We start from the raw sequence: 520,190 nt of genomic DNA on the forward strand, positions 1-520,190 counted from the left end.
CACTCTGCAAGTAGGCGTCCACGCTTTGCCGCTCTGGAAATGGGTTTGCTTCCATTCATCCTCACTTCCGTCTCATGCCTCTGTGCCAGCTCCGCTCATCCAGAACCACAGGGTACAGAAATGGAAGGCCCTCGCTGTCCGCACCTCCTTATCAGTGGACTGCAGGTCTGCCTTGGAAGTGATGGGTTAAATCAACCATCGGGTGCATCCAGGCAGGCCTCAGATCAAGTCTGCATTTGTTTCCCCTGGAGACCAAATGAAAGCTGAATTCCCCATTCAAGGAAGTAGTTTTCCAGAAGTGCAGATTATGATCGGGTGCCATGTGCAGCTCTTGGAGATAAAAAGCGGCTGCATGCATGCACGACTCCCTTTCCAACTACTGGTGCAAGCCCTCTCTACAGTTCAGACCATAATTTTTCAACTGAATTGGATAGCTGAGCGTCAGCCTAATTGGGGAGTGGTGGATGCACCCTGGAAATGGGACAAGTAAAGACATGAAAATCAAAGCTAACCTTTATTACAAAGAGTGAGTGCAAAATGTGTAAATGGAAAAAGGAAAAATAACATATTAGTATTTGCAAAGTATACAGATGCTATTTATACAGTGGCTTGTAAAAGTATTCAGGCCCTTGACTAATTATCTTATTTCAATGAATCAGAAATGGTGCACTGAAATTTTGTGACATTTTATTTCAAAGCACTGAAATACAATTGCAATTGATGGGTGAGATATTTTTTAAATGATGCTTGTGAGTCAGGGGGCCATGATGGCACAGCAGGTTTGTCTGGGGCCTGCTCTCTGGTAGGTCTGGAGTCCTGCTTGGGGTGCCTTGTGACAAACTGGCACCCCATCCTGGTTGTGTCCCCTTCCCCCTCCAGCCTTGCACCCTGTGTTGCTGGGTTAGACTCTGGTTCACCACGACCCCTTTAGGACAGGTGGTTTCAGACAATGTGTGCTTGTGCACCACAATTTTTCAAACCACTCCTTGGACTGGACAACTACAGGACTTTTACCTTTTTGGCCTTGAGCCATTGCAAAGTTGCTTTAGGCCTGTGATTGGGATCATTGTCCTGCTAAGAGCTAAATTTAGTTTTCTGAAGCTTCTGGTTTTTCTCTTAGATTAATTTTCTCAACGTATTTCTCTTCATCCATTTTTTTCAGAAAAGCAGCCCCACTGCATGATGCTGCCACTCCCACCACCATGTCTCACTGTAGGGATTCTCTTTCCAAAGGAATTAGCAATGTTAGGTTTGAGCCATCCATAACTGTTTGAATTTTTGCTAAAAAGCTCTCTTTCTTATCTGACCACAGAACCAATATTGCAGCTGGGTCATGTTCATACTTTCTGGCACAGGCTTGAAGATGATTCAGATAATTCTTTTTGACTAATCATTTCTTCGGGGGGCACGATGGCGGAGCGGGTTTGCCTGGGTCTTGCCCTCTGGTGGGTCTGGGGTTTGAGTCCTGCTTGGGGTGCCTTGGGACAGACTGGTGTCCCATTGTGGGTGTGTCCCCTCCAGCCCTGAGCCCTGTGTTGCTGGGTTAGGCTCCAGTTTGCTGCGACCCTGCTTGGGACAAGCGGTTTCAGACAATGTGTGTAATCACTTCATTTTGCCACTCACTCATATGCAAACCCAACACTGTGAAGACTGAAATATCGATATTTCCTCCCATATACACTGAACTGTTCCTTGGCTTTTGTTAAAACCCATTTGCTATGGCTCTGCCAGTTCCCGCAAAGTGCGAGCCTGTCTGAAAAGATGGGCAGTTTTAAATCCACCTGAATAAAAGGTCAGTTCCTGCAGAACAGCCTCAGGCTCTTTTCAACTTTGCTGTGTAGCACTGTGACCTTTTGCTGGTGTTTTAATTTGCGTTACCCACATTTCACCCAAGCACAGACAGCGTGGGTCCCCAGTCACGTGACCTTCAGTTTCCAGGAAACGGGCTCCGCTTGTGCACCTGGTCCCAGATGACTGCAGTGCTTCAGCAGTCCCAGGGGAGGGGTGGTCCTACTAGCTCCAGGGAGTACATTCGGTGAAAACACTTCCATCTGAAAATATCAGGTAGAGCTGAGGCAGGAGGTTGGTGGAGTTCATTCAGGTTCGCAAACCCAATGGGCACACTGTGGACACTTCTCTAATAAAACCATAGATCACCCTATTTTCTCAGCAACTCCTCTGGACAAAAGAGGTGTAACCAAAACCTATTTCAAAGAAATCACCTGGGGCTACAGGAGGCGTATGTAGAGCTACCTTCATCCAGGATCTCCACATGCGGTTCTTCTGCAGAACTGTGCTTACGTGGATATATACAGCTTTGCAATCTGCTGCCACATTCCCAGTGAACAGCACAACGCAAAAGCACACAAGAAACAAATGTGACAAAACACAGAATTACATTTCTTGGGTTCAGCATAGGGTCAACACCAGAAGCCAGCGAGCATGGCGAAACCAACATCTAAATCTGCTGCTTGGTATGATATGTTCAGAACCAAAGATATGGGGAAAACTAAATGGCTGAGTCCGTACCACTGACGTGCAGCCAGATGCACTGATGCTCAGGTACAGCTCTTTTCAAACGTATCCAGTAGAACCTGAACTGACAGATATGAAACTGATCCAAGTGAGCATGCCCAGAGGTTCATTATGGGGAAGGCTGGCTTTTGATGTAGAAGACCACAGAGCAGGCTTTAGGGGGGTGGATAATGTGTGTGGTGGGGGGTATGCCATCCTCTTCAACCCCCTCCCACTCACACATAATGCCGGTGGCAACAGTCACGCTCTGTTCCTTTTAAATCAAACCTTTCAAACTGGTGAGCTTGCTGCTGCCTCAGTCCCCGGTGTGCACCGTGAACTGCCAGCACATGGAGTCGTGGCAAATTAACGTGAGAGCTGTGAGTAATGAGGCCACGTGGCACTGTGGAGAGCACTGACGCTGCTAGTGCCCCCCTGCCCCCCCCAACAGCTCCCTCCCCAGAATGCAGGCATGGCCTGCAGGACTGTCCATCCAGCCTCCTGGGACGCTGCTGCTGCATCGGATCACGCAAGATCCATGCAGGAGAATTCAGCTAATTCATTAATAATGGGAGATATTAATGAAAAAAAAATTGCCTGTCACTTTTATTACTGCAGTCTAATCATTTCACTTTGTGTTTTAAACACTGCCCATTAAATGTGTCAGTGTAAATATTTAAATTTATCATCTTTACATGTAGGTGTATTCTAAATGTTTCCTTATGTTGGGTGACATGGTGGATCATGGGGGGCCTTGCAGCTACTGAGCTGTAGGTTCGAACGCGGATTCATGTATGACACAGTGCGGTTGAGTTGGCATATTATCCCTGAGCTTTTGTGGCTTTTTTTCTACAGTCCAAAGACATGTTTCAGGTGAACTGATAACTCTGAATTCCCCTTTGTCTGTGAGTACGTGTGTTAAATTACTCTGCTGTATAAAAGAGTGAATGACTGCAAGTAGCTTAATATATTATACTAAGCACTGTAAGTGGCTTTTTTCCAGAACAGTATCAACTAAATTAATATATCGGAACGTCTTTACCCTTATCGAGAATGATGTACGTGGACAGAATATAATAATCAGCTTGTTTGTGTTAGCTATGCATTTTTATCGTCTGCTCATTAGAATTTTTCGTTTAGGCACAGAAAATATCCATGGTAATGTGAGGCAGGGGGTTGAAATCTCCCTTTACTATAATGCCCCCCACTTTCATACCAGCAACATGACTGAAACATCAAATGAGGGCAAGCAAAAGATCCTGGCTCATAGTTGCCCTGCCCTACCACCCCCACCCCCATCTGTGACTCAAGAACATGAGAACGTAGAGCAGGAAGTAGCAAATAAAAATACATTAAATACAGCAGTACGACAAGAATTAAAGCATATTCATCATTTTCGATGAGAGGATAACGTGCTCATTATTTAGTCACAATTTAATAGAGATGGAGCAAAGCATTAGACATTCCTACAAGGATTTATTACTCCATGCTTAGTTTTTTTCCCGCACAAAATAAAACGACACGTGTCAACGTGATCAAAAGCATCGGAGATGAGATTCAAGTGGCAGAAAAGCCTTTTTGATCTTCCCGATAATCCCGGTAGCTGAAGATGAAGACCACAGTGTATTTCATATTCACAGGTCTTTTATGAATTTTTTGTTTTTTTTTTCTTTTTCTTTTTTTTTTTTGCTGCAGCATTCATCAGTCAGCAGGCTCTGTTCTCCACAGTGCCTTTCAGTTCCACTTTGCTAATGCCACACGCCACCACTGCGCATTTGTGCTAATGTGCCTACTTGTCATTTTTTAGAGATGACAAATACTTTTTTTTAAAAAATAAAAATCGTATATGCACCGACTTCGGCAGGAGGCCTCGTCGTGGTGAAATGAGCCTCCCGCTGGTTTGGTCCTCGCTGAGATTGTTCTGTTGTTAAATGTTGTCAAAAGCAATTAAAACCACGGGTGCGGGAATGAAGAAGAGCAAGCTCTACATTTGATATGAATGTGCTGGGGAAGGGCGAGATGGGCATTCCAATTTAATGTGATTAGTGGGGGGTGAAATAAATAAGCTGTGTAAGGGTCCATCCATCAGCTAGACTCCTGAGCACACATTAAGGAGATGATGCGAGCTTTTGCCAAACCCACTGCGAAGGAGATCGTGCGGCGATAGCGCCGTTCATGCTGGTGTGTCGGGATGTAGACGCTTGGTGTGAATCACGACACGTTTGCTCCAGTGGAAGCTGAAAAGGAAAGGGAACCTGAAGAGTGTGTGAGAGTGTTTGTGAGCGAGCGAGCGAGCGAGCGAGTGAGTAAGAGAGGGATCCTGGGGGGATAGATGTGAGAGACCTGGGGGGGGGGGGGGTGGTCTGTGTGAGAAATGGTGGCTAGTGTGTGTGTATGTGAAAGATTAACAAGCTCTGACGCACTTATGAGGATAACTGATTGATAAAGAAAAGATTTATGGAAAACCATTTTTGTGTTTTGTTTGCTTTTGAGGGATTCGCCAGACCTTATTTCTAAATTTAAAGCAAAGAAATAGGAAGCAAGGTCCTAGGGTTTGGATGTAGGCTGTTAGAGTGGACATAGTGTGCTGTTAAGAGCGAAAACTGGACGTGAAGACTAGAGTATAACTGTACTCCTTACAAAAAAGGTCAGCAGTGACACACGCTTGTCAGTGGAGCACTACTGGTTTTTTATGATTGCTGCTGAAGATGTTTAACCCTAAATCAGTGCTATGTCAACAATTAACAATACCATTAGTGCTTGGTAAACCACAACATTCTTAGTAATTAACAGTTTAGAGAAATTTTATCCTATTTCTTGAAGATGAAAAAAGGAGAAAAGATACAGGGACATACGCGCGCACACACACACACACACACACACACACACACACACACACACACACACACACACACACAGAGTCTGAAACCACTAGTCTCGAGCTGGGTTGCGGCAAACCGGACCCCAACCCGACAACACAGAGTGCAAGCCTGGAGGGGGAGGGGACACACCCAGGATGGGAACAACAACAGGACAAGCAGTTTCAGACTCTGTGTGTGTGTGTGTGTGTGTGTCTTTCTTTAACAACTTACAAAACCCTTACTGTAATACTGTAACTTTTTGCAAAAGGAATGTTTGTAAATCTAAAATATGCTCTTTCCCATTGACACTAATGCAGAAGACATTAAATAACCGTCCAAAGCTAATATTTTCGTGAAACATCTAAATGCCTTAATGTAATGCATAAATTGTACTTTTGCTGAGATGTACGTCGTGTTGGACAAAAGCGTCTGCTAAATAAAGAAATGTAAATGTAAATGTATACAGAAAATTATTTTTACTTCACCAGCTCAGAGTAAGTACCTTGCTCAAGGGCATTAGAGGATTTGACTTTCTAATTGCAAGGCAATGGTTCTGACCATGGCACCACATGTTGTTCTTATAGCTCCATGTCTATTCATACTGAAACCCATAGCAACCGTCAGCTCTGTTTGTTTAATCATTCTTCAGGTGATTTATTGTTAACTGCTCTGGATTGCGGGTGATTTGCTTGAACTCTGAAATCCTCTGCCAATCTGCCAATCTAATGTTGAGCATAACAGGCCATCTTAACGCACACCTGAGCCCACCATCTGGGGAACCGAAGCGGTAGGTTCTGAGTCGTGAATGATCCTACCAATCAGAATGGGACCTCGATGAGGACCTGCTCACTTGGACCGCGACCCACAGTCAAACTCTAATCCTTTGGGTTATGGGCACATGATATCAACATTATGACACCAAGAACACACACAGATGCACACGGCTGTCATTCTCCCATCACATTCCACAGAGTGAGGCCTCAGTGTGAAGCCTAATGCCCGCTGTCAGGGAAGGGGGATAATAAATGGGGGTGAGCCTCACTGTCAAGGACGAAGGTTGTAAATCATACCCTCTCATTGGGGTATGGCCCATGGGCTTCACCACCAGCTTCTTGAAGGGCTCATTTATGCAGACTGCTCGTTCAGCAATTCCACCCCCCGCGGCAGCCTAATATCTTTACTGTGCAGAATGGGATCACTAATAAATCACATAGCTACTAGCCAGACCCAAACCCGTGGTTTGCAACGTGCAAAGTATAGTGAGCACACCTTGTCGCTCCTGGGTGGTTCAGTTGATGAGGGGAGCTAGAGCAGGTCTTATGGCTGGATTGAAGTAGATTGACCTCAGCTACATGTCTGGCAGCCATGTCTGAGACAAGCTTGGAACCGCAAGAGCCTGTCCTCAAGCATACAGAGTGCCCTTCATCCAGTGGTTAAACAGGAAACGGACCAGAAGAAAGAGCCCAAAGACAAGGTCAACCCTGCCACCCAACCTCAGCTAGCATAACTCTCCCTGTGTCACATGGGAAACAAATCTTGAGTGGTTTTCAACCACTGATAGGAGGGGTAGACTTGTTGTCTCCATGACAACACTGCAAAGACCAGAGAGATAACAGCTCACAAACTAATTGAGACAATTACATCTGAGGAACAGCTGCTCTGCCAATACTCTCCCCTGGTCCCTTGCACGTCTACTCCTCCCCCATAATGAAACTATTCCATTCATAACACATCGAAGACACTCCATCATAATATGCAACAAATGCTGTGTATTAAAAACCAAAGTACAAACATGAAATTAAATAGAAGGGCTGGACTTCAAGCACAGGGGCAATTTGTTTGGAAGAAAGTGTTTGGTTTTTGTGTGTGTTTGCGCATATTTTGCGAACCCTGTGTGACAATTCTGAGGAAAATATGTTCACAAGGGCAATAAATTATGCAGGAAAGAAAAAAAAAAAAAAACAGGCTTTGTGGGCACTTAAAAATAACGTCATATGTTTTTGACCATTGTTGTAACGGAGTTTGGAATCATTTCCCCTATTAAAATTAATGTGAAATTCCTGGTCTGTTATGTTTCTACAAGAATATGCCCATGCAAAAGCGTGTGCTTACATGACTCAGGTCACATCTACATGCAGGGCAAGGTCTTGAAACACATGGCCACTGTCTGTGTGCATTTGTACATACTTTACATGAGTATGCGCCCATGTGTTAGCGCCTGAGCTTGTGTGGTTTTGTTTGTGTGACTTCCTCTGCATACCTCCATGCATGCTTCTGTGTTGGCATGTGGCTGCATGTTTTCACGTGCATGTGCGTGCCTGCCAGCATGCGCATCGATGTGTGAACCCATGTGTGCTCATGCGTGTGGCAGCGGGGGTGCATCCGTGCCAAGCCCGGTCATGCTGGACCACAGGGAGGAATCAGTAACCCGGTCAATGCTGCTCCCGTGTGAGTGATGGCCGGTGCCAGGGGGTGGCGTGGGATGGGGGTATCCTTTTGAGCGGCAGTCTCCAGCTGCCAGGTACTGAGAAACAGCAGGGAATTATGGCACAGCTGGGTCCCTTATCTGTCACGTGCAGATGGCAGTGTGAAAAGGCTTGTCGCTCCCACAGCTGCATGGGAGACTGTGTTGCCAAGCGCAAACATGGTCCCGATACGTTGTCAGACCTGTTACTCTCTGTGCCGGCACCAATCTCCAGCCTGGCTGACAAAAATGTGCCACCTCACGAACAGGGAGTATTCTGATCTGGATGGTTCTAGTGCCAGTCAGACTACTTGTCCTCACCTGCGTTTCATATTTCTCCCTTCAATAGTATTAAGTGCATGGGCTTTCCTTAAAACGGTGATTGTAGTAGCACAATAAGGCTCCTAGAATGCAATTCATGAGGATCCAAAGCAGGTGTCCTTGGAAAAAAACACTGAAACCAAATCTGAGCATGTAAGATCTTTGGCTGAAACAGAGCATATAGCATACAGTACATCAAAGGTTTGTAGTCTTTACCTGTAGGCTCATGTCATGTTAGACGAGAGCAATGAGCCTTAGCTCCTTCTCGGTCCTTGTGATAACAATTGGGGCCAGAAGGGAGAGGGCCTGGGTTTCCCAGAAACTGGGGGAAGAAGCCAAACAGCTGCTCCTGTGCAAATGCTCTAATTAAAGATCACTGTGAACAATATGTCACCTGCTTGTTTTACAGACTCAGGCTGTAAAACATCTGAGAAAATGGCATAATTTCAGTGGTAATAATGGCTTCCGGCTACCCCTGTGGCAGAAGCTCTGTCTATGGTGGTGGGCTGATGGCTGGGAGTCCTGCAGAAGTAATGCTTATCTCTGCATAGACAGGTCAAGACTTTCAGCCAGTGAAAGGAATTTTCTAATGTTGCCTTTAGATCCATTAACTGCTTTGAAATGCAACAGCACACAGAAGATGTAGGTCATTTTATACACTATGTCCTGAAAGTCCAAATCCACATGCAATAATGCAGTGACCCTTGGTTCTTTGAACGCTAGTGTTGCTCTTGGGTAAAATCATGTCACACTGACATAATGCCACACTGTAGTCATTGTGGCTCATTATCCCCTTGAAACACACCAAATCTGGAAGAATGATCTCCATTCTGCAGTTTACTCATCTTATTTCTTAGTAGACATCATTTAGCACACACATAGGCAATGAGATATTTTTTCAGTTAAAGCAAACCACATTTTCACCAGTTTTTTCTTAAGTATCATAGGACATCAGAGTATGAGGTATAAATCAGTGTCAGAAGCTCTCCAGAGGGCTAGTGCTGCCTTAGTTTCTTTGGACCTTAGTCTCCTTGACCTCTCTGCAGCATTGTCAACCACTGGACTCTACTTTCTTCTTTACAACAACTCAGAATCAGATTATTACCACAAAATGGTTTTAGTCTTACCTGTAGGGTAAACCAGACCAGGTAGTTTGCTTCAGTCTCTCTCAACTGGTGTTCCATGAGGGTCAGTACTGGGCATCTCATTCTTCTCCATCTACATGGCTTCCGTTGGCTCCGTCATTGCCTTGCATGGATTTCTCCTCTCACTGCTATGCTGATCATACTCAGTCTTGTTCTCTCCTACCTCAGCCATCACAGACACATATTTCTGCATCACATGTTTCCCCTCAGACATCTCTGCTTGGATTACTGACCGATATTTTACTATTGAAGAACTAAGACTGGAATTCCCAAAGTGTTCTTTCCATCTGCCAACATGTCCGATCACCTATCAAGAACTCGATTCCAAACTGGACAATTCAATTCCTTCATTCACTTCATCTGTCAAGAGCCTGGGAAGAACAATCAACTCAAGTTTTTCTTTTTCCCAGCACAGTGTAGCAATAACCTGATCCTGTAGACACAGCTCTGGTATAAAGTTTATAGGACTTGGCACAATATCACAACGCGCTTTGCTAAGCACCTGGTCCAGGTCACGGTGATATCCTGCCAGATCTACTGAAACTTCCTCTTGATGGGTATTCCAGCCTTTGCCATCAAGTCTCCTGCTTGTCCAGAATGCTGAAGCATGAGTTGTATGAGTTGTGTTCAACTTATGGAAGTGTTTCTGTGTACCCTCCACTACGTTTCTATGCATTGGCTTCCTTGGGATCAGGAAATTCAAGACTCTGGTAATAGCCTAGATAATGGGCAAAGGATCCACACCTCAAAAGACCACATGGTAAAATACTTGATTACTTCTTACACCTTAGCAAGAACACTACACTCCTTCACATATAGCCATTTTGTGGTCTTACTCATGAACAGCCCAAAATTGAAAGTCCAGAGGAAGTCTTGGCTCTGATGCAGTGGAATGACCTTCATATCTCCCTGCTGAATCCCTTTCATCATTCAAGAATGGTCTCAGAAGGCCTCTTATCTTCTCTCCAGATCATCTTAGAACTCCACAAATTTGCACCACACCAACTGTCACAATTACATTTCCCATCATACTTTGTTCAATAAGCAGCAACTTGTGTAATGTATATTGGCAAAAAATAGTGGTGCTGGAAAAACCTAACAGTGCTTTGACATGTGCGTATCTAAAAATTTTGAGTTGTACATCCCTTTGGAGAAAAGTGTCCGGTATATTAATAAACACAAGTGTAAATGATTAAATAAATACTTGCCAAAAATCAAAACCAGAATCTTCAGTTGTCATTCTTGCTATTTATTTCTGGATTGTTATTAGTTACTTTCCCTTTGTCAGAGTTATAGAAACAGTTGCAAGTTTACATTTACATTTACATTTATTCATTTAGCAGACGCTTTTGTCCAAAGCGACGTACATCTCAGCAAAAGTACAATTTATGCATTACATTAAGAGAAGGAGACATAGCTGCAGACGTGAAAGTCTCAAGCAAACCTAATTTGTTACCTACCACTTGCTGCACCGAGGTTCATCGTTCGAGTAAGTGCATAAGATACAGGATAGACAAATCCCGACCTCCCACCAATTTTTTATTTTTTTTTATTATTATAAGAAACACAAAACAGCAAGTACAATGCCAGAATAGTGGCTGGATATAGGTTGTATCTGGGGATGCTTATGGAGTTACGATGCGTGAACAGTTACACAGTAAATGAGCTGGAGAGATCTTGGGGGAAGTGGATCTGGAAAAGGTGAGTTTTTAAACCCTTCTTGAAAATAGACAGAGTTTCCGCAGTTCTGAGTGTCAGGGGAAGGTCATTCCACCGCAACGGACCCAGAACTGAGAACCTCCGAGCTTTGCCTTTCGTGCACAGGACCACCAAGCGAGCAGAAGTAGATGAGTGAAGGGTCCTGGCTGGGGTGTAGTGGTTGATTAAGTCTTGTAAATAGCTGGAAGCAGTTCTGTTGATGTATTTGTACAAAGTAACCAGGGTTTTGAATTTTATTCAGGCAGCTACAGGAAGCCAGTGCAGAGAAATGAGTAGAGGAGATACATGGGAGAGCTTTGGCAAATCAAACAGAACTCATGCAGCAGCATTCTGTATAAGCTGCAGAGGTTTGATTGCATTAGCAGGAAGGCCACACAGGAGAGAGCTGCAGTAGTTCAGACGGGAAGTCACCATGGCCTGGACAAATAGTTGGGCGGAGTCAGTAGTGAGGTAGGGACGGATCCTACGAAAATTATGCAGGATGTATCTGCAGGACCGGGTTGTGGCTTCGATATGTTGAGAGAATGACAGACTCGCATCCATCGTTACTCCCAGCCTCTTAGCGAAGGAGCTAGGCGAAATGAGTGAGTTGTCCAGTTTGATCAACAGGTTGTGACAGGAGGACAGGCCAGCTAGGAGGTAAAGAATCTCTGTTTTGGAGAGGTTGAGTTGGAGGTGGTGATTATACATCCATGAAGAGATGTCCGACAGGCAGGCAGCAAAGCGTGAGGAGATGTCTGACGCACCAGGTGGAAAGGAGAGGAAGAGTTGGGTATCATCAACATAGTAGTGGTATTTGAATCCATGGGAGGCTTTGACCGTACCGAGTGAGGAGGTGTAGATGGAGAAAATAAGAGGACCCAATACCGAGCCCTGCAGAACACCCATTAAGAGAGGCAGAGGAGAAGAACGAGAGCTCCGCCAGACAACTTGATAGTATTTGTCAGAGAGGTAGGACTCAAACCGTCTTAGTGCCGCACCTTTGATCCCAAGCTGGTTAAGACAGGAGAGTAGAATTCGGTGACTGACAGTGTCGAACACTGCAAACAGATTGAGGAGGATGAGGACTGAGGAGAGGGAGACGGCTCTAGCAGTTTACTGTAAGTTAATTTGAGCTGAATTATGCAACAATAGCAACTTTAAAAAAAAAAAAAATCCAAGAAAAAAAATCCTGTAAACCCCCAGTCTTACGGTAAATTCTTTACTGATTACCGAACATGATGCTTCCAATGAGAAATAGGCAGAGCTGAGAGTATCTCAGCAAACGAAGGCGGAGCACTGCGCGAGTGACTCCACAGAGGGGATACAGTGGCATTGGCAGTGCAGGCACAGGAAGTGTCCTGACGCTGTCCAGAGGCAGCCAGCCTGTCGCCAGGCCGCGCCCAAGGCTGCACTCTTCATCTCTATATATAGATGTACTCCAGCTCTGACTGCCTGCCAAGGGCTGCTAAAAATAGCTTAGCACTTACTTTCCTCTCTTGTTCCATTATGAACACATCTGCTTGTGTTTCAAAGCTCTAGGGGATTTGGTGAGAGATGAAGACTGGGGGGGGGGGCTCTTCATAGACACATGTCACTGTACTCTATTGTATTGGTCATGCTAATTCCCCAAGTCAGTGTTTGCCTTGTATAAGGAAATGCAAAGCAGACAGCAGCATGACTCACTCAAAATCACTCCCAAGGTGTTCTTAGTTCTATCCAAAGTCTATCCAGTTTTATGATATCAAACCATTTCTTCTGCAAATTACTCTTTGCGTACATTTTAAAATACCAGCTGTGATGGTTTATGCACTAGGACATAGCTTTCTTTTGCTGATACGTTGCAAGGATTAGCACTGGAAGATAACACAATGATTTCAAATTTTTTGCTGTTTTCAGAAGCGAGCCGGAATCCTGGGCAGCTCAGCAATGTGGAAGACATGACAAGAGGAGTCCGACTTCCTCTTCCTGGTGTTGTGCGTTATTGTCACGGCTGGAACCAGTAGCGAGCCGCTTCAGCAGCGCCCATTCCCACCAGACCGCCAGTCACTTCCTCCTGCCTTGCCCGAGGCTCTCCTTGCGGCTTCAGTGGGAGCAGATCACAAGCTAGCTGCCTATCCACAGGAAGATCTCCGACCAGGGAGAGGCTTGGTGAACCCAGCACATTATTTTTTCAAGTTTTTACTTTCGGCAAACTTCTTCAGGAAGCACTAATGACAAAGAGGAAGCTTCTATAAAAAGACAATGGATTACAAAAAAGCAAAAACATCAGACAATAGACATCCACATTTACTGGTAGGAACACAATAGCTTCTTTTGTTGACATGATTTCATATGGCGGTAATTATAGAAGCTCATCGAAATTTATCATCGTAACGCTTAACACAGTGATTTGTTCCTGGCTCCAGCTAAAAGATGACAAAGGTGACAAGGTCAGCAAAGGTTAACAACAGTACCATCTACCATCAAAAATAACTAGTATATTCTGGACCTGGATGAACATGTGACAAAAAATAATTTGATCAGCATGGCAATTGATTTGTTTCTTAGCTGATTCTTTTATCCAGATAGACTCAGAGGTTTAGATTCATTTATGCAGCTGGGTATTTTACTACAGCAATTCAGGCAAAGTTGCTCAAGGCTGCAAAAAATCATTGAAAGTTGAACAAGCCAAGTTCAGGTAACATGTCCTTCCAGTGTAGAAAATAGCCATAACATGATAATGGAGGCAGCAGGTTGTCTCAGAAGAGGAATAGCAGGTAGTACTGGCACCAGCAGGTAGTTAAGATCCTGATGGCATATGCATATATCGGGAGCACTGGGCACTGGGGAGTTCTAGGCCCCATGTTACAGACCTTGAGCCCGAGGCGATGCTGTCAGCATTAACTACGTCTTGAGCAGTTTGGCCTTGGCACTGAGAAGGATCCGTGAATGAGACCATTAAAACAAGAAAGCAGCCATAAATTATTTGCAATTGCCAGGAACACTTGCAAAGATAGTCCCAGGCTTTCTCCTTGGTGGGAATGAGGAAGTCAGGGTTTACTGCTTGTGTGAGAGAGATAAACAGCGACCGACAGAAACGACAGATGTACCGGAAGAAATAAAGTTATAGATCTGATGAAAGTCACTTTAATTAATGGATAAGTGCTGGGATATGTAAGTCACCTTATGATATCCTGTGAGTGTCCCCTGAGATATTAATCACAATGTAACCACAAAATCAATACTAATCCTTCCTGAACAAGCATTCTTTTAAAGGAAACTGATTGAAAAAGGATTTGTATGCTATAGAGGGCCACATTATGAGAGCGATGCTGCTCCTGGATGGTATAGTTTCTTGTTGGCTGAGAAAACAGCAGGAATGAAGATGACCAAGGGGAAAAAAGTTAATCCGGTTGCAAACAAAGACAACTGGGCTGATTCTAGTGCAAGGGAAAACATCAACACTGCAAGCCGGTGAAGACCCATGTGTGTGTCATCTAATGTTTTCCTAGAGTATTTTATTTATGCTTGCATTTATATTAGTAAGGTATAGCATATAGAAATGCACAAAGGAAAATACCCCTCCCTTCGGCTCAAGTTTGAAGCACATCAAAGGAGTTCTTTTAATACACAGTATGTGACCGAACACGCACACAAGATGTGGAGCCCTGACAGCTGCCGAAGTCTGTGGTCACTGTGTTGTGGAAGTTATTAGTGCGCTTAGACAGGTGGTACCCCTCCATAGCCGAGCAGCACTATGTCCAGCGTAATCCCCCCGTGCCCCGTGGTCTCCATGCATGTCACACAATCCCCCCCTGTCGATCGAGGTGAAACAAAACAAAGGGAATGTAAAGCTTTGTATGCCCCTACGCTGTAATCTGAAGACATGAATCCTCTCTTTGCCCTAGTTCAAAGCATAACGTGGGGTCAAGGTGCAACATTTCTGTGTGAATACTGCATGCAATGACGCCACTCGGATGGCACACAGCCTGAGTGATCTTCAAAGGGTTGACATGCAATGACATCACTGTCACCGGCGCTCTGTTGTGACACAGCCCACACTGGAGCCTGTGTCCATTATCACAAAGCAGCTGAGGAGCATTAGGAACTTGCACTTGTGCCAACTGAGCTGGGGGGTTCCAGTACAGCTGTTGCGGAGTGAGAGATGGAAGTTGGGAAGAGGGATGTTGCATAATGTCACTTTAGCACTCCAGTTCTGGCAGCTGATCACTGGAAACCCCAGTTAGAATATCAAGCCCAGTCTTTCTGACCTATACTAACAAATAAACCGGAGAATAAAATGCCCCTACAGCCAAGCATCTTTTTAAAAAGGAATTTAAAAAAGTAGAATGTCCAGTTATTTATGGATGGCATGGCGGCACAGCGAGTAGCACTGCTGTCTTACAGCACCCTGGGTGGTGTGAGAGGCTGTAGGTTCAATCCCTGTTCGGTCTGTGTGGAGTTTGCATGTTCTCCCCCTGTCTGTGTGGGTTTTCTCTGGGGGCTCTGGTTTCCTCCCACAGTCCAAAGACATGCCGTTCAGGTTCACCCCTAGTTTGTGAGTGACAGAGAGAGTGTGTGTATTCCACTGATGTATGGATGAGTGACCCAGTGTAAGTAGTGTATCTAGCAGTGTAAGTCACCACGGTAAATAAGGTGTGTGGGCTGGTAACACTACACAGAGTTCATTAGAAGTCGCTTTAGGAAAAAAGTGTCTGCTAAATAAATAAACACACACACACACTGTCTGACAACTGGAGCTTAACCTGGCAACACAGGGCACAATGCTGGAGGGGGAGGGGACACACCCAGGATGGGACATCAGTCCATCACAAGGCACTCCAAGCAGCACTCAGGCCCACCAGAAAGCGGGACCCGGCCAAACCCGTTGCACCACCGTGTCCGCCGACTAAATACATAAATTTAAGTTTAAAAAGATATTTTTACCTCAAGCGATTTACATATGCTAGAATTATACCCACCCTGATTTTTTTTCCTGAGCTAATCCAATTATCCTAAAAACCTTGGTGTCACAAGTCCTCACTTTTTGCATTTAAAGTGTGTCTGAGGTGCATACACACATATACGCACGTCCGCACACTCACACACACACACACACACACACACACAAACACACACACCTACAGACACAGATTTTTTTTCTTGCACGTCCAACCTATAAATGTGATTTCCCTTGTCACACTCTTCCCCTGTTCCTCCTTGCCTGTCCCCCTAATCGTGTAGTGTTAATAGACTGAAACACAAAGACAGTTGGGGTTGGGGGAGGGAGAGCATGAGTGTAAAATTGATTTTTAATAGGCTTATAAAATTTCCCTGGAGCAGAGGAGGCCCACAAACAGTGACTGCCAGGGCACTGTCACTCATTGGTGCCACAGCCCCCTTGTCCTCAGTTATTGAAGGGAAATGCCGGGAAATTAAGAGCATTTCATTCCCAGTGTGACAGTATTTTATACTGGAAGGCAATTTTCCTGATAGCTGTTTCACCTGTAACTTCTTTAATTCAACTGAGAAAATTAAGAAATATTTTAAGATAATAATAATAATTAATAATTAATAAATAAATAATTAATTAAAAAATAAGAAAAAATTATCATTAATAAAAATAAATAATAATTAAGAAATATTATTCAATTGAGAATATTTCCGAAAATAAATATGTTTCTATTTTTGAATGACCAAAAATTCAGATGGTCACCTCACCTTGCAAGTACAGGGATGAGACGGCAAATAAGTCTGACACAGACCTTTAAGGTAATAAGAAGGCTTGAAGAAGGACATGGCCAGTGAAATAAAGTGCAATAATCAGTTTTAGTCACAATTTCTGGAGTTGAGCTCTATGGGAGAAACTGTGTAAATTCCATTTACACTTTTTTCATTCAGCTGACAACTTTATCCACACACACACACACACACACACATTTTCTGAACCGCTTACCCCATATGGGGTCACAGGGAACCAGAGCCTACCCAGCAACACGGCATAAGGTCGGAGGGGGAGGGGACACACCCAGGACAGGATGCCAGTCCGTCACAAGGCACCCCAAGCAGGACTCGAACCCCAGACCCACTGGAGAGCAGCATGCGGTCCAACCCACTGCGCCACCACACCCCCTCAACAAAATTATCAAAGTCAGCTTAAATATGGGATTTGTATAGTATACTACTTACAATGATTTACCACTTTCTACAGCTGTGAAATTTTTACTGGTTCAATTTGGGGTATGAACCTTGATCAAGGGTATTACATGGTCCTGTGGAAGGCAACAGCTTGAAAAGCAGGTTACATGCCCCACAGTGAGATCTAAGCATAATAATAAATATGCAGGTATTGGTATATGTTGAGGTGTTCGGTTGTTCAACTGGTGATGAAACGTTTGAAACCTAAATGCCAAGCTTTGCGAACAACCGAACACCTCAACCATCAACCCAGGCTACGAAGACCACCAATATTCTCTATGATCTTCAACTGGTATACGTGTAAAAAAGGCCAAAACATGGCAAAGATGCAGAAAACGGTATAGCTCTGAGATGCAGGATGAATTGCTGTTTCAAACCTGGATAGAATGCATGCTGTGAAAGTTGAGTGAAGTAGCCTTTGCAATTAACTAAGGAGAAAACCTTAAAACAAATCAAGGTTAATTATACACATGCTTATGGATTTGAGATTTTAGATTTTTTTTTCTTTTCTTTTGCATGTGGAACATTGACTTTAATCTTCTTTTTTAATGGCAATATAGTTTTCTTGGAGAAAATGCAAAGGCGATGTTACTGCAGCTGAAAATATTATACATATTTTAAATTTTTTAAACATTTTAAGCTTTACAAACCTTTCATCCAAGTCCAGTTACATGTATGATTCTTTATTTGATCGTTCAGAGCAATGGAAAGCAGATAATGTGTAGACGGATGTTTGAGGAAATCTTTGGCTGTGAGGTCTAGCTTTGTAGCAAGTTTAATATTCATCTTCTGCAAAGCCTATTACAAAAGAACCTTTTTAACACTGCTTTCTTGGGGATTCGGCAACATGTAATTAACTCATGGAATATGTAATAGGCTCATCCATTTCAAGTTATCTTTTAAAAATAACCCCTACTATATAATAATGAAAGCAAAGCACAATAATTTGTGTTTTTGATTAATCATGGCCTCAGTGTCATTTTGTATGCAGATTAAAAAAAGAATACATTTCATGCCTAATGGACAGTATACAATAAATAAGCTGTTAATATTAAATAGATTGTGTTGTAAATGTAAATTTATTGCTTATTATTATGTTGGCTTCATGAAGCTAATGTGTTCATAAATTGGAATGGTTCGACAGTTTGTAACTAGATTTACCAAGATATTATAATTAATGCAGTTGAAGAGCAGTAATTATTGTGTTTCCATTTTCATTCCAGCATTGATGTTTATGGGTTTCTGACTAAAGCATTTTATTTGTAATTTAAGGGAGCATTGTCTTCTGGTGCTTGTCAATGAGTGCAGGGCAGTGACGGTTTTATTCCATTCCATGTAATTTAGTTTGGCTACTACTGGTACTGAATTTTTTACAGAGAGAATGGAAGCAGTTGTTATCAAGTCAGAGACTTTAAATGAGATGTGTCTGTATAAATTCTGCAAAACCAGATGTTCTGCAAATGAGTAACAAATGAGAGTCTTGTTAGGAAATGACACAAACTCAATACTCAATACTTCATGATAGTTTCATGATGCAATTAAAAATTAACTGCAATTCTTGTTAAGCTAACGTCAGAACCTAAAAGATGTATTACACTGTGTATGGTTTAGGCAAGTAAATGTACTGTAGTATGTGTCCTCTGCTTGGTATGCATAACATGTTATTATTTTTCAAAGTTCTCATCTTCCTAACAATTGACTTTTAAAGGTCAAAACTGAATTGGAACATACCTTCCTCCAAATACAAAGTGTTATATAAATGGAAAAGATTATCCCGCATATAAAACGTTTTGTTATGAAACATCAAAGACCTGTTATGGTATAAAATTTATGTGCAAGGTAAACTTTCATCCACCAGATCTCCCTTCTTTGACGTCTTAGAATCAAAGGAATGGCTTTGAAAAGGTTTGAGTCTTAGCTATCAAGGAGATCTTGATAATAGGTGGTTTGGTGCGGCTCCCTGTCTTCCCCTCAGTCTCTCTCAGCTGGTGTTCCCCAGGGCTCAGTGATGGGCTCCCTACTATTCGCATCTACACCTCTTTTCCTGGCTCGGTTATCACCTTTAATGGGTTCTCCTATCACTGCATTGCTGATGATACGCAACTCTTCTTTTGTTTTCTTCCTGCTGCCTCAGACCTATTGTCTTTACTTGGATTACTGATCACCATCTACAACGGACGTCTCCAAAACCAAGATTCTTCACCTCCGAGGAAGTCCGTCCACCTGTTGGGACATGTCTGGATAACTTGCTGATTTCATCCAGTTCATCACTTAAAAGCTTGGGAGAAACAATGGACTCAAGTCTCTGCTTCTCTTAACACATTGATGTCTTAACCTGGTCCTGCAGATACATCCTGCATAACATCCAGAGGATTGACCCTTAAGTCACAAACACAGTTTCAGGTCCAGGTCAGGATGTTATCATTACTCCCTCTTCATCAAGTCGCTTCAGATCATCCAGAATGCCACTGTACAGGTTGTGCTTGAGCTCCAACGCATTTCTATGTATCTCACCTTCACATCTCTCTCGATTGACCTCCTGTACCTGCCCATATCAAGTTTTAGGCTCTGGTTACAGTCCACATGACCATAGATGGATCTGGTCCCTGAAACCTGCAGGACCTGATCACTCACCAGACTGCTATGCTCCTTCATCTCTGGTCATGTTGTGATTTCATACACAAGAGCTCAAAAATCAAAAGCCCAAAGATTGTTTATTGTGGCTCTGATGTGGTGAAATGAGCTTCCTCTCTCCCTCAGAACTGCTGAATTCCTCTCAGCAATCAAAAAGAGTCTCAAAAGACATCACTTTCTGATTCACTTTTCTTCTAACCTACAGTTTGCTGCATAAACTTTCACTACATGACCTGTTTAGAAAAATACCCCTTAGCAATTGTACATACAGCTATTTGTGTAAAGTATGCTAGAAAACACTGTTGCATTGGACAAAGTGACTATACTTCAAGCATTTTGTGTCTCCATTGTCCGCATTTGTCTCCATGTTGGAGAAATGCAGTTTTATTTGCCTTGACTCTTATCCCATTTTGGAGAAGAGAATCTGCCAAGCAAATAAACGTAAATGCAAATGTAACTCATATATGGGAAAAAAAAATAAATTCAAAGTCTATCAATGCTGGACCCATGGTGGGCAACCCTGCTGACTCTCAGTGCTTGAGCTGAGCTTGAACCCAGCTCACTCTGTGTGAATTGCTCTTGCTGTGTGAATGGGTTGGTGAGTGAGTGTGTGTATATGAGTGGCTACCCTGTGTTGGACTGGCATCTCTTCCAAGGTGTACCCCACCCACCAACGCCTCCTTTGATTCTGGGATAGGCTCAGGATCACCCTGACCGGGAAAAGCGGCTAGGAAACATAAGCATCAGTCAAGTTTGAAGGCTACCCAATGCTTTCATCCAAAGTGCGAAGCATTTTCACTCATTCAAATTACACCTTTTTTTTGAAGCCCTTTTTTTAAAGTTGGTTGGAAAAAAAAATAAACAGCACCATATTTTATTGACGTGACTGCAGTTCAGCACTGTTCTGATGGATAAATTAGTAATATCAGCCTGGTGAATCCATGTCCTTTGTCCTTGCCTTGCCTTTTTCCCTTGTTTGTGTATCATTGCTACCATAGCCACATTGCTTCTAGTCAGATGCTCCTTTCGGTTTCTGCAGAATTACAAGAAAACATATGGTGAAAGGCCGAGGGAACCATCCGAGTAAACTAGTGTCACACATGGACAGATACGTATCATTTCTTTTTGCACTTCAATCCCCCAATTGCATGTTGGGTATCAGAATCCTAGCTCCTCTCTTATATATTACATGCACCTTTATCAAATGATTTATTCAAATTTATACTGGATATTTTTACTGGAACAAATCAGCTTTAGCTTCTTGCCAAAAAATACTATAGAGGGACTCTTCCTTGAACTGACTGTGCAACATCCATGTTACAAGGTTTGTGTCCCTAACCGATACCCCACCAGTTTACATCCTCAGTCTGTAGAGTCGATAGACAGCTGCAGGTCATGGGTTTTGTTGTACACAGCCTTTTTAGAGCTGCGTTCTTCACCGTACTATTTCTGCCTTTCATTCCTTGTTGCAAACAAATTTTGCATCAGCATTTCTTTACATGCAACTCCTCCACACAGAAAAATCTACAAGACAGTAAGGATAGAATAGAATAGAATAGAATAGAATAGAATAGAATAGAATAGACCTGCTTGGGGTGCCTTGTGATGGACTGGCGTCCCGTCCTGGGTGTGTTCCCTCCTCCTCCAGCATTGCGCCCTGCGTTGCCAGGTTCGGCTCCAGTTCGCCGCGACCCCACTTGGGATGAGTGGTTTCAGACAGTGTGTATTTTTGTGAGTATATATATCTACACACGGGGATACGTTATTAATATAATAAATACATAAACCAGTAACATACGTGTTTATTATCAAGTATTATGTAACGTACATAACTGTATGTGCTATACTTTTATACGACCGGCAGCGCAGGAGGTTTGTTTACAGCAACAGCACCACGACCACGTAAAATGTTGTGCTACGACGTCGCTAGTCGATAAGTTTTCATTCCATTATAATCTTATGGGTCCACAGTCGTATATGCAGTCAGTCGTTAAGCAAGACGTTGTCAAGCGGCGCATGACTGCATTTATATGCCGGTACTATTTCAGCGGGGTGTGTGGTGGTCCCACAGGTTTGGCCTGTGCCTGCTCTTCAGTGGGTTGGGGGTTTGAGTCCTGCTTGGGGTGCCTTGTGATGGACTGGTCTCCTGTCCTGGGTGTGTCCCCTCCCCATCCAGCCCTGTGCTGCTGGGTTAGGCTCTGGCTTGCCGCGACCTTGCTCGGGGCAAGCAGTTACACTCAGACTGTACGCACTCTGTCCTGTGCTTGTTAGTACAGTGCTGCCGAACTCAATAATATTGGACCGCGGTGACTGCATCCTCTCATTTCTGGTCCTGCTTTAGAGCAGAAATTTTCTGTCAATGTGTTTTTCTATAAGCCTGTGCTGACAGTAGGTTGGTCAGCGCAGAGTTTCCTTTGGGTCCAAGAGACCCAGCCGCAGTCCCCTGGCTGGGTCTCGCCTGGTCTCAGCAGGAAGCACTTCCTGCCGCAACCCCATTACTCATTCACATAAACGGTCGGAAGTATCTTCAAAACCCAGTGCAGCCAAAGTCATCAGGGAACAGCTGAACATCCTCCGGCGTTATATCGGAGCCTCCCCCCTTACTCGTCCTTGTTCCACTGCCCCGACAAATTGAATACACACTTCCTTGGGGAGCACGGGAGCCACTCTCAGCGTCACACCAGGCACAATGCCCTCCATGTATGGGACAGGAAGCTGCATATGTTGTGTTATAAGTGCCGGAAATTCAGAACAGCACAGCACAGCACCGCACCTTCCCACACGTGGAAGATGGAATCCATATAACCTCAGAGACCATCCCCTGCTTTATGGACACATAGGAACAATGAAACTCTGAGCTTAGTGTGGGCTTTGGGCTTAGTTCCATGGTCATTTGGGTTCTTTGTCACATCAGAAAAATAATGCATTATTTTGACCTGTTTATTTGGCAGAAGTTTGTTTCCAGTATGGCTTGCAAATTAAAAGCATACAAACACGTTATGTACGTTGACATTAATAGCAGATAAAGGTGATCACACAAACAGAAATATTACATGATGTCAATAATGCCTACCGTTCCAATGAATCTCCTCTACTCGTTTCTCGGCACTGGCTTCCTATTGCTGCTGGATCAAGTTTAAGACCCTGGTTACTGCCTACAAATGTATCAATAGAACTGCTCACAGCTATTTACAGGACTTGATCAACCGCTACACCCCAACCAGACTCCTTCGTTCGTCTACTTCTGCTCGTTTGGTAGTCCTGCACATGAAAGGTAAAGCGCAGAGGTTCTCGGTTCTGGCTTCGTTGTGGTGGAATGACCTTCCCCTCTCGCTCAGAACTGCGGAATCTCTGTCTACATTCAAGAAGGGTCTGAAAACTCACTTTGCCCATGATCTCTCCAGCTCATGTACGGTGTAAATGTTCATGCACCGTAACTTTATGATCATCCCCAGATAAGCCTTTACACAGCCGCTACCCCTGTATTATATGTAAATGCTTGTGTACCTTCACAAAAAAAAAAAAAGTTGGAAGGTGATCAGGATTAGTCTGTTCTGAGTTTTGTTTACCTGCTTGTGGGATGAACTTCAGTGCATAAAGTAGAAAGAAGCAAACTAGGTTTACTTAAGAATCACACATCTGCAATTATCTCTCTCTCTCCTAATGTAATGCACAAATTGTATTTCTTTGGAGAAAAGCATCTGCTAAATGAATAAATGTAAATGTACGACTAAAGTACATAATAGTGCATGAGACAGTAATGACAAACACAATTAACATGTCTGAGGGTATGTATTCTAATGAAGGTACATGCAGCATGTTTAAGTACTTATGCAGATACACACACACATTCTGAGCTGCTCGTCCCATATGGGGTCGTGGGGAACGGGAGCCTAACCCGGCAACTAAGAGCATAAGGCTGGAGGGGGAGGGGACACACCTAGGACGGGATGCCAGTCTGTCGCAAGGCGACCCAAGCAGGACTTGAACCCCAGACCCACCGGAGAGCAGGACCTGGGCCAACCCACTGCGCCACTGCGCCACTGCATCCCCCATCTTATGCAGATAACAAACATTAATGTAAAAAAAAAATACTACTGAGGTTAGTGCTAGAACAATATATGACAGAGAGTAGCTGTACATTATTTAGGAGAGGTTTAAATCCTTTATAGTTATTTGTATATTCAAAATTGATCTGATGGGTGTTATCATCTTTTTCGAAGCTCTTAGGGCTGGTTTTGTTGCACATCCCAACAGCCTTTCATTTTCTATGAATTATTGAGATAACCACTCTTGCTCAAAATTGTATGTTTTGCCCACAGGTCAGCTCCATCAACACTCTGAGATTTCTGAAGGGGTTGGACACTTGTAAATGATAGGAAAATGATGACCACTATGCTTGTTTGCATTCAGATGTCATTTTCCCTATTAATATCATTACGTGGTACTTTGCAGAAAAAAAGGAAGTGACACATAGAGTTACAGCCACAGAACTGACCTAAAAATGTAACAGCTCCTCATGAGTGATATGAAGAATAAGAAATAGATGATAGGAAACTTTAGCGTGTACACGCGCTCACCGCAGCAACCTCGCAAAGCAAAGAAAAGCAATGTGGTGTGTGGCCATCCCCCAGCACGCATTCCAGTGTGACACGGAGTGTGCCTCTGATTGCAGAGCGCTCCCCCCCCCCCACCCCTTCCTATCGCTGAGCGGCTTCAGGCTACCAGCGCATCACAGCAACCGCGCATAAAGAGCCTACTATTGTACGCAGATGAATGGAAAGGCAGAGAGTGGCTGCAGCCTCAAGGCTGGGGTGGGGTGGGGTGTGATAGAGGAGGCAGGGTTGGTGGGGGGGAATGATGCAGAGAGGAGGGATGCAGAACATCGTCATAGCGCGTGACGATGATGCTGAAGCTGCAGAGCAGGGGGGACTGTCACTCAGTTAGAACAGCCTTTGCAGCCTGTCTTTATGCACAGAGGAGGGAGGATGGAGCATACCAGAGCAGCCACAGGAACAGTTATAAAACCTGCCTGCATCACAGCGACAAGCCAGGTCCTCCTAGGCAGAGGGGGCCGGTGACGCAGATGGAGTGTGTTCTGGACAGAATGGGCTGATGACGCAGAGACAACCTAGAATTTTTTTTCTTTTTTAAATAAAATTACTCATCGTTCACATTTATTGCCCTTCAAGACAACAGACCCTCATGCCAGCTATATGAGAATGATAAGATGGAAACTATGAAGATATAGTGCTATAAAATGGCTAAATAGACTTTTTAAACATTGGGAGCCTATGCAGACTGACTTTAAAGCTGGCAGCTGGGGGCAATGAGTAGCACAGTGGCTAGAGACGTCACCTTGGTAAAACGAGGACTCTATTTCGAACCCTTGCGTCTGCTGTAGTATCCTTCGGAAAGGTATTTACCCCCCGAACTGATACTGTAAAAATTACCAGACTGTTCAAATGGGTAAATCATTGTAAGCATTTGAGCAGTCAAACCTAACATCGGGAATTGTCTTGGACAAAGATGTCGGCGAAATAACAGTTAGCAAAATAATACATCTCATTAACACGGTGATTTGTGTTACAAGCTTTCACTTTAAAAAAACATTATCACCCTCATCCTGCATAAAGGAGAACTGAAGGGGGTGCAAAGAGAAAGTAGAGTGAGCATAAACTGTGAAGAATAAAGGACATAATTTCTGGTATTTTCAACCACTCACCTGTACGATGACATGGTTCATGCAACAGTCCCGAAGTCCTCCAGCCAGAGAGGAACACCGACAAGCTCGATGTGGCCGATCACATTGCACACTGACCGAATGCGACCTCTGACCTTCAACCCCAATTGTTAACTCCCAGAGGTCATGCCGAAGCACTGTTCACTGAGCAGTTAAGTCATTTTCCTAATTTGTTTCCAAGGAGGTAATAAGGACCTAATCACAGTTTGACCTCGGCCACCAACCCCCGACTTCCTCTCCATGTTCATATGTGTTTGTCGTGTGGAATATACAATAATTCTGAAAAGACGTAGCAAGACTAGAACTGACTAATTATCCTTATTTTTCACACACACACACACACACACACACACACACACACACATTCAGAACCGCTTGTCCCATATGGGGTCGCGGGGGAACCGGAGCCTACCCGGCAACACAGGGCGTAAGGCCGGAGGGGGAGGGGACACACCCAGGACGGGACGCCAGTCCGTCGCAAGGCACCCCAAGCGGGACTCGAACCGCAGACCCACCAGACAGCAGGACTGTGGTCCAACCCACTGCGCCACCGCACCCCCATTCTCCTTATTTTTCAATGTTGCATAATTTTAATAATAGTTTTATAGTTCATGCGAAGAAGCAATAAAAATCACCTAAGCTCATTTTGTTAGCTAAGAAGGGATTTTGGGAAATTTTAATTGCCAGCTTGGGAACCTGCACTGAATTTTTATTACACTGAATAATTCTATTTTTAATTTGATTTTCGCTCATAAGAAACTTCTCGAACTGATGGACTCATGATCTCATGGGCTGCCTGTGTTCCACAACAGTTCGGTGTAACTGAAATTATTTACTGGTATTACATGGTGCTTTAGTCATAACCAAGTTACTAATTAAAAATCAGCTAAAAGCAAACTAAAATCAACAACATTTCGGAATACTCGATAACCAGTAACTCAGTAACTGCACCGGATCCATCTGACTATTCTGTTCTGCTCTCATATCGTCATCATTTAACGTAGTAAATAAGAAATTCAGTTCAATCACAGGCCAGGGAAATATTTAGGTATTGTCTATGGCCCTGCTTATACTGTATATTTATAGAATGCCCATAGCAACATCTGGTTGCCTTGACACCTGTAGGTTACAAGCCTGGGATTGCCTTTGGCACTCAGTCAGTATGTTGAATATACATGCATTTTCATTGTGTGCAACTGGCGAATTGAAGCAGTTGGAAGCAGCAAGAAGAAGAACGGCTGCCGTCACCACGTGGGTCATATGTTGGTTTGGAATTAAAATAATACATAGTGGTGAATAACGTGGTTCGATCAAAGATAACGTTTGAAACGTTGGTATGAAACCCAAGAAATCCAATTCGAGAGATTATGGACCAGAATAAAAATAAAATACACATATATTAGTCACAGGGGGCGCGGTGGCGCAGTGGGTTGGACCACGTTCCTGCTCTCCAATGGGTCTGGGGTTCGAGTCCCGCTTGGGGTGCCTTGCGACGGACTGGCGTCCCGTCCTGGGTGTGTCCCCTCCCCCTCCGGCCTTACGCCCTGTGTTGCCGGGTAGGCTCCGGTTCCCCCGTGACCCTGTATGGGACAAGCGGTTCTGAAAATGTGTGTGTGTGTGTGTGTGTGTGTGTGTGTGTGTGTGTGTGTGTGTGTGTGTGTGTGTGTGTGTGTGTGTGTGTGTGTGTGTGTGTGTGTGTATATATATTAGTCACCTTGGTGAATAAGGTCAGTAGGCTGATGACACTACATAGAGTTCATTGGGAGTTGCTTTGGAGAAAAGCATCCCCTAAATAAATGTAAATGTATATACTCAATGAGGGTGTGGTGGTGCAGTGGGTCCTTCTCTCTGGTGGGTCTGGGGTTCGAGTCCCGCTTAGGGTGCCTTGCAGCGGACTGGCGTCCTGTCCTGGGTGTGTCCCCTCCCCCTCCGGCCTTATGCCCTGAGTTGCCGGGTAGGCTCTGGTTCCCCATGACCCCGTATGGGACAAGCGGTTCAGAAAATGTGTGCGTATACTCAAGTTAGTACTGCACATACAGAGCATCAGCACACACTGCAATTGCACTGGGGACATCAGGTAAGAGTGTGTTATGTGTATTCTTGGTTAGGTAGCACGTTACTGCAGCATGCATGGGTGCTGCCAATATTACACACGTTATCCTGTCATAACAGGTGTTCCAGTTATTCACAGTAGGAAGTATAGTGCAATGCAGCTGCACATGTTAACATTACATTTACATTTATTCATTTAGCAGACGCTTTTGTCCAAAGCGACGTACATCTCAGCAAAAGTACAATTTATGCATTACATTCAGAGAAAAAGACACAGCTGCAGAGATGTGACTCAAGTAAACCTAGTTTGTTACCTACCACTTGCTGGTTCGTTCAAGTAGGTGCATAAAACGCAGGACAAACAAATCCCGATATCCTCCTACCAATTTTTTTTTTTTTTACATAAGATACACAAACTTGCAAATACAATGCCTGAGTAGTGGCTGAACAAAGGCTGTATCTGGGGAAGCTCATGAAGTTACGGTGCATGAACATTTACACCGTAAATATTAACATGTCAACAATGAAATAACGCAAATGATTATATTAGTGTGCGCAGACTGTGTAATTACCAGCATAAATTGAACCTGTGACCTGCATTATGGACTATACATTTGCCTAGGAACATATCAGTTGTTTTAGTCCATTTCTGATATAGAGAAGGGGAAAAAAAAAAAGAACACTATATTATCTTTTCAAGTGGTATTGTTATGCTAAAATATCATACAGTGGAATAAATATACATATGAATCTAATGTGGCTGGGCTGATTACTAAAAAATGAAATTGAAATCAAATGTAATGGCACCATTGCTTGCACTGACACAGCTGTTGGAGATATGTGTCTTTGAACTGTTATTGGCTTCTTTCCACAAAATATGGGGACAATTTTTGAGACTGAGGCTGCTATGCATGTAGTACTATTCAGCCAGAGCAAATCTCAGACGGACCAGATTGAAATGCATCACACCCACTGTTTTTATGGAAGGAGGTTTTTCGCAATACTGGGGTGGAGGGTAGAGCTGGGGTTTGACGTTGGTCGAACAGGGTGGTGTTACTGGGCACTGAGAAGGGTTTTTTCCAAGTTGGAGTCCCCTCTTGCCATGCTTGGCTCTGTCTCTTCGCTCTGTCTGGGTCCGTAAACACCCGTCACAGCACTGGGACCCACGCAGAGACAGGGACAAGCAGTGTCTCCATCAGCGACATTTAGAAAGGACATCAGTGAAAGAGGAAAGCAGAAACATTGCAGCTAGTGAGGAAAGTGTATCCTGCTGCAGAGTACGGGCAGTCGTGGGCAACAGGCTCACATTCCCTGTCCACCCTGGGGTACCATCTCCAGTCTGAGCTTTTGCACTTCACTGCCCTTCTGTTCTACGCATAGGCATGCAGATGCACTTACATGGACTCATAAAACACAAACACAGAGACGCTGTTCCGGTTCTAGATGCAGAGTGAACACCTGAGGGAATCACTGCATTTGAGTCAGTGAAAGCCAGTTTCTGCTAACGCTGCATTTATAGAATGACCTTGGATGTGAACTGGTAACTGATGTTGGTCAATCAGCATCCTTCCAAGATAGTTCCTCCAGATTCGTGAGACAGCAAAGAGTAGAAGTCACCTTTCAGACGCACTGTAGCTCTTCTGTTGGACAACACGAAGCTAACCATGGACAGCTGTCGGAAGCGAGACGGCTCCTGCTATATGGGCCGCACTCTCCGTTTTCCAGCATTCCTCGCAGTTCTTCCTTTTCCAAGAACTTCCAATTTGTGGATGGATATCTGGCAGTGTCAGAACCAGGTCTGTCCCAGGTTTTCCACATCTAGGAGATGGGATCCAAACACTCTGATTAAGAATGAAACAAGAGCCCTCAATTACCTTGACTGTCAACATGGGCCTTCCCAGGTTGCCTTGTTACATGTTTCTGAATGTGGTTAATGTGTGTGTGTGTGTGTGTGTGTGTGTGTGTGTGTGTTATTCTGTCATGTCCAGACAGCGAATTCATACATGGCTGCTGGTTGCGTGTCATACACCAACTCTGTGGCGGTACACTGTCTGGATGTGGTAGAGAGTGGGGGCAGTATCCTGTGAGTATGGGGAGGGAGAGTAGTGAGAGAGATGAAGTGGCAAGGAAGGCCATATTTCAGTGTAATCTAATACAAATTTTCCTCCTATACATCAAGCTGATGGATTTCACACATTAAAGCATGAGCAAGGTAAAACTGATACCCTGCTAATGGTATATCCATGGATATATAATACCTGTAATAATCCCATGAACTGGAGACAGGCCCATGTGCAGAAACGACCAAACATGACCAAACGCCAGTGACACGGAGCACTCCGAAAGAGGATACCCACTTCTAGTAACGTGTACATTAGTGACAGCTGTTCTTCTGTGGAGCTAAGCTGGTTACGGAGGCAGTGTCCAGAAAAATACAGCATATCTCTAAAGTCAGAAAGCTGGATATTTTTCCTGATGAGCTGGTTATGGGCGTGGCTCATCTAGGCCACACCCCTGAGCTTTACCAGGCCACTCCCACAGCTGTACCTAAGCAAATAACTTGAATTTGGCCATTCTGGTCACTCTCATTCCAGCACAAGGCGAACTGCTGAGTCAGTAATACAGTCCGAATGATGTGAACTTTACAAATTCAAAATCTCAGAGTGCTGGCTGCCAACCCCTCCCTGTGCATGGGTAATGCATTTGCAGAGAGTATTCCCTTTTCAGAGGCTCTGGCTGGGGCACTTTGGAAAGCCGCCACGGTAATGCGACTCCAGCATCCAGGTGTTCGTGTCCGCAGAGGTTATGATTCAGCACATTGCAGACTTCCAGCTGTTCAGCCAGCGGTGCGAGGCGACTGGGGCTCCTCTAATGAACCGGTACCTCGGCGCACACACAAACATGCACACGCACACAAGCACCCACACACCCGCACACACATGCTCATACTTGTAGAAGCACAGTATGTGCTCTGTTTCACAAACCAGTTCCAGCTGCAACTTAAAAGCAACTGCAACTGTAGCCACAGGTGCATTATGGGTGGCCTGCCATCAAAGTGGTGAAATGAGGTATACCTTGGCGTTTCATCGAAGAGCTGGATGTGAGTTCTGCTGTCAGGGAAGCTGGGAATGAAACACATTGAAATGGTCCTTGTTTGCTGGAGGAGACTCAGAGGCCAGAATGGAGAGAGGCACATGGTTTCAGAAAAGACCGAAACTGATCCCGACGGAGCTGCGTCCAGCGAGTGACGGAATGGATCATATGGGTTCTGAAACGGAGCGCTGCCCTACCACGCCACTGTGGGGTCTTTCTCATGTTGCAATGGACCACCCACACTCCCAGTGTGTTATATGTTTTCTCTTGTGTTTTATTACAACTTCCCAACTTTCCTTCTGAAATCGCTTGTCCCAAGCGGGGTCGCAGCAAACCAGAGCCTAACCCAGCAACACAGGTTGTAAGGCTGGAGGCGGAAGGGACACACTCAGGGCGGGGTGCCAGTCCATCGCAGGGCACCCCAAGCGGGACTCAAACCCCAGACCCACCGGAGAGCAGGACCCGGTGAAACCCGCCACGCCACTGCACCCCCCTAGTAATCACATAAACAAAAATAAATGCTTTTGAAAATATCTGGTGACTTACCTCTAAACTCATTCTTAGTTACTATGCACACCACCAAGTAGAGCCTCTGTGACTATTTCAGATCTTTACATCACCACTATTAAAGTAGCAAAGCTCACCCTGCCTTAATGGTGCTTTGAAACATGGGCAAATGAACAAGAAGGCACGAAATTCATCCCCTGCAAAGGCCGCTACTGAATGTCACGTGTGTGTGTGTGTAAGAGGAAGCCTTAATGGACTGCTTGGGTTAGAAACATATGGGTTTTATGCATTATGACCAGGTAAGGGAGTGATTCTTCGGTCTGTATTAATCTTTGCATAAAGCATGAGCTGCTTCAAATAAAATACTGTACAAGTGGAGGCAGAATGCTGACATTTACCAGCAATGCCGAGCGCACGGCATGCTACAGTGTTGTTTTACCTCTTAATGGAAAGATGACCTCAACCGAGAATAACAGAGAGCCTTATAAGGCCGAACAGAGGAGGCCGAGAGTTGGCCCTGACGTCGGTGGTGACCTAACCTTCCGGGGAAAGGCATACGCCGAACAGCGGAGGGAAGGTCTCTGCTCAGAAGCGCCTGCCGGCCATGCAGCAGAGGAATGCGCCCACGGAATGAGCAGAATGAGCTAAACGGGTGCGAGGAACACATGGATGGTGCCGGCCCCGAGAGGGTCACGCTCCCAGGATCCCGTGATTGCCGGCATGGTCTGGTGATCAGGGTCTGGGCAGGAGGCGACATTTCGATGGAACTCAGCTGCTGGCATCCTGGCAGCAGTGACTGCATTCCAGACAGACCTCGCTGAAGAGCCAGTTCGTTTCCAGAGCAGATAACTAGACTTTTGTTTTGACTTCCAGCGCTGCTGTTCATTTTTCTTACGCTACTCTGCTGTGTTATCGTCAGAAGATGCTTCTGACTTGCGCCGGACGAACGTAACGTCGGTGTCATAGTCTAGACTTTCGGGATGCCTCAAATAAATCTTCCGTTTTCTTCTTACATTTACTCATTCATCAGATTCTTTTCTCCAGAGCAACCTTTCAATTACCTGCCCATTTATAGAGTTGGGTGATTTTCACCGGAGCATCTATTCTTGAGGGCAAGTACCTTGCTCAAGGGGATGCTAGCTTGACGTGGCATTTAAACCTGCAACCTTTGGGTCTAAGCAGCACTAACCACTACGCTACAAATTGTCCCAGCTACCATCTTTTCGTTCTGTTATATTTACCTTCTGCTCCACCAAATGAACCTTTGCTTAACAGATTGGCCGGATAAGAAATTGCAGTTAGGAAAGTCATAAAATGTCAATGTCCATGGCAGTGGTTCTTATTTTGCATGGGTAAGTGCAGTATGTATATGAATATATGTAATCCAGATAGAAGAGCCTCTCACTATGTGCTAAATACATAATAAATGATACATACAGCACTCACCAGTTAAAGTTTATTGAATAAAATAATGTTCAAGGATCTCCAGAGCCAGAAGAGAAATGCATACAAAGTGGGTAAGTGAGAATTTCATCTGAATCCTGAGTTCCCTCCCACCGTTTCGTTTTTCCTAGAATCCCAGACGCACTCTAACAACAACCAGAACCTGGCAGACGATGAGGAAAAGGAGCGGAGGCTGAGAAGCCGCTCCTTATTTGGTTATCAGAGGTGGTGCAGTGTAAACATCCCTGTGACAGGCAGCCCGGGCCTCCAGGCAGACGTCGGCAGCGTTTCCATGGAGACGCGACTCCCTGCACCTGCACCCATTACTCCTCCGCAGTGAGGGCCACCGCCTCGTATCATGTGACACGGCAGTTCTCATTAACCTCTCATTGGGGGAGTACCTCCCTGCATTTCACAGCCCCCCGCAGCCGCGCCAGAGCCACCGCTCCTAACGTTACAGCCGTTGACAGCAGCAATAACAATTACAGCGACATGAATAAATCATGGTGCGCAGTGCCGAACACCAATCGTCGTGTTCAGACATGCAAAAATTTGAGAAATCTCCAAATCTTCCCATCCCTCTGTGAGCCTACTGGTTTGTTGGAACTGCTTTAGAAATACAACTTGTCCTGTACCTCTTTCTGCTGTTGCTGAGCCATCAGCAAAGTATCATCCCAAGGTGGTGGAAGGTTCGATCATCTAGTTCCCTGTCTTTTTTTGGGTCTGTCTTGAGAAAAGTTGGCTTTGCACAGACTAGGTCTCGTTTTTTCATAGCTCTAGTGCAACACAGGATGACTGTTGCATGCTGTAGGATTTCATCAATACCAATCACTTGGGGGAGGGGGGCTCCCATTTAAGACTAAAGGAAGTCGACAGAGAAGGGGGGTGTGCACTTTTGCTCCCATGAAGCATCGGTTTATTGCCTTCACTTAGAGTCAGATGTGAAGAGTTGGGTGTGGCGGGTACATATATGCATTGTGCTTTTCGAACATGACAAGAACAAGTATCCAGCTGCTACGACGGAGGTGGATGGAAAATGTGAATAAGCGGGAGTAGTCGAGATGCGGGAGGGCGGATGGGTCACCGATAGAGCCGTGTAGTCTGTGTGATATGTCTTAATACGTTTGTCAATCACAACTCTGTGAGGATGGAGATACAATCTACAGTGAGTCCCAGGAGATGGAACTGTGTTTCCCAGTCATGTACTGTGTAATGTGGCTGTAGAGCTGTTGTTCATGTTGCTTTATTTGGTCACTGCATTTAGTCCCTGCAACTATATCATCTGCTCTATCCCCATTGCCTCTCAAGCAATTATCACCTGCAATGACTCAACGCATCACGGTCTGGTTCCATTGCATCATATGTTTTCAGTACTATTCATTCCTGGTATCGCAACACCTGCCAAGTGAACAAATAAGGCTCGTCGTTAATGAAGGTTCTCCTAGAAAATGCAAACCCACATCCACAAATGTACCGGGTTAGATCCAACACAGTCTAGACCCCTGCAGTCCTTTCACCAAAATGAAATTAACACTAACACCCACATGTTGGTTGTCTACTTGCCCATGTCAGGGTCACCACCCTGGATATAACACTTTATATGTTACTTTTTTTTAATGCCTTTCGTGTGTTTTAATACAAGAAATCCATTTTAAATCGCTTTCTTTCGTACGTGAGCCTTACAGGCCTCGTTTTAAAATATAAATTGCATTGGGCTGTTGCGCATTTTGAATGAATGGCTTGGAGCATAACTGAAATGTTGATTCAATCTCAGGCTTCAGCTGCAGCTGTGTGTTAGGTATTTTAACCGCAGGATGCATTTCCAGGCTCGCAAGTGAATTTCAGAGTTTAAATTTCATCGCCTCGGCTTCATATCTCGGGCGATTTCTCAAAATCTGTATCGCTCAGGTGACCGCAGATGAAAGGAACATGGCTATTTTTGATTCTGGGTGTGCAGTCATGTGTGCCTTCTGGCACAGACATACCAGGCCCGAGATGTGGCGTGCGTCTCCATAACCTGCCGTTGTTGGACTTGCTCAGAGAATACAAGCCTTTCTTAAGTAGACAGTCAGGGGCATACTGATGGATTACGACATCAGAGGGCTCGTCACACACTGTTCTGGAGGGGCTAATATGTGTTCCTTTGACTTAAGCTCTCATCCTACATGTAGCCCTTTAGCTATATGTATTTACGGGAGTTGGAGAAAAAGAGTTCAGAAAAATTTGGAGGACTGTGTTCAGTTCACTGCTGTCCTTGCGGGTGGCGGGGGGATCCTTAAACGGTTCATGCAGTGATGGTTCGGCTCGGATCAAACCAATTTTTAACAGTTCACCGTGATTAGTTTCGGTATGGAGATCCGGAACAGCTTTAAAAATTGATGGTTGTGGCTCTTTTAATTATTCTGGTCAAGCTGGGAATGGGAGCTCCCAGCAACATGGCTCCCACTGCACGTGTGTTGCTTTGCTTTTTTCATAAACCTGGACCCCATCTTCATCACATCATTATCCCGGGCACGGGCACACAAGTGTGTTGCAAAGCGGAAACTGGGGAACAACAGTTTGTTAGTCCCTGTTAGGTCGTCTCTTTGTAAACCGTTTTGTTAGGGTCAAGTGGGGAAGAGTAAAAAAAAGGTATAATAAAGTGGCGAATGAATGCAGCATGAGAACCAGAAATCAATGAGTGAGTTACAGTCTGAATGTCAATTCAGCACAGAATAAAGACGTACTTGTGCGAATTTATGTTGCGCTAATAAACACATTTGATTCTATTTGAGTTTTCATTTTTTTTTTAATTCTTACAGTATAAATTAATTTATCTTGGAGGAATAGTTTGGGTTAAGAAAGTTTTATTGATGATATTTGACAACAGGTTTTTGCTGGATAAGTAAAGAATAATTATGTGCTATAATAAAGTGCATTTAACTGATGTTAAACTGAAGACAACAGATTAAACGGCATATACGGACAACTTTTAGCAGAGCGGTTAAGGACACCAATGTGTAACCTGATGGTTTTCAGTATACCCCCCACCCCTGCTCTTGTTGTAGTACCCTTAAGCATAGTGCTTACCCTGAATTGCTCCTGTAAGGACACCCAGCTGTACAAAAGCTGTATGTTGCTTCAGATAAAAGCATCCGCTAAGTAATGAATTAATAATAATATCCGCTGTTAAACTGCACTCAGATCACCACACTGCATATATGTGCTGCTAAATTGCACTTAGCTGACCGAATTGTGTAAAGTGTCACTAAACTGCACTCAGATGGCTGCAGGACATAGTATATATGCTGGTAAAACATTTCACTCGATATATAACCATATGTGCAGATAAGCCAAGGGGTGTGGTGGCTCGGTGGGTTTGACCAGGTCCTGCTCGCTGGTAGGTCTGGGGTTCGAGTCCTGCTTGATGTCCCTTGTGATGGACTGGCGTCCCATCCTTGGTGCGTCCTCTCCAGCCTTGCCTGCTCTCTTACTGGGTTAGGCTCTGGTTTGCTGTGACCCTGCTTAGAACGAGCAGTTTCAGACTGTGTGTGTAGTTAAGCTGCACTGTGCTCAACATGCTGTCCTTATTTGCAGTCACACTGCACTTGGGTGACTGCAGCCACTGTATCTCAAGAGTTGGCATGAGGTATGAGACACTGTTGTGTTTGACCCTGCTCATAATGCTGTGTTGCTCCTCTCTCCAAGAGCCTCTAACAGCATGCCAAGTGTGTGTATAGTGTGGGTCTATCTTTAATATCAGGACAGTAACCAAATTTGACTTCAGTAAGAGCATTAAAGAACACATAATGGCACTTGTAGGCATTTGGGGCTTTAGGTAACAATGCAATTTTTATTGCATATCAAAATGCAGACTCAGGATACATGCTCAGTTAAGCAAGGTAGGTGTGTTTCCCGTGACCAGTGGACTGCAAGCTGAAATATGAGGTCTTAGGTCACACTCTATACAGCCGACGCTCGTGGAAAAGTGTGTGAATGTGATAGATTGATTTGGAGAAGCCGGGCGTTGGACCCAAAGGTTGCAGGTTTGAATCCCCCACCTCCAGCTGTAGTACCCTTGAGCAAATTGCCTTCCCTAAATTGCACCAGCAAAAAAAATGACCCAGTTGTTCAAATTAAATCCAAAGCAGCTTTACATTGTGAGTGTAAATGATAAAGGAATTGTTTCTTTAAATCTCCACTTTTTTTTTAAGCAAAAGTGACATTGAAAGTGAAGAGATAGAGGGGAAAAAAGGGATTCCTCAGTGAAGCCTATAAAGGAGAGCCCCCTTCCCCCGTCCTGCATTGACGTGAACACACACTGCTTCATTTTCATTATATGACCCCCCCCACACACACACACACACCCTGCTCATTACAGCAAGAGGATTACTGCAGGACTGGGAGCTGAATGAAAAATTAGAGCTCAGCTGACTAAATTGTAACAAAGAAAGTGATTATTAGGATGCTTCCCACTCAACGATGCACTACACACACACACACACACACACACACACACACACACACACACACACACACACACACACACACACACGCATGTTTTTACCAAACATGTACCTCTCTGTAATACAGACCCACGGGCAAATCTGTGCACATGACTCTGGAGTAACGTAGAGAATGTCACATACCACAAAAAAAAAGAAAAAAAAAAAGCTTTCACAGGAACATCTTGTTTTACACGAAATTAGAATTCCACGAGTTTTCGAAGACATCGCTGTAAAAAATTCTTTGGTCTTTTTTTTTTTTTTTGTCGGAAGAACAATGGCACTTTTTAAAGGGCCTCCAAAGCGGAGCAGAGTGTATCTTGATAAGGTGCTTTCATGCCAATGTTCCCCCACCGTTGCCAGTATCTGATATCCTTGCTATCACTTGACTTTTTTCCTCACAGGCCACATAGTGACCCCCACATTGTATAGGCCCCCAGCTTCTGACAAGAGAGGAACCCTCAGCCATTAACGTCACTACGAATAGCGTAGCATCAGGATCAGCAGGGGTTAAACCACTTCACATTCGCATTGTTGGGAGAAAGGTGAACCGTTCAATGATCAGTGACCCATGGTGACTGCGGTCTCCCTCGCGTATCTGTCAACGATGGGGTGTAAGGAGGAGCCGGGTGTGCGTTCGGAGGGGGGGTTTCAGGGTGGTCTTAAGGAGCTGAAGGTGAGGTGACCCTTGCTTGCAAACCGGAAGTTGTTCCTCTCCCGCCACGTGGTCAGAACGACAGGGGATGAAAAAGTCATGCCGCAGTGGAGGATTCTGGGACTTTGTCATTGTACTGTCATATTTATCAAACTGAAGTGTCTTGTCAATGCAGCCAGCATGTTAAGCTGCAATCTGCGGGCTCACTAAACATCACATGTGTCAGCTATCATCTCACTTACACAAGGACAGCGCTGCACTCAGTTTACTACAGTCAGCTGACTCTGGAGTCACCCTCTGGCCTTTAGCGCTCAACCATTTACGTCAGCGCATTCTGCAGACCCTCTGGAATCTGGGAACGCGGCGTACATTGTCTCGGCCGATCTGTAAGAAAAGTCACGGGCGTGGTGCGGTGGAGTCCGCAAAGCACTTAGAGTTATTTGCCGAAAACTCCTTGCAGCTGTCCTCCTCCGTCGTCGATCTCAAGCGGAAAAGACCTGATCCATCATGCCGCAATGAAGGGAGTGCGAGCCCTAAACAAGCAGCGACCTCCTCGGGGGTCAGTAATGCGAATCTTTCCAGGATTGTCTGTAGAAAAGAACCTTGAGCTGGTGGTACAACGTAACATAACTCTACGTTATGTTGCACTCCATCCGTGAGTGAACAGACCCTCAATATAACAGTTCTTAGTCTACGCTCTACTTTTATATTACTGCTGGAGTCTTTTTGATTTGCTCAGACTGCTTTGTCTCACATATCCCGGCACTGGGAGTAAAATAAAAATCCTCCCAACTCCCACCCAACCTACCAGATCATCAGTGAGTCCCTCATACCCAGGGGGGTCTGTGAGGGCCGTTCAATGGCCAACAGTGCAGCGCCATCCCCAGCAGGGTTCAGCATTGAGAGCCACTGGCCGTGAAACAGGATTTAAGGAACGAAGTGGCGGGAATCTCTTTAAATTGGGCTATGAGAAGTGTCCTCATTCACCCCTGCCCCTCCCCCTTCCCCCAAACACAGACCCCACCCTCACAAACTGAGTGAGGTGGCGCGGCCTTGCTGTCCAACCAGCTCCTCACGGAGGGCAAGTCGCTGCTGGTGCCCCAGTGCTCCTCAGCTCAGCAGCATGACTCCTCCAAGGTCAACCACAGGGAGAGGTGGGGGGGTAGAAATATTGAAAGATCATATATTTGGTTTGAATGTCTAGATAGATAGATAGATAGATGCTTCCAGTTTTTCGGTATTGACTGAATGAAGAAGTGGAGCTTTGACAAGGTTTGAGAAGGTACCATATCAATAAGACAATTGCTCTGAGAGAGTATCAGCCACGGCTGCTTTCTGCCTTTCCTGCTACAGGCTGCTAATGGAGCTGATTCAATAAGGCTTCAGCTTCCAGGCCAGACTGCAAAGTACATCACAGCACAGAGGTTTATTTTGACCCTGCCTTCCTACTTCTAGGAAACCCTAAGTGGAGCAGTTGGCCCATTGCGGTGTTTATTTGATTTGGATTGTTTTTACATTTATTTATTTATTTCTCAGAATGAGAAAAAAGAAGATAGGCATCTGGTGGTTTAATGAAACTCGATAGCTTTGTTTTCCATGACGAAAGGCATCCATTGTGGGGGTGGGGATGGGGGGAGAAGGTAAGAGAGAAGGACTGACCTTCAGCAGACCTGAACCGGCATCAAGGTGGAATAAGTGGCCCCGGATTTGCGCCTAATCGAACACGCAGGAACCACTCACGTGGGCCGGCTACTCACCTGGAACCAAAGGGCTCTTACTAGAAGCACTCGGTGGGAGTCACATGAGGCATGTTACTCGCCAACAATGCATTTACGGACATAGATCTCCTACGCAGCAACAGCCACTGACAAGTCATGCAGAAACCATAATGATTAATCAGCCTAGGATGCAGCTGGAAAGAAATGGTGTTCATTTCAGATTAAGTTCAATAGAAACCATAATGCGGTCCAAATGTTGCATTATTCAGAAAAAAAATATTTCTGCTTAAAAGCAGCAGATCAACTTGTTAACAACATGTTTCATTTCGAAATTCTGCTGAAATGCAGTGTACCGATCAACAACCTCTAACAATTCCTACAAACATAAAAATGGAATTTAAAATATTATCCTTTGCACGAACGAACACCCCCACACGCAGTTCTCTTGAGAATGTCTTTTGCTTGGTGTCTTTTGTCCATGAGAACTAGCTGAGGTTGACGATGCTGCTAATATTGCACACACAAAACATATTTATATGCACACACACTAACCTATGAAATGTGCGCACACACGTGCCCACAGACAAATATATATATATATATATATATATACTTGTCAACAGACATGTGCAAATGTTCATACACACACACACACACACACACAGCTTAGTTTTTCCAAAAGACCAGTCCAAAGGAGCAGTGAGCAGTGTAGGGTCACAACAACTCATTATCTAGGCTATTACCAACTGTGCCCGAAGGTCAGCATTGGAATGAAATTGTGGCATCTGAATGTGATGGCAGAGTTCCACAATTTTTTAAAAAAAATTAAAAAAAAAAAAAAACAACAAAAACACATTTGATACTTTTTAAATGAACAGTTTTAATGTTCTTCAGATGGTTATTTAAATGGTTTTTATGGCTTTGACAACACCATAGATGGAGGAGCCTACACATGCATCATAAACTCTATCTTCACGCCCTTTTAAGAGACTGTCACAGACACGGTCCCCCGAAACAGATCATCTGCGGCAGCACAGGGCCCCTTTGAGTGGTTTTAAGACGCTGTTGTAAATAGAAGCTAAACTCTTGTGAAAACTTCCTAGTTCATTTCCTTGGCTCTGACCCCATTGAATCCCACCCACAATGCCCTGCTAGAATGCCTGGTGGGTGGGCGGAACTCCTTGGCCAGCAGCATTCCATGGCTGGGATTCCAGCCGCTCACAGGAGATGAAAGGCGGAGGGGCCCGTTCCAGGGGTGGGTTAGAGGCTTCTTCCCATGGCCCCACCGGCCACAAGACCCCACAAGGCCCCACGCTCACACTCATTGGGAAGAAAACCAGTCAGAAACAATTACCGTTGATGGGAAGTTCCTAAAGGGGGGAAGGGGGATGGAACTGGGGGCAGAATGGGGGTTTAGACAAGCTTTTGAAGAACTGAAGGACCATTTCATAAGGACCTTCAACTACAATAAGTTGTGGACTTGAGTGTCTTGGGGGAAAAAAATGTATTTCTAAGAAATGACCCCTCCAAAAAAGAAAAGTTGATGCTACAAACCTACTTGTCTACGTGCTCAATAAAAAGAGCTGTTAGTCAATAGAGCTTCAGTCAACCTTTGCCAGGCCAGCTTTTCAAGACCAATTCCACCGTTAGTCATAAACCCCACAGCATTCAACATGACAGTCTGTGCTGGGGGCTCACTTCCCCGGAATCAGCCGTAGCTGAAAGCAGCAGTCACACTCATTTGGGGGCTCGAGGTAAAATTTGAATACATACAAATATCTTCTGAAAAGAAGAGAAAAGCCAACAAAAAGCTTCAAAGATAAAGGGGCAACTGACAGCCCTACGGGCAAGCACCAGCGATAACCTCTTAAAATGTAAAATAATGCAGATCAGAGTCTTCCATTGTGAGCTCTGTTAACGGAAAGTGCTACCAGAGCTCTGTGCACCATGACTCGAGGAAGCCTGAGCTCCCAGCAGCACTTCGAGCACCTCAAGAAGCTCACAGAGCCCTTCAGATTGCAAACTGATCCCAGCACGTACAGCAGGGTGCGACAGCCAGTTGCCAAGAAATAGGAGAAAAAAAGTGACAGAACTAAGGGGCAGCTGGTAGGGTGGTGGTTAGAAGTGTTGCCTTTGGACCCAAAAGGTCACAGGTTTGAATTCCACTTGCAGCTGTAGTACCCTTGAGCAAGATACTTACTCTAAATTGCACTGCTGGAATTGTCTAGCAGCGTAAAGGGGTGAAGATCTAGAGAAAAACATTTTTTTTGTTTACATAAGTATAAAAAAGTGGTAAAATTTCCAAGAATTCTACCTTGTTGGTAACACTGAAGAGGTCACGTCATGCCTATTACAGGGAACTGTTTTCATCACCGCTGACCGCTCCTCAGGCAGATTTTTTCCTTAGCAAATATTTTCCGATTCTTACTCAAGGTCATCTGGGTGGGAGTCGAAAAAAATGATAGGATTCTGAGAAATTAAGGCTTGACACAGTTTTCTGAAATCCAGTACCAAAGACACGTCATTCGCTCCTGGTGCAGAATTTGTGTTCCCGTTTCTTTCCGCCATTTATCCTTCGAAAAGGAAAATAAACTGCAATAACACTTCGGTTCTCAAGTCATGAGCATGTGTGTAAGAGATGAATTCATGGCAGAGGTCCTCATATTGCAAATTCATTTCTACACACTTTTTTAGTTTTGTCACTTTGTCCTCAACACAAGGCATAGTAAATATGTATCCCTTCTAAAATGCCCGTTGTGCAGCATATAAAACGGGTAAAATCCCGAAACAAACCCCTAGGTAGGGGTATCCTCCTCTAAGGACTGTCTACTCCAAGCTGAGCACTCGAGCTGTGTAACACTGCAAAACTGTACACTGGGGCATCATGGAGGGGCTACAGATCCGTAGTGAAGCTCTGATGTCACCACATCCTGTGCTCCGCACCTCCCTCCTGGCTCTGTCGCCTACCGCCAAGCCCCGGGAGCAGAGGCGATCCGTGTTCCCTCTCGAACTGCTACACAGTGTAGACCCCACAGGGCTGCTTTCCATCGGTCTCTGCATGGACTCCATGATTGCTGAACGCAGATAAAGGAGGCTTGGCGAGGGCATCTCCTCCTGTGTCAAAAGTGTGTGTGTGTGTGAGACTGTGATGGGGGTGCCGGAGCATTTCAACGGAGTGTATATTTAGGATGCTCTCTGCGCCATAGCGCTCAGAGCTGCAGGGCCTGGCAGCCTGCCAAACTCCCACCGTTACCTTGGAAACCATTTACTATAGCTTGATATCTGAGAAAAAACCTCGTTCGAGAGGAGCAGTGGGTTTCCAGACTGACGTCACCGAGCGGAAGCACTCGGGGGGGTCACCGATGCGTGCCACGAATCCCTTGCACGGGGCTCCGCGGCGCTAACCGTTTTACATCATGGGAAATGCACGCAAACGGCGCCATCGTCGGTCTCATCACGTGAGCGTGACTCGAACCCCCCGACGGACAGAGGCAACGTCCTTCACAGAGTATGGAGGATGAGCGACGGGGTTTGGTCACAAGGAGCTTATTTCCATGGCATCGGGAACGTCCTCAACCTGCAGCTGTGGGTCTGGCTTTTGAAAAGGACCTAAAATTGATCACAGAACATTTTTCACGCTGGGTTCAGGCTGCTAAACACTGACGCGTTTGTTCTAAGCGAGTCTGACCAAAGGCGCAACGAGGTGTGAGGAGTGTTGGTGTGCAGCTCCTCACCCCCCCCCGCCAAAAAAAAAAAAATCTGTGCACAACTTCACTGACTGCTGTTGATGACAATCCTTTTGTTCTCCAAATGCCTCATGAATTACTACCAGTATGCAAATATATACCATATAAGTAGAAATAGTTCCATTTTATTCAAAAGGAAACCCCCTTTTTAACGTATTTTTACCCATTTCATGTGTTTATACAGGTCCATGATTAACCGGAGCAACCTTGGTCCACGGTACCCCAACGGGGCCAGCCGGGATCTGAACCAGCAGTGCCCACTTCACAAATTTGGGTCCTTAACTAGTCTCCCACAAGGCAGGTTCTGTTTTGGCCCCGGCAGCCCGCGTGGCAGTTCTCCGGTCAGCAGGCCCTCGCCCAGGAGGAACACGGAGAACCGCACCATACCCGCAGATGTGTGCGGAAATGTAAACAAAAACACGGCCGCACGTGTTTCGCGGCTCCGTGGCGCCCCGGTGCCGTGCCCATGGCTTTCCGCGAAGGAGGCTGCACGCGCGACAGGCCGCAGCACGCGGTCTCCATTAGCCCAAGACATCGGCGCGTCCCCAGGGAGCACAGCAGCGAAAACAGGAGCGCTCCAATAACAACCTAATAAGAGCGCTAATTAGAGGGTGGAGCACAAACGTGGCGGGAAAACAGTGACCGTTAACCGGTGCGCTTTGAGGAGGGAGGTGGGGGAAGGGTGAGTGGTCATCATCGGTGGTCTTCGCACTTGAGCCGCTGTTCCGAGCATTAAAAGGAAACAAGTGCCGAGTTCCCCGCAAAAGGGCATCGGGGTCGTGGAACCAACCCGCGCGTGGAAACACCGAGGACAAAACCACTGCGGCAGCCGATGGGTGGCGCATATTCCAAAAAAAATACACGATTTTAAGTAAACGTGACCAAAATGCAACCTGTGCTTGTTCTGAATGTTGCGCAAAGGAAATTTTGAAGCGTTAGCTGTGTCACGTGAACACAGAACTTGCACTGCAGTTCAGAGTTAAAACAGATCACCAAAAAAAGTCTAATAATAATAATAATAATAATTCCGCTCTGAAGATACTACTAAAGTGTTCAAAGCACGAAGTATCTCAGGGTACGTTGTGGCCCCTGCACTCAATGCACTCAATGCACTCAAGTGCAGAGGGTGTTATACTGTCTCTTGCCGCCCCCTGTAGACCATGCGTCCCGTGGTAAAAACCAGGACATTCACCGGCTCCCAGTGTTCACCGTGGCACAGGATGAAGGCCATGGGCAACCTGCAGCTGACATTTCCACAAGGCTGCACAGCCTCCCGTGGATCCTCAGAGTGTCAGGTGATGTCCTCAGCTGCCCCCCACCCCCCATGGTGCCCCCCTCCCCCACGTTGCCTCAAGGAGCCCAACTCTGCAACCGCAAAGTACTTCAGCTGAGACCTTTGCTGATCCACTCTTGTGACATAACAGGGTGTTTATTGTGTGAAGTTTGAACTTTCGCCATGTTCAAAGAATCACTCTGTTCTTAAGCTTCCGGTATTGGGTGTGTGTGTGTGTGTGTGGGGGGAGGGGGGGTAGTATAAATGGGGGCTGCCTTGCTTCGTGTCATAGGTGGAACTGCAGCTTACTGGAAACGACAGGGGCTTTTCCAGTAACAGCCCCAACTACTTCTCCTTTCTTGTGAAGCGGAACCGCTCTGTCTCACTTTCCAGCTTTGTACATTCCATTGGGGACACTTCCTGTTCTCCTAATCTGTGTCTGCGCACACACTCGCATAAGACATTGAAACACTACTTGGAGGGAGGGGTTGGGGGGGGGTGGCTCATAAAAGGGCAGTTTTTAGAATGGTTATTTATATAACACGTATAGGGCTGAAAAACATGAATTGCTCATCTGTATACACACACACACAGGAAAACACACCCGGACACGTGCAACTCCAACCCTTGCAGTAAATGGCAAGTCAGTCCTGAGTCACCCGTCAGAAGCGAATATCTGAGACACATAGATGGCCCAGTGTTGTGTAGGTGGATCTCCAGAGACTCCAGTGATCCCAGTGAGTCCAGTGAGTCGTGGAAGTCCAGTGATCCGAGTTATTCCAGTGATCCCAGTGAGTCTAGTGATTCCAGAGAGTCCAGTGGATCCAGAGAGTATGTCCAGTGAGTCATGGGTGTCCGGTGTGTCCAGTGATCCCAGTGATTCCACAGACTCCAATTATTTCAGTGAGTCCAGTGACTCCAGTTGGTCTAGTGATCCCAAAGAATCCAGTGATCCCATTGAGTCCAGAGAATGCTGTGAGTTCAGAGAGTCCATTTTCAGCCTGTCCCGGCAGAAAGTAGCATGACCAGCAGTGGTGAAAATGAGACCCTGCCGGTGCAGCTGGACTCCAGTAAAACCCCTGTCCAAGGGAAGGCAGTAGGCACTGAAATGGCACCCCACTGCCAGATATGGGCTGGGTTTGCATCATTCACTGACCGACTTTCACTAGACCCTTGACATCGCCAGTCCACTGTGGGCACTGTCCCAGTGCGAGGGGAGCCTGTTCACTCCGGGCTGCTTTGGACTAGACTGGGCGAGAGGCCTTCTGGCTAGCAGTAGCTGAAGTGTATGAGGTTTGTATGGTTTGGGACCATATGGCAATGTCTGTCAGTGAACTATTAGTGTTATTCACACACGATAGTTTTTTTGGGCTATAAGTAATTCTGAAGTTGAAGAAAAGCATTCTTTTCTCTGTCTCAGACAGAAAGCAGATTTGTTCATAATTTTGCACTTGAACGAACAAGGAAATAATGATCTAAAAGCAAGAACCCTTTTCTTCCCAAACCTGCACAAACCAGCCTTCATACCTTTCTTAACACCTCCAGATTTTTTTCATTCCTACAGCCAAACATGGTTACCCCATCATTTTGCCCGTAAGTCTTCCCAATGGTTACGCACTTACTTTACCCATTTTTCCCATAATGCAACTATTTACATTAAACACATTTCCCGCTAAAACACAGTAATGCAGGTCATTACAATATTCTTTAGTTTTACCCTGCACATTGCACTGGCACAAAAAGTTGTAATGAATTTTAAGGGATTTTTGTAAATTAAATCACATCCTGCAAAATATCACGTGCATTAGCCACACCTTTCTGCCAACAGGCATTTACTGTGTCCATTGCTGACGTGCAAAATGATGCCTATTTATGTTGACCTCCGTTACGTGAAGCAGCGCTAGGAGTATGCTTACCCGGCAAATTCTGTGCAGCGTTCAAATAACATATTGACTGTTTTGTGAACACATACGGCTTCGTCGCAGAAAAAGCTCACTGAAACACACCTGTTGAAATGGTATTTTTATTACTTTCAAGCGAAGAAAATGAAACTCGGCTGCACCATTTTGGTCGCGGTGGTTTCTATTCCTCTCAACTCGAGAGCTGCACTCGTCGATGCAGTGAAACTGAGCTTTCATGTAAGGTCTTTTTATAGGGCAAACAGTAAAAGTGTCAATGGGCAACAAACAAAGTACGGGTGAACAAAAAAGGCAACAAGCCGCGTTGCGTACAAACAGCCCAACGACATTCACTGTAGACAAGACAAAAATTTAAGCCAAAGTTTACGCTTAACTCAGATCTCGTGCAGAAGTGACCGCATTAAAAAAAAAAAAGAAAAAAGCCAGTAACTCTATGGGGTCCTAAATGAGTGTGAACTCCCACTTATGAGCAGTGCTGTGGACTTACAGGAACCCTTAGCAGGCGTAGGCCACCACATTCCAGGAAGAGCTGAAACGTGCTCCTTAGGGTGGGTTAAAAATGAATGTGTGAACAACACATCAGTTCAGGGACTATTCATACATGCACAATGTCTACAACCGCTTGGCCCAAGTAGGGTCATGGCAAGCCAGAGCCTAACCCAGCAACGTGGAGGGGGAGGGGACACACCCAGGACAAAACACCAGTCCACCACAGGGCACCTCAAGCTGGACTCAAACCCCTGACCCACCAGAGAGCAGGTACCAGCCAAACCCACTGCGCCACCACACCCCCGTTACAGATCTTGTATATATAGTATATATACACTATATATATTTATATATTCATAAATGGGGGGGCGCGGTGGCGCAGTGGGTTGGACCACAGTCCTGCTCTCCGGTGGGTCTGGGGGTCGAGTCCCGCTTGGGGTGCCTTGCGACGGACTGGCGTCCCGTCCTGGGTGTGTCCCCTCCCCCTCCGGCCTTACGCCCTGTGTTGCCGGGTAGGCTCCGGTTCCCCGTGACCCCGTATGGGACAAGCGGTTCTGAAAATGTGTGTGTGTGTGTGTGTGTATTCATAAATGTAAAGAGTAACACAAACTGTGTCACTTTGTATGCAGAAAATAATAAAACGATGTAATTGAGTCAAGAAAAGTACCAAATAACACGAATAAGTGACAAAAGTTGAATAAAAAGCTTTTTTTATCAGTAGAGTATTATTATAATACTATTCCCACCGCAACCTTAGAAGGATTAAGTGGCCAAGAAAATGGATGGATGGATAGAATAAAAGTAAAGGGTATAAAAGTGTATTATGAAACGATAATTATAATTATATATTATTTTAATTCATGAAATATTTCAGTATTTTCCTTCCTGGGTAAACCAGTAGTGCAAAAGACAGCGCACATATCTGTCTGTAGTGTGTGTATGTGTGAGTGAATGTGACAGCCCTGCCATGGACCAGCATTCTGCTGCACCATGTATGCTTCTGGAAAGGCTCCAGACCACTGTGACCCTGCTGGACAAGTCATTATTGATAATGAATGAATGAATGAATGAATGAATGAAAACATGTCCTTTTTATTGGTTTTATGCACATTACAAGGTCACAACAGCATACAGATAAACAGAGCACAGAGAAAAGGTAAATATGTCCACATACACAGAGCGAGGGCTCAGGGTCAAAGGGTTACAGTTCATCAGAGGTCTGATCATGTCGCACTTTCTAATATCTTCCAGTAAGGTGTCCACATATTCCGGAATTCACTGGAGTTGCCATGCAAATCGCATGTGAGTTTATCACGCGGGAGAAATTTAAACACTTCCGTCACCCACGTGTTCAGAGAGGGAACTTCAGCTGTCGACCACGGCACAGTTCTTATATTCAAATATGTACGAGTGGATAATCTGACTGCACACTTTGGCAAGACACCAACCGTCATGTGGTTCATTGCACTGAAAAATGTGATTTGTGTCTCTGGTTTCAGATTTTGCTGTAGATTTGACTCCCCCCCCAGGTGTTTTATTGCCGATGCTCCTTCTTTTTAACGTCGTCCTTTTGAACATCGCCAAAGATGGAGTTCGGGATGTGATTTAACAAGAGAATAATTGGGGAGGGAAAAGTCAAATTTTTTATTGCACAAAAAAAATGTGTCCATTCTTTGAGTATGTTAGTGTTCCTGTGCCCCCAACCCCACTCCTCATGTGCAGGGTCACAGCACTGCACAGGTCTGGGCCCTGACGTCCTGCTCATCACGGATGTCCACTGTCCACTGTGTCCTTCATAACGCATCCAACTCATCAGCTCCTTAAAAACTCTCAGCCTGAAATTATTTTAGGGTCACTCATCTTTAATAATAGTTATTGTCACATTTTTTCACAAAAAACAATATTACTAAAGTTAGTGTAATTGGTAGGGGGGTGTGGTGGCGCAGTGGGTTGGACCAGGTCTTGCTCTCCGGTGGGTCTGGGGTTCGCGTCCTGCTTGGGGTGCCTTGTGATGGACTGGCATCCTGTCCTGTGTGTCCCCACTCCCCCTTCAGCCTTACACCCTGTACGGGACGAGTGGTATCAGATTGTGTGTGTGTGTGTGTGTGTGTGTGTGTGTGTGTGTGTGTGTGTGTGTGTGTGTGTGTGTAAGAGTATAATTGGTGTTATTAATGTTAGACAACAAACAATGTCTTGCACAAGTTGTAAGGCAAGTGTCTCCTGTGTGAGACCAGTCATTGCTCCCCTCACCTTGGGAGAGATGCCAAAACCTTCGTTGCTCTCATAGTGCCACTGCAGGTGGAGTAAAGAGGTCCACACCTGCTGTCCTGCATGGGCTGGAGTTTCGGAGAAAGCGCCTACTGTTACTGAGCTGCTTCAGGGGCTAGAGGGAAGGTGTCAAGTTCCTACACCAATGTTGACTTCCCCCTTCTTTGTGTGCTGGGGAAATTTCTGGAATGTCAAACAGGCATCGCTCCATGTCAAAGGAGGCCTTAGATGGTCTGTTTTATGAGCAAGAACAGATAAAGGTGACTGGGGGTACATAAGGGAGGTGGGGCACTGCGGGTGCACAGCTGTCGGCGATGGGGTAACGTTTGGGGAAGCTCCGCTGAATTGTGATGAACTGTTTTAAAACTTATCTGTTGCAAGTGCAAAGAAGCTGGAAATGTGTGAAAAGGTCAGCTGTAACAACGGGCATCACAAAGAGGATCAGTAACACATTTTGGATCTACAGTTTGAAAGGACAGCACTGTGTAGCAGAGTGATTATTGCCTTATTTATTTCCTTATTATTTATAATATTCAGTGTTATAACTAAGGAGGGGGTGCGGTGGGGTGGCACAGCGGGTTTGGCTGGGTCCCGCCCTCTGGTGGGTCTGGGGTTCGAGTCCCGCTTGGAGAGCCTTGCGATGGACTGGCATCCCGTCCTGGGTGTGTCCCCTCCCCCTTCAGTCTTGCGCCCTGTGTTGCCGAGTTAGGCTCCGGTTCACCGTGACCCTGCTTGGGACGAGCGATTTTGGACAGTGTGTGTGTGTGTGTGTGTGTGTGTGTGTGTGTGTGTGTGTGTGTGTGAGTATTATAAATGTGTTTTACCAGCAGCTCAAGGCCTTACATTTATTAATTTAGCTGACACTTTTTTCCAAAGCCACATACAGTTTTAAGGTACCTACAATTATTTACCAATTTACCCAGCTGGGTAGTTTTACAGAAGCAATTTAGGGTGAGTACCTTACATTTTACATTTACATTTATTCATTTAGCAGAGGATTTTCTCCAAATCGACATACATCTCATAGAAACACAATGTGTGCATTACATTAGCATTCCACCATATGAACCAATGTTCATCACATGAGTAGCTGCATAAAACTTTAGCTTCCTGATCACCTTCCTAGTTATATATATATATGTATAAAATGTGCCTGGGTGGTGCAAGAGGGCGTGGGTTCAATCCCCGCTCAGTCTGTGTGGAGTTTGCATGTTCTCCCCGTGTCTGTGTGGGTTTCCTCTGGGGGCTCTGGTTTCCTCCCACAGTCCAAAGACATGCTGTTCAGGTTCCCCTATAGTGTGTGAGTGATAGAGAGAGTGTGTTCAACTGATGTATGGATGAGTGACCCATTGTAAGTAGTGTATCTAGCAGTGTAAGTTGCCTTGGTGAATAAGGTGTGTGGGCGGAAAACACTACATAGAGCTCATTGCAAGTTGCTTTGGACAAAAGCATCTGCTAAGTGAATAAATGTAAAAAATATACTGTATGTTTATTGTTTTTTTGAGATATACATAAAGATTTACATTACATCACAGGAGTAGCTGTGTAAAGGTTTATCCGTTGTTTAACAGGCATGATCTCAAAGTTATAGTGCATGAACAAGGTAAGCAAGGTATGGCACTTACTCAAGGCTACTGCAGCTAGAGGTAAGATTCAAACCTACAACCTTTTGGAAGAGAAGCAGTAGCTCTACGCTACCAGCTACTGTCAAAGGTCCTCTCCTTCACATATTTTGAACTCAAATACATATAATGAAACTGAAAAGTTTTGTCAAAAAAACATAGAGCAGGAGGCCTGTCTTACATTTGTTATGGCTGTTTAAGAGAACAAACTATTAAGGGATTACAACAACAGCTGGACAACTGGAATTTTTATGCATTCAGTTTATAATATTCAGAACAGTTGACTGAACACTGAATTTTACAAAGCATGTTTGCACAGCGGCCAAAGGTATTTTATTAACAGTATAAAGTTTATGAATGTGTTTTTATCACCAGACACAAATTTCCATCAACAAATTCCCAAACAAAAAGTTGCAAAGAGCTGAAAACTGACTGTCAGTCTGAGATTACCAGGCTTATGGGTTTTCTGGTTGTGTGATCCTTGGTAACCAGCATCTGTGGCTCATTAAAGATGAAAAATAAAATTTAAAAAAAAATGCATTCACACACAAGGTAATCCTGTCTTTTCTGACTTTTGTTCATAGCGAAGAAAGAAATAAAGAAAGAAAGAAAGAAAATGATTTATTCTAATGTATTGTGTTACTGTCATTATACCACAAGGGGGCAGCAAAATGCAGACAACGTTCAGTTGTCGCTTTTCTGATCCACAATGATTAATTCTGCAGTTTTGATACACTGCAATGTATTATGAACAGTAATAATTTACAGTACAGAAACAACATTGGCATTGGTATGCTAATTGCTTCCATTAATCACATTAGTTTTTTTTTTTTGTTCCAATACACTAAACACTTAGAAGGAAACGTTTTCAGAAACAATCACAATCAAGAACACGGTTCAGTTTGTCACTTCAAGCTGCTGCAAACACTTGTATTGAAACTATTGTATTTATGTGCCAAAGGAAGAACAAAAAATAATATTTTTACTCGCATTTTTTACAAGTATCAACAGCATTTTCAATTTAATTAATTTATTTTTTCGTAAATTACACCGAAGGTAGCTTTTTAATGGTTTCTGATGATCCCAAACAGTCTGTTAAAATTAACTATAAAGTACATATTCAGTATGAAATTAATAAGCTTGTCGGAGGCTCTTGCAAGGACACATACAAAGACAGAGCCTGAAATGCCGTTCAGGACACTTCCTTTTGAAAGAGGGAATGAGTCTAATTTTCCTCATCCTCTACTTTAATTTACACTGGACAAGTTGCCAATACATGTAAGTCCTCAAAAGTGGTCACACAAAAATGTTGCCGCTCTCCTCTTGGATAACATTTCAAGTACCACTGAAAACTGATCAGAAACAGCTCCTCCTTGAGAAGGGATTGGTCTTTCATTCCCATCATACACCGGTCAAAACAACCTTTGGTTGATTTAATCCAGTACAGATATTCCAGCTGGACGAGGTTCAGCTCCAGTAATGTGTTACACTGTCTAGAGACTGTATACTTTATATATGAATAAGACAGATAAATAAATTGCTAGTATAACTTATTGACAAAGTAAATGTATACATACTGTATAAATGTACTGTATATACTGTATATAATGTATTTTTACTGTAAGATAATATGTGTATATATGCAAATTATATATACAGTAAATATATATAAAGTTACATTAGAAATTTTTGTATCTGTTTTCATGTCACAAGTACAGTTTTCTCATATAATTATCAAGAACCTAAAAGTCTGGGCATCATATCTGCATGAAAGGATCAGCTAAACAAGGACAAATGCTACTACATCTAGTAATAATTAGAAAAAAATGCATGATCAGTAAAAGACGGAAAAGTGAATGGAGACAATTCATGCAAAAAAGGTGTATGAATTTTGGAGCTACAGGTGCTTTTATGGTTAATACATTTATTTTACCATAGCCTTCCATTACAAAGCGCAAACGCTATTATTAGTCTAAATCCTAAAACCTTAATGATTTTTTTAAAAAGATGCTTCTTTTTCAATTTTGAATTATTTTATTAGAATGTGTCTTATGCATTCTGAAATTCTGGGAAAAACATCTTTGATCCATAGTAATAATAGCCAAGGCAACCTGGCAATGTTATTTCATGGAGATACTATCATATAATTCTATTTGTATCTTCGTATGGGATTTTAGTTTTTACCTTCTTTTAATTGCTTGTAGAAATATATGAAGTTCCAAAACAATCGGCTGTAAACCCCTGAGAAAAGTTTTCAGATGATGGGTCGTACGGAGCAAACTGAGCACATCACTCATAATGACATTTATGTCGCAAAAGTATACTTTTGTATTCAGATTGAAATTTTGACCGATTGCATTGTGAAGCCTTTTGGAGCAACGTCTTGTATAAATTTATACTTCCTCGTTGCAGTTTATGTGTGGTTTACTTGGACCGATCCATTGTGAACCACCAGTAGCCCACATGAGTATGAGATTTTTCTGTATCTCATTGGAGTCCTAAGAAGAGTGAACAAAAATGGTCACTAGTCAAAATATTAAATTAAAAAATACCGAAACACTGATTCAGTGATGGTTTGGGTAGAACTGTTGCCTGACAGAGCCAAAGCTGTGTGATTAGGCATGGGTTCGATCCCTGTTCAGTCTGCGTGGGGTTTGCGTTGCATGTTCTCCCTATGTTCACGTGATCCGGTGTCCTCCCACCAAACACAGACTTGTTTCAAGTGAATTGGAGACTCTGAATTACCCCTGTGTGTGTGTGTGTGTGTGTGTGTGTTACACTGCTCAGCTGGATAGATGGGTGAATGGTTACAGGGTATAGTCGTGCATCCAACGCTCTTAGTCACCTTATATAAGGGTATCAGCTGGATACGACTTACCACGGTATGTCGCTTTGGTGAAATGTGCCTGCTAAATCAATGACTGTAAAAATTATGTTTCATTTTCAGCAATGTTTAACTACAGATTTTTGGAGAAATGTCTTGTTAGCACTAATGTCAGTTTTCAAATAGAACAAAAAAAAAGGCTGAAGGGGAAGTGGGTCATGTTGCCTTAACCGCTTGTCTGGCCCCCAGCATGGAGCCTGGAGAAGTGCAGCAGTTGTAAGGCGGAAGGACAGAATGTGAAAGCTGTAGGTGAGGACTGTCACCTTGTGCTCAACATGTCATCATGTCATACATTACACCCCTTGGCATTTCTTCAATGACATTTATAGTTGCAGGATTCCAGTCGGCATTCTTTACCGTAAAGGAGCTCATTTGAGGGCAGTGTCACAGCACATTGTTTATTCATTGCAGCTTCATGGAGACCTGACGTCATTCCTCATTTTTCTCATGTACTCTTCTTCTTTCACTGGAATAATGGTTAGATGGAAGTGCGTTACATTTTGCCGCTGGGAAATGGACCTGTTGCACATGACACCACTGAGCAGTCGTGTTTTTGGCCTCCAGTTCCCAGCAAGTCGCTACGCCGCTGGTTTGTATTCTGAAGGATGACCGCAGATAATTTTTTTTTTTATTCTTACTCATTGATCCTCTCAAGGGAGGTGCGGTGGCGCATTGGGTTTGACCGGGTCCCGCTCTCCGGTGGGTCTGGGGTTCGCGCCCTGCTTGGGGTGCCTTGCGATGGACTGGCGTCCCATCCTGGGTGTGTCCCCTCCCCCTCCGGCCTTACGCCCTGAGTTTCTGGGTTAGGCTCCGGCTCCTCGCGACCCCGTATGGGACAAGCGGTTCAGAAAGTGTGTGTGATCCTCTCAAAATGAATATGAGACCTGTATGATCCTGTTTGCTGTTTGCCTGTTTGTCTGTTCCACTAGGTTGTCCAGCAACAGCACTCCGTGGCTTCGCAACACTTGTAAGATGAGACATTTCCGCTGCGCTCTTTGTTGTCAAAACATACTGCAATTACCTTGCCCGGATGCGGTGGCCTGATCAGAATGCGCATCTTTGTCTCGAATGCATTCGGGGGGTTTATCCACGGTCCTAGCACTTCGTTGCAGGAATAGTTCGGTGACGCGTAGCTGGGATGGGGTCAACTTTTTCGTTATTGTTAACGCGATTATATTCTAGACGTGGTTAAAGGGATTATGGATCTTCGGCGTATAGGCTATAGGCACGTATTCAGTGAGAGGAGGAAGCTGCGAAACGTAATCTATAGCTACATTCGACCCCTCATGTGTTCGACGTCACACGACTGAGTTTCTTGCTCTTCTCGTGGGCTGATCAAGATTAACGTCAAATACGGAAGGGTTCCTTCTGGTTGCGCAACCTGTGCTGAGGGGCATTCTGGGATACAAAATCTGTCCTGTGGGTGGTTGGGAAACGTCCTTTCTCTGCTCCCCTCAGGAAAAAGTGTTGCGTTTCATTACATTTGCCATCGGGCCTCATAAGACAAGTGAAGGTTTCCACAGAAATGGAAACGCAGTTCTGATTCCTCACCCAAAGCAGTACAAAATACTTTACTGTCAACTTTGTTTTGTGGTTTTCTGCACAAACTGTCGCTTATCGATCGCATAGCAGGTTCTTCCGATCCAGTGATTCGAAAGCTAATCCGCTCTTGCAGAAGGAGAGCAGATTTCCGCTGAATGGAAAAAAAGGAGGGAAAGGGAGAAAAGTTGATCTTTGATCAGTTTTCAGTGGTACGTGAAATGTTATCCAAGAGGAGAGCGGCAACATTTTTGTTTGACCACTTTTGAGGACTTACATGTATTGGCAACTTGTCCAATGTAAATTAAATTAGTGGATGAGAAGAATTAGACTCATTCCCTCTTTCCGAAGGAAGTGATGTCCTGAACGACATTTCAGGCTCTGTCTTTGTATGTGTCCTTGCAAGAGCCTCCGACAATCTTATTAATTTCAAACTGAATATGTACTTTATAGTCAATTTTAACTGACTGTTTTGGATCATCAGAAAGCATTAAAAAGCTACCTCCGGTGTAATTTCCGAAAAAATAAATAAATTAAATTGAAAACGCTGTTGATACTTGTAAAAAATGCGAGTAAAAAAATATTATTTTTTGTTCTTCCTTTGGCACATAAATACCATAGTTTCAACACAAGTGTTCACAGGAACTTGAAGTGACAAACTCAACCATGTTCTTGATTGCAACTGTTTCTGAAAACGTTTCCTTCGAAGCGTTTAGTGTATTGGAACAATGAACACGCCGCCAGTGTTGTTTCTGTACTATTAATGAACAAGCACTCGAAAGGGAAAAAAAACAGCACTGAAGGATTGTTTCTCAAGAGGGTAAAATACACCTCTATTGCACGCACGCACGCACACACACACACACACACACACACACACACACACCTTCAGAACCGCTCGTCCCATACAGGGTCGCAGGGAACCGGAGCCTACCCGGCAACACAGGGCGTAAGGCCGGAGGGGGAGGGGACACACCCAGGATGGGACGCCAGTCCATCGCAAGGCACCCCAAGCGGGACTCGAACCCCAGACCCACCCGAGAGCAGGACTGCGGTCCAACCTACTGCGCCACCACACCCCCCACCTCTAGTGCATCGTCTGAAATTACCCCTTCTGTGGTACCCGGCTGTACCGTTCCGTGGAGTGGGGTATCCTGGGGTAACTCGACTAGTGTTTAAACCATATGACCAAATCACAAGCTGACCTGGGGTTTGCTGTGTGCTGTGAGAACCTGCCAAACCCGCCCCCGGCCAAAAGAGGCAGGGCACACAGTCGACGTGGCGCTGCATAAAGTCCACTTGTCAGCGACAGCAGAAAACCGGCGACGGGAGGAGTCCAAATGAGGTCAGCTCACATCTTCATTGTGGGAAGAGAAGCGGCCCGGGGAGAAGATCGTCGCAGCCGTGCGCTCTCAGCGGCCTCCTGGCTCCCAATCCATCACGGGAAGGGGACGGAGCCCTCGAGCATCGCGGCTACGCGGCTCACAGGCATGCGGCCCTGTAACTGTATCACACCGGCCTGTCTGCACCAGCTCCATCTGTACCGGTGCGCGGTAACCCATCCCCTCCACGAGCACACTTTATTAACCCTTCTATATTAAGAAAGCTGCTTCCTCTATTTGACCCCTTCCCATCATATACGCGGCTATTCAGCCAAGCACCGATAACCTTAATGCGCCGTCTATTTCCACCCCATCAAATCTATTTCAGTGAATGTTTGTTTGTTTGTATATCAGCCCAGGCGTAGCTGAACTGTAAAATGAAAATTAAAAGAGCCCATGGTGGTTGCACTTGACAGGTCATACAGAAACAATAACAGAGACAATAGGAAATATAATAAAACATGCTCTGGTTACCCAACTGGGTTCATGTAAAATTACTCCTAAAGACACCTGCTTGTTTTTACTGACCTCCTTGCATGTTATTTCCCAAAACCAGCTAACTAGAGTGAGGGATTATAGATGTACTTCCAATTGATTAATCTTGCTGTAGTGTAGTATTACCCTCCTACTCTGGTATTATAGAGTTGTCCCTTGCTTGGACAGTGGTTTGGCACCTTCACCTGCTCACATGCTTTTGACTTTCAGTGTACAGATGTTCATCGGCGTGCGAGCCTGAAGGTCCCCCTTCACAGAATTAAGCAGCAGTTTTGTCTTGAAGGCAGCAGTTGTTTGCATTTACATGCTTTTACGCAACTGTGGACATTCACCCTCGTGCCACCCTGACCTGTGTCTCTAAACAGGTCCTCTCCAAACCAGATCTGTGCTGGATGTGGTTTTACTCTTAGCTGTGTGTTGCTTGGAAGGAAAGCATCTGCCAAATACAAACACACACACACACACACAGACTGAAACTGCTTATCCCAAGCGGGGTCGCAGCAAGCCAGAGCCTGACCTGGTAACACAGGGCGCAAGGCTGGAGGGGGAGGGGACACTCCCAGGGTGGGATGCCAATCCATTGCAAGGCACCCCAAGCAGGACTCAAACCCCAGACCCACTAGAGAGCAGGCACAGGCCAAACCCGCTGCACCACCGCACCCCGCCATCTGCCAAATATGTAAATGTAAATGTGAAGTGATGAAAAATCATTATTATTTTTTTCTCAGCCACCAGGACGTGTCGTAGCTGACAGCTGGGACAACGTGGAATACAACGTTGGGCAAGATCGCCCAGACTTTCTTTTATAGCACCAAGCTGATTTATTTTACCGTCGTGGCGTAGCGGCGCAATCGTAGAGTACAGCGACTGCATTCCAAAACGTCGATTTAGACACGTATTTATGACGGAAAGTGTTAATTCACACAACAGCTGGTGCTTCTTAACATTTAGTACTGCCTGTGTTTTGCAAACTAGATGTGGATTTAGGTATCTTGGTAATACGGGGATAAGTATCGCTCTCGACGGCGCTGTAATTCCACGCCTGGATTGATGCGGCGGCTTGTAGGGCACGGGGAGATGGATGTACGAGCACTGAAATGTGTCACGGTGTAATGTCAACAAGGCAGCTTGGCACGGGATCCAAAGTCACTCCCCCGTGTAGCTTCGATAGCAATCGCCGCGGTTCCAGCTATTTCAGTCGGCGCGAGCCAGCGTCTGAAATTTCAGTTTGCAGCCCTATATTTTCATGATGATTAATGTATGAATCTGTGTTTTAGCGCGAACGGTGCAGCCCGCGTCACGTGGCGCCTCTGCTGTGCTAAGCCAGCTGATAAAGGGCGAACTTCAGCGCTAAAAAAAAAAAAAAAAAAAGAAACTGAAATGGTTCTCTACATTCACATTTGCATTTATGCGGTTAGCAGACGCCTTTCCCCAAAGTGGTGAGCATCTCAGAGAATAGAAAATTTACAAATTACATTAACAGAAGGAGAGATTTGGATGCAGGAACAATCCTTACAATCCAGTTTAGCGCCTGGTCGTTAGAGCTGTTACCGGTTAGAATCTCGCCTCCATCTGCAGTACCCTTGACCAAGGTACTTACCCTACATTGCTCCAGTAAAATTACCCTGCTGTACAAATGGGTAAATAATTGTAGATATTAACACTCTGGAGAAAAGTGTCAGATACATAAATAAAATGTACATATGATATTCAATCATTTGCTAATTAATGCAAAGAAAACACAAGAGCTGGAGCCTAACCCGGCAACACAGGACGAAGGGCTGGAGGGGGAGGGGACACGTCGAGGACGGGATGCAAGTCTGTCGCAAGGCACCCCAAGCGGGACTCGAACCCCAGACCCACCCGAAAGCAGTACCTGTTCAAATCCACTGCACCACCACACCCCCTAGTTGACTACAGTACTCCAAAACTTAAATATGTGTAATTCATTAAAAGAATTAGATATAGATATTTATAATATATTGTATATATAATATATATGTGTATATATGCAATGTTACTTCATATTACCCCCATTTGCAATACAAGCTTGAATTCCTAAAGAATGCATATTACTTCATATAGTAACATGTATATGTATATAAATATACAGTCTATATATACACACACACACAGTATCATGGGGTCATTTCATGCCCGAACATGCAATATATTGTACAGGTGACACGGGTCAGGGAGAGGCCCTCTTTCATGGAGAAGAGTAATTTCTGTTTTATGAATATAATAAATATGCAACTGCAGCCAAGATGTGAAAATTGTAACTTCGGAAAAGTCGACTCCTCTTTATTTTTGAGGTCTAGTTCAAATCCGCAGGCATTTAATATGATCACTTGCATGAAAGATGCACAGATATTTATGCAAGACAAGGGGCTAGGAATAACTGTCCAAGCGGTGCTGAGCGTTGAAAGTGGACACCCCGTGCCCAGGCCCATGTGTGCGTGAGTGCATTCATGGCTCCCGTCCGCAGGGTCGACAGATGAGCCCGCTGTTGTTGGGACGCGGGACCCCTGTCAGGTTAGATCTGTTGGCCCCAAAACGGACCCGCCCACACCCACATGTCGGACACTTCCCGATTCCATTCCATCATCGGTCTCGGATTGCCACGGGCACCTTTTCAAAGAGAAAATGCATCTGGCGCTTTGTTTCAGATAAAGGCTGTGGAAAATCGCAAATGTGACAGCGTGTACAGCGACGCGCTTCGGTCCTTTCCTTGGCAGCTCGCAGAGTAATGCAGGCTTTTGTTCCATCCTCCATTAGGGAATTGGAATTTTTTTTTTTTTTTTTTTTTGATCCATAAACATAAACACTGGAGGCACTTCAATTTCTGTGTGAGAAGCATAATTATGCGCATAACCGCATGCAGTGGATTAATTTTAGCAAAAAAAAAATTCCTGCTGGTGTTTAGCGATGCAGACGGGGAAATTTCTGGGGAAATGTTCACCGTGGTAATGGACAGCGAGTGCTTCCCTATGAGAAAAAGTGCCCTCACACACAGCAAAAGGAGTTTTTCCTTAAACGCAGCGCTGGTTTCTTGCCCGCGGGCCTCGTGCCACCCAGCCGTACAGACATGGTCACACTTATTGAGTGAGGGGCCACGCAGTGTCTGTCCGCACATCTGCTCTATTCTCTCAGTCTGCATGTTCGGGGTGCTGAGCTGTACTTGACATTTTGTGGGAGCAAGTGAACAGAGTGTGTGTGTGTGTGTGGTTTTTTTTTTTTTTTTTTTTTGCTTCTCTTTGCACCAGAAGCACTGCATATTTTCCAGTGGGAAAAAAATATATACTTTCACTGCATTTTTTTCATTGCTAAACTTTGCTGGAAAACCAATGCACAATATTTTTCAATGATAATCATGTAGAGTTACATTTCCGAAATGTACATATTATATTATATTATATTATATTATATTATATTATATTATATTATGTTCACATTTACATTTATTTATTAAAAGCTGCTTCTCTCCAAAGCGACATAGATCACATAGAAAATGCAATGTGTGCATTACATTAGCAGAAAGAGAGATATAGAAGAGAGGCTATTATATTATATTATGTTTCTGTGTTATTTTTCAGCTAATTTCAATGTTACTATATAATGAGTTTCATAAAAGAACCAAGGAAACTAACAGCTCCTTAAAGATCCCATTATTTGTAACTTTGACCAAATGAGCAAGACATCCAGCTTTACAAAACATTGAAAACTGCTGAAAACAGGGCTCGTTAACCATTTCGAGGGTTAATACAGGTATCAAATATGGTATATTGTGTTTTAAAGAATATATTCTTTCACTGCAATGAACATCTATAACATTTGCAACACCTCCGGATACGGTGGCACTTTAACAAAGTTTATCGTTTGTTTTCATTTCACGAATAAGTGTGCCTCGACACTTCAGATTACTATTATTATTAAATTTTTCTTTATTTATTTTGTGCCTGTTCGCCCCCGAGTAACATCGACGGTCGTAGTAGAAATAACTCAGATAAATAACGATTAAATGAAACAAGTGAAAGGTCACCCGGCGCCAGACATGAAGTCAGAAATGAGCGCTGAATATGAACTGAATCAATTAGAAATGTATGAAGTTTTTAATTATTTTTTAATTTTTTTTTATTATCAGTGTGCTCATGGACAACAGTGTTGGTAGGAGCCTCTCCATGCAATACAGACACTGGTGTGTGTTTGGGTCTGTGTCTCCATGCTGGACCTGTGATCAGTGTGACAGCACATGGGAACTGTTAAGGTGCCTCAACCATATAAAGCAGCCCCTCGCGCCCTTGGCTGCATCCAGACTGTGTTCAGCAGCTGTTCGGAGACTCTCCCACCCGGCTCTCCAGCAGCCCCTGCACTCCGGCCCGCGCCACTCAGACCAGCGACACAGCGGCAGCAGCACACGGGAGGAGGAAACAGTGCTGGTACACCCTTGACGCTCCGCATGCACGCGTGCATGTGTGCGTGTGTGTGTGTGTGTGTGTGTGTGTGTGTGTGTGTGTGTGTGTGTGTGTGTGTGTGTGTGTGTGCGCGCGCGCTTTTGTTTCTGCACACCAGAGAGTGTGGCCATCTCCCAGGGCTTTTTATAGAGGGTAATTACCTGTTTATTTATTTTTTTATTTTTCCCTATCATGCATATATAGACACTTCATCCTTTTTTAAAAGTACTTGTTCTTAAAGAACACACATACACTGTTTTTACAGTGCATTATAATACTATGTTTTGTGTATGTGCTAGTTTGATGTTAAGATAATGTGATGATCGCAGTTGGGAAATGGCCCAAGCAACTGCTTTAACGTTAGCTTTAAATGTTCTGTTGTCCAAGAACAAAAGCATTTCTTAAATTTCAAATAAAACAGAATACATGTGTAATTATATCAGTTTTTTAAATAGATAGTGTAGTATAAACAACTTGAAATGAAATGTTGCTGTATATATTTTTCATGCATTTTTTTTGCCAAGAAACAATTAAGTGCATTTATTCATTAATGTTTTGCGTAATTACTTACAAAATAAAAAAAAAAAACCTTTCAGTAACACTATGGTTTTTATTTAATCAAGACATTTATTGTTCTATTACGATTTCCAAGACATTTCGAAAACAAATATTTTTAGTTTATTGCATACCTTATACATATGTCATGCAAAAAGTTCAATACAAAACACTTTATATGTACTGTTATTATGCAAAATACTTTATATGTATTGTTATTATGCAAAAATAGAACTATTATTACGTGTACATTACAAACACACTGAAGTTCAGCAACAGTTTTGCTGATGGCTGGAGTAGATGAAAAGGTTACAGTATATTGTATGTTGAAACTGGTGTCATGGAAGAGGCCAAGAACTTCAGTCCATCTTGCATTTTTGCATTATTATGAATGCAGCAACAGGGTATATATCTAGATATGTACTATTTATTTAGCTTACAGTGGGGTTTTGTTCAGTGCACCTACATCAATTTGACACATCAAACCGAGTACAACTTCTCCAGAGAAGTTTAAATGTCTGCGACCTCTAGACATATAAACTTCTAGAGCTCTGTATATTAAAAATGAAAACATTTTCTGTAGAACTACATCTCTTGAAGCAATCTTTCTGTTTTCACTGCTTTCTAATGAATTGTTATTTCAGGTTCTTTAACTGGTTTCTAATTTCCCAGTTCTAGGAAGAGTTCACAAGTTATATGTGAGACACAAGGAAAAAGATGCACTGCCTTGTCAAAATAGATTTTAAAATACACTGATCAGAAATAATAAGTAAATAAAAAAAAAAAAATCAATTCGAAGGGGACGTATGTCGTGAACTGTATGTTTGCATGTTTCCTTGGTGGGGCAGATTCAGGGGTTGCGGTGGTGGCACATCTCATGTTTCTATGGAGTCAGGTCTGCTCCCTGAGCCCATACATTTCCAGTCTCCAGTTTTGAGGGTGAGATTGTATAATTTTGAAGGTAATGTTTACTAATATGGCAATATGGAATATTCCCGTTCCTCTTCACATCTGTTACCTTTCCGCAGTTGTTCAATCAATGAAACCTTGTTAACCGGAAACTCCTATGAAAAAACTGTAAACATTAATAGAATTTATGCAGAAATAAAAAAGACTATTTTAAATATCATCCTATTATGCATTAAGGCTTACAATTCTTAAATGACATAAATGGAACCAAAGGGTAACGTATCCCAGCCTCCAGCCCAGCTAAATCAGTGTAATTGGACATTTTAAAGTACACTTTCAATACTCATTTGAACAAAATCTGGATATTCATTCAGTTTTTGTTGCAATGATGCTAGTGGTGTTGCGGGTTAGGAAATATTAAGTTGCAATCGTACAGTATGTAGAAACTTCTGGAATGACCTGATAGTGTCGGTGCTGCTGAAATCGCCTTTATTGTCTTTAGTAAAAACTTTTGTCGTTGCAATGTTTAAAAGCAAATTCAAGGAGATCAGTAAATTAAGTGACAAAGCACTAACGTTGCAGAAATATTTAAGAATATTACATTTCATGTGCGGATTGGTATGAAGGTTCTAGGAACAGAAGGACCTGCATCACATGGTGCGCCTTGTTGCTCCCCAGGTGTGTCCGAGGGATGATCGAGTTAGAAATGGCAGATGGCAGCCTCATCGACGAACTGATGGAGCTGACAGCTCAGAGCCTGAGTCGCCTGGAGATTAACGACCATTTCAACATTATCAAGGAAATCGGCCGTGGCAAATATGGCAAAGTTTTACTGGTCACTCATCGTTGCAGGGGTACGTCTCCTGGAAACAATCCATATTGCTTTCGATTTACAGACCATTATAAAAGCTATATATGGGCTGCATGGTGGCACAGTGAATAGCACGGCTGCTTCACAGTGCCTAGGCGGCATGAGAAGAGGTGGGTTTGATCCCCGCTCACTCTGGTATTTGCATGGGTCTCCTCCGGATGCTCTGGTTTCCTCTCACAGTCCGAAGACATGCAGTTCTGGGTGACTGGTGACTTTATTGCCCTAGTGTGTGAGCGAGTGCGTTTCACTGGCGTGTAGATGACAGAGAGAGTGTGTTCAACTGATGTATGGATGAGTGACCCATTGTAAGTAGTGTATCTAGCAGTGTAAGTGACTTTGGTGAATAAGGTATGTGGGCTGGTCACACTGCATAGAGTTCATTGGAAGTCGCTTTGGAGAAAAGTGTCTGCTAAATAAATAAATGCAAATCTAATGCATATGTAGATGAGTGACTAACTGTACTTTGTCACCTTGGGTGAAATGTTGTGGGCTATAACAACTGCAATGTATTCATTGGAAGCTGTTTTGAAAAAAAAAAAAAAAAAAAAAATGTCTGCAAAATGAGTAAATGTAAATAAAAGCTACTAAGTAGAATCTTTGATTCTGGTTTTGAAAACAAACAAAAAAATATCTAAAAACTTTCTAAAGTCTAAACAAAATATGTTAGCTAGAGCTGTGCATTTTTCAATATCATTCCAAAGCCTTTATTAATTTTTGTTAAAATTCTGTTTGCTAAAATCCTTTGCCTTAACAAAGCACAATATGAAACATGTTTAGGCTTTGATAAAATTTTCTTTGACTTGTTCTCTTTGCCCTGCAGGTACCCCCATGGCCCTGAAAGTCATGCCAAAGGCCTCGACCAAGCTGCAGGGCTTCCTGCGGGAGTACTGCATCTCCCTTCATCTCTCCTGCCACCCTTGCATCGTGGGCCTCTTTGGCATCGCCTTCCAGTCTGAGGAGCACTATGGCTTTGCACAAGAGCTTGTCATCGGCAAGGACCTGTTTGCTGTTATTCAGCCACGGGTGAGCCAACAGCTGGTCACACTGGGATTTAACTCGGATTTCATGTATCATGTTCTATTTTCATTTCACACTTTAAAGACCATAAAGTCAGCTGCAACTTAATAAAGCTCAGATTCAACCTTTTCCCCATAGCGTTTTATATGACAGCAGTTGTATTTCTTTAAGCCCTTCCCAAAGCCTAGTACGGAGCCCTCTTTTTCTGTGTAGTAACTCTGTTACAGTCTTTTGCAGCATGGCTACAAATGTCAAGGAGCAAACTGAATTAAAATACTTCAGCGGCGCGTGCTCAGGTACGTAAAATTTCTGTCCTTGTTAGGTGGGCATCCCAGAAGGTGCCGTCAAGCGCTGCGTCCTGCAAATAGCCAGTGCCCTGGAGTTTATTCACGAACATGGTCTGGTGCATCGCGACGTCAAGCCTGAGAACATTCTGCTGCTGGACCGGCACTGCTGTCGGGTTAAGCTGGCCGACTTTGGCCTCACTCAGAAAAGGGGGACGCTGATCCGCCTCATCTCGGGCACCCTGCCCTACATGGCCCCAGAGCTGTGTGCTATGGCTGTGGAGCCTGGAGAGCGCAGACCTAGAGCTGAACCCCTCAGTGTGGAGCCCAGCCTGGACACCTGGGCCTTTGGTGTTCTCATCTTCTGCATTCTCACTGGTTACTTTCCCTGGGAGCGCTGCACCACCTCAGATGACTTCTACCAGGAGTTCGCGGACTGGTGCCAGTCGCCTGCAAAGGCAGCAACGCCGTCGCAGTGGAAGAGGTTCACACCTGCTGCTCTGGAGATGTTCAGCAGGCTGCTGGCGGTAGATGCCTCGCACAGGTGCACTGTGGGTGAGGTGGAGGCATATATAAATGTGGACTGGGTGAGGACAGTGCCACCTGGAGAGCTGGTAGGGGATGATGGGATGGTCAAAGCCACATCGACACTCAGTGTGAAAAGGAGCAGCCTTGTACAACAGATGGAGGCAGAATAAACTGCCACTGGGAGACTCTTAAAAAGACATTAGAATTAACTGCCCTAATGGGAAAAACAAAACAATCTCAGATAAAGAAAAAAAAAAAAAATGGCTAGAAAATTAACAGTGTAGCTGTTGGAGTATTATTCCACTTCTAGATGTTTTACTGTCTCTCTCAGAAATATTTTGACATGTTTAGATCCAGCATTGTCTAACTTGTTTTAGTTTTACCGAAAAATGTTCAGACTTTTACGACACCATAAAAAAACAAATTTTGCGAATAGCACTTTCCTTTGTTAGCTATGCATTAGACGAGTGCAGAGCATCATGCTAAAAATGCATGCCAAATGTGTGGCTCATGGTAGAGATCGGTGTGGTGATGAGAATGAGGTAGGAATGGATGGAGAACACTGCATTTTGTATTAATGGTGTGTTTGGTTTTCATACAAGATTGGTTTTTCATATTTTCACTGATTAACTTCAGAAAGAAAACCTGTAGGAGACCAATATAAATAAATATGTTTGTTTTTCTAGTTCATTTACAAACGAAGAACACACCAAATTTACTTAAAATTGGGACTGAAAATTGAGATTAAAAGAATTTTATTTACATGCATCTGAATCTGGTGCAGTTATTAAATTTTAAGCTTGTACTTATGAAAGGCTCCCTTGGAGAAAAAAAATATGTTTGCTGTTACATCTCAGAATGGAAAGGAAATTGGCATTTTGTATTTGTGAAAATACTCAAAACACAAGTGACAGAGCATCTACACTCAACAGCCACTATATTAGGTACATTTACACACACAGCTCTCCCCCTGCAGATACTGAGTCACATGGTTGTAACTCAGTACGTGAAACATGCAGTAAGTCAAGAGGTCCGGTTGCAGTTGAAATGAATGTCAGAATGGACATGACCAATGATCGATGTGACTTTGAATATTGCATGATTGCTGGCCAGCCTCCTGGGATTTTTACAGGTTGAGAGCTTATAGAGAATTGTAAATAGAATCAAATAGAATGCACTCAATGACAGTCCTATGGGTGAAAAGGTCTCGTTGAAAGAGGTCAGAAGTGAATTGCAACACTTGGCTAACCTAACATGCTACAAGTAAACAAATAGCTTAGTATAACAGTGATGGGCACAAGGTCTTCTTAGAAGGCATAACTTCCAAACCTTGAACCAGATCCGAGAGAGCAGCAGAAACTCATGCTGTTATTCTCATCTGAGTTTAGAACAAGAAGATGAGGTGCCAGTTGCCAAAACTGGACAACTAAAAAGTGGAAAAAACACTTCCTGGTCTGTCATATTCCAGTTTCTGTTGTGACATTCTGACGGAAAGATCAGAAACGAGGATAAAAAGAATTAATATTGGCCCCATCCTTCCTGGTGTCAATGGTACAGACTGGTGGTGGTTGTGTAATGCTGTGGGGAATGTTTTCTTGGCACGCATTAGGCTTTTTAGTACCAGTTGAGCTCGAAAATGATACAAGTATTGAAAATGTTGTTGCTGACCAGGTGCATCCCTTAATGGTGAGTTTCCAAAATTAATACTTCCAGTGGGATAACATGACATGTTACAAAGCAAAGTTATTTCAGCATAGTTTCCACAAATATGACAGTGCCTTTCCTTTTCCCTTGTGGCCTGCTCAACTCCTTCTGTCAAGGCAGTAGAGCATCTTTGGATGGATGTGGAGCGTGGTATTAGAAGAATGAATGTACCTCCCAAAAATCTGCAGAAACTGAAAAGCTGCCAAGTCAGAGTAGATGAAGAACCCAGCGGAACATGTGCAGAAGTTGAATTTATGCTGTTCTGGCCAAAAGTGGTCCGACTCAGAACTATCTAGGCGTACATAAAAACTGGCTAGTGAGTGCAAAAGTGTTAGTGTGTAATTTTTCCAAGAATGCTAGATTATTTACAAGAATATACGCTGGGTACAAAAATTACATGAAGTGCTGCAAGATAGAAAAGTGCAGTGTAGTTAATAAAACATTTGTTTTTCAAAGCTTCTGCTTTTCACAGACTTATAATGTTAAGACATCTACAATTACTGTCCCATTGATAGAGCTGGGCATTTTTTTACTGGAGTAAATTATGATAAGGGTTCCTCACAGTTCAACAGCCATAGATGAGATTCAAACCTGCAACCTCCGAGCCAAAAATAAGCAGCTCTAACCACTGACCTACCTAATCCCACACACATATTTCACCAAATGCTCAAACTTGTTTGCTGCAAAGTAACGCCAACGTATTTTTTTTTTTTTTTTTTTAAGGAACGCTCCTGATGGAACATAACAGTAGAAAACAACAAAAGTTTTGGAAAGTAATAATTAGTAAATTATTTAAAAGATATTTAAGTTGCATAAATGAACATTATAAGCAAACATTATAGCTAACGCTGATACTAATTGTGTTTTTTTATGTGTACATAAGCTACAGAATAGTGATCAGCATTGAGTCATTTGAGTTTGTTCAGTATAAGGGTCTGCTTCAGTAGAATATCCTTATACTGTATTTCATTTGCATACAGCTTGTTAGGTTTTTTCCTGCTAAATATAGTTCAGTATATGAGTATTCAGTCTATTATAATAATGATTAACTTCAAACAACTGTTGAAAAGAATTGTGCTCCTATTAATAACAACTATTATTTAAAATGTGTAAAATGTTTCTCAATGGATGGAACTTTGTTAACTTAATTTGTTTAATTCATTCATTGCTTTTATTTACATCACTTCTTCAGTCAGTCCAGTTCAGCATAAATGACAACGGATGTAAATGAAACAGTTACAAATAATGTAGCAATAATTATAATGACCTATGATAAACAGCAATTGTAAATTGTAGCAAACAGCCAATGTTTTCAGTTCATTCGTCTCCTTCGGTTATTTGTTTGTGAGTTCATTGTCACATTAATTCAATTTGTTTAATTGTCACAAATCATGCAACAAGTTGAGGGTGTTCCAGGACTGCTGAGGGACTCCTTCCCAGTAAACTTTTTCATAACATTTAACATTTCTTCAGATGACCTTCTGCAGTTTTCTGTAACTACACAGAATCCTCTGTTTACTCATCCTTGTGTGTAACTCACCCCAGCTCGCCTTCTCAAAAACTGTGATGTAGACTGGTTTGTTCGGTCATTAAAAAAAAAGAAAAAAAAAAAGAAAAAAAAAATCATTTATGAAATAGTTTCAAAACTGGTTCATGAGTATGTGGACTGAAGGATGTGTGCCCACGTAACAAGACAAAAAAAAAACCAGCTGAATAAATAAATGTGTCAACACATTCTCCGCCACTAGAGTGGTTCCTCCATCTCCTAGAGGACATGGGTCAGGTTACCTTCTTTAAAGTGATCTGTCTCCTGATCTACACTCAGGGATGCTCCACTTGACCTGTTCTCACACTTTCACAACCAACACTCAGCATATCCACAAATAATCTCCTAGCACCTGCTGCAGTGGACCCTTATGTGATTTGTTTGTTCAAGGAATTCATGAATTCACCTCTCTTTTGGTCAGTCGTCTGAGATAGTGGCTGCTGTGGGACCCTCAACTTATATGTAGTGAATCAGACTTTTCCTGCCAGCGTTGCTGAGTTAATGTTGTGATCGAGGGTTAACACACTACGCGAGATCTGACCAGCGCTTCAGTTTGAAGCCGCAGGGTTGTGGTTCTTCTTCAACTCCAAATACCCTTGAGCTCACACGTCTTTATAGGTGGTATTCATGTATAGGTGGCTTTCCTAACGTACTTTTAATAGAATATGGACTTATGGACAAATGCAATTTGCATAACAAGCTATAACTCGCACTTGAGAGAATTGACTTGGTATAATGGAAACGTCATCTGGAAATATTTCTCTTGGTCATGTAAAGCATGACACAAAGCAAACAGACTACCTTCGACGCATGACATGGCTTCTCCTGTGCAGTTTACCTGTCTGACAGGCATGTGCCATGACACACAAGCAACCCATAAATCTTGTATATCCACAGTTAAAAGTTTGTGAACTATAATTATAATGAATCATAAAACAAAAAAGTTTTAAACAAAGCTTTAAAAGTTGGAAAGCCAAAAGAAGACTTGATACAATACAATGCAGCAAATTCTGTTGAAAGACAATAATGCAGGCAGAACACAAACATTAACTGAAACCGCTTGTCCCGAGCGGGGTCACGGGAAGCTGGAGCCTAACCAGGAAACATAGGGCGAAATCCTGGACAGGGTGGGGACACACCAAGGACGGGACGCCAGTCCATTGCAAGGCACCCCAAGCAAGACTCAAACCCCAGACCCACCAGAGAGCAGGCCCTGGCCAAACCCACTGCACTACTGGACCACCGCACCCCCCCCGTAGGCAGAACAATTCAAGAAAATACAAAAAATGAACCATAAATGGTGATGGAAAGAGCTGAGGAACACATTATTTATTTCACATTTAAATGTGGGGGGTGGCACAGCTGGGAACTGAGACGCTTTAAAGCACTTGTGCTGAGCGACTGGATGTAGATTCATTCCTCTTTCAGTCGTGCAGTTAAAATGTTCTCCATGTGTTTGTGGAGGTTTCCACCACGTGCTCACATTTCTTTCAAGAGATGAGCTCTGTTTCAGTTGAGCTTCAGTGTGTGCGTGTGGCTGCCTTGTGACGGACTGGCGTCCCATCCAGAGCTAGCTCTCTGCTTCCAGGATGAGCCCCTGACCATCGTAACTCTGTCAACAGAGTGTGAGTTCTTTTCAAGTGCAGATCATCGGCAATAAATTGTGCTCGTTGTGTGAGGGAAGTGTGTACATTAAAACTTTTATTTGGAAGACATATTTCCCACACGTTATATTTTGTTCATATTGAATTGCTGTAGGCGGAAAAAACTGCACATATGGTGTCTGTACCATAGCAGTACTTCAGCAGATTCTTCAGCCATGAGGTAACATGGATCGACTTACAGCATACCATAGACATCGACTGAATCAATGAAGGCATAAATGTAAGCCTACATGGTCGCTGTTAATGTTCTCCTATTGCTAACACTCTCAGCTGAACCCTGCTCAACTGTCACCTGTTTGACTTTCTGAACCTCATTTTGCCAGCAGAATTCTTACTTCACGAGAACATTTTAGCGGCTCTCAGCAAAAACACGGGAACGAACGGTTCTCTTTTTCGTTTGAACAGCGGTTATGTGAACATCGAAAGTAAACAATGACGCATTATTCTGTCACCTGTTACCATATGGCTCTTCGGCTTTAAAGCCTCTAAACGACGGATGCTTGGATGCCAGCAGTAAAAAAATTGCTCATAAATTGTAGTAGGAACAGTCCATTAGAAGAGACCGTCTACTTGCCTCAGCACTGGAAGGTAGTGCAAGTGAGCGGGGGACTTAGCGCTGTGATCCGTCAGACATGCAGAACTTTAATCCCTTTAAAGCCAGAACATCCATCAATGACACTCTCCGACTGGACCGCAGCAGCACCGTCTTATCATCAGGCCGAATTCTGAAAACAAAGCTCAGAAAACTGGTGTATTAGCAATATTTTTTTTTTTGCTTGAAACTCGATTTTTCTATTTTTCCACCTTTACATCTTGTCATGGACATGAGTTGGTTATTGCCGTCTACTGCGATTCTCTTGCTTTGTTGAAACAAAAGGACATTGCAGCATTGATTCTTTAAAAAAAATCATTTATTATTTTTTTGTTTGTTGAAATGTATGAGTCTGGCACTTTTTTGAAGTAATTCAAGCTAAGAACCTTTCTCACGGGTGAAAAACAACCAGGAAAAATCAGATTAGGTATGAACTGCTCTGGTGTCCTCTGCATTACTGCCTCTCCTCACAGTAGTTTAGGGGTTAATTGCTCAGGTTTTTCACATTTTAGTCCAGTATACAAGTCCGGCCCAAGAAGATATGCCATAGGACTTGTAAGGCTTTTTAATCTAATTGGCATTTCATTTGGTCACTTACTACTGAGGTGGAATGCAAACAAGTTACTGCCCAACTGTCACGGAACGAAGCTATGCTAGTGACAGACTTCACGTCGCATGCGACAGATGTTGTTACATAAACAAAACTAAAGCACATCCTTCTTATAGGCCACATTGAATCCACTGGGTTACTGAAGTTAAAAAGCAGATCGTATTTCAGCATGCTAGACAGGAGCATTTCAAATACACATCTATTAAAGAGATCTTATGAAGATCTATGAATTTGGCATTCTGTTGGAATTCAGTTGTGATCTGTCATTCTCAGAGTATTTTTTTTTTTAATAACCTAAAAGCAGTGTTGGAACGTAAAGTGAAAGAACTTAATAGAAGACATGAGTGTCAAAAATGGTAACATAGAAAGAACATTTTAATTGGGTTTAAAGAAAAGCGGTGCTACAGAAGCAAGGGTCTTGTCCTGCCATTTGTTAGCTCTCCTGCTTGGAGGCGAGAACACGCATAGATTAAAATGTCATTTGTTGCCCTCCTCCATGACATCACCCTCCTAGGTCCCACTGTGCATTCAAACAGATGCCATCGCAGCAGTTTCGACAGGAGGCCAAAAAAAAAAAAAAAAGCAGGGCTCAGTTGGCGGAGGCCTTCAACTCAGAGGCCTCAATGTGTTGATGCAGCTTCTCTACAATGGAAAATCACCACAACAGAGCCCTCTCTGCTCATTACACAACTCCAAAGATTCGTGATGAGGTAAGAAAATATCACAGTTCTGCACGCCCTTACAACTCCTGCTTTGAGAACAAGCCAAGAAACCAGAGAGGATCCTCCATGGACTGGTGGAGCACATGGATGTTTGGTAGGCCCAATGGCATGTGCAAGAGCTTCTACGTGATGTCTTTGGGATTTTCCATGTGGTTATTTGTCAGTTCTTTGGCTAAACCTCCGGTGACAAATAAATGTAGCTCTTTATAAAATTAATTGAACAAAAAGAGGACAATTTCATCCTTTTCAAATGTATGAAACATAAATTGTTATGTTATCTTATACGCTCTTGTTTCCACTATCTATTATATGACAAAATTTATACATTTGTATCTTTTCCTATGTCTGGCCACACTGATTTTTTAATGGACAGCGTTCGTGTCTCAAAATTCTACTGTTTCAAAACGTTGGTAAACAAATTGGAATAATTTGTAAACTAATAATAGGCTTGACTCAATCAATCAATCAATCAATCAATCAATCAATGGTTTATTTATCAAATGCACAACAATACAGTGTACGGCAGTGGTTGCTGACAATGCAATGTCTTTTTCCGCAAGCCAGGGGAATAAAAAAGTAACAACATACATTAAGATTACAAATAAGATAAAAACTTTTGCAAAATGCAACACAATAAGAATTGGGTAATACTAATAACTATTAAGTACAACTATTTAACGAAAATCAGATGAGTTGCTGAATACGGATGCTACTTGACTGTTCAGGAGTCTAACAGCCTGTAGGCAGAAGCTATCTGTCCGGTCAGGTTTGATTGTGATTTGATAAATTTCCAATGTTTATCAGACGGCAGAAAATAGTGTGTGACCAGGATGACTAGGGGCCTTAAGGATAGCCCTGGCCGTCTTAAGGCATCGGGCTGCGTATACGTCCTGGATGCTGGGAAGTTCACAGCCAGTGATGAGCTGTGCCGACTTCACCACCCTCTGCAGTTCTTTACGATGCTAGGCTGAGCAGCTTCCATACCAGGCAGAGATGCAGCTCTGGACTCTATAGTACATTAAGCTTGACTCAATGGAAACCTTTTCTGAAAGCAGTTTACAGTGTTTACAATGTTCAGTTCCACACGTTTAAACAGCTTGGCATTTTGACTGAAGGAATCCCAATAAATTAAATTTGCTCAAGGGTACAGAAGCAAAGCTTCTTCTGGGACTACGACATTTGCATCCCTAGCAGAATTCCTCAGCAGCCATCTGCTAATCGGTGTCCATAAAAGCTAGTCCAATGCGAGAGCAGCGTTTCTACAGATTGTTAGCTGCCTGATGTCTCCTGGGAGTAGAAGGTAATGTCGAAGTGAACCGGTGGTCCCCTGACCATTGCACTGGCATGTGGACACTGCTATTTCTGTATGACCCTTGAGACACTTTAACCCTGCACCTCGTTCATGAGTGCAACTGTGGATGAAGATGAGGTTGCTGGGGTGTTGTGTTTACATATCACACGAGGAGCATGACCTGCAAATTAGCCCCTGCTGGTATATCTTGTGACCCTTTGAAGAGATTAGCCATTGGGTAACTCCTGCTAAAACGGAGCTGCTGAAAAGGCTTGCATAACATGGTACAGATCCAGTCAAGCCAGGCTTTCATACTTTTCTGTCAATTAACTGTCTTACTGGTGTATTTTTACATATATGGAAGTTTCTGAATACATTTGTTTCTGGAACATCTTCTTTAAAGAAATAATCTTCAACAACATGGTTAACAGAGTTTTCATTTTGTCCACTCGAATTCTTTGTTCCGCGAGGTAAACCCGGTTGTTGTTTCGTTCTTCCGTACGTAAATAGGTCTTTCAGAAGAATTCGTTCATTCTTTCTCCAACTCAACTTACAGAATTCGTTCATTCCTTCTCCAATTCAACTTACAACAGAAGGACTAAAGAATAACAAAATCACCTGTAGTTACTAACTTACATAGTCAGGGCATCTTACGGTGATCTGTCCAAAGGTACTTACCTTCATGAGATGTACTGAGATCTCAGTGCAGGTCTGTTAATTACAAGGCAACAGCATTAACCACTACACTACTATCTACACACACACTTCTCTGAAATACTTTGATAAACTATAATTCATTATTTTATATAGAATAACAAATAGAAATAAAAGTAAAACAACTCCACCAGACTCTCCCTCTGAAAGTATCTATAACCCAAACACAATTCAGAAGAAGTATGTCGTTTCTTGCCACCGCAGAGTGAACTAAATGAGACAGCAAATGTTCACAAGCTGCCTTCACAAGCTCACTCGTACTTCCGGCATCGCTGAAGATCATTAACTGACCTGATATCCAGAGACCAGAGGAGCAACTTAACACTACTGAATTCGCTCACACGATGCTTGAACCCAGAAAAGATTTTTGTGATACTGATTTCGTGTAATAATCACAATGTGACACCGAGCATTGTGGAAAACTGCATCACGTGCTGTATATCAAACTATAGAGGCAGAGACATCATACAGTTTGATGGACAGCATGGAAGCAACTTCCCAGTAGAAGGTGAAGGAGCATGAATGGACAGTGCTGGTTCTTGGGGGTGGCATTGGATAATACGCTAATACGTTAAAAAGCTTTTAATTTTAAAGTCACCAGACTTTTACAGTTCACTTTAATTTTTTTGAGTGTATTCGCATTCAGTTTTTTTCTTTTACCTGCACACAAAATATTAATGTTCTAAATTATCACATTCTTATGTTTTTTTTATTAAGATTTAGAGAGAACTCCCCCACACCGTGGAGAAAAACTATTATAATATGACAGAAGTGATAAAAAGCATGAAACAGTTAGCATAAAATAAAACAGTAAAAGAGTTTGCAGGATTTAAGAAAATTGTATGCCCTTGTTGATGTTTTCCATAATGTTGATGGTCATCACAATCATATTTATGATGATTTTTTTTAATTATTTAGCTGAAGTTTTTTTTTTTTTTTTCTGGATCATACGAGATAGAAGACAACATTGATGATTTTTTTTTCAGCTTTTCATAATGCAACAAAACTTGCAGCTTGAAACTAATACATGGAGCACAGTAATAAGCAATACAATAAAACAACATTATGGTCTAGACAAAACTTTGCAAACCAAAGGTTTTAAAGATACTAATGAATTACAACTGAAAAATCTTAAAACCTATTACATTTATTTCTGTCTATGAAAACAATTATATGCAAAAATAATTATTTAAGCCAATGAATTATAAAATCATAGAAAAAAAAATGAAGTCCTCAGAAGAAATGGTACAAATAACAACAAACATCAATGTCTTAATTACTGAGTTGCTACAATGAGTGTCAGTGTTTTATTTTTCCTCGCTCAAAGAGTGAAGGAAAATATGAAAGGAAGGGGTGATAGCAATGCAAATGGTATATATATATATATATATATATATATATATATATATATATATATATATAATGTGTAATTCTGTGTATAGAAATAACTACATAAAAAGGGAAGTGGGACAATTACTTTGTGATCTAAAAAAAAAAAAAAAAACAATAAAAAACACCAAACTGAAACTCAACAAATAACTAAGGAATGAGAAAGGAATAAAAAGGACTGTTGCCTTTGAAAAGAGACTCACGCTGACAGATGACATTGTCGCGAGGACAATGGATCACAATGACCGGTCTTGGCTGAGTGGACATCGGATTCACTGTTCATGGAAAGGCAGCTTAGTTGTAAATGGCATTTGGAAACACCAGGTGTTTCTTTAATTAAATCTAAAAAATAAACGTAGAGCCTCTAATTAAGTTTGTATATAGAGGTTACTTATTTTTACTCTCTGCGAATGACTAGCAAATATTTTCCAAAATATAGTCCTTTTTTCGCTCAACAAATTTAAAGTACCATATAGAGAATATAAGAAAACTCAATTAATAGATAAGATAGAAATTACAGCGGCTCAAGTGTCTGCTGAATACTGTATAAAATTACTGTATATATGTACATCCCCAGCTACAGTACATACTCAGTATTATCCACTTTGTAAATAACCATGCTGTCAAATAATGTTTTTTCACTTGTTTCACTCGGGTATTATGTGTTTGCATCATTGTTTTACAGTGCATACATATGGCCCTTTAATGAAAATGCAATTAAAATATAATTTAAATTGTTTGGTTACTTCTAAGTCGGATAACCCTGGACACAACAGTCCAAAATTAATGAGGATGGACAGTGGTCTGCTTTCACGCGGTGTTTTCCCAGCACCGCCTGGAGCTTTTTCAGTACAGTTGTCACTGCTCTGAGACACTTCCAAGACACACAGCTGGGCTGTTTCCACTGTAAAGGCAGCTGAGACGAAGAAATCCCATTCTCGGTGTTCATTCTTATTCGATAGGCTGTATGTATTCTTCATCACCACCAGTCTCACAGTTCCCCATGCCTTGGGCAACAGGTGGCTCCTTGACAACAGGGGACGTTGTGATGTCATCATAGTCCTCCTCGATGACTTCAGGTGCTGGTCCTGGCAAGCCTAAATAAAAGGGGCGTCCGGTACGTACAAGGAATTAAATATCAATTTCATGCATTCATTTTAAATTATAAGACTTAAATCCTTTGCATGTAGGGCAGCTGCACAAATACGTTTTGTTACAATGTAAGACTTAAGTGCATAAAAGACAACTCTATAAGTAAAAAGTGGAAGTGAGAGGCAGCAATGAATTTGACATTTGCCTTCTGGCACTTTTCTGGCACTGGGGAACGCAACTTGAGTAAAATACAATTAAACTGGTGAAACTGCTTTACCATTGATTTCATTTTCCATTGCAGGGTTCTGGTTAGAGGAACTATGCCCTTCTTTTTCCATCAGTTCATCGGAGTCCCTTGCTTTGTTCTCAATGTCATCGTACTCTGACTGGGAGGAGGACACACTGTCTTGCCTATTATTCCAATCCGCATCACTTTCTGCAATGGAGGGCAATAAAAAGAAAGTGAAGAAAGTGGACCTGTGACCTGACAATAAATAATAATTAAATTACCTACATTAAGCTTACAGCTTGGCTTTGGAATGCCGTTTCATAGACGGCTTCCGAAATTCTAAAACTAAAATGTTCTGGGGGCGTGACAGATAATTTTTTTCATTGTAAATGGGCAAAATGAGATCACGATCACACACAGTCTGAAAGCGCTTGTCCCAAGCTGGGTCGCGACGAGCCAGAGCCTAACCCAGCAACACAGGGTGCAAGGCTGGAGGGGGAGGACACACACACGGAACGGGATGCCAGTCTGTCACAAGGCACCCCAAGCGGGGCTTGAACCCCAGACCCACCAGAGAGCAGGACCTGACCAAGCCCGCTGTGCCGCCGCACCCCCTGCGAAATGAGATGAGCAACAAATGTGCATTTTATTTCAAGAACCTGGAGACAATACCCCCTGTTGTATCTCTCAGTACATCAAAGATGTGCTATATATCAGTAGGTTAAACTTTATTTTCGTTGTTTGATTGTTCTCATGACTAACTGCAAGCAAAGGAGAAGCCCTAGCAAAGAAACTCTGCTTAGATTTAATGTTCACCCATTATTTCATTATTCTGCTCATGCATTATTATGTCCTAATGTTTTTAATTCCAGCAGTAGTCTGTTTTAACCACGATACAGGCGACTAACACACCAGGTGTGCAGAAATAGTGTATTTTCTGCCTGCAGTGAAGTTAACATAACAAGGTGTTTTTTGTAAGCATTTTCAAAGTCCTTCAGTGCACGCAGCCTCCAAAATTTAAACCATTTTAATGTACTTAAAAGGATACATGCAAAATTATTTGCCTACCTCCGGGAAGGACGCGAGAGGCCAGCTCAAGGCGAGCTGCAGGTAGTTCATCTAGCATTTGGTTAAGATGGGAAATTTTCATAAGCATTAGAGCAATTACAAGTACAAAAGAGCGCGCTCAGTATGCTTTTACAAAAAAAAATAAAAAATTTAAAAGGTAAAAACGCACAAGTTTTCACTTGGCGTCAGTACAGAGATGGACACTGCTGTAGTAACATAGTGTACCTGAGCTTTTCACCTCCGGGGCAAGCATCTCACACACGTTGGGCTCGACATCTTCATACTCACCGCTATCAAAGATGGATGCGTTTCTAGCTACTCGCCTCACTGCAGAAAAATTATAATTTACATTAGTCAAAGCATTTTGGTATTTTTGATGTTGTCTCTAACAATGAAAAAAAAGTTTGTCATTGAACAATACTCCCCTCCAATTTCTTAAGTTTATTATGAACTTGTGCTTATGTTTCTTTTTTTTTTTAAATGATATTGATGAAAAATGGATGAACCTCGATGCAGCTACGTGTGTGATGTATACTGGTTCATAATGCGGTACGTGACAAACTGACTGTATTCTAGAATCACGTGTCTGCATCCAAATCTCTTCTGTGGATGTAACGCACTCTTGGTTATTTTTTCTCTGAGATGTACGTCGCTTTGGAGAAAAGCGTCTGCTGCACGACCGAACGCAAACGTAAATGTAAAAGCAGGGTAACTTGAAGTTAGCTCATGTCACAAGAAAGCACGTGATGGGTGCCCTCTGCTGGGAGAATGAAACAGTCACCGTCGCAGTGAAGAAAAATCAAGATTTTAACGTTAAATACGAACATAAACAGCTTAATATAAGGGGTAACGGTGGGTCAGTGCCGGCAACCAGAGTTGCGCAATGGAGAAATGTTCATTTCCTCTGGATTAAGCTTCATGATGATGACTCAGGAATCCCGTGGTGTGGCAGAAGGCACATGTGCCACATTGTTAGTACAGATATTATACACCCCATGCAAATCTGTACAAAAGTACAAATGATGTGACCAGTTTTTCCCTCACATCTGCTGGATCTTTTGCGCCTCCATTGCCAGAATATCAGCACAGCTGTCACAGTCATAAGCAGCAGACCCAGCACAACTCCCACAATTGTGCCGACTGGGACCGCACGTTCCGTTTCAGGAACGTACTCTGCAATCAGACATGGGGGATTGTCTTAGTATTGGACTACTTCATCCTTTCCTTTTTACATTCTAGAGATTCTCAGGACAAAGTGGTTATTATTGCTTTTTGATTATTGCTTGTTAGATTGGATTACCAAGCGTGTTCATCATGGTGCAGAAATCATGTGTAACATTGCTGTTGTAATATTGGCCCGGCGGATGGTCTTACTTCCACAGTAAACCTGTCCCAGCGTCTTCCTTTCACAGCCCGTCTTGCGGACGCAGTGCTTGATGTACGTCTCTCTGCCAGTGCACTCCAGAGATATGTTGAGCAGTCTTGCTTTTGGAATCACTTTCGGCGTGTGACTTATCGCTTTTCCACAGTCCAGCTCAGAGCAGATCTGTTGACTCGGCATATTCGGCTCCGGGCACACGGGTTCCCATACACCCCCGTAGAAAATTTCAACTGTCCCCCCACATTTCTGGGACAGTTTTAGTCGAATGCTGTCTGTAAAAGAGAAGGGACCAACAGGCACGTTGATGCTGTGCATATTATACGAGAAAGTGTTATAAATCATATCAGTGCCCTTTACAAGTCAACGGCATCCTGTCCCCCTCACCTTCGGCCCCTAGTGCAAATACCCACGATACAAGTCCACAAGAAATATCAATATCATGCATGGAAAATTTCATCTATGCTAGTTTTTTGGGAAGATATTTGCGATTTGCATATTAGACTCATCCTGGATGAGTTCGTTTATATTTCTCTGAGGACTGATTTTGAGAAACAAAAATATCCATCCTTTTACATTTCCATTTTCTTCCTTTTCGCAGATACATTTCTCCAAAGGGCCATAAGCACTCAGGTTAAATAAACAAGTATTTCACAGAAGGTGTAGAGCTTCCAATGCAGACACACAACAGTCGAAGCACAGTCTGACACCAGTTTTTAACTGGTGCACGTTACATGAGTGGCTGCCTGTGCAATTGAGTCTAATGCGAAATACAAAGGTGATTATGACAGATGCACACACATGCTGTCTAAAATTGCTTGTCCCAAGTAGGGTCGCGCAAACCAGAACCCAACCCAGCAGCACAGGGTGTAAGGCTGGAGGGGGAGGGGACACACCCCGGACGGGATGCCAGTCCATCGCAGGGCTCCCCAAGCGGGACTCAGACCCCATACCCACCAGAGAGCAGGACCTGGTCAAACCCACTGCGCCACTGCTCCCCCTCTTCATGACAAATTGTTTGATGAAAATTTATAGAACAGCTAGGAGGTCAGGAAAAAAGTGGATCGGGACAAGATGCGTTTTAAGACCTTCTTTGAATGCACAAAGGGAGTCAGCAGTTGTGAGTGAGAGAAGAAGTTCATTCCATCTGAAGACTGAGAACCTGCAAAATTTCAGTTCTGGACCTCATTTTGATTGAGACCATGAAGCAGCCAGAGGTGGATGTGTATATCAGTCTGGTTGCAGTGACCAGACCCTTTAGGTGGTAAGGTGCATCCATCCATTCGCAATAACTGCTTGCCCAATGGTAGTGTTTTGGAGCCTGTCCCTAGGGTATAAGGGTATAAGGCGGGGGACACCCTGTATGGGATTCCTGCCCATTGCAGGGCAATCATATCCTCGTTCTCTCTCTCTCGCGCACACACACACACACACACACACACACACACACACACACACACACACACACACACACACACGCACATACTGTGGAAAATTACATTGCTGCATCCACCTCTACATGATCCACCTCTTAATCAACACATGATACGTACACCAGTGGTACCCAGAGTGCTACTGTGGTGCTGGTGTACCTATCATGTGTTGATTAAGTCAAGGGACATTGTTCTCAGTTTCTTACCTGAGCAAACCACAGACACATAACTGCTACACTCCCTCTGGGTTGAGCCACACTGCCAGAGCACGGACTCCTTGCCAGTACAACGAAAGTAGTGTGCGGTGAACCGACGACCGGGCTTGACGACTTTATGAGCAACAGCCCCAGAGCAGTTTAACTGCTGGCACAGCAGCCGAGAGTGCTCTTGATCCCACTGGTTCGCACAGACAGGCTGTGCCTGGCCAAATGCTGTTACTTCCACTGTGCCAAAACAGCGATCAGATGTGTTGACCAATTTCACCACAGGGTTGTCTGCAAATTAGAAATGGAGATCTTTGAACTCTGCAGTCACGTCCACCTCGGTGCTTTCTTACTCTTTTTCGTTTGATATTGCAATGCCTTTCGCTTTAGTTTGAACAAACGGTCAAGAGGCCTGATCCCGATACCTGTGCATCTGATGTAAAGTTGCTTGCGCTCTGTGGGCGTCTCCGTCTCCTTGCACTGCCAGATGCTTGTCTCGTTGCCATTGCAGTTGTACGAGTGCTCCCACCAGCGGTTGAGGCTGTTCTCCCTGCTCTCGTGATGAACACGGTTCCCGCATTGCAGGTACTTGCAGAGCACCTGGACCTCCTTGTCACCCCAACCCTGGCCGCTCACCGAGTACAGCTCTTTCCGATTCAATGCGTAAACCCTTCCTTCGCATGGGCTTAAGTCCGTCAGCATGATACGGGCCCACCCTGTGGGAAAATGTCCCGCAAAACACATTTTGGAGCTCAGCCGCAGAAAACGTGCACACACGGCTATTATTGCTTAGATGCTTGTTCATATCGTGGAAATGACAGGACACCACATCACTGGGATAAAAAGGTGCCTTTTCTTTCATAGACTTTTAGGTAAGAAGTAGCTGCAATTCTGACAAAGTGATTACGATTAATCGAAAACAACAGCACAAACATGGGAAGACGCTGATTGCCGTGTAGCAATTGAACCCCGTCTATAGCAGTGTATTTTTCAAATAAGCATCAGCAGCGTAGCCAGAATGTCATAAAGCCAGAGATAGAAGTAACAAAGAAGGTCCAATGGAGACGTTTGCATTTCGTAGACTGAAAACAAAGGAACTTACCGGAGCAACGTACATGACCTTGCGCGCATTTTTCAAGCTTGGTTCCTATTTCGCAGTCTGATATGGAGAGATTGTCCCTCTCGCAGGCAGTAATAATCGAAAATCCTTCTTTAGTTTCCTCGGTGTTGAGTACAGTGCCATTGCCAGGGAGAGCAGTCCCACAATGCAGCTCTTCACAAATCCAATTGAGAAGGTTTTTACTGAGAACCTTGGAGCAGACTGGATACCAGTGGCCCGAGTGGAAGAGCTCCACGTTGCCTGAGCATTTCTCCTTTAGGTCCTGAATCCTGGGCTTTATGCTGCCTATGGGGTACACAAAACACTGAGCTGAAAGTGATGTCACACATCAAAATGTGACCGTACTCTCTGTCACTGTCTTTTTAAGCACACTAAATAATTTTTTTGCAGTTTCTTTGCAACAATTGAAAAAATAAACAATTAAAATATACACTCACTCACACACACACACACACACACACACATATATATATATAAGAAAATGAAGAACAGCTTGTATCACAGTACCTGAACAAGTAACATAGACAGGCCTGTCTTGGCAATAAGACAAGTCACTGTTGGGTGTGAAACTGCACTGGGTGAGGAGATTGTCTGTTCCGACGCAGTACATGCTGCCAATGGTTACTCCACCAGGGATCCTCTCCCCTTTCATTTCAGCAACTGCTACGCCACAGCCTAAGCTTTTGCAGAGGCCGGTGGAGTGGCCGTTGTTCCATGTGTCGGCACACACGGCTCCAGATTTACCCTCCGCGTGCACCATCACCCTGCCCCAGCACCCGCCGTTCAAACTTATAGATACGTTTCCTGTGAAGCCGAGAACTCTGTTATCCGTGATCCTTATCATTTCAAAACAAATTTAAAATTATTGCATTTTTTCAACACGAGTTTTACTGGAATTGATAAGACATGAGTTATAGACATAAATAAAGGAGTGAAAGAGTATACCTTGTATGTGCGTACTGTAAACGATTCGTGCTTGTATATACTAGTTTATATCTTTTTCTGAATAAAATGCGTATATAGTAGAATTGATGTCACATTTGTGCTTATCATAAGGACTATCGAAATGTTAGCGAAAGAAGGAATTTAAATTAAACATGTCCAAATGCTGTACCTGAACACCTGACGAAGGCAATTTTACTATGATTTACAAGATTTTCCTCACGACTGGGACAGTCAAACAGTGAGGTCTCATTCTGTGAGCACCTGTACGTGTGAGTCCACCATGTAGCATTCTGGCCATCATATTGTTCGCTGTCAATGGAACCATAATTCCCACATTGCATTTGTCTACACACGACAGTGGCAGACTGAGCATTCCACGTCTCCTCCGATGCCGCAAGCCAAAAGGTTGTTCCATTGGATTGGATTGCTACTCGGCCAGTGCAGGCAACTTTACTCTCGAGGTACAGAGTTTGATGTTCTAAAAAGAATATAAGGAATGAAAAACAATAAGTCCTTTCATGATTGCAATACCATTTTTTTCTCTGTTACTTTTTCATTGTTACTACTTGGTTTAACCAATGCAACTTGGGCTTCACAGTTTCTACTACACACAATTTCCTCTAAAGCAACATATGAAATTGATCATTACACACCTATTATGTCACATGAGAAAGACTGATTCTCATTAATAACCATTTCGTGCTAAAACTAAGGGACACGAGGGGTTAAAAAACTTTCAAACAGCAGCGTAGACATGCAGCTTGAGCAAATGCATTACTGGTGATCATAGTATAGTATTTTATGAGATACAGAAATAGGCTATATCACCGTTGGTTGATGCGTAGCTTGTTATTTGTAAGTTTTTGTCTATATGTGTTTGCAGAAAAATCACTGCATATCTACATTGGGGAAAATAACAAAGTCAGTCCAGACGGCAGAAGTACAGAGTTCTCACGATTAATGTGGCAAAAACAGAAATCACACTTACGCTGGCAGATTACTTTTATGTTTCGTTTCAAGTTTTTTGCTTTTTTTTCATTCCGTAGACAGTCAGCAATTGTTGAGGCATTTTTTTCACAGGACACGATCCTGTTCCACAATGGCCTTGTTCCATGGCTGAAGAGGTCTTCGCCCATCCTTAATCCTTTGCCACAGTTCAGCTGTCTACAGACTACATCACTCTCATTCATGGTCCAGCCTTCTGAAGGTAAACTCATCCATTTACCCTGAAATAAAATCTCCACCCTGCCTGAGCATCTCCCTGCACCATCGGCGAGACGCACCTCAATGCTACCTGCGCAGGAATCAGGGTTAATGTTACATAAGCAGCATTCCAACAGCCTAAATGTAAACACGTAGTGAAACAGTCATGTGTAATACACACAAACTTCCTAAAAGATAAAGCCATCATTTATAATATTGCAAACTTCAGGAAAAAAGTCTAAACATTTCTCATTTGTGATAAAAAGTGAAGCATTATAAAAAAATCAGCAGTGGAATTTACATGTTAATCTTTGCTGTGGCAACGTATTGGCACTAGCTAATTTTATTTAGTTTTCAAAAAATATCAGTGAAACTTAGGCTTCCATATAGGAAAGGTCATGTTTAATTTGCAGATCCACTGAAATCAGTAGAAATCAATTAACTATTCGTGTACTATGCAGCAGTACAGTCGGAAGTGAGTAATAAATAATAAATGCGCAAATTTGAACACATAGCATAATGGAATGAAATATTGTTGATAATATGCTTACTGCTGCAGGTGACAGTGGCTTTAGTACAGTCTGTGGGTTTTTGATAATTGGCCATGCAATGAAAGACTGAAGACTCTGAACCAAAACAGAATACGTTGTTCACGTGAGCATCACTGGTCCATTCGCCCGGTGAGACCAAAAGAGGCCAGCCGCATCCCAGCTCCTTGCAAACCGCAGATCCATCGTTTATGTCCCATTCATTGGAGCACACTGCCTCATTTATGCCATTCCTGTTGAAATGAACTGCTCCAAAGCAACGACTCTCTTTGGCTCCATTCAGGAGCACCACTTTAACCGTGTCTGCACAGAAACACAAATGTCATTCACACATAATAGACTGCCGCTCACTTTTTAAAGCCACCTTTCCCATGCTTCAAGGTAAAGCCAAAAAGCTGTAAATGGAAGGGAGTGACACATGTAGTGTCCTTGCTTCATAATGAATTTTCACTCATGTCTACAAGCCCATAGAGTTATTTATTACAGTAGAGCAAGAGCTGTGAAGTGCTCTTCCTTACCTGAACATGTGAAACTCAAGTTTTCGGAAGCATTGCAAGATGAGTTTTCCTTTAGTCCAGATGTACCACAATGCATCTCTGAGCAAATTTTATCAGGATTCTTTTCAGTGTAATTGGTTTGGCATGCGCGTTTCCAGGTGTCATTAACTTCAACCTCCAGGTTCCCTGAACAGAGGTTTGCACCACCAGTCAAGCGCAATCTGTGGTGATCTGTTCAAAAGAAGTTATATTTAGTTGCCTTACACCACTTAAAATGTAAAAATATATTACTGAAATGCAAAAGGTTAAAATAAAGAAATGAAAACCTGGAAACACAAATGATAAATACATATAAAGGTTGAAGGCCTCAAGTATTGTATTTTGTCTTAAATATACAATTTGGTCTCCATGTCTCACACTTAAGTAGAAATATATAAATTCAAATGAGAAGCCATTCTGATTCTGGATATTTCAAAGACTTGTATCTTGGTGCGTTGATTTAGGAAGAGCTCACCTTATTTGAGTTTTTATAATGCTGTGACAATGAATAACTGCTTTGCGTCTGATTCGCTGCTTAGCTAATTAGTGAAGGCCTGGTTTCTGTTTTGCATCATGAGATATTGTATATTTTTAATTGCTGGCTGTGATATGAATAATAGTTTTTTCCTCAAAGACACGCAATAACGATTCCTTCTGCATAAGGATACTCAAGTCATATCAGTTTAATAGGAGAAGGTCGTAGCGCTGCGAATCACTTTGGGAGGAACAATTGTGAAAAAGAAAACAGGAAACTCCTTCGTTTACAGCAGATTACCCCAAGAAACAGCATTGTAGATATACAATGTTTTGTGGAAATATATACCTTTTTGCGATATAATGGACTTAAAAATTCAGCAGAGCTGCGGTTTTTGTTCTCATAAAGTTATTCTACTTCAATAAATGCTCACAATCCTGTCCAAGGATGCAACAGGCCATACAACCACACATGTGCACTCAACACAATGTGGATGATTCCTGACAACATAAGTCCCAGGTTATCGGTACACTGAAGTCATTCAACAGAACAGCAACAACGTAAACACAAAATAAGCACTCATTGGAATATAAGAAAATTACAGAATGCAATAAATTTGTTAACTCATGTCCAAAAATGTTATGCTTAGCACAAGCATCATGGGAGAAAACCTCCTGTCATACTGACAACCAGCTCTCAACCAGTTACAACTCTTGAATACTGTCAATTTAATAGGACAACCAAAGCAGACCAATATTACAAGGTGGAGGTTCAGGCAGAAAAATGTAACTGTGAATTCCATTACAGATGCCTCAACTCACGATGGTTTGACTTACGATATTTCGAAGTTACGATAGCGAAATGCATTCGGTAGAATCAGTACTTTGAATTTTGAATTTCGATCTGTTCCTGCACTTGTAATATGTGGTACGATACTCTCTCCTGATGCTGGACGATGGCAGCGAGCCGCAGCATCCACTCAACCACTGTAACAATAACGGAAACAACGGTAAACAACCACAAGTGTAAATGACCGATACTGTGTTGAAAGCATTTTTTTATTTTGTGTTTTCGCATTCCATCATATCTACTCAACACCCATGTGTGTCTCCTGCTTAAATTTGCTCAGTTGTAAGTTATGGCAAGAGTTCTGAGCACCTTTAAGGTAGGCTAGCCTAGGTTATAATGTTCCGTAGGTGCGATACCGTATTCTTATTCACGATTTTTCCACTTACGACGGGTTTATTGGAAGCTAACTCCATCGTTAGTCAGAGAGCATCTGTACTTAAATCATTGTGACACCAACTTCTTTCAGAGAGCAGAACCGAGGACTAATTCGAGGTGCGTGACACAGGTGTGCTGTTATTGGATCCTTTTCCTATGAACAGATCTACTCTACACTGGACAAGTGGATAATAAATGAATGAAACAAAATATGACATTAAAAGAGAAGCTACGAAAAGTATTTTGGTTACAAGTATGTCAGCATTGCCATTGTCATGCATAACGACAAAACATTATTTTGGTTTTCTAATAAATTTACACACACCCAGGACGGGATGCCAGTCCGTCACAAGGCACCCCAAGCGGGACTGAAACCCCAGACCCAGCAGAGAGCAGGACCCAGCCAAATCTGCCGTGCCACCACGGCCCCCTCTCCAATTAGTTTAGGTGACGCATTTTTCATCTGGCAACCAATAAGCATATAATTCCACAAGAACCAATGCTGATGTAATCTCATCACACCAGACATTCACCTAATCAGGTGGTTTCACAAAACAAATTAACCCCTTAATTGAGGGAAACGTGTATATATGTACACATACACATTCACACTCACAAACACACACACCAAATTGAAGTCTCTTGAGTATCATACTGCAGAATTAATTTTTTGTTATACATGTACACATATAATCATAAATCAAGCAAATCAAAGCAACAGAGCCTCAGCTGCATCACTTCCTGCCCTGTTTGGTGAGATCAAATATTATTATGCAGAAAGCAAAGGGGATGTGAGAGTGGAGGTCATGCAGTTCTTGGGCAGGACCAATATACAAATATGACGGCTTTAGCCTAGACAGAGAGCAGCCACCCTGAGACAGGGGCATTCGCCCTGCAGGACATATCAGCAGGAGCTCAGGATGGACCCAATGTCAAAACACATAAACGGGTGAACGAGTACAGGAAACCCAATGGTACTGAATTGTTTTATTCCTATTGTCATACTCTCTCAATTTTTAAACTGGAGCTTAATTTAGAGTTGCGTTTGTGGGTCAGTGGCTTTCAGTGTACCGAATGGGGTCACCAGTAAGGAACGCGAACCCTGGTGTCACTGTTTCTCTGTGCTGAGATGTGGCTGGAGCAGAGGAAACCCATTCCGACCGGGGTCAGATAGCGTGAGCGTACTGGAACAGATGACGGCAGCTGTGGTGTTAGGGGGCAAGTAGGAGCTTGCCGTTATCTCCTTGTTGCACTGCCACAGGTGATTCTCCGTGCCCTCACAGCCCAGGATGGTGATTGCTGTGGATCCCTTGGTGGCGAAAAGGCCTGGTGGCGGGATGACCCGAGACGTGCCGCAGTTCAGCTCCCTGCACACCACATTGGCTTCTGGGGTACCTGCACCACCAGGAGCAAGGTACTAAATTAGGAACCCAGTCACACAGGCATAGAAAGACCACATAGAGTTTGCATCAGTTATTTTTTTGTTGCGATAAATCTGCACTACATTCATATTTTGTACATTTTATGGAATGTTTGTTTTTTTAAGGAATGGGGTGACACTTTGCTTGACCACTGTCAGTTGTTCACCACTCAAAACTGCGTACAGCACAGTAGGTACCGTTTTTACATAGCCTCAGCAGGATACCGCAGTGCATGATGTTTATTCATGGATAAAAGGAGCTGCAACGTAGCAGGTGAAAAAGAAGCAAAAACATCAAATAAACTTTAAAAAAAAAAAAAAACTTGACAAATTGTTTGGCTCCAATTTGTTGATGCAGCAATTTCACGTATTCCACTGTTGTAATTCTTCTGTGCACTACAATCATGGATAAAACCCACTGTGGTTTTTAATGAGAGTTTATTCGGAGCTTTGTTTGCATTTGTTACTGTCAGTCAATGTGTCCAAACGTTTTCATAGTTTAACTCAATTTACGCAATTGAATTATTTATTTTAGTTCAACAAACAATGTAGCTATTTCTGTCTCAACAATTTTCGGCATGAAAAAGAACATATATTTATTTGCAAATAACTGAGCAAATTCGCGATATATTGTATGCATGGCAAGTGAAAAAAAAAATTGCTTAATGAAAGCCAAAATATTAAGGAATAATCACTCTTACCCCAGGTTTTCCCACGATCGATGCCCTTTGATGTTGAGTTTGTGACCAGAACAGTACCGGCACACTCCTGGCTCAGACTCAGCACAATTGTTTCTAGATGAAATAAAAAAGAAAATGGAGTTGGAATGAAATGCATTTAAAAGAGCATGCTGCAAAATTACAAAAGGTTATTTATTTATTTTTTTATTTTAAATCAGGATTTTTAAATAATAACATTTACCTTTTTAATGAACCAATTTATTAATTCATTTAGGTTATTCTTGTGATATGTGTACATTTTTTCTTGTAGGCTGCATGATATGCAAGCAGGCATAAAAATTCTTTCAGAAAGTTATTATGTATATATTATGTAGATATATATGTTGTGGGTGGGGGTGCGGGGGTGCGGTGGCGCAGTGGGCTGGACCACAGTCCTGCTTTCCGGTGGGTCTGGGGTTCGAGTCCCGCTTGGGGTGCCTTGCAACAGACTGGTGTCCCGTCCTGGGTGTGTCCCCTTCCCCCTCCAGCCTTGCGCCCTGTGTTGCCGGGTAGGCTCCGGTTCCCCGCGACCCCGTATGGGACATGCGGTTCTGAAAATGTGTGTGTGTGTATATATGTTGTATTATATTTTAGAAATTTTTTTTTCTTTGAAAATTACTGTGTTTTAAATGGACACAACTTTGAGAAGTGGAGCATACTGTCTAACAGAGTAAATATTGGTATATAGTGTGTCTTTTTGAAATCAACTAATAAATTTAATTTCCTAAAAAAAAATCTTATCGTTGAAAAAAAACATATCATGAGTTTTACATAAAATGTTAATCAGTTGCCTAAAGGTGTGGAAGTTACTCAAAAAAACCTTTGGTTAGTTTAGTACCTTCTAACAGTGTAAAAGTACAGCAACTAATTAGGTTCAATGTAACATCATATGCAGGTTCCAAAATTCTGTTAAATTCTTCTTCTTCTTTTTTAATTTTTTTAGCAGAAGTTATTGCCCAAGATGTAAAAACAAAGACAAAAAGTGACACTAAGTGCAGTGTTACCAAGTACCACATGTACAAATGTACAAGTACCAATTTCCACTGTTAAATGAAAGAAATATCAAAAGACATGTAAACAGTTTAGACATTGGAAGCTGAATAGGTTTTTGAATAAATCTGTAGAGCAGTGCAACATAAGTGCCTGGTTAAGACTGGTTGATTTGTAAGAATACGAAACATAGACTTTTGTGTTTTGTTTTCTCATTTAGATAGGTGTTAATGTACAAAAACTAGGAAAGCAGTGAATTAATAGATTATTATTATTATTATTATTATTATTATTATTATTATTATTATTGCTGCTCCCAGACCAACTTAGTTCAGAAGATTGCACTCATGGGAACAGCACAAATCCTTCACAAAGTACTTCAATTAATCCCTCTGGTGTCAAAGGAAGAATCAGTTGGAACATTTGACTGAAAGGAATAATAATAATAATAATAATAATAATAATAATAATAATAATAATAATAATAATAATGAATAGACAGTGTCTGGGAGACAGTAAACACAAAACTCGTGAAGAAAAATGCACAAAATGAATACTTTTCGACCTGGTGTCATGGCTCAGCAGGTAGCGCTGCTGTCTTACAGCTCCTAGGATGTGTTTAGGTGTGGCTTTGAACAAAATTCACTCTGTGTGATGTTTCCATGTTCTACCCTTATTGGCATATGTTTCATCCTGCAGTTTAAAGATATATACTGACAAGAACTGGGGACTCCAAACTGCCCGTAGTGCGTGTATGTGCGAGCATGTGTGTTATGCTGCTCTGCTCTATGACGGTATAAATGATAGTGGAGTTTAGTGCAGTGAATCTCATACCTTTACCATTGATAAAGCGATCAGCTGAATGCCACTAATTCAGAAATATCATTGTACATCTCTTTTGATGAGGGTCTGCACATGAATCAATTCCTCCCAGCAACAAAAACCAAGATGCTGTCAAAGTGCTGCTGCGGTCTAGAACATGATTCCACAGGAGACATAAGAGGAGGAATATTTCAAGAAGCTCTTCTAGCCTTACCGGAACAGTTGATGATGATGTGTTGAGTATCATAGTTACAGGGAGTGATACCCCAGCCATTGAACAGGCAATCCCAGAGATGCTTCTCCTCTCCGGTGCAGTTGATTTCGTTCATCCATGCCTTCTTCGGTGGATCGGTGGACGAGTGTTCGGTTGAAGAGACCGTGCGGGTCCCGCAGCCAAGCGCCCTGCAGATCACTTTTTCATTTGCAACGCTCCACTTATAATTGCAGATGACACCCCATTCTCCATTGTTGAAGACCTCCACACGACCATCACATGGACCCCGGCCTCCCCACAGGCGCAGTTTATTTAGTGTTCCTGCAGAAAGAAAAAAAAATATTCTTACGGTTAGTATTAATCCAGTGTTTAATAACTTGAGCTCATGTTTAAAACTGAAGACCTTCTTCAGAAGGCCTAAACAAGCCCGAAAAATCTGAAAAAGAAAATGGAAAAACAATTTCCAGGTTTTTTTTTTTTCTTCACTGCGTGCACTGTATTGCAATTTAGCCACAATTAAAACAAAAAAGTAAATGTAATATTGCGACATTTGATTTAATAGAAAAAATGAATGTAAAAGAAACACGTTTGAAATAGCTTGTGAGAAACAGCCCTCAAAATCTACTAAACAGGAAAAGCTAACCACATTTCCTGCTGAAATATGCTTCTACCATATCAATAGGGAGTTTGAACTGAGTACCCTTTGGTGACGGCGTAGTTTCACTGATGCCGCGATAAACTGAAGTCGCTCATTTTTGCCAGGCTCAGCATTCAGTTAAACCACAAATTAACCATAAATTTAATGCAATAACTTCAACACAAACACAAATAGATACCCATTTATATAAAATCCTAACTAATAACTGATGGTTTCGTTATTTAGTAGCATTTCATTTATATAGTCATTTATATATATATAATGCTTATTAGTAATCTTTTCGAAACCTTTATTAGTAGTTGTGCTTTCTGAGTTTTTATCAGGGATATAGTTAAAATAAGGCAGTGAAATGTTTGATGCAAAATTTGGGGGAGGATTACAACTTATATGTGACACTAGTTTAAAAGCAGGCTTTAGATGGCCATTTCACAGCAAATGTGATATTACAAGAAATGTTTTATTTTATTGTAATACAGTACATTTTTGACTGAAGGACTGCACATTGCAAGTATGACATTTATCCAAGCTTGAAATCAAGAAGAGGTAATTTTATTGGCATACATTTACATTTGAAATACAGGCCAACAATAATCAATCTAAATTGAGAAAAGCATGTGACTTTTTAATAAAAGTAGGCAAACAATATAGTAAACTTGAAACTAGTAGTAAAATATCCACCTTAATGGTTCTGTACAGAAAAAGAAAAATCATAGAGGGAAACATTAAAGTCAATTTTAATATAAGTTGACATAAACCACATTACAAAAAAAATAATGTGTTGTAGAATGATTTCTTACATTAGCATTTTTAATGATTTTTTAAATTATTATACTATTTAACTATTAAATGTTGAGCAGTATTTGAAAGCAAACATATATACTGCACGTGGCAGTTATAAAATATGGACTAATTTTAGAAAAAATTATAGTGGTAATCTTTCTTTCTAACAATCCACATCTGCTCCCAAATAACATGTTCTGGCATTTGTGAGCCAACAAGCGATGAAGCAAAGAGATATATGCATTTCTTTAATCTTTCATATTTTTCATATTGCCTTTCTTGTTAAGTGCTGAGATCTTTCTGGAAATTGACTGTAAAAATCAACAAAAAAAATGTAAAGCAATTCAATGTACACACACACTTTCTGAACCGCTTTTCCCAGATGGGGTCGCGGGGAGCCAGAGTCTAACCCAGCAACTCAGGATGTAGGGCCGGAGAGGGAGGGGACACACCCAGGACGGGACGTCAGTCCGCCACAAGGCACCCCAAGCGGGACTTGAACCCCAGACCCACCGGAGAGCAGGACCCGGTCTAACTCACTGCGCCACCGCCCCCCTCCAATTCAATGTAAATAGAAAAAATAAAATAAAATTTCTATTTAATCTTCAAAGAACTTTTCTGCGGCCACTTTGTCATTTAACAGAATTGCCGTGAATTAACCTAGTTAATACTTCAATTTTTTTTTTTTTTTGGCAAATACACATAAAATGTTTACTAAAATATTTAACAATACACTTCATATGGTTATTTAAATATTTTATCATTATAAAGCCATTAATGATGACCTAAAACCATTACAGAATGAATTTCAAAAAAATGAAACAATCTCAGACACACACACACACACACGTTTCCAGAACCGCTCGTCCCATACGGGGTCACGGGGAACCGGAGCCTACCCGGCAACACAGGGCGTAAGGCCGGAGGGGGAAGGGGACACACCCAGGACAGGACGCCAGTCCGCCGCAAGGCACCCCAAGCGGGACTCGAACCCCAGACCCACTGGAGAGCAGGACTGTGGTCCAACCCACTGCGCCACTGCACCCCCTAATACAATCTCAGACAGTTATTTTAAAATTTTGTAAGAACTGCTGATTGGCTACAAACCCATTTAAGAACACCCAAATTATTTTTTGGATATGAAAAATCTACATATAGCAGTTTAGAATGATACCAAATAAAGTGTCACTGTGGAAAATATATTATTTTTATTTGAGTATAAACTTTGCACTTACGCAAGAACTTAAATGTTTAGCTGCAATGCTGCAAACTTCTCAATGAATGTCTGTAGTGCATTGTGTATATTTCTGCCCTATGATTCACAATACTGAATTTAATGGAAGAAAACATAAGTTTACCGAAGCATAAGACTTATTTTCCTACTACCTCAATAAAGGTGCAAGTCAAGTGAGTACCACAAAGCATGAAAATTTAAATTAACATTATTAGATAAAGTCTCTTGAAGGGTCCTGCTTTAAAACGGTTGTGCAATCTACTAAATGTATAGTGCTCTAATAAAAGATCCAGCTATATAAATGGTTTAAACTGTAAGTCACTTTTCATAAGAGTGCTGTCAACAAATGGATAATAGTTGTTTAAAGGTAGTGATAGTAAAATAGAGTAAAAGTAAATACTTGCCATAGATAGCCCATGCATTCAGAAGTAACAGGAAGATCTTCATGTTCACAGATCAAAGGTCTGCACTAAGATAAAGAGAGATGTAGAGTAGGAGTGCAATATGAATGAGCATCAGCTCCGGAGAGTAACTGTGATATGCAGTTTGTAGAGTATCACATTATTTAAGTAACAGCATGTCATTTTAAGATCATAATATAAAAGCGAACCTTCTCTGATTATGAAAAATATTTTTCAGTTGCTACATCAACATTGAATAATTAAATCTAAGAAAAAAGATGGCTCGAAATTTACTTATCTGATATTTTTCGCCAAAGCAGCTTGCAGTGTTAAGCTGCTTATTATTGTTCAATCGTATACCCAGCTGCTTACATTTACTGGAGTACTGCAAATTAAGAACATGAATCAAAGCTGTTGCAACAGGAGTTTGGATTTGGACGTGAATCTTTTTAGTCCACACGAAGCATCTCTAGCCACTATGCTACCTGTTGCCTTGACTGTACCCGAATCAGCAATAAAAACACCAAAATTACGTAATATATGTATAGAACAATAAAACAATAAATGAAATGAGCAACGGCTATGTATGTAGCACTTAGTCTATTTGCAAATGCATGGCAAACAATTCAAAGATGTTTCGTAACGGTTCATAGCAAACCTTTCATAAAGCAAGTTTTATTAATGCTAATAAAGTATGAGGGTACATGATTCTTTAGCTGATAGTACCTAAAATTTTCCAAAAAGGAAGTGATTCAGATTCTAATTATCACCGTAAGCATCTCCCATGATATAAGTAAAGATCTCTGCAGCACGTGATCCCTTTTCAAAATTCTCTTTCATGCAAAACCTATATTTTAAAAATGAATTAATATACTGATTAAATTTGAAAAAGTGGCGTCTCTGTCAAACGACATTATAACAAAACTGAGTGCATGTAAAATCTCAGGCAAACACTGGAAACATGCTTAAATAAATTAATCTCTTGATATTCCTGTGAAACTGAATTAAATAACAGGCATATAGGAAAAACCTCTGGAAGTCCAAGGGAAAATACTTAAAGTACAGTTCTGTTATGATTTCCCGAAGAGCGGAAGAGGGGACGTTGAAGGGTTCTTTGAAGTGCTTGTTGAAGTTGAACACGTTGAAGTGTTTTCGCAGAGCAATTACAATATTGTCCCTAAAATGGGGTACATACTGCATTATTTGCCTTTGCTGATGAGAGCCCAACAAACATGTCAAGGTAAACTGAGTATAGGAAGAGGTAGAATTAACCAGAGCAAAGAGAAACAGTGGATGCTCCTTTTCAAGCTTCCAAGAGTTACTACAAACCCCCTGAACACTGAAGACCTTTGCAAGGTGAGAAGAGAAAACACATGCATATGCATGGCTCCACTGAAAAGTTCTGGATGCATTTGATCAACGTTCTAGCTTGGTCGTGCTGGAGCTTCCTGCTCCAAGAAATACCCACACCCACAAACATGATGGGGGAGCTCTTCTCCCTTCTGGAACTTGAGTTGCATCGTTGAGTTTGTTCCTCTGCCTTGTACTTCCATACTTTGTCTGTAGTTGTGTAGGTATAGAGTAAATTGTGTTCTTTTATTGTTTCTATGGTTTTGTTAGGGGGGTGCGTTGGCGCAGCGGGTTTGGCCGGGTCCTGCTCTCTGGAGGGTCTGGGGTTTGAGTCCTGCTTGGGGTGCATTGTGACGGTCTGGCATCCCGTCTTGGGTGTATCCCTTATGCCCTGTGTTGCCAGGCTAGGTTCTGGTTTGCTGTGACCCTGCTTGGGACAAGCTGTGTGTGTGTGTACAGTTTTTGGCAGGGGGTGGGGGGGGTGTTAGTTAATTTAGCTGAACATAGTTAGCTAGGAAACAGGAGATTTTTTGGCGTTGCCACGTTTATTTTCAGGATTTAAGGTGGGTAGTCTTGTGGTTTTCTCATGTAAGAGTAGGCAGATCTTTCACTTTGGACACTACCATGTACAACACTCTTGTTTTTACTTCTATAGACTCAGTAACCTTCTCCTTCTAGAACTCCTCCCCTTCTAGAAAAAAAAAAATTAAAAAAGAGTCACTTGGTTTTGTTTCCTCACACCCTATCTGGACAATATATACATTCAAGGTCTTAATTTAACGTTCGCATTCTAGTCTAATAAGAAGAGGGTTGTAACTACTGGCATGCATTTAAGGCTCAGATATGCACTTGGTCAAAAAAAAGACGCGAATAAACAAAAGAGTAGGTGAAAAAAAATATATAAATGACAAGTGATCTTTATAATTTGCACGGATAATGTAATGCTTGTGGATAGCAAGCATTACATTTACTCATGCTTTTCCTCAAGGTGACTTAGAATGATAATCTGCCTACTATAATTTACCCATTTATACAGCTGTGTATTATTACTGGAGAAATTTAAGATAAGTACCTTGCTGAAGGGTACTAAAGCTGGAGGTGGGATTTGAACTTGCAGCCTTTGGGTCCAAATACAGCAGCTCTAATCACTACAATACCAGCTGTCATTTTATTTTATTTTATTTTATTTTATTTTATGCACCTGTTCCATCAGACACACACACATACACACACACACACAAACACACCCCTGACCAAGCGTGCAGCTCACTGCCAGTGTTGCTTAACCTCTCGCTTCCTCCCAAGACGTGTTCACCATGTTGTGGGACAGCAACTGCCCACCACACGGAAACACGTGAGCAGCCTGCCAGCAGCGCTTGGCTCTGTGGTGAGCCCACCTGCTCGGAGAAGCCACTCCTTAATCACGCACATCTCAGAGCCACCAGAAGCCCGGGTGCTTCAGGCCAAAGCCACGTCAAAGGGATAAATACACAACGTCCAGACGGAGGGCATCTCTGGGTGGCTCTTGAGATGGTAAGGTCATCAAGTTATAGAATTAATTCACTATACAGTAGCACTTTTAAACCTGAAGGTTTTCAAATAAATACACACACACACACATTTTCAGAACCGCTTGTCCCATAGGGGGTCATAGGGGACCGGAGCCTACCCAGCAACACAGGGCGGAAGGCCAGAGGGGGAGGGGACACACCCAGGATGGGACGCCAGTCCGCCGCAAGGCACCCCAAGCGGGACTCGAACCCCAGACCCACCGGACAGCAAGACTGCGGTCCAACCCACTGCGCCACCGCGCCCCCTCAAATAAATATTATATATATAAATATATAAAATTCCTTTTTATACAACTTAAAGCGATGCTGTATTAATTCTCATATCCCATTTTTACATCCATCATTACTTTTTCTACAGTTATTACTTATATCTATATCTATAACCTATATATATATATATAACTTGAAGCGATGCTGTTTTAATTCTCATATCCCATTTTTATATGCATCATTACGTTATTCGTAAAGAATGAAGACAGGAAGCAGCAATAAATAGATATAGCAAGAGCATTTTACTTTCTGATTCTATTAGTATTACTGTGTTATTTGGACAGGAATTCAAAGATGAAACTTTTCGATAGGAACTTTAAACAAAAATAAAATGAAACAATTAGCTTGTCCAGGATCTAGGATGAAGTCCAGAGATCGTAAAGGTGCTGCTAGCCTGGCAGATGGGATTTCCATACTCTCACTAATGGTCATTTGTTAGCACTTCCCTTTTTAAGCTTGCATTTATCTTGGTGTCAGAGAAACAAAGCAGCCCTATAGAAGCTGCTGGGCCATTTCAGTGGACTAATAGTGGTGAAAAAAAAAAAAAAAAATTGCTGTGACATTAACAACATAATTAGATGTGTCAGATTCGCCGAGGCTGCTGTGCAAGTGCAAGCGGATCTCACCGCGTCCTTGAGATTACAGCAGACGGTCATCTGTCGCGCTGGAACTGTTCGGTTGGTGGGAACTGTAATCGCGGACCTTGTAGAGAACTGCACTGTGATACTGCAGCCTGCTGATTTAATGCAGCGCAATTTTGCCATTTAATAGAACTTCGCGATGTCATACTGAGTAAACCACGTCACAGAGTGAATGCAAATTACTTTTTTATTTAAAAAAAAAAGATTAATTTCAGATTAGTAATAACCTTGCTAGGGGCAACCTGTAGTCACTGGAAAAGCGAGGGTTAATTTATCATTATCATGGAAAAGAATTTTAAAACATGAAGGGAGCTAAGCATCCCTAACAGCGTACATAGGAAAAACGATTGTATATATATTATTGACATGATTCAGTTAATAAAGACTAAGTTTCATCAAGGTTAAGATTACTTAAGGAATAAAAAGTCATAAACTCACTTCACTTCAGCGTTGCTGCTATAATACTCCTGTTAACCATTATTAACACTTCAGTAGAATTTTAAGTTTGCAAAACCATTCGCAATTTTACAACACAAAAACAGAACAAGTAATGGCCACAGTCCTCGTACCTGGATGTTTCGAGAAGCAAAAATCTGCAGACTTCATCAGATAAATACTTTTCCTTTTTTTTTCATGAACTCCACAACCCAGCATGGATATCTGCCAGCACTTTAGCAAGTCAGTCTGTACACATTTCTTACACTCCAGATGAATTTTGAATGTTCCTGGTCAGCAGTATCTTTGCACGGTACATTGTAACCAGTTTTTATACCTGTTGTAATTAGTATTGTTTTTTTCATGCTGAGCTGACTACCAAGTCCTCTGTGTCCGATAGAGCCCTTGTTACTGTATTATTATGGTATTATTTTGCTTCTTGGAAATGCAGAAGATGATGGTGTGTTGTTAATTAACTGAAAATACAAGCTCTGCATTATATAACTTGACAGCTATGAATGTATTAGGAGCTTCTGATGCAGTAAGTTCACTGCTATTTTACATGCATTTACAAACAAACAACAGTTTGATTTATATTTTTTCATTCATCACATACTTTTCTCCCGAGCACCTTACGATATTAAGCTACTTACCCATTCATGCAGCTGGGTAATTTCAGGTTAAGTATTTTACTCAGAGGTCCTGCAGCCAGAGGTGGATTCAAACCTGCAATGCTGTTTTAAAGGCAGTTGCTCTAACCACTACACTTCCAGCTATAGAATAATCAGGACATGTTCAGCAGAATGCTGTATCTGCCATTTTTTTTATTATTATTTAACCTATTATTTACATACACACACGATTTGAAACCGCTTGTCCTGAGCAGGGTCACAGCAAGCCAGAGCCTAACTCAACAGCACAGGGCGCAAGGCTGGAGGGGGAGGGGACACACCCAGGACGGGACGCCAGTCCATCGCAAGGCACCCCAAGCAGGACTCAAACCCCAGACCCACCGGGGAACAGAACCTGGCCAAGCCCGCTGCGCCACGGCATCCCAACCTATTATTTATTAAATTTCTAATCTAATTCTGCAATATAGTCTATGGAACATTATTACGACGTATTTTATTATTTTTCACGATTTCTTTGGTGACTCAGTGCTTCTTTCTGACTATTTTTAAATGGCAAATTGTGTTACATCAGGAAGAAAACACTGAAACCGTGAGGCTTGGTTGCAATATTTCTTGGATCCAGGCCCACAGATCACACTTCGCAACATTACAGGCCAACATTACAAGCACTTCCCTTTGGATTTAGGAAAAAAAAAAAAAAACGACATCCCAGAAATGTAAAGTGAGACTCAATGCAAGAAAAAAGGCCATCTTCCACAGCACTGCTTTTCGCAGAAAAAAAGGATTAGCTGTGAAATCGTTGACAAGAAGGAGGAGCACTTAACCATGTTTCGTCCAAGCGTTGCCGTTTGGTTATCCTCAGACCATGTTTTAATTTTACTTTGGAAGAGGTGCTGACTGATTTACAGGATGTTCACATGCAATACTTGTTTTTACTTCCAGGCGCAAAGTTACGAGACTCACAGTTTTAATATTTCCCTGTATGAAGGAGGCTGAAATGGAGTTCGTAATTACGCATTGCTTTATGACAATATATATGTGGAATAGCCATTACGGAGAAGTATTATATAATGTAAAAATTGTCCTAATGTAGATTTTGAAGAATATCTGTTTCTTGATTAAAACACCATGCAACATTGTTGTAGCTGTATTATATGCTGTGAATAAATATGATTAAATATTTTTTTCAATAAACGATGTGTGTTTTGAATAAATGAAGGGGATGCTAATCCAATTAGGTTTCATGCACACAAATCCTTTCAGCTTGTAATTGTTCATGACAACACTTGGGAATTTGTACCAATCAGGAGCCCTCACTGATGTCGGACATCACAACTGTTGATTTGGACTGAGTTGGTTCTCCAGACACTCCCTGCTCCTTCGTCATCGCTGATGGACTCTCCACAAAACCCAGAAACGTTCAAAAGCATCGATTTTCTTTCATGCTCTCAGTCCAAGTCTGCAAACATGTTCCTGAATGCAATCTGTATACTGAGACTAACTCGATGACATGCTGCAATGAGACATCACATGGAAGAAAGAAGCCCACAACACTGTCCTCTGAACTTGGCTTGCTTTATTTGTGGAACTGAATACACACTGCTGTGCTTTGAATTCCGGGTCCTTCTCCGAAACCGTCTTCAAGGAGACAGTAGATTTCTACCTGATGACAATGTCAGCGCCACCTGTTTAATTTCGTTTGCAATGTATTAATTTTGTCGGCTGAATGAAACATATGAAATTCACAAACATAACCTCCGGATATAAGGCGGCAATCACAGTTAAGGAAATTGTCGGAAATTGCCGCGAACGAAACCGTTAATCGTGTGTTCGGGAACATCAACAGAAAAAACAGCAAATGGAAATTACATTGAAAAAAGAGTCAAATCAGTGAGTAGCACAATAGTTTTAGGCCTCTTGTCGTGGCAAGGCTTGAATCAATAGGGTGTCAGGCAAGCTACTGAACGGGTGAAAAAAAAACAATGAAAAAACAAATGGCAAACAAAAACACTGCTAAACGTTGAACAATTCATTTGGTAAACCACAATCGTGAATTTAACAAGTGGTTGAATTAGCAAACCTTTTTTTTTCCCTTGTTTTCAGTGCCCAGACCCCTTCCCAAGCCCCATTGTCCTTTAAAATGAGTCATGGTCCGCTGTCTCCTCTTGTGGCATATCAACATCCAACAATGCTGCAGCTCTCCTCTTTGTTTTATCTTCTAACATGGAGAAAACACGTAAAATACCTACAACGGTATCCATGCATATTCGTGATCAGTTAACACAATTCCTCCCAGCCTAACACGCACGCAAACGGATCAAAAAGTTTCACGCACTCAGCTCTCACTCTTGCGAGGAACATGCCTGAAATTCTTTATTTATTGTTTTTTTTTTTGTTTGTTTTTTTTTTTCCTCATTTATTTATACCTAATTTACACTTCTGGTGCAGCACTTTTTCGTTAAACTTTTTTAAATTATTTTTTGTCTAGATGTCAACATCACGGAAATCGGGAGAAAAGTAAACCAGCAAAATTAAGTTAAAGAATAAGGGACCATGCATAAGGAGGAGAGAATAGAGGATCAGCAAATCTATTTCCTCACCAACACCTGTAAAAGAACATGCACTGTTTGTATTCAGGTAGTCAGTAAGCTGACAATTTTCTTTTTCGTAAGGTTGGAAGATGCATGTGATTTAGAGAAGTATGATACAAAATATGTTACATATGTACTGACAACATCTTTTGTACCTTTAAATCTATAGCAGAATGCAATACTTATAGTCCTGTCTCTGTTCTCTTTATATATAAATATATATGTTTGTTTATATTTATATATATATATATTTATATATATTTATATACTTAAATATAGGCCATATTTCCTATGTATATTTTAATAGCTTTGCATATCTTTGAAACGTGAATAGATCTTCACTGCCACCTAGAGTATTTTTTGTTTGAAAAATTCAACTAAGGTGACTCCATTATGTGTCAAATCTGAGTCCAAAAAACATATTTTTGGGTCCATGTCACAGTTTTATTTTTCCTTTTCCTTCCCCTGCAAAACCAAGACTTGATCAGTGTCTCTCGCCACAGTATTTTTTTCTTCTTCTTCTTCATTCAGGTGTCATTGTTGGCCCCTGACAAACACCCCGTGACGAAACCTACTCAAAAACTCCTCCAGCACACGTTCTGTGCTCGTTAAAATGTGATTCACATGACATAACTTTTTTTTTGTTTTCTGCAAATCGGAAGTGTAACTTTTCCCTAAACGTTGCTCTTTTGTTTGGAACGACGCGTTCGCCCCAGAGTCAAGAGGGGACCATCGTCTCGAGTTCGCCAGCGTTTCAGCATCTTCCTTTCTGTGTGCGATAGGGGGAGCTCCTGTGCTTGGGACCATTATAATGAGGAGATCTTCACCGTTTCCTGGGTGTAGGTGCTGGAGCGGGAGTTGCGCAGGATACCGGGGATGCCCGGTGAGGGCGGCAGGCTCTCATCGGGAGTGTTGGCTGGGGGGGTGGGGATGCTGATGATGGCCGCAGTGAAGTCCCTGTCATCGCAGTTCAGTTTCATGTCTTCGGTCTTGGCATTGAGGCTGGAGCGGCTGTTCACATACGTGCACAAAGAGAGACACGTGTGCACACCCCCGTGCACACACGCACAAAACAGCCGCAGAGAACGAAAAATTTGTCAGTAATCCCCTGACAGGTGCTTAGGATACAGATACTTTAAAAAAAACACACATTTTGATGGTGTTCACTGTACATCACAAGTAAAAGAGCCTCCAGCTCAGCATTGTTATTGCTGTAGTGCTCAGAGCAGTGATATGTTTTTGCTCCTCTTTCAGTGCGTAGATTTTTAAGGAGTAACAAACTTGAAGGCAGCATCAGAATGGATCTGAATAAATCCCTGTAATCACTCGTCATTAATGCTAAATAATGTTTAGCGTTTTGTCTATTCGGGGTTTAATCAGAGACATCAGCCATGGCTGTTACGCAAGCCGGGGCTTATGTTCATGAGAAACAGCATCTATAAATAAAACCCGAACGTCCTACTGCGATCAATGCTGCGTTTATTGCTCAACACGAAGGCTTGTTCATGTTCTATGCAAAAAATGTACATGCATAGTGTGTGTGATGCATGGAAAGCATGCAGCATGGTGGCAGCTTGCTTCATTGTGTCCACGAGACCTCACCTCTGGTGGCCGGTGGCGCTCTTCTGCACCTGCAGTGTGTCCAGCTCCTGTACGCTGCCTCTGCTGACGGACACGGTGGAGTTGGCCAGGCGGATGGCCCGCCGCTTAGCCCTCCGCGGGCAGCAAGATGAGGAAAGGCCCTGCTGGCTGGAGAGAGACGTGCTGCGACTGGTGCGGTAGCCCACCGACTCCGTCATGCACATCTCGCTGTAGGTCAGCTCGTCCGTGAACTCGTGGTTCTGGAAGGGCACACGTTCCCTCCATGAGATCCCCTATCAGGTGCATCATCGGAATGAGGCTGACATGGCTTTATGTACATCGACCAAAACGCAATGAAAGTTATAGGGCCATCTAGCATCAAGGGCGAGGTGCCAAAAGCAAATGCAAAGCGAATAAGAAGAGGTATGCAGAAGCAACCCTTTGTACCGTGGTTTTCTCCAGACAGTGCAGCAGATGATGGTGTTGGTGTTCGAAGGAGGACCTGTTCTTCACGCATAAAGCTGTGCTGTCACTGTCGCCGTCCTGAGAGATCCAGGGAGAGACAGAGTAAGGCCAAACCCAAACTGCCCCTGTTAAAAACTGCCATGTAAGCCATCACTTAAAAGGACACAAGTAAATTATTCAGGTCTGTACTCTCACACATGCAGAAAAAAGAAAAAAAAAAAGTTGTTGCCAAATGAATTTTAAAAAACTGCATCTTGCTGTCACGCTGAGCTTACTGGGGGGGAAAGAAATGAGAAAGTGAACATTTTCACCTCAAGAATGCTGACGCCAAGTGTGTCTAAGAAAACGAATTATTCCAACGCCATCTATTTATTTTCACTTTTTTTGTAAAGCAGATCAATACATCAATAACTAACCTTATGATAAATTTTTTGGGAGCTTGTGGCCAGTGTTGAGGTGATTAAAATGAGTAATACTTTGTTGTAACAAAACACTTGTAGTCATTATTAATCCGTTTCGGCCCACCATACCAACATAGAAACTCGTGCATTTACCGATAAACAATTAAGGAGTATTGAATCGGGAATGAAGGAATCCACTACACTAATAGCTTTTCTAATTGGTAGTTCTTTTGGAGTTTCTTGTACAGTGTATTCACGCAAATGAAAGCATAATCTTGCAAAGTGCTGTTAAGTGAATCTGCTCGAGCACAGCACAGATTCAGGAAAGGTTTCATTATTTCGAACGTAATAATAATTTTAATACGTTTGAAAGAAAAAAAAAAAAAAAAACTCTTGACAAGTCTCATTAATGAGGGAACTGCAGTGAAAAGAGCTGAAGGCTAAAGCAACAAGTTCCCCAGCCAGGAAAATGGCAAAGCTAATTGGGGCCGCTACGCAGCAGTTTGATCATTCATCCCTATCAATGCGTTTATTCGAAGTTTCAGCTTTAACCTTTTCAGCGCTTTAGCAATGAATCATTTCATTTTATTTTAACTTCGAAATTTTTTTTGCAGATTCCCAAGGTGCTTTTGACAATATTTTAAAACGGAAACAATTCATAACAATAACAATACAGCAATTTTAAAACAACTCTCGGAACTTAACCGTAAGTGAATATTTAGTTCCTTGTCAGTTCAGAGATGAAAATCAGACTCTCAGGATGTTTCCAGGTCGTGTGGGATTATCAAAGTCATTGCAATAGACAAGGAACAGGCTGTCAAAGTTGTTTAAATTCAGCAGATGTTATCTTTCAGACATAGAATAGCAATCTGGAAGGAGTCTGACAGTCTGGAATGAGGGGGAAAAAAAAAAAAAAAAAAAACAGCTCTCTTAAGGACACGGAAATGGACCGAAAACTGCATTGCAACCTTGGCTCTGAAGAAGGTACAGATCTGTTTGATAAGCCAATTTATAATTAAAAGCGAAAAAAAAATTAAAGCTTTTGAAAGTCACCTTTGCAAAAGGTTTGGAAAATCCAAAGGAGGACAAGCTTCAGCAGTGCGAACTCACAGCTCGGTCAGGTTCATGGAAAGGGCAGGCCAGCAGTTTTAATGCACAGGGACAAACACATCTTTCCTTCCCTGAATGGCAACAACTGAATTACAAAGGCTAGCTTATTCCAAAATCACCTCCTATTGTGTCTATTAAAGGCATCCATGTTAAGGCATTCTGACAAGATGGAATAGACAAAGAAGACAAATTTAGAAATCTGTGTTAATGGAGAGAGAATTACTGGAGAAGTATCTCAATTTTCCAAAGGAGACTCAGTGTAGCATAATTATTATTATTATTATTATTATTATTATTATTATTATTAAAGGGGATGACTGCACAACACCTGGCGTAGGGATCTTGAAGCTAACACCAGGATGCTGAGGATACACCTGGAGCCAGATAGAGAAGAAAGCACAGGACAGAGATGTCTGGAGAGCCCTTGCTGGCAGATTATGGCCCAGGAGGGTGGAAGGTGAAGATGATGATGATGATGATTCTTAGGATTCCTCCCACAATCCAAAGACATGTTACAGATGAATTGGTGGTTCTGAATTTCTTGTAATCTGTACTTGTGTGAATGAATGGGTGTGGTGTACTTTGATTAACCTTTTACCCTCTGGTTGCTGCATAGGCTCCTGCATAGCCCAACCTGACTGTTCAAGCAGTTAATGACAGTGATCTTCTTCTTATTATTATTATTATTATTATTATTATTATTATTATTTCACTTCATGTTTATGATTCACAACTGAAATCAACAAGCCTTGGATTCCCTTGTGTGGAAAGCATTTATTTCTCATTTTCTAAACCGAAAAAAAAACAATAAATCAAACTGGTGTCACTTCGCGTAAAAAGAAACAAGCAATTATGTGTCAGGATAGGACGGTGGTCTTGTCTCTTGTCAAGAGAAAGTGGAGGAAACAGATGAGACAAAGGAGACAGCAGTGGAAATGCAGAAGGCTGCAAGGTCTGAAAGAAGGCATCAGGGTTTATAAATAGCCCTGCAGCATGGTAAGTAATGGGTTTATAGATCCCTGCAGAAAAAAATACACCTCACTCTGGGATTGTAAATATTGCATTATAGTGGCTTTCAGCTGCAAAGAAAACAAAAAAAAAATCAAGATAATCCAGTCAGAATTCAACCAGGTTGTATTAGTGACAATGAGTATTCAGTCTTTTTCTATCTTTCCTTGGACTTAAGATATTAAAGAAAAAGGAGAAGAGCTGACTTTCTGCTTCTTAACTGGCGGGATGAAATATTCTGAAAATGTTTCCTGATGTGATTGTTGCCACCCCCCAACCCCCCCCCCCCCCCCCCCAAACAAATACACACAAAAGTATTTGGTATAATACAATAGGGGGCAGCTGGTAGCATAGAAATTAGAGCTGCTGACTTCAGATCCAAAGGTCACAAATGGGTAAATGATTGTAAATAGCTTAACACTGTACATTCTTCTGGAGGAAAGCATTAGTTAAATGAGTAAATGTACAAGATAAAGTCACAGGGCTATTCATATTAAAAATTTTGTAATAATCACTCAGCAGGGACATGCTGACAGTAATAATAATAATAGTAATAATAATAATCTCAACATTTCTAACCAGCCAATCACCTTTGTAGCATGGGTAAAAGCTTTGTAATATTTACATCTGGGCTGTTTCAGAGAGCAGAATATTTTATGTTGGTCGGGTAGCATTCTGGGCTCTCTTCTTGTTTTTCTCTGACCTTATATGTTTCTGAGTTGGAGAGCAAAGAATCAATATCAGAGACCTAATATTTTGCCTCTGCAGAAGAATGAAATATTTGTAAACCCTGGGCTGCTGTTCCTTTTACTCTTTGTAACCATGGGTGTGGATTTCAATGAGAAATCTTAAAACAAAATCAACAGAGGATGCTTTTAACATGTTTGTTACAATATTGCTTAAATAGTACACTGTGTGATGGACAACATCCTGTCCATGGTGTACCCTGCCTAGCCTAACTGCCTATAGTTCTGGAACAGGATACAGACCGCCAGAACCCTGCCTTAAACAATTATTGACAGTGAATGAATGAGTGAAAATGCACAACTGACTGCATCAACAGTATAAAAGCCTTTTCACAACATGTGATGCAAGTATAAATTGCAGTGAGAAACAAGGCTTAAAAGATAACAACAAAAAAATTCAAAAATGTACTTTCATATGAAGACACAGTGGGAAGAACAATCAATCCATTTTTTGGAGAAATTTGTCCCACCAGACACTGAAGGACATATTAACACTGGAGTAAAATGGAAACATAATCAATGCCCATGTATTTAGCAGGCAGCGTAAACATAGCCCAAGATGAAAGAACAATCACAGTCCACAGGGTAAGAACGATGTTTATTGGTGTTTTCAACACGGCTCGAGGTTGTGAGTAAAGTCGTTCTGTTGTGAAATCAATTAACCTCAACTTAGAAAGAGTTTAAATCTGCAAATTCTAGTAAAGAGGAACTAATCTTATGGACTACCAAGCCTAAACAAAGCCAAAGACACCAATATTAGGAAGGAAGAGGATCAAGTTGTAAGAGTTAACACATCCATTTCTAGAGCTTGCTCGTAAAATGTTTACACGAACATGACTCATTGACTCTTAAAAATTAACTTTTATTGTTATGTTTGTGGAACTTGATGGTTTTTATCTCTGCGTCTTCATATGCTCAGGTTTTACTTTATTTGTTTATTTTGCTTTATTTAGTTTTATTTCATTTTCGATTATTTTGTTTCACTGTGCACTGTACCAGCTGTATATGGTTGAAATAACAATAAAGCCTGTCTTGTTTTTACTGGACTACAGGTAGCCTATACTGATGGTCCCCATATTGTTGAAAATACCCTAAGTTGAAAATGCATTTAATACACCTAATACACACCTCTGCGGGGCAGACTGCGAGATACAGATCGCTGCCGCTGCCCAGCATTGCGAGAGAGTATCACACTGCATATCGCTTGCCCGGGAAAAATCTCAAAAATTCGAAGTAGGGTTTCTACTGAATGTCTATCGCCAGCTCGCCATCGGAAAGTCGAAAAATCGTAAGTCGAACCATCGTAAATCAGGGACCACCTGTACTAGGCAACGTAAAACAAAGTCTAAAAGCTGCTGACAACACTCAGTATCACAGACCAGAACTGTTTTATGATTATATTTAAAATGCCAAAATACCGTAGTACTCAGTGCAGCTCACTGATTTACATTTATTAGTTAGATATTTCTCATGAACATGAGACGAAGCTAATCAAAACCATCAAAATATTCCAGAGACAATCAAGGTGTCACCGTTCAGGAGGAAATGGAACGGCTCTTTGTTGCTATTATCTGTAGTGGTCCCCTGTTGCTAATATCACTGCCTCTCTCTCTGTCTCTATAAGCACCAGAACCTGTCCCCCACCTGTCCTCAACACCTGGCTTTCATCTGGTCCTCAGACTCTAGCTCCCCAACCCCATGCCTGCTCGGTAATTACACCCACTTCACAGCCCTGCTGTGCACAGAAGGTCACACATGAGGGAGAGTATATTTAGATGTTCTTGTTCATTTGGTTGCCAGTTGCTAATTATCCTAGAGTCAAACTCCACCCACCTCTGTTTGAACAAAAGATGTTCTCAAAAGCAAAATCGCCCATTAGGAATTAAATCTGCTGTGCTGTATCTAAGTAGGCTTAAAATAGGTACATAGACACCTAGATATGCAGTTTTTGTTTAATCTGAAGAATTAAGGTTCTTATGTAATACATTAATAGATAACACCGATTATACACTACGTATCTGAAGCAGCATTAAATCATTTTCTTGGTATTTAGCGAAAACCTTAGATAGTTCTGGTAGTGGGGCTTGCAGAAGAATGCAAAAGTGTGCAATGATTTTCCCTCTCAAAACGCTTTCTAAGTACAGAATTTTACAAATAATACTTATTTTTTCACATTTCCTTCAGTGGAACTCAATAGCTTTGGTTTTACTTCTTAATTTGAGTAAATTGGTGATGTATAAGTATCTTTCCTGGTTTATCTTTGCAATAATATTAATAATAAATATTACCTGTATCCCTCTTTGCTCTTTATACTGCAGGAAAGCATTAGTGGTGCCTTTCTTAGCCAGCCGAATTCTTGCCAGCCTGACTTTCTGGAAGAGAGAACAGAAATAAAATGAGCCTTTTATGGCACTGTTTGCAGAACACATCTCAAACAAAAAAAAGTGCCACTGCAGTAATGGCAATGGATGAGCTTTTACAACCTAAACTCTGTAGGGATAATTACAGACACGTCATACTTGTCAAACTCTTTAATGCTAAAGGTGCATTTTAATTTCCCCACATATGGCTTCACCGGAGGAAAGATTTTCAATTATGCCCTGTGGTAGTACATTAGATAAATATAGCAGTTTTTTTAAGCAAACAGTCTGGCGACAGTAAAGGTAACTGCAAGATGCTCTGATTCTACTGACACATTGGGAGGACCTGCACTGTCAGAATGTCTTAAACAGAAGGGGCTGTATTAATAACTGTCTTTACTGCCCCTCCCCCCAACTTTCAGCCCCCGTGTCTCCACATCTTTTTTTTTTACCTGCTGTGCCCGCATCTTGTCTGCCCTCTGGTTCTGATGGTAAATGCGGCTGAAGTTGGAGACAATGACAGGAACTGGGAGAGCGATCACCAGCACACCGCTCAGGGAACAGATAGAACCAAAGATCTTGCCAGCGATGGTGTTGGGGACCATGTCTCCATATCTAGAGGACATAATCACAAGAAGAGACTCCTGTTACATCACTGCTGTCAGTCACAAGCAAATGGTTCACATGAACTTCAGACAAACATCTGAATGTTCACATTAATTGCATTCCAGTATAAAAGCACAAATATCAACATGCTGTTTAATGATCAAAATAAACTCCTATGGGTACGCAATATTCTGAGAGTCATTCCAACTGACATCTGTTAATTCCGCTCCGCTTCTCTTCGTATACGCAGTCCACACAGCAACAGAATTACATTTGTACATTATATAACGGCAAACGTCGCAAAATGTGCAATTTCTACTCATAAGGTTCAGTTCCGTCTTTATTTTGGTTTGTATACATAAATAATATGACTTTTTTGTAATGTACTGGCGAATACCCATGTGGTTTACAAGTTAACAGTCCTCGACAGTGAATATAACAGGCCATTACCGCAAACCAAAGCTTCTACTTCTTTCCTGAACATTAACAATGCAAAGGCTGTGGACTGTCTATGAGGACAGCACTGCAGTGTACTGCATTATACCGTAGTACACTGTGAACTGGGCTCATGGACTCTTAAACAGCTAACGTTGCATTTGAAGTCAGAAAACTGAGCAGCAGCTCTGGGTTTACACTGGAATCCGACCAAGCAAGAAGACAATAAGCAAAATCAAAAAAGTATACTGTGTAGTGAAGCAATAAACAATCACAGTCTGATGCAAGATTCACCAGTGTGGTCACGATAATGCGAGAGATAAAAGGTAAGCGAGGTCAGATGGAAGGTGGGAGCCCTGCAATGCTGCTGCGATGACGATCCAGACATGCACAGCAGCTCGGTAACTGAAGGGCTGCAGTGTAAAGGAGGTGCTGCAGCAGACCAGATTCCTCGTATATAAATACATTTATTATAAAAGCTGAGAGGGGCAGCAATAAATCACAGCACAGGCCACACATTTCCACTTTTCTTAGAAACCCTTCCAAACTGCTTCAACACGTCATTCAATTTCTTGTGCGATGATGCTGCTCAGCGTGGCGCATATTGCATGGACCATAGCAGGAAGATTTATCACACACACACACACACACACACACACACACACACACACACACACACACAATCCACCATCCACATTTGCTCAGATACATTGGTTGATACATATACAAGCTCCTCACTTTCCCACTTGTTTTGCCCCATAAATCATTTCTGCAGAGCAAGGGACAAAATGCAATGAAGGCAGAGGCATGTCTGAAACAGGTGGAGTGGAACGAAAGTTTCCCATATTTATCACCGCCAAGGCAGTGCAAGAGAGGAAAGAACCACCCGCCTTCACTGAAATTCACGAAAGACTTTGACTACCCAGTGTGCAAAGTGCGGAGCAGAAGAACAAAATTAGATGAAGTGGCACATATTTTAGCTGTTTCAGTACTATTATGGAATATGTGGGCAAAAATATGAAAATTCAAGTGTATATGGCATCATCTATCAGCATTTTCTTTCAAAGAGGAGTGTGAGTAAAATGTAAATAACTGTACAATTTCAAATTGTAAAACAAAATTATTTCACATAATGAAAGTGTATGACAGCTTATCTTGAACAAAGAAAATTCCAGCTTTTAATTCTTCAAAGGTAGAGGAAATACATTTCTTATAGGAAAGAAGCATTACAATATATGAAAGGGCTTCTTTTATTTTAATCTTCCTCCAGCATTAAGTCTTCATACAAAAGCTCATTTGAGCATTAATCAGATAAGAATGATTGACAATATATATGCAAGATATTATTTGAATCACTTCTCTGCTGCACTGAACTGCCATAAAATGTTTAATTTTTCAGAACGTCAGATGACCCTCTGTTTCGTGCCAGATTTCTCTAAACTGAAAAACCGAATGGATAATGTTCTACAGCAATCTATTCTCATCTCCTGTCACAAATACACACCCAGAACTCAAAATTAACTTTAATATGAACGAGACTCAGATGGGGTAAATTTGTGTACCGTGTTGTTTCTCTTACATCACCCACCTGCCAAATGTCTCCCAATCAGGGTGCCCATTGTAAATATAGAAATTAAGGCCGGTGCAGAATAGCTTTGTTTGGTCCCTTTTCCCTGAAATGCTGCTCCTGTTTGTTAGATGGCCGCAGCGTTGAAAGAACTCCAGGTGTGACGAATCTACACATCTCAGACGCAAAAAAGTGGGGGTCTGCTCACAGAAGTGTAATCAGCTGCTGATGCTTCCATAATGTACCGATATTATCTACATTTTTCAAAGTACTTTCAAAGCTTTTGTAAATATTTAAAGGGGTGGACATAATTCAATAATAAATAGGTGTATATGTTATTATCAACTTTTAACTAGTTTGGCATGTCTGTAATTATCCCTAGAGATAACTCATTAATTATCCTATTGACTTTATTCCCAGCTTTTCTATTACACTCACACCTGCAGCCATTGCTTTAAACTGATGGTAGAATTTAAAGCCATTTTGGCTTATTTATTCATTTAGTTGACATTTTTCTCCAAAGCAACTTAAAATGCTATGCTGCTTACAATTATTTACCCATCCCTACAGTTGGGTAATCTTTTTTTTTAGAGAGAAATGTAGGGTAAGTACACTGCTCAATAGTGCCACAACTGGAGATGAGATTTAAACCCATGATCTTTGGGTCCAAAGGCAGCAACGCTCACCGCTACACTACCAGCTACCTCAGGCTTCTCTTGATAGAAATTTAATTTCAAATGCAGGCACCACACTCACTTTGTTGCTCAAAAAGGACAAAGAGTCTGTAAATAAGGATTTGGTAGGAGTCCAACCACAAAACATGAAAGCTGTAACCATGAGGTGCTCTTGCAACAAGTCAGTTATCTCATCAGAAGAAAATTAACATTTTGAACCTGGGCTCAATAATCAATGAGCATTGATGTTTGGAGCTTCAGACAAGAACGGACTGTCCTAGGAATGTCTATGGAGGGCATTACTCTTCGTTTGAGGCTGTCCTCTGAAAATGGCCATTTCCCTACACATCCAGAGAAATGGGCATGTATTGATTTCATGAGTAATAGGTCATGGTTTGGTTTCAATAACAGCCTTTCCCTTCTATCTAGTGAACAAAAGGTAGAAGAGTTCAAGGGTATCTTAGTACAACATGTAAAAGGTACATATTTAGAGTTACACTTCAAAAGCGTATAGGGCAGCATTTTTCATTAAAAAAGATTAGTTTTCACCACAGCTTTGAGAACTTGTTTTATTCATGTCATACTTCACAATCAAGTCAAAACTGACCAGCCCAGGATCTTTGGGGAAAAAAAAAATATATATATATATATATATATATATATATATATATATTTTTGATTGGATTACATAGTGAATCACTTGATCGATCATGCTGGACCTTCACCAGAACAAACAAAAAGAAACTCATTGACTGACAACCTGTAGTTTTCACCAGAATATACACCTAGACACATACTTCATATTGTTGTTCATGCAGTTTATGACACTGGATGTTGCCTATTTGAATGATGATGATTAATGATTAGAATAAAAAAACATCCAAAGACTTGCACACAAAAATAATAAGGAACAACGATATATATGATGGGGCGCGGTGGGTTTGGTCCTGCTTGGTGTCCCTTCCTGGATGCATCCCCTCGCCCTCCAGCCTTGCACCCTGTGTTGCTGGATTAGGGTCTGGTTCGCCGCAACCCAACTCAGGACGAGTGGTTTCATACTATGTGTGTGTGTGTGTGTATGTGTGTGTGATATATATGATAATCTAAGATAGGAAAAATTCCTAAAACTACCAAACCAGCAATACCACTATCTCTAACTAATATTTTCAGCAGCCCAGTAATTTTAACTGTTGGAAAAACTGCAGGTTCAGTTCCACATTGAACATTTTGCTTTAATTTTAAACAAAGGGATCACATCATGTATTATGAGTGAAGCCAATCCTATTTCATAAGTAGCCAGAAGTAAAAGATTGCTAGCACTACAAAATTATACAGAGAATGGGGATGTGTTTATATTGTAACCTACATATTTACAAAGAAAAAATAAAAAAGTGACCAAGCTCTTATAGAGTGTTAATAAAACGATTTTAGGCAGACTCATAACTATGAAATTTTGTAAGAGTTTTTTTTCTTCCTTTGTGAAGTACTCTTGGCAATCATGCTCAATAACAGTCTCTTTTCCACCCACTGTTCTGGAACATTTCCATGGTGCCCACAGATGGGAAAAATGTGGCAGTGTTCAGTATTAATTTCTAACACACCTTTACCACATAGCACCAAAACATAATAATAATAACAATAATAATAATAATAATAATAATAATAATAATAATTGGAAGCAATAATAACAGTTTGCAATTACCATGGCCAGTGCCGTTTTTATTGTTTCATGATTGTAAAATATTTGAAATTGACAGACCATGTGCAAGGTTTAAGCTTTAGCTTTTAAGGCTGTATATAACTGAGTTCTTAAGGCAATTTTCTTTGTAATAGCTTGGCTTTGTTGGTCAGTTTTTATTCATCCTCACAGTTTTGCCTATTCTACTGCTAGATTTATGTCTTTATTTGTGTCCCAGTGTTTTATCATGTGTTTTTTATCATATGATTGTAATCTTGTGAATACTTTTGCTTTATATACCTTTAATTATAACTTGCCTTAAAGTGTCAAATGTAAACAACAAAAATAAATAATATACTGTGTTTTTTAAAATACCTGGCCTGAGCTTTGCTGTCTCTGGGTCACTGAAGTAAGACGGCAGTGAAAATCTTGACTAGGGGTCAGTGGGTAGTGTAGTGGTTAGCGCTGCTGCTTTTGCACCCCAAAAGCCCCCACCTTCAGCTTTAATACAAGGTACTTACCCTAAAATTACTCCGGTAACATTACCCAGCTGTACAAGTGGGTAAATAATTGTCAGTACCGTAACACTGTAAGTTGCCTTGTAGAAAAGCTTCTGCTAAATGAATAAATATAGGGCAAAATACAAGAGTATGTTGAGTGATAATGAATGCAAACACACTAGAGGTTTTATTTTCTTATAGCAAATAAATGTTTCAACAGCACAGCTGTAGGCAGCGGAGGTGCATTTGAGTACTCTATATATGTGGCCCTATGGTGTAGCCATTAGTCGAACAATATCCGTTGCTATAGGGATTGTAAACTGAGACAACTGCCTAATCACTTTCTTGCCACAGCCATCATTTCCCGAAAAAAATGTTGCATATTTACTGAAGCACACAGCCATTATTACTTTGTGAAAGTCATTATGAAAATGAGGACTTTGATACATTAAACTCTCTGCTGCATACTTTTGATTAACTGTGAAAAATAGCAGATGGGCAAAGTGCTGATTTTTTTTCTTAAGTTCCATGCCAAAAGAACACTTATCAGGTCCAAATTCTGAACTTATATGGGCCACAGACAGAATGAGGAGGTAATGGCCTGTTAAAGGTTTGTAATTGGCTGAAGAGCTGACCTGTCATTGTTGATGTTTCCTAAAGAAAGCTAATTGTCTTTCAAATAATCAATGGCTGTTGACTTCAGTGGTGAGCAGACCCGCTGAGGGGAATTTTTGGGCTCTCCAGGGGGAAGCCTTTGCTCTCATGGCCTTTTTCACTGAAAACTGAAGCGGAGGTGAGCCAAAGGTGCTGCTGTACATCTTTAAGAGAGATACAACTCATCAAGCTCAGTGCATTACATATATTATATTATATTATATTATATTATATTTATCAGGGGGTGCGGTGGCGCAGTGGGTTGGACCGCAGTCTTCCTCTCCGGTGGGTCTGGGGTTCGAGTCCCGCTTGGGGTGCCTTGTGACGGACTGGCGTCCCGTCCTGGGTGCGTCCCCTTCCCCCTCCGGCCTTACGCCCTGTGTTGCCGGGTAGGCTCCGTGACCCCGTAAGGGACAAGCGGTTCTGAAAATGTGTGTGTGTGTGTGTGTGTGTATATTATATTTATCTATTTGGCAGGCGCTTTTCTTAAAAAAAGATGTACATCTCATAGAAAATACAATTTGTGAATCACATTAGGAGAAAGACAGTTGCGGACATGTGATTCTTAGGAACAGTTGGTTTGTTTCTTTCCACCATATGATCCAATGCTCATCACACGAGTAGCTGCATAAAACGTTATCCAAATATCAACAATTCCTAATCACATCACACACGCAACACATCACCTGAAACCACTTGTCCCATACGGGGTCGCGGGGAGCCGGAGCCTAACCCAGCAACACAGGGCGAAAGGCTGGAAGGGGAGGGGACACACCCAAGACGGGACGCCAGTCGGTCACAAGGCATCCCAAGCGGGACTCAAACCCCGGACCCACTGGAGAGCAGGACCCAGTCCAACCCACTGCGCCACCGCACCCCCCCTCATGCTGTGTATACATATATGTCTGTGCTATTCTGTTGTCTTGCACTTATCTCGGTCTCTTTTTCTGTTTATCTACTTACATACTGTAGCACTCTGTGAATCGAACAGTACAGTACAGAAATTATGAATCAGCTATCCCACATCAAAACATTCTGAAAAACAAACACACACACACACACACACACACACTTTCTGAACCGCTTGGCCCATACAGGGTCGCGGGGAGCCGGAGCCTAACCCGGCAACTCAAGAGGGGGAGGGGACACACCCAAGACGGGACGCCAGTCCATCGCAAGGCACCCCAAGCGGGACTCAAACCCCAGACCCACCAGAGAGCAGGACCCGGTCCAACCCACTGTGCCACCGCGCCCCCGAAAAACACATATGCAAGCAAAAAAGCTCTTCTTCCTATTGACATGGATGTAGAGTATAGCTGAGTTCTGTCACTGCTGCCTTTGTGCCCTTTCACCTCTAGGCCCTCTTCCTGTCCTGTGTTGCATCCCTCCCTTTTTGCCCTTTGTCTCACCATCCCTTCAGGGATAGAGTTTGTGGACTTCCCCAGACTCACATCAGCCCAGCCTAAGATCCTTATCCAGCACAGCCGTATCCAGCATCCATATTTAAAATATGCAGTCTATAGAGCCCCTGCGGCAAAGGGATATGACACAAGGTGCTCTCCTTTCTGTGCGGCACCGTGGCTAAGTTACTGAACTGGGCAAGCTGCGCTTGTATTCCCAGATGGGGAAGAGCTTCTGCACCCCTAAGCAAGGTACTGTACCATAATTTCTTCAGTAAATACTGAGATGTATAGAAAGGTAGATAGTGATCAAGCTCTGTCTCCATGGAATCAGGCAAACTTGCAGTGAATAAAAATTGATGTCTGCTGTATTGGCACATCATGTTCATATGCAGTAATTTCATTTTGGGTACATCAGCTAAGGGCAGACACAACATAGAATTTGCTCCTGCTGACAGCAAACTTCTCAGCCATTAAATGTTAGGCTTTTGTTGTGTAAAGATGTTGATATTTAACATAAAACTGTTCACATCCAAGTCAGTCGGTGTGGAGTTTGAATGATCTCCCCATTGACGGGTGACCCTAAACTACCCATCTCGTGTGGAAATGGGTGTTTGTGTGTGTCTGTGTGTATGGATACCTTGCGATCCTATCCGGTAGTATCCAAACCAACCTTTGTGCACTGTTCATTCAGGATAGGCTCTGGACGACCATGACCCTGACTTGCAAAAACGTTTTAGAAAAGTGAATGAGAGAGAGTGAAAGAGTTATTTTCAGTGCTATTTATACACATAGGTATGTGCACATTTTGTGTGGTGATCACTGTCCACGCCACGTTATTAACCACTTAATGAACACTGTCTGTACGTGAATGTAGGGTGTGAATATTGCTGGAAATTCTCTTTCCCGGTCAAACTGTGGCATAGAGCTAAGTCTGCACATTCCTCAACATTTTTGGATGATGGCACACATTTGTGTCATGTCTATCACAACAGATGCCTGGAGAGCTGTCATCCCTTTCATCTTCCTATTATAGAAATTCTGAATCAGATACCCTGTGGGGAGAGGCAGTCTGGCCTAGATGATGGCCCAGAAAACGGTCAAGGAGGTTTGTTTGCAGTTCATGGGTAAGATGGAAGGGGAAAGATTTGTGCACTTATAGCTGAGAGGAAAACACTGTCTTGGAATCATGGGTTCTGAAAAAGCCCATGTTCTGCTTTTTCTTTACACCACACAGTGTATGCTACAACATCTGGGCTGATCATGACATTTTTCACCTACATTCTTACACATTAGGTTATTATTATTATTATTATTATTATTATTATTATTATTATTATACTATCGTCAGCTAGGCAAGCATCCTTAAAATAGGTGCCATGAAATCCATGAAATTCGTTTTGTTCTGAACAAAAAGTTCCAATACAAAGTTTTATAAGTTCAAGAAACTAACAGTTGAGATGGAAATAAAGCTGTATTTGTGTTACTCTGGAATATATTTTGTTCATTTATTTCTTATGCAAAGTGGCAGATAATTCATCTTGCAATCTTGAACTATACAGTTATCTTTGTATGCCTTCTAAAGAAAGTAATTAATGGAAAATAAAAGGTTTAGCTATTTTTGGTGGTTTGACATTCATTAGAATTAAATACCAGACTGGGTGCTATAAACTAATCATGTGCAACAGATAAAAATGTCATGTAGCTTTCTCTTATATAAGCTGCAGTATTTAAATGGAGTTACAGGACTAATTTAAACTAATATATCCTTCTTATTAAACGTAGTATTAGAATTATTTTACCATGTCGCCATCTGTGCGTCACGTGAACACGTTTGGATACTTGTTTTGTTGTTTCAAAATTACAAACAAATTGAGCAGCTCAAGAATGCTGTATGAAGATGATGTGCATTATTGTGAATGTTAAACCATATTGTAAATTACTATGTATTCATATTTAATAAGCATTGTAAATGTCTTCAGTTCGCACATATTAAAAAAAAAAAGCAGATGTATCAGGGGCAGGGGGTGCATGGGCACAGTGGCACAGTGGGTTGGACTGGGTTCTGCTCTCCGGTAGGTCTGGGGTTCGAGTCCTGCTTGGGGTGCCTTGCGACAGACTGGCGTCCTGTCCTGGGTGTGTCCCCTCCCCCTCCAGCCTTATGCCCCAAGTTGCCAGGTTAGGCTCCGGCTCCCCGCAACCCCATATGGGACAAGGCGGTTCAGATAATGTGTGTGTGTGTATCAGGGGCAGCAGGTGGTGTAGTGGTTATAGCTGTCACCTTTGAACTTAAGATACCCTGGTTCAGGTCCCACCCCCTACTGTAAAACTCTTGGGAAAGGTAAGTGCCCAGAATCAATCTAGTGAAATATCCCAGCTGTATAAATAGGTAAATAATTATGTTTTATAATAATTAAGTTATAAGCTTAACAATCTAAGTCGCTTTGGAGAAAAACATAAGGTAGAAGAGTCGATACAGATGTTGCGCAATAGTTTGTGAAGTGTTTTATTGAAATAGCAGCCAACCAAAAAGGCTAAGTAATACAATTAGGAACTATTATACTTGTGTCATGTACAAATGAGACCCTCGTTTTTCCACAACATCAGTCTCGCTAATTGCTGAGGACTGGAGAAAAAAAAAGCAAAAATGTGGAAAATCCAAGAAGTCAGCTCTCACCGTGTCTCCGTTAGTCCATTTAGACGACAGAGTTTTCAACATGCGACGCAAAACAATCACAAAGAAGTCAGCAACAGCAAATCTGCACTGATGGAATGAACATAATATTTCCAGCTCTAACTGAAATAATTCTGTTTTGATGTATTTCAGTTTTTGTTGATCCGTAGATGTGCTGGAGGATGGTTCCTGTGTTATTCAATGGCAGGTTCGGGTATTTTGGGGGACAAAAAAAAATATTAGTTTAGAATTTAGAGGAGGTACATTTTAGGTTTTTGGGGGGTTCTTTGAACACCATCACCCCCCGCCCCCATTATACCTCTCTATTAATTCCATTCTCCAGAGTTTTCTAGGAAAATATTTCACTTTTGCTATCTGTGCTGAAAGGTTTGTGTGTCTACTTGATTTGACATGACTTAAACTGCTTTTCCTTAAAAAATGTTGTTCTCAGAGCTCACTGTACAAAATGTGTGCATCACCGAACGCACATTCCTGCTATTATTTACAGTAGCATAAAAATCCTCTTTTTGAGCTCCAAAGTTACTTACAACGGGATCTTTTTGGCAGCGGCAATTCTGCGAAGGCCATACAGGTTAATTGTCTGAACTTTGCAGTGACCTGGGGAGTAACCAGCTGCTTTAACCACAATTTCATGGTATAATCCTGGGAAGGGTGATGAATGACCGGTGGCCAAAGACCTTGTTCGTTGTATCTTGATACGTATGTTTGGTTATTGTACTCTACTGCATTACTGCGCCATTGCTATTTTTGCCATAAATCCTCACATGGTGAAAGACGATGTAGTTAGTGCATCTGATATTATTTGGAATCAGAATCACTTGCACATTAACACTGTTTTCTAATAACTGGTCCAGTATAGAAGATGACTGAGAAATGTGAATGCATTGCCTTTGCTTTATTTAATTTTTCCACACTGCAAAATTTCAAAACACCATCCAACTCGTTTCACACACCTTTATGACAATTGAAAAACTGTGCCCTAGTCCCGCTTAGTTCCATCTGATTGAAATTTATTCATTTTGCGCTTGACCAAATGTCAATTTTCAAGATTCACATTTATTTATTGTGGCATTTGATCCACCTTCACATTAAAAGGAAAATCTCCCAGCTTCTATAAATCCCAAAAATCGGATCAGTGGGCCTACAAAAAAGGATGTGAATGATCGTTTAAACATGGTTTGCTTCTTAGTTTCAAATAATTGCCATTAAGTTCAGCATGATATGACAATATAAAATGCTGACTAGATATTTTACCTTATGTATGCACTTTAATTACTGTAGCTCCAGTAGTACACTATCCAAAAAAAAAAAAAAAAAAAAAAAAAATCAGTGACTTCCCTTGCCATTTTGTCTTTAAATTTGGCTGCATTTCTGCTTGACAGGACTGTCAGCATCATTGGCTCTTCCCTCTGACACTAAGTCGTCACTTAAACAGTGTGACAGACAGTGAGTGACACCCATTTCCAAACCCACGTCAATGCTTTGCCAGTCACAGTCGGAATGCACTGCTGCTTAGCGAGGCAGAGAATGCTGTTTTATGAGCCAATATATTTCATAGTGTTCAGCCAGGGTGCTTCTCACTTCTCAGAATCCTTTGTGCTTCGTCCTAATGGCAAGATCTCCGAAATAGTACTGTACCCGCACGGTAACATATGAACATTTTCCGAACCCCACAATTTCTCATTTCTTCTTTATAGCAAGTAAGTTTATATTCATGTGGAAGTGAGTAAATAATCTCGTAATGTGGCAAAGCTGCTGAAACCAAGCCGCAGTAAATGAAGTTGCTTACTTGCACACCGTAGCCTCAGATATATATGAAATTCATATTTTCACAAGGCTGCTCTGCTGCTGTGTTTACTGGTAAATGTGTCCTGTATGCATAATGTTTTTTTTTTTTTTTTTTTTCCTTGAGTTTCTGGTTTCTCGGGGGGAATAATTGGGACATGCCTGAGTCACATCAGAGAAGGGCAGAATTTTCTTGAGGCTGAATCTGCAACACTTGCACTGATCTGATGTACAATTATTCATAAGTTAAAGAGAAAATATTGTGGTTGCAGCAGCAGTTATTCTATTGGATAGATGATATCCAAAGTGAATGGAAAATGTATCTATTTATATAACCACATATTTCCCCAGAGCAATTTATTTAATTCCTTTCTTAAGGGCTCCACAGCACCCAGGGTTTGAAGCCACAACCTTCAAGAACCATGTTTGCCAACCTACACCGAATACACAAGCTCTTGCCACCAACACAATGCTTGAAATTGATATGAAATAATGTAAGGCAATTTACCTACTGATCCTCCCAGTGTTTCAGTAAAATGATTATACTACTTATAGGATTGTTTGAAAGCACCCTGATAGACCTCAAGCATGTTTTCGCCATCACGTAATTTATCACCGCATGCAAATATGCTAAATAACAGGATTCAGTGTAAAAAATATTCATTCATCACAATAGGTCATAACTCACCGCATCCTCAGAAAACATCTTATCATTCTTACATCACCCTACATGGCTTACAGTATGAAATCTGAGGGAGAGTCACCTGCCAAAAAAACTGACAGCAGCTGCATCTCCTCCTCTTGTTTACTAGCCCTATCATGGGCAATCCAAAAACACTTCCAGATGATACTGACATCTTTCCAGGGATGCTCCTGATTGGTTCTGACAGATCTGAATGTTAAACACAAGGCCGCCGTACATGATGCACTCAGACAAATGAAAGGCGATGTGCCAGCAGTGACCCCGGGTATGCCAAACATCCTGTCGCTAAGCTGATCTACATTAGCAGCTCCTTGACAATTTAATTGAATTTGGTAATGACTGATTTAATAATGAGCATCTTGAAATGAAATGAAGAAGGGGTACTTTCAGCTCTGAGCAGGGTTGCAGCAAACCAAAGCCTAACCAGGCAAAGCAGGGTGCAAGGCTGGAGGGGGGGGATACACCCAGGACACCAGTTTGTCACAAGGCACTCCAAGCAGGACTTGAACCCCAGACCGCAAGAGAACAGGACCTGGCCAACCCCACTGTGTCACTGCACCCCCACACCCCCCTGCTCTGCGAACTGGTGTCATTAATTCTCTCAAATACAACTAGGCATAAAAAAAAGGTTAAGCAGTTATCTGAAACATTATACACCTGGATACTTCATAGCAGATGTACATTTATGGCCAGTTAAACAGAAAAAAAAACTGCTGTCTAGGGAAGGGTGTGATATTAGCGTCGGAATTTCTTTGAAGTGTTCTGTCATTGCCGTAGACACTGTAATAACAGCAATGACAAACAATATTAATTTCCAAAAGAGACTGCATACATGTATGTAGCAACTCTTATGCGACACTCACCCACTATTGAGAACTTTTCGCACAAGGCAGGGTGGCGGTGGTCCGGAGCCTATCCTGGAAGCACTGGGTGCAAGGCTAGGCAGAGTTCACCCTGGCATGCCAGTCCATCGCATGATGACCATAAACACACGCAATCTTGCATGACTAATTTAGAGTAAATTCTGATTTCAGGCTGTAGGAGAACACCGGAGCTCGAGAATGAAACCAGCCTGACCATGCAAACTCCATGAAGAGGGATCGAACCCGGAGTCCAGTTGCACACACTAGGCACTGCGGGGGAACTGTAGTACTCACTGTGACGCTGCACTGCCCATTGTGACATTGCAGTGCCAAAGTATTATCTATAAGTGTAATAGCATTTCTCAAGGCATGTACTGAAATAATGAAAATGCCTTATGTTTTTGAAGCAGAGATAAAAAATATATATATTATTGGAAAATATGAGTTGAATTCCAATACATTTCCTATGGCCCTTTGTGAATATTCATTATAACTTGAAACTTATAGGAGAAATAGAGATTTCTGTTCCAGTAGGAGAGTCAATATACCTCTCAGAAATAACCAGGTTATCCACCACTGACTGTCACAGAGGGCCTTTTGGGCTGTGATTACAGGAGCCTGACCTCTGACCTCGCAATGAAGCAAGCAGGGAAAAGCTGACAAAAGCAAGCTGAAGAAATGCTTTACAGAGATGTTTCTCTGGTTTTGAGTCCGACTGTGTTATGTTGCTAAAGGAAGGTCGATGGGTAGATGTGCAGTGTGAGGGATTGTGCCCTTATCGCACATTTATGCAATGTCCAGCTCATGATGTATAGACACGAGGCAGTCAGGAAGGGCACATTATCCTCCTTACAGACTCTTAAAACAACATTTATTCATATTGCTAATATTAATATCAATATTTTTTTAATTATGCCTAGACAAGATTCAAAGTTTTATTGTTTTCCTGTTCTGAAATATAAAATAATTTCTGCAAATTAAGAAATAATTTTCAATAAATGCTCTAACTGTAGTTTACCCTTCATTCTCTAAAACTCAATTGATATTCCTCTGACGTTTACTGTTGCTCGCTTGATTGTATCCTGATCTTTACAGTGTCTTACATGTCTTGGTACTGTGTAATATTACATTAAGGTATGTCATACTTTTTATTGTGCTATTATACCTATATTATTATACTTGCAGGAGTCATATGCTTTGTGAATTGCTTTAGAGATGGAGGTTGGATAAACAGAGAAACATTACTTTTAATAATGCACCATTACTATGAACGAAAATCTTTAAAACAATTCTTTTGATATAGGCTACAGAGAATCTCGCGGGAAAATTATGCCGCAAACGGCAGGCCAGTTTCACAGGTTGCTAAGCTTTGAGAATAAATTCTGGAAAGTTTCTCATAGCAATGTTCTTTGTTTCCTTCTTTAATCAGGCCACAGATCCGATGCAAAAAGGACATTCAAATAAACATATGTTTTGTGTGTCTGCAGGCTGCGTAACAGCAAAAAACTGAACTTTTGAAACAAAACTAAGGTATGAATTTCAGCTGTAAAAATAAAACGAGGCCAAAAAGTGCAATATTTAGAGAAAAACAAATGACACGCAGAGGTATCTTTGTAAACGTGTGTCCTGCAGTAAATCTATCCTCACAGAAATGTCTTCAGGGACCATAACTGGGAAATTCAAATAGAGGACTGCTTAATACCACAGAAGTAAAACAGTGTCAGAAAGAAATCTTACCTACACCAAGAAGCTAAATTAATTTCCAAAGGTTGTGTTTCTCCAAGAGGGGGTGCGGTGGCGCAGTGGGTTGGACCGCAGTCCTGCTCTCCGGTAGGTCTGGGGTTCAAGTCCCGCTTGGGGTGCCTTGCGGCGGACTGGCGTCCCGTCCTGGGTGTGTCCCCTTCCCCCTCCGGCCTTACGCCCTGTGTTGCCGGGTAGGCTCCGGTTCCCCGTGACCCCGTACGGGACAAGCGGTTCTGAAAATGTGTGTGTGTGTGTGTGTGTGTTTCTCCAAGGGGACAATTGTTTTGCGCTTTCATTTTTAATGCCGGCTCCTCGAAGGAGAAAGTCAGGTCTCGTTCTACATCACTCAGGTGTAACTTAAATAAACATCTCGAAGGAAACAAATTAACGTTCGCATCTCTTCCTTCGCTTCAGATGTTGGAGTTTGCGAACACTTTCACGGCAAAACTGCCAACAGCTCAAAGCGTTTAAGACGTTTAATGCTACGAAAGAACCAGGATCATTGCAATCCTAGACGGTAACGCGACTCCTCTTACAAGACCTGTTTAGAGTAAAATTTTTTTTTGGCATTTCGTCTACATGCTGTGATTGTCATGATGCACGATACGTGGTTTGTTATCGCGACAATAGATTTATTAATTTTATTAATTTTCCCTTCATTGTACACAGCCCATAGTCAATCTTTCATGTCCATTATGATAAGTGAAATCCCAGTGTGGTCCTGCGTAACTCCACCACTAAGCATTACGAAGGGGGAGAAAAGTAATATTCCAGCCAAAGAGATATAAAGGCCATTCTCTGGTTCCTAGCACACAGACACTGCAGTCACTGAAGTGCCTCTGGTTTAAGTGCAGTAACGGCGATTACACCGATGGCTGACTGAGAGATAAGTGGCTCAGCCTGCACTGATTTAAAATTGAAATCCTTATATCACTGCGGAAGAGAGCCACGAAATCTGCGAACTTCGTCATGGATGGGCGATAAAACAGAAAGACGCGGAGAAAAAAACTGATTCAAGTAGCATACAAGATAAGCAACGGTTGATCCACTGAGCAGAGTCATTCAAGAAAAGTGGAAACCTCAGCTGTAAACACACAATCTCATCAAAAAAGGGCAAAATGCTCTACAAATGCACTCTACTTGTATGCCCATCTCAGTCCATGATATCTCGCTCAAGGTGCATAGCTCTGACATGTGGGGCCATTAAGTTTTTACTCCATTTTACACCAAAGTACACCTTTCTGTACTGATGGGTGTACTATAATGTGGCATGAAAACAAATTATCTGTAAAAAGGGGTAAAGTGCAATACATTTTAATAATAAAAAAATGGTGTGAAACACCTTGGATGAGGCCATTTTGGTGGCTTTTAACTACTTCGGAAGCAGGCTGTTTGACCTGAGTTGATGGGTACTAAAATTCATTTTCTTACATGGATGAGATGGAAAAATAAAGCCAAAACTTAAGCATTAATGGCTCAGATCACAGTAAAAAAAAATAGGAGATTCAGATTTTCTGTCCAATTAAATAATATATGTGCAGAATGATGGACAAACCTAATGAAAAAAAATGCAGCTACTGCTTTGTTTTTTTTTTTTCTTTTATAAATTATAAACCAATGTTTAATTCTGTATTTAACCCCTCCAGCTCTGACACCTTGGTGGTCCTTTTACAAGTGGTGCAGAACAGAAATTCTGTGGGTTCACAGTTTTTATGAGGTCTAAGCAGTTCCCTCTCACCTTCAGAACTGCTGAAACCCATTTAAGCAGGGACTCAAAACATATCTCTTTCAAAGCCATGCCTCTCCTGGTCTTGCATAAATTTGCATCAAACCATCTGTCACCATCATCTTTGATTTTCCTATTTGACTCTCAAGTCTACAGTAAGCTAGTAATATGAGCTGGCAAAGCAGTGATATCAAACAAAGATGCTGTGCTTTGATAATCATGTTCTTGTATCTAAAACTCTCCTGAATTCCATATTGCTGTAGAGAAAAAAAACATCTGTTTCATGAATGAACAAACTGTAAATGATGTAAATCACAAAAACGAATTTGTAACGTGCATCATGGGAAGTCTATCCAAGCCATAACTGTATTACACTCTTTTAAAGTACCAGTTAAATTGGTTAAATAACAATAATCAAAGCGAAAACAACTACAGCCGTGGCTTGCGTAACGTCCTAGATGCTTTCTGAGAAATAGGACGTTGTTTGATTTGGACGTTGTTCGAACAACCCTTTTATTGTTGTTGTATGGGAACAGTAAGTTCAGTCGATACCTGTACAATACTGAAAAGTACTTGGTCTTGGTGTCGGCACTCGCCGCTAACTTTAACATTATATAGTGCATAGCAATTTTTAAAGCAGCTAAACCATCCATAGCTAGTGCTAAATTCTATATCGTATTCGAGCCCTGCCTTCTCTTTCAGCATCTCAAATAAACGTTTTGCCTTAGCCGGGGTGGTCATGGTGCTGAGAGGGATTCGCTTTTGTGTCTGATGTTCGATCCACGTGCTCAGCAACTTTCTTGGGCCCTCCCTCGTCCGTTACGTCCTGCTGTCTGAATTTCTGTTTTAATTTCTATTATTTTCTTATGGGACCACAGATGTGTAAGCAAACGGATGTAGTCTGAGAGGATGTTATGCGGGGTATGACTGTATATATATAATATATATGTTTTTTGGTTGGGTTTGGTCTGTGCCTGTTCTCTGGTGGGTCTGGGGTTCGAGTCCCACTCGGGGTGCCTCGCGACAGCCAGGCGTCCCGTCCTGGGTGTGTCCCCTCCCCCTCCAGTCTTATGCCCTGTGTTGCCGGGTTAGGCTCCGGCTTGCCCAGACCCCATTTCGGACAAGCCGTTTCCTTCAATGTGTGCGTGTCTATATATGTATATTATCATCATTCTGTATATATACAAAGACTGGCCATTAAAATATGTAACTGAGCAAGCAAACAACTTCTCCGTCAATCTCGTCTCGCCCGCGAGTGCCTTTCTCTGCACGCTCGCCCCAAGCAGCAGAATGGCCAGCAACTCAAAGTACTCCGACAACCTCCTCTGGTTTCACAGGCCCCTTCAAAAGGCTCCCTCAGTAATGTCAGACTGCAGCAACGCCGACTGCCAGGAATGCCTGTTTTTGACCCTCACAAAAGCACCGTTAATGTCCAAGCCTCTGAGTGCTGCAGTTGCTAAGAAGGGCCTCCCTTGCTCTTTTATTATCTCTCACTTTGCTGAACCTGCACTTACCAGCTCTTATTGCACCCACAGTTTTATTTATTTGTTTTACTGCCCATGCATGCCTCCTCAATTTTCTCCAGACTTTTTGTAAGGACAAAATCTCACCCATTGCCATGATTAGCATACATTTTCATATCTGTTATTTTGCATTATATAGATTACTTTTTATTTTAACCATAGCAGTAAGTACTAGGAATGGAGAAAAAAAAAGTGTGTATGGGTCTTTGTGAGTTGTGTATGGAGGTGATAAATGCAGTGTAGGTCCATTGTTTATAAATTACCCTGCTTACCAAGCCAGTGCCCTCAAGCAGAGTATTTCCAGACACAACAAAAGCCTGTCCGAAAGAGAGTTTTTCTTTTTGCACAAATAAAGAAAAAAAAAAAAGCAGACTCCAGTGTACCCGAGTCAACAAACTATCAATGCAAAGTGCATTGCCCTGCTATACATATATATTGCTTTTTTTTTCTTCAAAGTGACACATTTCTACAAAACCAGGTGTAAGCCATCTACTGCAAGTTTGCAGAAAAAACTTGCAAAGAGCACAAGGCAAACACAGGAATTTCAGGCCAACAGTTTCACGTTAAAGTAAAAACTGAGCTTTTAAGTACTGCAACAATATTATTAATCTTAAATGCCTTTTACAAATAGCTTTATTTCTTCTGTACAAACCTAACCGTCATACATTAATCCCCATATGCCAATAGCTGTCAGCACAATGCTGCATGCCTGATATATGACACCTCTAAACTGTAATCTTTATGCTGATGTTTTCTTTATTAGGTTTCATTTAAAGGCATTTTCAGCCTTGGATTTTCTGCATTCAAACACATGTATCCACCACTGCTTTAAATATTGTCTTCATATTTTTTATTTAAATGGGAATCAGACTAAATTTTTTCGTCCCGAAAGCACTTAGGATTAATTATTTATGATTTAATGTTGAAGGCTGTACAGTATTTCTACGGCTTTTAGCTTCAGCCTTTAAAGAATCCCCATTAGGAAGGAAACTGGAGAACCAGCCAAACAGATCGTCTTTGAAAGAGTGCCAACGCGGGGGGACAATCTATGGACTATAACAGCGGTTTGGTGCAGCACTGGACAGTTTTATTTTTTATGCAACAGTTGGCACAGCCACAGGTACCGCAACAAAATAGTTATGGATCTGCTGCAGTGATTGTAATTTACAACATCAGAGTGGATGGCAAACTTATGATTATGTTTATTTTATGCCAGAAACAGAAATAAGGGCCTTCACACCAAAACAACATCACCCTTTGGCTTCGGGGAGCCCCCAGTGTCCTCCTGGAGTGCGCTCTCTGCACGCCGCAATCTGACTGACAGAAAGCCTCCAGACAATGGAACCAAATTGCCGCTGAGTAATGCGCAACATTTCCGGGACAGCCCCATCACAGAATACGTAATTGTGGTTTGGCTCCTTTCAGATCAGCAGTGCGCAGCAAATTTGCCAAACAGTCCTTGCAGCTTCATGCTTGATTATGGCAAGATGTCAAGTTTCCTCCGTATACCTTGTTAATATTATTACTGCTTGCTGTCCCCTCTGTCACCCCTGTTTTTTTTCCTCCTTCCTGACAAGCCCTTTGCTATGTCTTATAGAGCCTCCTCCTCCTCCTCCTCCTTTTGTGTCTCCCCTTGCTCCGCTTGATCTGACCTCTGCTTGTCGATAGAGGACAGCTAAACAGCAGGATGAGAATGAACACTGAAGTCATTATCTGAATGTTGTATCGAGCTAGGGAGGCAGATTTTAGCAAGCCGACATGATTCTCCACCCAGGCTAGCTTTTAAAATACTTTCTTTAAGGCCTTTGCATTTTCTTTAATTTGAATATGACGGTCCATTTATTGTCGAAATAGCTAATGCCAAATCGGCTGGCAAAGGTCACATGTTTCAAAGCCCAGAATCAAGCATCCAATATGGAAATACAAGTTTTTTGCACCTGTCTCTTAAAATTACTTCAATGGTTACTTACATGAAATGCACCTTCTTCTGGAAAGAAAGTCAACGTCTCTGCAATGATATGAACCCAAAACTTGCCAGTCACTCCTTCAATATCTTGACTATGACTTCACATTAACACCACATACCAGGATGTTTTGTGATCAAGTTGTGGTTTAAAGTGAAATCTGCACATACTAAATATAAAAACAAATTCAAACGAGTTTAGAGGAAGATATAGTGGAAGATGTAGGGATTTTAATGAGAGGATTTTGTCAAGGGTGAGAAGTGAGGGGTTTACTGTTGATTATAAAGTCTGGTCCGGATCAAGTGTAGCTTCATTTACAGGGTACTCCATTAGGCTCCTGAAATCATTTTACTTTTCACAAGGTTTGTAGAGTTACAGATATGGCAACGCTACCGAGGCAATGAAAGCTCCTGATAGATTCTAGGAGCTGGGGCTGCCTGGTAATGAACGTTGTTTATCAGTTCGTTTCATATGATGGTGTTTTTTTTTTTACTTTGTTTTTTCTGTAAAGATTTTTTCTGTTTTACTACATTAACCATGTGCAGAGAATAATGAATAACATTATTTTAACCACAGGCCCAGAGAGAAATATATATATTTTTAAAATGAGTATAATTTTCAATGTCCATCTTGTCTGTGAGCACTAGAGCTTATGAAGAAGCACATAAGGATATCATGGCAAAAACTAAATCCTTTTTTTTTGCCATTTGGCTTGATAAGATTTAGCTGTCATCATTTATTAAAAAGAAGCCACATCACTCAAGATCCTTCTGTACATTTCATATAATAAATATAGAAGGGAATACTTGAACATAGTATCTGAAAGGCCAGCTAGCGTAGTTACTTGTCATAATATAAATAATTTACTCCTTGCTGGAGAAAATAGACTTTCTTCTTTGTTTTCTGTTGGATGATAACTTATCCTCTTTTGCTAAATCCTATTGGTTTGAGGGTTAACTTTACTGTTACTGTGTGTCATTCAAGGGACTAATCTTCTCTTGCGTACTTTCAGGTACTTCAGGAATTCTTTTGAAGCTTATTAAAACTAACCACATTCTATTTATTTGAAGAAATCTATTTTACAACATATATTGTGATGGAAAATCTCCTTATCAAGTGTGCAAGGAGAAACAGACCAGCTTTAGTCAATGTCAAGAACAGGCAACAGCACTCAGTTCCATAGGATTTATCATATTTTGTTTTACTTTTGTCCATTCAAAAGCAACAAGAGGCATAAAACCAAACATGGTCTTTCTTGTGTTCAAGTCAAACAAAGCACAAAGGAACTGAAAAAATGGCAGAACAGCTCATGCTCCAATTCATCCGTCAGCAGCTGGAAGACAGATTTGCTGAACTCTGCGTGGATGTGGTGTAAACAAACTTGTTCTCTACAGTACACATCTAATGTTTAATCTTGGATTTATTTATATGTGTGGATATTTGCATATTTAACACTTGGAAACATTGAAGGAGAAAGCAGAGGAGAACAAGCAAAGCTGTCTATGGACTGAATCACAACAACAATGGACAACATTTGCACCCACGTGGTCCACGTGAAGGACAGAAAGTTCTGGAGTTTCTCTATGTGATCACAAAGAGTTAAACAGATCTCAAGGCATTTAATAACAATAAAATATGTACAGTACAAAGTTAATTAATGATTATGTGCATGTGAGATGGTTGGTAAATATGGTTTATGATAAAAAGTGTATTTGCCCAGTTTGCTGAATAAAGAGGATGTGGACAAATATTTGTCATTTCGTTGTGCCAGTTAACCCTCAAAATTTGGCAATATATTAGTAAAAAAATTACATGACAACAAAATAATTCATTGAATGCAATTCTGTATGCATAATGGAAAGCAATTACATGGAATCCAAAGTTAATAATAAAAAAGTAATTTAAAACACCATTAGTAATAACTATCTTAAATTGCTACACACCTCAAAGACCAGAATTATTTAAAAAATTTGAGAGACAACACTTAAGAACATGTTTCAGATGTAAGAGGTGTTTTATTTTCATTCGCTATTCAAATTGCTGTACTGACCACAAGGAAAACAAATTGTGTGCAGGTTTAAATTTTTAAAACTGACTCCTAGAAGTACAGGTTCGCAACCCTCTCCAGTTTTCCACTTTAAGAAATATAAATCTGCCAGCACAAAGCCTCGCTTTTATATGGATCTATTGGCACCTTAAAAGAAAAAACAGAAAGAATTCTAAGGTGGAATCCAATTTCCCCTGCTGCCCTCGTCATTCTTACCGTACAGTTTATACAGTGACCGTAGCTTGACTGAAGCTCAGTGTACCTTGACAAAGCACACGTGTATTATATATACAGTCAAAGTGACAGATTTTCAATGAGTTGCAGCTTAGAAACGCTTCACTGTGCAGCAATGCACGTCAGCTTCTCCAAATGGCTTTTATTTCACTTCACAGGAGCCTATTTATTGGCTTAAATTTCGTCTCATCCATGTAGCGGAGAATTAATAGTGGTGACCAGCAAGGGCGCTTCAGGTTTTCAATCCGAGACATATATCGAATTTCTATATCTAGTTATACATAAATCTATGTTTTGTACAATAACAACACAACCTGGAACAGAAATATCTCAAAAGTTTCATAATATCACAGTGCCTGGACAGTTTGCAATAAATACAGCTGAAAGCATGTCCTGTCGTACAGCATACATCGGGTATCATATAGTTTGAGACGTGAGCGAAGGATACGTTTTATGGGACTGACCCATAATGTGTACAGTAATTAACTATCTGGGCAGAGAGTGGCCTCCACCGGAAGAGCATAGGTCCTACTTTTCGGCTAAGAGGTTGTTGAGGACAAGCAGAATTAAAAATTATTAAATAGGTGCAAATTACGAGATTTTTCCTAGTGATTTTTGCAGCACTCAAATATTTGAACCCTTACTCAGTATTTTCGGTTTAACCATTATATTGTGCCGGAAGGAAGACAAACACACATTGTAATCCTTAGTGCTCATCCCCTAGAGACAAGAATTCCTTTCTTCCCCCTGGAAGAGATACTTTTCATCTCTGTCAGAATCATTGTCTTAGCTTTCATAAACCTCCTCAAAAATGAACACTTCCACTGCTGGTCAATGAAGTATTTATAGCCTCACATATTTATAACTTTTATTTCCCTTTTGCTAAAATAAAACATTGATGTAAAGAGAAGAAAGGAGTACTTATGTCTTGTTGCTGTGCACTGAGTTGAACATCCCAATAAGTTTGTATTTATTTTTTAAAGCTTGTCAGACATTTTCTCTGCTGCAAAGGTTATATTCTTACTCTTTACAGTTTTACGTACAACGCAGCTAGGAAAGAAGCAATGCAAATATTCATTTGGGAGTCTGGAAAATCCAGTCTAGTCAAGAACATTTCACATTTCATTAAATGATAATCATGCATTTTGCACCCTTCTTTACATGCAAAGTATAGTCCCTGCATTCATCCAGTTAAGTCAATACAAAATAAATAACTGAACATATAAATTAATTCACGCTAAATCTTCAGACCAGAGATGACTAACTAATGGTTAAATTCAAAATAGACAATCCAGAAATCACAATGTACTGAACTCAGACGATGAAAGCCTCTTTAATTTCAGCAGTAAAATCATTCCAGGGAGCAATAAATTTGTTTTATATTTTTACATTGTGTATTACTCTTTTTTTTTCATCATTTGTATTGTAATTCAGAAACTGAGAGTGTGCAGTGCCTTGATTATGGATTCTGGACATGAGAAAGTGTAATTTTATCTTTTATACATGACTATTTATTTTGGTGTGAATTCCACAGAAGAGTACCCATCTTCCACACAAGTAGTGATTCACTTAAAAATGAGGTTTAAATAAACATTTACTGACACATATGCAATATCATAATTCTGTCATATATTATATTGTTGTTTTGTTCCTTATAAATGTCATTTTTGGTTTTAGATCTATAGAAAACCACCCTCACTGTCTGCTTCCTCCAGTCTTGCATCAAAACAGTGTAATTTTTTATGATTTATTGATATAAATTGTAGAAAAATTGCAGAAGGAAAGATTGGTATTTTGTTTTCTTTTTCCCTTGGCTTCTGATACTGAATTGTTTACATCCTTCTCTAGTCCTTCTACTCTCGTAGACCCAATCCAACGTCAAAACTATTGCTATATTAATTTTTTTAACGTATATATATATATATAATATGTGCTGAAACAAAAATTCATGAAATATATAATGCTAAAAAAGTACATGAAGTGGGCGTATCTCAGAGCACTACATTATTCGCTGAAACAACTTCAGTCATACCCTGTAGTACCAGCAGCCAATAATGTGGTAGTGGTGTTGTAAAGGTGAAAACTTCTTGCACCCTAGTTTTAAAAATAATATAGTCTTTGCTACAGTAAGGGACAAAAAAGTGTTTCGCAAAACAAAAGTAAAAAGGTTCGGAAAAAGATTGGATGAACTATAATCATGACACAAGAGTTCATAAATGTTCTGTTAGTTTTTTGATTTCATACAGGTGTGATGCATCATTGCGTCCCTGGTCTAGGAAGTGAATCAGTGTGAGGCATCAAAAAGTGAACTTATAGAAGTGGCAATCGTATACAATATGCAATATAACTGCAAAAAAAGATAGGCAAAGTCAATGAGAAAGACAATCTCCCACTATATGGTATAGGACCTGTTTTTTTTTTTTTACAAAATTTGAAATTCTTTGTAGTCATACACCAAAAAAAAGAAAAGGCACACAATTAAGAGAGAATGGCATGAAACAATAAAAGACATAAAGGAATATGACATGTTGAATGAGAATAGTTAAAGAATAATTAAAAGTAAATCATAATAATATATTAACTAGCAAATAATGAAATTGTAAAAGTATCAAACAAGGTGTATCTTGCATAAAATACAGGGGGAGTTTCTATCATCTCTGAGAGGAAAAATGAATAAAAACACCACGGAAGTATCTCTGAAGTGTCGATATACCCTTTTACAAGCAAATTAAATGCGCAGAATGTAAGTGCTACTATCATAGGAATGATGAGAACAGCCTTGAGAGCAAAACATTGTAACCTGAAAAAAATATGCTCTATTATGACACTTAGAAATATACAAAAACGACAGTGACATCAGATCTGTCAAATGGTCCTCCTTCGTGTATTTCAGTTTTCAGGTACCTACATGATCATATGTGCCTTTTCGAAACGAGAGATTTAACTTCTTTTATTTCTTGTGCATTGCATTTTTTTTATGAACCATCCACTCTCCGTCCTATCCATTTCCTAAATAACCTGTCCTTTGGAGGGTTGCAGTGCCAAAAGGCTGACCATTCTTCCCTCTCCATAGCAACAGACTCCAGCCCCTGCTGGTGGATTCCCAGGCTAGCCTGGAGAAATAATCTCTTCAGTGTGTCTGGTCTTCCCTGGAGCCTCTTGTGAGTGGGGTCTAACCGGTACACCTCCCATGGGAGTCACCCAAGGCGCGTTCTAACTAGGTTCAAGAACCACATCAACCTGGGATCTTGATCTGAAAGATCAGCTACACCCTTGTGGCCTCTCTCATTGTCGAGCTCCTCTCCTGGTGACGGATGGTGGGTCCCACCACGCTGCAGAGGAACCTACAGTATCTTCCACAGGTTGTAACTACAGTCTTGTTCTTACAAGAACTTCAAAAATCTCATGATCTCGGCGGATGGAGATAGAGGTGTAACTCGAATGGTAATTTGCAAGCTTTAGATTAAAAGAATGTAGATTGATTGGTGCATCGCCAGCTTTGTCTGAGGACTCAGCTCTTGTTACACCAGCTGTAGAATATTAGCAATATTGTACACTCATGGTCCTCTCTGGGTTCATTTATGAACACCTCAAGGTAGTAAAACTTTTCCAGCCACGGTGGTTTATCCGAAACCCTGCTACCACTCCTCTGGAGAGAACAACCTTCATTTTCTTGGGGTAGAAACATTACCTTAAACATGCAGGTGATAACTTTGTCAGAGATGATGTTCTGACAAAGGCTATCAAACTACCAAGGCTACCACATCATTTGCAAACGACAGTGGATCAGTCCCAATGTCCCTCCCTGGACTTGATATTCTCCGGATTTAAACTTGACATTGATACCTGTCCATGAATATGATAAACAAGAGAAGAAAAGATAAATTGTCTGATATCCACACAATACAAGGTGGACATTACGCCAAAATTGTGGACATAACTCTTGGTTCACAAACACGGAGAAGTAATCGCACACAGGAGGAACCCTTGTAGCCAATATTCCGGCAGCACCTGCCGCAAAACACCCCATGTTCAACAAAGCTCATGCTGTGTTTTAAAACTTCAACAACCCCCAGGATGCTTACACAAGTTGGTCCATTATTTCACTACTAGAATGAAGAACAACAACCATTTCCAGTGATGGAGGTTATCAATCAGCAGCTTCTTGCCATTTAAAACTACAATAATAATTTTTACTGCGGTATTATAGATGCTGACAGAGATAAAGACTTTTCATTTATCCATTTATTATTGATAACTGCTTGTCCTATTGCTGTGTCACAGTGTCCTGGAGCCTTTCCCAGATGCACAGGGCAAGAGGCTGGGTACAACCTAGATGGGGCTCAAACCCGGTGCAGGGAAGGTAAGGATTATGAACTAGGTTAAACTTTTAACCGTTACACCTTGGTAATGCATGTAAACATCCAAGGTTTAAGTGTTTATTTATTCAAAGTTGATATTAATGGCAATGTACATAGGTTTCTCAAATACCAGCAGCAGCATATTTCACCATATAATAAATAACAATCGGATAGGTAATTAGAGGCCTTTTTTTTCCCCCGGTCGTTTACAATTACCCTATTTTTTATGTCACTGGCAGCCTGTCTTTGGGTGAGGTAGCAGAGCCTTAGACACACTGCCAAGGTCAGATAAATCAGTGGGTAGAGTGTACATGACTGCTCGGTCGGAGTCCTGAGCAATCAGTAACTCAGTGGGCTTCTAGCACTGCTGTTTTGTCCTTTGTGTACCGTTACTGTTTAGGAGCCGAACTACAACCGTGGTGTTGGTGGCGAATGCATGTGCAATTATATAACTGCATTAAATGAGAGTGATACATCCCATGCATCTCCTGCCATTAGTGTCAGCAATGACAGCAGGAATAAATTGAAGGACTGCTAATTGTGCACTGAGGTGGTAATGGCACACAATGAGCGCTCATCTCGACAATTTAATGTAGCTGCACACTCCGTTGGATTCTAAACACAGGCAGTGTTCCTTAATTAAAAAACGGGGGAAAAAAAAGAAAGAAAAACAATATTGCCAGTCTTCCTGGTACTAGGTTTTAGCACTCCTTCTGCAATTATTACTCATATAAAAATTTTTCCTTGCCTCTTTAACAACCAAGAAAAAGCAATAAGTTAAATAACATATCTAATTGTGAAATACATGTTTATATAACGTATAAATGAAAAACAAATACAGTATGGTTTAAAGTACTGCATTCTGCACTGGCTTCCGATAGCTGTCTGGATCAAATTTAAGATCCTGGTGATGGGCTGAAAATATATCAATAGAACTGCTCCCAGCTATCTACAGGACTTGATCAACCGCTACACCCCAGCCAGACTGCTACGCTCTTCCACATCTGCCCGCTTGGTGGTCCCACGCACAAAAGGTAAAGCACAAAGGTTCTCAGTTCTGGCTCTGTTGTGGCGGAACGACCTCCCCCTCTCACTCAGAACTGCTGAATCTCTGTCCACATTTAAAAAGGATCTGAAAACTCACCTCTTCCAGACTCACTTCAACCATGATCCCTTAAACTCATCTAAAGTGGAAATGTTCATGCTCTATAACTTTAAGGTCATCCCCGGATAAACCTTTATGCAGCTACCCCGCTAATGTAATGTAAATGTTTATATACATATATCCTTTTTAAAAAAAATTACTAGGAAGATGATCAGGAATCGTCGATATTCTGATAAAGTTTTACGCATCTACTTGTGTGATGAACATTGGTGCATATGGTGGAAAGAAACTAACTAACCGCACTTAAGAATCGCACGTCTGCAACAAATGTCTCTCTTTCTCTTAATGTAATACTCAGATTGTATTTTCTATGAGATGTACATCACTTGGGGGGGGGTGCAGTGGGTTGGACCGGGTCCTGCTCTCCAGTGGGTCTGGGGTTCGAGTCCCGCTTGGGGTGCCTTGCGATGGACTGGCGTCCCGTCCTGGGTGTGTCCCTTTCCCCATCTGGCCTTACGCCCCGTGTTGCCGGATAGGCTCCGTGACCCCGTATGGGACACGTGGTTCATAAAATGTGTTTGTCAATGCAAGAACAGCATGATACAAATAATTTCAAGCAGAGCATCCAACATGTTTTTAACGATTTTGCCACAACAATAATTTGTTACTTTACCCGATAAACAAAACAAATGCAATAAATAATGAAACGGGCTAAATCTTCTATCGCCAAACAAGATATGCATCCCTCTTCCTGAATATTTATTATCTTGCTTTTGGTGCTAATTAGAGCTGTTTTTGTGGTTTTGCCACCTAAAGACAAAAGTCGGGAGGGTATAAATGGAGATCGATGACTGTTCACAGAATGGTTGTATTCACAGCAGCAGTGGTTACGCTCAGTGTTTCAACGTCTTGTTTTCATCGCTATTACAAACCCGAATGTGCTAACTGCTATTTAAACAGGCCTCCCCGTACAGTTCCACTGAGGTATTTGTTGTGGGAAACCTGCATTATGTGCACTGTAGACATCACATCACCCAGGATGTACTGTTGCACTCCGGCCAACAGACCCGTCTTCATGGCCATTTGCAAGTGGAGGTATCGATCGCGTTTACTCGGCTAAGTACACACTCGTGCGTTTTCAGCGGTGCGCTGCGCTGCCAACTGTAAAAGTGAGCGGGCGCTTCCTTTCAGCTGCAGCCATGCGAGAGCGATTCTCTGGGATTTACCTCAGTTCTCCCCTCGGCCCTTGTCACCTATGAGTGCGTTATGTTCGCGCCTTAAAAATCCAAAGGTTTCGATTTTGCCTGATCTTGTGAACTTCTCCATTCATCCTGTGTTTATGCTTCAGTGAGCACTTCTCTTATTTTATTCGGTGTTAATTATTTACATTTATTTATTTAGCAGATGCTTTTCTCCAAAGCAACTTCCACTGAACTCTATGTAGTATTATGAGCCCACACACCTTATTCACCAAGGTGACTTACACTGCTAGATACATTACTTACACTGGGTCACTCATCCATACATCAGTGGAACACACTATAGGGAACCTGAACAGCATGTCTTTGGATTGTGGGAGGAAACCAGAGCACCCGGAGAAAACCCATACAGACTCGGGGAGAACATGCAACTCCACACAGGTTGAGCGTGGATCAAACCCACATCCTCTCACGCCACACAGGTGCTGTGAAACAGCAGTGCTGCTTGCTGTGCCACCATGTTATCCGTTACGAAGGACCAATACCTTTTCTCACTTTCCTAAATGACCTATACCTGATTTTAACAAAAAATAAATCCTAATATAATGTTTTCAAATATTTTTGTCGTTCAATTAAGTCACTTAACACCTGTGTGCTGTATATCTTTTTAATTTTGTGCATTACTTTTGATCTCTGTAACTGATTTTATGCTGCTGCGTTACAAATAAATTGAAATATGCAATGTATTTAAAATAATAACCACTGTTTATTACTCTTAGACTCATACCTACATACATACCTTGCTCTATACACGTGTTTATCATTTCAAATTCCCCACGGTAATTAATTTCAAAATACTATCTTGGAATGGGGGTGCGGTGGCGCAGTGGGTTGGACCGCAGTCCTGCTCTCCGGTGGGTCTGGGGTTCAAGTCCTGCTTGGGGTGCCTTGCGGCGGACTGGCGTCCCGTCCTGGGTGTGTCCCCTTCCCCCTCCGGCCTTACGCCCTGTGTTGCCGGGTAGGCTCCGGTTCCCCGTGACCCCGTACGGGACAAGCGGTTCAGAAAATGTGTGTGTGTGTGTATCTTGGAATTTACTTCAGATGTTCAGGTAATGAACTGTATAAAAGTATCAAAGTCTCTTACAATTTCTGCTAAAACTGCAGCAATTCATTAGTAGAATTCATAACTGTTAGTAACACAATTTTATACTAAAGAAGTCAATAATGCAAGAGTACTCAAAGAAGGTGGGATTTATCCTTATTTCTATGTTGAGGGTATTTCATTAAATAAGCTTTACAGCAATGTTCTATAGCATTCCTATGCCTTTAGTTATATATTTTGTTTTTTAATTTTATCCTTGTGATATGTCAAGTATGTAGAACACATACCACAAGCTCAGCCTTTAAGGTATAAAAAACGGTCATTAAATATATGTTAATAATAAAAATTATTAATATCATACGCACATTTGTTCAACCTGCCAAGATGAAATTTTTCATAGTCGGTATTATAAAAAGTTTGAACTATTCTTTGTATGTCCACCTTTTCTTTACCTACTTTTATCAGCCAGAAAGCATTAAATCAGGCCAGGCAGCCAAGGTAAAAAGGAAAGCAGGTTTTCCAAGACAAATATTGATTTTCTGTGCTAATTAGCTATTGGGACTTCCTATATATCACTTTTTGCAGTGTCAACTTAAAGTTGTGACTGAAATAATACTGTGCCATAAATTATCTCTAGAAATACATATGTGAATTTATCTTTACAGGGTCCCAATATACATACACACACACACACACACACACACACCATCTGAAACCACTTGTCTCATACAGGGTTGCAGGGAGCCAGAGTCTAACCCAGCAACACAGGGCAAAGGGACACACCCAGGACAGGACGTCCATCCCTCATAAAGCACCCCAAGCAGGACTCGAACCCCATTCCCACCAGAGAGCAGGACCCGGTCCAACCCACTGCACCACTATGCAACCATGCCCCCTGGGGGGGGTCCCAATACATGAAGCAAATATGGAAAAAAGTATGTACTATATCAGAACAGTACAGTATAGCAGGACGATATTTCTGACTGATAATAAAAGACAACATTAACATGGATTGAGCATCACCCATTTTCACTTGTCTGATGTTTTTATCAGCCAGTCCCCAGACAAAAATACAAAATGCTAAATGTTTCAAAATATTTTAAACAATTTCCAAAATGAAAATGTTTAAGACTCAGTGTGTACGTTTTGGCAGCACAGTGACCAGAATGCTGGGGTAGTAGGAGGCCATGACAAAGGAGTCTTCTCATTGCAGTGGAAGTTCTGTACTGTACTCTATTGTAAAAATATGTACTAGTAAAGTATTTTCTTCAACAAGAGTTTCTATAATCATAACAGAACGTGTGAAATATAAAATATATTTTCATTTTGATTTCAGGTTAAAATGCCTCCATACGTACATCTAGCTTTGTATCCGTGAGGTAGAAGTGTCTAATAGCTAGACTTGGTGACAAGGTGTGGGCTATCTGTGAAGCAACATATCGGGGCATCATATAGTGTGCTGACTTTTTTATTCAATGTCTATGAGGAGCTGATATGTTCTCCTTCTCTCTGTGTGGGTTTCCTTCCACTCTCCAAAGACAAGATGAGCTGATGACTCTTAATTGCCTTGTGACAGAATGGTATCCCACCCAGCCTCGTGATTCCAGGATAGGCTCCAGACCACCATAAACCAGATGTTGATATTTCAATGATTTAACTCTTGCTATTATGAAATTATCTTGTTGGCCTGTTTGGTATAAAATGTACGTTACATACAGATAGACCACATTAGCATTCTCTGTGCCTGCAACACATTATTTACTTGTTGCTTCGTTTTTATTCAGGACAACTTGCTGCATTTTTGCTCCTTCAACAAATTTGCACAGCTGAGCATTTAACTTGAGCATCTGTCTCAAGGAAAGTAGCAGTGAGTGGATCTTGGAGTGGTCTCAGATTATAAATGACCTCTAGATTATGTCAAATTCTTCATCGCTTCTCCACCTGTTGCTCTGCTGTATAAAAAGATTTTTATAAATTTTAACTTAGTAATATTATACTTCCATATATAAACGCATATTCCTTTGAGCTCATTTATACATCGTGTGATTAATTTGGAACAAAGTGCCTTTATTTTGATTCCACTGTCTCCAAGCGACAGAAGTTTTGTTTCACCAGGGGGGGAATTTTATTCTTCTGTGGTTATAAATGTTCAGAAAGATTAGGTCTCTGGGCAACGAAATGACAGCAAAGACAGTCAAACTGAAGAAAGGTGGCCTGTGACTGGTCTGTAAATCACCGTTGTGTTTGTTCCTGGGCAGGTGTGACAATTGCAGAATCGCTACATATGTCGAAAATCAGGGTAATGATATATGAAATATCACGCGGCCAGAGAGTAAAGAATGTCAGCCAATGAGCTGAGATGTTAATGAACCCCAGAAGCTTCCCAGCAGATTCTTAACGTGTAGAATTTATTACTCTTCCTTTACTCCCTTATCCTGACATTACAGACGCCTAATATAAATGTAAAACACATTTTCAGTCAATATACCACTTGTCTCTGAGGCAGACATTAGTTACAAGGAAAGTCAGTAATCAAACTTACAAATGTTAGTTTAATACATATCGAACAATATATGGAGTGACACATTCTCCCTTCTGAAATCTGAACTTGACTTGAAATATGGACTTCATTTCAGAAGTTCTGTACACAGACAAACTCCTTCATACAGCATTGTTTTGCAGTCTTTATTAGAGTCTACTTTGATCACTGCCTTGGCATTAAATACAAAATCATTCTCTCTATAAAACATGTAATGATTGTAAAAATATAAATGCATACATTTATTTCTATTTCCATTTGAATTTGTCTATTAAAGTGAGGTATATTGTATATGAGAGAGGTACAGGTAGGAGAGCACTGGCCCTTTTCTTTAGGTGAGTGAGTGTCCCTTCATTGTGCAAGGGGTGGTGTGGCATGCCCTACTACATCCATTGTAAGTAGTGTATCTAGCAGTGTAAGTCACCTTGGTGAATAAGGGGTGTGGGCTGATAACGCTACATAGAGTTCATTGGAAGTCGCTTTGGAGAAAAGCGTTTGCTAAATAACTAAATGTAAATGTCAACGTAAACATCCACGTGTGAGTGGTACAGGTGGTCCCAGAATTGCGATGGTTCGACTTACGATTTTTTCGACTTTACGATGGTGAGCTGGCAATAGGCATTCAGTAGAAACCGTACATCAATTTTTGATTTTTTCCCGAGCAAGCGATATGCGGAGCGTTACTCTCTCGGGATGCTGTGCAGCGGCAGCAATCCGCATCTCCGAGTCTGTCACGCAGATTTGTGTATTAGGTATATTAAATGCTCTTTTGACTTACAATATTTTCGTCTTATGATGGGATTTCACAGAATGTAATCCCATCATAAATCGGGGACCGCCTGGGTATTGATGAATGGTTCATTGATGAGTGATACATTGCACGGCGATGGGGAGGAGGTCATCTTCTGGCATCTCTGAGAGAAAGGCAGCTTCCTGCTTGCTGTGTCCAGTGTTTTTGGAGAACAGTCGGGAGGCAGCGGTGGGTACATTTTTGCGTGGGTGGAGTGAGGATGAGGGTTTTACTCAGAAAGAGTGATGTCTGAGCATTGCCTTTTGAAGTAGTACCATTGCGATGGTATTAAGGAGAAAAGTCAGTTCTCTAAGAACTTTTGGAAAAAAAGAACTTGGGAACAGTACTGGTTGCTATGGTTTTGTCACCAGTTACCTGTCTTGAGGTGGGTAGCTCCGCAGGTGTGCATCCCACAACCAGTCCTAATTATACTGATATTTGGCGGTACGTGACAGCTGCGTGTCTTAATTGCACATTTGCTGTTCAAAAGCATCCCGAAAACCGTTCGGCATTCATCTTTGCAGGCCTCACCTCATTCTACAGGGATTGACAGGCAAAGAAAAGTGCCATGTTAAGCAACCTGTATGGAATCTGTCAAGTCCTGAGAATTTAATGGCATGCAGGGCGTGCCAGTCGCCGCTCTATTGCTGATACATCTTCGCAGCAGCGCTCCTGCGTCAACTCCTACAAGATGGAATAAACAGAAGCGATGGAGTCACTTGTGACTCACTGCTCCATGGTTGACAGCCAAGTTTGTTTAATATTATTACTTGCCAACACCGTAAACCACGTGGCAAGCCGTGTCATTACAGCTTTATAATTTGCCCTCTATAAATAGTTTGCCAGCGCAGTACGAAGACTCTTTCCAAACATTGTGCTAGTAAGCCTTGTTCATGTAATAGCGAACATGACCAACCAACAGCTCTGCAATTAGTGTCATCTTTAACACATTTTTAATATCTGAATCAAGATTAAAATAAATGCATAAACACCAGCTGTCCTTATTTTTTCCCAAGTGTATAACATCTATACTAAGGAATATGTGTTGTTCATATATCAATCCATGCATTGCAGTTTTGGACCTGAGTATGACCAATCTTTTTTTTTTAAAAAAAAAAAATCTATTCAAGATGGAAAAACAAGTAATAAAGGCCTACAGGTCAGGGATTTAAAGTATCTTATGGTTACAGTATGCTGACACAACGCAAATTTCGAGTTCTTTTCCTGACAGGGATAAAGGCTCAGTTTCAAGTCAGTTTACACCATGGATACAAGAAAGTTTAACGTCACCCTAAAATCATTGTTGTTTGTTCACTGGTTTCTAAAATAAAGCTTTGTAAAAATCAGTCGGTTGTCTGTCAGAGGTTATGGGTTCATGATTCTATTCCAAAGTCACTGTATACCACTGTATACCAGTCTGCATGTAAGATGAATGTATGAGTTTAATGAACGATGCCCTTTGCAAGATACTGATGGTTATCAGAATAGCTCTGGGAAAAAAACAATATTATTGCTCTAAAAATAACCATTCAGCTTTTTACTTTGATCCTAGGCAGAAGAGATCATTGGCAATAAAATGAAAAATACACCAGAACCACTAAGACAAACATGTTTCCGTAATGCTGTAAATATACACACACACACACACAAATATTTTCTGAACTGCTCGTCCCATACGGGGTCGCGGGGAACCGGAGCCTACCCGGCACACAGGGCGTAGGGAGGGGGAGGGGACACACCCAGGACAGGACGCCAGTCCATCGCAAGGCACCCCAAGCGGGACTCGAACCCCAGACCCACCGGAGAGCAGGACCCGGTCCAACCCACTGTGCCACCGCACCCCCCCATTGATCTGTAAATATACGTGCATTAAAAATGGTTGTTATAAAATGTTAAAAAATATTCATTCTTTCTTGTCATATATCTATAACAATAAAATGTATTTTTTCAGATTAAAAAAAATCACTTCCTTGCTTGTATGTAATTGTTTCTAATTAATATTTTAAGTAAATTACTATGTATGAGATTTGTGCCATTGGTTGGTGTCAGCAGAGTTCACTGTAATACTTTCTTCTACTTCTTTTTTAATCACAATACCTGATCATGATTAGTGTTGCTAGAATTAGTGATGTTAATGTTAAAATGGGGACAAGACAGATTCTGAAATGTTTTGTCACATCAGGCGCTATGTAATATGTGCTGTGTGTGATGTTAGTGTTACATATAAAATGTTACAAAAACAAGACACAACCAAAATAGGCTATAGTTCATGAAAGCAAGAAGTAAAATACAGGAGGTCCCCAATTTACGATGGGGTTACGTTCCGTGAAACCTATTGGAAGTCGAAAATGGATTTAATACACCTAATATACACCTCTGCATGACAGACTGGGAGATGCGGATCGCTGCCGCTGCCCAGCATCGCAACAGAGTATTGCTCCGCATATCACTTGCCCAGGATAAAAATCTAAATTCAAAATTCAAAGTACAGTTCACCATCATAAAGTCAGAAAAAAATTGTAAGTAGAACCATCGTAAATCAGGGTCCACCTGTATTGTCACTTTGACCATTACTTATGAAAAAGCACAAAAACAACACAATAAAGTGTTTAATTACTATAATAAAGAGAAACAACCTGGCGGATTAGTTCAGTCCAAGGTAAAGCCAAGGGCAGCTAACTAATTTTAATTGTGCAACGTTATCATTGATTTGTGCTTTAGAACTCTTTATATGTGCAAATTGCCTTATTGCTTAGCTAATGTTTTTTCTCAACAAAAGCACATTTCGGTTTCGATCACTTATCCAGGTTAAGTACCTCCCTTAAGGGCACTACAACAAGGCATCTCCAGGGAAATGAACTGGCAACTTTCATATTAACAGTCTGTTTAATTAGCATCTTTTACAGTATTTGTTCAAATTCTTGTTATTTACAGATAGACGATTTTTACAGATAGTACTCTTAAATAGAGTGTGATGACCAGTGCTACTGTGTGTTTAGGCGGGAAGATTTGCTTATTGTAAGGGGGTGCGGTGGGTTGGACCACAGTCCTGCTCTCCGGTGGGTCTGGGGTTCAAGTCCCGCTTGGGGTGCCTTGTGGCGGACTGGCGTCCTGTCCTGGGTTTGTCCCCTCCCCCTCCGGCCTTACGCCCTGTGTTACCGGGTAGGCTCCGGTTCCCCGTGACCCTGTATGGGACAAGCGGTTCTGAAAATGTGTGTGTGTGTGTGTGTGTGTGTGTGTGTGTGTGATTTGCTTATTGTAATTAGCTGAATTGTGGGTAAATTGTAAAGTGTTCAACCACTGGGGGCACTTCTGGGGAAAATGATGGGGTGACCGTGTTTGCCGGTGGAAAGAAAGAGAGCCCAGGGAAGCTAAGCAGGTTAGGAAGGCTGGCTTGAAGCGCTGGTCCTTGAGGAAGGGGGTTTCTTAGACCGAGAGCTCTGCGTTCTAATAAAACATTCGAAATGAACACCGCCTGTGTGTCTTTTTTGCCCCATCCAAACCCAGAGCGCCATGCACCACAATAGCTGTTTTGCCAAAGCTTACAGAAGCAACGAATCAAGTATAATTTTGCGACCACCAAGAGTCCAACGTATATATCTGATGCATTATTTCTTCGTGGAAGGAGACATGTGCCTTCACAGATCATCATTGGATGAAGTGCAGCAGCACCACAGATTTTTAGTCCTGGTGAATCCTGATAAAGTCCAGACAGCACGTTGTCTGCTTCTCCAGCTACTTTGTTGACTGACGTACAACTGAGCCTGGTTGTCACCGAGCAGTTTATAACATGGTGCAGGGACAGGCTGTGTATACAGAACCTCTCTGGGGTCCAGGCCTTCGCTCTTCAGCAGCCCAATACTGCCTTGTCAGAGTCATCGAAATGCGGAAACTGCGGCTGCTACTTCTGCTGCCAAGTTTTTTTATAGATTTGCTGGTTTTATGAACTCCTCAAAGGTTCTGTCAAGATGAATTAATAGGATAATGTGATAAAATGGTGTATTGTAATGAAAAAGTCACGCAAAGAAGAAAAATATATTGGAACCTTGTTGCAGGGTATATATATACAATATATGGTTTTGTTCTGAAACCTGGACTGTCTCCTTGACACTGTACTATATAGTTGCTTCCTCCCCACAATATTTCCTCTCCAGTACTACCCAGTCATACAGTGTGAACCATAGAAAATGGTATTACACTATGAAGCATTTTGGTAATAATTTTAGTCTCTATGTAACTGTTGATGAAAAGCAATCATAATAACGTTTAATAGACTAGGTAGAGTATACAGTGTTACACATAATTGTAACAAAACCGGAAAAAGTAATAATCTCAGATCACAGCAAGAGACTTTTATGTCCGAAAGTAAGAGTGCAGTACACTTGCTTCATCCAAACACCTTGGATGTGCATTTCATTAGGTGATTATCCTACTTGGCTGAAGTATATGGATTAAAGCAGCCTGTCTGCAGGGAAAGCAGCGCATTGATTGAATCTATTTTTAATGCACGTGAGTCCCAGCTCTGACCATGAAGATAAAATGATTACCGAGAGAAGGAAACAAACACACAAAATCCTTATAGGACATCTTAATACATCTAATACCTTCATTGACAGAAGATTTGTATGGCAATCTTCATCTATATATAGTTAATCTGGTTAAAAATAGGTGTGTGTTCACAGTGTTCCTCTCAGTTTGTGACACCACACAGAAAGGAGCGTAAATTTACAGTGGGTCGGGTTTGAGTAGACTTTACTGTGCTGCAGTTTTAGGTTTGCTGCATAGCTTCGGCATACCATTCAAATCTTGCGAAGAGTCTGAGGATCCCTAACGCTGGAAAGGGCCCTTTAAAAGCGCACAATTGGTATCAGAGAGAGACGGTGCGTACAGAAATGTAAAGAGGAGCTGCATCGCTTCTACATGGCAGCACAGCTTCAGCAGTTGCAGCTGTGTGATGTCTAGCCGTCACTGGGCATCCCGTGGGGAGAAGCACGGGCACAACAGAGGCAGACAGCAGTTTGGGAGGAAGGGCGGTGGCTCGCTCGCTTTTTCCGTGCAGCCACTAAATAGGTCAGACTGAGAACACAGAAGGGCCACAGTGAGGGGCTCTCCAGCAGAGAGCTCAGCCCATTTATTTTTGGAAGGAGTAAATGTGCTGGTGAGAAGTTACCTAGATCAAGCAGAGAAAAAAGGAAGGAGGTCCCAGCGTTTCTACTCTGGGAAAGTAAGGAAAGACATTGACAGGTGGCAATGTCTATAAGCATTTCCACACCATGCTGGTGCCATCACCTTAAGTGATATAAAGACGGAGATACGGGTTCTGCATGGAGTTCACGAAGTTGAAGAAAGACACAGCAGAAATATCCAAACACTTGTTTACTTTTAAAAGCGTTGAATATTGATGCAAAAGCATTTATATAGAAGGACTATATTTTTGTCAGACTGTCACGGGTGTTCACTTGAGACCCAGGCAAGGAACTGCATTAGTTCTGCTATAATTACATTTTTTATCAGCAGTATTTTTATTATGACTTGTCTTTTTCCTCCTATCCCATCATAGTGTTGGTGGTTCTCTTTTTTACCCCCAAGTAAAACTCTCACATCCTCTGTCCTTCATCTTCAACACTCCTTTGGTTTCATCTGCTCAAGATCTTTAGGGTCACCCTGAAAGTCAACCCTCCCTGTATCCAATGACACTGCAAGTAAGACCAGAATCTGAAATTCAGACCATTTCTTTTCCACATCCCAGTCAGACTTTCACCTTCTCTGCCCATGTTCTGTACCAGAACGCTTCTTTGGTTTCAATCTTCCAACCTCAGGATCACCCTAGAGAGCCACCCTCACCTTCACAGTCAACTTTGCAGCTCAAGGCAAGAGCCACCTGAAACACAACACGTACTGAGCACCAGGCCTGGAGTTTGTCATCTCTTTCCTGGGTTACTGCATCTCCCTGGTGGCTGATCTCCTAAGGCATGCAAGAAGAACTGCTCCAGGTCATCTATAATGATAGGATGCCATTCCAGAATTCCAAAGCATCGAATTTTTGAATAATAATAATAATAATAATAATAATGTATTTTACACCTGCTGTTCACGGTTCAGTGTTTTATCTAAGAAAATATGGATACCAAAGAGTTAAAATAAAGGCAATACAGCTGTTATTGATTTTCCAATACTTGGCTGCATGTCCAGAATGAAAGGAGCAGATAAATACCATTCCCATGTCTTCTATCAGTCCAGTTCGTAAAATCCTAAAATCATGCATGAATATAAACATTTTCAAGTACTGTCTCAAGGAGAAACAATAAAAAAAATATTATAACAGCGTAATAGCATTACTACTGTAACACCAGTAACATTTTGTGAAATCTCTTTTATTCGCACCCAAAATAGTGTGAAAAAAGACATGCCCTCCAAAAAAACTTGTAGATATATCCCTTCTCCACACTTCTTAAACATGCACCATGCACCGTGTCCTGAATATCTGTTGAGCTGTCTTTGACCCTGCATGCTGTGACCTTCCTGTCCTCTCCTGTACAGCTTCTGCCTGCCCTTTTGCAGGTGTGCTGTCTGTCTCCCGAGAAATAATGAAAGTTCTGAATGCTGCAAGATGTGGACATTAAATTGGTTACAGTAAATTGATAGATAATTAGATAATAAATTAACAGTAACTGATAAATCGGACAGTAATTGATGATAAATCATTAGAGTCTGGTATTTTTTTTTATTTGTTTATTTATTTGTTTTGTATGCTATTATGTAAAATTAGGATGCAATTGGAGGACAGAATATTCTTGAGGCACTCTAAATGCAGTCAACAGTCAACGTAGTAATGCTCAACAGAAGCAGATAGAAATGTACAGTAGAATTGTGTACTAGTTTTAGATACAACCATATTGTAGCATTTTGGGAATTTTTCAACCTGTGTCTTAGTATGAAATCATATAAAAAAACCAATAAACCATACTAATTCAGTGTTGCCTTCCTCTGCATTCTCGATCGCCCGACTTTTCCAGTGTCTGCCAGTGTTCACTGCAAATTTTAGGGAAAAAATCTGATGTACAGGCTATGAATCATTTCAAAGGATACACAAGACCATCAGTCATGATACTGTGACTTTACAAAATCTTTTACAAAGACCCAAACAATAAGCCCTCAGGCCACCTTCCTTTAGAATTCAAGATGCATCACACCTTCACTATCCAATAGCCCAATAGTGTCACACTCATGGTGTTTAATTCAAAACTTGCTGGCATTTTCATAATAACAGTTCATATTTGGATTAAAGACATGGATTAATGATTAATTTAGAGAGCTGCATCATGGAATAGAGATGCAAATATTAATTGAAGTCACCTTAGTATAAATGGTAACACTGAAATGACCCGAGGGATGTCTGGTTGCTATGTGACACTAATCCCCACAATGCAGACACTCACTAGGCCCCTATGGAAACATAAATCCAGTTATCTGCATCAGATCCTGTTGTCTGCTTTTTTCAAAAGATTATACTGAACTTGTCATTGTCTGGCTACCAAGGCCAAAACTAAAATAATAGCATGCATAGCCTATACAGCTGTTTTAAATAAATAAAAAAATATATCTTTTTTAAGTAATTTGGAAAAAAATAATAATCTAAAATGATCTGACAAACAGTGGCAGATGGAGCTTATCTGGGGAATGTTTTGTGAATCTTTCGGCGCAGCCTTTGCCCTGATCTCTCACCATTCACTGTTCTCCCTAGAGTACATTTTGTGTGTTGGCATCCGTTGAACAACTGGAAGGCCTTCTTGTTAGGCCATCTACCGAAGACATTACACATTGCAGCAACACCAGACCGGCAAGTCCAGGACCACAAAATCAAATGTGAGCTGTATAGCCATCAGCTGACACTGCATCCAGCCTGTCTTTAAAATGATGCTCATGTATGGCTTGACAATGGGAAATCTCATTCAGCGAGACACATATCTTAACAATTCGGTGAGCATGCATATTTTACATCTGTAATGTACAACCAAGGATGCCGGGGAGGCTGGACCCAAGTGCAGGATCGTTCGTCAGGAACCAAGGGGTCAGGCAAGTTCTTGTTGGGGACGGGCAAAAAGTCGGTCGATCAACGGTCAGAGTGAGAGCGAGGATCCATGGACGTGGTTGGCGGACGATGCGAAGGGTCAAAAGCCGGAGATACAGGAAGCAAGGGACGAGGAAGAGCAGGACATAGTGCAGATGGGACGGTTGTCTCAGCAAGATTCCGCAAGGGAACGGGAGCTGAGGAGAGTCTTTTAAGGGTGTGTGTACTGACTGATGTCTGGTGCTTGATCTGTATCAGGTGCTGTCGATTGTGATGTGGGCGTGGACATGACAGTATCAAACCTTGAAGAATCTGCCTAAAATTCAAGTCATCAATTGTCTTTTTTTTTGTATTTTTTTGTTATCATATCTTACCATATATTTTTGTCACTACCATATCTTTTTGTTCACACTTTCTTTTCTTAGACTTCTTTTGCCACTTTTATTTAACACATTCACACATTTTTGAGCAAAAAAAAAAAAGAAACTCAAACTTTATCTGTCATTTAAGGCTAAACAAAAATGGTTATTTAAGGCCATCCACAGTATGGTTTGAAGGGAAGGCTGGTGTAACACTTGAAAGTCAGTCACACCCACTCCACATTCACACGTTGCCACTCCAACTCACACATACTCAACCGTGAACACATCCACAACTGTTATCCGGGACAATAGTGGTCCTCTTCCTCAGTTTGGTTGCTGTGATTCAAAGTCAATGCTAGGGGGTTGTACATCCTTGTAGTCGCCAGCCCTGTTTTTTAATGAGTGTGTTTTTGAAAAAGAGTTTTTGTACTCTTCGATGGCTGGCAAAGCAGAGTCTGGGATCAGAGACAACACGACCATGGGAAGAATGAGAATGAGTATGAGAACAGGGCCGCTAAGTTTCACCGCTGAAGATATGACATTTCAGGTTGTCTTTGGCTAAATGTTCAAACTGGCATTTACTACACTATAAAACAATCTAATATACACTGTAATATACACTGTTAAAATAAAAGGTCTTCAGCCTCCGATGTTGGTAGCAGCTGTGCTACAAGATCATTAGTTGATGGCAAAAAGAAGTAAAATATACAAAATGAATTATGCAGAATATTATTTCAGTAGGCCGATGCAGGCCCACTGTAAACTATGGAAATAAACCCATGTTCTTTTCTGTTTCAGTCTTTTTAACCAAACACCCAACGCTCCCTTTTGGAACTGAGCCACTTACTTTCATCTATGAATCTCAAAGTACTTTAAGTGGAGGGAACACCTCACTGGCACTGAAGTGTAACACCCGTGACACAGCACTCATCAAGTGCAGCGGGAGACAGTGATTCACTTTAGTTCATTTGACTGAAGGATGATTAAATGAGCCATCTGAGACAACCAGCAACTGCGAATGTCACTTTGCCGCCCTGGCCAACAGCTATCAGGGTTGTCTGACCACAGACACCATTTGTACTGACCTTTACAAGGCAGCCTGCCTAAATGTTGGTCATCAGATAGACCTCTATACACCTTACCAGAGTAAATAGGTTAAAAGCCTCAGATTAACTGGGAGCTCATGCAGAACTGAGTTGGGGTGATAACTAAGCAGTTCAGGGAACTTCCACAGATGCACACGGATAGGAAGAGTCAGTGGTGTAAATGCAAACAGAACCTATAGTAACAAATGTAACATGGTAAAGCACTTAAAAACACTGTTATCCAAACACTAGGCAGTAGGAACTGTGAGTAAAAAATAAAATCAGTTTCTCTTTGCAAGCTACAAAATTTGAAATATTAGCTCTATCATGCCAAGTTACTACAAATCTAGAACTCAATATTAATTAGTATGACTCTTACGTCATTTGTGCTATAGCAGAAATTAAAGGATTTGATGTAAAAACATTGTTATAAATGCTTGGTTGCATTATTAGTAGGGAATTTTAGGGTGGGGTTGCTGTTAAATCCACAGTGTCCAGCATTGTTCAAGGACAAAGACCCTTATATAATGCAATAGCAGATGGTGAGAGATTCTGTAGGTATTAAGAGAAAATTACTCCAGAGTAAGTGATGCAGTGTGTATAAAGAGTTTTTGAAAAAGCAAAATTGAGACTCAAGAAAAATGAAATGTTCACCATCTCAAACTAGGTTTAAGCGAGAGTAAAAACATCTATAGATTCATATCATAGCGAAGCTTCAAGAAAGCGGTGTTTAAAAAGTCGATACAATCTTATGCAATCTTTCTTTTACAAAAAAAGAGCCACACACCTGAAACCAAACTGAGGAAACGACCAAATAAACATTTTTTGTCACTTTGTTTTCATTCTAACTCAGTGAAAGTCATTTATAAGCCTTTCCTTAGTTTTCTATAATAATCACAACAAAGATATAATGCTTTCTAAATATTTGTGATGTCCTGCAGCCCCATCCATCAAACTGGAAACAGAGCAAATATGAGATGATGAAGAAAAAATCTATTCCATTCAAAGTTACAGTGCAGAACCTTTTCCACTTGTTGGCACATGCTCTTCAGTTGCAGAGAGGGTTTCTATATAAAGGCTGATCTGACACAAATAGCTCTTGAAATTGTACTTCATTTAAAAGCATACTCCACAAGTGCTGTCTCACTAAATGTCACCATGTTGAAACAGGCTGTATGTGTTTTTCATTTTCAATATTGCATGTCTGATGTATTGTATTATAAGTCTGACAACAAAGTGAAGCCTCTGTATAAAAATTACATAATGTTGGGGGTGAAATGTTCTGGATTTCTGGGGGGGATGTGTTAGTATTGCAGTTTGCCCATCATAATGACAAAGGGATGATTATTTAAATCACTGCAATCTATTTCTACACACACACATTATCTGATCCGCTTGTCCCATACGGGGTCACGGGGAACCGGAGCCTACCCGGCAACACAGGGCGTAGGGCCAGGGGGGGAGGGGACACACCCAGGACGGGACACTAGTCCGTCGCAAGGCACCCCAAGCGGGACTCGAACCCCAGACCCACTGGAGAGCAGGACCCGGTCCAACCCACTGCACCCCCTCCTATTTCTATATAGTGTTGTATAATTATAATATTCATTGAAGTCAGTTCTAACTAATTTTTTTTTTCATTATTTGAGATTTTAACTGATTCTGTTAACTCTTCTTGGACTCAACCTATTTATTTCTTTTTATAAAAAAAGAAACAGAGCGTCAGCTGAAATGGCACAATAGTTTGGATTGCTACAAGTAATAAAACACTTCTCAGGGTTGGCTGTCATCGTCCTTGGAGAACGTACTGACTTTGCTTAACGCAAACACAAAAATGTAATTCGGAAAATGAATCTTTCTAAGGCAAATTCTTAAGGCAATCCACTCATCCATTATCAACATCCTCTTGTTCTGTTCAGGTTTGCAGTGGTCCAGAGCCTATCCCAGAAAAAAGGCTGGGTATCCCCTGGATGCGGCACAAGCCTATCAGAGGGCAGTCTCACACATACACACACACACACACATTCACTCACAAACAGACACACTACAGGCAACTCAGTCACTGGTTCACCCGTAGCAAATGTTTGGGACTGTGGGTAAAAACAGGAGCAAATCCACAAAAACATGATGGGAATATACAAACTCCACAAACGCTGAACGGGATTCAAAACACAGACTCACAAACTTGAGGCACTATGATTCACCTGTGCTAGATGCTGTGCCACCATGCCCAGGGGCGTGCCTAAAGGGGTGGTACGAGGTGGCACCACCCCTCCGAAATGTGATCGCCCCTCCCACCGGTGCCTTGCCAATCCTATTGGGCTAGAGTACTGTCAATCTGACAATGCCCAACACCATTGGATCAGATTGCTGCTTGATTTGCGATGCGGAATCACAGAATCACGTTTTTCAAACAGAAGGACAAACATGACTCAACCAAAAACCACGTCTCTGTTCATGGTATGCACTGCCTGAAAATCGTGCCCAATGTTTTCTAGGCCAATTTTCAACACTGTTTATGTCTGATAGCATTTTCTGATTTCCCATGATCCCCCGACTGGTTTTTGGTCCCTCCTGTACCACCTCATTTAAAAAACCCTGGAATCACCCCTGACATGCCACAGTATTTTTAAGGCTGGCAGTCATTAAAACTGTTTGATTTCTGTTCTTGGAGAGGCCCCAGCGTATAGGTAATTTCCCATTATGTTATATGCACTCGTCCCGTCCAAGGTGTACCCCACCCACCCTTGCACCCAGTGCTGGATAGACTCCAGTTCACCACGACCCTGCTAAAAAGGGTTAAAATTGAAATGGATGTATGGATTTACAAGCATATCAATGTTTTGCTTTATTTTATGTCAAAATGAAATAGAGGTATCAATACACACACACACACACACACACACACACACACATTTTCTGATCCGCTTGTCCCATATGGGGTTGCGGGGAACCGGAGCCAACCCGGTAACACAGGGCGTATGGCCAGAAGGGGAAGGAACACACCCAGGATGGGACGCCAGTCCGTCGCAAGGCACCCCAAGTGGGACTCGAACCCCAGACCCCCTGGAGAGCAGGACCCAGTCCAACCCACTGCGCCACCATGCCCCCCTTTTGGTATCAATGCACCTGTATTTTTAATGAACAAATTACCCCTAAATTGCTGATACTCAATTGTTAAGTGTCACGTCCACGCCCACAACACAAGCGACAACACCTGACTCTGCACTAGCTCCTGAGTAATCGCTCATCCTGTAAATACCATCTTCAGCTCCCGCAGTGTTGCGGAATCTTGTTTGGGACAACCGCCCTTCCTTGCATTACTACACACACTTACTCTATTCACGATCTCCGTTTTTTTGACTCCTTGCTTCGTTCTCCGACCACGTCCATGGATCCTCGTTCCTGTCCTGTTCGCCAATCGACCGACCCTTCACCTGTCCCTGGTTTTGAGAACTTGCCTCTTCCCTCAACTTCTGACAAACAACGCTGCACTTGGGTTCAGCCGTCCCGGCTCCCTGTGTTCCGCGTAACATTAAGAGAATCACTTCTTGTATCATCTCAATAATTTTTAATTGTTTTATCTGTAAATATTTAGCTGCCAGTCCTGCATCTGCTTACATTCACAGTAACATATTTTTGGTGTCTTCTGCATATTTCACTTTATTTAAGAATAGTGACCCTGATGCAGAGGCGTTTGGTATACCATTGATTGAATCTCTCAGAATTGAACTATATATGAATGATGTTTGGATTATATGACATATGCATTATATTTGTATCATATGATCTGTATATTCATACTTGTAAAGAAAGAGCTTTCAAGATCTAGTTTAAGTTCTTTTTTATGAAATGTGTTGCAATAATTAGCAATCTGGGGGAGGCTATGACAAATTATCCACTGATTATTCTGAACATAATTAAACTGTTGGTGTTTTATTATTCAGTTTATTATTTGCTGATAATCTTTCAGAATCTCATTTGCTCATGGTGGTGCTGGATGTGACAGAAATTATCCAAAAATTAGTTGGACTATTCTTTCTTCCCATGTGATCCACAATGTGTAAATAATTTGCTGTAGTTCAATTTTCACATTAAATCCAAATAAATATTTATCTTAAAAACAGTGGAATAACCAAAATAGTCTACTAAAATTAGTTCAAGCTGCTGAAGAGAATGCCTCAAAGGATCCTGTTCCACATTACTTTTCTACCTGTGCTGTTATTAATGGTTTGCTGTGTCCTTTTGTTTGGTCACACATAACACCATTAAATTATTCAAATATAATGAATTATTACCACATAAATAAGTCTAAATTATGCAACTTAATATTTTGTTATAAGAAATTGCCTACATTTTTATTTAAAAAATTAAAGTATGAAATACAGTTTGGTTGCGAATGGTAAACAATAAAATGGATGCAATGCAAGCAATGGAAAAAGTTTAACATGTTATGCCGATTGTTTTCAACTACATATATATATATATATATATATATATATAAATGAAAGAATTTTCAGTTTGCTTTTAAAAAGCAAACTTCCAAAAGAGATACCCGGTTAGCGTCATTCTATTTTCATTGCATGCTTATTGTATCTGTATACCTTGTATAAAAAAATTGGTATATAAAATAATTTACATCTCACGTCTCTCTTTGTAGAGTATGATCAGGCGGTTATCTGCTTTTTGCTTTTGCAGCTAATGTAAACACCATATTCAGAGACTTCCATTATGCTCCCAATGCCTCAATTTGGTATTAACATATGTGTCTATGTGAATATGGCTAATCTTTCCTCTGTATTATGAAATAACTCAATGTCTCTTAGAGACGTATTAAAATATTAACACATCTGAGTCTCACACTTATGGCAGAGTGATCCTGACAGAAATGGATCATTCCTAACTGGGTTACTGTCAAGTTATCTTTGGAGGCCATTATGAAACCAAAGCATGTTAAGTTCCATGGCTAAAAATGTAAGGTATATGTTTTTGACAGCTTAAAAGGTTACGGGCTTCCAGGTATTTCTGGTGTCGGAGAAAGAGTGCCATATAATCTTTTGCAGTATGTCAACCTCACACAAAATTATATATGATTATTTAATGATGTTTATGTTTGTGTACTTTCTTCCTCACCAGTCAACCTGTCAGTGGAGAAACTGGCTGAGGTCCTGCTGACAAGCGCTGACACTCACTGCAATATCTCATAAACAGAAGAGAAAAAAAAATCCACTGTGTCATTTGGCTTTTTGTACTGGATGATAAGGCAGATAAAAAGCAGTGCTTTGAATGACAGCATATTTTTATCCTGCCGTTAAGGACTATCATGGTTAGTTTATTTTATAATTCAAGAATGTTTATTTGTTTGTTTGTTTGTTTGTTCATTTATCTACGTATCCATTTGTTTGTTCTTTGTACGTTTACTTGCTTTCTTTTCTTGCATGCGTTGTAATATGTGCTCAGATTCTTTGTGTTTCTAATTCCCTCATGTCTTGTTTTCGGAGGGTTTCCTTTTAAATTGCATCACATGGATTATTCACACTAAAGGCACAAAGCGAAAAATAGTAAGAAAGGACTGCTGGGGGTGAGCTGTGGATCATTTAAATGTGTCAACATTCTGTGCTAACTTAAATGACTGCATTCCTTGAAGAATATCGGTCCCGGTCTGGAAATAGGCCCAAGGTCAAAAGAGGAAGAAAAGAAGGTAGATATTAAGTTCCATTAATGAGAAATCAAGCCAGCTGCCGCCAGAGACAGGGTCAAGTAATTGCAAATAGAAACTTGCACTCATTGAGTGGAGTCTCAGTAGAATCTGAACCTCCACTCTGTTCAACATACATTACCAGTCCTTGCCATCCTGTGCATGCTGGTACTAAAGACTGAAGCTTAATAAACATCAAATCAGTGCAGATAACAAGCAATCAGAGATTGGCTAAAAAGAATCAGTCACATGTACTTGTGAGAACATGTCAGCACAGAGAACACAAATCCCGAATCAGATGAGAGGATAAGAAATGCGAAGCGCACTGTCCGGTATCATATCACATAATCCGCTACACAAGAGGCTAGAATGAGGGAGGCAGGGCAAATCATGAAGCTTTTCAGCAAAGTTAATTCATTTATTTGTTCAACGCAGGCCTGCACGGGTCTGTTAAGTCACAAGACCATTGTTCGCTCGACTTTTTTCGTAGCCAGCATTGTCAAAGGTCAACGCCCCATCAAGATGATAATGAGTTATTAACTGTGCTGAGAACCCCCCAAGGCAGACACCTTACAATATGGTGCAATCTGTTACTCAAATGCTATAATATTACTTCTCACTACATGCAAATGGTTTACATTTGTTTTATGTGCCCTTGGTGTCAGCGAAAAAGTAAACACATTTAAAACGTTAACACGCACAAATCCCGTAGTGATGCCCATTCATTTTCTCAGGGCTGTAATTGCACCAGTTGTTATCCGTCTTTCTGTTTCTTTCACATGACAGAGGAGAGTGTCAAAGGAACTGGTTGCATACTATATCATCAACACGAAAACACCACAAACAGATCTAGGAGGCTGGGATCTCAATGCTAAAATGTTCAACCAGCAAACTTCTAGGCGCAAAGCCCCTTTTACCTGCTCTATCTCATTTTAATCAATAGGAAATATCTGAAATTCCTCAAAGGCACATTTATAATTGTTTACTCTTGGAGGTTTTCTAAGTTTCTGAGCGACTCAGATCATATCTCCTTAGCGGAAGCCTGCTGAGAGACGATAGGTGTGTAAACTTCCATCTTGCTAGAGGCTTTGTCACAAACAGTTTCGCAAAATTGCAAACCTGTCAAATTAGTCATGTTTCATCATCTGTGCGGGTTGGGTAATACTGTACGTTTGCAAATGAGGCACCTATGTGTTTAAATGCTTTTGAACATTTATGCTGCTGTCACGGCACCGCGCAGCAGTACTACTAATAGCTTCCCGAACCGAAAAAGAGGCGGAAAAAATTACCCAAAGTTTCAGCCAGTCACATTATTTTTTGCAGAGGACTCAAAAGTTAGGTAAAACATACATGTAAAAAACAACTGAATCCATGATTGCCGTTCCCCTTTCTCTCTTTTCTGCTCCTCCACATACACACTGACACAGAAACACACTTGGCCGTTAAAAATTAAAGGGAACGATTAAGCAGAACCGGGAATACATGGAAACCTGGAGAGTTCAGCTGCTGCATATTATTTCACTTTTGATGAGCTTGTCGCACTTTCCGTACTCACCCTTGCCAAAAACAAATTAGGGATCAGATCATCATTAACTTGACATAGAAAGTAGAAGTGACAACTGAAGGCTTTCATCAGGGGTGGTGCCTGGTCAACACACTACCAGAATGGAGCCACACCGCAAAGAAGGGAAAAACATGCTACAAACATCCATTTTCTGAAAGGCAGCAGCAGTAGCACACTCACTGCCTTTTTCCTTCCATGTGAGACCATGATGGAAAGAAAACAACAACCCTTAAATGTACAGCTGCTCGGCTCAGTCTATAATTGGAGGAAACAATGTTCGTGATTCTCTACGGCGTTTTTTTTCTTGTACGTTCGCATAATTTCCACCAAATACATGTTTTGCTAAAGCGGTAAAATTCATTCTCACCGTAACTTTATCTCCAGAAATAAAAGGGGAATAAAAGCATTCCTGTTGACTGAACTTGGTAAGTGTTCAGACACATACTGGTATGAGTTTAATGGACTGAAGGATTGCCATTCTGCTACAAAGCAAACAGGATGATTCAGGAAATAATCATGAAAAAATCAGGAAGAATAATAAGAGCTTTTGCATGCAGACCAGGTTGTTATTATTATTATTATTACACATTTCTGAACCGCTTGTCCCAGACGGGGTCGCGGGGAACCGGAGCCTAACCCGGCAACTCAGGGCGTAAGGCCGGAGGGGGAGGGGACACACCCAGGACGGGACGCCAGTCCGTCGCAAGGCACCCCAAGCGGGACTCGAACCCCAGACCCACTGGAGAGCAGGACCCAGTCCAACCCACTGCGCCACCGCACCCCCATTATTATTATTATTATTATTATTATTATTATTATTATTATATGTAAAGAGTGGGATATGTTTTATAATGTTTCTCATGTTCCACTTGGCGAAGTACTTGACTCATAACAGTGTAATTGTATTTTTTGCTGCCAACTTCATTTATGCAATGTTGCTGATAAGTATGTACATCTGTAAAAAATCTGATTATCCTGTCAGGGAGCACAATGAACTGTGCCATAGTCATTGAAGGCTCTGATTTTTTTACGAAATGAAAAGTTATTTAGAAATACTTTTTGGCATCAGTCTAGAGTGGACTGTACAAAAAATTTCTGCAGTAGGGGCGTTGCAACTGAAACAGAAATTGCTTGCTAACATGTATTGCACTAGATAGTCCAAATGTGATTACATGTAATAAAAATCAAATTTCAAAATGTATTTTTTTGTGAAAAATATTTTAAATACAGACATGTTTCTGTATTTCACAGTTAGTGCATCAATTTTTAAATAAGTACAGCATACTTTTTATACATGCCATATCTGTGTAATCTTTCCTGTAGTCTGTTATAACTGTGAATTTTGACAAAACTGAATCTATTAGAAATTTCAGATTTGAATTGTTTCAAAATAATAGAAAAATACTTGGTGTAATCAATACATCTAAAAATTTTTCACGTAAAGTATTTTCCATAACTGTTAAATCTATTTTCATTAGTGTTTAAGCAGCAGAGCTTAAAGTCTGCTGCAGAAAGCAAAATGATCACACGTTCACAACCGGGAGCAACCCTTGAGAACTTCCAGTACTGTATTGATTTCCATTCATACCATACATGCAGGAGACTCTTGTTTGAGAGTATTAGCCTGGAGAACAGTGTAGGTGTGGACTGGTGGTTGTAACAGTAGAATGACTCATTCAGATCATCCTGGGATCTATTAAAGAGTCAGAGACTGTTCTCTAGGGTAAAGAGAATTCCTCCCTTGCTCTGATTCAGCAAAGGCAACTACTATAATTTTACACTCATAACGTCTGTAAGACATGCAGACTAAGAGCAGACTATACGATGTATACACTTGTCACTACTTTTGCTTGAGAATGACAGTTTTGCTTGGAAATTTTAAATGTAAGCATTACTCCTGTAAATATGAGAAAGCACAGTTAAAGGTACAAGACACTTACCCCAGTGTAGTCATAGTAACAATGGTGTACCAGAATGAAGCGGGGATGCTGGTGAAGTTTGTGCCTTTAGTGCCTTTTTCAGCATAGAACATGACGGTAGCAAAGATGATGATGGCCATGGTGAGGGAGAAGAGCAGGAAGCCCAACTCTGAAGCACAGCTCTTAAGTGTGTAGCCCAGAATGCGCAGCCCCTGCGAGTGGCGAGAAAATTTGAAGATACGGAAGACCCGAAAAACACGCAAGGTGACAAAGGCCCCGCTTACATCCTCGTTCTCTGGCATAACCAAGCCAATGTAGTAGGGCATGATTGCCACCACATCGATCACACTCATGACCGAGCGCATGAACTTGCAGCGACTGGGTGCTGCAAAGAGCCTCATCAGGTACTCAAAGGTGAAGATGAGCACACAGGCCGTGTCCATGCAGAAGAAGGCTAGAGAGTACTTCTCACCACACGGGAGGTCCTTCACACTCCCCTTAAGTGGTCGGCAGGGGACAGTCTCCACTACATTGGCAATGACAGAAACTGCAATGAAGAAGCCAGTGACATAGTAGAAGACTAGGGCCATAGTGCTGGTGTGTGGGTTTTCAAAAGCCCTCCACAACCTCTCACGCGAAGTGCTGCCAGGGGGCAAAGGGGCATCAGTTGCCATTTCAGCCTCAGTGTCCTCTGCTAGCCGCTCTTGGTTCTCCTTCTTGCGGTCACGATACTCCTCCATGCAGCAGTCACCAATGATCTCAGGCACAATGCCATAGAAGGCCAGCTCCTCGTCAAAGGCCTGAATGCATTCATGCCGGGGGTAGTGCAGCTTGCCTGTGCGGTAGAAGTTGAGTATGTGACGGAACATCTCAGGGTCTCTATCGAAGAAATATTCCTGGGTGTCTTCATTGTAGAAGAACTCCTTTTCTGAGCTGCCCAGCAGAGTGTCGGGATATCGGTCAAGAGTGTTCTTCCACGTCTGGAAGCGCAACCCACTCACGTTGACAAACAAGATCTCATCGTTGCGACTCTTCTTGTCCACAGGTGGTTTGGGCATTGTCTTCTTGGCCAGTGGGAGCCAACCCACAGCAGCTGCCCGAGCGAAGGGGAGCCATGTTGCTACTCCAGCTGCCATGTTTGCTTCAGTAGCTTGGCTTCCAACTGGAACAGATCTGACTTCTAATGGGTGGGGAACTGAATAGTTAGCTGAACAGCAGACCTTTTCGAATCAAAAGGAAAAGGGTAAGCCTTTGCAATCTGATCATTCGAATTGTGGGACTGGAAATGGTATTTCCCTACTTGTATCTCTCTCAAAGTTTCTTGAAGATTAGCAATTTTAAAGCGTGCGGAGGGTGCTGGAGTGTTTTCATCATTGCAAGTCGGGAAAGGGAACAACTGAACACATAAAGGTGTTAAATCTGAAACATGGGTCTGTAGAGAAGAACAAGAAAAAAACGGACTTTGAAACTACGGAAAGTGCAAAGTGTGGGTTAATTTATAAATCCACACAAAATACCATTGGGCTACTCATCACTGGGTATCTTAGAAACAATGTGTGACTTGTAAAAATACAACAAAAGGCCTCCAGGAATGGTTTGGTTTAGGTGTCCGCTCTTGCTGCCTCTCCCTCTTCAAAGACAGATTTGATGCAGTGCTGTGGCGTTTCAGATTCAAATTAAATTATGATGATGGTTTCCAAAGTTGCAAGATAGACAATTTTCCTGTCGCTCTCCACCGACATGTAGCTCTCCAGCTCGGGTGATATGGTGTCTCGTTTTCCCTCTTTTCGGTCTAGTGTTTATTCAGCTTTCCTGCCGCCTGAAAGGCTTTGTAAATGAAAAAGTTTGTCGTTTAGTCATTGCCGTTCCTTGTATGGCTGTCCTTCTATGTACCTGTCAAGACACACAACACACACAGCTTAGAGACTGTGCAGCACAGGCCAGTGAAGGCTCGAGTGAGCCAACTGCTTTCATCAAAGTGTGTTTAAAAAGGGGAGCCTCACTGTACAAACACTTCAGTGCCTCTTACAACTATAACAGCAGGACTTACTAAGGCTTAGTCTGACGGCCCCCAGAAAGTTTTAGGCTATTTCAGGTGAAGCTGATACTGCTTCTACCTGCAGGGAAATGTTTTAATTCTGGAATCGGCGTATTATCAGCCTTATTATGTTTTCACAAGTCAAAATGTAATTTCAAATTGTCCTATTCGTTGAAGGTGGGCAAAGCTTCACCAGGACTTATCTACAGCACATAATGAAATATTCCTGTGCCAACAGCTTAAGGATTAGAGTACTCTTGATGTGGTATTCTTTTTTCATTACAGTTGAGAAACACACAGAACAATATGATTATTAAATAGCTGTAAAGCAGCACTTGCTGGTGACAATAACTAAGAAATTTAAAAGCAACTCAACTTCAGAAATACCATTTGTTTTTAATGTAATTTTAAAAGGATTTTGCTTTTTTTTCATATTATACTCTTATTACCGTTTCTGCTAAACTAAAATGAATCTTCGCTGTGTCAATGCGTGTCAGTATGAAGGCAAGCTAGAAAAACCAAGGTTAACTACATTAAAAGCTTACAACCATACCAAGAGCTAAAAGCATGCTCCTTGGCTGGAGTCTAACCCTATCTGATAGACCACCCAACCCGGTTATGTTCTAGTCAGCCTATAGCATTCTCTCCCAACCCAAAAGATATATCAACAGCAATGTTCTAAAAAAAATAAACAAATAATAACAGTGATTGCTGATTGAGGGTAACAGGTGTAGTAACAATGTGGGCATTTACTTCTAAACGGGCTGCTGAAACCCTACTCGCTCATCAGCGCTCAGTGTCGAAAGCCAAAAAGAAACTCTTCCTGCAGGTCCAGGAAGGTAACAAAGATAATATTGTTACTTCAAACTACATGCAAAGCCACCATTTTAAAGCATGCGTCCACTAGCTGTCAATCCATATGTTAACATTTACGTTTCTTGTGTATGTATGTGTGCTCACATATATGCATACAAATGAATAACCATTATGTCTCATGTGTGCCCATTCATGAAAGGTCTACTGGCAGGCTTCATGCTCTTCCTACAACTCATCAAAAAACCACAATTACCTTCTGTTATGTGTGGTGCTGGAGATGATGTGGCAGAAAAGATCCAGTTTGATGGAGCAGAGGAGGTAGAAAATATGAAGGGAAAATTAAGAGCCGAGAAGCAGATCCACTGCTGCAGTTGTGCCACATCCTACATAGAAAGTACAGGAGTGACTGTAACAGTCTGCTCTGGCTTCTCTCTCCTCTCACTCCCTCCCTCCCTCTCTCTCTCTCGCTCGCTCTCCCTCGCTCTGCACTGTACAGGCTTGCTTGCTCTCTTTCACACTGCCTCCCATTTGCTTGCTCGACCCCCCTCCTTATCTCTCGGCTCTCTCTCTTTCTCTTCCCGTCCCTCCTGCGCTCTCTCCCTTCTTAATGCTCAATACATCACGACACCAGGGAGAATCTCAGTGTAGGCAGGGCACAGAGGGATGGGGATAAAGACAATTTCCAAATATCCCAAATAGAATTTTTTTTATTTATTTATTTATTTATTATTTATTTATTTGTGTTGTGCTCATTATGGAAAGGTATGGTTCTCAGTTTGACTCAGCAGATTTACAAGGGACATTTAGCACACAATCTTGGATGTTTTCAAAGGTGCTGCATGCGTACATTTAAGACCCGTGTGGATCGTGGAGAATAAAAAGATAACGAAAAAAGCTTTTGGGAAAATGATGCATTCATTTTACTGGGAGCAATATGATAATCGATGAAATTTGTATGCAAGATAATATGAGCTGCAGAAGTATAACTGAAGAAAAAGGAAACGCAAACATAAAGAACCTGCATAATTCTTCAGCATTGCCCCAAGATGTGTGTACCTGATGTCAGGAGATAATATCACAGATGTGGGGGATAAAAAGTGAGGGATATAGGAGTATTGAATAACACTGATACCAGATGTGTACTGCAGAACAGATTTGCTGGACCTTACTACTGGCTACATTACATAGTATTACACAGTATGTTAAAATTGTAACACACTATAGAATATAATAATTTAATACACTAACACAATTTTCATAGCATGGGATGCAGTTCTTGTACATGCTGATGAAACTAATTTGTAACAGACAGAACATGATATACGCATAAAAAAATCTGAATTATAAATACAGTGTCGCTTGAATGTTTGTGAACCTTATAGGATTGGTCATTATTCTTGTATAAAAAAACACATATAAAGTCCAAATGTTAAATCTGAAAATGATCTTATCAAATGAATGCATTGCTTTAACCAACGCACCTTGGGGTTCACCTATTTTTTTCACCTACATTATTTTCATTTTTCTGCTACACACAATTTGCTCTAAACCAGCATATGAAATTGGTCACTACACAGCTATTATAACAATCATATGTTATGACTGCTTCTCATTAAATAACAATTTTCTGGTAAAAACTAAGGGACACAAGGGGTTCACATATTTTCAGGCAGAACTGTATACGATTTTCTTCAAGTCCTATGTGTTATTATCAGAAGGGAAATAGAATATATTCTTTCTCATTCCTTTCGTAGAATTTCTACAAGCCCTTTATGTAGAGGTATTATAACCAAACACAGGCATTTAAACCTATGCCTATTTTTGGACGTTTACTATCTCTGTGCTTGGTAAAATTTCATTTAATGATAACGAAAATAAATTTTCCCATAGTGTGCCCATTATTTTTAACTGTGTAAAAAATGTTTTCTTTACTCTGACACAATTTGGTGTAGTTTTGTTCTAAATTGTTTGTAATCTGCAGTTGTCTATACCCTTAAAGCTTTTCTTTACTTGTTCTAGGCCACTAGTACCCTTTACTCAAGAGACTTAATGCTGGTAACCTTCTCTTGTGAGACAACCGGGAGAGCTTCTTGTTCCTTGCTCAACTTGCTCTAATGCAGCAATATCCTTCTGAGACAATTCTACACATTTAAAAATATTTCAAAGTGCCACAGAAAATCAAGGTGATGTCCAAATGTTTCTTTAAAAAGGTTGCCTTTATCTCACTAACACCGTAGTGTGCATTCCTGCTTCCCAAGTGAAATTCTTTCTACTTATTTTCTTTGAAATCCCTTTGTCAAGCATCTATCTCCATTAGTTTTTCAAGGATATTTTGACAATCTTGGGACCTGTTCTACATAACTGCTATGCCACCAAAATGTATACTGTATGCAAAATATAACCGTTTTATTTTAAATTCAGCAATATATGCTATTTATGTAGATTAGAAAAAGAAATTACCACAATGTTGAACCCTGCGGTGTTCCACTGGTTACACCGGAATGCATCTTGTTTATGTTGATTACTAAAAGTAATGACTCCAATATAAATTGATGCTACACTGATAATATTTGCACAACTTAAAATCTTAAAATCTTGCATCCTATATGCTCAGCAATTCTACCCTAGATTCAAGCAGTCTTTAGCTCTGAGGTCAGTCTTTTATGTGAAATTTCATTGAAGGGCTTTGGAAAATATACATAAATGTGTAGTAAGCTGTTATTAATCTTAACAATTCCTAAAGAAACTGAAGAAAGACATCCCTTTCCTGAATCCATACTGTCGACCTCTTGTTCGGTACAGATACCATTGCTTCATACATCACTGATAGGCTGTATGACATTACCTCTGAAAAAGTAAAATTAATTGATCTGTTACTGGCTGGATTTGTTCCTTTTTTTTGGCAAAAGTTGATGAAAACAAATTATAATTTGAAATTTTGTGTAAAATTTATATTTCACATATCAGCAAAAGAAAAAGGCATAGATAAGGAACTAACCAATATTATAATGATGATGCAGACAGTCTACATTATAAAGTTAAATCATTTGCAGATACCAGTCATCAAGTTGTGGGCAATTGTCTTAATTATTATTTATTCATGTATTTAATTATTTACTTATTTTCTTTAACTTGGACCCTAGATGCCCTTTAAGAGCATTTACATTTTAAGAAGCAACCAAGAAAGACAAGTCAGAGTCTAGACAGGGGCTGTTACTCCTGAAGTGCATGGTTAAGTGGTGTCACTTTATTTTTAAATATTAAACAAAAGCCAAAAGTCACTTTTACAAAGTCAGTAAAAAGAATTCCAGTAGCTTAGATAACATATTAAAAAGTTAACATGGCAGACATTGATGGTCACTAGATTTAAAACATGACTACATAAAATGTGTCAAAACGTTAATCATAGTATTTACAGTATCTGTATCGACTATACATGTCTGTACAATCCCCTTTTGCATGTTGATACTCCTTTGCCCTCCTTCGATATTCCTGAATGTGGTCAAAATTCCATACTCCATGTGCCATGGTACCATGCAACATTCCTGGGCTTAAAACTTCTGCCAATGATTTTTTCATGATCCCCTTAAAAGTTGTGGAATAAGCATATCAGCTGACATGAGGACATCTGTATAATCCAACAGGCACAGTACTAATACGATTTTACAGATAAATCAAAATGTTGTAAATATTTCCCAATGAGTTCATGATTTACTTTCATAATTCAGACTATGAACCACTAATTTTTGCAGAATCATGTTAAGAATAGCTCATAAATTCAACAAGCACCAAAAAGCACCAGGGAAGCTGTAACTGATGAGAGAAAGAATGCAAAAATCACAAAGTACTTTGCAGGAGCAGGTATTGTTCACAACTCAAATGAAATGGCAGAACTGTATTTTAGTTCAGAAATTACAGATAAGTAACATATAAACAGAGTTATTAACTGCCAGAGAGTTTCAGCTTCTATCTGAAGGAAACTCGGCTAACTGAATTGTGCTCCCATGTGACCAACTCAATAAGAAACGTACACAAAAAAGCACTTGCTGTTCTGTTTACCGAAACACAAAGATTTTTGACATCCTGTACAACGGGCATATCTCCTCTGTTTAAAAATGTAGTGGGTTTTGTAAGTTTTCTTCACCCTTTCTGAACAGTTATTCATAAATATATCAGTTTCCATAATTCATCTCTTTGCCTTTAGACCAATTACACACCATCTTTTGAAGTAGCACACTAAGTTAATGTCTGCAGTAGAAAACAGGTGGTCCCCGATTTACGATGGGGTTACGTTCCGCGAAACCCATCATACGTCAAAAATATCGTAAGTCGAAAATGCATTTAATACACCTCATACACACCTCCGTGTGGCAGACTGGGAGATGCAGATTGCTGTTGCTGCCCAGCATCATGAGAGGATATTGCTCCACATACCGCTTGCCCGGTATAAAATCAAAATTCAAAATTCGAAGTAAGGTTTCTACTGAATTTCGATCGCCAGCTCACCATCGTAAAGTTGAAAAAATTGTAAGTCGAACCACCGTAAATCAGGGACCTGAGGGATATGAGCTTGAATGGTAAGGGCTTAATAAAAATTTGCGGAAAGATATTATCCCAGCTACATGGCGTTGGTGTTATGTGAAATACTTTTTACACATTAGACCAATGATAATTCCAGGGAATCTTGTGTTAACGGAACCACATTCAACAAACCCCTGAATAAAAGAAGACAAAAATTATGTTGCATAATGACTGGTTTTTATCAAAGTAGAGACCAATAAACAGTCATCTGAAAAATGCTATTAAAATACAACAGAGGGGTAAAGCGTTGAAAATTATGTCCATGGAACCTCCCCCTACACCCCACATTCCTTTTATATGAAAGGTTTAACATTATAAAAGTAATATGTCTTTTTTTAAATTATGCACACCTGCCTGAGGATCAAATATGCATATATACACTTACTAATTTGTTGCCTTCTGACAAAAAAAAAATAGCACAGAAGAGAAAGAGATACATTTTATGTGATGCTTGTTCAATGCATGCAGTTTATCAATTATTTAGAAAATTTAGAGAGATCCCCCACACTCTGAAAGCAATGGGATGGAAAAAAAATTAACAGAAGACTGAGGGAAACAAAAAGAGAGGTCAGCAGAAAAGAGAGAGCAAGAAGAAGGAAGAAAGCTGGGGTCTGAGTCCATCTGGGCACCCATTGCATCGCTGTTTCTGTACTACACTTTGCTTTGTTTGCTCACGAGCTCGGTTTTTCAAGGTGGCTGTCTTTACGTGTACTTCAGATGACTCTTTACCGTGCTCCAAACCATTCTCACTGTAGAGAGAGCAGTGCACCTCAAGTTCACACTAACTTACCTAAAGGGCATCAGCTCAAATTAACAGTACGACAAAGGACAAGACTCAAGAATCAGCCAACGTCAACAACTACTCGTCCTGCGCAGGGTCGCGGCAAGCCAGAGCCTTACCCTGCAACACAGGACGCAAGGCTGAAGGAGGAGGGGACACCCCCTAGATGGGATGCCAGTCCATCACAAGTCACCCCAAGCAGGGCTTGAACCCCTAGACCTGCCACACAACGGTCACCAACCAAACCCACTACTCCACCACACCCCTCAAGACTCAATAGCTTTATGTTATACCAAAATAAAATCTACAAAAATAACTACTTTGAAGTTTGGGATACTGTATGTCAGTGTATAACTAAACACTCGGTTACTCATTCACTATTCGTAACAGCTTATGCTAATGCAGGGTTCCTGTGGCCCAGAGTGTATCCCAAAAATATTGGGTGCTAGGCTGGGAAGGGTCCACCCTGAATATGATGGTAGCCCATCAGTATAAATACAATTAACTAGTTTATACACTTGTCCAGTCCTCATGCAGCTAATCATAGACTTAAACAAAATACAGTAATTACTACACCTACTAAACAATGGGCATTTACATATGTGGTTGTACATAACTAAATGTTTTTGTGCCTCTGCAAACTATTTTTTCCTCATTATGGAAATTCATGATGTTTTCCAGTAAAAGATAAGAAATAAAAGCCAACATATCAATTTAAATAAATGTGTTCATTAGCATGGAATACCCTAACAGAATATTTTAACATTATGTGTGACGTCATCACAGACAGGTCTGTCTTACAGCTTCTGGAAATCATGTCTAAGAAAATGGAATTCATCTGCACAAAAATGTTCCATTAATAGTAGTACATAGCACAAAATATGGTACTAACCATCTCAGGACTCGATACTGTACTAGACATTCACTCAAACAATTATTCACTCAATGAATTATTGGGCAAAAAAAGAAGCCCATTTGTCTTCATTCTTGTTTTCATGCGATCCTTTTGAACCGTTACTTTTATTTTACGCTTTTAAAAGAAGTTCAGCTTCCATTTCAGTTTATTTTTTAGACTGTAGTCATTTTCAGTTTGTGTAAAATTAATTAAGTTAAATCCTGAATTTACTGAGTTATTGTGCTATGGGCGACAAATAGGTGAGGTCTAACTCCACAGCTGTTGTTCCAAGGCACCATTTCAGCTCTATGATATATTGATGTTGTACAATAAATTATGAAAACTAAATCTGTTCCTACCATGCACACACACGTTACTGTTTACTGTGGTGAAGGTCTTCACACACATCCTGAATGTCTTCATCCTGGGTGCCCGTTTCATATGTACTGCAATTACTGTCCAAGGCATTTTAGGATGTCTGATTTTTAATACATCCAAATCCATTCCCTCTCACAGATTTTCTCAAGTTTGCCCATGTGTTGCCAGATAACTTGCTTATCGTGCTCTGTTTAGTGGCTGTTATGGCCTTTCTGGTCAAAAATCTGAGAAATATAATGTATCTGACAACTCATGAACCGAGTGGTGTTGCACACACGAGCTCAGCTTATGACACAAAATCTAAATTTTCAACATCCAAACACAAAATGACTGAGAATGTTTAGTTCATGTATAATTTTTGTTAAAATAGATAGTATTCGTCAAAAAGAAAGCAATATATTTTTTTCCCAGCACTGCAGCTTTGTCATTTGTAATTGTTTCCTGAATAACGTTGACTCTCATCTCACAAGTGACATAATAGCTCCTTCTCACACTGAGAACCTTGCGTGTTTGCCTGCTGGCTGAGGTGGGGCTTGTTCCATGTTTAATTCATTCAGTGTGTTTCTATGAATGATTTAGGCAAGGGTGTAAAAAGCTCTCCTGTGACTCCTGGCTTCTCCATCCTGCTCTTGAGACTGGGCTTTACCAAAAAAAAGGAACTCTGGAGCTTTCAAAGTCAACTACATGTGTCCACCACTCTATGTTTGTTCATAAAACCAGAGCGTGTAAATTGCAGGTCTCCTGATACATAAAAATGACCCACATAACTTTTTCCTCATTGTCATTTGACTCACTCACTCACTATCATTTACATTTATTCCCTTTGTTCATTCATGGTATCAATAACCAATTCAAGGTTGGGGCAGTATCCTGGAAGCATAGGGTGCTAGACTTGGCAGGATACACCCCAGATGGGATGCCAAGCCATTATAGGGCAGCCACATACACACTCATTTACTCACATACTATGGGCAACTCATAGTCAACAACTTGTCTGAAACAAATGTCTTTAGTCTGTGGGAGGAAATTGTAGTATCTGGAGGAAACCCCTACGAATGGGAATGAATACTTAAACGCCACACAGTCTGAATGGGGATCGAACTTATTTCCATTCACAGAGGAGCTGTAAGGCACCAATGCTACTGAGACACTGTGACTCCCATTAATCTTGTTTGTCCCCATTTTATTTTCTTACATTTTCTTTATTCTCTTATGAATGAGTCATAAATTAATAAATCAATAAATCAAATCAATAAATTAATTATGATGTTAGCCATGCAAAGGCATTTCTTGACCCCTCACCTTTTCAGTAACATTTGTTTCCTTCCCCAGCGGTTTCTGCTGCCCCAGTACTGAAAAAAACTGCACGCCTGTTTAAAAAGAGCACTGCAAATTTTATGACATTCTTCTCAGAGGCCTTCAGTTTCTTTCGTTCAAGCTAACACACGGAAAGAAACACAGACGTGGTGAGGTGTGGTGGTCCTGATGGCACCTATGCAGAAATCCATCTAAGTTCTTTTTTCCTGTGCTACCCATTTTTCCAGAATCACCATAATTTTGATCATATTTCGTTATCCTTTCTTCTCAGCAGTCTATAATGACTTCCCACCGATGTCAGAAAGAATCAAGGGCAAAGTGTGCCAGCCAAGATATTGCTACTGACTTAAGCCCTCCTGTCTCTGGTGGAATGATGGCAATTATGTTCACGCTGCTACAGACTTCCCAGACACAGTTGGTGGTTGCCATGGCTCATAGCTGGACCACTTTCTGAGTACAGTTGAACCTGCCCTTTATCTTAATGCCCACCTTCCGGAGTTAGGCAACTCTGTTACTCTCCACCACTGTCCTTGTTTGAGACTTATGTGTGCAAAATAGTTAAATTTTCAAAAATGTTCATTTAATCAATCAAATGTCTCCTTTATACTAATGCATGGCTCACATTTATACAAACTCGGTACAATTTTGTACCAATGGTTGCCATGAGTGAAAATGTTCAATGTGTGCCAAACCAGGGATGTAACAACTTATCAGGTGTTGAGAGTGTAGGAAAAATACAAGTGAAAGTATTATTAGGAGAGCTTGAGTACTGAGGGGGGACCACCCTTTGTTCAACCAGGCATTTTTGTACTGTATGTATTCTTAGCAGAAATATTCGTTTATCATCCCAAAAAGTTTGACCTTAGAATAAAAGTCAAAATCCAGACAATGAACAGTACTCAGTTTAATCTTTTAGTTCTTTAAATAAAGTGTATCAACTTAAAACAAGAGAATACCATCAACTAGTCTTCAGACTTTTTTGCGTTCAGTAAATTTCATCATTTGTAAAAGACATATTTCCAAGAAAAGTCAAAGTCAAAGTGGTTTAATTCTCATTTGAACCACATACACAGTTGGTACAGTGTGCAGTACAGTGAAAAAAAACAGTGTTCCTTCGGGACCATGGAGCTACATAAAAAATATTACAAACCTACACAAACAAAAAACGATAAACACAGTAAAAAAAAAAGAATATATTACAATATTATAATGATAAATACTATAGATATAAACATACTAGAATACTAATACTAAGAGAGGAGAAATGAGTCGTTGCAGTTCTGATTAACTTCTGAAAAACTACCATCTTTCTCAGCCAGCCAAGCTTGTGTCTTGAGAAAGATGATGTCCAGATGTATTTGACATGGCCTACAACAAAGACAAATGCTTCACAAAGAAACTTACTATACTATTTTATTTTCATGACAGGTAAACCAAGGAAGAATCAGCCCCTATATTCTGGACTAGAAGAGCTTGAAAAATAATGTGCATGATTCATGGAAGGATGAGACCAGAGAAAAACTTCTAAGACAGAAGCATTTACTACTAGAACCCACACAGAACTATGTAGAATTTTCCCTGAAACCTAAGAGTTAAAAGCCCTGAATATGCAAGGGAACGTGCAGTTAAAATTGCATTTGACAGCGCACTTAGAATTCCAGGCACAACCACACTATACTGCTCATCCTCTGGGAAGACAACCAGTAAAACATCAATCCCTTTATACAACAACCAAGGATTACCTACGCTTTCATCACATATTGCCAGCATTCAGTTTAACATTTGCATTTATAATATACACTTATTTCTTTGTACTTTAACCAGGGAAATCAAAATAGAAAAACAGTATCATCATAGACTAGCATTTTTATCTGGTGAATATTTCACTGGTACAGAAGAATATAGAAGAATGTAAAGACTGGGGCTGGACTGCTTAGCCTTATCACAAATGTATTAAGTGATGATACAGCGATACCTACATTTCTTTCATTGAAAAAGTCATACCTAAATTTCTTTCACTGAAAACCAGCGCAAAATTTTTAGACTGAGAGTACAGACACTGAATACAAGATATCAAATATCATTTAAAAACATGAGGCCAGAAGATTGTATGGATCCTAGCCCATTAGTTTCCCATCTGTTTTCGGTGTTTTGTTAGGAAGCGAGTCATTCGGATCTAAGTCAAAACTAATAAAGACACTATCATGTTGTGATGATCTTAACAGGGACTAAATTTCCAAGGAAAGCTCTCAGTAACTGCATTGCTCTACCCTTTTTTGATACACGTTACATAATAAATGCCTTAATCTTGGAGGAGCATGTAGGATTAGGTACACAGGCACGTCTGAATAATGACTGATTTATTCATGCTTCCAGCCACCTGCTTAAAACTATAGTGGTACTTAGTGAATATAAAATGACCTAGCATACAAGCTAAGAAACACATTTTGTTTCCAACGCTGTGCAAGCAACACACCTGGGATAACAAAAAAAAAAAAAGTAAAATAAAAAAATGATAAAGTATAAAATATTTGTTTTAATAAATGTATTTGTTATATTAGAAAATGTTTAGCTTTGTTAATGGAACATATCTGACATACAGGACAATACTTGCATTATGCTTCAGGTTTATGTCTAACAATAAATATTCATCACATCCCTGGGTCAAGCCCACTAATTCCATGTATACACTACTAAAGGAAAGTGAATGGAGTAAATCTGGCAACAGAGCAAGGAGGAACAGCCTGGGTGCAACATATCTGGGTTCCATTAAGAATGGGAGGTATGTATTGTAAAAGACGTACTGGGATTTGGGAGTAGGTGCATTTTCATAATAGAAATCAGGCGCCTTCACACAGCTAATCAATGTGTCTGACAGGTAAGGAAAACCATGGATCCCCTCCAGGGTTCCCTGGGTGCTCTCTGCAGGGGAAGACGGCAATGATATCAGCAACAGTGGACAATATAGAAATTTGGTGAGCTGCAGTAGTGATTTCAATGGCATTGAGTAGTTTGGATAGAAAGTGTGTTTTCGTATGAATTAATTGTGATACTGTTGTGGTACTGATTATGAAATAATTATTTATATGTGACCCTTCCAGACCCTAATGCAGTCTGTGGCATTTATTCTGGATAAAAAAATACTAATTACTAATAAGTAATTCTTCCAGGGCACAACCAGGGGAACACCAGGGAGTGTGGTGTGTGGGGCTGTTGCCTTTCAAGGAAATTTAGACTCACTTGAAACAAGTCTTTGGAAGGTGGGAGAAACCCTGAAATTTATTCAATTTATAATCAATAATCAGGGACATTTTAGTTACAGCCAACTTTGGAATTTGATATTTACTTAGTGTAACAAACATTGTTAGTGGATTCCTTAAAACTGATTTTCCCCCAGAATGTTATATAAACATGATCGTTAGACCAGGATTCAAAGTATGTGCTACAGTTATTGTTTTGTATTTGTTATTTGTTTTAAAATTAAGCGGCAAATTATCACTGCTAAAATTGTCATTATGTTCTTTTGCTGATTTGCCATCACATACATCTGTGCTGTAATTAAATAATTTGATTAATTTACTTTAAATATAAATCGTCTCTGAAGTTGTAGTTCTGATGTTTAATTTAACCTGTAAATTTCATGAAGATTGGATTTTATAGAGGAATTATCTTGAATTTTTGGCAAGTCCTTGCATGGTGTCAGATTTTAGATCTCAAATGATAATAAAACAGTGTCTCGCAAGCTTAGCTCGCAGGTAGGCTATTTATGGCTGGTCTGAGCTGGGTTTACATTTATTCAGCATCTGTAAATTATATAATTATTTTTATCTTGGGTAATAAAGTAAAATTATATGTCTGGAAAGAGGCCTCAAATTTATATTCTTCCTGAACTGCCAAATGATATAAGAAAGCAGAAAATTACCATCCAGACTGGTCTAGTGTGGGGCAGAAGTGGACCATAAAGTTGGGGCAAAGTGTGAGGACAGCAAATCTCAAGAACTTTCTTAACACAACTTGACCAAATCAACCATCGCTCTTTGCAAATACAAACTTGGGCAATAAAAGCAGGTAATCAAAAAACCAGTAAAAGTATCTCCAAGTCATCCTCCTAGTTGCCTTAATAAATCCCTGAAAGCAGTTTGTTGTTGTTAAGCTGTCAAGGCAGGGGTGGGCTGTTGAGAGCTGTCCATGAAGGTCCTCCTCCTCCTGTGCTTCAGAACTGCCCAAAAACTCACAAAACCATTATTTTAGAAATTCTAAGTCGCTTTATGAATATGTATCACAAATATATTTTGAACAAAAGAACGTACAGAATTCTGTGTAGACAAGCATACTGCTAATTTCCAAATAGCTTATCTCACCTCAGTTGTGAAACATTCATGTTTTGAGGTTCATCAGCCATTTAACAGATAATTAAGATATTGCTTTATTTTCCTATAATGTACAAAAATGCACAAAAACAAAGTCTTTTGCAATATGTTGTTTAAAGCGTTTAAAGAGCATGTACTGTTCTTTAAACTGAAATATTATATTATGAATAATTTTTATAATGATTTATGCTTAATGAAGTTCTCTCTAGCTAGACAGTGTCACTGTCATTGGAAAGGAAATATGAACAAAAATTTGGCATTTCTGTTATTGTAGTAGGGGGGCTGTCTGGTGGGTCTGGGTCCTGCTTGGGATGCCTTGCGATGGACTGGCCCCCCCATCCAGGGTGTGCCCGCCCCATCCTTGCGTCCCGTGTTGCCGGGTTAGGCTCCGGCTCACTGCGACCCCCGTTAGGGATGAGTGGTTGTAGACATTGTGTGTGTGTGTGTGTTATTGTAGTGCATTTATCCAAAATGCCCATCACACACAACCCCCTCACCCCCAACACACAAGCCAAGGAAAACAGAATTTACTGATCTCACAACATCACACGCAGTTCCTCGCTACAGCTATTTCCATTTGCAGAAAATATGATCCCCAAAGCAAAAGTGCATCTAACCGTAACACTTCTAATTAACCATCATCTCCAGGCTGAAGATGATCTTTTAGATAATTAAGGATTTGTAAGAAAGCTGTCAGTGGGGTGGATAACCAGTGGCAATGCTGCTCACCTTTATGACAGCAATCCAAGTCCTACTATGCATACTAATTTATGTTGACTAAGATTGGGAGATCAATGATAATTATCTTATCCTCTGCGATTTGCTGGATGATGAAGAGAAGACTTTACAGCAGAGTTTGCTTTATTTTTATAAAACACAGAAATGTTAAAAGATAGGCAAAGGCATATAGGCATTGCCTTTTGAGCACCTATTTCATCCTGACCTCACCACACACAAAATTATAGCAGGGAGAGCTGTTCAAACCTGTAATCAGGAAATGTACAGGTAAAGAACAAGGTCATTGTAGACCAAAGACAGGGAACATTGGAGTACATCTTCAGCAGCTGCCCAAGAGTGCTAAGTGAGGGCCACTATTATTCGTACCATGACCAGGTGCTCAAGGCAGCGGCAGGGTCTATCAGTATCGGAAAGCACACAGTAGGACCTGCAGGGCAGCAAGGCAGGCAATAACATTTGTCAAGGAAGGTAAAAGAGCAGAATCAGCCCCTAGTGCTAGTTCAGTGCTCCTGGTGACAATATGAAACTGGCAGATAATAGCTGAATTAGGAGGGCATCTTAGATCTCTAGTCACCATCTCAAAAATATCTCTAAGTTCGAACATTGTGCACCCTGTCTGAAATGTCACGACAAGTCATCTTGTTGGCGCTTCCAGTTTCCTGGGAAAAATTAATAGTAGAGGCTAAAGAAAGAAAGAAAGGCAATGTGTGAGGAACTGGTGTAGCAGTGTTACTCAAAGGGCTGGAGGGAAAGGTGTGTGTTGAAGGAGCCTTGCAGGAAAGTCTTCGTATAGGGCCTACAGTATGTTGGGTGTCAGAGGCAGTCAGAGGAAGAAGGCCATCGAAGGTCTTACCGGGGCTGTAGAAAGGGCATCTAGAGTGTTGTGGATCTGGAGAGAAGTGGGTTCAAGGTTGCACAACCTGGATGTTGGCTGTGGTCTGATCCACCCGGGTTTGAAGGCCTGAAAGAGGGGTTAGATGTTGAAAGACCCAAAAGACCCAGTGACCCCATGTTGTATCACTGTGTCCGGATGCAATGCAAGATGTTTGTAACAAAAATAAACTCTCGTTATGCTGTGCTTAACATTGTCTGCCTTCTTCCGGAGACCTTGACAAAATTCACAGTATCATTACAAGGTGTCACTATCTATTTCAACTCCCAGTGCGGCAGACAATTTCCAAAAACAGAACAATTATATTTAAGTAGTGTAGCTTTTAAATCAGTATTGAAAGCACTGGAAGACGTCAGTACTGGAATGGAAGAACAACAGGAAATGGAATTCAAGAGAATAAAGTATATTATGCTGTAATGTACTTATGGGGCATAAACCATGTTTCTGACCTCCTAAAGAAGGTTCTAACTGCTGTACTCTTGACAAACGTACATAAACGAAATACGTTGCTGTACAATATGGGCATGATAAGCAGGTAATAAATAGAACAGATATGTCCACAGCTGTCAACATGAATGTCCCATCAGGAGAAGCTGTCTTCTCAGAGAGGGGATTTTTAACTCTTAATATACTGTCTCAATACCTGCTGCTTCTACTACAACAGCTGATGTAGCATCCAGTTCAGGGTAAGCTCGGGACACAACACTCACTCACGTATATTGGTTCAGTATTTCCATCAAGATTATGCAGAAGGCTCCAGTCCGATAAAGAAGTTAAGCCTATATCTCCCCTACTTCCACTGCGAAATGTCATAAAATACAGAGGACTTTATGGAACTGAGAACATTCATGCAAAAATTCAGATGGTTTTCATCAGTACTTTCTGTTACTTTCTGTGACTGAGAGATTTGGGATTTGTCATTTGTTCAATATAGCCATGACATGGCAAACACCGTTAACAGTGTTGGTTGATACATCCAAAAACATACTTATGATTATTATACATTATGCAACATTATGAACCTATATTTTTTTGTTTGTTTTTTGCAAAGGATTTTTTTCTAGATAATTACAGTTTGCATTTCATGCATTTTAGCACCTGCAGTATATCAGTGTAACGTAGCACTTGAGTCACAAAACATTTACTAATTTCAGTAAATAAATAAATTGAATTTATTTGAAATGAATCATTAAGCAGACAAACAAACAGCACTTTTTGTTATTAGAACATTACACCACTGCTGGAATATACTTGCAATGCTGTTTGGTTGAGAGGGTGTTTCTTAAATCTTTATAACTGCATGGCAGTGAGTTGAGCAACATGATTTTATCAATACTTTAAATCACACAAAGTGCTAAGCCTACAGTATATCAATAATATTGACTGAAATTTTATTCCAATAAACTATAGACACATTAAGTACTGCGCTACACATCGTGGCAACATCACTGCAATGCTTGTCTCCAGTAGCAGCTTTATCAGAGGAGCAGCAAATGGTGTATAGATTTTGCAGCACTCTTTGAATGGCCAAGGCTTCATTCACAAAGCAATGCATTCAGGGCTATGAATTTGCAAACGGGCTATTATGGGCACACCACAGTGTTGAGCAAGGACTGGATTCTGGTGAAAGGGCAACAATACTGTGAAAAGCAGGAAAAAAAAGGATGTCCAGCAACCAGATGGATGGACTCAGTCACATCGGTAATGGTTCCAGCTCTCGGTTCCATAAGGACACAAGTAAAGGACAGAACATTCTAGAGGTAGTCTATGTATGTGGTCACCATTCACCAAGAAATTTACTGCAGAAAAATGTAATAATCTAGTAATAAATGATGTCTTTGCAAACCATCTGCCTTTATAACTTAACTTTATACAGATGATAATACTAATAATACCCTGCAATGGACTGCCATCCCATGCAGGATGCACCCTATTTGGCCTTGTGCCCCATGCTTTCAGGGTGTGTTCCAGACCTTGACTTGCACACACACTTAAGGAAAGTGATTGGGTGAGTAATACTAATACAAATAATAAAATATTAGAATAAGTTCAGTAATATATGTATGATAAGCTACAAAATGTAGACCACACACTGTCTTTCAAACAGTCAAAAATTTGTCATGTTTAGCTCCATAAAATGGAAAATCTACAAAGAGCAATTACCTTGTATAATTTATAAAGCAGTCTATAGAATATAATTTGGAGTTTGGAATTTACATTTAAGTTGGTCACAAGAGGTTCAGCCATATTCTCACCAAATCTGCCATCTAAAAAACCATGCAAAATTCCTGCCATGTCTTTTAAAAATGAAGAAAACCTTACTTAAACACATTTGGGTGCTCCTTTCTTCTTTCCTCTTCCCAGCTATCATGTTATTCATCTGTCTTACTATTATTTTCTCTTTTCTGTTTTGTGGCTATAGGGGGTGCAGTGGTGCAGTGGGTTGGACCACAGTCCTGCTCTTTGGTGGGTCTGGGGTTCAAGTCCTGCTTGGGGTGCCTTCTGATGGACTGGTGTCCTGTCCTGGGTGTTTCCCCTCCCCCTACGCCCTGTGTTACCGGGTTGTGTGTGTGTGTGTGTGTGTGTGTGTGTGTGTGTGTGTGTGTGTGTGTTTTGTGGCTCTATTTTGTTGTTCCTGGGTGCACAACATCTCCTTCTCTGTGGATTTGAACGTGCATAAAAATCTGACTGAGTCTATGTACGTTTTCATGTTTTTCACATGGGTTTCCTTTGGATGCTCAGGTTTCCTCCCACACTCCAAAGACATTTCCCATTCTGTGAGTTTGTGTGTGTGTGTGTGTCTAAAAAAGTGAGACAGAATGAAGTTACGCAAGTTTTAATTTATTCACTTTATAAAGTATATACTTTCCAGTTTTCTACAACTTTAAATATGCTTTCCCATGGAAAAATAATTACAGTATCTTTAGGTACCCGTAACAAATTTGGGAACATGATTGTTTCTCAAGCTGCTGCTTCAATAAATGAAACTCAAAAGCCCAAACAGACCTTACATGAAAAGCAGTGCTCCCTTAGAATATAATTCCAGTAATTTGTCACTGATTTATTTCAGTGTTGTGCTCTTCACAACCAAAGTTGTAGTGAATGAGTGTTAAGTAGACATCTGCACCATAAATATAAATTTAGCAGTCAGTAGTTGTGAGTTTGGTGTCGCAGTCTCACCTCCCCATCATTTATTTCTTGTTTGCTCATTTTAAATAAAGGGTAATTTAAGTCCAAGTCAACAATACCTGACTTTATAAAAAAAAGTGATGCTAGTAATGTGAGATCGATGATTCTCATTAGGAAGAAAATCAATTACCGTAAATATAACAAAAAGTACCTTTTATAAACTGTGTTTTTATGCAGAAAAAGAGAAGCATCATTCTTGGCTTGATTACAATCAGTGAGCCAAGAAGCATCTTTTGCAGACCTCACGCTGTTGGCAGAGTAAAGGACTCTAGGTGTCAGCCATGGACCCCATCCCCAGTGCACTCTGATTAAAGGCCCAGCTCCTCCAGGGTAAACAAGCCTTAATCAGAACCGAGACCTCTCCATAATTTGTGCCTTGGTTTGTCATCAGCATAGCAATGGCGTGTTACTGCTGTGGGCATCTCCGATGAGCTTAAATTTGAAATGCTGTCAGTAGGTTTCAGACTGAACCCATAGGGTTAAGAGACAAAGTAATAAATGCCTAATTAAATTATTTATGAAGACCTATAGGTCCCTATTTAGAAAACACAATGAAGCAGAAGGTAATGATAATCATGAAACATGATAATGGATGAACGTGAAAGCCTTCTTATTTTCTGCAAACTGAGTGTCTTTTCACTCTAATCAAATTCATCACTAATCGTTCTGAAATAAATCTGCATATTCACAAGAATGAGGCGGTGACACAATCCCCAGCTTGAACAGAAGAAAATATAAATACCACTGGGCATTTGAGTGAGTTTCACATGTGACAACAGATGGCATTTTTGTTTAAAAAAAAAATGAGCACGGTAGGAATATGACTGGAAAGATGATTTTTCAAAGTGGAGTAGTCATTGGTTATGTAGTATGAATTAAGAAGAAGGGTAGTTTGGGTTATTGCACCACACTGGTGAAAAGGCCTCATAGTTGCAGGGGTGGCATAATATTTTGCAAAATCTGCAATGCTTCATGATCCTTAGCAACTATCATAGGGAGGATAATTCCAGCTTTTACTAAAGTATGACACTAAATGAACCTTAGATCATGTTGTAGCTCATGACGAATATGCAGAAGGCTTTTTAGCCTTTATCACTTAATACATGACAGTTATCTTCTCTTATTTATTCCCGGTGGGGTGTGGTGGTGCAGCAAGCTTGGCCGGGTCTGGTGGGGTCTGGGGTTCGAGTCCCATTTGGGGTGTCTTGTGACGGACTGGAGTCCCACCTGGGGTGTCCCCCCTCCCCCTCCAGCCCTATGCCTTGTGTTGTCGGAGAAGGCTCCGGCTTGCTGCGATCCCGCTCGGGACAAGCGGTTTCAGTCAATGTGTGTGTGATTTATTCCCATTATGATTGAAGGTACCACCCTACCAAGTGTAGTAAAATGAGCAAGCACAAATTTTCTTCAGATGAAATTCAATGGTCATATGACTGGAAAATAAAGGTTAATATGCACCTTTTTTTTTTTTTTTTTTTTTTTTTTAAATCATTCTTTGTTTTTCAATGGAATTAAACTCCAGGGACACCTTAATATTGGTTTTCATTTGTTTCCTTTATAGACAAATATTCTTTTGCATCTAACTTGTATCACACTGAATAGTGTCACCAGGTATGTTGCTGGACCTTAGTAGTGACGCACCACAGTCCACTATGTTTCCTCTCAGTACTGTAACATCTGCAAACCGTATTTCTGACTGTAGCCACAGGAGAAGATCTTTTTTTCCACTGTTCATTTAACAGCATTATTTTCGATCTACATTATATTGCTACATCAGGCATTCATGTGCTGGAATGGGCAGTTTTTGTTAATGTTGTTCATCCACAGTGAGAAGACATTAAATCCTCCAGGAATTTCTTGAGTGCACAACTGCTAGTATTATTAACAGAGTTCTAGAACTGGAGCACAGCTGTGTTTTGACATTGCACCCCTCCCCTGTAATATAAATCATACTCATACATAAAAAGAACAATGCTTTAAAATTGTTTAAATAAATAAATAAATAAAAAGATTTCTTTCAAATGGTATTACTTATTATTCCCACAGTATCGATAACTGTTTGTCCAAGTCAGGGCGGCAGTGGTCTACAGTCTATCCCAGATGTACAGGACACAAGGCTTGTTGAGGCACGTGTTGGGTGGGATAGACGTATATCCAGTCACATAACCACATACAAAGAACAGTAAATTACCAATTAACCTGAAACATTTGTCTCTGGAGTATGGGAGGAAATGGATGCAAATAGGAAGCGGAAACATGCAAATTCCACACAGACTGGGCAAGTTAGGGGAATGTGAGACAGCAGCACTTCTCCCTCTGTCACCATGCCACCCACATAGTAGTATCTTCAATTTTTTTGAAAAACTAACAACTTCAAAACTTTTAAACTTTCTCTTTATCATATTTTAAATACTCACCTTTTTTTTTTTTTGCTCTTGGTTTTTGCATCAGTTAAATAAATTTTGCAGTTGATATAGTTTATGTGTCTATAAATAAATGGAGTTAGTTATTTTAATCCTTGGATCCTGCATCATCAGTCATAACCAGCCATAATGGAAATCTGAAAATGGTATGAAAACTTACCTTCCACCACTGTGATGCTATTGGATATATATTTATTTAGGTATATGGGTATGTACAGTATCTATATACCTCTGAAAAGAAACCAAAAACATGCTCTCAAATGGTCCATTCAGTGTACACTGGCTTAAAAGTAACATCAGTAATCTAAGAGGGACTTGTTCTGTTTTCAGGTCAAGGTATAAGAGTGCTCTTCCTGCATCAGGGTCTTGTCGTGGCAGAAGGGCTTGCGTTCTCCAGAGCTATATCTTCAGGAGCAGTATGCTCCTGGTAGGGTCTCCCAAGGTGAACAGGTCTGGAGTGAAGATCCAGACTAACACGATCTAAAAACCCCCATGAAAAAAGTAGACAAGAGAACATTTACCCTGCCCAGAATAGGGTCAGTAGGACCTACCCCTGGAGCCAGGCCTGGGGCTAGTGTTCCTAGGCGAGCGCCTGGTGGCCGGGCAGCCCACATAACCTGGCCAGGCTCAGCCCGAGAAGGCAACATGGGGGGGCCATGTGGGGCTACCACCTACAAGGTCCTACATGGAGGTCGGGTGCAATGCTTTTCAGGCAGCAGGAGAGGGCGGGGTGGTGCATGGTGTCACAGCCCCTCACGGCAGAAACTGGCTCTTGGCATGTGGAATGTAACCTCACTGGAGGGGAAGGAGCTGGAACTGGTGCAGGAGGTTGAGAGATACCAACTAGATATAGTTGGGCTCACCTCCACTCACAGTGTTGGCTCTGGAACCAAACTCCTCAATAGGGGTTAGTCTCTCTCCTATTCAGGGTGAGAGGCACCGGGCGGGTGTGGGGATACTCACAAGCCCCCGGCTGCCTGCCGTACAGTTGGAGTTTGTCCTAGTGGACGAGAGGGTCACCTCAGTATGACTTAAGGTTGCAGAGAGGAAAACTCTGACTGTTGTGTGTGTTTATGCACCAAACAGCGGTTCAGAGTATTCAACCTTCTTAGAGAGAGTGGGTGGGGTTCTGGACAGGGCCCAGCCTACAGACTTGATAGTCCTGCTGGGGGACTTCAACAATCATGTTGAAAATGACTGGGAAGTCTGGAGTGGGGTGATTGGGAAGAACAGCTTGCCCAATCTACTTCTGTGCTAGTCATGGTTTTCCCATAACAAACATCACGTTCGAATGCAAGGGTGCTCATAAGTGTATTTGGTACCAGAGCTCCCTGGACCAAAGGTTAATGATTGACTTTGTAATCGTTTCATTTGACTTGAGGCCTTATGTTCTGGTCAGTCGGATGAAAAGAGGTGCTGAGCTGTCAACTGATCACCATCTGGTGGTGAGCTGGATCAGATGGCAGGGAAAACCGACAAACAGACCCGGGAGACCCAAGCACATAGTGAGGGTATGCTGGAAACAACTGTCAGAGGACCCTGTCAGGAAAGATTTTAACTCCCACCTCTGTGAGAACTTCTCCCACATCCTGGAGGAGGTAGGGGACATGGAGTCTGAATGGACCCTGTTCAAAACCTCCATTCTGGAAGCAGCCAGGCGCAGCTGTGGCCAAAACTTGTTGGTGCCAGTCATGGCAGGAACCCAAGAACCCAATGGTGGACATCGGTGATGAGGGAAGTCGTCAAGCTGATGAAGGAGGCCTTTAGGGTCTGGTTAGCTCTGGGGACTCCTGACTCAGCAGATAGGTACCGGCAGGCAAAAAAAGGCGGCTGCAGTTGCAGAAGCAAAATCCAGAGCATGGGAGGAGTTTGGAGAGGCCATGGAAAATGACTTTCAGTTGACCTCAAAGTGGTTCTGGAGAACCATTCAGTGACTCAGGAAGGGTTGGAGGAGCTTCGCCCAAGCTGTGCTCAGTAAAGGTAGAGAAACTCTGACCTCAAATGAGAATATTTTCGGGAGGTGGAAGGAGCACTTTGAGGTACTCCTAAACACGAGAGATATGCCTCCGTTACTGGAGTCAGGACTAGAGACTTCCGGGGTATCAGAGTCCATCTCCCTGGTGGAAGTCACTGAGGTAGTTGGAAAGCTCCACAGTGGCAAAACACCGGGAGTGGATGAGATTCGCCCGGAACTGCTTAAGGCCCTGGATGTTGTGGGGCTGCCATGGCTGACACGTCTCTGCAATGTTGCATGGACCTCAGGGACAGTGCCTTTGGATTGGCAAACTGGGGTGGTGGTCCTTATCTTCAAGAAAGGGGACTGGAGAGTATGTGCCAACTATCGGGGTATCACACTTCTCAGCCTCCCTGGGAAAGTTTATGCCAGGGTGTTGGAAAGCAGGTTCCGGCCAATAGTTGAACCTCGGATTGAAGAGGAAAAATGCGGATTCCGTCCTGACCGTGAATCAGTGCACCAGCTATTTACCCTTTGACAGATAACTGAGGGGGCATGGGAGATTGCTAATCCAGTCTACATGTGTTTTATGAACTTGGAGAAAGCTTACAACTGGGTTCCTCAAGAAATTCTGTGGGAGGCGTATCGGGAACATGGGGTGCCGGGGCCACTACTGCAGGCCATTCGGTCTCTGTACACACGGAATGAGAGCTGTGTCCGCATACTCGGCATTAAGTCAGGCTCGTTCAGTGTGGGTGTTGGACTCCACCAAGGTTGTGCTTTGTCTCCACTCCTGTGCACAGATATAAGCGGCTGAAATGAGCTTTCCCCACAGCGTGGTGGGATTCACTCTCCATGACAGGGTGAGCAGCTCGGCCATCCAGGAGGAACTCAGAGTAGAGGCACTACTTCTCCTCATTGAGAGGAGCCAGTTGAGGTGGTTCTGGCATCTGGTAAGGATGCCTCTTGAGCGCCTCCCTTTTGTGGGTATACCAGGCATGGCCAACTGGGACGAGACCCCAAGGTTGGCCCAGGACCCGATGGAGATAATTTATCTCCCAGCTGGTCTGCAAGCAGCTGGGGATCCCCCCGGGTTGAACTGGAGGAAGTTGGGAGGGACAGGGGCATCTGGGCTGCTCTGCTCTCCCTATTGCCACCGTGACCCTGCGACTCTAGCAGGACAAGCGGGTAATAAAATGGATGGACATACATTTACATTTTACATTTATTCACTTAGCAGACACTTTTCTCCAAAGCGACCTACAATGGATACTATTTAGTGTTACTAGCCCACACACCTTATTCACCACCGTGACTTACACTGCTAGACACACTACTTACAATGGGTCACTCATCCATACATCCATCAGTGAAACACACTCTCTCTGCGTCACTCACACACTATGGGGGAACCTGAGTAGCATGTATTTGGACTGTGGGAGGAAACCGGAGCACCCGGAGGAAACCCACGCAGACATGGGGAGGACATGCAAACTCCACACAGTCTGAAGGGGGATCAAACCCATGTTCTCTTGCACCACCCAGGCGCTGTGAGACAACAACGCTACTTGCTGTGTCACTGTGCCGCCATAAGGGTGACACCTAAGGGGTATAAGGGTCACACCTAAGTCTCAGATGGAAAAGAGATGAGGCAGGAGACAAGAGGTGCAGTTGCCCGTTGATGAAGGCTTTTATTTGCCCTTAGAGCAGGGGAGAAGGAATGGGATGGAAAAGGGGGACCAGGGAAAAGGTAGGATGAGGTTTCGTGCGGGTCAGGGGTGCTGAGAGAGTCAGGTCAGTCGGGACGGTCGGAACGCAGGCGTCAACTCTGGGATCGGGTTCAAGCTCGGGTTCATCTCAGTCTAGTTCTCCTCCTCGATCTCTTCTCTCTACTGCTGGGCACCGGGAAATAAATAGGGAGTATAATCAGCCCCAGCTGTGGCTGCTTTGCCCCCGTCTCTGCCCCCTCCCCAGGTCGCCTTGGCGTGCTACACCAGTTTAGCTCCCCAACAGTTAAGTTTGTAGCACTTAACATTAGTAATAGAGTGTAAAAAAAAATATCAGTCAAACTATACAGAGATTAGCACACACCTAGGACAAAAAGCCGTTACGGTAGCATAATGGATACCACTGCTGTCTCATGCCACCTGGACTGTTCCACTTAGGTTAAAATCAAGGATAGTCTGTAAAGAGTTTGCATGCTCACCCCATGTCTGAATGGGCTTCCTCCAAGTGCTCTGGTTTCCTGCCACAGTCCAAAGATGTGGAACCCAGGTGAATTTGTGATATTAATCTGACTATCGTCTATGAATGGGAAAGTCAGTGTGTATCTGCCTTGTGAAGGACTGGCATCCTGTCCAGGGTGTTCCTCCACTCCCTCAGCCTTGCACCCAGAGATTCTGTAATAGGATCTGGACTGTTATGACCCTGAGAAGGACAAGAGCTACCAAAAGTGAGAGAGTGTGAGTGAACAAAATAGAACAAGAAACAAAACACCAAAGGCTGGTACAAGAGAAAAAAATATTCTGATGACACAAGGACTGGACCACCCCCCTAGCAACTAATTTCACATGAGTAGGGAAAAGTATTAGTGTCATGTGATTGGGTTCAAAGGGGTTGAGTAGCTCATCCAGATGTCATCAAGTCAGCTGGTGATCTTCAATAGGTCAAACAGTGCAAGCGGGGAGTGGCCAAGCCTGGCTATAAAGGCTTGCAAGTCTCACCAAGATGAAGCTCGACACAAAAGGATTGTAAAGAGAAAAGAAATAAACTACTTGTCTAGGGTGATGACAGAGTTCCACTAAAAGCAACTTAATGGACACATGAATTTCTTCAAGTGGGATAGGGTAATTTTTTTCCATTCATTTTATATCTTGACTGTTGAGATTTTGCAGGTTCTGCTACAGGTTTATTTTTAAAAATGGTGCAGTCATAAATATTTCATCGATGTGCACTCCCAACTGATCCATCAGATGATCAATACTGGGATTCTCATATGCAGAGAAATGCAGCACCACATAGTGGCCTGGCCACCGGTAAGAGTGGGGAATCCAAACAATGGTCCTCCAGGAGGACATGCAAACAATGAATCATACAGCCTGAAACCAGATACTCATACATGTTCTGATATATACTGATATATTCAATAGCTTGTTCAGGTATTTAAATGTTTGTCTATAACAGGATTCATGAGACAACCTAATGTCTGCACGTCACAAGCTCTGTTTGTGTTTCTGGCTCTGAAGGAAAGTACAGATCATACTCAGTCCTTCCCCCAAAAAACGTTTAATGCAGAGCCAGACATTGATCAGCTCAGAGCTTCTGCTGGGATCAGTGTTACCAGAAGACATTTGTTCAAAGGAGGTGGAGAAGTAAATGTCACCTAGAAGTCTAAGCATCCTAGAGTATTAATGTGAAATAAGAAAGATACCAATAGGCCAAATGCCCTTTCAGACCTCAGTTATAAAGGCATCTACTGTAAGTGACGGAATTTTTTAAATCAGGTTAACATATGTAGATACCTTCTGCTAAGGCCAGAGACATTAAAACTCAGCCTAAGACCTCCAGGGAAAACAAGGCTTAGTGATGCCTATACATTCCATACATTTCATGCACTGAATTGTACAATATTCCTCTTAATTAAATCAATAAAAAGTGGATTAACAAGTTATCATTCAAATTCTGCGTGTATGTACTAACCTCTTATTATCACAGCTGAAATGTATGTTTGAAAGGATAATTCTATACTGTATACCTGAAAACTGATTTTTTTTTTTGTTATCCCTGAGCTTGTATCATCATTCTCGTCACATGATCCCATTTGATTCAATATCATTGTTTTAGTATTAATTTATTGTTTCTGTGTCATGATATAAAACCAATACATATATTGCAATATCATTTTTGTCAAATAAACTAAACTAATAACAGAAATGATAAACTATCTTACAATATTACAATATGATGCATCTGTGTGGACTTGGGGTGCCACCACCTGCCTTCCTCCAGAGTTTTCATTTGTAATTGACTTTAAAGAAAAGCATGAGCTAAATTAATCCATAACAGCATTCAATCTGCTGTTTCAGATGTGATATTACGCTTAATTTAATCAAGAATTGTGATTGATTGAGACTGTCCAAAGGTTATAACAAGTTGGAGTATAGTTGATTTTGGGGAGACATATAGTGTCATGCTTGGCATTAAAGGCAAAGGCAGTGAAAAAATACTTGGTGTGAAGGTACAATAACCACAAAACAGGGGAAAAGATCATTGTCCTGAAAAATAACTTTGTTGTATGGAAAAGGGTATATATTTTCATAAGCTATGTTCTTGTCTGGAACCTGTATGAGGACTGAGTATTTTTAATTTTTCCAGCTTGTATAATAATTCTGTTAAAAAGTCCTAATTAGCACATATTTTGGAGATTTTCATTAGTCAAAAATGATAACGATCTTTATAATTATTTTCTTTTTTATATTATTTATACGTATAAAATATAATTATAGTAAATATGTGGGGGGCACGTTGGTGCAGTGGGTTTGGCTGCACCCCACTCTCTGGGAGGTACTGGTGTCCCGTCCTGGGTGTGTCCCCTCCCCCTTCAGCCCTGCACTCCGTGTTGACAGGTTAGACTCCAGTTCGCCGTGATCCTGCTCGGGGCAAGTGGTTTCAGACAATGTGTGTGTATTGTAAATATTGCAAACATTATTGCCCATACTTGTATACGTACAGTATATACTTATACTGTAGGCTATGCCAGTATATTGAGCAAAATTTCCTATAAGAAAAAAACTTGGTAGCAAAGTTACATTGATATTTCCTTTTCCTTCTGACAGTAATAGAATTACAGTCCTTAACATTTAAAGTGAAAAACAATTTAATACCATTAAGAAAATATATTATATGGCTAACATAATGTCACATCCACACCCACAACTCAACCGACAGCACCCGACTCTGCTCCGGCACCCTTATTTGCTCACCCTTTAAAAGACCCTCCTGAGCTCCCTCACATTTGCGGAATCTCGTCAGAGACAACCGCCCTCCTTTGTGACGTCCAGAGCACACTCAACCCTTGTTCTCAGTTCTTGTTCTCTGGTTTTTGTCCCTTCACCTTGTTTCCCGACCACGTCCACGGATCTTCGTCTCAGCGCCGACCGCCGATTGGCCGACTCTTCGCTTTGTCTCCTGACCTTGCCCAAGGATCCCCGCTCTGACCCCAACCGCCCATTGACCGACCATTCGCTTGTCTCCGACACCGAGAACTTGCCTGATCCCCTGAATCCAAACGAACGACTCCACACTTGGGTCCTGCCGTCCCAGTTCTCTCGGCCGCCCATCACTCATAATATGTTAGACATGTGTTTACATCTATTGTTCTCTAAATATTATGTGTTCAGTGTATTGTTATTGGGGGGGTGCGGTGGCACAGTGGGTTGGACCGGGTCCTGCTCTCTGGTGGGTCTGGGGCTCGAATCCCGCTTGGGGTGCCTTGCAGCGGACTAGCGTCCCGTCCTGGGTGTGTCCCTTCCCCCTCCAGCCCTACACCCTGAGCTGCTGGGTTAGGCTCCGGTTCCCCGTGACCGGAGACCCACCGGAGAGCAGGACCCGGTCCAACCCACTGCGCCACAGCTCCCCCTATATATATATATATATATATATATATATATATATATATATATATATATATTGTTATCTGCTTGTTCCTTGTGAATTGCTGATGTAATTTCAGCAGTCATCTCCATTATCTGAGTTTCAACCTTACTTTTGTTTTCAGGGAAGGTCGCTCCACAGGCCTATTGTTTTTTGTTTTTTTTACCTTCCTGCACATTTTGTTTGTACATCTCAGTTGTTTTTTTTCCTGTTTGCTCTTTTTTGAAAATAAATAAAATCATATTAAATAAATCAGTAATTGCCCAGTTGGATGTTGCTTCTGAAATCATTATTAGAAGCATTATGTTTGAATCCACTAGACTATATGGAATCATTTCGATAATAAAGAAGGGATTAACTTAAAATTATTAGTTATGCAATACTGCACTGGTTGAGCTGGCTGGCACATGCTTGTCACAGAATTTAACAAAATTATTTGCTACTTACTGAGGCAACTTATAGACACAAATGTGTATTTGTAGTTCTGTAGGGCTGAAAATATAAAGTTTTAATAAATGTCTCCAGTTTTGGCCAGCTTGTTTACTAGAGCAGGTAGGGAAGCTATTATTTCATCACAGTTTCATTAAAAAAATTGTCACCAAAGCTGTTTCATTTTTGTGGGAGACAAGGTATGAAACAGAGTTTCCGGTGTGCTGCTTCTAAATCTCCAATTTATTATCTTCATGATTAATATTGCATTCAAACACCCTCTGCTACAAAGCGCTCAGTACACCACTGAAAGTTAGAAGTGGAAAATGTGTTTTTATTTTCCATTTTGACAGCGGTTAGTCTTAATATAGATACCTATTTAATTTTTTTTAATGTATTAATAATTTGGTGTGTCCTGTGTAACAACTCAGTGAGGAAAAACTTTTCTCAGTTCCACATTCCATATTTCCTTTATACACATCTTTATTGCTTTTTTACAAATTTCATAGTATGGATTTGAATACTCATAGACGGGAGGGATATACTATACGTATGAACTGAGAAATGTATGTACATATTTGATACATAAATCCAGTATATTTAATCTGAAGGATTTAAGTGACTTTAATCAACTGGGTAAATGGCATTATTAAGACATTATTTGATTATAAACGTGCTAATGACATCTGTATTAAAGTGTAAGAAAAGTCAAAAAGCTGGAGGCAACCCAGGAGTGGATTTTTTTTTCTGTGTATTAATATAGCAGAGAAACTGAAAAAAATTTTTTGTATCATAATTGTTCTGAAAATTTTTAACTATGCAAATTTGGAATCATATCTCCTACGAACATGTGTTCTGCCTAGTCAGATTACCGTAAGTTTAAAAGGACCCCTTTTCTAGTGGTCTGCATTCTGAAGTGACTTCAAAGAAGGTACTCAGTTGGAAAACAACATGAAGACCCCAATTAGTATAATTTTTCACATTAAACAATATCAGGACTAGAGACCTATCAAACACTTTGTGCAGGATGTTGAACAGTGCTAACAGCAGTAATATAACTTTAGAAAAATTAAATACGCATCCTTTAAATTTCCAATAGAGAAGTTTTATAGTTTAAGCCTCAGTGACATCAGAATCAGAATGGGTTTTATCGGCCTAGCGTGCTAACGCACACAAGGAATTTGCTGTGGTTCTAGATGCTTCTAGTATTTACAGACTGACAAACAGCTGACATAGAATTACAGAATAAATAAGTAACATATTTACAGAGTATACAAACACAAGAGTATGAATGGTAGTGTGAGTACAATACATGTAAATAAATAAGAAGTAAATTACGAAAAGTGATTGGATATTGAATATTGCACGTTAAGAAGGAGCGGTAGCTTATATAAAAGGTCAGCATTGCACAGAAGTTATTATTGCACTCAGTGCAATAGATGTTGTAGTGACAGATCACGACCCTGGAGCACAAATCATTCAGGTAAGGAAGATACTTCTCAGACTTAGATACACCTTAAATTTATAGACATTTAAAATTTGAAAATGCGTTCAAAAGTTATGCTTTAGCTCAACTTCTACCCAAAAACGCCAAGCGAGATGAATAAACATCCAAAGAAAACTTCAATCAAGAATTTCAAAACTGGCACACCTTAAGGAGGTGAAAAAAAAGTCAATCGATAAAAATTATTTTTATACTCATTCTCAGAAGGTTTTTCCACACTTGGCATTAAGCATCTTTGAAGCTGCTCAAAGCCTCAGATAAACTGCCAGAAACAGCAGCCTTTGATACAGCAATTAGATTGGTTGGGTCACTGTTTTTTGTGGCCGTGTTCCGCAAAGCTGGACATTTCTTCAGAGGTCACCAGAAAATTTGCTATAAACTACAAACTATTAATTCTGAAATTCCAAAAGTGCACGTTGCTGACCAGTTTTAAATAAAAATGTACTACAGCAAGGAATCCACGTGTCATCACATCATGCATAATTTGTCCAGAGGTGTTTTATACATTATAGGCAGCATTACAAGTTTTTTCTTGGTAGTTAATATGACTTATTAGGAATCGACAACACATAGTGAAAAAAGGAAATATAAATGAAATGAAAGGTGTTACTGCAATGCAGATCTCGTTCATATGATCGGTAGGCAATTAACATACCAATATGCTTCCAATCATGTAAAAAATGCTGAGCAGGCCCAGATGCTCATCATGTTTGCTATTGTGATTTAAAAAGAGCTCAGTGAGTTACAGAGAGGGGTCAATTTTTGGGTCATGTTTGGCTGCTGAACTGGAGAGGCAAGGTAAATGCCAATGATCGAAAATTGGGCATATTAATAGCCTATCAACTTTCCTATTTTGTGCCACTTCCTTTATGGACAGATGTGGCAATTACATTTCTGTTGTTTATGAAATTCTGTTGGTTATTTTATACCGTTGCAATGAGCAACAAGTCTTGTAATACAACGAAGCCTACTGATCAGTTGGTTTGGCATTGGTCACCCTTTGTCCATTGAGGAATCCTAATGTAAATCGCTCTCTGTCCGTAATTTTCTTTGTTACGTGAAACGTGAGTCATATGTTTGTTACGTGTTACGTGAGTCATATGATATTGTATGTTCCCCATTTATTTACACGCCTCTTTGACTTCCGCGGGGGGCATGGTGGAACAGTAGGTTTGGACTGGGCCTGCTCTCTGGTGGGACTGGGGTTTGAGTCCTGCTTGCGATGGATTGGTGTCCTGTCCTGGGTGTGTCCCCTCCCCCTCCAGCCTTGTGCCCTGTGTTGCTGGGTTAGGCTCTGGTTCACCAGGACGATGACAGTAGTCGATGTCTGTACATACTAATGAAGGCCTCTAGCCGAAACCAACACATTGCCTGAAACCGCGAGTCGGAGCCTAACCCATCAGTCACAGGGCACCCCAAGCAGACCTTGAACCCCAGACCTGCCAGAGAGCAGGACCTGCCAAAGTGCACTGCACCCCTGGTCAAAACACATTTCTTGTTTAAATTTCATTTAATTAATTTCAAAATACAGTTTTTATTCTGAGTGCAGTCCCGAGCACACTTCGTTAAAAAGCTTACTCAGGCAAAAATGTCTGGGTTTGTAATTTTTATACGCTTTGGAAAAAATTTAAAATATAGAAAGTCCAAAACGTAACCTGCTGAAAAAAAAAAAAACATGTCTTCACCATTTCCAGAGAAGTGTTGGGCAAATAGGAATTTCAGGTGCTTAATTCCCTGACTCCTGGGAACCACTCCTCATCAGGAAGGTCATGAGGCTTTCATTAGTCGTCTGGCAGATTAGCTTGTCACAGACCTTTCTTAAAAAACAGAGATACCATCCTTATGTGGACAACCTCCTTAATTAATACACTGAGTTCCGTCTTCAAAATAGACCTTTTTGAAAATTTAATTATTGCACCGTTCATTGGGGGAATTAGTTTTTCCTTTCTTGCTTCCGTGTTACAATAATGATTTGACTTGAGATGCTTACAAGCTGGAAGAAATACCCCAAGGGAGTGAGAGATTAAACCAAAATCTTAAGACATATGCAATAGCAGAAGGCAACCCTTACGATGTTTGTGTGGTCGCTTCTCAGCCAACAAACCTGGGAACAACATTTATCAATAAAACCCATGATAATCTTTTTCAATAAAATACACTAAGGGCCTCCTTTATAAAATATTTACAGCCATGACTTAGGTATGTTTAAGGTCCGCTGAATCCTATACTGGTGTCAGGGAAATTGAATTTTTGAGTGATTATGTTCAACCTGTGGTCAAGATTTTTTTTTCATGATTGAAGCATAATCTTTTAGGATGATAATATTCTCATCTCCTGGGCATGAGGGGTCAAAGAATGGTTATAGGAGCGTGGCCACAGCAAAAACCCTACACATGGCTTTCCAACTCACAAGATGTCAAAACAGTTTGGCTCTTATGAGAGATTGCGAAGCAATGCCCAAGCAGTGTCACCATGATCAAGTGCAGGTGCTGCATACACTTATTTGCACTGGAAAAAAGCTTCTATAAAATTAATGTATTTATGCAACTAAGTGATTAACACAACACTGTGTGGAGTTCGCGCACTTTTAAAATCATTTTAAAGCTTCCACACACATTAAATGTCTTATTTCTGCCTCTTGCTGCTCAGCAAAGCAGACAGTCCATGCATATGTTCCCTATGATTTAGAGTTACAACAGCAAAAGTCACAATTTGCTTGATGAAACATGTTCAGTGATTGATGCGTCTTCCAGTGGCTGACTGATACTTTGGAACCTGAATGGATTTATTTCTTCTTTTCGCTAGTAAGAGAGGGTAATGATAGCTTCTCTTAGAAGACAAGGAAAGCTTAGATTGGTGGCACTTCGCTTACAAAGGACGCCAGGAGCCTGACAAGAAGGTGAGTAAATGGCCATACTTGGCAGTAGTGTCAAGAGAACCTTGGGGAGGTTTTCTAATAAATATTTGCAGTGCCATGCCAAAGCTCTTCCTCATGGTGTGATGTGTGCAAAGGTTAAGGATTAATAGCAATCCTGAAATGGGGATGTTATCTGGAGTCGATTTAGTGGGATTTTTTTTATTTTGCTGGGAGCAGGTTATTGCTACATATGAACTGAAACCTGCTCGCTGCAAGGCTCCACATACTGGGTGTTTATTGTGACATTGTGAAAAGACAGAATAAAAAATGTCACAACCAAAGACACAGTCATATCAGATCAGTACATTAAAATTATATGGCAACACGGAGAACTGTATATATTTAACCATCATATAACAATTTCTACTTTTTTTTATTATTGTTCGTGTACTTTTTTCTGCTTTTTGAAGTCTGCTTTAACTACTTGAGTCTGTAACATGGGTTTAGCATTGTCTTAAACAACATTAGTCATCTCTCCAGCACATTTCCAATATGATTATTATGATTATTGAATGTGATTTTACAACAATATAGCACAGATTATTTTCTAAATTTGTTAATATACTCACCAGGGGTGTACGCAAAACTGAATTTGCTATTCAGACATGCTGGAATAAAGAACATTTGTGATTTTTTCCTGTATCAATGTTTGCGGTGTAGTCCTTTTGATAAAAACGTTTAAAAGTTTGGCGTTTGCTTTAGAAGGGAGTTAATACAGCAATTAATCAGTGCATTGAGGTTAATCATCATGAAGGTCTAGTGGAAGTCTGTGGTTAAATGTAATACTTTGTTGGTTGCCTGTGAATTGGTTGGTTGCTTGTATCACAAACTGAATCTACAAATAGCTCAGGCTTTACTTCTGCAGCTCAACTAGCTTCTGTAAAGTGGCAAAAAGTCTGTGCGCAATCTGTGCCTTCAAGTTGTTTTCATATGTATTATTATATGTATCATAATAAGGGAGATTGGACGTCAAAAGCTATGTGTGTCTGATATACTGTGATTCAGTGCAACAATCTCTGAGATAAATGTGAAATTTAATTTATTTTATGGCACAGTACAGTATGATGGAGACATTTGGCAGTGAGGTAGATCAGTCTTTTGTGGCTGTCTGACAATGTCAGTTTCACTGCACCCAATTACACAGAGAGATGAAAGATAGCAGCTTCTTAATCAATGTATTGAAAAGAAAAAAAAAAAAAAAACCTGTTCGAGCTCTGCTAAAGTTTATTCAAAAGTGTGTTTATTTGGAGTAGGTTTTTCTCACATAAATCACTAAAGGTAAGTGGATCTGTATATGGCTGCAAGAAGAAAGTATAATTCGGTAAAAACCATTCAGATAACAAAACAAGCTTTACTGGGACTGTGCGCTATAATAACCAGAGAGCCATAAATCAAAAAAACTTAAACCCATGCACCCATATTTTAGTAAAACCTTAATTAAAAAAAGAGAGCGGACAACATATTATAAACTCTAGACAGCACTTGAGATATCTGGAAATATTACTGCCCCAAGCTAAATGAACACATTTACCCTTAGACTGTAAATCAAAGCTAATCACAGTTTCAAAAAGAGCAAGATATTACATGTTTTAATTGAGAAACACAAAGGATCTTTAATTAAACATCTAGATTCGTAGAATTTGGGGAAATGCTAAGTAAAATGCATAAAAAAGGCAGATTTTCTGAAGTAGAGTATATAAAAGAAAGCCAATAGGCCTCCTGAGAAGAGAGAGGTGATGTCAACGTTAAAATACAACACACATCGACATCCACCAAAATTTGGAGGGGAACTCAGTGAAGTCAGCCAACATCGAGGAGATCAGGATAACCACACAAGGCACACAGATCCTACAGCCATACAGGTCTCATTTATTACTGTCAAAATAAACAATACATGGAGAATTTTACACATTCACATTGAAATGCTACATTTTTACTGGTTTGTGGAAACAAGCAAAAGACCATATAATTTAATTTATTTAATTAACTTTCGGAAATGGCATATACATATAGGAAAACATGCGAATAAAAAATAATATACCATGTCAAATTAGAAGACAAAGATAATAGTCTATGGAAGGAAAGACTTGCTTATACCACCAAGCTGATGTCATTCCATCTTTAAATCCTAATAATGGATGAAGGTCCTTCAGATTATCGTCAAGCACAGTCTTGTAAAGTATTTCCTTGTGTACCAGCAGCTGTGACACGGAGAAACTAATCTTCGATCAAAGGAAGTGAAATTAACGCATTTCATTAAGACACGGCGTACCAAATAAAAAAAAAAGTAGCTTTACTGTAAATATGCAGATGTTTTAGGCTGTGTCTTTCTATTTATTTGTTATTATTTTGCTGCGCAGGCAGGGGGTACTTCAGTCTGAAGCCTTTTTAGCATGCAGTCATTTAAGTGCTTAATAATTTGTTAAACAGAGGTGTTCTCTCCCGCCATAAAGGTGAAACCCATTATTCAATAGTTCCTGCCAAGAACTAAATAATAGCTGTGTTTTGGAGAATCTTTTTTTGTTTTTGCTGAGTTAACACCAATGCATGTCAGTGTTTGGTCCTACTGCATCATACTCTCTCAGCCACTAAAAATTAAATATCCTTCTGAATGGGTGGAGGGAAAAAAACTTACAGCAAAAAAACTAAATTTTACTTTAAAAGATGTCAAGAGCAAGCAGTTCTGTGTTTTTATTAAAGGAATAGCCCTTTTGTGTTATTGTGAGTGTTTTCTCATTTATCCTAATATTTTGTGTGTGTGTGTGAATGTATATGTATATGTATATATATATATATATATATATATATATATATACATATATATAGAAGATATATTGTCTTTTTTCTGCCATATACACAGTAATTAATATCTGACACCAAATCATTTCACCTCTGATTCTTTTGCAGTTTATTCATTTCCATTTTTTGTTCCCTCTTCGGTGGGCTCACCACCTGCCGGAGAAACCGTAAGGGGCCAGTGCATTGTGATTTGGGCGGTGGTCGGGGTCGAGTGCCCGGCCGACCCAAACCTCGGGCGCCAACTCTGGTTTTTGGGACTTGGAATGTCACCTCACTGGCGGGGAAGGAGCCTGAGCTGGTGCGGGAAGTTGAGAGATACTGTCTAGATATAGTCGGGCTCACTTCAACTCACAGCTTGGGTTCTGGAACCACTCTTCTCGATCAAGGGTGGACTCTCCACTATTCTGGCGTTGCCCAAGGTGAGAGGTGGCGGGCGGGTGTGGGCTTATTAATAGCCCCCCAGTTCAGCCGCCATGTGTTGGAGTCTACCCCGGTGAACGAGAGGGTCGTTTCCCTACGCCTTCGGGTCAGGGAACGGTCTCTCACTGTCGTTTGTGCTTATGCGCCTAGCGGCAGTGTAGAGTACCCGGCCTTTTTAGAGTCCCTGGGGGCGTGCTGGAAAGCGCTCCCACTGGGGACTCTGCCGTTCTACTGGGGGACTTTAACGCCCACGTGGGCAGCGACAGTGATACCTGGAGGGGCGTGATTGGGAGGAACGGCCTCCCTGATCTGAACCCGAGCGGTGAGTTGTTATTGGATTTCTGTGCTAGTCGCGGTTTATCCATAACGAACACCATGTTCATGCATAAGGGTGTCCATCAGTGCACCTGGCACCAGGACACCCTAGGTCGGAGGTCGATGATCGACTTTGTAGTCGTTTCTTCTGACCTTCGGCCATATGTCTTGGACACTCGGGTGAAGAGAGGGGCTGAGCTGTCAACTGATCACCACCTGGTGGTGAGTTGGATTCGATGGCGGGGGAAAAGCTGGACAGACCTGGCAGGCCCAAACGCATAGTGAGGGTCTGTTGGGAACGTTTGGCGGAGGCCCCTGTCAGAGAGGTCTTCAACTCCCACCTCCGACAGAGCTTCAACCAGGTCCCGAGGGAGGTGGGGGACATTGAGTCTGAATGGACTATGTTCCGCGCCTCCATTGTCGGGGCGGCGGTTCGGAGCTGCGGCCATAAGGTCTCCGGCGCCTGTCGCGGCGGCAATCCCCGAACACGGTGGTGGACACCGGAAGTAAGGGATGCCGTCAAGCTGAAGAAGGAGTTCTATCGGGCCTGGCTGGCTCATGGGACTCCTGAAGCAGCTGACAGGTACCAACGGGCCAAACGGAGCGCGGCTCTGGCAGTCGCCGCGGCAAAAACTCGGGCTTGGGAGGAGTTCGGTGAGGCCATGGAGGAAGACTTTCGGTCGGCCTCAAAGAGATTCTGGCAAACCGTCCGGCGACTCAGAGGGGGGAAGCGGTGTTCCACGAATACTGTTTACAGTGGAAGTGGTGCGCTGCTGACCTCAGCTGAGGATGTCCTCCGGCGGTGGAAGGAGTACTTTGAGGATCTCCTCAATCCCTCCGACACGCCTTCCGTAGAGGAAGCTGAGGCTGGGGACTTGGAGGGGGACTCGTCCATTACCCTGGCTGAAGTTGCTGAGGTAGTCAAAAAACTCCTCGATGGCAAGGCTCCAGGGGTGGATGAGATCCGCCCCGAGTTTCTCAAGTCTCTGGATGTTGTGGGGCTGTCTTGGCTGACACGCCTCTGCAGCATCACGTGGAGTTCGGGAACGGTGCCTCTGGACTGGCAGACCGGGGTGGTGGTCCCTCTTTTTAAGAAGGGGGACCGGAGATTGTGTTCCAACTACAGGGGGATCACACTCCTTAGCCTCCCTGGGAAAGTCTATGCCAGGGTACTGGAAAGGAGAATCCGACCAATAGTCGAACCTCGGATTCAGGAGGAGCAATGCGGTTTTCGCCCTGGCCGTGGAACACTGGACCAGCTCTATACCCTCACTAGGGTGCTGGAGGGTTCGTGGGAGTTTGCCCAACCAGTCCATATGTGTTTTGTGGACCTGGAGAAGGCATTCGACCGTGTCCCTCGTGGCATCCTATGAGGGGTACTTCGGGATTATGGGGTTCGGGGCTCGTTGCTACGGGCTGTTCGTTCCCTGTATGACCGGAGCAGGAGCTTGGTTCGCATTGCCGGCAGTAAGTCAGACTTGTTTCCGGTGCATGTTGGACTCCGCCAGGGCTGCCCTTTGTCACTGATTCTGTTCATTATCTTCATGGACAGAATTTCTAGGTGCAGCCAGGGAACGGAGGGTGTCTGTTTTGGTGGCCGCGAGATCTCGTCTCTGCTTTTTGCGGACGATGTGGTCCTGTTGGCTTCATCAAGTCAAGACTTGCAGCATGCACTGGGGAGGTTTGCAGCCGAGTGCGAAGCGGCAGGGATGAGAATCAGCACCTCCAAATCCGAGACCATGGTCCTCAGTCGGAAAAAGGTGGATTGCCCCCTCCGGGTTAGGGGGGAGTTGCTCCCTCAGGTGGAGGAGTTTAAGTATCTCGGGGTCTTGTTCATGAGTGAGGGAAAAATGGAGCGGCAGGTTGACAGACGGATCGGTGCGGTGTTCGCAGTAATGCGGTCATTTTACCGGTCTGTTGTGGTGAAGAGGGAGCTGAGTCGTAAGGCGAAGCTCTCAATTTACCGGTCGATCTACATTCCTACCCTCACCTATGGTCATGAACTCTGGATCATGACCGAAAGAATGAGATCGCGGATACAAGCGGCAGAAATGAGTTTCCTCCGCAGAGTGGCTGGGCGCACCCTTAGGGATAGGGTGAGGAGCTCAGTCACCCGGGAGGAGCTCGGAGTAGAGCCGCTGCTCCTCCGCATCGAGAGGAGCCAGTTGAGGTGGCTCGGGCATCTGTTCCGGATGCCTCCTGGACGCCTCCCTGGGGAGGTGTTTCGGCCTTGTCCCACCGGGAGGAGGCCTTGGGACAGACCCAGGACACGTTGGAGAGACTATGTCTCCCGGCTGGCCTGGGAACGCCTTGGGGTTTCCCCAGAGGAACTGGAGGAGGTGTGCGGGGAGAGGGAAGTCTGGAGGACTCTGCTCGGACTGCTGCCCCCGCGACCCGGCCCCGGATAAGCGGAGGAAGATGGATGGATGGATGGATTTTTTGTTCCTTCAGACGATGGTATACAGTATAGGGATCGTTCTTGTATCATCTATATTTCACTCAAAAATTTCTGAAAGTGAACTTCCAGGCAGACTAAAGAAGCATTAAGCCATTTCATTAAGACAGCACATGAAATGATAAAATCAGAAAAGCTCATTACAGTTCAGTCCGTATCTTTCATCTTGTTGAGAATATGAAATGAGACAGGCTTTCAAAATTCCAGCTATATTTCTGATACTTTGCCTTCAAGTGTCCTCCTGCACACTTTTGTTTAGCACTCTGTGGCCCCACTTCACACCCTCACCTCTCTTCCTCCCCTTTTTAAATAATCCTCTTTCCATCCAGCGAGCAGCGACCCTGATTATAGATGCATCCTGCTTGCCTCATCGGCTCGATTAGATTTCAATTAAGTCTCCCTTTCTTTGTTATTCCCCACTAAATCCCGGGAAGCAGAGGTCAGGAGAGGGGACAGGTGGCGTGCTGAGAAGAGCATGGAGAGCGGGGAGAGCAGGGAAAAGCGCAAAGATTGAGAAAGACAGGGGCAAAAAGAAAGAGGACACATTATTTATTCATGAAGCCACTATAATGATTTCTATTATCAGATAGATTGCCTTCTGTTAATGGCCACTCTGTTTTATTTCTATCTATATTTCTTTTCTGCCATTTTTATGCACCAGAACAGAAAGTCAATTCAAGCATTTTCTGAACAGAAGCAGTTCAGTAACCAACGCGGACTTCATATTTAGTAGAACATGCAGGCACTCATTTCTCTATCCACTCATTCTTTTCCGGGAAGTCTTGTGTTTCAACAGCACTAAGGATCGCGCATGTTTATCCGCACGTTCCAGCCTCGGCTCCTCGTTGTTCTTCGAAGGTTATGTGCTGTGTGGTATTTGTGTTCCGTGCGCACGTGGTTATATTTCCGTTTGATGCCTTCATGTGGTTTGAATGTTGGAATAAAATTGATTTGTTTCATTATGAATAGAAAAGATTAGCTATTAGCTAAGGAATATCTTCAGTAAGTTTTAAAGCTTGGGAAAGTGGGGCAGCATGGTGGTACAGCGAATAGTGTTGCTGTCTCACAGCGCCTGGGTGGTGTGACAGGATGTGGGTTCAATTCCTGTTCAGTCTGCGTGGGAATTTGCATGTTCTCCCCATGTCTATGTGGGTTTCCTCTGGGTGCTCTGGTTTCCTCCCACAGTCCAAAGACATGCTGTTCAGGTTCCCCACAGTGTGTGAGTGACAGAAAGAGTGTGTTCCACTGATGTATGGATGAGTGACCCAGTGTAGCATATCTATCAGTGTAAGTCACCTTGGTGCATAAGGTGTGTGGGCTGGTAACACTACATAGAGTTCATTGGAAGTCACTTTGGAGAAAAGCATCTGCTAAATAAACGCATGTAATGTATTCAGTTTCACTCAACATTTTTTGGGATACTTTGGTTAGATTTGCACACTGAAAAAAAAAATTATTATTTTGACCTTGTGTATTTTTCTGCACAATCTGGACAGAAGAGACAGATAGAAATTGAGAAGGCACTTGCGTAAAGCTCTGTTAGGATGTTGCACTGGTATAATATTACTGGTGTGGATGGGAAACCCATTGTTATGGAAGGTAAAAATCTGGAGTTCTCTAGTGTTGTAAAAACACCCTCATAAATTTTCTTTAATCATTTGTCCCATTGAGAAATTAGTTATTCTTTTGCTAGCAGTACATCTGAAACTGGTCTTGTGGTTCAGTAACCAGTTTCATTCCTGGTTTATTAGAGCTCCCTGTATGCTGACTTTTCTTACTAGTGAGCCCCTAATTTTGGTAGGGTACACCCTCAGTATCACAGGGCAATCATTTACTCCTACTTGCACACACTAAGAGTAATTTATGGTAGTTCTGCTGCAACAAATGTATTGTAGGAGTAAAATAAAGCACTTACTCTGTAATAAATAATCCATTATTTACTTCAATTTTACTCTAATTACAGAAATTACATTCTTATACAATACTAGTCTGCAGTGGGTTTTTTTAGACTAAAAGTTTTGTCTTAAATTTCAGGAATTATAAAAGCATATTAATAATACAAATGCATGACACTCCGCTTATATCAACACAAATTTTAAAAGCAACGTGTGTAATACAGTATGATTTCCTAGTGTTGCTGACATGTTTGACAGTTTCCATGTTTTTTATACACTGGTGTAAAGGTGTTGCCTATGCTGTGAGAAAACCTTAACTACTCCAATTAATGAAGGGGTAGGGTAAGTGGAGTCAGGTCATATTTGACTCACACCAAGCACTTGTGCAACTTCCACTCTGAGGGAGGGTAACGAAGTGGTTTAACATTACCTTCTACCATGCAGGTGGTGGGACTGTGGACATGAGAACATTTACTGTTCACACACCCTGAGCTAGATTTGATCTTCCACCTGAACAGCATCCGGCGGTGCCACACTACCTCTTTGCATGAAAAATATTATGCTAAAACCTTGTTATTCCCTTAGACCATTCAGACTTTATAACTGTGCCACAACCAAGAAGATTTTAATAGATCTCGATGAATGTTTAGACCGTGATGCATGCTGCAGTTTTTAGAAAACTTTATGTGTGTTGTTTGAGTTGCCTTGACTTCAAACATGTCCTTGAGTTATTTGTTTGACTAAATAGCGCTGGAGTCAGATGGTCCAGAGCTTATCTCAGGAAAATCGGGCACTAGGGTAGTAGGCGTTCACCCTGGATGGAACACCAGTCCATTGCAGGGCAGCCATACAAGCACTTGCTGCAGGGAGTGTCTTATCACCAATTTACCTGAATGCATGTCTTTGGACTGTGGCAGGAAACCAGAGCACCCAGAGGAAACCCATGTAGACATGGAGAGGACATGCAATTTCCACAAAGACTGAGGTGTATACGAACCTAAATGAAGCTATATAAACCTTTAATAAAGTTCCACCTTTGATCGACTACTGTCTGAGTCCTGTACGAGGGTATGCATTTTGTTCTTGAGTACAAACAAAAATTTACAACTGGACCCAGGGGTATACCAACCTGTCAGGTGCTGAGACCAAAAACAATTAGTAATAGTACTCTGAGGCGTTATACATGTATATTGTACATCTAGCATATTTAGCAAAGTGAAAAATGAATTGTACTTTTTTATTATGAATTTGTTTTATTGATTTGATGTTAATGTTGAATGTTTGTATTTTATATATAAACAATTTAGGTGTATAACAAAAGCAAATGTAGTGTTTGTATTTCAACTAATTTACTACTTGGAGCAATTTATTCCATAGCCATAAGAAACCCTAACTGAATTCTCACATTAAGCCATGCAGGTAATGTAATTATGTGACACCATGTGCAGCTTGACCATAAATTATTATACGGTTTAGGACAATTATTTGTCAGATTACAAAAGATATTGTTAACCTTTCGCCATAACTTAAAATGAAACATAAAAGGCTATTATATAATGTATAATTTGTAATTTAACAATATGTCTAATTTCTATACAGTTTTGTTTTCTCTTGTCACAGTCTTATGATTTTACATTTTTGTCTGTCATTCTTTCGCATTTTTGCAGATTTTCAGCCGCTAAACAAAAATTAATAATTTACACACTCTTGTGTGTGTGTGTGTGTGTGTGTGCATATATACGGCTTTATGAACTGCTTTATGTACGTAAATCTCAATAGACTATGCATGTGTATAATATTAAATGTACCATATTATTATCAATGACCCATTAAATGAGACAACTTTCTTTCTCATCCAAGTTCTCGTCAATATACCCGTCCGCCCATGTGTCTTCCAGAAGGTCTGTGTCAGAATTTAGCAGTTCACAAGGCCTTGTTCCGCTCCGGCTCTGCTCTTGCTGGGATACTCTGGGACAAAGTGTGGTATACCTATTATGCGCACGTCAAAGCACCACACCTTGTGAGTAGAATTTCAAGAGCATGTTTTAACTCCTTGCCTCCTTGTGCTTTTCAGCCCGTGGCAGTCCTCACAATTTTATCAGCACATTATTTTCTGAAATAGATTACATGACAATGTCACAGGCATACCATTTAATCAGTCTAAGTATGTCATCATCGTAAAACCTAATTTGAAGCTTTGGTTCTATTATTTGTCTTGTACAACAAGAAGTGTCCTTCAAAAGTGACCAGGTATGACTGCCATTCAGTAGTACCAGTCTAATACTGTGCTTTTGTACCAGTGTTATTGTGTGCTCTGTATCAGTTTCATTATAATGTCTGGCTATGGCATGTCAACCTTTTTTAAGCCTCAGGTAGCCTATGGATAATGGATGAGTCTGGAAGCAGTGAACTGGCAGAGAAGTACAGGAACCTAATATCCTGGGGCTGCAGGCCCAGATATAGGAGACAGGCTTACTGTCTGCTGAGCCCATGGGTTTTCAGGACTGTTATACCAGGGGGATGACCCAGGTCAGCCTCACGAAAAACTTTTAAAACTTGACTTGGGTATCGGTTTTCGGACAAACCACCCCGACTTCACTGCTTAACGTATGGATTAAAAATCATTTACAGAGATACGTGTTGCGCTTTACATTTAAATTGTATTTTATAACTTATTTTTTTTTACAAAAAAGGCAGTAATCCCTGTCTGATGATGTGTGTCTACGTACAGTATAAATCCCGCAAATCCACCAACCAGATGGTTACTGCTTGTTCCGCTCATGAACCAGCACGTCACACAGCTACTCTGCCTTAACACTATTAGAGTAACTGACATTTGTAGGTTCTTCTTGCAGTTAATAGAAAGATAAATGTTCACATGGGCTGTTTCTGTACAAACAACACTGTCACTGATGGCCAGTGTTAGTAAACGGCCACGAGTAACAAATCTCAGAACTGGCCAGCCTGTTCTGATGAACAATTTCAAAGAGAGGAAATGTCGTGTCAACTTTTTCGATCTCTTACGACAATGATAAAATATTTCAAAAGAAAGCATGACCCATAACACAACGCAACAAAAAATTTCTCATGTCGGTTTTCTTGCATTTTCCATTTAGTTTTGGTATATTAAACATATTTTCGACATTACTTCGTACTACATTTCATTTTCAGAAAAATATTCCGCATTCTCGAAATCAGCTATTTTTTGGCAAATTTTGGCACCGAGTTTCAAGCATTCGATATTCCAGTACCTTTAAGGATCTAATGCTTTCTAGCATGTTTTGGTAATTTCTAGAATGTTCTAATGCCTTCTAGAATCTCCCAATACCTGTAAAGTACCGAAAGAAAACTGACACGATAGAAGAACTAGTCGTATTGCTGTAATCAGTAATCTATAACTAATCATAAGTGTCACCCTCCACCAGCAGCTGATCTGCAACACCTGTGGCCAATCCAGGGAGCACAGCATAAAAGGGTATCCCGGAAGCACCTCCTCACGGAACCTCCGACGAGAATCCACAGAGCTCTTCCCTCTATCTATAGACGTTCTATACCTTGGATTGTTTCTTGACTATGAGTATTGCCTCTTCCCTTGAACGACGTCTGCCAATCGACTGACTCCTGAACGACTCTCGACCATTCTTGTGCTCAGCCCTTTTAAATAAAACAACGGGCCCGCACCAGTATCCGTCACTCATTCCGGACCCCCGTCATGACAATAAGAACTTTGACAAATTTTGTTTTCAGTTTTTTGTTCGTTCATTCATTACCATGTTCTCGTCCTCAAAGCATGGCCCCCATGCCAACTTTCCTATGAGAGTGGTGTGAGCAAAATGCTACATTTCACCCACTGGCTTCACCAGAGACAATTGCCATGGAACTATTTCCACCAGCAGCCCTGTAGGCACCTGCCTGCCCACCGGTGTTGCTAGAGCCAATAACTCTACCATCTAACCCACCCAAGGGAATACAGGTCAATTTGTATTCGCTGGACCTCCTCACCGCAAACCATAGTGCAACACAGAAGCTTGAACCCATGTCTCAGCTGTTGCACAGAAATTTTTCATTTTTCCCCCTACACGCCCTAGAAAACTGTTTTTATGTCCTTTGAGGAGCTAGTCTAGAGTACTTGCCTATATGTCATTGCCTGTGAAGTGGGGCCGCTAAATCACACTGTTTACTGCATATAATTACCCCAATTTTGTGTTGTTTTGCTTCTAAACTAGCTTCACATATTACACATTCCTGGAGCAGAAGAACAGTTGCGCACGTCTGCCATTCTGGAGCTGACTTCCGTTAGTGATGATCGAGACATAAACGGCTGAACGACCCTTACCATAAGCTGTGCAAGGAGCCTTCCTAAAAATGTTCTCTCTGCAAATAAACGCTTTCAATTAAATTACACAAGATCTCAGAATAAGACCACTAAAGTGCTTTTTGTTCAGATTCAGGAGAGTTACAGAGCTCTACTTGGCATTTGCAGCTGTAGAATATCGTATTTTAGAGTCACAAAACGAAAAAAAAAGTAATACAAAGCTTTCGAAACACAGCCTCTTTGCTCAAATTCCTGATAAACACTTTGAGAAAAGTTAACATAGTAGATGCAAGTGGAAGCAGTATCTCTGCAGTCTTGCTTTACTTTGCTGTGCTTCACTACAGGGACAAAAAACCTGGATATGGACCGTTGGCACTACCAGCATAGCTACTTCCCCGTCCAAGTTCAAGACTGGTCAACCAGATAAAGTGGCCCCTTTATCTCATTGTTCTTTGTGTATTGGGTTGCTGGTTGCATAATTTATAAAGGTTTATATTGTCATCGCTATGTGTGTCCTAAGATTATAAATCTTTCCAGTACATTTGGGTCGGTCATGATTTTCCTCTCGTTTCAAGTTTCGTCTGTGATTCTGGAGGTTTTACACCCATTGTGTCTCGGAGAAAAGGGTCCAGTCAGTCAAAAGCTTGTGTTTACACAGTAATTGAAATGAATGAAACCTCAGTTTACGATTACTATTACTTCCGTCCAACCTGTACAACACTTGTGGAGTATTTGCTCAGTATAATTCCAGAAACATTGGGATTTCACATTTTTGCTCACTGTGAATCAAGTATTGTTTTTAAATATTTTGAACGCTTTGCCTGATGATATCTTAAAAATGAGTCCATTCGTAGAGCATTTTTTTTCAAAAATGTCATCCATTGTGACCAGCTGTATCTTGCTTTCTTGCTGAAAACAACATTTACAATCTGGTCACAAGTGTTCAACTTGTCACGTCACTGTGGGCAGGAATAGTTGCCGCTTTCCTTTTTAGAACTGGCTGCTGTGAAAGGTACTTTTATTGACTTGCCACGTGCCACACAGACAGCATTTAGAAGTGTATTTGGATGCTTTATTTAACGCACAGTTGCACACGTTCTTCAGCAGCTTTTGTAGTCTTGAGTGTGGTGCAATTCACGGGAAATAGCATTCTGAATGCTGCCACAGACCTCCATTATGATACGTTGTTTAGCATAAGTGGTATTTAAGAAAAAAGACCATCCTCTCTTCCGCTCTGCTTAATTCAATTTAACTTCATTTTAATTGGTTTTGCTCAAAGTACTGGCCTGTGTTTTTGTTTGAAAAGGAGGCCAACTGCATCTGTAAATGTGAATATTACAAACCTTATAAAACTCAATTCATTTCAAATGTACAGGCATAAACATTTCTTTTAGGCACACAAAATGTTTGTAATTGTGTAAGGTTTATTTCTTTTTTGAAAACCTCGGAGTGTTCTGAAAAATAATAAGTGAAGTCACACATTATTACACTGCCTTGAAATTTTTTTGATCTGACGCATCGTACAATTTTCCTTGCTTTTTACAGTAGACTGTTCACTAAAGCAACTCAAATGTGGGAGCACACTATGAGTTACAAAGTTTCACACCTTAATATTACAAGGCCATGTATTGACATATTTACTGCTTATAATTATTTAAGAGTTTTTTCTAATTATATTGGTATAACTCTGCATATTTCTGCGTTGTGTCGAGCTGCCGTGTGCATGTGAATTTCCCTGCAGAGATTAAAAAATGATTATCCTATCATATCCTAGAATGATTTAAAAAACTAATTTATTTAATTTTAGTGAAAACAGCATGATCAAATTTACATAAATGAAAATCAGGTACAACCACATCCCATTTTATTGTGTGTAAGGTATGTATGCATGCAGATGAGGGTGGTGTGGTGGCACAGCGGGCTTGGCCAGGTCCCCCTCTCTGGGGGGGTCTGGGGTTTGAGTCCTGCTTGGGGTGCCTTGCGACGGACTGGCGTCCCGCCTGGGGTGTGTCCCCTCTCCCTCCAGCCTCACGTCCTGTGTTGCCAGGTTAGTCTCTGGTTTGCCGCAATCCCTCTCGGGACAAGTGGTTTCAGTCAATGTGTGTGCGTTTAGATGAAGTTCAGGGTACTTCGAAAGAGTTAGAACTTTATTGATAATGTCAAGTGTTCCATTAATAAATGTTGTAGTCACTGAATTCACAAAATAAATTTTTATCTAATTGAAATGCAGTTGCTGGTCTCAGCATTCAATTAATTAAAATTCAAATTCTTATATAAGAATTTTGCACTAGTTTAAATTCAGTCCCTGGTGCCAGGAACTGGAAATATATCCAGGTGTAACTGAATTATTATTTTTTTAAAAAAGGCCTTTGAAGTGGTGTCTGCAGCCAGTTCACACTGTTAACTTGAAAATGTTGAAGTTTTTTTGTTTTTTTTTTTTTGATAATGTGTTTTTCAGTTACATATTTTCTATAATTTCAGTTTGTTGTGGAGCAAACGTGACTTTGTGAGTCCCCTCCAAGTCAAGAGCTGACAGTGAAGAGCACCCAAGCAATACAAGAGTGTAGAATCTCATTAGTTCAACTGGTTTACACACTGTATACAACTCATCAGATGTCCTGAACGTTCTTTCTAATAACGCCAGTAAGAAGAGGTATGATATTACCATGGAGAAAAGGTGGACATAACAAAGAAAGATGAAATTTGAAACTGGTTATTTGTGCTCCACTAGAAACTGAAAGCAGCAAGAAAATAGCAAACATCACATCTGTGGAATGAATGGGTCAACACACACACACATTTTCAGAACTGCTTGTCCCATACAGGGTCATGGGGAACCAGAGCCTACCCAGCACCTCAGGGCATAAGGCCAGAGGGGGAGGGGACGCGCCCAGGATGGGACGCCAGTCCACCACCCCAAGCAGGACTCGAACCCCAGACCCACCAGAGAGGAGGATCCAGTCCAACCCAGTCCAACCCACTACACCACTGCACCACCACATCCCTCTGCTGCATGGGTCAACAATCCAAATTAAATAAGAGCCTGAGGAGTTTAAGTAGATAGAAATTATTGTCTTATAATTAACTTTGTTCATTTATTGTGGCAGCGGTGGTGCATTGGCACAGTGGGTTTGACCAGTTTCTGCTCTCTGGTGGGTCTGGGGTTCGAGTCCTGCTTGGGCTGCCTTGCGATGGACTGGCGTCCCATCCTGGGTGTGTCCCCTCCCCCTCTAGCCTTACGCCCTGGGTTAGGCTCCGGCTCCCTGGGACAAGTGGTTTCAGATGATGTGTGATAATACATTTGTTGGGGCTATGTTCAATATTTTACAGAACCTAACCTAATGTTATCATGTGGACATTTCTTTAACTTCTTTTCTGTGCTACGTCATGTATTTCAAATATCTTTCCCATTTTGTTGCATAATGTACCTAATGAAATTATGCCTGTTATTGCTATCTCTGAAAGAGTCCTGTAGCAGTCATTGGACACTATGGATTGCATACTCTGAGCAAGCAAAATTAAAGTAAGAAAGCAAAGGTCCTGACCTCAATGCACAAAATTTCCATGGATTACTTTTCAGAAAAGTGTTTTAAATCATTATATTTGTGCTTTCTGCACTCACTCTATTTTTAAGAGTCTTCTCTGGCATCTATTTAATATATTTACATTTAGTTAACACTTTTCTCCAAAGTGATTTGCAATTATTTACCCATTTAGACAGCTGGGTAATTTTCACTGGAGCAGTATTTTTTAGGGTAAGTACTTTGCTTAAGGGTACTACAGCCAGAGATGGGAGGTCAACCCTGCGACCTTTGGGTCTAAAGGTAGAGCTCTAATCACTATGCTACCAGGCGCACTTACTTGATATATAAACTCTAACACCTTCTAATTTTAATAATTAATTATCAGACCACAATAGCATCACAGCTGGAGGTGTTTCTTTGTTGTACCATTCCTCATATAAATACTTTGAAAATAAATTGCCTAATTTTTTAAACCAGAAACACTGCAACTCAGATACAGCAAAGCGAGAAGATGTTTGTAGTCCCATGGTGTTTGAAAATTGGATAGACCCTTGATTAGAGATTTAATGGAGTGTCACTACCAATATAACCTTAACTCCAGTGTATTATAAAATACAGGTTTACAAGATCCCCACAACTAATGAAAGGGATTGGGTGACAAGCAGTAAAAGATCAGTACAGTTCAAGGAAAAGATAAGTGAAAGAGGAAGAAATGCTGTTTCTCCTTCATTCCTTTTTACAAGGGCATCTCAGGCTCAGGGATCATTATGTGATACCGTTTTCCTGAACAAGGAATGGTTGGGAATTTGACACTTGAACCTGATAAGTTAACCAAGTTACTGTATCAGCAGGAGATTCCACCCAAGTGTGTTTGTGTGCATGATCAGGCTGCAGTTCTAGCGAGAGGTTTCCAATAACACATGAATCTATGACGATCAAGACAACTGTTGGCCATGTGTGTCACCACAGGCTCCAGTCTGGAATTACATCCCAACAAACAGGAAGGCACAGGTGTCTGCTCGTGTCAGCAATCATCATGTGGGAACATTCTTTTAAAAGGTATTTACATAAACAGTGCGAGAAAAACAGACGTGTGCATCCTGTATATTATAAGATAGAGTTTAAAATGAGCACAGTGACATTTCTCTAATTAAAGGATAAGACACTCCATGATACACTTGCTAACACAGACCTTCTAAGCTCTTTCCAAGTATTTATATTGATGACATGCTCGGGGGAATTTTATTTCTGAGGTGTGATGCCGAATTGACATAGGAACTGTGATCTGCCCATAAGGCCATGTACAGTACATTATACCTGATTAATCGAAAAGCTAAAGAATCCATTGCATCATGAGACAACATTTATTGGTCTACATATAAGACAGAAGAGGCTAAATTACATCCTTTTATTTTAATTGTACATCTAATGATCTCAATACTTCCTTGCTAACACAAGATAACAAATCACATTTAAAGTAAATGTCATGTCTGTTTTTGTTAGAAATGCTTTTTTTTTTATTCAGTTTATTTCCAAAGGAAAGCTAATGTTAAGGTTAAGTGCATACGACGTTTTTGTATGTGCACTTTAATTCTTGAAGCGTTTTAAAATCAGGCTGAGGTGTCAGTGGCCGGTGCAAAAAATATTTCGCTGGATTCTTAAAAAAAATTCTTCAATTTTCCATTCAAAATAAGGAATGAAAGTTTTGTGAATTTCTAGCATGCGATAAGTCTGGTTTCAATGAAATAAGAATTTAATATCTCGGTGGTGTCATAATCCGCAGTGGGCTGACCAGTGCCTGCTGTGTAGCGGGTTTGGGGTTCGAGCCCTGCTTGGGGTGCCTTGCGATGAACTGGCATCCCGTCCAGGGAGTGCCCCCCCTCCAGCCTTGCGCCATGTGTTGTGCAGGTAGGCTCTGGCTGGCTGCGATCCCTCTCGGGACAAGCAGTTGTGGACGTTGGTTGGTTAGTGTCATAATCTTGTGGACTGAGCGGACTGTTGCATTACTAGAACAACAGTCACAATTCTTTTTATATTAGGAAAAATCACCCATTTTGAATCACAAATAATTGGTAATACAGGTTTGTTATAAAAATGTCAATAATGGCATTCGGTTTTCACCACTTTTATATTCACTTGGAAAATGTCACTGCTCATCTGTTCATGTACAACAAGACATCATGCAGCATATGTAAGACACGTAAAGGCAGCAGTGAAAACAGGAGAGGTTTCACAGAACACTTGACAATTATAGAGCCTTGACTGTGCCATCTGCACAATTAAATTTAGGTTTCTGCTGTTTCCCTAACCTTTAATACATCAAGAAAATACTCAAGATTTCTCCTAAGTGTTATTTTGTAGTAATTTTTACTTGAACTGGTTCTCCCATCAGCAGTCAACCATCAGTAGATTTGGTAATTAGTTATTTTCATACATAATTACTCATTTGAGTACATCTTTATAAGCGTATTTTATTCACTTTATTCACAAAGATATTTGTAAAATTCAATTGCATAGCATATAGGAGATAATGGAGGTACGTATCACTGGATTCTTCTGAATACAGATCACAATTTATGCTTATGTGTTCAATTTTGGAGCGTTATCTTAATAACTAAAGGGGGCAGAGAGAAGTAAACAAAATGTAATTAAACCAACCAAACTTTAAACAAAAACTTTGAATGAGTTTTACAATTGATATGAAAATAGAATTGTCTGGAGGACAGTTCCGGAGTATTTATTTTCGTTATTCTTCTGCATATTTGGATGTCCTTGTTTAACTTCTAACCCGATGGACACTTTCTGTTGATTTGATGTATTCACTTTGTCCCCATCATTAACTGCTTGTCCAAGAGTCACAGATCCACCAGAAAGGCATCTTTTTACTCTGGGAGGAAACCAGAACACCCACAAGAGCATGCAAACTTCACTTACACTCATCCAGATCCAAACCTTCTCCTGAAAACTCAAGTTCTTGCTTTTCAACAGCTTTTGAATATTGTAAATATACAGTATACCTATACTGTATATAATTGTAAAGGAGAAAAGTATGGAGTCCTGAGACCAAAAATTTCATTTACTTTTTGTCCAAATATGCTGAAAAGTCACATAATCATATAAACAAAGACTGACTTCAATCTTCAGTACTTTGGTTATGATAAAACAACCAGGCAAAGCAAGTAGGTGCATAATCTCCATGTGCAGAAATATTATGTAAAGTATGATACAGCAAACCAGGCAATTGCAGGGTTGATAGCCGAACCCTAGGCAGCAGGTAACATAACCCTTCAGGACATAGACCTTTGAAATGTAAGTTTCTCAATTTCTTGATAACTTTGTTCACCCGCTTGTTCTCAGGTTGAGAATTTAAACCTCATACATACACACAGACACACACATTATCTGAAACTGTTCATCCTGAGCCAGAATCTAGCCCAGCAGCACAGGACGCAGGGCTGGAGAGGAAGGGGACACACCCAGGACGGGACGCCAGTCCGTCACAAGGCACCCCAGGCAGGACTCGAACCTCACACCCGCGGAAAACAGGACTCGGCCAAGCCTGCTGCACCACCACACCCCCCCAGGCAGCATCTATTACACATATTATAATAATATGTTATGTTATACACACACACACACATTTTCAGAACTGCTTGTCCCATACAGGGTCACGGGGAACCGGAGCCTACCCAGCAACACAGGGCGTAAGGCCGGAGGGGGAAGGGGACACACCCAGGACGGGACGCCAGTCCGCCACAAGGCACCCCAAGCGGGATCCGAACCCCAGACCCACCGGAGAGCAGGACTGTGGTCCAACCCACTGCGCCACCGCACCCCCTCGTTATGTTATAATATATGTTATATATTATTTGTTACGAAACATTGGTAATAACTACAAATGTTAAGAAACACGATAGGTATTATACACTGTGTAGGCATGCTTCATAAAAAAATCAAATGCAAAAAATAAAGAAAATTCAGGGGATAAATCTTTCACATAGAGACTTAATCATGTTCTTGGGGGAAGTCCAGAAATGAGACTGGAGAAAAAGGCTGCTGTCATGGCATATGCAGCCTGCCTGCTCTTTGTGTTGTGTATTCCTCCGCATGATTGGAGAAGACCATTGTGTGGTAACTCTCAAGATGCTGACATTCTTTTTATATCCCTCCGCATTATGAAATAGTTCAGTTTAGCATTTAAAATAATTTTCTCCAGAATTCTGTCATTTGGAAGCAGGTTTTGAATCTCTGGTGCCTGCTGTGTGGCTGGTCCAGGATTCGAGTCCTGCTATAGGGGTGCCTTGCAATGGATTGGCGTCCCATCCAGGGTGTTTCCCCTCCCTCTTCAGCTTCACGCCCTGTGTTTCCGGGATAGGCTCCGGCTCCCCGCTCGGAACAAGCGGTTGTTGACAATGTTTGGTTGGTTGGTTGTAAATCTAGTTTGAGGAACAAATTCCACGTGTTCCAAAAAGCAGAACTAGAGTAAGTGTGAGTGTGTGAGTGTGTGCGTGCATGCGTGCATGTGCGTGTGCACACACAGGTACATATATTTAAATGGGTATATACTGTCCATACAGAGCACAGACTCGCATGAAAGGACAAAATAGTAATAAAAGTTCCTTGCACTGATTGAGGTTACTGGGACCCGCTTCTGGAAGAAGCCCTAGGGGTGGTGTTCATCAGCAAATCCCTTATGCCTTAGATGATCCATGTAGACCCAGCCAAGCTAATCTCAAAAATGCAATATGCAGCCTCCTTGCACCCATAATGTGAAGTGTGGGGATTGGGTGCAATGCTTCTCAGGTGACGGTCTGACACAGGTCAAATCTATATTGCTAAGACGAATACAATTAAAACTTCATTTTGGGGCATGGAAAGGAAAGGAGTTCAGCGGGTCCGTGAGAAGTAGAAAAGCACACACTTTCAGCACTGTCAGACTAATGCCACTGGACCCTGCAGTTTTTCCATTACAAAGTCAACATTTTTCTTCTCCCTTCTGATCATTGGCATTCACTACTGTACCTCTACAGCCCTCGCACCCAAGATAGCCCCGCCCTTTTCAGCATTATTGGTGATGGTGCAAAGCCCTGAAAAAAGCTTAGTATGAATAAACAGACTTCTTTGCTTATAGATTATCCACAGAAGACATCACGTTTCGGCAAAAAGTAGATCACAAATGTATTTGGTACCAGAGTACCTTAGAGCATAGCTTAATAACCAGTTCTGTAGTTGAGTCTTCTGATGTGAACCCATTTATTTTGGATGAATAGGCAATGAGTGGGGCTCAACTGTCAGATGATTATGACCTAGTGGTAATCTGAATCAGACAGCTGCATAGGCCACCAGACAGACCATGAAAACCCATGAGGATTGAAACAAAGTCCTGGGAAGGTCTGGGGGACGCACTATTCCCTGGCGTATCCTGGACGAGCTGCTGCAGTAGTGTGGATTGCTGGAACTCTTCTGTGTGCTATTCATTCTCTCTATCTGCAAAGCAAGAGTTGTGTCTTCATTTTCAGGTCAGACTCATTCACTGCAGTTGTTGAACTTCGCCAAGGACGTATCCTGTCTTCCCTTCTGTTTGCGGTATTCATGGACAGAATATGAAGGTTGAGTTTCAAACTTCAGCTATTGACAAAAGACCAAGACTATGAGGTATGTGATAGAATTGGGGTTCCTTCTGCTGGGTGATTGGGCTCAGAATCCATGGGTTTTGAGCTCAACAGCTAGGGAAGCTCTTAGAGTAGAGTCCCTGCTCTACTAGATGAAGAAGTGCCATTTAAGGTGGTTTAGGCACCCAGTTAGTGGATGCCTTCTGTCCCCAGGCAAACACACTGTCCAAAACTGCTTGTCCCAAGCCGGAGCCTAACCTGGCAACACAGGACATAAGCCTGGAGGGGGAGAGGACACACCCAGGACAGGACACCAGTGCATCACAAGGCACCCCAAACAGGACTTGAACCCCAGACCTGCCAGAAAAACAGAACCCAACGAAACTTGTTACACCACCAAGGAAAACACACAACATCCAGAAATGATTACACTGAAATGATCATACACTCTTATATATAGGTTGTGCAGGACAATGTTTTCCAGGTAAAGCCTGCAAGCACAATTCCCAGGGTGCTGTCAAAGTGTATATTTCAAAAAGCCTGTAGATAAATGGTCAGGTTCATTCGGGCTGAATGGAACAAACCAAGGAACAGCTTCTGACCTATCAGGTTCATTTCCCCGAGGATGTCTACACTCAACCTGCCTGTAAAGTGACTTAATTTGTGAGGCGCCGAAACACCAACAAGTCGAAGCTCAAACTTTGAAGAGAAAAACCATCAAGTCGTCCCACAGGCATTCTGCATTCAGCACTAAGCATCTGAAGGATGGTTAGGTGCACGCTCAAGAGAAACTCACATAGGAGATTAAGGAAAGGTCTTCTTTATTTAAATGCATTATATACGATTGTTTAGCCTGGCAACTGTGTGGGGATGATGAGTCGTTTAAAACAATTTCATCCCAGTGACAAAGTCAACCCTTACTAGCGAAGGGATTCAAAACCTGTTTGTGCTAAGTGGCCATAACTAGAACTAAATAAGAGTCTACTTTAGTCAGTTTAAATGACTTTCAGCCTGCTGAAATGCTGGAGGTTGGTGAGGAAGATCCATGAAGCTAATTTAAATGTTCTACAGTCAAAAATTCATCCATATTTTATGAGGACCCATTCAGTGTACAAACTGGCAAGTTTAAGATTCAAGAGAAGGTTTGTGTATAGGCTCAGATGGGGATTACCTAAGTCAACGTAGAAAGACCACGTTGAGGCAGAGTGACCCTTTGTCTTTACTTACGAGCTATACGTAAAGCTGTATATTGAGCTAAGTTTGATTTTCAGTCATGTATGAACGTCATAGGACAAGCTACCTAGTAAAAGTCGTTCAATCAAATAAAAGCAAGAGCTTTTCATTCAAAAACATTCATGAAAAATGCATTTAATACACCTCCCTGGGCTCCATTTTGCATATGTATGAATAATACTGTGCGTGCCCTTCCTCTGCTTCAGTTTTCAGCCCATAACCTTTAAGCCTGGAAAGTTATTTTAACTTTGAAATCTCTTTTTTTCTCCTGAATCTTCATTTTCAAAGGCTTTGTTAAATAGTGTAAAGCTTCCTTTCAAGAGGAAGATTATTAAATTACTATCTGAAATTCTGAAGTATCCTTCTGCATATCATACATTTTCAGGAAATTTGTATTTCTGCTATAATGAATCTAAACAGGAAAATGAAATTAATAAAATAATTTAACAGTAAAATCTTGGTCTCCCAGTTTTAAGGATGAGCCGTTCTTTAGATTTTGGTGGGCTTAAACCCAACATTCCTCACTCTCAATTAATGAAGTTCCACACATCCCTTGACAGCATCCCACACTAAGAGCACGCCTCTTCTCCGGCAATGACACATCGCTTGGGCACACAACGAGCCGAAAGAACCCCGACAGATTTCATTACACAGGCGCTTAGGAGGAATCAATACCTCCTAACATTTTATGGTGCTCTTCAAGGATTCCACACCGAAGGACACGCAGGCCCAGCTTTATGGTTCGCAGAAGGCAGAGGGAAATCGGTGAATCACAGGGTTGAAGATTAAGGTTATATGTCCCCTCCCTTCCCACCCGCCTTCAGGGATGAAGTTGAGAGCATCAACCTTGTGCTGGAGGAAATTGTTCATCTGATCCAGTGAGCGCCGCTAAACCAAGTAAACGTGTTCCCACGTGCATCCATTCAAAACCAGTTTGGATTTTGTGGGACTTGGCAGATCTCGGTGAACTTGGTCAGTCCTTTCAGGACAAAACTCATCTTTATCCAAAAAACAATTTATAATTAGCTGAAGGACATGTTGAACGTTCAGTGTCACAATTCCTTCTGAATAAGAGGGTCCGGTAACCTAGTAAAATCAATAACAGCCTCAGAGGATGCCAGCACAAAACTAAATGAATGTTGTGTTACTCGGGATGCATTATGTTTTCAAATAACAAGCGAGCCTTATAAATGTCACTGTGTTTTTCAATATTTTCCGCAGCTTGATTAAAACCAAAACACTGACACTTCATTCCATCGATGTGTGAATGCATTGTTTGCTAAATGCCATGGGAGATCAGACTTGAGAAGAAAACGAGAAATCAAAAACGCCGCAAAGCGGGTGAGACGGAATCGTTAAATGAAAACGCCGCTTGTATTTTAATCTTTGCGTCGGAGCACCAAGAGAAGGAGTGAGACAGTACTCCGGTCCCAGCAGTAGCTCATCCTGCCTCCGCCAAGCTTAGCGAATGTACTATTTATAGAAAGCTGTAAAGAGAAAAATGAAAAACTAGTAAATTTTTAAACTGAAGTAACTCAAGTTTGCATTCGTGAGCGGCTGCCTGCATTGGATAGCTGAGGAAATGCCACAGCAACTCTGTGTTTTCCATGGTAAAAATAGAACAGAAGCGTTACGTCATAGCCTCGTGGGACAGAAACGCACCCCATCTTTAATTGAATAAAGAGTCCCTTAGGACGTCATAATGGAGCCGCTCCGGATTATAGTCCGCATGAGGGGGAAAAGCGATGTTGATGTAACTGTTGACACGTGCAAATCACAGGGAAGTTAAATAAAAAAAATTTTTAAAAAAAACAGAGCACAGCAGGCTATTTTTGGCTCCAAAGTTGTGAAAGTGACGTTCACTTGAACTGCTGAGTTATTTATAGCTGTTATTGGATTTCAGTGCGTTCAGAGTTCAGAATTAGTCATTCCCCAGTGGTGTCTACTGAACACCGAGATTTGAGTTTACCTGGAAATCTGCAGATTTTAATTGCATTGTATGCGTATTTTAAATACAGCTTTCTATTTAAAAATATGTCCTGTATACAGTGGATCAGACATATAAAGCTATACATACCTGGGGTAAACAGTTTTGCAGTGTTGAGATTGTTGTCTGTCGATATGAAGGGTTAGGGTTAGGAACTGGGTTTTTGTTCAAGTCCCACCTCCTTCCGTAGAACATTTGCTGCAGAAATTTACCCTGAATGGCTCCGGTCAGAATACTCTGCTGTACAAATGGTTACAACATTTCATACTCGTTGACCTTTAACATTATAAGTCATTTTGGACGACGATATAAACTAAAGGTTATACAGTATAATGTACAATGATATAAAGAGAATGCAGAACTGTATAATTTTTAAAGTTCACTTTCTACTTGAATAGACGGGTGTGCATAATAACTGAGCTTTACCGTGGTGATTGTCTGTAGACTGACACTAATAGTACTGTCCAGCCCACAATGACCAGTAAAGAAAAAAAAAATCTAGGGTTGGAATTCCAGTTGTAAGAGGTCAGAGGTCAATCAACCCTTGTATAATGAACTTTTTGTCTGTCTTTTAATTAACTGTCAGAGCTTGAATGGTATATATAATACTGAATTAGAATATTGGCACAAATTCTTATTATTATTATTATTATTATTATTATTATAACAACTGGAATATTGCAATGCTGTTTGTCCCTTCTGATAGATAAGATACAATGTTGAAAAACAGATGGGAAAAAGTTGTACTGGTTCAGTAAGAGGGCAAAAAAAATTATGCTAAGCAGTAGAGTAGGTCATAGCTGTTATCCAAAACACAACAAGCAGTGAGAAAGGAATGGAAATATTTGGTTACACTTGACCTAAGTAAGCAATTAGTACGATAAGATGTGCGACCAAATGTTGCAGCGGAACTGATTTAATTGCCCTGGAAACTAAAGGTGAAGAGAAGTACTGTGGCAACTGTAATGCGAATGCAAAAAAACATTATCACACGTCTGAAATATGAATTAATCTCATTTTATGATAATGCTAAGATTAATTATACTTATTTTTAGCTACAGGATTAGTTCACATCATTTTGGCAGAGCATACAGTTTGAAAAGACACGTAAAGCGAAGTCGAGTCATTTGATGTGGGAAATATGACGCGTGTAGAAGTTGTAAAGCGAAATTAATGACGATGAATGCTTTTTATGCAGGAAAAACATGAACCCCAGAATCAGACGTATCATTTGAAATGAGATCCGGCAAAAGAGGGCAACAGATCCGTCTCGAGATCTCCTGAAGTCGCATTCGGCTCCAAGACGGCCCAGGCTCCGGGAGGAAGGCGCAGTTGCCACCTAGGCCATCACGTCTGTCTGGTACTTAGGGAAGAAGCCGCACTATGAGACAGACACGGAATTAACAGCTGGGAGGTTAATGGAAAAGCACAGGATGGCCTGACCTTGCGTAATGGAGGTTGCTGTCAGGAGCAGGGTGAGTGACTGACGGAGGGAAGGTGAAGAGGACAAAGGGTTTTTAAGAGGTGGCCTTTCAGTGTGGCGCCCGGTGGAAAAACAAACACAGAGGGTTCTGCTCATTGATCTCCTGCTACACCAGGTCTGTAGATTTTTTTTTTTTTTCTCAAACATTTGTTATGCGGTTTTCTTTCCCATAAACGGGCAGAACCTGGCGAACGACGTTCAGAAATGTGGTGGAAGCAATATTCACATTTAAGTTATTCAGCCGACGCTTTCCTCCAAAGGCACTTACAATGTTCGGCGACTTACAGTTTTTCACCTGTTTATACTGCTGAGTTACTTTACTGGAGTAATTTAGACTAAGTACCTTTCTCAAAGGTACTACAGCTGGAGGGGGGATTCAAACTTGCAACCTTTGCATTCGAAGGCAGCAGCTCTAACCACTATGTCACCAGCTGTTCTGCACAGGTCCCCCACGTTTATATTATAAAAAATATAAATATTATTTAAATTTAATAAAAAATTTAAACCTTTTATTACTTCAAATTCAAAAGCAAAATTGGTTGTGTTACATATCTAAATCTGTGCTAGGGTATAAGCTCCAAATCTCAGTGGCAGAGCTTAGACACATGAGAAATAATGGTTGCGAGCCTATTGTATTCTGTTTTTTGTACGCCACTGTATCTAGCGCTGTGCACGTTTTCCATGATGCTCATAATTACTCAGTCGCCCGTGAGCTGCTAGTGGCGACTCTTCCGTTTCCAAGGTGTGTCTGTTCTCTCTTCCACACCATTTCCTTCACCTCTGCAAGCAAACAGTGTCACCTGCCATGTGTGCCGAAAGCCTTGACATGATGGAGTTTGACAGCTGATGCAATGGCGATAATGTCCCTCTGTTTTTTTCCCACCTTTGATGGTGTTGATCCTTTCTGGTTCAAAGTTGGTGTGGGGAGGCTGCTGCGGGCGGCATGGTGGCGCAGCGAGCGGCGCTGCTGTCTCACGGCACATGGGTGGTGTGAGAGGATGTGGGTTCCATCCCTGCTGAGTCTTGGTGGAGTTTGTATGCTCTCCCCATGTCTGTGTGGGTTTCCTCCAAAGTGCTCTGGTTTCCTCCCACAGTCCGAAGACATGCTATTCAGGTTCCCCCAGAGAGTGTGTTCCACTGATGTATGGATGAGTGACCCAGTGTAAGTAGTGTATCAGCAGTGTAAGTCACCTTGCTGAATAAGGTGTGTGGGCTGGTAACACTACATAGAGTACATTGGGAGTTGATTTAGAGAAAAGTGTCTGCTGAATAAGTAAATGTCACAGCTTAGCTGTGGAGTCTCTCCGTTTGCTCATGGAATTTACACACAGCAGGGGCCTTCTTCTCCGTGGTGTGATACAGCAGTATCTGTCTAAGGAGTGATCAAGCAGAGCCCTCAAGCTCCACACAATCGTGTAGGGTTAACCCCTGCCATTTTCATCCTCAGCTAAAGGGAATCTTATTCAATATTCAATAAAACCTCCCGAGAAAAGATCCTCCAGACTTAGCCACGTATCCCTTTTCAAAAGCTGGTATCAAGGCTTTAACTCAGCAAACCGTATTCCTCGAGCACGGAGTTCCACGAGAAACCTCACGGAGTGATCAAGGCTATACTGGCGCTCCTGCTCTCCCCTGCCGTCCGTCCATTCCACACTCATACGCGCTGACGGGAAGTCTTTTATTACACGGGCGCTCGGGCCACTCCCGTTCTCAGCGGCTGCTCGCTCGCTTAAGCCGGTGTGGAAAAAGGGTAAGCAGCACAGAAGTGAATCTAAGCCTCCGTCTGCGACATATTTTTTCAAAAAGCTGGCAATTATAAAATATTCAACACTGACTGGTGACCTTTGTTTGATCATGAAGGCTGGGAAAACACACGTTACATTCATGACACTGGTCTAGCCTCGGTGCCCCGTGCTGTACGCTGCACACGTGCCCCTTTCTTTGGCATGAAATGCGCACATAGAATATGAATAATTCAAACTATGCAATAATTCAGTGCTTACACGGGGCCATCAAAATAACTTTTGGACCACACTGCAGCAGTATTTACTGCAGAGCGGTACTGGCTGCAGGAATGTGATACACCTAATTGGTTTGTTATCAGCGCCGGCTGCCACAAATGAGAAATTTAAGCAACAGACTTTGTGTGACATGACCATGCTACGGAAAAGCAGAGAGAAGTGATGGTTTATAAAATGAAGCGCGAGTCTGCGTGTGTGTGTGTGTGTGTGTGTGCGCGAGTGCACCTAAGTGCGAGAGAGGATGAACTCGGAGAGCATGTGTCTGTTTATCGAGGGACGCCACGTGGAGAGAGCACAACCTTCCCTGCTGTACAACAGCAGATAAGAGACATGCCAGCAGGAAGATGGCTTTATCCTTTGTCTCCCCTGTCCCCTCTGTGAGCCTCAGTGCTCCTGTCCCTGCTCTCAGTCACTCTTCTCCAGCCTGAGCTCTGGGGGAGAAGCCACACTGCTCTACATACTGCTGTCAGCCAGTCGGTGCCATGTTATTATTATTATTATTATTATTATTATTATTATTATTATTAATAGTAGTAGTAGTAATTTAGCTGACACTTTTCCCCAGCTGACTTACAATATTAATCTCAGGGCAGCTTGGCACCTTGGTGCAGTTAAGCTTGAGTAGTAGGGTGGTACAGCAAATAGCACTGCTGTTGCACAGGGCCTGGGTGGTGTGAAAGGATGTTGGTTCAATCCCTGCTTAGTCTGTGTGGAATTTGCATGTTCTCCTGGTGTCTGTGTGGGTTTCCTCTGGGTGCTCTGGTTTCCTCCCACACTCCAAAGACATTCTGTTTGTGTTCACCCATAGTGTGTGAGTGACAGAGAGAGTGTGTTCCATTGATGTATGGATGAGTGACTCAGTGTAAGTAGTGTATCTAGCAGTTTAAGTAATAAGGTGTGTGGGCTGAAAACACTACGTAGAGTTCAGTGGAAGTTGCTCTGGAGAGAAGCATCTGCCAAATATGTAAATGTAAGCTACTTACAATTATTTATAAGAGAAAACAGTCCACAAAGACAGCTCTGTCAAGTAACCAATCAAAACCATGTTCTGCCATTGTAAAATTTGTTGAATAGTCATTTATCTGACACTTCTTGTCAAAGCAACTTACAATATTAAGTTACTATTTACCCATTTAAGGAACTATTGACCCATTTATACAGCTGGGTAATTTTACCAGCTCAATTTGGGGTAAGAACCTTGTTGAAAGGTTCTACAACTGGAGGTGGGATTTGAACATGCAAAAATTATTTGCTTGTTTATGATTGTAAAAGGGGGTGCGGTGGTGCAGTGGGTTGGACCGGGTCCTGCTCTCCAGTGGGTCTGGGGTTCGAGTCCCGCTTGGGGTGCCTTGCAATGGACTGGCGTCCTGTCCTGGGTGTGTCCCCTCCCCCTCCGGCCTTACGCCCTGTGTTGCCGGGTAGGCTCCGGTTCCCCGCGACCCCGTATGGGACAAGCGGTTCAGAAAGTGTGTGTGTGTGTGTGTGTTTATGATTGTTTTTATTATAATTGTTTGTTTATATACTGTACATTTTTTCCTGAGATATTTGTAGGTGGTAACTTACAATTCCATTGTTACAGGCGCAGTGGGTTGGACCTGGTCTTGCTCTCCGGTGAGTCAGGGTTTCAAGTCCCGCTTGGGGTGCCTTGCGACGGACTGGTGTCTCGTCCTGGGTGTGTCCCCCTCCCCTCCAGCCTTATGCCCTGTGTTGCCGGATTAGGCTCCGGCTCCGGCTCCCCGCAAGCCCGTATAGGACAAGCGGTTTCAGATGATGTGTGTGTGTGTGTGTGAGAGAGTTGCAAAACAGCAATGAATCAGGACCCTAACTTGAGTTCTTGTAGTACAGCTGAACGTTATCACACTGTTTATCCATAATTGCAAATTCTGAAGAATTTTTGCTTGCGGTAATATGAAAGTCAGGAATCGCTCCAAGAGCATAGTGATTCTTCATCGTTAAGTGTGAAGCCCCTGCCTGCAGGCCTCGGGTCAAGATGAGCGAGTGTGAGAAGGAGGTGGTCCACTGTTACACCTAAGTTTCTACGAGAGCCTCTCTCAGCCCTGCCCCTCCCACAACGATCGCACGTACCAGGCTGCTGTTCCTCATCTGGCTTTTTACACGTAGGCCGTACCCTTCAGGTCCCGGTGGAGGGATCCTGGGACGAGAGCGTGCAGCTGGGATCTCTGCACCCCCACCATTCAAAACAGCTGCAGCTGCAGTTGGGTGCATCAGAAGACATTCAAATCAGAGCATCAAAATTTCATTCAGCCTCAGGAGACGCCTCTTATAAAGATGGAAAAGAGCTAAAACACAATCTTTCTGGATATTTATTTAATTTCAATTTCCCTCACAAGAGCAATAAAGAAGCTATAGCTGCTTACATTAGCTGGATAGAATAGGTACGATATTATTACTATGTCGCATAGTAATGCATCTGTGCACTTGTTTTATTATTCTCAAAGATGTAAATCGTTTTGAACAAAAAAAAAAAAAAAAAATCTGCCAAATTAATAAATTTAAATGTAAATGCAAATGTGCAAAAGCAAAGCTCAATTTGTACGTATCCAGCGGCATATTGTAAGGGAACCATTCTGGACATCATTTAAGTGAAATAACAGAAAGGGCTAGCTTAGAAGAGCACTTTTTTTCACCAAAGAAATATTTTTCATTTTAATTTGTTAGTGAACACATGTCTGTTTTAAAAACTTTCAGAGAAAAGAAAATAAGAAAATTCTAAACTGCAAGCAAACACCTAAACAGTGAATCCAAGTGCATTGGTATTACAGGCGTACTCACAGAAACCATGGAAACTGTGCACAAACACATTTTGAAGCCACTGGTGGCGTCATGCTCATATGGATGGGATAAAACAGCTCGCTCAGGTAACCGATCAAAACATGTTCTGCCATTGTAACATTTGTTGAATAGTCATTTATCTGAAATTGTTCACCAAAACACCTTACAATTTTAGGTTACTTACAATTATAAACCCATTAAAACAGCTGGGATTCAAACCTATGACCTATTGGTCCAACTACTACAGTACCAGTTGCCCAGTAAACCTGTCCCATAGTCCTGTAAGGAACAGGTTGATGAAGACACGCAGATTTAGGGCAGCCTTTTAAACATTTTGGATTGAGAGTCTTTAAGGCATCAATTAATCGTTAAGCTCTTGCAGAGATTTAAAGGATTAACAAAAAATGCAGTTATTAACCATCCTAATAGCCAGCATGTATTTCTTTGCTCTACGGAGGTCATCCAGTCAGGCCTCAGTGAGTTGGTGATCAATGGACATACAAAAATACTGTTCTAAAGGTGGATCAAACTCAGTGTGAAATTCTTGTCTACGGTGTTCTTTGCATCTCCTCCTCCTGTTGATAGCGACCATTTCTTTGTCCCGGCACCATGTAGCTGACACTACAACTTATCATGGAAAATAAATATTTTAATTATTTTATTTTATTATTTTATTTATTATTTTGAGGGGTGCGGTGGCGCGGTGGGTTGGGCCGCAGTCCTGCTCTCCGGTGGGTCTGGGGTTCAAGTCCCGCTTGGGGTGCCTTGCGGCGGACTGGCGTCCCGTCCTGGGTGTGTCCCCTTCCCCCTCCGGCCTTACGCCCTGTGTTGCCGGGTAGGCTCCGGTTCCCCGTGACCCCGTAAGGGGCAAGCGGTTCTGAAAATATGTGTGTGTGTGTGTGTGTGTGTGTGTGTGTGTGTGTGTGTGTGTGTGTGTGTGTGTGTGTGTGTGTGTGTGTGTGTGTGTGTGTGTGTGTGTGTGTGTGTGTGTGTGTGTGTGTGTGTGTGTGTGTGTGTGTGTGTGTGTGTGTTTATTATTTTATTGAATTATTTTGAGGGGGTATGGTGGCGCAGTGGGTTTCACTAGCACCCGCTGTGTGGTGGGTCTGGGGTTCGAGCCCTGCTTGGGGTGCCTTGTGATGGACTGGCGTCCTGTCCTGGGTGTGTTCCCTCCCCCTTCGGCCTTGTACCATGTTACCGGGTTAGGGTCCGATTTGCCGCTATCCCGCTCAGGACGTGTGTGTGTGTGAATGAATTAATTATTTTTATTCGCCACAATTGACATAGAGTAGCACGTTCTGTGTATTTACTGTACAACACTATAAAAAATACCACCTACTGCAGTTTGAATTTTAACAAGATGGTAAATTTCGACATTCGTCTTTCTCCTTCAGTGGCTTTGGCTCAGTTCTCAGCTCGCCATTTGTACAATAAGAATTCCAACAATATTCTTACAGGTTTTCCATATTCATGTCTGTCAGCACCTCATTTGTAATATGCACAGTATGTTTACAAATACAAACACCCCTCTACTGACATAAATTCACCTTACGCAAATCCGGATTTACGTAAAAAATTCCTGGAGTATAGATTTATGGACATAGATTATTAGTTTATTAGATTATTCGCAATGCCTGGTGGTAAACGTGCACTTGAAGGATTCACGTATAAATTATAAATATATTTCACATATAAAGGAGCGCGTGAAAGGAAAAGGTAGCGTGAAAACAACAATAATAACGAAGAAACGTCAAGGTGCAATAACTGAGATGGAAACATTATTACGGTTATTACGTTGAGTGGTGGGGGAGGAGGGGGAAACCATCGTACGTAACTTTTGACTTAAGTAAGGGGTTGAAGAACATTCTAAGTCAAGGGGTATCTGTAAAAAGATATAAAGTCATTTTCCTTTTTCAAAGACGTGCACGGATTCCGGCCCTAGCTGCCCTGCCTGGGATAAAATAAACTCCTATATTTGCTCCGTTTCGTCAGAAATGTAAGAGGAAGTAAGGGAATTAAGCTGAGAACCAAATCAGTCTTCACCAGTTCAGTTCAATACTAGTCTCCTTATTAATATTTCTTAGATTAAAAAAGGCCCTAAATTTCATCGGTAATGATGCACTTGCATCCTCTTTCCGCACTTCGATGGCATTAGGACAAAAATGGGAGAAAAAACGTAAACGATTGTAAATGCGGCCAGACTTGCGAAAGGAAATGGAATTATGAAAAGCTTAGCGTTGACACAGCGTATGTCATTAATAACCAGCATAGTACAGAAGCAGACAATTTAAAAAATAAACAGCATTAATCAAAGCTGATAGCTTTGTGATCTCGATGAGGCATTACAATAGCTTATTAAGACTGCGACCATTTTGCATGAATTAGAATACTTAATCAAAGGAGGCTGTATTTCTCACCGTTCTCGATGTCTCATCTATCACTGCACAGTATAATATATTACACAACAGTAAATCAATCAGAAAAGAGGCTTTCCATATTTAAATCTAATTTCCCGAAAGCTGAATTTATGTCAGCGCTTGGTATAGACCATCGGTTTTTAACTTTTTCCCCATGAACGGCCTCCTGTTTTGTTCTCAGCCTTGTCATTTCTTTTGTATTATTAATGTGCTGTTTTCCGTCCAGAAGGATTTATTACGAATACTTTTTACGTTCAGGAATTGAGTTACGCAGCCTAATTTTTAATAATCGAAGCCTAGTTACAGTATACAGTATTAGCATGGACGTATGTTGCTCGAGATGTAAGTGTGGAAAATCATCCTCTAATCGAGCGCTCCGTCATATACGACTGCTCTGTCTTCCTCGTGCCATTCTCGTAAAAGTAAAACATGAGCAATTTTATTTAAATTAAGAGAAAGTGGGCCAATGGTTTTCATTGACAATACTGTAATCATAGTGTTTCGGCACATATGACCAACACATAATTGCAAAAAATGTTCGAAGAGACATATGACCTGTGGGTAGCATTTTAAGTGTACATGTATATATACATTCTGTAAATATATATAACCTCTCAAAGTGTATAAAAACTAGCTTGATAAAATCATTTACTCTCCAGCTTAGTAAATACATTTCTCGCCAAGCCTGGACTCCTTGGACTCCTTCAGATGAACTGGGAATCAACACATATTTGCATGCTTTTAATGAATATTTTACCGATCACGACTTGATGGGGCAATTAATCTTTCTCCTCCTTCCTTGGTGTGTTAGCCTTCATATAGTTTTAATATTTCTTAAAGCTTTTTTTAACAACCGATTCCATATTTGATTCGTGTCAGATTTCCCTCCATAACTTTCGATCGGTTTAATGTGTCTAACTGTCACTTGCTGCCAACTGATTGAAATGAACATTAATAACCTAATGTAGTCTTTTTTATAACGTAACCAAATTGCCAGTTTACAGGCATACGGTGGGAGTAAAAACACGGTAAGGATGTGACGCACTCGAGAACTATTCGCGAACACCTGCTTTTGTCTGCCCTACCGTAACAAGAAATTCACTATAAAATTGCTTTTCAGTTTATCGGCAGCGCCCCGCAACGTAAAATTAAAAATATCCTGTTCTACTTAAAAACGTGTCACGCGTGTAGAATTGGAACCGCGTTAAGGTAACATGGAGGACCGCAGTTTAATTACAACTTTAATAACTGATGTTGGAGACTTCCGTAATTCCTACGAAGGATCGTGAGGATTTATACGAAATGTCACCATGGGTGATGTGTGCTTGGTCCTCACACCGATAAATAATTTGTTAACTCTAAACCTTTCCTCTAACTCTATATTAAAATAACCCATGGATAAGGAAGTTTAATTTGGAATGTAATTGAAGGCCGTGACCTCTAAAACACGGTGGCTGCGTCTCACTGCAAATCCGCTGGTGGGCACGGCTTACAGGTACTCCGTGGATTACAGAACGGTTACGTTTTCACTCGCTTCGCCGGAATGAAACGAAGCAGCCGTTCAAAACAACAGGGCCGCGCAACAGATGGAATTTTTTATTCGATGCGTCTTTCATGTGAAATAAAATAATTGCTAGCGACGGTGAGCCAGCGTTAAGCGCGGTGCAGGCATCGTACGTTAAATAAATGAAAACGATCCCTCGGCAACGTGATGACGTTTGCGTTAAAACTTGCCCTCCCACGTCACATCCGAGACGGAATTTACAGGCAAAATAGGACATAATTCGGTATTCAATATATTAATTTTAGTCAAAAAAAAAAAAAAAAAAAAAAGATTTTAGAGGTTGTCCGTATGACACCGCAATTTACCTTAGCTCCTGACCTTTTCAAAAAACTTTTTCTGCTTACATTCAGGAACCTGCTGGTACCCTGTCTCATTTGCTCCCAGTCCTTGAACACAGAAATAAAAAAAACGATTTAGGCTTAAGAGACTGAAAGGGTGCAATGAAACTTACCACGCTTTCTGCTTCATGTTTGCCTCCACTGTACCTTCACAGCTAAATACTGCATATTTTTAGAGTCAATTTTTTACATTGCCTTCCAGCTGGCCTTAGTTCAGCCACAGGGCACACTGGGTAATGAACTGGGTTTTTACCCTCTCTGGTAAAGCGGCAGCCACACAACACCCAGCCAGGGAGCTGCGGGAGTGCAGCTGAAGTTCTCCCTGCCCTTGATCGATCTTCTTGGACACACACATACACACAGAGTACAGCCATGTCTCCCACACACTTCGCTAAGGCCTACCGACTCCGATGTGGTCTCCAACCAACCCAAGAGCATCCAGCACGTGTGGGAGCAGGGAAGGCTCCATCCTTTACCCGCTTTGGGTCCCAAGAGGCTAATAAATAGGTTGGAGAGGCACTGGTCTACAAATAGTGTGTTGGACATTCTACTGGTAAATTCTACCCCTTTTACCCTATCTTCGTCATGCTGTAGTAACACCTGTGCGTTTTACCTGTCTGTTCCTAAAGCACAAACGGCGATAAATGAAGAAAAGTCACATTCATCCAGCGCTCCCGGTGCACGGGTCGCTTTCTCTTTTCGCTCTATTCATTTAACGTCCCTCTGTTTTTGCGGGTTTCTTCCCCGATGAAAATTTCATACGATCAACATCTGTGTTATTCTTCGCTGGCGCGTCCTACTTCGGAGCGAGTACCTTTCTCCCAGTGGTGTGTATCTGTGATTTGTGAGTGTTTTAGTATTTATGAATGTTTATGTCGGGCTCGTCGCGCTGGCCGTTACAAGCACCGATATTGATTTTATCGCAGCATGGCTGATCACTTCCACCGGAACGACAATTCCGTAAACGTAAATTTTTAGAGCCCTTTTGAAACACTGTATGCTTTGCATTGTGAATTATTAAAGATTGGGATTTACGGTCTGAATCGATTTTCAAGTCTACCACCAGTCTGGTCAAACCATTTTTGAGATTATCAGGTAATACTTTACGTAAGGAAAATATATGTTCAAAAGGTATAGATGCATTTTCTTCACACGAGCAAGTAAAAGGGAATGATCAATAAAACTGATGTACAGAGATTGTCAACTTTATGTGAAAGTATAAACGCATTTTTATACTGAAAATTGTCCTGTTTATTCATATATTGTAACCCTAGAAAAATGAAGTGATTTCTACATTTTTATCACATTATGCATGGGAAATTCCATGGAATTGAGAGCATATATACGGTGGTGACTCAGTCCCTCGCTGTCGTTCACCACCTGTCCTTTGTCAAGGCCGTGGGTGTCCAGAGCCTATCCCAGAATGACTGGGTGCCACGCCAAGAAGGGTACACCCTGGACGGGACACCAGTCCATCACAGAGCAGCCGGATTTGAATCTACACCCAAACAGCCCAGGCCCTGTGGGGCAGCTGCACTGTCTTCTGCGCAACCGTGCTGCCCTTATAGAATTGTTTCATTACCATTTCAAACACTGATATGATGGCCTTTGAAAGTCTAATCAGTAGCACGTTTCATAACACACAGGTTTAATATATTGTAACTAGGATGCTGCATCGATAAATGGTAAACGTAAATGGGTAATGCGGCTCGACATTTACATTTACACTTTGAGACCCTTCTTCGACAGCGTGCGAGATTCTGCTTCCAAAGGAAGTTTGGTCCATTGCACCGGAGCGAGTGCCGATAGCCAACATGCTTTCGGTTCGGTCTTCGTGGGAGGTAAAGGCAGCACGACCTGACAAGGAGCAGCACAATGATTTTGATGCAGTGTTTGATCAAACTCAGTCGGTACTGGGGAACCAGACAATATTCGCAGCAGTACTCGATGCCGTTCCTGGAGGATACACAGACTTACTTGAATTTTGGCATAGAGATTGCCCACCTCCCCTTTATTACACCTGCAGTCAAATGAGATCTTGAAGGTAAAATGCTTCTCTTCCCTTCACCACTTTGTAAGCTGATACCAGAGAGATAACTTGATCTAGGCAGAATCTCAGGGGGAAATATGGCATATCCCTCATGTGTCATTATGTTATGGATAATGATCTGTGAACAGCGAACTGTGAAATGCTAATCTTCATCTGTCATATGCTTTGCTGAAAGTAAATAGAAAACAAGAAAAAGCCATGTGATTAACCGTAAACATAAATAGAGTATTATACACACACATTATCTGAAACCGCTCATCCCATGCAGGGTCGTGGGGAGCAGTAGTCTAACCTGGCAACACTGGGCGCAAGGCCAGATGGGGAGGGGACACACCCAGGACGGGACGCCAGTCCATCACAAGGTACCCCAAGCGGGACTCAAACCCCAGACCCAGCGGAGAGTAGGACCCAGCGAAACCCACTGTGCCACCGCACCCCCTTTATGGTATTATACCTGATAAATATATATATATACACACATATGTTTGTGTGAAAAACTGTGTTCCTGTAAACCACACAAATAATTTTGGGAAGCAAAAAAGAGCATTCATGATGCCCTTTTACAATACAATTAGATCGGTAGAGAATTGCAAGAAAATAAAAGCATGACGGGAAGACAGCAAATTTATTAGAATGTTAAATTTTAAAGGTCAGTCTGTATTTTCATCCCAATGAAAAATTTGATCCTATGTCATTCAAAACATTTCAAATTGTATACACAGATTCAAAGATGCTCTTATTCGAAGCAACTTACACTGATTTACCCATTTATACAGCAAGGCACTTCTTTGCAAGAGCAATTTAGGGTAAGTACCTTCCTGACAGGAAACTACAGCAGGAGGTGGCATTTGAACACAGGTATTGCAGTTATACTCCAAGTACTAATCACTGCACCTCTGACCCAAGAACGAACAAGGACTTTTGGAATGGCTTTCAAAGCGAGCGCTACCCACCGAAAATACTGGTCAATTCGTCGGATCCCGCATCAGCAACCGAGGGCAAAAACTGAGATCCTACATTGTGATCCTGTGTGATCCTAGGTGATCCTACATTATGAATACCTGAACATCCATCATACCAGTGGTGCAAGAATTTGATGCAGAAAAAGGGTTTTAACGCACTGCACTCATGCAACCTTGACAAAACCATTTCACTGTTAAATTCTATGATGCCTGAATGCTTCCAACAGAAGATGTCAACCTGGGGCTGTTCAGGAGTTCAGCAGCAGACTGCGACTTACAGTCCAGACAGCAGACAGAACCATTGGCCTCATTCCCACAGTTTGCACTTACTTTTATTCATTTAGCTGATGCTTTTCTCCAAATTCATGCATCATTTCAAAAAAAAAAAAAAAAACCTGAATTAAGCTTAGTTAAACTTAATTTTTCACAACATTTTAAAAAAAAAAAACTGTTTCTCTGCCTGATACCATTGCTATGCTGGAAGGAATTAGCAGTTCTGAGGGAGAGAGGAGACATTTCAGGAGACTATTTTTTTAGATACATTAGTTCTGTCATCTGTTACTCATACCGGAGCAGCATAGTATCCGAAAAATCAAATGAAGTAAAATCAAAGTACAGCCAAAGCACCTATGCAATTAAACACTGGTTCTCTCGCATGTGGGAACAATGAAAGATATGGTAAGATGCGTATATTATATTTTTACTACACTATAGTCAGCCTGCAGAGCAGTGCATTGCAATGGTAACTTTAGTGTATTGTCATTGACAAACTCATAAGCTGCAGAGGTAGAACGCTGCTTACATAAAAGTTAATTTTGACTAAGACCAGGCCAACAAGTGAAAAACACTAGGAAACACCTTTATTTCCAATAAGCATGTAAACCACTGTCATAGTTGAGTCTGTGAAAATCTTTATAGGGAACTGTAGAAATAATAGTGCAAATAATCAATTTTTCAGTCCATGGAGATGACCAGCAGAGGTGAGAGGACTCTTGTGACCTGTCCATTAATTATTTACTCCCTTTTTATGGTATAAGGTAGGTCATTTAGGTCAGAAAGACATTCAGTTTGCTTGTACTTTGTTTTTATTTGTTTGGGAAACTTGACACCACTGCACCACACCCTCTTACGGAGTGTTATACAACGTTCAGAAGTGAATAGACACGAATACCATGATTACAAGCACGGACGCAGATAGAGAAATGCGAAAGACCTTCACAACAATGAATGGAATTATCTGCTCTTTTATTCTCCTGTTTTATTCAGTCATTGCTCTTTTACATTCACTTAAAAACTAGAAATCTATTTGTAATAGCTGCTATACATAAAAAAACTTGAAAATTAGATCTTAAAAACAGGGATAAAAGGCAATCAAATGTAAATAACATAGAAGGTTAAACAACAACGTGTAAATATATAAGCAACTAATTAGATAATTTGGAATGGATTTTTTTGCTTTGTATATCTTACAGATTCCAAATTTCATTTGTGTGCAATTCAGTTTGCAGGGAGACTTAGTTCTCCTTTGGTAATTATGTGTTATTTACAGTCACCCTGATATTCTGCAATAAACGGAAATCCTCAAAAGCACTGGACTGCAATCCATTAGCAAAAATGGAAAACATTTAGAGGAAACTGAGATAAGTCCACATTAGCACGAAGATGTGTATTCCCAACAACAGGCCATTGTGGGGTGTGTTAGACAGTGCCATAGAACCATTGCACCTTGTTTTTTTTTTCTTTTTTCCCCCCCACCTCCATCTAAATTATTTTAGGGCTGCAGTGGCACTTGTGAGGCATAGAAGAGATGGAAAAGCAGTGCATTATGGGATGGGCTGCTGTAACAGGACAGTACAATGCAACACCTATTAGGAGGTTCTTCAAAGGACACTGGTGGACTTAAAAGGATGCATTACTGTCACAAGGATCCTTCTGTCACAATTACCTTAAAATGGTTCAGCTCACTTATAACATAGCACAGCCCTGAAAATTAGCAAGTAATGGAATCAGATAGCAGATAATCAAATTTTTCTTCCATTACAATTCTAGCAATTCACATGCAATCTGTTCCTTTACATTTCTTTAATTAACCAATGCAAAAAAATTAAATTATACTGTACAGCAAAACAAATAATTGCAGCTTTTGGCTGGAAAAGTGAAGCTAAGATTACAGCTGTTAATGCAGAGAGGAAACAACTTTTGCATTTAAGAGGTGTAGAAAAAGAGGTTCCCTTTGCTCGAGGGATGGTGCAGACATACACATCTCCGTTACAGCGACAAAACAACAAAGAGACAGAACACAAACACATATTCTTCCCCAGAAAAAAGATGGCTGGGCTACTGTATTTCTTAGTTTCCACTGCATGCTGTACTGCAGCATTCTTGAAAAGCAGGACCGAGTTAATACGTAAACAAAAGGTACCACCTAAGACTCATTTAACATGTTTTTCCAGTCATTTCAGTGTTGAACCTCCAAAGGGCGAAAAATTAAAACTGATGTAAATGTCAGTTAAGAGAACAGAAAAAAAATATTTACTGCAGAGAAAAAATTGGCCTAGACAACGGTAATAAGGCCGAAATATCTGTTTAAAGTGAAGCATTAAAGTTCACTGAACCTTTGACCTTTTGCATTGTCTCTATTAGACAACAGCGAAAGGGAAAAATGTAAAAAGCATCTAGTAAAATAAAATAATTCATGTGCAAAGTATAGCGGTGGACAGTAACTCAATAATATTGAACCTAAATCTACCATGTGTTTCTGGCGGGCATTGCAGCTTCTTCCTGCTTATTTTAGAGAAAATACAGAAAATACAAGTTAACCACACACACATAGCCTTATTCATCCTAATGTTACTGGGGTACGTGCTGTATAACCAAACACTCAAAAAACAAAAATGTACAAGTTTAGAAATAACGTTTTGACAGCAGATGATCAGAAGCTGAGATTAACCACTGTTACGTACATCTGGCGAGCCCGTAAACTCCAAACGACAGGTGAGTTTAACATTTCTTTGTAGATATGAATTACATAAACAGCATCAGAAGTTACTGTTAGTAGTAGAATATTAGAAATTGAAATGTTCTGCTGTTACCTGACTGACAGGTCTTTCAGGCTATCACATCTGATCTATGGAACCAACTTTATTTTGACTATCTTTGTAATTTACTATATACAGGTGTGTGTGTGTGTGTGTGTGTGTGTGTGTGTACTTACACATGTATAAAGTAGCTTCTTTTAATTTGAATTATTCACATGGATTCACTTTATTCTTTGACAGGCAGCCCAGTGCTATCCTTCTTTCTTACTCTGTTACTGTTTGAATGGGTCTCATCAAAAGTCCGACAATCATCATACTGTCTGGAGAGCTCAAAAGTATACAAAATAACACCCAAAGGAAGTAGACTGTAATATGGTAGAGCTCTTACTGGTACACGGACACTTGCTGATGGTGCCACAAGGCAACGGAGCGCGCTGTGGGCACTGTGCACATGAACCCCAACGGGAACGCTGGAGCATCTCCATCGTGCAAGTAAAGAGGCTTCAGCAAGACATCATGCTGCTATTGAAAAGGTTCTGGCACATTGAAGAGAGCTCCTACTTCAACTGATAACATTTGTGCACCCCATGAAGAAAAAAAAAAAAGCAATATATTATACTTATGGGTTATCAGCACTTCACCAAGCTCAAAAGTCCTCAGTGATTCCAGAGAATTAATTCAAACACATTCTTGCCAGTGTAACAGATGATATCAGTACATCTAACCATTGGGAACTGTAAGTGGGAACAAAAAAAAGACTGCAGGCTTCCAGGAACTGGAGTTTGAAACCTCAGCACAAAAACAGCCAGGCAGTCCTTGTTGCTTAACAGCATAGTAAAGCTGACACTAGCTGATGAGAGGCCCAACTCTTCCCAATAACTCTGCAGTTGGGCTGCTGTCGCAAGTGCAGAGGCGAGGGGGGGGGGGGGGGGGGAACGCTTTGAGATTCAACAAGCAGAAGCTCGATGCAAGTAAACAAAGGCGTAATTTCGTTTACCTCACTTGCTTATTCTCGTGTGATATGCATGCACAGCTGCTGAAACTCAGAAAAAGCATCATCTCCAATAACATACAGTACAGGTATTAATGTACTTAGGAACAGTGGCATTTATTCCGAAACTGGCATCCTTACACAATGACCTATGTGGATGCTTTCAAGCTCTGCGTTAAAAGACGTACTCCAGAAATTGGAATTTCTGCTCCGGAATGATTTCTACGTGTTCAATTAACATACTGCATTATACCGATTTAGAGAGATTAGGCGGTTAACTTTTACTGCAAATGTACAAGTGTATGGAAGTGAGGGCAAGAACACAGCAGCCCTTGTACTGGGCAGGGTAGTGTACAGTTTGCTGCATTCAACATGTTTATAAGACGAGTAAGTTTTATATATGCAGTTCCAAACTGGTCCACCACACCCAGGAACAAAAATCCCTCATATGCGGACACAAAAAGCGGAACTCAGCTATTGCTCTTTCTGTGGTTACATTTTCCACAGATACATCACATACTAAAACGAACACCGCAGTGCCTCTGCACAACCTCATTTGTGTCTTTTACGTGTCCAGCGGGACGCAAGAAGAAGTGAGTGCACCGAGTGAGGTCAGCGCTGTGTTTCCTCACTGGCACAGAGAATATACTTCCAGCCCGTGTTACGCTATGAATAACAGTTATGGAGAGAATATGACGCTTGGTCCTGGAGCTGATGAGGTGCTTCCGAACTGCTGCACCATCTTGGATGTGCAATTCAAAAAAATATATTACAACACATCAAATAATAAATTCTGACCAGAATGTTTCTTTTAAATATAAGCAGAAGGAATGATGGCTTTACTCTGGATGTGTATTGCAGACACAACAGCTTATTAAGTACTGTATAAGACTACATAATAGCACTCAGCCATTTCTCATATCAATGTTCAAAGTCACTTAGAAGCATTGAGGTGGGAGGTCATTGAGAAAGCAGACCTTTAAAATAAATCTTCCAGCTCAGACAGAATCGGCTGTAATACTTGACTACCAATGCTTAAGAACAATTATGAATGCTTTTAGGCTTATGCAGACCTTAATAAGGCAGTTTCCATTTCTCATGGAAACAACTCTGTAGTAGTGTAACCATCATGCTGCACTCCATATGATCACCAAAGTCTCAGAAGGATGGAAATGAGTAATGCACCTGTTCCTGAAGATGGGTCTTCACTCTGGCCCTAGGCACCACTGCTGCTGTTCTGACAAGAAGCCAGGCCAGCGAGGCCACCCAGGCCACCTGGGGCCAAGTGCAGGACCCAGAGTTACACAGACAATTGTGACAATAAATACATTCAGTAGTAGATACATTTCAGAAGCACGGGTCTCCCTCCCCCACCATCCCAGTGCCCACATGTTCCTCTGGAGGTACAGTCCTGAACACCGCTGAGCAGCATCCTCCTCCTTGTGGTCAGGAAAACAGGGTGACATGAGGGGAGGTGGATTGGGGAGGGCAGTTTCCAGTCCTAGCCAGTGGTTGAGGGGTCTCCATCTGGACCTGTGCACGTGTCTTTGCTTAAACGAACAATCTCCTGAGACAGAACTTCAAGGTCCTGGGTAAGAAAACATGAACAAAGATGTTACAGTCAGTACTATATAAAGACATGTAAAGCCCTTTAAAGTGCGTCTGTGCCATTTTCCTGATTATCCCCCCCCAAAATGAAATTATGTAAATATGACAAAAACCGAAAGTTAAAAATACTTTATTTTCCTTCATTTCAGAGTAGTTGACATTATCTTTCCTTGAATAGCAAGCTAATATTAAACTGAGACTTGCTGGAAAATTAAAATTTTTAGCAATAAAAATCAAAGAGAACTCATAAAACATCAAAATGCTAGAAGAACTTCCTTCCTTCCCATCTTAATGAATACAGCAGTAAATATGTTTCTACACAACTGCACGGTAAATCCATGGAGGATTCCTTTCGCTTCCTTTCGGCCAACTCCTGAGCAGAACGAAGCAGAGAACTACGGGAACAAAGATGCAACCTCCTGCGGAATATCTTGCAAGAACCACAAACTTGGAGCCTTGACATGAGATGCAGCCCAACAGAACAAGGTAATGTTGGAGCCCCCGTACAGAACACCGACTCCAGAGCGAAAGCCATCAAACATTAACAGGGCTGTTTGTTTCCGGGCCTGCAGGCCCAGCACTCAGTAAATATTCATAGGAATGCTGCTGCCTGCCTGGCCAGGCAAGGGAGGAGGGGGAAGGGGCGAAGCCCTAGTGGCAGCCTCCCGCTGCGAACACCAGCCAACTGCACCCTGGGTCCCGGATCATGGCTCTTTATCCTTCTGCCCTGGTTGGTGGCAGTTGGACTAAGACCCCGCTGTGCTCAAAGGGTTATCCAGTGGTGGGGAAATACTGGTCATCTGGGATCAGGACCAGCACTGTTTTGGACAGATGAGCCTGGTACCAACTTGGAGCTTTCTGCTTGAGCTCACGTTATTATCATTTAATTGGTGACAGACTTTCCAACAGAATTTGAATACAGCCAGGTAGTTAAGCAGCTGTGAACAAATGTCGCGCAATTCTGCGGCAGCCAGCGTTTAGCCTTTGCTGCTTGATGGTGGTATGGATGGCAGTTCCAGCTGCACTGCCCGTATCGGTCTCCATGGGCACGTCTCCCCCCTTCCCAGTCCTTCTCCCTCCCCAAGGTTAAACCTGGTTTGTTTGTGTAACCTACAACTCCCCCTGGGCATGCACGACTCCCACACGCTGACGCTGCCAATGATCTAGGCTGTCTGCAGGCCACGCAACTATAGAAACACCCCCTCACGCATGTTAAACGGTTTACAGCCCAATAGTGAGCACAACGTATAGCTTTCAACTACAACACTTCTAAAGTATCAGATTTGCAGCGATTAAGGGTTAGTCATTCTCCACGTCTGGCAGCAGAGTTCACTCCGATGGTTATGTTGCTGCAAACTGTTTTACATTTTGAAGATCCAGTGGTAGTAGTCAGGTTAATTTTATTCACTTCATTTGTAAACCAGGCTAATCCCAAAAGCAATCAAACTGCAAACTCTTTTGAGTCCAATTTCTATTCCTGCACATATAAGCGTTTAACATTAAAAAGCACCCACGCCTTGGCTGGTGATGAATAATAGCCTTTGGTGCAGTCTAAGGGCTGGATGACAGGGAGCCACCTACACATGTACTCAGTCACACAGCACGCTCACTGCCACTGTGACACAGCCAGCAGTCTGTCAGTCTGCTTCTTCAGGCCACAACTGAGGGGCTCAGGGCTCAGCAGGGCCATGGCTCCAGCTCACAGAGGCCCTGCTCCAAGTCTGCAAAGTCTGCATGAGTCTCCGCCTCCCACACTCACTTTCTGAAGGTGCATGTTCTTGGTCAGCTGCTCCTCCAGCATGTTTTGCAGCTTCTTGTTCATCTCGCGCAGGTTTTCATCCCCAGGCTTCACCAGGTCCCTCAGCACAGAGCCCAGGCCTCCGCGCTCCACCTGGCCTCCGTGAGACACTGAGGCAGCGCTCGAGACATCTGCAGGGAAGCATAGCGAAGAAGACAGGAAAATTAAAATCCTTAGACACATCCTTTGCCAACTGTACAGAACGGACTGTAAATAATGGGCAACGTCTGAATCGACTGTAAATGGTCTGCCCTAAACATTACTACAGACCAGTGGACCAGGAAGAGCTCTGTATTCCAAAGATTCTTGCTTACGCATCTTCTCTGCAGTGCTAGAAGGACCTCAATGAACACGCGTAGACATTTATAAATACAGTACAGGAACAATTATGTTCCACTGAAATACGTTAGGAGGCCCACGGATACTGATCACAAGTTGAAAAAGTACAGTTTATTCTACATCCGATGAGAAGCTGTTCTTTTTAACAATACCGATCGCTACTAACTGCTGCAGGCGACGCTTTCTAAGCATCAGACAGTGAACCATTAGGCTTCTACTGGTGTGACCAGCACCTCTAATGAGTCAAATCTGCCTAATCAAAAGGCGGCAGTGAAAGTGTTTATCAACGGTACTCTAAGCATACATTTTTCTCCCCAAAAAAGCCCGTTAGCAAGCCTGACTTCCAGTTTGACGGCCCCTGTCAGCACACAATCCCAATTACTCTCACGCATTTGTCAACAAACCAATCAGGCGGCTAAACCAATGAGTCAGCGAGGAGGACAGCTTTCCCTTGAGGTAAGCAACACTGCCGCTTCCTTGCATGCTCTGGTGATACCTCCCGATAGATCCGGCGGCTTGCCTTTCCTGAAAGCGGGTGTCCCTGGTGTCCCACTAACTGCGGTGCTTTATGTGGGGTAGGGGCACGACTCAGAGGGCGGACGCAGGAGTCCAAGGACAGACACTGCTCTTCCAGCCTGGTCCTGGAGCATACTTCTCAGCTTGCAGTACCAAGGAGCCTGGAGAAGTCAAGGTCGGGCCAAAGCTTTTTTACAGGCTTGGCTTAACACATCATCGATGTGCACTGAGACCTTCAAGAATGATAATTTCAGGAACAAAAAGTACTTGCAAACTTCAAAAAAAAAAAAAAAAAAAAAAGAAAAACTTTCCGTTTAATTTCAGACATTCAAAATATTAATTTTCTAACTGGCAGATGTGAAGTCTTTTTTTTTTTTTATTCTGACCCAAAAATAAGGTTTCTCAAGTTACCTGTGTGCTTCTTCAATGGAGCAAAAATCAATATTAAATACCTGATCTGAAAATTAGAAGCTGAACGGCAAAAAAGTCGCAATCAGAATCGTTGAAACTGGTACCTCTGCACAAGCAGCTGCTAATGGAAACAAAGCCAAACCTGTCTTCAACCCTTGACTGGGCAGCTTTAAATGACTCAGGCTACATCTGACCTTTACCCTGGCCTGCATAATAAATGACAAACTTAAGTTCAAGCTCTTGTTTTGCTTTTGTTCTCCAAACATTTTATGGTAATCTCTTTCTGACACAGTTGTATGAAATGAGCAGGGGGGGGGGGAACAAAAGAGGATCTCGCGTTTCCTGAAAACTGGAGATAACCAAAACGATACAGAAGGTACACTTTACCACACCAGAAGAATGGAAGGTGAAAAAATGCACAATTTGAACATATTTAAGCAGGCAAAAAAAAAAAAAGGTACTGAGGACTGTCACTGACAGAAGATCTGCAATCTCCTGCTTAATATGGGAAGGCTCCGAAGCCTGGCCCTTAATGACCACTAATGCAAAATAAATGCTCAGCCCTGCTTGGAAAAACAGACCCTTGAGCACTAAGCTGGTGACAATACTGCTGATTTGCTTCATTTCTGGAGCGAATTCTGCAGGGAAACAATGGCAGCCCCACAAAGAGGATTTATGAGGGTTATGCCATCCCCTAGGGTGGGTGGGGGGGGCCATGAAAAATGCACGGAGGATCAGCTCCTAAACCTTGGAAGGCTTCCACGTCCTATCGCTCAGAATGGTGCTGCTGCAAGACATTACAGTGATGTTAAAGGGAGCGGTGGCACCCTAACCGTGCTCCCTGCAGGCCCTTCCGCAGTCCTGGCTGGCAACGGCGCACCTGCAGCCAGCGCTACCAGGAGGGGGGGTTCACAGCTACGGAGAGCACGGCAGCCGAGAATTAAAGTCCACACTCGATTAGTCTAAGTGGGTTAAAAAGGAATAATGTAGTAACAGCCAAAATGACCGAAACATTGCGCATTCTGTGAATTATTCTCTGAACGCATCGTGCAGGTGATTTTTTTGTACCGCTCTCCTCCACACCTGTTTTAGCTCTAAGTTCGATTGGAAATATATCAGATGCCACCAACCGAGATGCACAAAACCTGCAATGACTGTCCATCTTTTTTTTTTTTTGTCGCTAAGTTTCAACAATTTTTCACGTTTGTCGTTTTTAGATGTTTACCTAATTCACCTCGCCAGCAGTTCAATTTCTTGCTAAGACGTGTATATAGCCACTTGTTCGGCACAGTTTTATGGCTGGAAATAACAGTAGTATTAAACGGCGTATTTTCCGTATTTCCACCTTTACCCGTGCCTAGCAGAAAAGAGAGGGACAGCTCAAGGGGTATCTGCGCACCAGACGAGACAACGGGAAGTAACAGACTGCAGTAAGGGCGCATTGCTTAAGTAACTTGCCCCAGCTGACTCCTACAGCAGAGAGGAGCACTTAGCGTGAAGAGGAAGCTGGTCTACAAATAAACTCCCTGTCGACACGGGACTGCAGTATGTATCAGACTCCTCGATTAACCAGTTCCCTCAACTGTAAAGCCCCTCTTCGCCCTTCCCCTTCCACTGCTACACAGGCCGGCACCGTAAATCGTACACAACTCTTTCATAGACACAACCTAATTCCAGTGGGCGTTTGATATTTGCTGTATAAAAAGCACAAGGTGCACACGGTCCCTTGCTCAACCAAACTCCGGAATGACAGAGCACAACCGAGCCTAAAGGACGCACACTTGTACAGTATATCTCATATCACCTTTCCCTTTGTCTCATTGCATCTAAAGTCCAACATGTAAATCACCGGCAGTAATTTTGCTCACCTTATTTAACTCACTGTTATGACAACAAAAAAAAGGAGCAACTGTTCTCCAGAATATTTACGGAGACTTGCAAGATTATCGGCCACGCGAGTACAGGTGGTCCCTTTACGGCAGCGATGATGCTGTTTAGTGTCGCCTTCTTGTTTACTGCTAATGCACGCACTAATGACACGTTACGCTATGGTGGAAAAGCGCAGCGTTGACGGCGAGTGGAGGAAACGGGTACGTGCAGACACACGCTGCCTAGCCTCACTAGCAGGGTGGGGGGGGGCAGCCGAGTGCTGCATTATTGAAGATGAGTGTTGGGTTCAGCCAGGCATGTCTGCATCCTGAATCATTTACATCCCGCTAATGTCAGTTCTCATCCAGCGCCGGAGCCTCCCTCTCTCCCTCCCTTTCCCCTTTCTGTACCCTTCCTTTCCGCCTGTCTCACGTATCAGCTGTCATGGGCCTGAGGAGGGCCAGGGGATAGCACTGTACATACCTCGTCCACGGTAAACACACAAGCCTGCAATGACTCAAGATAGCTGCACACGTGAGGCTTCCCTTTTGTTCCTCACTGCAAAACAGTCATCACATCAACTAGACTTTTTCAAGTTCCAATTCATTTTTTAACATCAACTTGTGTATTTTTGCTTTTTATTAAAAACATTTTTTTTTTTTTTTACAACAACAATTTTACTATCCAATATATGCTGTCTTAAGCTACCCGGGAACCAAGCACTTCTAAAAGCAACTGTAATAGACAGAAAAAGACTGAAATTAAATGCACTGTAGCTCTTCCTTCATTTTGCATGCAAAACTATAAAACTTTTCATAATTGACTACTGAGGACATCCACTACGGTCTGTATTAGATACCTTCGCAAGAATCTATGTGGGTATGAGTGTATTCATGTCTTCAAATTCCTAGAGCAAACATTTCAAAGATTCTTCTCGCTGCATACCTGCGATTATTTCACTTCGCTTTTATAACATCTACGCACACCGCAAGTCCACACTCGGAGATTCTCCGAGTTCCCCACAAAACGCTTAAATGGATCCGGACTGTTTGTGTAAGCAAACTGCAAGACCCAAAGGAGAGGAGACTTAACTTTTACAGCACAATATTTACAATTAGGTGGCTACAGCCTTAATGGAATCTAGTCTGGCATTAAATGTTAAATCAGTCAGTCATGAAATTAAAACAGGAGGAGAGGCACACACAGGGAGGAGGCCCAGAACGACGCATCATGTTCTTTCTTCTTTACTTGGGAGACAGAAGTGTAAGCTAGTAAATTTAATACAAAGGATGGCACAGAATAATGACCGTTAGCTGACTGCAGTTTGCCAAGGTTGTTAAAAGGGCACAAGAGGCAGATTCTGGAGAGCAGCACTTTTGTTTGTCAGTGTCCTTCGGTCGCAAACAGAAAGGGCCGTGATGCAGCGATCACAGCCATGGCTTTCTGGGCCATAGTTAGCAGTCCAGAGGATAGGAAAGGAAAACATCCTTTGCTGAGAAAGGTGCGGTGTGCGTGGGGGTCTCCTTATAAAAATATTATGAAGACTACATAATGGAGAAATGCAGGGCTTCGGAGTCTAGTCTAGCAATGTCCCAGGACTGTTTTTAAAAAAACTGCTGGCTTTGACCCAATGAGCCCCCTTTAGCGCCATCCAAGGCTCAAAACTAATTCTGACAACTAATCTTTATGTTTAGACCACAGACGGGTAGATGGGGGTATAGAAGGTGCAGCATTTCTGTAAAGCTGGGTGCTGGAACGCCTGGTTTGATTCGTTCAAGAGAGCCCTCGATGGAATGAAGATTTTCTGGTATGTGGACTCAGTTTTACTGCCTTTCTGCTGCTAACTGCATGGGCTCAGAGCAGCATACACATTTCTGCTCCATACTTACATGTACGCATTGTAGAATACTTGCATTATTCATATTTTTCCCTTCAGAATTTTAACAAAAAACACACCGATTTCTGAGCTGTGCTTTTAGAATTTAAAAAATAGAAGCAAATAGTGGCACTGCAATCTTAACAAAACTGCACTGTAAATATAATTTCTACAACAAAATAACATGTCTGTTACACACTCCACCAGTAAAAAGTGCCATTACACTTGGACATCCTGGAAATACATGTATGAGACCAACTGGATGGAAGAGAGAAGCAAAGCAATGAGCCAACATCTTACATCCCACATATCTGGGAATTGCTGCAGAAGACCTAGGATGTTGCTTCATTTACTGGTTAACTAAACATCTTGTGAAAATAACTAGTTTCTCCTAAGTATACTCAAATACTTCACTGGTACTGTATGCGAGTTTGTAATGGGTAATAATTCAATTAAGCGGAGCAGCAGTATGAAACTGAAACCGTATGACCGAGCATCCTGTCCTGCACTGGCAGCAACAACAAGCAGATGGAGCAGACCGGGAGTTGCAGAATTTGTTTCACGTCGTCTCTTATTAGAAACCATAAAGAACACAACTCCGATGTCTGCTGTTTGTTAATACATTTCTAGTTACATATATTTCCATCTCATCTCTTATATTTGAAATGATGTCACATAGTCAGGATTACAGCGGTCTGTCTCTGAGCTTTTCAAAATTTTATCTGCCCTGAAAATAATGCTGCACCTGAAACTGTTACAACAGCTCTGCGACAGTGTCCCGCACTACACTGGTGGGACACTAGTTCCAAATGGGTCCACAGGAAGCAGCGTCCTCTTCAGGCCAAACATAAGAAGGTCTCCCATCCACGTTCCAATGGGAGAGCAACATTTTATAGCAGAGGACAACCCAGAGCGGCGTTTCCAAGCATTCACTCCTGAAAGGCCTGAGACACGTCTGTTACATAACTCTTATCCCCTGACGCAAAGATGCCGCCACCCGTGGTCATGAAGCCCTACATTTTTATTTCCACGCTGCCCTATACACTCCCATTTCATGCAGCCAGCACAACACAGGAAGTACTATGTTAACAGAAATTTACTTCAAAGTGGTGCCCATTAAAAAGGTAGAAATCCACCTTGCAGTAAAAATAAACTTGAATTATCTCCATTTAATAATTATGCAAAAAAAAAAAAAATCTACATTCGGTATTTTATTATTAATGCGGAGTGGAGTTTTTGCTGTAGGAAAACGAAGGCATTTAGATTTTTATGTCAGAAAAAACTAACATTCTACCATAGTACAAAATGATGCAACTGAATCACTATAAGATTCTCTCAATTTGCAACAGACTTTTCAACTGTGTGTGCAGCACAAATTTTCATGAGATCATGAAAAATTGATGCTCTTTTGGATACTGTTTGTACTCCAAAGCTGGCATCACACTTAAAAAAAATAAATAAATAAATAAAAATACATACCTTCCTCATTCTGGGACTTCCTGTAAGTACAAAACTGCAGGAAAAATACAATATATCTAACAATGTCAAACAATAACTTTAACAGATTGTATTATGTTAAGTTACTGGAATGTTGTCCATGATATAGGAATATATATTCATCTGCTAGATATTACAAATATCAACCGTCATTGGAGAGATTATTTAGTGTTGTACAGATGACTCCTTTTGCTTAACCAAATATTTACTTATTGACTTTTAAGATCAGAATGTTTACCTGAAGTTAAATAATCTTAACATTGTAAGTCACCTTGGACAAAGGGACCAGCCAAATAAATACAAAAACAAACACATTAAAGTCAGGCTGACTTGCCTTTATATTGAATAATTCAATCACTGCACATCATACTGGAAACGGTATTTTTTGTTTACGCATATGAATTTCAAAGGTGGGCCATGAAATGAAGCACCCGAACCTACCAGCCTACACCTCAGTGCTAAAGTGAATGATCCAAGAGTCAGGCAGGAGTGAGAGCGATCCAGAACCTCACCTCCACGAGTTAACTGTCAAATCACTTCTGTCTAAAAGTGAAGTTCAAACCTCTTTGGAGTTGCTCCAGCATGAGCCTTTTAGGGCTTCCATTTAGCCTGGTGCAGAGGATATCACTGTAGATCAGGCCTTTGTGAAACTAACCCCAATGAGATCACTTAGTAGAGGCGTCTGTGTGAAGAAAGCCGAGGAAAACACTCGGCGGTGTACTAGCTGTAAAAACATCAGCAGTGTTGGGCTCAACAATCCACAAAAATTGCACACTGATGACCAGAATATAAACAAAAGCTGTGGTTAAAAAATATATGCATAACCTCTTGGGCGCTGTTACTGTACTGAAAACATAGTACATTTATTCATTTAGCTGATGCTTTTCTCCAAAGTGACTTACAATTGACTTGAATTGAAGACTTTGTCATTGTACTGCTGTCCAATATAACAAAATTACAGTGGTACTCCCTGAGTTCTTTAGACGGCAATATGAAACACGACACTTAAATATAAAAATAAAATTTAACAGTTTAAACAGATAACACAATATATAAATGGATAAATAGATAATACAGTATAATACAATAAAAATTAAGCCGTGCTCAGCTGTTTCACAGCTCTAGGGAAGAAGCTGGTTTTCATTCTTGTGGTGTTTGAGTGAATTGTCCTGTATCGCCTTGCAGAGAGGAGCAGTTTGAAGAGGTGGTGTGCAGGGTGAGTGGAGTCCCTGATAAGTCTGGAGGCTCTGCTTTGACATCTGGACAGATAAATGCCCTCGACTGCCATTATAACAGTGTCAGTGCAATTATGCCGAATGTTAATCTACGTACATATATTTAACTGTTTATACAGCTAAGTAATTTTTTTTACCAGAGCAATTTAGAGTAAGTACCTTGCTCAAAAGTACTACAGCCGGAGCTGAGATTCAAACCTGTGACCTTTGGGTGCAAAGACAACAGCACCACCCACTACACTACGAGCTGCCTCAAGTACATGACTACATTCTCGGTAGTGTTTCAGCTTCTTCATGACACCAGCGGCTCAACTACTATGAAATCCAAAAGTCTTCACTACTGTATACTGCATGCGCTCTCCACTGGTGCATTATAAGAAAGTTTACAATGTATAATTATGTCTACATGCCCTAGGCTGCTGTCAACTGAAATACAGGTTACAAGAAATTAAATCAAGGAGTAATAAATATGCAAACACTTGATTTGCAATCCCAAATCAGCCTATTAGCAGCACGACCTAGTTAGCACATTGTAATAGAGGATGTGAAAGCCACCTAAAATAGTTACTGTGTTTCTGGGCAAGGGTTGTCACATATCCAAACAGAATGACATGCGGTAAGTAAGCAGAGTAAACAAATGAGTAACGTTACCTTCTGACTGATTTCATATTAAAATTACTTCATATTCCATATTAAAAACTTCTTCTCAATGGAAGAACCCAATGTAAAACAATTACACACATTGTCTGAACCGCTTGTCCCATACAGGGTCGCGGGGAGCCGGAGCCTACCCGGCAACTCAGGGCGCAAGGCCGGAGGGGGAGGGGACACACCCAGGACGGGACGCCAGTCCGTCGCAAGGCACCCCAAGCGGGACTTGAACCCCAGACCTACCAGAGAGCAGGACCTGGTCCAACCCACTGCGCCCCCACGGGTGTAAAACAATTACTTACTAGTAAATAGTAAGGAGTATGAAAAAGCAAAAGCCTGACAAAGCCTTCCATTGTCAAATGATGCTTTCATTGTTGACGATGGCATCAGAGAGATTAATAACAATCCATCAACACACAGCTGGGTATCATCTGATCTGACCTGTCACCAGTCGGACTTGTATGTAGAAAATATGCTTTCTTGGAGAACAATTAATTTAAAAAAGGTGATCTAAATTTAGTCAAAATCATATTTATTTATGAGTGAAATATGACGCTATACTGAAGAGGGTTGGTGGTAGGTTGAACGCTGTCAAGCTGAATTCGACTCACGTGCACCACTTGTGTGTTTCCTAGGTAAGGGAAGGTTCACAAGTGGTCTGCCATTGCTTTCTGCCACGTGTGTGTTATAGGAAGTCCAATTTCTGAACTCCATAGACACTGAGCCAAATCTGAACTCATGTACAGCTGCAAGACACCAGTATCACCCACTGCACCACCATGCCATAACGGGTATACTGTGGCAAGTACAATTTTACAAGAGCTTTCAGCTTTACAATAATTCTCTGAAATAATTAGCGAGCTCATCTTCAAAACCATTTGGTCAAATTATAGAACTAGGAACTTGCATAGTTTTGTCTTGTCGAATAAAGAAAAAAAAACTGTGAAATAGTGACATCCAACTGGTCAACAGTGGTGCGTAGATCAGCAGACTGCAGGCAAAGGACAGAAATCCATTTTGTGCCAAACGGCAGAGACGCAAAGCAGGCCGAGTGTGAATCTGAGAGAGATCAAGAGCGCAGGGTGCTGGAGACCTGCCTCGGAGGAATCTTTACACACAGACACTGCTGTTATTAAAGAGAAACTCATCAAATCTCAAGCAGAGATGGCAGCTCAGATGACAGCATTATTAGATTTTGCAAAGTGCATTTTCAAGTGCATCTGAGAGCTTTGTGCTTGGCGACTAAAATAGAATGACTATAAATAGTAACGATGAAACATTTTAAAAAGATTATACAAGGGAGGTGGTTAAAAGTTCAGGTGTAATAATAGAACTGGCGACACGCGCAACTTGAGACGTGTATCGAACATTAGCGCGAGGTGCTCGATAGATGTTTGCCAAAATGTCCGTTTTTAAATCTAAAGGAAAACAGGGAACTGATTTAATTGAAAAATAAACAAACTGGCAGAGCGCCTGAACTACAAGCATGTAGGAGTTACTGCAAAGGCCTTCTGCAGCCTTCAGCTTTGGAGTCATAGTCTAAGGATTTCACAATGAAGTCCTAAATTCACCAACGAATGCAAAGTGAAATGTCAGCTGCCTCTGGGACCATCACCGCCTTCGGTAGTGAACATGCTGTTACGTACAAGCTAGCCCAACACAAAATTTTGGCTTCTGCTTAAATAACTTGTCCTATTTTTAAGAACCTTTGTACATTGGGGCAGACCTTGAGAGTTTAGCGAGCGCCTGCTTCCTGTCAGCCTCTCAGTTTACTCAATGTAAGAAAGAGAACTGATGCCTGACAGCTGAAACCTCCACCAAAGGCTGAAAGGGAAGGAAGCCAAGAGCACCGCTTTACCTATCCTGCTGTCCATGACGTAGGTCTCAATGATGGCGCTCTTCCTACAGATGTCCTCGGCCATGGAGGCACAGCTTACCTCCAAGTGCTTTACCTGGAACACAATGCATGCATCCATCAAACACGAGAACTTCATAGGTCCCACTAGCACCCACCCTGTCTTCACAGCGATATTATGGCTAGAAAACGTACAGGGGGGCAATATAAAAACACTGTTTGAAAATATATTTACACTCGTTTTGAGTGTGGGGTTAAACAACGGGCTTCCAGAACATAATGGACAAAGATTAAGTGTTTTACATGAACCTGTGAACTTGCCGGTCATGCTGTGTTTCAGTAATGCCATGCTTTCGCAGACAAATGAGCCATATAAAACAGTGAGCTAACCCCTTCCCAGAACACCACGCACCTTAAAGTAACGCTTCACAGAGCTATGGATGAGTGTAGTAGGGTTAGCAGCTCACTGCACACTCTTTTTGGCAGGCTGCCCTAAGACCAAGGAGCCCGTTGAACTGATTGTTCTCCATACACAGCTGGTCAAGTCTCCAATCTCCTCACTGCCCATCCCGGCCCTTTTCTATGAGCCTGTAGCGCTTTGTCGCGAAACTGTTATCAAGTCTTACTATCTGTATATTTAAAATGCATTGATCATTTCATATTGATCATTGTTTTAATGTCTGCACAGCTGGAATATTTTGGGGAATGATGAACTCTGTCTCCCTGTCATCAAGCACACTGGCTTGACCAGGCACTGCTGAACAAAGGCAAGAGAATCGTGTGCAGCGTCCTGGAAAAATACACTCAACACACCCTCTGTAAGGACCTGGTGTTTCTGGTCTCCGAAACATGCTTATTGACATGCGATAAAAACTTGGAAAATACTGCATGTATGACAGAAGAAACGAGAACTCAAAAGGGGAAGAGAAGGGGGAAAAAAAAACGGGAAAGTGAAAGGTAGAACTCTACCTTCTCCTCCAGCAACCACTTCTCCTGTTGCACCTCAGCCAGGCGCTGGAAAAGCTCGCCAACTTCGTCATCTGAAAGGTCTGCGGGCCGCTGAGACTGGGGGCTGCTGGTGTTGGACTGTCGGGGAAAAGCAAGAAGCTGACAGATGTTCCTGTGCAATCGGTGCACAGAAACATTCACCTCAGATGCTAAGAGGGCCCCGTGCGCTTCGTCTCAACGCACATCGTTCCCCACCTCGGCCCGAAGAGACACACATACAACTCCAAATCCCTACCTCTCTGACTTAGTCGGGAGAGCTTGGAGCTGCAAAAGCGTATGAAGCTCTATCTATAGCTGCTCTGTTTATAGACAACTTTTATTTTTAAAAAAATGACGCTGAGTACAACAAAGACCACTTGTCAAACGTATTGTGCATGTGGAGCAGTGTCTCTATGTAAGCATAGCAAGACAATTAAATAAACCTAAGCAGCTTAAAATCTTAGGACACACACTTGTACACATTCGCTGCTATATTGTGCAATCTACCGATAACGGGTTTCCGTCGTATCTTGGCAACTGAAGAAATGTTCATTTTCTCAGAATTGACATGAAAGCAGATTTTGATTATTTCAGGATATAACAATAGTCAGTCGTGGGGGTTTTTGTGTACTTACTAAGAATGGAAAAGGCAGATGACCACCGAAAATTACTTTGCAGAAATACACAGAATTTGGAGTAAAGTAATATCCTGGTGAACCATGAAGAAACGCATTACAGAAATTCTTTCCTCAGGAGTGTAAGAAAACAATCTATATATTTTTATTACAAGAAAACAAACTTAAGAGATGGGAATTTCATTAATGTTCCACGTTATTATGAGCAGACAGGAGAAAGGACCGTGCTATGAAGCCAACCACTTATTCCTCCAGTAAAGAGCATCCCCATAGACCATCAGATAATCTGTGAATCTAAATCTCATTTCATTACTGAAAGGCACATAAAAAGTCGACAGGAACGCAACTGTATCACTGCAGATAGATTGCAGCGATGTGCCACTGAAGCCCTGAGGTACAAAGCTCCGGAACTCAGCATGAGTCCAACCTACCTTGCTAGAACCCTGCGCAGCGGCCCCCTCCTTCACAGCCTCCCGGTAGCTGAAAGACGACACGCTGCTGCTGTCCCCCGTCTGCTGGGTGCGGCTAGGAGAGCTGATCTCAGACAGCACCAGCTCCTCCAGGCCTGAATATGGGTTCACACATGCACGCACGCACACACAGTCAGTCGTTGTAGGGTATACGGCGTTGAGTCCAATTAAAGATTTATATCGTTATATTTACATTTATTCAACGCTTTTCTCCAAGGCGACAATGTGAAACTACCAACAAAGGTACCACAGTGGGAGGTGGGATTTGAACCTACAACCAAAGGCAGCAGCTCTAAGCACTGCACCACCTGCTGTCTCGTTAGAAACTCAGAAAAAAACAATTTTTTGGACATTAATTGCTTCTGAAAGAAATTCTGGAACAGCAACAAAAAAGATACCATTTTAAAACAGTACAACTTTCTATCTAATTTAATCACATTTCAGTGCAAGAATTTCAGATGACATTTGCTCTCTGAATCAGTACTCAAGGCAATTAAAGGTTCTGTGACAGACAAGACACCAACTGTTGTGGTGTAATTTAAAGAGCAAACCGTGTGAATGGGGGGAAGAAAAAAAAACAGTGCTCCACTAAAGCAGTAATGGGAGAAGTTACCATGACGACTGACCACGAATGAACCACAGCTCTGCTTCTGATTCAAAACGATCGATAAATGACAGAGCAAAGGAGGTCCGTGACGAACACAGCGTTCTTCAGTCTTGGATATGGGCTGATTATTCCTTGTCATTCATGTTCAAATCACATTTACACCATGGTGAACTTTTCAGAGGCAGGGTGAGGGCAGTTTTCTCTAGACTCCAATGTGTACTAACTTTTAGTTCCTTCTGGAAGCATGACAAAGATAAAGCTTCCCTACTTTAAAATGTCTGATTCTTGACTTTCTGTAGAGCAACCATTAAACATTTAAGGCCACCATTAAATTATGGATGTTCCCAAAGAGGATTGCCCTGGCATCGCCAAGTATCTGAGGAGTGCAAACGCGAGCATGCATTACTGTGTGGCACATTTTTAGAGGGTGGGGCGGGGCTGCTGTTGTCATAAAATATTAAGCGGCCCGCATTTCGTTGATGATGATGTGTTGGGGGTCCCCATAGAGGCGGACGCTCTTACAACTACGAGCTCTGAGAAAATGCATTGTGCACATGTTAATTTGCTTAGTGGGAAGGATGCAGCCCTAAGCTGCATTGGGAAGTAAGGAGCACAAAGCAAAGGGATGTGACGTAGTCTTCAGGGGCCTATGCTGTGCCGAGCCAGGGGCCAATGACCACAAGCCACCCCTGTGGCCCTCACATTAACCATCACGTCACAGTATTTAACGCTTAACCAAATAACGGCAAACAATAATGACATCACAGTCAACCTCACAACACAAAATTAAAATCGATGTTTGATGACTGCTATTATATGCATGATGAAACACAAGGCCTACTTTTACTTCCTTCAACCACAGTAGGAATATTAATAAATTATTTAGCCAACTGAAAGATTAGAACCCTTCCCTTTTAAAACATCCAATAAATAAACATGTAGAAAATTCTCTCATATATTGAGTTTCAAGGCCTGGTAAAGCAGAAAGCATTTCCAATATACAAAATAAAGAAGGATGGTACTAATGAATCATGTTTAGAGGACATTAAGGGTGGTTCTTATTATTTGCAAAGGGACTACTCTTAACATAATTCAACCAGTCATGTTGATTATGTAATTATGAGTACATTTATGAAAGCAGTTCTTCACATTTTCCATTTAGATTTACATCTATTCACTTAGCAGACACTGTTCTCCAAAGCGACTTACAATGTACTCTATGTAGTGTTACCATCCCACACACCATACTCACCAAGGTAACTTACACTGCTAGATACAGTACTTACAATGGGTCACTCATCCATACATCAGCAGAACACACTCCCTCTGTCACTCACACACTATGGGGAAACCTGAACAGCATGTCTTTGGAATGTTGGAGGGAACCAGAGCACCCGGAGGAAATCCATGCAGACACGGGGGAGAACATGCAAACTTCACACAGACTGAGCAGGGATCGAACCCACGTTCTCTCGCACCACCCAGGTGCTGTGAGACAGCAGCGCTACTCATTGTGCCACCGTGCCACCCACGGGTATTTCTTCATTTGATATACACTGTAAAACTTCACTTATTTCGTGAAGTAATAGAGGTGTGAGGAAGTGTGGGGCAGCAGATAGGGTAGTGGTTAGAGCCACTACTTTATAGTCAGTTAGACCCAAGTTACAATCCCTGCACCTACTATAGAACCCTTGGGCAAAGTATTTGCCCTGAATTGCTCTAGCAAAAATTACCACCTGTATACGTAAATTGTAAGACGTTTCATATAAATACCTAGCACTTTGAGCTGCTTCGGAAAAACGCGAAAAAAAAAAAACAAAAAACAAAATAAATCTACGAATAAATAAAAATCAATTATTATTAACTTACTGATCTCACAATCAACGAATATTTACATGTGATAATCTCAAAAAAAGCCACTCATGCCAGTGTCAGTGATCAACTATCAACTTTGTCAGAAGTCAGCAGTTTTTGCACGGTACTTTCCATGAGTACTATGTGGTACATTGGAAAGGTGCAGTTGGACAGACCCCTCTCCCCCATATTAGTGAAACACATCAGTCCAGGAGCTTCCTTTATCAACATCACTGTCTAACTGGGAGGAGGGAGGCTAAAGTGTCACTTCTGCAAAATGGACCTGAAAGAGTCCAGTGGGGGAAAAGTTAAAATGATTTAGCAAAATAGTTACCCCTACAACAATATTCATAACTAAAAATATGAAATAATTTTTTTTAAAAATCACACATTAAAACAAACTATGTAGTAGCCATATTTTCACAAGTCACTTCATATACCTACACAAAACATTCCCTGCATGTGCTTTCAAACGCTGAAGATTAATGTTTTGTTAATGCGCATAACTGCAAATAGATTCTTCCTCTCTAAGTGCTTCGTAAGAGTACTGTTGTGCAGCACTTCAGTATGGCCGAGCATATTTTAAATAACAATAAGAAACAAACAAATTATGATGAACAAACGCTTTTATGTCTAACCTAATAACAGGTGCATAAAAGAATAAAAAGCATGTAGAGGCAGTGAAAATATAATCATATCTTGAAGCACTTACTGCTGCGCGGATGGGCGTCGCTAATTTGCTGCTCTCTGACTTGTGCTCAGTCAGTCTTTATCGATGTCCCAGCTTTGCATATTCACTTACCTGCTCTAAATGTTTTATGTCCATCCAGTGTAACCTTATTATGGGGGGGTGTGTTTTACTTGGGCATGAGTGTGGGCGGCACATCTGATGAGCTCGGAAGCCCTTGATGAGGGCGCAATAAGCCACTCTGCACAGTGGGTTTCCACATTAAGGGCCCACCTGTTCTGGTCTTGGTGTTGGTCAGGATCTCCTGCAGCCGCTCCTGGAGCTTGTCGGCCCGCTTCCTCTCCAAATGCAGCTGCCTCTTCAGGTCTTTCAGCTGCAAGTGGGGGTGGGCAAACATCGTGAGGAATGAGAGGAAGCTTCTGGAAACGCAATTCTAAACCACCGCCATTATCCAACACATTTGTTTTGTCACATGGAACGCATCAAAGACAAACAAGGGGAACTTTTCAGACAGCTTGTTGATGTAAATCTCTGAATTCTTATGTTAAGCAGGAATACCAAGTCAAAAAGTGGGTTGACATCTTCATGGAAGATGACTCATGCCAAAATCAGGACGGCAAATGTGATAAAGTACACATTAAATGTCGGACACAAAGAAAAACGTGCAAAGTGCAAGATGTAATATAACATCCAAAATTGCTAATTTAGCTTTTCTATCTGTTCTGATTAGCTAAACTAAAAACAGAAATATTAAAATGGAAAAAGAGATAAGACTGAAAAGAGGATCTATTTGCTTTATGACGCAATCCGTATTAAAAGACCCTTCATATGGCAATTTCAGCTTATCGTTGTAAACTATAGGATAAATCATCTCCAAGGGCCAGAAAATCAGCACAACAACACGAGATAGATGTATGAGCTCCTAAATTGTTTCTTATTTTACAATAGACTTGTGACTTTATAGCTTACATTCTTAATAGTCTTTATAGCTTAAATTCAAATCCTTTCATTCTATAAACCACACAATACACTAATCTGAATGCTTGTTTTCCAGCCCACTTTGTGATTTAAAGTTGGCACATATCATCCCCCTACCAACATAAATACTCCATTTGCATTCCTCCCATCTCATCTTTTACACTTGATGTTTTTTGTCGAGCGTCGTTTTTTCATCTTTGTTGAGCAATTTTAATTTTTTTCTCAGAAACAAGTCGTCTTTGTGTCCAGACATTCAGCTCTTAACAAACAGTGTGACCAAGGCACCTCTGAGTCACCCATGAACAAGCTGTTGGCCACTGATGTACGAAATCACATGCTGGGGTAGATGTTGACCAGGGGTACCTGGACGATGAGTAAACTGACCATCTGCTAAGTGTGAGAGCACAGGGATGCTGTATTATGGAAAGGGAAAGGGAGGGAGCTCTCATGTCCATCTTCCTGACCTGCAGCCAGAGAGCATTTCACTTACTGCTGAGCTCCCCTTCTTTTCAAGTATTCTCTGGCCGTCCACAGTGTCTTTAATCTCCTACAAAACACACAGCACAAGACAGCCCACACACAGCATAAGCACTGTTACACTGTACGGGTTTCTACATCAGTTACAGGGGGTTTCATACATAAAACCACCATACCTTTTATGAAGGAAGGCACTTAATTAGATGATTTAATAATGGACAACACTTCTACATGAACAATTTATATCAACTGGCTGGTTATTATCTACAGCTCAGAACAAATAATCAGTGTCATTCTACAGTTCAGAACTAATAATCCTATGTTTTCAGTGAACATTCAAAACACCCAAGCCTGCTAGCAGCACTAAGACTCAACAGTCCTAAAAGATTAAAGAATGCAGATTGCATTAAGAAGATGAACTATAGACTATGTATGTCTGTTCTGGTTAGTGTAACGGCAAATTTAGAGTGAATTTCCATTTTAATGAAGTAAATTACGATAAATTTGCATCTCCAAATTCAAATAACACGATCATCAAATATCTGATAACCTGTGCAGCAGTATTATTATTTAATCACATTAAATAATAATTAAGGAGAATAACATTGTGAAGTTTCTAGAATTATGTCATAGATATCATGCAAAATGTGCAGAGTAAGAACGGCTTTGGCGCAGTGTGACTTTTAAGACATTTTGAAGCCCATTTGCTCCATGCCACTGTTTTTTTTTTTGTAGCGCCGACAGATATTTTAGAGGCAACGTGTTCCAAATGATATGTGTTAAGGCACATTGTAGAATGGTGCTAGCTCAAATTTGAAAGGGACATTCTGAAATTTATTTAAGCATCCCTCACACCACTGAATAATACTTCAACACACTAACAGTAACTGTACATACATATAGTGTAAAAGTGCTTAGCTGGCATCTGGAATTATGTTTACTACATTAATTCAATTTCTCTCAGGATCACAATAAATCACAAAAAGATCTCATGGAAAAAAAACTGCTATTAACTGGAAACAATCACACTTAGTTCTTCAGCTGGGAACTAACCTGCTTTAGTTTTGCAATCGTCACATTGTACTCCTCCTTCTCCTTCTCCATAGCTCCCAGCTGGTGCCTCAGCGCTTCCATTTCTGATTCCTTGCCCTGCATCATTCATGCACAACATGGCCCTGTCATTTCACTCAACCTCCTCACACATGCACACTTACAACATGTGGGCTAATTGCGAGCTAAATTAATTTAAATGGCCTTAAAGACAGTGTGAGTGAGCTTCAACAAAAGATGCGCACTTGCACTAACCCGAAATTCTCAAAATAAAAGGCAGCAATAAGTTTAATTAAAATATAGCCTGGTGTTCTGCCAGTCACTCAGACAGACTGGAGAAGAAACCTAATGTAAATTCGGAGGAACCTTGTGGGCGATGGTGGGTGGTATGTTGGCATGAGCGACATGATGTCTTCTCTGCTGGCACAAGTAAGCGAGGGTTTGTGTAAAATGGAGAAGCAATCACACCCTTGATGGGGGATCATTCACATCATTCCGCAGTGCTCCATTTTCACTAACGGGTCTCTTTCCCACATCTATTTTCGATCCATAAAAGTACAAACAAAATTTGTTTCCCCCTACCTTTGTCCCGGTTATATTGGTATTTTGTAAATTGTGTTCTGTTCCTCACAAGTCTTTTAGTCATTCAATTACAAAGCAGGAAAATAAACTCTTTATTGAAAATCCATATGCATTATTGCACAATAAAGTCTAAAACTCACCAGAAGCTCATCATTGCTAAACAAATATTCGCATAAATGTAAGGCACTGAACCAAGCTGAAACCGCAGTGCAAGATCTCAGAACATACTAGATCCCTGCAAATTATGCACTAAGGGTGAGTCTACTGAAATCAAGATTGAGGTGAGCCTCTGAAATAGGGGTCTGTTGTGTGTGTGTGTGTGTGGGCATGTGCAAGGAGGCAGGGTTCACCTTCAACTGTGCATCATGATCCTGCTGAAGCTTCTGAATATGCTCCTGGTGTTCCAGTGTGTTTTTCTCCACAGTCTCCTGCGTACGTCCAGAGAGCAGTGCTTTACAGCGATGTATCACAGACAACCATTTGCCCAAGAGCACTACCAGCCTTCCCCAACAAGGAAATTAACTTAGAGCGAAGAGGGATGGAGGCAGGGGCTTTAGAAACTTAATTTCACTGATGAACCAAGCATGTGAAGCAAGGACCACTGCTGCATTATAACCCAGGGACTGTTAATGGCTGAGCGAAAGAATCTGCAACGTGCAACCGACTAACTGAAGAAACATACATTGCGATCCAGGCGCTGCATTTATTCATGAGCATAATTGAGTTACACACCAGGCTAATTGCATTTTAGATCAAATATGTGTACAGACTGCATAATGCATAGCGATATCAAATGGTGTTAACGATGAGAAAAATGCCAGAGGAACTGATCTCTACAGTTTCCATGATTATTCAGATGGGAATCGGAATACAAAGCAACACTGAACTCTAGTGGTCGCCAATATAATTGTACTCCTCAGTGATAAAAAACTAGAATTCTTTACTGGTCTTTTTCTTGGTCCTCTAACTTCAGCGATCGTTTGTGATTCTCCCCAAATAAAACATTATTAAGTGCAGTGATTTCATTCATTTTGTCAGGAGACATGGAGAGATGAAGAAGGGTGCCCACCTCTGCTTCTTTAAGTCTGCGCTCATACCACCCTTTAGTTCCCTCCATAGATTGGATCTGGGCCTGCAGTTCCTCCACTGTCTGCTGGAGACCCTCCAGCTCCCGCGTGCGAGCCTGGGGCACAGGGGCAAAAGCAAATAAGGACAGCCAAATCTATGCTGACGAGCATCCTGCTTCTTCAGCCTCGTGCTCACAGGCTCCTCTTCAATGATGCTCCTTCAGCTTTATGCAGGCTAAAGTGCTGCATTAGTATCTTGATATGCAAACGTGACAAATTTCCTTTATACCCCCTACTCCACTGTGGCAGGACAACACTTAGTACTGGTCAAGAACTTCACTTTGTGATCAGTACAGTGCCAGGAGCCCAGCTGCTCTACACTGTACTTCATTAGAATGGGCCCAGGTGTATAAATGACAGACCTGTAAGCTATGTGAGCTTTTCTGAATAAGAGCCTTAAGAAAAGATATAAAGCTCCCGTTACTGAGCCTCTTTGCTGAGTCTTTGCGATATGGCTGTCCTCTACTTGCACCCCTGCTCCTGGCGCTCCAGACCTTTTCGTCACGCAGCTGGGAGCGGATCTCCTCCTCAGTGCGATTCTTGTCTTCGTGCAGGCCTCGCAGCTCCTTCTCATAACGCGCGCGCACGCTCAGGATCTCTTTCTCGTGCTGCAGCCGCACATCACTGAGCTCCTCCTTGTGCCGGGACTTCTCCTGGGCCACCTCGATGGCGAGCTCATCCAGCATGGCCTTGCGCTTGTCTGCCGTCTGCCGGGACAAGAGAGAGTGAGAGGAGGACCAACGAGGGGAAGACGGAGACAGTGATGAATGGGATTGGATGCAGTACATTTGAGCGCATACATTCTGTACACGCTGCACGCTGATTGAAATCATCAGATACATTAACTACAAATCTCATTGGCACAGCTTTCATTTTCTTCTGAAACCTGAGTATGCTTTACATGCCTTCTACAGTACTTACAGCCAACAAGAACTCCAATTAAAAACACTATTAGCAGGGGGCTATGCAACACCACCAAATTATAGCATTCTTTGAAGCAGGCATTCCCTGATGCCTGTACTGGCACCACGAGCTCACTGCATGTAAATTACAGTGGTCAGAGCATTAATGTAACTGCAGTACATTGTACCTTCCTGGTCTCTTCCAGCTCCTGTTGCACTTTCTCTTTCTCCTGGCCCAGTTCGGTCAACTGCTCCAGGAGTCTGCTGTTAGCTCTGCTTGCCTCCTAAAGACACGGTCACATTTCGGGAATGGAAACTTACACACGAAAACACATCTCATGTTGAACAGCGGCTTCTGGTAAGCATTTATAGTACTGAGACTATTAAACACCCTCTCTGAACAAAAAAAAAAAAAAAAATGTTATTTGCATACATCCAAAAAAATATAACAATGAAAAACATTTTAATACATTGTGAATTAAAATGACTACATCCTGTACTGGGACTGCAAACTGAATCTGTAAATGAAGCTATAATGTGTAAAATTCCCTTACATAAGGACTAATAGCAATAGCCTACGGATGTATACAGGGCGGCTGGTACAATAGTTGTTAGAGCCACTGCCTTTGGACCCAAAGGTCACAGGTTCAAATCCCACCTCCAGCTGCAGCACCCTTGAGCAAGGCAATTCCCCTAAATTGCTGCAGTAAAACTACCCACCCGTATACATGGGTAAATAACCGGAAGTAGCTTAAAATTGTAAGTCGATTTGGAGAAAAGCGTCAGATAATTGTAATATATTTCCGTCATCACAATATTTACATTTGTTCATCTAGCTGACGCTTTTCTCCAAAATGACTTACAATGTTGAGGTTACAATTATTTACCCATTTACCCAATATTTTCCTAAAACGTCACAGTAGTGTATTGCACTTCTGTTTTGTTCTTTTTCTTCTGTGTCTATGACCAGTTCCATCAATAACGATGTTGGCAAGGTTCCCAGACACTGTTTCATGTCTGATTTCCGAGTACTGCTGGGTTGTTTTTGCTGCGAGAGGCAGTACAGACCTGCAGCTGGGAGCTGAGGTCATCCTTCTGGGCCAGTAAGCTCTCCTGCTCAGTCTGCCGCTGCTGCAGCTCCACACTGAGGGCTACGTTCTGATCCCGCAGCAGGTTCATCTCCTGAGTCTTTACCGTCTGGATCTGATCGACACACAGACAAGTACATCAGGGCTTTGAACTGTGTATACTCCACTGGAGAGCTAAACATCAGGGTGCAAAGAATGGGCTGAAATGAGCACAGCAGTGGCAAAAAGTGGAACCTTCAAATGAGACAAACATACACAGATACAGGCTGAAACTGACAAAAAGTTAGTATAAATGAATAAACAGTGCAGAGCGCAAATAAAATAATGCACTTTCAGACAAAAGAAAAACTATTTTGAACTAAGAGGAACATGCTGTTATGCTGCACTGGCTTGCTGCGAATGCACAGCAAAAAAAAAAAAAAAAAAGTGACAGGTGCAGCAGTAACAAATTCAACAGTGGAAAATGAGAAAACTTCAAATGGATCATTACATTTGGCTTTTTTTTTTTTTTTTTTTTTTAGGGAAGACACCTAAATTAATGCAAAGCATATTTACACATGACACCTCCACAGCAAGAGCTGTCTCATGTGAGCAGTGTTACTTTTGCCAAGCATGCTTTGTAGCGGTCATGGGTGAGAGATGGCGGCTCAGCGGTGGGGGGATCTTGTGGTGAACAAGTGCACAGCCTTGCCACAGCCTGAGCGTGAGGTGTACCTGTTCTAGGGCAGCTAGGTTAGTCCGGAGAGCATCGTTCTCACTCAGGATGCTCTCCACCTGCTCCTGACTCACTGCACTCTGACACGCCACCTGCATCGCAGCGCCAGAAGGGGCGCCACACAGGGGCCAGGAGAGGCAGAGATGGAGCACAGTTCAGAGGTAGACATGGTCAGTGACAGAAAGCCAAGAAAGTAGGCAGAGGGGAGGAAAAAAGGAGAGGGGGAGAAAGAGAGAAGGAAAACGCATGATAGAAAAATTTAAATATAAGAGATCCGGAGAGGATGAAGGATTATAAGGGAGGGGATGTCAGGTGACAAGACAAAAGAAAGAAAGAAAGAAAGAATCACAAAACAGCAAAAAAAATCAAAAACAGGCCAGAAAAGGTACAAACAGGAAAGAGATTGATTGACAAGGGAAGAAAGAGAAAAAGAAGGGAAGTTAAAAATTACAAGCAAAATGTCTGTAGGACTATTCACATTTAATAATAAAAAAAAAAATTAAAAAATTAAAAAAGATTTACGGAAAGCTGCTTTAGTCTTATCTCACTGTTGTGTGTCCAAAGCCTTATTCGACTTAATTAAGACTTGGGAGTTCACGCCAGTATCAAATTAAGAGAACTGCAGCCAAGTTTGGACATAATTCAGTGAAACATCCATCTCCAATTATTAACTTAAATACAGAGTGGTCCCAAAAGCTCAGTGCCTGACATATACCATCTCTGCTAGGCCATTCTGTCGCACATCTTCAATCACACTAATCCTTAATTATTTATGTGATCTTCAGTAACAGGGGTCAGGTTTGTCATTAACGGTCAATTAAATACTTTGCTCCTCAGATAATTCTAAAGTTTCAGAACTTTGGAAGAATCCCACGCTGAACAGCCAAGAAGCTGTTAACATTTTAAAGTCTAGTTCACTTTAAAATTCCTGAGGAAGGTGCAAAGCTGTAGGTCTTCCTTCTTTTGTCCTTTAATTTATGCGAAACCTGAGATGTAAGTGTCACTGTTTATGTTCTGGACAAAGAATTCAGACAGAAACACGGTAAATTAAGTCTATGTTGTCCTGACTTTTATGGACTCTGCATTGTAACTCATGGCTACTGTGACTGTTATTTATTGCCACATGACCAAGTATATTGAAGAATGTGGGAAATATACAGTTGTTTTACTTCAACTAAGTGTTAAATCATGTACCTCAAAAGAACCCTTTCTACAGCCTAATATGAGCCTGACCACTGACATATTCTGTATTTAATGGGAGGCATGTCAGAATCTTACTGCTTCTTAAAATGAGAAACTCATATACTCTAAGAAGCCAATGAAAAACCATTCTTATTTGAAAGATTACAAAAGAAAATTATCAATCTTGAATTTTGAATGATTCCATATCAATCAAATGTAAGCGTACGTGATGTTCCCTCTACCAGCTAGAGGGTCGTTTTCTTTGTACAATTATGATGACCTTAATTCACTAGTTTTCTACTGAAGGACAATTACCATAGTGCTCTGACACTTGTTGAAAATGGCCCCCAGATATACTACAACCACTCAATGCTATAATAGCTTAATTTAAATAGCTTTTCACAAGGCCAAAGTCTAAATTAATGTATGTTACAGTTGTGCAAATTTGGGCACCCCGGGCGAAATTATATTTTTTGTTGATATTTCAACCTTCACTAGGGATAAAACACACATGACGTATTTCAGCATATTTTAATGCATAATAATTTTTACAACTGTTAACCACTGGGGGGAATACAGTATGATCTGACATTGCGAGATTGAGAAGGTTGAGGGGAAAATGGATTCTACTGAGTATCAACAAATCCCTGATGCTAATCTACACCGTCAGCGAAGAAACAAAGCTGAAAAGAGGCAAACGAGAATGACCCAAAACAAACTTAAAAATCAAGAATAAACTAACTCAAGAAAGGAAAGATTAGCATTCTGGAGTAGGCTTCACGGTCCCCAGACTTGAACATTATTGAAAATCTGTGGGTGGATCAAACATGCAGTCAGTGCACAACACTGTGGATATATCTGAACTAGACACATTCCGCAAGGACGAGTGGAAAAAAAAAAAATCTATAAAGAGTGGCTACAAAAAACATTTATAGTCTAAGATTTCTACCAAAGGGAGTGTTACAAAGTACTGGTTGAATAAGGTCCCAAACTTTTGCACATGTCACATTTTCTCCCCAATCTGCTACAAATAGTAATAGTAACTGTGCATTAAAATTTGCCATTTGTCATGTCTGAGTTTGTTCCCTGCAGAAACTGTTAATGTAGAAAATCAACAAAACATTGACCATGGGTGTCCAAACTTTCGTGCATCACTGCACATGGAAAGCATGTACTACGGTGGATAAGAACATCGGTAGGTAACTTTAAGGTTGCTACTTAATGCCAAAAAGAGGGCTAGAACCTGAATTTATGCAGCTATCCAACAGACAAGGGGGAAAAAAAAATGTGTAAAGGTTCACCCAAGAGCAAGACAAATCAGTTATGGCTGACCAGGAAACCATGGAATAGTAGAGATCCTCAAGATAAAACAGGTGGATATTTAATTTTAATTCATTATTTAAACAATATGGAATAAAAATATCCATTTTTATGTTTAAACCATTGCATGACTTACCTTCATGAAGAGTTCTCTCATCAGAAAGTATTAACATGAGTCAGTGTTTCTTACATAGCAGGACCAAGTGCTGGTGAGAATGTGAGGCAGTGTGAAAACAGTGTGAAGAATATGCGGGGTAGCTGGTAGTGTACTGGTTGCTACCTTTGGAACCAAAGGTTGCTGGTTCGAATCTCACCTCTAGCTCTACTACCCTTGAGCAAGATACTTACCCTAAATTGCTCTAGTAAAATTACCCAGCTGTATAAATGGGTAAATAACTGTAGGTAGATTAACAATGTAAGTTGCTTTGGAGAAAAGAATCAGATAAATGTAAATGTGTCTGTGTGCCTTACATGATGCCACCATAAGGCAAATACAGACACTTTGTGAAGCAGCTGTTTAGCCCATGTGAGGCCAGTGCTGAGTTTGTGCCAAGAAAGTATGAAAAATTTGGTTTTGTGAAACAAGTGTGAAGGCATTGCAAAGGCTTTTGAAAGCCAGTGTGAGGAAATTGAAAGGCAAGTGTAAAGCCAGTATGAAGCCATTCTGAGGGATCTGTGAGGCAAAGGGTGAGGCCAGTGTGGGGTTCGTGCCAGGCGAGTGAGGGATCACTGTGAGCTATTTATAAGGTCAGTGAGTTCAGCATAGAGAAGGATACCTGCTGAAAAGCATCTGCTAAATGGATTAATGAAAATGTACCTGCTCTTTGAGTGCATGTAGAGCCATCTCATGCTCCTTCTGTTGGCTCTGCAAATGCTCCTTCTGCTCCGCAATACTCTGCAGATACAAACACACCACTGGAGTTATAAGGCATGCAGGATACACACTATGTGCCTGAGTTTGACCATAACAGACACCTACACATGAATTGAAATGTATTGCCATCTATGAGCAGGTCACACAAATACTTTTTGGTTTTCTTGAGCTTTAATTTAAGAATTATCACTGTTCACCTTGCGATGCATTCTTATCTCAAACCTGCTTGTCTCAAACCTGATTGGCCAACATGAGGTCCCCCTGAAGCTTCTGAATGCGTATGTTTAGGGACTTCAGCTCTTCTTCTTTTTTCTGCAGAATCTCATCAATCTTAGTCCTTGGAAGAGAAAACAGAGAGACTATATATGAAACACTAAATATTTGGCTAAAGACAGCTCTGCATACATTGTTGCAAGAAATCCCACACTACATTATTAGCTCATTCATTAGATGTGCCTGTTTTTGACAGCCTCACCTGCTATCATTGTATAGAGCCTCCTTTTCTCCTTGCAAACGCTGAAAACTGTTTTTTTAAAAAAAAAAAAAAAAACCACAAAGTGTGAAAGTGCCCTTGATCCCTGGAACAAGTACATGTTAACATCCTGGCAGCAGAAGGCCAGGACAAGGTGTGTAACAGCCCTCTGGGGTTTGGGGTGTTGAGCTGCCGCACAGCAGATGAAAATGACTCCAGGCAACAAGCTTTCGGGTTCAGGGTCATTACATTTGCTTGTTGATGCTCTATCAGGCTCCATTGCTGGAGCACTAATGCTGAAATTCACATCACAGTGAAGGCGTGGACACTTATAATTGACTGCTTTTGATGTCTCACTCTGATCGCTGAACACTCAGGCCATTAACAGCCTTGAAGAAATCAAGAGTCATGTAGCTTTCCTTACAGAAAAATAAGAAATTTTAAAAGAACAAACAAGCTGCGAGTATGACTGCATTGCTTTCAAGCTACGGTAAAAGGTTTGCTTGAGACTTTCATGTCTGCAGCTATGTCTCCTTCTCTCAATGTAATGCATAAATTGTACTTTTGCTGAGATGTACGTCGCCTTGGACAAAAGCGTCTGCTAAATGAATAAATGTAAAAGTGTTCATTTCTAGGGGCTGACAATTGTTTTTTAAATAAATTAATACTGGTAACAAGCGGTTCTTCGGCCACATTCCTGCATTCTCTGTTGCACAGACGTTTTCCAAATTCAAGGATGAACAAAATCTTTTCTGATACTAGCATTACATATAAAGAGGAAACCGTTACAAATGAATGATTGTCTGAAAAACACTGCTGAGAAGTTATTTTTCAGATAACATTTCACTTGACAAACTAAAATCAACTGTCACTAACAAATTATAGTAGGACATCAAGTCTTACCTTTCTTGTTTTTTCTTTAACTTATCAGAAAGCTAGGAAAAAAGATCACCTTTTAGATGCAAGTGTAAAGGAATTGTAATACTATATCATAAACCAAAGGTTTTCCAATGAATCAAACCGGAAAATGCATCTGACTGCACCAAAATGGGTTTGTTGGTTACCTTTGCAATTTCATCCTGAAGTTTCATCATATCTTTTTGTTTGGATGTCTGAAAAAATAAATGCAAGTTAAATCTGAGATAAACGGTAAAGCATGATCCAAAAAAGTCTCACATACCTGAAACACTGAATTTAGAAACAAATCAAAGCTCCTGTATCAACACAACTCATGACCTTATTTTTATACGAATGTGGAATTCGGTTTTCAGTCCTTTATATATTCCACATCTCCATTTACAAAAGCAGAGATTGAAATTGTTGTTATAAAATTAATCATGCGTGTATAAGAGGAACTCCCTGGAATTTTTATTGATTATTCACCATCAGCAGAAAACTCAGAATAGGAGGCTAGATGCTCTACTGGCCATCATTCCACTTCAGAGAGTCCAACGGAGGTAAATCGCTGTCGCAGCACGAAGGAACAGCCGCTCACATCACCCCCAAAAACTGTCAAAAATGCAATTCTCCTGCGAAATGACCTCTTCATACACGCACACTAAGAACTTCATGACCTTACTCTCTGCAACAAAGGGGCAGAACTCTGTAAATTACATCACTACTGCTAGGCCACTGCTGGTTAAGGGGAAGTCACAGAAGTCTGAAAAGCTCCAGAGTTACGTGCACATGGATTTCAGATTTCCCCGCGTGGACTCACAGACCGCAGAAATCCTTTTGTATCTTAAAGGAGAGAATTTAGGCACATGAATTTCAGGGCTTCGGACTTCAATCCTCTGACACTGAGCTAACTGATGACACCGATCATTGCTTTATTTAGTGCAGATTCAATGAATTCAATAAAAGGCAGAAACAACGACCGCTTGTCCACTGCAGGGTCATGGTGCCAAGAGCATATCCCTAAAATATGGTGCATAATCCTGGGTACACCCTGAACGGTTCCGTTTCCCCAGATCTATACAACCCCATGCTGAACCTTCCTTTATTCTATCTTTTCTCCAGAATGAAGTAATTCCTTTTGGCCTCTTCAAAAGGAGGGGACTTCACAATGTGCAAGCTGAATAATAAAAAAGAAAGCCTACGGACATGGAGCGGGGACAGACATCTCGTCTGGCAGCAGTACTTCCTGTACTGGGTCTCACCTCTAAAGCCTGGAGCTGCTCCTTCAGCAACCGCTTCTCCTCCACTTCAGTGTTGAGCCTCAGTTCCACCTCTGACCCAAAAAAGAGAGTTGATAAACACACACCAGCCCCGTTCAGTTTGGCAGTTCGCAGGGAGATAAGCGAGAAACCAGAAAGCCCCCAATTACATGGGGCCAGCTAAGTAATTAACACAAATCCCAGGCTGGGGCATGATGTCATAATGGGAAATCAACCACCCCCATGGTGTAGGAAATGGGCATGTGGGAGAGCTTGACTCACCACTCAGCTCCTTGACTCGTTGCTCTAGTTTGGCACACTTGGCCTCGGCCTGTCGGCAAAGAGGAGAAGCAACATCTAAAACTACAAAGCCTCACAAGCAAATTGCAGAAGCACAAAACAGTCCAGTACCACCAAATCGTTTTAGCTTTTTCAACCTCAACGGAATTCATAACAGCAGAGCACCATAATGTGCTCAAAGGTGATGTGTGAGTTCTGCCCAACCAGACATGATACAGCCCACATTTTAACACAGAGATGACTCCTGAGGAGCTCCTCCTCTCACCTGCTCCAGGACATCAGCAGGTCCTTCTGCCGACTCCTCTGTCGACGTGCTGACCCTGGCATTTGTCTGAACTCCATTTGAGTCACTCTGTCCATCCACCTCTGAGGCTTTGACTTCACTGACTTCTGCGCCTTTGTGAGACATGACAGCCTTCTCGTAACGCTCCTGAAGAGCTGGACAACAGGGTAAAAGGAAGAACTGTGAGTTCACCCACTCTGTATGTCCCTATCCCTAGAAGTCTGTCCACCTTTGACCTGAAAGGCACATTTATCTTCAGAACATCAAATCCTGACCACTTACAGTAGTAACAAAACTTAAAAATGCTTCACAGACTTCATCTGGATTTCAACATGAACGGCCACTAAAACTCAACATTGTCTTCATCGAAGACATAACAATAAAGAAAGACAGCTTTATTTAAACACACATCATTTTACATCGATAGATCTTTATCGAACAAATGGTTTAAACAATCATAGTCACTGATGGAAAAAGTATGTGAATCCTTACATTTAGTAACAAGTGAAACCCCCTTTATAAACAATCTCAGCCAGATGTTTTCTGTAGCTGCTGAATAGATCTACACAGCCATTAGGAGATATTTTGAAAAATTTCTCTATAAACTCTTTTGAAGTTGATATATAATTTTAAAATCCATTGTAAAGACCTGCTTCAGATGCATTTCAACAGGGCTAAGTTTAGGAATATATGGCATTTCTTCCATTTGAGCCACTTCTGTTGTGAATTTACTGCTGTGGACTGGATCATTGTAACGTTGCGTGACCCAACTTCTTTTGAGTTTTAGATCACAGACAGATGCTCTAACACTCTGCTGTACACTTTCCTGATACAACTTGGAATTCATTATTCCCTCTGTGACTGCAAGTCATCAAGGCCTTGAGGCAGAAGAACAGCCCGACACATTATACTCCTTCCATCATGATTCTCAGCTGGAATGAGACTTATTGTGTTGGTCTGCAATGTTCTAAAAACTTTTGTTCTCCAAGATTATGAGCTTAAGCATCTTTTTGTACAACCAACTGCTAAAAACACCAGGAGAGGAAACAAAAAAAAAATAATCTAATATGTGAGTTTTGAATTTAGTAGTTTTTGAGCCAGCATGTGACTTCATACAGTGCAGTTTCTGATTCAGCACAGGTGGCCAGGAAAGCACACAAGTTAATTTAGCAAATCACTGGACTGAGTCACCAGGAGAAACCCAGCCAAGAAATGGAAGTGAGTACAAAGAGTCAAACTGCCCTCCACTGGCTCACAAAGGCACCGTAGCAGCCGTAAGACATAAATATCCATTTCGCCAATATAAATGGCTATTGCAGTTAAACACTTGTATTTTACAGTGTGTATAATCCAACTACTTTGTTATTTTTCAACTTCACAACCCACTACCTAGACCGCAGGGCCATTTTTACATGAACATTTCATGTTTCCTTTGTTACAAACGCTGAAGTAGAAATATGCAACACAGGAAACAAAGCTGGGCCTTTACAATGAAAGCACTGTACTAATGCTATACTACTTATAAAAATACATGTTAATGTACATTTTCCATTTTAAAATAAAACACTAAAAATTATTCAGTGTTATATGTTTACTACAGTTACTTCAGTGTGATTACAGAAATTGAATAAATGTAAAGTATGTCTCTAATGATGCATGTAGTGGGTGAATGAACTTGCCCTCAGTCCCTCCCCACCACAGACTCACCTGTCATGTTTTTCTGTAGGACGGCATTCTCAGCCTGAAGGCGGAGCAGCTCTCCATCCACCGTGCTGGAGGAAGGAGTTGACGCTAGGGGTACCTCCTTTCCTTCCTTCAGCCCTCGGTTTTCCTTCTCCAACTGCTCTATCTGAGAACAGAGCTGAAGAAGACCAAACAAGGAGATATTGCAGGCTATTCAAGGATTTGCATTTATCTACATATTCAGTTGTTCAATCTCAATTTGACATTTCTAAACAGTCAGCTAAATGTAAAACACACAATCACATTTGTTAATTCACACAGACTGGCTGAAACTGCTTGTCCCAAGCAGGGTTGCGGGGAACCAGAGCCTAACCCGGCAACACAGGGCGCAAGGCTGGAGGGAGAGGGGACACATCCAGGATGGGATGCCAGTCCGCCGCAAGGCACCCCAAGCAGGACTCAAACCCCAGACTCACCAGAGAGTGGGATCCAGCCAAACCCGCTGGGCCACCGCACCCCCTATTTATTAATTCAGTCAACGTGAAAAGAAATCACACACTAAGGGCATAACAAGAGGAAAGTGGATGGAGCTAAACACAGATTTACTTAACCAAAACACCTTACAGGATTTAAAAAACTACACGAGGATAAGATTGTTGGTCATCTCTGTACCTTGGACAGTTCCTGCATCAAGGTGCTGTTCTGCAGGCGGAAGTCATCCTCCTGGCTGTGCAGCTTGCCCTGGAGCATCTCATTCTCGCTGAGCAGGGCATCAACTTCCTGTTGCCACAGGCCAGACATCACAAATCAGATGCTTCACAGTTATTTGAGACACTGGGCACAGGGATACCCCAAGAGAATAAACACTGATCAGAACGTGCTCAGTGAGAAGACATAAAATCAGCCAGACGTGGCAGGATTAATGATCATCTACCTGGACAGCTCTGAAAGTTTGAAAGCCATAAGTCACACCTCTTTAATTAAACAGATCTATACAGCTGTTCACGGTGCACATCCTTGTAGAAAACAGTGTGTGGTGCTACATGAAGGGAATGCAGGTGCCATTCTTTCAGTGTACCTGGGTTCACTGAACTAATTTTTCAGATCAGATCAACCCACAATGCCACAGTTAAAGAAAAGGTCATCTGCCAGAATGGCCTGTAACAAACAAATCTCAGTATACATTGTGTAAATTTATCATTATTCACACAGAACCAGAAGAGGGAACTTCACTCTTAGAATACAGAATGACACAGTATTAACAGCGCATTCAGCTTATATTTCCTCCACCCTAAACAACACCCTAGTCAAACAAAACAGACTTACCTGAGCCTTCTTACTCTTATTGAGAGCCTATAAATAAGAATGAAAAGCACATTAGAAGACATTTCAAATGCAACCGAAACTGATCGAATCTGGTTGCTAACTGGGTCTGTTCACCCCAACTGTTTCATGATGCCCCTGTTTAGAGGCTTAGCTACAGCAACTTGATTATGGTCCTCTAACACTTTGGAAGATACAGAGGCAACTTTTCATTCCACACCCATTTCTGTACTTAAAACAAAACAACATTTCTAAACCTGGCTTAATCTGATCTTTTGAGGTAAGAGGTTAACTAAGCTATTTTGCTTCCACTGAACGCAATTGTTTTATGACTCAGTACGCAATGGAATTGCATGCTGTGAACACAGTTATCTAGGGTTACTAAGAGTTAGATCACATTCTTTACATGAAGGAAAATGTATGCTTTATCTGCACACCAATGCAGCTGTTAGATAACTGTGAAGCCATGGTGACTGCTAATTCTTCAAAGAAGTTAAACAAACCCTGCTTTGTACCACAAAGAGCTGCATTTGGCAAAAAGTTTAAAAAATGCAACTGGAGCTTGAAGCTCTCTAGAAAATGTAAGTGTCTCTTCAATTTAAATGTTTACCACTAATCTCATTCCACAGTACTGAGTAGTACATGTACCTGTGGGTATTCAAACCTAGGTCCTTCTATTAACATGCAGTGGCTCTAACCACTTGGCTACCTGTTACCTCTTCTTACATACGATAAACCTATAAGGCACTTGTACTGATTACAGGTCAGCAGTCAGTTTGTGTTTTGAATTAAGATTAGATATCTACCTTCTGTGCTTTCAGGTATTCTTTCTCCAGGTTCGAGGTCTTCTGCCGGACATTATTGAGCTCTGAAACACAAAATTACAATTATCTCCTTTCAGATCCACATCCAAATCCCACAGCAAGACACTCACCTAGAACCTAAATACTCGTAGGTAGGAAAACAAAAAAAGATGATCAGCAGAGAGTGAACAAATCCACTTCCAACACAGCAATATAACAACCAACATATTTCCTCCCTTTGCAATAACATAGCTGAGGAATAAACATACATTAGAGCTTAAATTTATTTACTTAAAATGTCCAAAAATCCACATTCCAAATCTGCTCTGTGACTTAAGATATTGTATTATACTGATGTTTATAATTAATAATCATCTTCACAAATGGACAATAGCAATGAGTATTAAAACCTCCACCTAAAAGCAGTCTAATTACATCCTTGTAGTGTTGGCACAATTAAATTTAGTTAAGAAGGCACAGAGTTATAGCCTATGACAACAGCAGCATTTCCAGCTGGATGTAATCACTTTGAATCCATCAATTTTGGCAAGACTTCATTCGCTGCCAGAAACAGTGTACATAATAAAATTGTGATACAATCAGCAAACTCAATATGGAGACCACACCACATGATGCTCTACATTTTGGGCAAATTTAATCCCATTGTACGCTTCTGATCTGCCAAATCTGTAAAAGCAAACCATAAAATGCTGTAAACTGACCATATCCTCTGAATTATGAAACCCTTCAGAAAGGCAATACACACAGCTTTCACCGACATGAAATCTGGAAGTCAATGTTTTCGGGTTTACAAGTACACTATTTTAAAAGAGCTTAAAACAAGAAATAAGTGAATTTCTGCTACTGTTGTATTTTTCTAGCAGACAGCTTTCCTTGGCATGGGCTTGTTGCTGCAGAACGGAGTCTGGTCTTCTTCCAGGCTTGTGTTCAATGTCTGATTCAATCAGTTCAGTAAACAGAGTCACTGGAACAGTATTCTGCCAAACTCAAATACTACACAAATCAAATGCACTGTGTGTGAAAGCACACTATGTGCAACGAGCATAGCTTTATAAAACATCTCCATCAACTCCACCCTAAACTTGAACCAAATTAAAACGACAAGGAATACTGAGGACATTCAAGCCAGGATAAAAAGAAAAAAAGTGATAAAAGTGATTGTCAAAAGCTTTGCAAAAAGTCAAAGTAATAAATTCTCCTTAAAGGACCTGACAGGAGAAGAGAATGCTGTTAGAGCCATTGTTGCGTTGCTCTCCTGCTTTCTCCTGGGCTGGAACAAACCACCTGCTACACTTCTGCACTTGCACTACACCCACACTAGGGCCAAGAATAAGTGTCTATTTTAGGGTAATTACCTATTAAACACAGCCACCTTGACATAAGTAACTCATATGCATAATCACATGGTGGATGTGTTAAAATACTGCATTAAAGCTTTAGATTTTATCTCTCCTCTGATACTAAAGCAAACAGAGCTTCAGTTCCGATGAGACGCACAATTTGCCTTTACATATGCAAACAAACTGATCGAGGCATTTGCTGAAAACAGGATACCCTTCATTTTCACAAGACAGCACTGTGATCCATATTATACAGTATGTACTGTTGTTTTGAGGTAAATATATCAATTTGGTGTCGACATAAAAAAAAACCTATTTGGGCCTATTATGCAGTTATTGAAAAGGACAGACGGGGGAAAGGCCTCACCAGCAGTGCTTTTCCGCAGGTCGTCAGAAAGCTGGTAGTTCTGCGTCCTCAGCTCCAGGAGCTGAGCCTGAAAAATGGGGGACGTGGGAGGGGAAAAAAGACTTTTTTAAACATCTTACAAAAATTAAAGCTTCTAATGTACACAGGATTCTATACACAGAATTATTTCCAACCAATCAAAAAATACAGAAGGAAGGTATAATGTTAGATGAGTCACTTTTTCTGCTAAATTCTAAGTAAAACCACTGAAAGTAGCTTTTCAAATAATTACACCAAACCACTTTACTAAGGGTGCAAAGTGATAACTTGCAGTTCTTTTCATCATCACTGAGGCTGTCATTACCTTGTTTTACCATGTGTGGACAAGGCAAAAGGCATTGTACCTGACACGGTAAGATTCCTCCCAAACAGCTAAATCACATATTACTGCATTTACATTTATTCATTCAGCTGATGGGTTTTCCAAAGCGACAATATTAAGCTACTTACAATTATTTTCCCATTTATACAAGTGGGTAGAATAGAGCAATTCACAGTAACTACCTTGCTGAAGGGTACTACAGCAAGAGATGGGATTCAAACCCGAGACCTTCAGGTCCAAAGGCAGCAGCTCTAAGCACTAAGCTACCAGCTGTCCCTTCACTGAGACACATCCAGATAAGAGCAGCGAAGACAACAACCATGTTCAGGTTGCCCCCTCATACACTCGCAGACCCCCACAGCTCCATATGCAAACCCAGTCCCTTATCCACAGCCCCTTAAAGAACAAGAATCCTTGGACTGGCATAAACCATGGGGATTTTCTTCAGCCACAGAGGTTATCTACAAATCGTGTGTTCTGGACAAGACTAAGACAGAGAGTCTGAAGGGAGGAAGTGAACACACAAAAATGTAACAAGAGAAAAGCAGATACAGGAGCTTCTGTGCACACAAGTTCTGGAATGTCTGGCATTTGCTCTCAGCCAGCAAGGACAAGAAATATGCCCTCTAATAATTAAGAGATCTTTTCTTGGAGCACAAGGTGTTCACATAAAATGTGGCAGTGTTTCAGTCAGTAAAATTTAGGAGTTCACCCTAACCCCATCGGACCACAAAGGTCCAGTGAAAAACACCAAGTGTCACACAGCTATAAAAAAAGAAAAAAAAACAGAGGAGGACCAGCAAGCAGATGGATGGACACAATCCCAATGACAATTGACTCATCAATTTTGAACCAAAGGACACAAGTGGAGGACAGAACAATGGTGAAAGCGCAGTGTGTCATCAGGAGTTGACACTGACTCAAAAGCATTAACAACAGCAGCGCGTCCACTCAAAAACACAACTGGAACGGGAAAAGAGGGACATCTGGATCGTTCAGGGTATTAACATCCTGAGACGTGTAGCTCAAGTTTTGTGACACTGATGTCAGGGGTATTACGGATAAAAGTACCCTTCTAAAATGAGGGGATGCAGGACTTTAAGACACATACTTGCATTTACTCACTTAGCTGATGTGTTTCTTTAAAGTGACTTACAATGTTAACCCACCTACAGTTATTTACCCATTTGCACAGCTGGGTAATTTTACTCGAGCAATGTAGGGTAAGAACCTTGCTCGAGGGTACTAAAGGTGGAGATGGGAATCGAACCTGCGACCTTTGTCATTATGAACAGACTGTGATTACTACGGTTGGATTGTTGTTAAGAACTGCCTTTGGGAAGCCTTAACACAGCATCAGCTTCACAGTCCAGAGCGTCACAACAGTGATGTCATCGCCGGTGGTGACACAGGCCATCGCATTGCAGTCCTTGGCCATTGCGGCCTCAACGCCACCCCTGCTCATTGCGTTACTTACATTACTTCATTTAGCAGATGCTTTTCTTAAAAGTGACTTCCATCCAATGAACTCTATATAGTGTTATCAGCCCACACACCTTATTCACTACGGTGATTTACACTACTAGATACAATGGGTCACTCATCCATACATCAGTGGAACACACTCTCTCTGTCACTCACACTAAGAGTGACTTACAGTAGCCAATCCACCTGAACAGAATGTCTCTGGATTTGTGGGAGGAAACCAGAGCACTTGGAGGACACCCACGCAGACACGCGGGGAGAACATGCAAACTCCACACAGTCTGAAGGGGGATCGAACCCATCATGTTCTCTCGCACCACCCAGGCGCTGTGAGACAGCAGCGCTACTCACTCACTGTGCTGCCCATTAAATGCCCTTTAAGTAAAGAGATGGCGCAAGTTCAGGAACCCTACACTACACTCTCATGTTTACCCACGCTCACCCTCTGTCAGGTATGCACTGAGGCGGCACGTGAGCAATGTTTACATTATTAACACACACTGAGACGGGCTCGTTTACACTCCCAGGGTGCACCTCGCCGGCGGGCAGCACCACACACACACACACTCTTCAGTTCTGCTCTGCACTTGATTAGCATCCTACTCCACCGAAGCTGTGTTTCTCTGCGCTCCCTTTTCCCCTCACCGCTCTTTTAGGGACTTTTCTATTCATGTCAGTGTGTTAAAGCCCGCCGGCCCTGCTTTCTGCTCGGGTACCTCCCGAAGCCCGCAGCCCGCAGCCCGCAGCGCGCCTCAGCCACCACTCCGGCCTACTCGCTCGGCTCCCTCTCACATTGAGTTCCCCCAACTCGGAGCACTAACAGTTCTGCATTTTTTTTCTTGCAGTCAAACATGTGAACGCGACAGCTAACCGCGATAAAGCGGTGTGAAAGCGTACCTGCATTCGATGGAACTCCTCTTCTGACAGAGCCTGCGCCATCTTCGCCGGAGCAGGGAGGACGAGCACGGGAACGGGGACGGCGACGGGCCATACCACTTATCGGGGCGTCTCGGCACTCAAATAACATAAAACAAAACGGAGCGTGTAATCTCTAGTAATTTACTTTAGTTTCTACATACTTATATTCTTAAAGTATTAAATTGTGTACTTCTGAAGATACTAACTAAAATATAGTCATTCTGAACAGTTTTAACATTAAGGTATTACCCTATTGTTGTAGCCTTCATGGTACAGTCCAGAAAACAGTATCATCGATGCGCTGTGTTTATCACACCTGTCCAGTAGAGGGAGGGCTATTACAAACAAACGGTACCGTACGAACAAACACAGTACTGTACTGTACTTTACGGCACATGACCAAGGCTCGTTCACTTTCCGTTACACATATTTCAGTACTTTCGCCCCAGGCTGGGGTGTTTCTGAACGCAGCAGCATGGTGGAAAAAGGGGAAATAAACCAAAACCATATGTTTACCGTCATAAATCATAAATGACGCTGAGATATATCTCAGTCTAACACAAATCTTTCGAGGTCTCTGTGGCTTGAAGTAAACAAATATCTAGATAGCGGGTTTTAGCACCCTTATTAAAGAAAACCCAGTTTAAGACATCGGAATACAGTACGGCACCAAATCGTGTTTCTGTCGCCCCTTTGAGTGACGTCATCAAAACGCGACAGCGTATTATTGAGACAAACAAGCCGGGTTGAGGGACTGGCGGCTGACTGAAAAGAGCACTGGAAGTAAACATGTTCTTTCATCGAATATTTAAAATGTACAGTACAAGAATTTTCTTTAATATTCAAATACAGCCTAATTAAAGCAGCAATTGCCAAAAGTTTATATAATTGCCCCATTTGAGGCGATAATAATAAAGGCAAATCATATAGCCATGGGGGCGAGGAGGCCCTCCTGGAGGGACTTCCAATCACCTTTGCTGCTTGTTATGTACAGTACTTCTCCTGTTGGATAGTCTGTCACTGGACACTTTTAGTGTCTTGTTAGTCCTTTCTGACCTCTAAGGAGGGAAAAAGCATTCTGGCATATTTGTGGTGGCAAACCTAACTTGTTCTGATGGGAACTGTTAGCTGGATCATTCTGTTTGTGGTTTGGCAGTGTTGTTGCCCATCCTGAACTCCCCCCCCCCCCAGTTTTCAGTGGTATGAGAATTGCCCCCTACTCTGCAGTCTTAAATAGGCTGGTATAAGTTTAATAAAGAGCTAGTGCATCATTTCAATTGTCCATCACTTCAATATCTTCCTTTAATCACATCTGATTTGTATTGGCATGTACACGTGATGTGGCTACAGGGATATGCACGTCTCATTGTCAGTCACGTGAACTAATGAGGGGGGGGGTAGTGGGTTGGACCACAGTCCTGCTCTCCGGTGGGTCTGGGGTTCGAGTCCCGCTTGGGGTTCCTTGCAACGGACTGGTGTCCCGTCCTGGGTGCGTCCCCTCCCCCTCCGGCCTTATGCCCTGAGTTGCCGGGTTAGGCTCCGGCTCCCCGCGACCCCGTATGGGACAAGCGGTTCAGAAAACGTGTGTGAACTAATGAAAACATGTAACGTCCAACATTAGACCTTTGTAATAAAAGTTAAATCTGGAGATACACCACTAAATGTGTAACTGCATAAGAGGAACTCCAGGCGACTCCTCACCAAGGGTCAGTATATACTATAGGTTTGAACATGTGCCTGAAAAGCCCACACAATGTGAGTAAGCAGTGCAGCCCACTGCACCAACAATTCAGCCTGTTTTCCAAATCAAATCGGGTACAGGCGCAGGTAGCAAAGACAAGGACTTTGAACATGAAGGTTCTTTCAACAGCCCAAAAGAATTCTTGCTATTGTACCTTTTATAAATGTAATTAACCTCAATTATTACATTAGTATGGGCATCTCTAGTATTGGAGAAAATCTTTAGACACAATCAAAACTTTGGCTAAGGAGCAACGTAATATTGCAATAAAGAAACAAAGCTAGACAGCATAGTTTGCAAACAGGTAACATTATTGCTGCTGGAAAAAATAAATCCATGAGGGAAAAAAAAAAAAAAAAAAACCACCAGGGAACATGGGAGATTTATTTGAGCAGCCCCACTCCACACATTCACTGTCAAAATATTTAAAAAGCCTCAATAATAACATTCCCTGAATTACCGCAATATAGTCAAAAATGACATAAGGTCTTTAGTTATTCAAAATAATCAAATTTCTTCAAACAAAGGGCAATTTCTCTACTTATTAAATATCTGCATGGGGCATGAAAAAAAAAAAATGTACAATTGCCAGTGTACAGCTAAAGACTGAAATAATCATTTTAAAAACATCTTTAGAACTCTGTATTTGGGCATTTTAATCTTCCATTCAAAGATGCACAAGTTGCCTTTCAATGTATTTTACAAATGCTTCATTCAGAATGCAGCAAACTTCATATTTAAACACACAAAATGAATGGGAGCAACAAGAAAATTATCCAGTACAACATGAAAATGACAGATACACACCTGATTCATTCCAAAGCTATTTCAGTTTGTAACTATCAGAGCGCTCTAACAGACACTTCAGCGCTGCACAATAGCGATAATGATAAAACACCACCACACGCAATCTCGCTACATATTTACTCAGAATGTCAACGTAAATCTGAATGTCTGTTTAAATGTAACAAAGTTATCACCTGGGACAAAATACTGGAGGAACCTGGTAGTGTGGAAGTACTGAGTGATCCTTCTCTTCCTAGATGTGTATAAAACACTGTACAGAGCATTTCCATGTTTAAAAGACAAATGTTTGTTTTGAGCTGAAGCAAAACTATATTTTTTAGAAAGGTAAAGCATTTATGCACTCTTGCATTCAAAGTTTCACCTGGAAGTGGAGCAGTATGTGTATAGCAATACAATATAATAAAATCCTATCAAAACACAGCTGACCCCTGTAGCAACACTGTATATTTACAAACCAACATTATTTTCTTGACAAGATTTTTTTTCCCCTCCACCTACTCTAACAGTTTATACCCTGTTTTGAGAACATTTTCGACATAAACAGACAAACTTGTCAAAGAAATGAATATCTTAAGTAAATCGGTTGCACATGTGAAAAATATACGACTACATGTTGACTGGCTGGAGTTTTCATAAATGACATGCACTCCAAGGCTGTAATGGGCATTGTCGGAGAACAGGGTCCTACAAGAGGGACAAGAAACCATTTTCAGCATTATCCTGCCTCTCAGAGCCACCCTTACTCCCACGAGAGCTCTTGCTGGGGTTAGGGGTAGTGGAGTACTTCGGGGGGGTTCTGATGAAGAGACGGTCCTCCTCCTTCTTGATCCATCGTAACAACTTGGTTATGGCATTTATGGCAGAAGCCTTTGTCACCAGAGGGCTGAAGCAGGTGTACAGTTCAAATTTACTGGTTACCTGTAAAAGAGCCGAGAAACAAACATTTTCAACCAGCACAAATACCATGAATGACTGGCAGTGTTCACAATTCCACAGGGCAATAAGTCACCTTACAAGACAAAGTCTGTAAGATTAAACCCTAGAAGTTGTCCTTCAGCAGCATTTCTGGAGTAGCACGAGCTTGGGGATGCAGATTTCAAATACATTTCATCAGATTAAAATTATTTTCATCCATTCAGGATATATTTATTAATATTTACATACGTATTAAATTATGATTTTAGCTAATCTATACTTTAACAATGCGGTTCATTTTTAGTAAGTTGAGCCTTTGTAATTAAGGCAACACGGGTCACAAAGCAAGTCAGCCGAGTACCCATGCAAGCAGCGTCTCTCTCTCAGCCACGTGATAGATGAGCTTGAGGGGCCGCGAGGTGCTGTGAATGCGACTGTGCATATAGCGGTACAGGTCTAGAAGCCTCATCCTCTCCTCCTCGCTGTTGTAAGGGGCCTCCATCTCTGGGCTGAAATTAAAAGCCACATGGGTTAGACGGGTATGTCGCAGACTAGCGGCTGGAAAACAAAAACTACAACATAATATAACATCAGATGGCACTTCTGCCGCAGAGTCAAGTGTTAAACAAAACATAGAAAGAAGGGAAGAGGAAGGAGGGAACCAAAAAAAAACTTGACATTCCAGTAACACTAATATTCCCCTCGAGGCAACAGCTCTTCTCTGCTGAAAAAAAGAACTCTTGTCTGTCCAGGATAGTTAATTTAGACACAAACCACATTCCTCAAGAAAAAAAAAAAAAAAAAAAAAAAAAAAAGCAGCTTTGAGGCACTAAAGCAGGCCCATCTGAGATCACATGCTCTTATTGTTCCTGTGAACCAAACAATAACCCATATGGGAGGAAAAGTATTCTGGTCAGTCAGTCAGTCGCTTATACTTTTGTAAAACTTGCAGCTGGTATTCACTTGTGGCACTGCGGTTCACCTGCTAGATGCCGCCCGTGTTTAACAATCTGAAAAACCACCACCTACTTGTAGACTGCTGAAAAAAAATACACATAATTTCCATCAAAAAAAATCTGGCACAATGCCCACAGACTAATGCACACCGAGTCTGTTGTGATAGTTTAAAAAGTGAAATAATCCAATACTGTAAACTTCATTTTGGAGAGACTGTCAAGGCTATAAGAAACTTGACAAAGAAGAGACTGGAAGACAAAAGCACACGTTAATAGATGTATGCATACACTATTTGACCCACAGTGTCATTTTTCAGCCACTGGAAGCTCTCGACTAGCCCTTTAACTGTTATGTCAGATCTTAAAATGAAACCATCACATCAGCACACAAAAAGCCGAGTGCTTTACCATTAAAAGCAAAACACTATTTTCAGCAAAAGCTGCTTGAAACCATTTTTTTTTTCTCCCAACAGAGGATATACTGCATAACCGACAACTATTACTGAGCCATTGTTAGATCACTGCGCAACTATAATTTCCTGAAGGCCAGTAAACCTGCAATCCTACATGGTGCAACTTAACACTTCAAAAAAAAAAAAAAACACAACCCGTTAATTTATTACAAGTGTGTGACCAGACTGCCCCACACCAAGAACCTCTTTATAACCTTTACTTTTTATAACGTATTGGAACAAGGCAGTCTTGTGGACTTGGTGCAGCAAAGCGAAGCAAAGCACACTTAAGTTTAGGCTGCAATGAAAATGTATACATTAATTTATTTTTTCACGGGTTCCACTAAAACACACACCTGGTGAACTGTGTGAGCTGGCGAAAGTTGTCCGGCACATCAAAGGGCTTGTACATGAAATGCCGCAGGTCCGAGACCCCGACTTGGCTGGCGCTGTAGGGCTGGGCTTTAGCAATGGAGCGCAGCGCATTCTGAGTTCGCATGCCTTCGTCAATCTTCCTCTTGCACTCTGCTACTGCATAAAAGGCCTCCTTGTCCGTGGAGAGCAGAAGCAAGCAGACAGTGCATTCTGGGGGGTCCAGGTAGGAGATATAGGCGTAGAAATAACAGTCAGGGTTGAAAAGGGGCAGGCAGATGGGGGTCCAGATCTCCCCGGCTTGAAAAGCAGAGGAAGCCCCTATGAGATTGAGCAGGAGGTGGAGATCAGCCGGCTCCAGCCTAGCGTCTTCGATGACCGTCTTCTCCTGAACAATGGTCAGTAGCTGGTTCTTAGCTATAAGAATAGAAAAGACCAAGTTGGGTGTGATGGCCTTCTGGAGGATCTGGCTAAGGGAGTCTCTGAGGGAGGAGGCCAGCGGCAAGCAGTGCACAGCCGAGAGAAAAAAGCTCGGGTCGGTGTCCACCAGGTTGAGGAGGCCATCCAAGATCTTCTCAGAGCCGGCCAGTAGTCGTCGCAGGTCATAGTTCTTTTTGCGCTCGAAGATGCGGGCTATGCTGGCCTGCGTGAGCATGCTGATAATCTGGTAGTAGACATACATGAGCTCGCTGCGCAGCTGCTGTTCCGACTGACGGGTCGAGGAGACGGACACCAGCACCAAGGGTCCCTGCTGCATGAACACCACAGTGTTCCGATCTGCAAAAAACACAAGGAACAAAACCAAGTTTAACAGGATGGAAAATGCTAAATAAATTCATGCAATGCTATGCAAGAGGCATACCAAGTTTAAAGAACCTCGTTTGGAACACCCAAAAATTCCCCAATTTAATGTGATAATTTGAGAAGAGCGCCACAAATAACTTTCTCAAGACCAAGAGAAAATTATAAAGCTATAGAACAGGCATTCTGTGTGCTTTCATTGTTTGTTGGTCATTTAAAAAGGTTTCGAGCAGAATACTTACTTACATAACTTCCTGTCTGTTAAAAAGATCTTTCATCATATAGCATTATCAAGCCATGCGATTCTTATTAAAGTCTTAAATGGGAATTAAATTCAATAAATCTTCAGCCTCCTTATACGGATTTGGTTTTCTAAGATTTATGCAAGTTACTTTCCCCCCGTATCTTTTGCGTTTTTAAATTTGCTCATGTAGGCTTAACAGGAAAGTTTACTAAACCGAAAACAAAGACATTCTTTGAAAAGGGGCTGCATCGCTTCCTTTTGAGTTTTAGTTCGTTCTATGGACAAATAAAGCGTTTAAACCCAGGCTATACTGATAAACTGCCTCTGCTCATAATGGGGTAAATTTCCTTTAAATCATTCAGAATGCTCATGTTTCTCTTAACCTAGTGGTTACTTTACTACTAACAAGTACAAATTGTACCACGTAAATGAGGTGTAGCGCAAATGTTCTTTTCTATATAACAAAAGCACATTTTTAGATGCAAAGTTGGGTTCTCGGAAAAATGATTCTACCCGCATGTAAAACAAAAGTAGAGAGAGTACCGTTTGTCATTCGTCCATTACCACATGTCCACTGTAGGGCCATGGTGATTCAGAGTCTATCCTGGATGTTTAAGGTGCAAGGCAGTATACAGGCCACACGGGACACCGATCCATTAATACGCAATCACACATACACAGAAAAAGAGCAATTCAGAGTCCCTTAAATACATCTGGTTGCACTCATTTCTATCATAATTTCTGTAAGTCTTGAAAAGGGTGAAACAAACCAGTTTGTGTGGAGTGAGGACATCTCACTGCTTCAGTGCAACCTCACCTGAGTAGATGGAGCGGATCGTGTTGTCACCACTTTGGACAAAAGACACCAGCGCCATCATGACTCCCATGGTGGAGGACAACGCCTCTTCGTTGCCATAGCGAGAGTAGATAGGCTTTCCTGCCTCGCTCAGCACAAAGACGTGCTTTCGGTGCATCCGCCAGCTCTCCCCCGTCACGTCTTCGTCTCGATGGGATGAAGAAGCAGTCAACGTCGGCGAGCCGGCCTCAGGCTCGGGGACATCGTCCTCCAACTTTCCTCTGCCCAGCATAGTCACTACAAATTCATTGGAGTCCTCCAGGGTGTTGTCGGTAGAGGCCGAGTCCGAGACGTTCTCCGGTTGGTCGTCCTCATCATCGGTACCTTTTTTATTACAAACCTGCTCCGGTTCCTCATCACCAGCTACACAAATTAATGATTCTCCTTCTGAAATATCCTCTCCTCCCATGTCTGGTGGCTCTGGCCCAGAGGGTCCATTTGAGGTGTCGAGGGTGACGTCACTTCCTGTAGCAGTCCACGACTCTCCTGCTCTGCAATCTTGCTCATCTTGAGTAAGCTCATCTGGAACAGCGACAGCAGCCATTTGAACAAACCCCGGAATTCTTAAAAGCTTTTTCCTTTCAGTTAATCCTCCATTGAAACGCACAATTTACCTTGTATACTCATCCCTTGTATAACAGGGTAAATTCATTTGATGAAATCAACCCATAAGGCAAACTCCCATTGTGAGTGGATTGAATTCCCATTATTTCTTATGGGGAAAAATATAATTGGTACCCGGAGAAAAAAATGGGTCATCTCAAAATTGAAGTCTAAAACAAAATGTACTTTATACATTAAAATGACACCACCATACTGTAGCATATACCACCATCAAGGGAGGAGAGAGAAGAGAAGCATGAGGGCACACAAGTCCACCAGAGAGAAACAGTTCCCTGTGTTGAAGTTGCTCACTGTCATCCTTCACCAGTCACCAATAAAGCACAAGTTTCACACATCCTCAGGCCTGCGCTCTAAAACACCACACACTTTCACAATTACTGAAATAAGTCACTTGTTAACATTTACATGTATTTATTTAGCAGATGCTTTTCTTCAAACAACTTCCAATGAACTCTAGTGTTATCAGCACACACACCTTATTCACCAAGGTGACTTACACTGCTAGATACACTATTTAAAATGGGTCACGCATCCATAGATCACTGGAACACACTCTCTGCGTGAACCTGAACAGCATGTCTTTGGACTGTGGGAGGAAACCAGAGCACCTGGAGGAAACCCACGCAGACACAAGGAGAACATGCAAACTCCACAAAGATCGAGTAGGATCGAACGTATGTCCTCTCGCGCTACCGAGGCGCTGTGAGACAGCAGCACTACTCACTGTGCTACCGTGCCGCTCAGAAAGCTGTAAGGCGCGAACAGGGACTTGAACCCTGGACCCTCAGATTAAACGTCTGATGCTCTACCTGATCCTCTTTATTTCTATAAAGAGTCAAAGGACCCAGGTTTGGATTCCACCTCCTATTCTAATAACCTTAAGCAAGGTACTTACCCAGAACTGCTCCAGTAAACAATTACCCAGCTGTACAACTGGGTAAACCACTAAGCAGCTTAACACTGTTACTTAACTAACTGCTTAAAAAAAAAAAAAAACAGCAACAACGAATCTGCTCCTTTTGATGTGATCTTAAATCGACAGAAGTTGAGAGTCGTGATTGGTTGACATTGTCAGCTTAAGGTGTTTTCCCATGTTACTGTAGATTAAGCATAATTAAGTTTTTGTACACAGTTAAAATTTATTTTATTCTGTAATAGCCTTTGATGTTATCAAGGGTGTTAACTGCGTTTATTTCATTGCCGTTATGCTGCATGAAATAACAACCTGGGAAAGGAGTTGTGCTGCGGGAATCATCGTTTGTAACGTGTTCATTTTTGTTCCATACGTGTGATTTGCATGATCCTGACAAAGACATTAAAGGGCAACCATTTGCATCTGTACAAGTTTCAATCCGCATTTGACGGATGCGACTTTCGATCAGCGCCGTAACATCCCTAATTACGACATCCAGTGACAGCCCAAGTAATGCTACCAAAACCAAATTCAAGGTTAACATCTATTTCTTTCATCCAGAGTGCTGTACTTTTTAAATTTTATAAATAAAAAAAAAAAAAAAAGCTATCCTTAAATTTAGGATTAGGAAATCTTAACACAGTATTAAAACAATGAGTTTTTGATTAGTAATTCTGTTTTATGACAAATATTTTGACAGTAAACATAATAGATTCCAGGGAAAATAGCTTGTTTTGGCTTTAATTCTCTGTTTTGACTGTCAAACCACCTGTTACATATAGCTTAGAAAGGACTACTGATTGTGTATGTACGTACAAGTAATGTTTTATCCTAAATTCACCTGACACATTAGCCGTTGCAACAGGCACCGTTTTCAAAACACTTCGATTTACACATAAAGACACCGAGATGCCCCTCTCCCCGCAGATACAGTCACGGACTGTTGCAGATCATACCTTATGTATGCAAATATAGCTGCGTATGCCATCACTGTGACGCAGAACAGCATGCATTACTGGTCACACTGTTTTACCGGGGTTTCTTACCTGTCTCATCGGGGCTATCAGCTGTCTGCACCTCTGAGCAGTTCACATTTTCTGGCTCCTTACTGTCGGGATGTTCACTCTCCATCTCGACATCCTAGACCCTGTTAGAGAAATAATGAGATTTTCAGTGGTGATTCGCATATTTGTACTGGTGACCATCATCAAAACATTTGCATGACGTGTCAAAAACAACAAAGTTTTGTAATGAATGTACAAAACACAAAAACTAAACGGTTAAAAAATTGCTTTCAATTTAAGTGAATTTCACACCTTGATATTACTATGTGTCTGCATTTCTCCAAAATGATATTCATCATTTCCTAAGTATCCAGTTATGACAATTACTTGAATTAGACCTTCATACAGCAACAACTAAAAGAGTTTTAAGAGCTTTTTGACAATGAAATACAACATTGTGTTATACCAAAGACTAGTTAATCACTTGAGCAGGTATTAGTCTAGGACTTGGGCAGCGGGTAGTATTTTGGGCAGTTCCCTTGTAATGTGACGCTCTTGGGTTCGAATCCCACTCCCACTCCATTACCCCGGATTGTACACTAATAGTACCAAGCTGCATACGTGGGTACCTCACTGTAATGTCCCTTGAGTAAAGGTGTGTGAGACACTGCAATGGAAGAAACTACCAATATTTGTTATCTGGAGCACAGCACACTAGTTAATAACTAACAATCATTTGAGGTTTTACTCTGATAAAGCTAAGAACTAGAAACTACCAAAGCAATGAAGGCTACAGTGGAGGTTTTGTTACTAATTACCAGTTGACAATAACACACTTAAGTGTAATAATAAGTTATTGGTGTGCACCACTGTTACTAAGGCCTTTTCTGAAGGGGGTCCTGTGTCTGTCACAGACTGTTAGTAACCTGCTCGCAGGACCCACAGCTACTCCGTCCCCCGCTTTATCCCCTATTCCGCCCCTACCCAATCCCTACTCAGCCACTGCTCCATCCACAATCACCCCATCACTACCTGGCTCCCTACTCAGCCAGCAGTACCCATCCTTACTCAGCCAGTACTCCATACCTACACAGCCAGTACTCCCTCCCTACTCAGCCAGTACTGCATACCTACACAGCCCGCAGCCTGTCCCTACTCAGTCGTACTCCGTCACTACTCAGCCCGCACCCCATCCCTACTCAGTCAGTACTCCGTCCCTACTCAGTCGTACTGCATACCTACAGCCCGCACCCCATCCCTACTCATCCAGTACATCATAGTCATACCTACACAGCCCATACCCCATATCTACTCAGCCTGTACCTACACTCAGTCAGTACCCCGCGTACCTACTCAGCCCGAACGCCACACGCACTTAAGTCTTAAGTTGTCAGAGTAACGCCGCATGCCATATATCCCATTTGCAGGGCTGGGCCAGTTTTCTCCTTCACTTCCACCGCGCTAAGCCACCGGCATGAATCATTGTGTCACGAGTCTGGGTCGAAGCTGAGTGTTGATCTCGGCGAGCTCGGTACCACAGTGCGGTTACCTCGTTTTGTCTACAACGAGGCAGTCTGGGCTGGTGGCAATTATTAACGCGTTAGCTCGCTAAGCTCGGAGAGCTAACACACCGGCGTCTACTGCTCGTCTCGGCGCGTCTCTGCGCCGGTGTCACACCGGCTGTGTATGTGCGCGCACTCGGGCTCACGGCTGAGCGGACAGCGCGGGCACGGGCTCTGAAACCTCCTCTTCAGTTTAGGCGCCGAGCGGAACCCGGTGTCCCTTCCGCTCGGCCACCCCAGCGAGCTCGGCTAGCGGCTAAGAGCTAACGGCTAACGCGGCTTTCCGCGGAACTTGGCCCCGCGACGACGTCCTGTCTTCGGCTTAATCATGGATTAGCTAGCTAACGTGAGGGCTCGGCTAACTAATCGGCTTCAGTTTTTTTTTTGTTTCCTTTAAAAGTACTGAAATGATAAAGAGAGCAGCGGGAGAGTGCAAACAGCTACTTCGAATTGAAAAAGAAATTAAATCTGACCTGTGAAATCAACTGTGCAAATGAAAATAAAGAAAATCTCAAGCCAAAGCGAAGCGGGGAGCTACATCCGGACCGGAGTCCGCGAGCCGGTACAGACTGACATACGGAGTCAGCCAACGCACAGCCCGATGGCACAGTTTATGAGCCGTTCTGGGCCAATACGGGCAATGGGGATCAGTCGGCGGAAGGGAAGGCGCTGCAGTGTTGGACCAATCGGGAAGCTCGTCATGGTTTTTTTAATCATCGTGTTTTCCTTCTGGAACCAATTAGAGAAGTCTGCTGCACACAGCGCAAAAACTTTACATTGAATGTTAATATATCAGTAGCGATCTAAATGTTAGATTGTGTTTATTATTATTATTATTTCATGCTGATATGGTTCAGAGCAACACTTGTAATTAACGGTTCAGATTAGCTATCAGGTCTCATCAAATTATACTGGTTTTAAAAATTACAGTATGTTGTGCAGTATTATGTTTGTACTCACAGTGTATCATAACTGTGGCAGCATATACTAAAATTGGAATGATACAGAGAAAGTTAGCATGGCCCCTGCGCAAGGATGGCATGCAAATTCGTGAAGCGTTCCAGTTCCACAAAAAAAAAAAAAAAAAACAAAAACAAAATCTGTGAAATCACAACGAACCGTTTTCCATAGTGAAAATTGTCTGGAACATCCAGCATATTATAACCCCTTAATTTAACAAGTTTAGAGGTTATTGCTTGATCACATGAAGACATAAAAGCTGCTAATGCTTTATTTCATTATTCGAAAATCTCAAGTGGGCATAGACTACTTCTCTTATTAACTCCTTTTCTTTGCGTCAGTTCCATTGGAAAAAAGGCAAGTCATCTTCGTTCTGCCACAATCATATTTTTTTCAAGAAGATAAATGGAGAAATTATGCCTTTTTGGCTATAAACAAAAACGTTCGTATCTGTAAAACTGGCGGCTCTAGCGTTCGTAACCCAAGATGCCACCCTAGGCTAATGTGCTTATAGTCCACACGTGGGCGCTGCAAAAACTGAAATCAGAACCAATTTCCGTCCAACTCAGGTGTACAGTATATTGAACGGTGTACCGTTGCATACGCGCGGCATAAACGCAGTTAATATCTTCGCTGCCAGGCTGCCAGAACGTAGCACAAACTGAAACTTTGAGTAGAACTTAATAACGGTCCATTACAGTCGCCGCAGTCCAAGTTTGAGTTTAATTTAGCGAAACTACATTAAATTTTCAGGATATTTCGTTCTGGAAGATTCGGCGCAGCACACGGATTCACCGGAACGAGACACGGGTCGATCACGTGACTGTTCGCGACGACGGGAGAGCCGGCGCGCGCGGACTGTACAGTCCAACCGTGGTGTTGTTAACATTTGTGGACGCCGGGAGCGCAATTTAATTATTGTAAAGGGAGTATCGGGGAGTGACGCGGAGTGTTTTATGCAAATCAGAAAGGTAGCGCATGCAAATAAAATTAAAAAAAGTAAAATAAGTAAAGAGGCAGCTTCCTTCTGCTGCTTTCCCGGAGCTATTATTATAAAGAAAAAACTGTTGTGTGTACCTGTGTACAGAGTGAAAGCGCCCTTTAAAAATAGTGCCTGTCCCTGTGTGTGCTCGCGTGCGGTGTAAGAGCGGTGTGGTGAAACACAACCCCCCCCCCGCCCCACACACACACACACACACACACACACACACAGAGAGAAAACGCTTCCCGCGGGTGTCCGAGCCCGAGGCCCCAGAGCAGAGCAGCCCGCCGCCGAGCAAGGATGGAGGAACACCTGAGGAAGTTCCTGGAGCTCGCGAGCGACGGAGCGGAGGCGCGCGGACGCTCCGAGTTCGCAGTGAGTGCGGAGGCGCTTCGCACTGTTAGCCTAAAAGCGCGCGCGCGCCGAAAGATGTGCTTATTATTTATTTGTTCTGCGTTAGTTCGGAAAGAACCCACTTCAAGTTGCGTTTCATTCGCACTTGTCGCCTCTTTTGTCATTGAACTTCAGGCTTTGTTGTTACTTAATACTGTGGGTGTGTGTTACGTGACACACAGCGGCCCGTTCGTGTGAAATTCTGTAATATAACGGATGGGTGCAACAAGCGGAACGTGTCCGTACACGATTAAAACAAGTATAACCACACCGAGCACTGCCGGCGATACTGTTGACCGTGTCAGGCCACTGTGTTAAAGCCATATTTATTTATTTAGCGTTGGGTGGCACGGTGGCGCAGCAGGTTGCGCTGGTGCCTCCCCGGGTCGGGTGTGCTTGTGCTCCAGCTTTGTTCACAAGTGTTCCCTTGGGTTTCCTTTATGTGTTCTTGTTTTCTCCTACAGTCCAAAGACATGCAGTTCCAGCGTACCGGTGACTCCAAACTGCCCGCACTGTGTAAATGTACACGTGATGTGTGTGACTGGTGGTTTCCATCCAGGGTGAACCCACCTATTCCCCGGAGCCTGCGCTGGGATAAGCGCTGAGCTCTAGTGAGTGACCTTCTTAGTCTCCAAAGGGGGGGGACGAGCGGGAGATGCGAGCAGGAGGTGAGGGTCGAAGGCCTCGGTGAGCTCTGAGGACCACGGAGAGCCGAGGGCGTCGCCCCGGAGCTCCGAGAGACCCTTGCCGTGTCGCAGGTGTCCTCGGAAAAAGTGCGGAAAACGCGCTGCACAACTCCGCTTCGTTGGGGAAATTGTGGCTGCGCACACACATTTAGAGAGTTTGAAAAAGTGTGAGAATCGTAGACTGCAGGAAGGTCAACCGGTGTTTGGAGAAAGTGCACCAAGGAGAAGAACGTACAAAAGCTTGTTTAATCATTATGGAAGTGTTTCGGGGCGCAGGGGCGACGAGGGGGTTTGTGTCCCTCCCCGTGTCGGTGTGTAGCTCCGCCGAGTACTGCTGCTGACATTCCCCCAGCCCAGTACCCTCTCATCTCGAGTCATTTTTAGGCAAAAAAAGAGGATGGTCCACCCTTGTGCCGCGCAGCTCTCATTCATATATGAAAGCTCATAATACAGTAGGCAGCACCAAAAAATCCACTGTGATCTTCTTTTTTCGTTATTTAATATGCGTTATCATCTTAAAACAGATTAATGATGTTTTTCCCCATGCGGTACTAAAAGAAGATGCAGGGAGAGTATAAGGGGTCCACAACAAGACACGGACCGATGGCGTTAGGTGCCGTCCGTCACCTTTCAGCGCTCGATTTATTGCAGGACCAAGTTTTTGCCCTCTGACATGCACAAATATACGGTATTAGTAAAGTACTGCATTTTTTGGGGGTTTTATAACCATATGCAATCATGGCTCAAGTTAGTGGACGATAAATGGATTTTTTGTTTAACTTCTGTTTGCATTATTTAAAAAAAAAATTTGCAAATGTTTAAAAATTTCAATACAGCTGAAGTCAATACATATTCATGCTTTACATACTAACAAAGTGGAACAAATACTTGTAACGGTCATGTTTAGTTAAATAGCAAATATGTAGCTCACCTTGCATAAATTGATTTTAAACACAGAACTGAAACGCAATATATTTGAGGAATAAGAAAAATAACTAATTTTCCCTGAAGTGTAAATATTAGTTCCAGTCATCCGTTTTCTCTTGCATCTGAATAATATGAATAATGTACAACTAAAATAGACTTATAAGTATAACTAAAGGTTTGGCTACTTGATGTTTCAAGTTTTCCATTTTTTTAATCAAGTTTTCAAACATTTCAATTGCTTATTTAAGAAAAAAAGCTAATGTAAATATTTAAAACTACATAAATATCTAGAGGTGTTATTTGGAATCCGCTTCCTTGTTACATGTGTGATTAAAAAGTCATGAAATTCACCTCGACACAATTTTTTCCGGTCAACTGGAGGTTAATGTAAATACTTCTGAAAGTAGTTTTTGTAGCTGGAGTAAGGATCCTTGTTCCTCTTTTTACTTCAGGCGTCACCAGCTTCTGATTTTTTATTTTTTTGGGAACTGTTATTCGGCATTAAATGTTCATTTCAGCTCAGAGGTGTAACTGAGGCAGCTTTATTTTTCACATTTCTTAATTTTGCAGTTTTATGGATTTGCGCTCCTCAGACCGCACAGTGTTACTATTCATTTATGTTCTGTTATGTAATGTTTCACGGTGCATTTCAGAACTTTTACGTTCATCGGTCATGCGATGCCAAGAGGTTCAAGGCCTGGAGTGATATTAGGAGAAAAGGGACAAGTTGTTTCCGAATGCAGTTCTTCATGCCCTCTCTCATTTATGGTATATTACACATACCGAAGTTGGAATGATTTTAATTTTTTTCCCCTTTGAGTTGTATAGTTCATAATATTCGTAACTTTGACGTCTGCTATCCGCACTTCGTAGTCTGGCTAAAAGTTGTGTATTGCGGAAAAAATGCGACAGCTGAATATCAGACCCTTTCCCCATAGTGCAGATGATTTCATTTTTAAAGCAAGATAAGGTTAACACTGTGTTATCTTCCTCTTTCTGCAGGGCAGTAAAGATTTGGTAGAGCTGCTATGGTAACTTTCACCTAGTCTGAGTCAACGTACTAAATAAGTCCAGTACTGATGATGGTGGTTTTCTCCCTTCGCTTTGAATTGCAGACTAAAATAAACGAAATGTGCCCCATAACCTAAGGTGTGTGCACACGGTAAAGCCAGTGGCGTTCGCTTGTGCGTCATACCCGTCTCTTCGGATGTTCAAGTCGATGTGTGTCGCATCTTTTTTCACTAAAAATATGAGCCTATGGATATTTACTAAGTAGCATTTTTTTAACACCGTTTTTTGTAATTGTAAAAGTAGATAAATGGTTTCAAAGTTGTTTGCCAGCTTTTGAACAGTCATTTCCCTTTTCTTTGTTAGACTCTTCTCTGTTCTCTTGTGATGTTCCTGCATGTCTCTGACCACCTTGAAGCCCTCTATGTATTTTACTGATTTTTTTTTTTTTTTTTCTCCCAGAAATACATTTTATACAGCAGAGAGCATTCCTACAACTGTAGCAAGTCTCAATGTGTGCTGTACCCATCTGTTGCACAACGGGTAACTATAGACTTAACTACACTCTTAATAACCGTGTACGTGGCAGTGCTGCCTGTCGTTCTACTGCATCCACCTGCTAAAACAGGTAGGACTCGGTTTAATTATTAGCCTTGGTTCAGAGAATACGTCCCTGAATCGCACATGTGTCAAAGTTTGAATTTGAAACTCAATAAAACGCTACACGCTTATGTAACACCGTGCGTGGGAGCTTATTTTGGACAAAGTGTAAAGCCATTTAAACATGTATCGTGTTGAAACTGAAAGGTTATTCGTTAAGAGTTTGTCACATTGATTTTATTTCTTACTTCTTTTTTTCCCCTCAAGTGAGACTAATAAGATATAATCATTTAGATTATCTGCAGATCAAGTCACAAAACTGCTGGAGTTAAGTTTTTTAAGACCACTGGCTTCCCTCCTCTTAAGACACGCGCATAAATACTGGTGTGTGTGTAAGTATATACACTGAGACTAAAATAAATGCACGCAAATGAAAGTCTGCCCAACACCGCATGCACAATATGTAAAAGCAGTGCAAGATAAGCAGTACATTGTTAAAACCAAAAAAGGAAGTGTTACGTGAAAAGGCTTTATGAATGTTTTGCGAACCGAAGCCAGTCACTGCACATTTCGTACTTTTACAAATTAATCTGCGTTGTATTTGAAGAACAAAATAAGCAAGACCCTTCCAACTCTACATCTGAGGATATATTGAAACGACTCGCGTTACTGAGGGGTGTCATATTTGAGCGGGAAAAGATGTTTTTTGTAAATAGTCGAGAATTGTGGGTAAAATGTGAAATGATTGTTCAACCGTTAAGGGGGGTGCGGTGGCGCAGTGGGTTGGGCCGCAGTCCTGCTGTCCGGTGGGTCTGGGGTTCGAGTCCCGCTTGGGGTACCTTGCGACGGACTGGCGTCCTGTCCTGGGTGTGTCCCCTCCCCCTCCGGCCTTACGCCCTGTGTTGCCGGGTAGGCTCCGGTTCCCCGTGACCCCGTATGGGACAAGCGGTTCTGAAAATGTGTGTGTGTGTGTGTGTGTGTTCAACCGTTATGGGGACTCATAGGGATTATGAGGGGGTTAGTGTCTGTTGGGCAGTGGGAAAGAAGGACAGCTTGAGAAAGACTAAACAGGGTGGGAAGGCTGGCTTAAGGAAAAGGGGTTGCCGTACCAAGAGCGTTATTTCTAGTACTGTGTCCTGAAACCTCCCCCTGTGTGCTGGTGTTCCAATAAACCTGTGTAAGGAATGCTGTCTTATTTTTCCTTTCTGGTCAAAAACATAGTGACTGAAAAGAAGAAGAAAACAAGTTTTACTGTTTGCTGGGAACAGTGAACTCTATGGTGCTGTGGTTATATTCAGCCCTCTGGTGGATCTTCAGAAGAATGCAGTGTGTGTGGCTCCACAGTGATTCTAGCTCTCTTCCTTGAGCTCCGGCGCTCTTGCCGAACTTTGGGGTGTGTGCGGGCACCATCCCTGCTCCCGGTCCATGACATAACATTCACCTAGCAGGGATTTGCACCATAGAGCACTTCCAGGTTGCAAGGCAACAGCTGATCATAACTCTTCCTGCTACATCACTGTATTCCTGAATCTTGTGTATCAACACTGGCAGCTTGACAACCCCTGCCTTGAATGTGTATTTATGCTTAGTCTTTTAGTTGATGTTTTTCCTCCAAAGCAACTTACACTGTTAAGCTTTTCACAGTTATTTACCCATTTATACAAGTGTATGATTTTACTGGAGCAATTTAGGGTAAGTACTTTGTTCAAGGGTACTACAGCTGGAGGTGGGAACTGAACCTGTGACCTTTGGGTGCAAAGCCAGGAGCTCTAACCACTATGCCGCCAGCTGCTCCTATTATATATAATATGAAAATGTATGATTTTCAGGTTTGCCAGTTTTCTCTTACGCTACATTTGACTCTTCACGTATGATGTGCAGTCTCTCGGTATCTTTATTCTGTGTTGTGATAGTTAATGACGCGTCTTTGTGTGCAGCTCATTCGCTCGCAGACTGCGGTCATCCAGCAGAACACCGGTCTCACGACGGAGGCGGGAGCCCTGAAGGAAAACATAAAGAAAAACCGCTACAGGGACATTTTGCCTTGTGAGTGGGACATTTGTGCTCTAGTTGAGTAAATGACACTGCGTTCATCGTGAACCCGACGTGTGTCGGTCTCCTCAGAGTGGGTGCTAAACGCATTGTGTAAATTGGAAAAGGTAGAGTTCTGAAAGATTACTGCTTTCGGTTCTCCCCTTCTGCAGATGATCAGAGTCGAGTGCGGCTCACTCTTTCGGCGAAGGAGTGTGAATCAGACTACATCAATGCCAGCTTTGTCCAGGTAATGAGCTCTTTGACTACGGAAGGGCTATATTTCTTATTCCTCTTCATCTGGTGGGGTGGTTCTCGGTGAGGGCCTTGCTTCAAAAAGTGCTTGAAGCCTTCTAAGGATGTACATTACAGATGTTTTGGTTTACCTGCTGTAGTACCCTCGAGCAAGGTACTTACTCTAAATTGCTCTAGTAAAACTACCCAGCTGTATAAATGGATGAAAAGTTGTGTGTTGCTTTGAAGGAAAGCATCAGCTAAATGAATAAATGTTAAGGTGCCCTTGCATGGAGGTTAAAAGCTCGGGGGTTACTGATCTACCACATCTAGCCCTTCTTCTGTGGAGGTCCAACCTGCATATGAGGTCAAATGTCTCCTGTTGTTATACTGTACACCCAGGGTGCAATAGAGAACAAACTGTACATTGCGACCCAAGGCCCTCTGAAGCACACTACAGGAGACTTCTGGAGGATGGTTTGGCAGTATCAAGTGAAGGTGAGGGTGACCAGCCGACACACCTTGGTAGGATCACTATAGATATTCGCGCAATACATTTCTGACATCTCCTTTTCTCTTTCTAGGTCATAGTTATGGCTTGCAGAGAAAGAGAGAATGGAAAGGTATTTGCTCTTGTTGGTGAGAATATCTTAAACGCAGATTGGGCGTACAGTTAAACTCCGCCAAGATTATAAACTTCATGTTAAAAGAACCAAGAACGTTTACATACCTGCAAACGACTTACTTGGGAGTTGTGTAACTCTGTTTCTGCCTCTCGCTGCTCCTGTTTGCTCTCCCTAACAAGTCCAGTTGATTTAAATGTCTTTGTTCCGTGTTGTAGAAGAAATGTGAGTGCTACTGGCCGGATCGTGCAGCGACAGCTCTATTTGGATCCTTCGCCGTATCGAACGTAAGCAGCTCGCAAAATAAATTAATGAACAAAATGATACCTGGTTTTTATGCTATAGCCAACAGTGAATGGTAGTTAATCTTGAGATGTTTTCAATGATTTCTTTTCTCAGTTTATTCCACCTCAGGTAGTAATATAATGAGGAATAAGTCCTCTATCTTATGACCATAACTTCTATGCGCTCTGTTCGGTTGTCTTTCCGAAGACCCACATTCCCACTGTGAAAACTTAGCACTGATGTAGACTTTTGAAAATTCGGGCAGCACAGTGGCCCAGCAAGTGGCGCTGTCTCACAGGGCCTGGATGGTGCAAGAGGACATGGGTTCGATCTCTGCTCGGTCTGTGTGTAGGTTGCCTGCTCTCCCCGTGCCTGCATGGGTTTTCTCTGGGTGCTCTGGTTTCCTCCCACCATCTAAAGACATGCTGTTCAGGTGGATTGATGACTCTAAGTCACTCATAGTGTGTGAGTGACAGAGAGAGTGTTCCACTGATGTATGGATGCGTGACCCATTTTAAATAGTGTATCCAGCAGTGTAAGTCACCACGGTGAATAAGGTGTGTGGGCTGATAACACTACGTAGTGTTCATCGGAAGTCGCTTTGGAGGAAAGCGTCTGCTAAATAAAGTACGTGAAGTTGCTGTAACAAATAAATGTATAGCATTGGTTTTCGAGTAACAGCTTGGTTTTACAATTTCTAGACAATAATGCACTCATGCTTGTACATTTTGCAGCTGAATGAGTCTTTCCCCAATGAAGAAGTTGTTGTTCGGAATCTTTCGGTGACGTACGAAGACGTAAGTGTTCATTTATACCTCTGCTTTAACGTTTAGCGTTCGTATTGGTTAAGCGTGCTTCTCGGCATCATTTCGGCTTCCTGTTTATAGCACGCTGCAAGTCCGAGAAAGAAAAAATAGACTTTCACAGCTTCTTCGTTATGAATTTGCGCCACTCGTTGCATCGGCCTCAGCAGTTCCTTCGCAGGTCTCCTTTTGTGAGCTATTCTGCAACCGCTGCTTATTTATATTGGCATCCAATGTGCTTTTGGTGACCAGGAAACCAGGACCGTGTCACAGTTCCAGTACACAGCATGGCCGGACCATGGCATTCCATGCACAAGCAGCGGAATTCTGGAATTGATGGAAATGGCCCATAAAGTGCAGGGAGACAGTACAGCTCCCATCGTCATTCACTGCAGGTTTGGCCCCTACAAAATCTCACACGAACTGAGCCCTGGTGTTCATTGCTCTGGCAGGCCATGTTTTGCATGGTGCTGTCAGGCTTTTGTGCACTAGACAGATTGCCCATATGCTCATTACTATGCATTAGTGCATGTTATCTGTGTTGTTAGCACCAGGCCGCGTGCAATAATTTGAACTCTGTGCCGGCAAATGCTTTGCAAATCAAGCGACACGAATGAAATATTCAGCACCCAGAGTGATGCCTAACTGCTCTGTCACCTCCAGACTTTTAGCTGTTGTGATGTAGGTTCTGCATTATTAAAGACTGGGGTCACATCCAGTCAATCATCAAATGACACAACGGCACGAATGTGAGCTGGTCTGTACTTCGTTACAGCGCCGGTTGCGGTAGGACCGGGGTCATCTGTACCGTAGACTATGTAAATGATCTTCTGAAAACAAAGGTAATGCATTCTAACTGTAGTAAAAAAGCACAGTTTTCTGCCATAGTGAAATAACTTTTGCACGTTACTAGCGCATTGACATAACCTCCTGTTTGAGGAAAAAGTGATAGGCTGCTCAATGCATGGCATGCAGAATTTACAGCATCACGTGCAAATTAACATGCAACAGCCACCATGTGTATGTATTGGTCCTCACTTTGAATATTTGCTGCCCTGTTTTAAAGTCACTATTGTTACTCTCATCAGAGGATCAGCGATGATTTTAACATCATGGAGGTCGTGTTGGAGATTAGAAGCCAAAGGCCATCTGCCGTACAGACAAAGGTATTGCAGTAATGTCTCCTTCGGCCACTCGGCAGCTTTCGGCTTTTGTTTGGCAAACTGTCGGCTTCTTCTTTATGAGTTTTTTTTTTAAATGCTGCTGCCGTGTAATTGTGTTGAATGTTGTTGTATTAATGTAACGGTGCGAGGAATTCTATTACACTCCGCCTATAAATGGACGAGTATGGAGTCCTATTTACGTGAAGAAACTCCTCCTTGCCTAATTCATTTTTTTAATTGCAATAATGCAGTGATTTACAGCTGGTTTAAATCGGACAGCTTCTAGCATAGTGGTCAGGGCTGCATTCTTTGAACCCTAAGACTGCTGGTTTGAATCCCACCTCCAGTGGTAGTCCTCTTGAACAAGATACTTACCTTAAAGTTGTAAAATTCACACACGTCATCTGAAACCGCTTGTCCCATACGGGGTTGCGGGGAGCCGGAGCCTAACCCAGCAACACAGGGTGAAAGGCTGGGGGGGGACACCCAGGGTGGGGCGCCAGTCCATCGCAAGGCACCCCAAGCGGGACTTGAACCCCAGACCCACCAGAGAGCAGGACCTGGTCCAACCCAGTGCCCCACCGCACCCCCCACAGTTGTAACATTGTTCCAGTAAAAAAAAAAAAAAAAAAAAAAAGAAAAATACCCTGCTGTATGAATGGGTAAATAATTGTAATTTCCTTAACATTGTATGTTGTTTTGGAGGAAAGCATCAGCTAAATTATTACATTTAATTAAGGATGGATCCTTCACGTATAATGTATTCCAAGGTTTATACGTGTCAACAGTATAGAAAGGTGTGGTTAGCAGAGTAGAATAAAGTACACGAAAAGATATCTAAGTGTGTTTATGTATTTTTAATTTTTTGAAGCCAAAGGAAAAGAGTAATGGCGTTGGGCTCATGGTATTTGTAAATACCGTAACGTTTTCAAGAGCCGCATTTAGCGAAAAAGGCCAGGAACTGCGATCAAATCATGTTTGTGAATTAACAGCATTAGCACTCAGATGTGAATGTGATTTTGTTTTCAGGAACAGTATCAATTTGTGTACCACATTGTGGCGCAGATGTTTGAGAAGACCCTGTTGTCTTCACATGACACCTACCAGAACCTGACTGAGGTATGCGCCTGTGACTCTATAAGACATCAGCATGCATGTTTTGCAACCTTTTTTCCTTTTTGTAGCAAATCAAAATCTAACAAAGGTGGTTAACGCACTGGCTCACACATATGTACGTGATGATGAACATACATGATAGAATCGGCCTCCACGGACAAGCTTGCGTTTCAAACTGTCCTTTCATCAAATTGTGACGCTTCTGAATAGACACCGAAAAGTTTCTTAAATTGCTTTAAAAACTTCTTTTTCAGCAAATCCAAATCTAAGAGAGACGGTTAACTCTCCGGTTCGCTCGTAGGCAATGACAAACGTGCGAAAACGGAAACGCGTGCGGCTTACGAGCTCGCGTTTCGTTTTACGTTTAAATTTGTCGTTTTTACGTAATTACAGCTCTTCTAAACGCGCGCTGAAATGTCAGGCTTCCATTAAAAAAAACTGGGTCATGCCGTGACCGTAAATTGTCTTTGAAACCTCCCGGTATCTGCTGCTGTCGGTTGCCCTCCACGCCTTTGCCGTTTTGCTTCGGTTCGAGAGCAGCGGAGCAGCGTGCAAACGAAGTGAGAAATGTGAGAAAGAAGACGAAAGAATCCGGAAACATGCTGGCTTCCTCTATGCAAAGTGTCAGAGGAGATAGAGCGGTTGTTCGGTGACTGCTGTGCAGGAGTAAGGGCAGGCCACTGTGTCTGAAGCTGTTGGAGCTTGTCGGCAAGGGCGAGCGATCACCTCTCCTCTCCCGCTCTCCCTGCTCCCTGCAGATACGTCAGTCTCGGTGCGGTGATGTCAACTCGGTGAAGAAACGAGAGCATCAAACTACATCCTCGAAAACCAGCGATTTGCAAACGCGAAGGTATGTGGAAAGAGATTTCCCGGCTGGCCACGGCCACCCTGCGTTGGTTTCTGAGGGTGTCCGCAATCTTATTCGCTGCTAATCTGCTGCAAGACGCTCGTGCCGCGTGCGCTCCGCGCGCTTAGCGGCTCCTCGCATCGAATATTTGATCTGTAGAAACGTGCAGAAATACATTGTGCTCGTGAACCGCGACGGATGTTTTAAGCAAATGCAGAATTGTGACGTGGATTGACTTTTCGGTCACTCTCTAAGATGGTTTAGTTTTCTTTAGCGTTTGCGGCGTGACTTTTATAGGTATAAACGTATGGAGAAATGCAAATATAAAAATAAAAACCCTTCAGCTATTTATAAAATTCACTGTAGGCCACCATGGAATCATTCTTGATAGGTTTCATACTTGTGAGAAGAAACATACTGTAGGGTGCCTTTAAAATATGAGGGAAAATCAGAACTTTATGGTTGTGTTACATTCATGGGTTTGGTGACACAGTGGGTTTGGCCCATGCCTGTTCTTTGGTGGCTCTGGGGTTCAAGTCCTGCTTGGGGTGCCTTGTGATGGGGTGGCGTCCTGTCCTGGGTGCGTCCCCTCCCTCTCCAGCCTTGGGCCCTGTATTGCTGGGTTAGGCTCTGGCTCACCATGACCCTGCTCAGGAAAAGTGGTTTCTCTTGGGGGGGGTTACACCGTTGTCCCTGTGACCTCAGGTTCAGAGACCGAGCCACTCGGCAGGAAAGGGGAATTTTGCTGTACTCAGGAGAACTGATCTGAGGAAGGGGTCTGAAACAACCCAGCGATAAGAAACTGGAGCCAATGTTTCAGCCCGGCGAAGCTGTGTGTTCCCAGTGCCTCTAAGGTCTTGGTGGCAGTTTCTATGCAAATCGTCTCTGCATATCACCTCCCCCCCTCCCATACACCTGTAGCATGTTGCCAAATATCATACATATAAGCAAAAGTTGCGTATTTCCCCCTCCCCAAGAAGCAGAACATCTGTGCGTTGCAACATCCCTTTCACTGCTGGTCAGACGTAAGCAGGAAATCATGCTTCACGCAGTCATAGATGTGGTTTGCCTTAGGAAGTGTGCAGCACATGGCAGAGGCCTTAACGGTTTCCTGCTCGGTCGGCAACCTTCAGCAAGGCAGTTCAGTCGCCGCCGACGGAACGAAGCGACCTCATCGCTATAGAGAGCCGACGCTTTTAAATGGAGAGCATCTGCGTGTCGCGGCATGTGTGGGTAGGAGTGTAGGAAGGAGCAGGTGTGAACTCCCAGTGTGAGTAATCTCACGTTGTTTGTTCAGAATGATGAAGTGCTGTTTTATTTCGGGCGTCACGGTGGACAATATTTTGCCTTCTAGGTGTTGGGTCTGCGGAGGGTGCGGTGGCGCATTGGGTTGGACTGGGTCCTGCTCTCCGGTGGGTCTGGGGTTCGAGTTCCGCCTGGGGTGCCTTGCGATGGACTGGCGTCCCGTCCTGGGTGTGTTCCCTCTCACCCTGTGCTGCCGGGTTAGGCTCCGGCTCCCCCCGACCCTGTATGGGACAAGCAGTTTTTGACGATGATGATGATGATGATGATGATGTATTGGGTTTGCTGAACTAATGGTGTGTGTGTGACGGTGGTCCGCAATAAAAATTCCATTTATTAGAGAAAAGGCTATACTTTTGGTCACCTTTATCCATTTAGCTGACACATTTCTCCAAAGCGACTTGCGGTGTTTTGCTACCTACGATGTTTATACATTTATATGGCTGGGTGGTTTTACCGTAGGATATTATAGCAGTAGGTGAGATTAGAACCACCTTCGGATCTAAAGACAGCAGCTCGAACTACTACGCTACCAGTTTCCTGGGTAGAGGTGTGGCTGGATATGTGATTTACGCTTTACATGTTTTTGCGCTCTGTTTTCTGTCTGTAAGATAACTAAAACAGTACCTTTGCTAAAGTGTAACCTTTGTTTTTGACATTACGTTTAGCACATGTTATAATTTAAATTTTTTTATTTTTTTTTTTTAATGGCAGCCACTTGAGCATCGTATTTGACAACATTAGTTGAGTTATCTGGACAGAGGTTCATAGGCAGTGTAGTTTTCCAATCGATTCTGGTCTCATCAGAATATTCCGGAAAAAAATACAACGTTTCAGCAGTTTCGTTTTTGTTTAACTCATTCAATGTAATCGATTTGTTTAGATTGTTTCAGAAAAAAGTATGACTTCCCTCCTGTAGTTTTCTTGTATTTATTCTCTGTAAAGATCAGTTTTCGTTGCAGTGCTTATTTCAGATAATATTTGCTTCTGTTTTTGCTACATTTTCACTTTTTGTGTTTTAAAAAAAAAAAAAACTGATGTGAAATGAAACGTGAAGGATTTTAGTATACCACGTTTCTAGAAGTGTTTTGCAACGGTGTAATTTTCTGATGAGGAAACTGCAATTTGAGATTTCCTGAAATTCACAATAACAACTCGTTCATATGTTTCCTTTTTTTTTTTTCTTTTATCCTCCAGTAAGCCTGCCGTTAAACCAAGAACATCCTTTCCCCGAGCTCAGAATATGAACGACACTTACGCCGTCGTCAATAAGGCCAGGCAGCGGCCGGTCTCCAGTTTTGCCGTCCACCACTATGATAACGCAGACGTTGGCACCGCGAGCCCCGCAGCTACGGCGGTGTACAGCACGGTAAAACCCAAGAACCGGGTGCGCGGCAGCGCCCCGCAGCTGGACGTACCCGTCTCCGACAGAGCCGGAGCAGCCGCCAATCACTGGAACGGACCGTCTCCTTCGGCAGAAGGCGACGGGGACTACGAATTTGTCGCTGGTACGAGCCTCTTTCACACATGACCTCTCCGGGATGTTGCGCGAACGAAGGTTACCGAATTAACACACCGTTGCTTTGCACATGCCCAGTGTCGCCTTTTTTCCATCAGACCTTGACCTTTCGCTTCGCATTTACATGTTATCCACTGAAGGTGAAGCTCTCGTGCATAGTGCTGTATTTGACTAGGGCGGCGGCACGCACACAAAACTGCATCGGCGGCATTCACGTTAAGTAACGTCGGTCATTTCGACCACGGTTCCTGTGCACATTCTGCGCTGATTTAATTTGTGTCTGCAGAGCTCAGTTCCGTGTTAGAGCCCCAGAGACCTCTAATTAGACTCTTCGAGGGGAACGGCGCCCTACCGCTGCGTAACGCAGTAAAGTGGTGCTGCAAAGACCCAGACCGGCTGCGAATGGCCTTCTGTGCTTCGCAGTCCTTTTCATGCATACCTCGTGGACTACACGAGGGGGCGCGTGATGTTTTCAACATGACGCCAATCTGATGAAGTGTGTCGGTCGTGCGCGTCGCTCTAGCGTCTATGTACTTGATCTACACGGGTGGTCCCCGATTTACGGCGGTTCGACTTGCGATCTTTTCGGCTTTACGATGGCGAGCTGGCGATAGACATTCGGCAGAAACTGTGCTTGGAATTTTGAATTTTTTTTTTTTTTCCCCCCCCGGGCAAACGATACGCGGAGCGATACTCTCTCGCGATGCTGGGCAACGGCAGCGATCCGCATCCCCCAGTCTGTGACACGGATTTGCGTATGAGATGTATTAAATGCATTTTCGACTTAACGATATTTTCGACCCACGATGGGCTTCCCGGAACGTAACCCCGTCGTAAATCGAGGACCTCCTGTAGACTAGGACTGCTGAATTTGGTCCTTTTGGCATCCAGGTTAAGCGTCCCTGTTTTTTTTAAAATGCTTGTGAGCGCTGGCTTGCCGTGCACCTTCATGTTATCTTTTCGCCAGGTCTGGTTTAAACATATCCGTTAAAGTATTTGCATTTTATCTCTGTCTAATCGGCTCTGTTTTACAGGGGTTTTCAGGACTCAGAGCAGTACAAAGGTAATGCTTCCTCTTGATATTTCACTGTTGAACACCCACGTGTTTTTAAAGTATGTGTGACACACTGATTCGCAGCAACACGCGTCGCTCTTTTCAGCCTAAGGTTGCTGGTTTTGTCTCTTTTTTTTCCACTTAAATTTCTGAAACGGTTTCCTCTGGGTTACGTGTTAACTTTATAGCACAGCGATGCTGATAAAGACAGCGGGGAGGAAGTTTCAGCAGTCTCAAGGCTATAGGTCAGGCTTGCGGGCACTTCTCTCGCTGTGGCGTGCGAATGTCAGCAGTGAAACTCGGCCTTGAGCTCTGAATTATTAGGCATTCCCCCTCTTAAACGCAGAACGGGCTAAAGAACAAAAATAATTTGCAGCAGAAAAAAAGATAACGTATAACAAAAAAACACTTGGCTTTGAAACAGGCCAACCCAGGGATTATTCAGCACCAAACACATAATAAATAGTATTTATTTACATAATTATTTCCTTTTGTTGTTTAGGAGTTGCTTTTATCCAAGTGACATTAATAGTGTATTTTGTGAATACAGTTTGAAGCAATAGAGCTTACTGGAGGCATGGTGGCGCAGTGGGTTGGACCGGGTCCTGCTCTCCGGTGGGTCTGGGGTTTGAATCCCGCTTGGGATGCCTTGTGATGGAGTGGCGTCCCGTCCTGGGTGTGTCCCCTCTCCCTCCAGCTTTATGCCCTGTGTTGCCGGGTTGGGCTCCGGTTCACTGCAACCCCACTTGGGACAAGTGGTTTCAGACTCTGTGTGTGTGTGTGAGAGAGTGAGTTTACTGGATTTTCCTCACTGGTTAAACAGCAGAGCCCTTCCTGGGGCTTTAACTGGCGAAGCACCATTAAGTCTGAATACTCAATAGGTGTCAAGGCTGCTGTTTTCGTAAAAAGTCCCAGAATTATGTTTATAATGCCATAAGTTTTATTGTAAGTGTCTGATCTTTTGTTAAAATTATAGTACAACAATAATTGTCAAGCTATAAACGTCTGTTTTTTTTTTAAACATGAAGTAGAGCTTAAATGGAGAGTTCCTTATTCGACAGTACCGTATTTACTTTTACTTTTGGTATTTGGCAAGGCACACAAGACTTACTGTAATCGCGAATGCCCCGTAAAGGGTTCTCCTAATGGTTTCGCTGTATGGTTCCTATCTTTCAGCCTCCGATCTGCCCAGGAAAAAAACCTTGTAAGTATATTTTGGTTCTATTAAAGAGGTGCGCTTTAATTAGTACGAAATGCACTTCGCAATATTTCTTTGTTTTCCACATAAGATCATTGTTCCGGTTAAATGAAGGAAAAAGATTAATGCAGTAAAATGCCGCACTGTTTGGCATCGTTACCCTGATAAAAGACATGTCAAGTGATGCTTTGTCACCATCTTTCAGCGCAGACAATTGTTCAGACTCCAGCATGCTTATGCTGTTTTACATTTCTTTCTGGCTTCCTTATACCAGTCATGTACCATGGACCGGCAGCCAGTGTAGTGCTTCTCACTGCTGCAGTGTAGTCAGAAGGTGCTGAGTTCAAATCCCCTTGAGCAATGTGCTTACCCTGAATTGCTTAGCACCGCCAGGTGTGTAAATGGGTATATAATTTGAAGAAGCTTAGTTTACAAGCCTGACATATAAGTTGGGACAGCTGGTAGTGTAGAGGTTAGAGCTACTGCCTTTGGACTCAGAGGTTGTAGGTTTGAATCTCACTCTTAGCTGGTGTACCCTTGAGCGAGGTACTTGACCCCAAATGGCTCCAGTGAAATTACCCAGCTAGGTAAATAATTGTAACCTTAACATTGTAAGTCACTTTGGAGAAAAGGGTCAGCTAAATGAGTAAATGTCTGTTGCCGTGACGAAGGTATCAGCCTAATAAATAAAGAGTGTGAGCGTCACCAAACATCTGCTTTTCTCACTTTGCAGCTGCCAGCACTTCCTCGTCAGAGGAAAATTATGAATATGTTGCAGAACCCGTGAGAAGGATGGCCAGCCAGGAGGGTGGTATGGGTGCGTGTCTCCCTGCGAGGGGATGCTTTTGTCCGTAGACTGAAACTGCGTCTGGTACCAGAAGACATAGACAGTGGGATGATGCTGACTGAGCTCCATGTTGCTTTCCCTGACAGCGCCTGCTCTAACTGTCATCTTCCAATGTTCCCACAGGGTTCAACTGTCGAGTGAAGAAGCCCAAGGGACCTCGGGACCCCCCGCCCGAGTGGAGCCGAGCTGAGCGATAGGCTCGGAGGCTGGGGTGGAAGGCGCATGAGTCAGCAGGGAACCCGTGATGGCATTTCCGCTTAGCATGACGCCTTGAGTGAATGGGTTGCGTTAGTTCGGTTACGAAATTGCGAGAACAACACGTGCCAGTGGAAATATGAACGGGAACGGGTTGTTAATTTTTTTTTTTTTTAAAACCAAAAACTGATGCAAGTGTGTATCGTAACTTATTTGACCTGTAAAGGCACTTCAGCTCTACTTCCTGGCTGCCTGACCCCCGAACCAGACGGAAAAGTGTCTCAGCTGATGAACACTGATGCTGAGCTGAGATTATCCTACTTTTTTTTTTTCTTTTTCATTTAGTGTAGAGCTATACAATACTGTATTTCCTGACTTGAATGGGTCACGTGGAGAAGAACGAAATATCGCAACAGCAACTTCGAGAAGTACACGATTGGGTCACTAGACACCTGTTGGCGTTCAGAACTGACTTGGTCCTTCATGGATTGCTTCTTGAAAGGCTTGAACCGCATTTTGGGGAACTGGACCATTTTGCAAGATGAAGAACCTTCGGTTCATTACGGAATGAAGGACATATGAATTCATTCAACCCCCCTGCACTCAGGAACTTCCCATAAACGTTAAGAAAAGTTTACGTGTCGTAACTGGGAAAGCCATAGAGGGTATTTCCCTTCTTCCTGGTTGAAAGCACTCTATGTGTTCAGCTCTATGTGTCTGTGTTTATATGAAATGAAGATCATCTCGGAGCATGAGTTCATCAAGAGGACACAGCATGGACCTTAGGATGTAGACCTGGTCACCTGAAATGGCTCAATATTCTTGTGCTGTTACGTGACCAGTGAGAGCACCTTCAAACCCGGGTTCTCCAGTGTGGTGTCTCCCTCACATTACAGCCACCATGTTTAGGAATTGATAATAGACACACACACACACACACACACACACACACACACACACACACAGAGTCTAAAACCGCTTGTCCCGAGCGGGGTCGCGGCAAACCGGAGCCTAACCCAGCAACACAGGGTGCAGGGCTGGAGGGGGAGGGGACACACACCCAGGATGGGACACCAGTCCATCACAAGGCACCCCAAGCGGAGCTCAAACCCCAGACCAACCAGAGAGCAGGACCTGGTGAAACCCACCGTGCCACTGCGCCACCGCTCCCTCCCTCGCAACAGACAGTGTCGCTCAAAGACATCCTTTGTCGTTCACCAAATATAAACTTGTTATAGGAATTATGCAATTATTTCAGTTGATTAGTTAAAGTTTACTGATAACAAAAATACCACTAGTTTTTCTGGGGTGTTTTAGTTTGGTACTTTACAGCCTTTGGAAGATTCTAGAAGGCACCTGAATGTTCTAGAAAGCACAAAAACATTCTAGAAAGCATCAGTTCTTAAATGGTACTGCAGTATTCAATGCTGGTGCCAAAATTTGCTCATTCCAAGAATGTGGAATGTTTTTTTCTAAAAACTGACATTTAGCACAAACAAAGACCAAAAGTATGTTTAACAAAACTGAATGCAAAAAGGCAAAAAAATCAACGACATAAAATTTTTGTTCCACTGTGATACAGACCTCTCGTAGACCATGCTGCATTGTCCACCACTCAGGTGTTTTCTCATCATTTGAGGCTCTTTTTTTTTCCCCCCCCAGTGCTACTGGTAGGGTAGTGGATAGAGCTGCTGCCTTGGGATCTAAAGGTCCCTCCTTTGAATTTCACCTACTGCTGTAGTACCCTAGACTAAGGTACTTACCCTAAATTACCCCAGCAATGTAACTCACTGTATAAGCAAGTAAATATGTGTTGGTTACTTTTCACTTTGGGAAGAAAAGCCTCGGCTAAATGAATAATTTAATGTTTCCACATTGCTGATCTTGGATATAAGGGGTTTCCAAAAGTAACCCTGTGATGAATACCAGCTTAACGGGCATCTTTTTCTGACGTTCAATTCTGCGGGATTCTGCAAGGCCTTTGTTTTATATTTTTTATCAACCGTCCCCTGAAATGTCCTGTCCTCTTGTGGATAAGCTTCAGCTCGCCACCGTTGTCTCTCTTTCATGCTGCTGTTCTCCGTGTTTTTTTATATCCTTGCTTTACACCATGTTTCACTGTAATCGAGTCTTGATGGACTCTTGTGTAGCTGCATTTGTAATTGTCATTTAGTCAAGTGTCGTGTGGCGTCTCTATTATGTTATCCACCCTTGTGTGTGTGTGTGTGTGTTAATGTAGAAGTTGTATGTCAATTTGACATTTGCTGCCATAAGATTGTTATATTGAGGATATAAAGGTATAATAAGAGGAGTGTGGTTTGCGCCAACCAGTAGCAAAGTTGTGGAGAAATGTACACATGAGTTGTTGAACGTAAATAAAAATATCGATGAAAAAATATTCAGATGGAACAGCGTTGTGTGTTTGGGGCAGCAAGCAGTACTGTAACGAAGGACACATCCTAAAAAACCAACGCCAGGTCAAGAACCCAACTATATAAGTGCATTAACTCTAATCTAACATCCTCCCAAAAACGTTTGCGTTAAACAATAAAAACAGCCAACGTGTTTGAACAAAACGTCCTATATGATATAAACCAAGCGCTGGTAACGTACTCTCTGATGTCATCTCAAACGCTTCTGCTTCATGCACATGTTGTGAAAACACCCTCGCGCCACGGGCTCCACCAGATGGCACTGTCGAAGTTTCGGATCGGCCGAGAACACTCGGCATCTGATCGCGAAATCGTTCTGGATCGCAAAATTAACAATGGAAACATTCGCTTGGAACGAGGAATCTGGGCATAAAAATGAGGCGGCGCCGTAGGTTTGGCCGGGTCCTGCTCGCCGGTGGGTCCGGGGTTCGAGTCCCGCTTGGGGTGCCTTGCGATGGACTGGCGCCCCGTCCTGGGTGTGTCCCTTCCCCCTCCGGCCTTGTGCCCTGTGTTGCCACGTTGGGCTCCAGTTCACCGCCACCCCACTTGGGACCAGTGGTTTCAGACTGTGTGTGTGTGTGTGTGTGTGTGTGTGTGTGTGTAAGCGCTCAGGGCAGTGCCCAGGGTGCATTTGAACACTCTGCTCTGAAGCTGCTGAGTTTCCTGCTCTTTCTGACCTTTGAGCTCTCGTGTTTTGTATTTCAGGCACAGAAATCAATAGCGGCTCAGCTTCACGCAGCCAGCGACGAGCATCTGTTTACGCACCAGATGGCCACCTAATGTCTTGTAGCGCCGACTGCGAGTCGTCTCCGCGGCTCCGTCACCGGCGCTGCGCTCGTGCTGTCCCTGACTTACACACAGCTCCTCTTGTAAATATTGTGAAACGCGCTCCTCCGCTCGAAACGGACTTGACGGGGAAATGAACCTTCGCGACGCGTTCTGCTCCGCCTTGTAACATCCCCCCCCCCCGCAGCCGTCCTATTTTTGCGCGTTTTTCTATCAGATGCGTTGTAATTCCGTCCCTGTTATCACAGCTCTGGAATTATGTTACCATAAACGCCAGCGTGTATTTTGAAGGCTGTCCAGTGAGGTTAAAAAAAAAAAAAAATAAGATAGAGAACTCTGGAAAGCAAAGGCCGCTATTATAGCAGTTTGTGGGTAGGTCGGACTTTTTATTTAGTGTTTGGCTGACGTCTTCCTCTTTGGTGTTTCTACTTTTTAGCTGGTCGTATTTAAACATATTTAGAAGGATTTTTGACGGTGTGGATCTCCTGCTCCTCACCGCGAGGACGCGACGGCGGAGCTCGCGGCACAAGGGGCACGCGTGACGCAGGGGGAGACGGGGGAGCTGGGGGGGTGTCGCTAATGACCCGTCCGCCTTCACGGAGACGACGCCCGTGGGATGTCGGCGCGGAGGCCGTGCTTTGCCTCCGCCGGACGGCTAATCCCATTCAACAGATGCTAATGCGAAACGAGAAGCTAACGACCTTCTGCTGTGGCTTTCCAACCCCCACCCCGAGCCATCTCATAACACCTCTCGTATAGAAGAGCTCCGCCACCCACACACACACGCACGACCATAACGCACGTGTGATCACAGGTCTGCCCGTACCGAGTCTTTAGATAGATGTGAAAAAAATTGGTTGACTTACTGTTATACTGCAAAAATTAAAAAAAAAAGGGGGCTTTATTAATGTATGAATTAATAACTTGTGCATTAATGAGGTCTGAAGTCAGTGGGCATGGCGATGATGGTGTGTGTGTGTGTGGATCTTCGCTTTTCTCCGCCTGGCCACGCAGTAGCAGGGTCCCAGTGGTGTGAATGAGGATGTATAGACACATGAACAAATACCCCCCTTGCGCGTGTGTGTGTGTGTGTGTGTGTGTTGGCAGAACACAAAGGAGTCGCCGTACCACTGGGTTCTACGCTCCTGAGGTTGCCAGCCGTTGTTCCAAATCTGGTCTCTTCATTCCCGACTGACACCACCTCTCAACCAGACCCCGAGTCACCCAGTAATGCACTCGTGGGGACTTTTGAGAGCGGACTCACATTTTAATTCATCGATTAAAACACACTTTTTTTTTTCAATTTTATTTTTTAAATCGTGTTTTACACCCGCGCTGCGAAGTCTTGCGCTCTTTCTGTTTTAAATGCCTATTTTCAGCTTTTTCATAAATGCGGTTCCTTTGCGCAGCGGAGCGTGTGTCGGGGGACGCGCGTATCGAACTGTAGAAATGCAGGGTGCTGTTCTGGCTAGAGAAGAGAGAGGAGGAGAGGAGTGTTTTTTTGGAAACCGGCAGGCAAGTTGAGCAGTAATAGCTTAAAGTTGAAAACTCTTCTGAGGGGTGAGAAGGAGGAGGTTTGGATAGATGACAGTAGCTGGTAGACAAAGAGTGAGATGGGGGGGAAAAGCTGGTTTCGTTTAAGAACCAGCTGGGAGAGCAGCCCGGCCATTTGGCTGAGGAGAACGAGGCAAAACTTTAATATTTGTAATGAAATTTGACTATATGTGTTTCTCTCATAAAGTGGCAGGGGGTTTAATATGCTGTATCATAATTTATTCATCGGGCTAAAATCACAGAAATCTTAATGTAATACTTTGCATTTATTACGCATTCCATCTGTAGTTATTGCATCGGGTGAATTTGGAACACATGGAAATGATCTCCATAAAAAAAAAAAAAAATCACCAAAACTTTTTTTTTTTTCCAGGTGGGGATTTGAGTAAACAAAGATGTCATGGATTAAGTAAATTATGGTTTTCTAATTAGCCTTTTGGTATCGTTCACATACATTATAGTCACTAAGCAGATGCTGCCGTGTGTACTGGTGTACAGGGCCGTTGTGATGGAAATGTGACTTTACAGTGTCGTGACCACAGCAACATGGTTGCTGAATCTATAAATGTCTTCCACACTAGGTAGCTTTCATTCCTAAATATCCTGCCATCACTAGGTTTCCTGAGCTTCCGTTATGGTAGGTCCCATATGGGCTTTTCACACGGTTCCAGCACAGTACAGGCCCAGCTTCCTCTGACCACACTTTCTCTCCTCTGCAGTGTGGTCCCTCAAGGTTCCATGCACGGTCCATCTCCTTTCTCTCCTCTGCAGTGTAGTGCCTCAAGGCTCCATGCACGGTCTGTCCCGTTTCTCTCCTCTGCAGTGTAGTGCCTGAAGGCTCCACGCCTGGCCCATCCCCTTTGTCGCCTCTGCAGCGTAGTGTCTCAACACCCCACACACGGTCCCCCTTTTCTCCTCTGTAGTGTAGTGCCTCAAGGCTCCACGCCCGGTCCGTCCCCTTTCTCTCCTCTGCAGTGTAGTGCCTCAAGGCTCCATGCACGGTCCATCTCCTTTCTCTCCTCTGCAGTGTAGTGCCTCAAGGCTCCACGCCTGGTCCATCCCCTTTCTCGCCTCTGCAGTGTAGTGCCTCAAGGCTCCACGCCCGGTCCGTCCCCTTTCTCTCCTCTGCAGTGTAGTGCCTCAAGGCTCCATGCACGGTCCCCCTTTTCTCCTCTGCAATGTAGTGCCTCAAGGCTCCACGCCCGGTCCGTCCCCTTTCTCTCCTCTGCAGTGTAGTGCCTCAGGGCTCCATGCACGGTCCCCCTTTTCTCCTCTGCAATGTAGTGCCTCAAGGCTCCACGCCCGGTCCGTCCCCTTTCCCTCCTCTGCAGTGTAGTGCCTCAAGGCTCCACGCCCGGTCCGTCCCCTTTCTCTCCTCTGCAGTGTAGTGCCTCAGGGCTCCATGCACGGTCCCCCTTTTCTCCTCTGCAATGTAGTGCCTCAAGGCTCCACGCCCGGTCCGTCCCCTTTCCCTCCTCTGCAGTGTAGTGCCTCAAGGCTCCACGCCCGGTCCGTCCCCTTTCTCTCCTCTGCAGTGCAGTTCCTCAGGGCTCCACGCACAGCCCCCCTTTCTCTCCCCTGCAGTGTAGTGCCTCAAGGCTCCACACACGGTCCCCTTTCTCTCCTCTGCAGTGTAGGTTCATCTCTGCTCTACAGCATTTTACTCTAAGGCTTCTCATGAGGGCCCTTTCCTCTTCTCCGCAGGGCAGCGTCCTAATACACTTTTTCCTCTGCCTATTATAAGGCTCTGTAGATCAATGTGCCAGCTGAATGTGACAATAAATGTGATATGAATTATGAGCACTGCTCTTTTTAACTACTGCTGTGACAAGTGTTGAAAAACTTGAAGCAGGTCTATGGTTCCATGAAGCATTTCTAGAAGCACTAGAACAGCAGTTCTGTGCGTTCCCTTTGTCTTTCTCGCAGTTAGACAGAGAGAACCACAGACACATACAGGGATATGGACTCTCCCTCCTTCCTCTCCCCCACTCCGTTCCTTCCCCCCGCTCTCCTCCTCCCCAACCACAAAGTGCAGCTCTCCTCGGAGCAGTGGGTGCGGAGGCTAGCGGAGGCTAGCAGGGGGCCAGGGGCCCTGCGTGGCAGTGGCTTCGCCCACCCCAACTCAAAGCCTGGGTGTTGGCTGCCAGTGCAGGAGGGAGACCGCAGGCATGCAAGCAACTCAGATGCGAGTGGAAAGCTCTGTCCGTTGGGCAAGGACCCGCTGCCAGCAGCGAGCTGCAGCACACTCATCTTATCCAGCTAATAGCACATGGCCCCAGAGAGGTACAACACAGCACACTTTCATCTCCAGCACAAGTCTCTGCTTCCTCTGGGCCTCCGTCTCAGAGTTTTAAATCTTAAATCTCTGTAATAGAAGTTCAAATCAGGATTGTCTTCAGACAATAATGTTTTCTGTATCTTTGTGTTACCCTTCATGAGCTTATAGATATAGAGACAAATTCAAATTGAAAGGCTGTGGAGAAAAAGTAGACAAGCTTTCCATTTACATTTATTTAGCAGATGCTTTTCTCCGAAGCGACTTCCAGCAGATACTATGCAGTGTTACCAGCCCACACACCTTACTCACCGTGGTGACTTACACTGCTAGATACACTGCTTACACTGGATCATTCATCCATACATCAGTGGAACACACTCACTATGGGTGAACCTGACCAGCATGTCTTTGGACTGTGGGCGGAAACCAGAGCAGCCGGAGGAAACCCACACAGACACAGGGAGAACATGAAAACTCCACACAGGCTGAGCGGGGATCGAACCCACGTCCTCCGGCACCACCCAGGCACTGTAAGACAGCAGCGCTACCGCTGAAACGTAACGTCTGCCAAGTGCATTTGCTTATGCTTAAACTGAGGGTTCGTTCTGTTCGCCAACACGCAAAAACCGCTTGGGTTCCACAAATATTCCAAAACAGCAGAACCGAACGAAAATCAAACTTCCCGATGCGTCATTCGATACTTTTCCACTTCGCCGTCGCATTAGTTGCGCAAACACAGCAACATCAGAGGGGATCGTCTCTTTGGAAATGACAGCTTCTCACTCCTGTCTTAATTATACACTCTTTTGTGCTTCTTCTCCTTGAGGCCTTGAATATCCTTTGCTTTTGCGAGCTCCTTTCAAGCGTTTGTTGCTGTCATTCATGTCACAGGCATTATAAGTCATCTGCGACAAGGGCGTCGGTAAAGCGATATAATTATAAGGATGGTAAGGCCCAGGTTTGCTCTGCCGTTTGACACTCGGCGCAGCTGTTGAGCGCATACGCGCGTCATGTGGCTCCGCCCGCGGCGGCTCGGCCGAGAGCCCCTGAGCAGCACCTTGTGCCATCCCACCTCTTGTATCTATGGCCACTTCCCCCGATCCTGATCACCGCACGCTTACGGCGGTACTTCATGCTCACAATGCCGCGGTCCTTGCTCGCAGAGGTCATTTATTTGCGTTTTCACCGAAAACATGTTATTATAATCAAAGCGGCCATTAAAATACGGCCACTCCAGACGAGCCCAACGTAACCCGGACCTTGAAAAGCAGCAGTTTGTAGATCTCGTGAAGTGTGTTATTTGTGCTTGTTTTGTTACTCGAAATCCACAGTCGCCATTATTGTGCTTGTGCGCTGTGCTTGGATCAGGGCTGTTGGGAGTTTATGAGCCTCCATCACACACGTAGACAGACACAGACCAGTATCGCTCATGGGAAACCGGAGCCTAACCCGGCAACACAGGGCGTAGGGCCGGAGGGGACACACCCAGGACGGAACGCCAGTCCATCACAAGGCGCCCCAAGCGGGACTCGAACCCCAGACCCACCGGAGAGCAGGGCCCGGCCAAACCCGCTGCACCACCGTGCCCCCTCCTCCTCGAGGATCACCCAAATTGTGGCTTTGCAGAGCTGGTTGAACGCATGCTATGAGCGCAACGAGGCATCGAAACAGGCTCCGTGCGATCGACATGTCGGTCCGACAGCACCAAACAGCTCCCCACCCCAGCGCGCAGGCCTTCTCGCATTTAAGCCCGGCCACATGGACGTGAGCTCGGTGGGAAATGACTGCATATCATTGTCACAAACCTGTGGCTCGATGCCCAGACTTCATCATTTTCAACATGCTCACTTAATTCCTCTTCTTTTTTTTTTTTTTTTTTTTTTTTTCCAGCAGAAGCATTTTTTTTGGAGCAAAAAAAGAAACACTGACTAGTTCTGGGTCGCCAATTGTACGCACGCTGTGGAATGGATCCTCTGGATAAGTTTGCTGCCTGCTCATTTTATGGTTTCTTAGACTTGAATCCCCTCCAGGGTGAATAATGCTGACGCCGAATTTGCGGCGAACGCTCAGCGAGGCTCCTTTCTCGGTCGCTGCTCCCCCCGCCGCCACTTCCCTAGCAGACACATGCAAAGAAGCATTAGTGGACAATTCCATCGCAGCATGTTTTTCTTTCACTTTTACTCCTGTCACCGTGATCTGAGCCGCTTCACCGAGAGTCATGCGTCTGCGCTGGATGCCCGTGACCTCTTCTGCGTCTCAGCTCGCTTACCTGCGCGACACGTACAGTTAAAAGCTTCAAAACCACGTCCCGCGCGCGATTCTACGAATGCGCGTCCGTGAAAACGAACATTACTTCTGCTCACCCGGCAGACGCTCCTCTCCAAAGTGAGGCACGTCTCGGAAGACTCTACCGCAGCACGTCACGCCGACGGACGGAGAGGCCTGGATGCGGACGCGCGGCTCTTGAATCACAGTCAATTCATTTCCATATAAACCACCATATACACCAGCACACATCCCATGTGAAGCTGCGTATAGGGTTTTTTTTTTTTTTTTTTTTTTTTTAGAAAAAGAACACAAACACCTAAAAGAAAACATGTGTATCACCAGCAACAATATTTGTAGGCTATATTTATAATCATGTGGAGTTTTCATCCATCAGATCATGGAAAATAAGCATTGCTGCTCATTTCAACATAAGCTTGTTTTTGCCCATATTCTTGTTCCTCCTTCCGCCGGCTAATGTGAAGTATCTCAGCCTCTTGTTCTAACAAGCACAATTACCAAGAGATTTAACAGCCTCTTTAGGAGACTTTGCAACAGAATAAGATGGATAATTCTGCTGAATTCATACATGTTTTAGCAGATTTTAGAAGGTATATTAGAAATGCCAAGGAAATGATCTCTCATTTTTATTGGGATTAATACAGAATGCAGCCCATGGTTGCTAGGTGACAGATAACGCTCAGCATGAGTGGTAATGTGGGGCGGAACTGAAAAACACACAGTCTAAATCACGGGCTAAAAGAATATTCCATTTTTGCTCTGAAATGAAATGCTTCCCCTGAAAGCTGCTCTCCTAGTCAGGTGATTACAGATGTAAGAGGCCATATCATGGTATCCATGGGAACGGAATGCTGCCGATTCTTCTTCCACATGTGCGGCAAACTACAGTCACTTCTGGCTCTCAATCTGTGTGCCATGGGTCTCTTTTCACGGGCTTTGAATTAATCACTGTCATTTTTTTACCAAAACACACCATAAAGTACTACCCCCACAGCTGCTTTGAAATAATAGAATTTAAATGCTTCAGTATTTCATGATGATCTTATGCCCTAAATATATAGCAAATGCCATGCAAGGGTAAAAAAAAATAACATTGCCGCATTTTGTGGTAACAAAAAATGTTTCTTTCTCACTACAATACGCCCTTTCTAGAGCAGTGGAGCAAATTATTGTTGCTTGGCAACAGGTAGAGCTTCAGCTTGAGCTTTTAGGCATCTTTTTACTTAATAAGGTCAAAGAGGAGCTATAAATCTTATGAGTTTTTTTCTTTTTGCCGTTGCTTTTATCTAGGCCGACTTACAGTATCGCACTCATTTAAACAGCTGGATATTTTTACTGAAGCAATTTGCGGTTAGGGTCTTGCTCAAGGATTCTACAGCAGTAGGTGTTGAACCAACACCTTTCCGGCTATAAGGTTATTCAGCGCTGAGGTTAGTGAAGCCCTTGCGACCCTTAGTTTCACCAGGAAACCTGATAAGTTACGATTTTTCACGAGAATCAGTCTTTCTCATATGACTTAATAGGTGTGTGATGACCGATGAAATGTTTTGCGTTAGAGGAAATCGTGTGCGTAGCAGAAACACGGAAGTAGTGCGGGTGTAAAACAATAAGTAATAACAATGAAAAGTGAACCCTAAGTTGCACTGGTTAAACGAAACAGGTAAGTAGAATCAGGTGCGTAAATCATAGTCATTTATTCATTTTATAGATTTTTTAAAAATATTTCATGGACAAATAACAAAAAAGGGGGCGCGTGGGTGCAGCGGGTTTGGCCAGGTCCCACTCTCCGGTGGCTCTGGGGTTCGAGTCCCGCTTGGGGTGCCTTGCGATGGACTGGCGTCCCGCCCTGGGTGTGTCCCCTCCCCCTCCGGCCTTGTGGCCCGTGTCGTCAGGTTAGGTTCCGCTTCGCCGCGACCCCACTCGGGACAAGCGGTTCCAGACTGTGTGTGAATGAATAACAACCATCCCTATAGGGTTCACACGCTTTCAAGCAGCTCCGTATATTTCGCTTCATTACAGCGTGCCATCGCACTTCCGAAGAAAGAGCGCTTACAGCATTAAGTACGCAAAGGCTTGGTCTTCGATCGTTTGCAAAGTGCCGATGCCCAACTTATTTTTGAAAATATGGAAGTGATACGTGCTGTGTAATTCTGGTCTCTAAAAATATAAAATACGGACAAGCAGCAGAAGTGCATTTGTATAAGGTAAACCTAGTAATTACCATTGCTTTTCCTTCAGCTGAAGGGTTTTCTTTAAAGTGACTGAGCTTGTAGACCAACAAACCGAGGCTGAACAATACAGCAGAACGTGGAACTACTGGCTTGGCTTAAACCAGATGCCGACAAGCTGCAGACTCGAGGAGGCAAGTGGCTGCTTCTCCACCTCTGTGCGGTTTCTTCATGGGATGAGGGAGCTTTTTCCTCTCTCTGGTCACAGCCCTCCACAGCGCGCACACACACACGGCTCCACCAACAGCTGCAGAAGCTTACGAGAGCCAGCTGTGAAGATCCCCTAAGAGCCGAGCGGCAGCACAGTGTATTATTGCGCAGAGAGAGGTCTGAGCCGGGGGCCGCGCCCGGCAAGCGAGGCGCTGTCATGCATGCCGTAGGCCTCCGTACGGGGACTGGAGCAAATCAAATCCAAGCTGCCGTCAGGTTTTACACGGATTGTGGCACTGAAACACCGCTGCTGTGAGTCAAGTGTTAGCAGAGCGTTGAATATTCCTGTGGACACCTTTTATTAATTCAATAAGCTCACACAATGACGCTTCTCACATGATGACGTAGTGGTTAGCCCTGCAATCTTTGTACCCTAAGGTTGCACGTTCAAATCCCGTGTGCAGTATCCTTGAGGAAGGAACTTACCCTAAATTGCTCCAGTGAATGTTACCAGCTGTATAAATGGGATAGTACTATAGCTTACCAGGGGACGTGGTGGCGCGGTGGGTTGGACCGCGTCCTGCTCTCCGGTGGGTCTGGGGTTCGAGTCCTGCTTGGGGTGCCTTGTGGCAGACTGGCATCCCACCCTGGGTGTGTCCCCTCCACCTCCAGCCTTGCGCCCCGTGTTGCCGGGTTAGGCTCCGGTTCCCCGCGACCCCATTCGGGACAAGTGGTTTCAGTCAGTGTGTGTATTGTAGCACAAAGTATACCATTGTTTCTGATAGCCTTGATTTACTTTTTTAGCAGTTCAGATTAAGGGACTATCCTTCCACGTGACAAAATGAATGTTACAAGTAAACAATTAATTTCATTGAATGAGATGCAATTTGTCAAACTGAACACGCCGCTAATACAATTCTTACCGGTGGAGTTGATTAAAAAATTCTAAATGTATGCATGCACATGGGGTGAAAATTGATGAAAGTGAGCCTGATGAACACATGTAAGGGCAGTGCTTCCAAGCAGATGTGTGCAGCCCCCAACACTCAAACATCCATCCATCCATTATCAATAACCTAATAAAAGACATCCTGTTCAGGTTCCCCCGTAGTGTGTGAGTGACAGAGAGAGTGTGTTCCACTGATGTATGGATGAGTGACCCAGTGTAAGTAGTGTATCTAGCAGTGTAAGTCATCTTGGTGAATAAGGTGTGTATGCTGATAACACTACATAGAGTTCATTGGAAGTTGCTTTGGAGAAAAGCACCTGCCAAATGAAGTAAAGTAAATAGCCTCTTCTCTTAATGCAGGGTTGTGGTGATCTGGACTCTATCCTGGAAGCATAGGGTACAGGCAGAGTACACTCTAGAAGGAGCTCTAGTCCATCGCAGGACAGCCACATGTTTACTCACACACTATGGGCAATTTAAAGTCATCAGTTTGCCTAAAAGATGCATCTTTGGGAGGAAACCAGAGCACCCAGAGAGAACATACGTGAACACAAGGAGAAGACAAACTTTGCACATATTGAACCACATTCATACCCACGGCTGGACTCAGAGCCCAGGGTCTGTGAGGCACCAGCACTACGTGCAGAGTCACCGAACCACCCAGACTCAAACACGTGAAAAAAAACACAAAGCTTAGTAGATGAGCCCTGATTCAGCATCCACTTAGCAAGCGTGGGTTAGCGAGCTCATACTGTTGCCTTTCATTGTAAACTTCTCACAATCAGTGCCTTTGAAATATCCTCAGTGGCAATCAAGAGGAGAAAAATAATATGAATAAACACATCTCTCTTGTCACCCCGAAATCTTTTACATCATGACAGGTTAAAATACTTGACTGTGTGTTTCCAAAAGGAAATGGATTTTTTCTGACCTTGCTCCGGAAAAAAGTCAGAATTGCATTTCTTTTTTACAGTTCATAGAACACCTACCATGGGTATTAATATTTATGAATGTATTTCTAGCAGCAAAACAGAAGCTCCGGGTTCAATGTGTCACAGCTCACATCAGTTTCTTCCTGTAAGACAAGGCAGCTCTGACAAAAGCATCTGGAACAATATGAAATAAATGACTGACTTCGTGACAAAACTGCTCTCTTCAATCTATAGACCAACATTGAAATCAAGCAAATATCTGTATTGTAATGATAAATATTTGCAAAAGTTTATACGGGAAGCCAAAAACTAGTAAATATATATTTACTTTATATTATTATTATTATTATTATTATTATTATTATTATTAGTTTAACTTTTTTTTCGTGTGGCATTCTTTGGCTCATCAGAAATATTAATTCCACTGCAAACAATCCCCTAGAAAATATGAGAATAACGTTACTTGTACTTGGTCCCCATTAAGTCATGAATATCACATTTTTTTTTAGGAAAATATGGTTTCCTCTCTTTTGAAAGATGAAATCCCTGTGATTTATTTCATCTTTTTTTTTAAGCAAGATGAGGTAGAGGTGGGTTCGACTATGGTCTCTTAGCTGTCTGGAATACAGCTGGTCTCTAACTGATAACCTTGGGACCACGAGTTAGTTTGTTCCTTGAAAATTTTCTTAGTGGGATGCGAGACAGAGTGGGTTCTCTGCGCGGCTACTTGTGTTATTGTGATGGCAAAAACAGTGCCTTTGAACGAAGCGACGAGAAAAATCACGTCTGCATCTGTACCTCTCCAGATGTTGGTGAAATGGATTTAATCTAAACGTCGGTAGCATGACAGCTCCGCAAGGCGGGAGGCAACAATGTTGTTTTGGATGGGAACAGAGCGGTGGATTCTCCCTCTGCCTCCCACCGAGCAATTCGTGGAGACCAGCCTGGCAGACAGTCCCTCCCTCAGGTGAGCCCGGACACCTCGTGCACACGCCTGTGCCTTCTGAGTGCCTTGGCAGGGGTATTTACGGCACATCATAAATGTAAAACCACATTAAGGAACTGGTTAAAGCTACAGCAGAAATCGTTATTTGCGATCGCTACCTGTTGGTACATTGGGTAAAACTTTGGACCACAATTTCAATTGGTATGCCAGCTCTGTTTATTCAAAATAAACACTGAAAATGTCTCAAATGTTTGTAACTGCGAAAAGTTTGTTAGTTGAAAGTTTGCAAGTCAGGGGCCCACTGTAAATTATTATGTGCACATACACATGTACCTAAATATACATATTTTAAATCTATTGTAATTATTTATTGCAAATATGTATAAATAAAGGGAAAATTTCACGTGAATGACGGAAAACAAAACCTGTGTAAATTCTATCACAGACAGATGTGTGTTTGCAGGAAAAAAAAAAAAAACACATGGATTTTATCCGAAAAGCTGTGGCTACACGGGGTGAAAGTAAAAGGAATTGTACAGTTTGTTCCGTAAATGGTAGACTTGAAAACAGAAAAGATCAAGACTTAGAGGAGGCGGATTTATTTATTTATTTTAGGGAAAGAAAGAAAGAAAAAAAAAAAAAAAACGGACCAACATTTCAGCGTTTCATGTAAGAGGACACGGATGAGTGTGGGTAGAAATAGTACAAACAAGATGATCAGAAGCACAATGGCTAAAACATCAGTAAAACGCCAGTTGAAAGATTCGGAAGTGAATGTAAGCGAGAGCTAGGAGCCAGTGGAAGGAAATATTTATAGAAGTAACATGGTATAAGAGAAGCAATGGGAGGACACTGGAAGAGGTCATACCCAAAGCAGAAAAAAAAACATCAGTTGGGAGCAACCAGTAATAAACTGTTAAATTAAATTTTTCCTACACATTACAACAGATAATTATGAAGTCTTCCTACACATCCTACAAATGTTCATATTGGAGAAGCAGAAGAAAGAATGAAGATGTATTTTAGATCAAGGATGGGGAAGAGTCATGAGTGCTGGAATATAAATGGATGGATCAATGAATGGAAAGAGGACAGTGTTTTTTTTTTTCCCTCATTAAAACAATGTTGTTTTACTATCCCAAAGTGAAAATATTATTTGCAGTTTTCACATCAATCGCTTTGTAACCTATTTCTGGAAGGGTTTGAGGGCGGCACAGCAGACCGGTGTGTAGCTAACTCTATACTGTAATTTGAGTAATGAATATTAATTAGTCTGCTTCCTACTGTGGCCACTAAGAGGCAGCATAGGCTGTGAGAGGCCAGAGATCAACTCGCACTAATTATCACATCCACTTTCCTATGAAACTGTTCAAAAACAACACTTCGCAGAATTCTTAGCCAAACACCGAAGTATTCCTATGTATGTCTCCTCCTCGCCTCTCTGCTTCACCTTCCTGTAGCAGCCTGTATGAAGTTGAAGGCTCCGGTTACGCCCTACAAGACCATCGAAGCATCTCCTCCATGATATCTACAGACTGCTATGTCCTTCCACCTCACACCGCACAAGAGGTCCAAAATCAAAAATCCAGCAATTCTCCAGTGTGCTGTAATGTCTCCCTCTCTCCCTCAGAACTGCTGGATCCCTCCCACTATTCAAGGAGGAACATCTTTTTTGGACCCCCTTCTTTCCTGCCCTGTCTGCTCCTTCCTCTTTCATTACATCACGTATTTCACAGAAATTTACTCCCTATCATGCAGCTGCTCCTATAATGTTAACACAGCAAACACGGTGGTACTGAACTAATTGACAGTACCTTAAAAATAACATGCCAGCATCTGCCTCTCTGTCTGTTGGTGAAATATACTTTTGTTTATTCTAAGTTGTACATTGCTTTGAAGAAAAGCATCTGCTAAATGAACACATTTGAATGGAAATACATGTGATATATGCAACACTTTTATATTCCAATGCAGTACAGTATTCCCCAAAAAAGGTTTCAGAAAACAGAGTAGAAAGGAAATATAGTGTCAAACAGGGGTTCAGAGATTGGCAAAATGTATAAGTGCTCATCAGTCACAGCGGCATTTATTAAAAAAAAAAAAAAAAAAATCCTGCCGGCTCTAATATGTGAGGAAAGAAGCTGAGCGAGTGCAACCCTAGCTCTGAAAAAGTTTGCATCGACTGGTACGCCGAACAAGACTTCGACGCGGAGAAGCAAAATCTCAACAAACAGATGATGGAATAGCATGCCTTCTGCGTCCCTCCCAGGAAGTCTGATGTCAAGCACGGTGGGCTGGCACTGGCCACGGCTCCACTTTCAAAGGAACCCGCAGACCCCCCTTTCATCTGCTCTGGAGGTTCACTCCCCCGTCCTCCTCCTCCCTGCCCCTCCCTCTCCACGCCCGTTCTCCGGCGGGGGCGAAGCACTGTCCCGCTCGTCCAAGATGCGGTCAAGGAGCCGGGAGGGAAAAGGCCGTCTCCCTCAAGTGGCTTCAATTAGGGGAGGCGCACGATTACAGGGGGAGCGCTCGCCTGGCGGGTCCCGTTCAACCCCAGCCCTGCTGGATTACAGGGAGCGCTGGATGGCCACAACAGGCCTGCATCTGTGCGCACCTCCCTCCGCCCCTCCCCACCCGCCACCACGCTTTATTTTAAGAACGCTCTCCCTGGTGCTATATCGTGCTTGTGCTGGTTCAACCCTTTCCTCGGTGCCCCGAAGCCTCACCTTTCCAGAAAATACGTCCGCCATTCACTTAGTGCTAGGCGTGCTGAAAGGCAACCTACCGGGAGAATCAAAATACAAAAATAAATTGAAATAACTGAATCAAATTTTGTGTAACGACTGTATAATCACCTAACAGTCAGGTAAGTCAAAGCAGCCTGTAGGGTTCGGTGACTCCGCGTTTTACATTTACACGCGAGACAACTAGGGAAGCAATCAGCGTTATTAACTGAACCCACTGTGGAGACTGCTAGTTAATGGTGATGCTTATCCTACCTCAGCTGGAAGTGTACGTGTTCGGTGCAGACAGAGATTGCAAGTGTCATTTTTCCCAAACAGGCAATTACTGGTGACACAATTTGAATAAGTGGATTGCTTTGCTGCTCGCAAGTGGATTGCCTCAAACTTTATTACCGCTGAATGACGGAAGGGTCCCATAATACATCTTGACTCCTTCGAATAAGACAAGGGCCTTTCGGATGAATAATATTTTTATTGCTTTTAATTCGGTTTCTATTTTTTCCACTGATGCCAGGATGGTAAATTTATAGCAAGAGATGGACTGAGGGAATGAGAGAAAGATCTACAGTATACTTGCGGCATAATGTTTAATGCATGCTTGTTCTTTCAGTTCCTCAGCTCACTTTTAGCAGCGCAGGTCAACTTTCCCTTAACAATGTGGGGAATGCTCTTCTGTGAGAACATGCGGGCATGTAATTACTAAAGCCTTGGGATCATTGCGCTGAATTTTAAACCTCCGCTGCAGTTTTCTTCTGCTACTTTTATTATTACTATTATCTAATCACAAATGATCCCTGACTGAATGTCCAGTGCAGGTTTGAGGTGGTCCAGAGCCAATCTCAGAAACATAAGGAGTGAGGTAAGGAACATCTTGGCTGGGTCATTCAGTCTCGGTACTGTATTATAACATTAAATTTGCTCTTCCTTTATGACTGTCTCACGAAGCAAGCAAACTTTGAAAAGTTTTTGATGTTTTCAAAGCTATAAACATTTTGAAGTGTATTCAGTGAAAACTTTTATTTTGTTAATGTGCATTCCTCTTGCACTGTTGTCTGCAGTCTTTAATGGATTTCTCTAATATCAAACTTCAGACTTCTTACTCCTAATCTTCATCCTCCTTCAAGGCTATTAAACTCATCTCTCTGCAACATAGCAGCATCAGAACCCTCCTGTGAGCACATTTCCTGCAGCTGCTCCACGTCTTGCGGCGCACAAGGATGGGATAGACGACAGCATCCCGCGTCCTCAGACCCGGGAGCGGGAAATGTACATTACCTCCTGGGTGAACCTCATTACATGTCACACATTCAGTGCTTCCGACTACCTACTCCAGGTACCAGATTACCTGGGGTTAGGTTGGTTGCTGCTGTGTTACCCTAAGTCTTTTCAGCATCCTTGTTTTGGAACATGTCCTTTCCGTAGAACACCGGAGTTCTCCATCTGATACATCCTCCTATTTATGTCCTTTTGTCACGCTGCTCCACGGTGTTTCTTCCATTGACTCCCTGTTGCTACTTACAATGCAACTCACTACTCAGCTCTTCCTTACCGCTGTGTTAATGATTATATTTTCTGCATATTCTATTCACCATTCAGCCTAAATTCCCTCCTGACCACAGCGATTATCTTTTTCAATAAGTAGCCGGAACTTCCTCCTCTCTAGCCGGGCAGCGGTGAAGGAAAAAGTGACGAAAACTTTGTAGTGTTTTGTTGCCTGTACTCTGTATTCTAACATCACAAAACTTGGAAAAGCACATTGACCCCCTTACAGCATATTTTATGTTTTCATGTCTAATTTTTAAGATTAATTTTTTTTTTTAAAATCTTACTGTGCCACGATTTAAAAGTGCATAAGCTGTACCATATGAATGAATACAGCTCCTGTTTCTGTTAGCGTTAATAAGAATAGCATAAAAAGTTTTGCTAGAAAAGCACCAACCAAATGTGTGGTGTTCATTTGCTCTGCTCAGCAAATGTGTCCTGTATTTAAATTTGTAAGCCATTAATTAATTAGAGTTTAGGTAGATTGATGCGAGGCGTAAAGCGCACGGATAGTCCATACTTCAGATGGAACACCAGTCCTGCACACTACCGGGTAGAACTCCTGGACTTTGACTGATTGCCTGATCAATTGATCAGTTAGGCTAATTGATTACACGCTCCTTGTCTCCAATACAGCGAGAAGTCCGTTGAAGAAAACATTCACAAATTAAAATAAGCAAACGAAGGAAGCAAATTAGTTTTTCTGTCCAAATGGAAGAGTGCTTTAGGCCGATTCCACACAGAAATATTTTACCAGAGTAATGTAACGTCTGGGCTATGGATGTGTGGGGGGAAGAGGAGGCCTCTCAATGCTCAGTCAAGCCCAATTTTCCCCACCGGTACTGGTGTATAACCCTCTGCGCACCACTGGCAATATTTTCATTTCCTAAATACCTGATCAACTGCAAAGTATTTCTTCACATTTCAAGATGCAGTGAGTATGACGTGGAACACACACTTTGTGCGACACACTGCTCTTTCTGGAACTTTTATCCAAAATGCAGTGGCTCAAACCAGATAACACTTTGAATAATTTATGAATTTATATGTTGTTTCTTTTTTTTTTTTTTTTAAATTACTGACCCATATGGGTGTGTGTATATGTACACACACGCTATGTTAAATAGCCATGTTCACAATAATGTACTGACATAACTCATACTACACGTCAACGACCAGTACACGGTTACATTTACGCATCAGCCTAAGGCAAATATATAAAATATGCGAACTGTATTTAACGCATAAACGTTGCCTGTTATTCTTTTGTGTTCTTCATTTTATTTGTATTTGCAACTAACCTGAAGCGAAAATCAAAATCTAGTAAAAAAAAAAAAAAAGCTAAATTTAGGATTAAGGTTAAAAAAAAAAAAAGTGAAGGTTAAAAACGTTTTTAGTCTCGGCTGAAAGGAGGGGGGGGAAAAAAAAAAAAAAAAAAAAAAACGTTCGTTCAGTGTATTCGCAGGAAAAAGAAAAAAAAAAAAGGCACAAAGAACGGTTTCCTGCGACTTAACGTGAGGGAAGGACACGACCTACGGAGCTCGTGGCGTTTATTGCCGCGTGGACCGGAGCCGTTGAAGGCGCCCTCGGACACGACACCGGCGCGTGGACATACAGCACACGCGCGCACGCACGGGCGCGCGCTCAGCCCGTGCATTTATTTTGGTTTTTCCAGTTCCCTCAGAGCGAAAATTAAGCGTACCAAAAAACAGCTCGGCCTACCCTTTTTAATTTTAGCTGTTAATAAACGCCTCAAAGTGGCGTATAGCTCACTGAGCCTATTTCGCAAAATAATAATATACAAAAGGTTTAAATTTTGGGGAGCATAATCTACTCCACAACACAACCATTTCTCCAACATCTGGGGTTGGTCCAAAAATACCTGATTAACGATGGGCCGCTACCACTGACAGAAAAGTAGGTGTAGTTCTGCCCAGCGACTATCACGTTTATACATTACAGTCTTCTGAAACGATTTTATCCAAATTTCGTGTATAATAGAACTCTATGAAAGAGCTGGAAAAATTAATAAAGAGCTTCTTTCACAGTTATAAACGCAGTTTAACATTAAAACGTTAACAGCATCCCCCCACTAGAGCCAGTGGTACGTTCCCCATTTAAAGCAACAGATCCTCACGGAGTCGTTCCTGAAGAAAGCCAGACCGTGTCTTAAGGGTTCGGCCAGCACAACACAAATGCAGCGGTGAGGAGCGCCTGGTGGGCTTTCTTTCGAGGATTCTCAGTGGACCCACAATTCAAAATCTGCTTGTAAAAGGAAAAGAAAATAGGGGAAAAAAAAAAAAAAAAACTCCATAGGCTCATTCGTGAATGCGGATATAACTGTTGCACCTTAACACAGGTAGGCGTTATGAGCTGCATGTTCCACAACAAAGCTGAGAGGAGCGTCGGCTCCGAGTCTGTCTGGTACTCCGTCGGGGTGGTGGTCGTCGTGAGCGAGCGAGTGCGAGTGTGAGTGTGTGTGAGTGTGTGTGTGGCTGTGGCGCGGCTGGTGTGAGATCTCCCGCTGCGTGGATCCCACCGGGGCGCAGGGGGTCTCCTCTCGGCTGCGGGGGTCGGGCTACTGCGAGCGGGCGGACTGAAGCGGCGCTCCGCATCTCCGCCAGAACAAAGGGGGCGTTAAGTGGCTCTACGAGCCCGGGGATGGATGAACAGGTAGCGGCGGCACAAAACACGCGCATTCTGCACATTTCGCCAACATCCCCGCCCTCCCCCGCGTAAAACGATTATCGCTCATTGCATCCTAATTGTCGGCTGTGTGTTCGAGCGCGTTGCATCGCGATCGGACACTTCTTTTCTCCCCGTCGTCTGTGAGCATCGCTAACTGACAATATGACCCCCCCCCCCCCCCCGAGCGCCACGAGGGTCAGACATGTCATCAGGAATTGTGGCGCGTTCTGCTGAGACATGAGAAATGTGCGACGTGCACCGTAAACGCTGTCACACGCGTGTGCGTATTCTAGTGAAGGAGCGGCGGTAGGATGATGACCCCCCGCCCCCCCGCACACATGCGCCACCACCCCAGAGTGGGATGTGGCGGGTCGCCACGCACTGGCAGCCCTGTCAGTTATATTAGTCTTTTTTTTTTTTTTTTTTTTTTTTCTCCTTCCCCTTCTTCATTCGTCGTGTCAAAAATCACGCAGCTCGCGCGCAGCGCATGCTACCTTTCTTTATTGTGTCCACGCGCGAAGTTGAGGGGAGGGGGGGGCGGTAAAAAGGGTCACCTCCTGGAAACGGGGCTCCGGGTTGCGCTGGAGGGCCGGCGGTGTGCGGCGCAGGTGTGGAGCGTGACGGCGGAGCGCGTGCTTGACAGCGGTGAGCAAGCGATCCGCGCGAGAGCGAAGCGTGGACGGGTCCCCACGCAGCAAGCGGAGTGAGATTAATGAGGGGGACCTTTCGGAACGCCGTCCGTTTAATGCCGTGCTGTTTTTGGACCCAACTCTTTTTGGACGTGCTTTGACGTCCACGGGATGCTGCGCGATTTGTTTTCAGCGCGCGACACGACTGAGGGGTGCTGCGAATGCCATGGACGTGAAAAAGGGTTCGAATGATGTTTCTGGGCCGCTGTTATTGAACCGGTGGTGATGCTCCCGGGCCGATGCCTCGTGGCCACCCCAGACAACACGAGGTGAATGTGAATAAGACTGGGGGGGGGAGGCAGCATCAGGGCACCCCACTGTCCACACTGTACACTCTGTTACACTGTATCTTTCTTCCTGGGTGTAAATACAGTGAGTGCTGTGATGAGGAGGAAGGGTCCGTCCAGCCCTCCTGTATCGATGACATCCTGTTGTTTTTTCGCGTCCCCCACATGACTGGAGCTACTGCTCAGTGCATTGTTTGCACACCTTTGACATGTCAAAGAATTACCTGTCCGTCAGTCATCGGCTGGACTATTTGAAGGGAAAATGTTAATTCGTAGAGCTCTAGAGTATTGGTAAGCAACATCATGGGTTGACTATACTATTTTTTTTACCGTGTTGTTGATGTCCCGTCAGTGAGCCAGGCTGCTCCGTCGTGTCATTTTTTTTCCTATTTACTTGAAAGAAGAGAATTGCATGTCTATTATGGAGCATATCAAGTGCCGCTGTTGGATACTGTGCCTCTCGGTATGAAATGAATGCCCTGGTAATGTTGGAAATTTGAGGGCCGCTGCAGGATCATCTAACACCTTTATCTAAGGCAACTTGCAAAGTTAGGCTTGTACATCAGCAAGCTACGCACAGCACGTACCCATTTATACACCAGCAGGATATTTGTACTGTATCAATTCAAGGTAAGTGCCTTGGATAGTGGAGGAGCAGGAATTCAGACCGGGAGCCATTACCTTAACCACTTTGCTACTTGCTTCCCTAAATATGATTGCCAAATGAAAAGCTTAGTCACATACTGAACTCGGGTGTTGATGTGTGCCTATCCGTATACGCGATGGCGGATTGTTGAAAATACGAGAAGGCAAAAGGTATCCGCAGTCACCTGTATTTAAATGAATGTGGATACTTTTTTGACTTGGCCTTCTAGATTAATGGGTTAATTATGGGTTCACTGTTCTCTGCCAGAAATCTGGGTGTAGTATATCTCATAAACGTCAAATTCCATCAAAACTGTCTGCGCTCTGACCGTAGCAGGGTGTTGTGCCAAGGTGGTTTAATCTACAAGATTTCAGACATCACTCAATCTTGATAACAAACAAGTGTGGTCCAAATGTTGCCTGACCCCACATAGCCCTTAGACTGGTTTGATTTACGAACCAAGTACATAAACACATGAGGTAATTTACTTGACAGTTACCAATACATCGAGGTACCCACCTTGGAAAGTTAAATGGGCAGTTCTTATCTTACGCCACACAATTTGTTTTGTCAGAGGTAAAAGAGCGAGAAGTATCGTGGATATACGTTTCCTTGCAATCTGAAGGTCCCCAGTTTGAGTCAAGGGGTTGTCCTGCTGCAATACCTTGATTCACATGGGTAAACATTTGTAATGTTATCAAGATTTAACATTGTTAGTCCCCTTGGATAAAGATGTCAGTGAAATAAAGTTAAAAGTAATGACATTATCAAGATATGAATAGATCTTTGCTTTTGAAAATGTCAAAATATCCATTCAGCGTTGATGCTAAGTATTGTCATACCGTCTACAAGGGCTTTTTTGTAGTTTCATAAATTTAAAGCGTTATTGGATGCAGTAGGACAATACAATATCTGTTTATATAGATTTTAGAGACAGACCATAATCACCATGATTGATAAGCAGACCAGTGTGTCATTACTATTAAAAGAATAAAATAAATGACAGTTTTCCCTGATGCAGAGTTTGATACTGGCCCAGTGTTTCTATAGTGTTAATAACAATCATGATGTTTGCCTGTGAAATTAATTCATTAATCAGTGTCAATAAAGGTAACAATGAGATGCCATTGTTAATTGAATCAAACTGATTGAATTATTTGGGGATTTGATCACTGTAGTTGTAATCTCTCCCTTTATTATGGCTTCATCCCATTATGCAATTAAGCATGAAGGTAAAACCCAAAGCAACTTGGAAATTTGTAGCTCTAGGTTAAGTTCAGAGGTTTTCAAGTGCTGAAAATATGTTGTGTATATGGGTGTCTTGTCATGATTTACAGAGGAATCACAGCTGGACACCTGTGAGCTAAATGACAAATCAAACATCAGAATGAAAAGGATATTTCTTTTTTATTAAATATATTATTGATGTGGATTCCAAGGCATCAGTTTGTTTTGGAGCCGGTGTCATGCAGTTGCCGAAATAATAGGAACGGCGTTCCCGGAGTGTCTTGAAAACACCCTCATTATTTTTCCAAATGCATTGGTTACTTTTACCTGGGTGGAATTTATGCTAGTATGCATATTTTAATTTCAGTACATTTGTTAGAACCTGATGTAGCTTTTTTATTTTTAATTGTACTTTAATGAATGCTGTAATGTACTATATTAGTCTTAATAAAAAAGTGCAGCACATTTAATACCATAAGCTCATATTTGTGAGCAGTTTTATTGCTTATTTTCTATGAACTTGTGTATTTTTCCTTTGGCATATATCCTTTAACTTTTTTATTCTAACAGTTATAAAGATTTGCAAAGCAATAAAAGAATATATCATGGTTCTTTAACCCTACTGATGAATCATTTAAAATTCAGTTCTCTAGGGCTCTGATATATTTCTTCATTCTAGTCTCAGCATTTGTTCAGCCTCCTAAAATGGCTAAATACCAATTTATCAGTCGGTTAAACAGTGTTATTGACCCAGACAACAGGTATGTGTATAGGTGTTGTGCTTTTACACAGAAATGATATTTCATTTATTGTACAGGTGTTATCATTTTCTACAGTAATACATATTTTGAAGTCAAATATCAAAGCAGTCCTGACTTTGAGAAGTGGTTGGTTTTTATGTTGAATTACCTGATTATAAGCAATACCCTTTTCAGCCATGTCTCGTATGGGTCTGGCATCGTGGCTCCCGCTGTCCCCTGCAGCCTGGCTGCACAGACCTCTCGGATGGAGCAGTTTACCGTTATCCGTAATGAGATCTTTTGTTTTGCTTGGCCCCAGCTTGTGGATTTTTCTTTTCTCGCAAAAGGTATGACAGGAAAAGATTTAATGGGCTCAACCCGCAGAAACCGTTTGAAATGATAAAGCCCACTATTTGGATATTCTTCCGACTTGCTGGTTGTTATGTTTTGTAGGTAGGTATACATAGGATGCGGTGAATGTACACGGGTATGCAAGTGCTCACCCATTTGTTCTCTTCCAGCTACAAGTTTGAACGTAGTCTGTACGGTAGAGCCTTTCCTTTAGTCATACAGCATGTGGAGCTGGGATATAAAACAGAGGAAGCAGTCAGGTGATTCCAAGGCCTCTGTTTTTCATCTCACGTGATATCTTGTCACTCCGAGACTTGGGCTTTTTGTGTTAATTTTCGCCTATGCTTAAAGTTTAAAAAGTGTACATATAGATATATTCCTTGCACAGTCCTTCTGAATATCCCAGTTACACATTTTTGAGGATTCACATTCAGAATATTTAAATTTAATGACATTTTCTAAAATGTCTTGCAGAGCGAAAACGTGTTTCCGCCCTGAGCCGTTAGTTGGCAGTAAAACGCATTTAAACAGAATAGGAGTGTGCTGCTCTTGCTGCTGCCTTGGTTCAGCTCACTTCTGGGGTTTTTAGAGCTTGTTTCGTGTTGTACCTGTTTACGGTCTAATACTGTCATTTAATTGGAGTTTGTGAAGGCAATGATTTCTTGCCTTTTAAAATTAGTTGCAAAGTATCTCAAAGTTGGTAAGTGTTTTTGGATTTGCGAACAATCCAAGTTGCAAAACAGCCTTCCTGGAGTCAGTCTGTTATCGGTGGGATATCTGAATTACCCTAAGCACTCAGAACTTTAGTAATACTAATTTCCTGGAAATAGTTTAAGTCCATAAAGAGCACATTTGAAGTTACTAAGGCATTTAGTGAAGAGAGAGTATTTATGTATTAGCCCATTACTTAAAGAAGGGGTACAGGGAGACTTTTTTTTTTAAAGGGTTCTTTTTGCATTTTATACTTGCTTTTCATGAAAATAATGTTTCAGTAGAAACAAATAGCTTTTTGAGGTTAATGGTCATTTGGAATTAAAGGTGAAGGATAAGTAGGGTTTAGACATGGGACAGGGGAGGGTGGGTTACTGTGAAAACAGTGGCTGCCATGTGTGTGCGTGGTCGAGTGTCTCTGCGTACAAAATTTATCTTGATCTTGCACAGAGAACTGGGCTTTTTTTCCTCCCCTCCCCTAACCAAGCGCTCTTGACCCTCATTACAGGAATGGTGCGGAGAGGACAGCACTTTCGATGCTTTGATGAGCCGAAATTTTAACGGCGACAGATGTTATTCAATGGATGCAGTGTGACATGGCACCCACGGTGCATCGGTCCCCTTTGCACAGGCCGACCCTGGCCCTCCCCGTAGATAAGGAAGGCCAAATATGGGGTTGACTTCCATCCCACAAGCACATACCACCTTCCTTTGTGTGCGGTAGCCAGTTGCAGTATGAAAGCACTGACGCGGAGATTGCCGTCCACATCCATGTAATTGACGCCACTTGTTTAGCATCGCTACTAATGGTCGTTACAAGGGGTAGGGGTCCACTGGGCTTGTTCTGGAGAAGCGCAGGACTTTGGCTGACCAGAGCTCTTTCCTGTACCTTAGCATCCAATGAGGGTTTAAACCAAGAGGTCAGTCGCAGTTCGCCGGCCCTGTGTGTATGAGCTGGGCTCGGTCAGCGGTTGCATGTATAATGCTCCATAGGCAGTGTGTGGGGTGAGGGGGTCCCAATGGAGCGTTTGTTAAAAAATAAATAAATAAGAAATGATGCTTTGCTGTATTAAAAGGTCATATGATGTCAAGTTTAAAATAAAAGCCTTAAACTTCTGTTTATATTTAGGGGGTGTCTTTAGTGGTGGTGGTCTGCTTGGAAATGAGATGTTTTATGTGGTTGCTATAGCATGGTACTTATTTGCGTCATTGACCTGTGGATTAGGTCTTTGCTGTTTCTGTATTTGGGTGGCAGAATGTGAATTAGTGGAGTAAACTAAGTTTTTGGGAAAGACACGTGTGTTTGACATAAAGGGGGGGTAACGTATCCGCTTAATTACAAAGTAATGGTTTCAACTTGTCTTAACCCTAAAAGGCAGTGGTAAATCTAAAGAAACACATGTGTAACTACAGTAAAGAATTGAAAAGTACCCTAGTGAGGCAAGCATGTAATTATTAAAACCAAGTCTTATTTCCATCTCCTGTCTGTGTTGTTTGAGAAGTTAATCACTGAACATAATAGCTATCTGAGCAGTTGGACCTGGGTTCGAGAGTCCAGGTTTCAGAGCTGTGCTCAGCCACTGTTTTCACAGGCAGGGGATCCTGTTCCACCGCTTACTAATGAAATCATTGTGACTGCAACTCAGTAGCGTCTTCCACGAGTCGGGAGCATATTACAATACTGCATTGTATTAAAACGGGCAATTCATTTGCTTCTAACATACAATGCAAAGACAGAAAGCTGGATTTATGTTGGATTTCTGGGAAAAGAAATATTTTTTGGTTTCAAATTCAGATGTTTTCATACGGCTGCTGTACAGCGTAACTGGGTCTTGCAACAATTAACGAAAAATAAAATCTAAAGACTAAAAAAAAAAAAGTTGGAATAGAATTGAAGTGTCATTTCTTTGTATATATTTCTATTGAAGCGACTTTGATAATACTGGTGTCTATGTTTCCAAAAGCATGTTGTACCTTGGCGTTCACGAGGTGCAGATTAATTAAATCCTGCTTTTTCTTGACAGCAAGTAGTTTTCAGTGCAAAAAAATCCCTCCAGTGTCTGATTAAAAACAAATCATACAGTTGAAAGAATTAAGACTTAATTAAAAGTAGTTTTTATAGCATAGCCTTCCTTTTGAATGGCAGGGGACATACGTGGCATCAAAAAAAAATAAAACTAATAATTTCCGTTCTATTTTTAATGGTGCTCTTTGGGATGTGGATGTGTGAAATGATGTCAATACTTACGGTGGCAGTTTGGTGGCGACTTAAGAACGGCCTCAAAGGCGGAGTAGTTAACGTTCTCTCTGAGCAAAAAAAAAAAAAACATGCAGTTCCATATCAGGTGGAGTGCAGAAACGCAAATTGCAGAGTTCCTGAATGAGGTCCTTTGGAATTTAATGTGGCCATTTGAGAACTGCTATATTAAGAATTGAGAAAACCAGAACTTAAAAACAATATTTAATTCAAGACATGGCCTGAACCGAAAAAGGCACACAGTGGAAAAAGTCCATTTTAGGCTCTATCCTCAAATCCTCTCCGGTCCCGATTTTTGTTCAACTTTCCACGCCTAGATGAAGATCTTTACTGTACTTACCATTGTTACAGCCAGGTCAATACGATGTCAGACTGAAAAATGGTGAGCACTGAACCAAATCATGACCTCATCATATTTTCTTTTTCTGAACTGGAGCCAAAGAGTGAACTAAACCAATGACAGTAATGACAGCAGGGACGCTGCACATCTGCCAAATGCACTGTGTTAAGGTAGTTTTTCTTTTAAACAAATGACAAAATATTAATCAGGTTGCATTTTCAACTGTTCTTCTTATCACGCTTTGTTCTACAGAGTAAATATTATGCTGTCTGTCCCTGTACCCTTTTATGACATTCTGGGATCTAATCTAGTAGCTTGAGCCAAAGAGAAATGAAATCTGTAGTTAAAAAAAACACAGGATGGTTAGGTCTATGAATTGATTGTGCCTTTCTAGTGTAAAAAGTACAGACGGTGTACCAAAAAATGCCCTGAAGGAGGCATCCTTTGTGTAAGTATTGTAAATAGGAATTTGAGATGGAAGGGAGAAAAAGAAAAAGTTGGCGTTACTGTCCTAAATCGGAGCAGTAATTGGAGGCTTGTGGGTTTCATATCGAATGCTATCTGCGCTGTTCAAACATCACTGGCGGAGCTGTCCTCGCTCGTGACCCGTTGAGGGTACGCAGTAGATAGGCATGTGCCCGCACATTTGGTTTTAATGAAAGGAAGAGAAATAGCCAGGCAACACAGCTCTGCCTTTAAATAATCAAATTCATTGCGTATATGTAAGAGGCGCCCGTTACGTTGAGACGCAAGAGGTGGGCATCTCTGCTGAATGCGTAGAGGCCCCCCTTCCTGGATGGCCACCCCAGCGGCGACATGCCCAGAGAAGGTCTTTGAGGGCTTCTTTCATTCATGGCTCAGCCGCGTTTGATCCACTGAGTGCTCGCACTAAAAACCCCAAGCTGCAAATATACGAGAGGCCCGAGAACCCGTCGCTCTCGCCATCGCCACTTTGCTGAGCTCTATGTTGACTCCTTCGGTTTCTCACAGTGCCGCTGTCTAATTAACAAATGCGCTCTGGATTAGTGTTAGTGCTGGCTATAAAGGTTTATTAGCGATCCATTGAGTGAGGGGAGCTGGTGTGACAAGCCTTGGCACGGTCGGCGGCTGCCTGATCAATACAGCCTTTGGTTAATCCATCCCTCTCCCGCCATCCTCACCCATGCATGCCCACCTGTGTCCAGCTCCGCCCAAGTGACCACGCCGACTCATCAATGCTCCTCTTTTCTAACAGACTGCTGACAGGTGGACTTAATGGGGGGAGGTTTAGTGTGGGGAAAGTGCTTAAAAAAATCAGGCGCGACGTTTTTCTGCCATGCGTTGAAGTGTTCGTAATTTAAGACTGCTGAGTGTTTTTTAGAAAGTGATTGTTGCCACCTGCACAGCTCTGTTCTTAATTACCATGTCTTTTCTCTTTTCAGAAATGGCCCACTGAAACTCAGAGGGGAGGAAATCGTACAATAAGCTCTCAGGAGGAGCACTGTGTCACCCCTCACACAAAGAAAATCTTTCATCATGACATCCTGGTGGCTGGTATTGGTGTTCGCTCTCCTGCAGGCCGGTCGCAACGGAGCCTTCCCCATGGGGTCCACCGAGGCGCCACCCGAGACGGGCAGCTTCCGGGTCACGGACACCAGTCTGACTCATCTAACCGTGCACCGGAAAACCGGAGAGGTCTTTGTGGGTGCGGTGAACCGTATCTACAAACTTTCGGCCAACCTGACAGAGCTGCGCTCGCACATGACCGGCCCTGTAGAGGATAACTCCAAATGCTACCCCCCACCGAGCGTGCGGGCCTGCACCCACAAGCTCGAATCCTCTGACAATGTCAACAAGTTGCTCTTGGTGGACTATGCCGGTAACCGCCTGGTGGCCTGCGGGAGCATCTGGCAGGGTGTGTGTCAGTTCTTGCGGCTGGAGGACCTCTTCAAACTGGGGGAACCGCACCATCGCAAGGAGCACTACCTCTCTGGGGCCAAGGAGGCTGACGGCATGGCGGGAGTAGTGGTGGGAGAGGAAGACACGACTGGGACGGAGGGCAAGAAGAAGAAGAAAGGAGGCAGCCGGCTGTTCATAGGGGCTGCCATTGATGGAAAGTCCGAATATTTTCCAACCTTGTCCAGCCGTAAGCTGGTGGCGGATGAGGAGAGCGTCAATATGTTCAGCTTGGTTTACCAGGATGAGTTTGTGTCCTCCCAGATCAAAATCCCGTCAGACACCCTCTCTCTGTACCCAGCATTTGACATATACTATGTGTACGGGTTCTCCAGTCGCACATACATCTACTTCTTGACCCTGCAGCTAGATACACAGCTCACCCAGATGGACGCCACCGGGGAGAAATTCTTCACCTCCAAGATTGTGCGCATGTGTGCTGATGATACAGAGTTCTACTCCTATGTGGAGTTCCCCCTGGGCTGCACCAAAGATGGCGTGGAGTACCGGCTGGTTCAGGCTGCATACAAGCACCGGCCAGGGAAGCTGTTGGCTCAAGCCCTGGGCTTGTCGGAGGAGGATGATGTCCTCTTTGTGGTCTTCTCTCAGGGCCAGAAAAACCGGGCCAACCCACCCCGTGAGACAGTGCTGTGCCTCTTCACCTTGCGTCAGGTCAACTTGGCCATGAGGGAGAGGATCAAGTCTTGCTACCGTGGTGAAGGCAAGCTGTCTCTGCCATGGCTGCTCAACAAAGAGCTGCTCTGCATCAACACTGTAAGTCCCTTGTCTCTACCAATTGCATCTGGTCCATTCTCTTGCCAAGAGTCTCCAACCTTGGCTTCAAAAAGTCCCCTTTCTGCTGAATTTACACATTTTGCACATGCATCTTTCATTCATACATTTATGGAAGTGTTTAAGCCTCATTCTGTGCAAGTATTTGCAATGAATTATAGAATCCGGAGCACAGTGAATCATCTGAATAGCCATTTAGATATTAGAAACCTGTCCATTAATTGAGTAAATGGTCTATTGATGTTATTATAAATAAGCTCTTTGAGCAGTTGATAATTTAGTCCGAAATTCTTATCGTAAATATGTATGTACTTTGGTTTGGTATAGTGTGTATTTTTGTCATCCTTTTAGTTGACAGATGCAACTTCTCATTTTTAGATCTATTAAAAAGCGTCTACTATTTTTGAGGAAGGGGGGAAAAAACATGAGAGGATGCTGCACGGAAATGTTTAAAGATGTTTTGGTTATTTTGTGGAACAATGGAAGTAGGTTCATAAGAAATTTCAGTACAGCTGCCAGATCACTTTTGTGCAATATAAGAACTTGGATATAGATATCATTTTGAAAAATGAGATTCTCTTTGTGCTCATTATTTTATGAGCCTTGTTAAACCCCTCAAAGTGAAAATGTTCAGAAAGAAGTAACTGCTGCCATGTTTGAGAATGCTTTGAACTAGTCAAAAAGAACTAACTCGGGCAACAGCATCTTATAAGGGACACTAATATAAGTTGAAATTAGGTTATTGGCTCCATACCGTTGAAAGTGATTTTCACATAGGTGAAATTTTTAATTTACCACATAAAAATAGCGAGTTTTAGTGTTTCGAGGCTACTCATTAATTTTACAAAGAGTGTTAACCATGGATTTCTACCATAAATTTTAGATGTTACTGTCCTTATCCTCCTGAAAATTAACCCAGAAATTTTTTTTCTTTTTGTAGGCAAAGCTGAAAAGCACATAACTTCTACTAGTTTAAACTGGCTGCGTGTAATTTTGTCAAATGCATCCTGTGCAAGTTCTCTCCCTGTAATTTAAAAAATGGTGTTGCCGATCAGTCAATGGATCTATGGAGCACTTCCAGGACATACTTTGTATACAATAACTGGTTTAGAAACGCTACAGTTTCCGGGGCACTCTGCGTAATCGTTTTCAAAGCTTGCATCAGGGGGAGAAGAGGCAGCAGGAGCCGCGACTGTGCCGAGGAAGGGAGGTGGCTCTGCTGGGAGAGTCGCGGCTCCTTGTGGCGAATGCAAATGTGCACTTGACTTCTCCAGGCTCCACTGACATTATTAGCCCTTCCTTTGTGCACAGCAATAGCCCTTGACCACATAATGAGACTGTACGTGCCAGACTGCAGCTCACGCTTCGTCTAAAGCATTTATCCCTCATAAGCATTCAAGAACGAAGACCTTTCCTCCTCGGGCCCGTCCTCCCGTCGGTGGAGATCACCACCCGGACACACAAAAAAAACAAACCTTTTCGAGACCGGGATTCAATTTTAAAAGAATGCATTGAATTAACATTCCAGTGCCTAATGTTAATATGTTTAGGGTCCGTCTATTTGGAAGAAAAGTGGGGTAACTGAATAAGTCTAAATCGTTGTCTCGTTTCACCTACGGGGGAAGAAAAGAGAATCATGAAACTGTTTGTATATGGGTGCGATGGGTACAGACGTATTTGTATTAACCCCGTGTGGCACACCGTGCTCCTGCTACCTGTTGGCAGGAGACGTTCGTATTCGAGTTTTATCCGGTTTACCCTGCCCTTCCTGAATTTCCATTTACCTCATTTGGTGGATTCCCCCCTTATATCAAGGAGCCTACACGTGGGGAGGAATTGTTCGTTGGTAAATTGCCTCTGCTCAAGAGAATATAAATATATATTTACTTATGCTCAACACCAAATTAATGAGGGTAGCTTATTAGTCATCTTCACGTATCTGCGATTACCCTTCATTTGAACGTCTGTGTAGTGCATGTGCTTGTTTACAAGTAGACTGATTACTGTCACTGATATTTCAATGCTAATCATATCATGGAATAATGGGAACAATGAGGGTAACTGGATATTTACAAGGGGCCCTTCCTGCTGTCTTTCTTTTCAGCCCAAGCAAATTGGCGACGATTTCTGTGGGCTGGTGCTAAACCAGCCTCTAGGGGGGCTGCGGGTCATCGAAGGGACACCCCTTTTTGACGAGCGCATGGACGGCATGGCCTCGGTGGCGGCATACACCTACGGGGACCACTCGGTGGTGTTTGTGGGGACTCGCAGCGGACACCTCAAGAAGGTAAGGGGAGCAGTGCCATGTGTCAACCTGCTCTCGAGTTCTGCTGCTGCGTGACGCCTGTTTGCTGGTGTGCGAGAGTCCTGTGTGTGGTGACTTTGAATGTTTACGTTGTCGTGGTCTAATGCCCCCCCCCCCCCCCCCCCCCCCCATGAAGTTTGTAACTTCAGAAAAAAGAGACTACTCTCCTTGGCTGGTTTCAACAACCCTAGTATATGCCCTTACAGTGAAGTTTGCCCCCCATGAAAAATAAACAGCCTCTTATCTCATGATTTCATGCCCACTATTGAATAGTTTGAGGTCAGATGTGAGAATGAGTTGAAACCAAATAGTGTTTATTTTTTTTTTTTACATCTGAAATGAAGGCAATCGATGATATCCATTCTTCCCTTTTCGTATTTGGTAAATACGGACTCTTAAGTATGTTTCGCCATAACCTTTGTGACCTGTGTGGGCAGCTGATCCTCTGCCTCCATCATTAGGATTCAGTCAGAACTGTGGGGAGCTGACACAATGCCACAATCGCTGCTCGAGCACTGAAATGGAGGAGAAACAGCGCCGAATGAGTCACAGCGAGAGGCCGACTCGTCTTAGCATGGCGAATATATTCACCTTCTGATGTTTTTCTCTCTTCCTTAACACCAATGGAGGGTTTAAAAAAAAAAACCCATCCAGTATGCTGGGCGAGTTTTACAGTTCCTCCACCCCCTGTGTCTGGTTCCCTCAGCCTTTTGCCGAGGATCTGCAACGTACGCCGCTCTTTGTTTCAACTCAGCATCTAATTGACTGGCTTAGCTGTTGGTGAAATACTGTCATTTGACAAATCTTGACATTGCTTAATTCTTTGCAAAATATTTAATGCGCAATGAGGGGGGGAGACAAAAGCAGACTTTATAAAGGCCTCATACAAGTGATGAATACGTTTAATCAAATATTTTAATTCTTACTTGCATAAGTGTTAGCAACATGGTGGTGCGGAGTAGTGCTGCCGTCTCTCAGCTCTGGGTAGTATGAGAGAATGCGTTCGATCCCCACCAGGCTGTGTGGAGTTAGCATGGGTTTCTTCCAGGTTCTCTGTTTTCTCAAACAGTCCAAAGACATACAGTTCCGGTGGACTGATGGCTATAAATTGCCCATAGTGTGTGTGTGTGTGTGTGTGTGTGTGTGTGTGTGTGTGTGTGTGTGTGTGTGTGTGTGTGTGGCTACCCAGCAATGGACCAATGTCCTGTCTGCGATTTGCCCCCTTCATCCTTGCGCCCACTGCCTCCAGCATACACTCCAGACCCTGACAAGCATCGGTTATTGAAAATGTTAAGACCTGTAGAGAACTTTGAAGATGTACTGTAATTATCAAGGTTCTACAATAACTTTACCAGTTCTGTTGGGGCACGTAAATTAACAAAATCAAGCTGAGAGGGTGTGTTAGCATCTTTCTTTTAACCCAATGTAGTCTTTTCTTTCACAGCTTTTAATAGATGTGACATTTACATGAGCAATGTTGTAACAGCTCCGTCAAGTCTAATTGATTAACTGGTTGGCTGCAGCAAAAGCCAGCATTCCCAGCGGGTCCTCGGGACCAGGACTGAGAAATCCTAGACTGTTGCATAAAATGCACTTAAATATATCTTTCAGTTAAATGTCAAGTTGCTCAGTACATCTCCCAAGACAATACAAAAGACATTCTTTGCTGGAGAATTAAAATGTAGCATATTTCTTTTTTGATAAAATTGGAATGTCTCATCTAAGGACTTTGCGATTTAGGACCTCAAAATCACCGCTGCTCCGTGGCCTCTTGGAATGATCTTCCCGAGATCCATCTGGTCTTTGCCTTCACTGAGTGAAATTCCCAGCCGACTGCTGTCCTTCAGCGATCTTTTCACTGTGTTTCTAATACTTTTGAGGGAAAGTGAAGTAATGAAGACATAGCTGTGCATATTGTAAACCAATGGACATGGACAAATGGAAATGAAGAATGATAGCAGTGGGATTTAGACCAGTAAGACAGTGTCGCTCTTCTGATTGCTCTCACATTGAAATGCCCAGTGAATTGCATGCAGGTCACTTTTTTTTTTTTCGGTCTACTTATGAGCAGCGCTGTCCACAAAACCATATGGCACTAATAAAGACACTGAAGTAACTTCCTCAAATATTGTATCGGAAGAAAAACACTCCTTGACTCTCGGTCTTTCCCCTTGTGACTACTGGTGTTCGGAGCAATAACAGTGTTCTAGCAGGCTAGTCTGTGAAAACAGCCGAGAGACAAAGAATCACATTCTTTTTGGATGCGTCTACTCAGTCATGAGTTTCCATGCTTAAGGGAATCCAAAACCCTCAAAACTGAGAGCTAAAGTATGAATGATAAACAGCCCTTTAATTAGAGCTTGGTCTCTATCAAGTCTTTCGGTGTAATGCTTGCTCACTTCTCCCTTTGAGTGGTATTGTGCAGGAATTCCAGATTTTCGTCAAATGGGTTTCTAAAAGCTTCTCTTCGGCTGAACTCGTTGCATTGAATTCTTGAGGAAGGGTTTAAGTTGCTCTGTAAAAGTACAGTGGCTTTTACTATTTATTACATCATTAATGCATGTTTTTTGCTGCTTCTGCTAAAGAGGCAACCTTTCCAGGTCAGTCAGTGTAAATATGTTAACCTGTTTTAAAATGCTTTTGAGTCCTGTGGAAATGCAACAGCTGGATGCAAGTTGGTTTGCCTTAAAGTGATGTATTGTGGCGTGCAGCATCCTGGGTTTGGGTGGGGCAAAGAAGGACACGGAGGCAGTGTTCATCTTGAACGTTTAATTGAACAGCAGCGCACGGGGAAAAAAATGCTCTTTGTTCAAGGACCCCGTTTCCTCCAGGCAGGACCTACACCTCCAGCCAGCCTTCCCAGCTTGCTTAGCACCTCCAGGCTTTCTCTCAACACATGGGCAAACAGTCACCCCATCATTTCCCCCAGAAGTGCCCCCAGTGGTTGTACACCTACATTCCATATTTTTCCCATAATGCAACTATTTACACCAACCTCATCTTCCCGCCTAATCACAGTAACGTGGGTCTTTAGTGTTTTTCTGAAAACATTTGAAACCGTAATGTGCCAGTTGCTGGAGAAATATTTATTGCAAATACTTATTTGCTGCTAAAATCAGGGTAATGTTTCTCACCTTTGGAAAGCAGCACTTGATGCTGAGTTATCAGTCACCGTGACTGAATGAAACATTCTTTCATCATGACTGACAGGAAAGGTAAACACAAACGCATCATTTTAAAGAAATGAATTAACAGATGTATCTGTGCTGAGAATCGCTGCTTTATATTCCATTAATTTAAAGTGCAAGTAAAGGGGCCCGAACTCACCTACACCCTGGTGTCCTGAGTCTAAGTTCACAGGGAATGCGGTAAATTGGCGACGGGATATAAAGCCGCTCAGTGCGGAAACAGTGCAGGAAGCTGATTTGGCTCTTCTGCCATGTATAGTAATAAAATTAATTGAATAAAAATAAAATATGCTAGAGTCCTACACGGTTGCCAGTCGCATCCACAGCAAGGCAGTAAAATAAGTTGCATATGCTTTCCAGGCATAGGTTAAGTTGGAAAGCAAACATTGAGTGCCATAAATTCTGCATCACAGATGCCGTTATCTGAAGGAACTTGTCTGGCTTACAACTTTAACCATACTTCGTGATGAATATTTACTGAAGCAGTCCTGGTTAAGTGCTTACACTTAAACACAACAGCAAGGGCTTTAGCCCACGTTTCAGCAGTGGGACTGACAAATTCCTCATCTCGTCTCCAACTGGGATCTTCTTGTACAAGGAGCAGCGAGAGATCTTCTGTAAGGAAGAAGTGAGATCTGAAGAGCCGTAAATTCAGGACGTCGCACAAGGCTTTATTTCTGAGCAGCCGGCCGTTGTTGGAGCAGCCAGTGGCTTGATAACGTCGCACATTTTCTGTCACTTCTGTCCTTTTGTCCAGAAGGCATCTGTCTTTATTTGCCTAGTGTTGATTAGTCTCTACTTTACAATCCACTTTTAAGATGAACTTAATACCTCCGAGGGTATTGTGTTATATCTCCGGTCTTTTACGAGAAATGCTGAAGATTGTCCAGGGACCCTTAATATGTGTGTGCTTGTAAACTGAGCTGTAAAGTCTGGAACTCCTGGTCTAACTCATTTTCAGGATCTTACACTTGGTGCACACCTTACAGTAGCATTGGAAAGCTTGAGTAAGTTATCAGCTGAATGAAGAAATTATAATTGCATTAGTTTGCAAGCAAGTACTTGCAAGGAAGAGATTCCTTGCTGTAGTTGAGGAGCCTGGGCCAAACGGTTCTTTAAAGTGCCTTAATCTCCTCCCTTATCGGCTTGTTTGTTTTGGCAAAAGAAGAAAACTGGAGTGCTGGCTTTTTAGCGCAGTACGGAAATCACCCACGAACCCCTCGCGCTTCCTGTCTCGGGTTGCCAGCGATCAGCTCTCCGGCCGGGTTACTATGGCATCTGCAGGAGGGAGGAACCGTGCCCCCATGTTCGGCTGAAACTCTGCTGATTCCTTATCTCGTGACACTTCAGCGTTCTCTAAACTCGCCTGAAAGGAATGATGTGGTCACTCATGGAAATTGACTTGTAATGGAGAGTTGCTGTTGGTTTGAGATTAGGAATTTTCGTCCATTGAGTGATGTCATTTACAATGGCATGCAGATGCATTCCTGAGGTCAATGCCGTGAAAGGCACATGCACGCAGAGATGGTAGAATCTCTCAGAATTGGGGAAAAGTCTTTCTGCTCTATGAATTATGAAAACGCTGGTAAGAGGCTGTCTCTCCACTCTTGCGGATGGGACCAAGGTGGGCGTGCCAACTTGCGCTCTTCATCCTCTCAATGTCGGACACAACCGCGTGTCTTTTAGGTTCTCTTTGGCGACCCAGTAAGATTCCTCGTGAATCACTACAAATAGACCTTTGGGTCATGACATTGTGCCAGGAAGGATCATTAAACAAATGAGGAACGTGATTCATAAGTCCTGAGCGACGTGTATCTCAGCAGAGGTCGGGGAGCCATCGTAGGCAGACCTGCTGTAATGGCAGCGTGGTGGTACTGTGCTGTCGGACGCCGAGTCCTGTGGGATTCGCACTACCCACCCCACCTCACCCGCTCCCCGTGACATCATCCCACTGCTGCTTGCACTCAAGGCCTGAATGACATCATCCCAGCTCAAAGAGAGCTGGTGAAGGAGCCATTGGCGCCATAATATCAATGAAGGGGGGCAGCGGCAAGTGTTTAAATCAGCAGAGGCACAGAAGGGTGGAGCATACAATGAGCAGGGTTTTATTCTATTCCCCACAATACTCCCCGGTTGTTGACTTCATTTATATTTGCTTAGGTGACGCCTCTATTGAGAGAGGCTTTACTCACAATTAGTTGTTTATATAACTAAATATTTACTGAAGTGATTCAAGCAAAATGCTTCGATTAGCAGTACAATGGCAGCTTTCTCCATAAAATCTGAAACTGCAAAATTCCAAGCACGGTTCCTTAAATCATTCTCCCGCGCCGTGCCCTCTTTATGAACCTGCTGCATGTGGGTATGTTTCGGCAAACATTATGGAGGTAGCCGACTCGACGCAAACGGTTTCCTCATGCACGTTGTACATTACCGACCCGCGTCTCATTGGTGCGCTGGGAACGTAAGATTACAGCAGCGGCTCTATTAAGGTAGGGAGTTGCAATACAAACACAACATGTATGAGGCAGAATTCTCGCCTAGTGCTGCGGACACCGGGCCCTGAATTACATTACATCTGGAAGAGCCGAACGTCTGTGTGTCAGAGTGTAGTGAGTCAGCAACAGGCGGTGTGACGCTAATCTCACGTTTGGGAAATGAATCCACAGTTGCCAGGCTTCTTTTTTTTTTTTTTTTTCTTTTTTTTTGGATGGAGTGTACTGCACCAGAAGCAAGGCTCACGCCGGAGAAGGCTGCCCGGCTTCGTTCCCCTCCGAGCGCCTCGTAACCTCGCCTCCATCTAGCGCTGAGCCGTTCTGCAATGCCGTACCGCAATGTGCGAACGCGCTGAACCTGCAAGACATCTTTAATCGAAATTCCTGTTTTTCTAGCAACGAACCGTATCTCATATTCTTATTTTGACCTCAAACTGAACTGCTCATTTGTTTCTTTTTGCATATCCTGTAGCGCCACAGAAGAAATGAGTGTGTTGTTGTAGAGAATGCCAGAAATCCCTCTGCAGCGACTGACATGCTCGCTGTTTTCAGTGTGGAATTAAAGCATTTTTAAGATTCAGAAACGATTGCTCTCTTGGTGGTAATGTTGGTAACTAGTTATGCAGCGTAGATCAGGTCTGAGAAAGGCAATCGTTTGGCCAAAAAAAGCTTCTTAATGTTTAATGCTTTTTGTTATATTGTGTTATTGATCTATTACTGTATTGATGCTGTAACAACCCATGTTACTGATGCTTAGGCAGGAAGATTTTATTGTACACAATTGTATTGTGGGTAACTTGTAAATAGAGGGTTCAACCACTAGGGCAATTTATGGGGATAGTAATGGGATGACTGTGTTTGCCAGCATGTTGATGAAGAGCGTGGGGGCGCTAAGCAGACTGGGGAGGCTGGCTAGAAGTGCAGGTCCTGGAGGAAACGGGGTTCTTGGACCAAGAGCATCATTCCCTGTGTGCTGGTGTTCATTAAAATGCTCAAGATGAACGCTGCTTGTGTGTCCTTCTTCGCTCCATCCAAGCCCACGGTGCTGTGCGCCACAATACTTAATACTTAAGGGCCAAGTCTATGTATTTTGTACATCGTCACATTAGATGTTCAAGTATAGACCATTTGAGACCTGAGAGTGCATTCCAGGCAGTGCTGCAGGAGCAAAGGTAAGATCCCCAACCCCATCCCGCGGTGCCCGTTTCTACGGGACGGAGCATCTTTTTTTTTTTTTTTTTTTTTTTTTTTTTTAATTACCTTAGGAAGTGACTCGATGCATGTTGTCATGAACGGCAGATAAGTCAAAGGCCGAGAAACCGCTCGGTCATTACTGACTTCATACTTCTACTGAGACAGCTGGTCCTGTAGGGCACAAATAATTCTGTGCACTTTTGGTATCTCATGGCTCGCAATCGGCGCTCAACAAATGGAAACCGAAAGGAGACCGTTAATGGGAAATGTGCCAGGCATCGAGCGAGGACATTTTATTTTAGGTTAAATGGACACAGCGGAAGCCAGGCCTGGGGGAGGGAGGTCAGGTGCAGACTCTACCAGGCGTGCCTGTATCTGTGTTCGATATTACCTGCACGACATTTGGGATTGAATGGGACTCAAATTGAAACTGGAGCTAATTCGGCGGTGTAAATCAGCCCGTGGAGACAGGGAGTGATTTACGGCCCAGTCCAGCCCGCTGCACGTTTGATCATAAGGAAATCTGTTTGTCGTAAATTCCCTGTCTCCAAACAAGGCTGTGGCCCCCTGCGTCTGGAGAACAATCCCCACCCGTATCGGTACCAATTCTGTAGGCTTTTTTTTTTTCTTTTTTTTTTTTGTTTTATTTAAAAACTTCACTTTCTCATTCTCCTTTGCCAGAGATTGCTAAAGCATTACACATTTAAATGTTCACAGCTTATATATAGATGAAGAAGGGTGAGTAATGAATATTCTAGGTATCACTACACACAAGCTCCATTGGTGATGTTAAATGACAATATACTCAGTAAAAAGCAAATAAATGTGGAAAACCTTGTTGGTTACATGGTGCAGCGTAGTATACGTATACCCATAGTGCAACTCCTACATCTCTGTGGGCCGTAAGTGAGCCGCTTCCATTTGACAGCAGCACAGTCACAGCAATGAGGTTCAACAGCATGGATTCAGGGGGGCTTGGGTGAATGGGTTCCAGAGGTGCACCCTTTCCTATCCCCCCCAACACCACATCTGCTGACAGCATCTTTGATTGAGAGGTGCTGCTGCCAGTGTTATAGGGTGTGGACGGGGGCTCCTTTAATCAGTCTCAAAGTGCTACCAGACCAGAATATGGCAACAGATCTCAAAAGCATGTAGGTTGCTTACAAATCTGCTTCTCTACTGATGGTTTAAGTCGTGTTCCACCACTCCCCTGCCACCGTAGCCGATGCCTTTATTTTTTGTGAAAGCCAAGCGATGGATACCTGTGAGGCAGGTTATTGCCGGCCGTTCGGCCACCTCTGACAAATGCAATTTTTTTTTTTTTTTCTCCCCCCTCTCCCAAGTAAGATCTCGGCATCAAAACTAATCACTTTACCTTGCCGGCCTCGCTGTCGCACAGGTACAAGCTAATGAACACAAGCGGTTATGTGTGTTTTCAAGGTTGTGCTGTAGGATTAAGGCTTGTTGTTCTGACACCCCCGCCTCAACCCACCACCCCCAGCCTCCTGGGGCTGCTTTCCTGCGAGTGTTTCCTTTCATAATTTAATGGTAGCCTGCATAACTTCATTTAAGGTCGAGGTGGCTGCAATCGTAAATGCACTTAAACACCTGTCCCCGATCTCCACCGGAGAGGCTCAGGGCGCGGTGGATGGAAGGGCCAGGCCTTGGAGCTGTGCTATATTTAAGCTTTTTATTCGTGCGATACAAGCTCCCAGGTCTGGCCAGAGTGCCTTTCCACAGATTTCTTTTTAAAATTTTGACAACGTTACGCTTCTCTTGTCTGCCGTGTCTGTCAACCCCGCGGAGGGGAGGAATTTGTGAGACACATTTTATTATTCAGCACCGATCTCTTGCCATCTCTCAATTTCTGCAGACGTTAACCTCTGTGCTAAGGCTAACCTTGAGTGGGTACTCGGGAAATGAGCTACCCGTTTTACCTTTTCTCCCTTAAATCAGTCCACAAAAACAACCCTTTTTATGTGTTTATCATGGCCAAGAATTGCCATGGGTCCCATATAGGGAGGTATTTAAATGAGACAATTAAATACAAAACTGGAATAGGGCTTAGTCTGAATGCAGTCACCAACCTTGTACAGGATCCCCCCCCCCCCCCCCACAAAGTTGCTTGCATATTCTTGAAACTACAGCTGCGAACGGTTATTTTTGTTTTTATTTGCAATATTTGGCACATTCAACTTGATTTGCAGGTGATATGCCAAAATGTCATTTATCGTTGACTACGGGCGGCGATACGTGCGGCAGGCTCGCCAAAAGCACCGCAGCTTCTGAGAAACTCGTGTTCCGTTTAGGGTCTTGAAATAATACACATGAACGTAATTTGCATTTGTGTGTGACCTCAGGTGAGCTGGCACTGCTGCAACCACTAGCCGAACACAATTAACGGCAGTTAAAAATAAAATCTTTCCAGCCAGGAAACGGAGGGCTGTGCACTCCGGACACCCCTTAACCTTTCTTGCACTATGCAGGCTGATCATTATAACTGTAATTTTCGGCGTTCGTATACTCGAGAGCCATATTCACATTCAGATGATAATGTTCACCCCTGGTCACCATTTACTTTCCGTTTCTGAAGAATTAGAGCGATGTAAGGGCTCTTAAATTCTGACTTTGCACCACTTTTGCCATTAAGGTTTGCACGGGGAGGTTGGGGTCCCATGGAGCCAAGAGGCCGGTGTCGGTTTAGGGACAGGCTTTAATGGAACAGCCGCTGTTTCATTAGATTGTACCTCATCCATTTTTTAAAAAACGCACAATGAAATATTCAGCTGGGTTTCTGTGTTAAAGTGCCCATTAAAAAGGACTCCATGGTTCTCAATGAGGCTCCTGTGATCGCACATTAAACCGCATAACGAAATGTTAATTTCGGAAGGAAGACATGTGCAGTATTGGCCCTAGTGTTCCTCTTAAATCTCACTCATTGGCCAAATTATACGGCTCTCTGAATTACACATTTTTAATCACTGCTATTACCATTGCATGCAGGTCTCCATATTTACTAGCTTAAAGTCATCAGCCAGACACTCAAATCCCACTTCTTTTGGGGAGATGATAGCCTATATCCTGCTTAATTTGGGCAGAGATCCCATTAAAAAAAACCTTACATAACCACCTAAGTAAAAATATGCACTTGGTGCAGCTGACTGTGTATCATTTACTTTTTGACTCTTTTCAGAAGCTCTAAAATGGCCTGAATACTTCACTTTGCATTTCTGATCAAACCCTTCACTTCCAAAGAAAGTGGAGCTGCTTTATCTGAGATGACTTGCAGAAAATCAGAAGATATCAAGCAAAAGTGTCTCACAAAGCAGAATACACAGATCCAGACTGTCAGGGCGATGAATAAGACCACAAGTGAGATTTTGGAGGGAGAATAAAAAAAAAAAATAAGAAAAATAAATTGAAATTTTGCATTAAAAACAGTGTGGGGCCGTGAGGGGAGGATGGGTTTGAGCTGACCGGGAGATGTAAGGTTGCGTGAGGTCAGCAGAGAGCAGAGGGATGCCGGTGCTGGTCAGAGGAAGGTGCGCTCAGGTTTGACTACAGGAGTCTACACTGTCCGGTGTAGTTTTATAGAAGGGAGTGGTCACTTGCACAGAATCGCAGGACCTGCTAGACTCTATAATTTTGGAAGTCCTACAGAATGCCCTATATGCTTTTGGACTGCACACTGGATGTTGTCTGCTGCAACTATGTGTATTATGAGCAAAATATTTATTAAAAAAAAAAAAAAAAAGTTGTGCAGCTGATAAATAAGCCTAGTTATTTTTGATACCCTCATGAACAATGGGTGAACAAATTGTGGATAACCATCTTAGGCATGTAAAGGCAAAAATTACTGGTTAAAGTGAAGTTGAACATGTTATGAGCATCACTCTTCTTTGATATAGGGTCTTTAAGAAATCCATGGTATTTGCATTATTTTGGATACTGTAGCCTGTTAATTTGTAGTGGTGCATTTCAAAAGTTGGTTTAATTCATATGCAGCTTTTTTAGCCACACATGGACACAAGAATTCACTTTATTCAGTGGGTGTGACTCTTACCATCTTGTTCATAATCCCTTCAACTCCTACAATGTCACCACAGCATGTTCTCATTGAAGCTGCATTTAGTCCACATTCAACGTCTGCATTCCTTCAATATTGCGTTCTAAATAATAACGGGAGCAAAAATCTCAATATCGAGTTTAACCAAGTGTTAAAACGGTGTTTTGCTGAAAAATATGTAGTTTTATTTTGGTGGATGACTTCATAGGAGACTTAAAGGAAGAGCTTTTGGTGACGGCTCTTGTCTGAGTCAGTTGGGAGATGGAAGGGGCTGCATCTGAAATTCTCCTCCAAATGTAGCCTTCATCACATGGGCTGATAGGGCATTAATTATGTAATAAAAGCAGGATAACAATGGCGACTTCTTTCTCTGACCTGCACGTGTTTTCTGCCGAAGTCTGTGCCTGCAGAGCCGGGACTCTTCAGACAAAGAGAGAGTGGAGTAAAAGGAGGGTATATTGCTGTTTTGACTGGATTGACTTAAGCTAAAACTGCACGCATCTCCTCATTATATATTTGCATCTAAGCCCCTCTGAGGAAAATCCTATAGGGCTCATTTTTCCGAGGCGCTGAGAGATCAAACAGAATGCCGTGTGCAGTCCTGTCATTACTTAAAGACGGTGTATTGTGCTGGATGTGCGGTAGACAACTGAGGTTTTTTTTTTTCTTTTTTTTTTTTTTTAAAAAAACTGTTTAATATGCGGGTTTGGAAACATTGAAGTGTATATCCCTAGGGATGTATTCATTTTTTATGATTTTTTTTTTTTGCCTATATGTAGAGTTTGTACTCAAGTAAATACATGCATCTGCAAATCCTCAGTGTGTTTGAAAGGGAACCATCACAAAGACCCCTTTGAATGAAGGATATTGGTGTAGAGGCCCTAATCCAGATGCAAACTGTATTTGGGCTTTTTTGAAAAGGTTCCATTTGGTGAATGACATCTTTCCATTGCATCCGTTTCTTCTCCAAAGCAGTGGTATTAGTTATAACTGTGGCATGTGACAATATGTAAAAAGGGGATGTGTATTAATGGGTTTCAAAAGCACAACTGGTTTTATTGGCAAGACCAAGATCGTAAGTGGATTATTAGTCATTTTTCACTGTGTACTAATTGAATGTTTTTGCTGGCCTTTGAGGACAGCCTTTTTGATGGCCAATCTAACATACCAACAATAGGAGGAAATGCGCAGTGAATATTTATGGGCGGATATGGCTTGTCAAAGGTAATTTACTCTGGTTAACTCAGGGGACTGAGTGAGAACTGCAGTGAAACACCAAAGGAGACAGATGGTGGAGAGGCCTGTCACTTGACCAGAGTGCAGCTCACATAGACATCTCTCACCCTGCAATGCTAAATGACCATGGAGCCTCTTCCTTTCGGAACATTAATTACAGTTTTGATTCAGAGCTCAAAAAGACACTAGAGGGGTCTGGATAAGTTTAAACACTTACTGCTACCATGCGTCAGTCAAGTCCCATGTGTGTCTGTCAAATGTCTTTTCACATCCATGTGAGTATTTAAAATATTGTAATGTGTATCATGATGAGAAATAATCATTTACATTTATTAATTTAACAGCTGCTTTTCTCCAGAGCAACTTGCAGGGTTACTTACATGTATTTACCCATTTATGGCTAATTTTACTGGACTACGATATGTAGTACTGTGTTCTCCGCCCCCCCAGGGTACTACAGTTGGAGGTGGGATTTGAACCTACAACCTTTTTGGTTCAGATGCAGCAACTTTTACTACATTACCAGCTGCCTCTATATCACATACAACATTAAGTTTTAAGCTTATTTTGTGTTGGTAGAGTTCACCTAAATGTATTCTGGCTTAGAGCAAAAGGAGCGTTGCCTCCGTTTTGTGAGCAGTTGCGTACGTCTGTTCAAGAAGCTGTGTTGTTTATTAATTATTGCTGCCAAAATGTAGTTTGAGCACAAATCACTGCTCAAATAGAAGAAAAGGAAGTGTGCCCACTACTGGCACTGTATGGCTGTCCTCCTTTTTGGGGCACAGTCCTTTCGCTGCCCACCTCCATTTAGCTCATCACTCACAGATCGCTGGGTCTGGCCAGAGTCGGGGGTGACTAACTCCCCTTTTCTTAATGTGATATGACTTGAATAGAATTTTGGCGTATATTTTACAGGGTGATCTCCAAAGAGTGAAAGCATAATTTCTTGTTTTTTTACACACTGAGACGGGTACCTGGAAGTAGGTCATTAAGGGGAAAAAAAAAATATATGTATATATATATATATGTGTGTGTGTGAAATATAAAGAGCAATGAGAAAAGGGGGTGTAGGAAGGAGGAGGGGGGTCTTTCTCCAGACTCAATTTGCCCAGTGAAGCGGAAGTAAAAAGGCTCTCAACATTTGTGTGGCTTGCCCAGAAATGGCTTTGTAATTTGATTTATTTATACAGTGTTCTAAGTCCAGCTTTACAAACATGAATAGCCCCCAAAAATGGCTGTTTTCCTTCAATTTTATTTATCTTGTCTATGTCAGGGCCAGGTGTGGAAGATAGTGGGACCGATTAAGTGGACGAAAATCTTCCGATGAAAAAGAAAAATAAATTGCGACCCTCTTAAGTTTAGTTGAGATTTTGAGACTGGTTTTTGTTTGCTTTTTTATTTATTTATTTTTTTAAAAAAAAACAATTTAAATTTTAGGAATGTTTGCGAAGAACATGCGTTCGCACCGAACTTGGTTTCCAAAGCTTGACTTTTTACTTGTTCCTTAGTGATCCGGGTAATGTGTCAGCTCAACAAAAGAGAACCAGAACAAAATTATTTCTGTAGAAATAGCATGTCTGGCAGTCATGAAGACAGAAATCACTGCTCCTTTATCCTCGCTTGCTCTGCACACACACTCGCACGCTCTCACACACACGGATAATAACGATTAAGGAACGAAACTCAAGCTGCGAATTTGTGGCAGAAATCTGTGCTTTCAACAAACTGTCATCCATATGAAAGGGCGAGGGTGAGAAATCTGTGCCTGTCAAGCGATGCCACTGTGATTGCTTTAAGAAAAAGGCCTTTGATACGTTCTCTTCCCCCAATGTGGCTAATTCAACTATTACTCGGCATTGTGCTTGAAGTCACTTGAGAAGTGAAAGGCAGGAAGCACTATTGAAAGGAGAACAAAACAGCAGAAAGACAGAAGAAACAAAGGGCGGTGATGGCACTGTAAACTCACATGCTCTTTGTGGCGCTACCGCAGTAATCGCACGCGCGGCCCTGTGCCAGCGCAGCCTTATTCAGCGCGGCTCGTGTGCCCTGATTAGGCTCGGCCTCGATTCAGTTGACAGCTTCGGCACCCGTCGGACCCCGAAGCATGACTTCGCTCGACGGTCGGTAACGCTTGCAAAGCCGTAATTCGTCCGTGTCTGAAACGCAGCTTGCTGTCGAGCGATTTCAAGGTCGTTGGAGTGTACGGGTGCTGAATAATTGTAATAATCCCAAATTACCTCATTCTTACTGCAGGTCTGCTCCGTACTGCAACAAATCCGTAGGGAAGGTCCAAAGCGGTGAGGTTAATGGAATTCCGTCCGCATAGCCACACTCAGTGGTGCAACTTACTGGGAAATAAATTGTTATATTTGTTGATGGACAATTATTTCCTTTTCCGGGAGATAATGAATTACTCCACCAACCACCCCCCCCCCCCCCCCACACACAAGTCCCATTCAGAGCTGTGTTTAGTATGCTCAGCGACAGCATGAGACGGGTGCCGTCCCCATTGTTTCTCTAGATTGATTTGCAAATGAATCATGGGGTTTTGAATAGAGTTCCTTAATTGCAGTTTACGCAGTAGATTAGAGGCACCCGAGTATCCAGTTCCTCGGTTAGACGCTGGAAGTTTACTCTGCCTCCGCGGTAGAACGCGGTGATGACGGCGATTGCCGCCAAGCTTCACGTTAGGAAGAAGGACATGAGTTGGTGGCGTTGGGCGTTACCTCGAGCGACACTCCTTTAACTCGCTGGTGATGCCGGTACAGTAGTTCTTCCGGGAGACGGCGGGCCTGCTTTTCCACATCCGACGTCGCGGTCGTCTTCTCATTCAGAGTTTTTGTTGCCTGTTAATTACTTTCTCAGGCATTATTTTCCTTATCCGCTGGATTTTCCAGGCCTGCCCGCCCGTCTCTTCTAGCTTGTTATGCTGATTAACACAGCAGAGCGAGCGACGGCGGCTGTCGGCAGCGTGGCGCATCCACAAAAGCACCCTGACCTTATGTCTGCTGGACAGCTTCTGGCACAGGCTCTGTTCCGCCTTTTGCCGTTGTGTTTATCTCTGCTGACCAGACTGACTGTTTGCCTCTGCTGTGGGGGAAAGTGCGGGCTCATCCACCAGTGAGCTGGTGCCACGAGCCCTGAGCTCCGGTGGCGTTGGCCCTCCCCGTGTTTGCACAGCTCTAATCGTGTGTTTGCCCACATGTTTATTGTTAACGTGGCACCACTTCAAAACTGCAGCTTCCAGTTCCATAACCAGCTCATTCTGACCTTGGGCTTTAAGTGCTTGTTAAGTTCCCCCGTAGCTTTCATCCGAGCTCAAAAGAGGCCTTTTCTCATGCTGAGAATGCGGAAAAATGAGCAATCGCCGACGCATACCGTACCTCTTCTTCAGCTGGCGCACCTGAGCGCCGCGGATTTTTCCGGTGTCTGTTGTACAAGAGGAAGGAATGGCGTGGGGCAGCGTCCTCGGAAAAGAAGGCAGCCGTCGCAGAAATGCGAGGACAGGCTGTTGAACTCGAAAGAAAATGGGAAAACTAGCCTTTCGCGATTCAAACCTCCGGGACCCTCTGCGTCTGCAAGCGGTACATCCAGCTGTCACCGGCTGCGGGGTGCGATTGGGAGTGCGATGTCGAGGGCTCGCGCTTACCGGCGGCTCGTAAGAGAAGACGCGCAGTCCGAACCTCTCCGACAGGTGACGGCACGAGGCACAGTTTTCTCCAGCGTGACGAATGATTGTATGTTGCCATGGTTACGAGAATCGCTCAACTGGATGCCATGGGGAAAATGGATGATCTAGGATTTTTGTGTCAGTTGTCACACTGGTTGTCGCTAAAGCTGTGCTTCCCACAAACAGCAATTCTCCCTTATTCCTTGGCCTCATCATTTCTCGCTGGCTTCGGGGTTTAAAGTGCATTTTGTGTGTGTGAGAGAGGCCCTGCGCTGACCCTGAATAATACATACACACATGCTTATGGGAAAACCTCTCTCTCCCGTTCCTCTGATGCTAACAGGCTTAGGGTCCTTGATTGGTCCTTGAATTTTTTCCATATATCCTTATTGTTTTTGGAGATTTTGTACTGGCGGAGTTTTGTTTTTTCGGTTTTTTTCTTTTCTTTTCTTTTCTCTATAGCTAACATGCTGGTGAAGCCCTATTATACACACATTAATGACACTTTGAGGCCTGAGAATGGCACCATGGTTTGGAAAAACTGGTTTTAAAAAAAAAAATCGCCGGTAGCATTTGTGGCATTTAGAAATAGCAGGCTGAAAATGAAAAATGTTGTCGTCCTTCTTACCTTTTTGCCATTAGGTAGACGTAGTAATTTCAGCATTATGTTACTGCTGCTTGGCTCATTTGAGCTGATTGGCAAATAGCCGTTCCTCTTTTCAGCCCCGGTGATGGCAAAAAAAAGGCATAAAATGGCACTGAAGTAGGGCCCTATGAACAGGGAGCAGATGCTTTTTAGCAGAAAAGGAAAATAATATGGGTTTCATTTATTTTATTTTTTTTTTTTTTTTTTTTTTTTTTTTGCTACTGCTGCACATTACTGTTTGGCGGTACAAACACATTCTTCCCCGACACTGGCTGCCTCATCAAAGCCTCCTGCCACTGCCAAAAAGCAGAGTGGTCTGGGCTTCCATACTGTATGTCCTGCACTGATGGCCTGTTGCAAACCTCTCTCTGGCTCTCCATCTCCCTTAGTTTCTCGCTCCTACTTTGTTTAACCCCTCCTTCACTGAAGGGTACCATTGCTGCTGCTGCTGCTGTTGCTGTTTTGTAGGATATGAAGCCCTTACCACTGCCATTTAAGGAACAGAAAGGTTTCAGCATCAAGGCTGTCACACAGAAAAGACTACAGGTGCACATAAATCAATATCATAAAGTGGTAGCCATTACTTACGCCTTACGTTGGTGAAATCCCAAAAGAAGACAACCGCCAACAGTGGTAAATTTGTCATTGTTAGTTAAGTCGGGAATAATTAGATGTATTTCCCCATGGGGAACAGAGAGAAGAGCAGTTTGATGTTGAATTGCTGCTGCTTTTATTGGCTTGCTTGAGTCTATTTTCCACGCTCCGCTCTCAATTTCGCAGGCAAGCATTTGGGGTGGATGTGTTTACGTTGTTGCCAGCATTTTGAAATGTTTACATTATGTAACCTGAAATATGTGTTTTGCACTCACTGAAGACACTCCAGCACTAAGTGGCTCTCTTGTGAGTCCTCCCCAGTGTGCCAGTGTCTTTGCCGTGGTCCCTGAATGCGCTGCACGAGAAGGTAGGACGTCATGAGGCCAGCTCAGCTCTAGCTCTGGCTGGCTCCGGAATCGTGACTCACATGCACTAGGTTCGAGCCTTGCATTGGTGGATTCGACATGAAGACGGAGGTCAGTGTTAATGCCAGTCTTCACATTCCGTTGTATTATCCAGGATGTAGTCAAAACAAACCCCACACTCCCAGTTTGAAAGAGATTGTTTTCAAGGGTACAAAGGTAAGATGATCTCCATGGGCTGTACAGGTGGTCCTGGACTGACGGCGGGGTTCTGTTTTGACAACCTCATCGTAATCCGACATTGTCTTAGGTCGCAAATCCCTTTGTACTGTATTATATAAGCCGTAAGGACACATAAACAATTAACATGCATTTATGCTGTGTTGTATAAAAAGGCTTTGTTCCATTTTTTTCCACTGTTTTCCCACATTAAAATATTAATACAGAATAATATAATTGCAGTACAGAATTATATTTTCATGCTGTGCTATTTTCACTTTTTTCAGCACTGTCAGAATGCTCTTTTTCGCTTGCTGTTTTAAATTAAACTTGAAGGGACTCTCAAAAGTTTGGCAACAATTGTTTTGTTTACAAGACACCCAACGCTGACCGAGACCAAAATAATAACAAATACAAGTGCAGTGCAGCCCGCTGAGGTTATCATACTGCAGATGGAGCAGTCATCGTTAAATGTTACGACCAAACCTCGGTAAATAGTCCGTCGATGGGATGGCCGTCGAAGGTATGAGTTGTCGTCATTCTCGTAAGTGGAGGACTATCCATACTGTCATAAAACAGACTATAGTCCAGGCTTTTCAGGTTCTGAATTAAAATTTAAAAAAAAAAAATCTGTTTAAAGAAAATACATTTTGATCTATGGAGGAACACTTTTTATTGGGTCTTTAGTGGAAAAAAAATTCTGATTTATATTGGTATGCAGTAAACTATGAGCCGCAAGTCGTTCAACACTGTTTGAGCCTTTGGTTTAAAAATAGGTTGGATACTTTTTTTTTTTATAAGCAAAGTCTTTTCATTTGATAACAAATTTCAGAAATAAAGAAGATATGAGTAACACTAAGCAACCAAAACACCGTTTTGTTAACAAAATTGGATTTATACAGCACTAAAACTGCATTATACATGGTTCTTTCGGTTTCTTTTTCACCATTGTATAGTATTGGTACAGAATAACAAGGGGACAGCTAATCATAAGTCTGATGTGCAAAATGAGACTAATTTCTTTCATCATTGATGGTTGACATGGTGAAATGTTGGAATGCATAGAATTCTCATTTGCTAAACATTTACTGTCAATGCAGTGTGTAGAGTCCCAGATTTTATATGTTTAGATTATTGTGAACAGTGGCTGTCATACATTTTTGAAAATGTGTGGTTGTTCATTGTTTTTATGCACTGGAACAGTGAGTTATTGTTTATATGAAGAGAATAAACATCAAAAAGAACAATTTAGTAGAGGATGCTAGAAGAGCCGTATCCAGACGTAGACTCTGAGATAGGAATGACAGCCCAGGACCTGGCTTGGTTTATTAAATAAAGAATTCCATAAATTAAGCACAGGGGGATGCTTCCGTGTGGCATAAAAATAATTATCTGTAAAATGGACTTTGCAGCAAAGTGCACATTCTGGATTTGATCCAAGACAAGAGCAGAAATGTAGTGTCCAAGTGGCCCGGAAAACCAATAGTAAAATTCCATTACTTGTTCTTAAAAATTGCATTATACCGAGTGTAATACACCAGTACAGGCAAATATACATTTCCCAATGACCAAATGAGAAAGTGGGGTGGGCAATAAATTTTACGTTGTCTTTTGATGAGGTACCATATACTTAGTATATACAACCTAGACATCAGTGGTTCCCGGTAAGCCTTAGTGGTAGAGACCACCTCTCCATCCAGCTTCCCCAGCACTGACTTACTCTAAGCTCACTACCGCAAGCTGGAGACATTTACAGGTCCCATGGGGGTCTCATTCCCCCCCCACCCCCTCCCCCAATGCTGCTCTGCCTTGATGGAGTGATGGAGGGAGAGAGTTAAAGTCTGGAATTCACATTGACCCCAACAAATATGTAGGGCACCTGCATAAAGATGAAAAAGACTAATGAAAATGAGACTGAAATGTCAGAGCGGCAGTATTGAACACATCACAAAAGGGAATTGGGTAAAGAACAAATATAGAGGGTTGTGAAATCCCATCTCATGCTGGCATCGTGACCCCAGCCGAGTTGGGTCGCTTCCTGCTTATGGTCAACGTTTGCGTAAGTAAGAAAACACTTCTAGTGCACTGGTCCAGGCTGATGGTGACCCGTTACAGGTAAGCAAGGCCCAGGGGTCAATGGAAGTCAAGTCACTCTGGAACTGCCAATCAAAGTACCATTAATGGTTTTGCCAGCAGTAGAACTGCTACTGCTGAGAGTTTCCCCCGGTTTTTAACTGTATAATCAAACCGAAATACAAAAGGTCCAGCGACAAAGCAAAACGACAAATAGTGGAGATGCTGAGCATTTTTAAATAATATAATGTTGAATACCAAGCTGGCATTTAGAACCAGTGGAGACGTAAACTAAAGCTTGACATCGAGCATCCCTAGACGCAGAGATCTGATTAAAAGCCCGGGTCAGCCGAGTTCAGCGAGGGTGTGAGGACTCTGCTTTGTCCTTAATGGCCTTCACTGTGTGACCTCAGGAGAGCGCAGGCTACCCTGCATCAGCCACACTAATGACCGAGTCCATCTTAAATAAACCGTAATGGCAGGACCACAGTGAAGGAGCTGGAAAATAATGAAACGTGGCTCATTTCAGCGGCAGAAAGCAATTTTCCATTTGTAATTTATTGCGATTGTAGTATGTGGAGATGATTGAGGGTAGATGGCGTTTGACTGCATTTCACACAGTAATTTTCCTGAATTTTGCTTTTCATGTTTACCTGGTACTGAATCGGTCTCTGAGAGTCGGTCTTATGCCCAGCCAGCTTTCCAAGACCAAAGCTTGGAAATGCCTTAATCAGTTGTATCGATTTCACACACTTTCATATCTGTATTCGGTTGTGCAAAAACCATGGTTCTTTATCACGGAATTGACAGGATGAAGGAACACAACCAGGCAGGGCTGGTGCTGTTGGCACTTAGCTGGAACCAGCATTGTGTCTAGTCTACAATAACCGTGGGGTTCTCAATTCGTGGCCACGGGGAAAGAGAACGGCAAAGTTGTTTCAAATATGACAGTGTTTGGCAGAGGAGGGAATCAGATATGAGATGCCATACAGAGATGTGAATCAATTATCATTTGGTTCCCAAGGATACAGAGAAGTACGCAAATCTGCCTTTTCCCCGCTGAGTCTTTCATTTTCCTCTTCCTCTCTCTCTGTGTCCCATCTCCCTCTCTCTTTTCCTCTCAAGATGTGATTAAAACTTTTGTGTTGCCGTTTCGCGGAAACCGCTGGGAACACTTGAGAATGCTCTTTGGCACATAGCTGGGGATTAGACCGCAATGCCTAGAAGTGTCCTGGGGTTTGCTGCTCGGTTGGAGCAAACCTGACCAGGCTTAACCTTGGGATCCTTCTCTTGGGTCTTCAGATGAAACTGTATTTGGAAGAAGTGCTCTGTGGAATAATGTATTGAGAATTATTAACTTCTAGTGAGATATTTAAAGGTCTGGAATGACATATATTTCTTCAGTTTCCAGTCACATTGTTTCTGTTTATATTGAACATCAGCAATGTATATAAAACTTGAAATCTAACTACCGTGAAAAGGTTTTTAAGTTGGCCTGAAATGAAAAGTCAGTAGGGCAGAGTATGATTTATGATAATGTAGGAATGTGTTCATGCATGCTTGGGTTTTTGGATTTCTGCATATATAGTTTTCCCCTCCCCAAATTCCTTGAATACCTTGTTTTAACCCATTTTGCTTTCATTAGTGTGTTATGTTCATTGCACAGCTGACTCTTTAATTTATGAGCACACAGTAATATTGCAGTGTTGAAAAAGGGTTAGAATGATGCAAATGTATTTTTAAGGTTATTCATTCTTTCTACGTTTCTCATTTAGATCTTTATAATCGGTAACTTGATGTTTTTCTGTCTATGTATATAACCAGCAGAAAAAATACTTACTCTCTCTTGCTGAGATTGCCATGAAGGTCAGATTTGACTTATTTCATTACTTGAGCTGAATGAATGTCAGCAGTAAAATATTGGTTGTTAGAGGTGGGTTTATCCAAATAACTGTGTGTGGATGGCTGGACTCTGAGTGCTGGTGTTCTGACGCATCTTCTGCCTCCATGTCCCCTGTAGTTTCGACCTTTTCCGTTCTTCTGCCTCTGTCAATTTGGCACGATGGGTGGCGGTGCTGGGGAATGTCCGGACAGATCACGTCCCCGAGAAGGGAGGAAGAGCAATGGGGGTGGGGGCAGCGGGTTTTTATACCCCAGGCACGGTCCCTGAAAACGTTGCTGTTTGGTGGTCCTGGTGGGGCCTCACCATGCATCTGTGTGTGTCTTGGGGCTGTGGGGCAGCAGTCAGAAGCAATTAAAAAGCTTAAACCTATCTGCAGCCCCTGCCGTTTTGTAGTGCGCTTATTTCTTATGGGTTAATGGTTCGGCATGTTTTGGAATAGTCAAAGGTTTGTTAGTAAGAGCCGACACCTGGGCAGGACAGTTCCAGGCGTGTAGGGCGATTGTGCTTCTCGATGGTCCTCCTCGGTAGTCCAGATGATTGGTTTCCAGTTCCAAGGCCAGTTGTCAGACAGCCCGGAGCTGGACTAAAGTGAACTTCTACAGATAAGATAACGAGAGGGTTCATTAAACACGAGGAGGCCAGCCTTGTCGCCGCACTTCTTAATGTATTAGTTTGGAACAAGCGCTTGTCAGCATTTAGATTGAGTTTAAAGCAGGCCTAGCACTTTGTAAATATAGCTTTGTGTGTTCAGTAAAGATGTCAGTTGTGTTATGTTAAAGGGCACTTAGCAGTGTGCTCCGAGAAATAATAACCCAGGGAATGTGGATAGACATACCAAACATTTACGCGTTGGCTTCAGCGGGCCTATTTACTTGGCATTTACTTGGTGTGTTCAACCATGCAATTTCTGTAAGTACATTTTCAAATTCATTGGCTGTTCTCTCTTGGAAACATAATTATGCCCGAGTCCAAATAAAGCCTCAAGTACCTTTGCATGGTTAAATGGTAAGAGGTCACCTAAAGTGTGGAAACTTTTTTTTTTTTCTTCGTTTTCCTCCGGAGAAGCTTTTGCATGGGGAGCATTGATAATGTGTTGGGTGGGACCAGGTGGGGTGGATGAGGTTGTCAATAGCGAGCAGAGTAGCCCAGACTGGTCTCCCAAGGATCCTGCAGCTGTCACTTCCCCACACGTGCCTGTTCTCGACAGCACCCCCCTCCCCAGGGTACACCAGGCCTCTCGGAGCTCATTTAAGGCACACCCACCATGGAGAGTTAAAGGCATCTCCATAGTTCCATTTGGCATTGGTTTGACATGTGATTCACTGGCAGTCATCTTGGCATTTTCTGATAAAGTGTGTGTGTGTGGGGGTGCACAGGAAAAGGGAAAGCAAAATAAGATAATTCATGCCTGATCAGTTTAAAACCTCGATTAGGGACATCAGTTATTCATCAGCTCAACGCCTGTCGCATTGTTCTGACATTCGCCGTGCACCCTTCACAGCTTATTATCCCATCAGGATCGTGTTTATGCTTTTCTATTTTTAAACAAAACAACATTTTTGGATACGTTGAACTAGATCAGTCCAACAATGACGCCCTTATGCGTTTCAGTTGTACAATGGCTTTGCGTTCCTGCCGTGCGCCGAACGGTAGTCGGAGACTTTACGACAGTAGGACAAAGAAGCAGCGTGTTCATCGGAAAGGCTTCCGCTTTGACACGTCTGTATACAGTAAGATAACATCCAGATAAGTCTGCTGCGTCTTAATGATTTGTTTATGTTGTAAGGACTGTCTTGTATTGAACACGTTGAAGATCAGTGGAATTTGTTGTCCTGCTGTAGTTGTTACTGGCAAAAAAAAAAAAAAAAATTTAAGCAAGATGTGTGTTCTCGGTAAAACTATTATCCCATTTGAAAAAAACACGTCATTGTTTAATTTTAAGCATGTTTATTTGGGAGGGTGCTGTAAAAGTGTGATTTTAAACAATCGCACCATGCTTCCTGGAAGTCTGTTCTGTGTTTGTCTCTGCAAGAAAAAAAATGGATATTTGTAATAGGTAGCATCTGGGCGGGGGGCTTGTCTCAGCAGGGAAGTGCTGTTGAGACAAACCTGGGGGTGTAGATCAGCGTTTTAAATAGCTCACCATGATGGGAAGCACCTGTTCGCTCTGGAAACCTGAGTAGGGTACAAAAGGGTGCCACCAGTCTCTCAGCTGCAGCAACCCATCCTCCGAAACTCAGACGTTGCTGAATGAGCCCATTCCAATCGGTTGTAATCTTGCTAGTCATTGCAAGAGCTGCAGGCATTAAGGGTGTTTAATTTAAACTTATGAAAATAAGCAAGGGCTGTGTTATCAGACATCGACCTACATGAGGTCATCGCTTTGTGTGAGAGGCGAGGGATAGCAGGTGAGGCATCATCCTTAATGACTGTGGGGGCTAATCCACCCCCCAGGCTCCTGTCTCCACGCGTGCGTCTGTCAGGATGCTCTCCCCTGTGCTTGCTGCAGGTTCACCGGAGAAAGAGGGGCCAGTTTGGGCTGGGGGGTCCAGGAAGAGACGGGCGACTCCATATGTTGCCTTGGCGCAGAGGGGTGGCGCGTGAATCAATCACACGCGACTACATTTGTGCGACACGGGTCGAGGGCAGGGTTCTCGGGCGGTGTTCGTAGCAGAGCTTCAAGACTCCAGGTGTGTGTAGACACGAGTTGCCGTTGGAGAGTTCAGCAGTTCGCACTAAGGGGGTGTTTAAAAAAATAATAAAAAAAAAAAAACACCTCTAATCTGACCTTGCAAGTGAAGTAAAGAAGTGCCATCGAAATGCTGAGCTTATACATGTCAAAGTGTGTATTTAACAGCTTTGTGCGCCTCTGTCTTCCTGGAGTCACGACTACAGCTGCGGCGGATTTCGAACCATTGTGTTGACAAGTGCTTTCAAACGTTTAAAAGAGAGGGAACATGCGCCGAGAGGTGCAATCGCTCCGAAAGGTACTCTGATGCGTGCGTCAGGTGGTAACTTTTCAGTAGTGCGTTTTCAGCGGAGTAATGAAGTTTTCCGCAGAGTTCATGCGGCGGCGAAAGCTAATTGTGTAACTGAGAAGAGGGGCGCTCAGCAGAAACGGGCATTACTGGAGGTGTCGGAGGAAAAGCGCACGCATCGCCCGAGGGAGCCTAAAGAGAGCCATTATCACCTCGTCTTGCTGCTTGGCCGCAAACTGGATCCAGGAGGTTAAGGGCCCCTGCGCACATGGTGCTGAGTGTTCGCGACAGAAGCGGGGGTGGTGGTGGTGTGGGGCCACGGGGAAGCTATTCTTTCCCTTGTCTTGTGGCCCAGGTGCACGTTTTCTAAAAGGATTCTTCCGAAGGCTAAATGCGGGCGCCGGCGATAAAACGCGATTGTTGCTCGAACGCTCCGTAGATCGGGATGATGGTGCGTCAGCTTCTGATGTTGCCATTTAACAACAGATGGAGCCCCCCCACCCCCCCCCCGCCGGTGATAAAGGTGTGTTATTCGGGATTACGCAAATTAAAGTGAAATATGTTAAATTTCAGTCAGGGGTCGGCCTTTGGGCGACATTCTTTCCGAACAGATGTACGTTTAGAGTTCACCTCCGTCGCTGCCTATCGCTTCCGTGGGCACAGCAACACGCATGATCTCATTTCCTACATACACACAAGCAGATGCAAGCACGCATGGAGATGTCTTTCTGGAAGTTTGACAGGCTTTGCGTAATCAGTCTTGTGGATACAACCCCCTGGGGATAAGCAGACCGGCCTGCTTCACTTTGCATTGTGATGTGATAGACACATCACTGTTAATTTTGAAATGTCTTTTTTTTTTTTTTTTTTTCTCCCCTCCTCTTTTCCCTCCCTCCCTCCCCCCAGTCACAAAGGCAGAGTGCGGAGTGGAAACGCTATAAACTGTGGCCAGTCCTTTGGAGAAGGACGGAATTAGATCACAAGCCCTCCAGATGGCCTAAATTTAATTATTTAGTGCACAGAAACCAATTCGGGTCAGCCGCAAATATATAGGATGGGTTGAAATTGCTTATATAGTGGGTGTGTTTTTATTGCAATGCTAAGGTCATAAATTCCAGTCAGGAACATGCTGTAAAAGGTCATCTGGCCACCTAGGGCCTTCTGTACTGCTTGCTGGGAGTCTGTCATCTGAACAATATGGCACCCATGTCCATTTCACCTTTAGCTGCTCAACATACACTTCCGGACGCAATTGTGTCGCATACTGGAAAAACGTGCTTCTCTACTGTGCTCGTAAACCGTTTGTTGTCTGCATTGCGATAAGTGTGGACGTTGTGGCCTGCTGTACCCTTCATGGACAACTGTTTAAAAAAAAAAAGAAAAAAAAGGCTGCTTTCATATTCAAACGCAGATGGAGCTTGACTCTCCAGCTGAGGCTTCAGCAGGATCTGTGAGGAGAGAGGAAGGAGGAGATGATTGTGTGTGATCTGTGAGCGCTACTTCCCATCCTGGCCAGTGGTTAGAGACCTTGCTACGTCTCCCAAAGGTCCCCAGCACAGGCAGTGATGTGAGTAATAAGGTCTCTGACCTCCTCAGATGGAGGAGGCAGGTGGGCTGCCCTACCCTCAGACTGGGCGAGACGCTTGGGGTTTCCACATGGTCTGGACAGTTGAGCCGGGCCCAGTGGAATTCCTTTTCGGTAACTGTATCCCTCAGTTTGACTGCGGGAGGGAAGTGGGCCGGGGGGTGCTGGACTAGGGCACCTGTGTTCCTTCAGCGTTGGGCTGATGGTTTATTTAGAGTTACACATTTTTGGGCCTTCTAACGGTATGTCGAACTCCAGAAGAAAAACCAGCAACGGTGCCATGGTAAGTATGAATTGGAATTTGAGCCACCCCCCCGGGTGTTTTTATCAGGATTTACCCGCTTTGTTACGACTCTGAAAATGTGACGTCTTAACTCCTGAGCAAGTGAGGTGTGGCAAACAGGAAGTTGACAAGAAGAGCAGAAACGTTTCTCGTACATCTGCAAACGAACGATCGGTGTCTGGAAATGAAAGCATCTAGAAGTGATTAACAGCTACACTCATTGCAATTCTTTTCCAGACACCAGTTTAAAAAAAAAAAAAAAAGAAAAAATGAATGAATGGGGAGCCAGAGCAGTCATAAAATAATTAGTGTCAAACACAATTTTGCTGTCTAAATATTCTTCCTTAAAGGCATGAACCTAAGGGGCTGCACTGCTGAGAAAAATAAAGCTTGTTTTTTTATTGGCAACAGGGCAAAATGTTGTGGGCATGTCAAGGCAAAATGTGCAAGTTTTACAAGATTGTGTACAGGATACAACATTGCCGGTGACTAGTGCCAGTTTTTGCCAGTTGCAAATTTCTGAAGAGCTGTGTGCAAAAGGTTAGTTTTCATTTTTTTCGGTAATGATGTTTTACTAACGAACCTCTAAGATCATATGAAATTGTGCCAAACAATTTGTTGCCCTAAATTGGCGGGGGGGAATTAAAAACCTTGTTGAGCTAAAGATGCACCAAAAAGTGTAGAAAACAGCAAGTAAAACTATCGAAGCGAAAATGCATTTTGAAAATCAGGGTTTCTTGATTTGACAAAAATTGATTTAAATTTATTTTTCATTCTTAGCATGGGTGAGAATTTTCCCGTGATCTCTGTCGCTGCTAAAGCGATATTTTAATAGGCCTCACGGAGTCAGTTTTTGTGAAATTTTAGTAGAATGTATAGCACACCCACCTGAATTACCACGCTTACTCATTCTGATCGTAATACTTTATAAAACTTGCCCACCTTGGTGCTCGTGGGTGTTGCACTCGTGACAAGATGAAACTGAAGATGATATTGTCCACATTATTTCTGCCTATTTTGTGTCATCAGTCAAGAGCTCAATAACCTTTGGATCTTTTGATACTGTTGAACGTCATTTAAAAATTAACTCGCATTTTTCTGAACATTTAAGGTCTTTATACGATTTAAAAATTTGAAGGCTTAATTTTTGTTTATTGCTGTTCAGTAATTCTAATTGAATTAACAGTGAGACACACCTGCTTAAATGTACCAGTGAGCTATATAAATGGGGGGGGGGACACAGCAAAGATAAAATTACAACGTTAATAGTGTAAGTGACCAAAGAATGTGCATTTCTCCCTTTTCATGTCACAAGCTCTTCTTCCGCATAAATGTTCTTTTTATTGGTCTTTGTTCAGTCTCGTGACTAATTGCAGGTTGATTTGTGGAGCATCTCTTCCCTACAGCACTCTGGGGGGTTCATTTCTGAGAAGACAGTGGCCTTTTTGCCCGGAACTCTTTGTTTGCCATATTGGTGGTTATACTGTATGCTTTATGAAGAGAAGTAATTCTTTAAACATTCAATATTTATTACACATTGTGCTGAGTCTTAGTTGGATAATATTTCTCTCCCTGCCCCCCCAGACGGAATCAAACATTTGTATTGTGCATTATATTCAGACTAATCATTTCTCTATTGGCCTCTGCTGTATATGGTCTGTGCGTCAAAATATTCTAATACACTGCTTTCTGATGGTGCCCTAGCGACAATAATTAATCGTAGTAATTATAGAGAAAAAGATCTATATGATGTTTAATTTCAAAGCTTCAAAGCGCTGAATAGCTGAACAGATACGCACTTGAATTTTTTGCAAAGTCCAGTGAAGTTTTGATAAGAAAGTACAAAACTGATTTCTTTTCACTGATCCCGAAATAGAGCAAGGAGAACCTGAGGGTTGAGCGATATCTTGTGCATTTTTCATATTACAAGTGAAAGAAAAATGTGAGGGTGTTTGAAAATTTGAGGGAAACCTTTAACTTGCAAAAAAAAAAAAAAAGTAACCCTTCCACAGTCAACATCAGGTCAATGAAAACACTTTTAAAAATGGGAAACTTTTAAGGGTGTAATTTGATTTTGTTTAGCTGTTGTTTCTCTGTTCATTCACATCCGGTTCACCATTTCTCATCCTTGGCTCCATACCGCAGTTCGGCCCGGAGGACGAGGGTAACTTAGGTACTACCCTGATTATGATCCTCGCCAACTCCACCTTGTTTTTCCTCTGAGTCGGCTGGCACTGCACGTGAGGGTTACAGGAGCAGCGACGCATCCCTCGGCACTGGTAACCAGCAAATCGCGGGCGCCTGACAGATTGATTAAGGCCACGTGCAGCGGGCGCCCGAGGGGCGGATCCCTGCCGATTTATCTCCGCCCTTCCCAGCGGAACAAAGCCAATCTGTTCCGCTGTTAGGACTTCTAGTCACAGTTGGTGAGTGACACAGCCCAAATTCAAACTGCGATTTCACTTGTGTGGCTCACTCTGCGTTTGGGGAACGCGCCTTATCCGACCGAGCCGAAGGGTGTAGTTGCAGTGCTCCGGCGCAGTTTCCTGCTTCGTAAATTTCCCGATCCTGTGTGTGTGTCGGATTGTAGCGTGCTTGTGGTCAACCGTTTGGGATCATGGGTTGATTGGCTACAGGAAGACTTGAAGGCCTCCCGCAGGAGCCATTGTCAAAGTTCAGCTCTTCTTACTGGAATCGGAACAGAAGGTTTCCTGAACAGACCCGAGAGTACGACGACAGCCCCTTGGCTTCTGACCAGTACCTCGGCAGCAAGGCCTCTTCGGGCTGCTGTGATCAACAGAGCCTGACTGGCCTCTGCTTCCTGGCAGGAGTTCTTCACAGGGCGCTTCCCGCTTTCTACATCTGTTATGTTTGGTTGGCTCCAGAACAAGGCTTTCTCCATCTACTTGTCGTCGTAGGAAGCCACGTGATTGCCGCCAACCCTATCCCGCTCCAGAAGTACTTCAGCAGACCAATGCTTTATGATCTCAGTGGTAGTGAAGTTAATTAAAATCATTTCATCATTTTATATTTGGCTGGTTGTGGAATCTTTCATGATATTTGCATCCTGCGACGAGAATGGTCATGTGTTCCTCAGCTGCAACATACAGTAGATGCAGTAGGCTGTTTTTTCACAGTAGCGGCCCAGTAGATCTCGTGCTGGCCTGGTGCTGTGGACTGGAGGAGGGCTTTGCGCAGGGATCTACGAGCCGTTCTGTCAGCCTATGACTGTGCAGGACCACCGCATGTGAGCACACAGATCTTCCACTTGTGGGCAGGCATGAAGAGAAGAGGTCTGGACCTTGGGGAGATGCACTCAAATCTGGATCAGTAATGAAGTACTGCACTGCAGGCATTGGTTGAACCTCAAGTGACTGGAATTGTATGTACAGTATTGAGAATGAAGGTAAGGACAGCTGCCTAGGTTAGTGCCCTAACGTTTAATTTATAACGCACTTGAAGAAGTGGCTCCGAATAAGAGTTCAGAGATTTTCGGAATCGGAAAAGGCTTCTTTCATAGGCCAGTGTGCAGCATGGATTTACCACGTTTATACTGCTGCTAACCAGACTGAAGTAGACCCTGACAGCGACAATGCAGCGGTCAGGAAGTAGAGATAAACATCCGTGAATCCCGAAGTATAGTTTTTTTTTTCTTCTTTCTTGATGCCATGCTTTAAAAAATAAAGAAATAAAGCTCCGTCGCAACCCAGCAGCCTTGTGCTCAGTGTGAGTTCTGAGGTATGCTTTTCCACCCCAGGGCGAGCTCAACCCAGCTGTTTTCACACTGCACCTTCCGCCCCGGGGGCAAGTGTTTCAACCCGGGGTGAGATTTCTGAAACCTGGTTCCCTGCACAGGATTGAAAGTTTTGCCCCAGGTTTCCAAGTCTGAACACGGTTGCCTTTTTGCCCCCCAGGCCTCCCTGGGATGAAAGCCCTACCGTAAAAGCGGTCTGCAGCACTTAAAGGTTGCCCTCTATTCTACTCGGGGTGTCTGCCGAAAAACAAGCGCGCTCTGCTGTACCGCGGTATAAACTTTTCAATTGATCCGGCTCTAGTGCAAGAAGAAAGCAAATTAAAAAAATATGGATTAAACGAGGAACCAAAACATTCACTTTACCAGTAGGGAGTTTTTAATTAGCTAGATGAGCGGTGTGACTCACATGCTGATTTGAACCAACTTAATGTTGCTTTCTCTCGAGGAACAAAGCACTCTTAGCTCACTGTTGGATGATTTACACGGCGTTGGAAATGGTTTCAAATGCATTGCTGTATGATTGTCGGTGTGAATGGGGCAGAAAGCGCACGGAATTCTTTAACATGACGGATCGTCCCCTGACATCGTTAATGACCGAGCGCATTTTGGAACGTGGGACTCGGTACCTGCTGTGGCACTAACTACTGTAGATGGATGGTCAGTAAACACAAGTCCTCAAAGACGTAAAGCACTGTCACGCGGTCAACTCAAATTTTAAATCGGATGTTAGGGACCAAATGTTTCCCCCCCCCCACTTACTCGTTAGGAGGTGTTAAGGAGGTTATAAGGGAATGCTTTTACTGTAGCTAGTAGCATAGTATTTAAAGCTACTGCCTTTTGACCCAAAGGTCGCAGGTTCGATGCCCACCTCCAGGAAGGTATTTACCCTCAAATTGCTCCAGTACAATTACCCATCTGTATAAATGGGTAAATAACTAAGTAGCTTAACACTGTAAGTCGCTTCGGAGAAAAGTGGCAGCTAAATGAATAAAAATAATGTGTGTAATGTACTAATTTCAGCACTACTGTATTAGATCACGAAGTGTCTGTATTGGTCTACTTTGGCCCGGCATAGTCCTTTCCAGTTTTTATGCCAGTATAGTAAACCTGGAAAGAGAAAAGAGAATCTCAGGTTTCTGAGTTGTGTACTGATCTGGAACCTTTTTTTTAAAAAAAACTAAGTTTAAATGTTTCTGTTGTTTTCAAGCTACCTACCTATAATGACTTCTGAAAAATCTGAATACATCATTGTCTTTTTTTTTTTTCCCCTTTGGCATTTGACTACAGTTGTGCGCATACACACACGCGCTCAGACATACTGTCAGCAGATGAGCTTGCACTCGGTATTATTTATAGGGTCAGTGATGAGGGTCAGGTGAAAGGCCAATCTTTGTAAGAGCCCAAAGAGGTGAAGGCAGCGTCCATCTCCGATGCTGTGCGTTTGCGCCGCTCCATCAGCAGGGTCGCCGTAGAGCTGGAACAAAGCAGGCGTTAACGCTGAAAAGCCCACCTCTCCACTCGCCCAGCTCGCTAATGCTTTTAGGCTGATCCTGGAGAAACAGGATAAGGAGCCTAATTGAATTATTGGCCCCTTTGTTCTGTCCCTGAGATGTGGGGCTGTGGCTTCTCCGTTCTCTTAAGAGGATAATCTTGCGGTTCGTGGATTTTGACCTCATTTTAGAGACCCTGAGCTTTCGAGTTTAATGTGAAATACATTTTCCTCAACGCTAAAGGATGAAATAGCCATTTTTGTCCTAGTGGAAAATACATACCTGAGAATGGAAATGTATGAAGCACTCCTTCCTGATTTGGGGCCTTTAAAGAAATGAAAACGGTTTCCTTAACATTGGCTATAGTCATGGCTGAAAAAAATCCAGTATATGTTACATGCAATCCTTTATTAGGTTATGCTATGTAATAAGAATTAATGTGCGAGATGGAAAATACAGTGTAAAGTAATTATGAGTTAAGTATATTGAACTGTGGAGAACATGGAGAATTAGATTTACCAGAGCACCTAAGGTATTTATGTGCTTTTATTGTTCTTCTGTTTATACAAAAGCGTCCAAATAAAATCTGTCAGGTAACTTCAGAATGCCTTCTTTCTGAGAGGGGATTGACGGGCATATATATTTATAAAAAAAAAATAAAAAAATCTTATGTTTTCTTCCCTGTTTCCACTTCTGTAATAAATATTTGACATTAAGTGAAACAAAATAAGGATTTATCTTGGGTGAGTGTTTGGCGTTTCTCCAACATAGGATTTTATCCAGTATATTTCTTTTTGTGGTATAGACAGTGACCATTCAAGATTGACCGAAAATGCATCTTAGTAAGACTACGTGTGTAATTCCACAGTAAGGTTGTATGAGATGAAATTCAGCCTGTTTTATTCGTATACTCCACGTAGTATGCACTGTCAAACATGATATTTTTCCTCTTAAGTGAAATGTGAAGATTGACGATTGATTGATCGATTGATTGATTGAAGATTTTATTAAATAAACTTGGTATCAGTTAGTGATATTTTGAGGAATAACTTGGTTATGCAGTCTGTATTCCAGACGATAATGGGCATTTGTGGCTGGACAGAACCGATAGCCATTGGTTCTTGTTCTTCAGGCCTTCGGGGCACCCAGCGGGCCCCCCCCAACCCCCACCCAGGAGACGGACTTGACCTTTTCAGTGTGGCTGATTCAAAGGGGAAGGGGAGGGGATATTTCCATCTTTGTAAAGCATTTATAGAGTAATTTTATTTTTAAATAGCATGAGTGATGATTCTCCCTCCCCTTCTGTTTTTCTCTCTCCTTTCTGTCTATCTCTCTCTCTCTCGCTCTGCCTCCTTTTTTCCCCTCTCCTTCACTTGGTGATGAATGGGCCTGTTTGCCTGGAGACAGATAATCCATCCTGCTGCGATTGGCAGTAAAGTCAACAGCACAGGCCTTACTCCTGATTTACTGTACCTCGTACCCTCCCCTCCCTTTTATTAATTTGTATATTTGTTCCCTTTTTAAAGTTTCATTTGTTTACTTGTTTACCACATTTGAGTCTGCTGACTCTGTTGTCTCAAGACTTTGTGAACAAGGCCAGTGCCAGCACTACAAGGCCGCCCTTCACACAAGCACTCTCCCGGGCTGTTCGAGCAAGCCCCCGTAGTGTGCGCGCGTGCGCGCGTATATTCCATGCCTACACATACAGCATTTTCTTTGATGCTGGATAAATGCACAACATAATATCTATCAAAGTACTGAAATTTTAAACCGCGTTATCGCTGCGTTTAGGTTGAGTTGTATTTGGTTCTCATTTAAGTCATTATTCATTTAGAGAAATTGTGTAAAGTATTTTGATTTGCATAATGGCATTAATTTCTTACCTTTGGTATTAGTGTCTCCCTTGAATTTCTAGTAATTCTGTGGGATGTTGAAGATTACCTTTAAGCGCATAATCTTACTGAAATCATTGAATGTATAACATACATTTTTTTTACGTTCATAAGAATAATAGGTGTATTTAAAAGGTGCTGCTATACTTGCTGCCGGGAATGCTAATCGGTAAGCCAAGAAAAAGAAACTTGCGCAATATTTTTGGGCTGTATATAGCAAGAAGGCAGCTAGGTGGAACAGTTTGAAAAGGAGCACACAGACTGAGCAATGGTGAACGAAATCTTTAAGAGGATATTATGTCAAAGATTTCACCCCTCTTTGGGACTGGTTTGCTTTTACATGGTCTGACACTGTCCTTTGCAAAAAGGAGGTGATGCAAGTAATTTTCTTTCATGGAACCACATGCCCAGAGATCACTTGTTGACTGTATCTGTGTAGCTGACAATGCTCTTTGTGGTATGTCAGCATTTTTGGAGCACTAAGTGCTTTAAGGCAACCTGTTGAGAAGGGCAGTATACAAAAGCATCTTGAATCAAATGGAATCGAGCGAAATCCTCGATAGGACGACAGCGCACGGGGTTGACGGTCACTGCCGGCATCGTCGTTTGAGTGCAGCGTTGTGTTTGATGGAGATGTTCTACTCTTCTAACAAAGGACTGTTTAAAACTGTTGAAAATGAGACTAAGAATGTTGCTGAAACCCTTTTCCTTTTTAATGGCCTTTTTATGTTTTTCTGACACTCTTTTCCAAAGCGACTTAGTGTTAAGCTATTTAAAATTATTTTCCCACTTATACAGCTGGGTAATTTTTACTGGAGCAATTTGGAGTTACTAACGTGCTCAAGGGTACTACAGATAGTGGGATTTGACCTGCGACCTTTTTCATATTGGGGTTAGCGTTGTAAACCTAAAGTTGTTGAAAGGAAAAGAGCCTTATTTTCTATTTATTTTGTTTGTTTTTTAAATCGCTACTATGAATAGAACACAGGTGACTATCTGGTGCTGTTATGCTTAGCCAGTGTTAAGGAGAACCCTGGCATTGTGATTAAGTAATGTTTCAGATAATATGGTGTAAAATCACAAACTGCAGCACATTTTTAAGAACATTATTTATGGCTGGAGAACCACCTATTCTTGGTTTAATTCAAGTATATACTGGGTTCGGCTAAATGTATTGGGAGAAAATTCACAAAATGTGATCTGAAGAAGCTATTTTCACTATTTGGGGCATTTCTAAGTTAGTTTTGATTTTCATTTTAATGATAAATGCACAATCTTGACAGTTAATGTTTCGCTTGGTTTGAGCTAAGCTCACCATTGCAGCCATTTTAGACTAACATTTGTATGCTTAGCAAGAGAGTTGGTCTGTTGTGTGCATTAAAAGCTATTACAAAAATTCAACATGGTTATGCAAATTACTGCAAATTGCCACAAAAGGCCAAGTGAATTAACACTTTTATTTAAAGCCTTTTTTTTAAAAAAAATATGCCATCTTGTAGCTGAAATATATGCGTCTTTCAGTAGTAGATAACTGGCAGAATTAAGAAATGGAAATGTTCCCATGAAAAAGTAGTGTTCCTTCCAATGTCTTGGTTAATCAAATACAAAGCTGTCAAATCAGGGTCTAGCTCAAAGCACATGTATTAAGTTGTTCCCAATGCACACCTAATACAGTATTTTTATTTATTTCTTTATTTTTTTTTACATTCTGTGCTTTATATATATGTGTGAAAGAATCATTGGCATGATCGAATGCCTCAGGTACTTGGCCAAATATTTGTGTTTGAAAATAACGCACAATTCACTAATGGCTGTGAACAAGAACTTTATTTTGAGTCACTGTTCAAAACAGGCTTATCTATAAAGTCAAAGGAGCATTGTGCTAAATATCCTGGTTTTAAATATTTGAAACATATGTTGTCAATTATCACTTGAAAAATGTAAATCCTCTTAGTTATTGGATATCAAATCCCTACAGGAGAATGTTTTGATTCTTGTGTTTTTATGAGGCTTAACAATACTCAACTTTCAGTTAAGTGTTTGGGTGAAAATTGTTTCACTTGAGATTATAGTACAATTCTCGATTCAGTAGAATTCCGACAAAATGTTTTAACGTGGTTTTGGTTACATGGACCCTGAGGGCCAATGAAAATTATTGCAATGTCGGGCTCAAAGGAGTACTGCTTTAGAGAAGGGACAAATTAAGCAGAGTACTCTTTAGAAGCCGTTTCACATGGGTCGCTCCAAGCAGAAACCTGATGGGAAAATTTAATCGATGAGCTACAACAAATCGAACACACGGAATTGGTTTTCCGCCTTCCTCTCATTTGTGTCCTTTCATAACTTCTAATGTTGTAACTCTGATCGATGGAGAAGATCAAAAATTGGGTTATGATCAAAACAAGTACCATCCTGGATTCCCCAGGCTGTGCTTCTGTGACCAGCAGGTTAATTAATGGATAGATCAGGTCTCTCTGCCACCTTGGCACCGTTTGAGTCGACGAGAGACGGAAGTGAAGGTAATATTTGTCTTAATTCCAATTACCTTCATCTCAGCTGTTTGATGTTGCCAGGAGGTCAGCTCTCAGCAGGGCCAGAGAGTGCTCTGCATTTCAAACGCTCCCATTCGTCAGGACACTCCCAGTCAGAAAGAGGAAGAAAATCTTTTTTCTCTGGGTTTTTTTTTTAATTTTTTTTTCTTCTTTTCCTTACCTCCTTTGCTGAGAGCTGACTTGAGAGCTTCATTAGTGCTTGGGGGGTTGTAGATGGCGAAATGAGTTAAGCTGGTCACAAGCTGAACCAGAGGTCAAAGGGTAAGTTGGAGCAAAGGCTTCCTTTCCTAGTGTTGAGCAGAATGTGTGTAGAGCACTGAAATTCCTGGCCAGTGTCTTTTTGAGGGCTCCTTATCCATGTTCACAAAAAGCAGGTCCCCACTGTATATCTTTACATTGTCCTGTTTGCATACCTCACCGAAATTAAGTTGGAACCGTAAAGGTCCTGCCTCTGGATCCCTCGTTGGTTTTATGACGGTCTGACCAGCTGCTGGATTTCGTCAAGCTTGTCATGTTATTCTGTGCAAGTGCATTCTTCCCCTGAGTGTGTGCCTTGTTAAATCTTACATCGCTCCACACAATAATTAAATGCGTTTTTCATCTCGTTCCTCGCCATATGCGCTCACTGAAAAACAGAGAATAAAGAGCAAGGAAAAGTGATACAGGATTTTTGGTGTAAATTTCAGAAGTGTTCTGCATCGATTTTTAAAGAACAAAAACAAGAAGTAAAGGCTGAAAATGAAATACACCATAGCGTGTGCACATATAAATTGTGATATTCGCTCTAGATAAAACGTACATTTCCGTTGCAGCAGGGGTCGCATTCATCACTAGGAGGTTTGCTGGGCATAGCTGTTCTCCACTTTGGCAGGGGAGCGTTTGTATTCTCTGCAATGACGCTCCAGATTGGCAACATGTGGAGGGACACGGAGTTTGGTCTGCTTGGGCTGCTGGCGGAGTTGCGCACTGGCGGAAACGCCTGGTACCCCGGCCAGGCTCACCGCATTGACCATCGCCGTCACGTCTCCGCCATCCGCCTTCTTGGGGCCGGCACTCCCTGCCTTGGCCAGCGACTTGTGACATCCAATATGGCAGCGTTCGACTAATTGATGCCACCTTGTCAACACTAATTACTGAGACTGCGGCAATGAGGAGGCAGCTAATTAACAGACTAACGATGTTTGTCACTTCAGGCCGACCCAGATATTTAGGGAAAAACCAGACTTGTCACCCTCACATCTGCTCTATTATTTTTTTGCGTTGTGTTTTTACATTTGTTTTCGTCGTTCTTTCAAAACACATTTTTTCCCCTCCTGTCATTTCTGCATTAATTCTGCGTATTTATATATACAGTGTATATATATCATTTTTTTTTTTTTTAATGGCCTTGCCCTCATCACATTTACATCAAAATTGATTAGGACAGTAGCGCACGCTGCCACCCGTTTTCTCTAAAATAAAGACGGAAAATAGGTAAGCTTTGCAGCTGTGACTCCGCTTGTCAGTTGTTCACATTATTTATATGGAATCACATCAAAGACTATTTTCATTTTACATTTTTAGAAACTGTTTTCCCAAGCAGGCTGTGCTCTACTTATCAGTGTAAGGAAACGGCAAGGAGGCGTTAATGATGAAAGAGTTTGTGTGTGTGTGTGTGTGTGTGTGTGTGTGTGTGTGTGTGCGCGGACGTGCATGTCTTTCTGCTACTGCATCTTTTTTGCCTCCCTTTTTTTTTTTACGACTGAACATTTTTTTTTAAATCTCCTTCCTCGTTTCAGATCCGAGTGGATGGCATTCCTCCACCGTCCCAGAATGCCCTGCTGTATGAAACCGTGTCTGTTGTCGAGGGCAGCCCCATACTGCGCGACATGGTCTTCAGTCCAGATTACCAGTACATCTACCTTCTGAGCGACAAGCAGGTGAGTCCTACTGAATGCACCTTTCAATAAAAATACACCAGTTTGTTTTCCTTACGGCCATTTATGTGACAGCACCTTAGCCTCCAGCTCGCTCAGATCACCACACTCTTTCTTCACCTTCTGTTGGTCAGTTAAGCATGTAACGTTATAATATTTTCATTCACAATATTGTAATGGATTTGGTTGTTTCTGAAAAATGTATTTCTGAGCTAAAAAAAAAAAAAAAAAAAACAACGCAACGCTTGCATTCATTAGTCAAGACTTGAAGTCATGCTCCACAGTGGTTTGATTAAGTTGTGGCCTTCGTCTCTTTTGCAGCCTGCAGTTGGTTCACTGCTGCAACTTGTGCTTTTAATTAAGCCTTGGAGCATATTAGAAAAAGAGTGTTTTGACAAGAATTATTATTACAGCTCTTTTGTACATCGAATGAATCTTCAGGATCAATGATCGTGACAGCTAATATACAAATGAGCACATTGTTTGTGAGGACCTCAGAGTGAAGTGTGTGTCAGAGGGAAGGCACATGTAACACAACCACAAACACATGATGTCGATTACGAGCTCAATTCGGAGTATGAGCGGCGTTTGTTCTGCTCTGTGTCGGCCCATCCTGGAAGAACGGGGATACATTTGTCAGAAAGAATTGAACGAGACCCAGCCCTGTCAAGTGCCTTGTTTTTAAGCCCGAACGGAACCTCAGACGCTGCGCTTTAACATCTGTAAGACAGGAAGAGTGGAGCACGTGCGAGTGTTTCTGAATTCCCTCCAGCTGGTGCCCTAATAGGGAAGCTCGAGGAACCGTCTCCATCGAGATTGTTGCAGGGTAACGCGTTCTGCGGGGCTGTATTGTAGAGCTGCTGAGTTCGGTGCCCCCTCTCCCATGCAGCTGCTTCAGAGGGGATGACATACAGGTGCAGCGGAGAATGACGCCTGAAAGACCCATAATGCATCTTTCACAAATACATTTTTTCTCCTTGCACAAGTGGAAGATTAATTAAGAACTATGAATTGCTTCCATTGTGCGGTTCTCGGAGAGGTATTATATTTAGCCTTGCTCTATTACCAGCTTTCAAAAAGCAAGGCTAAATACGGTGTAACTTATTTAAAACTGCTTCGCTCTGTAAGGGTTGAGAGGACTTCGTGTCCTTTAACGCGGAAGGCTTGCGACTCAGAACCTGTGGCAGGTACTCTTTTACACAGTATTACACAGCAAAGACAATACAGTGTAGAAGGTGTCCAAATGGCAGTCAGTGAGATAATATGGTTGAAAATCTATTCATGTACTCACAAATAGATGTTTGTAGTCTAAGGGGTTCTCCCTTGAGAATGGATGCAGGCTTAAAGAAAGCATGGCATTTTGTGGAAAAACAAAGAGCAGTCATGCTCGAAACGCAGTCAGAGGGAGATGGTGAAAGCGCGGAGATAAAGTACAAAGCATCCGCTTCTTATTTGACTCCAGTGCAGCCCTGTATACCTGTTCGGCAGGAAAAACCTACATCAGATATCTTCAAACTCCAAGGCATGTTTCAAATGCCTTATTAAAAAAGATCAGTGTTTGAAATAAGTGGAGCTAGATCAAAGGAAAAGAAGAGGTAGAAAAATCTTGTGGGATGGGGTTGGGGCGGGGGGGGGGGGGTGCCTAATGTGTGCTGCAATCCATTACCAAGGAAAAACACACCCCCAGTGGAATAACACTGCACTGCCAGCTGCGAAATGCTGAGAAAAGGGAGGCAGAGGTACAATACCACCTCGCTCATCCAGTGTTCTCGTTTACTGTAATAACCACGGTGCACGTGCACTGAGATCGGAACTCGCGGTAATTCGCTCCAGATATCGAGATTCCTTTTCAAATCATTGAAGCGGACGCGCTGTGTGTTTGTGTGTATCGCTGTAGTGAATTTGTTTTTGTCAGGGTACGTTGCAGGGATCGTCCGGAAACGGTCGCTCACATCGGGGCGCACCAAAACGGGAAGCTTTGGAGAAGCTCCTGCGGCCGGGTGCGGGCGGCACACGGAGCTCTTCTCTGACTCTTGACTCTCTTCTCAGCTCCCGCTCACAGAGCCAAGCCTGGGTTCTGGCCCGTGGATGTGCTCATGCTTGCGATGACGACGACGACATAAATGATTTATGCCCATCTGGGTTGAGGGGTTGAGGTATTACATTAGATGCAGCTGCGGAGATGGCCGACACATTTGCACATAATGGCTCCCTCGTTTCAGGGTCAAAGAACTGTAAATCAGCTTTGCCTGAACTCAAGTCCACCTCACGTTTGACTTCTAGCATGTGGGCAGTCTGCGATTGCGCTCAAGCGACTGTGTTTTGCGTGATGCTACAGAACAGTTGCTCCGAACGTATGGAAATCTTCCCACGACGAGTTCACCGAATACACACACAAAATGTTGCTGTGGTACATCGGCGCGTACGTAGCTCACGTGCGGCACTTAGCTTCTGCGAGGCATGTTCCGGGTCTACGTGTGACTCATTCTGCGTAGGGATTGGACGGGGGCTGTGCTGGGACTGAGTAGCATCTGGGAAGATGGTAGCTGCAGGCAGTGGATTTCGCACGCGGTGCTTTTGCTGAATAAATTAACGCAGTAGGTGATGCACGCCCGCCCACCAGCGAGCGCTCTTACACTTCGGGCCAAGCGGAGCTCCTCCGGGTCTGTAGACACGGAGCACGCGCGATCCACATCCCTCCCTCCGTGCTTTCAGGAGGGAATGCGCAACTGGAAGCACCGTGCCCGATTGCTTTCCTCCGTTTAGCGCTGGTGAAGGTAGCTAGCCGAGACGGCGCGGAGTGTTGAGTACGGAATAAAATCTCCACTAGTTATAAGGAATAGCGAGAAATATTAAATAATAACAAAGGAATAAAATTTCAAACAGCAGGGAGTGCGGTGATTAGTCGTCACTTGACGATCGAAAAACCCAGGTTCAAACTCGACCCCCTGCTGTAGTACTTCTGAGTAGGGCCCTTACCCTAAATTATTCCACTACGAATTACCCTGCCTACCTAAAGGAGTAAATTGTAAGTAGCCTGTAACACAAACCTCATGTTGTCAGTACCTTGGGAGTAAAACATCTAAGTGAAATAATAATAGCGATGATGATGATGATTGTTGGCTGAAGTGCTTCTAGAGCATTATTAGATATAATAATTGGTGTAGCAATACATTTAAGTCGCAGTGAAATGACAGGAAAATGCTACATATACTCTATGTGCACGTATGATGTCTGAAAAGAGGAATAACGTGCTCGTTTTTTCCCGTGGTAGATGTTGCCCAAGGTGCAGGCAGCTGTTGCTGTATTTCACCCACTACAGGAATAAGCCTGCAGTCTCCGTGTGCGAACAGTGGACCTTCTGTGGTCGTGTTCCTGACTGCTTGTGGGTCTGAAGGAGGACAGACATCAGCATTTATCAAAACAAGCCAGTTTAGACATGTACCCCTGGTCCCCTCCCCCTTCTGTGATTTGCAGTTCTTTTACTGCAGCACATTTAAGTAAGATATTTAACAGATATTCGGTTGTTCAGCAGCTTGTATGGTTTGGTCAGTGACAAATGAGCAGATGCACCCACAACAGGAGTTTTCCAGTGAGGATGGATAGAAACTAAATTAAGTTTGAGCTCAACCTTGCAAACAGTCAATTCAACGTTTGTTGAGCTTGCTCACAAAGCTCTCTCTCTGTTTCTCGTAGTAACAGTATTAGTTCATTATAAGGCAAATATTGCAAAACTAGATGATTGATTGTATCATGTATTACTATAAAGTGTGTACAAATACTAATTCAGGATGGCTGCTCAAGCGCAATGTGCATCGCACTCGGTACACTTCCGTTTTCTCCCTTTGGATATCACTGCTTCACCTCTGGATGATTTTAATAGTATTTTTATATAAGCCGGTAAACTAATGAACAATTTTAAATGTCGCTTAATACCCCTTCATGAAATAGGAGCTTTTGGATCGGAAGTTTTGGGGCATTATTTCTGACACTTTCGACTGCATTTAAAGAAAACCCCTTTAAGTGAGAAAATCCATTTTTCCATGACAGCACACCGAAGTGCATTCTTGTGACTGTAACATTAGGTATTGAATGTATAATGTTTTGCAGTAAAAGCTCAATTTTTGTCTGAATGGCTTTTGTCGTTCGCAGTTTGACTGAAGCTCCGTTCTTTATATCTCTGTCCTTAGAAGGATGTGCGTTAGTATTAGTCAGTATGCACAGGTACCTACACTGTCATTTGCTATGGTAGCAGGCAGCACTAATGTAAAAATACCATGTTTTGTGTATGTTATTGCTACCGTCAGCTCTTACAGGTGTACGCACTGCTATTTGTGCTCATACAATAGTTTGCTCTGCACATACTCGGTTATGTACTTCAGCGTTGCCTTTATACAGGTCTCTTTGTGTATACTTGGCAAACACAACAGTGTACTGTGGTATTTTAGCTCAGTACACAATCATAACCCCCTTAGGGATGGATGTGTGTCAGAAGAACCCATAATAGACCAATCGAAGAATGTTCCCCGAGAGCGCTCGGTTCTATGCATACGTCTCTCGTTACACCCAAACCACACTGCTACGCTCCTCCTGCCACCTCTGCCCTCCCGCTGGTCCCACGCACAAGAAGGTCCAAAATGAAAACCATGAAGGTTTTTGATGTTGGTTCCCCATGTGGTGGAATGATGTTCCTCTCTCCCTCATAACTGCTGAATATCTCTACATTTGGGAAGGCTCTTAATTCACCTTGTTTGGACTCACTTATTGCCAGATCAGTTATGTGCTTGATAAACACACACGCACACACACACATTGTCTGAAACCGCTTGTTCCATACGGGGTCGCGGGGAGCCGGAGCCTAACCCGGCAACACAGGACATAAGGTTGGAGGGGGAGGTGACGCACCCAGGGCGGGACGTCAGTCCATCGCAAGGCACCCCAAGCGGGACTCGAACTCCAGACCCACTGGAGAGCAGTACTCGGTCAAACCCACTGCACCACCACGCCCCCCTGCTTGATAAACTTATCTGTTTAATTTAAAAATAAATCCTGTATGTAGCTATTTATAACATACACTGGTTTACATAGCAGTTTGCGACTGATTGACAGAATTCAAAGGTTGCTGCATCCATCCATCTCTCCTTCGATAATGAACTTTATTGTGTTGTACTCAGAAATAAACATTGCTTTGAGGAAAGGTTCTGCCTAATGAATGTTTTTTCTGACGTGTGTGTGTGTATTTCAGGTGAGCAGAGTGCCAGTGGAGGACTGTGGGCAGTACAGTACATGCAGCGCTTGCATTGGCTCCGGGGACCCCCACTGTGGCTGGTGTGTCCTCCACAGCAAGTGAGTAAGAGTGCCACCCACCATTTCATTTGGTCACACACTGCGCTAAACACTCGGCCAATAATGCTCACGTTGGGCCAGTTCCTGGGCTGCGCGCAGTTCTCCGCTCAGACTTCGACTCCCGCTATACTATAGTTCACACAGTGAATCACTTAGAGGCCCATTGTATTATGTTCTTTGACAGCCAGCATATTTAGCATCTGTTTTTGTTTTTTAAAATAATCTTGATGGCTTTTTTTTTTTTTTTCTGTAAATAAGTTCACTCTGTGTTGCATCACACTTCCAGACTTGTTGGTTTAAATGTAGCCCAGTTTCAGTCTGTTCATATGTTCACCATGTGTTTGCATGGGTTTTTTCTTTGGTGTTTTGATTTTCTGGGCTGTCCAAAAAAATATGTCGCCGAACCGTATGCTGGTTGTGAACCAACATTAGCGTGTGACAAGGAAGTTAAGCGAGAGATGGCCTGCCTTACTACAGCGCCTGATGATGGACTAGAGTCTTGACCTAAGCGTTCCTGGCTCTACACGTTCTGTGTTGTGGATCAGGCCGTTCGGTGGATGATGGATTGAAGCTCAGTGAGTGGAATTCATATTCGGATTTAAAAAAGACAACAGGTCACATTATTTTATAAGGGCAATACGTGCAACATCGACCTACTTGCACCCCAGAGAAGTCTGGAGCTACGCCAGCCAATCAGGAAGCTGCCCTGAGGTCACTTGTTTTCACCTTGCCTGCACAGGAAGGAACAGGTGACAAATTCCCCAGATTTACTCTTCCTGAGGGCCCGGTGGGTAACAGCTGGGTTTAGTGGGCCAGTTCCCTCCGCCCCCTCCCAGACCTTTCATCGCTCGTCTTTCGCCACAGATGTGGCAGACTCACTCAGATCTCCATATGAAACTACCCTGTGTTCTGAATTGCAAACGTGTTTTTAATTTAAGGTGAAGCACATTTGTGATCACTGACCAAGACTGCTTCATAACAGTATGGTGATAGAAAGGGTCTTGCCTTAGTTTAAATAGTAACCCATGTGGTAGGCAAATGTTTACATTTACATTTTACATTTATTTGTTTAGCAGACGCTTTTCTCCAAAGCGACTTCCAGTGAACTCTATGCAGTGTTTCCAGCCCACACATCTTATTCACCAAGGTGACTTACACTGCTGATACACTACTTACACTGGGTCACTCATCCATACAACATTGAAACACACTCTCTCTCTGTAACACACTATGGGTGAACCTGAACAGCATGTCTTTGGACTGTGGGAGGAAACCAGAGCACCCAGAGGAAACCCACGGAGACACGAGCAGAACATGCAAACTCCACACAGACTGAGTGGGGATCGAACCCACGTCCTCTCGCACCAACCAGGCCCTGTGAGACAGCAACGCTATTCGCTGTGCCACCGTGCCGCCCCAAAATGTTTATTCATGATGAAATGGTAACAAGGGTTCCTGTCTCAGCCGAAAATAATGACCAAAGCCTGACTGAGGGAAAATGCGAAACACAACACTAGTACTATGTATTAAGTGTATTACTGTTTTTTTTTTTTTTTCCTCCTTAAATTTAAGGTTACACTGATCTACACCCATCGTCATTTTGCATGGTTTTGTTACAGTAATATGTATTTGTTTATGCGGCCAAGGCTGGACGAAGATGGCGGTGTTGTGGGAGAGAAAAGGAAACATTCTTCCTTTGCTCCCTGAGAAAGCCACGACAGATTTTTTGAAAGACTGCCTTTTCCCTCCATTTATTTTTCTTTAATTCTTCCATACCTTAATCAAGATAAAGATCTTTAATTAAGATGCAAATCTTGGATTGATGGAATAATTAGAATAGACTTTGCAGCTCCAGTATGAAAATGACATTTCTTTGCATATTAATGCTGTATTCCCAGAATTTACACGACCTTGTGACAACCACTGCACACTGCAATTAGTGTGAGATCAGGCAAAGTGATGAGGATAGATTCAATGGCTGGATTGTCCTCGTTCACACGTCTCACCTCTCCTCCGCGAAATATCCCCAAGTGTGGAGCGAAATCCTGCCATTTAAATGGAGCGGCCTCAATAAGCTGGCTGCCAGCCTTCTCTGAAGTTTGCGGATCCTCGACTTGTCAGCCCGTTATTGAGCTATGAATGCCCATATGTTAAAGCAGGGACAATGAGAATAGTTGAGTAAAATTAAGAAACGTGACAGCCGCATCGATCTCTGGCACAACAGTGCCGTCCCCAGCTCGGCGGAGTGCATTTTTTCACAGTTGGATCTCTGTAGGGACTAAGAAAGAAGGCCATTGTTCATCCGCACAGCCCGGAGAGAGGGTCAAACTGAAAATTTCTGTGTGGCAGAATCACCGCAGAGTCCTATACAGCAGACTGAGGACCGTCATTGTGTTCGCGCAGCCTTAAGGCTATTGTCTAATGGGGTCACCTACTTTAATTAATGGAGACTAATAGTGGGGCTGTATTCATTGTTAAAGTGGCAGCTGAGGTTACTCTTCTAGGTATTCAGCAGCAGCAACATAATTTCATACTGGGAAATGGCACGGTAGCAGAATACCATCAAATACCTAATCCTGTTTCCATTCAGGCCGTTAGCCCCCATAACAAATGGGGACTCCGGAATTATACGTGGAACGGAAACTTTAAATACGTTTATTTCTGGCAAAGTTGCCGTTCAGACCGAAGAGTTGATTCATCAGTTCCTTTTTTTTTTTTTTTTTTTCTTCTTTTTTAAAATCAGAACTATGATTAAGGGTAGCTGTCACGGGTTATGTCTGTTTAAGGAGTCACGTTATTGTAAGACAGATTTCTTTCGATCTCGATTTCATTTGTTGAATCATGCTTGTAAACACAGTCGCATATGCCATTATGTTTCCAGCCCCCTCCCCCCCCCTTTACCCTCCCTGGGGAGGCTGCATTGGAGGGTTGCTAAAGAGACTGCTTTTCAAAAACACCCCACTGCCCTCCCACCCTGCCTCTCCTTTCCTCTCTTCTAGCTTCTCTTCAGACCCGTACGCATTTTGGCTCCGCCGGCTATTCCCCGAAGGCTTTTTAGCCTCTAGCCATCATGTTAGCCTAGCCAGGGAAGGGGAGGGGTGACAAGGTGCACCCTGGGAAATCGTCTGTGTCCATGGCAACAATAGGAAACTGGAAGATGGATTTGCGGTGTGATTCAAACCAGCCGTGTTCAGTGATTTTCTCTGTTCCCGTTTGTTGTGTTTGTTGAAAGGCAGTGGCAAACAGGTCTCTGTAGGCCTTTTATATCCAGGTACTGCTCTTGTGTACCGGCGCGGAAGCGTCTCGGCTATATATCAACCTTCAGGAGCACGCATTCGCTTAAAACCTGCCAGTAACACCATTTGGTTCCTTTTTAATTCACTTGTACATTAAAAGCATTTGGCGGGCAAAGTATTTCTACAGTAATCTGTTAACTTGCTCCACATTTCCACGTCATTCCTATTGTGGTATTTTTGCCTGTTTGAGGGGAAAGTATTTTAGGTTTTGTTTCGCTCCCGTGATTCGCTTGATTTAATGAGGTTTTTAGTAAACCAGTTCTGTCTGTTAAATTAAAACACAGACACAGTGGAGCGGTATGAAGTCTTGCAAATATCATTAAGGTAAAATACAAGTGGAGCTGTGGTAGAAACGAATTTCTACATACATCTGCATTAAACTGCGTTTTATTGATTGCACTTTTCCCGAACCTTCGTGGTGATCAGTTTTGGGAAACGTGGAATAATATTTCATTGGTGGGGAAGAATGTGGAGATGAAATGCGCTTCTTAGGTTGGCGAGCGGTAGAGCGCCATGTGAACCTGTGCGGCGTTTATTCTCATTCCAGCGAGGAAAAGCCAACCGGCTGCCTTGTGGGAGCTGTGCACCTGTACGGATATTCAGGCTTGTGTCATTATGATAGGGCATCGGCTGCTTCATTAACATGCATGCAGCTGAAGGTGATAAACGCTTTAAAGAGGTGAACAGAGGACAGGCGCGGAAAACTGACGGTGCTATCGCTATTGTTTCGTGTTTGCAACGAAGCTTGCGTCTCCTCTCCCATTTCCCCGTAATCAAAGTGAAATAGATGATTAACCCAGACCTTGTGTGGCAGTGCTTTTATCAATTAATGTGCTCAATTGATCCCCTCCCTTCCCCAACCCATCCCTGTTAACCCCTGGCTCCATGAAAAGCTCCCAGCCCTCGATACCTGTACAGCAGGCAGCAAAGCGAAGCCTTCTGGCGGTCGGTCCTCTCCGTGATTGACGGAAGCGTTTTCGAAGATTTACTGCACTCGCTAATGTCTGATACTGCCAAATGAAACACACATACGAAAAAATTAATTTATGGCGCCATTAAAGTAAGAATTTATTCTGCGGAGATGGACCGAATAACAGTTTGCAACAGACACTAATGTGGATGGAATGAAAATATCTGTGTGATAAGTGTCTAATTGAAGCGCAGACGGGGCCTGCTTGCGCAAGAAATGCCTTACTTTGCAGTGGAGCAGTTAGCGAAGCAATCTGACCTCATTTTGTGCGGTAAAAACGGCGCGCTCGTGCTAAAATGAAGTGCCCCATTCAGTGCGCGCCTTCTGGTAAAGGTTAATGTGGGACCCCAGCTGTCCCCCACTCCCTGACACCCCCCGATGCCTTTAATGCTTCAATACATTCTCCCCAACAGTCACTGAACATTTTATAGCCCAGTTTGACCTTGTCATATCTCTTGCAAGCAGTTTGCACTTGCTAATTGAAGCTGTGTTTAGTTTGCCATGCCCTGGTGGAGCACAGGGAGGGTAAACGGCTGTAAGGCAGCTCCGTGGCCTACAGAGGATGACTTCTGCACAAAACTGCCACTTGCCATGGCTTGTGGTCCTGCCCACCTAATTGAGAGAAAAGAAAGATGGCAAAATGTTGATAGACCATTACTGTGGTTCCGGAACAAGCAGACTGTACTCTCATTCGCTCCCTTTTCTGGACTTTTGCCACATTTAATCCTATTTCTGATCATAAACAAACAAACAAAAAGATAAATAGATATCGAGCGGGTCACACGACATCTTATCTTAGTTATAAGACCCAATAATGCTTGATTATATAACTGTAGCTGCTTTCCTCGTGCATTCAGGAGCTCCGTGTGCTCGAAGTAATAGAAATCAATACAGCGCACAGGGGAATTGTAGGAATTAATGAGATGACATATCCTGTTGGTTTTATCTACCTGAGAAGCATTGAGGATGGGTCTGCTTTTATTCTCCCGAACATACAGGTCTGGCCGTTGTCCTTTCAGTTTTCAGATTTTATGCGTCTTGGTCAGAATGGGAATTTCACATCCCTTAAAATGTTGCACAGAGTGGCCATTATGACTTGCTCATGCGCCTTTGCGTAACGAATGAATACATGTGCGCCGAGTAAGAATTTTAATGAAGAGCGATGAAGGGCACTCTTCAGTGCGGAATCCTTTTCAGACCCTATTGAGCCCATCTCTCAGCGGTGGGGCGGGTGGCTCTTCCTGCGGACCACAAAGCGAGACCGGCGCAGCAGACTAACGTCCGCAGCCGCAAGGCCGAGCCCCGTGCCGAAAATGTGCGTGAGAAGAAGCCCCGACGGCCATCGGCTTTTCTTTCCGTTAATGCAGCTGTCTTGCACAAACACGTGGAACTTTTAACTCCACTTAACACGTCCTACAGTCAAGCCAGCGTTATGAATGTTTTAAAATCTGGCTGCTGCTCAGAATTACCATTCTGAGAAAGGAATGACTTTCTGCTCTATGAAAACACATGAGCACAAAACAAAATGGAGCTAGAAAGAATAAAATTGGCCGTATGCATCATTTAAACAACAGCTGCCACGCTTTGTAATGTGTCAAAGCCAAGGCGTTTCTACTTAATTGTCAGTTACGCTTTGTCTTAATAATTAAACTAGCTGAATTAGATTGTGGAATATTTCATCGTAATTCACATGTTTCTATTATTGTGAAAGTGTTTTTTAAAGCAGTAATATCGTTATTATAAATATCTTTACATGTCGTAATATAATGGTGTTATTCCTTACACGGAGACATCTCGCTTACTTTTTAATTTCAGCTTAACTCTCAAACTAAAATTGCTTCCATCTGAGTCTATATTTTCTGCGGCGATAATAAATGTCATTAATAGTGGTGGAGGATTTTCCAGTTATTTATGGCTGCGATTGACAAAGCGGAAATGCCTTGATGTACGTCTTTCATCTGCGCGTCCTTCATTTCTTGCGTGTCCTTTATTCCATGTCGCCCTGAAAGCGGTACGTGGAAAATGTGGGCTACCCTCGACCTCACCTCCCTGCGTAAAGTTTAAGAGTTACTACGATCTAATGAAACCCCGCTGCGAATTAAACCAAGCGGTTTTTTTGTTCCGTCGTTTGTCTATGGAATCGGTGCCTTTTTCACAGGTTTATGTAGGTAGCTTTCCTTTGCCAAATGTGACACCTCGGTTCTGTTGCTGAGCAACCCAAAGTTACAGTGACATTATCAGAAATAGGCCAACGTGATGTAGGCTGCTACGAATAATGGCGGTGCTTGTCACCGTTTGCTGCGTTTTCTTTTCTAAAGTGCTCTTTGAGAGTAGTTTCTTTTCCGAAAGTGCCGATAGGTAGCAGTGCCTGGTTTGTATGGGTGGCCCGTTTACCTGTTTTCCCTTTTAATGTTTCCAGGTGCTCCAGGCGGGATGCTTGCGAGAAGTGGAATGAGCCTATGCATTTCAACGTTGAGCTTGACCAATGCGTTAACATTAGCGTCACACCCAACAACATGTCGGTGACTTCTCCCTCCATTCAGGTATTAAGAAATACTAAGTGGCTGCCTTGGCAGCATATATTTTTTTTGCACTGACACCATTAAGCGTATGCACAGTAAAACCAGATTACGTGTCTGAGAATCTGACGGAGCCCTTTTTGCACGTAAGTGGACGTGGGCAGTGTTCGCCCGCCGTGTTTTGTATACCAACAAATCTGTTGTTCTGTTTGTCCTCTCCCAGCTGAATGTGAAGGTGCTCAATGCGCCCAGCCTTTCCATGGGGGTTACCTGCGTGTTCGAGGAGCTTACGGAGAGCCCCGGGGAGGTGCTGGCCAAAGGCCAGATCCTGTGCATGTCCCCATCCCTGCGGGACGTTCCGTCCATCACTCAGGGATATGGTACGTGCGGCACCGCCTTGGCGCCTTGCGTTAAAACACGTTCCGGGGTAATAAACGTTTGAGTTAGTGATCCAACCAGATCATAAGCAATCTCATAAGCCGGTATCATGTTCATATAATGCAAAGTGATATGGATGCTGAAATGAATAAAGTGATGGACAGATCAAATATTTGAACACCGCTCTTTTTGTGCTTGCACAATTTTTCCACTATTGCATTATAATTGAAATATCGTCAGCTGTCAGCTGTTGCCAAACAGTACGTTCATATTGTAGTAAGGAATGATAGCCAACAATGTCAGATGAAATACATCTCTTTTGTGACTTTGAGGCATGACAGGTTTCCAAGAAAAAAGACATTTGTAGAGGATAAAAGCCTCCGTTCCACTCTTGATAGTCCGAGGACCGTGCGGTATGTGTGCGCATAAGCTAAATGCCAGTGTCCGCTTCCTATGAAAATGAATATATTCTTTATTTATATTCTGCTGTTACATTTATCTCTTGCCAGTTATTTTCTCTTCAGGTCTGGCAGCAGCACAAAATAGCAGTTAAAGAATTTCCTGACAGAAGTGTTTTGCCAATAACATCGAAAGACGTAGATGTGTTAGAAAACCTGTAATGTGTGCAATCCGTGCTGTTTGCAAACAACGCCGATCGGAAATAACAGCAAATTCTGGAATATGTAATTTTTCCATTTTCAAATTGGTGAGCAAGACAGGTGCGTTCAGATTTTTACCACAAGAACCTCACTGAGGTTTAACCCTTTCGGTGTTGTGAACTGGCGACTCTTAACTGTCCCCCGCAAGACTCGAACATGGTTGACTGGATGTCTTCTCTTCCCAGGGGACAAACGGGTGGTGAAGCTCTCCCTCAAGTCCAAGGAGACAGGGCACAAGTTCATCACCACAGATTTTGTCTTCTACAATTGCAGCGTCCTACAGTCGTGAGTATCTCTTTTTTTTTTCGCTGTTGAGAAATGACCAAAAATGATATAGTTTCACTTTTTTTATTTTTCAATATTACTTCTGCGACAGCACCATGTAGGAAGTCAGCATGAAGCACTTCTCCTTAAGCATTGTTCGCAGTATGCAGGCTGCTTTATATTGAACAAGAGGGAACTGATAGGAGAATTAATGTTGGAACCCCCCAAAGGCCTGATTGTGATGTCACACCAGTCACGGTGTTAGCTCAGATGGAACGTTTTCTCCGCTGTTCCAAGGAGAGCGCCGGTCAGCCACTCTTAGACAAACACGACTCAAATTTTCACCCGTCAGCTTGTTGATGGATCTGGCCAACGCTGGAAAAGATGCTCTGAAAACATTTCGAGCTGACAGAACAAGCTACTCAACACCCTATAGATTCGGTGGAACCACCAACAGTTTGCAAGTGAAAATATCTTCTCCACTCCCAAGGAGCATGGCAGAAAGTGTCGTCCTTTTAAGTTTCATTTCTAAGGAGGATTTGCATTAAGAAGTCTGTCACTTCTCTGCAACCAATACTGCACTCTAATAAATAAACAATTAGAAGACTTATGAATAAGATTTAAATTGGCTTATTATAAGGCTAATTTCTGCCAGCTGCTACCTGCAGAGTTTTGCATGATTTGTTTATTGTGAAATCAGGAGAATAATTATAATATTTTTAGCTCTGTTACCATAGCATCAAGACTTCTCAGTTTCTAAGTGATCATTATCGTATCCAAAATATATTATTGGGTTGGAAAAATTCTCTTCAGTAATGCCATTGTTCAAATTTAAATAGCAAATTTTAAACGTCTATTTTTTCATTAAATATGTCGAGCACTTCTTGATAATGGATGCTCTCAAATTCTGCAGTGTTTCTACAGTAGCTTTGTCTAACATCATAAACAGAGTTTGCCAGTAAATAATCAATGACCTTAATTACTTAACTGTGAATTGATGTTTTTGTCAAATAGAAAAGCTTTGACGTCCACATGTGCATCTGGAGAATAAACAAGGTGCATTCGGTCGTCTTGCCGCGTCCAGCACTTCTCTGAGTATCGCTCTTGTTTTCCCTGTCAAGAACACGCAGTGATACACAGCTTTCGTTGCTTTCATATTCGCCTTGGATTTATCAGTGAGGGTGTGTTGAAGTTTGCTCTAGCTACGAATTTGAATGCGTGTTGCTGTACAAATATGCAGACATCTTCAAATCTAGAAAATCAGGAACATATGTGCCTTATAAAGGGCAGAAAAAAGGCTCAAATATACTATTAATAAAAGCTATCAGCTTTTATGACTGCTGCTTGCAGTTCGCACATTTGTTTTCATTCCTTATTTAATATGGTGTGTGTAAAATATTTTAGGCCTTTTATAAAGAGTCATACTGGCAAACCTAATGCTGTAATAAAAATAGTTTGTGGATAGTAGCTCTGTCTAGGGGGTGCGGTGGTGCAGTGGGCTTGGCCGGGTCCTGCTCTCCGGTGGGTCTGGGGTTCGGGTCCCACTTGGGGTGCCTTGCGATGGACTGGCGTCCCGCCCTGGGTGTGTCCCCTCCCCCCCAACCTTACTCCCTGTGTTGCCGGGTTAGGCTCCGGCTCCCTGCGACCCCGCATGGGACAAGCAGTTTCAGACAAGGTGTGTGTGTGTGTGTGTCTAGTAGCTCTGCCACTAGAAGAGTATATGATTGAATTGGGAGGCTGTTCAGGTTTTGAAACAGACTACAATTTTGTGTACCAATGTACACAAAAATACCAGTTACCTTTGGAATGGTGGTCAGTTACCAGGGTAGAACTTGTTTGCATACTACTTCTACCAAGCTAATCTGTCACGCTATTTCTGACGCACATTTTATCACACTAATCTTACATCCAGACTTGTATATTCATCTTGTATAACATTATGGAATGAAAAACCTTGCCTGTATCTGATTTTCACATGCGAGACTTTGCTGTGCTGTCTTAATAAAATCTTACCGGTTTTATTAAATGGCAGTGTCTCCATTTCCAGATTAGTCCAGCCCCCCTGTTTGAGCTGTTTGGCGTAGTACGTGATCCGAGCGTTCTTCGCCGCACTCTGGCCCACGTGAAACAATGGTAGCACTTGAGCCAGCATGCGTGCAGTCCCGCATAGGGAAGGCATTCATGGTGCAGTGTGAGCTCATGAGGAACAATGGCTCCCCGAGACGCTCCCAGGGACTGGCTGGCTGGGCGTGGGCACATTGTTGCCGCTTCACCGGAGCAGCGGGCACGTGCCCCCGTTCCTTATTCTGCTCTGTTTGTTTTTCTCCATCCGCTTTTCCTGCAAATGGGTTCATTTGCACTTCACTTAGCAAAGACACTTTGACTCGGCGGTGAGGGTGTAAAAATCTCTTAAATTTTTAAAAAAAAAATACTCTCGCACTCCTTTATTTGCACTGCCTTGTTATGGCAAGACTTTCAGGCAGAGTGGCAGACAATACAATGTAGACCGCTGGCACTACGCACAACCCTGTCCTTGTAGGGGTGCCGTTGTACCAGCCAGCGTCTTGCTGGCATTTCAAATGAAGGTTACGTGTAGGCTACTGAAGATCACTATGGAGTTGTTTTGGTTTGTGCCCAAGATTTCCATGTAGCACCTTTGGGAGGGTCTAAAAAGTGCGTCTTCGGGAAAACAACGTGCTGTGGAATGGCGAAACGCTTGAGCCGGAGCGTTGTTTGAGGAGGATCTTCTTGGAGATTAAGAGATGGAACAAATCCAGGCAACGGCAGCTGAAGCCTCAAAGACGCCCAATAATCGCATAATCGCATTGAACTTGAAATATATTTTCTGTGTAATTTAATCAGAATAACCATTTATCCAAAATAATGAGGAGAGGTAGTAGTTGGCTCTGTATTTGGTTACGAGAGCATCTGGCTCAGAGCAACATGAAAGGGTACTTTTTTAGGAGGCTGTTTTCGTACCGTGTTTGTGGCGGGAAAAAATAAATAAAAACAGTGATGGTCCATATGCACAAATAGAAGTGCTTGTCATTAATTATACCAGAGAATTCCCCCCTGACATGTTGTTTACCAGCACATTTGACTGTTGAGGTAATGAAATATTAATGAGTGCTCTATGTCCCAAATACCCCTTAGCAGAATCGATGGGAAGAATCGGGTAGTGTAGGCATGGGCTTCCTTCGTCTGTGCTCAAGTGGTCAGCGTTCAGACGGTGCTTGTTAGTGCTGAGGGTTCGCAGCCCAACCTGAGGATGTTTGTCCTGCAAGTGCGCATGGCTGTCATGTGCATGTACCACCACCAGCAGACGCCAGCTGTGGCTTTATGGGATGGAGAATCTTTCATTATTTTCCCACAGTAGTTCATTAAGTAGCCTGCTGTACAAAGTGCCTGGCCCTCCAACACTGTTATTAGTAGGTGGTTTTAATATTATAATGTGGTGTCGGATATGCACAAAGTTCTCGTTCCTGGCTCCGTTGTGGTAGAACAACCGCCCTCTGTCGCTCAGAACTGCTGAATCTCTGTCCACATTTAAAAAGGGACCTAAAACTCACCTCTTCCGGACTCACTTTGCCCGTGATCTCTTAAGTTCATGTAAGCGTGAATGTTCATGCTCTATAGCTTTGAAATCATGCCTGTTAAAAATGGATAAAGCTTTACACAGCTCCTCAGGAAGGTGATTTGGAATCGTCGATATTCTGATCAAGTTTTATGCAGCTGCTTGAGTGATGTACTTTGGTTCGTATGATGAAAAGTAACTGCTTTAGAATCACGTGTTTGCATCTATGGCTCCTTTTCTGATGATGTAATGCACGCATTTTCTATGAGATGTTTGTCACTTTGGAGAAAAGCGTCTGCTACGTGAATAAATGTAAATATGTATAATGGAGCTAGAATTTTGATAGTTGTGGATTTCTTTCACATTCGCCGGCGACAATGGGGCAGCACTTAATGCACCGCTTGAACCAATGCTAGAGATCCGCCCACCTACTTCATTTCCAGAAATGACCATTTGAAAATTGATGAAAGCAGTAAATTGATTATTTCGAGAATGCCTGGTAGGGCAAATTGAGTCCCATCTCAGGCCAAAGCCTCATTCTTCCATATTCAATTTGCATTTGTTTATAGTTTCTCTTCTTTGCCGTTTACTCCTATAATCAAGAATAAACTGTTTAATTAAAGTGTGAAGGATTGTGCATACAAAATGAGCGCTGTGTTAAAGATTGCAATCTGATTGTGAATGAAAGTAAATTTGTGTATCAAAAAACTGGGAGAATGCATTCTGAATTTAATCCAAACATACAAACACATTTGTTAAATTATTTGATAGTGGCTGAATAAATGGTATTTTTAGGAAATAAAATTGCCCTGTCTGCTGGCAGAATGCATACACAACAATCAATTCTCCAGTGCAGAGAAGCAAGGGAGCGTAATCTATGCCGGGCCCCGGTGTTTCCATGGTAACCGCTACTGCGGCCTACCTTGCCAGGGCAGTTCGCTTGAAGCCTATGCCAGATTTCCTGATTTCACAAAAGCCCTGTGGGAACATTTAGCCCTTGAATTGTTTCCCCCTCTGGTGTGCCTGGCGAACAACACTCGCTCTCCCCCCTCCCCCCCTCCACCCGCCTCCTACATTGGCATCATTTTTCCCACAATTCTTCAGCCGCCTGGGCTTGAGAGAGCTCACTTCGCTCTTTCATCCTCTGGGATAATGGCCACCTGCGAAAGCCAAGAGGGCAGCTCTGAAGCAGGAGTTGTGCGATTGTATCCTTCCAGAGAGAGTCTCAGTGCTTCCAGGCACTTCCAGTCAACTGTTATTGTTTTGCTCCGCTGTAAGCCGCGCAAGTAAATTGAATGGCTGCATTCGGACGACCTCTTCTTCACATCTTTCATATGCATAATCAACTAAAAATTTTTTCCTCTGCCTCCATCTGTAGCCCGTCGCTCTCGGTCGCCGCTCGTTTCTGATCGCTGCGACCGATTCGAACGTGATGTGGCTCAGAGTAGACCTCAAGCGCGGAGTAACGGAGTCGCGCACGGCTCAGCTCTCCTGCGCGGAACACCTGTGGCCCCACCCTGAGCTGCGACGCACGGAAAACGCACACGCTTTGCTTCCGCGTTCCCTGCGAGCAGGACTCTAAAAGCTCTCCTCATCAGTATGTCCACCTTTTGGCCGAGGCCTTTTCTCTGCTGAAATTAAAAAAAAAAAAAAAAGAAAAAAAGGTCTAAGTGAATTGATGGGGTTTATAAAGAGTATCACTGACACAGCACATTGTACATTTCAGCAGATATCTGCATCCGCCCCATACCCAGATAGCAAAGCGCTGCACCAGAACCCTCGTCGTGGTCTCACGTGATGACGCTATTGCAGTTCCGATGCTAACAGTGCGAACTCGCACGGCTGCCCTCGCTTTTAAGGTAGCATATTTAAATTTGTCAATTTGTAAACAGATTCCCAGATTAGACTGAGACTAGCCTGTCAAGGCATTTGCCCCTATGTCTTATTTCCTCTTTGAGTGGTAGGAAACACTGAGTTGTTAACAGACATTTGTTCTGTCAGTTTAAAACAGACAGTGAGAAAGCGGGGAGAAATGCAGACGTGTGAAGTGTGCAGATTTCTTCTCGCTGCCTTTACGACTGTGAGGACACAATAACGGCAACACAAATTTTTAGTGTTGTTTTGACAGTCGGCGGTATATTGCGCGGTGCTGTTCAGACTGCTGAGTGACTTGCATTGGGGGATTTCGCTGCTGCCTGAGCGGACGGGATATCATTAGTATGGGTGAACGTACCCAACCTTCATCGTGCAAACACTTCTTTGTGCTTTTGCGTAATTCTGGCGGAATAGAGAACGGGCCCGGTCGCTTGGAGATGGGAGAGAAACGGTGGAAGCTCGGCGGTACGAGGCATTCGGGGACGGTCTGATCGCAGCCGGTTCCAAGGGGGCTCGGACAGCCTCCGTTCTCCAGGGCCTCAGGTGCATCGGAGCTTCGTTACGCCTCCAGTCATTATCTTAATTGGAATCATCACACGGATCAGAAGTCAAACTTTTTTCTTTTTTTTTTTTTTTTTCCCAGGGATTAATTAGTTGTTAATTGAAAGGCACCTAGAAAATGTGCGAGAATTTACCGGAGCCGAAGGATTAGAGTTGGCCATGTACGCTTTAGACTGAGAGGTCTGCTATATAAGAATGTCAGGAAATGAAGATAAGTTCGAGCACAAAGGCATAAATGTGTTTGTTTCCTGGAAAAGGAAAAACCGTTGAAACCGTGACGTTCTGTGTTCTTCTTTCCACCCACCCACCCCCAGGTGCCTGTCCTGTGTGAAGAGCCCTTTCCCGTGTAACTGGTGTAAATACCGGCACATCTGCACCAACAACCTGGCCGAGTGCTCCTTCCACGAGGGACGTGTGAGCAACGTGGAGGTAGGTCAGCTTTGTGCCTTGACCCCAAGCTCAGGACCTCGATCCTGGAGGGCAGAGACTCTCACAATCGGGCCTCAATGGCACCACTTGTTCTCTGCGAGTCGGGAAGACCCGTGGGTGGGTCCAACCTGCCTGTGACCCGACAAGCCTTGGGCCACGTGTCCTCTCCGGGAACACGCCAGGCTTCGCACACTGGTGCCCATTGTTATGTAGCCCTCCACAATCGGACTATTGATGGCGGTTCTGCTGTGAATCACCGGGCCTGCTTAGGGACTGACCAGCCGCAGGGACGTCTATGAAGCCTCTTTCAGCTTCCAGCTTGGCCCCTTTGTCCTTTACAACCACAGGCATTTTCTGTGGCATCTGTTCAAAAGCAAAAAAAAGAAAAAATCATCTCAGCCTGATGTTGCCAGAAAACCGAAGAAGTGAACGTGCTCTCCAAAAATGTTTCCCAGCACCAAGAGGTTCCACAGAGAGAGAGGGAAAGCTCTGATAAAAGTAGGTCATTGTATTACGCTCGGTAACTCTTTAATAACATCTCCTTTGCCTGTAGCTCAGGTGATACAATATCTGACCATTTAGTATGCAGATGATGGTGCATCACTCGAGATCGCTACCTGTGTCAAAGAAAAATGTCCTCCTGACTGGATATTCTCCGGTTGCAGCTGTCCAGTCATTCCTCGCGAGAATCTCTAGGTCTACGAGGTTCTGTTGCTGCCCAGAACTAAATAAATTGCTACTCGTGGGTTGAAAATAACACAACGTGACTTTTGCTATTGTAAATAATTTTCAGTTCGGCCACATAAGCATATTAATACTCCCTTCCTAACTGGTGGCCAGGCAGTAAACTGTTGAAGAAAAGATAGCAATTATTTTTAAATGATGTACTTTAAATTGTAAGTCTCTGAGGTTTGTAATATATTGCTCTTGATTCATGTCGAGCATATTAATATAAACGGTGAGGGCTGAATTTGTGCTTTACACGAACGGCTGGAGGTGCGATTGACGGGGAGCGCAGAAGGTGGGACAGCTGGTAGCATTCCGCTCAGAACTGCTGCCTTTGGATCCAAAAGTCGCAGGTTCGAATCCCAGCTGTAGCGCCCTTGAGCAAGGTACCTGCTCTAAATTGCTTCGGTAAAATTACCCAGCTGTATAAACTGGTAAAACATTGTAGGTAGCTCAGCATTGTAAGTTGCTTTGGAGAAAAGCATCAGCTAAATGAATAAATGTAATGTAAATGACAGTATGCAAAGGAGCCTGTGAGTCCATGGCCCCGGGGGTGAGGTCGTGCTTTACAGCTGACTCAGTCCTCATCCTGACCCACTGCCATTTGTCCTAATTAGTATGTATTGTGACCTGGGCACTGAACAGATTCCCCAGCTGTTTACCTTCTTTACCACTGCTTTTCTACTGACGTAGCCTTGCCCAGCGAAAGGCGAGGCGACATATTCGATAAAAGTGTGGATATTGCTAGACAATGATCCAAATTGGGGTTTTCTAATTATTGCAGATTTCAAACATTGTCGGTGATTGTTAAAAGTTTAGATATTTGATGAAATTAAGTTATTTTTTTTACCCCGTCACCAGTACGGCGCTAATAGTTACTCAAGAGCTGGCCGAGTCCAGGCAGTTTGACAGCGTTAATAGCTTGTGGTTGCAGTTGTTCCGAAGGAGTGCTTTGGCATGCCTTCCAAGAAAGCTGAGTGCATTTGCAGCTGATGTTCAGTGTTTGGTAACACAAATCAAAACAGCGAAGTACATAGTCAGAGCTCGTGCCGTACCTGCTGTTTGGTACCACTGTGTGAGTGTTGTTTACTTCCTCTTTACCTGTTAGCCTCTACTGTTTTTGGGAGTGTAATAAAATGTTAATTACCTATTGATAGGCTGCCCTTAAATCCCAGTGCGATGAGGGTCCGCTTTCAAGGGATTGGTGTGATAGCGTGTGGCCTGCCTCCTACCTTCCCTGTGTGTGTGTGTGTGTGTGTGTGTGTGTGTGTGTGTGTGTGTGTTCTCCACGCCTGTGACATTAGCTTACCCACATGTCCCAGCAGTGACAGTGAGTGACAGCGTGGTAATTACTTCAGCGACGGCTACGTTTTCTACTGCATTTACATGTCACCCACCCCGCTCCGTCTCAGATTCCCTCCTTCACAGTCTCCCTCTCAGTGTCTCAGAACACATTGATTTCACACTCGACTGGGTTTCAGCGCCGGTTCAGTAGCCCAGGGCTGGCGAAAAGGTTGCAGCCAGGACTTCTCCCTAAGCATCAATACATTTTTTTTTTTTCTTTTTTCTTTCCTAGAATTTGTGCTTTTGGTGTTTTCTTTATTTAGATCCAGCATCCCCGGGGCGCAATGCCCCTGACCTGCGTGTCGGTGAGGGATTCCCCCAGCGTCAGAAGCAGAGTACTGCCGGGGCACAGGAGCAGCGTGTCTGCGGTTTTACAGTGTACGGCTCCTATCACGCATGCGGCAGCTTCCTAATGAGCAACATATGCACATGAAAGCGACCTAAATTGCATTGGAAAGGCCACCGCCCGGGAGTCCATTCACACACTCGTAAAAGCTGCTGCCGCGGTGATTCTACGTCGATACGGTCGCCGTCTCCGTAGTCTACACTCATTACCATAAAAAAAGTTTGGGTGTAAATTAACCCTGTCGTAACAGCACCAGCCGTCTTTTTACCGTAGTTAAAAGTTTTAAAGAAACTTCAGATTTCTTTTTTTTCGGTCTGCAAAATCTGTTTCTAATTTGTTACTTTCGCACCTGTGCTGATTCACTTCTTCTCACAGCTGGATGTGTTTCTAACAGCTGGTTTTATATTGCCAGCTGTTATTTACCTGGGTGGTCACATTGATTACAGATGGCGTCAGAATGTTTGGTTGGAGCAGTATGGATCGTGGCTATTTAAAAAAAAATAAATAAATAAATAAAATAAGTCCAATAAAACTTTTAAAAGGCATTAGTCATTCCTAACTTGTTTTTCTGCATGAGTACAAAACTTATTTGTAATCACCTGCAGGATTTTAAAAGGTCAAATGTACCTGTTTTTTTTTTTTTTTTTTTCCTTCTTCCGTTTTCTATTAATTCACACACACACACACACACACACACACACACACACACACACACATTTTCAGAACCGCTTGTCCCATATGGGGTCACGGGGAACCGGAGCCAACCCGGTAACACAGGGCGTAAGGCCGGAGGGGGAGGGGACACACCCAGGACGGGACGCCAGTCCGCCACAAGGCACCCCAAGCGGGACTCGAACCCCAGACCCACTGGAGAGCAGGACTGCGGTCCAACCCACTGCGCCACCGCACCCCCTTCTATTAATTCATCTAAAGTAAATCTGTGTGTTTCATTCACATACTTTGGCAGATGTCTGGATCGGGGGGAAGGTCACTGGAGCCGATGTGCAGGTTCGATAGATCCACTGGCTCACATATAATGAGCAAGGAATGCAGAAACAGGTGATCTGTCAGGTAATGGGTACTAATGTGTGTTATATAAGAATAACCCACACAATTAATAACCCACCTGAGTTGGAAGGGAAACCTTGTGAAAGGTGAGGCGACAGCTGGGGAAGAAAGGGGAAATTAGCGGAAAGGAAGAAAAGCCCCTTCTTTCAGTGTAGGACAGGGGCTGGAAGCGTAAAGCCCGGCATCTTCTGACACATTTTAATTTTACACTTAACTGAACATCAAAGAGATGCCTTATCGACGCTTATCAGACAGCGCCAGCAGCGGCGAGGACGTGCCCGTCACTGCCCCCCTTCGCCGCCTTCGCCGCCTCCAGTACTGGAATTGACAATCTCCTTATCTGTGCCCCAAAAAAAAAGAGGGGGGGGAAGGAAAAGGGGGGGAAAAAAAAAACGAATTACTCAGCGAAAAAGAGTGACTCACACACTGTTGATACTGGAGGGTGAATGTTGGAGAAACAGGCTGGTGTACGTTCCTGCAGCGAGAAGAAAAGCAAGAGGGATTGAGAAACGCGCGCGCACACACAAACTGACACTTGTATAATCCTTGGTTTTTAGAAGTCGAATTAAGCATCTGTTCAGAGCTCGGCAATTTCCGCTGGTAGTTAGGAAGAGAAAAAAAGTTGTAATCGCATTTGGTGCGGAATAGTCCTAGAGAAGGAATTTCACAGTGACCTGCTGGCATCAGACATTTCTATTCCAGGCGTATCTTTCGCCAATGGCTCAAAACGGTCGCTTCTATTCCTCCTCTTCCTGCGGAGCTCCCGGACCGCAGAGAAACGCGTGCGCGGCGCAGCCCGCGCGCCCGTTGCGTTTCGGCCGCGTCGGCGCTCTCGCGCAACGCAGGCAGGAGCCCGAGCCAGGCCTCGGGTTCGAGTGCTTCTTCAGCCCAGGGGCAGGCTTCCTCGTGGAGACCAGGCTTCTCCCCCCCTCCCCAGGGGCTCCGCGCCGTCGCCAGCTCCGCTAATCCGCAACACAGCGGCACACTTCACGGTGCGAGTGTTCGGAGGGAGATAGGGCGGATCAGAGCTGCGGAGACCACGCCGCACGCTTCCGTTGACTGCAAGCGTCTCGCACCAAGACGGGGGGCAGGACTCTCTGTGGTGCCCTTTAACCCTAGGGGTTTGCCGCCAATAATGAACTTTTTATCATCATCCACATGGCACACGGGGCTTCCAGATGAAACATTTTTACATCAAGGGTCATCCGAGTCGAAATGAGTAGCGCCTCGCTCTCTACGTTATGGTAAAGACGCGTCGCGTGCGGAAAAATGTCTCGTGTTTGCGTCTGGCTGAGCAAAGCGTACGATCCGGCTGAGAAAGAAAGCTTGTAGGGGGAGTCATTATTTCAGAAAAGTTTTGTCTTACTCAACCTTTGGTAATCTGAATGTTTGACATCGATGAAAGCCGGGGTGGTTGCAGGAAAGCTAAAAATAGCGGCGCAGCAAAATGAGTTCATTAATATTTATCATGGGAAAGTTATCGCTTCTTGTGGGATATAAGGCAGTTTGAAGTTATTCAGAGAATCTGAGCATTAGCGAGAACTGTTTATGTGGCGGTGGGACAGAATGGCAATCCATTTTTGGTACAGGGTGCTGCTTAAAATGTATTTATTTAGGTTTCGGCTCTTGTGGTCTTGAGTGGGGTATTAGATGAAGACTTTCACTGGCAAGAAAACAGATCAAATAAAGGAGCCTTGTGGTTTAACCGCTCATATTTGGTCACTTAGAGTTGTTATTGCTCGTGGCGCTGAGGCCGAAGCTTCAGCTTTTCATTTTCTGCTTTTCTTCCAAACCCTCTCCTCCCCTTCAGCTTCCCTACAGGGTAGGTTGGAGGGGGAGGGGATTGATTTTTCTGTCCGAAAACTGTCTCCTGGCTACCCCCGGCTTCTCCAACAAGCCGCGAACACCGACGGCCAAGAAACCGTCCAGTAGCGTCCCACGTTTCTGAATAACATTAATCACTACACAGAACTTAATTACACCATGCAGTTTTTTAACCTTAAAGGGAGCCCCTCGCAGGCCCAGGAGATCATCTCTCTGAGGAATCACTCATGGCTGAGAGCACAAAGACACATTTTCACATTGGCCTTTCCCAAAGCGCTGGGAGATCAAACGGCGCCCCCTGATCCCCCTCCAAAACTGCTAACCATTCCCCTCGGCAGAGCTTCTCTGTGGGGAGGCCTTTATTAATGAGTGGCGGCCCGGTAATTAATTGAGGGATGAGTGACAGTGGAGCCATTAGCCCCGCAGCGCTCAGGGGGAGGGAGTGGCGTGACAGGAAGTGCGTGCATCCATGTCCGTATCTGTATGTGTGCGTATGTTTGTGTGTGTGTGTGTGTGTGTTTGTGTGTGTGGCTGGGTGGGTGGGTGGGTGTGCGTCTTAGTTGCTGGCGAGTCATCACCATAGGGAAGTAACCATGGTACGGTTTGCTCCGGAAACCATGGTGCTCCCTTCACGTGGCGGCCAAAGATGACTATGTTGCGCACCAAGCTCTCCTCCTCCTCTGCAAGTAATAATGACAGTATCCGTTTCCATCTTAGGAAATATTAGGTGAATAAAACAAAGACAGATTGTTTATTGTATTATTGGAAACAGCTTGACCTCTTTAGCTGTGGAATCTCAGGTTCCTCCAGGGCTCTAGTTGACTGCAGTTTATTGCACAAGGCTTACTGCTATAAGGCAGCTTTATTATTATTATTATTATTATTATTATTAATGAAGGGGGGGTGCGGTGGCGCAGTGGGTTGGACCACAGTCCTGCTCTCCGGTGGGTCTGGGGTTCGAGTCCCGCTTGGGGTGCCTTGTGACGGACTGGCGTCCCGTCCTCGGTGTGTCCCCTCCCCCTCTAGCCTTACGCCCTGAGTTGCCGGGTTAGGCTCCGGTTCCCCATGACCCCGTATGGGACAAGCGGTTCTGAAAATGTGTGTGTGTGTGTGTATTATTAATGATGATAACAATAATAATGTTATCTACCTCTAGATGCACGGGGGTAGCATACAATACTTTCCGCACAGTACGTGAAAAGGGCACGTTATGATTTGAAAAATAACAGTTAAGTTATCAGTTCACCCATAAAACAGCAGTGGTCCCAACAGTTTAACAATCAAATTATCTGCACTGTAAACAAATAAGATGGCAGCAACGTTGAGCAATGCAAAATGGCGTGATAATTGGAACCCTGCGTCGTCCTGGACTGGAGTACGTGGAGCAAGTGCGACGTGTAAATTGATGCTGAATTTGAAGCTCTCAGATACACTCATGTAAGCAGATGCAGATGGGGTTGTGTGTGAGGGTGCTTGGTTGCGTCGGGCACATTTCTGTTATGGAGGAAGACCCTCCTCTCTCTCTCACACTCACACACACAATGACTGAAACCGCTCGTCTCAAGCAGGGTCATGGTGAGCCAGAGCCTAACACAGGACATAAGGCTGGAGGGGACACACCCTGGACAGGACGCCAGTCCATCGCAAGGCACCCCAAGCAGGACTCAAACCCCAGACCCACCGGAGAGCAGGCACAGGCCGAATCTGCTGCGCCACGGCACCCCCTCAACCCTTCTCTTGAACGTTGAATTTCTTTTCACTGCACATATTTTGGTTGAAGCTGTAGAAGAATCCAACATTTACATTGCATTGGTCATTTAGCTGTCGCTTTTCTCCGAAGAGACTTACGGTGTTAGTCTACCTGCAATTATTTACCCATTTGTACAGCTGGGTAATTTTTTACTGGAGCAATTTTGGGTAAGTACCTTGCTCAAGGGTACTACAGCTGGACGTGAGAATCAAACACACCACCTTTGGGTCTAAAGACAGCAGCTCAAACCACTGCGCTACCAGCTGTCCCACAAACATGAAAAAGAAAAGGCATCTGCTACGTGTTACAGCTGCAGTATTAGAGGTGCTGACTGACGCGAGAAGGTGGGATGAAGGAAGACACGACGACTCTCTGACCCGAGAGCTTCTCAAATCACCGAGTCAGAGGTTTTTGCAGCCAGATGAAGGCAACAAATTTCCAGGCATATAAAGACAGTTAATGGGATTAATAGTGAAACTGGGAGGGACGGGTGAAAAATGACTAAGGTGGCGAACACCGGAGAAACTGTGTACGTAAGCAGCTCGTGGTGTTGCCAGTCTGACTGCCCTGCCCTGGTCTGGACTGACGAAAGCAGTGTGTATGTGTTTTTGAGAGAGCTGAGGCTCGGTGGCACAGTGGGTTGGACCGGGGTCCTGCTCTCCGGTGGGTCTGGGGTTCGAGTCCTGTTTAGGGGGTGCCTTGCGATAGACTGGTGCCCCATCCTGGGTGTGTCCCCTCCAGCCTTGCGCCCTGTGTTGCCAGGTTAGGCTCCGGTTCCCCACGACCCCATATGGGACAAGTGGTTTCAGACACTGTGTGTGTGTGTGTTTATATAGGTAGTCTTTCTGCCAGTTGTTTGTGTGTTTTGCTGGATGCTGTGATTGTGAGTGTTTCTATTACTGCACGTGTGTGCTTCCACGTTCGTGAGAGTGTATACACCACACTGAAGGCAGCGGCTTTTAATGTTTCAACAGAGAAAAGTGCTTAGCGTTGTAATAACTGGATCTGTACAATAAGGTTAATGGAAACGCCGTCAACAGGCTGTAAAGTGCCAAGTCTGTCTTAATGGGGTTCTAATCAGCACCGGGAAAGAGGCGTCAGCTGGTTGCGAGACGGGTCAGTCAGAGGTGCGGCTCCCGTTTCCAGTGCCGGTGTACCTGGACAGGCTTTGGCCACGTCGCTCACCGTAAGAGTACCGCCGAGGCTTTGTAGACACAGGACTCCCTCAGGATCACACACACACACACACATTTTCAGAACCGCTCGTCCCTTACGGGGTCACGGGGAACCGGAGCCTACCCGGCAACACAGGGCGTAAGGCCGGAGGGGGAAGGGGACGCACCCAGGACGGGACGCCAGTCCGTCACAAGGCACCCCAAGCGGGACTCGAACCCCAGACCCACTGGAGAGCAGGACTGCGGTCCAACCCACTGCGCCACCGCACCCCCCTATCCTCTTCCTGAAACATTGCTCTCGTGCTGTTGCTCCACTGTACCTCTTTATACGTATTATGTTATAATAGAATAAATAAGAATAAAAAAGACACGTTCCGTGTTTTCAGAACGTCTAGTTTGAAATAATTCCGTCGCACACGTTAACGTGGAGAATTTCCCCATACCCACTCTTGTCTGAACGATCAAAGCCGAAATGACTCAGTACTGCGTGTGGCTGCACAGCTATATTTAGGGCGGTTGTTTTTGAGTTGCACACATCACACGTTCACCGTCAGACACATTCTCTTCCCGCACTGGGAAAAATAGGGGGAATGTGAGCACCGGCTTGTCAGTGTGGGACAAGGTAATGAGGAATGTGAACCAAACTGTCAGCGTATACAAAGGACCAGGAGTGCGGCTTTTGTACCAAACTCAAAAAAAAAACAAGGAATACCAAATGGGGGGGAATGTGTACCAAACTGTCGATGTGTACAAGAGGCTGTGCACACCAAACTGTCAGCTTCTCTTCCCCAGAATGACCTGGCTTATCTGCTGCCTTCGCTGCCAAGTTGAGCAAACCATTTATCCAGCGCTTGTTCTGCTCATACCCTGCAAATAATTAAAGCTTGTTAATGAAAATGAGCGGCAGGGAGTTTGGGGAAGGGAGACAAGGGGGACGAGGGGGTTGCTCTTGTATTAATTTCGTCGGAATGCAGACTGAAAAAAGGCATTACGTTGCACGCAGTGAGGAGACAATGGGGGCGAAACGGCCTTTCTCGTACCGTGCGAGGTTAAATAAGACGTCGTCGTGGGGAAATCCCAGCGGCAGCCCAGCGCTGCGGTGGCCGTCCGCAAAGCTCCTTCCCCAGCCTCTTCCTCCGGGGAACAGCCGCAGCGAGTTGACGCAAAGCGCGCATCCTTAGACCGAGGTGTCTTCGCCGCGGAGAATTGCGTCGCCGCGTTCTCTCCGTTGGCGGCGGATGAAGACGGGAGCGCTGCGGCCTCGGAAGCAGGCGCGTGAATGTGTGACCTGCTGCATTTGTCGTCTGTTGAATATCAGAAGGAAGACGGGGTTTATGAAACATACACTTCTTTTCAGTCCGGAGGGGCGCTCTTTCATCAGTGATAAGACTTCCGCCCAGGGGCGGCGTCATTTGCGAAGGGCGGGGACCGTTCATCACAAAGATGGAAGCGTCGTCCCTGTCTCCATATGCAACTAATGAAGAGTATTACCAGTGAGTGGGGGGGGATGATTTGACATTTCTTACTTCTTCCTGTCTAGACAATGCCATTTGGAAATTAGAAATGGTGAAAACTATTATGTTCCGTTACAAGTCACTACCTGAAATTGATTGTAGGCTCTGTAATTTACTGCATGAAGGATGTATTTTGGGGTTTTGCCCTATTGAATCCTCTTTAGGAGATGAGGAGCTGCTGCTGTTAAAGGCTCTGCCTTCACTTAAGTGCTAACAGTGACTCAGATATTCCGCTGTAATCCACTCCAGTGGCACGACACTAGGTAGGCAAATCTAAGGTAATATGAGATGTCATCCATTAAATTAAGCCTTCCTCAAATGACAGGGGCGGTGATCAGTCTTAGGGATGAACGAAGGAGTTCACGGCGCGACAAAATGGCGCCCCGCAGACTGTGGCATAGCGGGGTTCTCTGGTTACCAGAGACAGAGCGCCGATGGATCCATGCGAAAACCATGAGTCACCAGCGCCAGGCAGCAGACGCCCAGCCGCACAGCCCGTCCGCCGTACCACCAGACGTAAATCAGCGACCGCATCGGGCAGCTGGAAATCGGCAGTTTCCTTCCAATTCACTTACAGAGGAGCGTGTCCTTGCTCTGGCCCGTTGATGGTATCTGCTGCTGCTCCTGGAGAGATGGCAGAGTCCGCGATGAGCTCCAGCCCGCTTCCTCCCGTCAGTGAGCTGCTGGAGTGATCCACTGACAGCACAGCACATTATTCAAAAATCTGTCAGCAGAACTGGATCTAGCTCAGGTTTTGGACTGGTTCAGCTGGATATGTTTTCGTAATTCGATAATGTTTAAATTCCTGTTTTTTGCCAAGATCTGTAAAGAACGCACAGGGTTGGCAGCTTCAGTATGTAAGGGACCCTGGCTGTGATGTCCAGTGGGAGGCAACAGCAAGGGGGTATTGTCACCTGCGAAGCGAACGGTGTTGCCACAAATCCGTGCGCACGGTTTATCTGTGAATATGTTCAACTCACCCACATAACATATATGTTGGCAACAGTTTTGGCTTTTTTTTTTTTTTTTTTTTGGCTCATGAATTTAAGTATCAGATGTCAACATGCTTGACAGTAAAATTAAGTCTGTGTCAGTAGGCAATGTTCTGAAATGTAAATAAACTTGTGAAAAAAATGCAACTAATTAGAAATGACAGCCCTGAAGATGATAAATGATTATTCTGTTTTTGAGAAAAATCTGTTCTAGATGCATTGTATCGTTGTTGGCATTTCTAGGCAGCGTGATGTCATATGTTAACATCATATTAAATAAAGGAGCAATCCGCCCAGTTGTCAGAGCATCCCTCCGGTGCCCCACCTCCGCTACCTAGCTCTTTTCATGTGCACAACATGAATATGTGATTTAGTGGCACGGCAGTATACAGACCCATACAAATGAGGTGCCACATGTAAGATTTATGGTACTGTGAGCCTTGGAGTTGCATCATTGTTAGCTTGGCACTTTATGTCCTCAAACAGAAGACTGCCTGGACCTCTATCTTGATTTACTGCTTCTTGATTGGCAAATTGCTTTTACAGGCCCCTTCATTATTTTTTTTTTCCCCTGAGTTAAATAGATAACAGATCACAGTAAATACCTTTTTAATGCCCCTTTGTTCTGAAGGGACCTTACGGTAATTCAGGTATGATTTCCAAGAATGTTCAATGGGACCCTCTGCTCAAAGCACCCATGGAGTACTTTAGAATATATTAATTTCCTGCTTCATCAGTACAATTTGGAGGAATAACTTGTGGTTTGTGAAATCTCTGCCTCCAGCAGCTGTGTAATGGGAATTTAAAATGCTGGAATACATAGATATGCCATAATGTCCTACTATGAGGCAGGAGGTGAAAAAGGGTACAAATTAACATGCACTCATACAAGGCTGAAATTCTTAAATTCAGCCCGTTTGGTTGAACAGAGGTTTCTTTGGCATCACTCCTGTTTTTTTGATTTTAAGAGTGTTATTCATGTTCTAGTTGCAACTCATTCTTAACATTGTATAAAAAAAAGCCTTCCTTCATGGTGACGCTCCTAAAATTTTGCCTTTCCCTAGTCTTCATGTGCTGCTTTTGTTGCGTGTGCTCGATCTAGGGGTGTCCGCAAATCCTGCCCATCAACGACATCCTAGTGCCGGCGGGAGTGATTCGCCCAATCACGCTGCGTGCCCGCAACCTTCCTCAGCCGCAGTCGGGACAGAAGAACTACGAGTGCGTCTTCAACATCCAGGGCAAAGTGCAGCGTATCCCAGCTGTACGCTTCAACAGTTCCTGCATCCAGTGCCAGAACACATCGGTAAGACGGCATGTTTTCCTCCTCTAAACATGGATAATACACACTTTGCGCTTCTTACAGTGTGACTTTTCTTATCCTTTAGTTCTGACACTCGTGACTGCAAACCAGAATTCACTGATTATTTTTATTGATTGCTCAGAAAACATGCACATCCGTGTCGGTCTGTTTTCTTCTAAACGTAACTGTAGCTCTAAAAACGCTGGGTGTTGCGTGCTCATTATGTTCTGTTCAACGCCTTCGTATCATAACTATCAAAGCCTTGGTGGCCGATAATATAAAAACAGTAATTATATTGTAAACTTACCATTTTGGAGCAATTACCAATGACCGTCATTGCTCCAGGCTCTTCCATACAACAGGGAAGTTTGGAGCACCCAAGATCCAGGCACATCTTCTGTTCTTTTAAACTGTTACCATTGTAATGACTTGCTTGTTGTAACTGAATTTCCGATCACCATGGTGCAGTGTACCACACAGTATAGTATACCCCTGCCTGAGTCCATGTCCATATCAGGACTGTTACCTGTTACATGACCCTAAACTGTAGTAAATGTAAAATGCATGATCGTTTTCTTGCTAGTATCCTGCATGTAGAGTGTCTAGCAGTATGTGCTATCTAGTGTTCCTGCTGTAGTACCCTTGAGTAAGGTACTTAGCCTGAATTGCTTCAGTAAAGAATTACCCGGGTGTAACTGGGTAATTAATTGTGGCTAACTTCACACTGTAAGTCACTTCGGACCTTTGTGTCACTTTTAGCGTGAGCTAAATGAATAAACGTAAATCAAGCTGCCTCGCCATCACGATTTAATCATGGAATTAAATGTTGCTTTTTGGAAAAGATATATAGAGTAGAATATCAAGTTTAGCCCTGGTTCATTCTGAGTCACCTTTCCATCAAGCCATAAATCCCAGCAGTATAAATTTTAAATGTAATGCCCTTCCTTCGGGAGTTTACATGGCAGGTGATGTTTATATATATCATCTCAAAAGGTGATGTGACCCATTATTTAACTTTATAGACTGTTTTTATTTGGGCAATAGAAGTCAAAGATGATTGTGTCCAGTCCCTGGAATATGAAGAACAGACAAGACAAGGTGACTTTCCATTGAGTCACAGGTCATGAAAAACTTTATCCTGGAAATCAGCAGAGAAATCAATACATAACATTAAAACCCCTTTGTTTTCTCAATCCCAGTGAAAAATGTGGCATGTCAAAGAGCTGACATTGAGAGTCTCCTCTCTCCCTCCCTCCCTCCCTCCTTGGTCTCCCTCCCTCCCTCTCTCTCTCGCTCGCTCGTTCGCTCGCTCGCTCCCCATCCGTCCCCCCCACCCCCACATTGATGTTACAGACGGCTGCCTTCTGTGACCCATCTGGTTGTCACAGTAACCCCAGGGAATCTTGTAAAATAATTAGCCAGGCACAGGATGCGGGTCTTAATTTGGTCTGACAATGTGACCCAGTGAAAGGGAATGTTGGGGGGCCTCTGCAAGGTGGGGGGGCTGGCTGGGTTGTGGCTTGTATGGCGGACTACGAACCTTTTTTGGACTGAAAGGTCAGCTGGCTTCTGTAGCATAGATTGTGCCCTCTGATCTCTGACACAGAGGTGAAAGGTCATCCTGCTGGCCCCTGTTCTTTGACAGAACAATTAATGTCCCGTGGCAACATATAATGGGATGGAGTCTTGCGTGCACAGCGCCCCCGTCCCCTGGCACATGGGGGCTAGGATTGATCGTTGTCCTATCTCTGGATGTCACATGCCGCCTCCTGCACCGCATGTCGGGGGTCTGAGGAAGGGCCCTGCCGCGAGGAGCAACTGTTGTCCTCCCTTCTGCTCTCGCTCATCTCCTCACGCTCCCATTTCCCCTCTGCTTTCCCACTGCTCTCTCACACTAAACCGAATTTCCCTTATGTAAATGATCATAAATAATGACTTTGAGAGATTTGTGTGTTAGCTTTAAACTGTTAAGTTTTTTTTTACCACCCCCCCCCCCAGGTTTACTTGTCGCGCAGCAGCTAGCCCGAGAGGTTTGATGCGACAATCTGCTCCGGTATGGTGCTCTACGCCGCCCGCTCTCAGGCTGAAGCCTTTGTCAGGGGATGTGGCACGTGGAGGAAACACTGTTAAACCATTTCCACCGTCAACCTAGTGACCGCAGGTGCTGCTCTGAGCAGTAAAACATGGGCCAGATTGTTTCCTCGGTCTCCGTGTTACAGTTCAGCACAGTGCAGGCTCAAGCGTGAACCTGTAACTTTTAAATTGGTCAATTAATCTATTTTCAGTAACTTGCTTAGGGTCCCTGCGATGCGAAGAAAAAATCCCAGACAGCACGGGCATAAGGACAGAAAGCCAGGCCAGGGACGTAGATGGAATGGTCTGAAAGTCCGTGTCATCTAGATGAACATCTATATACTATGTGAATGGAGACGGAGTTAAGGGCAGCAATAAGGTTCGGCACGCAAAACCTCCGTCTACAAACCGCCTAACGTTCAACACCGCATATCAATCCTCAGCTTGGTTTCATTTGATGTCAGAAACTATTCCTTAATCATCTGCTCTCTTTTTCTGCTTGGCTTCTCTCCTTTTTCTCAGTCTTTGTCACTGAGTCCCACAGACACTCCCATCCGCACACCTCCTTCTCTCACCTGTGTCTAATGTGCCTCTTTTTCCCCGATTTTGAATAGGCTGCACAGATTAATTGGCAGGCAGATTACCTGTGACACGGCGGCGCATGAGCGCATCATCCCTCTTTCCTTGTCGCCTCCCGCCTGCCACAGATTGCTCCTGAATAGTAATCTGGCATCGGGGAAAGGGACGCCGCAGATTACACTCAGCCCCAAGGGGAGGTGCTGCACTCACTCGCACAAGGCAATGACGATCAATCAATACGGTCGTCAGGATGAGCACAGGGGCCTCGTTCCCGCAAAGCAATAGCCAGGTGACTTTGAGGGCACAGAGTCCATGCTAATGCAATTGTGAGAGTCCTGAGATGGGCACAGCTGAATGGGTCGATTGAGTTTCCTGCCTTCTTTCCTCGTACTGATAACTGTTATTTGTTGGTTGGCATTTTTTTGTCCTTATGGTTTGTCGTTAATTGGGGGGGATCATCGGTTCGAATGTAGTTTTTTTTTTTTTCTTTTTTTTTCTTTTTTGTGTGTGCGTGGGCAGGTATTAGATGACTAAATATTGACTCAGAACGATGCAAAAAACCAATATGCGCAAGCTACTGTTGATCGCTGTGTATAGGTTTGATCTCAGGCTGCAGGGGTTAGATTTTGCTTTCCGTCCAGTATGTAAACATTGGGTATGATGTCAGCTGTGTGCCCAACGCAATCTGTGTGTCCTCTTGTGAGCTACTGGTCTGGAGACCGGAGAGAATGAGTCCGGGGGCTTACTTTGGGTTAGAGAGACACCCCGCTTCTTGGAAATCATCATTTATTATGTTGTGTATTTTGACAAGCCCTCAAACTGTTCTTTGCTCAATGTCCTCGCTCGGCCAGAACGGACTGCTCTTTTCTTGGTTGCTCTCACATACAGGACGCTCTCCACGCTCTGCATCCCTCCTCCTTGCCTTCCGGCTCTCTCCTTGCTGCAGTAGCCTGTTCGGTGACAGAGACGTGCTCCAACACTAGTCAAGACTAAACAGACCTCTTCCACTCTCTATGGCACCCGTCACCAAACTGCTTTACTTTCTCACATGTTTCCATCTGGTAATATGTCTGATGTGCTGTCAAATCCATTAGGAAGCCTTTTTTTTTGACATTTCAAGTTAACGAACAGCAGCATCAAGCTTTAAGCTGTAAAATGAGTCTCTGAAGGAAAGCGAGATGGAAGCCAATATTTTGTCGTCATTCTATCTTTTCTTCGTACGCGTGGATTGACATCACAGAAGTTGCCTGCTTTTGAGAATTCCCGAACTGCCCTTTCACCTAACGCAGAGCTCAAGGTTTTCAGAAAGGCTTCTGTGAGGGATTCTGGAAGCCGTTTGGCGTGTGATGTCTGGTCTTGTAGAGACCCTGCTCGTACCAGGCTGTGGAGCGTTCCTGGCTCCTTCCACGCGGGCACAGAGCTCCTCAGAATGGCTCACAGATGAGAGCGCAGCTGACATGTGGCCCCCCTCTCGCCTCCAGAGACACATTCTACCCAACAGTAAGAACCCCATGTGTGGATTCTGTCAGGGTGCTTAGCCTGCAGTACAACCATCAGCTTCATGCCTTTACTGCTGAATCTTACTTTCTTCACCTTTCTCAACCTTCCCGCTTTAGCTGTCCTGCCTGTGCTGTGAAATAGTCTTAAAAAGGCTGCTGAGTGAATACATGAAGCTCACATCCGTATCGTGGGACTGGTTCAAAGGAGGGTGGCTTCAGAAGCCAGTCTGGTCTTCATTCAGCCATTCATGGGCCGCTGAAATGTCAGCTCTTAGTCAGCGGAGGGATGATAGCCCCGTAGCAATGGCGTTTTTTTCCTATCAAAAAAGCAAATATTTCGGTGACATATATTTCCAGTGCTGGGTGTCTGATCAATGGTGTTTTCGGAGAATCTGCCGTTTCTTTGAGGAGGGGAACTTACATGCCCTTATTTAATTTAAAGGGCCATTTGATTTTTCTAGGTTTTTGATTGTCTGCGTGATTATTTCTTTATTCCTCGTTCTTTGTGAGAGGATAGATATTTGGCTTTATTTGTGCTTTTGGCCAGATCATTTTAGAGTTTGAGTTAGCTCTGATCACTTTTTTCCCCTTTGTGCTTTAATATGTGGGTGGGGGGGTTGGAGGCTGGAGGCTGGAGGCTGTCTAAGGTCTAATAACAACACAGGCTTGTGCTCAGTCTTTGGCCTTGTTTCTGGTTTTGTTTGTATTTTACTGTGTTGTGTGGAGCATCTGCCCGTTCTAGCTGAAACGGGAACCACCCCAGCGCACGCAACCAGGCAGCCTTGTCCTCTTTCAGAGACATGAACACACTGGAGATCCAAACAGGACTCAGAAGAGGACCTCAGCTCACCTAACCCACGAAATCACAAAATTTTCGATCTGCTCAGTTTGCAGTAAACTTTATGCGGTTGTGCTTTGACAGAAAGGCAGAAGAATGTAAGGCAGAGGATAATGCATGGTTTTGTTCACCTTGTCCTCTCCCAAGTCATAAGACTGTGTTATAGACTTAAAAATAAGCATATCTAAATATATTACACAGTTGCTATGAAAAACCAGAAGTCGCTTTCTGTTGAAGTTTTGGGTGAAGAATGTAAGAAATATGAAACGCTGTGTGTGTGTGTGTGTGTGTGTATGTATGGTCTCCTATGAGTAATTTTTTTTAGAAGGTGGTACTTGTCATTGCTTCCAGGTTTACTTATTATGAGTAATTACTGATTCTCTCTAAATTTCTGTGTTTCTGGTTTAAAAAAGTTAACAAATGAAGTCACAGTATTAGTCAGAATACAAAGGATTTTGTTAAAGAAATTGACATTTTTACCTGAACCCAACTCTGGAAGCAATTTATCCTGCAATCAGACTTGGAAGGTTTATGAGAGAGTCAGTTTTAACCGCTTATATCACTTTTGCGCACAATCGCACACGCTCGCATCACACGTATTTACAGAAACAGAGGCGTACCGCAAGAATTTAAATTTCTCTGCAGTACGTTGATTTGTTCTCAACAGATTAGCTTCGAACAGCCTGCTGCGTCGAGGTTATGGCCCGTAATTCTGCCTAATTCCTCATGCATAGCGGTTTCTTCGCTCGCACTCTTCTTTTGATGTGTTGTGCAGACATCAGCAACATGCAGCCATCAGCAGCATACGTCAGTGTTAAATGGACCCCGTAACACAAACAGGGGCCACCTTTATGCACGTACAGAGGTGGTCATTGCAGTTTCATACGATTGGTTCGGCAGTGTGGCAAAATGCACTCGATTTTACCTATTATCAAGATAAAATGGAAAATATCCAAAATGATCCCGTGAACGTAGTGTTGCTAAGCACTGATGACCCCTTAGCGACAGACCCCGTCAGCGTTACCCGGGAAACGTGCTGTAGAGGCCTTTTAAACAATGACCAAGTTCTGAACTTCCTCTTGATGGAAAGGGTGCTCACAAAGAACACTATTATTGTGGATCCAGGGTAGTGCCGCTTTCTGAATGCACAAGAAAGAGAACGGCACTTAACTGTTATTTTTTTTCTCCGACTTCATATACCAGCCTGTCCTCATTATTGTATTGTTACTGCCGTGAAGTGCTCAATCAGGCATTTGGGTAGAATTTAGTTCCATTTTTGCCCCTTGCTTTTTGGAACCGCTCTGAAAATGAAAGCGGCAACCTACATTAATGAGTAATTACAAACCTGGTAGCGTTTTACATATTGGGTCTTACGCTACAAAGCCTAGCGGCAGCACAACTGGCAGCAGCCATGGTTAAATAACTCTTTGTATTGTGGATAGGGCAAGGATGCAGCGAGGCCTGGGCAGCCTTGTAGACGTGCTCTCCTGCCTCCCAAGGGGAACGTACTCCTACGTATGCTAATACTCGACATGGCACAACGGAGATTGTTACCATCTGGATCGACATATTCTGCAACCCCTTCGCACAAGCATGCGAGACAGTCGGCGGCTCGGCCGGTCGAGGGAGCGGAGTTCGAGTTCAGATCCGCGCAGCCCCGTCCCGGCAGTATGTCGAATTCAAATGTTGTTTGTCACGTACGCAACCATTCTTAGTGTGACGTGCAGCGAAATGCTTTTGTGGGGCTAACGGTAGCATTTATCGTCCCGGATATGTTGGTTCACTTTACATTTACTAATTTAGCGGATGCTTTTCTCCAAAGCGACTTACTGTGTTAAGCTGCTTCGCAGTTATTTGCCTGTTTATACAGGTGGGTAATTTTACTGGAGCAATTTAGGGTAAGTACATCGCTCAAAGGGTGGTGATCAAACCTGCGACCAAAAGGCAGTAACTGTAACCACTACACTACCAGCTGCCCCCATTTCAATTCGGTTCGTAGGATGTTAGCCGTATTTGTGCCACTTGGGCCGAACAGGTTTGTCCGTGGGGTTATTGCATATGAATTTTACACCATAGGCATGAGTGGGAGCTGGCTGTGAACGGTAATCATAGAGGATCTGGTGTGATTTCTCACACTGATACCTCTGGTGTTCCACTGCTTGTGTACAATGGGGCTGTTACTTTTCCTCAACTGAAAAGTGCACTGAAAGTGATAGCTCTGGTTGTTTTCATTGAGATCAGCAGAGGAACTTTCTTCTCATGGGAAAAGAATGTTTTGGTTTTTCTTGGAATAAAGTGCTCACCTCAATTCCGATGACACAAATTCGACTACACCAGGCAAGTCACATTCCCTTTTTATGGAAAATGCACTGAAATGCATTCTGCATATGTTTATGATAATGCTAGTTTGTCTTACCTCCAGCGTTGAGCGTTGCATCTTTTAACATTCTTAGCTGTTAGTCTTGACAAAATTCGAAAACTTTTAAATGACGTGATTTGTGTTTTAGTATGCATTTAGGTTAGTGATCGTCAATAATTTATGGAGATCTAATGAACTCTTTGGCTTTTATTTCCTAAATCTTTTTTGCAGAATTTTTTTTTTAATCTTTAATTAAGGCTACAAAGAAGGTTTTATCATTGGAAGTCATGTACCAGCGTGAACAAAACGCAACCGTTTTTGCAGCTGGAAGTGTTTAACAGAGCTCGAGGCATTGCACGGGGAAAGAGTTCATGTTTTGGACACTAACTGTTCCACAGTTACTCACAGTTATTCTACGCAGGGTATTGAGTCGAAGCTGAAATATGGGCTTGAATGCTTTGGTCATCACTTGTTTCACCTAATCTTCTTGGGAGTGGTTAGGGTTATGCTGTATTCTCATGTTGTGGTTTGACATGCCTGCCTCACATTCTGAAACACTATACATCCAGCTGCTAAAGTTGTTCAAGGTTTTGCTCAACAGTAAGATCAAGCTTGCCTCTGCATATCCTCTCATATCCAGCATAGCCAAGGAATGGAGAAATCAATTTAAGGATGGCACTGCTGAAGGAAGGGAAGACACCGCAAAGTGTGACACGAGAGCTTCAGCTTCCATTGCCTGCCGCTAGTGTGGATTTCATCATCAAACATTATTGTCAGGGAGTACATTTACATTTGCATTTTCATTTAGCAGGCACTTCTCTCCAAAGGGACGACGTCTCACAAAAACACAATGAGTGCATTACATCAACAGAAAGAGAAACTAGGATGCAGACGCGGGATTGTAAAGCACATTTAATTTACTTTCCACCATATAAACCAGTGTACATAAAGATTTAGCCTTCATTCAACAGTCATAATCACAAAATTATTTAACATTTATGCGTTTATCATGCACTTAGATCGTGGGAGAAGTGAGTACAGAAGGTGAGTTTTGAGACCTTTCTTAAATGTAGAAAGAGATTCAGCAGTTCTGAGTGAGAGGGGGAGGTCATTCCATCATATCAGAGCCAGAACCAAAAACCTTTGTGCTTTTGTTTTTTGGACCTTTCATATGTGAGACGACCAAGCGGGCAAAGGAGTAGCGTAGCAGTCTGGTTGGAGTGTAGCAGATGATCAGGTCTTGTAGTTACCTGGGAGCAGTTATCGAGAAGGGAAAATATCAAGTGATCACAGAACACGACCTCCATCTGGACATTTTGTTAAATACATGTCTAAAATAACTGTCTGCTATCCTTCCCAACAGAGGTCCCTATGAAACGTGCCGTAGGTGTACTAGTGAAGGAAGCATTCGAGGTTAATGTGGAGTGGCGACGTTGCTCCTGCGCACATCGAAATGTCGGATTTCAGACATTTGTCAGCTGTTTTCTCATTCTGTTAAGGCACTTGCTAGGAGACCTTGCTCTCTGTGCTCCTTCATAACTGATTGATCCCAGGTGTATTTGGCCCCTGTCCAGCCGCCACCGTCTCCACACAGATTTAGCAGCGTCAGGGGGCTCCGTGTCAACTCTCTCAGTGGGCTGCAGTACTGGCCTTCAGCAGCCACGCTGGTGCATTCCGTGCTTAAATTCCTTCTAGATTTTTCCCGCAACAGCTGCACAAAGACTTAAGCCTCAGTTTACCACATACGATTTCCCCTGCGTTACACCATCCACGTCTTGCGGGGCACAGTGGCTGTTTTTGTTTTGAAAATTTGGAGGAAGCAACATTAGACCTGCATCTGACATTTCAGTCAGCTCGGGGGGGGGGGGGGAGGGCCTTTTTGGACTGTTTTGTCCATTTGGCATGTTTTTTTGGCACTTAGTCGATTTGGTACGTTATAAATTTGAGTACCATAGATTGAATCAGATTCCGTATGGCCGCCGCCGATATATCAAACTGTATCATCTCTAATTATCTGAGAGGGCCATTTAATGTAATGTGGGATTCTTTTTTTTTTTTTTTTGAATGCTGTGTCCAGCCGCCCTTTCCAGTTGTCTGGTCCAGCCCAACATCCCCGTTGCCCGAAGCACCTTAAGTGTTCTGCCCGCCTGCCGATCGATGTGGCTGATCAGCGATATTCTCCCAGGAACGCGTTTGCTAAGTGCTCTGAGTGTTGCTGCTAATTAAAACATGGCCGGTAAAACCGCCGTCACCCCTTTTTTCCACCTAGCAGACAGCCACCTGGCGTAAGCACCATGTAAACTGTACAGCGAGCTGTGGAAAACACATCTCCTTCCTCCCAACTGCCAAAGCCATGCCAGCCGATAAGTGCCGGTTCTCTATAGACACTCGGCAAAGACGTTTTCGTTGGGGTGGGATGCCGTTTGTGTCGTGCACAACGGAAAGTCTGGTTGGCGGTACATTTATTAATTCGGCTGATGCTTTCCTCCAAAGTCACTTCCAGTGTTAATCTACCTAGGATTACTTAACCCATTTATACAGCTGGGTAATGTTACTGGAGCAATTTAGGGTAAGTACCTTGCTCAAGGGTACTACAACTGGAGGTGAAATTCAAACATGCGACCTTTCGGTCCGAAGGCAGAAGCTCTAACCGGTGTGACAGTACTATTGTGATGCTTCGTTAGTAGTCATTTGTCAATTTGTCTGACACTGGTTTGTAAAGCAGCTTAGCGTTTTATTACTTTATACAGCTAGGTAGTTTTTCCCCACAGCAACTGATGGAAGGTGCCCTGCGCTGGGTGACTACAGGATTTGAATCGGCGTTCTTTGAGTGCAGGGCAGAAGCACTTACCACTGCGCTACCTGTTGCTCTGTGCGTGGCAGAAGTGGTTAAGGACAAGGATTTGTAACCTGCATTTTGCTGGGGTCAAATCCCAGGAGGATCCCTTGGGCAACACACTTGATGTGAAGGGCTCCGGTGAAACAGCGGAATGCGTAAATGGATCCGATTTCAGTCTCTTTGGATGAATGGGATGTCTAAACGATGAAATGACTGCTTTCTCTGTTGCCATGTCTCCTTTCAGTACTGGTATGACGGAGATGACGTGGGAGACCTGCCTGTGGATTTCTCTATTGTCTGGGATGGAGATTTCTTCATCGACAAGCCAGCCACCATGAAAGGTATATCCTCCTTAATGCACTGACTCTTGCTCAAGGCATTACGTTGTGCCCGGTAATCGGATGCGGTGGTGTGATCAGTATTTTTTTTTTGGATGTGGTTTAATCAGAGCCGCCGCGAAGCAAGACAGCAACGTGCCGATGGAGTTAACATGTACATTCATCCATTCAGCTCTTGCGTTTTTCCCAATCAACTTGAAACAATGCAGAATGGTCATTTTTACTGGAGTCATTTTGGCTAAGTACCTTGCTCAAGGGTAGTGCAGGAAAAGCAGGTAGGATCCGAAATGGCGAACTTTGAATCTAAAGGTGGTGGTTCTAAGCGCTGCGTTACAAACAGACGCCCCCCCATTATCTGGTCCAAATTAATTCCTGAAAACTGCGCACGTGTCAAAAAACTGAATAAGGAAATAACTTATGCTGTTATTAATAACAATTCATTCCAATCCCATCCGATGTTCAGCACATAATCACTGTAAAAGATGCCTAGTATGAAGGAAGAGTTGCATGACACGTTAAAGCAGAAAGAATAACAACGAATAATATTATGTATAAGGTACATTTTAAAACAAAGACGTCAGTTGTTGCGGTAGTGTGCATGGACTGGCTTGTGAAAGACGAAGCAGGCGGTGCTTGGTGGAGGAGAGGTGGTGACCCTCATAGTTCTTGCGTGTATTTTGCCTGTCATAGCTAAAATAGTTTGGACTGTGGTTTTTCGCCAATTCTGGCAAGAGAAAAATTTACCATGATCTGTACACTTTAACACATCCAACTCTTGCCCGAACCGAGCCAGATGCTTTGCAGCCGTCTCCACTTTTGCTAACATGTTCCTTATCTTTTCTCCTTTTCGGGAGGCCGTTTTAAGAAATGCAGGATTATAAGAAAGGTTTAAAAAGAAAAAAAAAAACGACCCTGATCTCAGAATGCAGTGCGGCTCACGCTCTCTCACACAGCTGTTTGGCCCTACTTTCAAGTGCGCTGACAGTTTATCACCCTGAACCGAATGTTGCAACCGGAAGAACGAAAATCTAGACTAATTTAATTTTATTCATTTTTTTTTACACTTTTCTCCAAAGCAACTTTCGGTGTTAATCTACCAACAATTATTTATCCATTTATACAGCTGGATCATTTTTACTGGAGCAATTTTATGGTATTTATTTTGCTCAAGGGTACTACAGCTAGAGGTGGGATTTGAACCTGTGACCTTTGGGTCCAAAGGCAACAGCTTTAACCACTAGGCTTCCAGCTGTGCCCCTGATTTATGCCTTATTAATAACAGCAGATCGAATACACAAAAAAGTAGCTATGGGGAGACTGGGTATCAGGGATGAGTGTGTGTATGTGAACCCAGTTCCGTTTGGATGGGGGAGAATGAAACAGTGCAGAGAAAATTGGCAGCGCCCTCTAGTGGTGCCTGTGAGCTGAACGTGGCAGTCCACAAGAGTGTCAAAGCACTGATTTTTTTTTTTTCTTTTTTTTTTTTTTTGCCTTTTTCTAATTTAATGATAAGGTATAGAACATTCCACTGATGATTATAATTAAGTTATTAATGATGATCATCATTATAACTGAGTATGAAAAAAATATGCCAATGCAAGTTGTCCATCTCCATGAACTGCGAGCACTTACTGAAACACACACACACACACACTGCAGTGAGCCTCAGAGTAATGAATCTTCTGAGTGGCATAGCTGGTTATGCAGGCAGACCTTTTCAATCTCGTTATCTTAATTAAAAAAATATGTCAGTGAGTTTTTGAATCTAAACAATTAAAGTTTTATAGACTGCAACATTCTGCCTGACAAGTTCCCCCTTTGTTGTTTTTGGACATTCTGTGGAGATCAGCAGAAAGATTTCAGAGCGCCTTTCGTCTGCTTTTCGTGCCTCTGCCTTTTATGGCGCTGCGAACCTCCGACGCGCAGGCAGGAGCCAGTCTCCTACATTATCGGAGCTAGGAGAGTGTTTAATCTGGCGCTTCCTACCAGGCCTCTTTGAAAGACGGCGAGTCCGCACGCAGTCGGGCAGCAGATTTCATCTGTCCGTCTTGTCAGCGATTGGCTTTTGTGTGGAGATTAGCAGAGAGGCGGCCATGTGGCCACTGCTCTATCTGATCACACTCTCTTCCTGTGCCGGTCAATAGCCACGCGTGTCGCCCTCACCTCTACACTTGCGTTATCAGAACCGAGTGTGCCGTCGCTTTGGGCCCAAGAAGGGGAAGTGCGATGTGAGTCGGAGATACAGCCCGCTGGGGATGAGGGGTATTAGCAGCCACTGTCCCGAAAGTCCGCTCTGGGTCTCGGTAACGGTTGCTATGTGTTGTGCTTCACTAGGCTGCCTCACCTGACGCTGTGTGCAGGCACGTGCGTGTGTGTGTGTGTGACCACTCCCTCCTTGCTCTTTCTCAGCCCTGCTATACAAGTGCGAGGCTCAAAGGGACAGCTGCGGCCTGTGTCTGAAGGCTGACAGCGCATTCAGCTGCGGCTGGTGCCTGGCTGACAAGAAGTGCCTCCTTCGCCAGCACTGCCACGCCCCCGAGCAGAACTGGATGCACCAGGGCCGGCGCAGCGTCCGCTGCAGCCACCCTCGCATCACCAAGGTACGGCAGAGCGGCGCGTCCAAACCCTTAAAAATACACCCTGATAAACAGGCGGCGGAGGAACTGATCGCATAAGGTCACATGGCTTTTTATAGTTTCTCTATGAAAGGAGACAATGTAAGTGCTGAAAATAAATCCTGTTACTTGGTCTTCATGTGTATTCAGGGTTTTTTCATAATAAAATTAACCATTCGTTTTATTAGTGGTTAGATGGCTACTGCAAAGAGAAACAAATACAGGTGTATGTGCCAGCCAGTGTGTGTGTGTGCGTGCAATGCTTCTGCTTTCCATGTACAGATTTGGCCTCTCACTGGGCCCAAGGAGGGGGGCACCCGGGTCACGATGGAGGGAGAGAACCTGGGTCTGCAGGTGCGGGAGATCACCCACGTGCGTGTCGCAGGTGTCCGCTGCAATCCAGTGCCCTCCGAGTACATCAGCGCTGAGAGGTGGGCACCTGCTCTTATCCAACATCTCACTTCAAAACCTCTAGTTCAATGTCCCTAAAGCCCAGCCTTACAAGCCCTAGCAAGATGAGTCACTTTGATTCATTATTAATACCAGTGTGGGAGCCAGGTGGAATATAGAGAAGTTTTGAGTGTGTGCTCTGGCCATTCAGGTGGACCACCACAGCACACACTCAAAACTCCACCCTGCCTCTCGTGTGGTCCTGTCCCACCTTGGGCAGTAAGTGTTGGCTTGCAGCACGTCTTCCCAGCAGCTTACAGCAGCACCCTGACACACGTGTTCCCCTGGCAGAATCGTGTGTGACATGGAGGAGTCGCTCATGAGCAACCCCCCGGGAGGCCCCGTGGAGCTCTGCATCGGAGACTGTAGCGCCGAGTACCGCACCCAGTCCACGCAGACCTACTCCTTTGTGGTACGTGACGATCCCCCATCCGGGGAGGCTGCTAGCGGGCCATCGGCCGACGCTGTCAGAGGAGCGCAGACTCGGTCGCCCTGCGAGCTGGCCCTGCGCTGCCATGCCCAGGTAGAAGAATGTAGTTGTAAAAGTGTGCCCAGCACGATCTAATTACCCGCTCCTCCCCGCGGAGCATTAAGCAATGCCGACCAGGAATGTGGCGACGGTCGATTATCCAGCGGCCTCTGAGCTGTACGCAGGAATGAATGGGCCAGACCTGGCCTCTTAAACGAACAATCAATAGTAGCCTTGCAGTTTAATTTCGGGAGAGGCAGATGCAATTCACAGCAAATGAATACATGTGCACAGGGCGATTACGCAGTTACACAGCTAATTTAGGGGACAGCTAATTTAAGGACAGTTCAGCTTGTCTGAGAGCTGCTGTCTGATGTGGCTTTGCTTGACTTAAATCAGTTCAGGATACGCCCCCCCCCCCCCCCTCCCAAAAAGAAAAGGGGGAAAAAAATCCACATTAACTTAATTGCAAAAACAAATTTCCAAATTACAAAATGTGTAACGATTGCCAAAAGTCGAAGAAGGCAATGGGTTGTTTTATGAGTTGTCTGTCTGTTGCGTTTTAGTGCATCGGGTATATATCAGACTCTAGCCGGGTCTCCTGCATGCCATTTATTTATTATTTCATTAAAATATTGCAGAAAGTGGATCGGACACGAAGTGGAGAACGTACAGCTAGCCTGTTTTGCTGAAACGTTTGATGCGCGCACATCTTCTGCAGACCAGGGTCAGGGATGTAGCTCTCTTCCAGCCTTCCGACACTGTCGCTGACAGTGGACTTAGTTCCCTCTGAGGGACTGACTAATGCAGTGTTCCCTCTCCAGGTTCCCAGCTTCAGCAGGGTCCACCCAGAGAAAGGGCCCGTGTCCGGGGGCACAAGGCTCACTATCCTGGGGAAGAATCTGGGTGCTGGAAGTACAGTGACTGTGTTCCTTGGCCAGGGAGAGTGTCTGTTCGTCAGGTGAGCGCGGCCGCGCTCATGTCGTGTTAAGTCAACGACAACTGTTTGATCAGGGCTTAGGGCGATTTAGACACCGAGCTGTCGAATTGCCGCCGTCATGTTCTGAGGAGTAATGACACAAGACAAGCCTGTATTGTTGTGCTGGAAGAGGCACATACTGTACATTTACGGAACACATGTCACATGTCCAAATTAATATTTTTAACAGTGGAGATCGAGGAAGGCGATACATTATGGCCTGTGCGGCGTTTCCATCACTAATGTTTACGTAGTTTTTAACGTAACAGTCATCGGACAATAAGCTGCGTTCTTGCAGGAGAAGCAACCAAGATATCGTTTGCGTGACCCCGACATCTGCGTCCGGGGCCGGCTTCTCCCCCATCCGGCTGTACATCGACAAGGCGGAGATCACCAGTGCTGACACCCGGTACCTCTACATGGAGGACCCCACGGTGGGCAGCATCGAGCCCAACTGGAGCATCATCAAGTGAGTGCTCCGTGCAGCGACGTTCCCGAGTCGTTGCAGCCGTAGACATTCCAGCGCTCCAAGCGTGTCTGCCATCCAGGGAGAGGCAGGGATGGAATACAGAGAAGGGAGAATCCATTAGCACATGAAATACCCCGGGCACAATTCTCCTGGAGATTAAAACAGTCATCTTGAAAGAGCCACCCTCAGACATAGATAAGGTCCCATCATAACAATTTCACCATGACACTCCGTAATGCAATATACAAGAACTGATGAAGTCTCAAGTATATATAAATTCCTAATAGATTGCACCCAGAGGGCCGGGCAAACGCTCTCTCAAAATCCTTGCAGTTCTCCCTGAGTGAAATAAACCACATCAGCTGCACAGGGCACACAAGTCTCTCTGCAGTTCAGTCCAGATAGCCAAATATCTGTCAAGCTGCTTTGTCTCATTTTGGAGACCGCCTTTAATGTGCTGGAAATACTGAAAGTATTCGGTTTAAGAAAAAAGAGACAAAACATTAACAGTAGCAGTTATTAGAGTGGCATGGGTGTATAGGTGTTTATTACTGTTTCTTTGCTTTTCAGTGGGAGCACACCAATCACAGTTACCGGCAGCAACCTGCTCACCATTCAAGAACCCAAAGTCCGAGCGAAATACGGAGGTGTGGAGACCATCAATGTAAGTGGAAAGATGCCATGATGCATTTTAGAACTGATGGCCAAACCATTTTTTTGCCTCTTGCAATATGACACGGTCCAGTTGCACAACCTCATGCATCAAAAAAGCCAACAGGTTTCATGGGGCAGTTATGTTTTCTGTGTTTTTTTACCAACCCAGAGTCTAGATCTCTCTCTCTCTCTCTCTCTCTCTCACACCTTCTCCTCCTCTTCTGCTCAGGTGTGCACGGTTGTGAACGACTCTGTAATGACGTGTCTGGCTCCTGGAATAGTATACACCAAGAGGCAGGCCCCTGAGTCTGGCCTGCACCCAGACGAGTTTGGCTTCATCCTTGACCATGTGACCGCTTTGCTCAGTCTCAACGGGACTCCATTCACCTACTACCCCAATCCCACGTTTGACTCACTGGGCAGCTCTGGGATACTGGAGGTGAAGCCAGGATCCCCCATCATCCTAAAAGTGAGTTGCTTCTGGTCATTTTATGTGAGGGTGGCACACCTCAGTGGTGGTTAATTTCATCTGACGCTTTTCTCCAAACTACTTGTGCCAGGGGAGAGTAAAGGAATGTCAAATGGCTTGCAGAAACAAGGAGTATTTAAACGTTTAGTGTCTCCTACAGATGTAATTGCTCTGCCGATGAAACTGACTTCTGTCCTCAAAACAGGGAAAAAATCTGATACCGTCAGCTCCAGGGAACGCCCGACTCAATTACAGCGTGTTGATTGGAGAAACGCCATGCCTCTTAACCGTCTCTGAGTCCCAGCTGCTCTGCGATTCGCCAGATCTCACAGGGGAGCAGCGAGTCCTGGTAAGACTGCTGACACCGATAGCAGCTGGGTTTTCCATCACTGATTCTGTTGCTTTGTTTTGTTGCTACAGCAGTTGTATGAGTTCATGCTGCTGAGTGAAAAGCCTGCAATAAAACTGCGAAATAAGCGATCGCTTACCTTAATTTCAATCACTTGTTTTGCAGTTTTCAGTTATGACTGCAGTGTTTGATACTTGAGCAAATTTGTTGAGTGCCACTCAGATCCACGGTACTGGGGCACACCCATAGATTCAGATCGCTGACCTTTTGAGCTCCTTAGTCACTGGAAGCTCTTTGCTAGAGTGACTGAGGAGTAAAAGGCATTGCCAAATCTTTACATATTGATATAACCAAAATGCCCGAACTAGTTCTCAGCCTGTTGACACAGCTTGTGACTGACTGAAATATTCAAACCCAATTTAACCCAATCGATAAACGCAACTGTGGAAAAAGGAAGAGGCGTCTACAAATCAAAGGGGAGATTAGAGCAGAGCGGGAGGCTAGGAGAGAAGTGTCAGTGATTTGTGAGCTGGTATTATCTCCTGGGGAACTAATGGAGACAGACAGGCAGCCGGTCTGGACTGGAGAGTTAAGTCACCTGACTCATATCGACGGCGTTGTTTTCCATTTCCCACAATGCACAATACAGTACTCAATAATTAATTGAACAGGGCAGGGTGTAATGATGCTGTAAAAGGTGAAACTCATTAGCAAAACCTGCAGGAGGCCTTGGTTAATTGGCGAGTGGCCTTCAGCAAGCCGTGGTCTCCCGGCGGACAGGTAAAACGCCTCCCTGCACTACGGCCCAGAAATGAGTTGCCCTCCAGCTGTGCAGCTGAGCACCTTTTGATGTGGGCTCCCCTGCGGTGCTCTCTTCCAGATCGTGGTGGGAGGTCTTGAGTACTCCCCGGGGACCCTGCACATATACTCGGACAGCGCCCTCACCTTGCCCGCCATCATCGGCATTGGGGCTGGCGGTGGGGTGCTCCTCATTGCCATCATCGCCGTGCTTATCGCCTACAAGCGCAAGACCCGCGATGCCGACCGCACGCTCAAGCTCCTGCAGTTGCAGATGGACAACCTGGAGTCCCGCGTGGCCCTGGAGTGCAAGGAAGGTAGGAGGAGCTGAGTCACGGCCATCATGTTCCCGGTTTCCTTTGAGATGAGGTGACTCGTGCATCAACTGGGCAAAACATTTTTCTCGTCTGGTGGCGGCGGCGTGAAGCTTTGACAACGAGATGACTTGGCCACTTAAGTCTTATGTATAGTTTTACAGAATGCTTAAGACCGCAGAGATTTATTACAACCTGCATTGTATTCAGGACTGTTTTATTTTGCGTGGGGGGGTTGGGGGAAGAAAAAGTGTTGCGTGATGAGATTGCTCCTCTTAAGCATCCCATTACTTTGTAATCACGTTTCCATTCTTTAAGGCATGTTTAATTTGGTAGGTGAATTGTAAATCGATCTAATTAGTCTAAAGTGCCAGTAGTATGCAGAGAATATAGTCATTCCTTTTGTTTGTCCCGGCAGCCTTTGCTGAGCTTCAGACTGACATTCAGGAGCTCACCAACGACATGGATGGTGTGAAGATCCCCTTCCTGGAGTACCGCACTTATACCATGAGAGTCATGTTCCCGGGCATCGAGGAGCATCCTGTCTTGAAGGAGCTTGACGTAAGGATGGCTGCACAGCTCTGTATTGTCACTGGCGTACAACCCAGGCGGGAGTCCCACAATTCCTGCAATCGCTTTGGTTAAAACATCTAGTAAAGAAAGAATAAATTATACCCCCTTTTGAAAAAGTCCCCTAAGCTTACTTGCAGAAACGTGTCTCTCAGTAGCAAGCTTGTGAGCTAGCAGTTCCTTCTTTCTCTCTTTTAATTAAAACCTGAGGTGGAATCAAATCACAAACCCCATGTGGCCTCAGTGAGCCACTCGCCTAGAAGCTGCCTTGCTAAAAATGTTTAGAAAATAGAAGCAGCAGGGAGGCATATTCTAGTTGTTCAACAGGCCTAAGTAGGCAAATCTCTTTGAAGTAACCCTGAATAACATGGCTCTACGTACTGATGATCCTCTCACCTCTGTACTCATGCTCCACACTCATTTGTGTGTGTTGCGTTTATTTTGTATTTTGCCCAGGCGCCTCGCTTCCTCACCCACTTTTCCCACTTTTGCTTTCCTTCAGGCCCCAGCCAATGTGGAAAAGGCCCTGAGACTCTTCAGCCAGCTGCTGCACAACAAAATGTTCCTTCTGACCTTCATCCATACACTGGAGGCCCAGCGCTCGTTCTCCATGCGCGATCGTGGCAATGTGGCCTCCCTCCTGATGGCGGCGCTGCAGGAGCGCATGGAGTACGCCACCGTGGTGCTGAAGCAGCTGCTGGCCGACCTCATTGAGAAGAACCTGGAGAACCGCAACCACCCCAAACTGCTGCTGAGGAGGTGAGGGCTCCGAGGGCCCTATCGCTCGCCACATCCAGCCGCGCACGTTATGAGGAAGACTAATAGCTCTTCTGTTGTTCTCCTCCGCAGGACGGAATCAGTTGCCGAGAAGATGCTCACCAACTGGTTCACATTTCTGCTCCACCGGTTCCTAAAGGTAAGGTAATTTACTCAAATTCAGCCAAGTCCTGTGCCATTCATATTTCGAATTTTTCAGCTGTCGCTGCCCATAAGCGGTTACGTTACATAGCGGTGCGGTGCGTTTGGCGTTCGTGTTAAGCCGATGAAAACTAGGCCCATTGTGTGCACCAGCTCTAAATGGCTATTGGAATGTATTTTGGAAACCCTCCAGATATATTTATGTTACATCAGTGCAGATGTGAAAGAGGTTTGGCCAGGGTTCCGGCCTCCTTAAGTAATTACTCTGAAATGTTTCTGCATACTTACTTAAAGCCCTATCACAAAGGCTTCCAGCTTTTCATTTTCAAATTCACTCTCACAGCGAGATGCTTTGCTTGAGATACAATGCCACATAATACCACAGAGAGATCAATTCTTTATCTAAATATATTTCCTTAATTACTTGGCAGCTCTTAGTTCTGATAAACATGGCTTAGAAATTCCTTCGCCGTGTGATCACATATTTTGAATTGTGATGTTTCAATATGCGGAGGGGAATCGCTCTCGGTTTTTGATCCGAAAGAGAAATCCTGCATTTTGGTGGCATATGTTTCCAGTGTAATTAATATAAAACGCTCACAATAAAAAGTGCGGTTTAACACACTCGCCCGGGTAATCGGCGAGGTTTGCCGATAGCGCAGGTCTTGAGCCGTGGAGGATGTGGCTGTAAAAACAAGGGTGCGATTCCGTAAACAGCCACACAATGCACAGGCTTGTTGACAAGCGAATTGTGCTGAGCCCCTGATGGTTAAGGGCTCCTCGTGCTTGTGTAGCCTGTGAATCAGGATGTCACACTGTAATTAATAATGTCAAGTTAATCGTGCCTAAGGACTAAATCATAGTGTTCTTTCAGTATCACTGTTTAGTCATCAAAAGCTTTTAAGTGGGTAATTGGTGACTTCTGTGCTCCTCAGAAATGCCGTTCAGAATGAAGAGTGATTGCCCATATAACCAACACACCCCCTCCCCTCCTAACCCCCTGCTGTCCTCTCCCTCTCCATCTCTTTACCCACCTCACCCTCTCTCTCGCTCGCTCTCTCTCTCTCTCTCTCAGGAGTGTGCTGGAGAGCCCCTGTTCATGTTATACTGTGCCATCAAGCAGCAGATGGAGAAGGGCCCCATCGACGCCATCACCGGCGAAGCCCGCTACTCCCTGAGTGAGGACAAGCTCATCCGCCAGCAGATCGACTACAAGCAGCTGGTGAGGGTCCCTGAAGCCTGCGTGGGTCAGGCTGCCGGGGTGCCCTGTGCACCGGAGAAGGGGGGGAGCCACAAATAGAACGTGAGGGGTTCTGATTACAGTGAAAAAGCCTGAAGTTCAGCAGCAGAACACTGTGGGCAAGAGCTAGAGTTTTTATTGGTTGTGGATTAATATAGCCGTTCCATAATTTGCCTTTAAATGTGTTCAATTTGTTCTGATTATGTAAAGGAAGAGTACCATTCATGTCTGAGCGAGTGAGGAATCTGGACTGGTTTGGAAATCGGCGAGGGAGAGACGAAGCAATGGGTGGGGAGAGAGGGAGAGGAGTGGAAGAGCTGGAGAGGAGGGGGAGGAGGATTTGGGGGCTGGGGTGCACTGTCGCCCTGCACTGCACTCCAGTCAAATAGCAGCCAGCTGTGGCCTACCGATGATTCATTCAACAATGAATCAATCCATCGTCTGCTCATAAAGGCACACCGCCCCCACGGCATCCCACGCCCCCTTCTGAGGAGCCCACCCAGGTCCCAGGACCAAGAAACACTCCAGTTATCCACTTAATTTACTCAGCTCCAGCCACCCTTGGCTCACTTTCACGCGGAAGCTTTGGATACGTCAGAGGAGAGCTAAATTTAAAAAGAGCAGAGTGCGTTCTCTTTTCCTTTCTAATCGCCTCCAGTTAATTATTTAGGTGGGGAAAAAGTAAGCGTAATAGGGTGACTTGTAACCATAAAGCGTTACGCTCTCGCCGCTAAATTAGACCCCCCGGATGTGCGGAGCCTTGGCTCGGTCTCATTCGCCGTCCTGCGGCGCACAGATGTGAAGCGTTCCGTTCCTTACTCCCATCAAGAAATCAATAGGCGGCATCCAAATGCCACGGGAATTATCTTCAAAGAGATGAGCAATCCCTGCAGGCCTATCCATCTCATTAGTCCCCCACTCTCCGCTGAGGGCCGGTGGCAAAGGTCAGGGCACAGGAGACTGCATGGCTTCGTTCACCTGTGCTCACCGCTAATGTCTTTCCGTCCACGCAGTCTCGTACCATCCAGCATTAAGATGTTTCCGAGATGGCCCTGAAATGAATTGTCGTGTATCGGGCTCTGGTACAAACGCTGCGGGATCCAAGGCTGGACCCCTTCAACTTATATGGATGAGGTGTCTCGCATTTACCGCGGTCACGCCTTTATCACGGTTCGCTGTAAGGCTCGTTTGGAATTAAAGCACGATGAAACGGAAGGTGGCAAAATGGATCGAGTTTGCGGCGTATTCCTCAAAGTCCCAGAGAGCACGAGAGGCTCCTTAATAAAGCCGGGACGTCTAAAAAATAAGTCACAGAGCGGCGCGATTATTCAATATTTCAAATCCCGGCCTCGAAATCAGACGCAAATTCCTCACTTTTAATGTGTACTGTCCAAAACCGCAGCCCCTGTCATCCTAAATATAGTGTAACTGCAGTTCCCTGAGAATTCCTTAATTTGCTGTGTAATTGGTTTTTAATCAGAAATGCTTCACTTGTTAAATATTTTTCTTTGCATGGCAGAGGGGAGGAAATTGACTCTGCTAATGATCGGTGAGTGGCAGGGGTACATATGCCGCCAGTTCCTGTGCCAGCTGCACTAGGTTTTAATCACCTGATTAGAGCGCCAGGCACACGGGTAGTCCTTTCCATGAATTTATATGGGCCGTCTGCATTGTGGGAACATGCGGGATGTTTAAATATATTAAGGGGAACTGGAACATTGAGGGTGAGAATAGAGCCCTTGAGTACATTTTGTTTTTTTTTATTCAGGATGTCATTAAAGCATCATTAATGGCCCCCCTCCATGGTGGGCGCTTGGGTTTCGGTCATAATATGATCTTATTTGTGCACGCCAGTACTCCCGGGCTGCCTGTGACCACCTGAGCCCAGATAGGCCTTTGCCTGCTCATCCTCATCCAGCCTGTGTAACTGCTGCCGCCACCGCCGCCTCCTTGTTTGGCTCCGCTCAGCACCGGCGGTTCACGTCCGTATTAGTGTGTCCATCCCGCTTACCTTTGCGCACGAAACTCCAAAAGGCTGCAATGTGCAAATAAGTAGCGCGAGAATGGCAGGCAGCTCCCGGTTCCTGAAGAAGCCGAGCGAAGCGTAGAGTGGCACCCGGGGGCAGCGAGCACATCGCCACCAGCCCTGGGCCTCTTTGTTTTGCCTTTGCCGTGAAGTATAATTCTTTGGGAATCAATTCCAATCAATGGACTCTTCTGCGTCTGGTACTTATTTTATTGACCTTTAAAAGTTTCTCCATAATCTTTTTTCCTATATTGTCCAACGTTGATGTATACTGACAGATTATTTTCCAGTTCATTATCTCTGCAGAGCATGTCAATCGGTATTTCCAGCTACGAAGTGGTATTGGCTAAATGACCTTGTCCCATTTTCTTAAAATTACTCTAATTATTATGGTTGGGGACAAAATGGAGAAATGAGGGTGATTAATGGAGGAGCATGAATCTTTGATTCTGTTAGTGTAGTCCACTCATGTGAAATTACCACCATTTTTGAGCTGTCTTTGGACAAATTGGTGCGTTCCCAGTTTTTTTTTTTTTCTTTTTAAATAGGGAGGCACGGTGGCGCAGTGGGTTTAGCCTGTGCCTGCTCTCTGGTGGGTCTGGGATTCGAGTTCCACTTGGGGTGCCTTGTGATGGACTGGCGTCCCGTCCTGGGTCTGTCCCCTCCCCCTCCAGCCTTGCACCCTGTGTTGCCGGTTAAGGCTCCGGCTCCCCACGACCCTGAATGGGACAAGCGGTTCAGACTCTGTGTGTGTGTGTGTGTGTGTTATGAGACTGGTTCCTCTGCTACGCTTCCTCATGTAGTGTACTTGTTGGCTTTACTGTACCCTCCTCTTCCTCAGACTCTGATGTGCATCCCCCCTGAGGGAGAGGCCGGCACAGAGATCCCAGTTAAGGTGCTCAACTGCGACACCGTGATGCAGGTGAAGGACAAGCTGCTGGATGCTGTGTACAAGGGCATCCCTTATTCGCAGAGACCCCAGGCAGAGGACATGGACTTGGGTAAGGTGGTTCCCTAAACGCAGCACTTTGACCTTCACCGTCGTGAAATGCTTGTATATCAGCCACCGCTGGGTTGTTAGGAGTTCAAAAGAGAACCTTTTTTTCCCCCTTCTTGCTCTTACTTTTTTCTTACATTTTCCTCTCTGAAATATTTAAAAAATTGAAATATTAATTTCAGAAAGTGGAGCAAGCTCTGCATTTTGGTTTTCGAGAGCTTTGAAAAAGGACTCCATTTTTCTTTCATGTAAACCTGCTCGATAGAGTGGAAAGTTTTTTTTTTTTTTTTTTTTTTCCTTTTTCTCGAAGAACATTAATATTACAATATTAAGTTCTATAGTAAATAATTTTCCAAGATGAACATAAATAGGAATAATAAATTTGATGTATAATGCAGAGTCTGTAATTCTTTCACTTCACCAGGAAAATGTAGTTACACACAAACTGGAGATGAAATATGAATGCAGCGATGGGAGATAAAGAGATTGTTGCGGTCTAAATAAGTGTCTCTCCTCTCAGAGTGGCGTCAGGGGCGACTCACCCGAATTATTCTCCAGGACGAGGACATCACTACCAAGATCGAGAGCGACTGGAAGCGGCTCAACACATTGGCTCATTACCAGGTGAGTGGCCGTGCTATGTGACAGACTGGCCCCCCGAGGCAGGTCGTAGTCGAGTCTGGCCTTGGGCTCTTGCCACCAGGCGCAAAGATACACGGTACGTCTGTTTTGTTAAAGGAACCGTTTTCTCAAACAGCCTCACTCACACTGAAGCACGAGATGGGATGAGCAGAGCTCTTGAGCCTCTTTAATCTTCGGAGGCACTTTTTGAAGCTGGTGGCTGGAAGTCGTCATGACTGATGTCCTGTAGGTTTACCGTGTCCATTTGCCTCTCCCCCAGGTGACCGACGGCTCCCTGGTAGCACTGGTCCAGAAACAGATCTTGGTCTACCACATCGCCAACTCCTTCACCTTCACTCGCTCCCTGAGCAGATACGGTAATCAGTGTTAACCCTTACAGCTCAGTGTTCGCCTTCCCATACTCAAACGCCCTCACTCGCTAATGCTCCTGAGCGAATGTTTCGTTTTGTCTTTAAAGGCTTCACGAGCGGTAAAATCTGCGATGAGTCATAATTTCTCAGAACATTAAATTACACACAATTTTTCCCTGAATGCATCAAGGTGTTTCGAAATTATAGTCTTCGTAACGGACGCACGATCGTCTTCGCCGCTTCACCTCAAGCGTCTCGCTTTACCCAGTTCCAGCAGTTTTACTGTGAAGTATTGCAGTTGAGTGGAACAGTAGAGAGCACAGACACAAAGAACATGCACGTCTGGCTTGGACACACCTCACCGGCCCGTTTGTGACCGTGTTATCAGAGAGTCTGCTGAGGACTTCAAGCAGCCCTGACAGTCTGCGATCCCGCGCCCCCATGATCACCCCCGACCAAGAGACGGGCACCAAGCTCTGGCACCTGGTCAAGAATCACGAGCACGCCGACCAACGAGAGGGCGACCGGGGCAGCAAGATGGTGTCCGAGATCTACCTCACCCGCCTGCTGGCAACCAAGGTGCCGCACCGGTTTGTTACACCTGGACGTATGTGTGCGTGCACATGTTCGTGGACTGGTGCAAACATGTGGTCCAATGTCAACACAGGGGACTCTGCAGAAGTTCGTGGACGACCTCTTTGAGACCGTGTTCAGCACCGCCCACCGCGGCAGTGCCCTGCCCCTGGCCATCAAGTACATGTTCGACTTCCTGGACGAGCAGGCGGACCGCAGGCAGATCAGCGATCCCGACGTTCGCCACACTTGGAAGAGCAACTGGTGAGTGTCAAGTGACTGCTCCCGCATGTGAAATTCCCTTGCGCTTATGTAAACGGGATATTTATTATGTATTTTTTTCCGGTGAAAATGACTGTTGGAAACACTTAAGATTCCGAAACCGCGTTCGCTCGCATTAGTTCTCCACTCCACCTCTTAGCTTTAACTGCAGACTTTGCAAACTTCTGCTACCACTCATTATGCTTCTCTCCCTGGCACTCTCTGTCGGTGACAGCTTGCCCCTCCGTTTCTGGGTGAACGTGATCAAGAATCCGCAGTTTGTTTTCGATATCCACAAGAGCAGCATCACGGACGCTTGCCTGTCAGTGGTGGCCCAGACCTTCATGGACTCGTGCTCAACCTCGGAGCACCGACTGGGCAAGGACTCGCCCTCCAACAAGCTCCTGTATGCCAAGGACATCCCCAACTACAAGAGCTGGGTGGAGCGGTAGGTGGAGAAGGCTTTCACTGTACTACACTGCAGCACCACTTCCCTCGATGAGTGTCGCAAGTTCATTGCGTTCAGAGTTTCAAATTGCTGCTAAGAGGGACTGGCTTTTCTGTGTCGAATCCACTGTACCACATCTGGACATGTTTAGTCTGAGTGACTCTTCTCCCATAACAGCTATTACCGGGACATTAGCAAGATGCCCAGCATCAGTGACCAGGACATGGATGCGTACCTTGTGGAGCAATCCCGCCTCCATGCGAATGAGTTCAACACCCTGAGTGCCCTAAATGAGCTCTACTTCTACATCAACAAGTACAAGGAGGAGGTTAGTTTCTTCTGCCATACGGCCTGACTCACCAGGTAGCACACTGAGTCACAGCACGCAAGTTTAACTTCCAGGTCAAGTCCCATGATGAAGCGCTCTGTTGTATAACCCAGGAGCAAGGCACTTAAACCAAATTTCAACGGGGAATTGTTTAGATATGCAACAGGTAAAAGTCCAAGTTGCTTTTGCAAAAGCATCATTTATGTAAGTAAAAATAATTGCATTTAAAGGGCAGATAAATATTTAATTCAGATAAATATTAAATATAGATTACTGTCAGCATGGTTCTTCTCAAAAGCTTTGTCAAATTATGTATGAAATTATTATGCACCTTTCTCCAGTTTACAAGGACTTGATTTAAGCAAACTCATCTGTACCTTAAGTTTAATTCACCAGCTACCTACCCTGCAGGCGCAAGAAATGACTTGCAAGCAAAAATAAAAAGTTTAACTCTAAAAGCACGCTCCTTCACGACATGTCGGAATTCACCACATGTACGAGAGGCACGAGCATCTTTCGCCTAACTCATCTCGAGTACCCTCATGACTGTGCCTAAACTCCCCTGGAGTGAGAGATTTATTTTGTGTTTGTTCTTTATTTCATGCATTTGTTTTTTTATTAAATGTTCATTAGGAGATTATACCTATGGGTTTTGTAAATGTTTATTGGGATTTTAATTTTCTCAATATTCAGTCTTTAGCTCAACAAGGGCGGTTTATGAGCCTTACGAGGTTCTAAAATAACTGCTTTGTTGCATTGTAATTACCAGCACCAAGCAATGATGTGAATTTGGCCTTTTTTTAAGCCAACATGTATTAAGCCAAGAAGCAGGTAGTATAGTGGTTAGAGCTCCTGCCTCTAGACTTGGATGTGGTAGGTTCAAATCCCACTTCCTCCCATAATAATCTTGAGCAAGATACTTGCCCAGAATTGCTCCAGTAAAAAAAAAAAAAAAATTACCCAGCTGTGTAAATGAGTGAATAATTGTAAATCGCTTTGGTGGGACAGTACATTCTAAATGAATTAATGTACATAAAAGTAAAAATTTATTTTTTAGGCCATAGGACCCCAGTGTAAAATGGCAATTCGGGGTCCCAGTTATGCTCATGAATCAAGCAGTGTGTGTATAGTGCTTATACCTGGTAGCACTGTTGTAACCACTCTTTTGTGGGGTTTAACACATCTTTACTCTTGCCCAGATCTTGACGGCTCTGGACCGGGACGGATACTGCCGCAAACACAAACTGAGGCACAAGCTGGAGCAAGCCATCAACCTGATGTCAGGCAGCAGCTGAGGCGCGCGGCCAGGAGCAGGCTGCTAGGGAGGGGGGGGGAGGGCAGGGATGTGCAGGGCGCTTGCTGAACTGGCTTTTGTTTGGACATCCACGGTGTGTGCTGAACGGGGTGGATGTGAAACACTGGACAATCAACACCGAGGACCAGAGCACAGCTAAAAGAGCCCTCTGTTCATGGACCACTCTCTGGCCCCTAGACTCAAATCTGCCATGCCAGGGAGACCAATACAGTTTCATTTTGTTTTTGTATTTTTTTTTTTTTTTTTGTGTTTGTTTTTTTTGTTTTTCTTCTCCGCACTGGCTTTTTTCATTCAAAGACTGAAGCATCTGCCTAATCTTATGGATGTGGACTGCTATGTATTTTACGAGATACATTCCATGAAAGGCCTATATGCAGTTGCCTTGGAAACTGTGCTGAATTGCCAAGCTAGTGCCATGGAAAGAATGGTTTTGGTCTGAGATAATAATGAAAATGATAATTATCGTGATAACCGTAATAAAATAAGACAGAGGTTCTCAGCGGACGTCCCAGAGCAGACTGTGGATTAGGCATTTTATCTGGAAAAAGATGGACATTGCAGAAGTTTTAAAATAGGAGCTGATACGAGGACTCCGAGGCCTTCTGCTCTTGCGTAGGCAGGGAGGGCACAGTTGCTCACACAAAGGTACCGAATCAACAGTTGAGACCAAATTGTGGGATCACCGGTGGCCTGGCGTGAGATTAAATTTGCTGAAGGGAGTACAGGAGCTGGGCATGAGGGCAGGGGTCTTGCCCAGCTGACAGCTCCTCACCTGTCCCATACCATAGACCTAAAAAGCGCCTTTTTATTTTATTTTTTTACTTGAATTTGGGGCCAAAACGGACTCAGCGTAGGAAGGTAGCGCTGAGCTACTCTGATAGGAAGGTAAGCCACAGTCCTAAATTGCTCACCTTTCTACTGCATCCCCACAGGAATTGAACGCCCTCTGAAAAGGGCCTCCCCCCCCCCCGACTGGCCACCTAAGCGTGCCCACGTTCCTGTGTTTTGTACCACTGTGTATCCGAAAGGGTTAGACGATTCCACATCCCACGGACAGTGTGCGTTGATGTTGTGGAAAGCACACCCATTTTACAGATGTCAGGCATCCCAAATTGAGTTGATCCATTGAGAGCAATAAGTCTTGTTCGACGGCAAGCCATGACTGAGAGGTCCTCGCAAGCTCTGCTGTTAAGCCAACTCCTTCTCAACGAGATGTACCGCAGCTCCAGGTGTTTGTTCCAGTACCCAGTGTGGCTACCTTTCACTTCATTGTGTGTGAAGTTACTGTAACGAAAAAAAGCAGCAGCCTTTATGTGTGTGATACTGTATGACACCAAGCACAAAACGGAACAGATCGAAAACTGCATTTCTGTTATGTTGAACTCTACCTTTCCGCCGTAGCCGCAGATGCTGTGACTACTGGTTCGCGGGCTCTCCAGGACCGTCGGCCGCCAGCTTTCCGTAAAGTTCTGCACACGGACATGAGAACGTACAACGTGGTGTCGTCATTTCGGTCATCATTTCGGTTTCATGTCGGTCCAATCGAGTGTGGATTTTACATGACGAAAAAGTGGACTGTGGAAGCTATTGCGAAATATCTTTTGGGAAAGACAGTTGGTTTAACGTGTAATTTTTGTAACGAATCAGGAGTCCCGTGCAGCCGGGTTCCGATTCAGGCTGTGATGCCGTCCCTCTTCGACGACTGTTTCCATGGCAGCGGTGCTCCCTTGCGTTGCCGTGGTCCATGTGGAGTCCTGGACCACAGGCTCGGGAGCCTCTGCATCAGTTCTGTTCGGGGGAACGCACACAGGAAGGAATTATGGGTGAAACAAGCCTGAAAATATTTGTCCTTTTGTTTAGATGTGGTTCTGAGTTCTGGCCTTACTGAGGATGAAGTATTTATTGTGTTGTATTTATTATGTATTTATTTGTATAACAATAGAATGTACATTGTTTCAGAACAGTGTGCAGCATTGATGGCTAAGCATAGTCTCATACTTGAACTCTTGTTTTATCATATATGAAGGCTAAGCAACACAACCAGAGCATTTAACATGATGATGATGATTATGATTCTGGGCATCAGATTCATATGCAGCGTTCACCTGCGTTTTCAAATATCCATAAAGTAGGTGATGAAAGACTTGGAGAGCGGGAGGGAGAACACGAGATATGTATTTGTTCGGAAGAAAATTGAGTTGCGCTCAGCTGAGCCTTAAGTGTGTTCCACCACAACAAAGTCACAGGCAGAGAGTAAGAATGTGATTTGGAAGTTAATCCCACTGCCCTCCCCAATTCACACTGCGGTTGACATTAACTGACGACACTGTGAAATCGCAGCCCCGCAATATGTTTAATCCACCACTGGCGTATTAACTTGCGAATGCTCAAAAATAAACCTGTCTGATTGCAATCAGACTTAATTGTCTGCAATATGACACAACTGCTCCCAGTAAATCTAGATGGATTTCACCTGTTGTTCCTCATGTGACCGCTGTAACTGGGAAACCACAGGTGTCTTTCCTTCGGTGTTCACAGGCAAATTCCATACATGTCACAAACGTAATTACAAATGCAGCATTCTGTACGGCCGGGGATGCATTCTATTCTCGCTCATTTATTATTGAGACCAGACCCTTGTAATGCATTACAGTAACTCAAAAAAAAAAACAAAAATTGTGTTTGCTTGGGAAGTTGGTGGTGCAACTAATATTGCGCCCTTGGCTCGGCGCGTGCAATCCGACGTGCGTTTGGTCTCCTAAAAAATTTGAAATACAGGCTTGAGGAGCGGCGAGCTGTTGCAGTAGTATATCTGTTATCGGTGTATTTAAATGACCTGATTAAATAGCAAAAAAAATAGGTGAGGATCGTCCTGCAGCGGTGGATTTTTATAGACAGGTTAACTTTGTTGACATTTAATGTAGAGCTGTATCACCCCAATCAATGGAGGCTAATTGGACTCGCATATCAGATCTCTCCCAGAAAGATTGCAGACCTCTTCTCCCACCATCTCTTATCACGTTACACATTACATCTAATTAAATCAACACGGCACTAAAGCCATCTCTCCACATTTCTAGTGTGTGAGCCCTGTGTAGGAACCTTAGTCAAACCTTTGAACATGTGTTGGCTTTAACACAGCTTCTGGGGACAAGATATTTGCAAATAGATTGTGGAGCTTATTAATATTTAAAGAAAAGCAGCAGGGATAATCATTTAGGATTTTTTTTTTTTTTTTAATGTTTCCGAGGGTTTTTTTTTTTTTTTTTTCCCCTTTTCTTTTTTGAAGAAGGAAATGGGGTCAGTGCATTTGCATCTCTTTCTGTGGTGGGTGTGGTGTGGGAGAGAGGAGGAAGCGCTCAGTCAGAAGAGCTGTGCGCTGCCAGAGCCGCCACGTCAGCAGCGCAGGTGGATTTGCGAATATTGGAGCCCTGATGGAGCCACTTTCCAAAATTAAAAATAATCATAAATCTGAAAAGGCTCGGGGAGGGGGGGGGGGAATGCAGCAATGAGGTGTATATGATTTAAGGCTTTGTGGTTGGTTACCCTCTTGTGGGCCCTTACTTGGGTCCCAGTCATCCTGTCAGCGGGTTGTACAAATGTAAAGTGAAAGAGGCTATCGGGCTTCGGGGTGAAATTAGGGTAATAATCAAAGAGGAAGTACTGTGGGGCCTACAGCTGTGCGCTAAATCCATTAGAAGAGGGGCTGCAGAACTCAGAGCCACTGCAGACACTATGATCTATTATTGTAATGTGCTATATATCATCAGAAGAAAATAGGCACCTGTAATTGTGAGGCGAGAGAGGAACTGGTGCAAAAATCGTGGTGTTTCTCAGTAGATAACTGTAGAAGATATTTGTCAAGTTTTAGGTCCAGACTACATTTCAGTCAGTGTTCTAGTAAAACATTTGTCTCAGAGTTATGATTTGTCAGCTTTGTTTGTTTATTCCAAATGTTTGAATCCATTTTGACGTAACAGACTTGTTTACAGTTTCAAAGATATATGGAATATATTAACGATGTGTCCAGAGAGGAAGTGGCTTTGTGAGTGACTGCTTGGCTGATGGGTGATTGCTCTGCCTAGTCCTTAATTATATATAAATATATAAATATATTTTGTATAATTATTTGTTTAAATGTTTCTTTTTAAATTATTGTTCCTTTCTTTGTTTGTTTGAAAGAGTTGTAGTAATGAATCCTTTGAAACGCTGGCTGCAATGAAGTGTTTTTGTATATATTTGCACTTTTTTGAGTCCGAGAGGTTTTCAAAAGATTGGATTATAACTTAATGTTAAAAACGACAAGCATGGTGTTTTGTTTTGCTAATTAAAAGTAAGTGGATGATGCTATATGTGCTTTAAAGTGTTGTCTCACGTTGTCTGGAGGGGTGTGTCTCCGGCCTCTTTTGAGTTCGGCCTTTGTTCGAATAAAGACGAAATGTCTCACAAACTCATCAACACTTCCCTGAATGCAGAGATGTCGCTGCGGTGCGTTGATCGCGTATCTTTCAAAATTCCATTTCGGAAGGAGCATCGTTCGGGACCAAACAAATAAATATGCAGATGTGAAACAACACGTATATTAAAATAGAAATGTATGCGGGATCAAGGGAAACGCGTCATTAGGGACGTCCTTGACGTCCTTCGTTTTGCAAAACCAGTATATTTGGACCAAGTAAGTAATTAAATCCCTGAAAAAGGTAATTAAGTCTTACTTCCCAGCCCAGTGGAATCAAAACCAGGCCACTGGATTTCATTACAACTGCAGACATTTTTATTTTACATCAAAAGGAGTAACAATAGGCAAGTTTTTTTTTTTTTCCCCACTCTCACACACTCGTTTTGCTTTATTAATTAGAGCTGCAGATCAGACCCAGTTGGAGGCAAGTCGATCAAACCTCCAAGATGGGCCGAGACTCAGGTAGACCAGTCTCCTCAATATCTCTGAATCAAACGGAATGAGCAAATAAAAAATGACAAAAACTCCCACGGCATCAATACTGAAACCTTATGCAATAAAAACGTGCCGCACAAAAGCGAGATGATACTTTAAGTAAATCGGGAGGGCTTTTAATGGTTTTTCTCCTGTGCAGGAACACCAATGCCCTTCGTGTACAGGCCCGGAACTACCCTAATTTTCACTCGTTCTTTTATGTATTCAAGCTTGCTCCTTTCTTGCGTAAAAACATCTCCATCTTGATGTTTGTCTTTGTTTCTTTTCACCTCCGGTTTGAGAAAAGCCGCTCCTGTCGCTGTCGGCCGGGGCCCGCGCCTCCGCTGTGCTCCTCTCCATCAGACGCTCCACCTCCGGAACGCTTTTCCAAGCCTCATTGCCTCAATCAGATATCTCTCGAAGTATTATCCGAGCCCTTTCTACTCCCTGCAATTATTTGTCATGGCGCTGACAGTGTTGTTTTGGCTGGGGTGCTCCGCATCCCAGCAGGAGCAGTGACTGAGAGGGAACAGATAGTGTTCCTTCACGCTGTGTTAGAGTTCAGAGGCAGCTGATTCCTTTTCCATTACACACACAGTGCTGCTTGAAAGTTTCTGAACCTTATAGGGTTGGTCATTATTCCTGTGTAAAATATTAAACCTATAAAATGAATAAATGACTGACTTACACACCTGATGCTACTTACCTGTTAGGTTTAACCAATGAAAGTTGGGGTTCACTTACTTTTGCACCTGCACCATTTCCGTGTTTCTTCTACACACACGATTTCTTCTAAAGCAACATATGGAATTGGTCATTACACACCTGTTTTGTCACATGAGAAAGACTGATTTTTATTAAATAACCATTTAGTGGCAAAACTGAGGACCACAAGGGGTTCGCGTACTTTCAAGCAGCGCTGTGCAGTGTATGGAAAAACAGCACAAGGGGTCCAAAACCAGAGACTGTGGAAAATTAAGAACTGAAATGTTAGCAGCAGATTTCTTGGGTCTCCTGCAATAAAGAGCCATTTGTTTTCCTCGCCTCAGTTTCCATGTCATCAGGTGTTTCGGTTCCTGTGTTTCCTGCCTTTTGATACAGTGATGAGGTTCGGTCCCTGACCGCCTCCATCCATGATTATCAGCTCTTCCTGGAAAGGCCTCTGATGTTCACCGACACCAGACCAACAGAAGCACTTCCCTCTGACCACCTGCGGAGGACTAGAGGGGTTGTGCGGGGTGGAACAGACTTCACATCTGCATAGGAAAATATTGACTCTGTTCTTCAACACTGGAAATTCTTCTGCTCTAATGTTACACACATCCCAAGGTTTGGGGTCTTTACTGAGTCTGATGAACTGGTATTGGACAAGTGGTAACCGATGACACAACGCAATAAAATTATCCTAAGTTCCTAGTTATGTCGATTTTTGCATTGATTATGATTAAAGTTTACTGAATACAAAAATACCATTAGTTCTTCTGGAGTCAGTTAGTACTTTAGAGCTATTGGAATGTTCTAGTACAAAAACATTCTAGAAAGCATCGGATCTTAAAAGGGTCTGGAATCTGGTGCCAAAATTTGCTAATTTAGAGAATGTACAATATTTTTCTAAAAACTGACATATTCTGTAGTAGAACCTAATCCTTAAAAGTATGTTTAATCTATCAAAACTGAATGGAAAATGAAAAAAAAACTACAATTTTTCTTACATTGTTTAAAGAATGAACTGATTGAATCAATGAAATGTATTCTGATTATTTTACCATTGTTATTTGTAAGTAGGCACATTAAAATCAGCCCAAGAAGTTTGCACCATGCCTTATCCATGTGTTATCCAAAAGTACACTGCTCAAGCCTTTAACTTGCTGCCCTTTCTTTAGTCATCGGAACTGTGATATTTTTGTTTAGTTTCCACAGTGGGCATCTCTACAGTCGGTGTTCGTCTCTGGTGACGCGGAGCACAAGGGCGCCGTTCTTGGGAGCGTGCCGGGTTCAAGCCAGGTGCATGCGGACGGCTTCACGTGTCTCGCCGAGAGCTTGGCGACGGTGTAATTAGCTTTGTGGGTGCACAGTAGATATTGCGCCTGTCACACGCTCCACAGGTGGGCTGGTGGAGGTCGGCCAACGCGTCTCGGCAGTGCCCCTGGGAACCCGTCTGGCACCTGCGGGTTGCCAGGTGTCATCCGTAAGTCATGCGTCACACACCCATGCGTGCTGCTGAGTGACCTGTAGTGTGCAAAGGAATTCTTCATCTGTGTGTCTGTGGGAGGGCATCATGGGTGTGGAACCCCCAGCAAGTTTACATATTCATCTTTGGAAATGAAGAAAGGCTTGCCGGTGTGGTTTTGACATCCCATAACAACGGGATCCTGACTGCCTGTGACAGCAAAGTTGACTTCGACTTAAACTGAGCAGACTGAATTTCCAGGTGCCAAATTTGCTTGCTCCTGCGTGCCATATGTAATCTCACCAAGCCTGCGTTTAAACTGCGGCGAAGATCCATTTCTCCGATGCCGAGCTTATGACAGCTAATGTTCGGTGTCGTGCGCTCATCTACGGCGAGCGGAGCTCGGCTCCGTCCGCATTAGACGGCTGTCGGCGGAACCTTCAACGGTGCCGTTTATCTTCACGTCAAGATGCTCTCGTTCCATACGTCACCGCCTCTGAAGCAGTGAACTTTGGGGTTCGTTGCAGCAGATATTTCTGCCGACGGAGATGTGAGCGTCGAAGATAGCCGAAAAGAACGCCTAACTGAACGCTTCGAGGACGACAAGTTCCCGCACAGAACGCATTTGTAATAAGTCCTTTCGAGTCTGTAATAAACATCTGAAAGAGGGCAAATGTGCTTTTGTGATTACCGGGAAATAAATACGACGCGGTACAAGAAAAGGCCAACCGCAGACGCGTTTTGTGTGTCGAGGACCTGATGCAAACCGATAGCAATACGTTTCAAGAGGGCGCGCCGTGTGATATTGTTACTTTAAATAGGAACGAGAGGCTGGTATACGTTTCAAAGGGGTTCACCTTGCGATGTGCTCATTTTGAATGAGAATGAGAGGTAGCTGGAGGTCTCAAGGCTGTGCTACTTGTGATCGTTTTGAAAGAGGAAACTCAGCAAATCGTGGCTTTAAATGGCTCTGCCGTCGCCTTTTTTGCAGGAGCACAGGTCCATTTGGCAAAAAAGGTAGAGAGCCACCCTTCCACAGCTCGTGTACGGAAGACAGACACCCGTCCTTGACGCATCACCGCTCACCATTCGCTTATGCAGACCGACTCGGATCGTTATCCGAGACTTGGGTTCCTCGTCTTGACCTGTCTACTGAACACGTGGTCAAAGGTTAAAAATCCGAAGAAGGACCTTACAAAAATATTGGCTGAAATCAGGGGAATAGCATCACCGACTGTGGCCTCTTTGGTCCCTTTCTCAGGGAAGGACTCCAACCTGCCTCTATGAAGACCCAACACTGGAGCATTAAAATACCGCTATTTCATACCAGCACTGGAGTAAAAAGTCAGTGACGCGTGCCACTGAGCTGCTCTCCCGAGACGCCCGCGAGTCTTTGATGGTGGAGCGAGAGCTCTCGGCCTGTGCTGCGCGCCGCCGTGACGCCTGCGTGCGGGTCTCTTTGCAGCCGGGTGCGAAGTGCCATTACTTTGCAGTTTAGCGGCGCGAAGCAGCCGTGAAAAAGACATGAAAGGCAAAGAGTTTGAATGGCGCCGTCGGTGTGTGTTCGGGCCGCTGGTGCGAGGGTGTGTCTCTCAGGCCTGTGATGCTGATTTGGAGGGCCCTCGGGGGGGGCGAAGGGAGATGCTGGGGGGTCCGCTCGGCTCCGCAGAGTGGCTGCTCCATGCTCTAGTCGCACATGAGCGCCGGCACCTCACCCCCATTGTTTCCACAGGCTGGGATTTATGAGAAAAATAACACAGCCATGAATATTAATGCACAGTGGAGGTACGGCATCTGACGGAGAGTGGGGGAGATGGGGAAAGTCGACTAGCGGCTCCTCCAGACAAAAGAGAAGGATTAGAGAAAAGGGGGAAAAACAGGCAGCGAGAGGCAGGCTGCCTCAGGGGTGCTGCGGGTCTATAAATAAGTAATGCATGCTGGGGGGCTCTCATTAGCTGAGCACTCTCGATTCCGGGGGGAAAGGGATCTACGGCTGCAAAATAACTGCACACACAAGCACAAACCCGTGCGCTTCCTCCCTCTCGCATAGACACGCGCGCGCGCACACAAGGTACGAGAGCAGGCTCCAGCACAAAAAACATATTGAGACGCACGGACTTGCCCGCCTTGACTTGGGCAGCAAGAATGAGATCCTTTCCCGCTCACGCTAACGGACGTGGTCTCGCACTGAATACAAGTCAGATCCTTCTTCCAACGAGTCCGATGAACTACAACCTGCAAACAGCAGAAATAAGAAAGTCAACTTACAATGGAGCTATTCATGCAGGAGTGGACACTATATCTTCTTCTAATAATAATAATATCATCATCATTATTATGTATAGTACTTGGGGACTGTGGTGGCACGGTGGGTTTGGCCAGTGGCTGCTGTGTGATGGGTCTGGAATTCGAGTCCCGCTTGGGCGTCCTTACGACAGACTGGCGTCCCATCCTGGGTGTGTCCCCTCCCTCTTTGGCCCTGTGCCCTGTGTTGCCGGATAAGGCTCCGGCTTGCCGCGCCCCCGCTTGGGACAAGTGGTCGTTGACAATGATGACAGTAACAGACACTCCTCACTTAACGACCGAGTTCCGTTCCTACGACTAGGTCTTTAAGCGAGTTGGTCGATAAGCGAGGAGCCGCCTCTTACCGATATTTATAGCATACTGTACTGGTAGTGGGTTTGTGTCAACCATCTTTAGATATTGTTTTAATGTCACCTTTGCACCATTTATAACAGTTTAGTATATTTATGAATGTTTATACTGTAGTGTATACCATGTACTGAAATCAGCTCTAATATACATTACTTAGGTTTGCATAGTGTAAATACAGGTAATCGTTTTCATTTATTCTGAATAAAGAAAAGGTCTAAAGGAAACCAACTTGATAACTTTGTTTTAATTTGCATAACTCTTACATACTACAGAATGATTGATTTGATGATTTCATCAAATTGGTCAACAAATTTTTCTGCTGCTTCTACATCCACGCTTGCCGCCTCACCGCTGATACTCCGATTTTGCAGGTTGAATCTCCGACGAAACCGTCATAGACGAAATATGTTGTCTTCAAGATTGCGAACGCTAGTGTAGTGAATACTGACCGACTGTGGGAACGAGACTGAGACCGAGAAACGGTGATGCGAGATGAGATGCTTGACGCTGAGACGCCGCGCTGCCCTTTCCACGACCAAAGTTCTCGTACAGCCTACAATACCGACCTGTCGGAGAGCTGGTCGTAAGTCGAAGCGGTCGTTAAACAGGTAGGTCGTTAAGTGAGGAGTGTCTGTATAATAATAATGAGAAGAAGAGGAAGGTGGTGGTATTCATTCATTAAGGCCTTCAATTATTGTCTCTAAGCCTGTGTATATAACCAGCACACGTGACTAAAATGTGACAGTGTGAAAGTGTATTTAATTTGTAAACTATGCACCTAGCTCGAGTTTCGAAAATAACAGTCACAAGAAAACCGCTAACCGGATCGCTCAAAATGTTTACTGATTTTGCCGAAGACGACTGCCTACATTCATTACTGCAGCAGTGGTTTTGTCGTTTCTGATAAGCGGGGGAAAGATCTGATATACACTTTCATATTAAATAAAGGAATCATGAGTTCAGCCTACAGGCTTAGCGCAGACAGGCCCGATTTATTTCAGCTGAGAAATCGGAGTGGTGAAATAAGGAAGCAATGTAGACAGTGAGACTTTAGGGTTCCTTTGTCTTTCAGATATCAGGCTAATAAAGGGAAAGTTCCTAATAATGTGGAAAGAGGGCTTTAAAGCTGTTGCCTAAGCCTTGGCAGCTTCAGACATATTCAGTCGGTAGAAAGAAAGAAACACTGATTATAGGTACCAAATAATCGGTTTCACAAAAGGTAAAGCAAAAGCATCTTTTATATTATCAGACTAATTTATTTGTCAGCAGTAATTATTCCGCCTCTATTTTCAAACATCAACCCTTATCGTGGAGTAGATTTGGAGTAGAGTTCTGTTCCATTGTTCCAGAATGCCCAACGTACTGTTTTTTAATTACGGTGTTTGTTTGCCTGGCAGTCACTATTGTCAAAGGAAGCTTCCAGTTTCACATTTGGATCCATCTGTAACGCTGCCTGTTTCAAAAGGCCATTATCATCAAGCACCTCTTTAAGTACAACAGCAGTTCCCTTCCTGGGCTCTGAACCTGCAACCTTCCAAAACCCAGAGGAGTCTGTGATTCAAACTTGTCTTTGGCTGCTGTGACAGGCATTGTCTCCTTCCCCTAAACGATGCTCGCTTTAGGCAGCGGGCTGGGAGCGCCGCCTAGGGAGGCTGGTGCAGGAGAGGAGCGTCATGTCTCCAGGGGACTTGAACGGAGGGCATGCGGTGGCTCACGCGTGGATCATAGTGTGGGACTCGGGCGGCGCTTCCAGGAACATGCTTGAAAAATGACCTTCTGCTACCAGCGTCACCTCCGCTCGTCCAGAGCCACGTCTCCGGCCCTTGCGACCTGTCAGGGCCCCGCAGAATGGATGAGGCATGGGAAGCTGGTGTGCATCTTCCTGTCATTGACGGCCTAATTTAATCCCAATCCAGAGACGTGGGACGCCGCTCCGGAGCCACTCTGGGAAATGAAACACCATCTGGGCTGCACTCTGCCCCCAAGTTGTGCTGCTTGACAACCTCATCCCCCAATCGGGGTGTGCCTCGGCGGCTTCAGATATTCTGCTTTTCATTGATTTCGTTGCATTACGCTTAGCCCCTCCCCCCAGTGCTGCTCCCTCTATCCTTGTGTCCATTGATTTTCTCATCAAGGCAGCCTAACTTACACATAGCATGTGGAACATGCATGGGAGCTTTAAATGGCAATGAGACTAAAAACCTAATTCCCTTAAAGCAGATAAATGGCATGTTAACATCATTCCGCATTCACTCCATAATTATGAACCGGGATGTATCCACTAAGGTGATTGCTTTTTATAAATCTACGCACCGCTGCTATCATTCAACCCGTGGCCATTAAACAATTCATTTTGATTTAGTTTGGCACCTCGTACAATGACACAGCCGTAGAGTGCATTGCAGCCAAAAAGTCTGCGATGTAAAATAACGACAATTAGAATTGGCAAAATGATTTGATATTAAAGTCTCTCCAGTGATAATGTCATGCTTATCGCGGTTTTGTTGAGCTGGCGGTTGGCAGGCGGTTAATTAGAGTGATTCCCACGAGTTAAACTTTATTTCCATTTACCTTTTTTCTTCCAGCTTAGATGTGGCCAATAACCCAACCGCCAATACCGTTTTACGTCACCCACGCTAATTTGGGAAGAGTGATCAGAAGCGCACATCTCCTTCCTTGTGTGTACGCTCTTAGGCGCCCACTTCCTTTCGCTCTACCCTTTCTCGCCTTCGACCGGCCGTCTAAAAATCCTTGGAGGAGAGTACTGCTCATCCAGCTCAACCGGTAGCCCTGTAGATGGCCGTCTGACTGTAGGTGTCACTGTGTTTAATAGGGTGGAGGGGAACCCAGCTACCTTACCCACCCAAGGGAACATGGGCCACTTTCATTCCCTGTTTCTCCTCACCAGAGATGTTCAGTGTTGCAGGAATTTAACGCCATATTTCTACTATAATGCAATAGTGAGGAGGCTTAAATTGAACTTTCACATGTAAAGTCAGCCTGCTGTCACAGACATGAGGCCCGGTGCGTGCTGGGGGTTAGAAGTAACCCTTAGGTGTCAACACTATGGGCCATTGAGCAGCAGCAAGTCATTTCCCCCCTGTTGCCGCAAAGGGACATAGACGGTGCTTCGCGAGAGGTGTCTCCACGAGGACACCGTGGCGATTGTTGCTCCAAGAAAGCGGGACCTTTCCCTGCAGAATTACCATTTCATGCAACTGAGATGAATTTTTATGAATTCCCGCAGAAAGTGGCGGCACCCAGTGTGCTTCCCCCTTCAGAAACCTAGTTGCTGCATGAATAAAAGGCCCTTCAGGGTGTCTGCGAGGAGGTCCAAATGACCACAGCCATTCCTGCACGCAATTGCTCCTCCAGAATGTCATATGCTGCCTTGCTTTGCGTTGTCATTGATTCATGAGCTTCTCCAGAATAAACAGCAACGGCACAGGAAATAGTTGGAGAACGGAGGATTTTGGCCCTTCTCACCTTACAACGAAATGAACATTTTGAAAAGTATAATGGCATCAATTTCAAGGCTCCATGCAGTCCACAGTTAGCTCAGCTACGACAGACCACGAGGCTTTCGGTCCATCAGCTGATGTAAGCGCTCATGTCTCAGCGGTGAGACCTCAGTCAACAACACAGGGAGCACCGGAGCTTTGGAAAAGTCAACAACTTTAGCCACTATTAGAAATACAGACACTCATACAAAATACCTTCTGAAGGTAATGAAGGCATGAGGTCATTTCATCATCATCATTAACGCCTTCCATTGGGCATAGCCCGCCAACAAGGGCTCTCCACCTCTAAGGTCAGTTCAAAAGATTTTCAAATACATTTAGTGTAGTTATTGCTTGAAATACATTTAATTATTCTTAAATATGTCCCAGTGAGTGGGGGGGCATGGTGGTGCAGCGGTTTTTGGCTGGGTCCTGCTCTGTGATGGGTCTTGGGTTCAAGTCCTGCTTGGAGTGCCCTGCGGCGGACCGGCATCCCGTCCTGAGCGTGTCCCTTCAGCCTTGCACCGTGTGCTGCCGGGTTAGGCTCCGGTTTGCCGCGACCCCGTGTCAAACTTTTTTTTTTTCATTTATTATCTCAGGTGATGCTTGATGTCTTATCTAAATGAACATCCACTGCAAAGTAATGTCTTTGACATTGTGTAAATCAGTTATTCGGATAATTCTCGTTTCCTTGAAGTCTAAATTAACTTGGCCTGTATGTGTTCTTAAAAATACTCCGGAGAAATAGGCCACAAAGCTTTCCCAAATGAGCAAACATCCGAAACAGTCCAAGCATAATAACCCCAAAACACAGTGGTGAGAACGCTCTTCATAATTTTGTCAAGCAAAAAAGATTGGAGTGTTTGTGCAATGGGTTGTGCATGTCGTGTGTATGAGCCAATCTACACTTTTGCAATAGCAGGATCCTATTATCACTTCCATTATTCTCAGCTCTGTAATTGTTTGACTTTGAGTGGCAACACCTGTTTTTTAGAAGAAAATTGTTGGTCTTGTGTGCATTGCATTATGCTCTGTTTTTCAGTAAAGCAACGATAGTTTTTCTTCGGTCTTTCAGTTTTATTTCCTCATAATTTTGCACCTTACTTTAGTACAGCGAGCGCCAGCCTGCCTCACGTAACTTTCCACCTGCGTGTGTTTACACCGGAACATTTTTTTTCCACACGGTCTGGGTAACTTGCTGCTTTGTCATCGCTGTAACTTTAGACCACAGAGTCATTAGTCAAGTTTCTGATAAATTTCCAATACTTGATGTGTTTGGATAAAAACTTTTCTGTATTCTCTGTTTTGTTGAGACAAAATTTCATATTTGCTCACTTGCGCTGTCTGAACAGAAAACACAGTATGAATATAAGTTGCAATTTAAAATGACATTTACTTTTTCCCTCACCAGGTGCTGCCATATACCTCCAGTAGAAATTGCAAGTAGCCCAACAGAGATCCACCCATTAATTTTCCTTAACATCATGCTTGTGCCATCATGTAACATTTGTTGCCAGATTTGTATAGGAGCAATATGACATTTGTTTTCTGCAGCTCGTAAGCATTGTCAGACCCCAATATTGCCGCTTGACATATAGATTTATGCTTATGCCACTTGATGTGTTCAACTTGAAACTTGGTTTATTGTTACACTTACATGAAGTGGGAAAACATCCGTGTCCCTTTAAGATTTTTCATTCTGGATTTCCCAAGAAATCATTTCCCTATTTGGGAAAGAACCGCAAAGATTTATATTAATTATGAGAACAAAATATGCAATACTTGGAGTGGATTTATATGGCAGTAAATGTGAGGAACGTCATAAAAAATGATGAAGTTCCAGTTAATTTTTCACATTGGAAAAACACAAATGGAGAAACCGAAGAAGGATGTGTTCGGATTTCAGGGATGCCCTTAAAAAAAGTATTGTAATAATTTTTTAACAGAAGTTCTCTATATACCCAGCTGAGAAATGAAGAAGGGAAACGACTCTCAGCTGATTCATGAAATTGCCGAGTCTCATCCCAGACTTTTACCTTATTTGTCTGCGTGAAGATTTACAGCACAGAGCGGTTAATCTTGCTGGACAATGGATTTCCGAGTATCCAGGAGATGTTTTGCTTCTAAAAAAAGTCCTCTAGATTCACTGAGCTGAATTACCAAACGTGAGATAGAAGACTAAAAATACATGTTTAAAAAAGAAGAGAAGAGGAAGCAGACAGAGAATAAACAACAGGGATTATCCAGAGCTCTAAAGTTTAGTCAGAATATAAAATGTTAGCCCCAGCTGGATAGGAAAAAGACTTCAAAAGGATATTTAAGTATAACAATTTACACAGTAACTTATAAAAAGCTACTTAAGCCACCAACTATTTTTTCTTTAATATAAATGAATAGATTCCTCTCCAGAATGATGGTTCTCTGTGTTCGTATTGTGTATATGCAGAAAACCATTTAAGTCCATATAAATGATATGAGTTTTTGTAGAGCTGTGATCGATGTCAGATGTGTTTTTTTAACAAGTGCCTGAGTCTGATTTCTGGCTGGTTGTGGCTCTGAAGGTGAGCTGCTCTGTTTGTGATGAATGTGCTAACCTGGCAGGTAGCTGTTGTGTATTGAAGACTCAGACACTCCTACATGAGCCGAGTGTCAGTCCTGTTTTATTTGAACCTGTTCATCCCTGCCTCTTCAGAATAAACTGTTGGTTCGGTGACCCAGTAGCCAGTGTTTATCGTAAACTTGGGTTGATATGTAAATTTTTACTTCGTGGTCAATTTCATGTTTATTGCATCTTTTCCCTCCTTTTTTGCTCTCTCTTGCTTCTTGACAACCTTTTAACACAGTTGGTTTACATCCAGCCTTAAGTTTTCATCACTCACAGTGGCCAATTTGCTATGCAAACCTGCTGAAGCTTTTTTCAAGGAGAAACAAGAAAATGTAAATAAAATATAAAACTATATTTAAAAAACATAAAACTCCACAAGAATGTGTGAAGATATGCAAACCTGCTGAAGCTTTTTTCAAGGAGAAACAAGAAAATGTAAATAAAATATAAAACTATATTTGAAAAACATAAAACTCCACAAGAATGTGTGAAGAATGCCTCTGGAAAGCAAGCAAGAATTTTGCAATTACAATGTTTACTGAAGTCAAGGAAAAACACAGCTTCATATTTTGAGCAGGCCAAGAAATGTCATAAATCTCACATTTTGACAACATCAGCAAAAATAACGGCAGGAATGTTTACCATAAGGTAATATTTCAGAGTTACATCAACTTTTCATAAATAACACTGTTTTGACAAGCTGTGACAAACTCAAATTTTTATTCTGTCACTCTGACAACATTGTGTAAGTTTTACTTCTTAAAGATTTAATTGTACAAATGTAACCATTTTTACTTTTTCCTGTGTCCATCCAGTGCCAGGCGTCTTGGGGATACCAGGACATTTCCTGTCATGTTTGCCTTGTGATGAGGTATTTTTATTATTTTAAAGAAGCAAAAACTATTTTGCTGGAAAAAGTGAAGGAATACATAGGTTTTATTATAGTACCCTGTTATGTAGTTATTACAGCGAGCTGGAAAGAATAATCTGATAATGGCTGAGAGGGTAAAACTCATCGAAGGGGAATATGAAGGATTTCTTTCTGAAGGCCTCCACTGTCCTTGAGCTAAGATGAAGGAACACATTTCAGAGGCAATCTGCTTAAAGAAGTTTAACGGCTAATTGGAGTTGTTATCGGCCCCACAGTCATGGCACAGGGGAGCGCACCAACCATATCTTGAAAGAATTAATGATCAGATCCATCTCCTGGGGCACAGGGGCTCAAGGGGAAGCACTGTCATGGGTGTCACGGGATTCTGAGTTGTTGACTTCAGATCTGCTGGTTTCTCACGACAGAATCTATTGATTACCTCCGCCAATGAGTGTATCCACTGGGGACCGAGGAAGCCAGGGACCCAAACACTTAAAGTTTTTTTTTTTTCTTCTCTTTAAAATGGCCACAATAACAACAGAAAGAGAAATGGCTGAGAAAAGAAGAAAAGTGGAGGGAGAAACAGCTGCAAGTCCCATCCACGAAATGTGGTAGCAAAACGTGCTCTTAGCTACCGGAGTTTTCGCTTTTTCCCAAATAACACCGGCGTAGACTTTCTTTCAGCAACTGCGAGATAAAATATCCAAAGTTTGAACTGAGACAGAGACGTTTTCACTCAGCTGGGCAGAAGGTACCAGTTCCCATCGCCGAACCCGTGTTTTCTATACTACACGCTTTCAACAGACTGTTGAGGGTGGAAGAGTCGAACAAAAGACGAGGGAGGGAAAGCTATTCGCTGAGACGAGGTAGGCGACCGCTAGAATGTACCCTGTTCAGCTAAGTGGCTTCCTTTATGAGCGTGAATGACGACCCAGGAGCAGCTGTCTGACAGGGTGTCAGCCAGAGTGGTGGCCCGTGGTGTGAATGAAGCTGAAGAGGGTGTTCTGGTGGGAAAAGCGCATATGAGCGACAGAATACACTTTCCAAGGTAACGCCTGACCCTGCGATGTGTGTGTGAGTTGAAGAAGAGTGGTATGGGCACATTTTGTGATGACACTGACAGTCTTGCTGGAGAATCTGGTTTGTTCATCTGCAGAAAGGCTCAGTGATGCCTTCGGGAAGCCTTTCAGTGACTCACTATCAGGTAATGATGTTGATGATATCCGGTTCCATCCAAACAGATTCATTTATATAGCTGGCACTTTTCGGCAAAGCAATTTACAACGTTAAGCTACTTACAATTGTTTACCCATTTATGCAGATGGGTAATTTTACTGGAGGAAGCACCTTGCTCAAGGGTACTACAGATGGAGGTGGGATTCAAACCTGCAACCTTCGAGTCCACTATGCTACTATCCACTTCTAGATTAAGGCTTTTGGTACCCTGCTCATTAATAAGGTTTCTGACTCTGATCTTGAAGTCTGACCTCATTACTTTATAATTATTGTTTCCTTTATTGAGGATGATTCCACAAGACAGGAGCAGTCAGGAGAACAGTGAAGAGGTCAGTCTAAGATTAATTTTGGCAGTAGCATGAGGTAAGGTCATATGGAGAGATCATAAATGTGTCTTTGTTATCAAAAACATTTTTGTTTACCATTGCAGGTTATGAGGGCTTAGCAGACGTGTCAAAACGTAATTGTTGGAATGATGTTCTTTGGGTACCTTAGACACCACACGACTACATTATGACCTTATTTCAAGCTTCATCATAGAGATGAGAGCATTGTGCAGTCATTTTGGAGTCAACAATAATGCATTTTTTAGTTTAGATGGTGTCACTTCCGGAGTTTCTGGTTATAAAGATAATTGAGACTATAAATACAAGCACGCACAGCATTAACGGGAAAATTTACAATAACATCACCGTTATTAGGTTCAATAAAACCTGTTTAATTCACAATGCGCAATGCTCCTCAGGAATTAAAATGTGTATTTTGCTGCTTTCCCTACAGCGGCATTAAAAAGTGCAGGTGAATTAATACTAAATGCGTTTTTACATTATTTATTTCGGTGAATGCTAAGCCACACATCTCAAATAGCTGAGATAAATGTAATTAAGTTATCAGCAGCATATTTTCCTGAATGGCCTTTTTGTCTGTTAATGGAATGTCATTGCATTTACTACAGCACTCTGGAAACCTGCTGACATTTCTCTTGTATGAATACCATTATTTGGTAGGAATCACTGAAATACTTGTTATTTAGAATGATAATGCAAATAGGATGATTCTTGTAACTAGATGCTGGGTTTCATTTTACAGTGCAGACAACAGCTGAATCTGAGATATGTCAGGCGGCAGGTGACGCTGGAAGTTTGCAATATAACTGGCACTGTGTCATGTTGGGGACGGGTGGTAGGGGGCATTTTAACGTCATCTAAGGTATCACTGTTGCTGGCTTTCTATGTAGGCCACTCCTGCAAACCTGGCAGTCACCTGTAGGATGCCACTCTCCAACAGTGAGGGCTACGCTGCTCTTTGAGTGGGAGATAAAAGCAGGGCTGTGTGACCCATAACTAGAATAAAAGATACCGCAGGAAGACACACGCCGCCTGAGAGGCACTCGGGGTCAACCGTGGGAGGACGCCATCACATTCTGCTGCGTCTTTGCTCTGACCGCAGTTCAGTTCATTAATTGTATTATGTAAAATAGAAAAATTAATAATTTTACCAGTTTGTAATACTCTTATTAAAACTTTTTAATTACAGTAATTTTCTGAAAGGGAGATGTTGATAATGACGTGATGATGAGATTAAGAGTAGCCTGGTACATGACAGATAGATATTCAACAAAAACATGATTTTATTTAAAAACGAAATAAAGCGGAACCCCTTGAACTACTTTTATACTGCGAAGATAAAAATGTCTAAAAGCAGTGGAATTCTTGCTCCTTGTGACAGGTACTAGTAAGCAATCCGAGCTGATTATACTTGAGTCATATTTTCATGTGGAATTAAATTAGATGTGGTGAACATGGAGCTGAAGCCCTTGTAACTAGAAAGAAATGAATTTATACACATTGAAGTCCTTTTTATTTGTCCCCATAACAATCAAGTATTTATATATTAAGAAAGGTGTTTATATTTAAAAGATTTTTTTTTTACCCTTCATTGCAACCTATATGAGGCCCCCAGGTCAGCCCAGGACCCACTGGAGGGGATGGTTGGGGATCCCCCAGGCTGAGCTGGAAGAAGTTGCGGGGGACTGGGGCGGCTGGACCTCTCTGCTCTCCCTGTTGCCACCGCGACCCTACTAGGACAACCGGGAAAGAAAATGGATGGATGGATGGATGGATGGATGCAGCCTATATATTTTTATTTCAAGCACTTCGATAAGAAAGTCTGTCTGTCTTTTTTTCCTGCGGGCCACAAAAAACGAATTCTGATCCCTAAATGTATTTGAATGAATGAGGTTTGTTTATGGCGTGCCATGTAATTCATGTCATGCTTTCACATCCTAGAAGATATTGCAGATGTGACTGTGCATTGTCACTGGGCATGATTCCATGTGTTTTGTTTGAATGCAATTTATGGTATTGTAGGGTGTTGCATTGCTTGCAAGGGGGTGCGGTGGCAGAGCAGGTTTGGCTGGGTCCTGCTGTCTGGTGGGTCTGGGATTCGAGTCCTGCTTGGGGTACCTTGCGATGCACTGGTGTCTCGTCCTGGGTGTGTCCCCCACCCCCTCCAGCCTTATGCCCTGTGTTGCCGGGTTAGGCTCCGGTTTGCCGGGACAAGCGGTTTCAGGTAATGTGTGCATCGCTTGCTTGGGGGTTCTCTTACATTTACATTCCACATTTATTCATTTACCTGATGCTATTCTCCAAAGCAACTTAAAAAATTAAGCTGCTTACAATGACTTACTTTTTACACAGCTGAGCAAATGTACTTTTCTCTTAACTGCACAGCTTTGAAACTTGTAATGCACATTGTTTGTGCATTGCACATTTTTTTTTTTCGAAACGCCAAGTCGGAGCCTCATTACCTACCAGCTCAAATTACAATCAGCTGCAGATCATGTACTACTTCCTCACAGCAGCTGAAATCACCTGTAGAGACCATGTGGGGGGAAAGACCTGGACAGTGGTCCATGTGTTGTGTCTCATCTTGACAGTGACCTCTTCACCAGATTGTCTACATGCCTATTAATGTCCACATCATCATGGTTGCGAAACGGAGGGCATATATTTTCCGACAAGAATCCACTTGTGATGTAGACACATTGTCTATTAAATAACCACATGTGGTGATTTTTCGGCATCTCTGTAACAAACAGTTGGATTTTTAACATAGATTTCATGAATATTGATTGTAGCACAGACTTGCTCTTGTCAGGTGACTCTCAGACTGAGGGTGTTAGGCATGATCATGGTCATAGGGGTTCATATAGAAGAAATAAACAACTCAAAGTGAACAAGTACAGTATCCACATACAGTGACTGCAGGGACAGTGCAAATAGCAACCTTTTGCTATGCACTGCTCCAACTGGACATGCATTTGGATCAATATAAGTCCAACTATTCTTTTAACAAAGGTCGATAAGACCATTTAAACTAATTTCTTTGACACGAGAGTTTTTAAAAATTCAATTTTTGATACATTAATTTGTCTGAATGTTCTGATATCTAAATCTTCTTTTGGAAAATTATGTATTGTCCACTAGTGAAAAATAACCTGCCATTCCCTTTCATTTGGTTAATTATTCCACTCTCCTGTTATTTAGGTAGTAGTAAATTACTTGATTTCCTAAATTGCACTGCATGCTGCTGTTGGCATCATGAGGGAAGAACTGCACTGATTTCCAAAGGTTTTAGGCATTTATCAGTGTCAGGCACAGAGAATCACAGTTCTCCTTCGCCAATATGGCCATATTCTGGTCTTTCACCCGTAAGAAATCACTCAATTAAAAAGCTCTTTCCTTCTTTTTTCAAGTTTTGTCAGGCATTCTTACTGTTAATTGGACAATTTTAACTCTATTTCCATTTTTGCCTATTATCTGTAATATCCTTTATGATTTGTGCAGTAAAGCTGATTGACATTACAGATTCATGGATTTCTTTTTCTTTTTTTCCAGTGCATACAAATGCAAAGCTTTCTGGGATCAGATTCATGGAAGCACAGACAATTATCTTAATGCAGGCATTTGCATTCACCACCTGCATTAATGTCTATGTAAACTGCAAATCTGGCCTTGCGTTTTGTGTTTTTTTTCCCCGGGTTTTACAAATAATGACTGTTAGGTGCAGGAAAAAGAGATCCGTTGTCTGCCAGAGAGGCTAAATAAACAGGTTGGAAAGAGTAGATATTTTAGTTAAATCTAATGATCTTCATCACTCAATAAAATTTTAAAGTATGTTTCAATTCAGTTTCAATGAAATGTTTGGTTACTCAGCGGAGCTTAGTTAGCGCTCCGTGATATTTTCACTATTTTATTAATATTAAGGTGTCGGTTCCTGAATCAAAAATGTCATTTAGAATTCCGCAGGACAGTTTTCATTAGTCATATTCTATTCCTCAGTCAGTAGGACACCCAACTTCTCTGAGGATATTTCACACCCCTTTCCACGATTCTCACCTCATTCTCACCCTTTTGTTATTTTTCTTTTCTTCCCAATGTCTTCCTCAATCAGCAATAAGATACTGTATGCACTGTAATTATTGCTCTGTGCATTGTAAGGCCCTTGATAAATGACTTTGTGGTGGTGTTAAGTATTTTACTGAGGGCTGCTGCTTCTTGTGAACAAGACAGATTGATGTTCAGACAGCAGGCAATTATCCCGACTGTAACCTGAAGCCACAATTCTGCCCCACTGAGGGTATTGCACTGAGCACTAGACTGTGCCTGACTGAGAAATGGTTGCATTTACTACCCACCATACCTTGCTGTGCTTTAAACCTGGGTATCCGCTTTAAAAAAAAACTGTGTAAATGGCAGGCATGAACATAACACACGCAAATGATTCTAGATCAGATGGTCAGATGAAATGTTTTAAAAGAAAAGTGAAAAAAAAAACCATTGAATACCCAGCGGGATGTGCATTTGCAATATCCACGTTCATTATTTGCTCAAAAGCAGCCAGTATATAGTGGTCAGAACCACCCAAATCTCCAGGCAAAGGACATGTCAGGGTAAATAGTGCAGAATCAGCCCTTACTGGTGAGGTGAACCAACTCATTCGTGAGACTGGAACACATTCTGCCACTCATTGTGCTTCAACACGAAACAATTCCTGGCCTAAACTCATTGTTCCATTGGCACGTTCTTTCTGCTTCTGATTAATTCTTTATTGAAAACCTGTGGAAACACAATTTGTCTGTTGAACAGGGTCTGTTTAAATTATGTTTGATAAGTCAAATGGAGAAAGGGTAGTTTTGGTAAAGAATGATAAATTACACAGGCCCCTTTTTATGCTCCAATAAGCCCATAAAGTACAAAGAGATCTCAGAGTGCTCATTTGTCAATTAACATATTTTTTGTTTGGGACGGTGCAAATTTTATTATTATTATTATTTTTAATTTATAGATATGCCTGCAGGGACCATTCACCAATTCTTTCTGTGTGTTACCAAGAGGGCCAGAATTTTACACCTGATCTTAATGGTGTGAAAGAACACGAGAAGCTAAATGACGAGCGAAATGTAGACTCCGTCAGAAACCTGCTATGGCTGAGTGAGCAGCACACTCTGAGAATCCCTGACAAACCCATCCTTGCTGCAACGTGTGACTGAATTGCCCAGCTGTTGTGGTGCTAAGAACCATTACTCACCCCTACAGGGCACGGAAAGGTAACTGTTGGCATTGCATCTTGGCCCCATTATTCCCAATCCCAGCAGACTGGATTGGAAGTACTCCGGTTAATTAACCCAACGGATCAGCCCTGTCGACTGTGGATCTCTAGTCGTGTGCCGACAAGATGTTTGGTGTCACCTTTAAGATTAGCTTGCATCTGCTGCGAATTCGGGGAGTGAGTTAATCGTCTGTGCTCTTTGATGTTCCCCCTTTTTCCTTCATAAACTCCCAGTAATAATTGAAACCATCAAAGGCTTCCCTTGGTCTAATCCCTGGCTATGCCAAATCCCCTGCTCATTTCTCCTTCTTTTCTCCATGACACACAGCAGAAATGGGAGGGGTGGGTAAATTAATGTGGTTAACACCTCCATCAAGATATGATAGATCTTTGCAAATGATCGTACAGAAGAGGTCATATTTTTTACTAGCAACTACCCCACCTACCTATCAGTTTCAACCCCCTTCCTTTGTCATCTATTCTATGGCCTGAAATGACAATCCATGTATACTACTGAAGAAGCCAAAGTGAAGAATTATTAGCTGGTCAGGTCATTCCATTAAGTGCAAGCTGGTACTGTCAGAAATAAAGATGGTCCCTTGGAATATTAAACCACATACATAATTTGCCCATTGATGTATAAACATAAGTCCTGGCTTTTGTGTTACTTGAACTTCCATTCATGACCAAAAACAAGGGCCAGTCATAATTAAATACCAACACATTCATCATAAGATGTAGATTTTAGACCTTGTCAGAGCAAGTTATTGATATACTGGTAACATGTCACTATGATCATCTTCATCATGCTTCCACCCCTTTAGCATTTAATACAATAAATCAATATGTCATTTTGAATAAACTTATAAATAGGGCTTGTGTATTCTTATGGCTCTTGTCATACTTAAATAACAGGCCATACTGTGAAATATAATTGCTTATCTAAGTGGGTAAAACTGAACGAGGCTTGCTGCAGTTTCCCCAAACTCAATAACTGAGTCCCACAAGGCTCCGTCTTTGGGCCCGACCTCTTCTTTTTCAGAAGATTCGTCTTAGGTCGGCAACATTTGGTGGGATCCCATTGCTGTATGAACAATACCCAATCCCAAGTTTCAGTGAAACCCGGAAAAATTTATAAAATCTCTGGATTATGAAATCTTGTTTCAGAGATGTAAAAGAATAGGTGACATTTATCTTTTTGCTCCTAAATCTATGCAAAACAGATAATAAGACAGATTACTACAGCTTCAAATGAATTTACTGTAATTTTTAATATATCTGGTTTCTCTAATGCCTCTAATTTACTCGTCCGAGAGCAGGAATCAGGGACAGTATCAATTTTAAAGGGATGGCTTAAACCCTGTTTTTGTACTTAGCAGAGCTGAATGTGGGACTGGAATCTGTAACTATACAATGTTACAACATTGGAAATTGTCCTGCTGGCACCTCATTTTCGGCTGGCCACTACCTGCAGTGGCTTCATCTGCTACACTCCTACTTATTTACCTTGCACATGCTAGAAAGCTGCAATGCTGGATCACAAGTATAGACTCATCTTTTATAACCCTGCCTGGGGCTCTGCCTTAAGCTCCTAAATCACATTCCTGCACCTGGAACCTGCATGGAACTAGAACCACCTTGTTCCACCATTTGTTCCAACCAAAGATCGAGCCTTTGTCATCATGTAAATTCATTTGTCCCAAAAGTGTCATTTTCCTCACTGACAGTAATCTAGGAAAGGTGCGCTATACTATACATGAGTCCAAGAGGAGACTTTATCATTAACTTCTGATGAACTAAATAAAGAACATATCAATATTAGTTTTTATCACAAAGATGGACTATGAATAATACTTCAGTGCTGTGGCTGTTGATAAGACATTTTTTCATAGAACATAATTTTTAGTTGATACTTATTACCACTAATATGAAATGTCAAAGAATACACTTTGTGTATTTGACACAATGCATCATTTTCTAAAACTATCTGTACGAGATGCTACATAAGTTTCCGTGAAACAAAAATTCGGTAGTGTTTTTTTTCCCTGATTTTCCTTTCTAAATGTTATAGTCATATAGCAATACATCGAGATTATGAAGGAATCATAAAAGTCTTCATAACCAGCATGTTACTGTGTTCAGGTGTTTTGTTTCTTCAGCGTGTGTCATCGCGCGGTTGGTAGATCACAGCTCTCCAAGGAGGTGTGATTGTACAAAGAGAAACATGTTTCTTCTGCTCAGTAAGTCCTTTCCTGCAGGCTGCAGTGGGGTACCCAAGCTCAGCATGGGCAAAGGAATGTATTTTTATTTTACAGGAGCTGTCGTCAATGCAAGCCCTTCAGGGACGACAATAGCATTCATTAGTCCAACATTTACTGTATTATTATGTTTTCTGACGCAGTGTTTATTTTGATCACTGGCAATATCAGACCTGCGGTGTATGTTTTCATGCGAGTAGGTCTCCGGGACGAGGACAATGGCAGCAAGGGATCAGATGCACTCCTGCTCTTCTTCTCTAGAGGATATCAGAAATGATCCAATTGATTCTGGAGGAAATTGGTCTGTGGATACAAAGCACTTCATCATTACTCAACAAAAAAGTATTGACCAAACAATGCCGAGAGCTCTCTTTCCATCTCTGTCTTATGACTCAATGTCACCCCCCCCACCAAATGCACACACCCACCAAGTCCCTAAAAGCTGATTTTTACACCACCATAGGATTTCCATAATCGCTTTATCCATGCGATTTGATCTGCCTCTCATACAGAAAGGAAGACATTACCCCCAATCTGAACCGTCACAGATTTGCCAGACTGAGGGTGCTGCTGTGGGCTGATAAGGGCTGAAGAAAGGTTTGGCAGAATTGGAGCAGTCAGGAGCAGAGGAGTGGTAAACCGCCAAGTAAGACGGTCCTGATTACGTTTTGGCAATTGGTTATTTTTCTGAAAGGTCGTTTTGGTTGGGTCATATTTTAGAAAATCCAGAAATTTATTTTGGGGGAAATAGTCCATTTAAATTCAGTGGACTCATTAGTATACTGCATAGAGAGTGTGTGTGTGTAATCAATGCCCTTATAATGAACATACATCAAAATCTTCTTCTCAGACTTTGTTACCAATTCACTGAATGTTAATTTGGTTTGTACAGGTCTACCTGACAGTTATTTGATGTGCATATCCTGTCACATGTCATTGCGGCTTAATACCAACGTCATACTGCAGTATCCCAGAAATTCAGTGCTTACAGTGTAAAAACATTGCGCTAAATTAAAGTTAAAAATCCTCAATGTAGCACAAAAACCTGCACAATGTCAAAGCAGTATTCTCTTCTTGAAAAAAAAAAAAAAAATCCCTGAGTGTAGATTGCTATAGGGACAGGCAGACTAGTGGAATGTTAATTTCGAAAAAGACATTCCACACAGCTTGATGTCCAGGGGGTTCCCTCACAAAATGTTTAGTTCTGATTTTTGAAACTGCTGACAGCTTGCAAGTATAAAGAACCACGTGGAAAGTGCTAGTGTAGACATAGGTTTGGGATTAAGACCTGATTATGGTTTTATGTTGTTTCTATCTTAGATCACTTGGGCTTCCTTAATACTCGAAGATTTCTGTCGGTGAGTAAGAGACATTGGAATGACTACTGCCATTTCACCCCACAATATGTTAAGTATTCAATATGATGTGCAGAAGAAAGATAACACTTAAAACCAATTAGCAAAAGCAGAGACCAATTCGACTGGGAAATCTTCAAGACTTTATATCTCAGCATAACTCAGTGTATATCCTTCCGTCAGATAAAATCCTCTAGCAGTAAAGTTTTGCGATGCTAACGGCCGGGGGTCACGCAGAGGTTGAAATTTATTGCTGGGTGATGGGCAGAGACGTAAGGGAACCTGCAGGCTGGGTGCAGCATGGAGCAAAACCTGCCCAGTGAGGCCTCTTCTCCGAGAACTATTCCTCGTTGTGCATGCGGTCATGCCCAAGGTTGGGTCTGAGGAATACTGGTCTCTGGAAGGTCCTGACGTGGCCTCACTGATTTGCTCCAGGTCGGACCTGAGGAATGGCGGCGGCTGACTGCCTTTCTCATGCTTCCGTTTCAGCAGAAGGTGAAACCGCAGGCCTGGGCTCCTCTCCGAGACTAAATGCTAATTGACTGATGTCTTTCATTATTTAACAAAAAGACGTGATAGATTGTTATCCGCTTTGTGTTTTATGTTCGCAACATCTGTCCAGAGAGGTGTGCAGTGAGGCGTTGGACACGGGTGCTGCTGCCTGTCTGGAGAGCCCGGTGGGAGAGCCGGGGCCTCGCCGAAGGGATACCACCGCCAAGCAGACGTGCGCAGCCGCTGGCAGGTGGTGAAGAGCATACCTCGACTCCAACTGCAACGGGCACTGTCATTACACATCAAGTAAAAACCAAAATGAGGACATTTAAATAATTAAGACTCCGACATTTTTTTGGGATAATCACGGACTTAATTAAAACGAGTTGCACCAGATGGGAAGCAGATTGTGTTATGGAAAAGAGCCAAGTTAGCCGTAAACACGGCCCCGCTGATCATAACGTGTACGGTAACTAATATGCGCACGTGCACGTATACGCACGCATGCACGCGCGCTCTCGGACACGCCGACACACGATACGCGAGCAAGCTGCGCTGCAGCCAGACTGCGCGAGTTCGGTGATGTTAGTTGTGTTCCAGGTCACATCATGTTCCTTGTGAGCTGCCATCACACATTCCCATCAGCCCCTTGTCGGGTGATTAAAAACCTTCCTCCATTAGTTATTTATTCACTGCATTAGCCGTGGCCCCTGCAAGGAAGCGTGTGCACATTGCAAATAATGTTTGGGAGGGTTGCGCTGCCATTGGTCCAGGGCCCGGCGGTGCCGGCCAATCGGGGCTCACCCTCAGCCGCACTCTGTTGGAACATCCTGACGACACAGTTAAGTGCCACTCGCAGGACCTTTTAAAGTTGTTTAATATGTAATTGCTTATGGTGCTCGCTAAATAGCTTCCGCATGAGGTCTTTCGTAGCGGAGCGAGCCGTGCCGCGCTGTCCGGCAACGACCGAGTTAGCGCTTAACCGCGCTTAACAACGCTGCAAAGCAACGAGCGCCTCCAAACTTCTTCCTTTCCTAAAGCGGCCGTGTTATTTTTTTCCGGGACCTGGGCGGTTAAATAACAGGCTCCCTCTCCAGCCGAGGCCTCTCTGCCTTTACCGCAAATGAGCAGTGCTCAATCTGCTGAGGTCACCGGGACGCACGTGGTTCATTCTGGTGTGCGGTAAAGCTTTCAGGAGCTCGTCCCATTAGCTTACGGTAGGGGTGGAAGCTCCCGCCCTTAAACGCCACATGGCCTCTTTTTCCCTCCAGGCACTTCCATCACCACAATACGCCCCGGTTCGACTTTACCTTCTCCATGGGCTGTGGATATTTGTATTCGACATATAATTTAATTTCTTATGTATTACTTTCTCCCCTATATTTGCATTTTTAATGTAGAGAGACGTGCCGTTTGCTTAAGGACACGTTTACTTTTAGAATGACGCGGTTTAAGAAGCCAAGGTGGAAGCACGCGTTTCTCCCATTATGTTTGAAAAGAAGACGCTCGCTCATATACGGAACAGCGAGCCCATGACAAGTAAACGAACACGAGGGAAGGATGTCGGCACAGAGGGGCTGCTGACAAAGCCCACCAGCTGGGGAGGAAGCGAGGGGGTCTTAGTGGCGGAGCAGCCTGCCCTCTGCTGGCCCGGAACGGCAGTAGCAAGAGTGGCTCCGTTTGCCCTTCGTTAAGAACACCGCAAGTTCCTGGAAGGAGCCTCGGCACCAAAAGCGGCGGTTCCGCATCAGAAGTTCTTTTCCATCGTTTGCCGAGATGAATTAAGTGGCTGCTTTGTGGATTTACAGCCGGTCTCGCAGCTGTTAACGACGTCCGTGTGCCGAGCTTTACGACGGCGTCTCTAAGACAGACGATACATAAGAAAACTAAAAGGGGCCCTGCTTACGTTGGATGTTACCGCATGGTAATTTCAAAAGAGAAAGTTGAAAATCACGCGGTTCCAGAGTGCTCGCATTATTTTACGAGTTGGCTTTTATGAGCTTTATAGAAGTATTTTATTTGTTGGGGCAACTGAGTTAGAAACAGTTGAAACTAATTAAGTTGATTTCATCAGTACGATAGGCTCCACATCTTTTTTCATTAACAATACATATTGGAAGGTTTGCATTTCATCCATTTCAGTTTAATGGCGTGAACTGTTGCTGTTGGTTTAAATTTTAATTTTCATTTAAATTTTCACCATGTGCACCTGTGAATCAACACACAAATTATGCGTTTAAAGCATATTCAGACCAAGGGACCCCCGTCACCTTATAAAAGCCTTCGGATGCAATCCAAGAGATTTATTAGAGGCATTCACATCAAAAAACAACCATTTTACACGACTCCACAATGACTGTTTGTGTGGAAAAAGAACGCCGTTCTCACAAGATGTTTGTTTGCTGTTTCCGTGTTTGGAAAAGTATAAGCCGTGAATCAAATTCATTCAAAGTAACTTGCAAATCCCTACAATGTCCATACATCTGCAGTATAAGGTCACATAACGTCACAGAATAAATCTAACAGCGTATTAACTCAGCTTAGAAAGAATAATTCAGCAAAATCCAAATAAAAATATAAACTAATAAGAAGTAGGATAATCATTTTCTAATTTATTTATTTATTAAACTATAAATCGTCATAATACTTGCCTATACACTGTCAATTTAATGTCTGAATTTGGGCATGTGTAAAAGATCATGTAAAAAAGAATAATTAAGAATTATCATAGCAATTTATATAATGGGAAAAGAATCCAATAACAATTATCCATCATAGTTTATTTAATGATGATGAGTATTGAGTTTTTCATATTTTGGCTGATTATTTTTCCTTAAAGAAGAATTAAAGCAGCCTTGCAGAAAATACATATCTATCATAATTTCTGCTGCAACTTGATGTTAGAGCACTCATTATTGATCAGGAATCAGGAGTCCGATCATCGGGTCTGATGACAAAAGCGGAATCTCAACACCAGTGTGTGTCTTGTTGGGATGACAGAAGGTCACAGTGTTTGTTTGATTGATGTCAATGGATGTCATGTATGATGTCATTTGGAAAGGCACCAGTACAACGGCACATTTACTTTACTAGTTTCACATATATGCTAAACTTTTCGACTCGACAACTTTACGAAAGCTAGCTATAAGTCCAGGATACTGAATGTCCACAGTGCTTGCGTAATCGTTTCAGAAATGACATTTAAGACACGACGTCCATTTAGACAATATAATTAACTTGCATGCAATGAATCACAGGGCCTCTTGAAGTTGTCATTCCATCCTTTGCCAGTAGCTCAGTTGGGACGCGTTCTTTCTGCAAGATAAAGCTGTGTTTAGTATCCTGGCATTGTCTGACACCCGGTCTTCTGCCGTCTGGACTCGGGAGACTCACCACCTCAGGTGGAGCTCGCCTCCGCCTCGTCCTCTGCCTCCGCTGCCAGTGCCTTCTTGATGAGGTGGCGCACAACCACGGTAGCATTGAACGCTCTCTGCAACAGTGGAGCTCATAGTGGGTGACTAGCAACATACGACATGTGATCAAAAAAATATGATGAATCTCCGTATTTAAAAATATTGCGGAAAATGATTGTGGAAATCATTTGCCGTCAACGCTTAGAATCGATCTATTGTGGCCGTTTGGATCTCTGGAAGTGACTCTAAATGGGTTCTTTTCATTGTCATTTTAGCTTTGGGAACAGTCAGAAGTCACAGGGTGTGAAATCGGGTGAGTGTGTGGTGTGTGAGCAACCTGTAATATTTTCAGTGCACAAAGATGCAAAGCATGAACTTCCAAAAACCTTCACCACAACTCACCCAGGGAACAGACTGAGTTTAAAATTAACAGGCTGCTTTAGACAGGTAGTAGGCATTATATCGGCCAATTGAATATTCTCCTTGTGCGTTGCGTAGTGTGTGGCGGGTGTATTGACCGTATCTTTTAATGACACTTTACAAAGAGAGTGGTGACCTCTATCCATCAGGGAACATGCAGCCAAACTTTGACTAAGGCTGGGATGCTGTGGGACCCAGCAACAATCCCCTGCAGCACCATGGCACTGAAACTTGTGGTCTCATATATGAATTACTTAAGTTGTCCTTCCCAAAAACTGTCTGAAGGACAGGTGTATATGGTTTATGGTGTACAGGTGGGTACTCAGAAAAGGGCTGTCAGTTCAATGTGCCGCATGCACTTTGACCTAATGTATTCAATAATTACATTTACTATAGAGCACCACATCCATTTAGATAATTTAATTAGTTTGCAACGAATTGCTGGACCTATACCTTGCGCCTGACTTGTAACTGGTGTCTATTTCTCATCCAGCCTTGAGAGACCACTCTCACCTTCCATTGATTCTTGGCAAAGTTCTTCTGGATCTGTTCACTGACTGAGCCATGGATGTTCTTCTCCAGCGCTCCTCCGCCTGATATCCTGTCAGAATAGCATTTCGCAGCCCTTACAGTTAGGACACTCACTACACCCCACCCTACGCCCCCCCCAGAGGACAGCAAATGCTGGAGGAGAGAAATGATGGCGCAAATATGAAGTGTGGCCTTGCTTCTTTACTCTCAGGAGAAGTACACTGAAAGCTCCTATGAAAATCCAGGATCTGCACACTCTCAGAGGTAAGACTGAGTATAGCAAAGCTCTCACTGGGTTAAAAAGCACGGAACTTAAAGACTGGTATTCTAGGTCCAGATTAATTTGATGAAGAAAACCCGCAAAATGTGTCCTGTGTCAATTGTTGCCGTGTAAATAAATGATAAATCATCACATTTTGTGGCGACAGAAATCCAAAAAATGCAGCCCAGGAATGTTTGCAAATACTGTACAATTAAAACAGATGAATCACGTGCAAAAGAAAATCTGACAGATATACCTAAAATGGTTCCAAAAATCTGGAGTATCAGATATAACATAAGGACAGACCCACAGTAAGTCTACAGGAGAGTCTGTACACACACTGTAATTGATATTGTAATAGATACACTGAGCGTTTTTGCATCAATATTAATTCATGCAATGAGTTTGCAATGCATTCCCAAGCTACCATTCCATGTTAAATGGAAATGATGTACTATCATTGACTATTTGTTTGTAAAAGATTACACCGTAATGCCAAAAGGCTGTATATTGGAAGATACTGATATGCTTGTCTACAGCAGTGGACAAATACTGTAAGCGGTTTATTATGAGGGGGTCGCGGTGGCGCAGCAGCTTTGGCCGTGGCCTGCTCTCCGGTAGACCTGGGGTTTGAGTCCCGCTTGGGGTGCCTTGTGGCGGACTGGCGTCCCATCCTGGGTGTGTCCCCTGCCCCTCTAGCCCTGCGCCCTGTGTTGCCGGGTTAGGCTCCGGTTCGCTGTGACCCCGCTTGGGACAAGGGGCTTCAGCCAATGTGTGTTTGTTTATTATGAGCCATACTGGCATTATTCCGGAAGAAATTACTGAAACAGTACATTAGGTACAAGCAGGTCATCATTTGTACAGAGGTCTGCATTTGTTAGTCTGCTGCCTTGCTGTTGATCACTGTAACTGTGAAAAATAAAACCTTGTATATAATCAAATACAGTCCTAACATAAATGTAAGCATTTCAGCAGGAATGGAATAAGTTGGACTTATTCTTCATGTTCGTCTTATTCCATAGACTCCATGTGGTTCATATTCTCCATATTAGCCTCTTTATTGTAACAAATTATTTTCAGATGGTTTCCAGTGGCACAATGTGTAGCGAGAGAAATATTACAGCAAAGTAGATAAATAAAAACAAACAAGCAACAAATAAATAAACAGCCTGTAAAATACAGTGCACAATTTGGTACACCTGCCTTTTGAACTGGGAAAGTTTTAACATATGGCACTTCTTACCTGGCAGCGCCCACAAATCTTATATGTGAGAAAAAAAGCCTTCCCCACAGTATGGTAAAAGTCTCGGAGGGGGAGTATAAATTACTTACCATGAGTGTTGCAATGCCTGTTCACAGTCAAACCTTTTCTCTGGATCTTTTTGCAGTAGGTGTGATATGAAGTCCTTGGCTGAACATCACACACAGACACAAAACAGGAGAAGAAAGCAAATTAAAAAAACCCCTTCAAGGATATATGACAAGGAGGTGTGGAGGCTGAAATTATTGTTAGAGTTTATGAATCCTATTTAGAACCGCTTAATTAAGAATTCATATTTAGCTGGCTCACATCTGTATACTATGCTACAGCTTAACATTTTGTTTACGCTTAGGTTTCGTTTGAAGGAAAGGAACATGGAGAAGATGGAAAGGAACCGCTACACCCCAGCCAGACCCCTTCGCTCATCTACTTCTGTTTGCTTGGTGGTTCCGTGCATGAGAGGTAAAGCACGGAGGTTCTCAGTTCTGGCTGCGTTGTGGTGGAATGACCTCCCCTTCTCACTCAGAACTGCAGAAACTCTGTCTACATTTAAGAAGGGTCTGAAAACTCATCTTTTCCAGACTCTCTTCGCCCATGATCTCTTAAGTTCATGTATGGTGTAAATGTTCATGCACCGTAACTTCATGACCATCCCCAGATAAGCCTTTATACAGCCAGTACTCTGGCTGTGTGTGTGATTCTTTGTGTATCTTATTAGGAAAAAAAAATTGGTAGGAGGTTATCAGGATTCATCTATTCTGCATTTTATGCACCTACTCAAGCGATGAACATTGGTGCATCAAGTGGAAAGTAACAAACTAGGTTTACTTAAGAGTCACATGTCTGCAGCCATGTCTCTTTCTCTTAATATAATAAATAAATTGTATTTTTTGCTGAGATGTAGATCACTTTGGAGAAAAGCATCTGCTAAATGAATAAATGTAAATGAAAAGGGAAGAACTAAGAAATTCCATTATTATGAAGAGCAAAGAGGGAGGCACCAGATTCTGAGATGTCATCCCAATAAGGTGGATCAAACTCATATTGAGCCTTTATGATCTGCCGGTAGAGCTGTGTGTCGTTCTCATCGTAGAATGGAGGATAACCGCATAACCTGGAAAGACAAGAGAAGAATCATAGAGTGGAACACTCCTCCTCAAACACACACAGAAAATATACACCTAGTAAACTTACAGAATGTAGGAGATCACACCCAGAGCCCAAAGGTCCACTTTTTTGTCGTATGTTTTCTGCTGTAGAAGCTCTGGTGCTGAACAAAAGCACAGGCAAGAAGGAGAAAGGGAGGCAAGATTTACCAGCATCCAGTACTTCACAGACGGAACGCTGGGGCTCCTTAGGTGTCCTTACCAGCATAGGCAGGAGTTCCACAAGTAGTGGAGAACACCCCTTGTTCCTCCATCTTTGACAAGCCAAAGTCACTGATGACAATCTTCGAATCTTCGAATGGAGTCTCATATAGCAGGTTCTCAGGCTGAAAGGAGGTCCACCGGTAGATAGTTTAATGAATCATCTGGCAATGTTGGAAAAATGTGAGCCCGATCATTAGCAACGTACTGATGCTGCAATGTGATTACGACAGAAGAGCGCCACTGAACACAAACAAAGCAGTTTGCCCAAACAGCATTAATCGTGTGTGCCTCGAATGCCAGGCATTAATGCACCATTGTCTGCTTTCGGTCTGCTATATCGGCTTTCTCCTCTGCAAACGCCATTGATGCTCACTGGCATCAGCGTTCATCAGTGTCCGGTAGGAGGCACAGGAAACAGATGAGCAGAATCACTCTCTCGCTCTCTCACATGGCAGCTACACCGCATCGCAAGTTCACAGAGGCCTTATGGCAGACCCTATGCAGACCATGCTCTGATCTCTCAAAACTCCCTCTTCTCCTCCCTTCTTGCCTAATTGGATGTGGCAACACAAGAGAGCGGGCTGTACCTTCAGGTCCCGGTGCACGATGCCCAGCTGGTGGAGGTATTTGACGGCCCCCAGCACCTGGCGGATCACACGGCTGGCATCTTTCTCCGTGTAGCTGCCCCTCTCCACAATCCGCTCCAGCAGCTCTCCTCCGGTGGCCCTGCCGCATCAACATGGGAGTCAATCTTCCCCAGCAGCATGCTCGGGACCCCATCCGGGAGCTCTGTGAAATAACTAACTGCTGGTTATTTCATCGGCAAGTTACCCAAAAGAGGTACTTCACAAGCCCAATCAAGACTGACTTCACAAAAATGATCAAGTTTTATGACCAGCTTTTGTGGATTGATGTCAATGTTGTTTCACAGCAGATACATTACGGTGAGACTCCGTTTATCTTTTTTCGATTGCTTGTACCAGTGCCTTTGCTATCCACTCACAGTGTCATCACCAAGTAGAGCTTCGCTGGAGTGTCAAAGGTGTCAACCAAAGAGACGATATTCTCATGGTCAATTCTGTAAAAAAAAGGGGAGAACAGCAATAATAAGCACACTGTCTGGGTGCAAAAGCATAAAAGAAGTGACACTTCTGCTAATTCCATCAGCATTCGCATGCAAATATTCCGCAAAATCTTCACTGCAGACAATCAAGGCTGCATTTATATCCTGCTTAACAATGTCATAGTCAGGAATTTACTTAAAATCTACATATTGATTCTGTTTCTTTCAACAAGAGTTGTAAATGATACATTTCTATAACCGCTGCTGAAAAATCAAACTGGTGGCATGGCATGGCAAGAAAAGAGGTGTACTGTAGGGCAAAGGCACTGACTTGCGCAGCACAGCAATCTCGTTCTCCAGCATGGCCTCTCTGCCCCGCAGTGCCGTCTTGTGGATACACTTGACTGCTACAAGCCTTTTGGAGCGCCGGTGCTGAGCCAAGTGCACCTCGGAAAATGACCCCCTGAAAGACACGTTCAGGACATCAGTCGTCAAAGTCGCCCACGTTTAGAAACAGCACTTGATGCAGCAGCTGTATAATGTTGGCTGTGTGGGAGTTCTGGCTTGTATTTCAGCAAGTTTAGTATGAACTCTATTAGGGTCATTTAGTACATTAACATTGTCTTCACCTCATGTACTCAGATTGTAACAGCAGCAATTTGAGATATGCAAGTGATGTTAAAAAAAAATTGAGAAAAATAAAATATAGGAGTAATTGTACAAACTTGGACTTTATGTTACATAGTTAAAATTTTTCAAAAAATAGAAACCTAGTTTTTATTTGTTTTTAATGCTATTTTCTTCACTGTTCTATTTTTATTTTTTTTTTAATTTCTCTACTTAAGTAAAAATTGCCCACGTTCTATTTGCCATCATAAGCTAAGGCCAAAACGCATGCAAATGGAACAGTGGGCGAAGGGGAGTCGGAGGAGTACAGCATCTCGAAGCTATGCAGGGCCAATATCGTTCAGTTTAGTTTTTATTTATAATAGCCATATTTGAGGCTTTTACAGAAACCGTACAGCAAATAGTGCACAGGTAATTCTTGCACAACACCTATTTGTGTGCCATAAATTTGCTCACATGTGATTGGTAAATAGGGGCTCCCGTATCCTTTGCATTTTTTGCTGTTCTTTTCGTGCCAAAAAACAAGAACATAAATGAGAGTAAAGTGCCACCAAAGCTACTGGTGGTAAAAATGTCTGCTGGTGAGCATAGGAGAAAAATCTGATATGAAGTGCTGCAAATGACATACAGTGCCCTCCACTAATATTGGCACCCTTGGTAAATATGAGAAAAGAAGTGCCACACATATTTAACAAAGATTTTTTTTGTTGGATAAACCTGTGTTGTGTTTGCAATTGTTTGATATCCATGAGAGAAGAGAATTTTTGTGAATTTTTTGAGCAAAGGATCAAAACGTTAAACAATAAAGACAATTTTTCACAGCTTTCTTTGCTCATGTTTACCAGGGGTGCCAATATTAGTAGAGAGCGCTGTAGAGGAGCTGATAGCAAAGAAGTTTGGGTTGATGCCTGGGTTCCCAAAGGTTATAGGTTCAGTTCCTGTCTTTAGCTGCAATGTCTTTGATCTATGTGTTTACCCTGAAAGTTACTCCACTGAAATTACCCAGCTGTATAAATTGATAACAAATTGTAGTTGAACACTCTACATTGCTTTGGAGAAAAGTGTCAGCTAAATGAATAATTGTAAAAGAAAGAACATGTAAAATTGCTCCTGCAACTTGCTTAAAACAGTCAACGCATTGTGTACAACGAGAGACAATGCTGGGAAAATAGAAGTTATTTAGCTACAGCAACTGTGAATCTGACATTAGAAGAAGGCATAAGGAAGTAGAAATGGGATGTTTGTTTAGTGAGAGGTATTGATTGAAAGGTAAAGTTCTACAGTGACTTTATTAAATGTCTATTTCTTGGGAAATTTATGTTTTTTTAACCACTCGAGTGTTTTTATTAGGATTGTTATTGTTTCTGTTAGTGCTTCTGTTTCAAAGGTTTTGAAAACCGTTTGAACCTTCCGAATGGTCTGCTCCTAGCCCCATTTTTATCATTAGCGCTGTGATTTTAGTGTGCAATTTTGTGTAAGGAGAAGGTTTTCAAGAGCACATATTGCATTATAGCTGAACTACAGGGATTATTATGCTTTTTGATTGCAAATGAAAGCAACCAGATGCCAACAGATGTTTAAGTGATGAATTGATCACTTTCTCATGGCCAGAATCATTTTATCTCAGTTGCAAATGAGACACACACACACACACACACACACACACACACACACTTTCTGAACCACTTGTCCCATACGGGGTCGCGGGGAACCGGAGCCTAACCCGGCAACTCAGGGCGTAAGACCGGAGGGGGAGGGGACACACCCAGGACGGGACGCCAGTCCGTCGCAAGGCACCCCAAGCAGGACTCGAACCCCAGACCCACCAGAGAGCAGGACTGCGGTCCAACCCACTGCACCACCACGCCCCCCCCCCAAATGAGACACAGATTTGGTAATTAAGGTGAAAAAGTTTTTAATATGTTGTACCCACACTGTCCTCTATTGCACTCAAATTCTCTCCTTTCTCCACTGTTTCATTTTCCTACGGCACCTGATATGTGGGATGAACATGGCACTACCTTGTGTGAATAAAGCAGAACACAACAAACTCATTAAGAGGTTGTAGTTATTATTTTTTCAGTCATTTTAAAGGAGACAGTTTAAATATTTCCTCAAGTTAGTACACATAATAAAATAAACTGCCCTCCCTTCCAGTGTTTCCTGTCTCATGCCAAAGGTTTCCAGGATAGAGGAACACAAAGAAATAAATGAAAGTCTTAGAGAAAATTTTCAAATGATGTTCTGATGTTTCTAATGGAATCTTACTCATGAATAAACTGAGGCATTAAGCTATACTATTAAGCATTTTTTTAACTGGAATATAGTCATTAGATTTACAGATAATTGGAGTTGTGAAGAATCTGCCAGTCTCAACTGTATTTGCAAACATGCAGTAGGTGCCAGCATACATGTAATGTTTCATGCATTTGCAGTTTTTAAAACAGTTTAAAATATTCTACAATATACTATTAAAATAGTTTACGTACAGTGCACATAAATATTTCACATTTTTCAAAATCACCACGGGAATGAACAACACAATTTTTTTCACTGACAAATGATTCAGTTTAAAATATTACAGACTCACTGCCCAAGCTTCTCCTTGAACTCGTAGACTGCTGAAATATCCTCATTCTTCTTCCCAGATTCTTTAACTGGCATCATTATCTACCACAGACAAGCACACAGACCATTACTGTGATTTACTTGAACTGTAAACTGGCTTTGTAGCACTGCAGACATAATAAATTCTTCCGTCAACATGTAAATCGCAAAAGGAACTTTTCTCGTTCATTAAAAGTTTGATGTTTTCTACGTCATTTGTTAATCCATAATGTTTACGCAGCCTTAGATGCTTTCGTTCACTAAACGTTTAATATCAAAGAAATTTCTGGCTCCTTTTCTACAGTGATTGATGGTGGCATAATTTTTATCTAAAGAATAAATATGATACAATTGTTTCCAGTCTTGTCTAAATGCAAAGAAGGAAAATGCTTCACATCTGCATCCGCACAAGTTCCTAGCTGAGTGTAGCGTATAGCAGCTCTTTTGGACGAGAGGTTTGTCCAAAAGTGAATCTGAGTTGCGTAGAGGAAGTTCCGCTGTTTGTGTTTATCCTGTACAGAGAATTCAGCCTTCTTACAGAAGGTTGACAGTGCACTTGAGTACCGAACCTGTGACCACAGCAGTGTTCATTTGTGTATAGTGTAATAGCCATTGGCCTTGAAGAGTCTGCCCATCATTACATAGTTATGGATGCGCTATGGAGGGAAGGACTGCAAAGGGAAGAAAGTTAAGTGACTGTTCCATCAGATGAAATTCATCAATGATGCAATGGAGGAGTGAGTCTGCTGTGCTGGTTAACAGGAAGCGATATGGTGCATAAAATCGCCCTGGCGCTGACCACCTTATATCGCTCCTGTCAGCTTGGACCGGCACCACAGACAGCTCCTCTTAACCTCGCAATGCTCTACACAGCAGAAACCCCCTCTCCCTGCCTTCTCCAGGAAAAAAGATGTGACAGTGAACCTCAGGTTCTGTCCAGCCCATTGACTTAGAAGGGAGAAGCAATACAAATCTGCACTGGGTACCTATCCAAGGAGGAGAGAAGACATAGTTTCCGGGAAGGACAGTGCTTCTACTGCGGGCCATCAGATCGTGCCAAAGTCTCCTGCCCTTCAAGACACCCCTGTGGCCCCACAGTGGCACATTTAGTTGTGCCTTTTCTAGCAATGCTTTCCAGTTGCTGCATTCAGTGAAAATGTCATGGTGCGGTCATATAAAAGAGATCCAAGACTTTGTACACTCTGGGACTGCAGGCAATTTTCAAATCACAGTGGTTGTGTCTTGGTGATGTGTTCTAATTTTTGTTTTGGTAATGTAACAATTACTGGGGCTTTTGGTGAAATTGTGTCCTTTTAAAATTAGTACCTGCGATATCAATGTAATTAAAAATAATGTAATTAAAAGTAAAAGGAATTCACCTTGCTCAGGTGCTCTTAAACGGAAGGTGAATATTCTCAACAACATATGGATGGATTAGGACTTTTTACCTTTATTACCCTTAGCCTTATTAATCAGTAATAATGTGTTGTTGCTGTGGTCTCTTCTCTTTACTCCTCTTCGCTCCAGTCAGAGCAGAGGGCCTTCACTGCATGTCTCCATCTCTGTCCTGGGCTGCCTGCTTTGTATCTCCCCAGGACATCTTGAAGATGGAGCGTTTATGGGGTCATAAATGGAGTTTTTGCAGTGTTGGTTTCTGTAGCGATCAAATTTTTACGAGGTGGGGTTGCTAGCCCCATGCCCAACCCTCCACTTTTTGCAACCAGGTTTGGGACCATCTTTGGTGGAGTTACCGCTGTGGTCTGAAAATTAATATTTTTGTGTTAAAACAGTACATGCATTACTCAAGGGATGAAATTTCTTTTGATACCAGTCACCGACTTTGTGGCCCCAGTCCAGCGGGTGAATGGACGACATCAGGGCAGCCCAAGTCCAAAATCCACGGCTATTGACAAGGTCATGGATAAGGAGTATGTCTCACCATCAATGTGGTCTCAGTTGCTACACTGGGTCCACGATTCACCTGAGTATGAATAAAGCATTGAGGTTGGTGCACAAGAAGTTTTGATGGCCTACAGTGAAAAATGATATGAGAAAAATCATCCTGATCAGCACTATTTGCATTCAAGCCTTGGTCCCTTGACAGCTGCCTGACAGGATACCACAGCCCTCACTTGCTCATAATCCTCCCTGGTCTCACATTTCTTTTCATTTCATTGCGGTCTTGGCCAAGTCAGAGGGGTACACTGTCTTCCTCTTGGCAATTTAAAGATTTTCCAAACGTTGTCATATGATGCCACCGAGAGTTTAATCCACTTCCTTGAAAAGCAGAAACTTTGTTTCAGCAGGTGTTTCAATTCTGTGAGACTCCAGATGACATAGTGTCTGACTCAGGACCACCTTGAGGGTTTGAAAGGCCTTGTGTTTTCTCCTGGTGATGTCCATCTGTTTGAACTCTGGCTACCATCCTCAGATGCTGGAGCATCTCTATTAAATCAAACGGTATGTCTGTAGTTGTTGCGCACCGAATTAGTGGAAGTGGAGTTGGTACATACCTTGGGCTGAGAATGTCAAGAACTCCCTTGTTCACTTGTTTACTCGTGACCTCATTCCATTGTGTTTTAGGCTGGTTTATCACTGTATTCATCAGCCATTTCTCTTCCTGCAGTTTGTAGAATACAGTGACTTGCCAGCTGTGAACAACTAGTACAAGTGAGGCTCTCCAGAATTTGGTCCATGTCCAGTTACAAAGAGCAGCTACTAGAGGCATCAAACAATGTTATATCAACTGACTCAGAGGATTTGGCTGTCTACCTGGGGCATTAAATTCTGTCTCCTATTGAAAAAGCTGAGGTCCAGATATATAGGTTCCTTTAAGACACTGAAGAGACTCAATCCAGTTACTTACTGCCTACAGTTACAGCCCCAGTACAGAATATGCCCAAGTCTATGCTTCACTGCTGGAACCATATAGTATCTGTTTTAAAGGATCAGTGCATTGAATATCCACCTCTGCCCATTTGACACTGATAGTACTTCTACTTACTCCATCAAGGCTATATAGGATTCTAAAATGTTGTGTTGGTACGATGTATTATTTGGTGGATTGGAAGAGGTCTGATGGGCCTGAGGAGTAATCCTGGGTACCTGCATGTGATATTCTGGACTTTGCTCTCATTGAGGAGCTCCACTGGATGCACCATCCTGCTCTTCCCACAAGGGAACACCCACCTGTTTTGTTGGCAATGACGAGTGGGAGCTGTTCCTAAAGGGGGTTGGGTACTGTCATGACCCCTAGGAGCAATATCCAAAGAAGCCACCAGAGGCCTTCACATGGAACAACCGAGTAGAACGTCACATACCTGGTCCAAATTGTTCATGAAAATAATTGGTAAATCATTCAGTCAAGCAGGCCTTTAAAAGTGAAAGAGTCACCAGCAGGACTTTGGAATCTAAACTAGTACACACCGCTGTGCCTGTATGTTAGAGGTGTTTTCCTCAGTGTTTTCAGCTCCTGCATTCATACCTCTTGTTACGAGTCCCCATTCCATATGTGTGACTGTGCATCACCTGTCTAAGGTGCACTTTCCATGTCACCCTGTTTCCTCTGAGCTCGCAAGCCTCAACATCTCCAAGTCCTCAAGTCATTGCATCTTCAAGTCTGTTTCCATGGCTCTTATCAACCATTGCACATTGAACTTCTAAATAAGACTCGGCACTTCAGTTCATCACGACATGTCTCCCTGTGATCCTGACAGTATATATGTATACCTACATATTTTACCTTATTAGTTAAAACTATTTAAGCGGGTAACATTTCAGAACATTAGAAAGCATAGTAGTTTGTCAACATATTTATTTTCACTCAAGCGGATTTTGAGGATTATTTTCAGTATTTTTCCTAAGTAACAGTACTTTTAATTGGTTATTCTAACTACCCACCTCTGATTTTTTGTTAATATTATGTAATTATCTACAATAGTATAAAGAGATCACTGTGTATTTTTGCATGTGATGTTTGTAACACACCTATTTATTATCTTGGTGGTTATCATGAACAAATTGCAGGTTACATTTGCTGTAACATAACATGATGGTGCTAGTAGGATCAGCAATGTTCACCTCGAATGCAGAGCCCACTGTATTGCAACTAATGAACTCAGAGTAGCTCCCCTGTGCATCCCTGTTGTAATGACAGCTTGCGTGGCAGGTAATGTGCATGTCGTCAGCTGCTGGTCACCCGTGTCGCCTTGCAAACTTGGAGAAAAGTCCGGGCCTGTTTGTGCTGTCATCAGCGCTCATGGTCCGTTCCAACATGGCTGGATAAATTGTGTGTGTGTATCCCAGATGCCCTACCAGCGTGTTCAGCCAATGAGAAATTCTACTTTGATCAGGATCATTTGTTGGACTTAGTAAGGGTTCCCCAGACAGGGGGTTATTGCTGGAAAAATCATTCATCTACACAACTGTAACATTTTATGTTTAAAGTCTTGCTGACACCCTCACCTTACTTCCCAGTTTCCCATCAGTAGTTATTCCTAACAGTGGCTCTATGGTATGAATTGTCCAGACAATGTCCACACAATCTCCTGTGAAGAGCATCCAGGCAGTGTTGTCAAACAAAACCTGCTCGTTAAATCACACGAAACAGTTAACCATGTGCTGCCGTGTCTTTCAAAATCATTGCCCCCCATGACACATAAAAACCCAAAGATTTACCTGTTTGATCAGTGCTGTGCAGAAAAGGCTTGCTGGCTCCCAGTGCGCTGTCGCAATGCTCCTCTCCTCCGTTGCCACTCCCTTCTCTCACTGCCTCTCTCCCTTTGCCTCACTACCCACCTTCGCGATGGCTCTTCTTTAACTGAAAGACCACATTCTTCACCAGCGCCGACCTTGTCCACCCACACACATACAAAAAGGAAGCTAACTTTTTAAAGAGAGAGTGATGATGAGGGGGGCGGCGGAGAGGGAAGGAGAGCTATGCTTAGAGACTCGTCCTTGCTATGACTGCCAGGGGCCATGGAAATTTGGAGACGGGTATGTCCATGCCACAGAGCATTAGCCAGGCTGTAAAACTGTGTGGTATTCCAGCATTTGGGAACTCATTCTCTGGTAAATCAGCATTTGATTGATGATTTACTTGCCAAGTACAATTTGTCAGAGTCAAGTAAGCTTACAAAGCATCACAAATGCATGCACATAATGTATCCTTGCATCTGGAAATGCTTTCATCTGGAAAGCTACCCATGAACACGCAAATGGTGAAGTTCAGGGAAAGTATCAACATTTATCTCATCATTTAATTATCAAATGTTTTGTTCCCACTATTAGCATTTTATTAGTATTGTTGGTTACTGCCTTTCAGTTTGAATTAGTATCTCCCAGTTAACCTGAGAGACTGAGCAATTTGAACTTGCTGTACCTTTGCGGCATAGTCTGTTCAGCTTTTCAGTCAGAACACTCCCAAGGGCACCAGATGCCTGCTGTGATGTGTTTACAACGTCAAGTCTCTCTTCTGTACAATATCAGCGCTCCTACCTTTATTCTCCTTGTAAGGATACAGGGTCATCTCTTCTAAGAAGCCCTTTATCCGGCCCCCGTCTGGCACAAAGAGTCCAAACAACCGAATCCCTGAATTGTTGCTCACACTAGAGTGTTTAGTTCCACAAATTCCTTCCACATCTGCTGGCCTGAAAACGTGATTTGCTTTCAAAACGAGACCAACTGCATTTATCACAGAGCCAGAGGCCACATGTTATTGTACTTTTGTCTGGAATGAATATGGTGATCCAAGAAGAACCAAACCATTCCTGCGTTTGCACGTCATTTGTTGCAATGACCATTTATGTCATATTGAATGTAATGTAATAAAGCACTGGCGTTGCATGGCGTGGCATGTTCAGCTGGTGCCCACTGTGTGGCTGGTCTGGGGTTTGAGCCCTGCTTGGGGTGCCTTGCAAAGGACTGGCATCCCGTCCCGGGTGTCCCCCCTCCCCCTCCCCCTCCAGCCATGTGCCGTGTTGCTGGGTTAGGTTCCGGCTCACCGCGACCCCCACTTGGGATAGGTGGTTTCAGACTGTGTGTGTGTGTGTGGATTGGCAGCCCATCCAGGGTGCGACCCCCCCGAAGCAATGCCGTCCAGCGATTCTGATATATGCTCTCCACAGTAACAATGAAGGCAACTGAATGAGTTACTGAGACTTTTAAAAATGGAAGTTTTTATAAAGTGAATTCAGTTATGACAGCTTTTTCAATCAGTTTTGATGCTGTTGAGTAATTTGGAGTTTGGCACATATTTTTAGGGTGGACTTAAGAGTGGATGGAGAATTGTCCTTTTGTTTTTAAAGGGAAGAGTGCCTCACTTGCCTTGTTTAGAGTAACGACAATGGCGAGAATACTGGATTCATTATGTGTGAAGTGTGTTATTTTAACATTTTGGTGTCATCAGTAATTGTACTGAGACAATTATTTACTTAAAGCGTAACAAGTAAGAGGAGTCTCTCAAGCTCATGCATGGTGTAAATGTCCATGCACCGTTAACTTTATGATCATGCCCAGATAAGCCTTTACACAGCCGCTACACCTATATTCTATGTAAATGTTTGTGTACCTTTAAAAAAAATTGTAGGAAGGTGATCAGGAATTGTCAATTCTGAGTTTTGTGCACCTACTCGTGCGATGAACATCATTGGTGCATAAAGTGGAAACACTGGGTTTACTTAAGAATCAAATTGTCTGCAGTCATGTCTCTCTTTGTCCTGATGTAATGCACAAACTGTATCTTCTCTGAGATGTATGTCGCTTTGGAGAAAAGTGTCTGCTGAATGAGTAAATCTTTAAATGAATGTTTTTATGATGAAGGATCTGTCGCAGTATATAATGTTACCACAAGGTGGCGCCATTTCTGAGAGTCAATAGTCTGATTTATTACACATATAACTAGTGTACTAGTTCAGGCACCAAGACAGCATCCAGCCAGACTTCTGGAGATGCTCCCAGTTCAACAGCTGCCTTGGTCCTACCTCTCATTTGATATTCTTATTAGATCTTGTTGCATCCCATGGCCAGTGTCTTCCAAGTCTTACAGACTGGCACACCTCAGTAAATAAATGTAAATGAAGGCCAAAATACATCTTGCAACAATAGTTCAGCCATCGCTAAATAAATAGGAAAACGAGGGAGAGGAGCCAGTCTGTAAGTCTCCCTCGTTTTCCTATTTATTTAGCGATGGCTGAACTATTGTTGCAAGATGTATTTTGGCCTTCATTTACATTTATTTACTGATGTGTGAATGTCTGAAGAGCAAGAGAACTGCATTTGGTGCTGGATTGTTGCTGTATACTGGCCTACATACACACAGACACATCATTTATAATGGATTTATTTGTACGCATAACACAAGTACTGTTTACATCAGCGGATTCTTGGTGAAAGACAAGGAATTACCCACGAAAAAATATTTTTTCTGAATTACAGGACAGAAGGCCTGTCCTATACAAAGTATTTACCAGCATGCCATGTAAATTCTGTATGAACTTATTATAACATTTTTTCCCCCCAGTTGTTGATTTAGAAACAGTATCAAGAGACACACATTTTATTACACTTGTTTTTAAACTGGGGGTGGAAGTCATATGCCTTCTGTAGATAGAGGTCTACCTCACATTCTCAAATAGAGTGAGAGGAACCAGGCTGTTGGTAGTGCCATCAGGGGCCATGTACTCAAGATGGTGAGCTCCCCACACAGGCTTGATCAGGTGTTCCCAACGCTAAGTGAAGAAAAATGGGGGAGAAAAAAAGGTACTTTTACTCTTTTTTACTGTTTTTAATTTATTTTTTGCAGTTTCGTTTCCTGGAAATTGATACTGATGTTAAGACTGAGCCGGTTAATTTCCACAGTCCAGTTTTTCTGTTTCAAAATATGCATGATCATGGCAAGCTCTCCTAATCCACTTTCTGTGAATGAGCCAGGAATTTTGAGTGCTACAGAGACTATGGCTAGTGACATGATCAGGTGCATAACCTACTACTGTTAACGCCAGCAGTCTTGTTAGGACGATTTATATTTTCATTTGTGTCAATACTGAGTTTATTGCTATGCTGCTCATTACTTGCAGTCTTAAAGATTCAATCCACGCTCGAGGACATAAAGGAGGGTCACCAACCTCTCTGATAGAGCCATTGGCACGGAAGAGCTTGTAGACCACGCTGACAGGTATGCAGAGCATAGAGGAAAGAGCCAGACACCAACCAATCACCTCTCCCCACCACGGGTACACGTAGACATTGTTGTAGGTTAGAGGCTTGTAGTTGATTAGGTGAAAAAGGAAGATACCCTTGGGAAGCAAATGAAAAATGTAAGTGAACTGTAATCTGAATTCAAATTCAATCAAATTAAAAAAGTATGTTGAGCAAATACCTCCATATTGTCATTCCTTCTGTATGAAAAACATTTTAGGTATGCTACTTCAGATTAATTAATCAATTTATTAACACACACACTTTCAGAACCGCTTGTCCCATACGGGGTTGCAGGGAACCGGAGCCTACCTGGCAACACAGGGCGTAGGGCCGGAGGGTGAGGGGACACACCCAGGACGGGACGCCAGTCCACCGCAAGGCACCCCAAGCGGGACTTGAACCCCAGACCCACTGGAGAGCAGGACCTGGTCCAACCCACTGCGCCACCGCACCCCCCACAATTTATTAATATTGTTATAAAAGTTTAAATGGAAAAAAGAAAAAATTCTCTTCTGGTTCCTTACTATGGAAACACATGGAGTGATAAAGGACCAGCACCATTTCATCCAAGGGAAAGGCCGGTAACCAATCATACAGGCGATGTCGTCCATAAACCTGTCAGCACCTGTCAACACCACAAAAACAAAAATGATCCATAGATGAGCTGTCTACTGCTGCACTGTTCATCCTCAGATCTTTTTCCTGCAGCTGTTTTTCTCATAATCATAATCTGATCATGTTTTCAACATAATTGACAAAACCATAACAGGCAGAGGTATACAGTTTGAGGAAAACAAAACTTGTATTCTTTGTATTCAAGACTTCTCTGCCTGGAAAGAAGATATTACAAGAAAAATACGTTCACATGTGAGAAATTAATATTTGCAAACATACAAGGTCACTATATTAGGATGTATTAAGCATTCAATCCCGTTGACACAATTATTTATGTTTACCAACTGTCATGACACAAATGCACACACTCACCATACACCCAAGCAATAACCACACATTCCCAGAATGTCTGCCACAGTAAGGTCATTCCACTAGCTGAGTAATAGTCAAACAGTTGGAAGACGTACATCCCCCCCTGTACAGAGAAAGAAAAAAATTCTACATTTACTTGCAAAAAGTTAAATAAAACAAATGCAAAGCTAAATACAATCAAACATTTTAAATTATACAATTAACAAAATTTAACTGTATATAAGACAAGATGTTTTGTAAAAAGTATGGACTGAAATGAGGGCAATATAAATCCCCCTGAATAAGAATCACATAACCTAAATTAAAATGTCCATTAAATAGCAAAGTTTACATTTTTAATATTTATGCAAGAAAGATTCTTTTTGGAGGGCATTTACATTCACTCATTTAGCAAACACTTTTCTCCAGAGTGACGTACATCTCAAGGGAAAAAAACAATTAGTGCATTACATCGCAGTTCCATTCTGAGAAAATGGTTCCCTTTAGTTTTTCTGTAAAGAGGACCTTACCCGTGTAACCATGGAGAGGCCAATTATGAAGTACAACAGACAGCAGCCTGCCACGGCAAACTCTCGACGATAACGCATGTAATGCTTCCGAGGAAACGGATCCAGAATCCCAGTGACAAAACCTTCAACCCCAACAAACTGGAGGAGAAATTACATATAAGGACAAAGTTAAGTGTACAAATCAATTTTTTATTTTGGTATCATGGTAAGACTACCTGACTGTCAAGTCCCAGTAGAAGCAACATGAAGAAGAAGAGGGCTGACCACAGTGGAGCCAAGGGCATCAGAGACACTGCTTTGGGGTAGGCAATGAACACCAAGCCAGGGCCTACATGGAAGAGAGGGAGGGAGGTGAGGGAGAGGTCCACAGACCAGGCCTTAGGGCCCTCTACACATTCTCTTACAACCACACATGGACGTCTTTGTGAGTCTCATCCATGCAAGTCGTATGTACTAACATACATATGGTTCCCAAAATTGTGCAGAATCAGTCCAATTTTGAGTGTGGTCAATTTATTTATATTGTCTCCAAAAAAATCACTAAACATTGCAATTTTCAAAAATAATGTGCTTGATTTTAAAAAAGCTCCAGAAACAAGACTCCAGAAATACTCTGACAGCACTTTTCCTCATCTATTGAGCCCTCCATCATGTTTCAATCTCTCAATGGGTCTCTGGAACTGCCAGTCTGCTGTGAGAAAGGTTGACTTCATCAGTGCACCCTAGAGCAGCTGGAGGAGAAACTCCAAGGACTGACCTTCACCCTCCCAACCTGCAGCCATCTCCAGCCCCCAGGGGGAACAGTGGTAATACCATCCAACGAAAAAAACACACACACACACACACACACACACACACACACACACACACACACACACACACACACACACACTTTCAGAACTGCTTGTCCCAAACGGGGTCACGGGGAACCAGAGCCTACCCAGCAACACAAGGCATAAGGCCGGAGGGGGGATGGGACACACCCAGGACAGGACGCCAGTCCGTCGCAAGGCACCCCAAGCGGGACTCAAACCCCAGTCCAACCCACTGCACCACTGCGCCCTCTCCAACGAAACACCTCCAGCAAACTCAAATCCCTCTAGATCAGGACCCCGTATCAACACTCCTGAAAGGTACAATGGGTCACCATTGCAATGTAAAGGCTTCTTAATGCAGTGTGAGCTGCTGTTCTCCTGCTCCCCACACCTGAACCCTACAGAGGGACTCCAAGATCGTGTACCTGGTAGCATTGCTCACTGGCCCAGCATGTGAGTGGGCAAGAGCAGCTTGGGGCAGGCATCAGAGGACCACCTATTTCGACTTTTGGAAGAAGTTTGAGGCAGTGTTCTCGTACCCGCTCACCCCTCGTGTCATCAGTGATCACCTCCTATACCTACCACAAGGTAACCAGAGTTCCGGATGCTCAAGGAACAAAGCGGGTGGAATGATACCCTCCCTCCTGGCCTGATTCAGGAAAGGGCTCCAACCCCGGCTTCAGAAGGAGCTTGTTCGCAGGGGAGAGGAGTGGACGCTGGACCACTTTGTGGAGACAGCGGTTGCCATAGACAATTTTGGCTGCGCGCGAGCCCCCAGTGGGAAGGACCCGGAACCCTTGCAGCTGGGTCAAGGAGGGCGAGACCCCAGGGAGAGCCAGCAGCGCTTTTGGGGTCAGTTATGCCTTTCCTGCGGCACTCCTGGCCACTTCCACACCGCCTGCTCGGTTCTAACCCCTCAAGGCGCCAAGGTTGGTTCATTGTCTAGCCCGTCTCTGGGGTCGTGGACTCCTGTACCTTGGTTCTCCAAGTCCACACTGGGGCCCTGTCACCAGGAGGACCTGGTGTTTTCCTTATGCGGGCTCCTGACTCCCTGGTCATCTTGGGGTTCCCCCGATTGGTTCTGCACGACCCTGTGTTTAGATGGAGTACAGGGGAACTGGTGTCGTAGGGCGATCGATGTGCAAGTTCCTGCTTACAGCTACCTTGCAGGGTGGTCAAGGTCCCCAAAGAATATGAACACCTCCGGGAAGTCTTCAGTAAAGCCAAGGCCACCCGAGCTCCCTCCTCATCGACTGTGGGATTGACCTCCTGCCAGGGACTACGCCCCCCAGAGGTAGGGTGTTACCCCCTTGTCCTTCCCCAAACACAAGGCGATTCAAGACCCAAGAATACCAAAGCAGATGCCCTGTCATATTTCCACGATCCCGAACCCGCTCCAGAGATTTCGGAGCCAATCCTCCCCATAGGGTGAGCAGTCGTTCCCATTCGATGGCAGTTCTTCCAGACCTGTAGGCATGCCAGGCATCCGAGGTCGCTCCACCAGAGACATTAGAATGGAAGGAGTATGTGCCTACCTAAATGCAATTCACCTTGCTGCAATGGGCACATGACTCTCCCTCCGCGGGCCATGCCAGAGTCTGGAGGACTCTCTCTTGCAGGGATGCTTCTGGTGGCTGTCCTTTTGGAACCACTGCCAATCCCCTCACGCATATGGTCACACATGGCAATCGACTTCTTCTTTGTGGACCTCCCGGTATCAGACGGTAAGACCACAATCCTTACTTTGGTTGACAGGTTCTCACAAGCGTGTGGTCAGATTCCTCTTCCCAAGCACCCAATCACATTGGAGACTGCCAAGCTCCTGTTCCACAAGGTGTTTCAACAACTGGGCTTGCCAGAGGACAGTGTTCGCCCGAGGGTCCCAGTTCACTTTGAGGCTCTAGTGGGCTTTCTGAGACTTACTTGGGGTCCAGGTAAGTCTAACCTTGGGGTATCATCCACAGGACAGTGGTCAGGCCTAACACCTCCAGCAAGACATCTCCCGCTATTTAATATCCTATTGCGCACAAAAGCAACAGTAATGGGCCCGGTTCTTGCCATGGGCAGAATACGCTCACAATGCTCTAAACCCACACCTCAACCAGGTTGTTGCCGTTCTAATGCGTGCTGGGGTACCAACCTACATTGTTCACATGGGAGACCACACCCAGCCAGGTGCCCGCAGTGGAAGACTGGCACTGGCAGAGTGGCAATGCATGGCAGTTGGTCCGAAACCATCTAGAGGCCAGTACGGCTCGGTAAAAGCAACAGTAATGGGCCTGGTTCTTGCCATGGGCAGAATATGCCCACAATGCTCTGAACCCACACCTCAACCGGGTTGTTGCCGTTCTAATGCGTGCTGGGGTACCAACCTACATTGTTCCCGTGGGAGACTACACCCAGCCAGGTGCCTGCAGTGGAAGATTGGCACTGGCAAAGTGGCAATGCGTGGCGGTTGGTCCGAAACCATCTAGAGGCCAGTACGGCTCAGTACAAGCACCAGGCCGACAGCACCGATGGACATTATCCGTCAGGTCCGGGCAGCACCTCCAGGAAGCTCAGCCAACGGTACATAGGGCCATACAAGGTAATCTGCCGAATGTCTCCAATCACCTACAAACTGTAACTGCTGCCGGGAATGAGGATGCACCACGTTTCATGTGTCACTCCTTAAGCCCTGCGGGACTTCGCTCCTCCAGCTGGCTACATCTAGCTTGCCCCCTCCTCCGTGCAGGTTTGCGGGGAACCTGCATACACCACAAAGGAGTTGCTAGACTCCCGCTGTTGGTGGAGGGTGCTGCAGGACCTCGTCGATTGGGAAGGGTACGGCTCGGATGAGAGGTCCTGGGTGAGTGCCTGCGGCATATTGGACCCTGATCGTATTGCGACCTTCCATAGAGACCACCCGGATCCTCTGGCACCACCCCGGTGCAGGGCAACTGGGGCTGCCCACGGGGGGGTACTGTCACGCCCACATCTGACAGCCCTCCAGCGACACCTGCTGCTGATCAAGAGGAACCAGTATAAAAGGACGTCCCAGTTGCTCTTCACTGCGGTACCTCCTCATGAGACACCGCAGCACTCCGATCCTGTGTACTTCTTGTTCCTTCGCTTGTTTGCTTCCCCTAGGTACTCAACCCTCGCTTCATCGGACTATGGCTCTTGGCTGTCCCTCGGATTCCGTTTGCACATTGCCTGAACCTCGCCTGTCCCCTGACAACCTCTCCTGTCTGACTCTTCGGCTTAATAAACAGATTTGTTCAGCAGTGCATTGAGTCCGTCACTCTATTCACACCCCTGCAACATGATACCTATAACTGGTTGTGTCAATATTCATACCATAAACAACAGATATGGATTAAGACGAACCATTAGAACCAAAGAAAAGCACTTTACTGAGTGTTTGCTTGACATTTACAGGACAATGCAGTATCCTTAAGCTTTTGCTAAATAAAAAATATGGAAACTGTCAATTCCCACAAATCCTAACACCTAAAATTTCTTCACAGGGATAGCTTGTGTTTCGATGCTGTATTGATATTGTTTTAAAAATAAGAATCAAACCATGTGAACAAACAATCTCCTACGAATGTGAAACAAAATGGAAAAACTGCATTAATATTGTACCGAGTTTAATAATCAGGCATTTATAATTCCTCAGATGTTCAGCATTATTCATCTGTATACTTTTTAAAAGTAAGATTTTTTTTTAAGGTGGGGGGGTGCAGTGGCACAGCGAGTTTGGCTGGGGCCTGCTCTCTGGTGGGTCTGGGGCTTGAGTCCGTTGTGTGTGTGGTGACTTTTTAAGGGTTGCTTATTCCAAAAATCGTACAGAACTAACTGTATACTAGGCTGGCAAGCTCAATGAAAAAAAAATCAGGAAATTAGCTACTGTCAGTAAAGAACCCAGTACCTGATTCAGCAACTTTGGAGATGTCTACTCCTTGCTCTGATGCCATAAATCCCAAAACGGAAAAGACCACAAATCCAGCAAAGAAGCTAGTTCCACTGTTGACCAAAGCAAGTATAAATGTATCCCTGCAGAAATAAGAAAAAACATAACATTACAATCAGCAATTAAAAACAAATGACTGACCCAAAACAGTGAGAAGAAAGTCAAATACGAAGAGATTTAAGAATGAAGAGGACTGAGAACAATGAGGACAATAGAAATGGAGAAGTGGAAGGCAACAAGATCCATTCAGAATACTGCCAAACACAGTGGCAGCAGCAACATAGGAGAGCCAAGAACTATGAAAATAGCAGCAAACATGATGAGGGCTAAAAACTGAAAATGACAGTGAATAACAAGGAGGGCTAAAATGGAAAATAATTACAGCGTTAAACAGAGAAACACTTGTGTAAAAACACAAGTAGTAGAACAACAGGGCCAAGATAAGAACTCGTTTTAACATTGTTAAGGAGTAAAAGTGCAGGGAACTGTCATGGTTTCCACTCAGGCGGAGGCACATGACCCAATCACGGCGCACAATCCGAGGACGTGGTCAAAAGAACTGGCAAGGGGTCACCGAAGTGTAGACATAGTACTGGGGAGAATCCGAAGTCACAATCCGAGAGACAAGCCAAAGATCAAAGATACCAAGGAGACGAAGAGAAGAACAAGGACAGGAAAGGGAATGAGGGACAAGGAATGGGGTCTAGGAACAAAGAACAAGGGATCACGGACGAAGGACGGGGGAGAGCTAATGCTGATGCTGAGGACAGGTACGCTGAACTAAGGTTCCGCGTCCTATCGCACTTTGAGCTCCCTTTTATCCGCGCGTCTCATGATCCGCCCCGCAGGTGTTCCCGGTTGTGTGGATGTGGAGGGCATGACAGGAACATTGTAGGCCTTGGAATTTGTAATTTTTTGGGTCACATTTTCTGTTCCTTAACTACAAGTCCACCTGCTACCCACATATATAAACTTATTTCCCATACCAAAATTAAGAAAATTACCTTCATTTATGAAAACAGTGGTGAGACCATATAGATGATTGTTACTTACTTGTAGCAGTCATTGTTGAATCTGTTGTAGCTGCCAAGGGCTGTAAGAGCACCCAGTCCAATAGCGTAAGAGAAGAAAATCTGTGTGCCGGCATCTATCCATACCTGTACAAAGAGAACATAATTATTGACACCAGCACTTTACTCCAGCTCATCACCTCTGGACAACATGTTGTAATATAATGTACAACTTGGTATTCACAACATCAAAAATCAAAAAACCTGCATCTTTATTATAGACAGAATATTCCATGAAGGGACCACGGTTTGTTCAACTACAGAAATGCGACAAATGAACGCTCAAAACTAAGCGAAGCTTATCACAGTCTTGTGCATCAGATCAGCACCGTACAGTTTATATCTCACCTGGGCCTCACCAAGTTTGGTCCAGTCAGGCTTGAGATAGTATACAATCCCATCATATGCGCCAGGCAGAGTTAAACCTCTCACCAGGAGGATAATAAGACTGATGTATGGGAAGGTGGCAGTGAAATATACAACCTTATGGAACAGGATAAAAGAAAAGAATGTAAGACTTTTGCACATTTTGTGGAAATTTGCAATAGGAGACATATCCAGGACAAGGACTGAAAGATGTTAGTAAATCAAACAGCTGTTCACTATGACTTCTGCCATTAACTGAACACAAATCACATTGTACTGGCAACACACAAAATAAAAACTAAGTATATATCCAGATATGAAGATACAAGGAATCAAGGCCCAGTTGCCGCAATTCTTGTTAAGAGGGTGCGAGTCTGAAGGCCTGGATGAAAAGCTGGTGTTCCACATATTGGATTCCAATCAGTACTCCGCACACAAACACTGTGTACTTACACAGGATGTTGCATATATTCCATTACAATTATTAGTACCTCAATACTAATATTATGTAATAAGTACATATTTATTGTTTTTATTAAGTACATGTTATATCTTGAGTCATGATTGAAACAAAAGTGAAACACTTTCAAAATAACCATGTGTTAAGCGGCAAATCCAGGTGCCTGACAATGCAACTGTTAACCTACAGTTAGCACAGGCTAAGGTGTTTGAATATAGTTCAACTGTCCTGTAATACTTTGCTAGACTGGGTCTTAACACGACATGTGGACAATACGTTATGCAAGAAGAGAATTCAGGAGACATTTAGGGATCTGGATGACTTTTTGTAGCTGAGCTAGCTTTTACCTTGCTTACATAGGGCTAGGACAAGCTATTTTAAGCACAGTTAGGAAAACAGTGAATTACTTTTCCTGTCGACTTGACACCTTTCCATACACAGAAGTAAACCATCACCCATGTAGCAAGGAGACACAGCATCAGTTCCCAGTTTATTATCCCAGGCTGTTCCAGTCCATCAGAAATGTTCAGAACCTCATTCCTGTGGAAATCAGCAATACAATATAAAATACATAATAAAAAAAAAAATACTTGCCTTCAGTAGGTGGTTAATGCAATACAATGTTAAGTAGTAATAATATCAGTGTAGGTGGTATTACAAGACAAATGCATAGGATGTTAATTCAGAATAATAAGCTGCTCTGGGTATCTTCAAGCAAATAAAGGCCAAGTGGGGGGGGGGTTCATACATCTCAGTCCTGCATTGTTATGTGTCTATCAGGCCTGTACTGTAGATAAGGCTTGAATTTACATGTTTCCTGTTATTTTTCAGTTTAACTGGTTCAGCTCCTGTTTTGAGTTTCAAAACGGACACTCACTCCCAAAACTCAGTGACAGGTGAACGGCCGTCAGTCAACTCCGCACAGGTCAGGTTGCGAAAACTGGAATTGCCAATGGTACCATTCTGACAGAGGCCCTTCTGGAAGATCTCAGTGCAGTTGGGTGTGTTCCAGGTGTTGTTACAGGTGGACCAAGGAAGTGTGGCACTGAATGACCTTACAAAGTAGTAGAAGGCCCACACCAGCACCATGATGTAGTAGGCGTTGCAGAAAAAGACTATTACCATTGAAGAGTATCCAAGTCCTACAGCATGAAAGCAGTAACAAGAAGTTCAGTGCATTTTTTTCAATAAAGGCATTCATACAATAATACTGTACGAATAAAGGAGTACATTTAGTGATGATGAACAGGGATTCGTTTTGTTAAAGCAGGTATATGTGAAAATATTCAATGACATAAATAATTACTCAAGAGTAATACATTTAAATAAAAACAACAAAAATCCGAACACACACACACACACACACACACACACTTTCAGAACCACTCGTCCCATATGGGGTTGCGGGGAACCGGAGCCTACCCGGTAACACAGGGCGTAAGGCCGGAGGGGGAGGGGGGACACCCAGGACAGGACGCCAGTCCGTCGCAAGGCACCCCAAGCGGGACTCGAACCCCAGAGCCACCGGAGAGCAGGACCTGGTCCAACTCACTGCACCACCGCGCCCCTAATAAAAATCTGAACAGTTTACCATTTTTATTTGTCTTTGCGGCTTGTGTTTTTATATAAAAAATAAATTGTCTAGACTGGCTTCTCAGCTTAGAAACACAATTGGGACTGGAAATTAGTTTGTAAGCAGATGCTTTTCTCCAATGTGACGTACATCACAGACAATACAAATAGTATACTAATCAATAGAAGGAGCGATGTGAAAGCACACACACACACACACATTTTCGGAACCGCTCGTCCCATACGGGGTCACGGAGGACAGGAGCCTACCCGGTAACACAGGGCGTAAGGCCGGAGGGGGAGGGGACACACCCAGGACGGGATGCTAGTCCATCGCAAGGCACCCCAAGCGGGACCCGAACCCCAGACCCACCGGAGAGAGCAGGACTGTGGTCTAACCCACTGCGCCCCCTGATGTGAAAGCAGACATGACTCATTAGTCGTCAGTTTGTCACATTCTACTATATGAACCATTATACACTACACAAGCAGCTGGTTATATACAGTGCCTTGCAAAAGTGTTCAAGCCCTTTGAAAGTTAGAACCATTTTCTGGATTTTAAAAGGTACATACAAATGCCCCAGTGAGCACTATAGGATACATCACAAAGTGAAGGTGTATCACACCATCCAGATGCTGTGTAAAGAAGGTCATCTGTCAAAAAGCAAGCGACAAAGATGCTAGCCATCACTTTGAAGGAACTACATAAGTCAAGTTACTGCTTCTGTAAAAATTAAGAAATTGGAGTACATGTGTGGGGGGCGTGGTGGTGCAGTGGGTTGGACCAGGTCCTGCTCCCCGGAGGGTCTGGGGTTCGAATCCCGCTTGGGGTGCCTTGCGGTGGACTGGCATCCGTCCTGGATGTGTCCCCTCCAGCCTTGTGCCCCGTGTTGCTGGGTTAGGCTCCGGTTCCCAGTGACCCTGTATGGGACAAGCGGTTCAGAAAGTGTGTGTGTGTGTGTGTGTGTGTGTGTGTGTGTGAGAGAGAGAACATGTGCATTGAAGTAACAGGGGGTGCAGTGGTGTAGCAGGCTTGGTTGGGTCCTGCTCTCTGATGGGTCTGGGGTTTGAGTCCTGCTTGGGGTGCCTTCTGACGGACTGGTGTCCTGTCCTGGGTATGTCCTCTTCCACCCTGTGTTGCCAGGTTAGGCTCTGGCTTGCTGCAACCCTGCTTGGGACAAGTAGTTTTGGACTGTGTGTGTATTAGAGTTCACAATATCAAAAGCTTTCTTCAACACTACCCTTAATTGGGAAGGTGACAAGATGGGAGCCATTACTCACAAATATCTATAAAAACATACTGGAGTTCACCAGAAGGCATGACAGGGACACAGAAAAGGTGTTGTGGTCAGATTATACCTTTATGGCCAAAATTCATGGCACAAACGTAACACTGCCCATGCCTCAAAAAGCACCATCCTTACAGTGAAGTATGGTGGTGGCAGTATAATACTGTGGGGAATCTTTTAATCTGCCGAGACTGGGAATTTTGTTAAGACTGATGAAAGAATGGATGGAATTAAATACAAGGACATGCTGGAAGAGAACGTGTTGCAGTCAGCTCAGAAACTGAGGCTTTGGAAAAAAATTCACCGTCCAGAAAGGCAATAATCCCAGCAGAAAATGACTTTGCAGTGATTCAGCAGATAAGATGCCAAGAACTTGTTCATGATAGAGTTGACTTTGTTTCTGAAGAACAAGGTGAAATTGTCAGCAGTGACAGAGTAGGAGGAGGAAGAGGGCAATGCGGATTATAGGTAATTGTAGACTGTAGTTTGTTTTTGAAGAAGGTAGTTTTAGCCGAGGAAACAGCAGAGCAGAAGGTCACCAGGAGTTCCTTGCAAACTGCCAGGTCTGTGAGTCTTTGTACCTCAAAAGTCATAAAGCTTTTCATAACTCCAAAGCCACTTTTAGTATCAAGTTATAATCTGTGAAAAACTAACAATACAGGTCTTATTTGATTTATTTATGGGTTAGCTTTTATAAAAATGCTCTTATTGATATATATGGGGAAACAAACAGTGTAGATGTTACAGCTTTTGCCTGGCTGAAAATGGAACTTGTTTTGAATTCGTAGTGTACTGGTCAAGCAATAACACACACTATCTGAAACTGCTTGTCCCAAGCAGGGTCACAGCAAACTGGAGCCTAACCCAGCAACATAGGATGCACGGTTGCAGGGGGAGGGAACATACCCAGGACAGGATGCCAGTGTGTCACAAAGCATCTCCAGCAAGGCTCAAATCCCAGACCCACCACACAGGACGCACTAGCCAAATCTTTCATGCCACCATGCTCTGGAAACCAATAAATGTCAGTAAAATACAAATAAACTTGTAGTGTGGGAACACCTTCATTCATCTGGCTTACAAAGGCTTTACAGCATGTGTTTGGTTTTCCTAAGTGCTGGTCATTAGTAGCCAGGTGATGAATGTCACATATGTTTAGTATAGGATGAATCAGTCAAAAATCAGAGCTGAACAGGAATTTGTACAGACAAAAATTGTTTTTACTTCTAATTTAGACTGAAGTTAAAAATATTATTTAGTTAATGTCTATCTGCAAAGTTACTTTCAATGTTAGTTAATATTTATACTGTATATAGCCGACTAATTTTTACAAAAGCAGTAAAGAGTAGGTGATCAGGGCACCACAGTGGCCCAGTGAGCACTGCTGCTATCTTACAGCGCCTGGGTGGCTATGTGAGGATGTGTTTGATTCTACCTCAACATGTGGAGTTTGTATTCTCTCTCTGCATTTGCACGTGTTTCCTCCGAAAGATATGTTCAGGTGGATTGGTGACTCTAAAATTACCATTGTGAGTGTGTGTGTGTATGCATGTTTCACTGGTGTGTGGATGAGTGACTCATTGTAAGTAGTGTACCTAGGACTCCTTGTTGAATTCTGGATTATCAAGAAGAAAGGTCACTCAGCCGCGCTTACAGTGACTACTTAAAAAAAAGGTTCGCAAAGGAAAGTTGTGATGTGAGGATGCCAAGCGAGAAAGCTACCCACCTTTAAACAGCGGCACTATATTCCACACATTGATGCTGCCGGCCTTCATGAACTGTCCAAGGGCAATCTCCAGGAAGAAGATAGGAATACCTCCCATAAATACAATCAAGAGGTAAGGAATGAGGAACACTCCTGAAGAAGACAAGACGACAATAATGTAGGTAAGCAGTTTTTCTAGAGATGCAGTAGTATATGTGTGATATTCTGTGTTATGGAAGCAACAGACTTAGCAGTACTTGAGCTCATTCCCCATAATTAACCGTTTGTTCAAAGAAAGGGTTGCTGTGGTCAGAATGCCAGTCCATGCACTAGAGGCAATTGAGAATCCGCAATATACCAGAGAGGCATTGTGAGTAATGGCAGTAATTACATTACAGAATTGCCTTATAACGCAGTGTTCTAAATGCTATTAGAAATATTTGTATAATTCTTTTAAAAGCAGTTTCTTTGTGTTTTACAGCAAAGAAGATACATACATGGAATACAACTACAAAGCAAAGAAATTCACAATAAATATCAGCATTTAAAGAAATGCAACAATCAAGAATTAGCATAACATAACAAACAAAAGATAATAATCAGTAATCACGTACATTGCCAAGTCACTTATCTGGGGGCCTGTTCTGGAAGTATAAGGCATGAAGTAGGGTACACCCTGAACAGGACACCAGTCCTTCACTCACGCACTAAGGGGAAGAACGATCAATGTCTACTTGAAGAAATTTATAAACTGATGCCACGTAGGGTAAGAACATAGTGTTCATTGGTATTTTCAATATTGCTCGTGGTCATGAGTAAAGTTGTTTTGTTGCTATCAGTCAATTAAATTCAACTTAAGAGTTTAAACCGGAAAACCCGGGGTTTGAGTCCCACTTTGGGTGCCTTGTAACAGACTGGCATTCCATCCGGGGTGTGTCCCTTCCCCCTCCAGCCCTACACCATGTGTTGCTGGGTTAGGCTCTGGTTTGCTGTCTTCAGAGTGTGTGTGTTGTTTGTGTGTGTGTTGAGTGAGTAAGGAACAAACGTAGAAAAACGAAGTATACACACAGTATGTTATGTATCAAAATTTTCAACAGGTAGGATGTAAGGCAGAATTTAAAGATCTTCAAAGTTGTTGATTCTGGACTTGGTTTTGAATTAAATTTTCTCAGTTTAAAAGCCAAGAATTTTGAATGCATGATTGAAAAAAAAAGTAAACATTTTGTGGCTCAAGATGAAAAATCAAATTTAATTATTATTGTTTTATGAGAATAAAATTCAGCAAGACATTTCCTGGAACATATTATGCTCATTATGTTTGTGGAGACTTGTTTTCACCGCTCAATGCATCGATATGGGAAACATGCCAGTAAAATTAACAATGTTAATTGTTGTTTCCCTTTGACAACCAGATGTTTTAAAACTGAAAATCACCATTGTGACATGTGCCCCACACACACCACATGACACATACACACTGCACAAATAACGCACAGCAACAGCCAATATATAAACAAGGCACATCTAGCATACACAGCTGGTATTGTCTTGGTTACAACAAACACCAAGTTACCATGACTCCCATAAATTTTCTTCATATGAAGCTCTTTGACAGTAAAAGTTACTAACATGTTAGCAGAGTCCACACACCAAAACAGGACTGATTCCCCACATGACTCAGTTTAGAATTAAAGACCTAATGCTTGAAAGTTCACACAAGATAGAAACAAACTTGTCAAATATATTTTAACAAGTTAAAATATTTAATTTTTTTTCCTCCAGAGTTTAGTTCCCCTGATTGTGAATGAACTAGGTTTGTCAGTCAAGACAGGATGAAACTTATCACCAACTTCCGACTGATTATTGTGAATCCTGGATGAGGTCAGCAAAGATCTCTAAAGATTACCTCCTCAAAGGTCTTTTTGAACAGAAATATGTTAACTGTTTAGGGTATTTACACACTGCTTAAATGTGATGCCAGGGGGTACAATGGCGCACTGGGTTTTGCTGGGTACCACTCTGGTGGGTCTAGGGTTTGAGTCCTGCTTGGGTAGCAAAGGGAAATTAAATCCACAAATGTCAACTGACAGTAACGTGGAGTTAATGATTTGCAGTAAACTGACGGATTTTAAATGAGTGAGTGGAAAAACTCCTCAGTTATGCAAGTAGTGACAAAAATGTAAAATGTAACAAAATAAAAGTACATCTCAGTAGATGAGTTAAAAGTAACAAAAGCTTGAGTTTTTGTGAGAAGTAGTTTTTGCCAACATGGTATTATTAAGCACAAGTAAATTTAACTCAGTACAGTACTTATTCCTCCAGTATAAATGGAGGAGAAAAGAGAACAGCTCCTGCACAGCTTGATTTCTTTCAGTCCTTCTGCTCTATAAAGAGCAGGAAAGGTAACGGCTCCATGCATGAAACCAAAGTTATTTCAGCACAATATTCTTTGTTACCATACTGTTCATTCATATATAACATACTTTCAGTGTAGCATCATAATCCTTTATGTGGCAATAGATGATTCATAGGGAAACAAAGGGTGTTATTCTGAAATTTTTTTATATTAAATAGGCATTATAATATTCGTTAACATTTGAAATCCTGAATGCTGGGTTCTAATCCCATTCCTGGATCACTTTCCTCTTAAGGGATGCAGTAAAAATACACTGTAAGGGGCTTAGTTTGGACAAACACTACTAAGTTCACTCAAATAAGAAGGGCAAATTGTTTTCTTACACTGGATGCTGTACTGACTCGCGTTAAACTTTTATCACGTGACCCACATGATCGCACGCAGTATAAGCGTGATTTTGGAAGTACTTAAAACTTTTCCTCAGTTCTGCGGACAGTCCGCAGCTGTTCCCGTGTCGCCCACAGGTTTCCTCTAGTGTAACACACAGTCTGAACGTCCCATACAAGGTCGCGGGGAGCCGGAGCCTAACCCAACAACACAGAGCGTTAAGAGAGGAGGAAGGGACACACCCAGGACGGGACGCCAGTCCATCGCAAGCGGGACTTGAACCCCAGACAGGACCCGCTCTAACCCACTGCGCCCCCGCACCCCCTACGTAGTGTAACTCACCTCCACCATTCTTGTAGCACAAGTACGGGAAACGCCACACGTTGCCGATGCCCACGGCAAATCCCACGCAGGACATGATGAAGTCCATCTGCCTGGCCCATGTCTCTCGCTTGGGGTAGCCCAAATTGTCCACCTGGCTACTGCCTCCAGGTGCGGCTCCTGTCGCGGGTGCGCAGGTGCCCACCAGCAGGCTCCCGTTGACACCTTGATGGCCACTTCCATTGGGGATCAGGTGACACTTCTTGCCCTCGTCTTTCACTATGCTGAGCGCGCCGCTCTCGGTGTCCAGGTCCATTTTCGCCATGCCAGGTCAGGTGTCGGGTGGCCGCTGAACAGCTCTCACCGTCTTCAAAGGTCTGAGAAGAGCCTGCTGAGCAGGAGACCGGTGAGAAGGTCTCTCAGAACCAGGAGTGTCAGCAGCAGTCGGTCCCCGACGACAGACAAGAGTCCCACGCCAAAGAGTCCCTTTGTCCTGCTGCCTGGAGTCGCGTCCCCGACCGACGTGAGCAGGATCGAGTCCTTGTACTTATTATTATTATAGGGTTACTTTTCTCTGTCTTTTCACTCTCAAATGTCAGATGCTGAAATAGATTGGATTCCAGGCGACAAAAGGACGGCTGGGTGAAGAATGAATGGATGGCAGGTTTTGAAAGGAAAAAAGAAAATAAAACGAGGAAAAGAAGGAGACGCCCACCAAAAAAATGGATAAACCGATCTGGACACCACCTTCAAAAACAATCCACGAAACACTTAAATGTGAGTCTGAAGAATCGCATGGGAACGTATCTGTCAAAGAGGAGCCGAGAGGAGACGGGAAGCGAAGCTCTGAGCTCTGTCCTCGGTCGATCTTTCCTCTGTCCCTCAGAAATGCCTAGACCATCCTCGGGAGCAAAAGCTCGTCCTCAACACACTATATGCGTCTATGACAGCGCGTCTCTCTGCAACGGTTTTAAAAGGGTCCTTGTGAGTGACGTTACTGGCAACGTCAGGAGGAGCGCACACACACACCCAGCGAATATACTCTGCGGCAGAGTCTGCCCCTTTACATTTATTTGTCAGACGCGTTGCTCCAACGCGACTTCCAATTAACTCTTTGTAGTGTTACCATCTCACACACCTTATTCACAGCAGTGACTTACACTGCTAGATACACTACTTACACTGGGTCACTCATCCATACATCAGTGGAACACACTCTCTCTGTCACTCACACACGCTATAGGAACCTGGAACCTGAACAGCATGTCTTTGGAGTGTGGGAGGAAACCAGAGCACCCAGAGGAAACCCATGCAGACTTAGCAGGGATCAAACCCTTGTTCTCTCACACCACCCAGGTGCTGTGAGACAGCAGCGCTACTCGCTGTGCCACCGTACCACCGAATTTTATTGTTCTCAATCCTACTTTCAGCCATTATTCTGGGGGACAGCTGGTAGTAGTGGAGTAATTAGAATAGCTGCCATTGAGCCTAAAGGTCACAGGTTCCAGTGTCACCTTCGCCTGTAGTACCCTTGAGGAAGGTTCTTACCTCTAAATTGCTCCAGTAGAAACAACTACCTAGCTGCATACGGGGTGAAGACAAAGGTAGATTAACAGTGTATCTATCTCTGCTACACACACACACACACACACACACACACACACACACACACACACACACACACACACACACACACACACACACACACACACATTTTCAGAACCGCTTGTCCCATACGGGGTCACGGGGGACCGGAGCCAACCCGGTAACACAGGGCGTAAGGCCGGAGGGGGAGGGGACACACCCAGGATGGGACGCCAGTCCGTCGCAAGGCACCCCAAGCGGGACTCGAACCCCAGACTCACCGGAGAGCAGGACTGTGGTCCAACCCACTGCGCCACCGCACCCCCTATCTCTGCTACAAATTTTGTTAAATAGACAGTGTTGTCAAGTTGGCAACAAATACGATTTAGTTTTTACCAGAACAGGAAATTATAACCATTGTTCATGCTGCCTCCTTTCTTATCAGAATATTACATCAATATAAGTAACAAATGTACGAATGACTGAAAATAAATGTGAATGATTGCAGGGTGTTTAGCGCAGTCTTGTCTAGCACTGTAATTCTCCTTGGACCAAAAGTGTCAGTTACATTTACATTTATTTGTTCAGCACACGCTTTTCTCTACAGCGGAAACTAACTAAAAATTAGTTAATAATTATTATCATTATTCGTTATAACCATCATGTAACATCATATATCAGTTTCTGTGAGGATTTGTGCATCCCCACCAGGACTCATTTAACATACAACAATGACAAAAAAACCGTGGTTCACTGCAAAACTCAGACAGCTTCGTCAGGCCAAAGAAGACGTCTACAAGAATGGGGACGGTCTTGTACAAACAGGCCAAAAACACACTGGCAAAGGAGATCAAAGTGGCTAAGAGAAACTACTCTGAAAAGCTGAAGAAACAGTTTTCAGCCAACGACCCAGCATCAGTGTGGAAAGGCCTGAAAGACGTCACCAATTACAAGACACCATCCCCCAGCACCGTGTCAACTCAACAGCTGGCCGACGATTTGAATGAGTTTTATTGCAGGTTTGAGAAACCCTGTTTCACACCCCACACCCATCCTGACTTTCTCTCCATGCATCCACCAACACCTCCAGCAACCCCACTCTTCCCCCCTCCTACACTTTGGGTATGTGAAAAGGAGGTGCGTCGGGTCTTCAGGAAACAGAAGACAAAGAAAGCACCAGGCCCAGACGGTGTCTCACCGGCCTGCCTAAAAACCTGTGCTGACCAGTTGGCCCCTATCTTCACACAGATCTTCAACAGATCACTGGAGCTGTGCAAAGTACCTTCCTGCTTCAAACGCTCCACCATCATCCGCATTCCAAAGAAACCCAAAATCACAGGACTGAACGACTACAGACCTGTTGCCCTAACGTCTGTGGTCATGAAGGCGTTTGAAAGACTGGCATTGGCCTACCTGAAGGACATCACTGGACCCTTGCTGGACCCCCTGCAGTTTGCTTACCGAGCAAACAGGTCTGTGGATGATGCAGTCAACATGGGACTGCACTACATCCTGCAACATCTGGACAAACCAGGGACTTATGCGAGAATCCTGTTCGTGGACTTCAGCTCAGCCTTCAACACCATCATCCCACACCTCCTCCTGTCCAAATTAACCCAACTCTCTGTGCCCACCTCCATCTGTCAGTGGATCACCAACTTTCTGACAGACAGGCAGCAGCTAGTGAGGCTGGGAAAATGTTCATCCAATACTCGCACGATCAGTACTGGTGCCCCCCAGGGATGTGTGCTCTCCCCACTACTCTTCTCCCTGTACACCAACAACTGCACTGCAAAAGACCCCTCTGTCAAACTCCTGAAGTTCGCAGACGACACCACACTCATTGGCTTCATTCAGGATGGCGACGAGTCTGCTTACAGACAGGAGGTTAAAGAGCTGGCTGTCTGGTGCAGTCATAACAACCTGGAGCTGAACACTCTCAAAACAGTTGAGATGATTGTGGACTTTAGGAGAAACACCTCAGCATTATCCCCACTCGCCATCATGAACAGCACTGTGGTAACAGTGGAGTCATTCAGGTTTCTGGGCACCACCATCTCACAGGACCTGAAGAGGGAGCTCCACATAGACTCCATTGTGAAGAAGACCCAACATAGGTTGTACTTCCTTCGCCAGCTGAGAAAGTTCAATCTGCCACAGAGGCTGCTGATGCAATTCCACTCTGCGGTCATCCAGTCTGTCCTCTGCACCTCTATAACTGTCTGGTTCGGCTCAGCTACGAAGTCAGATCTCAAAAGATTACAGCAGATAGTTTGGACTGCTGGAAGAATCATCGGCACATCCCCCCCAGCTCTCCAAGAACTGCACTCGTCCAGAGTCAGTAAAAGGGCTAGCAAAATCATTCTAGACCCTTCACATCCAGGCCACTTCCTCTTCGAACCTTTGCCATCTGGCCGGCGCTACAGAGCACTGAGCACCAGGACAGCCAGGCATAAGAAAAGTTTCTTTCCTCAGGCCATCTACCTCATGAACAGCTAAATCCCCCCTAGAGAGTAAATCAGTGCAATACACAATGCTATTTATATCTATTTATCACATCATATGTCTTACTCTTACTTACTCACATTCCCTTGCATTTGTATAGAACATACCTGTACATACATATAATGTCAAGTGACTATTTTTTGTATATTGTGTACTTTATATTTTTATATATTTTTATTCTTTATTCACATATTCTATCTTCTCATCTGTGTCTTGTCACTGTCATTCTGTCTGTGCTGTGGAAGTTTCTGTCACCAAGACAAATTCCTTGTATTTGTGAACATACTTGGCAATAAAGCTCGTTCTGATTCTGATTGTTTGTCCCAATCACCCGCTAAATCAGTAAATTTCATTGTCGCTCTGCTCAGAAGTCGGGAGGCCCGTGAAATACAAATCTGGTTGTTGTAAATGAATAAGCCGAATTCGGGATATTAAATGAAACATCTTGTAAGGTCAAATTCTCACAATTCCAGTGGGAGTATGTTGGTGTGTGACTGAGCAGCGTGTGGATGTTGTGAGTACAGTACACTGCTGAACTGTACTGCAGCGTTGAAGGCTTTAGGGGGCGGTAAAGATCCACATAATATAACAAAATGCCAATACTGTACACTGGCATTAGAAAAGAAATTATTAGAAAAAAATTCAAAAGTTATATGTATAATGAGGGCCGGGGGAGAGTCTTTACTCTTTGACTAAGGTAAATGAAAGTAATACCTTGTTGCACACTACTATAGGACTTGGCTGGAATCAACCCCGGGCTGCATGGGTAAGGCACAACTCTAAGCATTACATTACCTGCTACCTCATAGGAAGCACAGCCACACCCTGAAAGTCAAAATGAGATCAAACTTACATTTAATTATTTAGCAGATGCTTTCTCCAAAATAACCTTCAATAAACTCCATGTAGTGTTATCAGCCCACACACCTTTTACACCAAGGTAACTTACACTGCTAGATACATTACTTGCAATGGGTCACTCACCCATACATCAGTGGAACACACTCTCTCTGTCATTCACACACTATGGGGGAACCTGAACAATATATCTGGACTGTGGGAGGAAACCAGAGCACACCCATACATACACAGGGAGAACATGCAAACTTCACACAGACTGAGTGCGGATTGAACCCCTGTCTTCTCACACTACCCCAGGGCTGGGAGACAAAGGCTCAACTCACTGTGCCACCATGTTGCCTGCTTACAAACTTACAGTAGTAAAGTCAAGGGTTACATTTATTCAACACTTTTCACCAAAGCAATTTACAAAGTTACACACACACACACACACACACACACACACACACACATTTTCTGAACCGCTTGTCCCATACAGGGTCGTGGGGAGCCGGAGCCTAACCCGGCAACACAGGGCAGAAAGACAGAGAGGGAGGGACACACCCAGGATGAGACACCAGTCCATCGCAAGGCACCCCAAGCAGAGACTCAAACCCCAGACCTACCGGCGAGCAGGACCCGGTCCAACCCACTGCACCACCGCACCCCCCCCCCCAAAGTTAATCTACCTGGAGTTATTTACACATTTATACAGCTTGGTAAATTTACTGGAGCAGCTCTGTGCACTGCAGCACGGTAGCACAGTGAGTAGTGCTGCTTTCTCACAGTGCCTGTGTGGTGTGAAAGGGCATGGGGTTTGATCCCTGCTCAGTCTGTGTGGAATTTGCATGTTTTCCCTCTGTGTGGGTTTCCTGCAGGTGCTCTGGTTCCCTCCTGCAGTCCAAAGATATGCTTTTCAGCTTCACCCATAGTGTGTGAGTGAGAGGGAGTGTGTTCCACTGATGGATGGATGAGTGACCCGGTCTAAGTAGTGTATCTAGCAGTGTACATCACCTTGGTGTGTAGGCTGTGTGGGCCGGTAACACTACATAGTATCCATTGGAAGTTGCTTTGGAGAAAAGTGTCTGCTAAATAAAAAAAAAAAAATGTAAATTTAGGGTAAGTACCTTGCTCAAGAGCACTACAGCTGTAGGTGAGATTCAAACCTGTGACCTTTGTGGTTAACACATTGTGACAGGGCAACTGTCCTCCCTGTCACATGGCCACATGTATGTATTGCGTAATAGAATACACACACACACACATTTTCAGAACCGCTTGTCCCCTACGGGGTCACGGGGAACCGGAGCCTACCCGGCAACACAGGGCGTAAGGCCGGAGAGGGAAGGGGACACACCCAGGACGGGACGCCAGTCCGCCGCAAGGCACCCCAAGCGGGACTTGAACCCCAGACCCACCGGAGAGCAGGACTGCAGTCCAACCCACTGCGCCACCGCACCCCCTCCCTAATAGAATAATATTGTATAAATTGTAACTGGGGCAGCAGGTACTACAGTGCTTAGAGTGGGCAATCAAAAGACCAAAGTGTAGAACCCACCTCACTGTGCAGTACTCTTCATCAAGGAACTTACCGTGGATTTCTTCAGTAAGAATACCCTGCTATGAAACTAGGTGAATATAGGAGTCTCCTATAATAAAAAATAAAAATAGTGATTTGACAACTTTACCGGTTTGTAGGACAAGAGGATGCAGACTCAGTTTTCCTGCTTCAGTGCATCTTTATTTTAAGCTTGGAGAGTTCTCATAGAGGGGGACATGGTGGCACAGTGGGTTTGGCTGGCTCTTGCTCTCTGGTGGGTCTGGAGTTCAAGTCCCGCTTGGGGTGCCTTGCGGCGGACTGGCGTCCCGTCCTGGGTGTGTCCCCTTCCCCCTCCGGCCTTACGCCCTGTGTTGCCGGGTAGGCTCCGGTTCCCCGTGACCCCGTAAGGGACAAGCGGTTCTGAAAATGTGTGTGTGTGTATTTTTGTACTCACTTTAAAGTCAGTTAATATATAAGTTCAAGACAGAGATTTCTCATACAAATTACCTTTAACCTCTTTCTGCTAAATTCAGCTGAACATTAAAATAAGCAGTCAATTTATCCAAACAGAATTCCCTATTACGCTCAGCTCATGAAACTAGGCAGAGGCATGACCTTAGCACAGCGTATCTACAACTGAAAAGTCTAAGCTAAATAAACAGCTGTAAACTCTTCTTTAAAATATTTACTGTCACCATGTGTAATTTTACCACAATTTGGAACCATAGTTATGCATCATGATAGCAGAGAGCACACCATATGTTGACTGATTTTTTTAAGCATTTATGGATGGATTGATTTATGATACAAAGGACTGTGTGTGATTGCAGATCAAAGGAGCACTAGGATGGACCTCTTTAACCAGTTACATCATCATAAATCCTCAAACTGTGCATTCTGCATTGACATACACACAGTCTGAAACTGCTTGTCCCAAGCAGGGTCATGGCAAATCAGAGCCTAACCTGGCAACACAGGGCACAAGGCTGGAGGAGGAGGGGACACACCTAGGAGGGGACGCCAGTCCATCACAAGGCACCCCAAGCAGGACTCAAACCCCAGACCCACCAGAAAGCAGGCAGAAGCCAAACCCACTGCTCCCCTCTGTTCTATGTTGATTTGAACATAATAAGAATCTGCATTGAAAGTTAATGAGTTAAAGGTATCCATCCATCCATTTTCTAGGCCATCTAGTCCTTCTAGGGTTGCACTGGCAATAGAGAGAGCAGAGAAGCCCAGATGTCCCTATCCCTCGCGACTTCCTCCAGCTCAACCTCGGGAATCCCCAGCCACTAGTAGACCAACTGGGAGATATAGTCTCTCCAGTGGGTCCTGGGCCGACCTCGGGGTCTCGTCCCAGTTGGCCGTGCCTAGTATACCACAAAAGGATGCTCCCAGGGGCCATCCTTACCAGATGCCCAAACCACCTCAACTGGCTCCTCTCAATGCGGAAGAGTCACTACTTCTCTACTTTGAGTTCCTCCTAGATGGTCAAACTCCTCACCCTGTCACGGAGAGTGAGTCCCACCACCCTGCGGAGAAAATTAATTTCAGCCGCTTGTACCCGCAATCTTATTCTTTCGGTTATTACCCAGAGTCCATGAACATAGATAAGGGTAGGCACGTGGACCGACCAGTAAATAGAGAGCTTTGCCTTATGGCTTAGCTCCTCCTTCACCACTTCAGTCCAGTACAGTGACTGCATTACTGCTGCCACTGCTCCCAGTCTGCAGCCAATCTCACACTCCTTTCTCCCCTCACTCGTGAATAAGACTGCAAGATACTTGAACTCCTCCACCTGGGGCAAATTCTCTCCCCTTACCTGAAGGTGGCATGCCATCTTTTTCCATGAGAGAATCATGGATTCAGACTTGGAGGTGCTGATCCTCTTACCAACCGCTTCACACTCGGCTGCAAACCGTTCCAGTGCATGCTGGAGGCATCTATGTAACAGTGCCAAAAGGACAACATCATCCGCAAATAGCAGAGACATCACCTTCCGGCCTCCACATTGAAAGCCCTCCTAACCTCAGCTGCACCTTGATGTCCTGTCCATGAAAACCATAAACAGGAGTGGGGAGAAGGCACAACCTTGGCGGAGTCCAACACCCAAGTTGAACGAGCTTGAATTAATGCCGAGTATGTGGACACAGCTCTCGCTCTATGTGTATGGAGACCAAATGGCCCGCAGTCATGGCCCCAGCACCCCATACTCCCGAAGCACCTCCCACAAAATTTCTCGGGGAACACGGTCGTAGGCCTTCTCTAAGTCCACAAAACACATGTCAACTGGATTAGTGAACTCCCATGCCCACTCAATTATCTGTGAAAGGGAATTGTTCCTCTTCAGTCTGAGGTTCAACTATTGCCCGGAGCCTCCTTTACAGCACCCTGGCATAGACTTTTCCAGAGAGGCTGAGAAGTGTGATACCCCGATAGTTGGCACACACTCTCCGGTCCCTTTTCTTAAATATAGGGGCCACCACCCTACTTTGCCAATCCAAAGGCACTGTCCCCGAGGTCCATGGAACAATGCAGAGGCCTGTCAGCCATGACAGCTCTACAACATCCAGGGCCTTAAACAGATCCAGGCGAATCTCATTCATTCCTGATGCTTTGCCACAGTGGAGCTTTCTAACTACCTCTGTGATTTCCACCAGAGAAATGGACTCTGACACCCCGGAAGCCTCTGGCCCTGACTCCTGTAAGGGAGGCATATCTCTCGCGTTTAGGAGTCCTCAAAGTGCTCATTCCACCTCCTGACAATGTCCTCATTTGAGGTCAGAGTTTCTCCACCTTTGCTGACCACAGCTTGAGCGAAGTTCTTCCAACCCCTCCTGAGCTGCTGGATGGATCTCAAGAACCTCTCTGAGGCCAACCAAAAGCCATTTTCCATGGCCTCCCCAAACTCCTCCCATGCTCTAGATTTCGCTTCTGCAACCGCAGCTGCTGCCGCCTTTTTGCCTGCCAGTACGTATCAGCTGAGTCAGGAGTCCCCTGAGCCAACCAGGCCCTCAAGGCCTCCTTCTTCTGCTTGACAGCTTCCCTCACCCCCGGTGTCCACCAGCAGATTCTTGGGTTACTGCCGTGACTGGCACCAACAAGCTCTTGGCCACAGCTGTGCCTGGCTGCTTCCACAATGGAGGGTTTTGAACAGGGTCCATTCAGACTCAATGTTTCTACCTCCTCCAGGACGTGAGAGAAGTTCTCACGGAGGTGGGAGTTAAAATCATTCTGGACAGGGTCTTCCGACAGTCGTTCCCAGCATCCACTCACTATATGCTTGGGTATATCAGGTCTGTCTGTCAGTTTTCCCCACCATCTGATCCAGCTCCCCACCAGATGGTGATCGGTCGACAGCTCAGCACCTTTCTTCACCTGAGTGTCCAGAACATGTTGCCTCAAGTCAGATGAAATGACTACAAAGTCAATCATTGACCTTTGACCCAAGTAGCTCTGGTACCAAGTACACTTATGAGCATCCTTGTGTTCGAACATGGTGTTTGTTATGGACAAACCATGGCCAGCACAAAAGTCCAATAACATTTCACCATTCGGGATTATATCAGGCAAACTGTTCTTCCCAATCACCCCACTCCAGATTTTTCATTCACTGCCAACATGAGTGTTGAAGTGCCCCAGCAGGACTATCAAGTCTGTAGGTTGGGCCCTGTCCAGAACCCCACCCATTCTCTCCAAGAAGGTTTAACGCGCTGAACTGCTGTTTGGTACATAAGCATACGCATCAGTCAGAATTTTCCTCGCTGCAACCTCTGGTCATATTGAGGTGACCCTCTCGTCCACCAAGACAAACTCCAACTGTATGGCAGCCAACCAGTGGCTTGTGAGTATCCCCACACCCACCCGGCGCCTCTCACCCTGTGCAACTCCTGGGTAGGAGAGAGCTTAGCCCGGCAGCGTGGGGTGCAAGGCTGGAGGGGGAGGGGCCACACCCAGGACGGGACACCAATCCATTGGCAGAGCACCTCAAGCAGGAATTGAACCCCAGACCCACCAGAGAGCAGGCCCTAGCCAAGCCCACTGTGTCACCCCCCCCAATGTAGAGTAAAACATTTACACATTTCTGGGGACAAATAATTGAAATAATAGATTTTTGTGAGAAATATGTTCTGTATGTGTTAGTGAGTGCCCTAGATGATTAGTATTCCAACAAGTTTAAAATGTAAAATATTCTACTAATTAATAAAATGAGGACTTTATTTCTATGTAAAATTCATCACAGAAAAGCTGCAAGCAAATTAATGGTACATATTTCAGAAAAATTCAAAATAGGATGTGTATTTTCCATTTTTATCACTGTTGCGAACGACATCGAAACTTGTAAAACGCTGGGGTAACCATCAGGTGACACAGTGGAAAATGCAAGTGCCTCACAGCTCCTGTGCTTCTCTTTCAAGTGGAAGTTCTCTCCATATTCGTAACCTTAAGACATGTATGGAAAAAGTCAATAGAAAATCATTACCATACTTTCCCTTACCAAGAAAAACCCCACCAGTGCTTGCTATCAAATTGGACTCAACAGCACTTACTCCACCCGCCTTGAGAAATATTTGCAACAGTACTCGGAGGAGGTATACCCAAATATTGGGGAGGACAGATTAGAGTCATCTGAACACTAGAGGTACATGACATTTTTAATTAGCTGATTAGTCAAATTGACCTATGTATATTCTTGGGGGCGCGGTGACGCAGTGATGGGGTGGGCTTGGCTGGGTCCTGCTCTCTGGCAGGTCTGGGGTTCGAGTCCTTCTTGGGGTGCCTTGCAACACACTGGCGTCCTGTCTGGGGTGTGTCCCGCCCCCCCTTCTGGCCTGGCACCCCAGACAGGAGGATTCAAGGGTCAGTCCTGGCATTCCTTTTCATTTGAAAAAACTGTAAATTTCTGGAATGAGTAAATTTTGCAGTATGCAAATACGATGTATGATGATGATGATAGGTATGATGATGAATCACTCAAAACAAAAACAATGATGTATCTAAGGCCATTTTCTGACAATATGACATGGATATGGTAGAATCCTGACTCCCGAAGGGAAGCACAAAATCCTCAAGCAAGTTTCGTTGTTTTAGATTGTGTTACATTACTACCTTTGCTAAATATGGTAACATTCTCTGCCCAGGCATCAGTGACCCATTTCATGAAATATTTATTCATTTTGATGCTTTTCTCCAAAGCCGCATTCAATGTTAAGCTATCTCGCGCTAGATGATTTTACCGGTGAAATTTAGAGTAAGTACCTTGCTCATGGCTGCTACAGTAGTAGATGAGATTTGCACCAGCAACCTTTAGACTCAAAGGCAGCAGCTCTAAACACTACACTGTCAGATGGCCTGTTCATGTAAAAAAAACAAAATCATATGCTATGTCTGTTTCATTGGCCTGTGCCTGCTCTCTGGTGGGTCTGGGGTTTGAGTCCCACTTGGGGTGCATTGTGATGGACTGGCGTCCTGTCCTGGGTGTGTCCCCTTCCCCTCCAGCCCTGCGCCCTGTGTTGCAAGGTTCGGCTCTGGCTCTTCACAACCCCACTCGGGACAAGCAGCTTCAGTCAGTGTGTGTGTGTGTGTGTGTGTGTGTGTGTGTGTTTGTGTGTGTTCTGTCAATTGAGGAAGTGCTTGATGACAATTCTCAGGCTGAGGGCAAATCACTTCACTGCTATCAGAAGGCTAATTTGAGAGGTTATTTGGTCACATTCTCTCTGCATGTCACCCAGGGCCTGTACTGGAGCGTGGCTGGGGTGGTTACTGTCCCTCCAGATTTTCACTCTGCCCCTGATGTCTTTCATAATCTAACTAACTAGAGGTGTGCCCAGCCATTACATGTCACTGCCCTCCTCCCAGTAAAAGCAGTGTAGAAACAGGGCGACTGTCAGATGCTTTACCAGAGCAGAGAAGGTTGTGTTGGCTGACTGTGTGAGATGCCCACCTGGGCCAAAGTGATGCCCAGTGATTCTAGGATAGGCCCCAGATTGCCACAATCTGGGAAGGACAAGTGGCTCAAAAACTCTGTGTGTGTGTGTGTGTGTGTGTGTGTGTGTGTGTGTGTGTGTGCATTGCAGTGAATGTGTACACATTTGTATTAGTCTGAATAGTTTGGAAAAAAAACAGGAAATTTTATACTGGGCTTTTTATTGTACCAGACAAATCCAGAATCCAAGGTAGGTATACCTTTTTTACAGCAAATTCAACATATAAATAAATAAAGGAAACAAGGTACAACATTAATCATAATACATTAATTTTTTAAAGCAGACAGGTTCTTACAGACAAATCTACTGTAACCTTCCTAGTTAGTGTTGAATAGAGCAGCTGAACAAGGGCAGGGGATGACAAAGAATCTATAAAATATGAAAAACCTCCATTTTCCAACTGAAAGGGATAGCTCTTAGAGGAGTACTTGCACCGCCAAATATTTAGAGGAATTAAATTAATTTTTTAAACTGAAATTTTAATACATTTGAGGTATCAACTTCAAGAGTTCTGGAACTAATGTTTTTGGGTGAAAATTAAAAGTTACCCATAACTGACAAATGTTGTGAGAAATTAAAATAAAATTTTAAAGAAATTTAACAATATAAATATTTGCATCTCTGAAGTGAAAACATATAACTTGACCATTTGTACTATGAGGGCAAGTGTTTCTTTAAACTGTTAACATTACTAGTGGTACAGAACATTAAAAAGCATACTTTGAAACAAAGTATCTTTACTTCAATAGTTTCTTACAGAACACTATATTTTTAGTCAAGTATATGTTTGAATAGATACTTTGAGTAAATGCTTTTATAAAAGCACCAGAACTTTTGCTTGAGTAATATCGTGTTTACAAATGTACTGGCATCCCAATATCCCATCATTGCGTGTATCACGGCATATACTTACCAAGATCCGCTGACTAATAATATCAGGTGGATAGAGGGGAATATCAAACATATCACATTTCTGAACCGCTTGTCCCATACGGGGTCACAGGGAACCGGAGCCTACCCGGTAACACAGGGCGTAAGGCCGGAGGGGGAGGGGACACACCCAGGACGGGATGCCAGTCCGTCGCAAGGCACCCCCAGCGGGACTTGAACCCCAGACCCACCAGAGAGCAGGACTGTGGTCCAACCCACTGCGCCAACGCACCCCCGTCAACATATCACATATCAAACAGATATTTCCAAAGACTTTAACACAAAGATAAACAAACATAAAATCTAGTCCAAATGTAATATGTGTTTATAATGTAAATGTGTTTGGCTTCTAAGAGCATTTTGCTAAAATGCTGTGATTTCACAGCCAATTAAATTCCAGCAAATATTTGGAAACAAAACCTGAAGTCATTGATGCTGAACTTTTTATGTCTATTACGTGCTGTATTCTTCTTCTTCTTCTTCTTCTTCTTCTTATTATTATTCTTATTATTAATAATAATGATAATAATAATAATAAAAATAATAATAATAATAATAATAATAATAATAGTGGTAGTAGTATTATTATTTATTTATTTTCTTATTTATTATTATATATAATAATATGGAAATATTATTATATATATTATTATGTAGCTGAGTACAGTACATGATCATGGTAGCTCTGAAGTAAGACATTTATAAAACATTTTATGCCCTCTCTGTGGGCATGTGTGTCCTGACACTAACAGCTGCTGCTGCCTGGAGCTCCAACATGTAGATGAAGTGGACAAGCCTCACATGACACATGCTCCTTTGGGCCCAGCACAGTGTGACCTTCCATAGGACAATTTCCTGCCTTTCTGCCACCACCCTTTCCTGCTCTTTGAAATGCTCTGGAGTCCCACACATGGCGTAATGTATGAGCTGCAAGTAGACATAATTTGCTAGTCATATTCTTTAGTTGTTTTTATGATGAGTTTAGTGTCCTTATGGTAAAGCTCTGTTGTCAGATGCTGCTGTTGAAGGCTCCCAGTCAGGGTTACTAAATCACTTAGTTGCATTTGTTCAAATATTGAAGCAATAGAAGTTCCTCAGGATGGGGCAATAGAAAAGAGACTGTCATTGCTGCTTTTTGTTACCACTCAAAAAAAAATATTTTTTCTTATAGTCAACAGTTTATTGCCTCTAGTAAAGCAAAGTACACACACACACATTTTCAGAACCGGTTGTCCCATACAGGGTCACGGGGAACCGGAGCCTACCCGGCAACACAGGGCGTAAGGCCGGAGGGGGAGGGGACACACCCAGAACGGGACGCCAGTCCATCGCAAGGCACCCCAAGCGGGACTCGAACCCTAGACCCACTGGAGAGCAGGACCTGGTCCAACCCACTGCGCCACCACACCCCTTTTAAAGGGAAGTACTTTGATGTAAAACCCTCTGGTATTATTGCATCACTTTTGTGAAAAACATCTTAACATCATATCTGTTCATACAACCAAATACATTACTGCAGCAATTCAAGTTAAGGACTTTTCTAAAGCACAATATACTGGGACCTTAAAGTCATTAAGACCTGGACACCAGTTTGAATAGAAATAAAGGCAGACAGTCTCCCAGACAGCCCTTCCTGACTTCTGGAAACAGGGGTATTTGTCTGTATTTTCACAATCTTTTGCCATACTCAGACTCTTGTGATGATGTGATGAAGGAGTCAGCAGACTCATGTGACTCAGATCATAATGGTAAAAATTCTTATTATTAGTACAAATTTTTAT

At 43.0% G+C, this 520,190-nt stretch overlaps 9 protein-coding genes and 1 pseudogene across 11 annotated transcripts; 4 read left to right on the top strand and 6 right to left on the bottom strand.

Moving 5' to 3' along the window:
* The first annotated feature begins 63,738 nt into the window (after nucleotides 1-63,738).
* LOC108930439 (serine/threonine-protein kinase SBK1) lies at nucleotides 63,739-65,917 on the top strand. Its single transcript, XM_018745677.1, has 3 exons — nucleotides 63,739-63,901; nucleotides 64,739-64,941; nucleotides 65,258-65,917. The coding sequence occupies exons 1-3, from the start codon at nucleotides 63,739-63,741 to the stop codon at nucleotides 65,915-65,917; spliced, it is 1,026 nt and encodes a 341-aa protein (XP_018601193.1).
* Nucleotides 65,918-76,930: 11,013 nt separating this feature from the next.
* LOC108930438 (scavenger receptor cysteine-rich type 1 protein M160) lies at nucleotides 76,931-100,957 on the bottom strand. Its single transcript, XM_029255005.1, has 15 exons — nucleotides 100,888-100,957; nucleotides 91,599-91,919; nucleotides 88,595-88,828; nucleotides 85,202-85,501; nucleotides 84,628-84,741; nucleotides 83,010-83,306; nucleotides 82,503-82,787; nucleotides 81,808-82,098; nucleotides 81,386-81,673; nucleotides 79,743-80,021; nucleotides 79,413-79,541; nucleotides 78,594-78,695; nucleotides 78,369-78,419; nucleotides 77,349-77,507; nucleotides 76,931-77,076 (listed from the first exon to the last, which is right to left on the bottom strand). The coding sequence occupies exons 1-15, from the start codon at nucleotides 100,955-100,957 to the stop codon at nucleotides 76,931-76,933; spliced, it is 3,066 nt and encodes a 1,021-aa protein (XP_029110838.1).
* Nucleotides 100,958-102,629: 1,672 nt separating this feature from the next.
* On the bottom strand, nucleotides 102,630-165,708 carry kcnd1 (potassium voltage-gated channel, Shal-related subfamily, member 1). The gene is made up of 7 exons (XM_018745688.2): nucleotides 165,532-165,708; nucleotides 162,446-164,317; nucleotides 110,285-110,447; nucleotides 109,761-109,844; nucleotides 104,190-104,285; nucleotides 103,764-104,002; nucleotides 102,630-103,172 (listed from the first exon to the last, which is right to left on the bottom strand). The coding sequence occupies exons 2-7, from the start codon at nucleotides 163,558-163,560 to the stop codon at nucleotides 102,968-102,970; spliced, it is 1,902 nt and encodes a 633-aa protein (XP_018601204.1). The 5' UTR covers nucleotides 163,561-164,317; nucleotides 165,532-165,708; the 3' UTR covers nucleotides 102,630-102,967.
* Nucleotides 165,709-236,553: 70,845 nt separating this feature from the next.
* Nucleotides 236,554-280,261, bottom strand: gripap1 (GRIP1 associated protein 1). Of its 2 annotated transcripts, XM_018752944.2 has the most exons (28): nucleotides 280,190-280,261; nucleotides 277,447-277,513; nucleotides 275,722-275,783; nucleotides 274,919-274,945; nucleotides 274,265-274,372; nucleotides 273,617-273,770; nucleotides 271,892-272,064; nucleotides 271,609-271,657; nucleotides 271,330-271,400; nucleotides 270,235-270,282; nucleotides 270,074-270,105; nucleotides 269,174-269,221; nucleotides 268,936-269,035; nucleotides 268,642-268,719; nucleotides 265,322-265,414; nucleotides 264,588-264,722; nucleotides 263,708-263,803; nucleotides 263,112-263,324; nucleotides 262,560-262,673; nucleotides 261,841-261,918; nucleotides 260,912-261,007; nucleotides 259,872-259,928; nucleotides 258,677-258,776; nucleotides 255,216-255,349; nucleotides 254,132-254,248; nucleotides 253,166-253,259; nucleotides 242,875-243,044; nucleotides 236,554-241,095 (listed from the first exon to the last, which is right to left on the bottom strand). In XM_018752944.2, exons 1-28 carry the CDS (start codon nucleotides 280,229-280,231, stop codon nucleotides 241,009-241,011), a joined length of 2,643 nt encoding a protein of 880 aa, XP_018608460.2. In that variant the 5' UTR covers nucleotides 280,232-280,261; the 3' UTR covers nucleotides 236,554-241,008. The 2 variants fall into 2 exon arrangements, with proteins under 2 accessions (XP_018608460.2, XP_018608462.2); XM_018752946.2 differs by lacking the exon at nucleotides 265,322-265,414.
* A 2,054-nt stretch (nucleotides 280,262-282,315) lies between these two features.
* mon1ba (MON1 secretory trafficking family member Ba) lies at nucleotides 282,316-292,122 on the bottom strand. Its single transcript, XM_018752837.2, has 6 exons — nucleotides 291,931-292,122; nucleotides 289,938-290,038; nucleotides 287,316-287,876; nucleotides 285,438-286,230; nucleotides 284,035-284,182; nucleotides 282,316-283,676 (listed from the first exon to the last, which is right to left on the bottom strand). Exons 2-6 carry the CDS (start codon nucleotides 290,020-290,022, stop codon nucleotides 283,443-283,445), a joined length of 1,821 nt encoding a protein of 606 aa, XP_018608353.1. The 5' UTR covers nucleotides 290,023-290,038; nucleotides 291,931-292,122; the 3' UTR covers nucleotides 282,316-283,442.
* A 306-nt stretch (nucleotides 292,123-292,428) lies between these two features.
* LOC114912383 (uncharacterized) lies at nucleotides 292,429-292,527 on the top strand (annotated as a pseudogene).
* A 1,112-nt stretch (nucleotides 292,528-293,639) lies between these two features.
* On the top strand, nucleotides 293,640-311,185 carry ptpn18 (protein tyrosine phosphatase non-receptor type 18). The gene is made up of 17 exons (XM_018752801.2): nucleotides 293,640-293,774; nucleotides 298,951-299,059; nucleotides 299,218-299,294; nucleotides 299,681-299,776; nucleotides 299,863-299,901; nucleotides 300,120-300,188; nucleotides 300,921-300,983; nucleotides 301,242-301,384; nucleotides 301,765-301,831; nucleotides 302,078-302,155; nucleotides 303,182-303,271; nucleotides 304,027-304,118; nucleotides 306,615-306,925; nucleotides 307,971-307,999; nucleotides 309,167-309,194; nucleotides 309,922-310,005; nucleotides 310,159-311,185. The coding sequence occupies exons 1-17, from the start codon at nucleotides 293,700-293,702 to the stop codon at nucleotides 310,230-310,232; spliced, it is 1,524 nt and encodes a 507-aa protein (XP_018608317.2). The 5' UTR covers nucleotides 293,640-293,699; the 3' UTR covers nucleotides 310,233-311,185.
* Nucleotides 311,186-331,206: 20,021 nt separating this feature from the next.
* Nucleotides 331,207-445,034, top strand: plxna3 (plexin A3). Its single transcript, XM_018752967.2, has 32 exons — nucleotides 331,207-331,416; nucleotides 340,415-341,702; nucleotides 343,825-344,007; nucleotides 381,984-382,124; nucleotides 387,367-387,467; nucleotides 394,153-394,276; nucleotides 394,476-394,632; nucleotides 395,475-395,574; nucleotides 401,878-401,992; nucleotides 413,834-414,034; nucleotides 424,463-424,559; nucleotides 426,966-427,156; nucleotides 427,454-427,602; nucleotides 427,913-428,033; nucleotides 428,915-429,051; nucleotides 429,368-429,538; nucleotides 430,109-430,202; nucleotides 430,422-430,661; nucleotides 430,867-431,010; nucleotides 431,891-432,125; nucleotides 432,541-432,683; nucleotides 433,195-433,451; nucleotides 433,542-433,608; nucleotides 434,686-434,832; nucleotides 437,718-437,877; nucleotides 438,394-438,497; nucleotides 438,775-438,871; nucleotides 439,254-439,444; nucleotides 439,533-439,702; nucleotides 439,935-440,147; nucleotides 440,325-440,475; nucleotides 441,675-445,034. The coding sequence occupies exons 2-32, from the start codon at nucleotides 340,509-340,511 to the stop codon at nucleotides 441,768-441,770; spliced, it is 5,691 nt and encodes a 1,896-aa protein (XP_018608483.1). The 5' UTR covers nucleotides 331,207-331,416; nucleotides 340,415-340,508; the 3' UTR covers nucleotides 441,771-445,034.
* Nucleotides 445,035-472,343: 27,309 nt separating this feature from the next.
* Nucleotides 472,344-485,753, bottom strand: pnck (pregnancy up-regulated nonubiquitous CaM kinase). Its single transcript, XM_029254271.1, has 12 exons — nucleotides 485,710-485,753; nucleotides 481,016-481,095; nucleotides 478,130-478,261; nucleotides 477,739-477,813; nucleotides 477,323-477,461; nucleotides 476,734-476,857; nucleotides 476,560-476,635; nucleotides 476,367-476,479; nucleotides 475,437-475,515; nucleotides 473,825-473,912; nucleotides 472,872-472,968; nucleotides 472,344-472,793 (listed from the first exon to the last, which is right to left on the bottom strand). Exons 2-11 carry the CDS (start codon nucleotides 481,090-481,092, stop codon nucleotides 472,876-472,878), a joined length of 996 nt encoding a protein of 331 aa, XP_029110104.1. The 5' UTR covers nucleotides 481,093-481,095; nucleotides 485,710-485,753; the 3' UTR covers nucleotides 472,344-472,793; nucleotides 472,872-472,875.
* A 2,602-nt stretch (nucleotides 485,754-488,355) lies between these two features.
* LOC108934821 (sodium- and chloride-dependent creatine transporter 1-like) lies at nucleotides 488,356-505,365 on the bottom strand. Of its 2 annotated transcripts, XM_029250741.1 has the most exons (13): nucleotides 505,045-505,365; nucleotides 501,981-502,112; nucleotides 498,271-498,535; nucleotides 497,801-497,933; nucleotides 496,916-497,050; nucleotides 496,551-496,654; nucleotides 495,456-495,580; nucleotides 490,943-491,055; nucleotides 490,728-490,865; nucleotides 490,219-490,321; nucleotides 489,756-489,856; nucleotides 489,156-489,326; nucleotides 488,356-488,759 (listed from the first exon to the last, which is right to left on the bottom strand). In XM_029250741.1, the coding sequence occupies exons 1-13, from the start codon at nucleotides 505,346-505,348 to the stop codon at nucleotides 488,646-488,648; spliced, it is 1,938 nt and encodes a 645-aa protein (XP_029106574.1). In that variant the 5' UTR covers nucleotides 505,349-505,365; the 3' UTR covers nucleotides 488,356-488,645. The 2 variants fall into 2 exon arrangements, with proteins under 2 accessions (XP_029106574.1, XP_018608463.1); XM_018752947.2 differs by lacking the exons at nucleotides 501,981-502,112; nucleotides 505,045-505,365 and adding an exon at nucleotides 501,161-501,974.
* Between the last annotated feature and the right edge of the window lie 14,825 nt (nucleotides 505,366-520,190).

The sequence above is a fragment of the Scleropages formosus genome, chromosome 1 (assembly GCF_900964775.1).
Source record: "Scleropages formosus chromosome 1, fSclFor1.1, whole genome shotgun sequence".
Taxonomy (NCBI): Eukaryota; Metazoa; Chordata; class Actinopteri; order Osteoglossiformes; family Osteoglossidae; genus Scleropages; species Scleropages formosus.

Coding starts and splice junctions, on each gene's coding strand:
- LOC108930439 (XM_018745677.1), top strand. CDS start 63,739: ATGATCGAGTTAGAAATGGCAGATGGCAGCCTCATCGACGAACTGATG. Junction 63,902..64,738: donor GGTCACTCATCGTTGCAGGG/GTACGTCTCCTG, acceptor TTTGCCCTGCAG/GTACCCCCATGGCCCTGAAA. Junction 64,942..65,257: donor TTGCTGTTATTCAGCCACGG/GTGAGCCAACAG, acceptor TGTCCTTGTTAG/GTGGGCATCCCAGAAGGTGC.
- LOC108930438 (XM_029255005.1), bottom strand. CDS start 100,957: ATGACGAAGGAGCAGGGAGTGTCTGGAGAACCAACTCAGTCCAAATCA. Junction 82,099..82,502: donor GCTTGAAAAATGCGCGCAAG/GTCATGTACGTT, acceptor ATTTTCCCACAG/GGTGGGCCCGTATCATGCTG. Junction 78,420..78,593: donor CCCGGAGGTGAAAAGCTCAG/GTACACTATGTT, acceptor ACCAAATGCTAG/ATGAACTACCTGCAGCTCGC.
- kcnd1 (XM_018745688.2), bottom strand. CDS start 163,560: ATGGCAGCTGGAGTAGCAACATGGCTCCCCTTCGCTCGGGCAGCTGCT. Junction 104,286..109,760: donor AAGAGCAAAGAGGGATACAG/GTAATATTTATT, acceptor TGGATCTCTCAG/GACGGCGACAGTGACAGCAC. Junction 103,173..103,763: donor AGCGCCACCGGCCACCAGAG/GTGAGGTCTCGT, acceptor GTATGTGAACAG/CCGCTCCAGCCTCAATGCCA.
- gripap1 (XM_018752944.2), bottom strand. CDS start 280,231: ATGGCGCAGGCTCTGTCAGAAGAGGAGTTCCATCGAATGCAG. Junction 269,222..270,073: donor TTAAAGAAAAAACAAGAAAG/GTAAGACTTGAT, acceptor TTAAAAAAACAG/TTTTCAGCGTTTGCAAGGAG. Junction 243,045..253,165: donor CGTCATGGACAGCAGGATAG/GTAAAGCGGTGC, acceptor GCTTCCCTGCAG/ATGTCTCGAGCGCTGCCTCA.
- mon1ba (XM_018752837.2), bottom strand. CDS start 290,022: ATGGAGAGTGAACATCCCGACAGTAAGGAGCCAGAAAATGTGAACTGC. Junction 286,231..287,315: donor GATCCGCTCCATCTACTCAG/GTGAGGTTGCAC, acceptor TGTTTTTTGCAG/ATCGGAACACTGTGGTGTTC. Junction 283,677..284,034: donor GAGAGACGCTGCTTGCATGG/GTACTCGGCTGA, acceptor GCTCTTTTACAG/GTAACCAGTAAATTTGAACT.
- ptpn18 (XM_018752801.2), top strand. CDS start 293,700: ATGGAGGAACACCTGAGGAAGTTCCTGGAGCTCGCGAGCGACGGAGCG. Junction 299,902..300,119: donor GAGAAAGAGAGAATGGAAAG/GTATTTGCTCTT, acceptor TCCGTGTTGTAG/AAGAAATGTGAGTGCTACTG. Junction 310,006..310,158: donor CAGCCAGGAGGGTGGTATGG/GTGCGTGTCTCC, acceptor ATGTTCCCACAG/GGTTCAACTGTCGAGTGAAG.
- plxna3 (XM_018752967.2), top strand. CDS start 340,509: ATGACATCCTGGTGGCTGGTATTGGTGTTCGCTCTCCTGCAGGCCGGT. Junction 341,703..343,824: donor AGCTGCTCTGCATCAACACT/GTAAGTCCCTTG, acceptor CTTTCTTTTCAG/CCCAAGCAAATTGGCGACGA. Junction 401,993..413,833: donor GACGTGTGAGCAACGTGGAG/GTAGGTCAGCTT, acceptor TGCTCGATCTAG/GGGTGTCCGCAAATCCTGCC.
- pnck (XM_029254271.1), bottom strand. CDS start 481,092: ATGATGCCAGTTAAAGAATCTGGGAAGAAGAATGAGGATATTTCAGCA. Junction 478,262..481,015: donor TTCAAGGAGAAGCTTGGGCA/GTGAGTCTGTAA, acceptor CGTGTCTTTCAG/GGGGTCATTTTCCGAGGTGC. Junction 476,858..477,322: donor TCGTGCACCGGGACCTGAAG/GTACAGCCCGCT, acceptor ACCTCCTTTCAG/CCTGAGAACCTGCTATATGA.
- LOC108934821 (XM_029250741.1), bottom strand. CDS start 505,348: ATGGCGAAAATGGACCTGGACACCGAGAGCGGCGCGCTCAGCATAGTG. Junction 497,051..497,800: donor GTGTCAAGTCGACAGGAAAA/GTAATTCACTGT, acceptor CTGTTCCATAAG/GTTGTATATTTCACTGCCAC. Junction 489,857..490,218: donor GGTTATTGCTTGGGTGTATG/GTGAGTGTGTGC, acceptor TGGTGTTGACAG/GTGCTGACAGGTTTATGGAC.